Source organism: Mirounga leonina, unplaced genomic scaffold, assembly GCF_011800145.1.
Source record: "Mirounga leonina isolate KUSES-001 unplaced genomic scaffold, KU_Mleo_1.0 Mir_125, whole genome shotgun sequence".
Lineage (NCBI taxonomy): Eukaryota > Metazoa > Chordata > Mammalia > Carnivora > Phocidae > Mirounga > Mirounga leonina.
Genome location: NW_023270305.1, coordinates 52,059,128 through 52,593,409, shown reverse-complemented (window position 1 = coordinate 52,593,409; position 534,282 = coordinate 52,059,128). Strand labels below are relative to the sequence as shown.

Genomic DNA, 534,282 nt, shown 5'->3' with positions numbered 1-534,282 from the left:
ACTCTCGAGGGTGGGAGGAAGAGCGGAGAGAGAGAGGGAGAGAGAGAATATTAATGGTGATAATAATGCCCAGTGCAGAGCCCGACCCAGGGTTCATCTCACGACCCTGAAATCATGACCTGAGCCGAAATCAAGAGTCAGACATTTAACTGACTGAGCCACCCAGGTGCTCCCTCTGTTTTCTTATGATATTCTGGGAAAAGTGACCAGAGACTTGTCAAATCTAGTGTCTTTTTATCAGTCCTTACTCTGCCTGACCTATCCATAACCTTCTTTCCTATTGGCTACTCCCTTCTTGGATACTCCTCCAAGCTTTCTGTGGTAGATAAGATTCCTCTCTGAGGTTGACTTTTTTCTAGAATCTCAACCCCAGCCCTCATTTGGTGCTATTTTTTTTCCCTGGGTAACCTCATCAGTGCCCAGTTTCAGCTTTCTCTCACGCTACCCAAATGCCTTTATAAACTGCCTCCCCCTTTTGCATTCTCTACTTTCATTAATGGCATTACCATTTACCCTGCCACACCAGATATTAATTGGAACGTTGAATCATGTTTTATTCCTTTTCTCCTTTACTGTCCTTAGTTATCAAGTCTTTTAAATTCTGCCTCATAAAAATGTCTTGCATTAGTCCCTCCTTCATTCCTAGTGCTTCCTTAGTATAGGCCTTCATTCCTTTTCCCCCACAAGAATCTTCAATATGCTCTGGTTAGAAATAATACCACATTATCCTTAAACCCTGCAACAAGCTGGCATTGCTTAAAATCTCTCTCAGGCTGCCAGGCCTTCATGCCTTTGCCATGTTGTCCACTCTGCCTCTGTTCTTTATGCCCTTGCCAATCTACTTACTCCTCAAAACTACTATTCTGATTTCTGTCATCAGAACCTGCTATCATAATGGTCTTTTAAATTGGTAACTGGGTTTCTCTAACAGCTGGGCTGTCAGTTTTTAACCTAATGTTTCAGGAAAAAAAAAAATGAGACTGTCCATGTTAAGAGAGGCTTGGAATTGGTGATCCAGGCTGCCCAGTACCACCAAATAATTTGTTATATCATACATTGATATACTAGGGGATTAAAGAAATTGCCATGTGATGTTAAATAGCATGGAGAAATGGAAAGAATAGAGGTTTTTTTTTTGTTTTTTTTTTAAGATTTTTATTTACTTATTTGGCAGAGAGAGAGAGCACAAGCTGGGGGAGCGGCAGGAAGGGAGAGGGATAAGGAGGTTTCCCGCTGAGCAGGGAGCCCAATGCGGGGCTCGATCTCAGAACCCTGAGATCATGACCTGAGCCAAAGGCAGACGCTTAACCGACTGAGCCACCCAGGCGCCCAAGAATAGGGATTTTTTTTTGTCAGGACATCTGGGTTGAATCTTCAGCTCTGCCACATACTCGTTATGTAATATGTAACAAACCATGCCTTTTGTGGGCCTCTCTTCAGATACAAAATGCAGATAATACCCTGCTTACCTACCTCACAAGATGTGTTGTATTAAATAAAATGATGCATAAGAAACTGTAAATAGTATAGTGCTAATCAAATATTAATAAATATGTGTGTAATCCTGTGGCCCTGATTAATCTCTAAGCCCAGAAACTCCTTCTGATACATGGCAGAGTGAGAAAAATCGCTATGGATTAGATTCTTTAGTAAGAACCCTGAGATGGGTTTCTCTTTAGAGTGGCTGTCTGTTTTGCCCAGATCTGAAGGCCCTTCTTTTGGCCTTACTCTTTTCAGAACCAGTTTCTATTATATAGCAAAGATAAGGTCATTTAATGACTCAGTTCTGAAGTCCTAGGACCCTTAATTTCTTTGCCAAAGTTGATTATGAATTGGTAGTAAGACTGTCTTCCTAAAAGGGAACCTCATCATAGCTAATGAAGTTGCCACTGAAGGATTTCTGATCTGTTTAGTTTTCAGGGGTTAAGTATGAAAGGGGCAAAATTAGGATGCTTTTGGTATCACATAGAATAAAAAATATCATGCTATTTAACATTGTAAGGCCAGGAGTGGGCAACTAATCAGAGATAAATGTATGGTTTGTCTATATCCAATTGTCTAAGACTCAGTCAAATTAATAGTTTAATACATCTTAGAATTTAAAGCACAAACTTAAAATCGGTGAATAAGACTGAATCTCAAAAGTAATTATAACTTTTCTCATGCATACAAAAGTAGAGATCAAAAAGCCCCCATTGTGTCCCCACTGCCATCACTAATAAACAAAACACAGATGAAGTGTTTAAACAATTATTTCTTCTAAAGATTTTCTAAGTATTTTTCTATTTTAAATGTCTATGGCTTTAGGAAAAAATACCACCTGCTAGTAATGACCTATTTAAAGAGGGTGGAATTTATCATTTGTCACTTATCACTTGTTTCCAAAACTTCAGTGTACTACTGGACTTTTCAAAAATGTAAAGAATTTTAAAATTTTCATTAAACACCTATGTGTGAGTAGTAATACACAATAATTAGTAAATGTTGGTGCTTCAGTAAATCGAGTTTTCAGGGATATCAGCAGAGTAAATAAAAAAAAAGTTTTTGATAAAAATAAACATCTTACCTATTTTTCTTCTTTATTATCTAATCAAAACAGTATAGCTTTGCTTAAAATGTAGTAAGAAATAGGTAAGATGGAGTATTTGGGGATCTGTGTCTAGAAGTCTCTCAGGAGGCTTCACTGGGGTCATGGTTCAGACCAGATGAATCCTTCAGAGATGACTTTATGTTTTAAAAGAATGTACTGAAAAATACTGCTAACTGATGAATTCAGAACCCTACAGAATGGCACTATCCTGTTTTTTTACTGTGCTACATATTTTTTTTTTTTTGGCAAAATTTCTGGTATTTATTTATTTTTTTATTTTTATTTTTTTTGATATTCATTGACTTTTTTTTATTCTTATGTTAATCCCCATACATTACATAATTAGTTTTAGATGAAGTGTTCCATGATTCATTGTTTGTGCACAACACCCAGTGCTCCATGCAGAATGTGCCCTCCTCAATACCCACCACCAGGCTAACCCATCCTCCCACCCCCCACCCCTCTAGAACCCTGTTTGTTTTTCAGAGTCCATCATCTCTCATGGTGTGCTACATATTTTTATATGCTTCTTAGTAACTGTAATAAATTTAGAGGTACTGAAAGGAGTTTTTTTAAAGTTCTCAAATTATTTAATGTTAAATGTGTTAAAAGGATGCAATCATTTGTAAAGTGTCAAAATCCTTTTTGTTGTACATAATATTTTATTACCTTTGTAATATCTTTGTATACAGTGATTTTTTTGTGTGGTAATATAATAAATGGAAAAACTAAAATTCTTAAAATTTTGTTGTGATTTGACTTTAAAAATACTGGTGAGATTTTGTTATTTATAGCATCCTCCTTGGGAAAGGTAGTTTGGTTGCTTAGAAACATGCATTTTTTGTAAAGCTATAGCTGAATATACCTGAATATGTAACTGTCCTTTGAAATTATAATTTTTGTAGAGTACTAAAATGCATTTTTAAAAGATTTTCATTTTCTGCCTTCCTGATTTATTTCCTGCCTGTCTCCCTTCCTGATAATTCAGGACAAATGTCATTCGCTTATTCTGAGCTTATTCTGAGGTAGGTACTGCCACAGGGGCGAAGGTGGGGCCCAGTGTGGGATACAGGGTGAAGCCTGAGGAGAACATTTGGGGGTAGTAGTATGGAGGGGACTCTCAGGGATCTGGAATAAGGATGCAGCAAGAGGTTTTTATGAGGGGGACTGATCTACAAGTAAATATATTAAGGCTAATGGGAGCCAGATTTTGTCAGAGAAAGGTATTACAAATAAAAAAGGGAGAAAACTAGAATAAGGTTGGAATTGGAAGTACTGGTATACAACTCCCTATTTTCAATATATGTAAAGAAACATACTGTGTGTGTGTGTGCGTGTGTGTGCATGCGTTTGCATTTGTTAGTAACAAATTATAACCTATCGAACAAAATAGGAACCCACAAATCCACAAGAAGGGAAAGTTCTACCTTTCAGTGGAATGCTAACCGACAAATGTAAAAGAAATGGTGGAATTAGATCAGTTTTTGACAAATCTTCAGTAAATGCTAAAACTAGTGGATGAATGTTTGATGGTCTCCTTACAAGATACGTATTAATTAAAGGGAAAAAGAATAAAAGTAGAGGACCTTGGCAGACACAACCTTCATTAACTGATTAAAATCCAGTCGTCAGTAACTGCACAAATCAAAATTGTATGACACCTGATAAGATGCAAGAAGTTAGTATCTCTCACGTGGTATTCTTGCTAGAAAGGTACAGCCTGAATCTAATAATAAGGAAATACCAGGCAAACCCAAATTGAAGAGCAATCTACAAAATAACTGACCTGAAACCTTCAAAAATGTTAAAATAATGAAAGCCAAGGAAAGATGAACTATTTCAGATTGGTGGAGACTGCAGAGACATAACAGTTATGTGCAAAGGGTGATCCCCTGCCTATGGAAGTACCTGTTGGGACAGCTGGTGAGACTTGAGTGGGCTCTGTGGATTACATGGTTGTAATATCCATGTTAACTTCCTGAATTGATAGTTCTATTGTGGCGAAGTGGAAGAATGTCCTTGTTTGTAGAAATTATACGCTGAAGTATTCAGGGTGATGGAACATCACCGGCTCAATGGTTTGGGGGAGTGGAGGTCCTTTGTACTTCTTGCAACTTTCCTGTAAGTTTGAAATTATTTCTTTTTCTTTTTTTTTTTTAAAGATTTTATTTATTTATTTGAGAGAGAGAATGAGATAGAGAGAGCATGAGAGGGGGGAGGGTCAGAGAGAGAGGCAGACTCCCTGATGAGCAGGGAGCCTGACGTGGGACTCGATCCCGGGACTCCAGGATCATGACCTGAGCCGAAGGCAGTCGCTTAACCAACTGAGCCACCCAGGCGCCCAGTTTGAAATTATTTCAAGATGAAAAAAATTAAATGAATATCATAAAAACAGTATTTTCCATAATAAAAAAAGTACCATTAAAAAAAAAAAATGGGGCTTGAACTCTACCCTGAGATCAAGACCTGAGCTGAGATCAAAAGTCAGACATTTACCTAAGCCACCCAGGCACCAAAAGGGCACCAGTTTTAAAAATCAGAAAACTTTGCATCAAAGTTCATTCTTTTATATGGGCTTAAAAATCAATAATAAAGCTTCAAAAGAAAAGATCAGCCTAAGTAAGATGTTTTTCTCTTTAGAAATGGAAATTTAACTTCTAAGTTTATTTCATATAACTTGTTAATGTAACCAGTTATCTTACTTGCTTATTTGGTAAATTCTTCCCTTCCTTCCTCTCCATCCTTTCCTTATTTCTAACTTTTCCAGGTATTCAGAGTTGAGTTGATGTTTTTCCTAAACTAAATAACAGACTATATTTGGGACAAAGAAATACTAAGAAGTAAAAAAGGGCCCTTTCTCTAAGTGTTATTAAAGATTTAACTAGAATTTAAATAAAATTTTGAAAAAAAAAGCTATGAATGGATATTAAGGAGGGCAATTGTTATGATGAGCACTGGGTGTTTTTTGTTAAGTGATGAATCACTAAATTCTACTCCTGAAACCAATATTACACTATATTACATTACTTAATGTTCCCAGTTCTTGCATGAAACAGACCTCCACTGATTTTTAACAACCTGTGTCTCATAATATATGAACATATGGAATAAGTAAAGTATATACAGCTAATGTTTACTTTTTGCTTGAAATTTTGCATAATGTCAGGAATAGAAATTTAAGAAATAGAAATCTTCTATTAAGGAGGTTCTTAATTTTTCCATTTTGCAGATTCCACTAAATTCAAAGCTGTGCTAAAAAGAAACATGCAAAAGACTATCTCCCAAATTATTTAAATCTTTTTTTGTAGCAAAACTTCCCCAGAAACAGAGAAACATTCACACAAAAGTTCTTACCTGTTTATCAGAAGTTTATTTCTATTATCCCTTTCTTATTTTCTGGCATTGAAAATAGTGAAACAATTATTTGCTAGTATTCACATATGAAACTTCTTCATGTCAATTAAATAATTTTCCTGATTTCTAAAATGAATAATATATCTTGGTATCTATGAAGTATGCTTAATGAAGAGATGGGAAACAATCATCCAATACTATCCAAGTCACATGTGTTCTAAAATAAGCTCTCAGATAGTTGAATCAGGGTGATAGAAATTACTACTTAAATCTGAAATTTTAATGAGATTGCTGAAACGTTTCTCTTAATGACCCATCTATTTTCTTTAGGTTTAGCTTATTTCATTTTTCCTTCTTCATAATACCAACTGATGATTAATTTATTAACAAGTGGTAATCATGTAAGATCATATGAAATATACTTGGGCTATTTTTTGGCAAGCTCCTTGATTTGGTTTCTAAATTCCAAAAGTCATTTCTGATGGTTAGTGCATTTGTTTATTTTAATTATTATTATTTTTGGGTTAGTGCATTCAAATGACATTCTCAGGTGCCTCCTTCACACAGTGGGTGCTCAATAACAAGAGTTATTAAAAAAGGACCCTAGAGACCAGGAAACTTCAGTTTTAGCCCCAGATATGGAAGTAAAATTTTAGATAAATCATTTAACTTTCATTCTTTGGTTTCATATTTATAAAATGGAAATGATAATACCCTATCCACTTGATGAAGATGTTTGAAATTGGATAATATATTGAAGCACTCTGGTATAATAGCAGATTGTTTAGCAATCTTAATTTTTCAAAATCTTATCCCTGGGTTTGAAGTTACTGAAGGCACTTGTGTCTCCTTATTTAAAAGATTTATGGAAGTCTCTTAACAGGGTATGCCTCAATTCCTAAGGTTTCACTTTCCCTCCCCAGGAAACAGACTGATATTTTTAAGTCGTCAAAATAGTAACTTGAAGTCATTAAGATTTGTGACAGATTATACAAAAAGTACTTCTGTGGGTAATAGCTTGATTAAAGCTTACTGGGAAAAATATTAATGATGTTAGATTTGCATTTGATATCTTAGAATATTATAGGATACTGTGCTGTATAAATCTAGATATAACTTTTATCAAGATCATTTTTAAAATTTAGAACATGATTTTGAAGGTGGTATGTCTTGTGGAGGGAAATTTTGCTAAAAGAAATTATAGCTTCTCAGATTATCAGAGAACGTATCCTGTTTGTGTACTTCTCTAAATGAAAGAATTAAGAGAATGTTTTCATTATTCATAGTCTGGCATGTAGGGGTTGGAGAGGGAACAAGAAAAATCGTAAGACATCCTTAGAACATTTAACACAAAATATACACATACATAGATCCTGAGATGTTACAACAAATTTTAAAATACATAGATCAACATGATCCAAATGGTTTCCAAGACACTGTAATGGTGAGTTAACAGCCATTATACAGTGTATGCTGAATGGAGGTCCACATCATGCCACGAAAACCCTACTCTGTGTGTCCAAATTTGAAAGCTAGTCATCCAGAGCAGGGGGCCAGTCAACATCTACAGACTAGAAGGAAGAAAACAAGACATGAAAACATATTACTGTTCCAGTAAGCATTTGCTGGTAATGCTGCATAAACTTAATAGTTTTAATATAAGGCAGAAAAAGCTTCATTTGAAGAAAAGTCATTGAATACCACAATTCAACACTCTAAAATCCATAACTAGGTCTTGAGATTCTTGGGCCCAAGGTCTGTTTCTGAATTCACAGAGTATTTGGTTACTCAGCTGGTTAAATTAATTGTACCTTTGGCCAATAAGAGACTAGAGTACATCTAAATTTTGTAAATGTTATTTATGGGTAAAGAAAGAAATTCAGGGAGCAACACCAACTTTCCCTCAGAAGTCTCAGCAACTTTTATTCTTCAGATCATTTTCATTTTCCCATCTTGCATTTAACAAGCACTCAAGTAGTCTATTCACTTATGGTGTTATTTGTAGCTTAGCAACCAAATGAGAAATAAATGAGTATGAAAGAACTAGAAAAGGATAAATGATCATTGTGTATCATTTCAGAATTTTTGTTTCTTTTAAAATCAGTTTATCTCTACTCACTTGGTTTGGCTCTTCTAGAACAAAACCTTGATTTAAGTCATAATGAAATTACAGTAGCAGACTATTTTTTTTCTCCATATAAAACAATCATGTCCTAGGCTTTAGAAGTAGTTTAACTACCCTCGAGGGCCTAATTTGAGAAGTTTAAAAAAGTCCACTGTGCCCATGTCTTGTTACGGGTTTTTTTGAGACTTAAATTTTAAAACCCAAAATGCTTTACCACAAGTGATTTTTTAAATTAATCTATGAGTCACTGCCAGAATCAGAAAAATTTTATTAGAAAAGCCCAAATAACTATTGTGTGTGTACATGTGTATCTTTTAGAAATCCCAAGAAGATATTTTGGTTCTATTTCAGAACATGGCCACATACTGAACACCCATATATAAGCTAATGGGTTGTTTCTCATGCCTGAAAACTAAACACTGCAGGTCACATAGTCTTGTATGTGTTGAAAGCAGGGGAGGTTTAAAAAGCCCTACAGGTGATTCCCGATGGACAAACAGGGATGAGGAACATTGGCCCATGACTCTTGACATTCCTAAGTTGTTCTGAGAATTAAGATCAAAGAAGATGAATGCAGGTGAGATTTTCTTTAACACAAGGTTGTCTTCCTCAAAATAACAGTCCCTCTGAGAAGGCTCCCTGCAACCTTGGAAGTGCTGTCGGTGGCCGTACTGCAGGAGCTCTATAAAATCTTGCTGGAAGCACTCAAGAGAATCGCCGGTAAGCTGATAATGCTCCAGTGATATGTGATTACCATAGCTGTCTGCACACGAGGCAACTATACGCACTTCTTTTGATAACTGATATTAATCCCAAGTGCAAAATGCTAGTCTCCTAATATTGTTTTTGGCTGGTAGGGAGGTACGGGAGAGGGACCCCATCCTTCATCAGGTATTTGTCAAGGAGCACAGTTGTGACTCAGTACCTTTTTGATGCTCAAATGAGAAAATATATTTATGGAGAACTGCCGAAGGACCTATTCAATCCACTCTTATAAATACTTAAGAATTTAACCTTGTTTCAATTCACACTCTAAGAGCAGAAAATTTGTACCACATCATAGGGGTCCCTTATACAACTGCTTTTATTAATAACCACTGGCTCATCCCATTTTCTATACCTGTCCTGAATGTATGTTTCTGAGTAGTCTGCCTTAAATTTTTTATAAAACAAAATAGGTATGGGAATGAACTCTGTAGAGTCCAAAGGACATATGAAGGGCTCTTAAGTTTCATTTCCTTGCTCCATTTAAGGGTTTAAGACCTCACGCCCCATGTAAATTAGCTATATATTTGCAAGGATCATAAATGAGATCTTGTATTTTTTAAGAAGATAAAAATTCCAAGGACAGTCCCTCCCTGCAATACAATGCTACTGTGAGATTTTGACCATTTTCAAATACCTGTTAAGGTGAGTAGAGATAGATACCTATTTGACTTAATGCCCACCCCCCCAACCCCCCACCCCCCGCCAAAAGCATAACCTTGGCTGAATTCAATGTACAAATGGGTACTTCCACAATAAAATGGTTTACCTCAACATCCAGCTCAAGAATGTCTGCAGTCACATTCATTAGAGAGCCAATGTTTGGCTTGGTTCTCCCAAAGTCTCCATGCACAAACTCTTTAATGTAGCTGGGGTTTGTTTAAGGAAACAATGGAGATAGCTATGCAGCACTGTTTGGTGAGATTTGATAGGTGAAAGGGAAACGACAGACAAAAGCAGAAATGTTACAAGGGAGAGGTTATTTCTGAGCTGTGACCCATGATGTGTATCTTAGAAAATAAGCTTTGGCAAACTGGTTCCTACCAGCCTGGCACCTAACAGCAGGATTTGGCACCTGTGTTTACATCAAACTTCCCAAAAGTCATGACTTTTTTTTTTCTGTAGCTCATCTCCAAGTGCCAAGGTTTGGATATGGATTTTTTTTTTTAATTTTTTTTTTAAGATTTTTAACTAACTAGAATTTAAATAAAAAATTGAAATAAAAAAGATCTTTTTTAAAATTTTTAAGTAATCTCTACATCCAACGTGGGGCTCAAACCCACAACCCGAGATCAAAAGTCCCACGCTCTACTGCCTGAACCAACCAGGCGACCCTGGGTATGGATTTTTAAAATGAACTGTACTTCAGTGCTAACCAAAACAAAACAAAACAACCTTCGCTATTTTTTCTTTGCCACAAATTCCATTTTGTCATCTTTTTCGTCCCATTTTTCAATGATGGCAGCTAACATCTGCCAGAAGATAGGTTTCCACAGGGTCACACAATGATGGCTTTCCTGGTAATGTGACCCAGTGACACAATAGCAGTAGGATGGGAGGGACAATGAAAATATTAATTTAGGGGCACCTGGGTGGCTCAGTCGTTAAGCATCTGCCTTCAGCTCAGGTCATGAACCCAGGGTCCTGGGGTCGAGCCCCACGTCGGGCTCCCTGTTTGGCGGGGAGTCTGCTTCTCCCTCCCCCACTCCCCCTGTTTGTGTTCCCTCTCTCGCTGCCTCTCTCTCTCTCTGTCAAATAAATACATAAAATCTTTAAAAAATATATTAATTTAGTCGCTGATAAAAGCTCTTCAGAAGGATTATCAAAGGACCCAAGTTTTAGCTGTTTGCAACTTTTACATGGTTAGCAAGAGAATTAAGTCTTTTGAAAGGGGCGATTTCATGTTTCCTTCATAAGGTCTTCAAATTTTGATGTCAATGGCCAATCCTAGAATTACTTACTAAGATTACATTAACTTTCCTTACACAGGACTCTACTACAGCCTTGAAAACAGTTATCTGAGAGACATAATTTTGCTAGCATTCAGTAAAAACTCATTCAGCATTATGCTGTGTTCTATAAACTGGCACTTAGTATAAAAATTTAATATAATTTGAATAGGAAAAATAAGTTTATTCTCAGATGATAAAAAACTTACACCATGAATATGCTGATATTATGTCCTCTTCACTTTCTGAAAGTGTATTCACTCTACTTTCACCAAATGTTTTGACTCAAGCTTAAGACATGTATCTAGTAACTGCCTTCTTTGCTGAACTCATACTTACTCAACAATTGTCTTTTTCTTTCGAGAATGCTACTTCTGAGTAGCAACGATGAGGGGAGATGACCAAAAAGCCCCAGAACAACCAGTTAAAAGGCCCAGAATTCTTATTCATATCCAGAAGGATGAGGTGTACGTCAAATGAACTAGTTCAACATACTGAGCAATATATGTGAAAAATTCGCATACTTCTGTGTATAACCACATGGTATCTAAAGTTTTAGCAGACAGTTTTTCTTGGCTAAGCCGTAAGTAACATATACATGCCTGGTCCTAAGAATGTTTTAATAAGATTGAAAAGATTAGTTTCTTCAAAGACCACTGCATTTCACCTTAGCACTCTAAAATAAAAGCTGGAATTAGATAAAAAGATTTTTTAAAAATCTGTGATTTCTTTGAAATTCCATCCACATTCCATCTATAGTAGGCACATATATTCCAAACAACAAAGCTATAAAGGTCTGCCCACTGTGGTCTAAACATGTCATCCCTTGATCCGAACTAAAAATATAAGAGATTTTAAGAGTAAATAACATCTACCTATTTCAGCTTAGCAAATGCTGGTCACTTCTGGGATAGGATGGGGTGGAGTGGTGTGGGGTTGGGGAGGAAGAGAGAGGAGGTTGATGGAAAAGGAGAAACAGACTACAGCAACATGGTGAGAATGCTACTTGAGGATTAAAATGACATTTTTTGCCTTATACCCATAAATATATCATTAGTTTTATATTAGGTATCTTACCACTTCATGCTATTGGATCACTAAATAATATAAAACCAAGAAACAAACAAATATTAGGAGCACTTTTGAAAAATAAACTAGAGCTAGGACTCTGGCAACTCCCTGATGTATTTTAACTAACAACTCAGAAAGGATACAAAACCACACAAAACAGGGTACCATATGAACAAGTGATCATTTTTGGACTATTCTCTTGTTTTGGGCCAGTGGCCAAATAAAGTGAAGACCAGTATGAAAGTAGGGCCACTCCCATCTACTATCAGTGTTTAGTGATTTGGGGCAAATGCTCAAAATGCTGAAAGAACCCAAGTGTGGTTATGAAAATGTGCCTTGCAGAATGTATAAAGACACAAATCAATAGATCAATCAATCAGAACTGTTTCCTGAGTACTTACTAGGTAGGCAGAATTGTGTGACACACTATTTGAAAGTTCATGCTCTACCGGCTGCCGCCTCGCAGTTTAAAATGTCATTTTGACAGATACAAATTAGATGGGAACCCTCCCCCCCCCCCCCCCCCCCGCCAAAAAAAGGACTCTTCCCCAACCTAATTCTTACCCTAATTGTTCCTGGATCAAGTTGCACCTATTTTCTAGGGCAGCGTGAACTCTTCCGACAGGGTTAGAGGATTGCTATGCGGAAGGCGAAAGGATACGTTCCAGCTTGAGTCTTCAGATAGAGGTGGAAATGATGTTCATCCACATAGCATGTCTCCATGGAATGAATAATGCGAGTTCTCACAGCCAGGGGCCTCCGGTGAAGGACCCGCAGAGGTGTTTTCTGGTCGATCTTTAAGTCCTAGAGGAGGATGCGTTACACAACCATGGAGTCAGCTTTGCTATGCAGGAAGCCTGTCTCAACACCTCCTCTGTCATCCATGGCCCACCACAGATGTTTTCTTTGGAGGACTCATCTATCACTGTCAGGGTAGATACTAATACTATAATAAATTGTATTCCCTAAGGTTCAGGCTCTGTGGAACTTTTCATAACCTCGTCCACAGTTACTCACTTACTGGGCCCCAGTATGCCATTTTTAAAAAAGGCTTTGAAGTAAATGATCCCCAAGGTCTCTTTTGCTCTAATATTTAATCAATTAATTGAATTGAGCAGGACCCTGGAGTTCTAGTCTGTTCTTTACTTTAACAGAGCTCTTCTAGAAGACCTATTCTTACCCACCCACCCCCACCCCCCGGCAACCCAACAGATGACCTAACAGAGCTGAGGTGAGAAATGGCTATTTGTAGAGGGTGAGACCTCAGCATCACTGGTGTGTACGGGCAGTGTGCATGTTTTAAGGACAACCAAACACCTACATACAAGGTTATTTTGTTGTTGTATGAAAAGATATATCTGGAAAATTAACAGTTGCATCACTGTTCAGGGTAGTGTTTCAATATAATAATTACAAAGAAGTGTGTGCAATAAACCAGGACCTCTCAGTATTTGTAAGCCCAGTTCAAATTACTTGAGAATAATAATACTGCATGCCTTTTTTACAATTCAGATTTTTTTTAGGGGCACGGGCTTGTTTTTCTTATAATTAGAGATTTCCTTTTGTCACAAGATATAAATCAAGAAATAGAGATTAATATTGTAGAAGGTCAACTAATTCCAAGTTTTAAAAATAGATATTGGGCATAACGAGAAATGTAGGTTCATAAGAACTTTGAATCTTCTGCCATTTCTTGTTGGAACAACTCCTTCCTAATTTACATGATTTGGGAGTGCCTGAAGCCATGCTAAGAAGAGAAGGATTTCTGTCTGGTCTCCCCTCTATCAAGTTCTCCACCAAGAAAGAAAGAGCAAGTTCTGACAAAGACTATACTGGAAATGGTGTGACTGTTTTGATCATAGCAGTGAGTCAATGGCCCCTCCTAATTCATGGGTTTTATGATTCTCTAATGCTTTGATTTTAGAAGCACTTTGTTCTGCTGAGATAGGCTGTCTCCATAAGGTTTGACATTTCTCCGGCCAAAAAGACAAAAAAAGGACAAGGCTGAACTGTTAAGGAATCTGTACAGATACGGCCTCCACTGTAGAATACAGAAATAGTTGGGTTCAAATGAATGACCAAGGAGTGCTCTTCTCCCTGTTTCCTTTCTTGCTACTCACTCCCAGGACTGCAAACCATGAACTAGTCAATGGAAGTACTAACTGAGCTGGTAGACCCACCACTGGACTTCCAACATAACGCTTGATCACCACACACTCCTGTGTGTGTTTTGTGTCTGCCTGCTTTCAGTAGACAAAAGGAAACCATTTACTCTAACAATGCACTCTGCTGGCCCCATTCTGCTGAATTTTCAGAAACACATATACATATACACAAAAGGGTTTTTTTTCCTTAGAAGTAGGTTGCCCTTAAAAAAGAAGAGACACGTAGTAAATTTGAAGTGACTGTTTCTCAAAGTGGGACAGTAACTCAGTTTTTGTATTTTTGATGACAATAGGAATATTTGAAAATAGTCTTAACCTAACACAAAAAATGATTAGAAGTCAGCTAGTCCCATCAGTCTATTTGGGCTGTGAACCATTAAAAGAGACCCTTTCACTGCTTACTCTGTACCTCCAAAAATCATCTTTCAGCATTATTCAGCATTATTTCTGAATTAGCTCTGAATATAGCTACCTCCAGATGATAAATCTATTTTTTTTTAAGTAGGCTCCACACCCAATGTGGGGCTTGACCTCATGACCCCAAGATCAAGAGTCACATGCTCTACCAACTGAGCCATCCAGGTGCCCCTGAATCTATTTTTAAAATGAGTTAATTTTCCCCCCAGCATTCTGAATGACTTGTACACCTGATGGAAAAGAGGTTTAGAAATTTGTTTTGCGGGGCGCCTGGGTGGCTCAGTCGTCAAGCGTCTGCCTTCAGCTCAGGTCATGATCTCAGGGTCCTGAGACTGAGCCCCGCATCAGGCCCCCTGCTTGGCGGGAAGCCTGCTTCTCCCTCTCCCACTCCCCCTGCTTGTGTTCCCTCTCTTGCTGTGTCTCTCTCTGTCAAATAAATAAAGTCTTTTAAAAAATTTTTTTGTTTTGTAACCTTAAAGATATCTGTCTAGAGTTAAACTATCATCCTAAAAGCCCCAGATAATGGGCCAAAAGCCAATAGCTTTTGATACAAAATCACAGAACCTGAAACCTGGAGGCCCTCTGGGGGTGATCTAGTCCACCCCCAGGGTTAGAGATGAACTTGTCTAAGCCGGTGAATTACTCCTATGCTTTCACCAAGACACTTATACTATAAACATGATTCTGCACTTCACTTTCTTTCTCATAACGTCATGGGTATTTCTGTAAGTCATAGCTGTAGGCCTACCTCTATCCTTTTTTCCAACAATTTTAGGTATATATACATACAATAACATAAATTAAATGGGATCACATGCTGTTTTAGTTTTTTTTTTTAAAATAGCTTTATAAGATACCAGCTTGTTCTTCCCTTTCCTTTTTGAAGGAAATTCACTTTGTTCCTAGTTGTGCTGTTGATTTTGCCGCTTTGAATAAAGTAAACATCTTTGTGCACATATACTTATGCAATGGAGTTTTATTTCTTCCGGATAGATTACCAGTAGTAAAAGTGTTGGGTAGAAGACCAGTATATTTTTAATTTTTACAGTCATCATTACATTGTTTTCCAAAAAGGCTAAATACTTTATATTTCTACTGACAAAGCATGCAACTAGCTTTCTCCTCCATGCCACCCAGTAGGTGTTACTAGTCTCAGAGGACTAAAGTGAGGTCTTATTGTTACTTCAATCCAGAAGTGGAACATCTATTCAGATGATTCTTGGCCATTTGGAGTTGCTCGTTTTCAGCTTATTCATATCCTTTGTCTATTTTTCATAAGTATAAATCCTATTTATGGTATCTTTTGCCATACAATTTGTTTTCTACATAGTCATATATATGTGTATACACAAACACACACTTGTGTGTGTGTGTTTAAATCACAATGTATCCCCCTCTATATACTCTTTATAGCTTGTTTCATCCCCCTTAGCATCTATCAGGAACATTTTCCTTTGTTAATAAATAGTCACCTACTACATAATTTCTAACAACTGGCTAGCAATAGCTCATTATACAGATAAATGGTAAGATTAAGCCATTCTCCTCTTGTAGGTCATCTAAATTATTACAAAATATTGCCCATTTAAATGATGTTGTGATGACTGTACACATCTCTGTGCCCATTGATGCTCATTCCTTATATTTGAGAGTAAATTATCGTTACAGGAAGAGTCAGGGACAGGTGGGAAGAAATATGCAAATGAATAGGCAGACCCTCTACAGTGATATGCTCATGTGAAGGAAAATCCAGCACGTGCCAAAATATTTGTGCTGTACATATACTATCCTTCTTAAAAATTTATAATATGTTTTATTTATGCACTTAATCTTAGCATCAGTCCTATTAGGTCAATTCTATTTTGTATTTCCTTTCTACATATGGCCAAATGTAATAATAGCATTGCTGAGGTTTTCTATGTGCCAGATACTGTTCTAAGTGCTTGATATGACTAAACTCATTTCATTATTCTAACTAATTTTATAGATGAAAAAACTGAAGCATAAAGAGGATAAGCAACTTGTCCAAAGTCACACAACTATGAAAGGCAGATCCAGGATTTGCATCCAAGAAACCTGTGCCCAGAGGCAGGCTCTTCATCACTAGCAATGCTGTCTCTCAAACAGGCTCGATGAAATGCCCAGTCATTCAACCAGCAAATGGCAAAGCCAGGATTTGAAAGCAGGTCTCACATTCCCCAAAGCCCATGCTCTATGAATTGCTAGTAATAAACTAAAAGTGAAAGGACTCTTTTATAGGCAATCGAAAAATAAAATAAAAAGAGTTAGAGCACTTAGCTACCTTTATGCCATTTAGGAATTCAATGTCTTTCTTCTGTATGGCTTTATTTGTCCATATTAAGGCACTATAGGACTTGGTCTTTTCTTCTTCGCCTTCTTTCATATGTCCTATTGCCTCTCTAAACAAAAACAATAAAAGCAAGTTTATCTAAATACACAGAATACACACAAGCCTTGCCCCAAACTTCCCTTTCTTTAAAAATAGCTTTATTCAGATAAAATTTATATACAATTCCCATTTTAATTGTACGATTCAGTGATTTCTAGCATGTTTACAGAGTTGTGTGGCTATGACCACAATCTAATTTTAGAATACTTCATCATCCCAAGAAAGAAACTCCATACCTATTTGCAGTCACTTCCCATGCCCTGTTCCCCCAGCCTTTGGCACCATTAATTGACTTTCTATCTCTACAGATTTCCCTACTCTGAATATTTCATATAAAATAGAATCATACAATATGTGGTGTGTGGTCTCTGGCTTCTTTCACTTCATGTTTTCAAGGTTCATCCATGTTGGAGCATATATCAGTCAGTACTTTTTTCCTTTTTATTACTGAATAATATTCCATTGTATGGAGATACCATATATTATCCGTGGACATTTGGGTTGTTTCTACTTTTTTTGGTAGTATGAATAATGCTACTTTGAACATTCATGTAGAAGTCTTTGTGTGGATGTACACTTTCATTTCTCTTGGGTATATATCTAGAAGTGGTATTGCTGGGTCATAATGGTAACTCTATGCTTAACCTTCTGAGAAACTGCCGAACTGTCTTTCAAAGTGGCCACGCTTACAATCCCACAGCAATATATGAGGGTTCCGGTTTCTCCACATCTTTGCCAACATTTGTTTTTTTCTGTCTTTTTGATTATAGCCATCCTAGTGAGGGTACAGTGAGCTATCACTGAGGTTTTGATTTGTCCTTCCCCAATGGCAAATGATACTGAGCATTTTTTTCATGTATTCATTCATTAATTGTATGTCCTCTTCGGAGAAATGTCCACTTAATCATCTCCTTCATTTTTAATTGGGTTGTTTTCTTATTATTGAGCTGTAAGAGTTCTTTATATATTCTGGATACAATTCCCTTAACAGATAAATGATCTAGGGCACCTGGGTGGCTCAGTCATTAAGCATCTGCCTTCGGCTCAGGTCATGATCCCAGGGTCCTGGGATCGAGTCCCACATCGGGCTCCCTGCTTGGCAAGAAGCCTGCTTCTCCCTCTCCCATTCCCCCTGCTTGTGTTCCTGCTCTCACTGTCTCTCTCTCTGTCAAATAAATAAATAAAATCTTAAAAAAAAACAAACAAAAAAACAAAACAAAACAAAAAAAACAGATAAATGATCTACAACCAAAACTTCCCTTTTGAGATCAGCTCCAGGGAGTCCACCCTTACCTTGTGACAAGCTGCAAGTCACGGACTTGGATTTTGTTAGATGAATTATTAATTTTCTGTAGTAGCAGAAAAGGAAAAACAATTAGCAATTCTAGTTCGGTTATAGAGCTGCAGAAACATGACAATTTCCATGTCATGAAGTGGTTTACCTGCTGAAGTTCCTTAATTTCTTGTGAAGTGAAATGTACTCTATGAGGATTCACCAGCTCAATTGCAAAGGGCCTTCCTGGCAGCACACACCCGTCATGAAACAGAAACGTGTTGATGGAGTTAACATTTGGGCTAATGCAAGAGGGTTAGGAGGTGTGAAAAAATGAGTTGAGCTCTAGAGGACTGAAAGTTTAGTGACATGACTACATCTGGGAGAGGGAAGGATGTGTGAAAGAATCAAGGGGCTTTTGGGGGGCTGCTAAACCCCAGTACAGGCAATATGTGAAAATGACTGTTTTCCCAAAGGTCCATGAACAAGACTGTGTTAATTACAAAATAAAATCCAAACAACCGCTAATTGACCTGGTTACACTAAGGTAACGTTATCACACATGGCAATGCCCAGGTATACCAGGCTGAAATCCATTCTCCTAAGCCAAATCCACTAGTGAAACAGAAAAGCTAGGATTCCATAAAGGGAAGGGACTATAAAGCTCAAGCTCAGGATTAACTCTCATCATCTTTTTTGTAATGCAACAATGTAAAATGAGAGAAATGGAGGCTAAGAGAGCAGAATTGCTTTTTAAATGAAGATGTGCATTTTGAAAACTATACTGGTACTGCCGAAATGTTATCAAATGGAACAATTAATAAGCAAACTTTTGGAAAAACTCAGGCATTGTCTTGTTAATGCACATAAAAGTCCCTTAGAACCTATAGGTATGCAATAAGGATGGCCTCTTAAGAAATGAATCCTGTTAAGACATAATCATATAATTTATAAAGGTAGCTCCATAATCCACAAAGCTTCCTCACTGGGAGAAGCTCTGGGCTCTGCCCACTTTGGTTTTAACTAAGCGACTACAGTGAACCTGTTGTCTGAGAAGGGTGATAGTCTGAAAGTTAGCTCTAGTCAAGTGATGCTATTGCAATCTTACCATTTCCTAATGTTCTCACATCTACATCTTCTCTTCCAGAGGAGGAAAAATTAAAACCTTTGCAAAGCAGATAAAGAAAAATAATCAGTAACATAATAACCCTAAGATTTTCATTCCCACCCTTTGGTAAAAACTTCATTTGTCTTAAACAACCTACAGGAGAATTCCAAGGGATAGTCATCCCACCTCTAATCCCAATCTCTAATAAAAATAGCAATGATAATAAAAAACACCATTTATTGAGCACCTGTCATATGCTGGGCATTGAGCTAAAATTCTGCATACATTATTTCATTTAATCTTTATTATAACCTTATGATGTAGATATTAAACAAAGGAACACCAAGCTTCTAAAAGGATAACTATTTTTTCCCAAGACCACATGATTAAATGGCAGAGCTGTTCCTGATGTCAAAGCTAGACCTTAACAGGAAAGCCAAAGGGAGAGAGCACTGTTTGGAGGAAGGCTCCACTAACAAGCCTGGCCAGAAGCTTATGGTGAAAAATCTATCATCTTTCCTTTTTTCCTTAAAATAAAACAAAGCAAAAACATTTATTTGAATATTAAACTCTATGAAAAGAAGAAGAGGGGGAAAAAAGGGTTTTAAAGCAAATTCTTTATGTTAAACAAACCTAAGCTGGGATCACAACAAAACCAGTGTTCGTTCTAAGATAGATGGATCATCCTACACTAAAAAGCTGCAAATATTAGAATGGAAAATGGTGTAAAAAAAAGGGGCAGGGGTTATATGACAACTTCCTTAGATACAGAACTGAAGATTGCACCATCATCACCATAGGAAACATTACCATAGGCAGGCATATTATAAATGTTTCATATATGTTAACACTGTGAGGTAGGTACTATCATTATCCTCATTTTACTTACAAGGAAAATGAGACAGACAGGATAGGTAACTTGCCTAAGATCACATCACTGGTAGGTGATAAGGCCAGGATTTGAACCAGACAATCTGACTCCAGAGTCTCTTAACCACCACAAAAACAGGCTGAAGATCCAGACTCATGCACACAAGGAAAGCAAGACCAGTCTTCTCAGAGCAGGGATTAGAAAAGGCTGCTATGTTTGGAGTACTCTGGTCAGTCATTAGTTTGGCAAAGTGTAAGATCTCTGAACACATATATTGGAGGCTAGAACTCAGACTCACACCCTGATTTATTCATTCAGGAACAAATATCTACAGTGGGCATGTGCAAGTTGCTGTGCTAGATCCTGGGGAGACAAACAAGATGGACACAGGGCTTACTGCTTGTGGAGTGATAAGGACTGTAATATAGTGGCTAGGGCTAGGACAGGAAGCATACAGGAACATTCCTGTACTAAGAGCACAGTTACAGCATGAGCTATGAGGTTTGTATTTATTCCTCAATGGTCCAGCCACTTTGGAGAGCACAAGATGAGGAAGAATGGGATAGCTGGGAAGAACAAATGGGAAAGGTGGAAGGAGGGTGAACACCATTTTGACAGCCACTTTTTTCCAAGAAAAGAGTCTGTATGTAAAGGTCCCATGTAGATTTTAGAAAAAGGAAGGTTAACAGGCTTGAAAAGTCCTATGAAAATGACACTGAAGATTAGCCCTCTTTCCTAGGATGTTTAGCTGTGAAGAAAGTAGGATTTCATTCTTCTTTCACCTCTAAGAAATCCCTTTGGCAAGCCAAGGTCAACACTTTGGGGAAATAGGCTCTGAGCTGTTGTCTGTCATGTACTGCCAGGGTCAAGTAGGCTCCTCTCTGCCCCCAGGGATCAAAGCTATGGGTCTCACCAAAAGTGGCAACGTAGGGCTGGCTAGGTAAGGGCTAGATATCCAAGGTAGGCCTAGAATTTAAGCTGTTGCATTAACACCTGAGAACTGGTCAGGTAAGCAGCCACGAAAGCTACAAGGTCAGGCTCTTCTCGAGGCAGAGAATCTAAGCCAGGCAAGGAGTAGGATTCTGTGAACCATTAAGTCCCAAAGAATCCTCCATTCCATGTTTAAAGTCCATTTTTAAGCTGTTAATAAAAACCAGAGTAACATCAGTAGCTTCTAGGCAGTCAACAGACTCAAGAGTAGCACTAAGTAGGGGTGGATAGCTAAATGGAGAGTTCAGAGTGGCATTTGGGAAGCTGAAATATACTGACTCCCTGGGGCTACGATCTGTCTTACACCTGCCCACCTCCATCTCCAAACCAGCCATAATATTAGGGCACCAGGGGATCCACAGTGACTGAGCCATAACCCGTCCCTGGTAGGGGTGAAGGGAATGAACAGGACACAAAGAGATAAGTCCACCAGTGACAGCTAAATCAGACGAGAAATCTCTAGTTCATAAACTAGCCCATAAAACTTCTACAAATTCTAGCCCATTAATAAGAAAGAGTTGCAGAAAGCAAGGCTCTTGAGAAGTCCAGAGAAACATTAAATCTAGACAAAGGAAGAAGGGACATTTATTATATCTTTTAGAAAAGTATTTCAAATTTGGACACTTCATTAAGGATATTTTTGGGGGTAACCTTTAACCCTTTATTCCTGTGCAATTATGGATATTAGCTGACAACAAAAGGAAAAGGAGTTACCATCTTAAGTATTAGGAAATACCTGCTTAAAATTTGGTTGAGTTTTCTTTTTTTTTTTTCTAAGGATTTTATTTTTAAGTAATCTCTACACCCAACGTGGGGCTCGAACTCACAACCCTGAGACTAAGAGTCACATACTCCACCGACTGAGCCAGCCAGGTGTCCTGGTTGAGTTTTCTAAATTCACCTTATGCCTTGTCTTATCTCCCTAATTCTGCAAGTTCTTTGAGCTTTTTGCTCAAAGAAACAGATATTTCAAAAACAAAAACAAGCCAAGTGCAAGAATGATCAGCAGTTCAGCAGTTTCGCAGTGGCCCTCATACCCAGGGCAGACAGAGATGCAACTGACAAATGGGCAGAGGCCAGATAATAAAGGCCTCAGAAGATCAAGTTCAGTAGTTTGGACTTTTATCCTGTATGTAGTCACTGACAAGTTTTCAGCAGGGAAATAACATGACAGATATTTATTCAATAAGTGAAATAATAAATGGGTTAGGGGAAAATTTCTTAGACACATTGACTTTGAGAGTGTGTCAAAGTTTACTACTCATTAACTAGGGGACTAGCAAGGGGATAATATGATGTGCCTGTTTAAAGTAACTGAGCAACAAGTTTGTATCTCCCATTTAGGAGAAGGAATCTTTATTTTTTATTTTTATTTATTTATTTATTTAATTTTTAAAAGATTTTATTTATTTATCTGAGAGAGAGAGAGTGTAGGTGAGAGGGAGAGGGAGAGAGAATCTGAAGCAGACCCGGGCACTGAGCACAGAGCCCAACGAAACTAAGAATCAGACGCTCAACCTACTGAGTCACCCAGGTACCCCATGGGGAAGGAATCTTTATATAAGTAGCTAGATTACTTCATATAATACTGCTTATTTTCAGAGAGTTGTAAACCATAGAGGTACAACAGTCAGAACCATCTTCCCAGAGCTGTCAGACGTGAACCACAGAAAGAACAATATATGAGATGCACAGGGTTAGCAAATTGATGCTACCAATCAGGCATTTCAAACAACAGGTTTTATCCCCAACAAGGAGCCAGTTAGCACAGAAGCCCAGAGGTCTGCTTTTTCTCAAGCAGCTCTCAATAAATTTCCTCAGGATACAATTACAGATGCTAAACACACAGTTTGCTTCATTTTCAGTTTGGGTATAATTTTTTCCCCCTCAAATGGAAAATGAAACCAAGCTAATGTCATGAAAGATTGCAAGGGGGAAACATACAGCTGTTTCAGAGCCTCCCAACAGCCCTATTGGTAATGGGAGCTTCCTTGGGACCCAAATAATCAAAATGGAAAGTTTCTTGAATCATCTTATAGAAAGAGAGTAAGGTGGCCCCAAAAAGAGTTTGGAAGAGACTTTTTGTGCTAAAGCTTGATTTTCACTTCTTCATAACTTGGATAATTCTTATGAGATAACCAGTATGTAAATATTAAGTAGATAAAAACTCATGCCAATATCCCAGAGTCTTGACTGCTAAGATTTTGGAAAATGTTAGGTTGCTAGGGTAATTTCTTCTTTATTCAGTAAACAATTCTTTTTTTTTTTTTTTTTTTTAAGATTTTATTTATTTATTTGACAGAGAGAAAGAAAAAGCACAAGCAGGGGGAGCTACAGGCAGAGGCAAAGGGAGAAGCAGGCTCCCCGCCAAGCAAGGAGCCCGATGCGGGGCTCGATCCCACCACCCTGGGATCATGACCTGAGCTGAAGGCAGACGCTTAACTGACTGAGCCACCCAGGGGCCCCTCAGTAAACAATTCTTAAAGACCCTTAAAGAGGGTCCACCAACCCAATATGCAACAAATTATAAGAAGGATATAGTTTAAAGTGCTTTTTCCTCTTGACAAGCCAGAGAGCTGGAAGGGACAGCCATATCTCTTCTCAATCATCTGCCTGCCTGTCATTCCTAAAGCAGGCCTGTCTTAAGGCTTTTCAGAGAGAAGGTGGATATCTAGTTGGTTCCTCAAAAAAAGTGTTCTAATTATGCTAGGAGACCCACTTCAAAGTAAATCATTATTTACTGCCTACAGTTTTTCCTGATGTACAACATTATTTTCTGCAATTGAAATCTTAGCCCCTTTCCTCTAGTCTAGTCCTAGGTGAAATCACAAGGCTCTATGCTGCCCGTGACCTGACAAACCTATTGAGACAAAGAAAACATAAACCTGACAGGATCGGACTCATCCCACAAACCTGGGCTCATTAATACCTGGAAAATTAAAACACAACATACTATCATTAGGTCATTGTAAAATGGTAGCTGTTGATCTATTTTCTCTAGTCTTGAACTTTATCCCAGGATATTTTAGCAGTTAAGATGGGAGCTAGGCATTTGCCAGTGATTATTCTTGAACAAGCACTGGATGTGGAAGTTGTGTTTTAATTTCCTCATATTCCCCAAAAAGAGGCCAAGTCTGAGGTGTCCCAAGGTCAGAGCTTAAGTACATTCACTTAAAATAGTTTCAGTGGTTTTGCATTTGCCGAGTCATCTTAAGAAAGGAAAGAAATACTTTAAAGAAATCCAGGCCAAGTCAGAGGTGCTCAGGACATGGTGACCCCTGTTCATGGGAAGCTGCCAGGCAAGGAGCCCAGATTTGGTGGTGATTTACAAAATTTAGAAATCCTTCCTGCCACCTCCAAGAAACCTATTCATGAATGACAATGTATTTAAAATATGAATATTATAACACTTACTCTCTGCCTTGAATACTGCCAAAAGGTGATCTGAAATTAATTCTTCCACTGAAGATTCCAGCTTCCTTTCTCCATCAATTATCCAAGGAGTCTGTGGTAAATTCCTGGAATATTTATTATATCTCCCTGCCAAAGAAACATAAGGTAGCCTGGATGGAATGGTATCATTAACACATTAGGATAAAACAACTATTTATTGAGTGCCAATATCCTAGGTGCCATGACACAAAACAATGTTTAGCCTTCAACTAACAACCTAATTTGGGGAGCCCGCACAGATATATAAATAATTAAAAGATTTAAGGTAACAGTAGAAGAGATGGATAAAGACATCATATGAATCATCAAATGAACTCTAAAGGAATGCTCAGTATATTTATTAATCTGATTGGCTGACTGAACAAGTAATATTAAGGAACACACCAAGGACCATTAGAAAAAAAAGAAAACCAGCAACTACTGCTTTTACACTTGATTAATAATACTTTTAATGAAATACACATTGGTGATAATATATTCCAAAGAGTTCAAATACAGGAAATTTTGAAGTTTTTGTAATTTTAAAAAACCCCACAACCCTAACAGAACATGACTCACTGCTTTAAGAATAAAGCTGCACTAATGGCAGGTAGCTTTCATTACCATGGGGCAGGGTATTATAGTTGAGACTAGAGAGCAATTTCATTTCAGGTATTACTGTGAAATAGATGTAGCTTTCAAAACAAAAACTATCTGCTAGATTACCTCTTGGGAAGGTTAATGCAACAATTTTTTTTTTCAGAAGCTCAGTCTTCAGTCATTTTGCAGATGATAAAATTATTTTTTCAAGTTCACTTTCATGCTCTCTGTGGCTAAGTTTCTCCTGATCGGTTTCGGGTCTCTGCATCTACCCATATTTCTATGGGTACTGGCCATCTCTGATGGAAACTATTAAAACCTGAGAAGTGTCATTCCCTTTGGCATGGCATTTTAAATAACAAAACTAAGTGGACCTTAAAAATGCCTATAGAACCTATTTAAAATAAGCTTGGCTATCAGTCCTAATTCTCAAAAGAGGTAACTAATCAGAACCTAATAATAAAAATAAGAAGGAAACAGAGGAGCCATTTGAGTTTTTCAGAAAGGAGAGTAAGTTGACAGTGTAAGTATATTCTAGACTAAATATTTTACCAGCCACAAAAACAGCACCATGAGCACACTCAATTTCAAGAACAGTGCATACAGCCTTTGGTGAGTTTGGAGGACAAGGAAACTGCCTGCAAAACAAAATAAATTTTACAGCTACTATTTTCCAGACATGATATCGAACCACATAACTAGGATGAATCAGCATTGTCTGAGACACACAGAGCCCGAGTCTCATGGACTAAGCCACTCCCTAACTTTAAGTTTCGGAATCATAAGGGTCTTTCAGGCCTCAAGTACGTTTTAATACATAAGAGTGGCACTAAGTAAATCAGGGCTCTGCTACTACCTTTCACTTAGGAGGCCTCATGTTCCCAGATGATAATTTCTAACAACCTTGAGATTTGAGAGAAAAACCCATATTTATGAAGTGGAAGCCTCTCCAGGTTCTTTAGCCATTTTGCTATCCATGAACACTTGGTGCCAGCTTACAAAACCCTTAATCATTCGGGTAAAGTTGGTGTGCAGTGACAGACTAGTCACAGGAGTAAGTCCCACCTGTAGGGAGGGTCTCTGCCATTTTTCTCTCTTTCTCTTTCTCATTCCAACTATGACCTCAGGGCCAGAAAAAGTGGAATGTGACAGACTCTGCCCTTTTAGCTAAGAAACTTCAATCTAACTGAAGACAGGAAAGAGCAATATATGGCTTTACTTTCTGTCTACCATCTGGGAACTTCCAAAGCCATGGACTGGAGTCTACCTGTAAATGACTAGATATGGACTTATTCCAAATGCTTGGCTTGAAAATGTCACAGTTTCCTAAGATGTCTTAACAAAAAAATTACTTAGAAACTCAGGAACTATTGCTTGTAGAGAGTAGCTAACTTTACTTCCTAAAGTTTAATAGAAATATTTCCATTTTCTGAGGCTTGCTTTTAGTCAGTAAAATAAATAAAACCTTCTTCATAGCTTCATTGTTTGAAATTTATTCAACGATATTCTGGAAGGATAACTATGATAATATTTTATTAAATAAAATGAACACAATGAGAATTAAAATATAAGCTTTATTGTATTTCAGCATATTTTAAGAAGTGAAGAACTCATGAGCCTTTTTCTCCCTCTTCTGGAGATGGACAATACTCGAAATGCAGAATGAGGGATGTAATGGGACCAGCTTTGGGCTGGAGAGTCAGGAACCCTGGCTCTAAGTCCACTCTATTACCCAGTTGAAATCTTAGGCAAGTCAACTCCCTCAATGTGCTCTTCTAAAGATAAAGAAGTTGGGTTTGATTCATAAATTCAAATATCAGTTTGACAAACATTTATTGAACACTACTACATGCCAGGTACTGTGCCAGGGAGTGGGGATATAACAATGACTAAGACACAATCATCATCCCTGAAATACATCCAGTTTTGTTTTAGAGATAATCCAGATTATCTCTAACGTTCCTTTTATTAGAAAATTCCATGATGCTCCCATGTGTCTATACTTCTACTTACTTGCGGAAATCCTCTTCTTTTATCTTATTCAATGCTTTCATAACTGCCATTCTAGTGAACACTGACTATATAAGGTAAAAATGAAAAGAAAAGACGTTTTATCACCCAGGCAAGAAAACAAGAAAACATTGGAGGTGAAACACAGAACATGGTTGGAGAAATGACATCATTTTAAATCATACTTACAGGACAGAAATACTTAAAAGCTTAAGAAAATAAAACATTAAGCATTCATACTGTCAGTTCTCCCCTCAACCCTCTTTTTCAATTTAGTCTATGTCCATAATAACAGGTAGATCTAGCAGAACAATTTAGCAGCAGGTTGCCAGGCTAAGAGGTAAACAGAGCCAACCAGCATGACCTGGCATCTAGCAACTCAACATCACTCACCAGCCACAGAGAAATTAAACAAATTCACCATGCTGAATAGAAGGGCATCTACAACAAATGTCCCACACTGGGTTTTTTAAGACCAGAAAAGCCAAACCACATCATAGATACACTAGAATGAATTAGTGCATATAAAATGGCTTTACTATGATCAATCACAGTTGTCTCTTCTGTTTGGAGAAATTACGCTTGACTCTAAAGAGGCACATGGAGGCATCTCAACGGTTTATCATCAATGGTTTTCTAAATCATATTTTGGAGAACCCCTAGGTATAGGGTTAAAACTGAAAAATAAGTGCCTATCTGTTAAGATATGAAATCTTAAGCCTGAAAGAATCTCAAAAGGTCATGTAATTTGCTCCCAGCAAAAAGGCAGGAAAGCTACATACAACTGTACTACTGGCCAAATGATGTGGTGTCGATGATGCTTTGACAAAAATGTCCTTATTCCATTATTTGGTGCTGGTACTTGTATATTTCCTCAAAGATAACAAAAACTGAAACAAGATCTTCAATATAAATATGGCTACAGGTTATTTGGACAGAGCTTTCCAACTGGTATGGCAAAGCAATAAGCTATAATTGTACCTAAGATGTTGAGCCCTCTAATTCACAAGGGCAGAGGGGCAGGACCTGGACAGAGAGAACTCCCCGGCCCATTGCCTCCAACTTAGAGCAACTTCATTTGTTGACCTCAGGGTGCTGGACAAACATTGTAATGTTCTAGGTGTATCACGATGTGAGAAAGGTGGGAAGCAGTGCTTTAGGCTTTGCCTGCATTTGTAAATTATTTCTGCACAGAGCATTCGACAAATGTTACAAACTCTCCCCCAACACCCACCCCGCACCCAGTTCCAAAAGGCTCGGCAATTAATCAAAGCCAAGAGTAAAGACCAATAGATGTATCTTTGGTAATATGCTTACATTCTTCTTAACAACCATAACAGCAAAATAGATGTTAGTAAAACTAAGAATGCCTGAGTCTCTGCATAAAACCAGCTAGGTATCTGTGGCATGAAATCTTGCCAATATCATTACTTTGCCATTCCCTCCTGGCATAGTAGAAACTAAAAATATATGCTAACTAATTTGCTCATTAATATGAAGACCAGCTCACATCAAATAAAGGGAAGTTTAAATAAAATGTCCTTTTGCAAATGTAGCCTGAAACAGGCCATATTAATTCCGATTGTCCTAAGTAAAATAATTTATTTTGGATTATATTTCTTTTTTTTATTTTTATTTTTATTTTTTTAAGATTTTATTTATTTGCGAGAGAGAGAATGAGAGACAGAGAGCATGAGAGGGAGGAGGGTCAGAGGGAGAAGCAGACTCCCTGCTGAGCAGGGAGCCAGATGTGGGACTCGATCCCGGGACTCCAGGATCATGACCTGAGCCGAAGGCAGTCGCTTAACCAACTGAGCCACCCAGGCGCCCTTGGATTATATTTCTTAAATACCAATTCCTAGAAAATGGATATTAGACAAAAGTTTGGAATGCTAATAATTAACGTGGATTTTCCTCAATGAGTTAATTTGGGGATTAAAACCTAAAAGTTGAATTTCCCCCAAATGGGTAACAGTAACATCACTGAAACACTGGTTCTAAATTTAACAACACCAGGGAAACAACCCAGACAGTGACACAAATATGAGAATGTTTGTGTTATGACTTCCTAGCTAGAGGCAAAGGTATTCAGAGTTGAAAAAAAATTAAAATAAATGTAGCAAATGGAAATATTTAAAGAATGATTCTTAGTATAATACACTGCCAGTATTTCTAACGCGTATCATTTTGCTGTTAATCTGAATATTCAGTGCAGACAAAACTCAATAAAGAATAAAAAGGAGAAATCCTTACCTGTTTGTTTTTGGCTGGCTTGAAGCAATCTGGGCATATTGCACGTCTAAGTAAAATTTAAGTTAATAAAAAAAGTTAATGAGTTTATTTTGGAGTGAATATAATTCAAATATATTTCATATATTTTAATATATATGGCTGCTAAACTCAATATATCAAGAGCAGACAAAATGAATCCCTATACCAGCTCTACTGGTATGCCTACACCCTTATATTAGACAGCACATTTTAAACCTACTAACAGACATGACAAGTTCTGATATGCTCATTACAAAGAGGAGGAACACTGTTTCATGAAAACCAAAAAAGCATTAACAATGTTACACAACTGACATTGTTGTTTATGTAGCAACTTACAGGAAGTGGCAATCCTCAACTGTTTCTGGGTGAGCAAAGACCACACTCACTTCAAACAAGCTCTAAAAATTATAAAGACAGTTTAAAAATGAGCAAAAGGAAACCAACATCTAACCACTTATGAATGGAAATAGAAATTAATTCTCAAAGATTGGCTCACAAACAGTGGCAAGGAAAACTGAAAATACTACTGTTCTCAAATCAGCTTGTGCATGGGGCAGCTGGAAAGGAAATAGTTTTGTTTTTTGGCTTTTTTTTAATTTCTAAAGCTCAATCACTAGTTATTCTACCAAAAAAATTTTTTAACAAATTTTAAAATAAATTTGTATGATTTTTATACATGTATATAAATTCAATGTGAAGATGAAAGAGAATTCAGGGAATTGGAAAGAGATAATTGTTCCTATGATTACAATTATTAGCAAGGCAAAAGCGTTTTATTCACATGCTTAAAATCTCTGTGGGAGCCTTTATTTTTTATTATTTATTTTGTGGCACTTTACTCAAACTTCTTAGTGGATTTGAGTTTTAAAAGCCTGGTGATGGGTATTGAGGAGGGCACATGCTGCATGGAGCACTGAGTGTTATGCACAAACAATGAATCATGGAACACTACATCTAAAACTAATGATGTAATGTATGGGGATAATATAAGAATAAAAAAATTTAAAAAAGAGAGATCTTAATTTTTATTATAAAAATGATACATACAAATTATAAAATAATCAAAAAGAATGGATTTTTAATCCCACACCACTGAGGTAGAACATAGTAATAGGTGTGTTTCCTTCTAGCCATTTTTATGAATATAAACATAAATGTATATACTTCTTAGGATATTAAACATACTTTTAGAAAATTGCTTTATTTAATTAATATTATGTGTGGACATCTTTTCATCTCTTCAGCTCCAGGGAGTGTTGGATGTTTAAGTTGTAAACTTTTCCATTATTAAAAAATGCTATAATGAACATCCTTGCATACAAAAAAAAAGCACAATTTCATACTCTATGTACATTAATCTTCACAGAGAACAAAATTCCACATTGAGAAAAATGATAAATGCCATACCATGTAACAATTTTATCTTTTTTATTGAGTATTTCTGTATTTACTGACTGCATTGGATTGTCAACAGCATATTAGCTTCTCTAGAATCACAACACTGAATAGCCAAATTTTTTTTGCTCTCTAATTTACACAGTAAAATTAAAATTACAAGACATTGCTTTTACTCAAGAAAACTTCACTCATTCTGAATCTATTAGAACATTGTTGCATCTTTTGTTTTCTATTTTCTGTTCTCATTAATTCAACATGTAAAATTACTTATGCTTCAAAACTGAAGTTTGAGGTAAAAATATTTTGCATCAATGACTTCTCTAATTTCCAAAGTACTTTCATTACCTCATTTCCCCTCGGTATATGTGTGAAGTGGTTTTATTCTCTATTCTGTCAGTATTCAGTTTAAAGGAGAGAGTTTATTCTTACTAACAGAAGGAAACAGAGCTATATAATTCTGAATGGTAAAAAATTTTTTTAACTATTTAGCTTTGAAAGATGGTTTTGTGATTTTACTTGAATAGGGGTGTGTCTGATATTCAGGGAATTTCCTTCAAGCAAAATCATGAAGCAATGAAGTCATACTATAAAAATCTAATTTAAGATGAGCTGGGAATATATCTTGTTGAGCTCTTTCCTAAAATTTAGTCCATTCTGGAGACTGAGGCAAGGTCCATTATGGAACAGGGGAGATGGCTAGGTGTTCTGGTTTCAAAGGCAGTCTTTGCCTAAAATTAAATAGAGGGACTTGAGATATAACAAAGTGGGATAGGTTGAACCCATGCTCACTATAGTTGATTGATTGTACCTGAAAACAAGATTAGCCCCAGATAACTGAATTTAAATAGTCTAGAGTTGGCTCTATACTTATTCACAGTTACTTCTATATTGCTTGGTATCAGTACATGTGTCTCTCCAATTAAACTATAGACATATTAAAGGCTTAGATTCATTTCTAATCTTTTCAAGTCAATTATGGTATACTACATTTGTTACACTCATAAATGTCTTAGATCATAAAGAAGTCTTAAAAAAATAAAATCTTTCTCAATTTAAGACTGTTAGAAATTAGTATTTTAAAAGCTTAAAAATTCTCCATTGGGTTATTTAAAGAGAAGATTATTTTGGCTAATCAAAACTCTACCATATAATGAAGTAAAACTGGTAAAACCAGAGAATGAAATTAACAATGCCGACGATGACCCAATACCTTTCCATCAATGGGAACACCCAGTTCCTCTGAAAACAGGGGGTGAGTTATCCATTTGTAGGCTTCTTTTAGCTGAACTATATCATTTCTTCCCAGCGACAGACTCTGTTTTCTGAATAACATAAAAATTAATTCACTGAAATGGAAAACTTTACTTTTTCTGCTAAAGGAAAGAATTTATGCAATTATTTAAAAATATTTATTGAGTGCCTACTATGTCCCAGGCACTTTTTACACACTGGATAGAAAGCAGAGAATAAGCAGACAAAAATTCCTCAGCTCATGGACCTTAAAGTCTAGTAGAATCAAAAAAACAGCTTTTTAAAATGGTATATAAGACAGTTTTTAAGCTTCAAAGACAAAAGTATACTAATAAGTTTTTCTGAACTACCATTGCCAGATTCCAGGGTTATAGGTCAGAAGACAGAAAGATGGAATAGAAGGGATTGTTTATTGCTCAGGAACAATAAAACTGTGTATTACAATAATCTCATCCAGACTAAAAATTTTTACATCTACTCTCTTCCTAATAATGGGGTTTACTTTTGGGAAATCAACGTAAAAGCTATACTTTAGTGCTAAAGATGAAACATTAAATCCTAAAGTATCAATGTGCTGAAATGCTTGTCACTTTAATATCAGAAAAATGTCTGAATAAAAATCTGACATTCCCCCCAAATCTACTCATGAGCCAATAAATAGGTTTCAGGAAGTCCCAGTTATGATCTCTAGCTTTTAGTTTGTAACCTAAAATTGTTATAGAAAGGAACTGAAGGGGGTGCCTAGTTGGCTCAGTTGGTAGAACATGCAACTCTTGATCTCAGGGTCATGAGTTCAAGCCCCATGTTGGGCATGGAGCCTACTAAGAAATTTTTAAAAAAGAAAGGAACTTAAATAAAAAGAAAGAAAAGCATGTATGGTATGATATTATTAAAACTGCTTTGCTATGCTGAGAATACTATGATATCACTAATGAATTAACAAGTCCACACCATTCAAATCAGTCTTATGAACTACAAATCAGTTTTATGGCTATATACAGGGCTGCTTTTAACAAGAGATGTTAGGACCAACTTGTGAATCATTTCTTCTATGTCCAATTTTCACTGATAGAAATGACTACTTATATCAAACGTTCGTTGTAATTTAATTCTTAAAGACAAAAAGACACTACTAACTGCAGGTAGAAAATAAAAAATAATTTAGCTAATGGCTAAATTTAATTGATCTAAAAAACATATAAAGACGACTTTCCTCTAAGAATACAAATTATGAAATGGTTGATGTACACATTCTATATCCAGCTGAGAGTGTAACTGGTTACACAGAATGCTTTCATATGCTTTGGGATTGTGGTTTAACAATAAAAAACTCAGATAAACCCTACATCTGACAAAGAATCAAATTACTCTCTACATTCAAGAACTTATTGAAACACTGTTTGAACTTCTTAAACTGTTCCTAATTCTCTGAGTATCAGAAACATTTTAAGTATTTTAAAAGACTATCTTGATATTGTACCAACAGTTTAATGATATTTGCATAAAATAGCATCACAGTTGAAAAGTAATTAATGTTTGAGAACTCATTTTAAAGGATAAAAAGTTGAAATGGAAAACACAAGAATAGAAAACTATTTAAACATTGTTTAGATTCTAGAGAGTACCAAGAGTTGCAGCAAAAAGCAATCCAAAATATGGGTTAAGACATTACTGGTATTTTAAACCCTTCATAGTCTTTGAAATAGATTTAGACATCTTAGTCCAATTAAAAAAAAAAAAAAACCTACAGGTATTTTTTCTTTCCAGATTAAAGAACAGTAGAAAGGGGTTAATAGACATCTTGGAAATCTTAACCTTCTACACAAGGCAAAAATTTAACACTTAAAATGCCAGATTTTTAATCCTGCAAATTCAATGTGCCTTAATAACTTTTCTAATATAATTTAGGGTAAATGTTTTCACAGAGGTTCTTAGCATATGCCTGATGGTCCTTTAGAGGCATTAGTTGTCACTGAGGTAAATTCAGTCCCAACTGAGTACTTAGTAACTGCATTTCCCTCTCTCCTGTGTCAGATAACTACTGATGAGGATGTCAACTGCAACCACTTTTTCTATAGATACAATATGACAACCATTCCAGAGGAAAGATGAGCCAAAATATCCAAGCACGATTAATTTTTCTAAATTCCTTGAATCAATTCTTTAATGATTTTTCCACAATATTTTGAATGTAGAATGAACTACGGATACTGAGGGAAAAGATTAGTATTCTGTATTTCTTCTGTGCCAATATCTCTATATTGAACAGGATCTTTTGGAAGAGCTAAGCTTAGTTTAAAATTCTTCAATAAAGAATAACAACAGCAACTCACAACCAATGTGGATGGAAACTGGAAACATTTAGAAAATAGCATGCCTTGACTGTGCTAAAAATTTATCAAACATAGGATCAAATTTTATTATGCCAGAATACAAGCATTTGAGACTAATTTAACATAACCTAACTAAACCCCAAAACCTTTGCTAGATATACAGCTATTACCCTTTCAGAAAAGCAGATGTGAAAAAAAAAAAAGGCCAAATCAATTACTTTTTTTATAAATCACTTAACCAAATATAAGATTCAAATACAGAAATCTATACTTCTCTTTGTGCTTTTCTCTCCAAAGTGCACAGGAAACTTAAGTAGTCATGTGGCCCTTTTTATATTGGTATAGAATTTTTAGTTTCAAAATCCAAAAAAGGTCTGGAAAATTAAAGACTTTTTTTTTTCTTAAACCAGTTGGCAAACAAACACTGACTTGAACATGTGAGGCTGTTTAGAGACTTTGTGTATCAAACTTAATGTGAATATTTATGTTTCACTGCAGAATTTCACTGCAGAAATCAAACACATTAATGTGTTTGATTATAGAGTACCACCTCAGACCATGGAGGGGAGGGGTATGTTATATATGGTATTTATCACCATATTACATTTCTAAAATCTAAAAAAATTCTAAATTCCAAAACACATTTGGTCCCCAAGGGTTTCAGATAAAGGACTGTGGACCTATGTTTTACACGTTTTATCTATGTATAAACTCACTGTTGTTCTGCTTTAAATAGGATTTTACTTTGTATCTTTTATAGTATAGTTTATAATTTAGTTTCTAAGACTAGTATAAAATTTATTCTTTTATAATAGCTTGCCAAGCTACATTATATAAGTGCCTAATGTAAAAATATAAAATACGTATTTACATTCAATGTTAAATCTACAAAAAAATGAATCCATTTTAATAGACTACTAATAATATGCCATGCCAATAAACTAATTTAACAAGGTTGACACCCAAATTCATATAATAAAATTTTTCTCTTTCTTTCAATTTCTCTAGGAGCTAGTGAAGTCACTCTAAAAAAAGAGATAGTAGTAGTAAAAGCACTTTAAGAATCAGGTAGCTTATATTTAAATGGTAGAACAAATTCCCCACCTAAATTACTTACCCCATTTCCTGTTTTACCAGCAACCATGCAGCATGCTGTAGGCAATTTAGTCACACCCAGAAGAAGAGAAAAGGGGAAAAATGTTCATTGAAATGAAGTTCCAATATCATTACTAAAGTGCTTAACTAATTTGCTAATCAAACTCTCCTTTTTAGGGGAGGACTTAGTGTTCAGAAATGTGGCAATGACCTCATTCTCATTTAAAATCAGAAATGAGGTAAGATGCCACTTTGCAGTGCTGGGTTGCTTGTGGCCTAGGAACAGATTTCTATCTCATTAATGAGGTATAAGTGTTTAACATGAGTAGCTCACTTTTTTTCTTAAAGTCTCTTAGTATTTCACAGAGGAAGGCCAAAAGTGAACGAAGACCTACTATGTCCCCCAGAACTGAAGGCCTCAGTTTTTTTGTTTTCATTTTTTTAATAGGGCTACCACATTTTTAACTCTAATTAATGATGTCCACATGTAAGTGTTTAGAAGTAAAATGTACCAACATCTGTAACTCACTTCAGAATACAACAAAAACTAAGATGGGTGGATGGATAAACTGATGACAAAATACATAATAAAGGAAATACAGAAAAATAGTAACAATTATAGAATCTAGGTGGGTATACGGGTGTTCATTGTACAATTCTTTCAACCCTACTGTATGTTTAAAAATTCTCATAGTAAAATGTTAGAGAAAATGTTCTGGGAAGAATTAATAAAAAACTTAAAAAGTTGCTAAAATGGAGATAACATTCACAATTATGGTTGTTATAAGGATTAAATTAAATTCATATAAAATGCTTTACATAGTAAGTGTGTGATACTAAGATTTCTCAGTTTGCCAGTAGGCTCCCAAAGCTGTCACTTTACAGAAAGCTAATGACATGTCCTATCTCATTATATAGCATTTTGTGAATATGACAGAAGCATACATGTGTAAGTCAATAAAATACCATATGTAGTCTCTGCATCCGCCTGTCACAAAAGTGGCCATTCATTATCGCTCACATCTACCTCAAGACCTGCCCCCCGCACACATGTTACAGTTCATATGTAGAATCCTGTCCTTTTAAACTTCAAATGACCAGTGAGGCACTAGATACCTTTAAAGACTTATTTGGAAATCTTAGGTGTATTACACTGTTCAGACATGAGTCAAGCAGAATAAATTAATTACTGGCCAAGTAAGAACTAGAATTGTTCCCAATGCCTAAACATCTCATCAGTACCTTCTGATTCAGTAGTTTGTTTACTTTGCTAGTTCAACCTAATGCCACTGACAGCACGACAAGACCCCATCCTTCTTTCCTCCCATTTATGCAAGCCCTCTTGGAAAAGTATAGGGGCATGGTAAAATACACCAATTACTAGGAGTCAGGAGACCTAGTTTTAGGCTTTACCAAATTTCTGGCACTCAGTTTCCTAATGGGTAAAATGAAAGAGTTACACTAAGATGAATGTAACTTAAACTATTCTGGGTGGCTAGAGGTTATCATTAATGGGCATTAGTATACTATTTTGGAATAGAGGCTATTAAGACTTGTAGGACTTTAAGATCATAGAAAAAAGTGAAAAATGATCTCCCAAAGCTGAAACCTTATAGTCCATATTGCCCCACCTTCCTCCAGCCTCCATACTTTAAGAGATCAATAAATACTTGTTTTCTCATCCAAAAAGGGATATTAATACTCCCCTTGAAGGGAGACTGTGGGGATTCAATGAAGTTGTATATGTAAAGAACCAAGTAAGATTCCTGGCATGTACTTAACAAATAGTAACTACTATTGTCATTTTTGAATTAAAACCTTAACTGCAATTCACAAATGATAAAATTATTATCCCTTTTTTTCCCTTAAAGATTATTTATTTGAGAGAGAGAGCAAAGCGAGCGAGAGAGAACATGAGTTGGGGGGGAGGCAGGGGCAGAGGGAGAGAGAGAAGACTCCTTGCTGAGCAGAGAGCCCAACGTGGGGCTCAATCCCAGGACCCTGGGATCATGACCTGAGCTGAATGCAGACGCTTAACCGAATGAGCCACCCAGGTGCCCCAAATTATTATCCCTTAAAAGATTTACAAGACTTGGGCGCCTGGGTGGCTTAGTCGTTAAGCGTCTGCCTTCGGCTCAGGTCATGATCCCAGGGTTCTGGGATCGAGTCCCACATCGGGCTCCTTGCTTGGCAGGAAGCCTGCTTCTCCCTCTCCCACTCCCCCTGCTTGTGTTCCTGCTCTCGCTATCTCTCTCTCTGTCAAATAAATAAATAAAAAATTTAAAAAAAAAAAGATTTACAAGACTTGATTCCTTTCCCTCACTTCCCAAACTGCTCTCCTATAGATAGTCCTGAACTTTTCTCATCAATGAAATCCTCATGGGTATCTAAGCTATAGAGAATTATTTGTCCATTCTTTAAGGGGACTCAGGTTCTTCTATTCTTTTTTAGTGACCTTTTTCTCTCCTCTTTTGAAGCAAATTCTGTTTTCTATAGTCACTTTCAGGTGATGCCATCAAATCTGCAATGTCCTGCCATCCTCTGATTATAAAGTAGGGCAGAACTGGAGGTTGCCAAGGGAAACCAGATTACCATGTGTAACATATAAAATTAAATCAAATGTCTTCACTACCTGAGATTTGCTAAAGGGTTTTTCCTTCCTAATCCTCTGCAGGCTTCCTGCTCAAGCATGCCAGCAGGTTGGACAGAACTAATCACATAGCAGGGGCTGGAAGGCTGAATCCCAAAGAAGTCAGTGTTGCTCAATTATTCAATTTTTACTACATGCTAATAATGTCCTGGACCTGCTTCTGCTGAGGAAGAAAAGTACATTTCTCTCTTTCAGGTCACCAAGATAATTTTAATAAATGTTCTATTCCTCAGTGGGAAAAAAATCATTCTCTAGAGTAAGCAATTTAATTCTTCCTCCCCAACAGAACCAAGTGGCATTAAAGTTATCAAGTTTAATCAAATTTGGCACCAAAGGCAATATGTCACCTCCTGAAAATTCAGGAACCACACAACTTAATCCTGGACTCTGCTTTCACGTTATTGGAGAATTCTAGGCAAGCGCTAAATAGAGCAGTTGAATAACCTGCTTGCTAAAGTGCTTGTGTACTCTGGTAACACACACTCACACACACACACACACCATGGAAAGTCTATGCCTGGGAATGGCTTTAGAGCTTAGAGTTCTGAGCACCAAACAATGAGTGTGTGTAACAGTAGGGTCAGAAATTGAGGCTGACTTAAGCAGAGGTGGCAGGAAGGAAGGATGAGAATGAGAGGCATTAAAAATGGCATGTTGGGGAGCTACAATTCAGTAAAGCTAGTGCTTAGGGTATATATAATGTGTGCATAAATGTGAGTAGGGGTTCAACAACTAGAGATGAAACTGGAAAGGTCAGTAGGTTTTAAGTGCCGAGCTATGGCATGACTCCAAAGAATGAAACTATAACAGAACAAGTGCCACATTTATGTATATGTAAAGTCCCATGGCAGCACAAAGAATGGATACCATTTGATGTTTTGACATTTGATCTTGTATAATTCATCAAGTCACAATATAACCATCATCTGCACACTATTTTTCTTACATGGTAGCTTAAGAAGAAAATAAAATAGTTCTTATACCAAATTACTTCATTATCATACATGGGAAAATATACTGTGGGGATAGAGAGGAGTACAGAGCTTTAAGAGATAACAGAGACAGACTGCCAGGACTTGGTGACCAGCAGTGATACTATGGTTTCTAAATTACCACTACTGCCCCTTTTTTTTTAAGTTTTTATTTATTTGACAGAGACAGCACAAGCAGAGGGAGCAGCAGGCAGAGGGAGAAGCAGGCCCCCCGCTGAGCAAGGACCCAGGACCCCGGGATCATGACTTGAGCGGAAGGCAGATGCTTAACCAACTGAGCCACCCAGGCGTCCCACCACTAATGCCCTTTTTAAAACTCTAAAATCTTTTGAATCCTACACATCTCCTGTACTCATTTATAACAACAAAGATAATACAAATACAGACTTGTAACAACAGGAAAATGACAACAGTTGTGTGGGCAGCTAGTGGTAGAGACCCTTGCTCTCTCTTCTCCCAACACACACAGACACACACACACACACACATTTATGTCTTCTACTTGCACACAAATCGGCACCTGAGAAGTAGGCTCAACAATGAGGTCAGTAACGACAGTCACTCTTCTTTCCTCTTCCCACCCAGCATGCCTGCCCAACCTTTCCTTCTCCCCCTCCCCCTCGCCCAGCCTGCTACAACCATGAGTATCTGCCTCACCAGGGCCCGCTCCTCACTTTGTATCAGGTTTGGTGTCAGGCGTGGTGGGAGAAAGAGGAAGGTAAGAGAGGCAGGAGGAGAATGCATGCCTATAACCATTGCTGGACTCCACCACGTAGCTGAGGTAAAGACTCCTCGCCCACGTCTCCTCAGCTCCACCACCTCCCTGCCTCAATCTCACTCTTCTTTTCCCGAGTCTCTAATGTCACACCCATGATGTAATGACTAACAGATGGAGTCTGGGTATCTCTTTTGATGAATAAAACATCATCTATGCTTGAAAACCCACCCATATCCTCTACATTATCTTTCCCTACAGGGTTGAGGGGGACATAAACCCTTCTCACTCCAACTTTTCCTACTACTGTTGGTAATACAAACTTTTGGATAGCATTAAAAAGATTGAACTTTTTATTTTTCACATGGCAAGAGGGGGAAAGCAGGACAAATCAGCACAGACAGAATGAATCTGTGGGCCAGATTAGTTGTACAGCTCTACTGACTAGTTCACAGGGGAATTCTATGTCTGAGTTGTAACTTTGTGAGTTGTGAGTTGTGAATTTTAGGAAGAGAACTTCTATTGTATTTTCTAATATTCTAGGTGCTGATGTTCACCTAGCTCTGAAGGATTTAATCGGAAATAATCACAAGAGGAAATTCTATGGGGATGGGAAGGTGGGGTAGGAATGGAGGTGGGAAGCGGGATCAGAAAAGGCAGAACAGCTGCAATGAATGAAAGGCTCTGGGATAGACATGAAGAGAGAGATCACTCATGTGTGGAATCTAAAGTCTAAAAAAAACCCAAATGAATGAACAATCAAAAAGCAGAATGAGACCTACAAATACAGAGAACAAACTGATGGTTGCCGGACGGGAGGCGGGTGAGGGATGGAAAAATAGGGGAAGGGGAGTGGGAGATACAGCCTTCCAGCTGCGGAATGAATAAGTGACAGGAATAAAGAGTACAGCATAAGGAATAGAGTCTTATATCACAGTCATATATAATATCATTATACTGTAAGAGTGATGTATCAGAACAGAAGGTAGCTACACTAGTGATGAACATAGCATCATGTATAAACTCATCAAATCACTACACTGTACACCTAAAACTAATGTAACATGTGTCAACTATTCTCAAATTTAAAAATTGAATAATAAAAAAAAAGATATGGTTCAGTCTTGTTCTTTAGTGTCAGAGAGGATAACTTGGCAACTGAATTTCAGGTAACTCTGGAGTTAATATCAGTGAAACAAAGACATCTCAATGAATATCTGTTAGCAACGGGGTGTGGCAGAGGGGATAAAAATATATTTCCTCCTAGAATCTGATTTTAGAGAACTAGCATCCTCACTGAAATACCAGTTAATGTAAAGTGAACTTGCAGATTCAAGAGACTTCGATGTATCAAAAGCTCAATTTCAAGTCATAAATACAATTTTACTTCAAAATTACTATCAAGAAAAACAGCTTTTAACAGTAAATGTTAAATTTTAGAATACCAAAGAGACAAATTAATTGCTGAGAATCTATTAATTGTTGAAAAGGGTCTCTTCAGTAAATAACTCAAGAATACTATGAAAATAACTATTTAAAAATTATTCCAAGTTATCACAAGAAAATTACAAGACTGAAATCATTCTGTGTGTTGAACTTGATTTGCACTAGATATATTCTTAGGATAACGACTGAATTTTGTAAGAAAAAATTTAGGTATTACTTTTTAAATATGCAAAAGTAATCTGTAATTATAAAATAAAGACTTGTGACTTCAAGGTGGTGGAATAAAGCACTTTCTGTCCGCATCTCCTTTGGGAAATCATCTCAAAATAAGATGGAGAATGACAAACAGAAAAAGAAACTCCATCTATAATGAAAAACAAAAAAATTACTCATCACCCCAACTCTCCATACATGAAGACAAAAAGGGAATGCAGGAGCGGAAAGTGGCAGAGCCCAAGAAGCTGATCCTTCAGTGTTGGCAGAGGGAAGTACTTGCCCCCTGCCAACCCAGCCAAACTGAGGACTGGAGGTGCAAGACAGCATGGGGTGAAACAGGCTAACAGAGGGGGAACCGAGAGACCCCAGGTCCTCTCTCTGACACCAAGCAAGAGGCAATTTTGACTCTGGAGACCAAACTAGAGGGATCTACACTCAGAAGCTCCTGGCAAGCCCTGCAGGGGTTCAGTCGGAGTTTACAGTCTGCCCAGAGACCTGCAAGGTCCTACCCTGTGCTGGGTACTGAGGCAGCCAAAGTTCTACTTCTGTGGACAGAAGATTCGACGATTCATCTTTGGATAAACTGTATGGTTTCTGAGAGAAAACTTTCAGAAAATGACATAGGGTCTCTCCATGTAAAAAGTCAGGTTACTACCTATTCTCCTCCAATAAAACCCAGTCAACAAGCACTACTATCCTGATCTATATAGACGTAACTTTCAATCACTTTTTAAATGCCCTATGCTTAACAATGAGTGGACAAAGATCACTAGTCATTTAGAGAAAATCTTTAAGCTGAAAGGAAGGGAACAAAAAAATAAACACGAAAGTAGAAAAAATAATACATGAATTCCCATTCACCTTTGAGCAGCTTCAAGTTACCAACATTTTGCCAATCTTGTTTTATTTATCTCTATTATCTTTTTTTTTTTTTGTAGAGAGAGATGGGCTCCAGTTTTTTTTGTTTTGTTTTGTTTTGTTTTTTAAAGAAAATCCAATCCTGTGAATACCTTCCAATGGAAACATTTTTAAAAGTGATATTCTTTTTTTTCATTTAATAGCACCTTTTATTTCCAAAAATGAAAGGACAGATTTAATACTGTAGTTAAACCATTACTGTAATCTGGAGGACATGTAGCAGTCAGTTTTCCCAGAGCAAGTCTTTATTTGACACAGACGGATCTAATTGTAAATTTTATTTGTTGATGTTCTTCATTTCTGGCTTTTTAGTGGGTGGCAGGGGACACCCTTGATAAAATTAAGCCTAATACAAGTCTGTCCAAAATGTAGGTAATAACCCTAAATCTTTTCATCATATGCAAGTAAACCAAAATTAAAAATGAGTAAAAATGAATTCAGTTGAACTTAATTTCATAATGTCTTATTACTTTTTTATTTATTCATTTATTTTTATTATGTTAATCACCATACATCATTAGTTTTTTTTTTTTCTATGCAGAACATGCCCTCTTTAATACCCATCACCAGGCTAACCCATCCTCCCACCCCCCTCCCCTCTAGAACTCTCAGTTTGTTTTTCAGAGTCCATAGTCTCTCATGGTTCGTCTCCCCCTCCAATTCCCCCCGCTTCATTCTTCCCCTCCTGCTATCTTTTTTTTTTTAATATAAGACTGTTGAATCACATCATTAGTTTTTGATGTAGTGTTCCATGATTCATTGTTTGCGTATAACACCCAGTGCTCCATTCAGTACGTGCCCTCTTTAATACCCATTACCAGGCTAACCCATCCCCAAAGTGATATTCTTTACTACCAATTCAACTTAAAATTGAAATGTTTTAGATGTCAATTTAAAAATATGTGAGGGAGTACATAGTTTTTTAAAATTCTTTTAGGGCAGGAGAAGGGTATATAAGCAAAAAAATTTAAAAAGTTACTTATGGCATCTTAGTATAAGCAAACACCATTAGAAATGAAAAAGGGACTAGAACCACATATTTGGAGAAGATTTGGGGTTTTCCCCCTCATTTTCTTTTATTCTTTTTAAATAACATGTTAGAGGGGTGCCTGGGTGGCTCAGTCATTAAGTGTCTGCCTTCGGCTCAGGTCCTACCTTCTCCCCTCCCTCTCCCACTCCCCCTGCTTGTGTTCCCTCTCTCACTGTCTCTCTCTCTGTCAAATAAATAAAATCTTTAAAAAATAAAATAAAATAAAATAAATAACATGTTAGAAAGTACAAAACATACTGTCATTTATTTTGGAACATAATTTTCTCTGTCTCTTTCCCCACTGTATATTATCTCAACCTCAAAGGTTTTCTGATTCTTCAGCAAAGAAAAGAAGTGGGAGGGCCCCTGGGGGGTAGGGGAGAAGGTAGGACCTCCTTCCTACTACTCACCATTTCTTCCTTTTACTCTAACCACTGGATAGATATAAAATACCACTGTCACTGCTGGGGACTTGGGCAAGACACACTGAATATGGTTCTGAGTGACCACAGCCAATGACAAGTAATTGTGCATGCCCATGTGTGTTAGGCATATATGAGTAAACAAAACAGACATAAGTCCTTGCCCTTGTAAAACTGATAGCCAAGAATCAGAAAACAAGCAAAACAAATAAATAAGTCACATAACTATTTTATGAAATAAATGCAATGTGAAGTGATAAATGCAGTGGAGGAAATTAAAAGAGGAATGGGGAATGGAAGAAATGATTTGCAATTTCAAATAGGGTAGTTGGGGAAAGCCTCACTGAGAAGGCAACGTTTGAAAAAAGATATGAAGACGATGAGGGAATAAGCCATGACTATATCTGAGGAAGAAACATTTTAGACAGAAGGAACAGCAAGCAAAGGCCCTGAGGCAGATGTTTGCCTGGTGTGTTCGATGAATAAACAGCAAGGAGGCCAATGTGGCTGAACCTTGGAAGAAGAGAGAAACAAGGGATGAGTCAAAGAACTGAGGTGCAGTGCTAGGATAGGACCAGTATGAGCTCTTGGAGGCAATTAAAGGACTTTGATTTTACTCCAAGGGAGATGGGGAGCATAGGAGGGTAAGCAAAGGAAGGACTTAAACTGACTTACTTTTTAAAATACTAGGGGACAAGCATGGAAACAGAGACAGCTGCTACGAGACTATTGTAAAAATCCGGGTATTTGCTCAACCTGTCTATGCACCCTCCACTTCCGGATAAAGGAAATGATTTTGAAAGGTACAGCAAGGAGGATTGGGGTCTTTTCTAGTCTAGGATCTCACTGCCTTCAAACTAACTTTTGCACAACAGTCCTTGGCCCATTTCCTGAAAAAATAACCAGAGGCTTTACCAGGCTATACCTCTGTTCTTGGTCCTGGTCTTGGCCAGTAACTCTATGCCTCACACTGTGCTGGATACCCTTCCAAGAAGGAGCTTCTGGTGCACAGGTGGCAGGAAGGAGGTACTGGGCCTGGGGAATTGGGCCCTGCAGCAGTCTCCATGGGTACGGGCCTTTAGAGCCAGAGGCTCTTGAACAGTCATTACAGACAAGAAGATCAAATAGTCCAGCTCAGTGGAATTGGAGAAGGGAGTGCACTGAGGACAGATGGCTGGTCTTATGCATAGACTGCAGGCCCCCAAAACATACTGGGCATGGGAGGTATAATGGCCAAAACTCTGTACCATCAAGCTTCAATCTAGGGACACTTCTGAATTCTTACTTTGGGCACAATATGGGTTTCAAGAAATCCAGCATAACCATCAGAGGATGAGATTGGTCTATGAGAGAAACTTCCCTGGGGTAGCCTCCCACCCTTCCTGCTGGGGCTAGGAAACTCTATGCCTTATCCAGGCCTCCTATCTGAAGTCTGCCAGCTCACAAGTCTAAATCACTTCTGTAAACTTGGCCTGTGGACAAAATCAGCCATAAAGAAGACCCAAAACACCAACAAAGCCAGTTCTTATCATCTAAGTTGGGGCTCTGCTCATCAGCACACAAGGAGACACAACAAATATGTAAAAACAAAAGTGCATGCACATATGTATGTGTACATACAGATGCATATATATATATACCTGTACAGTAGAATATTCTATTCAAAGATTTCAAGAATCATAGAAGAGCACATGCATCTTCAAAAAAATGAAATTGTTAAATCTAGATCAGTGGTTCTCAAACAATTTAGTTTCAGGACTCTTTACCTTCTTAAAATTTTTTGAGTACCAAAATAGCTTTGTTTATGCTGGTTATATCTATAATAATTATAATATTAGCAATTAAAACAATGAGCTTAAAAATATTTATTAACTCATTTAAAATTAATAACAAAAGTAATAAATCCATTACCTGTTAACATAAGCATTAAAAACTACTATATTTTTCAGACAAAACAATTTAGTGAGAACAGCTGCATTATGGTACATTTTTGCAATTCTCTTTAGTATATGTCTTAATAAAAGATAGTTGTATTTTCCTATCTGCTTCTATATTCAATTTGCTGCAACAGTACATAGCATATAGCCTCTGGAGAACTCTACTGCATACTACTGAGAGAATGAGAATGAAAAGGTAGGTATATATTATTATGAAAATACCTTTGACCTCATGGATCCCTTGCAAGGACCCCTCAGGGTCCCTGGACCACACTTGGAGAACTACTTATTTGAATGTAATGGACAATTAAGGGAAATACAAATAATTAAAATTTGACTCAAGAAGGAGGAATAAAACCAAATAACTTTCAATAGAAGAAACTGAAAAAGTAATAAAGATCTACCCTTAGTACCATCTCAAATGGTTTTATAAGTGAAGTCTACCAAAACTTCAAGAAACAAAAACAGATTATTCCTCTGTTATTAAAATTTTCCAAACACAAAAGACAGACTGACAATTTGGGGCACCTGGGTGCCTCAGTCAGTTGGGCGGCAACTCTTGCTTTCAGCTCAGGTAATGATCTCAGGGTCGTGAGATCGAGCCCCATGTCAGGCTCTGCACTCACCAGGAAGTCTGCTTGAAAATTCTTTCCTTCTCCCCTGACCCCCCATCCCTGCTCTCTCTCTCTCAAATAAATAAATCTTAAAAGAAAAAGACTGACAATTCCACAATGCTTACATAACCTAATACACAAACATAATCTAATATATAATCTAATTGCATAATTAATACCCAAACCAAAGATAGCATAAAAATAGTCAATAATATTCAAACAATGAATGACACTGTACTTCACATGTAAAAGTTCCATTTTTAGAAACATTTAATATATGTATCTGTACAAAGTGAAATAAATGTATAGTGTGATGAACACAACTTCCACTGAAATAACATTAAAAAGATGCAGGGTGCCTGCGTGGCCCAGTCAGTTAAGCATCTGCCTTCAGTTAAGGTCATGATCTCAGGACCCTGGGATCAACCCCACATCAGGCTCCTTGTTCAGCAGGGAGTTTGTTCGTCCCTCTCCCTCTGCCCCTCCCCCCTGCTTGTACGCTCTCTCTCTCTCTCAAATAAATAAATAAATCTTTTTTAAAAGATGCAATAAATTTTTATTTAAAAAGTAGACAACAGACTAGTCTTACTTACATATACACATATGTATGTATATATGTAAAATCTTAATAAAATATTAAGTTAAATTTTTATTAAAATAAAACTAAAAAATGTTTATTTCAGGAAAACAAAAGTTCAACACAAGAGAATATATTCAATTACTTGACTACAATAACAGTTAAAAAGGGAAAAATATAATGATCACAAATATCCACTTCTGATTAAAAAAACTTACCAAAGTTGGAATAGAAGCAAACTTCCTTAAATAAAGGGTATCTATTAGGAAAGAGTTAATAATATACTTAATATTAAAATTCTAGAAACATGGGCACCTGGGTGGCTCAGTTGGTTAAGCATCTGCATAAAGAGGAACAACAGTACAATTACGACAGGCTTCTCATCATAAAAAACAAAGAACAAAAGATACTGGAACAACATATTTGAAGTGCTGATAGGAAAAAAATTTGTCAACTAAATATTCTATATCCAGTAAAACTAACAAAATTAAAGAAGAAAAAAAGACATTTCAGATAAGCAAAAATTGAGAGAATTCAACACCAGTAGATCTATATTAAAAACAAAAACAAAAACCTTAAGCCCTTCAGGTTGAAGGGAAATGACACCAGACGGTCTATTGTCTACTTTTTTAATAAAAATTATTGCATCTTTTTTAAGTAACGAAGAGCACTAGGAATGCTAAATTTGTGGTAAACATAATAGATATGAATATTGTTTTCTTTCCTTTATTAAAAGATATATGACTGTTTAAGACAAATGTTAACACTGCATTGCTGGGTTAAAACGAGTATAGATGTAACAGATATACAACAATTGCACTAAGGATGGTAAATAGAAATATAATGTTGTAACGTTACTATATTTTACCTGATCGAACTAAGATAAAGATGCTTATTATAGTCCCCGGAGCAGGGGTTGGCCAAATTTTTCTGTAAAGGGCCAGACAGTACATATCTTAGAGGCTTTGCTGGCCATAATGTCCTAGCATACCTACTCAACTCTGTTCTTGCAGTACAAAAGAAGAAAAGCCTAAAATAAACTATGCTCCCACTTTAGGAAGATAGAAAAAGAAGAGCAAATTAAAGCCAAAATAAGTAGAAGGAAGGAAATAATAAAGAACAGAAGTCAATGAAATACAAGATAAATATATAGAGAGAATAAATCAATGAAACCAAATGCTGGTTCTTTGAAAAGGTCAATAATACTGGTAAATCTCTAGCAGGACTGATCACAGGGAAAAAAAAAGACACAAATTACCATTGTCAGGGAATAAGATATTAATCCATAATAAAGGAATATTATGAAAAACTTTATGTCAATAAATCTGACAACTTAGATGAAACAATTTCCTTAAAAGATATGAATTACCAAAAATGACACAAGAAACAATAGGAAACCTGAATAGAGCAGTATCAACTGAAAAAACTGAGTTTGTAATTAAAAAAAAAAATGTTCACATTGTAAAATATCCCAAGAAATCTACACTAAAACTATTACAACTATTTTAAAAAAAAGTTAGGCAAAATTGCAGGTTACAAGGTTATAAAAACCAACTGTAGGGGCACCTGGGTGGCTCAGTCAGTTAAGCGTCTGCCTTTGGCTCAGGTCATGATCCCAGGGTCCTGGGATCGGGCCCTGCATTGGGCTCCCTGCTCAGCAAGGAGCCCGCTTCTCCCTCTCTCCCTCTGCCATTCACCCCAGAGAGCTCTGGCTCTTTCTATCTCTCTGTCAAATAAATAAATAAAATCTTTTAAAAAATGTATTTTTATAGACCAGCAATGAAAAAATTGAAAAATGCAATAAAAATGCAATTCCACTTGTAATAGTACCCAAAACAATGAAATTCTTAGGGACAAATTTTCAAAACGTGTGAAATCTGTACACCGAAGACTATAAACCATTGCTAAAAGAAACTAAAGATCAAAATAAATGAAGAAATATACCACATTCATGCAAAAGATGTCAAGACATCAATTCTTACCAGGTTTATCTATAAATTCAATGCAATCCCAGTCAAAATTTAAGCAAATTAAAAAAAAGAAATTGACAAGCAGATTCTAAAATCTGTATGGAAATGCAAAGGACCTAGAATCACCAAAGTAAATTTTAAAGAGAATATAGCTCAAAGATTTATGCTATTTTCATAAAGACAGTACAGTATTGATATATGGATGTACCAATATATCATTGGAATTGAACAGGGAGTAAAGAAATACATATATAAATATATACATATGGTCAGTTTATTTTCTACAAAGGTAGCAAAGAAATCATGGGGAAAAAAAGGTTTTTTCATCAGATGGTACAGACAAGAAAAGAAATACAAACATCAACTTTTACCTTACAGTATATAAAAAAATTTAACTCAGGGGGTGCCTGAGTGGCTTAGTTGCTTGGGTGTCTGCCTTTGGCTCAGGTCATGATTCCAGGGTCCTAGCATCAAGCCCCGCATCATCGGGCTCCCTGTACAGTGGGGAGTCTGCTTCTCCCTCTTCCTCTGCCTTCCCACCCACCCCACTCATGTTCTCTCTTTCTCAAATAAATAAATAAATAAATAAATAAAATCTTTTAAAAAAATTAACTCAGAATGGGTGATACAGATATAAACATAAAAGCTATAAGGAAGAAAACTTTTAGAATAAAACATTGGAGAAAATCTTTGCAAACCTGCAACATACAAAGATTTGTTAGCTAGGACACAAATAACATGAACCATAAGAATAAAAAGCTGGTGAAGTAGACTTTATCAAAAGTATAAACTTCTCTTTGACAGATATCATTAAGAAAATTAAAGAACAAGCCACAACATGGGAGATAATATTTGCAAAACATATATACATCTTAAGGATTTGGATCTAGAATATATTAAGAACTGTTACAACTCAATGAAAAGACAACCCAATTTTTTTAAATGGGCAAAAGATTTGACAAAGTCAAATGTGAAGAGACTTCACAAAGATACATGAATGGCAATTAACCACATGAAAAGACACTCAACATTATTAGTCATTAGGAAAATAAATACACAATCTCTACACACCCACTAGAATGGCTCAAATGTAAGAAAGTGAGAATACTAAGGGTTGCCAAGGATGTGAAGTAACTACAATAGTGACATAACTAACTACTGGTGGAATATAAACTGGTAAATCCACTTAGGAAAACTGTATGGCAGTTTCTCATAAGATTAAACATATACCTACCGTATGACTTAGATATTACATTCTAAGGTATTTATTCAAGAAAGATGAAAACATATATCCACACAAATAATTACACATAAAAATTGTACAGACTGGCTTTATTCATAATAGCCAAACACTGTAATGCATGGATGTGTAGGGATGCTAGATATGGTTGATTAATGCTGTTAATATAGTTAATATCATTATGTCTAATTGGTTTGAGGTGGAAAAAGCAACAATCTTTTTAATATCATTTTGAGTTAGAGCACAGATTGCTATAAATAATGTGATGATAGCTCCTAGGCAGAGTGTTAATGTTTGAATGGCTTTGTTGTTTTCTATTAATGGGTAGAAACAGATTAGTTTCCACCTGCTGCAAATATTGTACTTGAATAAAGTAGGGCTGACACGGGTGTAGGGCCGTCAATGGCTGAGGGAAGTCATGGGTGAAGGCCAATTTGGGCAAATTTGCCAGTTGTACTAAAAAAAAAAGTCCAATTGTGATTAACGATGTGATTAACATGGTTAAAGTTGAGTTTAAATATTTGTTGAAAATCTCATGACTTTAGGTTGAATCATGCTATTGATATAATAAACGCAACATCTCTGATGCAGTTATATAGAATAGTTTGGAGGGTGGCAGTGTTTTAATCTGTTCAGCCGTGTTATTATCTGATTAGTAGAAATGACATAATTCCTACTCCTTCTCATCTGATGAAATGTTGGAAGAGCTTGTTGGCAGTGACTAAGATTAGAATGGTAATAAGGATATAAGTATTTGAAAAATTGGTTAATATTGGGATCTGAATGTATATATCATATAGAGAATTCTATAATTGACTATTATAACAAAATGTGCTACTAGTAGAAATATTATTGAGAAATAATCTAGTTTATTATTTTTTTAAGATTTTATTTATTTGAGAGAGAGAAAGAGAGAGAGAGCACATGCAAGAGTTCACGAGGGCAGGGTGGGGGCGGGAGAAGGAAAAACAGACTCCCCGCTAAGCAGGGAGCCCAATGTGGGGCTCAGTGTGGGGCTTGATGTGAGGCTCCATCCCAGGACCCCGGGACTCTGGGACCCCGACCCCAGCCAAAGGCAGACACTTAACCGACTGAGCCACCAAGGCGCCCCGAGAAATAATCTAGTTTAAAGCTAAGCAATCAATAGTTTTAGGGTTTGAATGTTTATTCAGTGTCAGTTTGAAATAATTTTTTCTTGGCCTGAGTAAATGAATATTGTGGGATGAAAGCATAGGAGATGATAGTTTTTACACAGTATGGATTTGGATTGCTTTTGTAGATCTTTGAAGTGATTTTTATGATTGGTAAAGTTAATATAAATAGTGAAATTAATACAAGAGGTGAACAAATTTATTACCTTTATTTGGAATTGCACCAATTTTTTGGTTCCTGAGACCAATGGATTATTACTTTTAACAATTAAAAGTTTGAAAACAGGGTGCCTGGGTGGTTCAGTCGGCTAAGTATCTGACTTCAGCTCAGGTCAGGATCTCAGGGACCTGGGATGGAGTCTTCTATCGGGCTCCCTGCTCAGCGGGGAGTCTGCTTCTCCCTTTCCCTCTGCCCCCCCCCACTTGTGCGCTTTCCCTCAAATAAGTAAATCTTTTAAGAAATAAATAAAAGTTTGAAAAACCGTATTATTATACATGGAGGCATGAATTAGTTCTTGTATACTTTCTCAGTAAATAAGTTTTGAGTTTCTATTATTAGATTCACAATCTAATGTTTTTATTAAACTATATTTACAATAGAAGGATGTCAAAATAATTTGTGGGTTAAGTGATAAAAGTAGGAAGGGTAGTAAATGTAGGGCTATAAGACCATTTTCTCATATGAATGATAGTTAGAATTTTTGATGTGGTACATATATTTGCCTCATTGTGTTATAGTTAATATAGGCTAGTAATAACTATGTTAATTCCTTAGGATAATGGTAATGTTGGATCATGAAAATGATGATGTAACTACAAATAGTTCTCCAATTAGGCTAACTGTCGGGGGGTAAGGCCAAATTGGTAAGGCTCACTAGAAGTCATCATGCTGCTATTAGTAAAAGGAGAGTCTGTAATCCCTGAGCTAGAATTATAGTTCAGCTGGGAATCTGTTCATAGTTTGAATTTGCTAGGCAAAACAGTGTTGATGATGTAAGGCTGAGGGCAATTATTAGAGCTGTAGCTCCTATATAACTTCATGGTGCTTCGATAAGAATGGCTACAATTACTAGTGCTATGTGGCCGACAGAGGAATATGCAATGAGTGATTTTAATTCTGTTTTCCATAGACAGATGGAGCTGGTTATAATTATTCCTCATAAGAATAATGTAAGAAAAGGATATGCATGTAATTTGTTAGGGGGTTTAGTACTGTGACTCATAATATTCCATTAGCTGCTTAGTTTGAGTAGTATGGCTACAAGCACTTTGGACCCAGCAGCAGGGCGTTTCAAACATGCTTTTGGTAATCAGAGATGTAGGCCATAGAGAAGTATTTCTACTACAAATGCTATTATGTATACTAGTCATAAGAAAATATTACATCAAGAACTAGATACTGTTTCAGTTCAGTATTGAATTATTAGGAAGTTCAATGAACCTGTAAGATTTTGGATAAAGATTAGGACAATGTGAAATGGGAGTGATCCTACTAGCATATAAAATAAAGTCCTGCATTTAATCGTTCTGTTTGGTTTCTTTAGTGGGTGATGATGATTAGGGTTGGAACTAATGTTGCTGCAAATAAAATATAAAATAAAAGATTAATTCTGTAGCAGTAAAAATTATAATTAAGAAATTTGTAGCATAACTAGTATTGTAATATATAGTTTTTAAGGGGGCGCCTGGGTGGCTCAGTTGGTTAAGCGACTGCCTTCGGCTCAGGTCATGATCCTGGAATCCCGGGATCGAGTCCCACATCGGGCTCCCTGCTCAGCAGGGAGTCTGCTTCTCCCTCTGGCCCTCCTCCCTCTCATGCTCTCTCTCATTCTCTCTCTCGCAAAAAAAAAAAAAAAAAATAATAATAATATATATATATATATATAGTTTTTAAGGAAGGTAAGTGATTCTTTCATCTAGTAATAGATGAAACTGATTGGTTATGGGTATTAGTGGAAGAAGTCATGTCTTTAATGTTAATAAGGGCACTGACAGGGAGAGAGTATGAGTGAAAAGTTAAGACTGTTGTCATTAAGTTGATTTAGGAGGAATGAGCTAATAAGCTGATTAATAGGCTATAAATTAGAGTATTAATTCAGATTATATTTAAATGTATTCCTTATGACTCAGCAATTCTATTCACAGGCATATACCCTAGATAAACGCCTGCACATGTAGACTACAGCAACAAGAATGCTTATGGTTTTACTGTTGGAAGTAGCCAAAAACTAGAAATGAATTTAATATACATTTATAACAGTATGAATAAACTGCAGTATATTCATGCAACTGAATACTGTATAGCAATGAAAATGAACAAATTATAGCTCCACATAGCAATACAAATGAATCTCTCAAAAATAATATCAAATAAAAGAAGCCAGACACAAAAGATTTATCATGTTATGATTCCATTTTATATAAAGTTCAAAATCAGGCCCATTTAAACTCTAGTTTTAGGGGCAAAGACAATAGTTACCTGTGAAGAGAAGATTGGAGTTAACCACTGATGAATATAAAAACAAAAACTTAATAAAAAGAAAATGAAAATAATTCTATTCTGGGATAGATTTCAACCTCAAGGACTCATCATGTAATCCATGTTTTCTATAAGGCCATTACTTAAACTATGAGAAATGAAAGACTAAACAAACTGGAATAAGACTTTACCTAAGATATCCACCACGTTAACCAATAGACAATAGACCACAAGCTCAGGAAAAAAAAAAGTCTGTGTTGTTTATCCGAACAAACACACACTCTGATTCATTACACTATACCTGTAGTGAGTGTGACTAAAAGCTCTTCAGAAGACACATGTGGTACATCTCAATCTTATTTGCAAAATAACTCAGGTTAGGTACATCATTACAAATGCTATCCAACAGAAGTGTTCTGAATACATGTCTGCATTTAAAAATCTTTTGGAATACCAATTTACTATTCCTGCCTAGTTACTGATTTACTTAATAAGGCTTGAGTCCACATGCCCACTTCCTTGATAGGGTGAGGATTTCTGAGATGCTTTCAGAAATATGATCCAAGTCTCATTAAAATCACTTTCTCATGGTTTCTAACATGAATTTAAAGTGATAATACCAAATGAGTATCATATAATCATTACACATCATAACATCTTAGTTTCAGAGAAAACTTAAATCCTAGATGTGAACTGAATTCTGAAAAGAAACCACATTATGATTCTTAATAGAAGCATAAAAGGGCTACCTGTGTTGACACCTTTGCATCTCTTTCATTATTTCATTTCCTTTCGCATGCTTCATGACTACATTTAAATAAAATCCATTTCATTTTTTCCCCAACCAAGTTAGTTCCCCTTAAATTATCTCTGCCCAGATACTCACAGTAATATGTTAGCAATCACTTCAGAGACAGACAGATCCCACCAGAAAAAAACATCAAGAGTTTCAATCAACAGCCACTTACATGGATAGCTTTTAAATTACGATGTAATGAAAACAATATTCGACCCTTTAATTTGGCATATATTTGTTATTTGTTTTTAAATAAAAAACTTGACCTCTTCCTTCTGCTAGTGCCTGCTCTGAGCACTCTTGCCATGATTGTAGAGACTGCCATACATCCAGCTGATCTCTGACCCACCAAACGATACAAGCAGTAAAAAGGAAGTAGCACTGAGAAATGACAGCCCAATGTTCAACTAAAGTCTTTTACATGAGAGTTTTATAAATGATTAGAGTATCCAAATTGGTTGAAAATTATTTATAGCATTAAAAAAATTGGGTAACTATGCATAGTAAACATAATGACAAAGATTTCATTCATATGCGAAATTTAAGAAACAAAACAAAAAAGCAAAGGATAAAAAGAGAGACAAACCAAGAAACAGACTCTTAACTTTAGAGAACAAACTGATGGTTACCAGAGGGGAGGTGGGTAGGGGGATGGGTGAAACAGGTGATGGGGATTAAAGAGGGACTCCTCATGATGAGCACTGGGTGATGTATGGAACTGTTGAATCACTCTATTGTACACCTGAAACTAATATAACACTATATGTTAAACGTACTGGAATTAAAAAAAAATTTTAAAGATTTTATTTATTTATTTGAGAGACAGAGAGCATGAGCTGGGTGGAGGGGGGCAGAGGGAGAAGCCAACTCCCCATTGAGCAGGGAGCCTGACCACTCGGCGCTCAATCCCAGGACGCTGGGATCATGACCTGAGCTGAAGGCAGACGCTTAATGACTGAGGCACCCAGGTGCCCCTGGAATTAAAATTAAAAAAAATAATAATAATGGCAAGGAGAAAGACAGTTTTTCTCAGAAAAAAATTTTTCAGATAAATATTTCCACGTAGGCCTTGAATGGTATCTACTCTAAAAAATGGATTCCATTAGTATTGATCCTGTATTAATATCAGTGAAGAAAAACAGAGCAGGTTTTATTTAAAAGGGAAGATTTGTAACGGTAACTTCCAATATTTTAAGCAGTACAGCCTATTTTTTAAAAAAGAAGCAGGAACAGCTGCAGCACTACCATTAATCAACACCTTTTAACTGACCTAGTCTAAAACTATTTCGTTGATCTTTCCTTTTCTTTTTTTTCTTAGAGAGAGAGAGAGAGAGCACAATCAGGAGCAGAGGGAGAGGGAGAAGCAGGTTCCTGGCTGAGGAGAGAGCCCGACACGGGACGCGACCCCAGGACCCTGGGACCATGACCTGAGCCGAAGGCAGACGCCCAACTGACTGAGCCACCCAGGCGCTCCGATCTTCCCTTTTTCTAAAAGGGAAGAGAGTACTGGTACTATTTTTTTAAGAAAGAGGTTTCAGACAAGTCAATAATGAAGTTGGATGAGTCCGACTTCAGAGTGGCACCTGCCACCAGTCCCTCTTCTTGGACATTTGAACACATCTGTGACTTGGCTGAAAACATCACTGTTACTCCCACCTCCAATTATTAAGGGACTATAACATCATAATTCATCATCTCACACACATATGGACCTATCGTCCCAAGATCAAAGGAAAATCCTCACAAAGATGACTGGAAATTCCTCTATTTTAAGATATCTGGTATAATAAAATATTTGATGCAAAACCTCTTCTGCACCTACTCTAGTCATCTGATAACAAAATTAGAACACAAGTGTGGGGGGGTGCCTGGTGGCTCAGTCGTTGGGCGTCTGCCTTCGGCTCAGGTCATGATCCCAAGTCCTGGGATTGAGCCCTGCATCAGGCTCCCTGCTCGGCGGGAAGCCTGCTTCTCCCTCTCCCACTCCCCCTGCTTGTGTTCCCTCTCTCGCTGTGTCTCTCTCTGTCAAATAAATAAATCAATAATCTTAAAAAAAAAAAAAGAATACAAGTGTGGTGGGAAAGTCTTTTAAAATGTGATTTTTATGGGCACCTGGGTGGCTCAGTCGGTTAAGCGTCTGCCTTCGGCTCAGGTCATGATCCCAGGGCCCTGGGATCGAGTCCCGCATCGGGCTCCCTGCTCCTTGGGAGCCTGCTTCTCCCTCTGCCCCTCTCTCACTCTCTGTCTCTCATGAATAAATAAATAAAATCTTAAAAAAAAAAAAAAATGCTTCCTGATCTCAGGGCATGTTTTAAAAAAAAAAAATGTGATTTTTATTTTATTTTAAAGATTTTATTTATTTGAGAGAGAGCATGAGCAGGGGGAGGGCAGAGGGAGAGGGATAAACAGACTCCCTGTTGAGTGGGGGGGCAGGGGGGACCTCGATCCCAGGACCCTGAGATCATGACCTGAGCTGAAGGCAGATGCTTAACTGACTGAGCCATGCAGGCACCCCTGTAATTTTACTTTTAAAGCCATATTTTTGGAGAATCACCAAATCAACTAGTGATTTATTCTCACTCTTATGTTAAGTTCTGGTTCCATATTTTTTTTCCCAAGGATCCTTTCTCTAAATTTGAAGATACTGCACACTCTGAAGAAACAAAATACCAGTGAAGGTCAAAACCTAGGCTAAGTCTCTCCTATAAACACAGCAACCCACTTTTGAAATCTTATCAATTCACAATGTAGGCAGTAGGGTATAGTAATAATCAATAGCATAAACCTTAGAGTTGGGCAGATGAGTATTCAAATCCTAGGTCTGTTATTAGCAATGTGACCTTGAGTTGCAATTTCATCATCTGCATAATAGGATAATAATACCACCTACTTCAAGGGGTTATGATGATTAAATTATATATTACATATATCAAAAATATATATCAAATTATATAAAAAATAATCATAACTTAGTAGGTTAGAATTACTAAGTCTAAAACATGGTGGTGATATCAGAAAAAAAGAACAGTTGACGTGACTTCTCTATGTAACAAGAGAAACCCAAATCTGAAATAGGCAGAGCCTAAAATTAGAAGTTCCCTTTTTCTGAAACTTAGTTTACTAGGCCACAAAGCCCTAAAATTAATGAGAAAAAGTTTGATAAGGAACTCAGTAGTTGATAAGTAGCAATGGGATAATATATTGCATCTGATGGGGAAACTGAGTTTTAAAGAAAAACGAATTGCTTTGTCTTCTATTCTTTATTGTATTTCTTATTCCTTGTATTCTTATTGTAAATTTTAAAGATGCAAAAGTGTGACAATTCACAAGAATGAGACCATACAAATTAAAACAATAAACTTAAAATTTTAAGGCTGCGTCATGTTCTTACTGTACCTTGCTACCTCTCAACTACCCACATGGGTTGATCAGCCCCAGCAACCTCTTCTTTCTTGCTACCTCCTCCATGTATACTTAGCTAGTTCAGGCCAAGGAAAAAACAAAGGTAGGAAGTAAACATATGCATATTCAAGTATTTAAACATATGTCTGAATACCCGCCAACTGCGTTCCTGAATTCAATCCTACATTATATTTCTGTGGTGGGCTTTATAATTAGCCTTGTTTGTAGTCCCGCTTCACCATGGCACCTCATTCCCAGGAACAGGATTCACTCCTCTTTGCTGCATGCTGCAATGACCTCAGGATTAGGTTTCTGTTTTTTATGTTGGGCTCTCCTGTGCCTGCACCCCTAATAATGGGTTATTAGGCCTCTTCAATACCTGCTGTGACTCCTTGACAGCTGGACATCTGATTCACCCATTCTAATCAGGACTGGGGTTCTGTATAGACTTTGACTATGTCATGTTTCCTTTGTCACTCTTCCTTTCTCCCTTGAACACATGTCCCAGCTACATATTGAGTAACAGAATCCAGAACGTACTACCACGTCTAGTCCCATGTTTCTCCTGATGCAGCATCTTGAGTATACAAGATGAAAAGACGTTATGGTCTAGGGGCGCCTGGGTGGCTCAGTCAGGTAAGCTTCTGCCTTCGACTTGGGTTATGATCCTGGGGTCCTGGGATTGAGTCCCGAGTCAGGCTCCCTGCTCAGTGGGGAGTCTGCTTCTCCCTCGCCCTCTGCCCATCCTCCCTGCTTGTGTTCTTTCTCTCTCAAATAAATAAATAAAATCTTAAAAAAAAAAAAAAAAGAAAGAAAAGAAAGATGGTATGGTCTAAAAACAAAAAAAGAGCATAAATCAGGGAGGCACACCCAAATTCCGACATGCCACATTACACAAGCTTTGGTTTTCTCCTCTTCAAATGAGGATGAGTGAGATGATTAATGAAGTAGTTCCAATCTGAGGCTGAAAAAAATCATCCAGGCATATCTTCTTTCTAAATCACAGATATAAGGGATTCATTGAACTGTCAGAGATTAAAAGAGGATCACCTTACACACAAAGTGGAGAACTCCTGGATTCTCCATCAGAGATTCTGAATGGATTTACACTGAGGGTGGGGCATACTCAGAGCTCTGACAAATCACAGCCATATACGTTATCATCATTCTTCAGTGAGTACCATTAAAAAGCTGAGGGCCCTGTTCTAAATCACCAAGGTCTCCTACAGAATCTAGGATTCTCCTACAGATCTAATGATGCAGACCTTTATACACTGGTGGTGTGCTCACGGGACATGCTTTGGGAGTTACTTTTTATAAGGAAGATAGGTTTAAGTTGCTTCATGTCCTATGAAGGGTTTTTAAAGTTGTAGCCTGTATATCCAAAACATAGCAAGGTTACTATCCCCCCAACCCATCCATGAAGAGTCCATTGAAAGATACTTGAGGGGCAGAGACAGTGATCTCTATAATTTTGCATGTTTTTCAGTGCCTCATTCAGCAACCTAATAAAAACATGTTCTGAATGATTTAGTGGACCACACAGAGATTGAAGCAAGGTCTAACCAACTAACCTAATGAAAAACAGGACTACAAATTCTGAAAACTCCTTAGTAAGCTCAGAAAAAGTTTGTTGGTCAAAGTGAACCTTGAGTTGCTTTGAGAGAGAACAAAAAGTGATTTAGGCAAGGTGTTTGTCATACAAAATAAGAATTTGAGAAGTCACAGAAAATGAACAAAAAGCTAAAAATACACATGCTAAAGTCAGTCGGGTTAATGAATGAGCCTCCACATATAATATGAACTTGAAAGTGTAGTCTCTATACTTGAAGTCAAAGTGATTTCAACAAATTCTGTTCTATGATTTCAACATAATTAGAAAAAACATTGCCCTTTAGAAAAAGTACGTGCATCAATCAATTATGGGTGAGGGATTATAGAAGGGGGTGGTGTTCATAATCCAATTAAGAAAGATCTTAGATTAATGGCTGGGAGTTTAAGAGGCTCTATAAGTACAAGCAAAATTATGAACATATGCATTTTTAGAAAAGGGATTCAGTTGCTTTCTTTAGATTCTTAACGAGATGATGATCCCAAATTGGTTAAGAACCCACAGATTTAAGGAAAAATCCAGTCTTCTGAATACCCATTTGTCAGAATTTAAGAAAAAATTTTATAAATATAAACTGCTACCACAGAAATGGTACTGCTTTTATTTTTGGTTAGATTTCTAGGGCTGTGTATAATTTATAGTACTTAGGGCAAAGCATGGAGATGCTACAAGTATAAAAATGAAAGGGAAAAGTTTTGATTTGACAAACAAAACTCCAACTGAATCAAGTTGCATATTAAGAAGTAGGTGCTTCACACAACCAAGGTAACATTTAAGAGACACTATATCCATTTAAAGTCAATAAAGTGAGCAAACTGTTTCCACACACTACCAAAAAGTGAAACTGATAGTACAATATTGCCCTCTACTGGACCATACTAGTAAGGATAAACCTAAAAAAACAGCAGGACTTTAAAGGGTTTACTTTTAATAGAACTTAACTGAATGCTTTTTTTCCTATAAATGTAAGTTTAGCCTAATATTAGCATAAGTCTGGGTCATTCGTTCTATAATAATTTTAGTGTGGCACTAATTTAATGTGGTATAGAAGGTTAGAAGACTCAATTATGAATATAAGATAACAAAAAATAACAAATGTAATAAATATTTTTCTTAAAACTATATAGGATCTTAGAGTTGAAAAGGCTGAACAAAGTCTAGTCTAACCAACCAAATGGTCCACACCTTCCTTCTATATATCTCTGTCAGGTAGTTACCCAGCTTTGGCTTAAATATTCTGGTGATAGAAAACACCATCCCTGAAAACAGTCTATTCTGTTCTGCATTAATTCCTTATAGCTGAAAATTATTTCCCTCCTGATTCCATCTCTGCAGCAGAAAAACCCTCAAATATTTAAGAAGAGCAAATTCATGGGGCACCTGGGTGGCTCAGCCGGTTAAGCATCTGCCTTCAGCTCAGGTCATGAACCCCAGGGTCCTGGGATCTAGCTCTGCATCTGGCTCCCTGCTTAACAGGGAGTCTGCTTCTCCCTCTGCTCCTGCCCCACTCATTCTCTCTCTCTCAAATAAACAAATAAAACCTTAAAACACACACACACAAATTTATTGTCTTACAGTACTTTAGATCAGAAGTCCAACATGGGTCTCATTGGGCTAATATCACGGTGTCAACAGGGGTGCATTCCTTTCTGGAGCATCTAGGCTAGGAGACTCCATTTCCTTGCCTTTTCTAGCTTCTAGAGGCCACCCATATTCCTAGTTCCCTTCTGCTGTCTTCAAAGTGAGCAACATTGCATCTGACCATTCTTTCACAGTCACATCTTCCTCTGACCTTGACCTCAGAAGAAAGATGCTTTTAAGGACTCATATAATTGGACTGAGCTGACTCAGATAATTCAGGATACTTTCTCCATCTCAGGATCCTTAATCTTTTTTTTTTTTTTTAAGATTTTATTTATTTATTTGACACAGAGAGAGAGCACAAGTAGGCAGAGTGGCAGGCAGAGGGAGAGGGAGAAGCAGGCTCTCTGCTGAGCAGGGAGCTGGACATGGGGCTCGATCCCAGGATCCCAGGATCATGACCTGAGCCAAAGGCAGCCGCTTAACCAACTGAGCCACCCAGGCGCCCCAGGATCCTTAATCTTAATTACATCCACAAAATCCCCTTTTTTCACGTAAGGTACACATTCCCAGGTTTCAAGGATTAGGATGTGGACTACCACAAAACACCTTTCCATTTGTCCTTGTTCCTCCTAAAGTAGTATGCTCCAGCTGAATATGGCACTCCATGAATGGCCAACACTGGGCAAAAGAGGATGACCGTCACCTTCATCTTTCTAGATACTGTACTTCTACTATCTGGACTAAAGTCCAAAGTGGTTACCCACATCACTCCCCTAATTCTTACTGGGCTATTAACTAAAACACCCAAACCTTGTCTATAAACACAGCTTTTAAGCCATTCTTCATTCATCCTTTACTTGGCAGTTGTTTTTCTAAACCTAGGTATAAGAACTTATGTTTACTCCTGTTAAATTTCATCTTGTTAGATTTTCCTTATTCGTGAGATCTTTTGGATCTCAATTCTAATACTCAATCTATCTGCTATATTCTCAACTCTGTGTCATGACACCTGTTGTGAGTGTTCCCATTATATCATCACTGATAGAAATCATGAACAGACAAGGTATGAAGAGTCTTGCAGGACATCAGAAATCTCTCTGAAGTTCCATCATTCTTGAATTTCAATGTGTACTTTAACTCTGTGCCCCATATCTAGAGATTCTGATTTAGGAGGTTTAAGACAAGGCTCAGCAATCTGCTTTCAACACTTTTCTCCAAGTGAGTTTCAGATCTGCAGAGTACACTTGGAGAAACACTGTCCAGTTTGAAATCAGTTATTAATCAGTTCCACTTGGGTATGGCCAGCCAGGTACAACCCACACAAATGTCTTCACATTCTGCTCATGTTTCTTGCCACTTTCAGAAAGTTATCATACGAAAGAAACCTGCTCAAATGACTAGCTGAATTCCAGTCACACTGGTGCTTTACCCTACTTCCCTGCTCTACCAGTCCTGCTAGCCTATAAAAGGAAAAAATGATGCAGAAATAATTTGTTCTTAATGAATCTGTTCAGTGTGTTGACCAAGTGTTCCTCAGTGCCTACAATGTACTCTTTAGCTCCTGATCTAGAACCTTGCCAGGGTTTTAGGGTCAAGCTCACCAGTTGGTAGTTAACAAAACCACCTTTAGAAAATTGAAACTGCCTTCTCGGTCTCCAGTCATTTGGAAAATCTGCTATCCTTTAAAAGCTCTCAAAGATCATCAACAACTGCAAGTTCTTTCTGAATCCATCCTGGAATGTCATTCATTCAGTCCCGAATACCTGAACCCATTTAGAGAAGCTTCACCATGCAGAGCTTTCACTCTCTCTCACCAATCAATGATCAGTCTACCCATTTAGGTTGAGGATCATTTTCCTTGACAGAAAGGACAGAAGCAAAATAAGATTTTCTAAGTTCCACTCTCTGTATCATCCATCAACAATATCAGTTCCAAATACATCCCTTTTTTCATCTCTTGCTATAAGCATAACTTGAAGTATGCCTGTCTTCCTTAGCAATTCTTACAAGCCTCTACTCATTTGAGATTTTATTTTCCAGTTGCTATTACAGAGCTAAGCCTCCTTCTTACATTTGCATTACTCTGACTTTTGTGTATCTTTTTTTGGAAACTGATTTCAGTTTGGCAAAAAAATTACAATTAGAGCTGGATGATACATACACAGGGGCTCATTTGGCTAGTCTTACTACTTTTTAAATTTTTCAAAATAAAAAGTCAAATAAACATATATAAATATATAAATACAAATGTTTATGTAAACACAGAGAGAAAGAGATGCCCCGATTTCTTCTTCATTGGGATGTATTTTGATCCTTAAACTTTCTTTTATCAGTTGGGGTAATTTGGTTTTAAATAAAGTCTGAATTGCACTTTCTCTGAACCTCCCAACCCTTTTAATTTATCTTCCAGCCTAGATTCCTCTGCCATTTTTCTCTGACTGCTTTTTCTTTGCACTGTTTGACATCAACCTATCAAAAATGAAGGATAAAGGCTCCACAACTGGGGTGCTTGCAGCTCTTGGTGCCTGGCCCAGCTTCAAACTGTTTACTGTTCACGAAATTCTCTGCAGGCTCACCTTGGAGGGTGATCACTCCACGCCAAGTGCTTACAGTTTGGTCAAAGCGTACATGATTTTTGATGTTGAGTATGATGCTCTGAACATTGAAATGGCCATCACTGAAATGACCAAAGGGGTGGATGAGGTCACCATTGTCAACATTTTGACCAACCACAGCAATGAACAGAGACAGGATATTGCCTTTGCCTACCAGAGGATCTAAAAAGAACTTGTATCAGCACTGACGTCAGCCTTGTCCAGCCACCTAAAGAATGTGATTTGGGGCCCAGTCACAGGGGACCTGCTCTGTATGATGCTTCTGAGCTGAAAGCCTCCATGAAGGGGCTGAGGACTGATGAAGACTCCCTCACTGAGATCATCTGCTCAAGGAGCAACCAAGAGCATCAGGAAATTAACAGAGTCTACAAGGAAATGTACAAGACTGATCTGGAGAAGGACATCATTTCTGACACATCTGGTGACTTCCGCAAGCTGATGGTTGCCCTTGCAAATGGCAGAAGAGCAGAGGATGACTCTGTCATTGACTATGAACTGACTGACTAAGATGCCTGGGATGTCTATGATGCTGGAGTGAAGAGGAAAGGAACTGATGTGCCCAAGTGGATCAGCATTATGACCAAGCAGAGTGTGTGTCACCTCCAGAAAGTATTTGAAAGGTACAAGAGCTATAGCCCTTATGACATACTGGAGAGCACCAAGGAGGTCAAAGGAGACCTAGGAAATGCTTTCCTGAACCGGGTCCAGAGCATTCAGAAAAAGCCCCTGTATTTTGCTGACCAACTGTACAACTCCATGAAAGGCAAGGGGACTCGCAATAAAGTCCTGTTTAGAATCATGATCCATCGGGACGCCTGGGTGGCTCAGTCGTTAAGCATCTGCCTTCAGCTCAGGTCATGATCCCAGAGTCCTGGGATCGAGCCCCACACGTCGGGCTCCCTGCTCCGCGGGAAGCCTGCTTCTCCCTCTCCCACTCCCCCTGCTTGTGTTCCCTCTCTCGCTGTGCCTCTCTCTGTCAAATAAATAAATAAAATCTTAAAAAAAAAAAAAGAATCATGATCTATCATGATCTCTTGCAGTGAAGAGGACATGTTGAAAATTAGGTCTGAATTCAAGAGAAAGTACAGCAAGTCCCTGTACTACTGCATCCAGCAAGACATGAGGGTGACTGCCAGAAAGCACTGCTGTACCTGTGTGGCGGGGATGACTGAGGCCCACGACAGCATGAGCATCCAGGAGTGGTGCTCCTTTGTTTCCAGCTAACAGTTCTAGAAAATAGCCCTGCAAGGATGAGATTAGCATCGCCCCTCCCCATCCTTATTTCAGTTGCCTAAGCATTGCCTGCCTCTCATGTCTAATCTCCTTTTAGCCAAAGAAACATACCAAAGAGTTGGAAGTGAAATCTATGATATGAAACACTTCGCCTCTTGTGTACTGTGTCATAAACAGATGAATAAACTGAATTTTTATTCTAAAAAAAAAGTATAGGATACATTTAATTATGCCTGTTTCTCTCTTCCTATCAGGAGTATAAATTTTTAAAAAGTTAGCAGTTTATTATCAGACTAGATTACTTCTGCCATTATCCTTTAGGACAGTGGTTCTCAAAGTGTGCTCCTTTGTAGCAGTACCAACCTCACCATGAGCTTGTTAGAAACACAAATTCTCTCTCTCTCCATCAAATAAATAAAAAATCTTAAAACAAAACAAAGTAATAAAACATAATAATGGAAAAAAATTGCAAAGTGAACCATAAACACAATTTGCTAAAGAAATCTGGGTTCTGAAAATTGTATATGGTGTGTAACACTGTGTACTTTTTGAATAATTATTATACTTAAGAAATGAATGAGTAAAAATATATTACTCAATACAAAGGAAAACAATGAGTCACTTAACACACTATACTGTGGCAATGTATTACTTCCCCAATAACTGGAATAGTCACATATTTCTGTTAAATAGTTTAGGGGTTAAAATCAGTTACAAGAAGTAGAGTTTATAATTCTATTTTTTTTAAAATAGCATTTTCTATTTCTAACATGGAATATAAACACTTCATAAGTATTCAATAAATATTAAATGGATATGTTAAAATCATCATTTAAGTGATAAAAATGGAAAATACAAATTTTAATGTCAAAATATAAACTCAGAGGAAGAGTTTGGTGGTAAGATATATAACCACACTTAGAAAATATGCTTCTTATTTCTTCTAAACACTGCAACTTTTTGAGCCACTTAGCTTTCAGAAGTCTGTTTCTTGCTACCAAAATCGGACCCTGAAAATGACCTATCAATGAGAAATGCTTTGATGATTGACTAGAAAATGACTTTATGTGTTTATAAACCGTACATCATCATGATCCCTTTTCTTCTGTTTCATCATCTTACCATGGACAGAGATATTACTTAAAACCATTCTACTCTTTTTCACTTCCCAGCTCTTTTCTATCATTCATCCAGCTTCAAAAGGTCTTTAAATCAATCTTCAGCCTTTTGGGGGCTAATAAACATTATTATTTGCTCCAACATATTTTGCTCACCCAAAGAAGGTGATGGTATGAGATATAATGTTCTAGTGATGCTTTCAGATCCTTAGGGAAAAGACACCTTACACACATAAATGGATATGTTTAGAACTCATTGTTGTAATTTGAAATTACAAAGGTCATTTTCCCTATAGGACAGTTTTATGTATTCATGTCCGTTTTGACACACAAGAATGTTACAGTAATGACTACTATTATTTTTTTCACTTAACAAAGGAAAAAAGTTCAAATAAACATGAGGCTATTTCTTTCCCTTTTCCTGTTGACTAAAAGGGGTGCCAACTTTTTGTATTTTACTCCAGAAAATAAGAATGTTCATCATAACTGAAATGACCCTATACCCGGACCATTATAACATGCATACATCTACCCCAAAACATCTCTGAAGTTCTGGTCAAATCTCTTTCTCTGACCAACATGCCTCATACAGATCTAAAGCTTAATGAATATATGCTATAGAATGAGGACCTTTAAAAAAAAAAAAGACAGTCTTTTCAATGGCATAAGGAGCACTGTTTTCTTCACTAAGTCTTCAAAAAGTGACTTAAACTAGTCAGTTTACATGTTGAAAATAAGAGAAATTCTCTGAAATCTCTACCTTTAGAGGACTCCTGACCTTTGGGATTTTCATGCCCAAAGGCACTACGCTTTTATTACATAACTTCCCATAGAAGAATGAACCATGTGATATTCTCAATCCTGCTGACACAATAAGTATTAAAAACTAAAACAAACAAACAAACAAAAAACCCAGTCCTATGATAAACTAAATAATTCCTTTTCTCACCCATTCATTCAACATTATTAAGCAGCTATAATAGTGCCATGCTTTCAGTCATCTATCATTCAATAAGTACACAAAAAAATGGAAAATACAATATGGTACAGAAAATTTTAAGTCTCCTTTTTTGAGATATTTCTAGCATGCATTTCACATATAGTTTTATGCATTTAAATGACCTTACCTCTCTTACAGATAGCTGTGGTGGAAAGGAGACTGAAAATACCAAGTTGGTAAATTCAAACCCAGAGGCCTCAACTTTTTGGCACACCTAAAAAAGTATTACATAAAAGCATTTTTTATTACATAAAACAGCATTTATATATATAAATTCTCATGCATTGCTGAAAATTTTACTTATTTATTTATTTTTAAATTTATTTATTTTATTTATTTATTTGACAGAGAGAGACACAGCAAGAAACGGAAAACAATCAGGGGGAGTAAGAGAAGGAGAAGCAGGCTTTCTGCTGAGCAGGGAGCCCAATGCGGCTCGATCCCAGGACCCTGGGATCATGACCTGAGCTGAAGGCAGACACTTAACCATCTGAGCCACCCAGGCGCCCCTGAAAATTTTACACTAATCTTCATAACATGGGTTTTTGGTCCAGGAGATGGCACTACACTTCTAAACTTTCACCTCTGGGAATTCTCATAAGCATCCCAAAAGCAAGCATTTGCTAACTAAGACCCTGAAGACTGATATCACGAGATGCCAACCCAGCCAGGACTCACTTGCAGAACAATCTGTTGAATGTCAAAATAATTTTCTCTTAGATCACCTCATAGCTTAAGATTTTTAAACAAAATAAAGCCAAATTTGGCACTCTTGACAGCTGGAAACAAAAGGCAATCCCACATTCAATCATGTATCTTCCATAAAACTGTAACACTTGTCTTTTCAAGACACTAAAAGGTATGACTAAGAGCTTTTCTCTAACTCCTTAGTTAGCTATGTTAAACAGCAGAGGGAAAAACCACTATATTTTTCTTCATTTGAGTAGCATTCATGACTGAAATACATGGACACCTACTTCATTAATTTTCAGTTATCTTGTTAATAAAAAAGTAATTTGAGAATAGTAGGCTTGTTTATTTTTTAATTAAGAAATGTTTTAATGATCCACTGGTGTAAAACAAGTTGAAATGAATGGTACTGTTACTTTAGATACAAGAATTCTAGGCTTTAAGACCAAAAATTTCTACATAATTGCACATATAATAAAAAATAGATTATTTACCTTTTTAATGAACTCTTTTTCACAGAATTCTTGAAGAATTCCTAGACATACATTGCACACATTTAAATTTGAGTTCTTGGAAGCAATGCTACCATCTTCAATAACGGAGATCCTTCCCTCTCCATTTTGACTCAAATTATCAATCCCATCAATCCCATCTTCTAGTTCTTGTAGTCGTATTTTCTTAGGAGGTGGGTTTGGAACTTCCGAAATTAATTCATCTTTTTCAGTTTCCAGAAATTTCTGTAGTTCATCGAGCAACTCCTAGAAAATTAATTTGAAAAAAGTAATAACCCTTTTATAATGCCCTTAAGGTTAAGATGAAAACAGGAGTGAAATTATGATATATTGCAGACTTATACAATGTTGATTTATATCAATTTTGGAGCAATTGATTAATTTTATTAGCCAGCATTGGCTTTCTGGGGAATTTGAAAGAGAATTACCTAACTCCCACAATATATGTGTGAATATTTTTCCAAAAGAGTTTCATATATTAGTGAAGCTAAAGTCCTAAATTTGAGGCAGAAGATTCCATTAACAAATTTATTACAGGCATAACTCGTTTTACTGTGCTTCAGTTTATTGTGCTTTGCAGATACTGCATCTTTATAAATTGAAGGTTTGCGGCAACCTTATATCGAGCAAGTCTATCAGCACCATTTTTCCAATAGCATTTGTTCACTTTGTGTCTGTGTGTCACATTTTAGTAATTCTCACAATATTTGAAACTTTTTCATTATTATACTTGTGATAGTGATCTGTGATTAGGGATCATGACTCACTGAAAGCTCAGATGATGGTTAGCACTTTCTAGCAATAAATTATTTTTTAATTAAGTATGCACATTTTTTAGACACAATGCTATTATAAAATAGACTACAGTATATAAGTTTCATCTGCACTGGGAAACCAAAAAATTACTTTGACTCACTTCATCATGATATTCGCTTTATTATGATGGTCTGGAACCAAACCCACAATATCAATGAGGTATGCCTGTAATTTGGTTTGTAGTTATGTTGTGAGGGTCATTCACTTGCTAATTTTAGTAAGAACAAACTTCAATTCTAATTATCAATAAATAGAAATACAAACTGAATTTCCATCCTTGCTAGGTTATTTAATAATCTCACAATCTAAAACATCTGTATAATATTAATATGAAATCTGAAAAATTAGAGATTATACATCTATTAAGTAAAAATAATTTCAAGTTACTAAACAAAGGTAAACAGTTGCTGGCAATCCTGAAAATTGGCACAGTAATTACAAAAACCATTTATATGCATTAATTAAAAAGAAGCCTTCTATTACATTCTGGTTTGCCTCATTTCTGTCACCCTTTGTACTAAAATGTTAAAAGTTGCATTCTTTTGAAACCATTCTCATATTTCAGACATTTCACCCATCTAAATACTCAGAGGACTTTTTCTGTTTTGTCTAAATTAGATAGACTTTATTATTCAGTTGCTGAATAGATATCCTTTTAAAATTTACTACTCAGATTACAATTTACTGACTCTAAAGAAAAAAATCTTTCACTCGAACAAATTTAATTCATTTTATTAGGACAGCAGCTCTATTTCAACTTTAACAGAAATACTAATACACACATACACATATAGGTATATCATGACCCACACAAATATGTTTATTACCTAAGTTCTATAAATTCAGTATAACATAGTACATGTATATGTATGTGTACATACATAGTTAGATGACTACAAAGATAAAAATTTAGGTACATTTACCAAAAAAATTGTCTTCAAATATTTTCATGTGTTTTTACATAAAATGATACAAATAAAACTTGGCAACACTAAGTCTCTTTATATAATATATATTTTAAATCTTAAAACATATTTTAAATAGAAAACAAATGCACAGAATAATAGAATCATATAATGTGTCTGAAAATGTGTAAGGAGAATTACACAAAACCAGTATGATTACCTCATAGTCATAGTGTGTATAAATGAATATACACATATATATATTAATCATCATAGCATATGTACCATTTTCAAAGTGTTTTCACATACTTTATTAGAAATTGTCCCTTAAAATCCTGTGAGGTGGATGTTATCATCATTCCCATTTAGAGAGGAGAAAACTGAAGCTGGAACTGGGATTCAAATCCATGTCTTCTAGCTCCAAATTCTAGGCTTTGGATTCAGACAGACAGTTCATATCCTAGCTTGCTCACTTAATAGCTGTGTAACTTTGGGCAGGTTGTTTAACCTCTCTGTGCCTCAGTTTCTTCATCTGAAAATAGAGACAATCATAGTATGTACTTACCTAATAGGTTATTATTAGGATTAGATGAGAGCTTGACATATAAAAATGTTATATGAATATTAGATATAATTATTTCCAAAATAATAGAAACAAATAATACATAGGAAAAATGATTGATACTGCTAACTCCTGAGCATTTTTAAAAATTGTAAGAAACTGTGCATGTGTGTATACATAGTGTTTATATAGGTATATATTTACATATGTATAATTACTATCTGTCTCTAAAAAGAATGTCACTATTGGAATCAAGTATACTTCACAAAATATGTTACACATTTTTTGTGAAAGTATTCTGTTAGTCAAAGCTCTCTGTATATTACCATAAATGTCAAAGATCCCTGTATATTATTTTTGCTATTATTAATAGCAGTAAATAATGATGATGATAAGCATTTACTTCTGGAGGGTTGCAAATACCTATTTGTAAGTACAAATGGTAATAAAGAAAACAGAAAAACAAAAAAGGCAGCCAAATCCACAATGCCTCCCCTTAATAGAAGATCTCAGGACTGTCATCCTCCTCCTGTCACATCTTACTAATATCTGGTTAGAAGTACTATTTTGTGATATCTGTGTTCTCTTTAGGAGAGGTATATACAAACATTAAATACACCAGGGATTTGCTCCACAAAGATCCCACTACATTAAATGTTAGATATAATCACTTAAGAAGGAACTTACAGTTTTATGGTACCAAAACGAAATTCCAAATTTACCATTATCAGTAATTATTTTATTATAGTTTTTTTAATTTAATGAAGAGTTATGGACAGATACTTGCCCTCAAATGTACAGGTATTCATTTTAGAATAGAGAACTTTCTTTAGAAACAAAATGAAAGTACCTTGTAGGGAAGTTTGTAAGGTGCATGAAAATCCACACCACAGAATCTGTAAATACATCTTGGACAGGTACCAGTACTGAGCAACAACTGGGCCACATGCTTGTTTTCCTCAGTCAGTGGAAACATATTGAATAATTATAACTAGAAAGAAAGAAAAAGTAATGAACATCTTTTGTGTTTTACTTTCACAGGGAAATATGTCATCACCTTTAGGGATAAAAACTAACTTTTATTTGAAAACATTATTTTGTACTCTCCAATAATATCCTTTTCATTATATGCATATTGAAACATAAACTTGAAAGACATTTATTAGATGGGCCAGGTAAAAGTTTCTAATTATCAAGGAATTTAGTGTAGCATTCTGGCTTATGATAAAAGTATATCAATAAAAATAAATAAAAATAAAAATAATCAAGAATGGTTGTCTCTGAGGAGGGTAATAAAAACAAAGAATACAGAGTGATGTTTTGTTATTTTGTACCATTCAGTGTTGTTTGAGAACATAAAGTAGTAAATTCAATAAACTTTTCCTATTAGAAATTAAAAATGAGTTTGCCAGGAAAAAATAATTAGATCAGTCTATATATTTTACTAGCCTCAATGATAGTTAAGCAGTCAAGTATTTAAAACAAATTGATCAGTAGATCTAAGGACATTGATTATACTTTGACAAAATAACTAAATGAAACCAACTATTAGCAAAATGAGAAGAATCTGCTCCTTTCATGCACAAGTAAAACCTCCCCCCACCAGAAAAACCCCCACAAATTAAATGCAAAATAATTTAGAGTAATTATCATCTAAAACAAGCTGTTACTTTTCACAATTTGAATAAATGCCCTTAGAAACAAATTAGAGAATGGAGTAAAATCCAATATAACTCTCCTGTTGCCAGGAAGGAGGTGTACGAAAATTAAATTACCTAATTATTCTGTTTTGCAAAAACAGTTCTTCTGATTAATAAATCAGCTCACATTACTTTAAAATGAGGAACTAACAATATTTTATAAAATAATGATTGCATGGCAATGTTGTGGTATGGTGGTCATACAGATAAAAAACTGGTGCTTTTTAATTCATGCAGTTTCACAATTCAAATGAACTTGCTTAAAATTTGTGGGAGGGTGGAGCTCTTACCAACTCCTTACTGTGAAGATGTGATTCTTAGAATTAGTTTGTGCTTTCCAACCCTTTAAAACCCACTCCTTACTTGCAAATTTCTAAATGTTTGTGGCCACTTATTGAGAGAATATCCTTGACACAAAATAATGAGGAAGGCAGGTATATACTTCCACAAACCCCTTCACCATAAAAATCAGTTTAGCAGCTAGGACTACAAAAGACAGATTGCCTCCTGCTGAGTTTCAATTCAGGTAAATACAGTATGGGAGCTGGCAAACAGGAAGAGAAAGAAGAAAATAAGACTTTGCCTGGATACACCAGTGAGAACTCTGAGACACAGGATTAAAGCTCTGATTTAGGGTAGCCTAAGTAAATTTGGGCTCAAGGGCATTTTCACAAAAGGACACAGAATTATGTGGAGAACACCTTGTATATAGAGAAGCTCTGTGTGGTCATCATTATATACAAATGATCTGAATTCCTTCTGCCAGGCCATTTAATCTGCTAGTTTGATTCTGAGAAAGGGTTGGGATTCAGTGAGGGGTTGATTCTCAGCATTTAAGGTATATCCCTGACTGCAATCCCCTCCCAGAGAAACTATTTCTGTCTCACTCTATCTTTTCTCCACCTTTCCATTACTTAAGACCAAAGATTTCATTTAATTCAGAATTAACCTTTAATTCAGAAAGAGAAACAAACCCTCTGGGTAAATAAGGACACGAGTAAGTTCTTGAAAGAACACGTTGTATCAAAGCTTTCCCTGGGGATGAAGTTAAATACTATTATTAAAATGGATGCTTTCTAAGGATAAGATCCCTCCATTTGCAACAACATGGATGGACTGAACAGGTTATTATTCTAAATGAAATAAGTCAGACTGAGAAAGACGAATACCATATGATTTCACCCCTAAGTGGAATTTTAAAAACGAAGAAACTGATGGTTGCCAGAGGGAAGAGGAGTGAGAAATACAGTTCCAATTATGGAATAAGTTACCAGAATAAAGGGCAATGATTTGTAATAGGTTATAGGGTGGTAACAGATGGTAGCTACATTTGTGGTGGGCACAGAATATCATATACAGAAGTTGAATCACCATGTTTTACACCTGAAACTAATGTAACATTGTGTAAGTACACTTAAATAAAAAAAAATTTTTTTTTTAATTGAAGAAAATGGATGCTTTCTTTCCTTTGGTTCAAAGACTGAATGTTTACTTCTCCAATAGGTACACTAAGAATAAAGGTATTATGCAAAGTCAATAAATGACATATCACAATCTCTTGGCTCTGAGAAGTTCCCAAACCTGTTGAGAATTAGGAAACCTCCTGTCCTGAGTAATTTGAAGAGGTCTTAAAAAAACAAAAACCCTCTTCAGTGTGTATGTGTCAGTAACGGCATGGTCTTCCAAACCCTCAAGATTATTTTCCTTTAGCAACAATCAAGAGACTTCTCAAACAAGTTAACATTAAAAGGAGGAAACGCGTTCTGTCTCAAATTTGGTTGTTTCATCTTGACGTACAGCACTGAAAGGATTTCAGAAGTCATCAGAAATCAGTTGTTCCATATGAGGTTTATTATCCTTGAAAGCAAGCCCTGAGAAATGCATCCCATACTGTAAGGTTTTCATTGTCGGTTGCCTTCGTTAAGATTTTCGTTTAAGTGCTTCTTTTACATAAAGAATTGGAACTAGTCATCGCAACAGAATCTCTTCCCACGTGTCGGATCTTTACGGGGTTTGAGTCCCTTCCCCACGAACCAATGATAACTGGAGGAGACGATGGACTTTCTTTTCACCTCTTGGACTTAGAGAAACCATTCGTTGCAAATAGAGAAGGAGCGGGGCATGTGAAAAAACACCAAAATGGCCAGACTAAGTCTCACATCCCGTGATCTTTCAACACTCATTTCCATACAGCCGTGTGTCATTGTCTCACGGGGGTGGGGGAGTGTGCGGATTTTTCAAAGGCGACCCTCACAACTTTATTGTGCTACCGTTATACTCAGTTGTAGAATCTAGACTCTTGGAAATTCATCCAAGGCCTAACCTCCAGTCTTTGGCCAAGAAAGCCCTTCCCCTCCCTCAGTCAGGTCCAAGAAACTTCCCGCTCACCCCTCCTTGCTAACAAGGCCGCTCCAGCAGGAAGGAAACTATCCCCTCCATCCACACCTCTCCTGTGCCCAAGTCGTACCCCCACCCCTTAGACCTTCCTGCCTCACCTTCTACCGCGACGCCGGAGCCTGAGGTTTAACCCCTCCTAGCCCCCCAGAGGGAACAGGGAAGACTAAAGATAACGCACCTACTGCGTGTAGCAATTCTGTTCCCCGAGGAAACGAAAGCTTTAGAACGAAAGTACCAGGCCCTCTCGCAAGGGCTGAGTGAACTCTCTCCTCTTCTTGTTTGTGGAGAAACCAAAAAAACTGCCTGTCGCGCCGCCACAACCCTTCATCCCACCGCCACCCACGCTGGGGTACAAGTGCGTGGGACTGAACTCCCGGCCAGAGCCCGACTAGTCCCAGAGAGGCCTCCGTGGGACTCCGACGTCTAGGGCGTCCTAGCCGCTGCCAGAAATATCGATGAGCCCTCACCCTCAGGTTTAGAATGGAAATTCTTGCTAAGGCAAATAAAAAGAGAGTATTCCCCACCCCGGTGGATTAGCGGCGTCCTCCTTTCCTCAGGTCCCAGCTGGCAAAGTACCACAAGCGACATCCTAACTGCAGGGGTGGGCGGGGTGGAGGGCTCGGTGTTCTGCCCATTCTGCCTGGCGCGTGAGGTGCTAGTGTACCCGGGCCTGAGGCGTCCCAGCGCCAACCAAGAGCCGAGCTGAGGCGGAGGCGATGGCTTCCCAGCCGCCTCCTCCCCCGAAACCGTGGGAGACCCGCCGAATTCCTGGGGCCGGGCCAGGACCAGGACCTGGCCCTACTTTCCAGTGAGTGTGGGATTCTTCTGGCCGCGGGTTTGGTGGGCCGGAGTGGGGACTTGGCGGGAGACGGTTGAGGCCGTTGTTGCGCTGAGGTGTCCCCTCCCCCTCTCAACCAGCCCTCAACGTTGAGGGGTTCAAGGTAGGGAAAGGACGCCAGTGTGGGGAATTTCGATGTCAGACAGCTGTTTCTGACTGGACGGCTCTCGGTACGGGTACACTCCAGGGAGCCCCTGGGCGCCTCACTGGGTCCCGGTGCTTGGAAGAAAGGGGGCGGCTTCCTGCTCCTTTCTGTTAGCGGAACACCGTGACAGAACTGCTTGACCCTCTTAAAAGCCTTAGACTTTCGGTCTTTCGCAGATGAGAGTAGCTGGCACTTGCCCAGCCCCGGCTGGACAGGGAGCAAAGTCTCCCCAAAGCTTTTAACAACCTCTCGAGAAATTGGTGAAAGCACAAAAGGTCGCTTTTACACAACTGGAACCCAAGCCTATACACTTCGCGTTGTTTTTCAGCATAACTCAGCAATGTTTTGGATAAGGATTTGGAGAAGCAACTTCCAAGCGGGAGTTCTAAGTCCAAGGCCAGTGGATGGCCTTTGTGTGCAAAATAGCGTGTCACTTTTCTAAGGCCTGTGTGGTTTTTTATTTGTTTTTAATGAGTGTTTAATGGGGAAAAGGCTAAAATACAATGAAAGAAGAGTTTCACAGCCTTGTGTGTTTCATGTTGGGTGGATCTGGACGTCTGAATTTAGATGATGAGATTCGAATGGCAGATCACCTACCGTAGTAGGTTTACCTAATACATAAAAGTCTCCAATATACTGGAATGTATTTCTGCTATGTTATAAAATCTTGTAATCCTTATTTAAATGTCAAGATGCTTGAACACATTAGCAACTTAATTTAATAGTGATAGATACATAACAAGTAATAAGCTTTAATTATACTGTTAAGGTGGGCGACACTTCCTGCTACCTTTTTTACGAGTGGTTTGACTTTTTAAAAAAATTTTTGACAGCTATTTGGAAGACAGGTTTTATACTCTGGCATCTTTTTTTTTTTTTTTTTTTAAGATTTTATTTATTTATTTGAGAGAGAGAGAATGAGAGAGAGAGAGCATGAGAGGGAGGAGGGTCAGAGGGAGAAGCAGACTCCCTGCCGAGCAGAGAGCCCGATGCGGGACTCGATCCCAGGACTCCAGGATCATGACCTGAGCCAAAGGCAGTCGCCCAACCAACCGAGCCACCCAGGCGCCCCTACTCTGGCATCTTTTTAAAGTTATGTTTATGTCAAAGTAACCATTTTCCCACTTTTTTTCATTGTGAATTTTAAACACGTAGAGACTGGTTGAGTGTAAGACAATGAATACTTGTGTGTTCACACTTAACTTTAAGAAAATTTTTCCAGGGGCCCTTGAGCGGCTCAGTCAGTTAAGCGTCTGCCCTCCGCTCGAGTAATGATCCCGGAGTTCAGAGATCCAGCCGCATTGGGCTCCCTGCTCAACGGGGAGTCTGCTTCTCCCTCTGCCCCTCACCCCACTGGTGCTCTCTCTCTCTCTCTCTGCTCTCTTTCAGAGAGAGAGAAATAAAATCTTAAAAAAAAATTTTTTTTTTCCAGATTTGCCTCATTTTTTTTCAGATTTTTTTAAAAATAAAAATTACAGGGGCACCTGGGTGGCTCAGATGGTTAAGCGTCTGCCTTCGGCTCAGGTAATGATCCCAGGGTCCTGGGATCGAGCCCCACATTGGGCTCCTGGCTCAGCGGGGAGTCTGCTTCTCCCTCTTCCTCTGTTTCTCCCACTGCTCATGCTCTCTCTCTATATATATCTCTGTGTCTCAAATGAATAAATAAAAAAAAATCTTTAAAAATAAAAATTACAGAAACAGCTAAGCCTCCCATTCTTCTTTCCTGCTATAACTACTGTCCCTTTTTGGTGTTCAGTGTACCCAATTATGTTTTTATACTTTATTTTATACCTTAGTACTTAGGTTTGTGTGTTATATGTATGTCTGTATATATAGTGTTTAGTGTGTTTTTAGATTTTATATAAATATGTTCAAACTATGTATCATTTTGCAAAATGTTTTTCCATTACATATTATTGATTTTGAGGTTTATCTTGTTCATACATATAGCTGTAGTTCATTTTATTTGCTGTAGGATATTCTATTGTATAAAAAACTGTTCTGTTGGAGCGCCTGGGTGGCTCAGATGGTTAAGCGTCTGCCTTCGGCTCAGGTCATGATCCCAGGGTCCTGGGACTGAGCCCAGGTCGAGCTCCCTGCTCAGTGGGGAGTCTGCTTCTCCCCCTGCTCATTCTCTCTCTCGCTCTATCTCTGTGTCTCGAATGAATTAAAAAAAAAAACTCTTCTGTTATAGGTATTAAAGTATTAATTATGTATTAAACTGCTGCAGTGACCATTCTCTTTTTTTTTAAGATTATTTGAGAGAGAGAGAGAGCAGCAGCAGCAGGGGAGAGGAAGGGAAGGAGAGGGTGAAACAGACTCCCGGCAGAGCAGGGAGCCCAATTCTGGGCCTGATCCCAGGACCCCAGGATCATGACCTGAGCCACCCAGGCACCCCTGCAGTGACCGTTCTTGTGCCTTTCTCCTTGTCCACATTTCCAGGGGGTTTTCTTTTCTTTCTTTCTTTTTTTTTTTTTTTAAGATTTTATTTATTTATTTATTTGACAGAGAGAGACACAGTGAGAGAGGGAACACAAGTAGGGGGAGTGGGAGAGGGAGAAGCAGGCTCTCTGCTGAGTGTGGAGCCCAATGTGGGGCTCTATCCCAGGACCCTGACCATGACCTGAGCTGAAGGCAGACGGTTAACGACTGAGCCACCCAGGTGCCCCTCCAGGGGGTTTTCTAATAATGTGTTGTTGGAAGTGGAATTGCTTGGTGGTGGGTATGCTTAGCTTCAAGTACTATTACCAAGTTGCTCCCCAAAGTGGTTTTTTATACCAGTTTTTACATTTTCACTGGCACGGTGTTCTGTTTCTCTACATTCTTTCTAACACTTGATGATATTATTTTTTAGTTCTGAATTTGCCAATCTAATGGATGTGAAATGATATTTAATTTTTAATTTGCACTTCTCTGGTTAGTAATAAGATTGAGCATCTTTTTGAATGTTAAATTAGCCATTTGAATGTTTTCTGTTGATATCTTTTGCCCACTTTTTTATTGGCTTTAGGTTTGCTTATTAACTTGTTAAGAGTCCTTTATTCATACTAATTCTATTTTTGTATGTTTTCAATTTCTTTCAGTCTGTGGCTTGTCTTCTTTATTTATATTCATGTTCATTTTTGTTGTACAGATACTTTTAATTTAAATATAACCAAAATTTTCATATTTTATTGTTTGTTTTTTTATGTCTTGGTTAAGAAACCCTTTCTGCCTCAGATCAAGAAAATTTTTCTCTCTCTTATTTTTTTAAATGTTCGGCATTTCACATTCATACCTTTAACCCACCTGGAACTGACTCTCTTGTACAAAATCAATGCAAAATAGAGAATATATATTTTCCCCCCATGGGGATAAGTATCCCAGTACCATTAATTTATCTATTCTGTACTAGTTTATAATGCTATCTACATCCTGTTAAGTTTTCTTAAATATGTGGTTCTGTTTGGAGGACTTTCCCATATGTTCTACTGGTCTTTCTGTTCTTATGCTAGCACCACTCTTGTCTTTTTTTTTTTAAGATTGTATTTATTTATTTTAGAGAGAACAAGTAGGAGGAGAGGCAGAAGGGGAAGGAGAGAATCTCAAGCAGAATCCCTGCTGAGGGACCCCTGCTTACAACCCTGAGATCATGATCTGAGCTGAAATCAAGAGTTGGACTCGACCGACTGAGCCACCTAGGCACCCCCACACTGTCTTTTTAATAAGTTTTGATACCTGGTATGTCAACAGCCTCCACACATTGCTGTTCTTCGAAATTGCCTTTGTTATATTTACCCTTTATAAAAAAGACTGGGATTTTTATTGGAACTTTATGAGAATTTGGACCTTTTTTTGCCTTAAATGTTTTATAACTATCTCCATGAAGTACTTTTCCATCTTTTATATCTAGCATAAGTTAGACTTAATTTGTTCTGGTAGTTTAGTTGAAATTTCTCTTGTGTTCCATGCTGACAGTCCTATCACTTACAAATAAGCCAGCATAGATAACCAACATCCTTGTATTGCTCCTGACTTTCATCGGAATGCTTCTCAAATCTCACTATTAAGTATGATGTTTGCTTTTCTGTTTTTAATAGCTTTCCTTTTGAACTTCTATCTCCTTACCTTGCTCAGATTTTTATTATGAAGGAGTATAAATTTTATGAATGACTTTTATGCATTTGTTGAGATAATTAATTTGAAAATGTGGTTTATTTCATCAGTTAACTTTCTAATGTTGAATCATGAGTAAATTTCTGGGTGAACTGCTTAATTGTGATTATTTTGTAAAATATAATGTTGAATTCTGTTCTAATATTTTAAGACCTTTGCATATATATTTTAGGTGAAATTAGCCTGTAATTTTCTTTCTTTGTACTATACTTTTTTGGCTTTATATCCAGGTTGTATAACTACAGAAATTTTTCTGTTGAGTCTAATTTTCATTCCTCTATAGGTAGACTATTTTTTCCTTAGTAGCCTTTAAGATTTTACCTGATACCTTGGTCCCCTGCAACTTTATTATGCTCTATTCAGGTATGAATATACAGATATGTATATTTTTTCCTCCTGCTCAGTAGCTACAGTGTTCACACTCAGTACCTATAATGTTCACTCTAAGGAGTCAATCTTTCTTTAATTTAGGAAAATTTTCACTAAGTATATCTTTATTGTTTAAACACTATTCTTTCCCATCGCTTCTTCCGGGAGTCCTATTAAACATTGTATCAGGAATAGTTTCTGCTACAAGTAACAATGTATGACTTACTCCACTTTGGACTATAAAGACATTTCTTGTTAACAGGAAGTCTAGAGAGTCTAAGGATCTGCTAACTCAACGTTGTCTTTAAGGGACCTACATTTTTCCTGGCTTCCTTTTTATTTTCTTTAAGCTTTCCGAGAGTTTGGGCCATTTCTGTTGTATTCTTGCTTCTTTGAAAGAAATCTCTTTTTTTCCTCTGGTGGCTTTAAAGATTTTTCTCTTTGTTTTTGGTTTTCAGCGATTATACTTTGTTGGGCTTCAGTGTGAATGGCTTTGTTTGTGTTATTTGCAGTGGCATTCATAGAGATACTTGCATCTGACTTAATGTCATTCATTAATTAACACACACTACATCAGAAAAGTCTCAGCCATTATCTCTTCAAATACTGCTTATGCCCATCATCTTTTCACCCCTTTGACTCCAACTGCATATATGCTCTTTATTTCACTGTACAGCCCATACCCTAAACTCCTTTCTGCATGTATTCTTTTGTTATTCATGCTTCATTCTGGGTATTTTCTTCTGAATTCTCTTCTGGTTCACTGATGTTTTTCTTTCAGAGTGTCTAATCTGGTATTGAACCAGTCATTAAATTAATAGTTTTGGTAATTCTAATTTTTTAGTTTTAGAATATCCATTTGGTCCTGCTTTACAGTTTCTATTCTCTGCTGAAAAAATCTCAGTCTTGTCTTTTTTCCTTGAATATTTTAGTCATAGTTGTTTAAAGTCTCTTCCTAATAACTCCATTATCTGGACCCCTATGGATCTCTTTGTATTATCTGATGTTGTTCCTTTTTTTTTTTTTTGACATATAGTTTAGTGTTCATATAGGCCAAATTATTTTTTAATGAGAGCTGGACATTGTATATAGATAATTTAAGGCAGTTTGAGGCCTAGGATGCTATCTTCCTCTTGAGAGTTTTACCTTTGACAGGCACCTTATGCCACTAGCAGTGTAGGATCATTTTAATCCAGTCAAGAATTGAGCCAGTTTGAAGCTGTGGTTTTAGTTCCTGCCAGAGCTAGCTAGCCTATTTCTTGTATACCATTTCACCCTTATTCCTAGTATATGGCCCTTTAAGGTCCCAGTCTGAAGTGTGGGGTTTTACGTTGGCCCTCCTCTTTAGGGGTTCTGAACTCTAGTTTTTGTCTCCTTAGTACAGTGAGTCTATTGAAAGCTCTGCACAGCTTCTTGTCCTTCAACCATCTCTTCCAGATTGACCCTTGTCCCTTGAGAAACTTCTCAAAATGGACTCTGAGTTTTCTCTTTCTCCTGGATATTAACTTCTTAATTCCTCAATGCCTTGTTCTCTCATGTTTTAAACAGGTAGTGTTATATTTTTTTTAGCCTTTCTAGTTTTTTGGGGTTTTTTTAAGATTTTGTTTATTTACTTGAGAGAGAGAGACAGAGACAGAGAGCATGAGCAGGGGGTAGGCGCAGAGGGAGAGGGAGAAGCAGACTCCTCGCCGAGCAAGGAGCCTTACGCGGGACTCAATCCCAGGACCCTGGGATCAGGACCTGAGCCTAAGGCAGACACTTAACGACTGAGCCACCCAGGTGCCTAGGTTTTTTTTTTAGTGGGAGGATTAGTCTGATGACCTAGAATGCCATTACTTGAAGTGGAATTCCCCGAGTTCTGTATTTTCCACTGTGTTCCTTAGTGTACAACAACTAATTTTCTTCCCTTATAGTTGCAAGACAATCCCTGTGGCTGGGAGAATCATGTCTAAGATTTGTAATGGATTTTTTCATATTTACATGTTTTTATTTCATTTCAGTTTTTATTTCATAGATGATATTGCTTCATGGAGCTCTTTGACTATTTTAATGCTTAGCTGTTATATAAAATTTGTTTTTCCTTGAATGAATTTTCATTCTTTTTTTAAATTGATATTCAGTTAATTAACATATAGTTAATATGGGTAGGGTTCAGTGATTCATCAGTCTTATATAACACGCAGTGCCCATTACATCCCGTGCACTCCTTAATCCCATCACCCAGTTACCCCATGCCCCACCCCCTCCCCTCCAGCAATCCTCAGTTTATTTCGTGTGGTTAAGAGTCTCTTAGGCTTGTCTCCCTCTCTGATTTCATCTTATTTTTCCCTCCTTTCCTCTATGCTCCTCTGCTTCGTTTTTTAAATTCCATATATAAGTGAAATCATATGATAATTGGCTTTCTCTGATTGACTTATTTCACTTAGAGTAATACCCTCTAGTTCCATCCATGTCATTGCAAATGGCAAGATTTCATTTTTTGATGGCTGCGTAATATTCCATTTGTGTGTGTGTGTGTGTACACACACACACTACATCTTTGTTATCCATTCATCTGTCAGTGGACATCTAGGATCTTTCCATAGTTTGGCTATTGTGGACATTGCTGCTATTAACATTGGGGTGCAGGTGCCCCTTTGGATTACTACATTTGTATCTTTGGGGTGAATACCTAGTAGTGCAATTGCTGGGTCATAGGGTAGCTCTATTTTCAACTTTTTTTTTCTTTTTTTTTTATGTTAGTCACCATACATTAGATCATTAGTTTTTGATGTAGTGTTCCATGATTCATTGTTTGCATATAACACCCAATGCTCCATGCAATACATGCCCTCCTTAATACCCATCAACAGGCTAACCCATCCCCCCACCCCCCCACCCAAAACCCTCAGTTTGTTTCTCAGAGTCCATAGTCTCTCATGGTTCGTCTCCCCCTTCATTTTTCCCTTCCTACTATCTTCTTTTTTTTTTTTTTTTAACATATGATGTATTATTTGTTTCAGAGGTACAGGTCTGTGATTCATCAGTCTTACACAATTCACAGCGCTCACCGTAGTATTTTCAACTTTTTGAGGAACCGCCATACTGTTTTCCAGAGTGACTGTACCAGCTTGCATTCCCACCAGCACTGTGAGAGGGTTCCCTTTTCTCCGCATCCTCACCAACATCTGTGTTTCCTGACTTGTTAATTTTAGCCGTCCTGACTGGTGTGGGGTGGTATCTCATTGTGGTTTTGATTTGTATTTCCCTGATGCTGAGTGACGTTGAGCATTTTTTTCATGTGTCTGTTAGCCATTTGTATGTCTTCTTTGAAGAAATATCTGTTCATGTCTAATGCCCATTTCTTGACTGGATTATTTGTTTTTTGGGTGTTGAGTTTGATAAGTTCTTTATACATTTTGGATACTAATCCTTTATCTGATAAAACATTTGCAAATATCTTCCCCCATTCTGTAGGATGTCTTTGGTTTTGTCAACTGATTCCTTTGCTGTGCAAAAGCTTTTTATCTTGATGAAGTCCCAATAGTTCATTTTTGCCTTTGTTTCCCTTGCCTTTGGAGACATGTCTAGCAAGAAGTTGCTGCGACCAAGGTCACAGAGCTTTCTGCCTGTGTTCTCCTCTAGTATTTTGATGGATTCCTATCTCACATTTAGGTCTTTCATCCATTTTGAATTTATTTTTGTGTATGGTGTAAGAAAATGGTCCAGTTTCATTCTTCTGCATATGGCTGTCCCAATTTTCCCAGCACCATTTGTGGAAGACTGTCTTTTTTCCATTGGATAGTCTTTCCCACTTTGTTGAAGATTAGTTGACCACAGAGTTGAGGGTCCATATCTGGGTTCTCTATTCTATTCCATTGACCTATGTGTCTGTTTTTGTGCCAGTACCATACTGTCTTGATGATTACAGCTTTGTAATAGAGTTTGAAGTCTGAAATTTTGATACCTCCAGCTTTGGTTTTCTTTTACAACATTCCTTTGGTTATTCGGGGTCTTTTCTGATTCCATACAAATTTTAGGATTATGTGTTCCAGCTCTGTGAAAAAAGTTGATGGAATTTTGATGGGGATTGCATTGAATATGTAGATTGCTCTGGGAAGCATAGACATTTTCACAATATTTGTTCTTCCAGTCCGTGAGCATGGAACGTTTTTCCATTTCTTTGTGTCTTCCTCAATTCCTTTCATGAGTGTTCTATAGTTTTCAGAGTACAGATCCTTTACCTCTTTGGTTAGGTTTATTCTTCTGTATTTTCTGGGTTTTGGTGCAGTTATAAATGGGATCGATTTCTTAATTTCTTTCTTCTGTCTCGTTAGTATATAGAAATGCAGCTGATTTCTGTACATTGATTTATATCCTGCCACTTTGCTGAATTCCTGTATGAGTTCTAGCAATTTTGGGGTGGAGTCTTTTGGGTTTTCCACATACAGTATCATGTCATCTGCGAAGAGTGAGAGTTTGACTTCTTTGCTTATTTGGACACCTTTTATTTCTTTTTGTTGTCTGATTGCTGAGGTTAGGACTTCTAGTACTATGTTGAACAACAGTGGCGAGAGTAGACCTCCCTGTCATGTTCCTGACCTTAGGAAAAAAGCTCTCAGTTTTTCCTCATTGTAAACGATATTCGCTGTGGGCTTTTCATATATGGCTTTTATGATATTGGGGTATGTTCCCTCTATCCCTACACTGTGGAGAGTTTTAATCAAGAAACGATGCTGTATTTTGTCAAATGCTTTTTCTGCATCTATTGAGAGGATCATATGGTTCTTGTCCTTTCTTTTATTAACGTAGTGTATCACCTTGATTGATTTGCAGATGTTGAACCACCCCTGCAGCCCAGGAATAAATCCCACTTGGTTGTGGTGAATAATCCTTTTAATGTACTGTTGGGTCCTATTGGCTAGTATCTTGTTGAGAATTTTTGCATCCATGTTCATCAGGGATATTGGTCTGTAATTCTCCTTTTTGGTGGGGTCTTTGTCAGGTTTTGGGATCAAGGTAATGCTGGCCTCATAGAACCAGTTTGGCAGTTTTCCTTCCATTTCTATTTTTTGAAACAGCTTCAGAAATATAGGTATCAATTCTTCTTTAAATGTTTGGTAGAAATCCCCTGGGAAGTCATCTAGCCATGGACTCTTGTTTGTGGGTGGTTTTTGATTACTGCTTCAGTTTCCTTGCTGGATATGGGTCTGTTCAGGTTTTCTATTTCTTCCTGTTTCAGTTTTGATAGTTTATACGTTTTTAGGAATGCATCCATTTCTTCCAGATTGCCTTATTTGTTGGCATATAGTTGCTCATAATATGTTCTTATAATTGTATTTCTTTGATGTTGGTTTTGCTCTCTCCTCTTTCATTCATGATTTTATTTATTTGGGTCCTTTCTGTTTTCTTTTTGATAAGTCTGGCCAGGGTTTATCAGTCTTATTAATTCAAAGAACTGGTTCCTAGTTTCCTTGATCTGTTCCCCTGTTTTTGTTTTTAATCTCTATATCATTGATTTCTGCTCTGATCTTTATTATTTTTCCTCTCCTGTTGGATTTAGGCTTCATTTGCTGTTCTTTCTCTAGCTCCTTTAGGTATAAGATTAGGTTATGTATGTGAGACTTTTCTTGTTTCTTTTTTTTTTTTTAAAGATTTTATTTATTTATTTGACAGAGAGAGACACCGTGAGAGAGGGAATACAAGCAGAGGGAGCGGGGGAGAGAGAAGCAGCCTTCCCACTGAGCAGGGAGCCCGATGCGGGGCTCAATCCCAGGACCCTGGGATCTTGACCTGAGCCGAAGGCAGACGCTTAATGGCTGAGCCACCCAGGCGCCCTGAGACTTTTCTTGTTTCTTAAGAAAGGCTTGTATTGCTATATACTTCCCTCTTAGGACTGCCTTTGCTGCATCCCAAAGGTTTTGAACAGTTGTGTTTTCATTTTCATTTGTTTCCATGAATTTTTTAAATTCTTAATTTCCTGGTTGACCCATTCAGTTTTTAGTGGGATGCTCTTTAACCTCCATGCATTTGTTTTCCTTCCAAATTTTCTCTTGTGACTCAGTTCAAGTTTTAAAACATTGTGGTATGAAAATATGCAGGGAATAATTCTAGTCTTTTGGTACCAGTTGAGACCTGATTTGTGACCTAGTATGAGATCTATTCTGGAGAATGTTCCATATGCACTCGAGAAGAATGTGTATTCTGTTGCTTTAGGATGAAATATCTGTGAAGTCCATCTGGTCCAGTGTGTCATTCAAAGCCCTTGTTTCCTTGTTGATCTTCTGCTTAGATGATATGTCCATTGCAATGAGTGGGGTGTTAAAGCCCCCTACTATTAGTGTATTGTTATCAATGTCTTTCTTTAATTTTGTTATTAATTGGTTTGTATAATTGGCTACTCCCGTGTTAGGGGCATAAATATTTATAATTTTTAGATCTTCTTGTTGGATAGACCCTTTAATTATGATATAGTGTCCCTCTTCATCTCTTGTTACAGTCTTTGGTTTAAAATCTATTTTGTTTGATATAAGGATGGCTACCCCAGCTTCCTTTTGGTGTCCATTGGCATGATAAATGGTTCTCCACCCCCTCACTTTCTTTTTTTTTTTTTTTTTAAGATTTTATTTATTTGAGAGAGTATGTGAGCAAGAGAGCACAAGTGGGGGAGCAGCAGAGGGAGAGTGACCAGCAGACTCTCCACTGTGCAGGGACCCTGACGTGGGGCTTGATCCCAGAACCCTGAGATCATGACCTGAGCCAAAGGCAGCGACTTAACCAACTGACCTACCCAGGCGCCCCCCCCTTTCATTCTGGAGGTGCCTTTGGGTCTAAATTGAGTCTCTTGTAGACAGCCATATCAAGGGTTCTTGCTTTTTTTATCCAGTCTGATACCCTGTATCTTTTGATTGGGGCATTTAGCCCATTTACATTCAGAGTAACTATTGTAAGATATGAACTTAGTGCCATTGTATTACCTGTAAAGTCACTGTTTCTGTATATTGTCTCTGTTCCTTTCTGGTCTTTGTTGCTTTTAGGCTCTCTCTTCACTTAAAGGATCCCCTTTAATAATTTTTGCAGGCTGGTTTAGTGATCACAAATTCTTTTAGTTTCTGTTTGTCCTGTAAGCTCTTTATCTCTCCTCCTATTCTGAATGACAGCTTTGCTGGATAATGTATTCTTGGCTGCATATTTTTCTCATTTAGCACCCTGAATATATCATGCCAGTCCTTTCTGGCCTGCCAGGTCTCTGTGGATAGGTCTGCTGCCAGCCTTATGTTTCTACCACTGTAGGTTGAGGACTTCTTGTCCCAATGTGCTTTCAGGATTTTCTCTTTGTCTCTGAAATTTGCAAGCTTCCCTATTATATGTTGAGGTGTTGACCTATTTTTACTGATTTTGAGGGGGGTTCTCTGTGCCTCCTGGACTCAAATACCTGTTTCCTTCCCCAGATTGGGGAAGTTTTCAGCTATAATCTGCTCAAATATACCTTCTGCCTCTCTCTCTCTCTCTCTGTCTCTCTCTCCCTCTCCTTTCCTCTGGAACCCCAATTATTCTAATATTCTATATTAGAATAGACATATATTATGTATATAGTATATATAATATACTATATATAGTAAATGTAAAAATGAAAATTAAAAAAGACTTAAAAAAAAGAGTTGATAAAATAAGAAACTACTTGAAAAGGGAAGAAAGGGGGTGCCTGGGTGGCTCAGATGGTTAAGTGTCTGCCTTCGGCTCAGGTCAGGATCCCAGGGTCCTGGGATTGAGTCCCTCATCAGGCTCCCTGCTAGGCGGGGAGCCTGCTTCTCCCTCTGCCTCTGCCTCTCTCTCTCTCTCTCTCTCTCTCTCTGACTCTCATGAATAAATAAATAAAACATTAAAAAAGAAAAAAGGGAAGAAAGAAAAAAGAAAAAAATTTAAACTGCCAGACTAAAGAATCATGAGAAAAAAATCCTCAATTCTATATGCTGTTTTCCCCTAGCACTGGAGTTTTGCAGTTCCGTGTGATCAGTAGACTTGGTATTAGTGAATGTTCCTGCTGGTCTTCTGGGGAAGGAGCCTGTTGCACTGACTCTCAGGTGTCTTTACCCCAGCAGAATCACACACCCCCTTGCCAGGCGGCCAGGGCTCAGTGTAAGCAGCTTTGGATTGTTCTGTGTGGCTTTTTTTCCCTGAAGGCTTTCCATAACACTTTAGAGGATGAAAATGGCTGCGCCCAGATCTCCAGCCCCGGATCTGAAAATTCATGCTCCCCAATCTTCAGTGATTCCTCACAGAAAAGCAGTCAGTCACTCTTGTCTCCCTGGCTTGTTTCTGCACTGTGTTCACCCAGCCTGTGACCGAGTGTTTTTATCTCAGGCACGCGACCCTGTTTGGAGTCTCTAAACTTTACAGACTCCTGCGGTGAGCACCCACACCGCTCCTCCCAGGACATGGATGGGGGTCACGCTGGGGTTCTGCCTTTTTCTGGGCCCCTGCTTGGACAGTGCCATGGTTCGAAGTTTATGGCAACACCAAGCTGAAAGCCCTCTCCTGGGCTCGCTGTTTGCAGCTGGCTTCCCTGCTCCGACGCTTGGGAACTCTGCTGCACTCAGGCACCCCTGTTCTTTCTGTGACCCCGGGGATCCTGAGACCACACTGTCCCACCTAGGATTCCACCCACCTTAACCACCTGAGCACCTTCTAAGGCAGGGACATCCCCCCGCCAGAGCAGATTTCTAAAAGTTCCAATTTTATGTTTTGCTGCTGTATCACTTTCCCTTAGCTGACTTATGGAGGCTCCCTTCCCCTGTAGTTTATCTTCCAATATATCACCCTAATTCACTTCTCTGCATCTCCTACCTTGCAAAAAGTGGTCACTTTTCTATTTGTAGAATTACAGCAATTCTTTTCTTAGATCTCTGGTTGAGTTTGCAGGTATTCAGAATGATCTGATAGCTATCTAGCTGAATTCCATGGACCAGATGAAACTAGGATCCCCTGCTCCTCCACCATCTTCCCAAGAAGCTGAATTTTCATTCTAATTGTTGATTTTTGTTAGTTTGGTTTCTTAGTGTTTTTATTTCTTCTTGTGTATCTTCTTTTTTTAAAGATTTTACTTATTTATTTGACAGAGAGAGACACAGCAAGAGAGGGAACACAAGCAGGGGGAGTGCGAGAGGGAGAAGCAGGCTTCCCACAGAACAGGGAGCCCAACACGGGGCTCGATCCCAGGACCCTGGGATCATGACCTGAGCCGAAGGCAGACGCTTAACGACTGAGCTACCCAGGCGCCCCTCTTCTTGTGTATCTTCTTGATATGTTTATTTTGAATAGGTTCTGTTTCCTTTTTGAGTTTTTGAGTTGTTTCCTTTCCCTTCTACATTTACCTCTCTCTGTCTAGTAGGTTTCTCTTGCCTCTCCCTGCTCCTTCAGCATCCACCCTACCATGTACGAACCTGTATAAAAATGGTGGCTTAGATTAAGGATATCAAAGATTAAGTCACCAAGTCAGTGAGTCAGTTGTTAACTTGTTTCATTTCCTGCACTTGAGATGTTAGTCAGTGTCCTACCCTTCTTAGTTTTGTAACTTTCTAAAAATCTTAAACTATTGTCAGTAAATTTTATAATCTCTTTTTAGAAGTCAGTGTATTGCATTCCAACCCACAGCCTCAACAATGAACTAGTTCCATTTGTTTTGTTTTGTTTTTAAGAGAACCAGTGAGTTGTTGTTTTTTTTTTAAGATTTTTATTTACTTATTAGAGAGAGAGCACAGGCAGGGGGAACGGCAGGCAGAGGGAGAGGAGAAACAGGCTCCCTGCTGAGCAAGGAGCCTGATGTGGGGCTCGATCCCAGGACTCTGGGATCATGACCTGAGCCGAAGGCAGACACTTAACGGACTGAGCCACCCAGGCGCCCGAAACTAGTTCCATTTGAGTGGAGCACTATTAGTTCTTATTATTTCCTAGAAGCATAAGTCCTGGCTGTCACAGCCTGATTTCAGATCCAGAATTGAGTAGGCCCATAGCTTCACCCTTATAATAATTTTTTTCTTTCTGTTTAGTTTCTGTTCCATAAATCTAGATATGCCTGTTTGTTCTCTTTGTTTTATCTATTATTGCTCCTACTTTAGAGCAGAGCTACTTTATGAAAACCAGAAAATGCTACACTATTTGTTAGTCAACTGACCCTTTTTAAAGTTTGGTTCCACTTTTTGTGATGTGATAGGATATGAAGTAAATATAACCCATGAATTATTCTTCCCAAAAATGTTAACCTGATTCTAATTAAACCTTTAAATGCAATGTTTAATTCAACTGGAAATATATATAGAGAGATATTTAAACAACATTTTGGGGTCTCCTGGGTGGCTCAGTTAGGCATCCAACTCTTGATTTCGGCTCAGGTCATAACCTCAGGGTTGTGAGATTGAGCTCCATGATGGACTCCATGCTCAGCTGGGAGTCTGCTTGAGATTCTTTACCTTTTCCTCTCTCCATGCCATGTGCTTTCTCTCTAAAAAAAACAAACAACATTTTGGAGAAACACAGATCCAGAATGTAAGACATTTTAAAACAAACTGGCTCAGGCGCCTGGGTCACTCAGTCGGTGAAGCATCTGCCTTCGGCTCAGGTCATGATCCCAGGGTCCTGAGATTGAGCCGTGCATCGGGCTCCCTGCTCAGCGGGAAGCCTGCTTCTCCCTCTCCCTCTGCCTGCCGCTCCCCCACTTGTGTGTTCTCTCTCTCCCCATCAAATAAATAAATAAATAATCTTTAAAAATAAATAAGTAAATAAATAAGCAAATAAAACAAAACTGGCTCTACAAAAAGTCAAGGACATTTAAAAGAAACAGATAATTCTAATTTAGAAGAGATGAGGAAACAACCAATGCAGTGTGTGAACCTTAATTGAATTTTTGTTAAAAAAAACCACAACAGCCTAAGACTTTTTTTAAAAATTTTTTTTTATTGTTATGTTAATCCCCGTACATTACATCATTAGTTTTAGATGTAGTGTTCCATGATTCATTGTTTGTGCATAACACCCAGTGCTCCATGCAGAACGTGCCCTCTTTAATACCCATCACCAGGCTAACCCATCCTCCCCCCCTCCCCTCTAGAACCCTCAGTTTGTTTTTCAGAGTCCATTGTAAAAGACTTTTTTTTTAAAGATTTTATTTATTTATTTGATAGAGAATGGGAGAGAGAGTGAGAGAAAGCACAAGCAGGGGGAGCAGCAGAGGGAGAGGGAGAAGCAGGCTCCCCACCAAGCAGGGAGCCCGATGTGGGACTCAATCCCAGGACTCCGGGATCATGACCCGAGCCGAAGGCAGATGCTTAACGACTGAGCCACCCAGGCACCCCCTAAAAGACATTTGACTCTTACAACTCAATGATAAAAAAGCAAATAACCTAATTTTTCAAATAGGCATTTCTCCAGAGAAGATCTAAAACTGGCCAATAAGCGCATGAAAAGATAATCAACATCATCAACTATCAGGGAAATGCAAAACAATACCACAGTGAGATACTACTTCATACCCACTAGGATGGCTAAAATGAAAAAAAAAAATAATAACAAGTGCTGGCAAAGATGTGGAGAAATTGGAACATTCATGCACTGCTGCTGGGAATATAAAATGGCACAGTTGCTTTGGAAAACAATCTGGCAGTTCCACAGAAGGTTAAGCATAGTTACTGTATGATCCAGCAACTCCATGCCTAGGTATATATACCCAAGAGATATGAAATATATCCACACAGAAACTTGTATATAAATGTTGATAGTAACATTAGTCATAATAGACAAAAAGTGGACACAATGCAAATGTCCATCAACTGACGGGTGGATAAACATAATTCAGCAATAAAAAGGAATGAAATACTGATAAATGCTACAATATGGATGAACCTTCAAAACATACAAGGTGAAAGTAGCCAATCACAAAATACTGCATATTGTATGATTCATTTACAATAGATTCTCATTATTTGCAGATGCTGAATTTGCAAATTTTCCTACTCACTAAAATTTATTGTAACCCCAAAATCAATACTCATGGCACTTTCATGGTCATTCACAGACATGCATAGAGTGGCAAAAGATCTGAGTCTTCTCTCAGCTGAGGTTGAACAAAGCAACACTCTGGCGTTTTTTTTTTTAAGATTTTATTTATTTGTCAGAGAGAGGGGGAGAGAGAGAAAGTGAAAGTGCACAAGCAGGGGGAGCGGCAGGCAGAGGGAGAAGCAGGCTCCCCACTGAGCAAGGAGCCCGATGCGGGACTCGATCCCAGGACCCTGGGATCATGACCTGAGCCAAAGGTAGATGCTTAACCGACTGAGCCACCCCAGCGTCCCAACACTCTGGCTTTTTGTTTCAGCTTTATGTTATAAACAGGTGTCCTTTTCACAGTTTAATGGATGCCACATTTTTCATATTTTAGTTGGTGATTTTGCTGTTTTAAAATGGCCCCTAAGCTTAGTGCTGAAGTGCCTTGTTCCCTCAGGAGCAGTGATTCCATATTTGCTAATTCAATGTTCACAGCAACTTTATAGGATGACTATTGGAAATAACAAGAGTTGACTATACATGAGGTATCTAGAATAGACAAACCCATAGAGATAGAAATTAGATTAGTCGTTGCCTAGGATTGGGAATAGAGCAGGAAATAGGTAGTGATTGCTAATGAATATGGGATTTCTTTCTGGGATGATGAAAATGTTCTGGAATTACATAGGTTGATAGTTGTACACCTATATGAATATACAAAAAACCCATTGATTTTTATACTTTAAATAGCTCTTTATTCTTTAAATAGCTGAGTTCATGGTATATGAATTTTATCTTACTAAAGCTATTTAAAGACATTTGATGGTAATTTTTATCTGTTGAATATCAATTGGATAATGATGGAATTGTTAATTTTTAGAGATGGGGAAAAAGGTATGGTTTTGTATGAAATATCTTTGCTCTTAGGATACTGAGGTATTTAGTAGTAATATATCGAGTCTAGGGACGCCTGGGTGGCATAGTCAGTTAAGCATCTGCCTTCGGCTCAGGTCATGATCCCAGGGTCCTGGGATCAAGTCCCATGTGGGCCTCCCTGCTCAGCGGGGAGCCTGCTACTCCCTCTGCCTGCTGCTCCCCGTGCTTGTGCTATCTCTGTTTCTCTGACAAATAAATAAATAAAATCTTTTTAAAAAATGTATCAAGTCTACAAGTTACTTTCAATGGTTCAAGAATTTTTTTTTTAAGATTTTATTTATTTGAGAGAGACAGCATATGTGTGTGTAAGCATGATTGTGGGGAGGGGCAGGGGGAGAGGGAGAAGCATGCTCCCCACTGAGCAGGGAGCCCTACGATATGGGGTCCTATCCCAGGACCCTGGGTTCATGACCTAAGCTGAAGGCAGACACTTAACCGACTGAGCCACCCAGGAGCCCTGGGTTCAAGAATTTTTAAAAGACTAGAGAGTAAGAGAAGGAAAGCAAATACAAACAGCTAAGAAGGTAAAGATTTATGGAGCCCAGATCTAGAGAAAGGTGGAAATCCGCAATGGTGAGAGTGGGTTCCCATAGAAGCTGCTGCTGATTCCAAAAGAAGCAGTTTGGATGATGAGAAGCCAGTTGAAGAGCACTTTTGACAGACCCTTGGAGGATGGTTAGAGTCTAGTGGTCTGGAGGTGCTGATAAATTACCTACAACTTGTGTTATGACCCTGAAAAGATACACCTAGATATGAGGGTATAAAAGAAGCAAACAGGCCCTTAACAGGAATATAAGCCCAGCTTCAAATCATCTCAGTTCCTGAAATTAGATTAAGGATATCATGGATTGATAATAGCCTTAGCAGCCTGCCTGAAGTAAACTAGAGGATAGTTAAGAAACCAGTATCCAGAATGAAATACATCTGGAGGAAGAGAGCATCATCCAGGGTCTCAAATTATTGCTACAGTTCTTCATGTATGTCTGATGCAGATGCATAAGCAAAACCAAATAGCAGGACCCAGAAGGACATTAGGTAACATAAATGGAAACTAAGTAAAACAACAGATGAGAAAACAGATTCGTAGGGACTCCAGAAAATGGAGTTAACAAAGAGACTTTTAAGTTAATATTGTTTAATACGTTGATGGCAATAGAAGAAAACAAAGGAATTTTGGCAGGTATTTGGAAAGTATTAAAAGGAAAAGGAATATCTAGAACAAAAACTACAATAACCAAAATTAAGAACTCATTGGGTTTAACCACAGATTAGACATTGCTACAGAGAGAACTAGTGATTTAGAGCAGTGTTCTAAGTGTGTCCTGTAACTACCGAGAGTACAGACTGGCTGTGTTTCAAACTGTGTAATAACAGTCCACAAGATAAGGAAACTTCATGCGGGATGTAAAGCAGCGTTGACACTGAGCACACTATTTAGTTTAATTAGCATTAAGAATTCATTGATTTACATTATGGCACAAGATACTTATTTTGTGATGGATTGGCCCTTGAATAGCAGTGACTTGAAGGATAGGAAGAAAATATCCAACATATTTTTGCACAAAGAGACAAAAGTACAGAAAATACAGAAAGGAATGAAGAAATTTAGGGGATGAAGCAAGGTGTAATTTACAAATAGAGAAGATGGGGCGCTTGGGTGGCTGAGCCGGTTAAGCATCTGCCTTTAGCTCAGGTCATGATCCTGGAGTCCCTGGATCAAGTCCCGTATCGGGCTCCCTAGTCAGCGGGGAGGCTGTTTCTCCCTCAGTCCTTCACACCCCCTCTCGTGCTCTCTCTCACACTCTCTCTCTGAAATAAATAAAATCTTTAAAAAAAAAAATAGTCCTATAGCAGTCCTTCTCAAAATATTTGTGCTGATAGCCAATACTCTTATAACATACAGTAAAAATATAGCAATGTCATGTTACTTAACAGTCTCATTTGTTGTACTTTAGTATATGTGCTGCCGAAGCGAGCACATCATTTGTTGTACTTTAGATCAGTACATACGACTTGTGATTAGCACTGGTCCACAGACCTTGTTTTAAGTGGCATGATACTAAAGAAATTGAATTCATAATTAAAATCTTAATCTTGATGCTGAGAATAAAATTCAGTGTTCATTCATGCTAAAAACTCTTAGCAAATAGAAATGGAAAAGGAACTACTAAATTTACAGCAACCCTGCAGCAAACATAATAATCAATGGTGACATGTTGAGAACTTTCCCTTTGAGATCAGGAATGAGACAAGGATGCCTGTTACTTCTGTTCAAGATTGTACAGCACGTCTGAGGTATAATAGCTTAATAATCAGAGCTGTAAGAATTGAAAAAAGAAGAAATAAACCTACCATTATTCACATACAGTATGACTGCAAATCCTTAAGATTTTTGAAAATCCAATAGAATCAAAAACAAGATTGCTGGATACAAGCACTATATTTTTTTTAAAAATCTATCATTTCTACGTAACAGTATCAAAGTGAAATTCTAGAAGACACCATTTACAATAGCATCAAAAAATATCAAGTATATATGAATAAACTTAGAGAAAACCTGCCACATGGAAACTAAAACATTATAGATTCTCAATAAAGTTATTTTTAAAAACCATTATTGAGGGGTGCCTGGGTGGCTCAGTCGTTAAGCATCTGCCTTCAGCTCAGGTCATGATCCCAGGGTCCTGGGATCGAGCCCTGCATCAGGCTCCCTGCTCTGTGGGAAGCCTGCTTCTCCCTCTCCTACTCCTCCTGCTTGTGTTCCCTCTCTCACTCTCTGTCTGGCAAATAAATAAAATCTTTTTTTTTTTTTTAATTTATTTGTTTGACAGAGAAAGAGCACAAGTAGGCAGAGCGGCAGGCAGAGGGAAAGGGAGAAGCAGGCTCTCTGCTGAGCAGGGAGCCCGATGCGGGGCTCGATCCCAGGACGCTGGGATCATGACCTGAGCCGAAGGCAGCCGTCCAACCGACTGAGCCACCCAGGCGCCCCTAAATAAATAAAATCTTTAAAAAAATAAATAAAAATAACCATTATTGAGAAAAATCTTTAAGAAACCTAATAAATGTGAGTTGAAACTCTCACTTTTATAAAGCTGTAGTTTATCTCAACCTACAGATTCAGTGTAATCCCAAACAATCTCAATAGGATTTTTTGGGGGTGAGGGTGTGGAACTTCAAGCTCTGATACTAAAATGTATGTGGAAATTCAAAGTGTCAGATAGCCAAAACACTCCTGAAGTTGAAGAACATTGTAGGAGGACTTGTTTTATTGGATACTAAGACCTATTATAAAACTATAGTAATTAAGGTAGTGCCATTTAGGTGCAAGGATAGACAGATACATCGTTTGTACCTATGAGAAAATAGATTAAAGATACTTCTAATAATGCCAGCGTAAGTAAACAAGAAAATAGCAGAGTTTAGTCAGCTATTTTACTTGTTCATTTTGTTTTACGACAGATTCTAAGCATGTGGATATTAGAGACTATTCCTTATTCTTACCACATCGTCAGTAGATCTGTTGTTAACACTAGATATGTAAGAGGTGTTTAATAGTTATTTGAATTGAATTTATGTGCTTAAGTTACTATTTTGAATCTTTATTTGGTTTTAGGTCTGCTGATTTGGGTCCTACTTTATTGACAAGACCTGGACAACCAACACTTACCAGAGTGCCCCCACCCATTCTTCCAAGGCCATCACAGCAGACAGGAAGCAGCAGTGTGAATACTTTCAGACCTGCTTACAGTTCATTTTCGTCAGGATATGGTGCCTATGGAAATTCGTTTTATGGAAGCTATAGCCCTTATAGTTATGGATATAATGGGTTGGGCTATAACCGCCTCCGTGTAGATGATCTGCCACCTAGTAGATTTGTTCAGCAAGCTGAAGAAAGCAGCAGAGGTGCATTTCAGTCCATTGAAAGTATTGTGCATGCATTTGCCTCCGTCAGTATGATGATGGATGCTACCTTTTCAGCTGTCTATAACAGTTTCAGGGCTGTATTGGATGTAGCAAATCACTTTTCCCGGTTAAAAATACATTTCACAAAGGTTTTTTCAGCTTTTGCATTAGTTAGGACTATAAGGTATCTTTACAGACGATTGCAGTGGATGATAGGTTTAAGAAGAGGCTCTGAGAATGAGGACCTATGGGCAGAAAGTGAAGGAACTGTTTCTTGCCTTGGTGCTGAGGACAGAGCAGCTAACTCAGCAAAATCTTGGCCAATATTCTTGTTCTTTGCTGTTATCCTTGGTGGTCCTTACCTCATCTGGAAACTGCTATCTACCCATAATGATGAAGTAACAGGTAAGAGTAAGAGAATGGGTTAAAAAACCATATAACAATCTCAAATTTCAAGCATAGATTTGTTAAATTAGCATTCTTCATAATTCATTTGTATTTAATATTTTGATCCAGTTATATTTTCAATTAAGAACTTAAAAACTGGAAAATGAATATGTAGCAAAAATAGGCTTATTGATTTATTTATTGTTTGTTTAATATAACAGTACACACTGCCTGACTACTGTTTACAAGATACTAAACTTGATGCTGTAGAGGATACAAAGATACATAGGACATAATTCCCTTATCTTTCTAAAACTTATTGTCAGGGAAGTGGGTAAAACAATACACAGGTAATTGTAATTTTGAGCTTGAAGAAAAAGAGAAAGTTCATAATAGATATCCTAGTGAACATATTGTTAGATTTTATATCGTGTTAATTATAGAATTTACTTTGGGGGGGTACTTTTCTCTTGGCAAATAAATTTATGCAGTTTATAAACCATAGCCAGTGAACTGTAAACCCTAATCCTTAATCTTAATTCTTAATTTGGTTTATAGACAATACAAACTGGGCAAGTGGTGACGATGACCATGTAGTTGCTAGAGCAGAATATGATTTTGCTGCTGTATCTGAAGAAGAAATTTCTTTCCGTGCTGGTGATATGCTAAACTTAGCTCTCAAAGGTAATAAAACATGAATAAATTGGAATTTTCCATGAATTTTTTGAATTTGTAAATGGAGTATTAAAAACTGCAACAAAGGATCTTGGTCATTGTTAGTTAACTCAGAAGTAGTTGCTAGGGTTTCTCTGTCATGTCAGTTTAGAACTTCTAAATCTGGGCCTGTGGGAGAGAAATGCCCAACAGGGTTGTTCTAATAATATTTCACTGAGATGAGGAAAGATTTTGTTTATATCTCTTCTCAGTCTCTTCTAAACTCAAAGCTTGAATTCCAAACTCTGTTAATCCCCACACAAAAACATGAAGTAAGCACTATATGTAATAAATCTGACAACCCAAAGAAATTATCCAGTGTCATGTAAGTATCTCTCTCAGTCTTTGATTGCTTTCTTTTTTATTTGAATAGTGTTTACTTCAGAAACTCCAACATGAATATTTTAGGAATTACTGTCATGAAGTATTAAAGAACCTCATCAAAAAAATTTATACACATCTCAGGTTTATTTTATAATAGTTTTTAATGGCCCCAGGCAAAATGGCCTTTTCCCTTTAGCTTTCCCCAGTAATGATCAGAATTTTTAATGGATTTGGGGGGAAAAAAGATTTTTGTGTGTTTGTGGGGATTCAGGTTTGCTAGGAAAAGTAACATTTCGTTGGTAAAGATACTAGTGACAATAACAGCTGTCCTTTATAGTACAGGGCACTACAGTTTACATCTTGCATTTTAACCCTTATAATAATGGTATGATGTGGGTACTTTTATTATACTGTCCCTATTTTACTTATGAGAAAACTGAGACTCAGAATGACTAAATTGTCCAGGATCACAAAGCTAAGATATGATGGAGCTAGACTATAAACCTAGGTTTGTCCCACTTCAAAACCTGTACTTGTAACCACTTTGGCTGTTTTCCATGTGATCGATTAATGGAAACTTGAGCCTTTAGTTTTAGTCATTCTTTATATAGGGAAAAAATACCTTCAATGTTCACAATATTTGTTTATTGTATAAGTAACTGAAAAATTTGGATCAAATTTGCCAAATCTCTGCCTCATCCCTCATACACAAAACCTAGGCTTCTAAGTATTCATATTTTTCTTCTAGTGCAAATAGCACTTTCAGATAATTAGTTTTAATTTATCTAAATAAAGTATAAAAAAGATCAAGTGTGGTTTCTTTCAATTACATTATAATATTTCAGGAAAATTTTATATCTCAAATTATTCTTCCACTATTGATGCCTCTTAAACACTTTAGCTTTGCTTGTTTGCTTTTCTCCATTGCTCACATAAAGTATGTTTGAGCATTTAAAACAAAAATCAGTCACAGACATAGTTGATTTTAAGTGTTTTATTTTTTTTCTCTATTGTTCTCAGAGTTCAAGCCCCACATTGGGCTCCATGTCAACATGGAGCCTACTTAAAAAAAAACAAAAAAAAGGATTGTTCGTCACAATCACATAGAATGAATTTTATATTTTGGCAAAAGTATATAAAGAAATTTGGCTTGTATAAAGGTATATATTTTCTATGCTTGCTTCTAACTTCTATTGAGAATGAGAAATTCATTTCTTAAATTTCAATTTAAAATATGAAAAACACTGATGTTAGTTTAGCTTTTGGGAGAACCGAATCTCCTTACTCTATATAGAGCAACTGATATAAACTTCATGTTCTTTAAGGTTGAAAATATATTTAGTAAGTATAAAATAAAAAGTATATAAGAAAGGACCCTAGAACTGTTAAGCCTACTCATCATTTGATTTTGAATATATATACTATTTGTTTATGTATTTTAGTATGTAAGTGTAACAGATTTTACTTAATATTTTATTATCAATATTTTGTTGGACTCCAAAGTGTATTATAATTACAAGGCTGTCTTTTCTTCCATCAGAACAGCAACCCAAAGTGCGTGGTTGGCTTCTGGCTAGTCTTGATGGTCAAACAACAGGACTTATACCTGCTAATTATGTCAAAATTCTTGGTAAAAGAAGAGGTAGAAAAGCAGTGGAATCCAGCAAAATTTCCAAGCAGCAACAATCTTTTACCAACACAACACTAACTAAAGGAGCCACAGCTGCTGATTCTTTGGATGAACAGGAAGCTGCCTTTGAATCTGTTTTTGTTGAAACTAATAAGGTTCCAGTTGCACCTGATTCCACTGGGAAAGGTGGAGATAAACAAGATCTTTGATATCTTTTATGTTTGCCTGCAATTGAACTATACTTTTTAAAAATTACTTCTTACAAAGAAATTAATCTACAGTCCAATGAACACATTTGTTAATGGCTATTCCAGGTGTTTTGCTGCTAGAAATTATTAAATGTACACTAGTGTGTTGATCTAGTGACCTGGTTACATTTTACAAGTTATTGGACCATGAGGATATTTGTTTCACCTAGATTTTAAGATTATGGAGACTGCTATCATTTTCATCTTATTTAAAATCCTATGTTTTATTGAAAGTAAGATTGATGAACTGTAGAATACACTGTTTGCTACAGTAAGGGTCTTTAATGCTTTTTAAAGTTAGAGCTTAATTGATTTGGAATCCTCCCAGAAATTGAGTGATAAGATATAAATATGAGAACAGGCAAAAGACCACTTTTTTTTTTTTTACAACTTTAAACTGAATAATAAAAATTTTCTGATCTGTGTTATATCCAGTCTTGGGTTTGCTTTAGACAGTAATATGTTTTTAACCTACCAACAACTGATACTGTTACCTTTTATTGTATTTTTTAAAATTTATCTTGGAAGGGTCACTAGAAGTATTCTGAAGGAGATTATTCTAGAGTGATATTTAGCCCTTATAGTTTTTTCCTGCTAGTAAAAAGGCTGAAATTTATCTTTCTTACAGATTATTTCCATTTCTTCTGAGGATCATAGAACTTTTTATCCCTTTACAATATAACTAGTTTTCAACCTGGATAAATCAGAATATATGAAAGATTTACTTTTTTTTTCTCCAGCCAAGACTCAAATCCTTTGAGTTTGCACATAACAATATAATCAGTTCTAGCAGTAATGATTTAAATCTTTTCATGGATTCTCTGCTTTTCCCTAGTATAATTTCTTTTTAAATTCCATATTCAGGCTGTTCTTTAAACATTGAAAATGTGTCACATTGGATACACATTTCTTTTAGGTTGAGTTTTTACTACTGAGACTATAAATAAAATGCTGAATTGCCATTTAAGATATGATAATACTATATGACTTGTTTTGTGTTTAAAAAATGACTTTAAATGCAGTTAAATTTTAGTACACTGAATATTTCCCCACAAAATTGGAAAATCCATCTACTTGCTGTGATCATACTACAAAATAATATTAGGACTACAGGTATACAAGAATACATTTACAGATACTGTTCAAAACCTGGAATTATTTGATAAAAGATTTTGATTATTTTCTTCTTCTTATAGACTTTATGTTCATCAAATAAGTAATTCTAGAACAGTTCACACAAAAACATATAAGAACCAAATATATATTCAGCATAGAATTTGGGGCTTTTTGGGAACCTCTCTTTTGAAATGACAGCATAAGTAACATATAATTTAGAATACAAATATTGACCCCATGCAGAAAAAAAAATTATATGAGAGTAAAATTTATTTATCTTAGGCCTATTTTTTTAACACCCAGATATTATTTAGTCTTCAAGTTGAGATAAAGTTTCTTGTATATTATTTTACTTTTGTGTTCTACAATTAGAAGTTCTGCTTTTTTGTGTGTTAGAGTAATTTGTGGAAATTTTGTCCTTGAAACAATTCTCGATAAACAGATTATTAAATTTGATGTTGAGGCATCCAAATTGATTGATAGAAGTGAAGTGGGGGTGAAATGTTGAGTCAGCACTATTTAGGTTAAAAAAGGTGAGTCTCCAGGATAGAATTTGTGACTACTATTAAAGGTGCATAAGAAGAGTATAGCACAGAATGAATGACAAAAACAATTTCACTTTTCTTAGGATGTTTGTTTTTCGGCTAAGTATACTAAATTGCAATATACATTATCTGACTGGTAACTATTTGTGTCTGAAAATTCCTTTTCTATTAGAATTCTGGAAAAGGAATTTAGAATAAGAGAAATTTTGTAGCCTTTTTTATCATGGCAGTTTTAGTATAATTTTTTAGATGAGATTAAATATTGTTATTTTTAGGAACTCATTTAAGTACTACTTTACAGAAATTACTAACTGAAACCAAAACATTTTCAGTTAAATAGAACAATAAATCACAAGTTACAATAAGAAAACAGGTGTCACGTAAATTTTTTTTCTGATTGTATTTTATCAGTTTAGAAAGGAAAAGGTAAGAGGACTATAAATTTTCATGTTTTAACATTTATTTGGGTACTTGATTTAGTCTGTCATTATGTCATAATTACACATTTACTTGAATACAGCTGTCCTTTATCTTACGCTTTAATGGAAAAAAATTATTCTTCAGTTAAAATTTCATTTTTAATAGGTTGTGAAGTTACTTTTACTGGACAAATAAAAATATATTAAACTTGGCTGACTTTTTTTGAAGATAAACTGTTAACTCTTTTTGCAGGATTGGAATTATAAAAAGTGTCTTTCTCATCGTGTATATTAACTACTGCAAACCAGTTTGTTCCATTTCCTTGTGATTTAAAGAAAAATATCAGATTTACATTTACATAAAAATTACCTAGAGGGTTATAAATAAAAACAAGACCACAAATCTAGGTTTTGGGAAATCTAGATATTAGTCTGAATACACTATGAACTTACTATAAGATTTAACTCACATTAATTTTTCGTTTCCTCATTGACAGCATTGGGGATAGCTGCTACATCTGCCTCATGAGAGAGTGCTCTTAAAAAATGTAAAGCAAAATCAGAGGGGCACCTGAGTGGCTCAGTCAGTTAAGCAGCTGCCTTTGGCTCAGGTCATGATCCCAGGGTCCTGGGATCCAGCCTTGCGTTGGGCTCCTTCCTCAGTGGGGAGCCTGCTTCTCCCTCTCCCTCTGCCTGCCACTCCACCTGCTTGTGCTCTCCCTTTCTTTATTAAAAAATCTTTATTAAAAAAAAATGTAAAGCAAAATCAAAAGTATGATGTTACAGCAGGTATATATGTTTTGTAAATTTTTCTGTGTATATTGAAACTCCTTACATCCTGTAGAAATGTCACAAAGGATTTATATCCACCTAGAATTTCAGAATTACATATACTTAATTAAAAATCAAAATTCGCTTGTACTTATAACTTTGCCCAAAATGTAATTTAAAATTATTTTGCTGAATACGAGAGAATGGCCTAACATAGAAAAACACATTGGAATATTTATTCAACACAAGAAATTTTTTTTCAGCATTACCTTGAAATGTTCTTTCATATCAGTTTTTTATTTAGCTTATCTTATTTGGGAGAATGAACTGTTTCTTTTAAATTCAGCAAATGCATAAATTCTGTGGAATACTTACCATATGCCCCATGAATAGTTTTTCACATTTAAAGAAATAATGTTTAATCTAAACATTATTAACAGTGTTTCTGCTCATCTAAAATAAGTGTTTTGGTTTGTAAGGATCTCAGGTGTTCAGAATTGAGTCAGTCATTGGTCATACTCTTTACTTATGACACCCATATCATTGGTCTAGAAAGGCTACACTTTTGTTCTGTTTTATTTCACCTTACTAGTTTTTATACCTCTCCTGCCTGCAAATCCATACTCCTTATTCCTGTATTTAATGTTTATCCTTCCAGGCCATTTTCCAAATTTTGGATATATTTCCTTGAAAAACTATATATTTTACATGTTTTCTATATAAATGATACTGTGGTATAAATCTTATTTTGCTCCTAACTTTCATAAAATATTAAGTTTTAAGACCTATTCATGTTACCATATATAACATGCTCCTGACTGGTACATATTATTCTATTCCATTCACATACCATGGCTGATCTTTTCCTCTAGTCATAGATACTCAAGTTGTTCCCAGCTGTTCCACCTTCTACAAACTTGTACGTGTCTTCCTAGGAACCTGCCCTGTAGTTTCTATGGGATATATGTCCTAGAGTAGAATGGCTTGAGTTTGGGGTATATGCATATTTAATTTCTGTAAGTAATGCTGATTTTTTCTCAGGAATGGTTGTACCACTTTACACTTGGACCAGCAAGACATGAAGGTTTCATTTTATCTACATCTTCAGCAGCACCTACATTTTCTGATTTTTGTTAATCTGATATGGGTGAAACTGTTTTGTCTTAATCTGCATTGTCTGATTACTAATGAGGCTAGGCATATGCTTTTAGTCATTCTGGTTTTCCATTCTGTGAAAAATACTTAAAATTTGCCCTTTTTTTCTATTAGGTTTTTATCTTTCCTGCTGATTATGTAGTAAAAAAATTTTTATACATTTTAAACAATACTCTTGTCAGGTTCAGATGTTGTAAATAATTTAGTCTTGTTATTTGTTAATTCTTGTCTTTGGTGTCCTTCATGGAATAGAAATCTTTAATTTTCCCAGTTGTGCTTTTTAGGTCTTATCACCATTTACATTTAGGTCTTTAATTTAATTGGAATTTACTTTTTGATACAGTATGTGGTATGGATCCAACTTTTTCCAGCTAGTCATTAAAGGAAAAGGGTTAACAAAACCCCTTCTTTCTATGTATGGGAAAATGATCTTGGTTTTACCTTCTCCTTAGCACAATTTCCTTGGAAATCTATTGAGTTAGTAAATATGAAATGTCCCCTGCTTACTCGGCAACATTTTTATATTGTACAAAGAAAAGGTATAGACTTTAAGACTTCACTGAGTAAGGTAGTACTGGTAACTGAGCTTGTTCCTCATTGCAGAGACCTGGAACCTACTGTCAGGGATTTTTACAAGATAGTGGTTCCTGTGGCACATGAGGCTTACCTAAGGAGAATGCCTTCCTCTATATGGTATGTTTAACTGTGGTATATACTTCTGCCAAGCTAAGCGACCTTGGTACCAAGTTATATCCTTTTGGGTCCTGTAAGTGTGAATGTCTGCTGGGCATGCAGAGTAGGAATGTAGTCCATTTTTCTAACCATCTCCCTAATAATTCATATTTTCCCCATTTCATTACATACCAAGTTCCCATAAACGAGATTTTGAGGCTCTCTGTTCTATTGATACATGTATCATTTCCTTTCCCAGTACAACAGTCCTAATTAACATTACTTTGTAATATGTCCTAATATCTGGTAGGTGAATCTATTTTGTCCTACTTTGTGAAAATTACCTTAGCTATTTGTGGATTTTTACTTACTCTGTTTAAGTGATAGTATCAGTTTATCAAATTCCCTTTTTTAAAAAAGCTACTGAGCTTTTTATTAGAATTACATTGAATTTATAGGTTAATTTAGAGAGAATTGACATAAGGTCAGATCATCCCATTTGTGAACAAAATTTCATTCTCCATTTATTCAGGACATTATGTGTATGCGTGTTTGTTGATAATTTGTCTCTTGTGTTGGCTAGTTCTTAGGGACTTTGTAAATTTTGTTGCCATTGAAAATCATGTCCTCTTATTTCTAGTACAAAGAAATATATTGAACTTGGTGTGTTGATCTTGTATTTGTACTTTTGATGAAGGTTTATTATTTCTAATATCAATTCTCTTGGGTTTTCTATGTAAATGCAAATAATGACAGTCTTATCTCTTCCTTTTCAATCCTTGTACTTCTCATGCTCTTTGTTTTGACCAGGTTGCCAGTCTGTCTTTGACACTGGTTGTGGTAGCAGGCATTTCTATTTTTTCCACCTCAGAGTCTAAAGTTGCTCTATTAAATGTGTTTCCTGTGAGTTTTATGCTAGTCTTTTATCAAAAGAAGCTCCCTTTGGGACGCCTGGGTGGCTCAGTCGGTTAAGTGTCTGCCTTTGGCTCAGGTCATGATCTGAGGGTCCTGGGATGGAGCCCCATGTCAGGCTCTCTGCTCAGTAGGGAACCTGCTTCTCCCTCTCCCTCTGCTCTCTCTTTCTCAAATAAATAAAATCTTTTTTTTGTTGTTGTTCCCTTTTAATGCCAATTTAAATCTACATTTGTTTAGATTGTCTTGATTTTTCACCTTTAGTAATAGTATGATGAAGAACATTGATTTTCTGATACCAAACCATTCTTGCATTCCTGCTTGATATGGGGGGGGGCTTGTATGAAATAATTTATCAAAAATATACATATAAAGGAATGTGAAAGATAATATAAAAGTGAGGTAGTAGCATGCAGAAACCTAGCTCTATATAGAAGGCACTATTGCCACTGTTTGATAAGGTGTCCCAGGAGAAAATAAGCTGAAAAGAGGCCCTGCATCATAGGCTCCAGTTTCTCTGAGAATTACAAGAACCTTTTCTGTAGGAGTCACTGGGCAAGGTCCTGAGCAAATCTTGGGAAACTTAGGGTTATCCACAGTTAGTGTATTTTGAAAAGCACTAGCTATTAGAACTGAATCATCTGCCTGTAACACAGTCTGGGGGAGTGGGCTGCTTAGGCTTCTCTGCTTTTAAGTTCCCTGCTTTTTTTTTTTTTTTTTTTTTCCTGCTTTTACTTAAGCTCTCAGGGGTAGATCAAAGCAGAACTCTTGTGTGTTCTCAAATGATCAGGGAACAGGGCTTGAAGTAAAAGAGCAAGGAGTTCGTCAGCACATGGTTTAGCCAACCAAGTACAGCTAATAATCTAGGCCAGGTTCACCCAGGCTTAATCAGATTTAAAATATGCTGTAAAGAAGGTATCACTTTACATTTCTCTTGAGTCATTCTGCACGAGTCTGAACTGGTGGTTCTCTTTGTTTCGAGGTTTCCGTTTTCCTACATAGTCTTCCCCCCCACCCCCACCCCCCGTATTGTGTATCTTTGTCTTTCATGATGAATATTTTCCTCAGGTTTCTGCTGAACTTTGGTTGCCTGCTTATGTTTAAGAATAAGAGACTGGGGGTGCGTGGATGTCTTAGTAGTAGAGTATGTGACTCTTGATAATTGGGGTCATGAGTTCAAGCCCCATGCTGGGCATAGAGCTTACTAAAAATAAGAGACTAAACAGCTGATTGAAGACCTTGAGTAGGCAGGTGAGACTTGTTGTTTACGAACTTTATCTTAAAGCTAGTTTGGAGGCCCTGGCACAGGATTTGTTAATATTTCCCTGAATTCAACTGTCCATCCAGTCTCAGAGTAACCTACCTAACTTACAGAATGTTCAGGAAAACATCAGAAAGCACCTTCACCGTAAGTAAGTGATCTAGTGAGAGTGGAGAGGGGGTAGAAAACTACATGTGTACAAATCTTCCAAACTCACTAATCAGCTAACACTCCTCCCCTGAGAAGCAGTTAGAGAGGGAGGGAAAGTAGGAAAAAATAAGCACCAGAGTGTCGTTCTGGAGAAATACTTCCATGTGGAAACATGGAAGAGGGATTATGTTAGATTGAACAGTGTGTTAGATTGAACTTACTATTTTTTAAGTAATCTCTACACCCAACCTGGGGCTAGAACCTAAAACCCAGAGATCAAGAGTAGCATGCTTTACCAACTAAGCCAGCCAGGTGCCCCTGCACTTGTATTTTAAATTCATCTTTATAGTTGCTTTTTTTTCTTGGTCTCTTTGCTGTTTCTAAGTGGAACATATTTAAAATCTCCATTTGATAGCTTCTCATGGTTTTATGTTTTTATTTCATATATTTCTGCCACCTTATTACAAGTTTAGTATTTACCATGCTTTTGGTTTGGTTTTGTTTTTTAATAATCAAATTTTCTTCTTCAGTTTTTTATTTTTATTTTTGCTGCAAAAAAAGCTTTATTGTTTCCATTTGGTCCAGGCTTGGGAGAGGGCTCCAGGGTGGCTAAAAAGCTGCCTCGTGGCTTCAGGGAGAGGCTGGTACCAGCCCTGGCACCTGGGTGGGAGGGACGCCAGAGGGGCCTCTCAAAGGCTGCTGGGCCCCTCATTGTGTTCGAGGGTGAGCCTCTCCAAGAGATCCTCGCCCAGCCCAGCCTTGGGGCCAGCCGGCCTGTGGAGGTGAGTTAGGTGGCGGCACATCTTCTTGATTACTTTCTCATTGTGGTTCTCCAGCAAGTCACAGAGATGGGGGCCTGTGTGTGCAGAACCCAGGGCATGCAGATCCAGACCTGCCTGGTTCGGGTTCCTCTCCAGAACCAGGGTGGCGTCTGTGGTGTCCAGGGTTTTCCAACACTCCTCTTGGGACCGCTTCTGCACATCCTGGGAGAAAGCACAGCCTCCTCGCTGATTTTGCATCTTCAAGAGATGCTCATCCCCCTTGTGCTTCTCCTCAGCCAACATGCAGAAGAAGTGGCCCGCGCCCTCCAGAGCCACATCGTTGAGGTCAACATAGAAACCTGGAGAGAAGCAGGTGTAGGAGACCTGCAGATGCATGCTGACCACGCGGGTGACGGTGGCCTCCACCTCAGTGGAATAATTCTGAGGAATCTAGGAGCTCGCTGTTGATCGGTAATGAGGAGCTAAACTCAAAATAGCGTGTTGGCTCATCCCAGAGGCAGAAGATGGCTCCGAAGGTTGTCATTGGAAAAGAGATTGGAAGGGGGTCGGAGGCTGGTAGAAGGGGAGTCCCTGGGTCTGTTCTGTCCAAACACTGTTGACACAAAAGACAGATCTGGGACGGGAAGGCACACTGCCTTTTCTTGAGGTTTGAAAGCTACACATTCTGTTTTTATTCTTGTTGTGGTTACTTCTAACCCCTAATGATGTTTATTTTTCTCTACCAGTGTTCAAAGTTATCAATATTGGAGTCTTACAACAACACAGGATGGTTGGCACGCTGTCATCCTCCCTGCTTTCTCCTCCAAACACTTCTCCCTATTGGTCCCCTGCCCCTCTTCCTTCACCAATGTTGGTATCACTTGAAATTTTTATTCTAGATTGTTATGGTTAATTTTTTATATTTGATAACTTGGCTAGTTGAATAAATAACTTGTTCGAAGTTACTATTTTTCCTTACTTACTATATATGTCCTATCCATTCATTTATATTTTTAACTATAAAAATAGTAAAATTTCTTGGTTTTAAAATATCAAATTGTAATTTAAAAAAAGGAGGGGGAATAAAGTAGTCCCTCCCAACTCCTGATCCCAGAAGCAATCACATTTAACTTATTTGCTACTCTGTTTTTACCTTCTTTTTTTGTTTTATTTATTTGAGAAAGAAAGAGTGAGCACAAGTGGGGGGAGGGGCAGAGGGAGAGGGAGAAGCAGACTCCCCGCTGAGCAGGGAGCTGGACATGGGGCTCGATCCTAGGACCCCGAGATCATGACCTGAGCTGAAGGCAGACATTTAACCGGCTGAGCCACCCAGGCACCCCTGTTTTACCTTATTTCTAAATAATGTGCTCATCCTGCTATTTCTTACCAATTTTAGAGGTGGTCCTTTTTTAAAATTTTTTTTTTTTAAGATTTTTATTTATTTGACAGACACAGCGAGAGAGGGAACACAAGCAGGGGGAATGGAAGAGGGAGAAGCAGGCTTCCCGCAGAGGAGGGAGCCCGATGAGGGGCTCGATCCCAGGACCCCGGGATCATGACCTGAGCCGAAGGCAGATGCTTAACAACTGAGCCACCCAGGCGCCCCAACCAATTTTAGAGGTTGTCTTAACCTGTCTCCTTCCTACCCCCCATGGAGAATTTGACTGCCTTACCCTACTGTCCCACATTTCCTCTGCAGCCATTTCAGACTCAGAAATGGAAGTTGTGTGTCAAGAATGGCAAAGCAGCCATGCCGGCTCTGGAACACCCACCTTTACTGTAATTTGAGAGAGAAATAAACTTTAATTGTGTGGGGCTTTTTTAAAGATTTTATTTATTTATTTGACAGAGAGAGACATATCGAGGAGGGAACACAAGCAGGGGGAGTGAGAAGCAGGCTTCCCACTAAGCAGGGAGCCCAATGCAGGGCTCAATCCTAGGACCCTGGGATCATGACCTGAGCCCAAGGCAGATGCTTAAGGACTGAGCCACCCAGGCACCCCCTTTAACTGTGTTTAAACCAATATATTTAGGGTCTCTATTAAAGCAACCTAGTCTGTACTAAAACTAATAGAGGGATAGATAAGCTTATGAACATAAAAGGGTTAGACTTGGTGAACAGGGGGAAGTAGATAGAAGTCTTAGATAAAATTATCCATTCTGCATAAAAAGGCGTCAGGAAGGAACATCTATACAATGCCAAAGATTCTTCCTTGGGCAAAGGTCACTGAACCTAATGAATTGGCTCTTTGACCTGGACAAGTCACTTAAACTTTCTCTGACTTTGGAATAAAAAGATTGAAGAAGTCCATCTTTCTTTTTAAGATTTTATTTATTTATTTGAGAGAGAGAGCACATGAGAGGGGGGAGGGTCAGAGGGAGAAGCAGACTCCCGGCCGAGCAAGGAGCCCGATGCAGGACTCGATCCCAGGACTCCGGGATCATGACCTGAGCTGAAGGCAGTCGCTTAACCAACTGAGCCACCCAGGCGCCCTGCAGAAGTCCATCTTTCAAGGATTCTCTTTTGCTCTGTCATTCTGTAAAGGGATATTGTTCTAGAAAAGACAGAAGTGATAAAGAAAAGCTTCAAACATTAAGTACCTGAATTGATCCCTCAGAGATGGCATAATAGTATGTGGATCAACAGCAAGAGCAAATGAATGGGGTCCAGTAGTAGAGCTCTTTTCTCTAGCTCTGCTTGCAAACTGGTTGATTATTAACTGACTTCTTTTTATTGAACCTTGCTAAAAGCAAGGACTGTCAGCCAACACAAACTTACATTCTGACCTTTTCTAAACTCCTTTCCTCAGAGCTACAAGCTTGATAATCTGCCTTCCAAGTTAACATAAGTGACACTTCCCAATACATGTGGAAAGAGTCACCAGCCTTCTAGCCTGCAATATGCTTATACCTGCCGATGGCATGCATAGCTTAGATCTTTGTTATTGTAGCACACCACTTTCAGGAATCAAGTTTTCCCTTTTAGGGACTACACTAAGCTGTAACAGACCAAAAAAAAAAAAAAAAAAAAAAAACAGTAGCTAAAGAAAAATAAACACTTTTTTTTCTCATATAACAGTCCAGAGGTAGACAAGCAATCTAGGGCCTGTTAGGCTGCTTCACTTCACAGGGTAATTCAGGGCCAAGGTTCTTTTTATGTTCTTGATCTGCAGTCACATGAGTCCTTCTAATCCTCATGGTTTAAACTGGCTCACCACCATCACAACTGAGTTCAACCCTAGAAGAAAGAAAAGAAGTAGAGGGGAAGTAGCTTCTCTTTAAGAATTTACCTAAATACAGAGCTTGCCCAACTTCAATGTCTCTGTGGAACAAAAATAGTAAAAGATTTGTAGAAAGTCAGAGGTGATATAATTAGAAAAAACTCCTGACATATAGTTAGCCACTTAATCATCAGATCTCCTTATAGTAATTATTCATTTGATAGGGCTTTACTTTCTCTCTTTTCAAAAAAAGATTATTTATTTATTTATTTATTTGAGAGAGAGGAAGCAAGGGAGGGGGAGGTTGGGGGAGCAAAGGGAGAGGGAGAGAATCTCAAGCAGCCTCCCCACCTAGCAGGGAGCCAGCCCCAGGACTCAACCTCACAACTCTAAGATCACTACCCCAGCCAAAATCAAGAGTTAGATGCTCAATCGAGTGCCTCAAGCACCCCTGTCCTTTTCTCTTTTTTAAAAGATTTATTCTAGAGAGAGAGCGGGGGAAGGAGCAGAGAGGGAAAAAATCTCCAGCAGACTCCCTGCTGAGCAAGGAGCCCCAGAGGGGCTTGATCTCAGGACGCTGAGATTACAATCTGAGCAGAAACCAGGAGTCGGACGCCTAACTGAGCCACCCAGGTGCCCTTTTACTGGCCTTTCTAACATTGAGTTTTGGTTCTCAGAACAGATACATTGCAAGTGGAAATAAAAGTAATTGGCACGTAGTATTTACCATACAAGACTGAACCTTATATATCTTACTAGGTTCCCAGTGATAGTAATCACCACAATAACACACGTGCGGAACCTATTAATGTCAATGAAAACTGATTTTGTAACCCAGAGCTATTTTCATTTTTCAGGAGATGCTTCCTGATAAGGACAACGCCTCAACCAAGGTATTTTTGGTGTCCCTCAGATGATACAACGTTCCCATTCTACCTAACCTAAACAGGTATACTAAAGTGATCTACAGCGCCAACTATTTCATTCATTCTTTATCCGAGTTCTTTTCTCTCCCATGTGTCCATTTTTTCTGGATTCAGAGTTGGTCACTCAAGATCCGGCCGGGAGGATCTGGTTGCTAAGAGACAAGACGCTGGGAGGGTGGGGACGCTGCACTGCGACAAGCCTGGGAGTGAAAGCGAGAGGGGGAAGGGGAAGGCAAAGGCAAGGCGCAGCGGCCGCTAGCCTCAGCCGCTTGTCTGGCCACCCGTCCCAGTCCTGCAGGAGCTCGTTGCTCATTGGCTCCGCCGCTGCGGCGCTGGCCTGTGATTGGTGAGGCGGCGTGGGGAGCGGCGCTACCCTGCGAGCGGGTGGGGCGGTGTGTGTGGGGGCGCAGCGGCGGGGCTTGCGGGACGGGTCGCCGGAGCTTCATGGCGCGAGCGCTGGCTGTGCCGGCCGCTGCAGGTGACGGGGGCGCAGCGAGGGCCACGGCGGCCCTGGGCAGGTGAGCGAGACGCCGAGGGCCCTCGGGTGCCGGTGGGGGCGGGAAGTGCGGCAAGGGACGGTACGGCTGGCAGGCAGCGGCTTCCCGCCGCGGCCTCCTTCCCGGCCGGTGCGGGCCCGGGGTCCCGCCAGCCCAAACGCCCCCGAACGTCCCTGCGCGCAGCCTGCACTTCTCAGGCCCTGCCAGCCCCGGGTCCCCGCCGCCCGTCCCGCCCACGCACCAGCTGAGGGAACCCCGGCGTCTGCCCGCCAGGCCGCGCCCGGTGTCTCTGCCCGCATCCCCCCTCCGCCTCGCCCCGCTGCCCGGCGCCTTTGTCCGCTCCCCACCCGCTCCGCGCCTGGAGAGTTTCTGCCCCATGGGGGAGGCGGGGACACCACAGGCTGGGGAACCCTGAGGACCCCCCTCGAAGTGAGCCTCTGCGCCGAAGATTTTGCAGGGCTTTGATCTATTCGTCCTGGGCTTCAGGTGTGATTTTATTTTCTCCTTCACGGTGAAAGCCAACCGCCTCGATTCTCATTGTGGTCAGGAAGCCTGGGCCAAGGCTTCCCTCCTAGGATGACTATTTAATAATCTCCCACCCTCTGTTATGCCGAAGGCCTTTGACCTGTCATACCGGCCCCTTCGTTTCGCACCTTTTCCTCTACCGAAGGAAAAAACTCTGTCTACAAAAGCCTTTTTCTATTTGAAAAAAGAAAAAAAGTCATATGCCAGTCGTGGACTTCCCTTTGGTCTTAATTAATTAATTAGATTGGTTTTATTAATACATGTAAGTAAACCAAGGTTGTGGGAATGGGGTGGAGGTAGCACATGAGGGTTCTTAAAAAGCATGGTGCATTAAATAGAATTTTTATTTCTGGTAAATAACACGTTTCACCTTAAACATTAACATTAAAAAAATATTTTATCAGGAATGGGATTAGATTTAGTAGTAGTGTAATTTGAGCTTCAAATTTTTTCTTACTGCCACAGTTTTTGATGAGTCTACTTTTTTTCCGGAATGGAGTGCACTCTGACAGCTATTCCAAGGGAATTTATAGGAATATCATGTATATTATAAATGAGTATCACATTTGAAATATACATACACATTTTTAAGTATTTGATATGAACAATATTTTTGATTAGCTAGCAGGTGCCAGCATGTTGCAGGCCACAATAAATATTTTATTTATTTATTTATTATTTTTTAATATATATATATATTTTTTAAGATTTTATTTATTCATCAGAGAGAGAGAGACAGAGGCAGGCAGAGGGAGAAGCAGGCTTCTTGCTCAGTAAGGAGCCCGATGTGGGACTCGATCCCAGGACCCTGGGATCATGACCTGAGCCGAAGGCAGACGCTTAACGACTGAGCCACCCAGGTGTCCCTATTTTTTAATATTTTTAAAGGTTTTATTTATTTATTTGAGAGAGTGAGCGAGATAGCATGGGGGGGTGCAGAGGGAGAGGGAGAAGCAGACTCCCCATTGATTGGGGGAGCCCAGGGGGCATGATCCCGGATCCCGGGATCAAGACCTGAGCTGGAGGCAGACGCCTAACCGACTGAGCCAGCCAGGTGCCCCCACAATAAATATTTTAGAAATATTTTAGAAATTTTAAATGAATCTTTTTGGAATTGAAGGAAAAAAACAGCACCCTTGCCTGTTTTTTAGACTGTTTTCTACTGAGGTCCAAACAAATTGTAATAAAATACCCTAGTCCTAACATACATCTCAAATTGTGTGGTATGAAAAGTGATGATGTGCTGGGCATATAAGTGGAGAACAATAAACTTCTGTAAAATCTATTTTCTTTCTTTTCTTTTTTTTTTTTTTTCCGGCTCAAGTGGGACCAAGCCCTGAGCCACCTCCAATCGGAGGGCACCAGAACCGAGTAAAGCTGTGGGACACAGTCTTGGGTGCCCCAAGATGGGTTTTTAAATATTTTTCAGTTAGTTTTTGTTTGTATGTATGTATGTATGTATTTTTAAGATTTTATTTATTTATTTGACAGAGACACAGTGAGAGAGGGAACACAAGCAGGGGGAGTGGGAGAGGGAGAAGCAGGCTTCCCGCGGAGCAGGGAGCCCTTCGTGGGGCTCGATCCCAGGACCCTGGGATCACGACCTGAGCCGAAGGCAGACACTCAACGACTGAGCCACCCAGGTGCCCCTGTAAAATCTATTTTCAGCTGGGCTCAAGGAAGTGTTTTACAATTATTAAACTGCATTTTATTAAACTAAAATTAAATTGACCCTTGAAAATGTGAGGGTTAAGGGTACTGATCCCCCACAGTCAAAAATACTTGTATAACTTTCGACTCCCCAAAAACTTAAGTACTAATAGTCTACTCTTGACCACAAACCTTACTGATAATGTAAACAGTCTATTTTTTTTTTTAAGATTGTATTTATTTATTTGACAGAGACAGACACAGTGAGAGAGAGAACACAAGCAGGGGGAGTGGGAGAGGGAGAAACAGGCTTCCCATGGAGCAGGGAGCCCGATGTGGGGCTCCATTCCAGGACCCTGGGATCATGACCTGAGCCAAAGGCAGATGCTTAACGACTGAGCCACCCAGGCGCCCCACGTAAACAGTCTATTAACACATATTTTGTATATGTATTATATACTGTATTCTTATAATAAAGTAAGCTAGAGAGAAGAAAACATTACTAAGAAAACCATAAGGAAGATCAAATACATTTACAGTACTGTACCAAAAAAAGTCTGGGTATAAGTGGACTTGCACAGTTCAAACCTGTGCTGTTCAATGGCCAACTGTACACAGTAACAGCTATTGTGTCTTCTTCCTCTGACCCTCCATGGCTCCCCTCTGCTTTGGCTCTCAGTAAGTGATATTAAAGTTATCTGTTTGACTGCTAGTATCCCTCACCAGACCATAAATTCCTTGAGGATGGGGACCATGCCATATTTATTGACTCATCACATATCAGAACTACATCTATTTGGGATGCCATCTAGAGTCTTTTTTTTTTTTTTTAAGATTTTATTTATTTATTTAAGAGAGAGTGTGTGTATAAGTGGGCAGGGGGTAGAGGGAGAGGGAGAAGCAGACTCCCCGCTGAGCAGGAAGCTCCGTGCAGGGCTCAGTCCCAGGACCCCAAGATCATGACCTGAGCCAAGGGCAGATGCTTAACCGACTGAGCCACCCCGGCGCCCCTTATTTATGTATTTTAGAGAGAGTATGCATGGTGGTGGGGGGGAATAGGCCCAGAGGGAGAAGGAGAGAAGCAGACTCCTCACTGAGATCATGAACGGAGATGAAATCAAGAGTTGGACCCAACCAACTGAGCCACTCAGGCACCCCTAGAGCCTTTTTTTCTTGGTGATTCTATTGCCTGAACATCTTGGACACCCTTGGTAGCTGGATATGTTATTCAAGGGCTCCTGGATTGAACTAGAGGAGGATGTAGTGGCTGGGGAGCCAGGTAACAAAGCAAGAAGAGCCTCCACTGTGCAGGAGTGAGTGTGTGTGTGTGTGTGTGTGTGTGTGTAGGTGCTTTGGCTTTTTATATTTGAGTGGCAGGGTGTGTTTGGATGTGTAAGGGTTAAATCTTATTGGTCAATTGTCATGTTTTTTCTGAAGACAAGGAAAAAGAAAAGAACAATCCAAAAAAATTGCTTCAAACAAATAGAAATAATACTAATTATAATTGTTGATAGAATGTCCCACCATTTATAACTAATAATCACATGACTCAATGACAATGATTATGTTATCCTATAATGTCAGATTAACTTGTTTTTAAGTTTCATTTGTTTACATTAGTAAAAATTAAATATACTCAGCCTTCATTGTTTGTAGCATGGACATTCACTCACAGAAGAATAAAGCAAATATTGCATAGGACTAGAATGAAATTACAGTTCTTTTTAACCAGGTTTTTTTTTTGTTTTTGTTTTGTTTTGTTTTGTTTTAGTTAAACTCTACTGTCCATGAATTGCTAATCAAGGTTTAAATCAAGCACACTTAGGGATTTTTTTTTAAAAGGTATATTTTATTCAACCTTTCCCCCCAGTGTTTTATTATGAAAAATTTTAAACATATAGCAAAGTTAAAAAAAAATGTAGTGAACCCCTGTATACCCACCACTTACATTCTACCATTAATATTTCATTATACTTTTTTATCAGATAATTTATCCATCTGTCAATCCTATGTGTCTATCCATCCACCAATCCATATATTCAAATGCTATAGTATTTGAAGAGATTTGAGCTGCATATTCTATTTATTTTAGGTCAGTTTTATTTTTCCTTTATAGGTAGCATATAATTCTTAGGAATAAATTATAACTGATTTATAGTGTTCTAAAAACACTTGGATTTCAGATGTAAATATATCTATTTGTCTTTATTTCTAGTTCTAAAAGATGAGTCGTGGATATTCAGAGAACAACAATTTCTTGAACAATAACAACCAAATGGTATTGGACATGATCCTTTATCCATTAATTGGAATCCATCAGACCATCAACTGGGAAACTGTGGCAAGGCTTGTGCCTGGATTAACACCCAAAGAGGTAAATAACTGTCCCCCAGATTGCTCCTGGAAAAATCAGAAAATGATCAATTTAAAGAAACAGCTACTAAGAAAGGAAAAAAAATTCAGTTTTACATATTCATACGCATGAATTCTGAATGTGCATATGATATGATTTAACTAGATACAAACTACATAAATTATATATTAACCCATCTGGTATGTTTAAATTCAACTGTTTATATAACAACCGAAAATTCACTAATATCTAATTTTATTATTATTTTTTTTTTTTTAAGATTTTATTTACTTATTTGACAGAGACACAGTGAGAGAGGGAACACAAGCAGGGGGAGTGGGAGAGGGAGAAGCAGGCTTCCTGCCAAGCAGGGAGCCCAATGCGGGGCTCGATCCCAGGACCCTGGGATCATGACCTGAGCTGAAGGCAGACGCTTAATGACTGAGCCACCCAGGCGCCCCTAATAATATCTAATTTTAAGTAACAGAACTGATACTGTAAAATTATGGGTAGATAAAATTTTTGTAAATCAAATTATATGTTTGTTTTTAAGATTTTATTTATTTATTTGACAGAGACACAGCCAGAGAGGGAACACAAGCAGGGGGAGTGGGAGAAGGAGAAGCAGGCTCCCTGCTGAGCAGGGAGTCCGATGCAGGGCTCGATCCCAGGACTCTGGGATCATGACCTGAACTGAAGGCAGATGCTTAACAACTGAGCCACCCAGGCGCCCCTAATTAGAAAACTTTTTGAAAGTTGTAAAATCGCAACTTTGACAGCTCGCCAATACAAAACAGCATCAGGCTGCATGTGCAGCACTCACATCCACTGTGATGCAAATACATAGGCACAAACATTTGAAAACCTCATTACGTCTTTTATTTACTTATTTATTTATTTTTAAAATATTTTATTTATTTGTCAGAGAGAGAGAGGACAAGCAGGGAGAGTGGCAGGCAGAGGGAGAAGCAGGCTCCCTGCTGAGTAAGGAGCCCGAAGCAGGACTCGATCCCAGGACCCTGGGATCATGACCTGAGCCGAAGGCAGATGCTTAACCTACTGAGCCACCCCAGCATCCCTCTCATTAAGTCTTTTAATGTAGTCAAACTGACTGAGCCTCCCAGGCGCCCCCACCATCTTCTCTTGCAGCCAAGCAAACCAATACCCACAAGAAATTACTTGCCCTCATTTATGTTATAGGTCTTTGTGAAATGATGAGGGATCCTTTTTTTTTCACTACCTAATTTATACTTTTTCAAACCTTTTGGTTAAGTTTTGAAACTTAAGTTTTTTTAATTAATTAATTTATTTTTATTATGTTATGTTAGTCACCATACAGTATATCATTAGTTTTTGATGTAGTGTTCCATGATTCATTGTTTGTGTATAACACTCAGTGCTCCATGCAATACATGCCCTCCTTAATACTTGTCACTGGGTTAACCCATTCTCCCACCCCCCTCCCCTCTAAGACCCTCAGTTTGTTTCCCAGAGTCCATAGTCTCTCATGGTTTGTCTCCCCCTCTGATTCCCCCCTTCATTTTTCCCTTCCTTCTCCTAATGTCCTCTATGCTATTCCTTATGTTCCACAAATAAGTGAAACCATATGATAATCGACTTTCTCTGCTTGACTTATTTCACTTAGCATAATCTCCTCCAGTCCCATCCATGTTGCTGCAAAAGTTGGGTATTCATCCTTTCTGATTGCTGAGTAATATTCCATTGTATATGTGGACCACATCTTTATCCATTCATCTGTTGAAGGGCATGAAACTTGTTAGGTTTTAAAATGGGGCAAACCTGTTAATTCAACTACTGTTCTGACTTTTTATTGTGAATATCTTCAAACATCTAGAAAAGTTGAAAGAATAGTACTACCACCCCTATATCCTTTTATAGATGCCCTATTTGCTTCATTTCTTTATGAAATTTTTTTTTGTGATACTTAAAAGTGTCAGACACCATGACACTTTACCCCATAGACTGCATCATACATCTCCTTAAAATAAGGACATTATTTCATAACCACAGTACCATGGTTTAACCCAAGAAATTAACAGTAACTCTGTCATATCATCTGATATTCACTGTGTATCCAAATTAACCCAATTGTTGAATTATTTTTTTAACTAAAATATAACTAAATGTGAATCAGATTATTATTATTATTTTTTTAAAGATTTTATTTATTTATTTGAGAGAGAGAGAATACATGAGAGGGGATAGGGTCAGAGGACGAAGCAGACTCCCTGCCGAGCAGGGAGCCCGATGCGGGACTCGATCCAGGGACTCCAGGATCACGACCTGAGCCGAAGGCAGTCGCTTAACCAACTGAGCCACCCAGGCGCCCCTGAATCAGATTATTTTTAAGTAGTGTTAATTTTTAAATAATTCTTTAAAGTTTATTTATTTGAGAGAGAGAGAGAGAGCACATGTATGAGCACACAAGAAGGGACAGAGGGAAAGTCTCAAGCAGACTCCCTGCTGAGTGTGGAGCCACTGCAATGCAGGCCTCAAGCTCACGACCCTGAGATCTTGACCTGAGCTGAAAACAAGAGTCAGATGCTTAACCGACTGAGCCACCCAGGCACCCCTAAATAATTTTTTATTACTAAACAAAACATGTCCTTAAAGAACACACACACAAAGGAAATAAGTGAAAAATCAGAATAAGCCTGACCTGATCTAAAGTAAGTTGTTAACACCTTGTATATATCCTTCCAGATACTTTTCTTTTCTTTTTTTTTTAAGATTTTATTTATTTATTTGTCAGAGAGAGAGAGCACAAGCAGATGGAGCTGCAGGCAGAGGGAGAAGCAGGCTCCCTGGTGAGTAAGAAGCCCCATGTGGGACTCGATCCCAGGACCCTGGGATCATGACCTAAGCTGAAGGCAGACGCTTAACCGACTGAGCCACTTTGGCTTAACCAACTGAGCCATCCAGGCGTCCCCAGATACTTTTCTATACATACAAGAATTGTTAAGATGGACATACAGCAAATGTACATATTATAGACATCTTTATGTGTCAGTTAATAGACCTGCAACATTTGAGCTATGAGCTATATCATAATTTATTAAACCAGTCCCTTTTGTTGGATATGTAAGCTATTATTTCCAACTTCTGGCTACTACAAATACCACTGTTAAAATATCTTATTCTTCTAAAAAGAAACCAAACTTATTCTTCTTTCCTTAGGGGATAATGCATCTTTAAGGCTTTTGTTACATATTGCCAACCAGAAGGGCCATCAATGTTATATTCCAGTCAACATGGCTGAGTCTTGATCCCTGTACTTTTTATATCACATATTATTTGTGTGTGTGTCAAGTCTCATTTATATATATTTTTAATACGTGTTATCTCATTGCAGTTTTAATTTACTTTAAATCCTAAAGAGGTTGAACATTTTATATTTTATTGTACCATGTCCTTTTTCTATTTGTGAATTTGTTTTGGTACTAGTTTTTTTTAAAAGATTTTATTGATTTATTTGAGATAGAGCAGAGCGAGAGAGAGAGAGAGAGAGAGCGCGCATGAGCAGGGGGGAGGGGCAGAGGGAGAAGCTGACTCTTGGCTGAGCAGGGAGCCCAACACGGGGCTCGATCCCTGAAGTCAGGGATCATGACCTGAGCCAAAAGGTAGACAGTTAACTGAATGAGCCACCCAGGTACCCCAATGTTTTGTTACTAGTTTTAAATAGTGGTTTTCCATATATTAAATATATTAACCCTTGATCTAGCTTTTATCAGTTTTTTCAGCCTATTAAGTTATTAATGATAGTCTCTTATATATAAATGTTTAAAAGTTTAAAATGTTTAATGTAAAATCTATGAATCTTTTATTTTGAAATCTGCCTTTTTTATCCTGTTTAGAAAATCCTTCTTACCTGAAGGCTATGTATAATATGTAGTCACCTACATTTTCCTGACTACTTTTATTTTCTACATTTAAATCTTAACTCCACCTGGAGTTTATTTTAGTTTTAACTTTTTTCCCAATGACTAGTTAATTGTCTCAACATTTATTGAATATTTCATTCTTTTTTTTCTTTTCAAATTTTTTATTCAAATTCTAGTTAGTTAACATAGTGCAATATTGGTTTCAGGAGTAGAATTCAGTGATTCATCACTTACATACAATACCCAGTGCTCATCATAACAAGTGCCATCCTTAATACCCATCACCCATTTAACCCATCCCCCATCCCTTCCCTACATCAAACCTCATTTTTTTCTATATCTTTAAGAGTCTCTTATGGTTTGTTTTCCTCTCTTCTTTTTTGATCCCTCCCATATGTTCATCTGTTTTGTTTCCTTTTTTTTTTTTAAGATTTATTATTATTATTTATTTTTTTTTTTTAAAGATTTTATTTATTTATTCATGAGAGACAGAGAGAGAGAGAGAGAGAGGCAGAGGGAGAAGCAGGCTCCCAAGGAGCAGGGAGCCCGATGTGGGACTCGATCCCAGGACCCTGGGATCATGACCTGAGCCGAAGGCAGACGCTCAACCATCTGAGCCACCCAGGCGCCCTAAGATTTATTATTTATTTTAGAGAGGGAGCGCTTGCAAGGAGCAGAGAGTGGGGAGGAACAGAGGGAGAGGAAGAGGGAGAAAAGCAGACACCCCACTGAGCAGGGGCTGCTCGATCCCACAACTGTGAGATCATGACCTGAGCCAAAATCAAGAGTTGAATGCTTAACTGACTGAGCCACCCAGGCGCCCCCATCTGGTTTGTTTCTTAAATTCCACATATGAGTGAAATCATAAGCTATTTATCTTTAACTGATTTATTTCGCTTAGCACAATACTCTCTAGCTTCATTCACATTGTTGCAGATAGCAAGATTTCATTCTTTTTATGGCTGAGTAATATTCCATTGTGTGTGTGTGTGTGTGTGTGTGTGTGTATATACACCACATCTTTATCCATTCATCAGTTGATAGACATTTGGGCTCTTTCCATAGTTTGGAAAATAATTTCATTCTTTATTACTGGTTTGAAATTCAAATCTTTTTCTACATTTACTGTTCTGATCTGTTGATCTCTTTATTTAATCCTGTTGATAGTTTTATGTTCAGTTATTTTCAATATTGCTTTAATGTCTGGTAGACAAAAATCTTGTGTGTGTTTTTTTAAGCTTTTTGAATGTTCTCTCAATCTCCTGGATTATCATTTTTTTCCATTTTGACAATGATGTGTTGGTATTTTGAAAGTGGAAAAAGGACAGATTAAGAGTTTTCATGTATTTAACTTAGCTGAAATAATGTATCTAATTTTTCCAAAGAGACTATTTTTACATTCCCACCAGAAATATCAGACGGTTCCAGTTTCTTCACATCCTTGTCAACACTTTTATTATCTGTCTTTTTGATTATAGCCTCCCTGATGGGTATGAAGTAGTAATTCATTATGATTTTGATTTACGTTTTCCTGATGGCTAATGATGTTCATTATCTTGGCATGTGCTTATTGGCCATTTATAGATCTTCTCTGGAGGAATGTCTATTTAGATCCTTTACCCATTTTTAAATTGGGTTGGCTTTTTTTTCCCAAAACTTTTTTAACATTTTATTTTTAGATAGTCTCTACACCCAACCATGGGGCTTGAACTCACAATCCTGAGATCAAGAGTCACATGCTCCACCAACTGAGCCAGCCAGGCACCCCTTGTCTTTTTATTATTGAGTAATAAGAGTTCTTAATATATTCTAGATGCAAATCCTTTGTCAGATATATGACTTGCAAATATTTTCTCCTATTGTGTGTGTTGTCTTTTCATTTTCTTGATGGTGTCCTTTGAAGCACAGAGTTGTAAATTTTGAGGAGGTGTGGTTTATCTAATTTTTCTTTGTTGCTTGTGCTTTTAATGTCATAGCTAAGAAACTATCACCTAATCCAAGGTTATTTTCTCCTAAGAGTTTTATAGTGTTAGCTCTTATATTTAGTCTTCAATCTATTTTGAGCTAATTTTTCTATGTGTTTTAGGTAAAGGGTCCAGCTTCATTCTTTTACATATAGATATCATGTAATTTTTGTTTAAACACAAAGGACATTTTTTTAAAAGATTTTATTTATTTATTTGACAGAGAGAGAGACAGCTAGAGAGGGAACACAAGCAGGGGGAGTGGGAGAGGGAGAAGCAGACTTCCCTCTGAGCAGGGAGCCCGATGTGGGGCTCGATCCCAGGACCCTGGGATCATGACCTGAGCTGAAGGCAGACGCTTAATGACTGAGCCACCCAGGTGCCCCCACAAAGAACATTTTTTTAAAAGATTTTATTTATTTGTCAGAGAGAGAGAGCACAAGCAGGGGGAGTGCAGGCAGAGGGAGAAGCAGGCTCCCTGCTAAGTGAGAAGGCTGATGTGGGACTCGATCCCAGGACCCTGGGATCATGACCTGAGCTGAAGGCAGAAGCTTAACTTACTGAGCCACCCATGCGTCCCAAGCACAAAGAACATTTAACAATATGATTTAAATTATTTATAGTTCACTTCTTTGTTTAAGCAATCACATATTTCAAAATTCATAATCTTCATTTTTTAAATATTAGAAATTGCTGTAAAGCTTGTTAGATAAATCTACACTCATTTTCCAATATAGCTATACACTTTACTTAAAATATATCAAAGGAACCTGTGTTTTAAAAGCCTACCTAGGGCGCCTGGGTGGCTCAGTTGGTTAAGCGACTGCCTTTGGCTCAGGTCATGATTCTGGAGTCCCTGGATCGAGTCCCGCATCGGGCTCCCTGCCAAGCAGGGAGTCTGCTTCTCCCTCTGACCCTCCCCCCTCTCATGTGCTCTCTCTCATTCTCTCTCTCTCAAATAAATAAATAAAATCTTAAAAAAAAAAAAAAGCCTACCTATCACTTTACTGTTACAAAAAATAAATTCATTTTGAAGGAAAAACGGATTCAATAAAACCATTTATGTTTTTTATCTTTGTCAACTGATAATAAATACAAACCACAGGGAAATATGGTAGACAAAGGCATTTTTCATTTTCCTATAACAGCATAAACATATTATGCCATTGGGTTAAAGCATATTTTAAAAAGTTCTATGGGCGGGCGCCTGGGTGGCTCAGTTGGTTAAGCGACTGCCTTCAGCTCGGGTCATGATCCTGGAGTCCCTGGATCGGGTCCCGCATTGGGCTCCCTGCTCTGCGGGGAGTCTGCTTCTCCCTCTGACCCTCCCCCCTCTCGTGCTCTCTCTCATTCTCTCTCTCTCAAATAAATAAATAAAATCTTTAAAAAAAAAAAAAGAATTAGATGCTTAACCAACTGTGCCACCCTGGAGCCCATAGAACTTTTTATTTATTTATTTTTTTTAAAGATTTTTTTTAAAGAATGAGAGAGAGCACATGAGAGGGGGGAGGGTCAGAGGGAGAAGCAGACTCCCCACAGAGCAGGGAGCCCGATGTGGGACCCGATCCAGGGACTCCAGGATCATGACCTGAGCTAAAGGCAGTCGCTTAACCAACTGAGCCACCCAGGCGCCCTAAGCATCTAATTCTTGGTTTTGGTTTAGATAATGATCTCAGGATCATGAGATCTGGCTTTGCAGGGCTGCTTAAGATCTCTCTCTCCTCCCTCTGCTCCTCATCTCCGCCCCCCACCACTACCCCCACCCCCTGCTTGCACACATGCACATATACTCTCTTTCTCTCAAAAGAAAAAGTTCTACCCTGAATTTTAAAAAAGACAAAATGTCAGAAGCTTTTGTATATTGAAATGTGTGCTAATTTTCTAGGTACTACCCAGCAGATTAGAATTCACTTGTAAAAAATGATTATAGAAAAATATCACCAAATAGAAGGCAAGAAAATAATCTTATTTTTTAATTAAGAAAGACCTGCATTTCCTTCTTTTTATGTCATTACAGTGTGCAAAAAGGTTTGATGAACTGAAGAGCAGTGGAAGTTCCCCTGTTGACAACCAGTATAGTCCTCTAATGGCTGCTGGAGAGAGTCCTGTGGAAACTTTAGCCACGTATATCAAATCCTCCCTTCTTGACATGCAAGGAGAATTTCAGGAGACTCTGGTTGGTCAAGATGCAATTTCCAAAGCAAGTAAGGCTTGAAAACAAAATGCAGTACTTGTCCTTATGACAATTTGCAAAATATGCTGTTCAATCAACTTTTCTTTATGTATTTAAAGGCTAATATAAACATTGCTAGGAAATCTATTAGGATTTGTATCTTCCTGATTTTTAGAAATGTGTCTTTGCTATATTTGAAAAATGTTTTAATGTTAATATACAGGTCAAACACTATCACCAAAAAAAGCTTTTTATTATATTAAAATTTACTGCTCCAGTCTGTTAGCCTGATTGTTATAAATTTAAAAAGATTTGACCTACAATTTCTACTTATTTTTTTTTACTGAGAAAATGTTGCTTATTCCTCATATTATCTACCTTTTATGTAGTCAACATTAGCTTCAAATGACGCAGTGGCAGGATAGAAAAGATGTTTTCTGCAGTTGGAAATAATAACTGATTGTAGAAATCCTGAGTGTAGTGAATGATTTAAATCTCAGCAGCAGCAGTCAGAATACTGATATAAAAATTTACTTCAGAAAGAGAGGACTATATTGTTGGCTTTTGAACACTTGACCCCTGTCTATTCACACCACATCATTTTTTAAATCTTCAGTGTAATGTTAGCAATGTGTGATCCTTTTTTTTCTACTGTTTCTTCCATATACGTTTAGAAATATTAAGGGAAATGGCACCTAACAGAGTACCATCTTTAACTAGCCTTGGAAACCATGCATTTACAGTATAACCATTCAGTAAGTAAAAACCCGTTCTCAGCTAGAAACGCTAACCTCCCCCTTTGTTTTTGTATGTGTTTGTTTCTGTATTTAAGGAAGACATAGTATAGCTTCCACAAGGAATTGTTCTTCAGAAAGTGAAAATTGTACTACTCGTAATGGTGGAGAAAAGACTGAAGAATCTGAAGGGTAGGAGGCTGGTTCTTTGCTAGATAAGATTTAATATGAATATCAACTTTAAGTGATAAAATATATGATTGGTGATTGTATATATCAGTTACCATAATTTAGGAATTTCACATTACACAATTGTTCAAATTGTTCGGATAAAGGGTAGTTCATTGAACTATAACAATTGCTTGATGGCTAAACATACGGCTTATTCATTTTATAATTAAATTGGGTTACAGTTTTCCATTTAAAAATTCAGTTTCATATTTGTAAATATTAGGAATAACCTCTAATATAAAACTTTGAAAAGCATATTTTAAAACCCAAAGAAAAATCCCTTCCATTAGTTCTCCAATTTTATGAAACTAGATGTGTATTTTGGAAACAGTCTCATTATAGAAACATTTAAGAATTAGAATACACCTTTCAGTATATTGCAAGTTTTGATTGTTTTGTATATTTTACATACAGTAGATTAGACATATTTTAAGTATTCACCTTGATGAGTTTTAACAAATGGGTACACCATGTAAGCATCACTCAAATGAAGATATAGAATATTTTCATATCTGAAAGTTCCTTTCTGTATTTTCAGTTCTCATAGTTTCTTTTCTAACAGTTTTATTCATATATAATTCATATACCATAAAATTTACCCTTTTGAAAAAAGTTCTGGAGATGGATGGTGGTGATGATTGTACAACGTGTACTTAATGCCATTGAACTGTACACTTACAAGGGCTAATATGACAGATTTTATGTTATGTGTATTTTACCACAGTAAGAAAAATTCACCCTTTTGAAGTGTATAGTTCAGTGATTTTTAATTTATTCACATAGATTTTTAACCGATAGTTTTGTTTGTGTAGCACAAAAATTTATCAGATAATTTTTTACTGGAATTATCTAGTATTTCAAAAGCCACAGAAACATTATGCTTCATTATACCAGCCATTACCTGTTTATATTTTGACCGTAATTTCTTTGGAAGAACAATTTGCGAAGTTATTTAAATTCCTTTGACTTTGACAAGAATGTTGGTTAATAATCCTTTTTCTGGTAGCCCAGTTTTGTTTCAATTGTAATTTTATTAGAAAGTTATGGAGTTCCTTTGAACACATTAAATTCATATTCTATTTATTCTCTTTTGTAATGATGTGAGGGTAGTTGTGGATCCCACTGATACTGCTTTTTGAGGTGATATAATTTTCAAGGGAAAGTAAATTCAAGGAGTATATAATTTTGAAGCAGTCGTTCTGATTGATTATCTAAACTTATTCTTAAATTATTTTTTAAATATGCTAATAAGCACGTTGTAGTCTTAAGAATCCTTTAACTACATTTACTAATTTATATTTGATGAATGCCTAGAAACAAACTTTCTTGCTGTTAAAAATAACTAAGTAGCCATGCTAGTTTTTTGATTCTTCAATGAATGATTTTAACTGTTTTTCCTATTTATTAAAAGTAAGAAAATTTTAGTATTTAATCTTTACTCATCATACCCATAACCATATAAAAGTGCCATTTTATGTTCTTTGTCAGAATTAGAATGTATTATTTAATTTTTCTTTGTGAATTGGTATTTTTTAAAATTTTGTTAACTTATAAGTGGAAAAATAAACTTTAAACCGTGTAAATTAGAGTCCTATAATAAAAATATTTTTGTTTTTCTAAGCTCTAAAGTTATTAGGCTTAATAATCTTAAGGTCAATAGCTTAACTAAAATTAGTCAAAATCTAAGATATAGATCAGATTAGCAAGACACTTAAATGAAAAATTCTGAATGTCAAACCCTATAAAATTGATTTATGGTCAAAACTTCTAAAAATGTCTTATTCTCGTACTTCCAATAAATGTCAGTATTCTTAGCTCCTCTTCTAGAACTCTAATAATTTCATTTCTGTGTAACATTTTTTATGAAGGCCAAACATGGTGATCCATGTATGTGATGAAGCAAAAAACTTGAAAGAAGATTTTATTTGCCCACGAGATCTTTTGATATCAGAAATGAAGTACTTTGCTGAATATTTATCTATGGATGCCCAGCGCTGGGAAGAGGTGGACATTTCAGTTCATTGTGACGTTCACATTTTCAACTGGTTGATAAAATATGTTAAAAGGAACACTAAGGAGAATAAAGATCGTGAGATGCCCACTTTAGGTAAAAAATCTATTGCTTATTTTGTAGTAAAATTTATGTGTCACCTGGTAGTTGCTTCTGGCCAAACATGCAATGTGGAAAATCATTTGGACATTAGTATTTGTGCTCAGATTAGTAACCACCTTTTAGGAAACTGATACCTCATCCTTTTTTAGTAGATTACAGTGAATGTATGGCAAGTGGACAGGTCTCTAGATCAGCAGTTCTCACTGTATGGTACATGGACCTCTGGAATCCTAGAGATCTTTTAGAGAATTCACAGGGTCAAGACAATTTGTATTATAGTACTAAACTGTTTCTGTCTTTTTCTCTGTGTTGACATTTATTCAGATGGTACAGAAGTAATAGAGGAGAGGGGCGCCTGTGTGGCTCAGATGGTTAAGCGTCTGCCTTCGGCTCAGGTCATGATCTCAGGGTCCTGGGATCGAGTCCCATGGCAGGCTCCTTGCTCAGCGGGAAGCCTGCTTCTTCCTCTCCCTCTACTGCTCCCCCTGCTTGTACTCTGTCACTCTCTCTGTTGAATAAGTAAATAAAATCTTTAAAAAAAAAAAAAAAGTAATAGAGGAGAAAACTCTGGGAGCTTTAGCACACATCAGAGCAGGGGCACTAAACTGTACTAGTAGTCACCATATTCCTCAATACCACGTACTCACAGTTAAAAAGGAAAAAAAATTCACTCTCACTTTAAGAATGTCCTTGATGAAACACTGAAAATTATTAATTTTATTAACTCTTGACCCTTGAGTATGCATCTTTTTCATGTTCTGTGTGATGACAGCGGGAGGTGCACTCCTGCTGCACACCGAAGTGTGATGGTCATCTGGAGGAAAAGCACTTGTGCAGTTGTTTGAGTTGCAAACTAAACTACCTGCTTTTTAAAAAAGAAAACCATTTTTCCTTGAAAGAATGATAGGTAAATTATGGTTATTCAGATTTAGGCATTTGGCCAATATTTTCTTGAAAATGAATTAAGGGAGTTGATCAACTAAAGGGAAACAACTGACAGTATCCATTGTCAATAATAAAATTCAGGGTTTCAAATGAGAATTGGAGTGTGGAAAACTTTATCTGCTTCCATGTGCTTGACAGCTTCTCCATATTTAAAGACTTTTTTTTTTTTTAAGATTTTATTTATTTATTTGACAGAGAGATACACAGTGAGAGAGGGAACACAAGCAGGGGGAGTGGGAGAGGGAGAAGCAGGCTTCCCACGGAGCAGGGACCCTGATGCGGGGCTCAATCCCAGGACCCTGGGATCATGACCTGAGCCGAAGGCAGACGCTTAACTGACTGAACCACCCAGGCGCCCCTATTTAAAGACTTTTTTTTTTTTTTTAAGATTTTATTTATTTATTTGACGGAGGGAGGCACAGCGAGAGAGGGAACACAAGCAGGGGGAGTGGGAGAGGGAGAAGCAGGCTTCCCGCAGAGCACGGAGCCCGATGTGGGGCTTGATCCCAGGACGCTGGGATCATGACCTGAGCCGAAGGCAGGCGCTTTATGACTGAGCCACCCAGGCGCTCCTTAAAGACTTTTCTGATGAGGCTGGTGGTAATACTAACAAGTGTGATTTTTATATATTAATATATATATATATTATACAATGAAATGTTGCAACATTTGGAAGGTCCACATAACTCAGTGAACCAATAGTTTCCAAATGACCAATGCGTGTTGTTAAAATCATGCATGGGTTAAAGATCCACTCAAAGTGTAAGATAAATCATTTGACTTTGAGATAACAGAACAGGAGAAGTTCATTGATATGACTTCAGATTCCATTGCAACTAACCTTTAAAAGAAACTACCAGTTGTTGAGTTTTGATGTAACATCAGAGAAGACTACCCACAAATTGAATGTAGAAACAGATAGAATCCAGCTGCCTTCTATTAAGTCAGACATGGAAGAAATTTGCAGAAAATGTCAGTGTTACTCTTCTTGCTAATTTGTATTTTGGAAAATATAGTTATTTTTCATAAAATATGTTACTATGTAATGAGTTTATTATTCTTTTAAAAGGAATTAAGAAATATTTTAAATTTTTCCGTGTTTTAATTTATGATATGGTCAGTACTGATAGATATAAACCATCTAAACAAAAAAGAGGTCTTAAGATCAAAAGTTTGGAACCAGTGTTCTAGATGAAAGGAAGAATAATTACTAAGTAATCTTTAGTTGGGTATGGACTTGTATAGGAAATCACACTTGTGGTTTAATAAAGTCTTTCTGTGTACTAGAGTTTGCTATTTATAGCAGTACCAAAATATTTTTTTAATCTTGTTAGTAAATAAATCTATAGTGACAATATAAAAATTTTCTGAAGAAATTTATAATTTATTACATTTTAGTGACCAAATTAATGGAAAAAAGGTTCTAGTGGCTCTTAAATAAAAATTACAAGATTGCCAAATAAAGATTTTCAGCCAGAGTCGAGATTCCAGATCACCCAGATATGATATGTATATGTAAAATAAAAAATCAAATTATGCAGACAGAAAAAAATATTGTTTGATCCAGCATATTTATACGTATAGTAAAGATAAAAGAAGTGGAGCAAAACCAGTCACTCCGCAATCAGTAGCTACAAACATAGACTTTTATAATAGCAATCTTTAGGGGCACCTGGGTGGCTCAGTTGGTTAAACATCTGACTCTTGATTTCAGCTCAGGTCATGACCTCGGGGTTGTGAGATTGAGTCCCACGTTGGGCTCCGCACTCAGGGAGGAGTCTGAGATTTTCTCTCACCCTCTGCCCCTCCCCCTACTTGCGTGTGCATACGTGTGCTTGGTAAATAAATAAATACATAAATAAGTAAAAATATTTTTAAAAATAAATAAACAATAGCAATCTTTATTCTAACCGGGAAAACCACCAAAATGCTTAATCAGATCTCTAATAATTCAGACAATGGGTCTTAGCTGGAATGGGCTATATTACACTTCCCCGAGAGAATTTTCACTAGCTCCCTCCTCCCTTCAAAATTGCTATTTGAGAGCCTTTAACCTGGAAGTAATTTTTTTTTTTAAAGATTTTATTTATTTATTTATTTGACAGAGAGAGCGAGAGAGCACAAGCAGGGAGAACAGTAGAGGGAGAGGGAGAAGCAGGCTCCCCGCCAAGCAGGGAGCCCGATGTGGGGCTCGATCCCAGGACCCTGAGATTATGACCTGAGCTGAAGGCAGAGGCTTAACCATCTGAGCCACCCAGGCGCCCCTACCTGGAAGTAATAAAGATTAGGGTTACTTATTTTAATCGCTGTCTGCATAGTCCTTTATTTAGAAGGATTGTCTTAGTACTATAATGCTAAAAATCATAGTTTTTTTTTTTCCTTTCTTAAATATACCTCATAGGAGATGACTTAGGTTTACCAAAATAATAGTGTTAGCTGGCATTCTCCTTTCCTTGGTTATGTCTCTCAAGGCCCACCTCAGCCTGCCTTTAGGAAGTAACTTAGCACTTCTGCAATAGTAAATTTCATATTATCTCTCAGAATCTTTTAATTAAATATTTGTTTGTAACAAGTATTGTACTGCTTTTGAAATAACTTCACTAATAACAAGTGCTTTCATTAATTGTTTAGAAGATTTTCTCACGATTATTTTTTTATGTGATGAATTATAGTCTCAATTTTAATTATTTCTGATTTAGTTAAGGAGAAAAGTTTGCATGTGTCATATCTTTAGCTGGAATCTTTTTACTTGCTATGAATCTAATTCCAGGGCAGATTTACTATGTGCTTTTTCTATACCCTATATTTTAACACTGCATTTTCTTTCTTTCATGTATCTAAGCTATATGATGTAGTAAGGTTATACTAAATTGCTCTTAAAATGTAACATCCTCTGTTAAGGTGAGAAGGAGCCTGTTCTGAGGAGGTTGAGGTACAAATCAAAAGGAGAATTTAATTTTTTTTTTCTTTTTTTTAGAGCCAGGAAATGTCATTTCAATTCTTATTTCTTCAGAGTTTTTGAAAATGGATTCATTGGTAAGTATTATTAAAAGATCCAAGCTCTTTTCAGGGTGCCTGGGTGGCCCAGTTGGTTAAGCGTTGGCTCTTGATTTTGGCTCAGGTCATGATCTCAGGGTTGTGAGGTTGAGCCCTGCATTGGGCTTCACTCTGGGCGTGGAGCCTGCTTAGGATTTTCTCTCTCTGTCTCCCTCTGCCAAAAAAAGATCCAAGCTTTTTTTTTTTTTTTTTTAAGATTTTATTTATTTGACAGAGAGAGACACAGCGAGAGAGGGAACACAAGCAGGGGGAGTGGGAGAGGGAGAAGCAGGCTCCCCGCAGAGCAGGGAGCCCGATGTGGGACTCGATCCCAGGACTCTGGGATCATGACCTGAGCTGAAGGCAGTCGCCTAACCAACTGAGCCACCCAGGCGCCCCAGATCCAAGCTTTTTTATTCACCTATGCTTAATTTAACATGCAACTTGATTTTTCCTTAAAGTGTCTAGAAATTTTTAAGACATCCTACTAAAATAGTTGTTAATTCAAGAGTGTGATTCTGTAACTGAACTAAGAGGAGTTTGCTTCTTGGTGAGTTACTTGGTGAGAGACTACATCAGGTGGAGTTGTCAGACAAAGGAAACTATTTGCAGCAAATAAGGAGATCAGCCATTACTCCCCAAGCAGGGGTGAGAAGTTCCTTTATTTAGGGTTTAGGATGAATATTCATAAAGGGGAGCACTGTCATTGCAGGTAAAGGGGGGGGCATAAGGTACAGGCATCCTATGCTATGTTAATGAAGCTTGGGCTCTTCCCAGGGTGGATACTTTAATATTATAATGAAGCAGAGGTAACTGGAAGAGGGGAAGGGGCTATGGGCATAAACTGGGTGGTGTCATGGGTTTGTTATCTCCATTAGGAATGCAAGGCCTTGCTTACTTTGGAACCAGCATTGGGAGTTTTTACCACCAATTTGTTGTCTCTGATATGGTCAGGCTATTTCCAAGCCTGATGGAGACTGTTAGTTTTTACATTCCCTTGATTCCCTTAAAATTCTTAACTACTGAGGTCTTTGTATTTCTTTATAACTCTGACACCTCCTAGGAGGTTCTGCAAGAAGTGTGCTTGGGCAAGTAGGGCACAGATCACAGAAAATAGCTTGGGGCCTAACATGACTTCTCTTGTGTCAGGAAAGCTTTGTCTGTCTTTCCTAGTCCAGGGATCCCTAACTCTTTCTGTTTACAATTCCATTAGAATAAACTGCTCTTGTTCTGTGGGGAAGGGGTTAGACGACTATGTATCATTAGTATATTATGCCTATAAAGCAAACAATTTATCTTCAAGGAATAGCTTATTGTTGTATTAGATGAAACTAAACAGAATTAGCTTTAGTCCAAGATGGATTTTGCTCTAAAACCAGATTAAGTGAAAATTAATTGGAATATATTTGTTTCACTAAGTAATTTCTTTAAGCATGTTTTACTTATTTGTGTCTTTCATTTATAACTCAGTGAATTAAAAACAAATACCCAACTATTAATATAACTGTGTATGTGTAAACCAGATGCTAATGTCTATTTTTTAAGAGTAGTTGATAAAATGTAAAAGCGCAATGTATACATGCACATATCAGGCTCTGACATTAAATATATTTGTTTTTTTATTTAATAAATTTCTTAATCATTCACATGTTTATGTATGTTTGTGTTAAGGCAGAGTACTCCTTTGCTATATTAACAGATGTGAAATTTGTTTGATTATTTGGGGTTTTACTAGTTCTCTGTATTCTTCCTACTCCTTAGTTGTTCCCCATTTAGTTGTATTAATTGCTTCAGGGTAGGGTTACAGAAAAAAAGCAGAGATGAAAAGAGTCCTTAATCTTTGGCTTTTGAAGTCTAAGCCCTAAAGCATAATTTTTATGCCAGAAACAAAATATTTGGAAAATACATGATTAGCCAGTGCTACTCCGCAAAACGCAAATCCACCTCAAAAAGTAAATAAATATACCTCAGGTTGGAGAAAGGCAAGGAGAGTCAGGAAGCAGGCACAACACAACTGAGAAAACCCTGAAGTGACTAAAATTATATTTTAGCCTCTCAGAGAAGTAGAGGCTTAATATTGCCACTAAATCTAGTTATAGGAAGTCACATATCTTATGTATTGGAGTTTATGGACTAAGATTTATACCTGCCACAATTACGAAAGATGCTCATTGCATTATTGTTTAAAGTATGCCAAGAAAATTGAAAGTTGTTTTCCTATTTCTGTATGTGTACAAACATGGCCTGATGGCTTACTTTGGAACAATATAAATTAACTCAGATAGACAAAATCCAGTTAGTACCTAGCAATCCGTGAATCAAGCTTTTAATGAATTTTATCTTTGAAAGGTATTGACATGACATCATCCTTTATGCCACTCTTCAACATTCATTTTCTATTGTGTGTTTTTTTAGGTTGAACAATGTATTCAGTATTGCCACAAAAATATGAATGCCATAGTAGCTACCCCATGCAACATGAACTGTATTAACGCAAATCTTCTTACACGTATAGCTGATCTGTTCACACACAATGAAGTTGATGATTTAAAGGACAAGAAGGATAAATTTAGAAGGTAATTTTTAAATTTAATTTTTAACCAAATATTCCTGTTAGAAGAAATACATTTCGATTTCATTTTAGTGAAATATTCTATTTTTAGAATATTTTTAGAAATATTTCTATTTGGGGCGTCCGAGTGGCTCAGTCATTAAGCGTCTGCCTTCGGCTCAGGTCATGATCCCAGGGTCCTGGGATCGAGCCCCGCATCAGGCCCCCTGCTCTGCGGGGAGCCTGCTTCTCCCTCCCCCACTTCCCCTGCTTGTGTTCCCTCTCTTACTGTCTCTCTCTCTCTGTCAAATAAATAAATAAAATCTTAAAAAAAAAAATTCTATTTTATTTCAAATGAAGTAAAATTTATCCGGAGCCAATGGCTCTAGATAAAAATTAGTACTTAAATTATTTTGTATAATGTACATATGAGCATATTGTGTTAGTGAATTATGTTAAAAATTATTAAGATAGGCCTTATTATAAAGAGGAAGAATAATATGAGATGAAATCAGCAATGGTCATATCAGTTAGGTGCTGATTAAGTCTTGGCAAAGAGGGTATACTTTATTTTAATGTGAATGGGAGCAGAGGAGTGGCATGATCTGATTTGTTTTTAAGAGATCATCCTGGTTGCTCTGTGGACAATAGACTGCAAGGATGTAAGAAGCAAGGAGACCAATGAGGAGCCTAGTGCAGTCGTCTGGTGAGAGATGAAAGGGTTTGGACTAGAGTAAGAGCTGGAAAGATAAATGTATCCAGAGATGTGTTATTAGATGTATCCAGATGTATCCAGTAGATGTATCCAGAGTGTGTTATTAGAGAGATCTGACTGATTTCAGATAGAATAATGTGGGGAGAGAGAGTATCCTAGGATAATTACTAGGTTGAGGTTTAAGGAGCAATTCAGTGGATTATAGTGCCATTAACAGAGGAGAGATTGCGGTGACGGGAATCAGGATATGGGTTTGGGTCTTGTTAAGATTATTTGATATATTTAATATACTTTTGGGACATCCAGGTAGGATAGCAGAGATAGGTGGATTTAAAAGTCTGAAATTTAGGTCAGAGGTCAGAGCTTAAAATAGAAATACAAGAGTAGATAGATTTGAAACTATGGAACTGGGTGAGATTTCCTTGCAAGACCATTCTTTCTCCACTGAATTGCAGTGGCACCTTCACTATAAATCAGGTGACTATATGGAAGATGTCTTTCAGAACTCTCCATTTTGTTCTGTTGATTTCTTATTCTTTTTTTAAAATTGAAATATAGTTGACACACAATGTTACATTAGTTTCAAGTGTACAACATAGTGATTTGACAACTCTGTGCATTAAGCTATGCTCACCACAAATGTAGCTACCATCTGTCACCCTATAATGCCCTTTACAGTACCTTTGACTATATGCCCTGTGCTGTGCCTTTAATCCCATGGCTTACACATTCCATAACTGGAAGACTGTATTTCATACTCTCCTTCACCCATTTTGTCCATTCCCCTACCTCCCTCCCCTCTGGCAGCCATCAGTTTGTTCTCTGTATTTATAGCTCTGATTCTGCTTTTTGTTTGTTTGTTTATTCATTTGTTTTTTAGATTCCACATATAAGTGAAATCATATGGTATTGGTTTTTCTCTATTTCACTTAGCATAATGCCCTCTGGGTCCATCTATGTTGTCACAAATGGCAAGATCTCATCCTTTTTATGGCTAAGTAATATTCCATTATGTATATACATATACCATATCTTTTTTATCCATTCATCTATCAGTGCACACCTAGGTTGTTTCCATATCTTGGCTATTGTAAATAATGTTATAATAAACATAGGGGTGCATATCTGTTTTCAAATTAATGTTTTTCTTTCTTTCTTTCTTTCTTTCTTTCTTTCTTTCTTTCTTTCTTTCTTTCTTTCTTTCTTTTCCTTTCTTCCTTTCTTCCTTTCTTCCTTTCTTCCTTTCTTCCTTTCCTTTCTTTTCTTTCTTTTCTTTCTTTTTTAGTAAATACCCAGTAGTGGAATTACTGGATCATATGGTGGTTCTATTTTCAATCTTTTGAGGAACCTCCATCTGTTTTCCACAGTGGCTGCACCAATTTACATTCCCACCAACAGTGCACAAGGGTTCCTTTTTCTCCACATCCTTGCTGTCACTTGTCACTTCTTGTCTTTTTTAGTCTAACCATTCGCACACTTGTAAGGTGATATCTCATTTTGGTTTTGATTTGCATTTCCCTGATGATTAGTGATGTTGAGCATCTTTTCATATGTCTGTTGGCCATTTGGATGTCTTCTTTGGAAAAGTGTCTATTCAGGTCCTCTGCTCATTTTTTAATTGGTCTGGGGTTTTTTGGTATTGAATTTAATAAGTTCTTTACATATTTTGGATATTAACCCCATACTGGATATGTCATTTGCTAATATCTTCTCCCATTCCATAGGTTACCTTTTTGTTTTGTTAATGGTTTCCTTGCTGTGCAAAAGCTTTATATTTCTATGTAGTCCCAATAGTTTATTTGTGCTTTTGTTTCCCTTGCCTAAGGAGATGTATCTATAAGAAAGTTGCAAAGGTCGATATCAAAGAAATTATGCTGCCTATGTTTTCTTCTATGAGTTTTATGGTATCAGCTCTCACATTTAGATTTTTAATCTATTTTGAGGTTTTTTGTGTGTGTATGGTATGAGAAAGTGATCCAGTTTCATTCTTCTGCATGTAGCTGTCCACTTCTGTTGATTTCTTTCTCTATACTTGTATCAGTCGTACACTGTCTTAATTCCAGTGGCTTTATAATATTTTTTTGGTATATACTTGAAAATGGGGTTAATATCCTAAATCCAGATCTGGCCTCAGGATATACAGTTGATTTAATGACATAAGACTTAAAGTTTAGTCACATTGTGCATTATAATAAAGTTTTTATTAATATATGTCAAATGCTTAATGCTGTATCTGGCACTCTTTATAACCCTATTCATTTAATCCTCATAAAACCTTGTGAGTTTGGAATTATTAACCCCATTTTATAGATGAGAAAACAAGGTTAAGAGAGGTTAAGTAGTTGCCAAAGATCATATACCAAGTTATTGGTAGACCCAGGATTGTTATGTTTTCAAGTTCCTCAATATTGAATATTCCAAAAAAATATTCTTGTGAAAATACATTCTTGATTAAGCATTTATCATTAGTAGGTTTATTTACTTAGAACACTATAAATATATCATAAATTCCCAAAGAGAGTCTCTCCAAGGATTTATTAATTTTATTTTCTACATACGCAGATAGGTCAGCGTTTATTTTCATCACTATCAAGGAACTTTAGTAATGTAAATAATAGAAAATTAATTTGTTGGTCATTTGTTGTTAATAGTAAACTTTTTTGTAAGAAGATTGAGAGACTTTTTGATCCTGAGTACTTGAACCCAGATTCCCGGAATAATGCGGCGACGTTATACAGGTACAGTGATGTGGTTTTTTTTTTTGGTATTCTATACAATGCAGCTAAATTGTTTAATTTTACTACATCTTAAATTTTCTTCTTGGATGTTTTTGTGTCTTTGTGCTATAGGTGCTGTTTGTGTAAGAAACTTTTAACAAAAGAAACAGAAAGAAGAATTCCTTGCATTCCTGGAAAAATCAATGTGGATCAACATGGAAATATTATCTACATTCACATAAGGTGCAGTGAAAATAAAACACAGTTTTTAAATGTGAATTAATAGTGTTTTTCTAAAAACATAACTAGTTTTACAAGGTATAGGATAACACTTTTTTCTGAATGTGATCCAGCTTTGACTTAGAAAGATGCTTTCAAAACAAAGTTTTGTAAAAGCTGTATTTTGTTTACTGAGTAAATTTCATGATATTTTTAAACTTTAAAATAGTAAAAATTATTGTGCATTAGTCTTGAAAGATATTCTGGTCAGTGCCATTAAAATGATTTCTTTTCACTAACTGATTTTATTTATAAAAATGTTATATTGAATTTGACAGAGAATCAAATTTATTTTCAGGTAAATTTTGGTGAATGAGGAAATTGTCTTTAAAACTGGATATTCCATAATCTATTTATTCTTCATACTTTGTCAGTATTCCATCAATATATAGTCCTCTTTTATTCCCCTTTAAGTTCAAAACCAGTTCTCATTCTCAGTTGGGGGAAGAATATTGTAAATTGGTGTAATATCTCAGAAAAGCAAAAATTCTGAAATGTATATATTCTCTAAAAATATAAAAATAAAAATAAATAAATAAATTCCTGCTAGGAATTTATCCAAAGAGGTAATGTTAGATTTGTGAAAGCATTCAACAAGAACACTTATTGCTATATTGTTTAGATAGGAAAAAAAGGGGAAACATCCAAATGATTAAATGAACTAAAATATATCCATGTAGTAGTATATCCATATAAAACATGCCTAATCAATTCTTAATGTGCAGCCTTTGAGAATAATGTTGTAGAAGTATATATACTTATGTAGCAAGTTGTTAGTGGTGAATTAAGTGAAAAAAAAGTCATAAAACTAGAAACATTCACTAAAATGTAAACTGTGGTGTTACCTTTAAGTGATAGTATTATGGATGCTTTTAAATTTGTTTGTCCTTTTTTTCTTTGTTAAAAATGTACAGCACTTTTGTGGTTTTTAAAGGAAAAAACAGTATAAATGTTAAGTTTCATATTTTAAACATTAAAACATAAGAAACACATTTGACTCTATTATTAATAGCACAGTCATGCTTATTTTTAAAATATTTTTTTACGTTTATTTTTTTAGTAATTTCTACACCCAACATGGGGCTTAAACTCATGACCCTAAGATCAAGAGTCACATGCTCCTCTGACTGAGCCAGCCAGGTGCCCCTCACCGTCATGTTTAAAATGTTTCATTTTTCTCTTCATACAATAATCAAGGGAATCTTCATTAGTTCTTATAAGCACCTGGGGTTTTATACGTTTTTGTCTTGAGACTTGATTTCACCTTTTGGAAAGCACTTCCATTCTGACAGCAATAACTATTAACTAAGTGAAAAAATTTGATAATTGCCTTCAACATCCATTTTTGTTGTTTTATTTAAAGTATTTTCCTGTAGGTCAGATGTTGATGACATTTTTTCAGTTGTCTTTAATTAAAACAGATGTGCCTATGCAGTTTGTAATAATGTCATGACATTTTGTTATTTGTTGAATAAGGACAAGGTAGCAAAAGTTCAAATGATTAAGGGACTTGGAAAAAAATAGGAACTTGAGTTGCATATGAACATAGCAAATAGGGTTTTAAGCCTTTGCTATTTTTTAAGTTTATATTAACTTCAAAATATGTGTTACCAAGACCTGATTATATATTACTGTATTACTCAATTACTTGAGAATGCCTTTTGAAAATAATATAAAGAAATGTTTAGAATCACCAATGATTAGTAACCTAGAATAAAGGTTCTGTTTAGCATCATCATCCCAACTGTTAGCCTGCTCAAACCATATTTAAAATAGCTTAGCAAAATAATTTAGTTTAGCAAAATAATTTGACATTCAATCTTTCATATCTTTTTCTGTTGTCCACAGAAAAAGAGAATAAACAAACTCCCAAATGAAATTTTTTCTACTGTTCCATGTAGTCCATCCCATAGCTATCATTTGGGGAATGTTTTTGGAAATAAGCCACAAATTTAAAAACATTTGCCTAAAACAAATTGTTTATATTACTTGCTTGTAAAATAATATAATATTTGAGGCTCTTTTCCCCAGGGATAAGACTTGGGATGTTCATGAATATTTGAATAGTCTTTTTGAAGAATTAAAATCTTGGAGAGATGTATATTGGCGCTTGTGGGGAACAGTCAACTGGCTAACTTGTTCAAGATGTTATCAGGTGAGTTTTTTTTTTCTTTTTCTTTTTAATATCTTGCTCTGCAAACATTCATAGCAGACCCTTTTTTTCTTAAGATTTTATTTTTAAGTAATCTCTACATCCAATGTGGGGCTCGAACTCAACCCCGAGATCAAGCGTTACATGCTGTACCAACTGAGCCAGCCAGATGCCCAGCATAGCAGGCTCTTTTAATATATGCTGTTTAATTAGTATGTTTGGATGTGTTTGGACAATATCTTACATCTTTTTAAAGGAACTAGTGGCAAAAACAATGGGACTATGAAACATTGCTTGCATCTGGTTTTGTTTCTCTTACTATCTTCATCCTCCTTTTTATTTTCATTGCTGAAACAATCATGCCTTGCCTAATTCTTAGAAAATCAACAGGTTTTAAGTGACCAAATCTATTTTTTCAGTGGAAAAAAAAAATCCTCTCCCTCCACTCCTTCCCCTCATGCTCTCTCTCGCTCTCTCAAATAAATAAATAAAATCTTTTTTAAAATTTTTAAAAAATAAATGGAACATACATTCTGTAGTCCTGAGTGATGTTTTTTGGGATGTATAATTTCATTGTGGGAATAATAATTGATTTTATATATTTCTTTTATTCAGGCTTTTCTCTGTATAGAATTTTCACACTGTCAATATCATTCAGAAACAGTGGTTTATCCTACTGCAGCAAGTTCACTGAGTACTGTTGGCACTGGTATTTATCCCTGCTGTAACCAAAAGGTTCTTCGGTTTGATCCCACTCAGCTTACAAAGGTAAATTTTGTTTGTTGTTGTTGTTTGTTTGTTTTAAAGATTTTATTTAAAAAAAAAAAGATTTTATTTTTTTAAGTAATCTCTACACCCAACCTGGGGCTTGAACTTACAACCTCAAGATCAAGAGTCTCATGATCCACCAACTGAGTCAGCCAGGTGCCCCTGCAAAGGTAAATTTTGGATGCTGCCCTTTTGTAGTTACAGTGCTCACTAACACTTATTTAATCTTTTCCCCTTTTATTGTTTTTAAAGCATAAAGGTTATACATTCATATAGGAAAGACTTCAAACAATACAAAAATAAGTATAGTTAAAAGTAGAAGTCCATCTTTACACCACTCCCTTGTTCTGCATCTTTTCTCAGAGGCAGTTAACGGTTTCCTTTTAGACTTTGTTTTACACATTTCATTTTTTAAAAAAATATTTTCTTCCCTTCTCTTTTTTTCCTTAAGATTTTATTTATTTATTTGAGAGAGAGAGAGAGAGCACAAGCAGGGGGAACAGGCAGAGTGAGAGGGAGAAGCAGGCTCCTCACTGAGCAGGGAGCCTATGTGGGGCTCGATCCCATGACCCTGAGATCATGACCTAAGCCCAAGGCAGATGTTTAACTGACTGAGCCACCTAGGCGCCCCTGTTTTATACATTTCAGGCACAAATTTATGCAATTTTTTATATTGGAAAAAGGATCATACTGTTCATATTTTTCTGTAACTTGCCCTTTTCAATCAACAATATACCTAGGTTATCTTTCTGTCATTTCTTTATTGCTGTGTAATATCTTAAGCTGTGCATATATCACAATTTATTTAACCATCCTCCTATCAGTGAACATTTAGGTTGTTTCCAGATTGATGGTATTATGGTCTTGTAATGAATGTCCTTGCACATATATCTTGGTACAATATGTGAGTATTGCTGTAGGTTAGGGTCCTTGATCACTAACACTTTTGAAAATGTTATGTAATTAAATTTCATCAGTGGAGAGAAAGAACCTAAAGCTCTCCCTCCTCCTCATCCATACAGCAATTATCTATAAAGCACCACAGCTGTGTCGCACACTGTGCAAGGCAGAGAATAATCTAATTTCGGTAAAATTAGATAGTTCCTCCCTTCGTGGAGCTTATAGTTCATGCAGTAGTATCAAAAGGGGCGGGGGGGAAGCATGCAAAGAAATGTTTGAAGAAGTATGCAGGGCCATAAATGTCTATAATAGATTAGCTGCTCTGACCTGGGCATTGAAGTCAAGGAGTTGGCATTCGGTTGAAATCTGAAGGGTGGGTATGAGTATGTGAGGCAAAGAGGAGGGAAAGAGCACTTCTCTCCGAATACCAAGGCCAAAAGGAATACAGTGAATGAGGGAGGCTGAAGAAAACTGCCTGTTAGAGAAAACACACGTAGTTTAAGGAAAGGCTGGTGAGGTAGATAGGTGTTGCGCCATGCGGGGGTAGGACCTTGTAGGCCATGTTTTTTCTTTATTTTGGGTTTTGAAGATCAGTTGCAGTGTGGAGAATGGCTTGGGAGTATGAAGTATAGTCAGGTATGAGAGGAGTTACTGCATAGTCTTAGGATGATAGCTTGGCCTAAGGTTGTAGAAATGAATTTAGTATTTAGGAGGTAAACCTGAAACGGCTTGATGGATTCTATCACAGAGGAAGAAGTCCAGGATAACTCCGTTTCTTGCTTATGGTACTGGATAGTGGTAGTGCTGTCTACGAAGGAAACAAGAAGGGAATTGGGTTTGGAGAGAAGCTCATGAGTTCTGTTTTGGACATTTTGAGATTGAGGTGTTTTAGAAGACAACCAGGCAAAGAGTGTTTTGGGGCTCAGAGAATTGGCTACCTAGAGGTGATAATTTTAAGTCTTCTTGCAAATAAGTAAGAATTGAAACCAGCAGGTATAGGTGAGCATAAGAAAATCAGAGAGCCTACAGGGGAGCCTAGAGAAACTCCCAGAATTTAATGGCTGGATAGCAAAGCATGAGCCTGCAAAAGACAATGATCAGGAGCAGCAGGAATAATAGGAGGAAAACCAAGGATGTTGTCATGAAAATCAAAGGAGTAGTATTTGAAGAAAGAGAAAGTGGTCCATGATGCCAAATACTGCCAAGAGGTCAGATAAAAATAAGGAAAGAAATGTGTCCTTTAACTTTGGTAATCTGGAATTCATGTGTAAAGATCTGTTTTGGTGAAGTGCTAGATCCCAAAGCCGGATTGGTATGGGTTGTGGAGGGAGTGAGTGGAAGAGAAACAAATGTGGACAGTGTGAATAGCAGCTCTTTTGGGGAATTTGAGAAAGGGAGAGGGTAAGTCAGTAATTACATTGTAGGTATTTGGTTATTGTTTCTGCTTTGTTTTGTTTAAATATTAGAGATCTTTTTTTAACGTCTGTGGGAAGGATCTAGTTGAGGAGAGGTTGATGGTATAAGGTTATGAGGCAGTATTAGTTTAGACAAGAGGAAGGGCAGTGCCTCTGTTGTAACAGTAGAGAAAGAGTAGGATGGTTGCAGTTATTAGTAAAATTGTGTTTTTATCATTTAGATACATTTTTCCTAATGCCTTTCTTCTCTATAAAGTAGGAGGAAAAGCCATCTGCTAAGAATGAGGGGGAAGAGGGAAGGTTCTAAGATTTGAAGGAAGTATCGAAGGTTTGAAATAGTCTTTTTGGAAAACATGAGAGTGAATTTTCCAGAGAAAGCTTGTCGGTTACTAAGCAATTTGAGAGCCCATTGGAGATTGGTAATCATAAATTTACAATGAAATCCAACATGCCTTTTATGTCACTCTCTCCAGTAGCGCTAAGCTGCTTGAGTGCAAACATGGAGACAATGGGTCATTGAGCTCATCCAGTTTGGGGTTTTACCAGATGGGTATGATGAGATTTAGGACCAAGGAATTTGGGGTATTAGCATGAATGTTACTGAAATGGTGTATCATGGGATTTTAGCTGGAAGGTAGTTTGTTATATTTGCAATTAATCACCAACTTTGATTAGTCAGAAATTTTATTGGTGAGGTAATATGTTACCCACATAATGTTTGTATTTAATGTTAGGTAGATGCTTTGCATACAAAGCAATTTAAATAGGGTATGACACTTTAAGCAAAATGGAATAGCTTAGCTTTGATAGGCCCAAGATGTTTATTAATTCACGGTTATGTTATATTTTGCAGTAATAGGATTTTTAGTCATTGCATTTCTTTGTGGTTATGATGTTTCTGTTTTAACTATCACATTCACATTGTTGTAAATAATACTTCTAAAAGTTGTAACTCTTTGTCTTGTTATTGTCTATTTACTAGTTGTATTAACCCCTTATATTCCATTCATCATGAGACAGTTGAGGAATAAATGGTAATTAAACTGTATGATAAATCTTGTATGTGACATCATGGATATTGTTGAGGTGATTTCTTAGGCTAAGTGAAATCTAAATAGTTCGTATGGTGATTTATATTTCTATTAATGGCAGACCAAGTAATTCAGACCATTTCTCCCATCAAAAGGCAACTAATAAAGGTGAATGAAATATAAAGATTATATTAAAAGCATCAAAGAGCTAATAAGATAATGAGGAAGTAGTGTTAAGGTACAGGAAATGATAGAAATCTAAGGGAGCCAGCACTCAGGGCCATTTTTGTCCAGGGAGCAAATTCCAGTCTGGAAAAAGTGGCTAAGAGGCTGGGCTGATCTTTAGGTGCCCTATCAGAATTTTGGGTAATAGTCAGGGTCCAAGGTCTGGAGGATGGAGATAGAAATGAATAACATTCCCACCCTTACACTTTTCGTTGGGATCCAAAGAAAATAAGATTAAATCAGAAGTAAACTATTACTTGCCTGGATAGCAACCAGCCAGCAACTGGCTTCGATTCAGTTGCATGGCCTAGGAAATTTCAAGTCCTGAACTTGGTTTAAGGTCATCTTGGATTGCTATTGTTCCCAGGCACCTGGCAAAAGCAGTAAAAATTCTCTTTGGAGGAAAGTAACATTATTCTATACCTCAAATTATTTCTACAAACAATTTTTTAAATAAAATATTCAGCATACAAAGATAACTTGACATAGATGAAAGTAGGTTACCATGAAGGGGAATAGCAGAATTTATGCCACAAAAACAAACCACAGAAACTATAAATACTGACACAGGCTCTAAAAGAAATAAGATTACTAGTTTAAGTTGATAGAAGCCAAGCTTGGAAATTTTTGGTAGGGAATTATAAACTAAAAAATGACAAGGGGCACCTGCGTGGCTCAGTTGGTTAAGCATCTGGCTCTTGGTTTTGGCTCAGGTCTTGGTCTCAGGGTCATGAGATCGGGCTCTGTGCTCAGTGTGGAGTCTGCTTGAGATTCTCTCTCTCCCTCTGCCCCTCCTCCTGCTCGCATGCATACATGCACACGCTCTCTTTCTCCCTCTAAAATAAATGAATAAAATCTTTAAAAAAAAAAAGTTATGCAGATTTTTGACTGCAGGGGATCAGCACCCCTAAGCCCCGTGTTGTTCAAGAATCAACTGTATTATTTTTTTCTTGAGAAAAAGTTGTAAAATGGTTGATATGATGATATGGCTGGGCAAAGAAGAACAAAAACATAAAATCATCTTTACAGGAATATTTCTATAACAAACCAACCTCTCTAATTTGGTGTCTCTTACAACACAGGGCTGTAAAGTGAAGGACCACGTTGTTGCTCTTCATGATCAAGGTGAAGGTGGAGATTTGCCATCCTGTCCAACTGATAAAATACTGGACGATCTGCACAAACACAAAGATGTCATTGTTGTGCCTTTTTCTAAAGATACAGTTAGGTGAGGCAGGGGGGATAACACTGTGCTGCAGCTTTATTCATGCTTCCCATCTCAGAATCCTCCATTCCCTGGTGTTTCCCCAGATCAGTAATGTCAGTCCCCATATAGTTTACATTATTTCAGAAAGCTTCCTGAAATTATATGTTAGCTCCCATTAAGAGCAAGCAGGTATTTATTTGTTAGGAAAAATACTTCAAAATATTGGAGGTCCAAGGGGAAGAAAAACTAATAAAAGGAGTCTTTGAAAGGTTCGGACCTGCAATTCATTTTTTGAGGGTTTTTTCTTTTCCCAGGTTACTTAAGCCCTTCTTGAATGCTTGATTGATACAACTAGGAAAAAAAAGTCAGTGGTTGAGGTCATCTTTGCATAAATTTGAACTCCTTGAGTTTAGTAATTTCTGAAGTCACTTCTGTTATTTTGCAGTTGCAGCAGGCTGTCAGGCTGGGGTTGGGGGTTGGGGGAGCCTTTCATGAAGGCCGTTCTCACAGAAGTACCAGTCATAGCAACCCATTTCACCACCTGGCAAGTGTGATGCTTGGAGTGCCATGGTGCTGCCCTATATGGAGTGTCTTCTGCTAGGGGAATCACTAGATGAATTAAGAAATGTAAATGTTGAGATGGCATACCTTATACTCAAGAACTGTGTTTCTAAAGAGCAATTTATAAAATATTTCCAATAGAAAAAGATATCATTTGCATTTAATTTCTTATGAAATTGAACATTTCTCCATAACATGTCTTTTTCCTTCAAGTGATTCTGAGGTTGGTCCCTGTGATGAAAAGGGTCTAGATTGTGATGTTTTACTGGAGCCAAATACACCATGGGGCCCCAAAAGTGGGGAGCTCAATGCTGTGAGTAGCTTGTTTCACTTATTCTTTATTGATATAAACAATTGATGACATTTAAACTTTGACAGAAATATAATTGGTTTGAACCAAAACTGAAATTTTCAGTTAATAAGCATTTACTGACTATCTGATCATAACAACAAGGTATTATGCTGAGTTAGTAGGACTGCAAAGGTAATAAGACATATTCCTTGCCCTCAACTAATAACTAATCAACTTAAATTTGGGGAAAAAATATAACATGGTCTTCAGAGGTTTTATTATGGACAAGTACTGATTTGAGGATTAAAGATAGTATGAATGGGATATTTTGTCCTCTCCTAATTCTATAAAATTTTTTTGGTACGAAATTCTTTTTTTTTTTTAATTGTAATCAGGAATGTGTTTAGTTTTTGCAAGGTTTCAAAACAATTATTTCTCAGATGTCCAGATAGCTTTGATTCCTTTGATTCCTGTTACTGACAACCAGAGAATCGCCACTTGCCTATGAACTTCCTGACTTTGTATTGGCTGAAGTAGCATTTACTTGACAAAGTGAAATATTCCATGTAAAATGCATTGTAAACTCCAAATGGCTACAAATAATTCAATCATTAACATTCATTTATGAATTATATACAAAATAGCAAATTAGATTTCTTGAATATCTGGTTCCTTAATTTATAGTAAAATATAAACATTAAAAAGTAATTGAAGGGTCACTAGGGTGGCCTAGTCAGTTAAGTATCCAACTCTTGGTTTAGCTCAGGTCATGATCTAGGAGTCATGAGATGGAGCCCCGTGTCATGCTCTGCATGGAGTCTGCTTAAGATTCTCTCTCCCTCTGCTTGTGCTCTTTCTCTCAAACAAATAAATAAATCTTTAAAAAAAGTGATTGAAATAGTTCAAAAAATAAGTTATATTATCTCTACATGTGATTTGCTTATCCTTTGGAAATAACACTGGGATGTGTTGATTTTCTTTCTTCTTTTTTTTTTTTGTAAACATACGCATCTTTCTCTAGGCAGCAAATATTTGTAATACATCATTTTCAACCTGAATTTTAAGTTACGTTGCAACCTGGAAAGGAGCTATACTTGCAGGGTTTTTCAACTCTTCCGCAGTCTCCACATGAACATAAGGAGCTGCAGTCTGGGTAGATGGAGATTTATTAATCTCTGATTCCTTTGTCTTTCTTATAGTTTTTGTCACTGAAAAACTGGACTCTGCAACTGGTAAGTAAGCAACTATATTCCACTTTCATGGATCTCTTTCTTCCACAACTAAAGTTTAGTTTAATAGAATCTTATCAATATCTTATTTTACAGATTTTAATTCAGTGCAGTTATCCTTTTCAGAGGGCGCCTGGGTGACTCAGTTGTTAAGTGTCTGCCTTGGGCTCAGGTCATGATCCCAGTATCCTGGGATCAAGTCCCGCATCCGGCTCCCTGCTCAGCGAGAGGCCTGCTTCTCCCTCTCCACTCCCCCTGTTTGTGTTATCCTTTTCAGCTTCTATAATTTTGCACTTACTGAAAATACCATTGTTTAAAACAGACATATAATCCATTATCTTGTTGTGTACTCCTTAAGTGTCCCTAACAACTTCTAAAAGTCATTTTTAAGTCACATTAGGACATAGAACAAAGCAACAAATCTATTCATTCCAGGCATTTGGTTGTTTGACTGGATGGTTGATTTCTTTTTTTTTCTTTTACCTATTTGCCATTACTCTGCCATCTGCCACCAATATTCGCAAGAATGGCACTGGAATTTGGATCAGTGATGGCAAAAAGCAGGGTGGGTAGGTAGATGCAGGAAGCTGATGCAGCTGTGGTTGAGTAATCTAGGATCACATTTATCCGGGGAATGTGTACCTGTCCTTGCTTATGAGACTACTTTAATAATGGCAATTATTATATTTTAATTTAATCTTAATATCGAGGAACATACATTCAGTTGAGTGATAGAAGGTGCAGTTTGACAAATGCTGAGGACTTATTATGTGCCCATCACTCTGCTAGAATATGTGAAGGAAATAATTTAAAAATGTTTAATGTAATGCGATCCTGTCCTAAACATAGAAATTCTTTTTTTTTTTTTTTTAAGATTTTATTTATTTATTTAACAGAGAGGGACACAGTGAGAGAGGGAACACAAGCAGGGGGAGTGGGAGAGGGAGAAGCAGGCTTCCCACCGAGCAGGGAGCCGATGCAGGGCTCGATCCCAGGACCCTGGAATCACAACCCAAGCCGAAGGCAGACGCTTAATGACTGAGCCACCCAGGTGTCCCTAACAGAAATTCTTATGTCCATTTCCTCAGTGTTGTACTAGACATTGGTCATTTTATCAGATCTTGTTTGACTCATTCATCCAAAATAAATTTAGATAAATGTGTTTGAAAGAATCCATGAGAGAGATGTTAATACTATGTTTTTTTTAAAAGGGTATTTTTTTTTTTTAATTCAGAAACAACAATCGTTATTTTCAGAAGAAGAAGAATATACCACTGGATCTGAGGTCACTGAAGATGAAGTTGGAGATGAAGAAGAAATATCCAAGAAACAAAGTACTGATTTCTAAGATAAAATCAAGTCTCACTTTTATGAAGGGGTAGCATTCTGCAGGCTTTAATGCAAGGGGTGAGGAGTTAGCTTTGTAAGTCTATATGGTAGGCTACAACATGGGAAAAAAAATAAAGGAGGCTCCATCAAGACTCCCTAATCCTGGCACTAACAGAGAATAATCACAGTTATTTTAAAAAGTGCAGTGTACTGAGAAATAATACTCCACATTTTCATTTCAGGTGTAACCTAATAGGTTTCTCAAAATGGATAACTTAACATCAGTGTGTGCCTGAGATGATTTGAAGTGACACTCAAATGAAGCATTATACAATAGTAGTCAGAGTATGATTCTTAAAAAATTAAAAACATGATTTTATACAGCTACAGAAGAAACTTATGACAAAATTTTTGAACTCTTTAGTGAGAGAAATAGGAAAAATTTGTTCAAAGAGCATTTGAAGACTTGGATATTTATAGGCATTTGAAAAAGAATGTTAAATAGGATTGCAAGTTAGATTCAAAACTAATTGATGTCCTATAAGGCAGTAAACCAATCACCTTTGAGGTTATCTTTTCTTCTAAACAGAAATCATTTGCATTTCTATTAGACACAAAAATCTCCAAGTTAACATAAAACTTCACAGCATCTGGGCCTTCAATCAACAGTGGATAGGGAAGTCAGATACAAGGATATTTTCTTTGAAAATTAAATAATTTCTTACATGGGCCTTTTAAGCAGTCCTCCAATATGACACTAAAAGGACATACAACCCTCCCTTTGTCTTTTTTCCAAGTTTTACATAATTTTTCTTCATGTGTCGAATCCTCTTATTAAAAAACTAGTTATCAGTTATTTTTAAATTATAATTAGTCAAGGAGAAAATGCTACTATGTTTTGTGTGAGGTTTTTTCCCACAGTTGATTGAAGTAGAATTCATATGTAATAAAATTCACCCATTTTTAAGTGTACATATTGATGAGTTTTGGCATGCAGTTGGGTAACCACCACCAAAATCAAGACCTAGAACCTCCAAAAAATTATCTCCTGCCCCTTTACACTCAGTTCCCTTTCCCCAATCCCACCCCCAGGTAACCACCAATCTGCTTTTGTCACAGTGGTTTACCTTTTCCAAGGTCTCATGTAAATGGAATCATGGGTGGTCTTTTGTGTGTGGCTTCTTTCACTTAGTGTGATGTTTTTGAGATTCATTTATATTGTTGTGTATGTCAGTGGTTCCTTTTTATTGCACAGTAGTATTCCATTGTATGAATATACCATAATTTGTTTTTCCATTCACCATTTCATGGACATTTGGGTTGTTCCAGTTCTTGGTTATGATGAATAATGTTGCCGTGAACATTTGCATACAAGTCTGTGTGGACATATGTTTTCATTTTTCTTGGGTAGATACCTAGGAGTGGAATTGCTGGGTCTTTTGGTAAGTGTATGTTTAACTTTATAAGAAACTGCCATACTGTTTTGCAAAGTGTACCATTTTGCATCTCACCAGCAATGTATGAGAGTTCCAGTTGCTACACGTTTCTACCAATACTTGGTATTAATTACTTTTTTTAACTTTAGCCATTCTAGTGGATATATAGTTCTAGGCATCTTCTCATGTGCTAATTGGCCATTTATATATCTTTTTCATGAAGTGTTTGTTTAAATTATCTTCTATTTTTTAGTTGGATTGTTTGCCTTATTATTGAATTATAAGCATTCTTTATATATATTTTGGATACAAGTCAATATGTTTTGCAAATAGCTGTCCCCAGTTTATGACTTGCCTTTTAATTTTATTAGTGATGTCTTTTGAACAAGAGCCAAAGTTTTTAACTTCACAAACTCTAATGTTTTAATTTTCTTTTATGTTTCATGCTTTAATAACAGAAATCTTTGCTTACCCCAAGATCACAAAGATTTTCTGTTGTTTTCTTCTAGAACTTGTATGATTTTAACTTTTGTACTTAAGTCTGTGATCCTTCCAGGTTAATTTTTGTATATGGTATGAGTTAAGGGTTGAGCTTCCCTTTGTTTTCCTTTAGGCATAGCTAGTTTTCCCAGAATGATTTGTTGAAAAGAATGCTCTTTCCCCTTTGGATTACCTTGACACCTTTATTTAAAAATCAACTGATCATTTACATGTGGATCTATTTTTAAACTCTTTGTTCTCTTTCATTGATTCTTATGTCTGTTTTACATCAGTATATCAATACCACAGTCTTAACTTTTGTAGTTTTTAGTGATTCTTGAAATCTGGTGATGTATGTCCTTCAAAATTGTTCTTTTGTTTTAGATTACTTTGGTATTTCTAGGTGCTTGGCATTTCTTATACATTTAAAGTAAAGGTCACTATTTCTACAAAAATACTGTTGGAATTTTTATTGGGATTGTGTTGAACCCATATATCAATTTGGAGAGAATAACTTTTTTTTTTTTTTTACAATGGCAAGTCTTCCAATCCATGAATATGGAATGTTTCTCCATTTATTTAATTCTTTAATGTCTCTCAATAATATTTTATAGTTTCAGTATGCAGATATTAAACATCTTTTATTAAATTTATTCCTAAGTGCTTTTTTTATTCTGTTACAAATGAAAGTAGGTTTTTAAAAATTGTCCAGTTTTTCAGTTGGAAAATTTTTCAGTTGCTCCAAATGACCTTTTTTCTGTGTCCTTGCTAATTTCACTTAATTTTTCTTATTAGATTCCTTTCCAATACGTATGCCTTGTATTTCTTTGTCTTGCCTTTTTGCACTGGTTAGGACCTCATGTTCAATAGAAGTGGTGAGAACAGACATCCTTACCTTGTTCCTGTCTTAGGGGGAAAGCATTCAGTCTTTATCCATTAAGCATGTAATGTTAGTGGTTGGTTTCTCAGTTTCTCATAAATGCTCTTTCTCAGGTTGAAAAAGTTTTTTTCTGTTTCTAATTTGCTGAATTATAGTGAATGGGTATTGAATTTTGTCAAATACTTTTTCTCCATCTATTGAGATGATGATCTAGGTTTTCTCCATATATCAGTATGATGAATTACATTGGTTTTTCAAGTGTTATACCAGTCTTCTAAGGTAAACTCCAGTTGGTTATGAGGTGTTTGTTTTTTTATATATTAATGTAATTCGACTTGCTGGTATTTTGTTAAGGATTGTTTGTGTTGGGCGCCTGGGTGGCTCAGTTGGTTAAGAGACTGCCTTCGGCTCAGGTCATGATCCTGGAGTCCCTGGATCGAGTCCCGCATCGGGCTCCCTGCTCGGCAGGGAGTCTGCTTCTCCCTCTCCCACTCCGCATTTGTGTTCCCTCTCTCGCTGTGTCTTTCTCTGTCAAATAAATAAATAAAATCTTTAAAAAAAAAAGGATTGTTTGTGTTTATGAGCGATATTAGTTGTTTTTAGTTTTCTGTGATGTCTTCAAGTTTGGTTACCAGAATAATACTGATCTTGTAAAATGAGTTGGACAGTGTTCCCCTCACTTCTCTTTTCTGAAAGAACTTGTGTGCTATTTGTATTATTTCTCCCTTAAATATATGATAAAATTCAGCAGTGAAGTCATCTGGGCCTAGAGTTTTCATTATGAGAAGGTTTTTAATTATGATTTTAGTAGCTGTAATATTGTACTATTCAAGTCTTTTATTTCTTCTTGAATCTGTTTGATAACTTATGTCTTTCAAGGAATTTCTCCATCTTATCCAAGTTGTCAAATTTATTGGCATAAAGTTGCTTATGGTGTTTTCTTATCCTTTTCTGTCTGAAGGATCTGTAGTGATGTCCCTCTTTCATTGATGATATTGGTAATTTGTGTTTCATCACTTTTTTCTTGATCAGTTTAGCTAGAGGTTTATTTTATTGATCTTTTCAAGGAATGAGCTTTTGATTTTATTGACTTCTTCTGCAGTTTGTTTTATATTTCATTGATTTTCACTTTTATATTTAGTATTTCCTTCCTTGTAATTACTTTGACTTAATTTCCTTTTTTTTCTTTTTTAGCTTCTTAAGGAACTTAAATCATTGGTTTTTTATTTTTCTTCTTTTCTAATATAAACATTTAAAGTTATAAGATTTGCTCTCAGCACCACTTTAACTATTTCCGAAGACTTTGCATGTCTTGTTTTCATTTATATTCAACACAGAATATTTTCTAATTCCCCTTATGGTTTTTTTATTTGACCCATGTGTTATTTAGTAGTATGTTGTGTAATTTCCAAAAATTTTCAGATTGTCCAGATACTTTTCAGTTACAGGTTTCTAATTTAATCCCATAATGGTCAGAGAACATACTCAATGTGGTTTCATCCCTTACATTTTATTGACACGTGTTCCAGATGTGAATGAAAAGAATATGAATTCTCTTATTGGTGGAGTGGTCTATAAATGTCAAGACAGGTTGGTTTGGTTGTCTGTTACAAATCTTCTGTAATCGTGCTCATTTTCTGACTGCTCATTTCTGACTTCTTTTTTTTTTTTTTTAAGATTTTATTTATTTATTTGACAGAGAGAGACACAGCGAGAGAGGGAACACAAGCAGAGGGAGTGGGAGAGGGAGAAGCAGGCTTCCCACAGAGTGGGGAGCCCAATATGGGGCTCGATCCCAGGACTCTGGGATCATGACCTGAGCCGAAGGCAGACACTTAACGACTGAGCCACCCAGGCGCCCCTCATTTCTGACTTCTTGTTCCATTGATTAGTAAAAGAGAGTGTTGAAATCTCCAGCTATAATTAATTTACATACTTTTCCTTTTAAGTCTACTAGTTTTTACTTTGTGTACATTAGAGCTTTGTGATTAGGCATGCATTTATAGTGTATTGACTCTTTTAACATTATGATGTATTCCTCTTTGTCTACAGTAAAATTGCTTGTCTTGAAGTCTATTTTGTTTGGTGTTAATATAATCACTGTAGATTTGTTTACTATTTGAATGGCATATCTTTTTGCTATCCTTTTATTTTTAACCTCTTTGTGTTTTCTGATTTAAAGTCTGTATCTTGTAGGTGGCATGTTGTTGGAAACTGCTTTTTTTTTCCAGTTTGACAATCTTCACCTTTTGATTGGAGCATTTATTTTATTTATATTTAATGTGTTTAATGATATGGTTGTATTAGTTCTGCCATTTTTTTTTTTTTTAATTTTAAGTAGGCTCCATGTCCAGATTGGAGCCTAACACAGGACTTGAACTCATAACCCCAAGACCAAGACCTGAGCTGAGATCAAGAGTGGGATGCTCAACTGACTGAGCCACCCAAGTGCCCCTAGTTCTGCCATTTTGCTGTTCACTTTCTAATTGTCTCAGATGTTTTTGCTTCTCTTATTTCTCCTTTCCTGCTTTTTTTTGTGCTAAGAAAATAATTTTAGTATATCTTTTAAATTATTTTACTGGCTTTTTAGTTATATTTCTTTGCATTTGATTGTTCTAAGGATTACAACATGATCTTTAACCTATCACAATCTACTTAAAGCTAATAAGAATTACTTGAGGTAAAATATAACCTTAAAATAATATAGTTTCCTTAGCTTCCCCTTCTTTGTGCTATTGTTATATGTCTATATATATTATATATAATTATGTTAGGGTTATGATTTTTGTTTTAAACAGTGGTATGTCATCTAAAGAATGTAGGAGAAAAAAGAAAAATATATACATTTAGTCTTTTATATATATCTACATATTTACTATTTTTTTATATCTGAGTTACCATGTGATGTTATTTTCTTTTATTCTGAAGAACTTTTATTTTCTATAGTGCAGGTAGTCTAGCAATAAATTCTTTCATTTTTATTTATCTGAAAATGTCTTTATTTCACCCTTTTTTTAAAGATTTTATTCTTAAGTAATCTCTGCACCCAACATGGGGCCTGAACCCACAACCCCAAGATCAAGAGTCATCTGCTCTGAGCCAGCCAGGCACCCCTCACTTTTGTTTTTTAAGTACAGTTTTCTTCAGTATGGATTCCTGTTTAACAATTACTTTTTTTCTTTTAGCAGTTTGTGTTTCATTTCAATATCTTCTGGCCTCTATTTTTTCTGATGAGAAGTCAATCATTGATATAATTGTTCCCCTGTATGTAATGTGCCCTTTATATCTTGATTCTTTCAAGATTTTATTTTTTACTTTCAGAAGCCTATGATATGTCTAAGTGTGGTTTCCTTAATGGCTATCTTACTTGGTCTTTGTTGAGCTTCTTGGATCTGTAAATTAATGTTTTAAACAAAATTTGGGGAGCTTACAGTCATTATTCCTTTAAGTACTTTTTCTGTCCCTTTCTCTCACTTACCTTCTGGAACTTCAACACGTGTATGTTAGACCTTTTGATGTTGTCCCATAGGTTTCTGAAGTTTTGTTTCTTTTTCTTCATTCTTCTCTATGTTTTTTGGATTGGAGAATTTCTAATGCTTAACTTCACATTTCACTGATATATTCTCCTACCATTTCAGACTTTCTTTTAAGCCCCTCTACTAAATATTTCGATTATTGTGCTTTTCAGTTCTAGAATTTCCACTTGGTTCTTCTTTTATAGTTTCTATATCTTTGTTGAGATTTTGTATGTGTTTATTTAATAACACCCTTTTCCCTTTCAACATACTTATAATGGTTGTTTTGAGATCATTATGAGCTAAATCCAGTATATAAGCTCTCTCAGAATCAGTTTCTATTGACTGTTTCTTTTCTGAGTGGTTCATACTTTTCAGTTTCTTCATCTTGTAACTTTTGGTAGATTATCTGTGCAATTCTGAAATCTATTTTGTTCTTCTGAGTATTGTTGGGTTTTTTGTTCTAGTAGGCAGTTAACTTGCCTGACCCAAACTGCAAAATCTGTCTACTTCATGTCTCTGCCCAGGTTTTTCTTGGCTGCTAACTGCTCCTGTTTTAGCCTGATCCCCAGGGTCATCCAGCCTGTGTAGTTATAGTAGTCAGGCAAGGTTTTGGACAGACTTTATATTCGGATTTGGGAGCTTACCTGCTTAGTGGTTTTCTTGCTTTGTGGGTTCCCCCTAGATTTCTAGTTGTTTTTCCAGTCCCAAGTTGGGCTCCTGCTGTCAGAGCTTGAGCTCTATACATTTTGGGAAAGCATTTAGTCAAAGGCACAAGAAACTCTGATCTCTCACCAAAAACAATTCTGTCTTGCAAGCGTCAACACCCCAACCTAATTTCTGCTTGCCTGTTTAGCTGGATTTCCTCGGGTCTCCCATACACTTTCATAATTTAATACTCATTTGAGCAGAGTTTACAGTCATATTTTAGATCTCAAGTCTTTTGTGACTTTCTCCCAAAATTTTCCATTTAAACTTCCAGCTTCTCTTACTTTGAATTCTAACATCTTTTTCCTGGAACTCATAAGGCTGTAATTTTCCTCCTTTGGCTCAAGGTATTGGGAAGGGCCCTCAGGCAGAAAGCCATAAACTCACAGATCTCACCTTATGCATCTATTTTTTTTAAGTTTTTAATTTTAATTCTGGTACAGTTAACATACAGTGTTACAATAGTTTCAGGTGTACAATAGAGTGATTCAACAATTTTTTTTTAAAGATTTTATTTATTTGAGAGAGAGAGAGCATGAGCAGTGGGGGAGAGGCAGAGGGAGAAGGAGAGGGAGAAGCAGACTCCCCGCTGAGCAGGGAGCCCGATATGGGACTTGATCCCAGAACCTTGGAATCATGACCTGAGCTGAAGGCAGCCACTTAACTGACTGAGCCACCCAGGCGCCCATGATTCAACACTTCTATACATTACTCAGTGCTCATCACTATAAGTGTACTCTTTAATCCTTGTCTCCTGTTTCACCCCTTCCCCTACCCCTCACCCACTTCCCTACCTTATGCATCTTTTAAATATAAACACTCAACTTTCTACCTCCCTTTAATTATTTGCCAGTACCTACAGATAATGGTTTATAATATTTTTGTTCTGTTTTTATCATTGTTTTCTTTGGAAAGAACTTGTCTTCACATTCCATTATCAAATCTCACCCTATCATGTCTATTAGCAATTTTATAACACTTGTTTATCTCCCATTTTAACTATAAACACATGTCAGGGACTCAGGGCTTATCAGGAGGCAAATCAGTCTATCTAGATTGTTAATACTGTTTTTATGTTATTTTACTTTATTTTATTTTGAGAGAGAGAGAGAGAGCAAGCATGAGTGGGGGAGAGGGGACAGAAGAGAGAGAATCTTAAGCAGGCTCCATGCCCAGCATGGAGCCTGACTTGGGGCTGGATCTCAAGACCCTGAGATCGTGACATGAGCTGAAATCAAGAGTTGCACACTTAGGGCGCCTGGGTGGCTCAGTTGGTTAAGCGACTGCCTTCGGCTCAGGTCATGATCCTGGAGTCCCTGGATCGAGTCCTGCATCGGGCTCCCTGCTCAGCAGGGAGTCTGCTTCTCCCTCTGACCCTCCCCCCTCTCACGCTCTCTCTCCCATTCTCTCTCTCAAATGAATAAATAAAATCTTAAAAAAAAAAAAAAAAGAGTTGCACACTTAACTGACAGAGCCACCCAGGCATCCATTTTTGGGTTTTTGTTTGTTTGTTTGTTTTTTAATTTTAGTATCTTCAAGGTTATCTTCCTTGTAGCACATTTTACAGGTTTTCCATTTGTGGTAGTAATATAAAGTTTCCCTTTAAATGATAGAGCAAAAATTGCACAGGTGGTATACAAATAATTGATGTTTGGGAAAGTGATCTAATGTACTATCCTTACATTCATACATTGATTTAAGAGAAATGACTCTTTCCCCTCCCTTTTTTCTCTTCCTCTCCTTTCTCCTCTACACTGTCAGCCTGAATAAATTCAGAATATTGATTGTAGAAATGCACCAGTCCAGAATACAGTTTGCCCCAAATCTGCTTCCTCCCGAGATCATTTCTGTCCTATCTCCATTTTTATCTTCATGGCCCCTCCTCCTCCCCAAGCAAAAGACATTTTAAAGATTTTTTTTGTGAGTTCACTTATTCCACTCTCAAACTGTGTTTTTCTGAGTTATAGTTATTTTTATATATATAAAAATTTGGAATTAGGTGATGATTCCACTATTTAGATTTAGAGAAATTATGTATAGTTTTTCCCAACATTTTCAACATCTAGTTTCATTGGGACTTTGAATTCATTTCCCTGACTGTTTTTCATCAAGTAGAAAGAAGAAAAGTAATTAAAACGAACCCCTGTAAAAACAAATTCAGTTTGACTTCTCCATATATTTACTTTTTATTTAGAGGTAATTTGTTAATTTTAAGAAACAATGTTTTTTAATGATTTTATTTTATTGTTTGTAAGTAAGTAACAAGTGCATTGGAGAAGCATGTGAGACATAACATTGACTCTCTATTGTCAGGGAAAAAGGAAAAGCCAAAGAAGTTCACAAAACAACCAAAAAAGCAGATGTCTTCACCCTGTGGTCAGAAGAAAGAAAAGGCGTTAGAGAAGGTAGCTCTAAATTATCCATTACTGTTCTGAAGTTCATATTGAGAAATAAGCAGGCAAATATAGCCAAGAAAAATCTGAAGAAGAGTAACAATATACCACAGTGAAATGCTAGCAGTATAAAAATGAACAAAGAAATTCCATATAAACTGAGATTAAAGATCTCTAAGATATATTGATAGGTGAGAAAAAGAAAGTGCTGAATAGTATGTAAATTGGCATATTCTAACATTTCTGTAGCATGGATAGAGGAATATATATGTCTTTATATATCCATAAAATATCTCTGAAAAACTGCAAAGGAAGTTGAAAAAAGACTGATTGCCTCTAAAGAAGGGAATTGAATGGGGAACACAGATTTTTTACTATATGTGCTATTTGTAACTTTTGAATTTTGAGCCAATATTACTTATTCAAAAATAAGATAGACTTTGAAATAAGAAAAGTAAGTAGACTTTATAATTTTTAAATAAATTATATTTTATTACCTTTTAAAATAATTTTTATTTCCCATACCTTTGAAGGAAGGGGTAAAAAGCCAGGTAAGAATAAGAGGACAGTAGTAACCACATTTGACTAAAAGAGAAACCATGGATTCCGAAAATGTATGAAAGGCTGGGTTGCAACAAGTTCCACACAATTACATTGGGCAGATTGTACACTTATCTGCATGCTAAGTACCACAAGCACACAAATGGGTGAATTCTAAAAGATTGCATAAGCTGGGGCTTCCAGGTCAGACAAATAAAGCTGGGTTCAAATTCTAGATCTGTATCTCTTTGGACAAGTTTCTTAACTTCTCTGAACCTGTTTTATTATAGAGATAATTATGGCAGCTGTCTCATGTGGTTATTGCAAGGCTTAAATGAAATAATACTTGTAATGCTTTTGGTACAGTGTCTTGAACTCAATAAATGTAAGCTTCTTTTTATTATTAACTATAACACAAATCAGTAAATGTGTTCTAATTGGACCTTAATGTTGTCTACTCTTTTTTAGTCAACTTCTAGAGATGTGTCTCCTTTCATGTGAGTATTGGTCCTTAATCCAATCAGATAACCGCTCTTAAAGCATCAATGCTGATTTTTGTTTAATTTTTCTAATAGTGTGAGTATGCAGAAGAATAAATGGGATGCCACAAGATCCTTGAGATTCAACCAGGATGCACAAAGGGAAGATGGTAGGTTTTAATATGTACGTAATGTACAAATTAGGTATAAATATCAATGATAGGAATCTTTCATTTTATGAAGTATGCTGAATAGCTTAAAAAATTCCAACTAGAATAAGGCTCAGAATTCGCACATTCCCTTAGGAATCAACCAGAATTTTTATTTGTTTGTTAAAAGACAGGGTCAAGGGGTGATGCAGAATCCCAAGCAGGCTCCCCTCTGAGCACAGAGCCAGATGTGGGGCTTGATCTCATGACCCTGAGATCATGACCTGAGCTGAAATCAAGAGTGTGACACTCAACCAACTGAGCCACCCAGGCAGCCCTCAACCAGAGTTTTATTAGTATACAATCCCAGCAGATAATGTACTGTTTTATACATCTGTGGTTTGGAGGTATCAGGCTGACTGTTGCCCATTACTTGCACTCTAAAGATGACTGACTATCATATTTTAGGTTGGTTTAAGTAGCCTTAAAACCAGCACAATTATCTATGTATGAGCCATTTGCCACTTGCTGTCTAAAGTTCTTCCAAGATAAATAAGTGTGTATGTCTGTAAAATAGTATCCAATGATATTTTCATAAATTCTTGATAACTGAAGTGTTCTTTAAGAAATAAAAGTTATAAATCATCCTCATAAAAAGTTAGGTTTATTATTTTTTACCTCCAGATCAGCGGCGGATGTCTGAAATTACAGGGCACCTAATAAAGATGAGATTGGGTGATCTTGACCGAGTCAAGTCAAAGGAAGCAAAAGAAGTAAGAATTATGTGCTAGTGTACTGTGCTTGCTTAGATATACCTTCCTACTTTATTTTCATCATGAGGTATATAAAGATGTTTTAGGCAGAATCTGAAAAGACCGATTTAAATACTTTAATATATTTTTATATTCTGTCCCATTTAGCCAGTTGACTCACATAAATGTTCTCCATGTTATTATCCATGGCCCATGGGTCCTCTATAGCACACATAGTAAAGTAGGTTATTGCTGGAAGTGTAATATCACACCAAGAGTAGATTAACTGTGAAATTGCTGACCAAATGCTGACTACCCAGAGGGTGACTTTTTGGAAGTTGCTGATTTCAGTCAACTCTGTAGGCAGTGCTTAGATATTATTTCTAAAATAAGATGTCATCTTGCTGAAAATGATGACTAGAAATACCTATGTTCTTACTAAAATTATGTATTAGTCATAACACTATATATTAACATCAGTATTGGTATTATGTATTTATAATTACTCTTGCCCTAATTCTTTTATTTAAAAATTTACTTCCCTATAAAACTTCTAAAGCCTTTCTTTTCTTAATTTTAATTCCAATATAGTTAACATACAGTGTTAAAACTTCTAAAATCTTTGTGACCTTGGTTAGGCAAATATTTCTTAGTTGTGACACCAAAAGCATGATCTATAAAAGAAAAAATTGACAAATTGGACTTCATCAAAATTTGAATGACACTATTTTTGAGAGTCACTTTTTTTGAAAGACACTATTAAGAAAATGAAAAGATAAGCTATAATCTATGAGAAAATATGTGTAAAACACTTACCTGGTAAAGACTTTGTGTCCAGAATTTATAAAGAACTCTCAAAACTTAATAATAAAATAAATAATCCAATAAAACTAAATGCGCAAAAGATTAAGCAGACACCTCATGAAAGAAGGGATATAGATGGCAAATAAGCACACAAAAAGATGCAACATCATTAGTCATTGGGAAATGTAAATTAAAACCTCAGTGAGATACCCCTGGATACCAACTAGAATGTCTAAAACGGAGAAAGAAAAAAATGCTGGCCAGGATGGAGAGCAACTGCAACTCTCATATATAGCCAGTAGGGATTCGAAAAGGAATGGCCGCTTTGGGAAACGGTTTGTCAGTTTCTTATAAAGTTAACCATTTAGTCACCGCAGAGATCAGTGCACACATGCTTATAGTGGTTTTAGAAATTCAGAAATGCCAAAAACTAGAAACAACCCAAATGTCCTTTACCTGCTAAATGAATAAACCAGCTGTGGTACATATAAAAAAGAAAGAACTACTGATACATCAGCAACATAAATGAATCTCCTATACATTATGCTAAAGTGAAAAAGGCCAGACTGAAAAGGCTCCAGACTCTATGATTCTACTTATATAATGTTTAGGAAAATGTAAAACTATAGGGACAATAAAACAGAATAAGCAGTTTCCAGGAACTGATCATGGCAAATGGGTTGACGTATGAGAGGCACAAGGGTATTTTCTTGGGGTGATGGAAGTGTTGTATGTCTCCCTTGTCATGATGGTTAAACCACTGTATGCATTTGTCAGAATTCAGAACTGTGCACTAAAAAGGGTGACTTTTACTGTCTGTAAAATTATTCACAGAAATTATAATTCAAAGGGCCTGAATTTTGAAAATCAGAATTACTTCTAAGCTAAAAAGTAATGCCATTTTCATAAAGCAGAGCTTCTATTGATTCCATAAAAATAACAACTCCATTTTGCCCCTTTACTCTGCAGTTTGCAGGAGGTATTTATTCCAGACTCGAAGCGCAAATCAAGGCCTCAGTGCCAGTAACTGCACGGCAAAGCAGCTCAGAAAAAAATACAAGGTAAATCAGCATAAACAAATTCAGAATACCACTGGCTTTGAGATGATTTTCTTTTTTTTTTTTTTTAAAGATTGATTTATTTATTTTTAGAGAGAGTGCAAACGGGGGGAGAGGCAGAGGGGAGGGAGCGGGAGAGAATCTCCTGCAGACTCCCGCTGAGCATGGAGCCCCACACAGGGCTCGATCCCAGAACCCTGAGATCATGTCCTGAGCCGAAATCAAGAGTGGGCCGCTTAACTGACTGAGCCACCCAGGTGCCCCGTGATTTTCTTTTTTTAGGGAAAATCATATGAACACTAGCAGCAGATAATTGGAGTTTGGTTTGTTTTGTTTCAAGGGTTAGATCATCAAGACATTAATCAGAACCAGATTTTAACTTAAACATAAGGCTTAAAAAGGTCATAAGCACAAAATTTAATGAAAGTATAGTTTTTTTAAGTTTTCCTGTTGATTGAATCAGCTCTGTTCTGAGCCAGCTACAGATAGGAATGTAAGTTCTGCTACTGTGAATTAGTAGAATTTTATACTGTTTATAGGTAATATATTATTTATTTAAATCATTGAAGTCTTTCCTGTTCCTTATTTTATTTCTCTTAATAAAATCTAACTTGTTGGATCCTCTATCATTTTACATCACAAATTTTCTTTTAAAGATTAAAAGTTATTGAGATTGGATCATTAATACTACAGATCTAAATGCCTTATCAGCAGTTCTGAAATCCAGAAATCTCAGAAAACCAGTAAGACTTTTTTATACATTTGTGGCAACTCAAACCCAAACTGAGCTACTATGATGCTATTTATAGTTTGTATTTATCTCACTGAATATAAATGTTCATTTGTTTCACTGAAGAAGCGTTAATGTGTTTGCTTATAAGGCACTGCTCCAATCCATGATATATAATTTATCTATGATATTATCTGCCCCACCCCCCAGGGCGCCTGGGTGGCTCAGTTGGTTAAACGACTGCCTTTGGCTCAGGTCATGATCCCCGGGTCCTGGGATCGAGTCCCACACCAGGCTCCCCCTGCTCTGCAGGGAGCCTGCTTCTCCCTCTGCCTCTGCCTGCCACTCCCCCTGCTTGTGCTGTCTCTCTCTCTCTCTCTCTCTCTCTCTCTGTCAAATAAATAAATAAAATCTTTAAAAAAAAAAATCTGAATTCCAAAGTATGTCTCACTCCAGGGGTTTTTAAAAATGGATTATGGGGCTACATGAAGTTTCATTAAACTTTGATACTGTCAAGCAAACGTAACCTAAAGCAACAGCAACTTCCTGCTATTTTAGACGCATCTCTGACCTTCTTTTCTATTTAAAAAATCTAGGTCTAAAAGCCGTTTTGGTCCAGGGCGTCCTGCATAAATCACCTTAACTATAACTAAAAAGACAGAAGACACACCTCTGGACATCTGAAATTGCTCAATTCTTGAAGATCTTCAGAACAATGACTTCTAAATGTTTTAAGTTATTTATTAATTATTCTTGCAAACCACATAAATCATAGTGCTGAGGGAAATGTATAGTTAGGTCTTCTGAAATCCAAAATTGTAAATATGAAACTTCTTAAATCTGATTTTCCTTTAATGTGATACTAGGCTATGTAGAAAATTAGTATTTACAAATTTGCATAGTTAAGGCTCCTGATATTTGTTATCCTTTATTTATTTGAAAGAGAAGAGGCCTAAACTCTCAAGTAGCTAGGACTTCTTAAGACCTTAAAAAATTAAGGGAACACAGCTGGTGGTGGTACTGTGCATGTCTTTTGGGCTGTAAATCTTGGGATAGCATTGGGGACTGCAGCTTGTGTGATGAAACTCCCAGTGATGCTAATTTTAAGTTTGCATGAGTATTAAGGAGTGACAGGTCTCAAGACTGCATTAAAGAATACCTCAAGGTGTGAGGTATTTCCTGTGTTGGGCAGGAGAGTTAATTTTTTTCAGCATTATTCCATGGAAAGCACAATGTTAATCCAACTTGTTTTTCTTTCGGTTTTTAATGCTTATCTATTGGTTATCTGAGCTGAAATTACCGATTAGTACCTCTTTTTCTGTGACACCAGTGCCATTCTGAATTTGTTAAAACAACTATTGGTAGTTTTAGGGTAGTAAATCATTTTGGTTGTATGGAACACCCACTGTGCAGTTCTCAGGGCTCTAAAACTTAACCATATTTCTTAAGCCATTTGAATAGCCCCTTCAAACAGTTATAGTTACTTAGTACTTTAGCAATGTCTAGAAGGAAACATTCCCAAATACATTTGATGGGTGAAAAATGGCATACATTCAGTAGAAATCAAACTAAATTCTATTTTATAGATCATGTTTTAATTTTTCTAACCAAGCAGAAAGAGTGCTCAGGGAAAATTTGTTCCAAACCATAAGCATATAAAAAATTATGTGTTTGAAAATTACTTGTATGTAGGCCTCTGAAAAACTTTAAGATGCACTGTTTCTATTTTCAGTCTTCATTTATAATTGGAATTTCTTCAAATTTAGAGAACAGGCTTTGATAATGTGCGACAGAATGGCAGTTTCTATTGAAATGTTGAAGTGTTAAATTCAGTTAACACATACAGAAATCATCTTAAGTGAGTGTTTTAGTTGATAAATGAAGCTAGATGTTATTTGATGTTATATGTATGGCTTTTCCAAGTTTTTTTTAACTTCTGTTTGCCAATTTTGTTCCAGTTTAGATATTTTTTCAATTGTTTGATATTTTTGAAATAGATTATAAATTTTTTATTTTCAAAAGAAAATGTTTTATAGTACATGATCTGTAAACTCTGTTAAATACCAGAGTCTTGTTTCTTTTACTGTATTCTCTGACTAAAAGTATTTAGGCTTGTACATGTTATATAGTGTGATGGTCACAACTGGAAGAGGAAGTATGCTCTTTAGATTTTTAACTAATGGTGAAAAGGCAAATTGCTTCTCCCCTGGGAGGACTGTACCAGTGAATTGATTTTTACAAACCAGAATTTATCGGAATTTGATTCTCTTCAGAATATGCTTTTTATTTTGTTAATGTCTGTAATACATAGCACAGGTACCAAAAACATTTTAATCAAACTCGTAGTACTATTTCTTTTGCCAAATACTTTGGAAGGGTTTTACCTTACATTAACTCTGAATTCACATGTCTTTAATTGAAATAAATGTTAATGACAAAAGTTGTTTGAAAAGTCCCTTGCTCTGAACCATTTCATCTTCTCAGGAAAATGTGGGTGGGCTCTAGAGCACAGGTTTTCATGAAAAGCTTGTTTGAAATGAGGTTATCCTGGTAAAGATTCAGCCAAATATTTAAGAGAGAAAATATTGCAGAAAAGATGATCTGGTAGCAGAGTTTATTCCACACTATTACATCATGTTGTTTGTAATTTTCCCTCTTCAGAATGTTCCGCCAGATATTGGGAGATGTGCTAATTGCTTTGGAAGCTGAGGCTAAAGCCCTATTATGCTAAACTGCTAAGGGCAGATTTTAATATAAAAAACAACAACAAAATATACCTTTCATATCTAATACCTGGGATTAATTCTTCAGCTATCCTTCAGCTATTCACTGAGCAACTATTATGAATCTCACCTTTTTGTACCTCCTAGGTAAAAGGTACTGAGATACCTAGCCAGTTCAATTCAAATAGGCTAGCTCTCCCACGCCCATTTAAAGCTGATCTAGGGGCGCCTGGGTGGCTCAGTCGTTAAGCGTCTGCCTTCGGCTCAGGTCATGATCCCAGGGTCGTGGGATCAAGCCCTGCATCGGGCTCCCTGCTCCTCAGGGAGCCTGCTTCTCCCTCTCCCACTCCCCCTGCTTGTGTTCCCTCTCTCACTGTGTCTCTGTCAGATAAATAAATAAAATCTTAAAAAAATAAAAATAAAGCTGATCTATTGGGAAAGATGATGTGGTGGTCATACTATTCCCCACCCTTACTGGATTGTTGGAGGATTAAATGACTTAATAGATCTAAAATAATTAGGACAGTACTTTCTGGCCCTCTATCAATGTTAAACTATTATTGTTGCATTGTTATTTTAGTATTTGGAAAGTAGCCTTAAATTCTTTAAGATGAGAGTTTTATATCCCTCTTTCCATAATTTGAATTGCTAAGAATGGTGGGTGTGGATGTGTATTTAATGCAAGAAAGAAAGAGGCACCTAATACTTTGGTGGTTGTTATGGCATCATGTGTTACTTAAATATATTAAAGGTCTTGGCATTATTTAGACAAAGTTAACAGCATTTGGGGAGGAGCTAGGTAGGAAAACTATTTCCTGATATTGGTGGTGACCTATACTGTTTCCAGAGGTTTACTGAAGGAGAGAGAGTGAGAGCTGCACTAGTCTTAGAGCAGCCCTCCTTCCAAGATGTATCTTTTCTTTTCTTTTCTTTTTTATTTATTTGACACAGATTAAGAGAGAGAGGGAGAGAGCAAGCACAAGCAGGGGGAGCAGCAGGCAGGGGAGAAGCAGCCTCCCCGCTGAGCAAGGAGCCAGATATGGGACTTAATCCCAGGACCCTGGGATCACGACCTGAGCTGAAGGCAGACACTTAACTGACTGAGCCACCCAGGCGCCCCCATCCCCTCACTTTCAATCTGCATGTGTATTTAGGTCTGAAATAAGTCTTGTAGGCAGCATATAGATGGGTCTTGTTTTTTTATCCATTCTGTCCCCTTGTGTCTTTTGATTGGAGCATTTAGTCCATTTACATTCAAAGTATTTATTAACAGGTATGTATTTCCATTTTGTTACTTGTTCTATGGTTGTTTTTGTAGTTGTTCTCTGATCCTTTCTTCTCTTGCTCTCTTCTCTCACAGTTCACTGACTCTTTAGTGATACACTTGGATTCTTTTCTTTATTTTTTGTATATCTATGACTGGATTTTGATGTGTGGCTACCATTAGGTTTGTTTATAACATCTTTAACATCTTCTGCATATAGCAGTCTATGTTAAGTTGATGGTCACTTAAGCTTGAACCCATTCTTTACTCCTCTCCACCCCACATTTTAGGTACATGGTGTCATACTTTATATCCTTTTATTTTGTGAGTTCCTTGACTGATTTTTACAGATATACTTACTTTTACTGCTTCTGTGCTTCCTACTTCTCTTACTCTTACTTATGGTCTTTCCTTTCCACTCCAAGAGTCCCCTTTAATACTTCTTGCGAGGCTGGTTTTGTGGTCATGAACTCCTTTAGCTTTTGTTTGCCTGGGAAACTCTATCTCTCCTTCTATTCTGAATGATAGCCTTGCTGGATAGAGTATTCCTGACTGCAGATTTTTTTTTTTCTTTCCTTTCAGCACTTTGAATATATCATGGCACTTCCTTGTGGCCTGCAAAGTTTCTGTTAAAAAATGCACTGATAGCCTTATGGGTTTCCCATATATGGAACTGTCTTATTTTCTCTTGCTGCTTTGAAAATTCTCTCTTTATCACTACTTTTGCCATTTTAATAACTATGTGGCTTGGTGTGGACCTCCTTGGGTTGATTTTGTTGAGGGATCTCTGTGCTTCCTGGATCTGGATATCTGTTTTCTTCCCCAGATTAGCAAAGTTTTCAGCTATTATTTCTTCAAAAAAAATTTTGTGCCCCCTTTTCTCTCTCTTCTTCTTCTGGGATCCTTATAATGTGAATGTTATTACACTTGATGGAGTCACTAAGTTCCTTAAGTCTGTTCTCATTTTGCATAATTTTTTTTCCCCTCACCTGTTCAGCTTGATTACTTTCCATTATTCTGTCCTCCAGGTCACTTAATTTTTCTTCTGCTTCCTCTAGCCTATTTATTCCATACAGTGTACTTTTTATTTCATTTATTGTGTTCTTCATCTCTGATTGATTCTTTTTTATCTCTGTGTTAAGGGTCTCACTGATGCCCTCCACTGTTTTCTCAAGTCCAGTGAGTATCTTTACGATCATAACTTTAAATTCTCTATCAGGCTTATTACTTATATCCGTTTCCCTTAAGTCTCTTGCTGTAGTTTTGTCCTGTTATTTCATTTAGGACATATTCCTCTGTCTCCTCGTTTTGTCTAACTCTCTGTGTCTGTTTCTCTGTTAGGAAAGTCAGCTACATCTTTTGCTCTTGAGAGTAACGGCGTTATGAGGAGGAGGTCCTATAGTGCAGTGCAGTCTAGGGTCACCTTGGGCTTGAGTTTAGTCAGACCAGGCATTTGCCAGAGATGCAGTAGCACCAAACTGCTGGGTGCTTTCCCTGTGTTGTCTCCCGAGAAGTTTTTGTTTGTGAGTGGAGCCTGCAATGGGACAGACTGTCTGCCCCTAGCCCACTGTTGGGGGCCACTGTCTAATTGGTGTATGTGGTTATCTTCCCCTCACCGCAGGGCAGGAGTAACTTTGGAGTAGTGCTGGCTCCTGTCAGGGCTGCTTGCTCACTGCCAGCCTTGTGGCCCTGGTTTGAATGGGCTTTGGCAAAGAGCATATTGGAGGGGACTTGCTGCTGCCACTGGAACTGGGCCAGCTGGGGTGGGGGACACAGTTTTAACAAGGTATGCACTGATCCACTTGTGAAATGAGACCTACCACCTTGCAAGGACCAGGTCCAGCCTGGATGGATCTGCAAAGCATGCATGGACATGGTACACAATTTTTTTTTTTTTTAAGATTTTATTTATTTATTTGACAGAGACAGAGACAGCTAGAGAGGGAACACAAGCAGGGGGAGTGGGAGAGGGAGAAGCAGGCTTCCCGCCGAGCAGGGAGCCCGATGCGGGGCTCGATCCCAGGACCCTGGAATCATGACCTGAGCCGAAGGCAGGCGCTTAACGACTGAGCCACCCAGGCGCCCCATGGTACACAATTTTAACAAGGTGCATGTAGGACTTTTGCAGGGCCCATAAAACGCAAAGTGCTCAGGTCAGGAGACACAGTATTGGCAAGGTTTGCACCAGTCTTCTGGGGGAGGGGACCCACAGCATAGGGACTGAGCGGTGACTGGAAAGGGCAGATCTGCCAAAGCTGGGCAGGGTGGGGAGGCACCCAGCAGTTTGTAAGAGACCTAAGTAAAAGGAATATAAGTAATATGCCTGATAGAGATGTTAAAGTAATGCTTGTAGGCGGCACCTGGCTGGCTCAGTCAGAAGAGCATGTGAATCTTGGTCTCCGAGTCTTGAGTTCGAGCCTCACATTGGGTGTAGAGATTACTTATAGAAGTAAAAATAAATAGATAATGATCGTTAAGATACTCACTGGACTTAAGAGTGAGGGGGCAGGGGCTTGGTGAAAGCAAGTTAGATAGTGAATGTCAGTGTGTGCTGGTTCCTGCAGGTGGCTGTGTTTATGCTGGGGGGTGGGGGAAGGAAATGGCACCTGTCAGCTCCTTTGTTCCTGGAGAAGTCCCTCAGTGAACCCTATCCCTCCGGGACACACTCAGATTAGTAAATAGCTCTCCTCCCACACATGCACCAGGCATTTTTCAAACTGCTGCTTCTATGCTATATCTCTACGGGCTCTTTGTTGTGCTGTCTCTTTGAGGGTGGGGACTCGGCTCCCTCTGGGCTCTGTCAGAGCTGAGCCCATTGATTTTTTAAATTCCAGGTTTAAGTCCTGCTGATTGTAAGAACTCAAGAAATTCGGCCCCTCTAGCTTTCAAAGTCAAATGTTGTGGGGATTTGTCTTCCTCATGTGAGGGTCTGTTTCTCTCCCTTCTTCATGCCCATGGCTCCCTCCCTTCCTCTTGTGGTTCATTTAGGTCCTCACCACATCTCCACCCTTCCTACCCTCTTGATGTGGCCTCTTCTCTACCTTTAGTTATACAGTTTTTTCTGCCAGTCTTTGGGTTGCTTTCTGGGTTATTTACATTGATGTATTATCCAGTTGTATCCATTGATGAATGAGTATTATCCGGTTGTGTCCATTGAATACTCCATTGAGTATTATCCAATTGTATCCATTGATTAGGGTCCTCCTACTCTGCCATCTTCCCAAACATACCTCTCCACATTTGTTAACTTTGAATGGTGGATACAGCTGTTGGTTGTTTTAGATTCTATGCTTGTCTGTTGTTAATATATTTTCCAAATTAAAAAAAAAATAAGCCAACCAGAAGGTATTGATCATTAAAATTATGAGAATTTCAAAATTAAATGAGGGACACCTGGGTGGCACAGTTGGATATCCACTCTTCGTTTCAGCATGGCTCAGGTCCTGGTCTCAAGATCGTGAGATTGAGCCCTGCATCAGGCTCCTTGCTCAGCATGGAGTCTGCTTGAGATTCTCTCTCCCTCTCCCTCTGCCCCTCCCACTTGTGTGCTCTCACTCTCTCTCTCAAATAAATAAGTAAACCTTTTAAAAATAAATAAATAAAATAAATAAAAATTAAGAGAAAGCTTGAACAAGAAATATAGGCAACTGTCAAAATTATTTTACATCAGGAACAAATACATGAGGGGATCTCTAAAGTGTATTCATTTATTTATATATTCTAAAGTGTATTCATTCTTCTAACCATAAGTAGTCATCTACTCAGGGAAGAAAGGGGACTTTTTTCCCAGTAAGTAGTAAGTAGTGGAACTGAATATTTGTTAAATGACATCTAGCTTTGTCTGATTAATCAGTGTTAAGGACTTTCTGACGGTAGTTCTGGAGTGGGCTTAGAGTCACCAGGTGACTCTTTTATGAAGATGGGTTGAAAACCACACTGCTATGTGCTACAATATCTATCTATCTTTTCTTTCTCTCTCTCTCTCTTTCTTTCTGGCTGTAAACCTCAGCCAGAAATATGTTCAGGAGCTTTAAAAAAAAAAATCAGGAAAGTATCGATTCTGACACCAGAGCACTGCCATAAGGTGGCAGGCACTAAAAGTACCAGGAAACCATAACTTAAATGAAATCACACGATACGCTTTACACTGAGCCTCCTTACCAAGTGTACCTGGGTATATAGCTTGTAGAAGGAAACAGAATATTGGAAAAATAACTACTAAGGGCAATTGTAGTCAAAATACATAAGGAATCCTAGGAGGCAAGTGAGAAAAAGGAAGAAAAACAGAAAAAAGAACAAGGACTATTCCTTTTCAGATAAAGTTTAAAGTTGGTGCCCTTCTTCAGTGCCAGAACTGCCTATTCTCACAGCCATGCTCTTGCATAGTTATTCTACAGATTCTATAAGCATTCAAAAGCCTCCAATGGTTCTGAAAAATGGAGGGGGGGGGACATTTAAATAATCTGAACAAGCCAAAATAAGCAATAGAAAGTGAGTTAGTACAACTTAAGTACATAATAATGAAATGTTTCTTCTTTTAGTAAATATTTTACTTACCAGACAACATCCTTTAAATGAGTAAGTTAAGGTCCAGATTACCTAGCCAACCAAACTCTGGTCACTGTCCTCACTGCAGTTGTCCAGAAACCTGCCGCCCTCTTGCTCCTCTCCAGCAGGGCAGAGACACCAGACAGATTATAGAAAAACAGCTGACAGATTTACACCAATATGTTAATGGAGGTTATGTCAGGGATACAGCAGAGGAGGTAGAATTATGGATGCTCTTTCTTATCATTTTTGCCTGCCTGTATTCTCTTTTTACTTATCATTAAATATTTCAAGTAGACAGAGAAAGTCCAGAGGGTAATACAACAAACATTTAGGTACCCTCCACTCAGCATTTTGACATAATAACATGATATATATATTTTTATAAGAAATGAAACATTCCAAATACCTTCACCCTTTTACAGATAATCCTTCTTCCAACTTTTACTTTCCTGGAAGTAAACACTTGCCTGAATTTGGTGTTTATTATGCCCATGCATGTTGTTATACCTTAACTACATATATCATGTATCCACAGCACAATATACTACATAAACTTTATACATGATGAAATCCTACCTTACATCTCCTTTTATGATTTTTTAGAATCTAAATTATGTTTTTGAGACTTACACATTTTGAGATGAATACGTTTATTTATTTTAGCTATTCTACAGTAATCTATTCTATGAATCTACCAAAATGTCCTTATCCATTTCCTGTCAATGGACATGGAGGTTATTTTCAGTTTTTCTCTTAAAATAATGCTGCAATTAAAACTTTTTTTTGCAGTTAAAACTTTTTTAAAGATTTTTTTTATTTATTAGAGAAGAGAGCGCGAGCGAGCACAAGCAGGGGGAGTGGCAAGCAGAGGGAGAAGCAGGCTCCCCACTGAGCAAGGAGCCGGATGCAGGGCTCCATCCCAGGACCCTGGGATCATGATCTGAGCTGAAGGCAGATGCTTAACCGACTGAGCCAGCCAAGCATCCCTGAAGTTAAAACTTTTGATCATCATCCTTGTGCACACATGAGTTGAAGGGTATGCACATCATCAACTTGACCAAACATTTCTAAACTCTTCCCCACAGTTGTTGTACCAGCTTAGACTGCTACCAGTAGTAGGTGAGAGTCCTTTCAGTTTCCTCACCAAGAATTAAGATTATATCAGTCGGGATGACTAAATCATGCCACAATAACCAACAACCACAAAATCTCAGTGGCTTAATTCGAAGTCTTATTTCTTGTTCATGCTACAAGTACAGTGTGCGTCAGCAGTGAAGCTATGTTCATCAGAATCACTCAGGGATCTGGGTGACAGAGGCTCCAACATGACACAAGCTTCCATGAGGCAGGGGAAAACTAAAGGGCTTGCACTCTGGCTGTTAAAGTGACACACATCACTTATGCTCATAGTTGATTGGCCCAAACAAGCCATGTGACCACCTCTAACTTCAAAGAGCTCCCATTTCTACTGTAGGGTCTGAATGTTTGTGAATAGTTGTCACAGTACTGATAGACTAGTTTTTACTAGCCCAGTGAGAATAGGAAATGTTCTGTTATTTTTATTTATATGCCTCTGATTATTACTGAGGTTGAGCATATATTGACATTTTTATTGGCCATTTGTGTTTCCTCTTTTGAAAATTGCCTGTTTATATACGTCACCCATTTTTCTTTTTTTTTCTTTTCTTTTTACAGAAAGAGAGAAAATGCAAATGTGGGAGTGGGGGCAGAGGGAGAGAGAGAGAATCTTTTTTTTTTTTTTAAAGATTTTATTTATTTATTTGAGAGAGAGAGAATGAGAGAGAGAGCACGAGAGGGGGGAGCGGGAGAGGGAGAAGCAGACTCCCCGCCGAGCAGGGAGCCCGATGCGGGACTCGATCCTGGGACTCCAGGATCATGACCCGAGCCGAAGGCAGTCGCTTAACCAACTGAGCCACCCAGGCGCCCCGAGAGAGAGAATCTTAAGCAGGCTCCACCCTCAGCACAGAGTCTGACATGGGGCTTGATCTTATGACCCTGAGATTATGACCTGAGCTGAAATCAAGAGCCCAATGCTTAACCTACTGAGCCACCCAGGCGTTCCATCCTTTGCCCATTTTTCTATTGAGTTTTTAAAGATTGATTTTTGTAGGATTTCTTTTTTTTTTTTTAAAGATTTTATTTATTTATTTGTCAAAAGGAGAGAGAGAGCGCAAGCGAGCACAAGCAGGGGGAGCTGCAGGCAGAGGGAGAAGCAGGCTCCCCACTGAGCAAGGAGCCCGATGCAGGACTCGATTCCAGGACCTGAGATCATGACCTGAGCTGAAGGCAGATGCTTAACCAACTGAGCCACCCAGGTGTCCCCAAGATTTCTTTGTATTCTGAAGGATAAAATCCTTTATGCTTATATGCATTATAAGTATCTTTTTCCAGACTGTGGCATTTCTTTCTACTTTGTTCAAGGTGCCTTTGTTCATGGAAGTTAATGTTGACGTAGTCATATTTACCAATTTTTTCCTTTATGGTTGGTAGTCTCTGTGACTTATTTAAGAAATCCTTTCATATCCTGATATTTACACCGATATTTGCTTTCAGAACTTTTAAGGTTTGGTTTTCCACATTTATTTTTTTATTTTTATTTTTTTTTAAGATTTTACTTATTTATTTGACAGAGAGAGACACAGCGAGAGAGGGAACACAAGCAGGGGGAGTGGGAGAAGGAGAAGCAGACTTTCCGCGGAGCAGGGAGCCCGATGTGGGGCTTGATCCCAGCACCTGGGATCATGACCTGAGCCGAAGGCAGACGTTTAATGACTGAGCCACCCAGGCATCCCGGTTTTCCACATTTAATTAACCTATGATTGACTTTGTTGATGGGATGAAGTGGGGATCTGATTCTAATTTTTTTCTATTTAAATATAAAATAATTCCAGCCCCCCCCCCCATTTATCCTTTCTCCACTGAATGGTAATGCTACCTGTCATATATCATGTTTCTATGTATATGTAAGCTCTTCTGGGATCCTTATTTTTTACCATTGGTCTTTGTCTAGTCCTGTGCTAGAACTACACTGTCTTAATTCCTATGCTTTATAAAGACCTTTACATCTGCTTGGCTAAGTCCAACCACTTTGCTCTAATTTTTTCATATGTTTTTTAAACACATGTTTTAAAAATTAAGGACTATAAAAAGATTGTATGTCAGGGAAATAGAAACCATACTAGATATTTCAATAGAGGGGCACTAATATGAAGAATGAATTAAACAGGCATTGGAGAATTTAAAAAGTAAAAAAGGGGACATTGAGGTAATACAGTTGTCTTTTTTTTTTAAGATTTTATTTATTTATTTGAGAGAGAGCGAAAGCGAGAGAGATCACAGAGGTAGAAAGAGAAGCAGACTCACTGCTGAGTGGAGAGCCCAATGTGGGGCTCGATCCCAGAACCCTGAGATCATGACCTGAGCTGAAGGCAGATGTTTAAACAACTGAGCCACCCAGAAGCCCGAGGTAATACAGTTATTGCAGGTAGTAGCCACCACCCTTAGGGCTGAAGGAACAAAGTGAAGAAGTTGGAGGAGGGGCCTTGCAGAGTGGAACCCACATTGGTGAGCAAGGGCACTGCCAGGTTGGGTATCACTGCCTCTGGAGCTTAGAGGAAAAAACCTGTGGAGCCAGGACCCAGACCTCTCAGAAAGGGGCTCTACCGAGCTGATGCCGGCCGCTCTGAGGAAGTGCGGCAAGGCCATGCTTGCTGAATGGGAATGCTGAGAAAAGCTAGAGACCACAGACTTCTGCTGCCAGAATGGAGATCCATTGCTGGGGTGACATTGACAGAAATTGGGAGCAAACAGAGGCATGTCCCTTCTTCTTTCCTGCTACCTTCTGGTCTCCTACTTACACCTCCCCCAGGGCGCTAACTGGCAAAGGAGAAATGTAGTGTCCCAGCCCCAGCATCACAAAGCAGAATACAGGAGGATGAATAGGAGCTGAGAAGCAATTGCTTCATAACTGGCAAGGACAGAGTAAAAAGTCTCCTTTTCATCTTTATTTCCCATCTGCTCTGTTCCCAGTCCCCGCCCCACCCCACCCCACTGTTATTTTCTCAGATACCTGTCTGACATTTCTTTATGCATATACAATCAAATGAAAACATAGATTTTTTTCACTTTTTAGCACAAAAGTAAGCATACTATATATGCTGTTTTACACCTAAACACTGTTGTGTTTTAGTATATTGCATCTTAGAAAGCATTCCATAGCTCATAGAGATCTTTTTAACAATTGTATAACATCTCATTGAGTAGATGTACCACAATTTATTTAACCAGCCCCCTGTTGATACACATTTGGGTAGTTTCCAACCTTGTGTTACAAATAATATGCAGTGAATTACTATAATGCACGCATCACTTTGCTCACATGCAAGTACAGCTGCAGGATAAATTTCTCAAAGTAGAGTCCCTGGGCCAAAGGTTTATTATTTTGATAGTGTCAAATTATCCTTCAAATGTATGTCTAACAGTTTCATCAGTAATGTGTTAAAGCACCTGTTTTCTATTAGCCTCACAGAGTACTGTCAAACTTTTGAATTTTTGACAATCTGATAGGTGAAAAATGGTATCACTGTATAATATTAGTTTGCATTTCTTTTCTTTTAGATGAGTTGAACATCTTTCATAGGAGTTATTTATTTTGCAGTGACTGCCCACATTTTTTGCCTATTTTTTATTGAATTGCTAATGTCTTATTAATTTCAGAGCTCTTTATATAGTAAGGATACCAGTTTTTTGCCTGATATGAATTGCAAATAATTTACCTATTTATCATTTGTATTTTCACATGGTATATGGTGTCTTTGGCCATTCAGAGAGTTTTTATGTTTAGCCATTCAAATTTACCAATCTAATCTTTCATGGTTTTGTATTTTGAGTCATATTTAGAAAGATCTTTTACATTTAAAGGCTATAAAAAATTCTCTTGTATTTTCTTCTAGAACTTGCATGATTTTATTTTTCCCATCTAAGTATTGAATTAATTTAAAAGTTTTGAGACACCTGGGTGGCTCAGTTGGTTAAGTGTCTGCCTTCAGCTCAGGTCATGAGCCCAGGGTCCTGAGATCAAGTCCTGCATCGGGCTCCCTGCTCAGCGGGAAGCCTGCTTCTCCCTCTCCCACTCCTCCTGCTTCCCTGCTTGTGCCTCTCTCTCTGACAAATAAGTAAATAAAATCTTAAAAAAAATAAAAGTTTTCATAGTATAATGTGTGAAGTATGGATTCAACTTCATTTTTCTTTTCATATGAATACTCAGTTATCCATGGATGGTATCAATAAGTGCAGGTATTGAGGGGTGCCTAGGTGGCTCAGTCAGTTAAGCTTCTGACTCTTGATCTCAGCTCAGGTCCTGATCTCAGGGTCATGAGTTCAAGTCCCACATTGGGCTCCATGTGGGGCGTGGAGCCTACTTAAAAAAATAAATAAATAAGCACATGTATTGAATAGAATTCTTTCCTCTCTAATTTGAGATGCTATATTTATTATATTCTAATTTCTGGTTTAAGATAATGCTAACTGCAAACCCAAAAATTGTTCAAACACAGAAGTTTACCTTTCATTTGAATAAAATCCAAATAGGTGTTTCTTGTTGGCAGGTATCTTCCTTATGTGGTAATTTGAGGACCCAGGTTCTTATCATCTGTTTCCACCCTCTTCCATGTAGCCATGCCTACCTATCTCAAGTCCAGAGAGGGGAAAAGCAGAGGTTTACATTCGAGATATTCGTAGGGGACAGGCCTGGTAGTAGTGCACATGACTTTCGCCCACATTGAATTGCTTTGACCTCAATCTCATGACCATACCTATTCCCCCACTTATGGAGCCTTTTCATTTCTAATTCATATTCCCTATTGCCTTCTCTCTTTCTTAATCAATCTTGTCAGAGGTTAATATGTTTTATTAGGTTTTTCAAAAAACCAGCTTTAAAAAAAACTCATTGATGAAGAGATTAAAAATTATAATTGATTCCCTCCCACCCTCACAACCCAAAGAATTCCAGGCTAGTAAAAAATTTGGTGAAGACCTACGTGAAAACACTTGGGAGCACATATTTGCCATCAACCTGCTCTGCTGCCATCAGAATTGGATTTGGACACATGATAACATCCTAAGCAAGGAGCTGTGGCTTATAATGGAAAAATGGAAAACATTCAGAAAAGGACATGTGAACATTGCATATACTCCTGATAGTATTATAGACTCAACACTGAAGTTCATTCGTCTTTTAGGCCAACTGGATTTAAAGGAAGCGTTTCCATCTGCTGTAAAAATTGTCATTTCAATTATGGATGTGTTTACACTGCACACTCTGGATGAAGATATACCATGGGGTACACAGTTAGCAGCCACGTATTCTCTGTGACTCGAGTCCCAGCAATCCAAAAGAAGCATCCAAGATACCAGAAGCCTGGAGGAAAGAGACCTCTAATAATAGTGTTTTATCTGCAGTTGTCAACTACCTGGAAGTCAATTCATTGTGCAGAAGAACTCAGCTAAGTCACTGATGTGTCACTGTGTCTAGAAACGTGCCTTTACAGATTTTGAATACAAATAGATTAGTAAACTTTCAGAGTACAACATAAGGCTTAAAAAAGAAAGGCATAGATAAAATGGCAAGAGATCTCTTCATTGTTTGGGAAAGAGATGGTGAAACAAGGAATTGCATAGTTGTTTTTCCCTAAACTGCTTATCTTTCACTTCAGGCTGTAATGATCATGACATTCAAATTGTATTATTGTGTCTTGGTCAAACAACAAAAACTTGAACTTAGCCATTTTTTGTTTTGTTTTGTTTTTTCTGCAGAAAAGTGTCCTTTTAGTGATGTTCTAAAATTGAGCAGCATTTTATAATGAACTTGACAATATAAAAATGTGATTTGATTCCTGAGCTATGTTTGTGTTTTTCTCTCAAATGATTGAAAAAATAAATTTACTAAAAAAGAACTAGAAGAGTCTTCCACTATCTTAGCTAGAAATGAGCGACACTTTTTTTTCAAGGCATAGTGCACAATTGTTCTGAGTAAAGCACAGAGAGCCCTTAGCAGAAACTCTCTTTCATGCACTTTGTTCGTATCTTTAATATTTCTTAAACATATTTATATATCAGGAAAAGGACAACTGGAGAATAGAAGTTTAATTGCAGGGTTTTTTGTATCAATGACATGAATTTACAGATTTAGCAGTGACTGCAGGCAGATCTCTTCATGTACTGTGTATATATCGACAGTCCTATCATGTGTTTCACATTTAATGATATTCTGTTTTTGGAATTTTAGCATATGTATAAAGAAAAGGAATTTAATACCTCACCATGGTTCTGATTTGTCTTATATTAATCATTTCATTTTGTGGCGCCTGGGTGGCTCAGTCGGTTAAGCATCCAACTCTTGATTTCAGCTCAGGTCATGATCTCAGGGTCATGAGATCCAGCCCCACATCATTCTCTGCACTGAGCGTGGCTCCTGCTTAAGATTCTCTCTCTCCTTCTCCCTCTTCCCTCCCCCCACTTTCTCTCTCTCTCAAAAAAAAAAAAAAAAAAGCTCGTGTTTTTTATAATAAAAAAGAAAATGGATACCAAAGAAATAAAAACAAAATATATCATTGTGAAATTCACATTGCCTGGTATAAAGAGAAGATTCTAAAAACTTCCACAAAAGAAAAAAATCAGGTTATATTCAAAGTATAGGGAATTGAAATGACATTGTATTCTCAAGAGCAACAGTAGAAGGTTGTGGACAATGGAACAATGTGAAGAAGACAATAGAAAATGCTTTGAACCTGGCATTCTGTAACTAGTTAAACTTCAAGTGCGACAGCAGAGTGGAGACTGAGTCAGTCCGTGACTCAGACAGTTTACCTCCCATACATACTTTCTCAAGAAGTTGTGGATGCAATAGATTCATAAAGGAAAAGGAAGGTGTGGTTACCCAAAACACAAGAGACTCAACAGAGGACAGACATGAAGGGGATCTTCTTTTAATTATGCACTGGAACCAGATAAGAAAGTACAATCACAGAAAAGTATTTGGCTCTTCAGTGAATAATATTTATATAATCATAATAATGTAAACATTATTGGTTTTCAATGTTTAGAGTCAATGTATGTGGGAAGGGGCAGGGGTTGTCCCTATAATCCCTTTGTTCATCTTGTCACTTTTCTTTGCCATTCCCTTCAAACTACACCTTAGTCTCTACTGGCCCACACAGTTGGTGATCAGATGGAGGTGTGCATACATCTCAGTGAATGCTGAGGTTGGGAAGACAGCCAATGACCAGACAAATGAATTATGTGTCAGGGAAGCCAACAATGGGATTTATGTGAATCAAGGGGTGAGTGGACTGAGTGGACGTTTGAACTTGTTGTAATTGGGTCTAGAAAAATCAAATACCTGAATGCTGTGAAGTAAATTCATAAAACCATTATATATAATGTATATTCTTTTAACTTCTCTGTATACTTGAAAATTGAGATATTTAAAGAACTCTTTAAAGGTTATTCAATTAAATTAAGAAGCATTATGGCAGATAATTTTGGTTGCTTACTCAGCAGCCATTCCCTAACTTCTTTGCTAACTTCGTTCAGGTATTAAGTAGTCAAATATTTTTAAGGAAAGCTGCCTGGCTGACTCAGTTAGTAGAGCATGCGACTCTTGATCTCAGGGTTATGAGTTCAAGCCCCACAAACAGCTTACTTAAACAAACAAACAAATAAAATAAAAACAGGCATGAGTAAGAGATGTACTCTTCTGTCCCTTGAAGCTGTTGGATATTTTAATGTCAGAACATTATGCTTGGAGCTGCTGAAACCGTACTGCAATTGTGAGGAGAACCAAGAGTGGAGGACAAAGCTGCTACAACTGAGAAATGAAAGAGGGGAACAACCTAATGAAAATCTTGGGCTGAAGGGGCGCCTGGGTGGCTCAGTTGATTAAGCATCTGCCTTCAGCTCAGGTCATGATCCTGGCATCCTGGGATCAAGCCCACATGGAGCCCCGCATGGAGCCCCTGCTCAGCAGGGAGTCTGCTTATCCCTCTCCTTCTGCCACCACCCCTGACCCCCGCTTGTGCTCACGTGCGCTCTCTCTCAGTTGCTCTCTTTCAAATAAATAAATAAAATCTTAAAAAAAAAAAAGTCTTGGGCTGGTGAATTAACCCTTTGGCTAAACTATCAGAACATTTGTGAGAAAATGCATTTTTGTTATTGTTTCAGACAGCTGAGTTGATTTTCTATTAGTTGCAAGAAAATACATCTTAACATATCCAAGAGTTCTAATGAATTCTGGACAAGCTAGTAAATACATTTTTATAAAAACTGATTTCTGAAACCTATTGATTTTATCTTTTGAAAAAACAAACTTGATTTTGAAACAATTCCCAATTTACAGAAAAGTTGCAAGCATAGTATGGAGAATTGCCTATATACCCAGAGACCCCCATTCAAGTTTTGTGAATTGTCCCAATTATGTCTTTTATATTACCTGTAAAGGATCTAATCGAGGATCATGCCTTGCACCTAGTTGTCATGTCTCTCCAGTTTGTTTCAATCTGGGATGGTTTCTGAGTCTTTGAGTTTCATGATCTTGACTTTTTTTTGTGTGTGAAAGATGGGTGAGATTCTCGGTGGGCAGCCAGAGCCCCACACTCCAGGCCCCCCATGTCCCTACATGAAGCTGTCACTGAACCAAACCCTGCCACTCCTCAACTTCCTGCAGAGTGTCTGTTCTCCTCAGAGAAGGAATCACTTTGACACTTTTGAAGATTATAAGACAGTCATTTGGTAGAATGCCCTTCATATTTGGATTCATTCAAGAAATCTTCATATCCTATTGAGTGGCACACAGGGTCACCTTGTACATTGTTGGTGGTGATCACTTGATTAAAATGATGTCTTCTAATTTTCTCTATTGTGAAGTTACTTTTCATCTTTGTAATTAGTAAGTATTTTATGTGGAGATACTTAGAAACTATACAAATATCTAGTTCCTCATCTGAATTTTATCTACTGGTATTGGAATCCATTGATGATTCTTTCTTGAATTATTACCATGATAGTTGCCACATGGGTTTTTTTTTCTAATGCTGTTCTGCTGTAAGAAAAAGCTGTCTCTTCTCCCCATATTTTATTCATTTGTTTATATCACAAATTCTATTTAATTCAATGAGTTATAATGTGTAAATATTATTGTAATATTATAATTATCTCAGATTTGGCCAGTGGGAACCCCTTCAAGCCAGATGCTATGTCTTCTTGATATGGCCTCATTGTTTTTTGTTTTTGTTTTGTTTTGAAGACTTCCATATTTCCTGAACAAGATGTTCTAAGCTCAACTTGTATTTTCCCCATCCCCCTCTGGAATCAGCTATTTATTCAAGGAACATTGGTTCCTTTTAATGGAGAGTGGTATTTAGAAACCAATATCATAGTCTAGATGTGCTCATTTGTACCTTGATGTTTCTGCATCCAGGCTCACTCTGTGGACAGAGCTAGGAAGTATAAGTATATACCTTTACTTCTATAATTATCTGTATCACTATCCACCTATATTGTAAACTATTAATTCATATTGGTAATTCCAAATCAAGTTCAATACTGCAGGATTCATTCTAACTTTCTCCCTTTTTGTTTTTATATCTTCTTTCCCAGTCAGTGAAAAATCTGGCTACCATTCTCTGAAATATATTTACTTATTTCTGAATTCCCTGTATGAGCCAATCCCCTGACCCCACCAGCTTGCCTCTGCCACCCTCACCAATGTTGTCCTGGGTTGCCATTACCTGCCACCCTATTCTGATATCATCTTTATATGGGTCACCATTACATTCCTCCTTATGAAATCAATTGATTCTGAAAATAATAATAAGGGACACTTTTTTTTTGGCCAATAAACAGACACCATATAAAATCAAGAAATTACTCATTTATTTAACTTTTTGTTTGTTGTTTGTTTTTTAGAGAGACAGAGTGTGAGCGGGAGTGGGAGGGAAGGGGCAGAGGGAGAGGGAAGGAGAATCTTTTAAAGAGGCTCCACGCTCAGCAGGAAGCCTGACACAGGGCTCAATCTCACAACCCTGAGATCATGATCTGAACCAAAATCAAGAGTTGGACACTTAACTGACGGAGCCACCCAGGCGCTCCTATTTAACTTTTTAATATATGAATAGTGATGTTAAAAAAAATTATCCAGTCTAGAAACATAATTTTCTTTAAAAATAGATTTAAAATATCTTGAACATGCAATAATAGGAGTGAATAACAAAAACATTATGCCAGGCAAAAACAAAAAAAACACCAGATACACAAGAGGTCTTTACATATGGTGCTCACTTTGGCATGCCTGTGTTAAAATTGGAGCTGTATAGAGAAGATTAGTATGACCCCTGTGTGAGAATGACATCATTTATGATGCAGTCCATATTTTTTGTTATGTACTTTTTGCCACAATTTTATTTTACTTATTTTTTTTACAAGATTTTATTTATTTGAGAGAGAGAGCATGAAGGGGGTGGGCGCGGGTAGAGGGAGAGGGAGAAGCAGGTTCCCCACTGAGCACGGAGCCCGAGGTGGGACTCGATGCCATAATCCCGAGATCATGACCTGAGCTGAAGGCAGATGCTTAACTGACTGAGCCACCCAGGCAGCCCTATTTAACAATTTTTTAAAATAGTAAAAGCCAGTTTCTTCTTTCTTGACAAACCAGGGTGCCCCACCAGAAAAGTACTCTGTTAAAGATCAAATTTGTATTTTTCCTTTCTTTCACAGCACAGGCTAGGATAGAGATTGACAGAGGAAAGCCTTATTTATTTATTTATTTATTTATTTATTTATTTATTTTTAAATTTTATTTATTATGTTATGTTAGTCACCATACAGTACCTCATCAGTTTGTGAGGTAGTGCTCCATGATTCACTGTTTGTGTATAGCACCCCATGCTCCATGAGTACGTGCACTCCTTAATACCCATCACCCAGCTCACCCACACCACCCCCCTCCCCTCTAAAACCCTCAGGAAGCCTTATTTAGAAGGACATGGATTCTGCTTATACTCAAAGAAAGACTTTTTCTGTCTTGATATAAACAAAATAGAACAAAAACTGCCTCATTTTTTGGGAATTGGTCCTCATTGGAGAAAAATGAAGAAATGGGGTTCTGGAATATACCATTAGTATCCTGACCCAGCCCCCCAGGGCTGTGTGTGATTGGCTGTGGCTGAGTCCTGGGCTACAAGGCCAATTGTGGAACATCTTTGGCAAGCTTAGCTCGTCATCCCTCAAAGGGCTTTTCTTCCCAGCAGGGATATAGGCAATCAAAGGCATCATCCATAAGCAGTGGACAAGCGTTGTCTTTTGGATTGAGTGGGACCAGTCTCGGAAATGGACGATGTGAGGTAATGAGAAACTATGGCATTAGCCAATGATGACGCTCCAATTCAGAAGAGAACAGAACACTTTATAGACTGAATAAGTTATTTCTTGGTGTTAATGGGCAATGTATGGGGGAGTTTTCTACAGTGGGAAATAATGGGCTTTCTGCTAAATAATGGGCTTCTGCTAAAAGGGCTATGAGTAATTAAGCAATTGTTTAGAAAAATAAAAGTATTATGAATATATTTGTATTTGAGTATTGTGAATATATTTGTATTTGAGTTTGTGGAGTAGGTGATGCTAATTTTATTGAAAATGTTAATTTATTCATCAGTATTTATTAAGCGTATACTATGTGCCCTTAGATACTGCACTAAGAGCTGATGATAGTAACTATGCTCCTACTGAGTTTAGGGGGGTATAGATAAGATGCATCACAGAATAAGCTGCTATGCTAGGGGGAGCATGGGGTCCAATAGAAATTCAGAGAAGAAACCCCTAATCTACACTTTGGGTAGCAGAAAGAGAGGTCAGGAGAAGACTCTCCCAAGAAAATAACATTTTAGGCTGAAAGCTGAACTAGGAGCTCTTCACACAGCTGGGATGACAATGTTCCAGGAAGGAGCGACAACATAACCAAAGCACTGGAGATAAGAGGATGCAGCTCTTTCTGGAAAAGACAAGTGCAAGTTTAATGTGCTTGGAATAGAGTGGGAGTAGCAGGAAAAGATGTGGGTTGAGGCTCTGGAGACCTAGGTCTTGATCCTAAGGGCAATAATGAGCTACTGAAGGATGTTAAATGGGCAGAGCCATGATGAAAATTTCTAGAATATTTTCTCTGGTTACAGTGTAAAGAATGGACTAGTCACTAGAAGAGTGACATGATTTGCAGGGAGACCATTAGGACACCATTGGAATAAGTGAGAATGATGGAGAAATAGATTTGAGTTAGGAGATACAACCTTGCAGGACTTGATTGACTGGATTTAGGGGATGAGGGAGGAGAGAGAAAAGTAGAGCATGATGCATATTGTTCTGATAGATATGAGTGATTATAACATCACTGTGTATACATGTGGAGAAGTATTCAAGGCATCTCTTGGTATCCAAACTCAGAAACCAGAAACTCAAGTAAATTTTCAAATCATTTCTTTGCTATCAAATTCCTGCTATTGGATAGTTGAAACTTAAGAACAAATAGATTTAGATAACAAGGTTTTCTGGGGGGTTTTCCTACCTAAGTCCAGGATCTGAAACTCAGGATTCAGGTAGTAGGAGTATTTGTAGTGTTGTTTTTCGTTTTTGTTTTTAAAGAAACGCTTTTATTTTATGCTGTTCCTTGCCATAGGTTTAATATTTTAGATAAAAAGAATTTAAAAAAAAAAAAAGAATTTCTACATCATGAGATATGAAGTTTATATTTCAATCAGTTAGTATTTAGGGGAGAGCTCCTGAGATATAAGGTCTTAAATGTATTCCTATGACAAATTAAAGTTTTAAATATAAGTAGCTCTATTTTTTTACATTGTAGATGTGTTAATAACTAAGGAAATATAATTGCTATCAAGTGACCAGTCTGACAAAAATCTATTGTTTTTACAAAAACAAATACGATTTTTAAAATACTCAAAACTACTCTAAGATTTCAGTGAAGAAAGCAAAGAAAATTTGGTTTTAGGAGCAAAGTACTTTTAGGAGAACTTTTAAATAAATTTTTCATCCATATTTACTTCTGGTATAATAAGGTTTTTATCATTCTTGACATATATGACTGCCATACTTTTTCTCAAATTGGTATAAAATATGTGAAAATAGCCCCAAAATGGCAGTGATGATTCTCTAGTATTCCAGGATAGTCTTTCAGAGTCTGAAGTGACAATACATATATCAATCATTAATGACTTTTTGAGATTTGTGAGGATATTTCAAAATGTTGAAGACAAATGAAGAATGTGATAATATTTATACAGGGTTGGATAATAGGAAAAAAATTCATTTTAATGTTTTCTCTCTAGGTAAGAACACCTTGAATCACCAATGTTCCCTTCTGTAAAGCAAAAACATACATATTTTTCCACAGGCCATTTGGTGGTCTATCTAGTTTATAAATGTAGATTTCAGATAAGTTCATGCTTGCATACGTTTGTCTTCTGCTTCTTAACATTTTCTAAACACTTAGTTCTCACAACCCACACCCCTCTCAGCTGATGCCCCACCTCATTCCATTTTCTATTGAAAAAAGTAGACTATTTCATCTCCTTCCACCATGTCTATGATTTACCTACACCTGCAGCCACCTTCTTTTCTCTTGTACCAAAGTTGACTAGTCACTCCCTTCTGCCCCGGATGTCTCTGTCTCTCACCTTCCTAAGAACTTCACTCCCTTCTCCTGCATCAGCTCTACTTACCAGATCACTCCTGAGGGAGTTCAGAACATGCCACCCCAAAATTTGCCACCTTGGCATATTACTGTGAACTGAAGGCACTTGAGAAAGGCAGATACAGGAGACCTACCTTTATCTACTTAAAAACAGGACATAAAATTTCCATGAGAAAGATGCCCTCCCTGTAACAGGGAAGAAAACAGCCTTAACACCAGAGATTGGGAATCGATGTTGACACGCATCTGTGCCAACTTACTAAAGTAACTCTGCTTCCACTAGTTTTGCTGCCCCTCGCCCCATATATCTCTTAGTCACTTTCCTACAATTTACTGCCCCTAGCCCAAACTCTTTTGTCTTGTCATTTCTTCACAAATGTATTCTTTGTCTAAAACGTATACTGGTCTGGTCACTTCTTCCAGTCTTCATTCCCTTGGGAAGGCCCTCATGATCATGTAAAAATAAAACTTGTATGCCTTTCTCTTGCTAATCTGTTTTATGTCAGTTTAATTCTTACACCCAGCTGGAGATGCTAAGAGGGTAGAGGAGAATTTTTCCTCCCTCACACTCACATCAGCATATAAACATGCATAATCTCATACTTTAAAACATCCCTCTCTTGACCCTACATTTACCCGTCAGCTACTATCCTATTTCTGTATCCTCCCTCACAGCAAAGCTTGAAAGAATAGATAGTTCCTTAGCAGTGGTCCTCAAAGTCTTTTGCTTACTACACTCTAGAAGAATTTTGTAAAGTTCTGTACTTTCTTGGCACATTTTTAAGCTAACATTTAAAATTTTTATGTTGTTTAAATAGTTGCAAAAGCTGTAATTTCCAGAATATTGTAATTTTTTGTATTTTAGCAGTCACATCAATCTTTAAAATGTATCCAATAAATCTAAATTTTGTCTTTCTTTTGTAAAGAGGGAGAAAAGTGATGTGAAAGCTGAGGTGGGAAAGGAGAAGCTGTGCCCACAATACAGCATGCGCTCAGGAAGAGCATTTTTAGGGAAGTCTTTTACCCTAGTTTGAAGGCCACTGGGATATACCTGCTTCTTTTACTCTCTGATTCTTATTCACTCATAAAATCCACCCTAATTGCACCTCTGTCTCTGCAGCTCCAGTGAAAATACTTTTACAAAGGCCATTAGCAGCGAACGCCTTCAGGTGGTGGTGGAAAGTCTCCGGGAGCGCAGGTTTCGGCGCACGCACAACCGATTTCCAGTTAGGAAGCAGGTGCGGCACGGGCTGTTTGGAGCATGCGCACACAAATCTTCCGTTAGCAATCAAGCGCACTTGAGCGCACAGGTGTTTGGATTCAGGTGAGACTCTTGGCAATACGCGCTGTGGGGTCCCGGGTCCTGCTGAAGTGGTCGCAGAATGTTTGTGGGTCCCTCCGGCCGGATTCCAAATTCGTGGATGAGAGGTTGGTGTATTCGTTCTTATGACCGGAATTTTAACATCTTTTTTTTTTTCTTGAATCATTTTTCCGGATGTAAACATATTAAATATTCATCGTAAAATATCTCACAAATTGCAACCCAACAGAAAAATAAGCTCGCAACCTAAAATTATCAGGAGGCAATAATTAAGCAAAAGTGTTTATTTGAGATCAAAGAATTGCAAATTCGGGGTACACAGATTTCGGCAGCGACCAAAATATTGTCCTACTAGGGAGCAAAATAAATGGGTTTTTATTTACTTATTTTTAAAAAGATTTTTATTTATTTATTTATTTAACAGAGAGAGAGAAAGAGAGAGCACAGGTAAGCAGAGCTGCAGGCATGGGGGAGAGGGAGAAGCAGGCTCCCCTCAGAGCAGGGAGCCCTGCGCGGGGCTCAATCCCAGGGCCCTGGGATCATGACCTGAGCGAAGGCAGCCACTTAACCGACTGAGCCACCCAGGCGCCCAGGGTTTTTATTTTTTAATTATTTTTTATTGATGTATAGTTGATACACAATGTTATATTAGTTTTCAGGTATACAGCGTAGTGATCTGACAAGTCTATACCTTATGCTATGCTCACCACAAGTAGAGCTACCATCTGTCACCAAAAGTCAGGGGTTTTTAAAGACAAAAAGGGAATGCTTGTATAGGTTGTTTACAAAGAATTTTGATTGGTGTTGGCGGCAGAAAACTAATCTTGGCTAAACTTAAGGCTATCACTAAGCAAAAGTCTATCACTGCAGCAAGTTGCAGGTGTTGTACTTGAAGTACTTGCGATTTGGCCCAGTTTAAAAAATGCATGTTCCACCCCCTCAGGATGTGCATACAGTCCATTCCTCAATGGCCTCCAGGCCCCATTTATAAACCCCTTGACATAAGTGACTCTGTTTTATTTCACCTTTCACAAGGCAAAGAACTGGGAAACAGAGTCCATAGAAAAATAGACCTTAAACATACAAAAAGATGTCTAGGGTCAGTTGTAATGAGAGAAAGCAAATTGGAACTACACTGAGATATTTTTTACTCATCAGATTGGCAAGCAATGAAACATTTGGCAGTATGCTCTGTATCAGAAGATGTGGGGAAATGGGTTTTATAGTGCTGATGGGAGAGCAGAATGTCACAACCCTCCTGTGTGATCAAAACCACCACCACATTTTACACTTTGATCCAACAATCCCACTCTGGAGAATTTTTCCTATAGATACACTTGGTTACATATGAAATGATGTATGTTGTTGATTGTAATAGCAAAAAAAATGGAAACTACCCAAGTGTCCATCAGAGGACTGATATAAAAAAAATAATAATGATACTGTCAACCAAGGAAGAATTCACTGAAAATTAAAGCAAACACTTTTATTTTGGCGATTAGAATTGCAATTCAGGAAACACAGGTTCAGGTGGAAGCCTGAATAGTATTCTGAGAAAGACAAAGAGGGGACAGAGTTACAAGGTGAAAGGTCATGAGTGCAGTTCTCATTTAGGTCCTCTCTGCAAAACAGGGATTGAAACTAGGTTAACTGGGATTGGTTGAGTTGAAAATAAGAGATTGAAACTTATTAAACTGGACTGTCTCCTTTCTAAGTGAAGAATTTGGAAAACTGAGTTGCCGTGGTCCAGGCTGAAGGCCACAGCTGAGGACTTGAAAAGTTCAAAAAGTTCATAGTTTCCTTCAATGAGTGCATAAATTCCTCCTCCTTTATGTCCCCCCGACTGTTTTTTGAAAGAGACTCTCTTAGGCTTGCTTGCTCCTTTTTGAAATCTCCTTTCACAGTACATGTGCACAATGGAGCATTATGCAGCAGTGAAAAAGAATGAGGGTTCCCTGTGTAGTGCAATGGAAAGCTCTCCAAGATCTCTTGCTAAGTGAAAGCAGCCCAGGTATAAGGTGTGCCTTCTGTGGAGGAAAGGGGAATAAGACTGAATGATCTTTTCTTGTTTCCCATAAATTCTGTAAAGATACAAAAGAAACTCATAATCATGGTGTCCTGTAAGTTGGAGGGAAGGACAGGGATAGGGTGAGAGACTTCTCAATGTATGCATTATAACGTATTGCTTTTAAAACCATGTGAATGTTATCCATTAAAAACAAAAATAACGATGGACTCTGAAAAACAAACTGAGGGTTCTAGAGGGGAGGGGGTGGGAGGATGGGTTAGCCTGGTGATGGGTATTGAGGAGGGCACATTCTGCATGGAGCACTGGGTGTTATGCACAAACAATGAATCATGGAACACTACATCTAAAACTAATGATGTAATGTATGGGGATTAACATAACAATAAAAAAGTAAAAAAAAAAAACAAAAATAAAGCCACAATAATTTTTTTTAATTTCAGAAATATGCAATATAAAAAAATGAAAAATCACCCATAATTTCACCTCCTAAAGGTGAACTACTGTTATCACATGTATGTTCTTTCAGCATCTTACTTGCTTTTAAAATTTAATTTTTATTTATGTTATTCACATGCTTCAAAATATGGAGGAAAGCTTTTTTTTTTAAACCAAAAGCTCTTAGTCTGCTATAATTATATTTTTAAATTTATTCACTATGTGCATTTGGATACCGTCTTGTGTGAAGTGTCCATTCAGGTCTTTTGCCTCTTTATGTTGGGTTTTCTTCTTACTGATTTACAGGAGTTCTTTATAAATTTTGAATGTATGTCCTTTGTATATGAACACTCTTTGGCTTGCCTTTTCACTTTAATGATGTGTTTTGAAGAACATAAGGTCTTAATTTTAATGTGGTTCAATTATCAATTTTTTTAATGGATGGTGATTTTTCTCTGATCATGTTCAAACAATCTGCTGTTAATCCTATTTATTGAGGTCTTAATTTCTCTTACTGTATTTTTCAGTTCCAGAATTTCCATTTATTTCTTTATTATAATTTCCAGTACTCTGCCAAAGTTATCTTGTTTTTTTTTCTTAAACATATTAAGAATGGTTATTTTAAAATCTATATCTGATAATTCTGTTAGCTGGTTCCTTTTTGAGTCGGCTGTTTTTCTTCTCTACTTTTGAATACATCAGCTTGTTTCCCTGTATGCCTGTTTATTTTTGTTTTTTTAATGTGGTCATTGTGAAAAATTATAGAGATAATTGAATCCTAAAATAATGTTCTTTTGCTCCAGAGAGAATGCGTATTTGCTTCTGACAGATGGCTAGCACCACTATCAATCTCAGAGCAATCTAATCCATTCAGAAATTGAGATAATTCAGAATTGGGCTTTAGTGCCTGTCAATTTAACCCTATTCCTAGAGTATGACCTTTCAGATCCCAAGGCAAAGCCTGAGGATTGGCCCTGAATTCATGGTTCCTTAGCTTCATGAGTCTGTTCAAAGCTCTCAGGGCGCCTGGGTGGCTCAGTCAGTTAAGCGTCTGCCTTCGGCTCAGGTCATGATCCCAGGGTCCTGGGATTGAGCCCCGCATCGGGCTCACTGCTCTGTGGGAAGCCTGCTTCTCCCTCTCCTACTGCTTCCCCTGCTTGTGCTCTCTCACTCTCTCTGTCAAATAAATAAAATCTTTAAAAAAAAAACAACAAAGCTCTGTTCATCTACTCTGCTTTATCTTCTGAAATTAGAAGATTGGCAGAGCCCCAAATAGTGGTCTCAGCAACCTGTATTCCCACCTTCTGTTTTCTCCTGGATCTGGGCACAATAATTCTTCATGGCCTTATTTTTTCTCCTATGCTTTAAAACAGATACTTTAAAATATTTTAGCTTTTCTAGTTGTGCTGTAGAAAAATTGGTCCAAATTGACTATTCTGCAGAACTTCTTTTAGAACTTAAAAAAAAAAAAAACAACAAAGAATGTTTTGAGACTTCTTTAAAGAAAAAAGGCCTTTAGTTTTATGTTTCTTTTTGTTTGTGTTTTGAAAGGAATACTATGTCTTGGAGCTGTATCAATATGGTGAGTTTCAAAATAATTTAAAATATTTTACAGCTGATTTTCAGGCAGACTTTTTTATTGTTCTTTAAATGAGAAGCTTTTAGGTTTTATGGGTTGTGTTGAGGTCAGGAGTGTTGGAATTAGGGCTGGAAGTGGTAGGGAATTAGACTATGTCAGGTTGAAAATCAGAGCCTGTTTTGGCAGCAGAATGTCTTTTCCCCACGGACATTTCTCTGCCTTCATCTCTAGCTCTCAGTAGCCTTTCGTGCAGTTGACTGTTCCATTCTTTTTTTTTTTTTAATAAATTTTATTTATTTATTTGACAGAGAGAGACAGCAAGAGAGGGAACACAAGCAGGGGGAGTGGGAGGGGGGGAAGCAGGCTTCCCACTGAGCAGGGAGCCTGATGCGGGACTCGATCCCAGGACCCTGGGATCATGACCTGAGCTGAAGGCAGACGCTTAACGACTGAGCCACCCAGGCACCCCTGACTGTTCCATTCTTAAAACATTTTCTCTGAGACCTTATTCTCCTGCTCCTCCTCCTCTCCCATTCTTGACCTCAGTCTATTCTGCTGACCAATTTCCCTTTTCCCAACCTCTGCTTCCCTAGAGCTTAATCCTAGGGTCTCTCCTCTATCTAGATTATTTTCCCAATTGATCTCATGCAGACCCATGGCGTCAAAATATTTTCTGTGCAGAAAAATCTCAAATTTATATCTCCAGGTGAGAACTCTTCCCAGAGAGCCAGACTCATCTGTCTCATTATCTCCTTTTTTCTTTTAATTTAAAAATTTAGGTAAACTTTACATACAGTAGGGTACAAATCTTAAGCATACAACTCAATGAATTTTACATTTGTATACACCCACCCCAAAGATCTAGGTATAAGGCATTTCTATCACCCTAGAAAGTTCCATGTAGCCTTTCCATTCGTACCCCTCTTAGAGTTCTTTACTGTTCTCACTGCTATTTTACCTGTTCTTGAACTTCCCATGAGTAGAATCATACAGTATATCTTTTTCTCTGGCTCCTTTCAACAAAATTTTTGAAAATTTGTGTTGCTCTGTATATCAGTAATACATCCCCCCCCCCTTTTTTTAAAGTGGTCTCCACGTCCAGCGTGGAGCCCAACACAGGGCCCCAACTCACGACCCTGAGATCAAGATCTGAAGTGAGATCGAGTTGGATACTTAACCAACTGAGCCACCCAGGTGCCCCAGTAATCCTCCTTTTCTATTGCAGCATAGTATTCTACTGTGTGAATATTTCAGTTTATTTTCCAGTTGTTAGATATACCCCCCAGTTTTTTATTATCATGGATAGAGTTGCAATGCTATGAACAATTTTGTACATTTTTTTGTGTATATAATGTACTTATTTCTCTTTATCCTGCCACGTGCTTAGAAGATTTGACCGGATGGCTTATATAATATTGCATTCTAAGGAGAGAAACAGTGACTTTGACTCTGTTTTCCTCCAAGTTCTTCAATCCAGTAATAGTTTTTAAAAACTAATAACTAAAAGAAGGAGTACAAATTTGTGGAGATAACTGAAATCATCAGTAATAAATTTTCCAACCCTAAGCAAATTTTCAAGAGAACTTGTTTGCCCAATTTTATTGGCTCCCTATTCCAACGATTTTCTTTATTCAGGGTGCTTACAAGCCATGAGCAACTTCTGGAACGGGCAAAGAGACGTGTGCACACAAACATTTGTTGTGTTTATGCCAGGCGGAGAGGCAGCAGCATGTGCAGGAGGCCGAGATGCTCTCAAACCACAGACTCAGTGCTTTTTTTTTTTTTTTTTTTTGAACTATTTCAGCCCTTCTGCAAATGATCTCACTCCTCTCCCTAACCTCCTTGCCACTCAGAGTGCGGTCCTCAGACCACAGAGCGTTGGTGTCGTCTGGGAGCGGTATTCATCCCGTATTGTTATGTAATGAATTATCCCACTATTTCGCAGCTTAAAATGGCATGCATGGTATGATGTCACTGTTTCTGAGGGGCAGGATTCTAGGCACGGCTTAACTGGGTCCTTTTTTTCATAGTGTCTCACAAGGCCTCAGTCAAGGTGTCAGCCTAAGGTCTGTGATGTCTGAAGGCGTCACGCCATCAACTATGCCATCAACTATGAACAGCCAGGCCCAGCTGGAGGAGTGTTTAATTATTGACCTGCGTGATCGCCACAGGGGCTGCCACCCTAATCCAGGCCTTCATCTCTCAACAGCTTCCAGCCTCCTCTTTTTCCTGATTATGGTCTACTTTCCCATAGCGATCAGAATAATCCTTTCCAAAACCTAAACATCTGAACACATCACATCCCCATAAAACTGCCCCAGGACTTCCCACTGTTTAGAATAAAATAAGTTGCTATAGGACTTACAAAGTCTATATGATCTAGCTTCTACTTGTACTCCAGCTCAGACTGTTCATCCCCTTGATTATTACACGCCAGGTGTACAGGCCTTCTCTGGGGCCTTGGAATGTGCCCACCTCAGATTCTCCTCGGGGGCTGTGCACTTGCTCTTTTCTCTGCTCCCATATCTTCTAGTAGTGGATCCTCCCCATTCAGATTCTGGAAGGAAAAGTAGGCTCCATTCTTAATCTCTATCCTTTTATTTTCTTTATAGTATTACCCAAGATCTGAAATTCATGTTTATTGGTTATAGGATGTTAGAAGGGGTTCTGACTTGGAATTTCAGCAGAGACTCCAAAGTTGAAGCATGATGTAGGAGGTAACAAGTACTCCCAGGACCCCCCACACAAGCAAGGGATGGAGAAGCTGGCTCTTGCTGCATCAGCAGTCGCCCACCTATAACCTACAAGAGTTTGGAATGGGGATTCTGGAGGGAGGACTTCCCAGGAGACAGTTGTCAGTATGTTCTGCATTTGTGCCTCTCTTGTGGTGGGGGAGGGAGGTGCTAACCCCTCTTTGAAGGAGACGTCTTTATTTTTTTAAAGATTTTTATTTTAGAGAGAAATAGCACAGGGAGGGGGAGGGGCAGAGGGAAAGGGAGAGAACCTCAAGCAGACTTTGCGCTGAGCACAGAGGCCAACTGCAGGGCTTGATCTCACAGCCCTGAGATCATGCTCTGAGCCGAAACCAAGAACCAGATACTCAACCAACTGAGCCACCTGACTGAGCCATGAGAAGTGGGTGGGTATCAGGGAAGGCTACTTGGAGAGTATGAGATGAGTGATGAGATAGGATTGGGAGTTCAGGCTGGAGCGATGAGAGTACAGAAATGTGTGCAGCGAGAGGGCAGTGCAGCAGTGTAGAGAATGCCAAGCAGCGCAATGGGAAACAAAGCTAGGGAAAGGAGACTCAAGGCGGAGATTAGAACTTCTTTAGTAGGAGGCTTATTTAGTAGGTGATGGGAGTCACTGAAGGGTTTAGACCAAGACTGGCATTACCAGAATTGTATTTGACGAAGGTAACTTTGATGGTTGGTAAATGGTGAGTTGAAGAGAAACAAATTCAGAAGCAAGACCAGTCAGGCAGCTCCTGTGATAGTCTAGGCAGGGTTAATGATATCCTGGTAGACCTGAGTGGTAGAGATAGAAAGGAGGAATGGTTTGGAGAAAGATTAGGATGTCAGTTAGCTGGATTTGGTCATTGATTAGATGGGGAGAGAGTAAGGAGTCTGTGCTGACTTTCAGATTTCTGGCTCGGGGGACTGAGGACTGAGTGGATAATGAAGCTCTGAGCTCAGGGGCAAGACATGCTTATTAGATAAGACAGAGTTCAGTTGTGGACTAGTTGGGAACATTTTAGCATTTTTTAAAAGATTTTTTATTCATTTGAGAGAGAAAGAGCATGAGCAGGGGGAAGGGTCAGAGGGAGAGGGAGAAGCAGACTCCCTTCTGAGCAGGGAGCCTGATTTGGGGCTTGATCCCAGGACCCTGGGATCATGACCTGAGCCAAAGGCAGATGCTTAACTATCTGAGCCACCCAGGTGCCCCCATTTTAGCATTTACTGTCCTTTTCCTTCATTTCTCACCATTGCACCCACCTCCTTTTAGGCAAATTGTTATGTAGTATTTTAATCCTCTAGTGAAACATCTGCACAGTTTCTACAAATCAAGGCATGGCAGTGCCCTTAGTCCTTCTTTGTTGCTACCTCCAATGTGGTTTTTCCATTCCCTTTCTTCATCTATTCCTTTTTTTTTTTTTTTAAAGATTTTGTTTGTTTGTTTATTTATTTATTTATTTATTTATTTATTTATTTATTTATTTGAGAGAGAGTGCAAGTGGGGAGAGAGGCAGAGGGACAGGAGAGAGAGAATCCCTAGCAGACCCAGCACCAAGCCTGGAGCCTGACATGGGACTTGATCCCATGACCCTGAGATCACGACCCAAGCCTAAATCAAGAATCAGATGCTCAACTGACTAAGCCACCTAGGTGCCCCTTTCTTCATCTTTTGAAAATAAAGGTGAAAATTAGTATTTTATTTTTTTAAGACAACATGGAGCCCAGCATGAGACTTGAACTCATGACCCTGATATCAAGACCTGAGCTGAGATCAAGAGTTAGTTGCTTAACTGACTGAGCCCCTCAGGTGCCCCACCCCCTTTGTTCTTGATAAATAGAATCAACTGGAATTGAGCAATGTTACTTACAAAATCTTTTTATTCTCTGTAAGAAAGCAAGTAAGTGTCAATCTTCTATTTTTTAAAAAAGACTTTTATTTATTTATTTGTCAAAGAGAGAGAGAGCACAAGCAGCAGGGAGGGGTAGAGGGAGAAGCAGGCTCCCCACTGAGCAAGGAGCCCAATGTGGGGCTTGATCCCAGGATCTTGGGAACATGACCTGAGCCAAAGGCAGACGCTTAACTGACTGAGCCACCCAGGTGTCCAAGGTGTCAATCTTCTAAACAGTCCTCTCCCTTTACTGAAATCCAATGAACTTGAAGGGGTCCATAGCAAAAGGGATACTGAGGAAGGAATCAGAGTGAGAAGAAAAAATACAGCATAATTTCACAGTTGATCCACCCACTAGAAACAGCCACTGTGAATGTAATAAATTATAAAGATAAGGAAATCAGTCCATCCATAAGCAAAAAAAAAGTCCCACCAAAAAACAAAGAAACTCTTGTTACATATTTAGTTAAAAATTTAAAAAGTGTTCTTAGTGTATTACTCCCTTGAACAAACATGATCCCTGTACAAATCTTCAGTGTCATACTTCCTTTTGTTTATCTGGATAAATACCATGAGTTCCCTTCTTTTCAAATATATATTTGACCTCCTTTCAAATATATTTCATCAGAATCCTCTTTTCAAGTAGCTTTCTATAAATCTTGCTTACTTTTAATAAGGTCCACCTTCCCCACCCCTGCTAAGCATCAGGATATGTTATATTCCCTCTCTGAGTGCCAAGAGACTCCCTCCACCCTTGCTCCCAAGGCAGATCTTAAAGGGGATTTTGCATATATTCAGATGTAGAAGAAAGCCTGTAATTCTGATATGTTAAGAAGTGGGGTTTGGTAGTTATTACCTTTTATGATTCTATGAGTTGTGTTAAATCAGCTAAGTGGTGGTTCTGTTCCACTTGGCAGAGCCTGGCACTGTAGTCTGAATGTTTGTGTCCCTCCAAAATTCATGTGTTAAAGTCCTAACCCCTGGAGTCTGCTACTAGGAGGTGGGGCCTGTGGGTGATTAGGTGAGGCAGTCAGAGCTTTCATGAATAGGGCTGCCCTTATAAAAGAAGCCCGAGAGGCTCTCTCTCCCTCCTTCTGTCATGTGAGGACATAGCAAAAAGATAACTGTCTACGAACCAGGACGAGGGCCCTCACCAGACATTCATTCTGCAGGTGCCATGATCTTGGACTTCCAGAACTATGAGAAGTAAGTGTCTGTTGTTTATAAGCTATGATATTTCTGGTAAAGCCTCCCAAACAGATGAAGACAGCTGGGATCACTCATTTGGGCTGGAATTTTATTCATATGTTTAGTGCCTCATGGGAGCTGGACCTCTCTAGCTACAAGGTAAGGCTTCTTCCCTGGTGCCGCAGGGCTCGAGAGCGGAAATGCAGAGGCCAGCAGGCCTCTAAAGGGCGAGGCCACAAGTGGTACAGCATTTCTTCTCTTACATCCTATTGGTCTGAGTAAGTCATGAGCCAGCTCCGGTTCCAGGGCAGGAGCGGCACGCATGTACACAATCTACCACAGTAAGAAAAGTGGGGGAGGCAAATTTTTGCTTTCAAAATTTAGCTGAGGTTATTTGCCTTATAAGATGAACAAAATGCCACTTAAGAAACAACTAACCTTGGGGGCGCCTGGGTGGCTCAGTTGGTTAAGCGACTGCCTTCCGCTCAGGTCATGATCCTGGAGTCCCGGGATCGAGTCCCGGGATCGAGTCCCGCATCGGGCTCCCTGCTCGGCAGGGAGCCTGCTTCTCCCTCTCCCGCTCCCCCTCTTGTGCTCTTTCTCTCTCTCACTCTCTCTCTCAAATAAATAAATAAAATCTTAAAAAAAAAAAAAAAGAAACAACTAACCTTGGGAACAATAAGGGTAAAGAGATCAGAAATCATTTTTTGAGGAATTTTATACTTGAGAGGAAAGAAATTGGTGACCGGCCACCTTAAGGTGGATGAGAGAAAAGAGAGGGAGGGATACTGTTTCTGAAAGAAGGGTTTCGCCGTGCATGTCTCTTGAAACACAGAGAAGGGAGAGTGTTCCTCATCTGAGTACTTACTAAGGGAATGGAATTCAAACTCTGGCCAATGTTGTCCTTGCTGTGTTGGCTCCCCTGCCTCACCCTCCAGCACTGGCGGAAGCAACAGGGAATGGCGGGAGGCTAGGAGTCCAAGAAGCTTCGAGCATACCCTTTCCTGTCCAGACCAAGTCCTTGAACAGCTCTGTGTAAAGGGATCACTGAAGGCTTGGAGGTAACTAGAGAGAATGACACTATGGTGGGGGACCCTCGAACTGGATACTAACTATGACGGTTCCCAAAGCCCAAGGAAAAGAAAAAGAAACAACCCTTCTACAGGGGTCCTAGTCTTTCTTGTCTTGAAATCCACCTTTTACTCCCTCCTCTCCAAGAAAGCACTCCTTCTTTAATCCTCCCCAGTGCGCATCTTCACACACACCCAGATGCCTCCATGTGGGTAAGAAATGGAGGCTTCAGAGACATTGAGCTTGCTGCTCTCAAGCTACTCAGAGAACCGGCAGGTGTTGTGAAATTACCATCTTCTTTTACCCAATTAAACGAGATTCTTTTTCTTTTTAAGATTTTTTAAAATTTTTAAGTAATCTCTACACCCAACATGGGGCTCAAACTCACAACCCGGAGATCAAGAGTCACATGCTCCACTGACTGAGCCAGCCAGGTGCCCCCAGATTAAATTTTTTTTTAAAGATTTTATTGATTTATTTGACAGAGTGAGACAGCGAGAGAGGGAACACAAGCAGGGGGAGAGGGAGAAGCAGGCTTCCCGCCGAGCAGGGAGCCCGATGCGGGGCTGGTTCCCAGGACCCTGGGATCATGACCTGAGCCGAAGGCAGACGCTTAACGACTGAGCCACCCAGACACCCAGATTAAATTCTTAATAACAATAGCAATAACAAAATTATTGAGCACTTGCCATGTGTCAGACGCCACTCCAAGCATATAAATATTAGTGCATTTAAATCTCACAATAGTTCTATGGGAACAGTTATTCTTCCCAGCCTTAATGTGAGGGCAGTGAAGCACAGAGAGGTTAAGTAACTTACCCAAGGTCACACAGTACCACACACACAAAAGGTACTGTGTGACCTTTTCCCTGTAGAAAAGCAGGGATTCACATCCCGATAATTCCCAGAGCTCACACTCCTGAACCTGAACAGTGCAGCCTCTCTTTTGTACAGCTTCCTCTCCTACCACCTTCTCTGTAAGGAAGCCAGCAGTTGACAAACTCATTCTTCTGGTAAGGGTCAGCCCCTGGACATGTAAGGACTGTTTTCTTCTAGTTGGGTGTCTGTAAAAAGTTAGGAAGGATAATTTTGTTAACAGTGGTTATTTCTGGGTGCTAGAATAAAAGGCAAATTTTTTACCTTTTTAAAATATGTATTTTTTTGTGATTGATACGTATTTCCTCAGTAATTTTTTTAGAAGCCCCCCCCCCCATAGTCTTTCTTGCTCTTTTCAGCCCCCTAACCTCCTGGGGCTGACATGAGCGTAGATGGGCTTCAGGAACAAGGTATCACTTGAAAACATCGCTTTAGATACAAAGTCTAGCCACGACACTCAGTTTTATTGGACACCCCTTGTGTAGAACAAAAATGTCTCTCCTCCAACTTTAAATATGGCACCTGGAATGTGTTAATCAAGGACAAGTTTCTTCAGGGGGAGTGAGTATGGTTTTCTCTGAGATAGGAAGTAATTTAACCAATACATAGGAGGGTGGATGTCTCAGGGCCGGGAGTGCATCATGTCGTGGATTCCACAGTCCTAAGTGCTATTAACAGTGCTTCCCACAGCCCACTGCATGTGACAGAGCCCAGTTCCACTGCCTGGGGTGTCTATGAAAGTATCTATGAAAGGTTCCTTGAGAACTCAAAAAAAGAAAAAAGAAAGGACAATGAAACAAACCTTTAGTCCCATCTATCTTAGCACCTGTGAGGCTCCCCTGGTCCAAAGTAGAGCATGTGCAACTGATTCCTGGAAATAAGGACCCGTGGACTTGATGGGCCAAGTGGTTGGGCTTTCCAATGGGGCAGCCTAAAGGAAGGGTCTCAAGAGTAATTTTCATGAAGGCAGGTTTTAAGTACTGGATGAGGTGGCTTAGAGCCTAGGCCCTTTTGGGCCAGATTTGGAGGTGATGTGCTTTCCTAACACTAGGTAGGAGATAACGGTCAGGTTGCACAATACTGGGTCCTATCAGGGATCCCAGGAAGAATGCTATAGCAAGTCATGGACATTCTCCTTAGGGGCAGGCGTTAAGGGTTGATTAAGTTGCGTTTGGGGATAGCTCTTAATTCTGCCAAGAGGGAAAAAACTAAAACTTAGCCATATTCCTTTGACCTAAGTTTTGGGCCCCAGGAGACCCAGGACTCTTGGGGTGGAGGTGCATCCAGCTCCTTTTTTTCTTTTAGACTCTAGAGAGGTCTTGGTTATCCTAACATATTTTTAAAATTTTTTATTTAAATTCAATTTAATTAACATATACTGTATTATTAGTTTCAGAGGTAGAATTCAGTGATTCATCACTTACATATAACACTCAGTGCTCATTATCACGTGGCTTCCTTAATGCCCATCACCCAGTTACCGCATCCTTCTGCCCACCACCCCTCCAGCAACCCTCCATTTGTTCTCTATAGTTAAGCGTCTCTTACGGTTTGCCTCCCTCTCTGCTTTCATCTTATTTTTCCTTCCCTTCCCCTATGTTCATCTGTTTTGTGTCTTAAATTCCACAAATGAATGAAATCATACGGTATTTGTCTTTCTCTGACTGACTTATTTCACTTAGCATAATCCCCTCTAGCTCCATTGGTTATCGGAACATATTAAGAGCACCTCCAAGAAGAGCATAACTGACTTTAATCCATAAACTCCATTCATAAGAACCCTAGTTCTTAAAAAAAAAAAAAAGAACCCTAGTTCTTGAAGGCACCTTATTGACTTTTACAATAAATGAGAGCCATGGTGAGTCACATACTGAAAGGATCACCTTGTGATGTTGACAGGGAAAATGGACCCACCCGGACAGAACCACTTTGAGACAGGTTGAGACTTGCTATAGAGTTTTGTTGGTCCTCCCTCTACACATTCCCTCACCCAAGCTGTGTTCTGGGTTCTATTATGTGAAGTCAGTCAGGTGTGGCCACAGAGGGAAACACAGAGAGGCTCGGGAAAACAAAGTTTATTATACTCACAAGTCCTAGAGACTCAGGAGGCAGAGCACAGCATGCAGAGGGCCACATGGGAGAGCACCAGGGTGGGGCAAGAGGAAAAGGGGGCAAGAGTGAGGAGAGAGCTGGGACCACAGCCTTTATTGAAGTTTCTGCAAGAAAAACAAGGCAGGGCAGAGTAAACAGTTTAGGATTGGCTAATTTGAATAATTTCTATGGGCTCTAAGCTATAGGGGTAGTCTATCATTGCCTAGTGCCTGGCCCTGGGATGATTAAGGCAGAGGAATATTGCCTTTTGGGGTGCACAGGCCAAATAGAGGAGGTATGGCTCTGGATTGGTTAGTCTGCAAATCAAAGTCATGTTCCTGGCTGAGCATGCTATCTCTAAGAATTGGCTAGCCCCAGGATGGGTAGTCTCCCCAGCCAGAAAGGTTTTTAAGATATCAAAACATTATAGTATACAGAAAATCAAAAATGTAAACAACACAGCCTATGGCTACATAACAAATGATCCCAAATTTAGCCGCTTAATGTAAGCATTATCTCGTAGTTTCTGTGAGTCAGGATTTCAGGAATGGTTTAGCTTGGTGATTCTGGGTCAGGGTCTCTTTTGAGGTTGCAGTCAAGATGTTGGTCTACAATAATCTGAAGACTCAATTGGAGGAAGATCAGTTTCTAAGCCTACTCACAGGATTATCTGGCAAGAAGCTTTATTTCCTTGCTAATGATCGTAAGGAAGATTCAGTTCCTTATCACATGCCCCCATCCATAGGCTGCTTCAGTATCCTCACCACATGGCAGCAGGCTTCCCCCAAAGCAGGTGAGCCAAGAGAAAAGGCAAAGAGGAAGTCATAATGCATTTTACCACCTATTTTCAGAACTCACAGGTCCTCACTTCTGCTGCATTTTATTTGCCAGAATGATTTACTAAGCTGCGTCCACACTCAGAGAGAAGGAAGGAGTATCAAAGAAGTAAAAACATCACAACGTCCAACACCAACTTGATCTCCACAAAATCAGCCCAAGGGCATTTTAATAAGGGCCATACTGTCCTAGTTTGCCCCAGATCCAATGATTTGGTCTTTCGAAGACCATGAATTTTAAACCATGAACTTCTTCCATTTGTGGATTAGAGATCTAGGATTTGGGGGTGAATCGAGGTGAATCTGGTTTGGGGTCTGCACAAAGTAGAGGCTCTCAAGTCCCCCAGGGTAAGGTTTCAGAAAGCTGTGCTTTAAAGCCTAGGGATACAACAAAAGGGTATCGAGATGGGCTGGGACATGTAGGACGAAGGTGCTATCAACCCCTCGTTCGTAGAGTGGGCTTTCTCCTTAGAGCTACCCCTATAGACTGGCTATGCTGTTTATCAAACATTACCAAACATCACTGTACATAAAGGAAAAATATAAATGAGGACAAAGAGGAGGAAGGCGATTTAAAATGTTTGAGTAAATCAACAAAGGAAAGGTAGAAGATGTGGAATTAAAAATATGTATGTGCCTTTACTTTAAAGAAAATTCCAAAATAAAAAATGTGTCTGCTCAAATTCCAGTAGTGGGTCAACCTACAATGTACCTGATCAGTGCTCCCCAAAACTGTTAAGGTGATCAAAAACAACAAGAGTCTGAGAAACCATCACAGCCACGAGGAGTCTAAGGAAACACGACAACTAATTGTAATGTAGTATTCTGGATGGAATCCTGGACTAGAAAAAGACATGAGATAAAAACTAGGAAAAACTAAGATAGATAAAAGCTAAGGAAATCTGAGTAAACTATGCACTTTAGTTCATAATAATGCATCAATATTGGTTCATTAATAGAAAGAAATGTACCATACTCATGTAACATGTTAATAATAAACTGGGGGTATGAGGTATATGAGAACTCTCTGTACTATCTTCTCAATTTTTCTGTAAATCTAAAAATGTTCTCAGAAAATCTAATAAAACCAGTATGTGTTTTTGCCCAATACTAACTAAAATCTTATACAGAGATGAAAACATCTGAGCATTAGCTTATCAGTGATGTGCTGTGAACATTTTTACTTTAAGCTTAAAAAGGTAACAGAAAAATTAAAAGTGATTTATCAAGTTTAAGTGAGTTCCTAATAAAATTAAATTGCTCAAATGGCAGAGTTGTGATTCTGGGGTTTCTTTTAATTCAAATAGAGTATTATGTGAAGACTCTTGTGATCAAGAAAGACTTGACATCTACAAGAGAAACTTTAACTTCTAAGCTTAAGAAAATTGCTTAGAATCAGAAAAAATTGCTTTTATGAGAAATTGTGCTTGTTTATAAAACATGTTTCTTAAAATTTAAGTCACATCACCAATGCATGTTTTTTTCCAACTTTTTTTCCCTTCCCAAAAGCAAGGGAGCAAACAAACAAAACTATTGGGATCTACAGATGATTAGGATTCCCCTTTTACAAGTTAATAATACAAATTATTAAAAAATCAAAGTGTTTTTAACAGTTTTCTAAGCCTAAAGCAGAACATTGCTTTTGCCTTAACTAAGGCTAATAGAAGACTGAACCTAAGAAATTAGAAATAAGATATAAAAAAAGGGAATAAATAGAAGTTAAAAGTAATAAATCAAAATGTAAGATATTTGGAGCCCAAAAACAGTGAAACAAAGTGGATGAGATTTAAAATAAAAGATAGAGCCAGAAGCCAATAAACTTTTGAAAATAAAAGTGAAGATTAATATTTTAATATGAGAGTTTAATTCATATATTTATTTATAAATACGACCATCAATGCTATTTATAAAAATAGTAAGTTGTCCAACAATAAGAAAACAATTGTAATGCTTCTATAAACTGGAAAAATGTGTAGGTATTTAAAAAAAATCATCTTTCTGGGGCGCCTCGGTGGCCCAGTTGGTTAAGCGTCTGCCTTCAGCTCAGGTCATGATCCCAGGGCTCAGGTCATGGTCCCAGCGTCCTGGGATCAAGTCCCGCAGCAGGCTTCCTGCTCAGCGGGGAGCCTGCTTCTCCCTCTGCCCCTCCCCCCGCTTGTGCTCTCTCACTCTCTCGCTCACTGTCTCTCTCAAATAAATGAATAAAATCTTAGAAAAAAAAATCCACCACATCTAGTGTTTAAAAAAAATCATCTGAAGATTATTGAAAGACATTGGGGAAATATTTATAATAAAAATGGTAAGTTTAACAAAGTATATATATATAGAAATTCTAATTTTTTTTAAAAAAAGATTATTTTGAGAGAGAGTGGGGGGGATGGGCAATGGAAGAGGGAGGGAGAGAATCTCAAGCAGACTCCCCACTGAGCATGGAGCCCCCCCACCCCTGACTGAGCCACTCAGTCTCCCCATGATTCTAATTTTATTCTAAATTTATAAAAATATATACATGTTTCCTCACATGAATGAAATACTGAAACCTGCTACAACATGGATGAACCTTGACATTGTGCAGGGTCCTGGGATCAAGCCCTGCATCGGGCTCCCTGCTCGGCAGGAAGCCTGCCTCTCCCTCTCCCACTCTTCCTGCTTGTGTTCCCTCTCTGCTATGTCTCTCTCTGTCAAATAAATAAATAAAATCTTTAAAAAAATGAAATAAAACAAATAGAGTTGTTCAATCAATGTTAATCCAAGTGTGATCTGTGAATAGGTATAAATAAAGGACATAAAGCTTGTAATGTGCAAAAGGCTTGGTCTATACAAACCCTACTTGCTCCCCTGAGGTAGGCTGCAATGTCGTCTCACCTCTTCCCTGGGTTGGAATCACAAGGTCAAAAGTCTCCCAGGAATAGATAGATCAGGTCAGCTTTAACACATTTCCTGGACATCTCAGACAGGTGTGGAATCAGAGACTAATCTGCTTTTCATAGTCCTTGGATTTTTGTTTAAGGCTTTATTTATTTGACACAGAGAGAGAGCGAGCACAAGCAGGGGGAGCGACAGGCAGAGGGAGAGGGAGAAGCAGGCTCCCCTCTGAGCAGAGAGCCCGACATGGGGCTCCATCCCAGACACTCAACTGACTGAGCCACCCAGGTGCCCCCATAGTCCTTGGAATTTGAGCCTACTAACCACATAGCATGGGATAAGGCAGAAGATGCTCAAATACATGGCCAGAAAGTTCTCTGCCTGCAGCCCAGGTATGCCCTTCACAAACCAGAAGATTGAATGGGACCACTGGAATGATGACTCAGGGGTGGTTGACTCCTCAACTTGGAGTCTTTCAGCCTCATGAAGCCAGTAGCAGACTGCAAGACAGAGGGACTTTAAAATGTCCCTGGGCTGGGTGTGCACACGGGTGTTACAGCTCTGGTAGTTGAAGCCAGGAACGTATTTACCTGATTTGAGGTGGTTGTAATGTAATATTAATAGTACAATGCTTCAGACACTTTCTCAAAGATGTTTCAATCCTAGGGCGCCTGGGTGGCTCAGTTGGTTAAGCGACTGCCTTCGGCTCAGGTCATGATCCTGGAGTCCCTGGATCGAGTCCCGCATCGGGCTCCCTGCTTGGCAGGGAGTCTGCTTCTCCCTCTGACCCTCCCCCCTCTCATGTGCTCTCTGTCGCTCTCATTCTCTCTGTCTCAAATAAATAAATAAAATCTTAAAAAAAAAAAAAAGATGTTTCAATTCTAGGTGAATAAATATTAGCTATAATGTTTTGCTAAATCTTTTGTAGTGAATTTGAGATTCCTCTGCTGAACTGTGGTGTTTGGGGATTGGTGCCCATTTCCTTAGTGAGAGAAGTGCTCTCCTGGTACCATCACCCCTGCCAAGGGCCGCGTTTCCTGTTGTGTAGCTCAGTGTTACTTGTTACATGAGAAACAATTGGGTGATGAATGGATAGCCCAAAAGCCTTATCAAGCTGTACTGACTTTGTGAGGTTTTATTTTTTTAAAAAAGATTTATTTATTTGAGAGACAGAACAGAGGGAGGGGCTGAGGGAGAGGGAGAGAGAGTCCCAAGTAGACTCTCTGGTGAGTGCAAAGCCCGACATGGGGCTCGATCTCACAACCTTGAGATCATGACCTGAGCCAAAACCAGGAGTTGGAAACCTAACCGACTGAGCCACCCAGGTGCCCTAACTTTGTGAGGTTTTAAATGGCTTCTGCATGAAAAGGTTAACTGTGGATCATAAAAAATGAAGGCTTTTCAGCAGAACAGCCTTCACTTATGTGGAGATTATATGTACTAAAATATTAGCTATTTATCTTAGTGTTTAATATCATTTTTTTCCTTCCTTCCTCTAGTAAAAATTGACAGATTTTAGCCATTGTTATAGAAGAGAAACTGTTTCAGTCCAGGAGCTCTGTGCAATACCACAGCTTCACATTTGTAAGTGCCAGTATTTTCCACGTGGCCTTTTAATATCTAAAATAAGACCTCCACGCTGCTCCACCAGCTATAGTAGAGGAAACAGCTACACTCATTTGAAGAAAGAAAAAAAGGCATTCATTTCATTGCACTTGTCATTGGAGGCTAGAGTGGACCTATTTAATGCCCTACAAGCTCAGGACTTGGTGGACAGGTGCAATGGCTCTTATGTGAAGAAGTGAGGATTCTTGTGTTAGAAATCAAGGACTCAGAAAGGGAAGCGGTATGATTCTGGTTACAGAGCGAGTTGGTCAGCAGTCTTGGATTGCAGGAGACACAAACCCCACTCGGACCAACTTAAGCCAGAAAGGAAAGGCGTCAGGTCACACAACTTACAGCTTCCAGTCCACAGCGAAAAAAACCAAGATTTCAAGCATGGTTAGATCAAGCAGAGTCCTTTGTAATTTGTCTCTCTCTTTCTCTCTCTCTCAGCGCTATTCTCCTGTTTGCCAGTAGTTTCTGCCAGTATCCTGACATTGAGACTGACTGAGCTGATTGGATCCCATACTGACTCCTGAACTGTGGACTGTTCTGACTGGCCAGACCTGGGTCCTGTGTGCTCCCCTGGTTTTCACATTCAGGCAGCTGTGACGTGTAAGGCCTCTCAATGTCCTTGTCTTGATCCTGTAATTCAGGGATCATGCTTTTGTTAGAGGACATCACCAAATTGCATGGATCAAGGCCTTAGGGAGGTGGCTGGGGATTCACATGCACCCTGTGCCCATCTGGAGCACAGCCTGCCACAGACCCTGCTACCGGGACTGCCCACCCTTTGGCTACTACCCCAAAGGAGCCTGAAGGCAGGAGTGGGGGACAGGGCAGAACTGCTCGCCCTAGGAGGAGTTGATATCTGACCCCAGTGTGGCAGATGTGAGGAGCACTAGAAAAGTCTTCCTTGCCCCAAAGGGAACTCCCCGTCTGCTGGCTGATGCCTGAAATTCTACCCTGTCTTGCTTTTGCTTTTAGCTCTTGTTTAAGATACAAATATCCTTGAGAGTGGAATAACTTTAAGTTTCTATCGGACATTCTTGGTTTGAAGGATTAGAAAGCAGGTTTTGATAACAGGAGGGATAATGTTTAGGATTCTGGGAGCCTGAGGTCAAGGAATAAATGGGGTGGGAGGTGGGAAATGACAAAGAATGTGAAAGCCCCTGCCACTCGCCCGCTGGCGTGCGGCTGGAGCTGGACAGGGCACGGGTTTGGGATGCAGGTAGGTGACATGGTGTGTCACTGAGCTGAAATGACAGCTTAGAGAAAGCAAGAAGGAAGGAAGCCTAGTGGATGGTGATGGCCTCATGTGAGGGCCGTGCAGGAGTGGGGAGGTAAAGGGCTGAGGCAGGGCTGGGGCGTTCACAGTGGGGAGACAAACTGAGCAAGAGGATGGAGATAGAAACAAGATTTCTGTGTGCTGGTGGTTTTTTTCTCCCAGTGCCTGCCACATACGAGGCCACTACAGATGGGTTTCCTTTCCTCTGTTCCACAAGTAATTGTCTTAAATTATGATACAAATACAAAATTTACCATTTTCACCATTTTTAAGTGTGCAGTTCAGTGGCTTAAGTACATTTACGTTGTTATGCAACCATCACCAGCATCCATCTTCAGAACTTCTCCATCTTCCCAAACTGAAACTGTATCCATTAAACAATAGCTCACCATTTCCCCCCTCACCCTAGCACCTGGTAATCATGATTCTACTTCCTGTGTCTCTGAATTCGACTATTGCAGGTACTTGCTTCACTTAGCATCATGCCTTCCAGGTTCATCTCTGTGTAACCTGTATCAGAATTTCATTCCCTTTTAAAGCTGAATAATATATCCCAACTTGGGTTGTTTCTACCTTTTCGCTATTTTGAATAGTGCTACTGTGAACATGGGTGTACAAATATCCATTCCAGTCCCTGCTTCACTTCTCTTGTGTGTATACCCAGAACTGAGATTGCTGGATCATATGGAACTCTATATTTAATTTTTAAAAATATTTTTAAATTTAAATTCAATTAATGGACATATAATATTTGTTTCAGGAGTACAGGTCTGTGATTGATCAGTCTTATATAATACCCAGTGCTCATTACAACACACAGCCTCCCCAGTGTCCGTCACCCAGTTACCTCATCCCCCAACCCCTCTCCAGCAATCCTCAGTTTGTTTCCTAAGATTAAGAGTCTCTTATGGTTTGTCTCCCTCTCTGGTTTCATCTTGTTTCATTTTTTCCTCTCTTCCCCTATGATCCTCTGTCTTGTTTCTTAAATTCCACATATCAGTGAAATCATACGATAATTGTCTTTCTCTGATTGACTTATTTCGCTTAGCATAACACCCTCTAGTTCCATCCATGTCCTTGCAAATGGCAAGATTTCATCTTTTTGTTGGCTGCGTAATATACCATTATATATATATATATATATATATATATATATATATAATATATCTAACACATCTTCTTTATTCACCTGTCAATGGGCATCTGGGCTCTTTCCATCATTTGGCTATTGTGGACATTGCTGCTATAAACATTGGGGTGCACGTGCCCCTTCAGATCACTACATTTGTATCTTTGGGGTAAATACCCAGTAGTGCAATTGCTGGGTCATAGGGTAGCTCTATTTTCAACTTTTTGAGGAACCTCCATATTGTTTTCCAGAGTGGCCACACCATTTTACATTCTCACCAACAATACACAAGGGTTCCAGTTTCTCCACATTCTAACACTTGTTGTTTTCTTTTCTTTTTTTTTTTTTTAAATAATGACTGTATTCATGGGTATGAAGTGGATATCCCATTGTAGTTTTGATTTGCTCCTTAATGATTAGTGATGCTGAGCATCTTTTCATGTACTTATTGTCCATTTGCATATCTTCTTTGGAAAAATGTCTATGCATTGTCCATTTTTGAATTGGGTTTTTTTTGTTGTTGTTGAATTATAGGAGTTTTTTATTTATTCTGGATATTAATCCATTATCAGATATGTCATTTGCAAATACTTTCTCACCACTGAGTGTGATGTTAGCTGTGGGTTTTCTATATATAACCTTTATTATTGTGGGATAGTTTCCTTCTATTTCTAGTTTATTTGGTGTTTTTCATCATGAAAAGGATACTAAATTATGTCAAATACCTTTCCTGAATTAATTGAGATGATCATGTATTTTTCTCCTCTTCATTCTGTTAATGTGGCAGATTACATTGATTTTTGTACGTTGAATCATCCTTGCATTCGTGGAATAAATTCCACTTTGTCATGGTATATAATCCTTTTAATATGCTGCTAAATTCAGTTTGCTAGTATTCTGTTGAGGATTTTTGCCTCAGTACTTATAAGGGATATCAGTCTTTTAGATTTCTTTTTTTGTAGTGTCTTCAGGGTAATGCTGGCCTCATACAATGAGTTATGAAATGTTCCCTTTTCTTCAATTGTTTGGAAGAGTTTGAAAAAGATTGGTTAGTTCTTCTTTAAATGTTCGATAGAATTCCTCAGTGAAACCATCTGGTCCAGGTCTTTTTTTTTGTTTGGAGGTTTTGATTATTGATTCAGTCTCCTTCTCATAGTTCTAGTCAGATTTCCTAGATCTTCATGATTCTGTCTTGATAGGTTTTGTGTTTCTAGGAATTTTTCCATTTCATCTGGGTTATTCAATTTGTCAGCATACAATTGTTCATAGTACTCTCTTAGGATATTTTTAATTTCTGTAGAATTGGTTGTAATTTCCCACCATGTATAATTTTTGAGCACATGCCTGCATACAAAGTATATTTTGTTAGGCTCTGGAACCCATCTTTGACTATCGTGGCATCACCGACTTACAGTCCAGTGCACTTAAAATGTGATTTAGGGACCAAAGTTGGAGAATCTTTCACTTTTCAGAATTATGTTAAATATATGATATTGATTCCTAAGTCACATTCAGTGAAGGAAAGCCCTTGCAATAGTCTTGTCAGCCCTTACTTATTGCTAAAGGTCTCTGGTCTCAGACTACATCTGTTGAGCAGTCTTGGAGACAGGACCAAATAGCGGCAGTGCACTCCAGTCCAGCACGACTCACGGCAAATACTTAAATTCAGGGTGGGGATGGGGCCCCTTTTCCCTTTCTATTCAGTATAATATCCACACAGTAGATGACACAAGGCACACTAATCTTAAGGATCTAGTTTGATGGGTTTTTACATATGTCTAGACCTGTGTAACCAACAGTAGATCTAAAATATTCCCATCTCCCAGAAAAACCCTTTATGTGTACGTGAGACATGGGAAGATTTGGGCTCTTAAAGTCTCAGTCTGGCAGCAGTGTAGCGTAAGGAGAGTGAGATGGGCTCTGAGTCTTCATCTGGGAGCCTTGCTGGAGGAAGCATCCATGAATTCTGCTCACTCTGCTCGGAGTGGCTCAGATGTTCACATGTTCTAAAAAATTAGGCATGGCCTGAGCCCTCCAACAAGCTCCATTTGGGCTACCACATACACACACACACACACACACACCACACCTGCTACACACCCCCATCCATTCAACATTTATGCGATTTGAAGGTCCTGAGTTGGTGGAGTATCCAGAGATGAAAAAGCCACAGTCCTTGCCCTTCTGAAGGAGATCCAGTGCTGCTACAGCCCAGAGACTCCTAGAACTCGTTTTCCAATTTTTTAGATGTGGTTGGCAGCAGCTGCCATATTCCTGTACCTTTCTCTGCTTCTCAGAAGACCCTAACTCTTCCCTCCCCCTTCTTGTTATGGGCATCACTCACTCACCTGAAATTAGGTTGGGGGTGGGGTCATCTTGCTCTACTCCTGCTTCCTCAGCCACGGCTTCTAGAGCTGCTAGTTTGCTTATTTGTCCAGGAAATGGGTCCAGTGATGTGGTATTAGAAGGATGGGCTATTTAGCTTGGAGAGCATCCATTTGGGGGTAAGCTGATTACTCTAGGGAGGGATTTTATAAGAAGGAAGTGGGACTGATTGTTCACTGTCTGTGAAAGAAGCAGTAAAGAAATAGGCTCAGGTTGAGAAAGGAAAGCTGGTGTTTGGAGAGCAGGAAGAAAATCCTTGTCCAAAGAGTGCCAGGATGGTGCCCCATGGCCTCCACCCCAGCCCTCTGAGAGGAGAGGACAGTGAAACGGCAGCCCAGAGAAGAGCTTCTTAGTGTTCCTAACTCCAGGTGATGGGCAGGGTTGGGCTGGCACTCTGGTCCTTCTAACTGAACCGTTCCATGATTCTATGACGTCACTGAAGAGAGAAGAATGGGGAGCTGGGCTTGGCTCCAGCTGCTCCAATTCCTATCCTCTGGATTCTGATAGTTTTTGGGGTGAGGGGAGGTGAGCTGTGTGATCACACGTGTCCCAGCTCAGTCTCCCCTCTAACCACCTCAGCCCCCACCACATTTATGGGGAGAAATTAGCCAGTGTGAGTCAACTTCATCGAAACAAGCACAGCATCTTTTATGAAGCTGATCAAAAGAACAACAGTGAAAATAGCTTTTTATTCTTCTGTTTCTAGAAAACTTAAAGAACAAGAGAACTACATTCAAATTAAGCTGGAAAAGAATATTTGTACAATCTGTGATTGTGAGAGTGGACGATTCTTCTAGCTAACCCTATGAGCTTTGAAACCACAGCAATCACTTTCTTCATCCTCCTTCTAATTTGCTTCATTTGCATCCTCCTTTTATTGGTGGTTTTTTTATATAAATGGTATAAATCCACGCTGATAAATTGGGATCAGATTTCAAGTCACACTAGCAAATGTATCTAGAAATAATATAAATCAATTTAAAATAGAGCAAATAATGCTATAGCTATTTATTTTTTCCATTTCAGAATTTTAGAAATTCTAATTTCCTATTTAAAAGTGAAGTTCCATGCCAAGTAAATCAAGACCATTCTTTTTTTTTTTTCTGAATTTTTTGCTTATTCATTTTCAGTTTCCAAAGCAAGAAAGATGAAGAGACAGAAAAAAGTCCTTGTACAGATGCTAATGGAGGTGAAGATTGTTTAGCTGCTAATGCGGAGACAAACAATTCAGGAGACCAACAAAAGTAAGTCTGTATTGTAGAATGTGATAGAAAGCCATTCTGGGGTATGATAATGGTGGCTAACATGCATGAATTTTAAAAATTCTGCTGATTACCTAGGACTATCCTAACACCAATCACGGACTTAAACGCACCCATGAGGCCTGGCATTCTTGTCCAGAGACGGAGTAAAGAAGACACACCCTTAGAAAACAAAGAGAACATAGAAGAGAAGGAGGACAAAACAAAAGAGAAGCAAGAGCCTAAGAATGCTGGAGGAAATGGTGAAGAGGAGATCGCCTTATCTCCTCCCAAGGACCAGGTCAGAATGTGTTTGATTGAAAAGTGGTAAATTTTTTGGCTAGGTACAATGAGATGGTCTTGCCTGAAACTTAAGTTTTTACCTGGAAGGAGCACAAAGTCTGCAGTCTTCTAAACCATTCTTCTTAGTTCATCAGTTCATGTTATTAAACCAGTCATGTATGCCAAATCTAGACACTTGCTCATTCTTCACTCTTACATTTGTATTGTTCTTAATAATCCCCCTCCATTTTGCTTTTCTCAGAATCCTAGGATCTTAGAGCTGGTGGAGTCCTTGGAGATCATCTAGGGATCCAGCCCTCTCATGTTACAAATGATAAAATGACATGAATTGTTCAAGGTCATTCCTCCACTGCGGCCAAGCTCAGGACCAGAGCCCATGTCCCTGTTCTGGTTCCAGGCTGTACAACAGCATACAAACATTGCCCGGGCCTTCTTGAGCTCCCTGTCAGGACTCTCTGATAGGAACAGTTCACATCTTCCCTCAACACAAGGCCCATGCCCAGAGGCAGAACGATGGTTCGGGGGCCCCTTTCTACCCATAGAGATATGAAAATGAGATCATGATGGATTATCACTGCTTTCCTGTATCATTTAGAAACACTTCTTCTGTTTCTTACTAACAGTGTTTCTATATTGAATTTAAAATATAAACTAAATTAAAAATATAACATTTTTTAAAGCAGGACTTGTTGCCTTCATAAATTGATCTTTTATACTGTTTGTTCCATTCTCTTACAGGATGAAGATTTGCAAAAACCACCTACACCTCTCACTAGAACTCCTTCAGGTGTTGAAAACCACAAAAGACCTTTAAAAGGAGTGACATTTTCTAGGGAGGTAATTGTTGTGGACCTTGGGAAGGAATACCCGATACCTCGAAGCTATACTCGAGAACATAAAGAGAGAAAATGAGCTCAGAAAAGGCTGAGAGTGAAAGAAATGTAAGCTTAGACTAACAATGAAATGACTGGGGGTACAAGATCATGTTGAAACAGCAAAATATGGGGAATTAAGCAAATACAAATAGTATTTTACCTTTGTGCAGAAAGAAGTGAGCTACATGCAAAATTCTGTAAGTAAAATACCCAGAGCTTGAATATAGTTTTTTTTAAAATTCAAATCTGAGTTCAAGAAATTGATTGTATTAAGTGTCCTTAAAACACTTGTCTACTCAAACACTGTTCTAACATGTGAATAAAATTATTTGTGTTTGTGCAGATGTCTGTTAGGTAAATCATATTTAAGGGGAACTTTAGAGATAGCAAATGTTTCTTTTCATTCATGTTTTTTTAATTTAAATTCAACTAATTAACATATATTATTAGTTTCAGAGGTAGAGGTGATTCATCAGTATTATGTAATACCCAGTGTTCATTACATCATGTGCCCTCCTTACTGTCCATCACCTAGTTACCCCATCCTCCCACCCACCCTCCCCTCCAGCAACTCTCAGTTTGTTTCCTATAAAAAAGGGTTTCTTATGGTTTTTCTCCCTCTCTGATTTTGTCTTGTTTTATTTTTCCTCTCTTCCCCTATAATCCTCTGTTTTGTTTCTTAAATTCCACATATGAGTGAGATCATATGATAATTGTCTTTCTCTGATTGACTTATTTCGCTTAGCATAATACCCTCCAGTTCCATCCACGTTGTTGCAAATGGCAAGATTTCATTCTTTTTGATGGCTGCATAATATTCCATTGTATATATACACCACATCTTCTTTATCCATTCATCTGTCGATGGACATCTGGGCTCTTTCCATAGTTTGGCTATTGTGGACATTGCTGCTATAAATATTGGGGTGCAGGTGCCCCTTTGGATCACTACATTTGTATCTTTGGGTAAATACGCAGTAGTGCAATTGCTGGGTGGTAGGGTAGTTCTATTTTCAACTTTTTGAGGAACCTCCATACTGTTTCCCAGAGTGGCTGTACCACTTGCATTCCCACCAACAGTGTAGGAGGGTTCCCCTTTCTCCGCATCCCCGCCAACATCTGTCATTTCCTGACTGGTAAATTTTAGCCATTCTGACTGGTGTGAAATGGTATCTCATTGTAGTTTTGATTTGTATTTCCCTGATGCTGAGTGATGTTGAGCATTTTTTTCATATGTCTGTTAGCCATTTGTATGTCTTCTTTGGAGAAATGTCTGTTCATGTTTTATGCCCATTTCTTGATTGTATTATTTGTTCTTTGGGTGTTGAGTTTGATAAGTTCTTTATACGTTTGGATACTAGCCCTTTATCTGATAAGACATTTGCAAATATCTTTTCCCATTCTGTTGGTTGTCTTTTGGTTTTGTTGACTGCTTCCTTTGCTGTGCAAAAGCTTTTTATCTTGATGAAGTCCCACAAGTTCATTTTTGTCCTTGCTTCCCTTGCCTTTGGAGATGTGTCTAGCCAGAAGTTGCTTATGCTGAGGTCAAAGAGGTTACTACCTGTGTTCTCCTCGACGATTTTTATGGATTCCTGTCTCACATTTAAGTCTTTCATCCATTTTGAGTCTATTTTTGTGTATAGGGTAAGGAAATAGTCCAGTTTCATTCTTCTGCATGTGGCTGTCCAATTTTCCCAACACCATTTGTTGAAGAGAATATCCATTGGATATTCTTTCCTGCTTTGTCAAAGATTAGTTGACCACAGAGTTTGAGGGTCCATTTCTGGGTTCTCTATTCTGTTCCATTGATCTATGTGTCTGTTTTTGTGCCAGTACCATACTGTCTTGATGATTACAGCTTTGTAATATAACTTAAAGTCTGGAATTGTGATGCCCCCAGCTTTGGCTTTCTTTTTCAACATTCCTTTGGCTATTTGGGATCTTTTTTGGTTCCATACGGTTTTAGGATTATTTGTTCCGAGTCTGTGAGAAAAGTTGATGGTATTTTGATAGCGATTGCATTGAATGTGTAGATTGCTCTAGGCAGTATAGACATTTTAACAATATTTGTTCTTCCAATCCATGAGCATGGAATGTTTTGCCATTTCTTTATGTCTTCCTCAATTTCTTTCATGAGTGTTCTATAGTTTTCAGGGTATAGATCCTTTACCTCTTTGGTTAGATTTATTCCTCGGTATCTTACGGTTTTGGTGCAATTGAAAATGGGATCGACTCCTTAATTTCTCTTTCTTCTGTCTCATTGTTAGTATATAGAAATGCAACTGATTTCTGTGCACTGATTTTATATCCTGCCACGTTGCTGATTTCCGTATGAGTTCTAGCATTTTTGGTGTGGAGTCTTTTGGGCTTTCCACATAGAGTATCATGTCATCTGTGAAGAGTGAGAGCTTGACTTCTTCTTTGCCTATTCAGATGACTTTTTTTTGTTGTTGTTGTCTGATTGCTGAGGCTAGGACTTCTACTACTATGTTGAACCACAGTGGTGAAAGTGGGCATCCCTGTCGTGTTCCTGACCTTAGGGGAAAAGCTCTCAGTTTTTCCTCATTGAGAATGGTATTTGCTGTGGGTTTTTTGTATATGGCTTTTATGATACTGAGATATGTTCCCTCTATCCCTACATTGTGGAGGGTTTAATCAAGAAAGGATGCTGTGTTTTGTCAAATGCTTTTTCTGCATCTATTGAGAGGATCATATGGTTCTTATCCTTTCTTTTATTAATGTGGTGTGTCACGTTGATTGATATGTGGATGTTGAACCACTCCTGCAGCCCAAGAATAAATCCCACTTGGTCGTGGTGAATAATCCTTTTAATGTACTGTTGGATCCTACCAGCTAGTATCTTGTTGAGAATTTTTGCATGCATGTTCATCAGGGATATTGGTCTGTAATTCGCCTTTTTAGTGGGGTCTATGGGATCAAGGTAATGCTGGCTTCATAGAATGAGTTTGGAAGTTTTCCTTCCATTTTTATTTTTGGAACAGTTTCAGAATAGGTATTTATCCTTTAGATGTTTGGTAGAATCCCCCTAGGAAGCTGTCTGGCATTGGACTCTTGTTTGTTGGGAGGTTTTGATTCTGATTCAATTTCTTTGCTGGTTATTGGTATGTTCAGCTTTTCTATTTCTTCTTGTTTCAGTTTTGGTAGTTTATATGTTTCTAGGAATTTATCCATTTCTTCCAGATTACCTAATTTGTTGGCATATAATTGCCCATAATATTCTCTTATAATTGTATTTCTTTGATGTTGATTGTGGTCTCTCCTCTTTCATTCATGATTTTATTAATTTGGGTCTTTTTTTCTTTTTGATAAGTCTGGCTAGGGGTTAATCAATCTTCTTAATTCTTTCAAAGAACCAGCTCCTAGTTTTATTGATCTGTTCCCCTGGGGTTTTTTAAAAATTTCTATATTATTGATCTCTGCTCTGATCTTTATTATTTCTCTTATCCTGCTATATGTAGGCTTTATTTGCTGTTCTTTTTCCAGCTCCTTTAGGTGTAGGATTAGGTTGTGTATTTGAGACTTTTCTTGCTTCTTGAGGAAGGCCTGTATTACTCTCTATTTCCTGCTTAGGACTGCCTTTGCTGCATCCCAAAGATTTTGAACTGTCATGTTTTCATTTTCATTTGCTTTCATGTTTTTAAAAATTCTTTAATTTCCTGATTGACCCATTTATTCTTTAGTAGGATGTTTTTTAACCTCCATGTATTTGTGGTCCTTCCAAATTTTTTCTTATGGTGACTTCAAGTTTTATAGCATTGTGGTCTGAAAGTATGCATGGTATGATCACAATCTTTTTGTACCACTTGAGTCCTGATTTGTAATGCAGTATGTAATCTATTCTGGAGAATGTTCTATGTGCATTTGAAAAGAATGTGTATTCTGCTGCCTAAGGATGAAATGCTCTGAATATATCTGTTAAGTCCATCTGGTCCAGTGTGTCATTCAAAGCCCTTGTTTTCTTGTTGATCTTCTGCTTAGATGATCTGTTCATTACTGTGAGTGGGGTGTTAAAGTCCCCTACTATTATTGTATTATTAATGAGTTTTGTTAAGTTTGTTATTAATTGATTTATATATTTGGCTACTCCCAAGTTAGGGACATAAATATTTACAATTGTTAGATCTTCTTGTTGGATAGACCCCATTATTGTGATATACTGTCCTTCTTCATCTCTTGTTACGTTCTTTGGTTTAAAACCTAGTTTGTTTGATATAAGGATGGCTATTCCAGCTTTCTTTTGTCCATTAGCATAATAAAAATGGTTTTCCACCCCCTCATTTTCAATCTGGAGGGGATTTGGGTCTAAAATGAGTCTCTTGTAAGCAACATATCGATGGGGTCTTATTTTTTTTTTATCCATCCTGATACCCTATGTCTTTTGATTGGAACATTTAGTCCATTAACATTGAGAGTAATTATTGAAAGATATGAATTTAGTGCCATTGTATTACCTGTAAAGTTGCTGTTCCTGTAGATTGTCTCTGTGCCTTTCTGGTTTTTGTTACTTTTGGTCTGTCTTTATGCTCAAAGGGTCCTCTTTAATATTTCTTGCAGGGCTGGTTTAGCATTCATGAGTTCCTTTAGTTTTTGTTTGTCTTGGAAACAATCTCTTCTTCTATTCAGAATGAAGGCCTTGCTGGATAAAGTATTCCTGGCTGCATATTTTTCCCATTTAGCATGTTGAATATATCCTGCCAGTCCTTTCTGGCCTGCCAGGTCTCTGTGGACGGGTCTGCTGCCAGCCTTTTGTGTCTACCCTTACAGGTTAAGGACATCTTGTCCCAAGTTGCTTTCAGGATTTTCTCTTTCTCTTTGTAATTTGCAAGTTTCACTATAATATGTCATGGCAGTGACGTATTTTTGTTGATTTTGAGGGGAGTTCTCTGTGCCTCTTGGCCTTGCAAGCCTGTTTCCTTCCCCATATTAGAGAAGTTCTCAGCTATAATTTGTTCAAATAAACCTCCTGCCCCTTTTTCCTGCTCTTCTTCTGGGACTCCTATTATATGGATATTATTTTGTTTTATGGAATCGCTGAGTTCCCAAGTCTACCTTCGTGATCTAATATTTTTCTTTCCCTCTTCTTTTAAGCTTCATTATTTTCCATAATTTTATTTTCTATACCACTAACTGATTCACTCTTCTGCTTCATTCATTCTCATTTTTATGGCCTCCACTTGGGATTGCATCTCAGTTATAGCATTTTTAATTTTACCTGATTAGATTTTAGTTCTTTTATCTCTACAGTAAGGGATTCTCTAGTGTCTTCTATGCTTTTTTCAAGCCCAGCTAGTATCTTTATAATTGTTATTTTAAATTCTAGTTCAGACATCTTACTTATATCCATATTGATTAAATCCCTAGCTGTGAGTACTACCTCCTGTTCTTCCTTTTGGGGTGAATTTCTCTGTCTTGTCATTTTGTTCAGAAAAGAAAAAACAAAGAAAAAAAATAACAAAACAAAACAAAACTACATCTTTGGTGTGTTTTGGTCTGCTTGTTAAAAGAAACTAGATCCCAAAATAAGAAAGAAAGAAAAAAAATATATATGTATAAAAATACAATACAAGGAAACAATTTTTTAAATTTTAAATTAAAAAAATATAAAATATATATAAAAATAAACGTTAAAAAAGAATTTAAAAAAGAAATAACTAAAAAAATAAATAAATAAAAGACTAAAGAATAAAAGTACACAGGAGGCTAGATACTATTTTCCCCCAGAGCTGAAGCTTTGCAGCCCTCTAGGATCAGTAAATTTGGTGAGAGCAAGTTGTTTGTGCTGGTCTTCTGGGGGAGGGGTCTGCTGCGCTGATTCTCAGGTGGATTTGCTCTAGTGGAAATGCGCCTCCAGGGCACAGGAGGCAGGGCTTTGTGTAAGCAGCTCCAGACTCCACCAGGGGTGGCACTGTTTTGCTCCCTGAAGGCTTCTAGCACTGATGCACATTGTGAATATGGTGGCACCCTGCTTCTAGGCAGGAGCTGAAAATTCGCACAGCCCACTCTTCAGTGAGCCCTCACAGAAGAGCAATCAATCACTCTTGTCTCCCCATTTTCCGTTAGAACACTGTTCACCCTGCCCGTGTCCAAGCGTTTTTATCTCAGGCACGAGACCGAGTTTCAAAACTCCAAATGTTAGGGACTCGCACAGTGCAGACACACCCTGTTCCTCCCTGGGAGGGTCTCCCCACACTTCTGCCTTTTTCCGGCCCCCTCCCAGGAAAGCAGTCACACGACCGCGCAGCAGTTCCCAGTTTATGGCAACACAGAGCAGGAAACCAACACCTAGACTCATTGTTTTCAGCTGACTTCCCCGTTCCTATGCCTGGGAACCATGCCACACTTAGGTGCCACCCATTCTTCTTGGGACCCTGGGGATCCTCAGACCACACTGTCACTCCTGGGTTTCTGCCCTGCTTCACCCCCTGAACACCTTTAAGCCAGGCATGTCCCCCACTGTAGCAGACTTCTAAAAATTCTGATTTTGTACTCCACTGCTTATAATACTTTGTAGTAGCCTCCTTAAGCAGTCTCTCTCCCTGCTGCCTTATCCTCAGCTATATCACCCCAGATTCAAGTCTCCACACCTCCTACCTTCCAAACAGTCACTTTTCTACTTGTAGACTTGCAGCATTTGTTTTCTCAGACCTCCAATTGACCTCTCGGGTGTTCAGAATAATTTGATTACTATCTGGTTGTATTTGAGGGATGAGACAAACTTGGGGTTCCCCTACTCTTCCACCATCTTAACTCCTTCCTCTGCCCATTTTAAATAGGATTACTTGTTTGCTTTTTGTTTGTTTGTTTGTTTTGGTGTTGAGTTGTATAAGTTCTTTATATATTTAGGTATTAACCCCTTATCAGGTATATCATTTGCAAATATCTTCTCTCATTCAGTAGATTTCCTTTTTGTTTTGTTGATGGTTTCATTCACTGTGCAAAAGCTTTTTATTTTGATGTAGTCCCAATAGTTTATTTTTGCTTTTGCTTCCCTTGCCCAAGAAGACATATTTAGAAAAATATTTCTACAGAAATGTCCAAGAAATTATTACCTACGTTTTCTTCTGTGGGTTTTATGGTTTCAAGTTACACATTTAGGTCTTTAATCCATTTTGAGTTTGTGTGTATGTGTGTGTGTGGTATAAGACTGGTCCAGTTTCATTCTGTTGCATGTAACTGTCTGGTTTTCCCAGCACCATTTGTTGAAGAGGCTGTCTTTTCCCTACTATATAAAGAATTCCCTTATTTTTTTTTTAAAGATTTTATTTATTTATTTGAGAGAGAGAGAATGAGAGACAGCGAGCATGAGAAGGAGGAAGGTCAGAGGGAGAAGCAGACTCCCTGCCTAGCAGGGAGCCCGATGCGGGACTCGATCCCGGGACTCCAGGATCATGACCTGAGCCGAAGGCAGTCGCTTAACCAACTGAGCCACCCAGGCGCCCTAATTCCCTTATTTTTTAAGCCTGAATAATATTCCATTTGTATGTATATACCACATTTTATTTATCCATTCATCCATTGATGGACACTTGGGTTGCTTCTTCTTGTGATTAAAGTAGGTATGAATATTTAAAATTTTAATCTAAGAAAATTGAGACTTATGTAGATAATGATTTATTGTTATGTATTCTCATGTGGTGTCATGGGAATAGTCCCCTATCTGCATTTGTATTTAGGGAACCAAATTACTTTGTTGCAAGCTGATGAGAAAAGATTAGAGGAGGAATTAATATGTAAATGATGTATCTATGTCAAGTGAAGACCAATTTCCTGGTGACTCACTATACTAACCATGATTTTGTAAATGTCCCAATAGAAGAAAATGGCGGGAAAATGGACCTTAGTGCCCATGATAGTGCAGGCACACGGAACTTCCAGGAGGCCATTGGTGCCACAACTATGGGGTGAGCAGCAGAGCAGTCAAAGAACAGCATCTGGCACTACATGTTAATTTGCATTTTATTGGTTTTGTGCTTTTGTATTTGATTTGTAAATTTGGTTTTACAGTTGAATAAGAACTCAAAGGATAAAAGTTGATAGCCAGTTTTATGTTTCTACATTATAACGGGGGGATGGAGGCATGTGATGTTTCTTCCAGAATTAGGTTATTGAAGAGTAGCAACCAGAAGATAAATGGAGGTGGCTATAGTGACAATCTGGATTTGAAGGATGAGGATCTGGAACTGGGAAACGGCAGCGCATAAGGAGACTATGAAAAGAGTAAAGAAAAGAATGTCAGTTTCTGGTGAGATGTGGGAGGAAAGAGAGTAGGACACAGGATAACTTCTGAGTTTGGAAACCTGAGGGACTGTCAGAAATAGGAGAGTCCAGAGAAGGGACTAATTTGAGAGAAGAGATTAGCTGGGTTTTAGATCTGTTGAATTTGAGGTATTTGCCAGAAATTCAGCTGAAGATGCTCAGTGATCGGTAAAGCTTTCAGAGTCTGTTTCCATCTCCTAAGCTATGGATTCAGTGAAAAGTTGAGCAATTCTTTCTCAATGCCTACTGGTGCTTCTCTTGCAGAAGTAAGATCAAACTTTTCACCTTTCCTCTTGAATTAGCTGTTGACCCAGAGACTTTCTTCAAATGACTACCTCAAGTAGGGCACATCATCCAAAAGCCAAAAGGGACAAGTGTGATAAATTGGACTGTTAAAAACAAAAACAAAAACAAAAAACTTCTGTTCAGCAAAAAGTAATGTCAAAACACCAACAACAAACTGGCAAGGCCTATTAAATATATATTTAAGAGAGAGTGTGTGAGCTGGGGCAGGAGGAGTAGAGGGAGAGGGAGAAAGAGAGAAGCAAAATCCACTCTGAGCTCGGAGTCCCACATGGGGCTCAATCTCACAACCCTGAGATCATGACCTGAGATGAAACCAAGAGTTGGAAGCTTAACCAACTGAGCCACATAGGTGCTCCAGAAAGCCTATTTTTAGAAAAAACATTTTATAATGAAATAATTTCAAATTTACAGAAAAGTTGCAACAGGACTACAAAACTATGTGCCTTAACTCAGATTCCTAGGTTAACAATTTACATATTTGTTTTATCATTCATATCTTGTAAGCATTTGGGAGTAAGACACAAACATGCTATATCACTTACCCTTCGTACTTTAGCCCATATTTCCTAAATATTGGGATTCTTCCACATAACCACAGATCAACCATCAGTTAACAGTGTTAAACTATTGTGTGTCAATCATCTAATCCACATTCGAGATTTGCCAATTGTCCCAATATATTTTTCTAAGTTCAGCATCCTAATCAGAATAATGCTTTTGATTTAGTTGTGACACCTCTTTGATCGCCTTCAATTTGGACCAATTCCTCAGACTTCACTTGATTTTTCTGACCTTGACCCTTTTGAATATTACAGGTCAGTTACTTTGTAGAATGTCTCTCACTGTTTGGGTTTGCCTGATATTTCTTTATGATTAGGTTCAGGTCATATATCTTTGGCAGAACTATTCTAGAAGTGATCCTGTGATCTCAGTACATCATGTCAAGAGACATGTGCTCTCTAGGGGCACCTGGGTGAGCCAGTCAGTTGAGCATCCAGCTCTTGGTTTTAGTTCAGCTCATGATCTCAGGGTCATGAGATGGAGCCCCCGTCTGGGACTCCACACTCAGTGGAAAGCCTGCTTGAGATTCTCTCTCTCTCCCTCTGTTCCTCTCTCCATTTGCACTCTCTCTCTCTCTAAAACCAATCAATCAATCTTTTGTAAAAAAAGAGGAGGCATGGACTCTCAATTTGTCCCCTAGAAACTGATATAATTTAAAATTTTTATTTATTTATTTATTTTTATAATTTAAAAATTTTTTTAAATATTTTATTTATTTGAGAGAGAGAGCACGGGCAGTGGGGAGGGGTAAACGGAGGGGTAGAGGGAGAGGGAGAAGCAGACTCCCCGCTGAGCAGGGAGCCCAGTGTGGTACTCCATCCCAGAACCCTGGGATCCTGACCTGAGCAGAAGGCAGATGCTTAACTGACTGAGCCACCCAGATGCCCTGATGTAATTTTAATTTTTATCATGAGTTAAGATGGTGTCTGTTGGATTTCTCCACTGTAAAAATAATAAGTAGTTTTCACTTATTAATAATATTAGTTCACATTCTCCTAAAAAGTAGGCTTTCCCTTCTCTCTTATTTATTTATGTATTCATTCATTCATTCATTCATTCATTCAATATATCACAGCTCAATGTGAAGTGCAGATTGGAACATGGATAGTGCCTAGCTGTGCAGCATGACGCTCTGGAGACAAGGGTGGGGCAGAGTCACAGATGAGCCCTTGAACTACTATAGATGGTGATACCCACAGGCCTAGAGAGGGAAGCCAGGAGGGAAACAGGAAGAGGAGCAGGTTCAAGGAAGTGGCAGTGAGCCAGACCTTGTAGGTTATTCTCCAAATATACATTCTACCCTTCTATTTATAATAACAACCCCCTCCCCCATATTTTATCTGGGAGCATGTAAGTTCTGGCCATTGAGGTGAGCATAGATATGATATCTGCAACTTCTGAGTCATGCTCTTAAAAGAAGAGAAGCACACCCTCCTTTTATTTCCTTATTCCTGCAAGTAAGGATACAGAAGTGATTGTAAGCCATCTTTGACAAAGCAGATCATTGGCTACAGGAGTTGCCTTGAGCTTGGCTGGGAAACCTAGGCTATAACTGTCAGTTTAGGAGTATTTGGAGTTTGGGGGTAGTTAGTGTATATCCTGGACTAGAGAAGATCAGCCAGGGAGGGTGAGGAAAACAACCAAAACATTTATCAAGTGCTTCCTATGTGCCTAGAATTGTTCTAATAGCTTTCCTTTAACTTCACACTACCTATGAGGTTGGGTGGCAGAACAGTGCTAGTTGACCCCCCTTCTTTGTTGGGAACAGAATTCCCAAATGTGAGCTGGGCATGTGGCTGACTAGAATAAGGACCATACTTCCCAGGTTTCCTTGCCACTCGGAATTTCCACGTGACATGTTCTAACCAATAGTGTCTGAGCAGAAGTGTTGGGGTGTGTCTTAAAGGTTGAGAATATACTTCCGTTCTTTCTTCTTCCTGCTAGTTGGAATGTAGATTGAGTGGCCATCCTGAACCCTGATGTGGAAGCCGTGTGTGGAGTATTGTTGATGTAAACTCAGGGCTCCACTGATTGCATATTTTCCATACTTGCCATGGACCACCTGTTTTTACACGAGAGGAAAATAAAAGGCTATCTTCTTTAGTATTATTTTGTTATTGCTACTTTGTTACTAGCAGTTGAATCTAATTGTATGGGTAGCTGTTAACACTATCCCCATTTTAGATGGTGAAGTACAAAGAGGTTAGGAATTTAAGTGGCAGATCCAAGACCTGGATCCAAGCCTTGGGCTTCTGAGCCTGCCAGCATGGTCTGACACGGCTGCAGGGGAAGAACCCAGCACACATTTACTTCACTCTTGGTGTCAAAAGCCTTCTTCACACTGGCTTTCAAACTGTCCTCAAAGTGTCCTCCTTATATAGTCCCACCCCCCTCCCCCATCGTGTTTCATTGACACCAATGTTCAGGCCTTGACCGCGCGTACACCCGCGGTGGGTAGCGCAGCTCCTTCCGCCACTTGCTGCTCGGCCTTCCAGTCCTCTTGGCGCTTGTTCGCGAGGCTCATGGCACGTGTCTTCTTGGCCCGCAGGTGCAGGGGCTCCTACCTCTCACCCTTGTAGAATTTGCTGAGCTTGTCTTTCTGATCTGGTTAATGACGGTGTGAACACCGGAGATGAATGTGCTCTCGAATCTTGGAGAGCTTGGAAGCCGCGCTGCCTGTCACTTAGCCGACGCGCCGCCCGATAGCACCCCCTTCAGGTCTTCTAGCTGTTTAAGCAGCAACCCCTTGTGAGGGTCTCAGCCTTAACCTTGGGCTGGGCTGCACAAGCCGCCTCTGCCGCCACCTGCTGGGAGGGAAAGAGGACGGCAGCTCATGATACTCTGATTGCCCACCATGTTGGTGCCCATTCATTCTGCTTCCCCCAATGACTTTCCTGACTTTCACATCTTTGTTAGTGCTTTTCTTCTTTGGTTTGGACCGAGGTCTCCCATATTTACCTGTTAAAATTCCATCCACCCTTCAAAGGCCCAGTTCTCTCCTTTCATATCCCTTCAACCAATGTCTTCTTTTACTTTTATGTATTTATTCATTTACCCAATATTTATTGAGAACTGTTATGTGCTAGACGCTGGTGATTCTCCAATGTGCAAAACAGATCAACAGGTAGTTTGTAAGCTGTTGCATTTGTCTTTGGGTTTGCTACAGCTGTGGCTTTCCAACTAAAAAAAACCCTTAGTGTAACTCTCACATAACACACATAACACACACACACAGACACACACACGTAATGATTTAAGAAATATCTGCTTTTATCATATGTAATCACTCTGATAATTTAAACTCATTTCATTTCAGTCAGCAGATGCCTACTGAATTGATTTTATAGCCTATTAATAGGTTGGAACATTTAGGTTTGAGAAGCATTTTTTCCTTTTTTTCATTCAGTCATCCGTACAACTCCTGGCCTTGCACTGTGTGCTGGCACAGCTCTGGCCTTGGGCTCAAGAGAAGGAAGAGCTCCTTCTTCAAGGCGAGCAGGCCGGTGAAAATAATACAGCTTGAGAGCAAATGGCTGTACACAGTGCACTACGGGCTATCATGTGCTTTGGGCAGATGTGCACTTTGGTAGCTCCATAAATGTTAATGGGATTAAGTCAAACTGCAGCATAGGCATTTGAATTATAAAAATAAATGAGAACAATGACTTTCTCAACAGCAGGATCTTAGCAGCTTGTAGATCTACTGTGATGTGAAGCTTGAATCGAAGTCCTGACTCTCTAAAGCATTGCTAGTAAGAGTCAATCATGGATATGTACTCTTCAGCTCCTTTCTCTAGACACAAAGAAAGTGTGGTGGAGTTAATTGTGTTTAGAAAAGGTGGCAATGATTTGGGCTTACCCCAGTGCTGATGGGAAGAAAGACATACTTAGTCTTTTTTTTTTTTTTTTAAGATTTTATTTATTTATTTGACAGAGAGATACAGCGAGAGAGGGAACAGAAGCAGGGGGAGTGGGAGAGGGAGAAGCAGGCTTCCCGCCGAGCAGGGTACCCGATGTGGGGCTCTATCCCAGAACCCTGGGATCACGACCTGAGCCGAAGGCAGACGCTTAACGACTGAGCCACCCAGGTGCCCCAAGAAAGACATACTTAGAACATTTCTCATTTCTTCCCCCAAAGCCTGTCAGGGTTATCACCCTCACTTTGCTGCAGGCAAAATGCCACCTAAAGTTGTTCTCTCCCCATCCGGAAATCAAACCGATCAAAACCAAGCTTGGTATAGAAACATTCATCCTAATCCTTTCTCCTGGGTCTTCCAATCCCAGGTTGACCTCACCTACCTTTGGACTCCTCTCTTCCCCTTGCTTCTGGGCTTTGCCCCACGACCTGGACAGAGACCTTTTTCTCACCAGCTAGTCCCCATCAGCATATGAAAACATTTAAAGGGAAAAGGCAAAACCTCCCTTCATCCCACATCCCCATCTAACTACTCTCCATTTCTCTTACTTACCGTTGTCAGACATTTTGAGAGCACGCCCTCTGTCTTCTCACCCCCCATTCACCCCTCTGTCAAGAGTGACCTGGCTTCTGCCCCCATCATTCACTGAAACTGCTCTCTGCAAAGGGCCCATGGACCCTCTTGTCAAATCCAGAAAACAACTTCTTACCCTACCTGCACTTTTCAATATCTAACACTGCCAGCCACTGCCTCTATTATGGGCCTTGGCTTCCATGATGAAATGCCTTCTGCCTGTCCCTTGAATGCTGATCTCCGGAGTCATAACATAAACCCCTCTCCTAGCCCCTTTTCATTCTAGTTTTTCAGGGTGATGTTGACTAACCAAGCTGAAAGTCCCAGCCACTGAAAAACACTTCCCCTGCTACACTCCAATATCCCTCCTGCTTAACGATTCCACTTCCAAATACCTATCTGTGGCCTCCTTTCCACCTTGAAAAATCTCCCTCCCCCCAGTTTTTATCCACGCCTGTCAATTGTTCAAAGTTTCTTAAGAATGACTTTTCTAATGGGCACCTGAGTGGCTCAGTCTGTTAAGTGTCTGCCCTCAGCTCAGGTCATGACCCTGGGTTCTGGGATTGAGCCCCTCATCAGGCTCCCTGCTCAAATATTTTAATAATAATTACATTAATTCTGAAGATTTTCTTTGTGAAATTACTTTTTGGAGCAATTTCTTTTAGGCCAATTTAATTCTTGATCAATTACATAGAATGCCTTTTCCATTTGCACTGTAATAAGATTATTTCCATTAGGATAAATTTTTGTGTAAATATTACAAAATATTTTTGTTCACATAAAATTTTAGTGATTATAGCTTCTGCCTTTGTATATTTTCTGATGTCTTATTTTCCCCCAGGTTACACTTATATATATCTAAATCTTACCATGTAATGTTCTATTAGTAATACTCTGTATGCAATCTCTACCCCCAATGTGGGGCTCAAGCACAGGACCCTGAGATCAAGAATGACATGCTCTACTGACTGAGCCAGCCAGGCACCCCTCTATGAATTGGATAAAAGATGGAACAGTGGGGGCGCCTGGGTGGCTCAGTTGGTTAAGCGACTGCCTTCGGCTCAGGTCATGATCCTGGAGTCCCTGGATCGAGTCCCGCATCGGGCTCCCTGCTCGGCAGGGAGTCTGCTTCTCCCTCTGACCCTCCCCCCTCTCATGTGCTCTCTCTCATTCTCTCTCTCTCAAATTAATAAATAAAATCTTAAAAAAAAAAAAAAAGATGGAACAGTGAATCCACAAGAAAATGGTGCCCATTTACTACTGCCATTGCTGTTCTTTTCTATTTGATACCTTGTGTTTGTGTCCATGCCTTTGGTGAAGTAAGGCTATGAAAGGTGAAATCAAAAAAAAAATTTTGGGGGGGGGATCAAAACACTCTGAACACTTTGTTGGGGATCAAACACTACATACTACATAAAAGCGGCTTTTTGGAAGATGATGTTGGAATGTAGTAGCTCCAATAAGCAGATGGAGGAAATGTTTCCCACCAGTGAATGTGATGAGCACAGTCCACAGGCAAAGGACAGGCCACCACAGGGGAAGGGAAGAGTCAGGTACTTCCACAATTCATTGTCATTATCCGTTTTCCCTGCTAAATATTCATAGACACCTCCATCATTTCCCCTATAGTTGGTGCAGTTTTTGCAGGACGGTGAAAATTCGTGAATGACTGAAAAATTGCGTTAAGCTGCAATAATATGCACTTGCGATCACATTCTTTGGTCATCCATGAAGGATTATTACGTGAACAAAACGGAAACCTCCCTGAAGTAACTTAGAACTTGGTAGCTCGTGCTACTTGCACAGGTGCTGGAAAGGCGTGGGAACCAGCGTGAACCAGCTCTGCAGGAACGGAACAGGAGTACGGGGTGAAGAGAGCGCGCACAGCGCAGACCGCAGCGCACCATGGGCACGCTCGGACCCGGAGCCGGGCGCACAGCAAACCGCGCGACCCAGTGCTTGCGGCGCATGCTCCAGCGCCAGGTTCGCCGAGCGCCAGGTTCGCCGAGCACAGTTAGCGCGGCCGCCGACAGCCCGCCAGCTGCATCCCCAATACCGCCCTCAGGCGTCGCTTATTCACCGTCCCGCTGGCCAGCACTGAAAATGGCCACTGCAGTGAGAATAGTGAATCCTTAAACGGCATCCGCGTCTTTCGCAGGCGGCCGAGGCTCCCCCTTCGTGACCCCTGCAGTTGCGAGTCCCGCCGCAGGCCCGGACTCCCGGATTGCGCCCCTCCCCAGCCGCGCGTCTCGGACGCCTTTCCCCCCGTCAGGCCCGCCTGCCGGATCCCGCAGCCCCGCGCCGACCTTTGCGGCCTCCCGGCCTCTCCGGCCCCCTCCCCCCGCGCCCCTGCCTCTCGGAGCCCTGGCCCGGCTCCCGCTCCCTCCGCGCCCCGCAGCGGGGCGGGGCGGGGCGGCGCGGGGGGCGGGGTTTTCTGGCACTTTCTGGGCGCCTGCGATCCCAGGCTCGGAGGCCGGAAACGTCGCTACGGAGCCGCAGGGCAGCCCGCGTCGCGGCCCTTCCTTGCCGTCAGCCGAGGCCGCGCCGCCAGCGCAGACATGGCCAAGTGGGGCCAGGGGGACCCGCGCCGGATCGTGGAAGAGCGGGAGGACGGGACCAACGTGAACAACTGGCACGGGTGCGGCCGGGCGGGGGCCGGGGCTTTCGGGCCCCCTCCCTCCCGAGCGTTGGGCGGAACGGTGGGGCCCCTCTGCGAGCAGCCGGCTCCCCGTGCGCTGCGGGGTGCGGTGGCCCGGCCTCTCCGGCGCTCCCTCTGTGGGGCGGGGCCTGCACAGGTGCAGAGGATTCCCTCCTCCACCAGCGGCTCAAAGAGCGGCTGTGATTAGCCTCAGCGGAGTCTGGAGACCGGGGTGGGGGTGCGGGTGGGGGTGGGGGGCTTATCTGCTTTGGCTGTGGGACTTCAGTTTCCTCCTATTGAAAGTTGGTCTGGGCGCCATGAATGGTGTCTGCCTGGCCTCTTCAACTTCGACAGTCTGTGACCTTAAGAGCTCCCCTCCCCCCCTTGATGTTTCTGGAAGTTAAAAGGAGCTAGTAGTGTGTGTGTGTCGGTCTGTATGTAGTGAATTTGGATCTCAACACGATGGGCCTCGGGTGAGCCCTGCCTTCCTTCTAGGAGTTTGAACCGTTGCACATCGTTTTTGTATGGCATGTGGAACGTGGGCGATTTCTGCCTCCCTCGCTCCCGCACAGTTTCAGGAAGTGATGCAGCATCACTGCGGGTACACTGTGGTGCCTCAAGGCCGTCAAGCCGAAGTTGGGGCGGGTCCGGGGCAGAGTAAAGCCGTCAGCCGGGGGGCGGCTTGTTGAGGGAGCCCTGGCCTCTCCTTTCCCCGGCATTGTCGCCGCGGACACATCAGGGGCTTCTCTCACCTCATTTCCACTCGCTAAAATGGGAACATTTATTTGGGAAGATTGCATGAGATAATATATGCACTTGATAATGTGTCTTGTTTTGATTAAAATTAAAACTTTTTGTACGGCCCAGGCTTTGCCCATCCATTTTCCAGTGGGTGGGATTGCTAGGCCCCCTTTCCCCCAGAATAAGCCAGTGTTTTTAAGACAAAACACTACATAGTGGATAATAATATCTTAAGGAACTGAGCAGGAATGTTAAAAGATATCTGGTAGAAATCTGGTTGAACTTTGAGGGTGGCAGGGCTCTTAGGGCTGCCTGAGAGGCAGTGGGCTGATCTGGGCTGGTCCGGGCATTACCCCCACGCCCCAGACTGGCATGCGGCTACCAGCTGGGGCCTCCACTCACGGCTCTGCCCTTCTGGTCCCTGGCAGGACAGAGCGGGATGCCACCCGCTGGTCCAAGGGGAAGCTCCGTGACCTCCTGGTGGGCATCGTCGTGGAGAACGAGGCTGGCCGCGTTGAGATCAGTGAGCTGAAGCAGGTGGAAGGTGAGGCTTCTTGCAGCAGCCACAAAGGAAAGCTGATTTTCTTCTATGAGTGGAACATCAGGCTGAGCTGGAAAGGTAACGGGGCGCTCAGGGCACAGCTAGGAGCTGGAGGCAGCCTTGGGGCAGAGTCAGCTGGTGTAGTATTCATTCCTTCAGTAGATATTTTTAGAGCTCCTGATGGGGCCTAGCACTCACTAGCCCCTGGATTTGGTGTGTGTAGTTCCAGACATCCTTCTGTCATGTAGAGTGCCTTGTCTAGCAAGCCGGGGGGCTTCCCTTTCTCCCAGCACTCATTGCTTAGAGCCCTTCGATTTTAGCAGCACTCGTGTCTGCCAGGCACTTGTGAGCCCTAGAGTTTTCTGGAGCTGCCGGAGCACTCTTTCCCTAGACAGCTGCCTGCTGACTCTTCTGGGTCCTTTTGGTCTTTGTCCTGAGTGAAGCCACCCGTCTCTATCCTCTAAAAATTGCAGGTCCCTTCTTTGAACTCTCTCTTCCTGCTTTATTTTCCCCCAAAGCACTGATATTTGGTATCTTTATATGGTTACTTAAATATATTACTATTCTGGTTCCCTTCCCAATCAGGGCAGGGATGATTTTTTTTTTTTTTAAATATCAGCTTTATTGAGATCTAATTCACATACCATACAGCTCACCCGTTTGAAGTATACAGGTCAGTGGTTTTCAGTGCGCTCACAGAGTTGTGCAGCTCCCACTACAGTCCATTTCAGAACATTTTCACCACTCACAAAACCCTGTCCCCAGTAGCAGTCACTCCACAGTCTTTGGCAACCACTAATCTGTTTTCTGTTTCTGTGGATGCATTTGCCTATTTCCTATCATCTATATAGATGGATTTGCCTATTCTGGGCGTTTCATATAAATGGAATCATAGAGTATGTGGTCTTTTGTGACTGGCTCCTTTTTTAAAAATTTTAATTCCAGTCTAGTTAACGTAAGTGTTAAATTAGTTTCAGGTGTACAATACCGTGATTCAACAATTCCATACGTCACCCGGTGCTCATCATGATAAGAGTACTCTTTAATCCCCTTCACCTGTTTCATCCATCCCTCCCACCCACCTCCCTTATGGTAACCATTAGTTCTCTGGAGTTAAAAGAATTTTTTTTTTTTAAGATTTTATTTATGTATTTTACAGAGAGAGAGAGACAGTGAGAGACAGTGAGAGCGGGAACACAGCAGGGGGAGTGGGAGAGGGAGAAGCAGGCTTCCCGCGGAGCAGGAAGGGCCCTGGGATCATGACCTGAGCTGAAGGCAGACGCTTAACGACTGAGCCACCCAGGTGCCCCAAGAGCTGCCTTTTTTTTTTTGGCTTGTCTCCTTTTTTCCCCTTTGTTCATTTGTTTTGTTTCTTAAATTCCACATATAAGTGAGATCATATGGTAGTTGTCTTTCTCTGATTCATTTAGCTTAGCATTATATTCTCTAGCTTTGTCCGTGTCAGTGAAAATGGCAAAATTTCATTCTTTTTTTATGGCTGAGTAATACTCCATTCTATATGTGCAACATCTTTTTTATCCATTCATCTGTCAGTGGGCACTTGGGCTGCTTCCGTAGTTTGGCTATTGTAAATAATGTTGCAATAACCATAGGGGTGCATATATCCTTCTGAATTAGCGTTTTCTTTTTGGGGGGGGTAAATAGCCAGTAGTGTGATTACTGGATCCTAAGGTGGTTCTATTTTTAATTTGTTGAGGAACCTCCGTACTGTCTTCCACAGTAGCTGCACCAGCTTGCATTCCCACCAACAGTGCAAGAGGGTTCCCATTTCTCCACATCCTCACCAACAGCTGTTGTTTCTTGTGTTTTTTATTTTAGCCATTTTGATAGGTGTGAGGTGATATCTCATTGTAGTTTTGATTTGTTTCCCTGATGGTAAGTGATGTTGAGCATCTTTTCATTTGTGTTGGCCATCTCTGTGTCGTCTTTGGAGAAATGTCTGTCCATGTCTTCTGCCCATTTTTTAAAATAATTAAATTTTTAAAAAGATTTTATTTATTTATTAGAGAGCACGCACAAGCAGGGGGAGGGGCCGAGGGAGAGGGACAAGCAGACTCCCCACTGAGCAGAGCCCGACATGGGGTTCAATCCCAGGACCCTGAGATCAGGACCTGAGCTGAAGTCAGATGCTTAACCAATTGAGCCACCCAGGCACCCCTGTCTTCTACCCTTTTTTTTTTTTTTAAAGATTTTATTATTTATTTATTTATTTGAGACAGAATGAGAGACAGAGAGCATGAGAGGGAGGAGGGTCAGAGGGAGAAGCAGACTCCCCGCTGAGCAGGGAGCCCGATGCGGGACTCGATCCCGGGACTCCAGGATCATGACCTGAGCCGAAGGCAGTCGCTCAACCAACTGAGCCACCCAGGCGCCCTTTCTACCCATTTTTAATTGGATTATTTATTTTTTTGGTGTTGAGTTGTATCAGTTCTTTTTTTTTTTTTTTTTACTTACTTTTTTAAGTAAGCTGTAAACCCAACATGGGACTCAAACTCACAATCCCAAGATCAGAAGTCACAGGCTCTACCGACTGAGCCAGCCAGGCGCCCCAGTATAAGTTCTTTATATATATATATATATATATTTTTTTTTTAAGATTTTATTTATTTATTTGATAGAGAAAGACACAGCGAGAGAGGGAACACAAACGGGGAGTGGGAGAGGGAGAAGCAGACTCCCTGCCGAGCAGGGAGCCCGATGTGGGACTCGATCCCGGGACTCCAGGATCATGACCTGAGCCGAAGGCAGTCGCTTAACCAACTGAGCCACCCAGGCGCCCTCTTTATATATTTTGTATACTAACCCTTTATCAGAGATGGCATTTGCAAATATCTTCTCCCAGTTAGTAGGTTGCCTTTTAGTTTTGTTGATTATTTCCTTTTCTGTGCAGAAGCTTTTTTTTTTTTTTTAAGATTTTATTTATTTATTTGATAGAGCATAAGCAGGGGGAGTGGCAGGCAGAGGGAGAAGCAGGCTTCCCACAGAGCAGGAGGAGCCCGATGTGGACTTGATTCCAGGACCCCGGGATCATGACCTGAGCCGAAGGCAGTCGCTTAACCAACTGAGCCACCCAGGCGCCCTGGAGGCTTTTTATTTTGATGTAGTCCTTTTTTTTTTTTGAGCACATGGAGTTGGGGAGGGGCAGAAGGAATCCAAGAGAGACATTCCTGAGTGGGCTCCACACCCAGCGCAGAGCCCGAGGCCGGGCTGGATCCCGTGACCTGAGATCATGACCTGAGCCGAAATCAAGAGTCAGACCCTTAACTGACTGAGCCACCCAGTTACCCCTATTTTGATGTAGTTCTAATAGTTTATTTTTGCTTTTATTTCCCTTGCCTCAAGAGACAGATCTAGAAAAATGTTACTACGATGTGTGGCTGATGTCAGAAATTACTGCCTATGCTCTTCTAGGATTTTTATGTTTGAGGTCGCACATTTAGAGGACTGGCTCCTCTCACTTAGCGTAATGTTTTCAAGGTTCATCCATGTGGTAGCATATTCCTATCCTTTTATGGTTGAATGATATTCTGTTGTACAGATAGAGCACGTTTTGTTTATCTGTTCATCAGTTGATGGACATTTGTGTTGTTTTCATTCTGTAGGTCATTTGGTCAGGTCCAGATTAGTGTCTGGAATGTTGTGTGCTTGTTGAAAGAGTAAGTTTCTCCTGTGATGCCTAGTTACCGGGTGGTCAACATTCTGTGCTCAGTGAATACTTGTTGAAATAATCATGGATGTGAAGAGGTGAAAAGGAAGAAGAGGAGAGAGGGAGAGAGCTAATTCTAGAAGATTGTACTGAGTTAAAGTTTGGGCCTCTGCTCAGGAGTCTACTCCTTTCTTAAGAGTTGGGTCAGAGAGTCCCACAGTAAGCTGGCTGTGGGCCTCCACCCTGTTGGCCGCTTTGCTCGAGCCAGGCTTGGGCTCAGGGAGGTGCTCAGGAAGCATCAAAAAAGTCCACTTCTGCCTTGGAAACTTCTGGCTAGGGGTTTGCTCTCATTTGCTCCCTCATTGTCTGCAGCTGGCTGGATCATAGCAGGGTCTGGAACCTTCTACCCCACGCCACCCCCAGGACTGGGCTCTGAGGGTCCCAGGGAAGTTCATGGTCTCCCTCACCTCAAAGCAGCTGCAACCTCCTTTGGAAGGTAAGACCGAGCTATCCAAGACAGCAGCTAGAGGGCAGGCTGAATGGGGCCTGCCCTGACCACTTGGGCTTTCTCCTCTGGCAGTGAGTCCCAGAAGAGGCAAGTGGGCCCTCTGGAGAAGAGTCAACATTCTGGTTTTGTTTTTTTCCTTCTTTTTTTAATTAAATTTTATTTTAATTTTCCCCCACCTTTATTGAGACACAATTGACTTAGAACATTGTATAAGGTTAAGGATGATTTTATATATATATGTATATATATAAAATGGAAATGATTACCACAGTAAGGTTATTTAACACATCCCTCACTTCATATAGTACAGTTTTCTGTGTATGTGGAGAACTTTTCAGATTTACTTTCTTAGCAACTTTCAAATATACAGGACAGTGTTGTTAACTGTAGTCATCAGGCCGTACATGACATCCTCCGAACTTACTCTTGTAACTGGAAGTTTGTACCTTTGTGTCCTCTGACCACCTTCCACATCACTGGCTCCCTGCAACCACCAATCTGCTCTCTGTCTCTAGGAGTTTGGTTTTTCTAGATTCCACATACAAATGAGATCATATAATTTTTGGCTTTGTCTGACTTATTTCACTTAGCATAATGCCCTCAAGGGTCCATCCATCTTGTCCCAAATGGTGGGATTTCCTTCTTTTGTATGGCCGAATACTATACTTGTGTGTGTGTGTGTGTGTGTGTATCTACTACATTGTTTATCCATCAGTGGACACGTAGGTTGTTTCCATGTCTTGACAACTGTAAACAATGCTGCAGTGAACATGAGGGTGCAGATGTCTCTTTGAGATGGTGATTTTATTAACTTTGGATAAATACCCAGAAGTGGGATTGCTGAATCATATGGTAGTTTTTCTTTTAATTTTTGAGGAACTCCACAAAGTTTTCCACAGTGGCCGCACCGGTTCGCATTCCTGCCAAACAGTGCATGAGGGTTCCCTGTTCTCCACATCCTCGCCAACACCTGTTGTCTCTTTTTGATCTAGCCATTCCAGCAGGTGTGGGGTGATACGTCACTGTGACTTTGATTTCCCTGACACTTAGTGATGTTGAGCATCTTTTCATGTACCTGTCATCCATCTGAATATCTCCTTTGCATCAATGTCTATTTAGGTCCTTTGCCCATTTTTAATGGGATTATTTGGGGTTTTTTTGCTGTCAAGTTTTATGAGTTCCTTATATATTTTGGATATTAACTTCTTAGCAGATAAGGTTTGCAAATATTTTCTCCCATTCTGTAGGTCGCCCTTTCCTTTTGTTGAGTGATTGTTTTGCCTGCAGGAGCTTTTTAGTTTGATGTTTTGCTCTTGTTGCTTGTGCTTTTGGTGTCCCATCCAAAAATTATTGCCAAGACCAGTGTCAGGGAGCTTTTCTCCTCCTCCTAGTTTTATGGTTTCAGATCTTTAATCCACATTAAGTTAATTTTTATAAGTGATAGAAGATAGGGGTCCAGTTTCATTGTTTTGCACGTGAATATTAAGTTTTCCCAGTACCATTTAATGAAGAGACTACCTTTTACCCACTGAGTATTTTTGCCTCCCTTGTCAAATATTAGTTGATCATATATATGTGGGTTTATTTCTGGGCTCTTGATTCCATTCCATTGGTCTCTGTGTCTGTTTTTATGTCCATACCATACTGTTTTGATCACTGTAACTTTGTAGTAAAGTTTGAGATCAGGAATTGTGATGCCTCCAGCTTTGTTGTTCTTTCTCGGGATTGCTTTGGCTGTTGGGGGTGTTTTGTGGTTTCATGCAAATTTTAGATTGTTCTGTTTCTGTGAAAAATTCTATTGGCATTTTGAGAAGGACTGTATTGAATCTATAGATGCTAACTTTGGGCTTAGTTTTTTTTTTTTCTAACTCTTTGAGACATAAAGTTAGGTTCTTTATTTGAAATCCTTTTTTTTTTCCTCGATGTATGTGCTCATTACTACAAACTTCCTGCTTAGAACTGCTTTTGCTGCATCCTGTAGGTTTTGGTGTGTTGTGTTTCTATTTTCATTTGTCTCAAGGTATTTTTAAAATTCCCCTTTTGATTTCTCTGAGCTATTTGTTGTTCAGGAATATTTGTTTATTTCCATGTATTTGTGAGTTTTCCAGCTTTCCTCCTGTTACTGATTTCCAGTTTCATACCATTATGATTTGAAAAGATATTATAATTTCTGTATTTTTGAATTTGTTGAGACATGTTTTGTGTCCTAACATGATTTATCTTAGAAGATATTCCATGGATCCTTGAGAAGAATGTGTATTCTGTTGCTGTTTAATGGACTATTTTATATATGCCTGTGAAGTCCATTTGCTCTATAATGTTTAAATCTGCTGTTCCTTACTGATTTTTTTGTCTGGATAATCCATTGTTGATCGGGGGTATTAGAGTTCCCAACTATTGTATTGCTGCTTATTTCTCCTTTTTGTTCTGTTAGTATTTCCTTTACATATTTAGGTGCTTCAATGTTGGGTACATAAATATTTACAATTGCTATATCTTCCTGATGAGTCAGTCCCTTCAGCATTATATAATAACCTTTTTTTTTTTTTTAAAGATTTTATTTATTTGAGAGAGAGAATGAGATAGAGCATGAGAGGGGGGAGGGTCAGAGGGAGAAGCAGACTCCCTGCTGAGCAGGGAGCCCGATGCGGGACTCGATCCCGGGACTCCAGGATCATGACCTGAGCCGAAGGCAGTCGCTTAACCAACTGAGCCACCCAGGCGCCCATAATAACCTTCTTTAGTTTTTTTTTTTTTTGACCATTTTTTCTTAGTATTTTGTCTAATACAAGTGTAGCTACTCCTGCTTTTTTTTTTTGGTTACCATTTGCTTGAAATATCTTTTTCATCCCTTCACTCTCAGTTTATGTGTATCCTTTAAAGCTAAAGTGAGTCTCTGTATTATAGGCAGCATATTGTTGGATCTTGTTTTTTGTTTTTTTCCTGTTTTAATCCATTCAGCCATTCTGTGTCTTTTGGAGAATGTAATCCATTTATGTTTAAAGTAATTATTGATGGGTAAGAACTTACATTTGCCATTTTGTTAATTGTTTTCTCACTGTTTTGTAGATCCTGCGTTCCTTGCTTCCTCTCTTATCTTCCTTGATGGTCTGATGCCTTTTCGTGGTGGTATGCTTTGACTCCTTTATCATAATCTTTTGCGTACCTACTACAGTTTTCCTCAGGTGGTTACCCTGAGACTTACATGGAATATATTTATAACATGCTATTTAAACTATTAACAACTTTGGTAGCATACAGAAATTTATACTTCTTCCCTCCTCAGATTTTAGGTTATTGATATTACAATTTGCATATTTTCATATTGTGTATCTAGTAACAAATTATTGTATTTATGGTTATTTTTAGTATGTTTTAATTTTTAAATAGAGTTGTAAGTGAATTATGCAACACCATTGCAATATTAGATGATCTGACTTTGTGTATTTACCATTACCAGTGGGTTTTACACATTCATATATTTTTATGATGCTAACTTCAAATAACATCTAGTTCAGTAATTCTTTCTTCTGCTTGGTCAGTTTAGCTGTTGAAGCTTTCTGTGTAATTCTTCAGTTCAGTCATTGTATTCAGCTCCAGGTTTTCTGTTGTGTTTCTTTGTGGTTTCTGTTTCTTTGTTGAATTTCTCATTTTGTTCGTGCAGTTTCTCCTAATTTTGTTTGTCTATGTGTTCTTATAATTCACTAAACTTCTTTAAGAGATTTATTCTTAATTACTGGTCACATAGTTCGTGGATCTCTATTTCTTTAGGATCTGTTATTGGAGCTTTATTAGTTTCCTTTGGTGGTGTCATGTTTACCTGATTCTTCATGAGCCTTAATTCCTTGTTTTGGTATCTGCATATGTAAGTGATTTCCTTTTCCAGAATTTATAGGTTTGCTTCAGTAGGAAAAGACCTTCACCATTCAGCTTAATTTGGGTCACTTGGTGGGTCATCTAGTAGCATTTGTGGTGGGCAGGGCATGCTGTTGGGATCTCTAGTTGAGTGGGGCCACTGCTCATACTGTGATCAGGGTTGGAGGTCGGGGCTCTCCTGGCTGGGCTCCTGTGTTCAAGCGGAGTCTGCTCCTGTTCAAGCAGGGTTGCTGGGCATACTCCCTGATGGGGTGTAGCTGCTCGCTGTGCTCCATGGTCACATGGGTCCTCTATATGGGCCTTGCAGTTACCTCTGGTCAGGGGGCAGTCCCTGGATGTGTTCCCTGGAAGGGCAGTGCTACTGTTTGGACTCTATGATTGGGCAAGGCAATGGGTGGGTCTCCACCATTGCTCCTGGTTGGATGCGGTCTCAGGCTGTGCTCCCGGACCAGATGGTTCTGCTGGCTAGACTCTGTTCGGGTGGGGCCACAGGCAGGGCTTCATGATTGGACCTGGCCTCAGGCTGTGCTCTGTGATCAGACTGTGCCTTGAAGTTGGATAGGTCTGCAGGCTTCACTTCGAGATCAAGGAGCCACTGGCTATGCTCTGCTGTTGAGCAACATTGCTGGCCAGGCTCTCTGGTGGGATGGGCCTCCAGCTGTATCCCACAGTTTGTTGGGGCTAGGGACTACGCTCTGTATTTGGGTGGGGTCACTGTCTGGACAAAGCCAGAAGCTGTGTCTAGCATTTGGGCAGGTCTGTAGGCTGGGCTTCAAGGCTGCTTAGGGTTACTGTTTGGGCTCCCTCGTTCTGTGGGACCAGAGACTGTGCTCAACAATTGGGCAGGGCTGTTTGGCTTCCTGCCCAAGTAGGGCTGGAGGATGGGCTCAGTGGCTGCCCAGATTCTCTGGTCAGGCTTCCTGTATGGTCCGGATGATGGGAGGCTCCACCAGCAGTTGAGTGGGGCTGCAGATTTGCTTCCTTGCCTGGGTGGGGGCAGTAGAATGGGCTCCACAGCTGGTTTCAGTCCATTGACCAGGGACCCTAATCAGGCATAATCACCAGCTGAGCTCCCTAGCCACATAGGGCTGCCAGCTCAGCTCTGCAGAAGGGCGGAGTCACTGGCCAGGATCTTTGCTCATGCTCTGCTGTAGTAGGAACACGTTCCAACAAGATTTGAGTGTTGGTTATTTCAAGTCCTGCCCTGCTTCTGTCTGATTCCCAGTGGTTCCTGGGAGCTGAGACCCAGATGGGCCTTCTAGGAAGCATCCCCCAATGCTAGGGGACCTGGATGTTTTTCCACCTGAAGAAACCACAGCTCTGTGCTGGCAAGAGGGAGGGGTGATTTGGTCAGTTTTATCACTTCTCCTACGCTTCTCATTTGGCCCTTTGTCTCTGGTCCATAAGGGTGCACTCTGGTATTTTCACAGTGGTGTCTCCTCTATGGATACCTGCTAGTTGGTCTTGTGAGGGAACCTGAAGTCAGGAATAACCTATGTTGCCATCTTGATGTCCCTGAAATCAGCACTTTGGTATTGAAAGAAATCCAGCTACGTGGAGTCCATGCACAACTTCCCCAAGCCATCACCTGTCTCCCCTCATGCTTTCCTTGATTAGACCTCACTGCCCCTTTCTGGCCTCCATCCTTTATGTGACTCCTCGTCAAGACGGCCCTTTATCCTGATTTGACCTGGTAAAGAATATTGGGGGAGGAAAACAAAAGCATTGGTTAAAGGCCCACTTCCTCCGACCTCATCCTTCCACCCGGCCCCTAGTTTTGTGTGCACTCTCATTGGCCAGGTTTTACCTCCACCTTCTTTATTCGCTTACCTCTGTTGGGGGCTAGGAGAACTACCTGTGTGGTGGCAAAGCCTTGAACCTGCCTTGTCATCCTCTGTGGTGGCACCCTGTGAGAGGGGTGGGCAGTTTTGCATAAACCAGTTGTTACTTTGTGATTGAAGAACGTATTTTGTTCATTTTAGTTGTAATTAAAGAATCTGGCGAAAAGCACAAGGGATTGATTGAAATACTCAACCTTTCTGAAGAAAATGAAGTAGATGACACTGAGGTGAGGTATCTGCTAGTTTCTTTTGTATCCTCCCAAGCTTATGCTGTATAATATTGGGCATTTGAAAAACCGTTAATAGACTCTATGATTCCTTTGTGGTGGTTTTGGTGAATTGTGTAGGGTTTGTTTGCCAAGAAGGTGTGCTGTACTGTGGGAGGCAGTGTGGGGTGTGGAACGGAGCGGTGGAGGAAGAAGAGCAAGGCCCAGGAGCCCTAGGCTGCCCCTCATCCCAGGTGTGGCGCCTGCGCAGGTTCATCTATGACTCTGGGCTGGTGGCAGGTAGATGTGACCGTGTACAGACTGGAGCGTGCTCAGGCAGATGCCCAGGTGGGTGAATGGGGTTTTGTTTCTGCCTTTTTTTTTTTTTTTTAAAGATTTTATTTATTTGACAGAGACCGTGAGAGAGGGAACACAAGCAGGGGGAGTGGGAGACGGAGAAGCAGGCTTCCCGCTGAGCAGGACCCTGAGATCATGACCTGAGCTGAAGGCAGACACTTAACCACTGAGCCACCCAGGCGTCCTGTTGCTGCATCTTTGCTGTTTCCCTTTAGTGGTGAAAATTCTCCGCTTTTAGCTGTCCTCTCTTTCAGTTATATTGCATGGTTTTGGGTAAACTAGTTAGTTGCCCCTTGGTTTGACTGGCTCTCCTAGCTCTCCTGAGAGGTGGAGCTTTGTGGAGCTCCCAGACTTTGTTTTCAGGGATTGCCCTCTTGAAGCTGAAAAACTTGGTTGGGGGTAGGGGGTGGGGTGGGGGCCATTTGTACCATTTGTCGATTTTCCAAACTAAGATAGTATGATAGAGGGTCTTTTTGATTTGTGAACCTACTTAAATGTGAATTCTTAACAAAGAGAGAAAAACTAAACCATACTGAGCTACTTGCCTATGACTGGCCTTTAGTAAAGGTTATCAAATGCCATAAAAGTGGGGCTGTGTCAGACCCATCTTTAGACGTGTGGTTGCCGTTATTTAAGGGCTGTGATTTCACTTCACTATATTCAGATCCAGCTGAAAAGTTTTTCATCAGCATATTAAACTGGCCTTTTAGATTCAACCCTTGGTGGCATTACAGGACATACTGGGACCCATGACCTGGGACCAGGCCCAGCTCAAGTGAATCACAGGAACACTAAATATTTCAAACCAACACCTCTTTTCATTCTGAGACTACCACAGACACATTCTCAAGAGCCAGAGCGGCATTCGGATGCTTCCCTCTTCCTGTCTGCCCCCTTCTCCCCACTCTCTTCTTGTCCCTTTCCCCCCTCCCTCTTTCTTTCTTCCTTTCCCAATTTTCCTCCGCATCAACAAAGTGTAGCCCAAGGCCACGTTATTATGGAACTTGATTTTCCTAATTACACTGGCTTTGGGGTTCTAGACCAGCGCTGTTCAATAGAAATACAATACAAGCCACATATGGAATTTAAATTTTTCTAGTAGCCGTATTAAAAAAGTTAAAGAAACAGGTGAAATTAATTTTAATACTTTTATTTAACCAAATATATAAAAATACCATTTTAACATGTAATTAGTATCAAAATTAGAGATTATTTTACATTCTCTCTTTGTATTAATTCTTCAGAGTCTGTTGTGTATTATTTTACACTTCTAGCACATCTCAGATCAGACCAGCCACATTTCAAGTGCTCAGTAGCCAAATGTGGCTAGTGGCTACCGTACTGGACAGCGCATTTCTAGACCCTGATAAAAGCCATGGGGTGACTATATCATCAATATAATACATACACATATACACATAACATTTTATAGGCAAATTAAGGGGTTCACATTTCTAAGAAGTCCACTCCAGATTTGGCCACCAACCCAGTCAATGGACCTTTGATTAAAAAACCCTTACAGCTTCTCAAAGTCTGTGAAGAAACCTGGTGCATCTCTCTTATATCCACTTCTTCCCCCTCCCCCAGCATCATAGCGCTTCTCCCAGCCATTTGTTCTGATGTTGTGAGAGTACATCAAACCAGATTTTCTTAGGGTTTGTATTTTCCTGATTTGTAGGTGAATGTGAGTAAAAAGGTGTGGATATACTGAAGGATCTTACGAAAACTGCAGGCACTGCCAAGGTCAGGGAGGCCCTTGGAGATTACCTGAAGGCACTTAAGACGGGTAAAGAAGGCAACCCTTGTGAACCAGAGGGTCCCTTTTCTATTTACGCAAGTTATGCTCTGTACTATGGTCTGGATTCCCAGGTTAGGGTGATGTCTGTTAAGGCTTCAGAAACAGCTTTTTATGCTGCAGGATAAATTGTAATCTGAAGGTTGAGAGCTAGTCATGAGTAAGATCACAATTAGTGACTATTGGTATCGTACACATCGCAAACTATTTTGCCTATGGAATTACTAAGAGTTTTCTGGAACGATAATTTATTCAGTTGTTTGTGTAATTTACTTGTTCAAGGTTTATCTTCGCTCCTCGGTGTAAGCTCTAAGGGGGCATGGAAGGTGTGTGTCTTGTTCACTGCTGTAGCTCCAGCTTCTGGCACAATGCCTGGCACATAGTAGGTGCTTATGAATAAATCTTTGTTGAATGAATGAATGAAGGAATGAAAGATATTGCAGATAGAGTTGAGATTTACCTAGATCGTATCTACCCTGCGTAGAAGTGAGGTTATTGTCTTCTTCCCTAAATTAGTCACCTGCCAGGCAAAATGACCAGTGGGGCCTGAATGTCTGCACCTCATCCTTGGACTCTGTTACTGGAGTATCTAGGTGTTACAGGCTTGAATACTGGAAGGCCAAGCTTTGTGAGGTGGTGGTGAAGCAATTAAGTGTCTGGATTTGACAGGTGAAGGTCATAAAGCTAGTAGTTGTTTTATAAAATTGAGCTTTTTGGAAAACAATTTGAAAATACCACTCTTTTATCAAGAACTAAATAAAAGTGAAGCATTTGAAAAAAGAAAAGGCATTTGTTGCTATAGAACTCATGTTCATGAATTAATTTTGTATGTAAAAACATGCTATGGCCTTGAAATTCTCAATGATAAAGGAATTCTTTATAAATATCCATTCTCTTATTTTCTTATAAGCTGTTTGGATTTTCTGCCTTACTGGTGGTGCTCAAAGAATTTTTTTTTTTAAATCACTTCCTGTATGTTTCTTTTTAGAATTTACAGTGGGAATGATTTTACCAACAAAAGCCATGGCAACCCAGGAACCGACAGTTGAAAGGAAACTGAGTGAGAACACCTTGCAGGTTGTCCTCTGGGGCCAGTATGTAGGGAGGGAAAAGGAAGTGCTTAATGAGGATGCTTCAAAGCCCTAAATGATGAACTGTAAAGGTTAGTGAGGCCAGCCGGTTCATCCATCTTTGCATCCCTTGCCATTTTGAGGGGAAATGATGAAATAAGACTTCTATCCTTGATGGAAGGGAATATATAAACAGGGCTTCTTGTGGGATAAATATTGAATTTAGTTCAAGACCATGTTCCAAAGGCGGGTTCTTTGGTAGGAAACAGATTATAAAACCAGGCAACTTTGAGGTTCACCTACAACAATGGAAAAACCTCTCCAGACTTTCAGATTGGGTGGTTTTAGGTCCCATCCTTGGCATCTGGTGTTGGGGAATTGACACCCTTTGGCCTTAAGTGCTATTGTCCTTCATCTTTATGCGCTCTGGGCCATTATGTACACGTCCAAGAAGGATTTGGGGCGTTAAGCGATGACCTGGGAGTGGAACAAAGTCGAAGAGCTCATAGGAACAATGAGCTCTGTTTCACAGTAACCAGGGTTGGTGGTGTTAAAAGGCTTTTCATGCTATTTCCATGTGTCTGGAAAAGGGTAGTGTGAAATTTGGGGACATTTTGGTATTTTATTAAGAGGGGAAGACTGAATTTTAAAATCTAAGTAGCTTGATCCCTGGCTTGCTAGTTAGCCTTTGGAACCTCTTCTCTTCTTGAGATCCAGGCTGCATCTCCAATGGGGTTGTGGGTAAGGATCCCCACCATGGCACTGCACGTGACGGAACTCTTCGACGCCACTACAGAGCAACTGTACAGCATCTTCACTGTGAAAGATGTAAGTAACTTCCCAAGCTAGGATCTTCAGTGCTGACACTGGGAGACAGTGTGCCACTAAGAACGGAAGCTGGTTTTTCATTTCCCATATGGCCATGTTCTTACAACTGAAGCGATCTAGAATGGTGGTGATAGAAATCTTTAGGATAACTTCTAAAAAATTCAAGGGGGTAGAAGATGGGCAGTTTGGGGAAACAGATCCACGTTTAGGAGATACATTACTGAGTTTTCTCCCTCTGAGGGAGAGGGAGAGAAAGCTCTACGTAAAAGCTACAGATTCAGAATTAGGAAAGGGGAAAAAAAAACCCAACTACCTTAATTGTTAATACTTTGCATTTAGGTTAAAAAGGTGATAGGGCACACTGGACTAACATGTCTGCTCTGTGTTTTGCTTGGTTAGTTGGTGCAAAAATTTTCTAAATCTCCTGCTGTATTAGAAGCTGAAAAGGGAGGGAAATTCCTAATGTTTGATGGGAACATCACCGGTGAATATACAGAATTGGTAAGTGATCTTTAGGGTTAAAAAGTAAGCTGGGACTGACTCTTCTGTTAATACTGCTTTTGTTTTTTTTTAATTTTAGTAATTTCTACAGCCAGCATAGGGCTTGAACTCATGACCTCAAGATCAGGAGTCGCATGCTCGTCCCACTGAGCCAGCCAGGCGCCCCAGTATTGCTTTTTAAAATCCATGCTTTTTAAAAAAAATTTGCTTTGGTTTTTTATCTGGGCTCACAGAAACTGGAGAACATTATAAAGTTGGTTTTGAGAACATTATTAAGTATACTTGGTTGTAGAACAAATAAATGTTACACATACTAAGTAATGATAAAGATGAAGACTGAGTTTGCACAGTAATTGTGCTAATGCTTATGGTTTTAGAAGAAGGAAGTAGAATTCTTAACTCCTGCTGTACAAGTTTCACATTTTGGCCACCTAAAGCATAAATCATTAGGGTCTCTGCATTGCCTCAGCCCCGACATCAGTTCTGTAGGGGTTACCAATGTCACTGCACTTCTGTCCTCGAGGCTGGTGCTGTTAAGGACGTTTTGGCACGCAGGAACAGTGGATTTTCAGTGGCGCCGCTGTATGACCTTGAAGATGGGACTGTACCATTGTTCAGTACTTTTAGTGCTCAGGGATTTCCTGTATTGCTGGAAGTTGTAAAAGCTGTCTTAAGGGAATTTCCCCTTTGTTTTTAGTTGACAAAAAGATCATGAAATGGAGATACAGGAACTGGCCAGAAGGTATGTTACTAGTATTCTTTGTTATAAGAGTCTAGAAACACTCAGGCTTGCCCCCATGCTCCAGCCCCCGACACGCTGTAAAAAAAAAAAAAAAAGTAGTACTGTATGGACAGTTTTCCTTTTTGTAATGCAGTAATAAGCTTCTTCTTTTCTTTCCAGAACACTATGCGACAGTTGCACTGAGTTTTGTGCCTACTCCAGGGCAAACTGAATTGCAGTTAGACTATACAGGAGTTCCTGTCTGTAAAGAAGAGAGCATGAAATTCTGTTGGCAGAAGCAGCATTTTGAAGAAATAAAAGGTTTACTATAGCTGACCCAACCCTAAATGGTTGAATTAGAAGATTTTTATGGGGTATTACTTTTTGTAAGCAGGAAGAGTGTCAAGTTTACCTCTTCCCCATTACTCCTTTTAAAAAAGAAAACACTCTTACTTTATACTGGGTGAAATCCATGAGCTTATACAGAATTCAAAGCACTGTTTGAATCTTTACTACTAGACTCTCATTGGGTTAAAAGTAGCAAGCAACCTGAAAAGTCAGGATTAACCTTACCTCCCATAGCTGCTCCTCTGGGAAGAGACTGAGCCTCGGAGGACAGATGGTTGCTGTTTCCCACTAACGCTTGTCCTAGCAAGCTACTTTAGCTGTATTTTTAGTTCAGGCAGACAAAAAAATAAATGGCACATTGATACTATTCCTTTGTCTTACTTCAGGGTTTCTAAGGTCTGTAGCTCTTAGGTAGCAAAGCAGCAGCATGTCGCGTTCAGAAGCATGTTGATGTGAGGTGCGTTGGGCCACGTCACGCGGCTGCTCCCCGCAGCAGATGTGCTCTCCGGGCGGAGGCCTGAAAGGCTCTGGGGTAAGTGACTTTTCGGGCCGCCACTACCATGATGGAAGAGAATATAATGGAGAAGTGCTTCCCTCCCATTCACAGTTTTCTCATTACTTTCATCTGAGAAGACTAAAGCAATGTTAAATGTAAACAAATGAAAAGTCATCACAATCCGTTTAATTAAGTGCACAGAATAGCAATCAATCAGTCAGTCATGTCAATAAAAATAAAACAATTATTTTTACATCAAGTGTGCTTTATTTCCTCCACAGGTATTCTGTTAAATAAAGCACCATTTATATACTGCCAGGCCACAGCTAAAGAGGATTCTTTACAGAATCAAATTTCTTGTGGTTGTTCCGTATACAAGTAAACTTAATTTTGATAATAAGAACCACAGCGATCGGAGGCGATCTGCCTCTATTATAAGGTACAAAACTGGCACAGAGGACACCATATTATACACAGTAAAAATGCTGTAAGTTTAAATTACATTGTACAGGGCCAGGGAACCCTGTTCCTCCCAGACAGCCATATGAAATGAAAGCCACTACAGTGAACTCTTAATTAATTACATAAAACATATCCATTATCTGATTGCCCTTTAGAAAGTATACTGAAGATGCAAATTTTTTCATCTGGCGTTCTGCCTGACCAAGAATTAAGCCTATAAATCTATCTTGCCATTCAAGCAGAGAGCACTGGACAAACTGAAGCACAAAAACAGAAATAAGCAAAACTTATACAAACAGCATTGGGGGGAGAGGGGACCTTAAAAGTAGACATGCTACATCTAATGTCAAGAAGCAGCTTGGTTTCCTTTGCCAGATATCCTTGTGACCACATGGATCGTAGATTCAATGGTCCTACACAGAGTATCTAAAATGTCGTGTTGCTGCATGTGACTAAAGAGTCCTCTGGAATGGCCACAACTGAGTGATAAAGCAGCCTCAGGGTCCTGGGAGGGCAAAGCTTGGCCATCACAGCTTCTCAAGTCAGCTAAGTCAGAGAGAACTGCAGAGATAGAAGTAGAAGGGAACTCGGATTCTTCCTCAGCTAGGTTAGAATCCTTGGAACAGTGGAGGTCCTTAAATTCTTTACAGTCTTCAAATCTACCATCACTGGCCTGTTCTTCTGCATGCTGTGACCTGATATTTGACATGTCTTCTGAAAACGAAGATGGAACTTCCATTCGATATTCTTTAACAGAACTATTTTCAGGGGAAGGAAGATCTTGTTCAGTTCCTGGATCAATGATTGAGGAGTCTCTTGTCTCATTGTCTGAAGTGCTAGTTGGGGTTAGGACCTCCCTGGTTTCCGTTTTCAAGTCGCTGATACAGCTGTCTACAGCGTGCTCCTCATCACTGCTAACACGCCTTCTTTTAACAGGAGTTGCCCCTTCATCATCTGTGAAAATGAACATCATTCTCTGAAAGGAGTCATTAAGATCACACTGGGGGTGTTTGCAGGAGATTTTCTTTTTAGCATCATATGTAGGAGACCCAACTGAACAGACAGCTATTGTAAAGTCAGTTATACCGAGTGTATTCTTCCCCTCTCCCACCCTAAAAGTAATTGATATTAGTCCAGAAAGCTAACCTTTAGTTTTTCTTTCTTTGGCTTCTTGCTCTTGGAGTGAGTTTCTCTGCTGCAGACAAGTCCTGCATTTGCTTAAAAGCTCTTGCAGAGTTGGAATTAGAGCTGGGTTTAATTGTTTGGGAGTGTGTACTGACAGGAGCAAAGCAAGTGCCCGCAGATCCTGTAAAACCCAGAGAGGAACATTTACAATTCTAAAGCTAACATTTTGACACAGTTGTTTACTTTCCCAGGAATCCATTCTGGTTTCTCTGGCATTTTTAGAGAATGCTAAAACTAGAGAGCCAGGATTAGGATATTACTCTATTATCATGCCACTAATTAGGTCAGACTGAAGACTCACATAGTTTTCTGAAAATGGAAGAGGCAAAAAAAGGGATTTAAAAAATAAGCCCTGAATTATCCATGAGAAATTAAGGCCTCAATCTAGATATCATAGTTCCTCAAATATGCCGATTTCTGGTGCAAGTCTCATAGTAAGGCCATTCTTGCTCAGCTCTGTAATCTATTCTGGCATCTAAGCAACACGTGGTTACTGGGGAAGCAGTAAAATGCTGCTGGACAGGTGCTAGCATTCCATTATTGTATGACCCAGCCATCATGGACATCTATTTAAGGCAACGGATTCCCTTGTTTTAACTGGCTTTATAATCAGTAGATCATTAATCTGATTGTTTCAGTTATTTATGAACCATAAGCTGTGATAGAAACATCACATGTTTTCAAAAAATGTAAACAAGTAGAGATAAAGGCAATGTCTCCCTCTCGGTGATCTTACTGCCCTTAGCATTTAATGACATTTGCTCATGTCTTCCAAGGTAATACAAAAGTGTGTACTACATACTTCAAAGGCATAGAGAACACATATTTTTAAAGAATTTGGTTTTTCATCATATGTGATTTTCAGAGTTTGAGTAAGTTAAAGTTATGATAGTAAAAATCATACTAAAGCCAAATTTAGAGATGATTTAAGGAAAATACTGAAGTACAGGATTATTCTCTCCCACAGTTCTTATCCTGCTTATTTTTTAAAGATTTCGTTTGTAAACAATTCTACACCCAACATGGGGCTGAAACTCACAACCCCAAGATCAAGAGTCGCACTCTCCTCCGACTGAGCCAGCCAGCCACCCCAATTCTTACCCCATTTAAAGAAGCACTTGCTTTGGAAATTTCAACTCGGTTGGTGAAATCAGATTGCAGGTTCTGATACTGATTTATCAAGTTTGTAATTAGGGTGCTGATCAAATTGGCACAGTTTGCTTCAGAAAACACTTGACCTTGAACCTGAAAAAAAAAAAAAGATTAAAAAAAATCTCCAAAAGACCAACATAATGAAAACACAACCATTAACACATTGGAAGTAACACATTGAGTTTCCAAAGTAGGACATACCTTTAGAAGAAAATGTGTCATGAATGTGTACACAATGTTGTTGTTCAGAAAAGTTCTTTCATCCATTAGGATACATTTTATATATTCTGCAAAAACGGGATCTTCACACAAAAGCTTGATGCAATTTTTTGACATAGCAGACTACAGTGGGGGAGAAGAAGTACTGATGGTTGAGCACAGAAATAACTGAAGGCTTACACACTGCTTATGATGAACATCCAAAGTCATTTTAAGTCCTGTTAGAGAAGCCACTTTTAACTCTGTCTACTGAACTTTCAGTTAAGTAACTGTCCTCCCAACAAACTAAATCTTCCGCACTTAGACTCTACAGGTGAGTGTAAGAGGAAGAGACTTGTAACAAGTCTGAAGGACAAAATGAAAAAAATAGGTTTCAAAAGAAATTCAACTTTATTATCTAGCATAAAGAGAAAGAACAAGGATTGGACAAATAAGACTAACAAATAGGATAAGAATGTTTTCAGGGGACCAAATTGATGGATAATAAGTAACCCAACTATATGTGGAGAAAAAGACAAATTTTAAGAAATTTATTCCCTAAAAGGAGTTAAAACCTTAAGCAATAGTAATTTGTTTGGTAAGTATCTCCCCCCCCCATGAATATTGCAAAGATAAACAGCAAATTTAATTATCTCACAAAGATAATTAGTGGGTCCCCAATATATGGAAATTCCACTAAAATTTGGTTTTCCTGTTTTTCAATGGTCATGGCTCTTAAACACAAGTAGTATGTCTTTAAGTAAATATACTCTCTAGATTATATGTATTTTAATAATAGATCATTTATATGGAAGACAAAATGGACTATTTAAAAAAAATAGGACAAAGTTTAGATAATATATACAGGTTATATACTTAAATATTTTATTAGGGTAAGTACATTCACGTTCACCCAAGAAATCAGGGAGTCTAACAGGACCAGGGCCCAGCTCCTCAGACACTTGCTGTCAGGAAAACTGGGTCATTCTACCAGCTGAGTCTCTGCCTGCTGCCTGGGTTTCTTGATGGCTGCTTCTACTGAGCTGGCAGGGCTTTAGAAGGCTTACAAGAGTTTTGCGTTGTCTTGAAGGAAGTTTTTGGAGATGGTGAATTCTTTGGAAAATAAGCCAATAAAGGGAGTGGTAAAATGCTGCAGTAGCTAAAACAATAGGGAAGCAATAGACAGTGGCAGAGTAGAGAAACCAAGAAAACCCAACTACCCGAATCAAGAATGAAAGGAAGAGTAGCAGCGGCAGAGGGAAAAAGCAGAGATCTGCTCCAATTTGCTGAATCGACCACTCAGCTGAAAAATCAATCAGCAAGTCATTTTCTCAAAGCCACAATGTTCTAAAGCTCTGTGACTAACATAAACTAGTTCAAAGATTCCTACTATAGAAAACAAAATGACATTTCTTTAGGGGCCAGAGAGGACTTCATTTCTACACTTGAGAAGCTCACAGTTTGTGACCAGGAGACAGAGAAACAACTATCCTAGCACCACCACTTGACACACATCCCCGAAGAGAAGAAAGAGCATTACAGCCCAGGCAGGAGGCTATACCAGAGGCATGAAGTGTTTCAATGTTTTAGATAATATAATTTGGGTAAAGTTAAAGCCAAAGTAAAGTTAACAAACATCTCTGGGGATGAGCAGCTGCAACCAGGAGGAAACCAATAGTTTTTTGGGGGGGTCTAAAGAAAGTGGGGATCCTTTAGACCTGATCCAAGGAATGAGCCAAATCTTTGGACCAATCTAGTTTCTCCCCTATCTCTGTGCCGTTCTCCTCCCCCCCCAACAATTAAACAAGCATTATTGAGGTGCCCACTTTATTTTAAAGAGTTGGCTCTTAGATACTTAAGGTAGGTAGGATATGGTGTTTCTTGTTCTCAATGAGACTGTTAGTAAGAACAAGTGCATCGGACTCTTGAAAACCTCTTCAAAGTAACAGGGAAGAGGTGAAGGACAGACTGCTGAAACTGTTTCTGCTAAAGCTCTGAGAAGGGTGGAGGGGAGCAAGACAGATGGGGCAGATGAGGGAGAGCAAGAAGTGGCATACGCCTTCTTCCCCTAAATACCTCCCTGTTTTGGTCTTTTAGCATAACTGTTTATATTGATCTATAAATTACAAATTCAATAGCTACTTTGAAACATCCTCTGTGATACAAATCTACTGAAGTTAAAAACCTCAAAGGGCAACTTGATGACCAATACTCAATAGCTATTACTTCCATTAAGCATATTTTTACCTACCAAGATTCTAAAACATCTCCAATTTCCAGCTTGTGTTCAACCCATTGTTCCTAAAATTACTGACCAAATGGTCAGATGAGATGAAAGACCAAATCATCTAAAACTCATTTTCTTTACCTGAGTCTGGCATAGCTCAGTCCAAAGTTTGGGGAACAGTGCAAGATGAAGTGGCAAACCTTCATAGGCAACTAGGACACCTAATATTTGAAAAGAAATCAGAATAGGTTATAATTATACTACTGAGGTATTCAACTCTGCAGGTACAATTCTAGGTATTTCTAGTCATAACTATGCATCTTTTCTACATGTTTTAGAAATATATAAAGGGGAATAATTCATTCCAGTGCTTTAACCAGTGAAATAATTTAGAGTGCAGTATACTTTGAATTTATTCAGATTCCACACCTCATTCCCAGCAGGATCTGAGGTAACTTAAACCAATTCTGCTTTTTAAGTATTAGAACTTTATCTGGGACAATATAAGAAGGGTTATTGCAAGTGGTCCCAAAGCTTTCTTGGATTAAGGTACCACTCTGCATATTAGGTAATTTTCATGGACTAGCTAAGCTTGGAGGGGAAGGAGGGACAAGGTTAAAAAGAGGCTGCGGAGAATTAGAAAACATACTGTTCTTCCTCTTTTACCTTGTTTCTCCAAACACAGGGAGTATAATCTTTATGGTGGATGTATGTAAACACTGCTCTTGAGTCCAACAGCTTCTAGCCTTGTCCCCAAGCTCTTCTGGGTAGACCATACTTAGCTGTATGTCAGGGTCCTATTTGGAACCTCTACTGTTTTAACCTTCCCCCCTCCCTATTCCAAATGTCAAGTGTATCTCTAAGAAATGTATTCCTCTACCCTCTGCCCTCCTACCTCTCAAAGCACATAAGTTGCTATACCACAGCTGTAAGTAAATTTCCCATTCTCCATGCTCCCACTTCCAGCAAAAGTATGATGATGGAGGAGAAATATAACTCTCCTCCAGGTAAGAAAAAATTATGAGTCAGACATGAAGTTAGCAAACTTTTTCTATAAAGGGCCAAACAGTAAATATTTTAGTCTTTGCAGCCAAATGATCTCTGTTGCAGCTACTCACTCTGCAGAGGTAGTATGAAAGCAGCCAAAGACAACACTAGATGAATGGGTGTGGCTATCTTTCAATAAAATTTAAGAATACTGAAATTTGAATCACATGTAATTTTCATGTGTCACAGAGTATTTAGAATAAACTAGTATTTTTTTTTAAAAAACCATTAAAAAATATAAAAACCCTCCTTAGCGTGCAGGTAAGCTCACTGGTTATACAAAACCAGGCAGCATGCAGGCTATTATTGTTTGCCAACCTCTGGGTTGGACCAAGGATTCAAGAAAATCTTAAGACAGGAAAGTCAGATCAGTCATCCAATTTAGTCATCCAAGAATGCCAAGTTTCCCTTTTGTGGGTAAGTCTATTTATTATATTCCTGTCAAGATTAATCCCTTTGTAGAGAGACACCCCCCCCCCCCCAAGGAAACTATTCACCATTTTCCTTTATCGTAACCTAATCTGGCTGGGGATGGAGGCATTTACCCACTGTAAGAGCACAACACACATATGCAAATGAAGGCATGTCATCAAAATTGTTGGGTACAGGAAAGAGTTTCTATGCTCCCATGTCCCTGCCTTGTAATTACCCATAAAAGTAGACCAACAGTTGGCAAACTCTGGCTTGCAGGCCAAGTCTGGTCCACAGCCTGTCTCTGGATGGCCATGTGAGCTAAGAAGGGCTTTTGTATTTTTAAAGGATTGTAAAAAGAACAGTGAAACGAAGAATATGTGACACAGACCATACATATGGCCAGCAAAATACACCTTTGCAGAAAGAGTCTGCCAACCGCTGAACTAGAGGCTGCCCTGACCTCTCAGGTGGAAGTAGACTGTACATTACAATCTAAGTTTCTCTAGTCTCTACTCTTTTTCCTCAATTATTCCTCAAAGTATAAAATATAATCTTTATTCCTATTTTCCACAACCACCAAAAAGCCAGCACTACCACAGCAAATAAACCCCACAGAGGATTTCTGTAAGATCACTTCCAAGTAATAATCCGATACTAATATCTTTATTTTACAAGAAAAGAAATAAATACATGCTGGCATCTATTGTGCTAGGTGTGTCAGATAATTACATCTGATTTTCTCATCAACTTTGGGAGGTATTGTTTTATTCTCATTTCCCCTTTTCTCAATGAAGCTATCAGGCTTGGAGAGATTATGTAATCTGCTCAGGTTCATCCCAAAAGCCAGTGAGCAAAACATCTATCCCAGGTATACCTGGTTCTGAAGCCTATAATCTTTTCAATGATCAGTGTTTTCCCAAACTTCAGTCATTCATACCACTTTCATTATTGTTTTCATATCTGTCCATCACCTGTACTGTTTGTTTACTTAGTACTGTTCTTTGGATTCACTTAGGGAAGATAATCCTACATTAGCCTTAGGCAGCATAACATATAGGAAGTCACAAATTTGGTATACTAGTTATATATTTCTGTGACACAGTAACATCTATACATATTTATGAATATAAAATTATTTTCCATGGACCATCTTATACACTACACTCTGGAAAACACTGCCACCCATGATGAGTCAAAGATCCCTCTCTTACAGTCCTACCTATTTCCTCTCTGAGTTGCACCTCCTTTGGAAGGAGGGCCATCCCTTCAGAACAACACAGTTTAAGTTTCTTTCTAGCATTTTCACAAAGCACTGAGGATGAGGCGCATCTTGGCTCTATGACTCAAGGTAGAGGCCAGTGCCATCCTACTCCACACGTTCTTCCAATACCTTCTGGGATGTCTTACTATACTGGGTACAAAGCACAGAGAGATGCAATCAAGACACACATCCAAGCCTTGTCTCAATAAACAGGACAGGCAGGCCTAAGACATACTGGCTTCTGCCCACTTAGCTTTCTTCATCCTGTGACTTCAGACATCCTCAGTGGGTTCTTACCCCAACCCATCCACAAAGAAACTAATATACAATAATCAAAAACTATTCCAAATATCTTTTCCTCATTAGTAATACTTTATACTGTAGATGCTACTAGATGTGTTACTGAAAATCTTATAAAAACTGTTTTTGTAGGTAAAATGGTAATTCAAATGATTGCTGTGAGGATGTGTGTATTTACTAGTTTAAGGTGTCTCCTATCTGAATTGCGTCAGGATTGTCTGGTTTTCTATAGGAGTGTTTAACCCATCCAAGCATTGTCCATGGAAAGTGGTAGCTTTTGCCAAGCCCACAACTAATACTCCACTATGGGACTGAATCATCAAGACATTCTAGCCTAAGAATATCACATATTTGATTCTTCTAATGCCCCTTGTTCTCACTTATACCCACTAAGCAACCAAGTGCTGTTTATATGGCTTCCCATGTAGGTTAGTGGAAAGAAATCTGCTGGCCCTACCATGGAATATTCAGATCCTTGTGTCAGTTATTCCTTTGTAAATAACAGACTGGTAATCAAATTATAAATATATCTGTTAAGTATAATTACTAAGTATTAGCCTAGGATAAATGGATTTGCCCTTGGTAGACGGGTAGAAGCTGCCTTCTGATACGCACTGTATGACTGGTATCTTCATTCACCTTAAGAAGTCTTTTGGAGAACAGCTAACCAGTTGTCTTTCCAATCAATACCATCTTGACATCAAAAAAGGTAAAGGATGAACCAGAGCTGTGCTTTTTTATAATCTGAATTTCTAATTTGTTTACTTTTACCAACAACCTTAACTTTTTTAATTCTAGAGATTTTGAAGATTTCAGATTTTTAGGTATACCATGTTGCTTGCAAAAATTTCCTTTTACTATTTTTTACTTTCATTTACTAATGCATTCTGAAAACTGTCAAAAGCAATGTTAAATAGTAAAGGTGATAGATTCTTGTTTTATCTCTGAAAATGAAAATTAATTAAATGATGAAATCTAGAAATTTGTCATTTAATTTTACTTGGGCATCTTAGTGTTAATTTTACGTGTGTATGGTACCTTAAAAAATGATACAAGAGTTTGCAGTACCTGCTTCCTAGACTACTTTCTAAAAATTTTGTTTCCCCTCCCCAATACAAATGACCATTGCAAATAATTTAAAACTTACAGTCATTTAACCTAGACCTTGAAAGCAACCCATAAGTTTATCCATACACAGCTGAGAGTATAACCCCCTAGGTTTTGTGTGGGTTTTGTTTTTTTTTTTTTACATGTACTAAGTGATTTGTCCTATTGTTCGAAGACTGTGGTCACATTCTGCACATTATTTTCCAATTTGCTTTTTCTCATGTAATCCAAAGTCATTTCCTATCTTTTTATTTTAAAGATCTATATATAAGACAGACAAACTATTTAAAGACTATACAATAAACTATAGGTTTACTTAACTAAGCTCCTATTGATGGACATTTGAGTTGTTTCCAGTTTTTATCCAATACAAACTGAGTGAAAATAAATGTCCTATATATGTTTTTGGACACTTTTGTAAGTAGAGTAGGGTAGATTCTTAGATCTGGTACTGCGGGATTAAGGGCTATGAACAATCTAAATTGATAATGCTAGTACGCATCCCTGATCTGACTCCATTATAACATCTTTTTTTTTTTTTCAAACCGTTTAAGTATGTATGACATCGAAACTTCATCTCATAGTTGGAAAAAAGAGAGAAAAGAGAAATCATTAGTAAGGTGGGGCAGCCCCTCATGGTTACCAAACATTTACTTGTTCTGTATGTGTAAAGGAGTTGCTTGCTGATGTCCTTTACTTATTAATGTTCTTTCCCATCTCACTGAATCCTAAAAACTCTTTGTATATTGCCAATACTAGCAATTTATCTGTTAAGAATGCAAATATTTTCCCCATTAGCTGTACTTTAGTCTATGGCATTTTTCAACATGTAGTATTTTCAGTTTTTATGTTGCCCAAAATTTTAATTTCTTTTATGGGTTTTACGTCCTGCTTAACATGGGCTTTCAAATTGGAAGGTGCTATCCATATGATTCTGTATTTTTTAGTATTGTTATGATTTTATTTTTCACAATTAAGTATTTAATTCTCCTGTAATCTATTGCAGTCTAAGTACTGAAGTAGATATTAAAGTTTGCCCCTTCTCTCCTTAGATAGTTGATTCTCTCAATACCATACAATCTCCACAGGTCTGATAGATCATCTCTATTGTCTTCCAAATCCTCACGTATCCTTATGTTTGTCTGGGGGCTGTTTTTGCCTATGTATGTTTTTCTGCCTATATATTTGCATATCTACATTACATAGTTTTTTTTTTTTTTTTTTTCATTACATAGTTTTAAGACTATACTTTCAGGGGTCATTTCTATAGTTCGTTACATTACTTAGTTTTAAACAGTACAGTTTACTTTTATGTAAGACAGGAGAGAAAATAAACCTGTATTTGTTGTTCTCATGCAAAAAAAAAGATTAAAAAATTAATGAAAGTGGGGGGGCAGGCCTGTGAGTGATATGGTCATGTGTACCTTTTGCTATTTTGAATTATAAATTGTGTGTATGTAGTAAATCCTAAAAAATGAAATTAAAAATTACTGATCTTTATTAAATAGTTTAGAAATTAATAGTGCCAAACCCTCTTATTATTCTTTTTAAGAATTTTCTGGGCTAAACTCTGCTATTTTTAAATTATCAAAATACTGTAGTTTCAAACACACTGTTATTTCAATGGCAGTCAGTAGCTTTATTCGCTCTCCCAAAATTCTTCCCCCACTTGTCTGTCTTCCCTAACCCCATGCCTGACTACCCTCACTTCAAAAGCACTCCAGGCCCTTACTTTACTAGTTAGTACCTGCAACTCTAATATGCAATAAAATTCCTTTTTATCTCCTAACAAATCTTAAAATCTGCTCAGTTACCCATATAACAATTACCACAAAGATTTTTCCTGAAAATTCGAAGTGACTTGCAATCCAAGTCTTGAGACAATCCCACCTATGGTCACAACATTCTGGCCCTTGGACCATCTAACCTCAAGGCTTAAATGATTAAGGACATAACCAATTTAAATTTACCTTTCCCTCTCCTTGTTGCCAAATTTAATTTCCTGAAGAAATTACACAAATTAGAACTCCTTAGCAACTCTCTGCTCCTCATTACAGTCATTAATGTGGGCTTTATTTTAAGCTCTTTCCTAGGTGCCTCTCCCTGGAAATAATCATTTCAGCTGAAAGTGGGAGTTAACTTTAAGCACTGGAACATACTCTCTTCATTCAGATGAGGCATGAGGAAAGCACTGCTTTTAGGTCTTTGTTAAAATAATGTCTAATTAATTTTCTGCATTAATTAAGACAATTAACCATGAGTTCCAGGGAAGTTGGCAGAGTAGGAGGATCTAGTAAAAACACATAAACGAATGAATGAATTTAAAAGAAAAAGATACAGCCCAGAAAATTTTCTGTTCCTGCTCAATTTGTGAAGGCTTTGGTTTCTATTCAATATAGCCACCACTCACATCTGGCTTAAACAAAAATTCAGCTCCTTAAATCACATTTCAAGTTCTCAACACTCACATATGGCTTCTGGCTATCATACTGTGGACGATGATGCAGTTGGAGAATATTTCCATCCTCATAGAAAAGTTCTACAGAATAGTGCTTATGTAGAAAACTAAACACTAGGAGGCAGCATCAACAGTGCTTCATGGTTACAAGAGGAATGTATTAAACACTGTAAAAGTTGATTCAGCTAATGTTGAAGACTAAGTGTATGTCCTTACCCTCCCTCCCTTCTTCTCTCCTCCATATTTAATTTCCCTGAAACTGTTTTTGTATTGATGAGGAAGACAGCCCCAAAGAAGGTAGAAATTCACTATTTGATCAGAGCTGTTCAAGCAGCTAAAACAACTCCTCACATAACTTCTGGTATAAATCACGTAACACGATTACCAAGAACTTTTCTTAAGGTCAACATTTAGTAAGTCCTCCTCCTTATCTGGGAGTAAGGCTGTTACTAGAATTCCTGGACATTTTCTCACATTTGATCACTGCCACTGCTAGGTTTTATTTTTTTACCAAGTGCCATGACTGAACTGTATAATCATGAAATGGCCCATCTGAATATGTGCTTCCCTCCCCAACCACCCCCACTTGCCATTTCAGCCGCATGTGTATAAAACCAGCTAATGATAACAGGTGGAAGGAACAACCTTTCAAATGTGAAGACACTCTAATCACTTACCAATAAGATGGTTTTTCTGAAGAGGAATTATCCCTGACAGCTGTTACCACTTCCTTCTTCTCCGATAATGAAACCTAAGGTATGTTCACATCTTTTGCCCTACTTAAAATGGATCAAAACCTTTTCCATAGAAGGAAGGGGTTGTGATTGAGGAAGAGCACAAAGGGGAGTTCTAGAGTATGGCAATATTCTATTTCTTGACCTGGGTGGTGGTTCCATGAGCACTTCACTTCCTATGCTCTGAAATAAAACTACAGAACACTGGGAAAGAATCCTGGGCCATCCCTAAAGAAGTGAGACTCATAGGACACACAGAGCCCGGGCACTCTGGAGGTCCTGAGACAAGGGATATGTCTTCTAAAGACTTATCAGCTAGAAAAAGTCACCCAAAGGGAGCAATTCTCTTACAGCTCTCAAGCACATCCTTGAGTAATTTGAGTTTTTTCTCCTTTTAAAATTCACTGATGGTTTTTTCTATTTCTCGTATCTTCCTTTTCAAATTTCTTCTCATTCACTTCTCTATTTCGTGAGACTTACCTCCTAATTTACTCATATATGCACCTCTGCTTCACCCTGGCAAGCCCACTCAGTTTGCTCTTGGCATTGCCAGCTCCAAAGCACAGCTGGCACTACAGATCTCATTTTATCCTCAAGACCAGGGCTGGGAAAGTCCACCTCTCTAAGCCTGCCTCCCTAAGCAGAGTAGGTTTTGGTTTTTGTTTTTAAATTCTGCTGGGCAGATGGAGGAGGACTTGGGCTTCTATGTACAAAAGTGATCAGCCCTACTCCACTCCTTTATAGGCCAGCTGAAACTCTGGGCAGAACTATTCAATGGAAACCAGTAAGTTGGTGTTTTCTTAATAAAAATAAAAGTGTTCCCAAGAATAATTAATATTTTTAAACAGTCACTTTAAAAAAGAAAAAAAGGATCGTCTCTTTTTGTCTCCCCTTCCTGAGTGGCTAGGGGCTTAAAATAATTCAGTGGAATTTACTGCTCATCTTTTATACTTACTCAGCTTAACTAATGTTTCAGTAAATTTTTCACAGTTGATTGCAACTCGGCATAATAGATGGATGAATTGATGATAAGAAAAGAAGTAGTCTAGCAGCATACGATCATAAACGTCATCTTTGCCCTGAAGGTTAAAGATGATAAAATGGTTGCACTTAAATTGTATAATAAATTAAAGAGCATATTTTGTGCAAATGTAATAAGTTTAACTAAAAAGCTGATTAAATATTTAAATTCTATAAGAACCTAGTTTTAAATTCCAAGTTTCTAGTAATGTTAAGAGATCTTAATTGTCACAAGTTTATTTTCAGTGTGCAAATGCTATCAATTAAAATTACCCATTATTTCTATATACTTTAATCAAGTAAAATTACTATAGGATTTTAAAATGTGACACTTTAGTTCTACAGACATCATCAAGAGTTGAATTAAATTTGATTTTTGAAAGAGATTTCAAATGATTTCTGTAATGGCTACTACAGTGTTAATTATTTTTAATATTTTATCTTCTAAGAAGTATATTTAAGATCCAAAGATGGTGGGCAAGGGAGTGTGAATGAAGCGGGGTGAAGAAAAAGGGGGAAAAATTGTTTAAAAAAATGTTGAAACTGAGATAAATTATCTGTGTCAATGTACCTTCTCTCTATAATTTAGAATTAGCATTATTTTAGGATACGCATTAAAAGAGAAGAATCGGACTACAAATGATGATAGATCTATCAATCAGTGATATTAAGCCTAGGTCAAAGGATTATAATTAAAGGGAAGTAAAAGAAGTCATTGATTATATGGCCAAATTTAAACAATAGTAACTACCTAACTTGACTTTTCAGGTTTAGATATATGACCCAGTTATAATTTAGCCTAGTGACAACTAGTAAGACTTTCTGTTAGGGTATTTTTTTTTTTTAGGGAGGAAAAAACTTACTACTTGTGCTTATTGTTGATTTTGCAAATACTCAACCAACATTTCAGAGCACTAAAAGGAAAAAGTCCAAATGAGTCTAATCTTCTTAGGATCCACAAAATGGTCATTTAAGTCTAATATAACTGCCAGAGGGAAAATTTCAAATTACTGTGTACTACAGAAACATGGTTTTCCTGGCATCCCAACATACCTTACTGGTTTCCACCATTGTGGGCAAGAGGCACATATTGAGTTCAGGGCGCGGAGGCCGAATATTGCTTTTCCCTCCTATTAGCTTGATATTTTCTCGACAAGGGAAATAAGGTCCAAGAGACACTAAGACATTAAAAGTGTACAATAAGAATAAATGGAAAAAATAAATCTCCATGCTTCAGTGTGCAGAAAGATTAAATGCCAACCACATTCAAGTACTGTGCTAGATGAATACGTACTTGGTATATTACTGTGATGATAAGTACAATGGTTGTGTTGTAGAAATGGAACCAGAGTATGAAGAAAGTCATGGGGACTCAAAAGCACAAGTTCCTTAAGGACATCTGAAAATAAAAACACAATATGAATATTAAAAAGCTGGAGGATATCTAACTTGCTTCTTTCGAACTCACAAATCCTGCTAGGGTGACTAGTTGCAGTATGGCGGGTGGAAAGGTTTAAAGAGTCTAAAACTGTTTTAGCTGCTGACACTGGGAGAAATTCTGTCTGATGCTCAATCAAATCTGGATCAGTTACTAACCAAAGTACAGCCATCATTTAGAAACCAAAGTTTAAAACTATTTATTTGTATTTTATTTATCCAAGAGAAGAAGCATCATGGAGAAGTACACTAAGGGAAAATATTTAATGCACACTGATGACATGTCTTCATAAAATCAACCAAAGCAACTTAAGACAGAAATCTAAGGCTCAAAGTTCTTTGGATCTAAGACATAATCCTTAGTCTACTTTTAATGTTTCATGATGCTAGCTTGACTGATGTTCATCCCCTAATCATAGAGAAGTAAAGCTCGTGATGACAGGCTACTGAATCAGAGGTTACTGAAGTACAGGCCAGTAATTCCACAGAGCATCAGGCCAAAGCTTGCCAAAACTGCTTAAACGTGGCAGCCAGTTATTCATGTCATTTTGAGAAACTGGAAATTAACAATTACAGTCTCTAAAGAGGACTTTTAAAAATGGCTTCTAAACTAGTAAAAAATACATTATAAATTTTAAATGGGGGGGTCCTTTAACAGGCACAAATTATCACTTCATTATAAATATATAATCAATAAAAAGGTAAAATACCTGGGAGTCTAAGAACAAGTACTACAAGTATCTTTAGGTAAAAGAACAGGCAGTAAAAATAATCTCCCCAGCCCTTTATAGCATCAGCTCTCCTTTGCAAAACATTTGCATGATCCTACCTTATTTACATAGAACCAGAAGATCTCAGAGGTGGACCAGATCTAGAGATAACCTAAGGTCAAAGAGCCCAGATATATTACATGACCTGCTTGTAATCATATAAAGTAATTACTGGCATGTTGAGAAATATAACTAGATTTTCTAGAACCTGCTGGCCAGTGTGAGTTACAAATAAAAAGTACAAATGTCTTCCAAACCCTGTAGAACTAATATCACATCCTACAAAGAATATTCCAAAAAAATCTTCATCCATTAGGTTTTTACACATACATATTTTCCAAGTAACTTACCTATACAGGCATTTCTAAGTTCTGGAGGACTATAGGAATTAAGAAGAGTTAACAGTTTATGGGCAAATTCAATTCGCTCCTGCCACTGAATTAATGCTTGTTTCACATCTGCAAATATAAAAGCATACATAAATATGCCATTTGAGTTCAAACTTCCTCACAATTATGTTCTATTTTTATCTACAGAATGCTAACACTAAGAAAATCAAATTAATGACATACACATCTTTGGTGAAACCTAAGTGAGCATTTTCATGAGATGGCTACTACTGTGAAACCTGCTAGATTTCTTAAGCGCATACTTTAGGGATGAACCTTTCCATTTTCCAGAAATTTATAGGAAGTTCAAAGTTCACGTTCAATTTTACAGGGACACAAGAGATAAGTTTTATAGTTATTTCTCTTAAAACTAAAAATGATCTAACCTAAGCCATGGAGGTTTCCAGTTGGAGAACCTTTACAAAATACCCATTTTGTTACTGTGCTTAGAAGTGTTTTCCAATCTCTTAAATCTTAACACTTATATAGGATGCTTGCCTATTTTTCAGGCAGGCATAAGAGATTAGACAAGAGCACTCCAGCCTTATACCAGGTCATGATGAACATTTCCTGATGGTTAGCCAGCATCAGCTCCACCTTCAGTACATAAACCAGACATAAAGACAAATTCTCTGAAGGATGTGGTTTGACATCCTTATTTCACTCTTTAATAGTTGAAAGTAACAAAAAGAAGAAGTAGGAATGATCAAACCTTTTCTCTGAAGATACGGGCGTGTAGACTTCAAAACCGAAAGGAATATTGACAGAAGTTCTACTAAGTCTCCAGTCACATGGCAAGCTGTGGCTTCATGGTACATCATGTGCAGTGTGTTGAAAGACTACAAGTGATTTTAAAAAATGGAAAACTTCATTTCATTTTTACTTTACTGACCACAAAATGGTAGTACTCATCCTTTATGATAGATGTTTTCAGACCCTATGTGTGTGCACATGTGCACAAATCAAATGTATCTGCTTTCTACCTAAGTCAAATTCTCCCAAGTCAGCTCTTTAAAATATAAAACAGTGCTCACCTTCGGAGCTAATATTTTATGCATACATTTTGGTCTGAAGGAATAATTTGTTTCATCAGTTTGTTTGTTTTTGGTTACTGTTTGCTCTAAGACCACAAACACCTTAGAAATTACGAAGAAGCAGGCAACAAGAAGATTTGGTAGAACAGGTGACTGCTTTAACTAACTTTCCAGGGCTTTGGGAAGGAAGACAATGGTGAAATGGTTGTCAACAGTAAGTCTGAATGAGGAAAAAGAGCTCCAAAAGGAAGAATTCCTTTAATCATATTGGCTTGTTAAAATCTTTTAATTCAAAATCCTTAGTTTTTTTTCCTGCTTCATTCCACACAAAGGCTTTTTTCTAATCCTCTTGAATCAGTTCCCTAAAATCTATATACTAGCCGTAATTCAAAGTTCAAAATCCACAGTCTAGAATCGGTGGCAGTACATAATCTGAACAATGTACTTGTAACCTGTAAGCTGTGAGGCTAGGAACCATGTCTGTCTTATTCACTGCTGTATCCCCAGTGCTAGCTAGCTAGTAGACACTCAAACATCTGTTGAGCGAAACAATGAATTTCTCACTACTTTTCACATACTTTTTGTTCTAGCCAAACAGAAATACTTGGCATTTTTCAAATACGACAATACTCTCTTGCCTCTGCTGACCAAGTCATTTATCTAAATGCTCTCTTGCTTATCTTTACAAGTTCAAATTCTTCAAAGTACGGTTTCAAACATGTTGTATTCCTCTACTATAATATCATTAACTGAAGAAAACTATCCTACCTCTTACTTCTTCTGATGGTTCTTTTGGCATATACTCTTTTGTCTTCTCTCCTTTATTAGACTAAGAGGTAAAATGCACCTCTATGGCTTTAAAATCATCTCACAGTTTGTGGATGTTCACCTGTAACAGACTCAATGGCTTCCTCTCATGATGCTAATCTCACTTTCTTAACTATCAAATAAGTCCGCTCTTGAGAAATTATGTGTCAGTGATTACATCATATGAATTTCATCTGTTTCTACCCTTACACATGGAATGAATAAAACCAGTCTATTTCCAGTGGTTGTTCTAAATACAAAAGAAGAAGAGAAGTATGGAATTACTATGGACAAAGAAAACAGCAACCTAAAAACTGTGACCTAATCATTCTTGGAATATAGATTAGCATTTACTGATCTATATAATGAAAATCCAGACACCTGTAAAACAGTGTAGCATAAACTCTAAATATCTACACACACACAAAAAGCCTTGGTGAGAACATTAATATGAGCTATATCTATAGTAAAATGAAATAAATATTTACCTCAGTCATCAGGATCAAACCTCGATTAAATACAACAAGAAGTCTATCTTCATCAGATTCTAACAGTATTCTGAAGGCACTAGAAGAATACAAAAAATCCAGGTTGAGAACTCTGAATGAGAATGGAAAACTTAGGTGAAAAAAATAGAAGAAAACTGTAATTGAGGCTCTTTTCCACCTATAGGAGAGGGACTGCTATTATCTGTTTCCTAGTAATGTAATAAAAGGAGTTAGTATTAAGAAATCCTCTAAGTAACATGGAGAAAAGTTATGTCTGCTAGTGTCTAGTCAACAATTCAATAGTGGAAGAGAGGTATCATAGGAATATTTTTAAAGTTTCTGTATAAACAATGCTTATTTTCATAATGGGTTTATCTTCTAGATTATGTTAAGCTTTGGATCATAATAAAATACACTTATACTATCCAAGCACTTGTCAGCTGGTTCTTGGGAAGAAAGAGAAACACGAGGGGAAACACATTAAATACATTTTGGTCTTGAAAATAATTTATGTGATAATTATCAAAAGTAGTTGTATTGCTCTTGTTATTAGACTTAATTTCATTATTAGGTACTGGAAACCACTGCTATATTAGTACAACTGGAATCTTTCTACTTCAGTTAGACGTTGTCTTTCCTTTTTTTAAAAAAGAATTAAGAAAGCTCAAAGTCTTTTTTTTTTAGAATAAGCTTTAAGTAGTAAACCTTGGAAACAATGTATTCAAAATTAATGCCAAAATTTTAAAAGAATTCCTTTGGAGTCCTGGCAAAAGCATAGTTAATTCATTTTGTGTACTAATAAAGATTCAAATTTGAAAGTTTTCTGAAGAAGATAACCTGAAATAATCTTATCTTGGGTTAAGCATAAAATACTATTATTTTCAAGGAAGTACTGCCAAAAAATGTGTGCCTAATAAAGGACATTACCTGCAAGTCTTAGATGTAATATATAGAAGCACTTTAAGAAATTAACCTGGCCTTTATTTCCACAGTTAAAGGGAACTATGTGTGATTTGTTGTAGAGTTCCTTTATAGCCATTCAATAACTTCTGTAGCTCTGAACAATTATAAAGATGATGTTTTGTTATTCTGGCTAATTCCTACAGTTAAAAAAGACAGGTAAATCTGGGCTAAATAGAATGAAAAACATATTAATAGTAACTCTCATCCAAAGATGGAGAAAGCTGTTCCTGGAGGCCTCTAGAACTGAACTGTCCAAGCGTAAGACAGGATGAATCACGAGAGAGAGGAGGATTCAAGCCTTAGATGTAAGACTGTACATTAAGATTCCTTCCAACCCTGATTCTATGATACTGATAAAACACATATAAACAATCCAAAACCAAACCCTGAAAACAAAAGCTGTTCAAAAGTAGCTTGTTAATTTTTAAAAGATAAATCCTTCCAAGGTGACTCAATGCAAAAATGCTTCCCTAATCACCTTAAAGAACTGGTAAACTTTCAGTTATAAATAATTTAACTATAACTCTTTTAAGTGTCAAAAGGATGGTCCCCATTCCCTCACCTGGAAAAACAAAACAAATTAAAAAAACACCAGAAAACATCTTTTTACCTTATTAAAGTAGTCCAGCAGGAGCGGCCATCTAAGCAACGTAAGTAACAACTTATGGTTGTTTTCTTAAACTGTTTAATATCTTCTAATTCTTCTTCTCTCATATCTGGTCTTTGAGCTATAAACAGCTGCATCAGGTTAAATAGTTCTTCTACTGCCTAAAAAGGGCAAATAAGCATCATGGTGATCTTTTAACCCTCCAACATTTTAGAATGTTTGCTTCTCATTTTTGAATGTTATGCCCACTAGCCGGCTCTTAAAATTATACAAATGATATTCGATTATACTACCATTCAAGAATAGTTACAAAATTAGCAATAGATTCTATTTTAAAAATTTAATATATTATTCACTAAAAGTAAATAATCAAATTTTCAGGAAGACTCATTTTTAGGGTTCATTTTTAGTCTTAATACTATTTATTAAAGCACTAGCCTTGTAACTTCAAATGGGTGTCCAGATATGCTACACCAATCCTTTGCCCTGTTTAATGAGAAATCACTTCCTCCTCACAAAATTTTACAGCCCTCATTTACATTTGAATTAATACCGTTTCTGAGAAAACCCTTTGTGCCAACATTTGGAATGCTCTTTCTGGACTGATGAATGGTTAGTTCAAGTTATCTGATGGATGAAACATGGGAACTAATATTTAAGTAAAATCGCTAACTGTGGGTTTATAAACTCATTTAGCATGGGCATGTGGGCATACTTATCAATGAACTGAAAACCCCCAACTCTGTGATTTTCATGGCAAAAATTGATTTAAGCACCATTTTCATGAAAATCTCCAATAGTTAAGCTCAACAATAAAAGATGTTATATTTTATTGATATCAGGAAACATTATCAGATAAATATTCTAACTCCCCCAACATTCACCAAAAGTATACCATGGACATCATGTTTAGTAACTAAGTCAAATATTATTTATGTGAATGTGATAAAGAAAATCCACTGAATCTTGAAAAATCTTGATAAATCCTGACTCCTTCGAGGTCAGGCAGACTCTCACATTTGTTTCCTTCTGTCTTATAGCCTTGGCTTTGAACATCTTTTGGTACTTAATATACTCATTTTCTTTCCTCTATTCTAGGCATTCTAAATTTCCTGGCTGGAAATTAGGTTATTCTTTCTGGGAGAGAACAATTTACTACATTGTATCTGAAGGAAAGGTCCTTTCTTTTCTTAAGATTTATTTATTTGACAGAAAGAGAGCACACAGGCAGGGGGAGCAGGAGAAGCAGGCTCCCTGCTGAGCAGGGAGCTTGATGCGGGACTCGAGCCCAGGACCCTGAGATCATGACCTGAGCTGAAGGCAGACGCTTAACCGAGACTGAGCTACCCAGGTGCCCTGGAAAGGTCCTTTCTTCAACAGGAAAAAAGTACTGTACACAATTCAAGGATACCAATAATTAAAATATTCTTCATCATGTTCATCTGATTAACTCTTAATGTTGGATGTCTTGAAAAAGCTCCACTCCCACCATCTCCCATTTAGCCAAAAACTTCTCACACAAGCAGTTTGTAGCCTCTAGGTTAAAATAGTTCTGCACTCTCTTCCCAACCCCTTTCCTAGATTTATATTCTCTTGGTGTAATCTTCAGTTTACAACAGAGAGTTAAGAAGCAACAGTGAAAAGAAATATCCAGGAATGACAGCCATAAACGAAGGGAGAAAGTTTTAATATGAAACCTACAAATAGTCTGCAGAAAAAAAGGAATCAGATTTAGACCGCATATATTTGTATCCTGATAGACCCCTTATCCATTTCATTCACCTGAATGTAGTGTGAGGAAAAAAACACTAGGGAATACTATAGCTAAGATAAAAATATTTTCTAGCTCACAGCTTAGAATAGCATGTAGATCTTAACGATAAATATCTAAAGAGTAAATACTTCCCTAAAACTGTACCACAAAGCTGACTTTTTTCATTAGTTACATATAAAAGACATTTACAAAAACACAAATGAAAATAGCTAAGTTCAATTAGAGATAAAATTTCAACATCAACCTAAGAAAAATTACCCATATTACTTATCAATTTTATAGTAATATAGCATTTTATACATGTATTCAAGAAAACAAATACACATTAAGTCCTTAAGAAAGAACAGTTCAAGTTAGACTATACTTCCATATTTTGTTACCACTTCCCACAAGGGGGGAAAATATGTTATTTCCAATCAATCTGAAGATACAGATAGAATTATCAATTTTACTCACTCCAGGGTATTGGCTGGCATGCGGTGTAAGATTCTTAAAGGCCCATTGGATGTTCTGGTGAGAAGCAAGTTGTCGTGTGAATGCAGGAGACTGTTCACAGCAGAGCCTCAGAATGCCGTAGTAGGCTGGCAGCATCCCACGGTTAAAAAGCACCACATCCTGATCATCATGGTCAGCAAGGATGTAATTGAAGGCAATGTTCTTGGTTACCACTGGGTTCTGAACAATAAGGCGGATATTCTCTGGACAGTCAGCACACACATTGTACCAAAATGAAAGCAAAGCCTGTTTATTGTGATTTGTAGCTATTGCTGGCTCAGAAAGTTTAGGCTGGAATAGGTTCCACAAATCCATGAAATATGTGGAAAACATCAGCTTCTCAGTTTTAGAAATTAAACAGTAAGTCATAAAGCTAAAATAGGGCACTAGCTTTGTAGTGCCATGAACAGCAGCATCAACATAAAGTTTGGCTCTTGAGAGCAAACCAAGGAGCACGTTGTAGACCTGATGTAGGACTACTGTTGTGTCTGGACTGAGTGGAAGGTCACGGGTTGGGATGTGCAAAGACCTTGTTGACCGGAACATCTGGCGGAATGAATTGCTTGGTATAAGGGACACCAGAAGATAAGCTGCAGCTATAAAATGTAAAACAAAACTGTCAGATCCTTACAAGATATACAACAGACTGAAGAGCAGTCATTAAACACAAAGCCACTCTTCTCTTTAAAAATTAAAATGAATAAAAATTAAGGGACATGAACATTTCTTAATATCTTTCTGCCCTACCACTGGCCCCACAGAAAAATCTCAAGGAATAATGAAAACATTAGCCTTCCATTCTATCATTGTTATTTTTTAAGTGGCAACAATAATTGCATTAATAGAAACAGTTTTAAACTTCTCTGTTAGCTTTCCCCAGATGTAGAATTTTCCATTTATTTGATCATTTCATTTCTCCTTCGGAATTAATATGGTTTAACAGGAAGAACACAGCATTTGGAGCCAGAAGACCTAGCTAAGCCTGTTTGACGTGATCTAATCATTCAATGTGTTAGAATCTTTTCTTCTTCTTTACAAAATAAAGGTAAGTTATTTTGTAATAATTTAGAGATTAACAGTAAAATATAAAGTTATAAAGACAGAATGAGATCTTCTATTTTAAAGTTCATTGTAATGTATAAGATTTTATATATATATGCACCAATTACAGAACATTAACTGTGGAAAAATCTTTACAACTCTTCTAGGCTAAATTTGCATTTAAAAAATTTTTTCACTTGAGTATAGTTGACACACAATGTTATATTAGTCTCAGGTGTACAACATAGTGATTCAACTTCTCTACAGGTTATGCTGTGCTCACCACAGCGTAGCTACCATCTGTCACCACACAATACTATTACAGTATCATTGCCTGTATTCCCTATGCTGTATCTTTTATCCCCATGATTTATTCATTCCTTAACTGGAAGCTTCTAGGTTGACTCTGAACACAAATAAAGCATCCCTTCTTCAACATACCTGAAAAATGTTATTAAGCATACAAAAATATTATTTCATTTAATTCTCAAAATCATTCTGGAAATAGGTGATGTTACATTGGAAAATCTGAATCTTGGAGAAGCAAAGACCAAAGTCACACAAATAAAGAGGTGGAGCTCAGATTTAGCCCTGGGAAATGATGATGATGATGATGGTGGTGGTGGTGGTGACGACAATGGCAATAATGATAATGATCCAACAAGAATTGCTAACATTTATCAAATGTTTATACTATTTAACACCCTAACTTTGTTTAGGAGGCTCTACTTTTATTATCCCCACTTTCACTTGGACCAAAAACAGAAAGACTACACCCGTGTTACACATCTCGAAACCCAGATAGATTCAGGAGCTAATGCTCCTAAAAACAACCACCACAGAGCCTCCTCAAGGCCTCTAATGCCTTAGTTTAACTCTTTTCAATACACCTACTAATCTGTCTCCCACTATGCTACCTATAATTTGATAATTTCCAATGTTCTGTTAAAGCAAATAAAGTTAGGGTTTCTAAAATTAATTATAACCTAGTTTACAGATTTCAAATTAAACTTCATGCAGCACTCCATTTCTACATTATTTTTTTCACCTGTATGTTAGGCTCAATTTAGTATATGTTTCCAATACTAAAACTTGGCATGTAGGGGTCATCCTGACCAATCTTTGTATAAGCTGCTATTAAGAAAAGTAATATGTGATTAGAAAAAACTTATTCAAGTTATATACTTTTATCCCAGTATTTTATTAGGAAAAATTTTCTAACACAATGAAAGGTTTAAAACGCTCTACCAAAGACCCAATTAAATTCTACAATTACCGTTTAGTTTTGCTTTATTGTACACCAAACCTTCTATTTATTTAAGAGCTATCTGCTTCTAAATAAAAAGTAAGTTCTGCTTGGGAGAAATACACAACTTCTAGGAAGGTCAATATGGAAGAACAGACCATCTCACTAAAAACTGCCTTGCTGACTAAAGAATCCCTTTCATTTAGTTCTATACTATAGAGAACTTAGAACAAATCTACCTCTATTTCTATATGGCAACTGTTCAACTATTTAAGACACTTATGTCTCTATTTTTCTTTTTTTCTCTAAACATTCTAAGGCATTCCTTAAAATTTTGTAGGATTTAATAGTATTTCTCAGTAGTTTTTCTTCTATAGATGTTACTATAATTCTTACTGTTGTATTGATTCTATTCAAATATTTGGGTTGTTTTTTCAAGTTACATTATGTCAAAAGCACATTTTCATATTACTAGAGTCTAATTTTTAAATGATTCACTGTAATTATTTCCCAATGGAACATCCAGTTTTTAATTTTTCATAATCATAAATAATGCTATTTAAGAATCCATATATTAGATGACTTGCTTATACTGGATTCCTTGAGATAATATTACTGAATTTAAAAAAAGGCAAAGTATTTTGAAGGATCTCAGTACATATTACTAAACTGCCTTTCATAGGGTAATATTTACTTACAACTTCACTGCAATGTATGAGAATGCCATATCCTCAATACTGTCATCAATATTAGATGTAACAGCTGAAAAACTTTTTTTTTTTTTTGGCTCAGCATAGATTTTTTATTGTTTTATGGTCAGAAGTCAGGACATGAATGCCAATCAGCATACGTGTCAGCACTTACAAATAACCCATTATTATGGGGTTACATAAACTGGCAGGAAAAACAAGCCTGTAAGTACCAATGCCAATCCATCAGTACAAGGTGTTTTTCCCAAATAAGAACAGGCAGAACAGACACAGTTCCCATACACTCTTCTCCCCTTTTCTCCTATTATTAACAACTATTATTACTACATTTGTTTTAACTAAGGAAACAACAGACACATACTTTTAACTAAACTCCATACTTTTGATTTTATTAGTTTTGCCTTAATGTTTGTTTTTTATAAAGATATTATTTATTTGAGAGACAAAGAGACAGAGAGAGAGCATGAGTGGGGAGAGGGGCAGAGGGAGAGAGAGAAGCTGGCTCCCCACTGAGCAGGGAGCCTGACACGGGGGCTCAATCCCAGGACCCTGAGGTCATGACCCGAGCCAAAGGCAGACGCTTAACCGACTGAGCCACCCAGGCGCCCCATTAATGTTCTTTTATTTTGGCTCTAGGATCCCATCTAGGATATATTACATTTAATCATCATGTCTCCTTAAGCTCCTCTTGGCTGTGACAGTTTCTCAGACTCTCCTTGTGTTTGGAAAAGCCTGACAGTATAAAGGAGTACTTGGGTCAGGTATTTTTGAAGAATGTCCCTCAAATTGAGTCTGTCTGATGTTTATCACTTTTAGACTCAAATGATGGGTTTTGTAAGGAAGACCATACAGGTAAAGTGCTCTTTACATCATATTATATCCAGGGTATCAAGGGTACATGCTATCAACACACATCGGTGATGATATTAACCATAATCACCTAGCTGAGTTAATGTTTGTCAACTGCTTCACCTAAAATTACTTTACCCACAAACTGTAACAAACTTTTAAAACACAGAGAAAAAACTTGAGAGGTGCTGGAGGGAGGTGTGTGGGGGGGGCTTGGCTATGGGGGACGGGTATTAAGGAGGGCACTTGATATGATGAGCAATGGGTGTTTTACGTGATGCATCACTGAATCCTCCTGAAACCAACACTGCACTGTATATTAACTAGAATTTGAATAAAAACTTGAAAAAAAGAAAAGAAAAAGTTACATTCCCCATTCCCTACTCCCTGAAAGGAGGTTCAGTTCCACCTCCTTGGACAGTGGATGTACATAAATTATTTAGAATTCTTCTGTATAGGATATTTGTCTCTTCTCCATTTATTTATTTAATCATTTATTTATCAGTATGGACTCATAGGTATTTATTTTATACTTCGGGGTATAATCCAGCACTATATTGTTTATTTTTTTACTCTTATTGTTCCAGCGTTAGCCACTGGGAATTCCTTCAGGTTGGTTGTGTGTCCCTTTGACACAGCCCCATCATTTTGGTTTTTTGAGTACTTCTTTACTTTCTGGTCCTACAAGATGCTCCAGGCTCATCTTGTATTATTACCTGCCCAAGACCTAGAATCAGCCATTTCTTCAAAGAGCTACTATTTGTTTTATTGGAGAATGGTCTTTAGAAACATAGATCTGGGGGTATTTGATGTGCATGTTGCTACTGTAGTATCACTGATTCTATGCCCTTTCAGCAGACAGCTAGGAAAAATGATTTTAATGATGAAAGAAATTTAAAAAAATAACAACTTTGATTTTTGTTTCTTTGAATAAAAGAAATCAAAGGAGAACATACTCTATTTATTTACAAGCAATTTTCTAATCTGTAAAATACCTATTTTTCGTATTTGTCCATCTGTCTTCCAAGATCTTTATTTCCTTCCAGCCTGTGTAAAGGTGTTTATCATTTTAACTCCCATGATTTCATTGAATATTTTCTCTCAATTTGTTCTATGCCTTTTTATTACTTTCCTCTTAGCCTTAAAGTTACTTTTAAGATGGGATTTTCTGATCCTTTCCTCTCTTCACTTAATGCTGATCATGCTTTGTAATCTATCAAGCAAGGAAACAAGAACGGCGGTGGTGGTGATGTCACCCAAGACAGGACAGTTTCCTATCCTTAAAACACCCAAACCACGGTACATATTTGCAAAACACTGCCATTTCCAAATACTAATGTAACTTCGGCCTTTAAGAACAGTATCTCCAAAAGCCTTTGCACTGTACAACAATGGGCATTATTGTAATTGCGTTAAAAAACAAAACAAAAAAGTGAAACCTGTAACAACAAATGGTTTAAGTTCTGAATATTTGACTTACAAGTCCTGACTCTAGGATAATTATGAGCCAAAAGAAACCTCTCGACCCAGTTTTCCATGTTCTGTAGGACCCAGCTGTGTGCCAGTTTATTTCGGGGTGTCTGTACTGCCAACCAATCCAAACACTGAGAAGGATTGTATTCAATTACCTAAAAATGAAATGACAAGAACAGAATATAAAACCGATTGAGGAGTTACTTTTTTACTTACTTTTGGTAAATGCCATTGAACACTTAGCCAAGAGAGTTTTTTGAAAACTAGAACCTAAGAGAAGTTTCGCCCATGTTTTTCTACATTTTTATTTTTAAATAATTAATTTTTTAAGGTGGGGAAAGGCAAAAGGACTGGGAGAGAGAGAATCTTAAGCAGACTCCACGCTGAGTGCAGAGCCTGATGCGGGGCTCGATCCCACAGCCCTGAGATCATGACCTGAGCCGAAATCAAGAGTTGGATGCTTAACCAACTGAGCCACCCAGGTGCTCCTCTCCATTTTTAAAACTACATTTATCAACAGGATATATTCAGAAATATCTGTCATTAGTTAACAAAATAAAATTAAAATAACCAAGGACTTTAACATAGAACCAATAGTGCTTCTAGGGGCGCCTGGGTGGCTCAGTCGTTAAGCATCTGCCTTCGGCTCAGGTCATGATCCCAGAGTCCTGGGATAGAGCCCTGCATCGGGTTCCCTGCTCCACTCTTCTCCCTCTCTCATTCCCCCTGCTTGTGTTCCCTCTCTCGCTGTCTCTGTCAAATAAATAAATAAAATCTTAAAAAAAAAAAAAAGTGCTTCTAATTCTCTGAAGTTTCTCATCTTTATTTTTCTTACTGTGTGCGCAATCTATTATTGCACAAGAATAAAATGTACTAACTGCACGCTGGGGAGATTTTTTTCATGGGATAAAGAAATCTTAGGAATCTAGATTTGGCTTTCAGGCCAGTTCCATTCCCACTCATTTATGTATTGTCTAGATGGTTTTAGGCTAAAACAGCAGTTAAGTGGTTGCAAAGGTATCACAGGGCCCACAAAACCTAAAATGTTTGCTAACTGACCAGCTGGAGAAAAAGTTTGCTGACCCCTGGTCTAGCAGGTTTTCCTACCACTCACTAAAGAGAAACTCTATGACCCCAGCAGTTACTCTGAAGGAAAGGACGTGGTTGGTACTTCCTGTACCATTTCTGTCAACTGCTGAAAACACTTAGCTTGTATTTCTAAGATTCTATCACTCTTTTCTGAGGGGAAGGGAATGAAAACCCTCGACTGGCCAAAGATTTTTTTATGACTCTACAACAGTGTTTAAACTTGTCCTGAAAGACAAGAATTCTTTCTCCTCCCCAAGCCTCCCAACTAAAGCAAGTCTTCTTCCCTGACTTGTGTCCTACTAAAACTTTCATTTTGGATTACCCAAGTCAGAAGAAACTGGTACTTAAACTGGTAATGACTTTATTAGAAAAATAAAATTCTCAGAAGAAGAAATACTGAAACACCTACTGCAAGACTTACCTCCCATATCCTCTGTAGAATGTAAGATGCAAAGGGAGGCATTCCTGGAGGTCCACCAGCAAACTCCATTAGCATAGTCAACAATTTAAAGAAAGGATTGGCTGCCTGTAAGACACATACATAACTGCGTATTTAAATGTACTTGAACCCACCTGTTTTAGAAGAAAAGAAACATGTAAAACTCTTCTACACATCACATTTAAATCTGTGTTAGGTTAGCAGATCTCAGGACTCCTGCATATAAACTTGAACTATAACTTGGGATAAAAAGTCAATAGCACAGGCACCACATGTAACAGAAAACATGTATTTTTCTGGGTATCAGTTTGAAAAAACCAATCAAAACTTTTATTAATGAGACAACCTTATTCATAGAATAATTTAGGTTAAAAGTTTCTTGAGCATCCCTTGATCTCTAAGGTGTAGTTTACATTAATATTTGACAAAGTATCATGTAGCTAAGCTATAACATTACCATTTTACAAAAATACATTTGTATAATATTGTATTATATTTCCACATTTTTTTCATCTGGTTAGTCTACTTTTTTCTTGAACACAGTTATGATATATGCTTCAAATCAACTTTAAAGTTTAGTATCTATGTGGCACTCCAATATGTTGAACTTATATGTAAATTTGTATTTAATTGGGAAAATTACATTTATGATAGTAAGATATAAAGGAGTAATTCAGCTTATTTAAGTTACATACTAAAAATTAAGCTGTGTCATGGGAGAAACCTTGATATATTTTTTTCAAGAACAATTAGAAAGGTTTATTTGAAAGCGCTAGTAGTCTTAAAAACATGAATTAACTAATGTGTACATACCTCAGGAGTCAACTTTGCTATTGATGTGAAAAGCATAGACACAATCTAAAACAAAACAAAACAAAACAAAACAAAAAAGAGGATTTCAGGACATTGTTTTAAAAATTACCAAAAAGCTTTAAGACTGTTTCTCAGCACTTACATGTTCTGCTAGTCGATTATTGTATCGACAGAGGCTGAAAATCAGATTACAAGTTTGTCTTATATTGATGCCATCACGAATATGTTGAAATAAGAAGGGGAATCCCTGTTAAAAGTAAAAGTTGTTCATTTAAGAACCATTATTATTTGTGAGATGATCAAATCCTCTAATATACAAAGTATTACCTTTCCTCCTGTTAATGCTGCCATGTCAGTCTGTGATAATGTCAAATGCCTGAAAGGAAACATCAGTGGAAATAAGTTTTTCTTCCCTCTGTGCTACTTTATAGCTATTTGCATCATGACATGCATCAAAATTGTCAATCCAATTACAACTGTACCAAGCCACCAACACAGAAAAATGATTTTTGAACTTTCTGCGGGCTAACCTTACTTGCTAGATACGTATCTTTTAGACAATTTTTCAAGATTCCAGAATTGATATATGGAAGCCCAAACCTGCTTTAGTTCCCATTTAATTAACTCAATATTTTTGTGTATTATAAACAATAGGATGGGTCTGAGTTTTATTGTTTTTTTGTGACATGAGACCCTTCAAAACAAAATGAACTTCCAATACTAAAGAGCTTCAGTTACCAGTTTACAATTTCTACATATTTCTTTACTATAGAAAATTTCAGATACATACAAAAATAACAAGATAATGGAAGTATCCCATTATTCAGCTTCAAATTACTAATTCATGATCAGTCTTGTTTCATTCGTACTTCCCACTCACTCAATGTGGACAGTTCTGAAGCAGTTCCAGGTATTTTATCATTTAATCCAAAAATCTCAGTATTTATTTCTAACAGATAAATTAAAAAAACATAACCACACTACCATTATTCACACTTCAAATAAAACCACAACTCCTTACTATCAAATAATATCCAGTGTATGATTACCTCAAGTGTCTAAAAAAATTTTTAATAATTTGTTGGCTCATGATCCAAATAAAGTCCTCTGTTGCAAGTGGTTGAAATGTCTTTTAAATATCTTACAGACTACTGGTTTCCCCTCCAATTTTGTTTTTATCTTGCAATTTATGAGTTGAAGAAAGTAGGTGGTTTATCCTGAAGCATTTCCCACATTTCCGTTTTGCTGATTGTATCCTTGTGGTGTTGCTTTAACCTGTTCCTTTGTCCTTGTATTTCCTATAAACTGGTAGTTTAGATCTAGAGACTTGATCATATCTAGGTTTGATCTTCTTAATCAAGCATGCTTTACTGGTGGTGGTATTGACTTTCTTCAGGAGGCACACAATGAAAGGTTGTCTTTTTGTAATATTTCCAGTCAATGATGATCATCTCCTAGAACCATTACTTCATTTGGGGTACAAAATACAGATACTCTAATTTCAGCATTACTGCTTGTTCATTAGCTCATACACCTCCAAGATGGAGAGCTTCCTCTCATGTACCATTTGGTTGCCATGAGGTATAATTCTTGCTGTTAAGATGAATGCTTGTTATCATTCCTTTATTAATAAGTTTCCAGAATTATGATCTGGTTTCCTAATATACTCCAAAGGATACCAGTAAGTAGTTTGTTTGTTTGTTTTTAGGTACCATTACAAACTCATGGATTTAAATATCTGTGATGTATTTTAGTCCTCTTACTATTACTGATGCTCAGGTTGTCCAATCTATGACCAGTAGGAATATTCATAAATTGGTTCTTGCCCTTTTAACATAATCTCAGTAGTCTTTGATAGCCTCTGCTTTCCAAAATGATGAAGTGCTCTAGGCTTCCCATTCATTTCTTGCCCAAGACCTGGAATTGGCCATTTTTTTCAAGGAACCCCCATTTTCTTCCATAAGAAATGATATCTAGGGACTACAATCTAGATGCCAGTGGCATTCACTCATTCTGAGTTGGGCAGGATTTCTAAGCCTTTTCAGAAAATGGAAGTAGAGAAAACATTTTTTGTTTGCTTAAGACAAAATACACCATAGACTCTACTGCTATTTCCAAATTCAAATTTAGTTTTAAAGAACTTACATAAAAAACCTACAATTTTATATTTGTACTTTTTTCTATCTTTTTCTGAAAATCTTGGTTTCTAATGACATTAACAGTTAACTAATATTTGCTTTATTCTATGATATATGCTAGTTTCAGGATATTAATCACAATTACACTATGAACAATATACTTAGTAGAACAGTTTAGGATAATTTTACAATTCTTTTTGTCCTTCATGTACAACTAGGAATTTATAGTTAAATTATGTATTCTAAAGTCATTTTAGTGAATTCCTTTCCAGGCTATGCCACCAGGTCAGTATATAATTCATTTATTTCAGTCTGCTTTTGATTTTTAGGGATTGCATTTTATTAACTTATCATTATATAAAACATATACATGATTACAAGTTAAATCTAAAAAACAAAAACAATGTATATTCAAAGTCAAGTTTTCATTCTTCTCCTTTCCAGCAGTCTGTTTTTCCCTCCCCCAACCACAAGAAAACTTTTTTTTTTAAGTTTTTGATTTAGTCTTCAATTTAAAAAAATACAGTAAATTCTTGCTATTTGTAGTACTTATGTTCTATAAAATGCTGTAAACACCGAATTAATGATTACTGAATCATTGCTCATAAGAGAAATACAGCGTTAGGTTCTTGTGAGCCTCTGGTCACATTCTCTTCAACCAATCAATAGATTACCTTGTTTTGTGTGTGTTTCTGTTTAAAGATACCTTATTTAATATATATTGTTCATTCATTAGCACTGAAGTCACAGCAAATACTATTAACTCATACCTGAATGAAGCTTATCTAATGTGCTTTTTCTTGTTAAGGCACATTATGGCCTTCTTGAGCTCAGATCTCTATAGATAGCACTCAGCACTATACTTGGGGGCAATTTTAAACACCAAGTCACCAACAAAAAGCACGAACGTGAAAAACATGGCATAAACGATGAAAAGGACATTTGTTTACAATATGAGAAGTGAAACAAGAAGTCAGAGTCACCCTGTTTGACCTTGGCTGGGAAGGAAGGTATGTGTCAGGTAACTCAAATTTTTTGCCACTCTGCATATGGACACCTGCAGTCCACAAATGACGGTAAAAGAGCCATAGTACTGATTTGGGGATTGCAATAAATCCCAGCAAGTAAGCAAATTTGCAAACAGTAGATCCATAATGAGGAATAATGAAAACTAAGTATATATGCTCTCAATCTCTACACCCCCCCACCGCCCTAACCTCCCCTTGCTCAAAAGGTACCATACTATACACACTTTTATCCAACCTGCTTTTTTTACTTGGTAATATTTATCCTAAAGCTCTCTCCATGGAAGTACAGATACATTCCATACTTCTTTTTTTGAGCAATAGAGTATTCTATTGAGTGGATGCCTGCTTTTTTCAATTAATCCCCTCTTTTTAAATATTTCCAGTCTTTTACTATTATAAACTAAATGCTTCAATAAATATCCTTACATATACATCTTTCTGTGTTTGGGGAACAGATTTCTAGAAATAGCGTTGCCAGGTTAAAGGATGAATGCACATATAATTTTGCTAAATATTTTACTGTATATTTCTTCAACGTATATTTCTAACATGACTCAGAGGTACAAAGTCATCTGATACAAAGGACTGAAGTATTTATGCCACAAGAGTTGTAAATAGTGGTATTATTTAAAAGGAATATGTAACAAAAGTCAGTGTAAAACAATTTGGTAAAAGGAGTAAAATCAAACATGCTTTAACCATTTTGAATGTTGAAACATTTCACCTTTCTGAGCGAGACTGTTCAACCAACAGAGCAACTAAAGCTATCATTTTTTCCAGGGCAGCCGGCCTGTATTTTTCTTCTGCCAGAGAAAGAATATCTTCTTCCTCCTCCTCTTCTTCCCCCTCTTCCTCTGACAACACTTCAACTTGAGGCTAGAACAAAATGTTAAAACTAATACAGTAAAACTGAATTATCTTGAGACAAAGTAACTTGACTGTTTTATAGAACTACCCAGGGTAGATGGTGGCAGGAGCATATATCATAAAGAAGCACTCAAAGGCCTAACCCTGACTTTTAAAGTTAAACAACATTCAGGGTAATTTTAGACATAGCAGGCAGAACTGTAAAGAACAATGAGTCTCAATACTGTAACTATTTACACCTCACTTACAGGGATAAATCTTTTAATAATTTCTTTCTTCTTATAGGCAAGCCCTTTGGAAGATAAATCAGGATTAAATTTTATCTGAGTATGATAAAACAGTATTTTCTATTTAATAAAAATGCCAGTTACAAAAATTAAAGAATCCTTAATTTCCAGTGTTCAGATAATCCAAACAGCAAGTCTTCCAAAGACTTCCATTGCTTTGAAATTCAAGAGACTGAAATGATTTTATGATGTAACAAAGCAAAAGAAAAGCAGTCTAAAGAGGTAGCCATATAGGCAGGAATGAGACATTAAAAGTGCATATTCGGAGAAGCATTACAGTGTAACGGTTAACAGCTTAGCTCAGGAATCTGACCAAAGATCAAAACCCAACTCACTGTGATCTAAAACAAGTTAACTTCTTTATGCCTCAAGTTCCTGATCTGTAAAATGGAGGTAACAATAGTACTTACATCTTAAGGTTGCAATAGGGTTAAATAAGATAGTATAAATGGAGCATAAGCCAATGTGGTCATTATAGACAACACAAAGTTCATGTTATGCTTTAATATTATGAATAGACCAAGCTACTTAAATTTTTGGAAGACTCTGAGAAACTCAAAAGCAAGGGTTTAAAAATATGGCCAACAAAAATGTTCACTGAAACAACATGCTACTGATATGACCCCTAAGTAGATGGTGGCCATTTTGCCTAAATTCGTTTGCTTTGTTCCAGGGCCTTGCCAGTGATATTTATATCATTTGATTATTTCTTCTCTTGCTATACCCATTAAAAATACCAACCAAACTCAGACCCTTAAAATTATCCAATCTCAGGGCTAGAAGGGACTTCAAAGCATTCTAATATCTAATGACCTTCCATGATACAAACTTGAAAACATGGCCCCCTAAATCCCCAATATGAGAAAGAACTGTACTTACATTTTCAGGCCCTTTGGTTCCCATGTAAAAATGTACCATTGTAGATATGGCTTGCAATGAAAGCAAAAACTGGCTCTAAAAATAAAAACATTGATTTAAAAATACAAAATAAAAACAAGTTTTAAATACTGAAAATAGGTACATAATCCCAGAAATAAACAAGATACAGCCTTACCTCTTCTTCACCCATTTTGGCAAATTCATAAAGGAAGGCAAAATACTCTGTAAGATGTTTACTGTGAGGTTTTACACCATGTTCCATAATTAATAACAGAGTTCTCACAAATCGAGTGACACATGAACGACCACCAATATCTTCTACTGAGGCATCCATATCATCCGACCTGAAGACACAATTTAATGTATCTTAGAGATAGTATAAAGTCTGGGGATAGATATTCTGGGAGGAGAAATATTTTTAAAAACCTAAATTTAGCTCTTTCATCTTTGTAATAGTGAATACCAACTGCAATAAGTAGGTGGATTCCAATTATGGTGTCTGGCTAAATCAATCCAAACAAAAAGACTAAGTCATGAAGTTATTTGTAGAGGATTTTGAAGATGTACTTAATTAAAAATAAAACAATACTATTTTCTCTTCTTGACTTGTATTATTACAGATTTTTAAATAAAAGAACCTAAATATATATATATTTTTAAGTTTATTTATTTGAGAGCGAGCACGAGTGGGGCAGGAGGGCAGAGGGTGAGGGAGAAGCAGACTCCCCGCTGAGCAAGGAGCCTGACGCAGGGCTTGATCCCAGGACCTTGGGATCATGACCTGAGTGGAAGGCAGCTGCTTAACCAAGCCACCCAGGTGCCCTGAACCTAAATATTTCAATGTGGGTATCTGAAATACTCTAGGCAGCTCATTAAAAAGCTTAAAATGCTCAAAAGTTATTTCTTACCCATCTTCCATTCCTGGCTGTAGATAAAGATGAGCATGCACAGGTCTGAGTCTCTGAATCACATGGATACATAAACGCTGAAACATCTGTAAATGAAAAGTTATAACAACCTAAGAGCCTGAACAAAGGTAACAAAGATACTGAAAAATTAACATATTTCAAAATTCTCTGCCACCCATTTCACAGATTATGTTTTGCCAGAAATCAATGACTTGGAGAAGGAAATAGGATTTAAGTTTATCTGAAAGAAACATGGATTAAAAAGGGTTGGGGATTCTCTAAGTAAGATACACAAATGGCCAGTAAGCAAATGAAAGATGTTCACCATCATTAGTTATTAGGGAAATGCAAACCAAAACCACAATGACATACTACTTCACATTCATTAGCATAGCTAAAATCAAAAACACAGTAACAAATGCTAACGAAGATGTAGTGAAAATAGGAACCCTCATAGATTGCTGGTGAGGATGTAAACTGGTGGAGATGCCATGAAAAAGTTTGGTGTTCCTAAAATGTTAAACCTGGAGTGACTATATGACTCAGGACTTCTACTCCTAGGTAAAATAACAAAAAGAACAGAAAACATATGCCCACACAAGTATTTGTGCACAAATGTTCATAGCAGCATTATTCAAAATAGCCAAAAAGTGAAAACATCCCAAATGTTTATCGACTGCTTAATGGATAAACAACATTTGCTATATCCATTCAATGGAATTTATTTTAGCAATAAAAAGAAAGAACAGATACATACTACAACATGGAAAACCATGAAAATACTGCTCAAAGAAGCCGATCACAAAAGATCACACACCGTGTGACTCCATTTATCATTTTTCAAAAAGCTTTAATTTTTTTGAGAGAGAGCAAGTGAGAGAGAGCCCAAGCTCTCAGGACAAGCAGACTCCCCGCTAAGCAGGGAACTTGATTCCAGGACCCTGGGATCATGACCTGAGCCGAAGGCAGATGCTTAACGAACTGAGTCATCTAGGTGCCCTTCCATAGAGACAAAGAGTAGATTAGTGGCTGCCATTAGTGGCTGGAAAGAAGGGACAGGATAAAATTGGGAGTGACTGTTAATAGGTATGGCATTTCTCTTAACAGTGTTATAAAATTAGTCTGGGGATATACTAAAAACCACTAAATTTTACACTCTGTACGGTTTTGATGAGTTATTATGGTGCATGGGTTATATCTCAGTAATAACTGAAAAGTGGTCTTTTCAGATTAAATTTTTGGTTCTGTGTCCTAAGTGAATATAAAATAATATTCATATTTTTCTTGTCTAATTTTTTTAGTGATTTAAGGAAAACAAATTGATTCATGTGACAATTCAGAATCTTTCACAGAAATGTTATATACTGTTCATTCACCTTTCAACGCCATCAGAGTACCCTACCATGGTTAGAATATCTAAGATTCTGAAAAAGAATCAGTACAACTCATAAAGCAGAGATAATAGGATCTGAAAGAATAGGCACTTGTAGCTATCTTCCTATAACCAGGAAATGTTAACAATTTTAATTACTTGCTTGGAAAGATAGTTGATTTGCTAGAAGAAGCTGATGAAATGATGGCAAAGTGATTCTTACGGTAACAGGTCGATCTTTTCAAAACTACCTTCAATGCTGGGTTAAAATACATTCACAGGCAAATTTAGAATTATTAACTTGAAAGCCACTTTCTTTTTCAAATAAGTATTTTCTTACCTGTCTCACAATCTGATTAGGGCACTTAATTAGTATCTGCATTGGCCACCAGTCATCATCAGCCATACGGTCCAAAAACCACTGTAAAAAAATAGTGTGATATTAACCTTCAACCAATACTTGTTGGATTAAAAAAAAATAATCACACAAGGATTTTACTTCTAGTCTATGTTTGAATTATTTTAAGTTTTTACCAAAACAGATTCTTCCATTGTTAGAAAGTCTAAAACTCTAGGGGTGCCTGGGTGGCTCAGTTGGTTAAGCATTCAACTCTTGCTTTTGGCTCAGGTCATGATCTCAGGGTCATGGGATAGAGCCCCATGTTGGGCTCCACGCTCAGTGGGGAGTCTGCTTTAGATTCTCTCTTTCCCTCTGTCCCTCCCCCTGCTCATGCACATGCTCTCTCTCTAAAATTAAAAAAAAAAAAAAAAAAAAAAAAAAAAAAAGGTATGAAACTCTAAAATGCCTGAAGTCATAATCAGGGTCATCTCATTACAGAATTCCATGAACGCCATTTACATCACAGTGTAAACTTGCATGATGGCAACCTGCACTGCATTAACATTATAAAATGGAATACTATTTTCCTCTTAGTCCTCATAGATACTACACTGCAGAACCTTTTGTTTCTATTAATATATGATCTGAGTATGACTTATTTTCTGTTTGTAAAGAAATTATGCTCTCTTGGTAACACAAAACATACCTCCCCCCATTTTTTTTTTAGAGAGAGAGAACAATGGGGGAGAGGCAGGAGGGAGAGCAAGAATCTTAAGCAGGCTCCACACCCAGTGCAGAGCCTGATGCCAGGGCTCTATCTCACAACCATGACATCAAGACCTGAGCTGAAATCAAGAGTCAGATGCTTAACCCACTAAGCCACCCAGGTGCCCCCCAAAATATCCTTCTTTATGCTAAAACAATTTCCTATTGATTTCAAGATATCTCTTAATCACATATTTAACTCCTATATTGAATTTTACTGTCTATGTGCATATACATAATTATTGACAACTGTAGAGAATTTTAACTCCTTGAGAGAGTTCTGGAGGCCATTCCTTAGTAAAAACAAACAAAAACTGAAGTGGCAACTTTATAAACAAAAGCAAACAAAAAACAAATGTTAACCTAATCAATATTCTGGATCTATCAAACAGCTTTAAAAAAAAATCACAAAGGGGGAGGGGAATAGAGGAACTTGTTAACTAACACCAGGAGGATATAATCAGTCAAAGCAATCATGTGGAGAATTCTGCAGACCAAATGACAAAGTCGCAAAGAGAGGAAAAAAAGTAACTGTTAAAGATGAAAGTTGATTTACAAGACAAAAGCAAAATGTGGTCCTTGTTTGAATACTAATTCAAAGAAGCCAACTGAAAAAAATATTTTTTAGGCACTTAGAGGAAAGTGAACACAAAATGAGTAGTGGACATTAAGGAACCACTTCTAATTTTACAATGACATAAATTATAACCTTTTAAAATCATGGTTTCATATATATATATTTTAAAAGTTCTCATTTATTAGAGACATATTCAGTATTTATGGATGTATGATATGCTATTTGGGTTTGCTGAAAACAGGCATGGGGGACAGCAACAGATTAAGACAAAACAATGTTACTGTTTGTTGAAATTGGGTGATAGGTACCTGAGAGTTCCTTATCTTCCTACTTTAATGCTTGTTTTGAAATGTTCATTACAAAGTTTTAAAAAATTATAGCCTTGTGTTTGAAATCTACAATAATCAGATTCTCTAATTCCATTGCTCCAAGGCATAATCAGATAACATTCTGTGTAAGAAAAAAAAATCTTCAACTAACTTCATCTACTGCACACTATGTTATCTCCCACCTCTGGAAACTTTTAAGATTTGCATTTTTAGAAAGGCTTATACCACACTTTGGAAGCTAATCAAGAAATGATAAAATGATGTTAGGGTGGCAACAGGGGTTAAGTGACCATTACCTGTGAGCAGATTATCCTTAGGGATAAATTATTATAGGGATGTATTAGAACATAATATAGAAGATAAAACTGGACATAAACTGATATACTGGGATATATGCATTTTTATCTTGGAGGAGGAAGATATCCATTTTCAAGTATTTTCTGATAACATTCAAAATTAGTTAAGAAATATCTGATACAGTCTTTTGAACTTTCTATATTTTTCCTTCTAACAGATTGGGGGGAGGCACCCAAGGACTTAAGTAACTTAAAAATCAATTATTTCATCAGTGTAATGGATAGGACATAAATTATAACCTTTTTGGCTGTTAAGTATTTTGGGTAACAATTTACACTGGGATCCCTATAATTTATAATACAGTAATTTTGCTGTAACATCTAAGAATAAAAGAAAATAAAACAAAAAACTGCATCTTAAGCTATGCATTATTTGTTGAATTATTTCACCTCACCTCACAAGCTGCTTGACTATTATTAAATTGTTTGGTCAACAGTTCAATCCACTGAAGCATTGTGGGCTAAAAAAAAAAAGAAAGAAGTCATTTAAGGCATGGACTTCTGAGCTAAAGATAAAGAAAACCAAAAGCTATCTGAAAAATGACATAAAAATCTACAAAACACATACCTTTTCTTTTGAATGTATAAACGTCTCTAGGACAAAGGAGGTGCTTAACTGTAAGAAAACATTAAGCAAAAAATTTTTAATTATTTTAAAGTAGTCAATTTTGAAAAAAACTATCTAAGGCTTATATATTACCTTTGCTGTCATTAGGGACACAGCTTTAGGATCTGGTAATGTACTGGGAATACAACTACATAACTGCCACATAAACCTAGAATTTAAAAATAATAAGTTACATTTCTTACAGAATAAGGTTTGTTTTAAATGTGTAACAAAAAATCTAAGTTTACCAAACTTACCCAAAATATGTATGTTCAAAAATGTTTTTGTCTTGAAGAAACTGCATGTTATCATGCCAAATCCACTGAAGAAAAAGAAAATGGTAACATGAGATATCAAAAGCATTTGCTTAATTACATTTTACCAGTATTTTTTTTAAGACAAAAAAAGATCTCTAAAAGAAACAAAAAAACAAAAAATACAGGCACTTAAAATTCATGTTGATTTTTTTTCAGGTATGTGGAATATGAAAATAGTTACTAAGCCTGCTCCAATTTATCATTTTGTATCTGGCTACCTCAAACAATCACAGTTCTTTAAAAATACAATTATAAAGATTTTGAAAGAACTCTGAAATCCCATCTGTCTAAAGAGCAAATATATAAATGAATAAAATTATGTTGTGTTCCATGTTGATAAAAACAGGTTATGAGAAAGGTTTATGTTAAAAAACTGGCAAAATAAAAACAATTCAGATTGGCAGACCTAAGGTGATTTCCTTATTTATTTTTTTAAAGATTTTATTTATTTGAGAGAAGGTGAGAGAGAGCATGAGGGAGGGAGGGTCAGAGGAAGAAGCAGACTCCCCGATGAGTGGGGAGCCTGATGTGGGGCTTGATCCTGGGACTCCAGGATCATGACCTGAGCCGAAGGCAGATGCTAAACCGACTGAGGCACCCCTCCTTGTTTATTCTGTAACAATTATGAACAAAATCATTATTTTTTTTTTTAAGATTTTATTTATTTGACAGAGACAAGACACAGCAAGAGAAGGACATAAACAGGGGGAGTGGGAGAGGGAGAAGCAGGCTTCCCGCTGAGCAGGGAGCCCAACGCAGGGCTCGATCCCAGAATCCTGGGATCATGACCTGAGCCGAAGGCAGACGCTTAATGACTGAGCCACCCAGGAACCCCAACAATGATTATTTCTAACATGAGCCTTATATAACTGCTCTGCTGACTTTAGTTTTTGTGTTCTTTTAGCTCTCTGTACCCTAAACATGCTCTTAGTATTCATTCCATAAAATTATTTTTATCTGGAATGAATTTATGTTGATTATTGATATTGCTGCCTGTGTTTATTCCTCCTAAAGATTTTCAACTAACTCTCCTTGCCTCCCAGCCCACTACTCCAGCCCAGTACCAGGTCTTATAATCATGTTTTAGGGTTCCTGCTCCACATTGGTACAGACCTAGTCACTCAACAGACTGCTTCAGAGTTCTTGGTCCTCTAGCATTTCTATGCACACTGCCTTCTACAAAGCTGTAGCCTCAAGAAGGGTTTGAGAGCCTTCACCCATCAGAGCTTTTTCATAGCAATGAAGCTCCATTCCAAGCTTCTTACTTCTAGCCATGAGCTCAGCTCCAGATGTGTGTCATAATTTTTATCCCCTTTACCTCTCAAGAACTCTCCACCACAATTGTCTGATTTGGGCCTAAAGCCTGGTATGGTAGTCCTGTGGTTCCCACCAGACTCATTGTTTTTATTTCTTATATTCATCTTGTTTTTTGACAATCCTTTTTACATTTTATCAATACAAATATGTGGAGCCATGTGGGTGTGTCTAAGTGTGAAATTACTGCACTACAGGTATTCTCTATATACCTCTTCAACTTCATTTTGGGCTACGTATCTTTGCACTTACTAATCACAGCCTCAGAGGTCATCTTTCAGCTTCTAAAACATGCCAATACGCTATGTCTTTACTAAAGGAAGTTGTACATAATACTCTCTTTGCCTGGAGTATTCTTCACATGATTAAGTCTTCACTAACTTTCATGTTTTAGTTTGAGCTTAATCTGAAGTATTTCCTAATCACTTTCCCCAGAAATTCCAATCAACTACCCTTTCTGCGCATTTTGTTTTATCCACAACAGTCATTACAATTTATAATGTTTGTTTACTTAATAAATCTTATGGTTCTGGGATGCATGGGTGGCTCAGTGGGTTAAGCATGCAACTCTTGATTTCAGCTCGGGTTATAATCTTGTGGTCGGGAGATCAAGCCCTGAGTGGGGCATGCTCAGCGGGCAGTCTACTTGCGATTCTCTCTCCGTCTCCATCTGCCCCCACCTCTCTAAAATCAATCAATAAACAAAATCTTTAAAAATAATTTTATGGTTCTAAATTTCCTATTTACTCTTTGGGAAAGTCTGCTACTAGCTATATTTTAACTGTACAAATCTAAAGGACCAAATTCCAGTTTATACCTAAAATCCATGTTAATATTAAATAACAGTATTATCATACTTTAGTATTTTTAGTAAAATGTATATGCAAATTAATTTTTCAATTAACAAGCTAAAACAATGATAGGAAAAAAAATAGTTGGTTTAGGTCTGCAATCAAGAATATTCTAGGGACGCTTGGGTGGCCCAGTTGGTTAAGCATCTGCCTTCAGCTCAGGTCATGATCCCAGGGTCCTGGGATCGAGCCCCACATCAGGCTCCTTGCTCAGCAGGGAGCCTGCTTCTCCCTCTCCCTGCCGCTCCCCCTGCTTCTGCACTCTCTCTGACAAATAAATAAATACCTTCTTTAAAACAAACAAAAAAGAATATTCTAATGTAGTACAATGTGTTTTTCTTGTTGTAGTAGAGCAAATATCCAGGATTCCCTTTTGTCACATATAAATCAGTGGTTCTGAAAGAATGGTTCAGAGACCTGTGGGGGATACCTATGACCATTTTAGGGTATATATACTATCAAAACCATTTCCTTAATAATAGGATGAGGCTATTTGCCTGTTTTTACTCTCATCTCTCCTGAGCAACAATGGAGGCTAAATAATGAATGAAATCACAACAGAGCAAATGCAAAAATTATGAGACTCCAGCTGTCATCTATTAAATCAGATATTAAAAAGATTTGCAAGCATATAAAACGGCCACTTTTCTCCTGAGTGGTTTTGTTCTGAAAATTTTTTTTATAAAATGATATAAAAAATATTATATTAGCATGTCATGGGCTTAATTTTGTTATTTTTAAATAAATTAAAACAAATTTTTAAAAATTTTATATTTTATCAGTAACAGTCTAGGGAGTCAAGATACCAGTTAAGAGTATTTTTTGGGGGACCAAAATCCACTCAGTTTTAAGACTCGACGACGACAGTGCAAATATCAATTAGATAGTAAAAGCTGAACTGTCTAGATGAAAGAGTAAATTTTTATCAGGTATACCTTTCTGAAGATTTACATTTTGGCTCAGTTTATAACACTGATACAACACACACTGAGTTGTGAATACATTTTATAGTTCTTAACACATTAAAGTAACATTATCACTTACTACATCATGAAACAAAGAAAGCCTAATTACTATAAACAAGACACATTTTGAAATATTTAATACATATTTTAAATGCATTTCAAATACATGGTACATTTCTATGTAACATGAAGCAAAGAAGGAACATCCATCACCCAATCCAAGAACATTACCATATATACAAGTTACTTAATGAGCTTGCTCCAATTCCATCAACCATGTTACTTATTTTTCTTCAATCTTACTAATAATTATTTTCTCACTTTACATGCACCTGCCCTATGTCAGTACTACCAAGACCATTTATAAGTATAAGGTCTACCCAGGATTATAAATCCTAATGTTGCTATAGCCTGCTCCAGTAGTCCTATTACTTGCATTAATACTTAACATGTTTTTAAATTGCTGAAGTTAAATTAACTTATACCTCTAGTAACTCTGACGAAACATCAAATTTGAATTCTTTGCCATTTTCTTCCTCTGGTTCCATGCGTTTGTAAAACAGCATATATGCACTGTGTGTCTTTAAGAGGCAAAGAAAAAAAGGTATATTTTCATTTTGACAAAGTATAACTATAAAATTAGGTAACATGGAAGAAAGAAAACAATGTAAATTATATATGAAAAAAATGATTACCTTTTCGAAGGAGAAATCCATAAATTTATCTGTAACAGAATCATAGGTCTTGGTCTGTTTAAAAAAATAAAAGTTTTCCTTCTTTAAAAAATATATTTATATTTATCTCAGTTGTATTTATACATAAAATATTTCATAAACAGCTAGTTTATTCTTTATAAAAAAAATCATTGACAGAAGTTCTTGGCTAAGAGTATAGTTGACCCTTGAATAACACAGGTTTGAACTACACAGATTCACTTAAAGGCAGATTATTTTCCCCAATAAATACAACAGCATACTGTAAATGTATTTTCCTTATGATTTTAAAAGATTTATTTATTTTAGAGAGAGAGAGCATGAGTGGGGTTGGAGAGGGAAAGGGACAGAATCTCAAGCACACTCCCCTACGAGCACAGAGCCCAATGACATGGGGCCTGATCTCACAACCCTGAGATCACGACCTGAGCCAAAATCAAGAGTCAGATGCCCAACCGACTGTGCCACCCAGGCGCCTCTCCTATGATCTTCTCAGTAACATTTTCTTTTTTCTAGTTTACTTTTTTTGTAAGAATACAGTATATAGGAAGTGTAACATACAAAATATGTATTGATTGAGTATTCATGTTATCAGGCTTCTGATCAAGAGACAAAAGTCATACTTGGATTTTTGACTGTGTGGGGGCCTGGCATATTTAACTCCCACATTGTTCAAGAGTCAACTGTAACTGAAAACAAAGATTCAAAATATTTTTAAAGATACTTTACCATAAAATATATAAAGCAAAATAAAACGTACTTGCAATTGAAGAACTACCTTTTAAGAGAAGACCTTTGAAAACTTTACTTTTTGTTTGAGGAAATATCCCAGGAATAACATCTAGAGATGTAGTAGGTTTATTATGGCATCAGTAACTTATTACTTCCTTCTTCTACCCATTTCTGAAGTGTTAGCAATTTGCCTACTTGTCCTTTTCTATTCAAAGTGGTACATAAGAGCACCAAAGAGCAATAAGGAAGTCCTTCATTAAAATCCACAATGTGAACAGTGATTTCACTATAGACATGGCTATTAAAGTGAAAAGTAACTTCATTTGGGCTTATCTGTGACATGGAAATGACTAATGCTTTACTTATGAGAATCAAAACAGTATTTTAAAACTGTTTTCAGAACATCAGTACTTGGATAAAATGCCTATGAAATACAATTATTATAATTATGTTATTATAGGGGTGCCTAGGTGGCTCAGTCATTAAACGTCTGCCTTTGGCTCAGGTCATGGTCCCGGGGTCCTAGGATCGAGCCCTGCATCAGGCTCCCTGCTCAGCGGGAAGCCTGCTCCTCCCTCCCCCATTCCTCCTGCTTGTGTTCCCTCTCTTGCTGTGTCTCTGTCAAATAAATAAAATTTAAAAAAAAAAATTAGGTTATTATAATAATACTACTCCAACCTAATTGTCTTTTTTCATGTCTTAGGGCTAATTACATAACAGGTTAAGATATTCTTTGTGTATCCTGTCAATAGTAATAACCAGGTTGCTCCTGTTGTTATAAAAAAGGCACCGAAAGAATAATTCTTTGAAGTTTAGCTCAAGCTAATTTCCTTGAGAAAGATTTTCTGTATGAAGTCAATAAAGAGTAATTTCTTTTTGCTCGAATCTCAAAGCATTCAAGTGGACAACTTCTTCCATCATGTTTCATGGCAATGCAATTCAATTCCTATACTACTATTTAATTTTTCAATTTTAAGTCTTAACCTTCTTTATCAGTTGAAGGCAGAAATTGTAATTTAAAAAGTATTTCCCAGGGGCGCCTGTGTGGCTCAGTCAGTTAAGCATCTGCCTTCAGCTCAGGTCATGATCCCAGGGTCCCCGGATCGAGCCCGGCATCAGGCTCCCTGCTCGGCAGGGAGTCTGCTTCTCCCTCTGCTGCTCTCATGCTCTCCCTCACTCTCTTTCCCTCTCAAATAAATAAATAAAATCTTAAAAAAAAGTATTTCCCAGTCTGGTATACATGCTGAATAGACTAGACTTCTAATAAATAACAACGGAATAAATTTTAGATTTAATCATAGCAATTAAAAGGGAGTTAAGTGGTTTTGCTACTGGATTTTATGATACTGCATAGCACCTGGAAAGTCATGGACCATTTATAACTTCTGAATAAAACTTACTGTCATCTCTCCACCAAAACATTCAGAGGCCAACTGAGCAGAATCAAAAGGTTTTACCTCAGCATCATTAAAAAGATACCTAAAACAGAGCATATAGTGTTTATATACATACTGGGTATTCCGCTTATTATAAAATTACATACCGAAAAAATTATAAAACTTAAACTATTTTTAATATGAGGTAAATAAATTCTAAGTTCTTATTTTGGTAACACTAACCTACTAGAAACTGGGAATATAATTTTACAAATTGTAACTGCCCTAAAATCTGATAAATCCATTTATAAACTAGGAGTAACAGAAGAATTCATAAAAACAAAGAAAAAGTTTGCATAAATATTACTTGTGCAGCTATTGGACAGAAAAGATTAAGAGATGGGAGAACTTCCAAAGATAAAGATGTCATTTCAAAAAATTTATGATAAAAAAAGATTCAAAATTTATTTATGGAATTAATTTCAAATGGACAAACAAGGTTAAGATACCACTGACATGTTGGCTTGAAGAGTTCAACAAAACTATTCTGCTAACTGCAGATCAATGTACATTTTGTTCAAAGAAATATCCCTAACACTTAGAACAATGCCTACCATAGATACATAGCCTCTATACATGAGACTCCACCTAACAACATCTGAAGACCAAAAAAGAGCTAGTAAGTATTGATTTAATGACTTCTATCCATTACCTTGATAAAAGATGATAAAAAGAATGCGCGGGTTGGAAGGTTTGGAAAAGTAAGGTGGAGAGAGTGGAGCATGCAGGTAACTTCAAATTGCCTTATATAAGGACTTCGTAACCACCCTATAGGAGACACTCAGTAAACAGCTCTTGAATGAGTAAACAAAGATAGAAAAGATTTGGAAGGTGCAATATTGTCTATAAATCTAAAGTTGTGTGCAAAAGCTTGTGTGTTTTTTCTTAGGAGAACATTCATCAAATTCTCAGAAGAAGGTTAAGAACAATCAATTCCTACTGTCTTATGAAAGTTGCTTTCATTTAAAAACTGCCCCTTTTCCTGATTTTATAGTTTTTTAAAAAAAATAAAATCAGAAAACATATCTGAAGCAAAAACAATGTTTATACTTTAAAAAAAGAAAAAAAATTTTTTTAATCCCAAGAATGAAATACTTAAAACTCACCATTTGTTGTTTTTATAAGCATGTGGATTGACTATATCTCTGATGAAGCTATAATAGTGCCCACCATCTGCTGTTCCTGTGTGAACAGTCACTCCTATTAAGTCATACTCATAGCTTTCTGTGTCTTTTGAATGATCACTGACTTCCTTAAAACCTGAAATGATTTACATAAAATAATGGTAATAATGTTGAAAACTGCACATTAACATCTTTGAATCACTTTACATAATATATTTAATATACAGAAATAGGCACAGATACATTATATATTATAATAGGTACAAAACAACTCCATTTGCTAGTCATTCCCCATCCATAGTCTACCATTTTAAGGAACATTTATATAAATCATTTGGAAAAACAACCGTAAGTACGGACAACATCAATATAATATATAAATATAAAATATGTTCTTTCTGTTTAATCTTATTCCTTTTGAAATAGATAGTACAGCATTTTTCATTCAAGCTAGGAGCAGGCAAACCCAAGATATGGAAAGGCATTAAGATACTCATGCCCTTTAATCTCAGGTTAAGAAAAAGGAGCACTGTAGTGGTAGCATGCTGGCAATTGTTTATTAGTTAATAGAAAACATTCTGTATTAGGAGACAGAAACAAACAGACATCCTTCCTGTCCCCAAAGATGTGAAAGGCATAAAAGATACTAAGGAAAAATTACAGAATGATCTAGTAAGTTTGAAGATTTATGACTTATGATCTGTATACCCAGCATCATATATAAAGGAAAAAGTATAATCAGAAACAAGTGAAAACAGATTAGGTTAACTTGAGTGCACGGTCTTAACTGGAAAGTGACAACTGAGGAGAGAAGGAAATGGCTAACAGTGTCTTAATAGTGACTGAGAAGTTTGGATGTGCTAGGATCTGACTCTGAATGCATCAGTTACGGCCTAAAAAAAATCTTTCATCTTGGCACAAATTTCTGCTACTTCTACACAAGGAAGCATCATGAAAAATACCAGAAAGCACAATAACTGGGCAGTCTTACTATAATTTTATAAATGGTTTGTAAAGAGTTCTAAAAAGAAAGGTGTATATATACACTGCCTACTTCTTAACTTTGCCTATATTTTCAAAGTTATCTTCCACTGGCTCATTTGCTGCAACCTCTAAACATACTCAAATTCTAAGGGTAGGTATGCCTGGGTGGCTCAGTTGGGTAAGCGTGTGCCTTCGGTTCAAGTCATCAAGATCCCAGGGTCCTGGGATCGAGTCCCGCATCAGCAGCCTGCTTCTCTCTCTGCCTGCTCTGCCTGCTCGTGCGCTGACAAATAAATAAATAAAATCTTAAAAAAAAAAAAATTCTAAGGGTAGGGGCGCCTGGGTGGCTCAGTCGGTTAAGCATCTGCCTTCGACTCAGGTCCTGGGATCGAGCCCCGCATCAGGCTCCCTGCTCAGCAGGGAGTCTGCTTTTCCCTCTCCCTCTGCTGCTCCCCCCTGGTTGTGTCCTCTCACCCTGTCAAATAAATAAATAAAATCTTAAAAAAAAAAAAATCCTGAGGGTAAAAAATACTCCCCTTAACTCTATTCCTCTATAGGAACAGTCACCATCTTCTCTCCTCTTTTCAAAGAAAGAGTACGTTCTTCTCTTAAAAGAATAGCCCACACTCACTGTTTACACTTCTCAACTCCCATTTAGTGAAACATTTACTGGATGCTCATTAAGTGCCAGGCAATGGAATGTAAAGATTAAAATGCAGTTCTCTTTCCCAAATCTTAAAATATAGCGGCTTATTCAAACCTTAAAGATTTTAATGAGGGGGCGCCTGGGTGGCTCAGTTGGTTAAGCGACTACCTTCGGCTCAGGTCATGATCCTGGAGTCCCTGGATCGAGTCCCGCATCGGGCTCCCTGCTTGGCAGGGAGTCTGCTTCTCCCTCTGACCCTCCCCTCTCTCATGTGCTCTCTCTCATTCTCTCTCTCTCAAATAAATAAATAAAGTCTTTAAAAAAAAATTTTTAATGAGAACTTATTATATAAAGAAAACATTGCCAGAACCAAACTTCTCTAACTAAAGAACAGAAAGGCAAGAGCTAGACCTGTTGTGCTTTTTTTGCTCACCTGTTTCCATTCCTCACCTCTGTGGTCTTTGAGGCACATATACATAAGTTTGAAAAGCACTGGTCTTATGAAGTAATAAGAATTTGGAGGTAATTGGATATGAACCAAGTATCATCTTTAAATCACTACAATCTGCCTTTCTACTGCAATACCCAAATGAAACTGCTCTGATAAAGATAACCAAAGACATTCTACATGCTGTTTTCAGTCATGTTATTTCTGAAACAATTCCTTTTCTTTAGCATTCAATACTTCTGACCAAATTCCCTTTTTGAGATCTTCTTGAAATACTGACCCACTATTCAGCTATGATCAAGCCACAAACCTGAGTCATTCCTGACTTTTCTTCCTCCCTCTAGTAGTAGACTAAAAAGTCAACTTCAAAGGGACAAAGACCTTGTTCTTTGTTGCCACTCTATCCCCACTACTATGAGAATAGCAAATTATAGATAGACATTCAATAACTTCATTGGATTCATTTATACATACAATCATCAAATCCTATTAACCCTCCACACACCTCTCTCCAAATCTACTGGTATGCTTGCTCATTAAACTACCATCTTCTCTGTGGTTTATCAGAATGCCCCCCCCCACATCCCTTTCATCATCCTCTAATCCATTTCTATTGCTATAGTCAGAATAACCTTTCCCAGATCCCACCTGGTTATTTCAGTTCCCTGCTTAAAATCTTCCAAAGGTTTCACATCAAACAAAGATTACAATTATTAACATGGCTTACAAACAAAATGATGTGGCCATTGCCTTTTGCCCATCTCATCAACTCCACCGCCACCTCCTACCCACCTAAAGACATTAGCCATTCCTCTCAATCTATTCCTTATTCAAACTCTGCTTCAATGTTACCTTCATGAAAGCCCTCCCTGATACCCCTAGATTTGAGATACACTCACCATCCTATCTGATGACACATCCTGTTTATAATTTCTTGCTCAATAAGATTTGCCTACTAGACTTAAGTTCTATGAGATAAGGAACCATGTGTATCTTGTTCACTGCCATGTCACTAATGCCTAGCAGAGTGCCTAGAACATAGTTCTAATAAATGCCAAATATCTATTGACGAACTGACTGAACGTACCATACTGTATTTAAATACAATCCCCTTTCCAAAATTCAATTTCATTTTATTAAATGTGAAGTTGGTTACAACTTTATAGTTATGGCTGTCTTGTTATGGAGACTTACAGTAAACATAGGCAAGAGAAAGAGATCAAAAATTACCTTCTTTCCTATCACTCTTTCCCATTAGAAAATCTTCTGTATAGGGCGTCATATCCAAGCGTAATGGGAAGGAAAAGTGTGTGTTCACTTTCTCTTTCATCATTGTCACCATATTAAATGTATACCTCATAGTATTAAAACTCAGAATGCGAGGCAATTTCTTAAAACATGCCCTGAAAGACAGAAAAGAAAAAAAAAAAAAAGGAAAAAGAAAACTTAAAAATCTCTTCCAAAAGTACTTTAGCTGGTAACATATTTACACTGTATGTATTTCAGTATTCAACTCAATAAATAATAAACAGTATTTTAAATCATGCTCTTATTAAATATATCTATACCTATATTCCCCTCTTACATGCTTTTTTCCATTCTAAAAGGGTTTTACTGTGCCTAAGTAAGAAAAATAAAAAATTAAGCACACTGTGGTAAATTCCATGAAAAAGATATGCAAAAGTGCTATGGAAGCATAAAAAGGTGTCGCACCAAACTTCAAAGGAGTTGTCTTCGGTTCAGAATTTTCTTTTCCATTTTAAATAACAGGAATTGAACTATTTATTTTTATAAATTAGAACTGCCAAGTTTAGCTGTATCACTTACTAGATGTATGACCCTCAACAAGTTACGTAACCTCTCTGAGCTTAATTCCTAATTTGGAAATTTCTAAAATGGAGATTAAAGTGCCTACTCCCTCCTACTTTTAGAATGCTGCCTGGCAAATAGCATTCAATAAATGTTGCTTGATATTACAATAGCAGCCGCTGCAGCAAATTACCTAAGTATTATGGTTTAACAAATATTGCTAGTTCAAATTAAAACAAACCAAAATTTCAGTTTAAACAAAAAATATATAAAAGCTTGGATTCATGAAAAATAGTGTTTTGGGGAATAATTCTTCATTGAACGTAAGATTCTAAAGAGATTCTGTTTAAATCAAGAGCTCAGTTTAAGAAAAAATTAGGGATTTAAGGAGACAAGGAAGGTAGGGGAAAGATTTCATAAACAGGAAATAAGTCTAAAAATCCATCATTACTGATTATTTGGGAGATTGGCAAAAGATGAGGTTATGGAAATATAAAGGAGTCAAATGATGAAGGGCTTTTGTGCAATGTCACAGTATGAACTGCATCCTGGGAGCTAAGAGTCACTAAAGGACCTGTGGTGGACCTTGGAACCATGCAAGATTCAGAGGATAAATGACATAATGGAGTTAAAGAGATGAGAGTTATGTTATAGACTTACTGAATCTATGAGACACACAAGTCACAGCTGGGAGAACACAGCACAACATTCTGAATTAGGTAAGATGAATTAAGAATCATAAGCATGTCAACAGAGATTGAGATTATGGTGGTAGACAAAATTATTCAGGAAAGAATGAATAAACTGAGAAAAACAGAGGTTTGAAGATAGAGCAAAAGATGATCCTTAGCCCATTTCTGCTGACTACTATGTTATCATAGACATTCAAAAGTATGGCAAGAGTATAAAAGGACTGAGTGACACTGCCTAAAAGAGCAGACAGTATTTCAGAAAAACAGCAGAATCGTATTAGCCAAAAGAAGGGAATGTTTCAAGAAGCAGGAAGTTATCAAGAATGACAGATATTTTCAGTAAGCTTATTTATTCCAACTAAAAAGATTCTCAAAAGAAAATGTCTCAGTCTATCAACTTTTATTGATTCCTCATTATACCCCTCCATATTAACAAACTTTTGACTGACTCCATTCTGTGTAAGTCTTAACTCATACCCTAACCAATTCTCATTAGATGGGCCTGTCTTCTCCCTGTAACTGCCTGCACAGCTATGATTTCATTTAAGTATGTCTACCTTACTTTTCTCTCTTGCAACCAACTTGACATCTGGAGACTGAGAAAAAGAGTACCAATCCTATCAGTGTAGATTTCCCTGGAAAAATCTTCTATTAAGCAATTTTAAGAGATGGCTTTTCATTCTCTGCCTTCCAACATGGTCAGATCTATCTAGAAAAGTCCTGTTTGATCCCCAAGCCCTTTCTAGATTCCATTTTCCTTGTTGTTTTTTTATTGCCAAACTTTTAAAATTAATGATCTATACTTGATGCCATGTACCCTGACAGCCCTGCTTCTATCGCTACAACCCAAAAAAACATACCACTAAACTATCTTTCTACAAGACCCAATGCTTTTTACTCAGCTGTAATTTCCCCCCTTTCCTGTGGACTCTGTCAATTGAATACCTTCTTTGGGAGATTCTCTTCCCCAGTTTCTAGGTTACCATCCTATGATGAATTTCTTTCTTTCCTAGCTTCAATTCTGACTTTTTTCCACTGCACTTTTAGGTTGGCTTAGTCAGTCCTTTACAACAGTTATGTTCTTTCTCAGATGTCCAAATGGTGCCAACCAATTATGGCAAATAATCCCAAAATCTAGGTATTAATCATTTCATGTCACTGTATACCTACCAATCATATTTTCTATTACTGGTCAATGCAAATCCTCTACTTGAGGCAGACTAGCCTAGTCCCAGGCTTCTTGCACATACAAGGTCATTTCTATTTCTCTGCCTTTGTTCCAAATAACTAACAGCATATGATGCTGTCTCAATCCAATTTCTACTTGTCATTCAATGTTCACTTGGAGAATTGAAACCTCTTTACCCAGTTACTCTGTCCCAAATGGGCCAACTTATGGTTGGCTCTTAAGAAAAAAAAAAATCTCTCACTTCAGAGAATCAGAGGAGGATCTCTTCAGTTCATGAGGAGACTCTTCATCATGATTCACTGATATACAGCAAAGGGCTAAAGCAATCAGACCTTGGTAAATATTTAATTGAAAGGACACAAAAAATTTGGAAAAATTTAAGGGTGCTTCAAAGTATAATAATCGAATGACTGAATATTCAACTGAATAACTGAATGAAAAGTTGCTTATAAGAATAAGCTGAGGGGCACCTGGGTGGTTCAGTTAGTAAAGCATCTGACTCTTGATTTTGGCTCAGGTCACGATCTCACGGCTGTGGGCTGGAGCCCCACATCAGGCTCTGCCCTCGGTGTGGAGTCTGCTTGAGATTCTCTCTCTCTCCCTCTGCCTTTGTCCCTCCCCCTGCTTGCACTCTCTCTCTCTCTCTCAAAATTAAAATCTTTAAAAAAAAAAAAAAAAAAAAAGATACACTCCAAGCAGCCTACCTTAACCTTAATCACATAATTTTCATAAAAGTTTAACATGAATTTACCATTTGTGTTTTACTTCCACTTGATGATGTATCAAAATGATAAACATTACATTTCAGAAAGCATACCTTTTTTCAGCTCGTACTTTCTTCCCGCAATGAGAACAAGTATACATGTTGTCACCTTCTAAAGTGTCTTTAATAGTAACTTCATCAAGAGATTCCTGCGTATTAAATCAGATTTTAAAGTCCCATATTATTATTTACAGTATGCAAAATTCAAAACGTAGTACTTATCATTTGGGCAGACTGCACAGAGGAAAACAAACTTTTTATTAAAAAAATTCTAAATTTTAGCAAAAAAAATTTTTCCCTCAAATTGACAAGATGCTCCATGAATCTTATTAATTTTTCAAAAGTAGAAGTATTTCAACTTTGGGGGAAAAAAATCAGCTTTGTGGTCTACCTTTAATTCTTATTTGATCTGCACAGCAAGAAGAAAATAAATAAAACATGAAAGTTAATTTTTCACCAAGATGACAAACACAAACCTGTTGTATGCAAGTTTGTTTGATTAAAATAAAAGCAGAAAAGGTCTAACAATATATTAAATTTTACTCACATAAATGTTCTTCATATCAGCCACTTGGCACCTCACAGTATAAAACTCTTCAGCAGTCTGACTAACATGTTCACAATCCTGGGAAATCAACAGTCAAATATTAGTAATTTATTTTAATAAGTTAAAACAGACATTAAGATTTCAAAAAAGTAAAGAACAGGTGCAATACTTACCAAGGACACAACATTGTTTGTAATTACACCTCCAAACAAGCTTTTGACGGTATTTTTCTTTAAAAACAAACAAAAGTGAGTAATTAAAATTGGGCAAATCTGTACAGATTTCAAAGAAACAGCAGTATTCTGGTACTAACCAGTTCTGGAGACATTTCTTCAATTTTAGTAATGAGATCAGTAAAAAATTCTGTCATATCTTTCTGCTCCCCAGTATTCAGAGGCTGCTTATCCATGGTGTATGTTTTACAAAAGGGTCTAGGATTATATGCTTTGCATTCACTCTCCTGCAAAGGAAAAGGGAGAAGGATGGATCATGAAACAATCAAATCCTACATTTCAAAAAAAGAACATTATCACAAGGTTCTTGAATAAATAACAAAACAACAAAACAGAGTAAATCTACAACAGAACTGCTTTCTTGTTTCATTCAATTAAATTCAATTAATTAACATATAAGGTATTATTTGTTTCAGGGGTACAGGTCTGTGATTCATCAGTCTTACATAATACTCAGTGCTCATTACAACATACACCCTACCCCCCTCCACCACCTCCAGCAACCCTCAGTTTGTTTCCTGAGATTAAGAGTCTCTTACGATTTATCTCCCTCTCTGGTTTCATCTTGTTTCTTTTTTTTCCTCTTCCCCTATGATCCTCTGCCTTGTTTCTTAAATTCCACATATCAGTGAGATCATATGGTAATTCTCTTTCTCTGATTGACTTATTTCGCTTAGCAAAATACCCTCTAGTTCCAACCACGCTTTTCAATTTAATAGTCCTGGTGCCTGAAGATGCTTAAATTACTGTTATGAAATTTGTATTTTTTTTTTTTTAAGATTTATTTATTTGACAGAGAGAGAGACAATGAGAGAGGAACACAAGCAGGGGGAGTGGGAGAGGGAGAAGCAGGCTTCCCACGGAGCAGGGAGCTCGACACAGGGCTCCATCCCAGGACCCTGGGATCATGACCTGAGCCGAAGGCAGACACTTAACGACTGAGCCACCCAGGTGCCCCTGAAATTTGTATTTTTTTAAGTCTAATAATTTCTAGGAAGGAATTTGGGACTCAAAGGTTGCAGATGTGTACTATGAAACAGAAAACAGAAAAATTTTGCAAGCTAAGTAAGATTTCCTACAGACTGAACTTAAGAGTTTTTTGTTTTTAAAATTTTTTATTTATTCATTTGAGAGAATGCACAAGTGAGAGAGCACGAAGCAGGCAGGGAGGATCAGAGGGAGAGGGTGAAGCAGACTCCCCACTGAGCAGGGTGCCTGACATGGGATTTGATACCAGGACCCAAGGATCATGACCTGAGCCGAAGGTAGATGCTTAGCCAACTGAGCGACCCAGGCACCTGAGAACTTTAGTAGTTCTTAAAAGAGTAGTTTAAGGGCACCTGGGTGGCTCAGTCAGTTAAGCATCTGCCTTCGGCTCAGGTCATGATCCCAGGGTCCTGGGACCGAATCCCGCATCAGGCTACCTGCCCAGTGAGGAGTCTGCTTCTCCTTCTGCCCCTCCCTCCCCACCCCCAACTCGTGCTCGCATGCACTCTCTCTCTCTCAAAAATAAATAAAATCTTTAAGAAAAAAAAAAGTAGTTTAAAATACTTTTCTGTTTTGTCAGTTCAGATGGCATGCTCCAACTCTGTTAAAGGTATATTAAAAGTGGGATCAGGGTGCCTGGGTGGCTCATTCAGTTGAGCATCCAACTCTTGATTTCAGTTCAGGTCATGATCTCAGGGTTTTGAGATCGAGCCCCGATCAGCCTCCACAGAGCCTGCTTAAGATTCTTTCTTTCCCCCTCCCCCTCCAAAAAAAAATTGCAATCCAAGAATGACTACTAAATCTTTTAATTTTGTTAAAAATTTCATTTATTTTTTTTATTTTTTTTTATTTTTTAAAGATTTTATTTATTTATTTGAGAGAGAGAATGAGAGACAGAGAGCACGAGAGGGAAGAGGGCAGAGGGAGAAGCAGACCCCCTGCTGAGCAGGGAGCCCGATGTGGGACTCGATCCCAGGACTCCAGGATCATGACCTGAGCCGAAGGCAGTCGCTTAACCAACTGAGCCACCCAGGCGCCCAAAAATTTCATTTATTGACTCCTTAACTGTCAGAAGCTGAAAAATACAGGAATAAACATGATATAATCTCTGTCCTCAGGATTCTAACAGGTGAGATGAGTAACTTTCACTACAAGTGGTAGGTATGAGACAGAGTTGTGGAATCTACGGTTTTCTCAGAGGAGTTGAAAATAAATTGCTTCAGGAAAGATGACAATAAGAAGAAAAGGGAAAAAAAAAGTGCTACAGAAAGAGTGTTACAGGCAGAAGCAGCAGCATGAACAGCTGCACAAGTGATGAAGCAACAGGGTGATGGGCTTCCAAGGGCGGACACTTGCTACGGGATTCAGCTGCATAGAGGGAAGGGTAGGAGAGGATGCTGAAGGGGTGCCTGGCTGGCTCAGTCAGTACAGCATATAACTCTTGATCTCAGGGCTGTGGGTTCCAGCCCCACATTAGGTGTTGGGAATACTTAAAAAAAAGGTAAAATCTTAAAAAAAAAAAAAAAAAAAGAGAGAGAGAGAAAGGAGGTTAAAAGAAAGGGGCAAAATCAGAAGACATGTGCTGATGAACCTGGATACTATTCTGTTCATAATAAAAAACCACTGAAGAGTTTTAAGCAGAGGAATAATATTGTAAGATTTGCTAATTTTTTAAGATTAATTACTTTTATAGTTCTGGGGGGGGCATTAAAAGGGACAAAGAGAAATCAATCAAAAAATTCTGGGGGGGGGGGGGAGAGTGGGGTGACCCTGTGGTGGGAAAAGGACCAGATGGATCCAAAGGATTCATTAAAGGACAAATTAACAGTCGTCTTGCAGATGAGTGACATGCAACTGTTTAAAAGTCACTTTGACAAAGAACACCAATAACTGACAAATTCAATTCGAAAAATAAGAGTATATAGTCAAGACAAATCCAATACAAATGAACTTCATTTAATGTTTTCAACTTATATAGGTTATATCTAAACTAGTTTTCCATATATGGTTCTCAAACATACCATTAAATATGTAAACATTTTTTGAAGCTCCAAAAGCGTGGTCTTGTGCTTCATATCTTCTGAATACTGGAAATCAAGAGAAAAATGTTCCATTAAAACATACTGATGGTAGCAAATTAGTCTAGCAAAGAAAGTATTACAATGTGCTATTACTGTATCTGTTTTCATTCTTTTAGCTCTATGTAAGAAAAAGGTTATTCTTTATTTAGCAATTTAACATTTAAAAAATTATTTTATTCATTATATAAATGTAGCCATCGCTATTATGTAAGAAAACGGAATAAAGAGATCTTTAAAAAAAAAAAAATTGCTTTCCAGATCAACACTCATTTGGTACAATGCTGTTTTCACAAGCTGGTAACTGTGCAGGAACAGAAAACATCATAGGTGTGCAACAAAGCTGTTTTCTACAAATAAATCCATACATTTTTAAAAAATGTATTATAGGGCGCCTGGGTGGCTCAGTTGGTTAAGCGACTGCCTTCGGCTCAGGTCATGATCCTGGAGTCCCGGGATCGAGTCCCGCCCGCATCGGGCTCCCTGCTCGGCAGGGAATCTGCTTCTCCCTCTGACCCTCCTCCCTCTCATGCTCTCTGTCTCTCATTCTCTCTCTCTCAAATAAATAAATAAAATCTTTAAAAAAATAAAATAAATAAAAAAATGTATTATAATAATAAATGACATCTCTCCATCATCTAGTCATATCTTTTTTTTTCTAGAACAGTATATCCTTAATATTGCAGAAAAATTACTGGCCAACAAGCTTGAAAGCATTCTATATATTCAAATATCATTAACTGAAATTCAGGTATCTGGCTAGACTCACTCACTAGAGACTTAGTCCTGAACACCAGCCTTATAGACACTTATTAGATATACTCTAGCTCATCCAAATATTTAAGAAAACAAAACAAAACTATGAAATATTATCCTCACTACAAACTACTTGTCAAAATCTTGAAGAAGCTCTGATAGTCTTGTGGAATAATAAGCCTTCTATATGCCAGAAGTATACACTAGTTATTTGTGTCAATTTTGTGGGGAGTGTTCAGTAATGTGGTTCTGCTATTTAGGAGCTTATAATCAAACTGAGGACATAAAGACACTGAAAAGGAATCTATTCAACATATAGTTACTGCAAAATTGTATAATATTAAGTACAATAGGAACTGAATAAAAGGAATCAACAAAATTGACAAAACAATTACAGTAATATAACTGACATATGGGAGGCATAATACTCCATGAGATTAGAGTAGAAGTCACAAAAAACAACACTTTCCCATATGTAACAGAACGGTGATGATACATGATACATGCAAACTATATATAATACAATGGTCAGGAATAAAGACTTGGATTTAAAATTTTCATTGCTGGAGAATTAAGTATTAGTTGGCTGAAGAACGGAAGTGACTGGAGTCTTCTAAATTAAGAAAAAAGCAAGAATGTTTTACTTAATGTAGAAGTTCTAAATATAAACCTTACATATGTATTTAATACTTAAATACATATTTGCACCCATTAGGATGGCTATTGTCAAAAAACAGAAAACAAGGGCCAGCAGGGGTGTGAATAAATTGGCATGTTTGTGCACTGCTGACAGGAAGGTAAAATGGCACAGCCACCACAGAACACCTGCACAGTGATACCTCAAAAAGTTAAACACAGAATTCCCATAGGATCTAGCAATTCCGCTTCTGGGTATATACGTAAAAGAAGTGAAAACAGGGATTCAAATGGATATTTGAACACTCATGTTCATGGAAACATTATTTATAATAGCCAAAAGATATAAGCAACCCAGAAATGTCCAATGACAGATGAATGGATAAACAAAATGTGGTACAGACACACAATGGACTATTATTCAGCCTTAAAAAAGAAGGAAACTCTCAACATGTACAACATGGATGAACCTTGGAGACACTATGCTAAGAATGTAGGATTCCACTTAAGTGAGGTATCTAGAACAGTCAAATTCATAGAGATAAGTAGTAGAATAGTAGCTGCATGAGGTTTGGGGGAATGGAGAATGGGAAGTATTTAATGGGTACAGAGTTTTAGTTGGGGGAAGTGAAAAAATTTTTGAGATTGATGGTGGTAATGCGATATCAATATACTAACTACCACAGAACTGTACACTTGTATTTAGTTGGGTATATTTTACTACAATTAAAATACATGTAGATTTCTTTACTCTTACTGTGAACATCAGAAAAGGAAATAAAAATAACTAATGCACTCACGTAAATAATCAAGTGCACTTTTGACTAGAGTACTTTCCAAAGTCATGTCAAATTCTCTTCTGTTAAGAATTTTTTATGTAGAAACATGTCTAAATTTAGTTTTTAACCAGAAACACCATTTATGAGACCTACTCCCAATTAACACATCTGATTGTTCTTTCTGGTGCTACATTTTAATTCCTGAAAGTGCTAATGGCTAAACAGTGATCATTAATATTTAGAAGAGAAATCACGAAGTATGGCCATGTTAACAGTCAGGAAAAAAAAAAAAAAAAAAAATCACTGAAATTATGCCTCTTCGCTCATCACTGGTTCCTACTAAGCAGATAGGGCCACAAATTTAGTCACAAAAATTTCCGTACACAAAATCAATCAGTTATTCAACTATTTCTAAGGATCATCAGTCTCAGAAGATAAACTTAAAAGCATTAATATAACTAACATTAAAAAAAAAACCCCACTTGGGCGCCTGGGTGGCTCCGTTGGTTAAGCGACTGCCTTCGGCTCAGGTCATGATCCTGGAGTCCCTGGATGAGTCCCGCATCGGGCTCCCTGCTCGGCAGGGAGCCTGCTTCCGCCTCTGACCCTCCCCCCTCTCATGTGCTCTCTCTTTCTCATTCTCTCTGTCTCAAATAAATAAATAAAATCTTTAAAAAAAATAAAAAAAAACCCCACTTGACTATACTATAACTCGGGAGACTTTGAAGCCTAAAAACATCTTAAGGATTCACTGAAAGTACATAAAGAATTGCAGTACTTTTTTAGGGGGGTAAAGTCAGGACATCAAGATGACATGATGGAGGAAAACAGAAACCCAAGTACAAGCATGAAGTAAGTTTGCCAAGAAATTATAAAAGCAGTGCAAAAGGCAAACTAAACAACAGTCCATGGTTAAAAAGAGTGAAAACTGAAATAACAAGAATAACATAAAGCAGACCTTACCCAAATAAATTAGGCCCACAGTCAAATTTACTTTGGGATAAAATTAAAACAAGTGATTCTGGTACATTCCTCTACTTTGTTTTAGGCTTTGCTTATTTTTATGTAAAGAAAATTTGTATTTATTTTTACTGAAAATACCATGTTCATTGTATACACTGAATGTATATATTCCACAACTGTGTTTTCCTTTGAGAAATAAGGAAATTATACTAGTATGTTAGGAGTAACCTACGAAATGTAAAATATTTAAGTTTACATGAGCTATGTAATCAAATACAGTCATTTTTTAATTCATAAATTACTTTCTCAATGTTTACTAAATTGAAATAATCAAGATTAACAAAATTTTAAAATTTTCTTTTACAGTTTTAATACTGAAGTGAGGAAAACTGTACCTTAGCAGTGAAGACAGCCTGTCTTGCCTCAGGTATCATATAAAGTTGCTGAATAGTAGAAGCCAAGTAACAAGTAGCTCCAAGGTTAGTTAGGCCAACAAATCTACACTCAGCACGAACATCCTCATGGGGCCAGTAGTCCCATTTATAAGGCGCATGGGCTGCTGAAAAAAGAGGGAGGAAAAGATGCCCCCCAAACAAACTATTAAACATAATGTATTTTGCTTTTACTAACAGCCACTACTCTCCATTACTTTAGTTAATATACATAAAATATTATATATGATAACTAATACTAATGTAACACTGCATGTCAATAATACTCAAAAAAGAAATAAAATTAGTAAGAACACACAGAAAAGCTAATTCATTCTCTAAAAATTCAAAAGACTGCCAATATTTGATTTTACTTGGCACTAAATTATTTAACCAAAAAATTCCAAAATATTTCAGATACCTATAAAGTCCTTTACACCCGTTTTTTTTTAACAAATCAATGTTTACTTTTTTAACGTCTTAGCAACAAAAGTTTATAATGTTAAAAGTGTATGAATAGTGAACTCTTTCTATAGCCATGCCTTCCAAAATCTCTTTTCTGCTCGTAAAATTTAGAAAGATTAAAAGGAAAAGAATGCTTACACTGCATGTGTTGTGCCATAACCCAGTTGTGTATTAGCCTGTAGTTCTCAACGGATCCCTTTACCATCTCTACTAACAAATCATACGCAGCAGCTCTTGAAGAATGTGATTTGCACTTTGGCTGTTGTCTGTCTTTTAGACTAGGCAACAAAAACAGGAGATTGAAGATATCTCTTAAAAATTCCTGGGAAAAAAAGAAAGGCCAAGTATATTATCTAAAATTACATGTTAGTTATATTCTAAATATAATGAATACCTTACATAGAGTGAACTAGACTATAGGACAATCTACAATTTACTAAAAGGCTATTTAAAAACTTAGAGCAGCATCATATACCATCATCTCAAAGTCTTCCCAATGTTCATTTCTCTTAAAAAAAAAAAAAAAAACAGAATGGGTAGGGATCAACTTTACTCTTCCTTACCTCTTGATAGCTAACAGGCTCATTCTTAGATTCCCATCTATAATGCTATTATTTTCCACTCCATTAAGTGACCAAAAGTTTTTGTTAAGGACTCCTATCTTGATTGCCTTTGCCATTTACCTCTGTTTCTCCTTATTTCACTCTCATAACATTAACAGCAGCAGTAGCAAAAGCACCAACTTACTCAAAATGAACAGTTATGGTGATACTACTCAAAGGCCCCCATACAAAAGACAAAGAAGGCTAAGAACCTTGCCTGGAGTCACAGAGTTGGAAGAAGCCAGAGCCAGGATTTCAGACACCAAGCTCTCGATCCCAGTGAAGTTCAAACTGAAGTATGAAGTTTTACCATCCTAGATGTATTTTTTCCTCTAAATTTGATCCGCCTGAGAAAGGGTCACCTTTCCTACCTGTTTCTTATTAATTGGTCCTTTGTTACTTTACCAAAGATAGTTATTTCTCACATACCTCAAATACTACCATGATACATTGTTCTGGGGTATAAAACCAGAATTCTGGTGTACTGTGCAGAAAAGAGGTAATGTAGTTAAAGACTAACATTCTCTTACACTTAGAATGGCTGGATTGTAAGGTTGATCCCTGGCTGTCATGTGAAAATTGGAACAGTTCGTTCCTCTGATATAAAACTTTTCCTAAGTGATAAAAGTGGCTCACTATGCCTTTTATATTTGGTTTATGCTGAATACCTGCTTTCCATCTGGGAGTCTGGAATTTCAGACACTGTGGTCAGTTACACAGGTACTATAAATGACAACCCCCATTTCACCCAACCTAAAACCCTGACCTGAGTGAGGCTCAAGAGAGTTCTCCCAATAGATGACACCTCACAAATGTTGTCACACTCATCGCTGAGGAAATTAAGCACATCCTGTGCAATTCCAATAGGAGAGGACTCTTAAAAGCATGAACCTAGTCTCCACCAGATTTGGCTGGATGCTATCTTTTTTGTCACTGACTTCATTTTGTATTATTTTGCTGTAACAAATCTTAGCCACTAGTACAACTACATGCTGAGTCCTTTGAGCCCTTCCAGTCAATCACTGAACCTGGGGATGGTCTTTGGAACCTATGACACAAGTACCAAATAAAGGACAATTTGAAATATTTTCCCATTAATGACATCTCACTATTGTCAAAGTACAAAGTCCTGATTTTGCAATGAAAAGTAAGTTTGGCTAAGAAATATGGAAAGTGAATAGGGTCTACTTCATATAGCTGACAGACTGATAAGTCTGTCTTGCCTATCTTAGAATTCAGAGATTAGATGATGTGTCTTGGAGATACAAGATAACACATTTACTTCACCTAGAAATTAAAGTCAAACTAAAAAAAAAAAAAAAAATGGAACCGGCTAATAACTAGTTTAAAATGAAATATCATGGGGGTACCTGGTTAACTTGGGGCCTGCTTAAGATTCTCTCCCTCTCCTTCTGCCCCTCCCCCACTCTAGAAAAATAAAAAATAAATAAAATGAACTATCTTTTGCCCATCAGTTTAGAACCAGAAATTGAATGAGCCAAGTTTCCATAGCTCCAAAGCTTTGATAAAATATATTTAAAACCTATGATAAGATAAAAACACTTTATCAGAAATATCAGGTTGGTAAAAGCATAATGAAATGAACAATATTTAATTTTCCTTACTGAGTTTACCAGAAAAACAGGTATTAAAAGGATAATCTATATATTAATATGTCCACTTTTTAAAAGATTTGAGAAAGAATCTCAAGCAGACTCCCCACTGAGCATGGAGTCTGACACAGGGCCCAATCCCATGACTCTAAGATCATGACCTGAGCCGAAACCAAGAGTCAGACGCTCAACCGACTGAACCACCCAGGTACCCCACAATATGTCCATTTGATAAATAATGGTAAATCCATTCTGGTATACTTCACAGAAAAAAGAACCTCAAACTGCTGAGAGAATACTAAAAATAGTTTCTGATAATAGATCAGTGTGATTTTTAACATATAATTCAGAAGAAATTCAAAGATTAAATAACACTGTTAAAATAAAACTTCCATTTCCACTGTAAACATGTGAACAAAGTTTACATTTCCATTATGTAAATAAGGTTTCCCAGAATCTACATTATAAAAATATAAAGTAAAGGGCGCCTGGGTGGCTCAGTCGTTAAGTATCTGCCTTCGGCTCAGGTCATGATCCCAGGGTCCTGGGATTGAGTCCCACATCAGACTCCCTGCTCAGCGGGAAGCCTGCTTCTCCCTCTCCCACTCCCCCTGCTTGTGTTCCCTCTCTCGCTGTGTCTCTGTCAAATAAATAAAATCTTTTTTAAAAACATTAAATAAAAATATAAAGTAGGAAGAGAATTAATGAACACACATTTGACCTCATTAACAAGTAATATCCACCTGTAACTATATGAATTAATTTTAAAAGGCCCATCCTTCTTGTTAATACATTCATTTTCAACTAAATTTCATTTTAATGTTTCATACTTCCCTGGCAAAACCTAAGGTATATTTGGACTTGCCTATGGTTCTGCAGAAGAGTGCATGCCCTGGGTTGCGAGTCTCTGCTATTCACAAATAAACCCATTTTTGCTGGTAAAATAACTGGCAGTTTTGTTTTTTAAGGTTAACATTACTTGGTGATCAGACGGGAATACAAAGAAGACCCTCAACAACTCTGAGGCTGGTGAACAAAACATGCCAGTATCCACAGAGTCAACTGCGCTCACTGCTTTCTCGCTGACCTTCGAGTCTTTTAAGAAAAAGTCCCCTTTGGGAATTCTTCACCTCCTGCGAGGATGACTTACGAGACTTACATGACTTACTTGTCACCCACACATGAGAAGGAAATCTCTACAATCATGTAAAGCGACAACCATGCTGAAACAACTTTGACCCAGATATAAAAGAAATGACTATAAGAAAAAGTTTCAGAGAAAAATGAGACATCCTACACCCATTCTGTTCTTACTAATCAAATTGCAAAACAACAGACTCTATAAAAATATATCAAGAATATAGTTCCTTCTATTTTTGAGACTGAAAAAATGTAAACAGAAAGATTGACAAAATTATTGCTATAGACTGCCAACTATTTTTAATGCTAGAAGATGGACTTTTGACATTTGATGAAGATACAAATTTCCTTCTATAAAATGTTACTAAAAAGAGCTTTTACTTAAAGTTTGCTGTGTATATGAAAAAAAATATATTTATGTTGCTTTGATTGCCCATATCCAAATAAATGTAATGTAATGATAATTAAATACAGAAGAAATTTTGGACAACACCGTGAGGTCACAGTATTTTTTACATTAATTATGTTTTTTAAATATTTTTTTCAGTTTTAACAAATTCCTGGAAATTATATTCTTTAAAAATACAGAGTTGATGGGGATTAAGGAGTGTACTTGTGATGAGTAATAAATGAAACATGGAATTGCTGAATCACTATACTGTACACTTGAAAGTAATATAACACTGTATATTAACTAGAACTAAAATAAAAACTTAAAACAAAATTTAAAAAATAGAGTTGAAAAATCTAGAAATGTTTTAAAGTCTAAGAATCTGTGTGAGGACACCTACGTTTCCCAAAATTCTTTAAAGACTATGTGAGCAGTATTTTAGTATATGTGCTGCCGAAGCAAGCACAAGACCATGTGAGCAATAAAAGTTTGAAGACTACTGTACTCTGCTGGCTCTTAATCTGTCACCAGGTATTTTGCTAATGCACATTCCTGATGTTATTTGACTGGATCAAACACTTTAAGGACTCCCTTTTTTTTTTTTTTAAGATTTTATTTATTTATTTGAGAGAGAGAGTAAGAGAGAGAGAGAGCACAAGAGGGAGGAGCGGGAGAGGGAGAAGCAGACTCCCTGCTGAGCAGGGAGCCCGATGCGGGACTCGATCCCGGGACTCCAGGATCATGACCTGAGCCAAAGGCAGTCGCTTAACCAACTGAGCCACCCAGGCGCCCAGGACTCCCTTTTTTAAATTACAAAAGTAATGCTTTTGTTTTACTGCATGTACATATAAAAATAATTTCCTGTGAACTCAAGAGATGACCATATCTAGCTTCCCAAAGTTACTTCCTATACTTTTTCAAACTCAAGTCAAGCTGAACTAATCCCTGAACTTCCTACACATATCCAGTGGTTCCTATCACTTTATTTTTACTCATATTCTTTTCTAGGACTTAAAGGTTTCCTTTACTTTTCTACTTTAAAAAAAAAAAAAATGTATCCTGGGGACGCCTGGGTGGCTCAGTCGGTTAAGCATCTGCCTTAGGCTCAGGTCATGATCCCAGGGTCCTGGGATCAAGTCCCGCATCAGGCTCCTTGCTCAGCAGGGAGTCTGCTTCTCCCTCTCTGACAAATAAGTAAAATCTTAAAAAAAAAAAAAAAGAAAAGAAAAAAAGAAAAACCAAAACCCCTTTATCCTGTATTATAAAAGCTGTATCCTCTTCAAAGCCTTTCCTAATCATGTCAGCGCTATGTGATCCTCACATCCCTGATGGTATCCCTTTAATGGTCTTTTTTTTTTTTTTAACACTAATGGTAAATATCCTGAGCAGCCATTATTTGTGAAGGTACATACAAATTTTGAATAAGACAGGTTTCTCAATAATTACCTGCCGAAAAAAATGAACCATTAAATTGTTCTTAAAAAATACATAGTCATTTCTTAAGAATCAGGATTGAGTCTTAATCATCAGTCTGTTCAGTATGTATTTGTTGTTAGATACCATGCAACGTAGTAGAGATAAGAATGAGGTTTATATTTTTAAAAGGGAATTAGAAAAATGGAGGAAGAGGGCATGAAGAGGAAGGAAAGCAGTAGTACTAGTGGTGATGGTGGTGAAAGAGACCTTATTTAGCCCGCACACCCTAAAATATTTACTGTAAGGCTCTTTACAGAAAATGTTAACTGATGCCCGAACTAAATTCTCAATGAAATTTTAAGAATTCTTAAATAATAAAGTTAAGTCATTAAAGTAGAAAAGTTATTTTAAATATAAATAAAACTTTTCTTAGTATTACACCAAACCAACTGCCTTAAACACCTCCACTTGCATATCTAATTGACATTTCCTATTTAACATGTCCAAAATAAGCTTGATTCTGACAACCTCACTTCTCCCCAAAAATGATCTATCTCGAGATTTCCCCTTCTTAGTAGATGGAATTATCATTCATTTAGTTTCTCAGGCTCAAAACTGAGGAGTCTTTCTCTCCCACCTCACAATTCTATCCAAATTTAAGTCTGTGAGCTCTACCTTCTTCAATAAATATCCCAAATCCAAACACTTTTCACCATCACCCCTCTCCAGAACCACTGATTCCTAGGCTAGATTCCCAACACATTCGCCCTCCCACTTCTCTACCTAGAGTCTAGATCAGAGAAAAGATAACACAAAATAATGGTTTTCCAACACATGCAAAGAAGCTCAACCTTACTCATAATTACAAAAAGTAAAATAAAACTAGGACAATGTTTTTCACTATTGGACTGGCAGAAATGAAATATATGGTATTATACTGGGTTGGTGAGAATATGACGAAATGGCACTCATCGACATACAGTGTAGGAGCAATAAATTGGCTCAGCATCCAGAGAAAGCAACATGGTTATAACGACCAAAGTCAAAAAGGTACAACCCTGTGAACCAGCAATTTTACTTCCAGAGTTTTTTCCTACAGATTTCCTAAGTGACAGATGTATAAACATCTTCACTACAATATCACTGTAAGAGTATAAGACAATTTTCATCATTAAGAGCTGGATATATACACGTCTGCCTTTGGCTCAGGTCATGATCCCAGGGTCCTGGGATCGAGCCCCATGTTAGGCTTCCTGTTCAGTGGGGAGGCTGCTTCTCCCTTACCCTATGCTCCGTCCCCTGCTCATGCTCTCTCGCTTGCTCACTCTCTCAAATAAATAAATCTTTAAAAAAAAAAAAAAGGAAACAAAACAACTAGCATGTTCCCCAAATATTCCTCTTGTTAAAAAAGGGGGGGGCGCCTGGGTGGCTCAGTTGGTTAAGTGTCTGCCTTCAGCTCAGGTCACGATCCCAGGGTCTTGGGATCAAGCCCTGCATTGGCCTCCTTGCTCAGTGGGGAGCCTGCTTCTCTTCTCCCACTGCCTGCCTCTCCCCCTGCTTATGCTCTCTATCAAATGAATGAATAAATTCTTAAAAAATAAATAAAACATTAAAATACACACACACACACACACACACAGACTACTATGCAGTTGTTAAAAAGAATGAATTAACCTGATATAGCATATACGGATATGGAGACTCTCTAAGGTGGTGAAAAAAGGAAACTAAAGAGCCATATGTTTAGGATTTTAACATCTGTAGCCAGTATTGCATAGTGGTTAGAAGGTCAGCTAAGTGAAGAGTATGAGTAACCTCAGTGAGGCAAGTTGCTTAACCTGTCTATGGCTTAATTTCATCATTTGTCAAAACAGGGTCTAATAATAACATCTACCTTTATAAGGGCTCAAAACTTTGCCTAAGATTATTATTTGTATAATAAACAAAACACAGAAGAAAAAAACAAGTACTCTTTAAGAAACAAGGATAAGCAGGGGCGCCTGGGTGGCTCAGTCGTTAAGCTTCTGCCCTTGCATCAGGTCATGACCCCAGGGTCCTGGGATCCAGCCCCACATTGGGCTTCCTGCTCAGTGGGAAGCCTGCTTCTCCCTCTCCTACTCCCCCTGCTTGTGGTTCCCTCTCTCGCTCTCCCTGCAAATAAATAAAAAAAATCTTTAAAAAAATAAAAAATAAAAAACATGGATAAGCAAAAAAAGAATTCTGGAAAAGAGGACAGAAAAAAAATATTAAATTCTTTTTAATTATTTTCAAAATTCAGACTTTTACAAACGAGAAGAAAAATGACAAAAGATACACAGATTATAAACAGAAAATTCACAAGTTAACACAAATAGACAATACGTACATAAAAAGACACTCATCTTCAACAAAAACCAAAGACATAAAACTAAAGCAAAAGTGAGACTGGCAAAGACTTCACATGTATGGAATGTCTCAGATATCCCTATCACATGTGGGGATATCTGAGAAACTGAATATTAGAAACATTCTAATACAGTGCAGCTGGGAGAATAAAAGGACAGAGCCTTTTGTAAGCTAATATGATTAAAATCAATCAAATTTACTTTTAAGAATAGGAGTATATAATGGGACAGGGGTGCAAAGATGATGTTCCCTGCAGTTGCTTTTTTTTTTTTCTTACAACCAGTAACAACATAAATGTCAATAAAAATAGTTTCCCTCCTTATGTATTTATGTTTTGAAATATATTTTGTGTATTCATTTTTTTAAATAAAAAAAGCAGATCACAAAATGGTATTTATGTAATATAAATGATATACTTGAGTATTTAATGACGTACTTGAGTATACTTGAGTTTCTATGGAAACTCCTGGAAGGTCATCCATCACCTAAGCATCATGGGAAATCAAACTATATGGGGATCTTCTCTTTGCGCTATCTAAAAATTTCTTTTTTTACAATGATTTTCACATTACAATATGTTATCAAAGAAATCAATATATTATATTTTAGAATAAAAGTTACATACTGGCTTATGTAACATAGTACTTCAACCAGCAAAACTAAATCAAATTATTCCCAGTGAGTATAGGAAAAATTTAAAAAGGACCTAGAAAAATAGCACAAAAAGGGGCTTTGTCAAATAGGGGAAGTAGTACAGATTTAAGACAGTTAAGACTGTCACCTTAAGTTTATCTCCAGAATCCCCAACTCTATGCCCTTGAGGATTATCTTCCATCCTTCTGGTTATTCCTGTGTTTCCTACCACAATTAGTGACCTCAAGAAAACAACCCTCCAAACCAAAACTAACTCCCTCAATGCAGGCAATGACAAAAGTGCTAATGGCAGAGTAAATAACTTAATCTGAAGAGTAATTAGGCATTTATGGGTATAGAGTGCTTAGGTGTTATCAAATATTCACAGATTTCATGTCAAATGGGCTTCTAAAACATGAAAACAGGCAGGTACTCTATGACTACTTATTAATTCTGTGTAAATTATTAATTCAAAATTGTCAACCCTACAGAAATTGTAGTAGAGGTTGCCTTTCTATGTACAAGTCATAGGAATTAAAATTTTTTCTGCATATAAGCTTAGCATTAATATTTCCAGGGTTCATTTTATTCAGTGTTCTCTTTTCCTACCAACAATAAAGTTCTAGCAAGCTTTATGTTTGCATGTTTAAGAGAATTTAATGTACCCACATACAATGCAACAACAAAAAAAATTTCAATCATATTTCATACAGACATTTAGATGTCTTAATACCTACCTGTCCTTCTCTGGAAAATTTAAAGGGTGGTTTGTGTTTAATAACACTTGTTGCAAGCCTTAGAAGTCCTGTAAGCCCATCATCTTCTATATTACCATCTTGATGATCAAGGATTTCCCTGCTACAAAAAAGAACACAAGCAAAACAAGATAGTTCACATACTTATGTCCTTTATGTTTCCTGAACGATAAAATTGTCAATTCCACATCAAATTTTACCTTCGAATACAGTCAGCCAAATGTCGTGCCAAAGCATCTAAGTCAAGGAGTGTGGTCTTAATACAAAGAGAAAATACAAAATTCAAAGTGTTTAGTAGGCAGAGGTTACTAAAACAAAAAATATCCTTCCCCTGTAAGTAATAAGAATTTGGTTCTCCCAAATTCATTAACATACTAATTAAATTATAAATAATACAGCTACTCTTTGATAGTTATAAACCAATCATTGATAGTCCTTTAAAAAAGAATCCATGGGGTATGCCTGGGTGGCTCAGTCAGTTAAGCATCTGCCTTTGGCTAAGGTCATGATCCTGGTGTCCTGGGATTGAGCTCCGCATTGGGCTCCCTGCTCAGCGGGGAGTCTGCCTCTCCCTCTGCCTCACCCCCTGGCTTTGCGCGCACTCCCTCTCTCGCTCTCTCTCAAATTAAGTAAAGAAAATCTTAAAAAAAAAAAAAAAATCCATGGAATGTCAGTAATAAGTTATGATAGTCATAGTAATGTATGGAGGAGATACAAAGGTTTGTTGTTTTATTTTCTCTAACAATTTTATTGAGATATAGTTCGCATTACCAGTCAATTTGCCCACTAAGGTGTTTTTTTTTTTAAAGCTTTTATTTATTTTTTGACAGAGAGAGACACAGCGAGAGAGGGAACACAAGCAGGGAGAGTGGGAGAGGGAGAAGCAGGCTCCCGGCCGAGCAGGGAGCCCGATGTGGGGCTCGATCCCAGGACCCTGGGATCATGACCTGAGCCGAAGGCAGACGCTTAATGACTGAGCCACCCAGGTGCCCCACTAAGGTTTGTTTTTAACACCACCTTTAAACTAGGCTTTAAAAAATAAATTTAAGGGGGAGGGACTGTCTGGTGGCTCAGTGGTTAAGTGTACAACCCTTGGTTTCAGCTCAGGTCATGATCTCAGAGTTATGAGATTCAGCCCCGCATCTGCTCCGTGCTGCGCATGAAGCCTGCTTAAGATTCTCTACCTCTCCCTCTGCCCCTCTCCCCACCTGCGTCCACCTCACTGGTCCATGTGCTCTTGCTCTCAAAAAGAAAATTAGTCTAAGAAAATTAGTAGATCAGTAAGTTAATAGTTTCTTAACCTTAAAATAAATTCTATTTGAATTGCAATTTTATTTTACATATCCAAAACTCCAAACCCATATGCTATTACAAAACACTGTGTATTTACATTTAAAGTCTAAATTTCACATTCCAAGTAACATTTTAGATCTACAAATCTTACTCAGAAGAAATAGGAAATTACTTATAGGTACCAGATGAAGACATTTCAACAAAGGTCAAAGTAAAAAGAAGAAAGGAATTTAGAGCAAAACAAAAAGGTCCAACTACAGTAAAATAATTATGGCATTTTCAACCCTTAGAGAATGATAAAAAATGCCCTCAAAAATAAGGGCTTATATAAAGTCATAAACATACATGAGCATGATCCATCCAACATCATACAAGTTAATGTATAATTTTCTGAACATACCTGACTAGCATCCTTTATATGTATGTTGTCCACTAATTTGCACAACAACCAAAAATACTCTTTACATCCAGGTTTTAACATTGGTTCTTCTTCATAATCATCTATCTATTAAAAAAAAATTTTTTTTAACTTTGTGAAAACATTTTAAAAAGGGAATAACCTAAAATTACAATACATTTAAGAAACTACAGACCTTATGAAAAAATTAAATCCCTATACAAACAGTATTCAAAATTTAACAAAAAATGGGAAGAACACTTCTAGCTTCTATAAAATTAGAATAACTAGGCCCATAAGTGAATAGTATAAAGTATTACCCTCAAATTTCTTATAACCTACTCGGAAAAGTCATTACACGAGTAACATATAATTTTAAATAACGTGACAGAAACAAAGAATTCAATGAAAATGTGTGTCAACAAAAGAAACCTACAGAACATAAGTATATATAAATCTACCCAAATGCAATGGTCTATTATAGTTTTGAAATCTAAAACATAAAAAACACATTACATATCTTACATACTTGATGACAAACACAGAGGAGGAAAAAGTAAATCCTACAATGCATCATATTTCTGGGATTAGTAGAATTTACTTAATGAGCTCTGAATTTATTATGTGGTAGAAGGCTTTTTTACAGGGTAGTATATACACTGGAGCAGGAAAGGAATTCAAAATTCAGAGTATCATAAAGATTAAAAAAAAATCTGTGTGACTGAATGAGAAGAAAGCTACACTTATGATGGTTTTATCATTCAATTTTAGTAGAACAAATGCTATTTCCAAAACTCCATTCCTAGGTGTAACATGGACACAATATGTCCACAATGCTGTCACTTTACGAACTGTATTAACTATTCTCTTGGTAAAAACTTCATACAGTAAACACGTACTCAAAATTACTGCAAGTATGTAATACAGTGATAAAAACTTGGGGCAGAGAAAATTGCAGAAATAGAAACCACTCCTAAACACAGTAAAATCTTACCCTGACAGGTTTGAGTGCTTGAGCATCAGGAAGAAATTTCAACAATGTTGAAGCAGCCAACAGCAGAAAAGAACGATTGATTGAGTCTCCTCCATCCAGCCCTGACAGAGATAACTTATAAAGACCATTGCAAGACTCATGACGGACCGCAGTCTAAATGAAAAAGTTCCAAAGATAGTGTGAGTTAAGTATTAAAAAGTTAATCTTTAAAATCAATGTCAGCAGAAATAACATGTTACACAGTTTCTTTAGTAATATTTTTTTAAATGCAATGTTCTGATCATATACCCATGCACATAAATCTGATCAAATAAAGTACCTCCAAAGTATACAGTACTATGTAGAAACATGTTAGAAATTCCCAAATACGGACATGAGGAAAACCAGATAAACATAACAATAACAACAAACACAAAAGGAACAAAGGAGAGGATATTCATAATAATTTATTTACAAAACTAAATAAGAGGATAAAATATTTTCAGAACAAGAAGCAATTTAGAAAGTACTTACACCAAAACATTTTAGTTTCTACAGGACTTGCCCAAATGTCACAATCATTACCTGTGACACAGCCAGAACAAGAATACATATGCATTCAACTCAGAGCTTAAATGTACTAAGATAATGCTGCCTAAAAAAGATGTAACTATTTTAACTATTGTGGCTAAGTGTTTTAGCAAGAGTATGACTGACTTTAGTGTTGACAATGGAATAAAAATATATTTGACTTATCTCTTGTGTCTAAGGATACACTCTAATAGAAAAAGGAAAAGAAGCTTCCTCTAAAATATAAATTACCAAAATAAACACTCTAGTCCTTCCCAGAAAAAAATTTTCAAAACTCCAAAGCAAAATAAGTATGGTTTTATTTCAGAAAAAGAAAAATATGAATGCTCTAGACTATTTAATATTCACAATTTTTTGCATTTTTATTTAAATTCAATTAACATACAGTATTAGTTTCAGAGGTAGAGTTCAGTAATTCATCAGTTGCATGTAACACCCAGTGCTCATTACATCACATGCCCTCCTTAATGCCCATCACTCAGTTATCCATCCCTCCACTCCCCTCCCCTCCAGCAATCCTCAGTTTGTTTCCTATGGTTAAGAGCCTCTTAACATTCACATTTAAGTGTACGAAGTTCAAAACACTGTAGATCTGAAAATGTTTAATAAGTACATTCCAGATAATGGGACATATTTATGGAATCATGTCCATTTGTTTCCATTAGCTCTTTTTTTATTATCAATGCAAATAATGTAAAAAAATATGAAGAATAATAGTACTGATTTTCAATCTTTATCTTACCTCAGGAATAAGGAGAGTCAATTTCTTTAACCAATCTTGTAAATGGTCACTATCAGCAAGGCTAGATTTCACTAAAGAACAGCAATGTGCCCAACTCACCAAGAGCCACATTGAATAATGTGAAACTAAAGAGAAATTAGAAAAAAGTATGACTATAAGACTTGTGCTGTAAAGAAAACACAATGTTCATTATTAAATACTATCTAATTATGCAAATCTCTATTAAAAATTAACTTTGTGGAACCCTTACTTACCTTCATGCCTAGACCTGTGATCGGACTGAGCTTTCAAAACTCTGTAAAGTAAAAAAAAAAAAATCCACCGCCACTAATTAATTTTAGCAATAAAATATTAATGACTCAATTTATTACCACTTATCCTTTAAAGTTTACACAATGTACCCTCCACAAACAGAGAATAAATTTTAAGAAAAATATGTTTCCTATGGTCTTTATCTTTTAAAGAAACACTGGTAAAATATTACAAACCAATCCATTTGACTGCTCAGATTTAACAATATCTGAGTGAATACAGTATTGATTGAAATAAGCGAACCAAGAAGTGCTCATGATGGATGAGCTGATGGCTCAGTCAGTTAAGCATCCGACTTGGTTTCAGCTCAGGTCCTGATCTTAGGGTCATGTGACTGAGCCCCCCACATCGGGCTCTGTGCTCAGTGTGGAGTCTGCTTGTTCCTCTGCCTCTCCTCCCTCTGTTTGCTCATGCTCACACTCTCTCTCTCCCACTTTCTCTCACATCAATAAATAAAATCTTATTAAAAAAAGATTTAATTACTAGAGATGTGTATTACAAACAGAAAGGTTGTAATGGTTTAGATTCTAAACTTCAGACTTCTAATTTTAAAAATAAAATCATACACTGACACACAATGCCCTTCCTTTAGTACTGTTAATGCCAATTTCTATCAGAAATGGTTAAAAGCAAATTACTAAAAAGTAGAGAAAACTAATTTAATTCTGTATTATTTTACATCCGTTTTTCTCCACACATTTAGTTACTTCAGTGGAAAATGTATTACTTCAATTTAAAGAAAAGTATTAAAAACTTTCATTTTAACAAAACCAATAAATGGGGATTATCTGTCTTACAAATAAATTGTTTTAAAAAAGAAAAGCACTGATCTCTAGCATCCTCACTTTGTTACAATTAACAAAACACCTTTCAAAATCTCAAAAAGCAAGATTCATCCACATTATTGATTTAAAGTAAAAAGTACTGGGGCACCTGGGTGGTGCAATCAGTTAAGCATCCCACTCTTGGTTTCAGCTCAGGTCGTGATCTCAGGGTAGTGAGATTGAGCCTTGCATCCGGGCTCTGTCCTCAGCACGTAGTCTGCTTAAGATTCTCTTTCCCTCTCCTTCCCCACTCCCTACGCTCATTTGCGCGCTTTCTCTCTCTCTAATAAATCTTTAAAAAAATAAAAGTAAAAATTTAGTACTAAGAAATTAAAACTTGTAAAATCACATACGTGTCCGTATTTCATGTTCAGTTATTATCATATTGGTATAACCAACTTTACCAACAACCTACCCATCTACCTTTTAAATATGTAGCATTAGAAGATTTTTGATGGGGCACCTGGGGGCTCAGTTGGTTAAGCATCTGCCTTTGACTCGGGTCATGATCCTAGAGTCCCAGGATCAAGCCCTGCCTCAGGCTCCCTGATCAGCTGGGAGTCTGCTTCTCCCTCTGCCCCTCCCCTCAGCTCTTGCTCGTGCACACACGCTCTCTCAAATAATCTTTATAAAAAAAAAAAAAGATTTTTTGATAACATAGGCAAAAAGTATGCTCTAGCTGCCTTAATTGATATAAACCTGGCACCATATGAATCAAGGTGGGGCCTAAGGAAAAGATAACGGTGCATGAACAGGCACAGACATAAAAACAGGAATGGGGGGCAGGAGGACGGGGCTCACATTACAAAGATGGTAAAAAGTTTTTGAAGAATGGAACTGGTAGAATGAAAAACAAGAATTGCCACAGAGTGAACCAACTTGAACAGCAGTAGCTGGTATCAAACCTGCACATTCTTTTTCCTTGTGTGAGGTTAACACAGTCAAGTGAACATATCTTGATTCACAAGAAATAAAAGCAAACTAAAACAGTTACTGAATGGCCTTGTTAACTCAAATATATCATGGCATGTGGGATAGTAGAGTGTGGGTTAGTGAGGACATAGAGGAAAAGTTAAGAATTATTTAACTGGAGAGTTAATTGGTGGTTGGGGTATAAAATGTATTTTATCATACAAATCAAAGGCATGTTTACAATACTTTCTTCGTTTCCACACACTGTCCATTCATAAGTTTTACAAACAATGAGATAAGGTGCCTGGCACTAAAAATACCATGGTGAGAAAAATGAGATATTGTTCATATAGAACTTAAGAGTCTAGTGGGGTAAAGCAGATATTGATCAAATAATTAATGTGAATTCAACTGAGACAGAGACAAAAGAAAGGTAAATTATAAAATAATCTTAAAATAATCACGCTAGGGCGCCTGGGTGGCTCAGTTGGTTAAGCGACTGCCTTCAGCTCAGGTCATGATCCTGGAGTCCCGGGATCGAGTCCCGCATCGGGCTCCCTGCTCGGGAGGGAGTCTGCTTCTCCCTCTGACCCTCCTCCCTCTCATGCTCTCTGTCTCTCATTCTCTCTGTCTCAAATAAATAAATAAAATCTTAAAAATAAAATAAAATAAAATAATCAGGCTATTTATATGCAACCACCGCCTATGAAAGTGACTTTTAAAAGCATCTAAAAACAGCTATTAGCTATTAGCCACAAATAAGGTCAAGCACTTTCAAACGTGTTTACACTAGCTTTATAAATCACTTAAGTATAATGGCAAATTTCAGCCCAACAGAACACCTACACACACACAATTAATTTTACACACTTTAACATAACTTATGTGATTATTTAAGGCATACAATCAGGTTCCTATGTATCAGTCAGCAATTATCACACTTGAATTTCAGTATCAAAATTTCATACATTATTTTTTTAATCTCTACTGTAGCCCAAATAAATGGGATTATTACATGCTCAAACTATATTCACATACACGTATTTCCAGCTCTGTCCACCAAGGGCCTAGAAGCAAGGAAACCTCAGTAGCAATGAGCCCACCAAGAGCCCATATTTTTGGAAGTTTCCCACCACATGAACTAAGGCTTCTTAAAGAAATGGCTGATTCCAGGACTAAGGCAGGGAAACTACATGCCTTGAAGATCTTAGTGTGACAGGAAAAATAAAAAAGGACTCCTCTCTTCCCTTCCACCACAAATAATAAGGATTTGTCAAAAGGACACATGAACAAGCTTGAGGAGGCCAACTCAGGTATAATTTGAGTAAAGTGAATAGTAATTAATAGTCATGAACTACAACAAATTGAGTGGGAAAAAAAAAATCCACATGAATTCAAACTGATACTAACTAAAAGGGAGGAAGAGAAAGCTCTTCCTCATAATAGAATGTCAACCAATAAACATAAAAGGAATGGTTAAGAGCCAGAAAATCACTACTTTACAAATACAACCTAATGTTTAATGCAGACAAGAATCATCACTGAATGCTAAAAATCAATGAACGAAAGTTTTATGAGGAGCAGCTTCCGACGGGTCACTTTTAATTAGGAAAAATCAGCAACATTATTGGAGAGAAACCTGCAGGAAACCCCATAAACTAATAAAAATTAGTATCACTAATAATGGGACCAATTGACATCAGCAGGATGTACTGGGAAAGACACATTACTCATGGAGTACTCCTGCTAAAAATACATCATCTGTATTTAATCATGAAGAACAATTAAAATTGCTAGAATCAGAAAACCTAAACTGAAAGATGCTTTATAGAAGAACTGGCCTGAAGTACTCAGAAATGTCAATATCATGAGCGAAAGGCTAACGAAGTATCCCTGATAAAAGGAAGTGGAAGAAATAACAACTACATGCAGTACACGATCCTGGATCAGGAAAAAAAAGTATTATAAAGAATATTAATGGGAGAATTTGAGTGTGGACTATACATTAAATAACACTATCAGAGCGATGTTAAACTTTCTATATTTTACTCAAATTATTAAGAAAATGTCCTGGTATCGAAGTATTATTGGTAAATGGTCATGATATCTGAAACTTAGTCTCACAAAATTCAGGAAGATGTAAATAAGTATGTGCATACAAACACACAGAAAATGCACTCATGATTATGCAGTAAAACTGGCAAAATGTTGATTATTATACACAAATGAAGATGAACAGTATGAGAGTTAAAGATACCCTAACAATTTTTCTCCTAACCTTTAAATTTTTTCAAAATGACGTTTTCAAGTACTATATTCTTGGTACAAATACATACAAAAATTGCGTAAAAACTTCATACCTAGGAGCCAGATTATCATACGTATAAGCAACAGACATAAGTCGCTGAATCAAACTGGTTCCTTGGACAAGAACAAGAAATACCTTTAAAACAAAAACATTAAAAAAAAATATTTAAATATACTCAAACACAAAAAAGCACTTTTAACCCAAGATTCCAAATTACTTTTTTATCTATAACAAGATAAGGAATATCATATACTGTAAAAATATCAATATTAGAAAACCAGAATTTTATAACCAAACTTAAGAATAGCAACTTAAAAAAATAAAAGAAAATTTACAAATATAGAAGCAAAACTATTCTTCATATCTGATCCATAAATTCTTTATGGGTGAAAAAATATATTACACATGTAAATGGTTCACTGGGGTGATCAAGAATTAAACATTTTTTGCTTCTGACATAAGGAGAAAAAAGCCAACCAGTGGCAGATATCTCAACCATCCTGAAATAGAGAAAAAAATGAATACAGGGCACAGATTCTAGATTAAAAATCCTGAGGTTTGCAACATTTCAAGGTGCATGATACTAATACGTATTTAATTTTTAGGTTCTAGTTCTTCTATATAGTGGAAGTTCTTTATGTTCTATATAGTTCTATGTAATAGAAATAATTTGCTAATTTAAATAAATAAAGAATTAGAGACTCCCTTCTGTAGATCGGAACCCTTTTGTTGTAAGTGTTATAAGCACTATTCCCATCCTGGAGATGTGAGTCCAGTATAGCAGATAACATAGTAAGAACTGTAACACAAGTAATAGAATGTGCCACATGAGCAGAAGAAGAGAGCAGCAACTATCTATCCCTGGTGAAATCAGGACAGCTTCAAGGAAAGCTGTTTAGGATGGAAATTTTAAAGTCTGATTTGGAATTTGAACCTTTTAAAAGGGCTTTAAGGGGAACAAATGAAATAATGCATGACAGTAAATTATGAAAAAAAAAAAAATTAGTGTTCTTCCTCACTATCTACAGAATATCAAAACCGGGTAACTGTGTCTCTAGAATTCATATAACAAAAATTTTTGTTCCCAGAAAGCTTAACATACTAAATTCTGATTATGATCAACTAATGGGAAAATATATATAGTAAACACCTTTTCTAAACTATAAAAACATAACACCAGCATATACAATGAAAAAAATCTAATACGATAATACACAAAACTATCAATGGTAATCACCTATGACTGGGAGGGAAGGTTCACCTGTATATTCTGAATTATTGTCAATAATATATACTTGCATACATTTAAAAAAATTTTTTAAAACTTATGTGTGCATGTATTTTATGTCTGTGTTATATTTGTATTATTAAAATCTCAAGAGGAAATAACTAAGGTCAAAATCTTTGAAGTTATTTAATGAGTTAACAGAAAGGAACACAATCAATTTGAGTTTTTAAATTATAATCTGGGAAGACCATTCTGGAAAATAAATAACAGAAACATTACAGCAATGCAAGGTTAAAGTAAGGAGTTGACAATATGCAACACTGTAGAACACATGTAGATTACACTGTAGTCCCCACAGTTCTATTTTAATTGTATTAGCTATAAATGATTTAGAATCCTAGGAGAGGTCACTTGTCCCACTTAATCTCCCAAAATTCTGAAAGGGAAATAGCCTTCAGGTTTCAATTTCCACCAGTAGTTTCCAACATATGTTTCACTACAATACTTCTCTATCAGAAACAACTCATTACTCTGTTGTTTCTTGAGCAGCTATGAGGTAAGGTGCTATTCTCAAAAGGTTACAAATGAGTAAGAGATCTCACTAAAAACTGGTCTTTATCTCTCCCCACTTCCCAGTTCAGTGATGGAGCCATTCGAAGGGCAAATATTTGATCACATGAACCACTGACAGAATTCTAATTACACTGCTAGATGTGCTTGTTATTGTACCATTTTTGTTTAGTTCTAAATCTACCATTCTATAGATTTGCTTTGTGATTCTAGGGCTGGTACATCACAAACTAAATTCCTCCCTTGCCAGCTGGTTTCCTATGAGGTCTGTCAAATGGAACAGAGATTACTTCCTTGCTTTTTCTTTCAGCATTGTACTTTAAGTATTTAACCCAGGGGAAGGCATTATTATTTCAGAAATAGTAGCAGAGCCCCTTCCTCAGAGGCCTAAACCCCAGGTTAACAAGATCCTTCCTTATAACCTCCTCATTTCTGATATCCCCAACCTTTTTCCACTTGTTCCACAAACACTAGGGGTGGTGAATGGTTACCTGTCTGGATTACCTCAACATTTTCTTTTTGTATGTTTAGCTCCCAATCCAGACATGTGAAACCAATTCTTTATTTTAATCTCCTTGTTGAAATACCTGGTGTGGTTTGCTTCCCTAAATGGACCCTCACAAATTTAGTATATAAATTACTGGGTGTAAATGATTAACTAAATCCTACAGCTGGAGAACATTAGAATGGCATACAATTCACTCCTGCAATTTGGATAATGAACTGAAAAATATTACTATTTCATAATTACTATTACTGGATTAAAAATGAAGATATCACTTCAGTTGTTAGGTCATACTGTAATCTAGGATCGCATTTCTAATGCATTAATGTATTTTTAACTTTGTAAAACACAAACAGAATTCATTACTATAATTTAATGGTAACTTCTGTACTTTACCTCTGTTAATCTTGGTATATGAAGACCCTTGGCATGATCACCAGCAGCCTTTCTTGATTTACCAGGCCAAGTTCTTTTCCTATGGCTTTCTGCTATACCAGACCAGGCAAAGACATCATGATAAGCTAAATCCAAATCGGATGGATCTACTGCAAACTGGCATATTAACTTCAGCAAGCAAGCAAGACAGTCTAGCTGCCACTGTGGATAAGAAGAAAACGTCATTTCCCTATTTTGGTTAATTTAACATGGCCACTATACAACTTGAAATCGAAAGCTAGAAAGTAAAAATAATTATAGCTAGTACTTTATCCACATGCTAAAGAAATTTTACTACTCATATACTATGTGGAGTAACAATCCACTCTTGTAAAAATGACAAAAAAAAAATCTAGGTACTAAGAGGTAAAGAAATAACATCATATAAATGTCAGATACAGGATTTTAAAAAAATATACTGCTCAGAATGTACCATATTTTTAAAAAATTACTAAAATGTGGGGCGCCTGGGAAGCTCAGATGGTTAAGCGTCTGCCTTCAGCTCAGGTCATGATCCCAGATCCCTGGGATCAAGCCCCGCATCGGGCTCCCTGCTTGGCGGGGAGCCTGCTTCTCCCTCTCCCTCTACTGTTCCTGCTTGTGCTCTCTCGCTCCCTCTGTCAAATAAATAAATAAAATCTTTTAAATAAATTAATAAATAAAATGTAAACAAAGATATAATTTACCTACCCCCAAAATGAATTAAGAGAAAAAGTATTTTAAGTTGTTTCTCAATACAAGTGGCATATAATCCAATATTTTGGAGCCAAAGAATTCTAAAAAAATAACTGAAAATTTTGCATTTTACCTAAGTACATTTAAAATAAAAGAAATACTTATTTGGTAAAATATTATTTAGTATGAAAATTTCATTTCTAACTGATTTAAAGCTCTACTTTATTTAAAATTTTAAAAACACTTCCTTTGGGGCGCCTGGGTGGCTCAGTCGTTAAGTGCCTGCTTTCGGCTCAGGTCATGATCCCAGGGTCCTGGGATCAAGCCCCACATCAGGCTCCCTGCTCAGCAGGAAGCCTGCTTCTCCCTTTCCCACCCCCCCTGCTTGTGTTCCCTCTCTCGTTGTGTCTCTCTCTGTCAAATAAATAAATAAAATATTTAAAAATAAATAAATAAATAAATAATAAAAACACTTCCTTTAAGTAAATTAATATCATTTATGTGCAAGGTAAGAATTTCATACTATTCTCTTCAACAGTTATTTTCCTACCTTTCTAATCCCACTGCCAAGTTGTATAGCTATACCAATATGCCAGGGAAGGGAATTCAGCAATACTACATCCTAGGAACATTCCTTTCAACAAATGGTGTTAGAAAAGTGAATAGCCATATTAAAAAAATAAATGAAACAACCCTCAACCTCACTCTACATATACAAAAATTAACTCAAAATGCATCATAGAACTAAATGTAAATTATAACTATCAAACTTATAGAAGAAAAAACAGGAGAAAATCCTTGTGGACTTCAAACAAAGTTAGGATACAAATTCTGTTAAAATTAAAAACTTCTGGGGTGCCTGGGTGGCTCAGTCGTTAAGCATCTGCCTTCGGCTCAGGTCATGATCCCAGGGTCCTGGGATCGAGCCCCACATCGGGCTCCATGCTCCGCGGAAGACTGCTTCGCCCTCTCCCACTCCCCCTACTTGTATTCTCTCTCTTGCTGTTCTGTCAAATAAATAAAATCTTAAAAAATAAAAATTAAAAACTTCTCTGCTTAAAAGACACTGTCAAAATAATGAAAAAGTGAGCCACAGATTAAGTGCAAATATTCCCACACACACCTAGCAGAAAAATTTTTCCAAACGAAGAAAAAAAAAAAAAAAAGACCTCTTTACTAAGATCAGAAAGGAAAGGAAAAGGGGGGTATGGGGGGGGGCAAGATATGAACAGACATTTCATGAAAGGAAAAGAAAAAAAACTGTGATCAATGTGAAACTTATGAGATGCAGTGAAAAGAAGAACGGGGGAAATTCATAGCTATAAACACATTAAAAATAAAAAGATCTCAAATCACCAATCTAACTTTCCAACTTAGGAAGTAGAAAAAGAATAAACTAAACCCAAAGCTAGCTAAAAGAAGGAAATAGTAAAGAACAGAGTTAAAGAAAACAGAAAATAGAAAAACAACAAAGAAAATCAGTGTAAATCAAAGTTTATTTTTTGAAAAGAACAAAACTGACAACGCTTTAGCTAAAAAAACTAAAAAGTGAAGAGTAAAATTACTAAAATCAGAAATAAAGGTAGGAATTTTTCTCCCAATTCTACAGAAATAAAAAGGATTAACTCAAAATGAATCAAGGCCCTAAATATAAGACCTAAAATAAATTCTTAGGAGAAAACAGGATAGAAGCTTCATGACAATGGATTTGGACATATGATTTCTTAGATAGGACACCAAAGGTACAGGTAATAAAAGAGAGACACATTAGACTTCATGGAAATTAAAAAATTTCATGCATAAGACTATCCACAGAGTAAAATGGCAACCTACAGAAGGGAGAAGATATTGGCAAACTATATATCTGAGAAAGGATTAATATTCACAATATATAGAGTACTTCTAAAACTCAAAAAACCCTCAACCTGATTCAAAAATGAGCAAAGGAGTTGAAAAGACATTTCTCTAAAGATGATATATAAATGGCCAATGAGCACAAGAAAAGGTCCTCAACTTCACTGTTATATTAAGAAAATGCAAATTAAAACCACAATGAGATACCACATCACACCCATTAGGATGGCTAATACCAAAAAAACAGAAAAGTGTTCGCAAATATATAGAAAATTGGAACCCCTGTGCACTACTGGTAGGAATGTAAGATGATATAGCTGCTATGGAAAACTGTATGTGGTTCCTCAAAAAACTGAAAACATAACTACCATATGAGCCAGCAATCCCACTCCTGGGTATATACCCAAAAGAACTGAAAGAAGGGTTTCAAAGATATTTATACATCTATATTCATAGCAGCATTACTCAGAATAGAGAGACTATGGAAGCAACCCATGTCCACTGATGAATGCATAGATAAGCAAAATGTGGTATACACTGCATACAGTATTATTCAACCTTAAAAAGGAAGGAAATTCTCCAAATGCTACAATAAGGATGATGCTAGAGGACATTCTGCTAGTGAAATAAGCTGGTCACAGAAAGACAAATACCCTATGATTCCACTTAGAGGAGGTACTCAGAGTAGTCAAAATCATGGAGACAAAGTATAATGGTGGTTTGTCTCAGGTTGGGGGGAGAGGAGAATGGGGAGTCACTGTTTAATAGGTATAGTTTTAATTTACAAGATGAAAATAGGGGCGCCTGGGTGGCTCAGTCTGTTAAGCATCTGCCTTTGGCTCAGGTCGTGGTCTCAGGGTCCTGGGATTGAGCCCCACGCACTGGGCTCTCTGCTTAGAGAAGAGTCTGCTTTTCCCTCTCCCTCTCACGCTCCCTCTGTGCGCGCTCTCTCTCAAATAAATAAATCTTAAAAAAAAAAAAAAAGAAAAGAAAATAGTAATGGGGATGGATGGTAGTGACAATTCCACTACAACGGGAAGGTATATAATACCAGTGAAGTGCACACTTAAAAATGGTTAAGATAGTAAATGTTAAGTGTATTTTACCATGAGTAAAAAAAAAAACAACAAACCAGCATAGTCATGTAAAGCAGATGTAAAGATACTCAACTTCACTAGTCACCAGAGATTATGCAAAGCAAAAGCACCATGAGATAATACTACATACCCAATAGAAAGACTCAAAAAGACTGACCACACCAACTGTTGCTGAGGATATGAAACAATTGGAACTCTCATGCGTTGCATGGTACAGCTGCTTGGGAAAACACTTCAGCAGTTTCTTACAAAGTCAATTTTACATATACCGTATTACTCAGCAAATTCTTTTCTTGGTATTTACCCAAGAGAAAAAAAACATGTACACAAAAAGATTTGGAATATGAATGTTTGTTAACTTTATCCATAATAGCCCAAAACCAGAAACACAAATGTCCATCAATAAGTGAATGGATAAGCAAGGAGTAGTATACCTATAAAGGGACATACTAGTCAGCAATAAAAACTACCAACCAACCAATACATGCAGCATTTATTAGCCTCAAAATACATGTTGAGTAAAAGACACCAGACACAAAGGACACATACCGTTTTATTCCATTTATATGGAATCTTATTAATGCAAATGTAATCTATAACAACAAAAAGCAGATCAGTGGTTGCTTAGGGCTGGTTGCTTGGGAGAATGGGGGAAATTGATAGTTAAAAAAACAAACAAACAAAAAAACCCAGGGTGGAGGGGCGCCTTGGTGGCTCAGTCGGTTAAGCGTCTGACTCTTGATTTTCGCTCAAGTCATGATTTCAGAGTTGTGAGATCAAGCCCCGTGTCTGGTGCTCAGGATTCTTGGGCACCCTGCTCAGGATTCTCTCTCCCTCCCTCCTTCTGCCCCTCCCCTTCTCTCTCCCTCTCTTTATTAAAAAAAAAAAAAAAAAAAAAAAAAGGCAGCAGGGTGGAACTTCTGAGGTAATAGAAATGTTCTATATCTTGTTTGTGTTGGCAGATTACACAAGTATACACATTTTTCAAAACTTAAACTATACTTTTTAAAATGAGTTCATTATCTACTGCATGGAAAGCATATCTCAATTCACTATCACACAAAAAAAATTAAATGGATCAAAGACCTAAGTGTTTAAGAACGAAAATTGTAAAATTCTTAAAAGAAAACATAGTCATTAATATTTGTGACCTTAGATGACACACTACTTTCAAGAATGAACCTTAACCCCGCATAGGGCTCCCTGCTCGGCGGGAGCCTGCTTCTCCCTCTGACCCTCCCCTCTCTCATGCGCTCTCTCTCTCTCATTCTCTCTGTCTCAAATAAATAAATAAAATCTTTAAAAAAAAAAGAATGAACCTTAACATTACGCTAAGTGAAAGAAGCCAGTCACAAAGGACCATATACATATTATATGGCTCCATTTATATGAAATGTCCATAATAGGCCAAGTCCATAGAGATAGAAAGTAGATTAGATTAGTGGCAGCCCAGGGCTGAAATGTTTCAGGGAAAATGAGGAGTGACTGCGAATAAGTGTGGCGTTTCTTTTTTGAGGGGATAAAACTGTTCTGGCATTAGTGGTAATAGTTATACAACTCGTAAATATACTAAAAATCACTGCTTTTTAAAAGGTTGAATTTTACTGTACATGAATTCTATCTCAAAAAATTTTAATTTGAAAGTATACCTCAACTAAATTCATTTTAAAGAGAAAAAAATTAAATTGTCTAACAAGAATGACTCTGAATTTGTAAGTATTCTATAATATGTTAGGAGATGCATTATAAATAGGGGATATCAGTTGACTTCAAAGCAATCTCAGGCACTGCCAGGCTACAATGTGTCATATATGGTAGTTAAAATTTTCTCATTGGTAATAATCCATAAAGTATCCACAATTTCAAAGGAAACAAGAGAAAAAGTCTCTAGCTTATGCTCGATTCCCTGTAAACATTATTCAAAACTAAGCTTAGAGCAGTTTATAAACAAAATTCCCATACATGACACATAACTACTCATTAAAAATTTTAGTTAAATTCTCCCACTTTGCTAAAGAACTAAGGCACATTAGAATTCTAAGAGATTAATGGGACAATAAAGACATGACTAACAATAAAACACAACAAACAGACACTGTAAGTCACAGAACTACAATAATTAGTAATTGAATAGAGGTATCTAGTCTAAAAAGGAAAATATCATAATAAAATATGTAAAACAAAAATGGAAAAATAAGCATTAAAACCAGTGGTACGAATAACAACATCTTAGTACATAGTAATAGGTTTTCTAAATATATTTTCTTTTATTAACTTGATATTAAATCAAGAATACCCAACTCCTATGTTCCAAGATAATTCTAAAATACAAGTACTAAAAAAATTAGTATTTGAATGTTTGATAATGCTATTCTTTTTTGTTGGAGGTCACGAAATGGAGCATCCATTCCATTTAGCTCAAAACCAGATTGTGCAGTTTGGTATAGCAGTATCAATTTTTTAGTATTCTACAATTTTATTTTCCTGATATTATAGAATAGTGCTTCTTCAAGTTAATAGTGGTAAAGTAAAAGCGCCTTTTTAAGAAAAAAAGTTCCATTTTGTTGAGGACCAATAATTTTGTGAAATGCTGTAAAAATTCTGCAGCAATGTTCAATAGCTATAAAAATTTCTGAAGGCTTACTTTCAATTTCTGCACCTATTTCATTTCAGACCAGTCACAAATGCTCTGGAAACACGTATTTGAGTAGCACTACTATAAAGGAAGAAACAGCCAAAACAAAACGAAACAATGAAAAAGGATTTTTTCAAAATTAAACACATATAAACCAGGTTGTATAATTATTTATTCGTATGTAATTTATCAAACCTAAAGGAAAAATGTTTATGAATTAGCCACAGTTCAGAGTCACGAATTTTGCCACTTAAAGTTTAACAGAATTGACATGAAGAACTCTTCATGAATAATTAGTTTATCAGACTCCCTACTTTTTAAACATTAAATTTGCTACACTCCATGATTTTCCTTATGACAATGTAGCATGTAGCAAAAGTTACACTTGCTAATGAAAACCGGAAGTGCTTAAAATAGAATAACTATTAACTGGTTACAAAAGTGAACTTTCACTTACCACAGTCCAGGATTCCTGCTCTTTAGGCTCCAGAATTCCAGAATTAAAAATTTCTAGTAACTGTTGAAGCCCTCCAGCAGCAACAAACTGTAAGCAATTGTGAGAGTACTGGTAAGAGAGATGCAGCTACAAAATGTCATCAAGACCTGCTTTTTGATTCAATAACTGGATATGTGTGTGTGTTTATGTATATGCGTATGTAAAATATTATGTATCTTTAATCTAGGAAATTACTCTGATTTAAATAACCAAAATAACTTCTATACAAAGTAATAACATACATCTTATTTTCAAGAAATTTTTAAAAAGGATTCTTGCAAGTATCTATAAAGATATCTTTATATTCCATTGACCATTTAATCGCAAACACTAGGATGTCCTAACAAAGTATTCCAATAAAGAAAAAAAATAAGTGCTAAAAACAAGAGCACCAAGGCATTAAATAATCTCACCTTTCAACTGTGATTTGGAGTAATACATAATTTTTAAACTATGCTTTATTTTAATAGTAAATTAGTTTAAAACCAATTAATAATTATGATACCTACTTTTGGAAAATTAGAGATAATTTTTATCAATACACTGCATAACACGTATGATCAAACCTTGCAACTCCAGGAATTTTTACTATTTTCCACTTGATCCTCACTTGAATCATCTGAATCTGGATAAAGATCACTGTAACTTCCCTGTAGGAATGGCAAAAATAAAAAAGAAAAAGAAAAGGTGCAGGAGAAAAAAATTATTTTAGAATTGAAAAATAACACATTCTGGAATTCAGCTCCAGACAAAATACAAATATTTCATGGTAAGAATGGAAATTCAATTACCGTTGACTCTCTCCTTATCCTCCTGTTAGGTTTTCCTAGTGCTTCAATAATTTCCAGGGCATATAATAGCTTGTGAGCACTTTTAATTTTGAGAAGTTCTTTCCAATTAAGTCCATCATTACTCTTAAATTAAAAAAGAAAAACACAGGTTTTCTCAAACCAACTTACTAAGTGACCCCTCCCAAAATAAACTTTAAAGAAAGTGACGCTATGTAAGAACTCAAATATAACATATACGTTGAAATAGTTTCAAACATATGAAGACCAACTGTGTAACTGGTACTCATGGTATGCTTAACACACCAGTTATTCATTAAATTTTGTTAAAATTCATATACAAACAGCAGCATAGGAAAAAAAATTCTATCTTATTAACCCTCACAACAGATGAGGCAATTCAGTATCTTCCCAATGAAAAACACTGGGGTAGCCTAGTTGAATGCATTAACTTTTAAAGATACAGAAGTAGTAAAGTCTATATTTAACACTTACAAAGTCACACCTACACATTTAAAAGTCATATACAAATACATAAATCATAAAATATTGTTCTTATCTAATCTCAATTTATGAAATGATATTCACACAATGTACATTTTTGACAACAGTATTATTAGAGCTACTCTGAGTCATCAACCACCATTTGCCAGGCCTACCTTCCTCACATCTAAATTATTTGAGATACAGGACTTTCTGAAATCATACGGCCAAGACCCAAATCATAAAAAACCATTAGTGCACAACATTAGGACACTGTTTTTCCATTCATCCTATAAGTGTTCTATTGGTATCTCCACAAAGTAACCCTTTATTATATACCTTTTAAAAATTAATCTAATTTTAACACATCTTTACAAAGACATCCAACACACCTGAGGTCATGGTCCTACAGGAATGCATTCAGAACATATATTAATATGAAAAAATACTAATATAAAGACAAATTATGTTTTCTAAAGATAATTTTAGAAAACAACCTTGGCCTTGTATTAGGCCTATATTATTCAACCTCACTAACAAATAAATGAATGTTAAAATGAACTGGTGGTTTTTACCCATTAAATGGGCAAAATTTTACTGAGGATATAGGTCAACAAGCAATCTCATATACTGGAGGAATGTAAAATAGTGCCATCCTCTAGGAGAGTAAAAAGACTTTGTGGGTTTACCTGTTCATCTGAGATATTCTGGAATGCCATCAACATGTTAGGACATGTAGGAAGAAGCATCAGTAGCTCCCATACACGCCTGGAGAGATTTTCTGCATGAAGATGAAGTTCTTCACATCTTAAACTCTACACAAATAAGAACAACTGCTTATCAAGACAGATCACTAAAAAAAAAAAAAAAAACTAAACCCAAGTTCAACTTTTTTGCATAAAACCCTTGATTATCAAATTTAATATTTTTCAGTCTTACATTAAAAGTGAGAAATAAACCATTTGTCTCATGGTAAATAATTTATACCTTGGTCCTTTTATTATTTTATTTATTATTATTTATAAACAAATACATCTATTCAATAAATTGATCATCATGTCAAAGTAGTAGTTTTTCAACTTGTTGTTACTGAACGCTTTTTGGAAAAAGAGTGACCTGTAAATCTTGGCACTTTATTCGGGAAACTTTTCAAATAGAAGTGAAAACATCTGTTTTACAAAGCCATTCAAGTAAATTTCAAGAACATTACCAATTGTTTCCTCTTTGCAGGTCACTATTCTAACTAGGACAAAGTCCTGGTGATGGTGAATTAAGTCCTTGATCTTACATTTGGGAAAAGAGTAGAGCTGTTTCTTTTTTATATTGCTAATCCATACCTTATTTTCCAGTCTCAGATAAGCAGATTAAGAGCAAAGCAAACAATTTTAAAGAACCTACTTTTTCCCATTATCTATTAAATTTGAATTTTTTTTTTTTAAAGATTTTATTTATTTGACAGAGAGAGAGAGCACAGCAGGGGGAGCAGCAGACAGAGGGAGAGGGAGAAGCAGGCTCGCCAAGCAGGGAGCCCAATGCGGGGCTTGATCCCAGGATTATGGAATCATGACCTGAGCGGAAGGAAGACAGATGCTTAATGACTGAGCCACCCAGGTGCCCCTAAATTTGAATTCTGTAAGATGCTGAGATAATAGTAACCTGAAGAATGTTTCATAAAGTACATAAGAAGTAGGCAAGTTTCCTTTATTTAAAAAATTAAAGCATAACCTCAAAAGGTAAATAAACAGCTAAAGCTAAAATTTAGTTTTAGAATTTTCCAGAGTATGAATTTGTATAATTCTATTACTGCTGCTGCCAGTGATTTTTTTTTTTCCAGTATAATACAGTCCACCGGATGTCAAAAGATTCTTCTATGTATCTATAAAAAGTTTAGTTTTTTTTGTATAATGATATAAAGCTAGTATACATTGAAAGCAAGCAAATCTTAGAGTTTCAAAGTATCCTTTGCTTTTCTCAAACCTGATGAAGAAAAGCAACCCAAGGTAACATTTTCGGTTTAGCTGGGGAAATGGCACTGAAAGTTGTTCAGTAAAATAGAATTCATTCCTTTGTAAACACCAAGTTAAAAAAAGAAAAAAAAGGATGTATTCTGTGCAAAAAAAACAATATAAAGGAAAAAAAAAATCCCATGTGTAAATGACTATGTGCTATGTTAGGATTAAAAAAACCCTACCCTTTATTTTTATTGTTGTAACCTTCTGCAAGACCAAACCAGTCTTGGACAACAAAGAGACCCCCCACATTGATAATGCCATACTTGCCACAAAGTTCAGTCAAGTATCTACTAAAAAATGAATTCTTCCCTCCAGTTCAGGCCTCAGGTGGACTATTACAATGGACTATTAATTGGGCCTCCTACCTCCAGTCTTTCTCTAATACATCCACCACATTAACACCTAAACTTTGTTTCTAATAGCCCATAACAGCTTTCTTTTTGTTCCTTTAAAACCTTCCATGATGATGGCAATCCATTTTACAAAGACGAAAAATCTCATATGGCCCTTTGTGGTATAGGTTCCAATCTCCTTCTTGATCTTTTTTTGAATTACACTATAGTCACGCTCCCAGTTTTTCAAACATGCATTCACTTTTCTGTGAATCTGTAATGCTTCTCTTTGCTCTCCTCAGCAGCTGGACCCAATTTAAAAGACTCCCCTTTTGCAAAACCTTCCCCAAATTTTTGTTCCCACCCTATGTTCCCATAACACACTGCACAGACACCTCCCAGAAAACTGAAGAATTCTTCTAATTATCTTTCTCTCTTTTAAACTGCCAATACGGTACTGACATGAAGTAAAAGGTCATTAAGTATTTGTGTCATAAAATACAAAAGGTAAAAAAAAGTCAGGTTCAAGGGCATCTGTTACTGATTATTCTGCTTGAACAAAAGAAGGCTTTTTTAAGAGTTTTGTTTGTTTTATTTATCTGACAGAGAGAGAGAGAGAAAGAGACAGAGCAAAGCACAAGCAGGGGGAGTGGCAGAAGGAGAAGCAGACGCTCTGCTGAGTGGGGACCCCGATGTGGGGCTCGATCCCAGGACTCCAGGATCATGACCTGAGCCGAAGACAGACGCTTAACTGACTGAGCCACCCAGGTGCCCCGGATTTTTTAAGAATTTAAAAATGGGGGCACCTGGGTGGCTCAGTCGTTAAGCGTCTGCCTTCGGCTCAGGTCATGATCCCAGGGTCCTGGGATTGAGCCCTGCATCGGGCTCCCTGCTCAGCGGGAAGCCTGCTTCCCCCTCTCCCACTCCCCCTGCTTGTGTTCCTTCTCTCGCTTTGTCTCTGTCAAATAAATGAATAAAATCTTTAAAAAAAAAAGAATTTAAAAATGTGCCACCACAAGAGAAAAGGCTATGGGGAACAGAGGACTCAACAGCAGCTACTACTGCATCCATGACCAAACGCATTTTGAAAATATGGAAAAAAGTCATTTAACATTCTTGGGAAAGAAAGTAATAGTCCCACTATTTTGTTTGCCACTCAATCTCAAAATAATTCACTGCATGAAACACACCAATGAACATCATCTTAGGATAAGTCCATTTAAAGGCATTAAAAAAAAAAAGTCAGCAGACTACTACTGAATCCTTTAGGTGATCTCATACACTCCCTTCAGTTTAAATACTATCTTTATAGTGACTACCCATATCTTATTTCTCCAGACCAAGTCCCTGCTCTGAGCTCCAAAAACTCATTTATCCAACTGCTTCCTTGACATCTCCACTTAATGTCCCATGAGCATCCCTTCTTCATCTCAAATGGAATCTACCCAGTTGCTCAAGCCAGAAACCTGGACACCATCTCCTGTTTTCCTTGTTCCTGAACATTAGTCTATCCCCACTCTTAATCCAAACCAATTAAGTTTTAGACTTAATTTGTCCACTCCCATCATTCTATTCCAGGGCACCGTCAAGTCTTCCTTGGATTAGTGCATTAGGTTCCTCACTGCTTTTTCTATTCTTGCCGAACAAATCTATTACCTTGAAAACCAGAATCAGAATGTATGCTCCTCCTCTGCTTAAAACACTTTACTGCTGTTCACCTTACTATGAGTAAAACGGAAACAAATTGCTATGGCCAGTCTGGTTCTACTCACCTTTCCAATCTTATTCCTCTCCCACTACCCTCCACATTCTACTCATTATTAGCTCTCTAACAACTCCTAGACCTGCCTGATTCCTTATATGAAGGGCTTCAGGAATTAGAATACTGTGTGGAGACGATCACTCAATTCTCCTTATTTAGTTGGCTCCTTTTCATCCTTCTAGCTCAGATTACATATGGTTTCCCTCAGAGAAACTTCCCTGACCAAGTAATACATATAAATGAGTTTCTATCACTATTCCCTAATAATGTTAGTCTTAGCAGCTACTCTCTATAATTTAGCTGTTAAGTTTACCTGCAGCTATCTGCAAATCATATCAATTATTTGACTTCCCCACTGGACTGAAGGCGGAATCTGTGCCTATTTTGATCTTTGTAAAACGATACTTAGAAGAGTGTATCTAGATCATATTAGGCACTTAAATACCTAATGAATGACTAAATGGGCTCCTGCTTTCTACTGTTCTTAAGAGATTACTGAGAATGAGGAGCCTGGGTGGCTCAAACGTCCAACTCTTGATTCTGCTCGGGTCAAGATCTCAGGGTTGTGAGATTGAGATTGAGCCCTGTGATGGGTTCCATGCTCAGTGTGGAGTCTGCTTGAGATTCCCTCCCTCTCCCTCTGCCCCTCCCCCTGCTCATGCACACACACTCTCTCAAATAAAATCTTAAAAAAGAGATTACTGAGAAAATTATTTTTTGCTCAACAGAAAAACAAACAATACACTATAAAAATGAAATGATATAGTCACCTCACTATCTTCCACTGCCACTTTTCCTGAGGGTGGTTTAAATGACGCAAGCATCTCTAATAAATCAAAAAGAGTAGTTAAATGAGGTTCTTGTAAAAGCAAAAGCATCGGAATGTTGTCCTTCTGAGGAGGTGGTAGGCAAGATGCTGGCAGCTGAACACCTTCCCCTTTCCGTTCTCTCCTTGGTGCACCCAAAGATACAAATACCATCTATAAAAACAATAGCAAAAGGGGAAAACAACAACACATAATTAGACATATCAAGTTTTGGTTTACTAAATCTCTTAAGTATAAAATAACTTCACACACACACAAATTCACATACACTTAAAAGCAGTAACAACTGTTTTTGAAGGATACCTTAAACTATTCAACTGTTGACTCTTTAACAGTCAACAGACCATTAAAACTCAAACCACATTTGTGTGTACCTGCATATCCTTAAAACCAAGCTCATGAAGTGCTTTTTCATCATAATCTGTTGTTAACTCATGTCCAGATGAAATCATCCTGACAGGTCCCATAAGGCCTCCTTAAAAACAGCAAAAAAGTTAAGTGAACATTTTTATAAAAACTAACTTATGTGCTGACACAAATACATGGTTACATTATGTGAGCCCTCCTCTTAACCACTCACTCTAAAGAGCCTCATTTCACTAAATTATTCTGCTTTATCTTTCTTTTAAAGCACTTACTAGCAATCTGAAATTATATTATTGGTCTTGCCTCAAAAAAAACCAAAACAAAACAAAACAAAAACCCAGTTCCATAAAGGCAGACATTTTACTACATTCAGAGATGTGGTTCTAGCACTAGAACATAGCAGGCATTCAAATTTATTTTTTAATCCGTGAATTTTTAAAAAAAGAAAATGCTTGGTAAGAGTAGGAAATTAAGCAAAGTGATGAAATATCTAATGAATGATTTAAACTTAAATATTGTTAAATTTTATTAACTTCATGTAGAAAAATTCCATTGGACAGACACTACATAGCTCCTTAGGAATGAGTGATACAGGACTCCTGCTTTTCCATAATGATACAATTCTTCATCAAAACTATGTTATTGTAATTTTTAAATATTTTATTTATTTATTTGAGAGAGAGAGAGCACAAGCAGGGGGGAGAGGAAGAAGCAAACTCCCCCACTGAGCTGGGAGCCTGACGTGGGGCTCCATCCCAGGACCCTGGGATCACGACCTGAGCTAAAGGCAGATGCTTAACCCACTGAGCCACCCAGGTGCCCTGTAATTTTTAAATATTTTAAAGCTAGTATTGAAATTCATTTGTCTATTACTCTTTTGGGTTTTCCTCTCAGCACTTCTGGAAGGCAGCTATGCTCACCACTATACCACCAACGCCGGCTTGCTCTCAGCACTTCTGATATTGCTTAGTTTAATCACACAGTTTATGATTCAGAGTAATTTCATCAAATTTAAAATTAAAGTTCCATTAAGATTTTAGGTAGAATATATTAAGAATATATATTTGTACAGAGACAATCTATGACTGCTGATCTTTTTTAAAGTATCAAGATAAAACATCCTTAGTTGTGATGAAGTGCTAAGATAATTTACAGGTGACTTGGTTCCAAGTGCATCAGATACTCTCACCATGCATAACTTTGTTCCAAAAGAGAACTAAGATGGCTAGTACTTTATTTAGGCTTTTGGATTCTACTTAATGTTAGAAAGGCCTATATGCTGTATTACACATTAACTTTTGATTATAATGGTTGAGTTGGCTTTCACAATTAACTGAACAGCTTTCTATCTTTTACCACTTTTGAAAGCATCTTCTTTATCATAAAAATTGCTTTTTCTGGGCAACCCTCTCGGGTCCCCTCCCCTCTGGGAGATTTGTACTATCACTTTGCTATCGCTCAATAAACCTTGCTTTCTTGCTCACCAAAAGGAAAAAACAAAAAACAAAACCAAATTGCTTATTCCTTAAGAGTTCTGGAAAGAGTTACTCTTTTTAAATATTTCAAATCTTAATGTACTAAATGTTTCAAAACAGGAAAAAGTAACAAGAAATCTGGAAAAACTCTTAAGGTTACAATGGTATATTAAACAACACATCTACTTTTTACCCTCTGAAACTCCCAATAGTAAATTTTCAAAATTTTACTAATTTTGGACAGGGGAAAAAAGCAGAGATAATACCAACCAAGTATGCAAGCTGAAAAGCAAGTGAACTTGTGGCAACCAGCAAGACCCCAAAAAAGCTAAATCTCAATCCCAGAGACAGCTTACAATCTATATTTATACTGGTTGAACACAGGAGGAAAATCAACACCTGACAAAGAGTGGGGAGAGGTGGAAGGGGAGAAAGAGAGAGGGAGAAGGAGGGAGACAAAGGGAAAAAGAGAAGAAAGGAGAAAAGGAAAATAAGAGCAGCTCAGTGCTGTGAGATTAAAAAAAGAGCGTAGGATACATTTATCAAGAGGCCTAGAAATTAGGTCAAGGGGAAAGGAAAAAGAAAAAATATTTGAAAAAAATATAATTGCTAAACCTTTTTCATATGCGATAAATATAAACACAAAGACCCAAGAAGCTGAACTTACCCAAAGTGCATAAACACAAAAACCCAACAAGGCACATTAAAATCAAACTGCTGAAAACCAATGTCAAAAAAAAAAAAATCTTGGGGCACCTGGCTGGTCCAGTTGGTAGAGCATGCAACTCTTAATCTCAGAGTCATGAGTTCAAGCCCCACACTGGGGGTAGAGCTTACTTTAAAAAAATTTAAAACCGAAAACAACAAAAAATTTCTTTAAAAAAAGACACACTGTGGGCACGCCTGGGTGGCTCAGTCGGTTAAGTGTCCAACTCTTGATTTCAGCTCAAGTCATTATCTCAGTGTTGTGAGACTGAGCCTGCCATCTGGCTCCACGTTGGGCATGGAGCCTACTTAAGAATCTCTCCCCCACAACCACCTAAAAAAGGGGGCGGGGTCGCCTGGGTGGCTCAATCGGTTGAGTGTCAGGCTCTTGATTTTGGATCAGGTTGTGATCTCAGGGTCCTGGGGCGAAGCCCTGATATGGCTCCAAGCTCGGCGCTGAGTCTGCTTGGGATTCTTTCCCTCTCCTTCTCCCTCCTCCCCTCACGTGTGCACCCTCTCTCCCTTGCTAAAATAAATAAATAAAATCTTAAAAGAAAAAAAGACACACTGTATATACAAAGGATGAGAGAAAAAAACAACAACACACTTTCAATCAGAAACTTTGCAAACCAAATGACAAGGGATTTAACTATTTACTAAGTCCTGAAAAGAAAACAATCCTTGACATACAATTCTATGTCCCATGAAAATATTCTTCAAAATAGAAGGTAAAATGAACTTTTTTCTCAAACAAAAGCTTGAGAAAATATATCACCAAAAGACGTGAAGTACAAACATTTTTAGAGGAAGTTCATTAGGAAAAAAAAAAGAGAGAGAAACCAAATGGAAATTTTGATCTACACATGGCAATGAAGAATGCCAAAATGGAAAATATATGGTAAAAGAAAAGATGAGATTAAACTAATAAAAAATAATCAGATAATTTGCTAAACATTCTACTTAAAATGCAGGAACCATGAGTCTGAATTTTAAAAGCTTCAACAATTTAAAAAAATACTGATGGCCTCAAGAAGATATTTCAACCAAATAGAGCTACCCTACAACCCAGCAATTGCACTACTGGGTATTTACCCCGAAGATACAAATACAGTGATCCAAAGGGCCACGTGCACCCCAATGTTTATAGCAGCAATGTCCACAATAACCAAACGATGGAAAGAGCCTAGATGTCCACCAACAGATGAATGGATAAAGAAGATGTACGTACACACACACACACACACACACACACACACACCCCACAATGGAATATTATGCAGCCGTCAAAAAATGAAATCTTGCTGTTTGCAATGACGTGGATGGAACTAGAGGGTATTATGCTAAGCAAAATGAGTCAATCAGAGAAAGACAATGATCTTATGATCTCCCTGATATGAGGAATTTGAGAAACAAGACAGAGGATCATAGGGGAAGGGAGGGAAAAATTAAACAAGACGAAACCAGAAGGGGAGATAAACCATAAGAGACTCTTAATCTCAGGAAACAAACTGAGGGTTGCTGGAGTGGAGGGGGGTGGGAGGGATGGGGTGGCTGGGTGATGGACATTGGGGAGGGAGTTATGTGCTATGATCAGCGCTGTGAATTGTGTAAGACTGATGAATCACAGACCTGTACCCCTGAAACAAATAATACATTATATGTTAATTAAAAAAATAAAAAAGAATAAAAAAAGATATTTCAACTATGAAAACAGGAGTACTCAGGGAGTAACAAAGAGATGTTAGATACTAAAAGCATGACAGCAAAAACTCAAAAGAAGGAATGCAAAATAAAGTTGAAAACATCTCTTGGGAAGTTTAAAGCCGAAGAAATCAAACATGAGAAAGATAAGTAAATTTGGAATAGTCCAAGAGATAAAACATGTAGATAATCAAGAATTTCTAGACAGAAATTATTAAATAGCAGACAGGAAATCAATAAACTAATTCAAGAAAATGCCCTCAAACTTATAAAGATACAAGTTGCCAAACTAAGAGCTGCCAACCTATATAGCAAACTACCCATCACAATTGTTGAAAACAGACTCAGAGCAGGTATTACAAAATTTCAGCATATTATGAACAAGAAGACCCATTAAGTTCTACAAAAGAAAAAAGCAGAATATGTAAAAAAATGTCAGAAAGCAAATGGCTTCAGAATACTGAACAGCAAAAACAGAAGCAAGAAATGCAGTGCAGCAATACCTCTAAAATTCTGAAACGGGGCACCTAGGTGGCTCAGTCAGATGAGCGTCCAACTCTTGGTTTCGGCTCAGGTCATGGGTCTCATGGGTTGTGAGATCAAGCCCTGTGCTGGGCTCCACGCTCAGCAGGGAGTCTGCTTGAAAGATTCTCTCCCTCTGCCCCTCCCCACCTCAAATAAATAAATCTTTTAAAAAAAATAAAATTCTGAAACAAAATTATTTCCAACCTAGACTTCTATACCCTGCCAAATTACCATTTAAGTACAGAAACATGAGAAACAAATTTTTGATTATTCAAAGAATCAAAACTTTACCCCATCAATCTCTCAAGAAGCTACTGAACAAATGCACTATATTTCAGCAAACAACAACAAAAAGTGAAACAAGAAGGCATGGGATACCAGAAACAGGATATCCAACACAGGAAAAAGAAAAAGAGAATTACCAGGAGGATGGTAAAGGATATCCTACTGCTGTGTGCCAGACTTGGAGAACAATGAATTGAGGGGCCACTATGACCAAAATGCCTGCTACCTTCATAGTATCTTCTCTGAGGAAGGAATGGCAAGTGGACCTTACCTGGATTCACAGCTGTACCTCAACTACCTTCACCATATGCTAGTGAAGTTTCTACCCCCATCTCTATGTCCTACTACCTGAATCAAGAGAAAACATTCATATCTCACAGAAGAAATTCTTCCTTATTCTACCCCTGAGAGCTAAAGTACGTCATGAAAAGATTAGAAACTCTAGGACTATATTTCTGTTTGATATTCCAGCATCTTGCCAAAATTATAGCCCAGAGAGATATGTTTTGACTGTGCCAAGACTTAAACTTGAGAACTTTCCTACTGATACCTTCAGATGAGGTTTTATAAAAACCTTTAGAGAAGATCAAAATACACCGTCTTTAGCTTGTTTCCTTCTCTGATCCTTTAACCTGATTAACAACTGTACTCCCGCTTTCCTTAATCTATCAAATTTATGCTTATCTGTTTCACAAAAATAAATACGTATTTTAGGAATATATATACCCAAGGTAAAGGTATAAAGAACACACACACACAAAAAAATGATAAACTATAAAATCAAGATAGTGTTAAAGGGAAGTGGAAAAGAGGATATTAAAGAGGGATACACAAGTAGCTTCTAATAATGTTCCAGTTCTTAATCTGGATGGTATGTACATGGACAGTTTTCATTTTATTATTACTCATTTCATATTTTATTTATGTACAATATATTTCAACATAACAAAAGAGGATACCTTTTGACTTGAAAATTCCATAACTAGGTATTTAGCCAACATGCATTAAATGATATATGTGTAGGGATATTCTTTGTGCATTGCTGGTAAATAGCAAACAAATGGAAACAACCTAAATGCCCCTTAAGAGAAGATAAGTAAAACACATCACGGCACCACCATATTAAAAAATATGTATATTTTAAAAGAATGAAGTAACTTTCTAGACGCACTATAAATGGAATGCTACCATTTATGTTTTACGTATATGAATAATTCTTACATTACATCTTGGTATCTCTTGACGGATATATAAGAAGCCAACAATAACATGTGCCTCAGGAGAAGGGAAATGGATGGTTTAGAGATGGGGGTAGGAGGGAGACTTTTCAACATCTATTCTGTTGTGCCAAGAATATTTATTAATTATTTAAGAACAAAATTTAAGATCTGATACTTTAGAAGATACATATGGTTTCATCTTAAGCATGATCATCTAAAAGATGCCAAAGAATTACCATTGCACATAGGCAAATTAAAAATCCTAAAAACTTCCAAACTTCAAGATTTTTTTTCTAAATATACATATAGCCTGTTACATTTTACTTAAAATTTAAAGCTCTAAAATTATAACACCTTTCATGGTTGTTCCTCTGATTAGCTCATATTTTATGTACTATGGAAAGACACTAAAAATGCTCTAGTGGTTACAGTAAAGGTGGAATCAAGTATGCTTTTTGGAGCTATATGAAAAATGTCTTAATAGGCTACTCTTTTGGAGGGAAGGGGAGAAACACAGGTGGGATTTAAGGGTGTGTTATTTTCATATGCTCTGGGAAAAAAAAGAAATGAAATATATCAAAATGACCAAAAAATTTTATTGGGTAAAATTAGGTACTTAAGTAGTGCATGGAAAGTAGAACTGGTAATTCCCACACTGCTTATCAAATAACCTCAGAAGTAAAATTTTTTTGAGGAAAAACACTTGCAAATAACTTCTGTAGCAACTCTTAACTCCTCTCTGTGAATCAATGGCACCCTACCAAAAGGAGGGGAGCCATGAACATGCCTGGCACTCTTAGAAGCAGCAAAGGTTCTAAGTTGATATATAACAGAACCTAAAAAATATGAAAATGTAAACTGTTGGACTTACCAGGAAACTCTCCCTTTCGACTGCTTTGACCAAACTCCTGAAGCTGAGCTTGTTGATTTATTTGTTCTTTCTGTAAATTTTCATACCAATGAGTTACTTCAGCCCTAAGATCTGCTACCTGGTCACTAGGATACATTTCAATAGTCATCTGAAATATGAGATGCAACCAATTTAAAAATACAACAAGAACAGATATTTGAACTGGGAAATGTTATCAATTTGGAAACTAAAATTATTTAACTACCTTGTCAGGAAGTCCAGCTGGTTGGCATACAACCCTTAGCGGCAGGGACTGTTTGTCACTCAGTGCTTTCAAATGACTACTAATACCAGTGCCTTCAATTTGCCACTGTCTGAGATGGTATGCAAACCTAAAACACACAAAAACCATACATAGGAAGAATATCATTTTAAACCATGTTAATGTTATGGAAGTTTTTAATATTTTACAAAATGAAAAAGCCCACAAAAGGTTCTAGCACATTCCATCTTACTCTACAGCATTAAGTTTAGATTCATCATATTGCATCAACTTAAATGTATAAATACAGCTACGAGTTCCTTAAAAGATAGTTTACAAGAAAAATTACTGAGGAAAAAATTTCCCACTAAGAACATCTTTTTTTTTTTTTTTTTTTTTAAGGGCGGGGGGGAGGTAGTAGAGGGGAGGAATTCAAAGAAACAAACTAATCCAGGAAATGTTAAGTTCTCATTCCTACAATCACAAGAGGAAAAAAGGTATTGGGAAACATTTTTCAGAAACAGAAATGCATCCTAGTAAATATATGCCTAACAGAATTTGAGAGCTAACTCCATGACTGAAATTATAAAATAAACCACAAAGACTAATCTTAAGGGAGAAAGGCATCTAGCAGGTCACTCACTAAATACTGTCAGTTTTCTAACTGATTTTCAGTTGTTTGAAGACAGGATCCAGGATACCTGAATTTCGTTAAGAAAAGAATTATCAATGTCAAAAACTAATCAGCAATTCTAGAATAGAAGGACAAAAAGTAAGGAAATAAATGGACTTGATTTCCTAGAAGGGATTCAATGTCCAGCTTTTACGGCTGAGCAAACGAGTAATCTTAATCTTTTGAGGCCGGATAATTCTTAGTCGTGGCGGGGGGACGCAGGGGAAACAGTCTTTGTGCACAGTAGGATGTTTAGCAGCACTATCACTATCTACTATATGCCAATAGTACCCCCTTCTCCCTTAAGTTGTGGTAATCAAAAGTGTCTCTACAAATTACCTAATGCCCCCTGGCAAACAAAATCACTCTGGTTGAGAACCACTCTTTAAATTATAACCTTTCCTCTTAAAAAAAAAAAAAAGTTTTAAAAGACAGTTTTACTCTCTTAATATAAGGAATACACAAACACAATAATTACTTTATATTTTCATTCTATAAATGTTAGGCAATTTTAAATTAGAATTAAGCACATTAAGCACTTGAAATTGTACAGTGATACTACACAAAGGTGTGCATGAAAATTCCTGAGATTTTTAAACTAGCTCTTAGTATTTTGAATATTCAATTCTGTTTTCTAGTTTCTCTACCTGCCACCCAAAAAATACATTATTTAACACCAACATTAACTTTTAGAGCAAAACATGATCAAACATAAAAGATTTCTAGCAAAGAATACTACAATCATTTTCCATGAGTTAGAAAAAAATTGTACATCTGAGAAGGGATTTTTGAAGTGAAATTCATTCAACTTATAAATAGGAGCATTGAATCCTAGGAAACTTAATTTATTTTTAAAGACTTTTAAAATAAATGCTTATTTTAAAAACACAAGTAACACTGTGTGAGGACTAAGGGTTTAAACCAATAGGCCCTTTTTGGTTTGTTGCTTGTAGACTCTGAAGCAAAAAAGAAAATTTTGGAAAAATACATATCATCTCATTAACAGTACCTATCTCTAACAGGAAGAGATAGATTATGATGACTTTCATTTTTTGCAGTATTACCCTTAATTTTATAAATAGTATTTATTTTTATTAATTTGAATAAGACACATCACATTTGCTTATTTTTATTTTTTAGAGTGGTAAAAGTTATGAGGCAGTGTGATGTTTCTGTTCCAAAAAAACTCTATAGAGTTCCCTTACACATTCTTTAAAAACACAAGGAATTATTAAAGTATAATTCTCACAAATTGCAATCATAATCAAAATAAAGAATTTGCAATGCCCAAATATATTAAATCATGAAGCCATGTTATTTATAAGGAATGTGTAGAATATCTTTTTATTATTTCCTGATAATTTAAATAAAATCTCAAAAAATATAAACTGTATCACTCATTATCAAACTAAGCTCTGAAGTTGAAAGATAAATTTTAACAATTTTTGCCAACACAGTTCGTTGTACTTTTACATTTAAGTCATGATTTTTAACAAACAGAATTTCTTAATTAAAACTATCTACTCACCTTTCATTTCAGTCGATATATTCATAAATGTTAATTTGCTTTATTTCTGTATTACACAGGGTATGTCTAAATTAATTATACAGATATTCATTAACACAGAATTTTTTGATCATGTTTCCATGGTAAATGGAAATTCAAAATTAAAATACTGTCTCCTAGTCCAGGAAGAAAAAAAAACAGCAAATGAAACAAATGACTCAAATTGATTCAACTATGAGAGATTATTTGATGTTCTTGGTGAGGGTTTTAGAGAAACTTTTTTTGGTGGTGGTGTTCTGCCTTTCAATCACTGTAATACTTTCTTAGAGGTGGAATTCTGTCTAGAGAGTCTTATTCATGCATATCTTCTCAGCGCTCAAGAATTTTTAAAGTTCCACAATATTTATTGGGAACCTATGCTGCCTTCACGGCAAAATGATACATATTATGAATAAAAGTACTTCTATTACTAACCCTTCACTTGTGGTAAGTTAAGCTTTCTACCTGCCCCAACAAAACCTTTACTTTAAGAATACTTTTGTACATGTCAGCAATAAAAAAAAAAAAAAAGGCCTGATATTCACTGTAATAATGTGGTATAAAACAATTACCTTCTCCTAAATGCTTCCAGATGCGTCTTCAGCATAAGGAGTCCTCTTTCTATTACAGTGAGACTTGAGTGTGATTCCTGTTCAAGACTGCTAGAAGCTATCATGAGACTCTCCATACACTTACTAATAAATTCTTGCTCCTTCTCCAAACCCGTTTTACCTGAAAATCAGATGTTTAGACAGTATATCAAGCTTTATTGTTTAGCTATGTTAAAAAAAATGAATTGTAGCTAAACAAAAATCCTTACATTAGAAATTATCAGACAATATTCTAAATCACTCACCATTAATATAATAGGAGTTAATATACTGGATAGCTGCTCGACTGACATCACCAGATTGTGCTCTTAAAGCAATGCCCCAAAATTGGTCCATACCACAAAGCTAAGAAAGAAAATATGATGACATCTATAAATTTGATTGTCAAAATATAAACGATTAGAAGACTGAAGTGGTTTCAAGTTACAAAGTCATACAATATTCAAAGACTTTTGATATCCTATAAAGTATTTAAAAGGCAATTTCTCTTAAAATTAAATAATTAAATGATAAAAGCCTTGAAAATTTCCTCAACTACTGAAATACACATGTACTGGCTCTAAAAAAATATATAAAGCAGCTAACTCTGTGTGTTTAACCAAATGTTTAACGTTTAACCAAAAGTTGTAACTACATAGTGCGAAAAACTCAAATCCCCAAAACATGCTAGAAGTATATAAAAACAACACACACATAGTTATTAGCAGAAAAAAGCTTCAATGCTTTCATCCAACTTACTCTGATAAAGCCACTGCTTTTAGATATTCACAAAAAAATTTTAAAATATGCCAACCCAAGTTGTTACTTTATGATGTTAACTATGCTATGACAAAGAGAATGTGTTCACTGAAAACTATAGAAAAAGTGGAGTGCAAGTTCTCAAAAGTTGGGCAGGCTGAAGCAAGGTATCCTGATAGGTAACTGAACAGCCTCTGAGTTCGTATCATCCACTCAAAAAGCAGTATTGCCTCAAAATTAGAGTAGGAATACTTCTTAGGTAAAATAGATCTGACTGGTTCTCTGAAATTACCAGGCTGAAATTTATCAAAGTTAAGAATTAAGACCAAGAGGGCGCCTGGGTGGCTCAGTTGGTTAAGCGACTGCCTTCGGCTCAGGTCATGATCCCGGAGTCCTGGGATCAAGTCCCGCATTGGGCTCCCTGCTCAGCAGGGAGTCTGCTTCTCCCTCTGCCCCTCCCCCATCTCATGCTCTCTCTATCTCATTCTCTCTCTCAAATAAATAAAAATCTTTATAAAAAAAAAAGAATTAAGACCAAGATATTAGGGCGCCTGGGTGGCTCAGTTGGTTAAGCGACTGCCTTCGGCTCAGGTCATGATCCTGGAGTCCCTGGATCGAGTCCCGCATCGGGCTCCCTGCTTGGCGGGGAGTCTGCTTCTCCCTCTCCCGCTCCCCCCTCTTGTGCTCTCTCTCTCTCTCACTCTCTCTCTCAAATAAATAAAAAAAATCTTAAAAAAAAAAAAAAAACCAAGATATTAAAAAAAGCAGAACACTACTCAAACAAGGAAAAAAGGTAGGAAGATACCATGAAAGTATTCTAAATCCAATTAAAATTATTCTTTACCACACAGGTTAATATCAGTTTTCCCTATCTTTCTCTTTATAAACACAACTCCAACTTCTAAAGAAAACTAATGAAAAACATGAGTAGATACTACCTAAATCAAAGCTAGTATTAATAAACTGGAACGTCCAATGAGGAAGACTTTCAAATAACAGTCTGTGTCGGGTGAGTCTAATAAATAATGCCTTCAAGAAAACCCAGCAGCCACCCAATGAGGCAAATGGAATAGCAAGCCAGAAATAAAACTAGCAATTTGTGAGTCTTCAGTTAATGAAAGGTCAGTGATACCTCAAGGTCAGAGATGATTTAAGGTAGATTCTATTCTAGGAACTCTGGTGCTGTCCAAGAGCAAGTAAAAGCTTGGTCACACAAATGGCATAATAATCAGATTTTAGACAAACCAACCTCCTAGTGGACAAAACTACTTTATTATATTAGCTAGGAGCTTTTAAGGGACTAAAAAGAACATTCAGATGGCCTCTTCTGCATTAAGGAATGTGTAGTAAGTTTTCATTACATACAACCAAGGTTACATTTGGTAATAAAAGAAACAAACAAAAAACCAAACAAACAAAAATCACCAAATTTGCTTTGTAAAACTTTTTTTTTTTAAGATTTTATTTATTTATTTGAGAGAGAGAGAGAGAGAGCACACGAGAGGGGGGAGGGTCAGAGGGAGAAGCAGACTCCCTGCTGAGCAGGGAGCCCGATGCGGGGACTTGATCTCGGGACTCCAGGATCATGACCTGAGCCAAAGGCAGTCACTTAACCAACTGAGCCACCCAGGCGCCCTGCTTTGTAAAACTTTTTAAAACCAAAAGATAAAAGCTTTTTTTTTTAATAAGTTTTTTTTTTTTTTAAGATTTTATCTATTTATTTGTGAGAGAGAGAGAGAGAGCACAAGCAGGGGAAGTAGCAGGCAGAGGGAGAAGCAGGCTCCCCGCCGAGTAAAGAGCCTGATGAAGGACTTGATCCCAGGACCCTGGGATCATGACCTGAGCCAAAGGCAGACGCTTAACCGACTGAGCCACCCAGGCGTCCCAAGATAAAGCTTTTTAAAACCTAAGAATAACAGTCTTCATAGTTAGTAAATTCAGTGCTTGGTAGACTACATAATTCAGTAATCTAATTTGAAGAATAAAAGAAAAATTCCATAAGCTGACCTAATAAAATGCCAAGTCTAAATCCGTACCTCAGAGTTTGAACCGCCATCATAAGCACTGGTCGCCAATCGAGCCAAGTTACAGAGATGCTGAAACAGGTTTAAGCCAGTCATGCTAATCGTTTCAGGTTTTAGCTGGGGCATCTTAAAAAAAAAAAATTTTTTTTAAATTAGTTTAGTATGATAATTAATACATTTATTTTATCAAATTTAGATTAACAAATTTAACAAACTTAATTTTACTGAAACCACTGCAGAAGAAAATTTATCAGCTCAAATTTTTAGTGATGATTTAAAAAATTAAAATAGATAACTGAATGAAAATTTTATTCAGTTCATAACTGAAACCTAATACCTATTTCAATTTTCAATATATACGTAGATCCAAATAAGAGGATGTGAATAAAAAGTTTTATCCTTTATTGTATACCGATACACACTTATAAGATGTGTAGCTATATGTACAGTTTATATATACGTTAGGGCTTGAAATTAAGATCCTTGAGGGTCTATCCATAGCTCTGTAGATCTATTAAGCAATTTAGTTTATATGTACCAAAACTCATTAATATATATTCAATTCTACCACAGAGATACTAGTTTGCAGAGACTCTATATAATCTCAAAAATAAGCATAAAATAAAGTCTATTGCTTTAATATCATCAATGTTTCAAAATTCAAATGGAAAATTATTACCTGAACCAAATGTGGCATCTGATAAAGAACAAAAACTGAATAGAAAAATATCTTTAATAACAAGACATAACAGTGCTTCCTAAAAAGGACTTTTTGGAATCCACAGAAAATCTGGAGATTGGTTTATTTCTGCTATAGGACTGGCTAAAACCACAGCCATCTAACTAAGAGTCACAGAATACAGCTCTTACTCATATTAATATCAATATAAACACTATAGAGAATAAAACTAAAGTAAAACCTACATGACAAAATTATATAAAGGCTGCTGAAAAATAGTACATTTGTCTATTTTAAAAATCTATGCCAAAAGAGGAAAAAACTAACATTACAGAGTTTATATTTCAAGAGATAAAAAGGAAATACGGAAAAACAACATGAATGGTAAAACTGTCGAGAAATAAAATTACCTTCTCCAGGAAAAGATGTTTGTAGGTTTCCATTCCCATAGCATGCTGATCTTTACTTCGAACTTGATTTAAAAACCAATGGAGTGCATCATCATAACACTCAGCATCTTCTACTAAACAATGCCATAAAATGTCGACTTGCTCTAAACTTAACCCTAGATAAAAATTACAGATTTTGAATCATGGTACATACAATGTTTTGGTCCTAATTCAATGTACTAGAAGCACCAATATATGCAGAAATATAGAGGAGACATTTTATAGCATTTTATAAAAATTGTGTTATAAGAGATTTCACATCATTTATGCTTTTTCAAAATGTAAAAGGTACTTATATATAATCCATATATAAATCATCTAAAAACACAACTTATACAGTATCTTTCAAGAGCCATTTGGTCTGGAAAATCACTCTCATTAAAATAAGGACATACACTGGATTGCAATAAACATGATTAATAAGGTGAGGTAATCCCAAAACTTGAGGAGTCAGTTCTAAGGTTTAATTAAGGGTTAACGGAATGCATGCGTATCATGTTCAAAGATCATTCTATGCACATAGAAGAAAAAAAATAAATGCCAAAAAGCATTATTTTTGGAAAACTATGCGGGGGGTTGGGGGGGGAGAAAGGATCTGTATGATGAATAAAGCGAAAGGTAACTGACTGCCTAAAAGAGAAAACATCAAAACATCAGGATATTCAATTAGCTGGGAAAGCAATAAAATGAGATGAAATCTGTATGGTACTTTGACCCAAGTATTAAATGATTCCAAAGTCTGGCAGAAAGAAGGCAAAAGAGCTGTTCAGAACCAAAAGGAAGGCAATACAGGCAATCACAAATCTGAATATGGATTTGGATAAATGAGATAAAGGAGAAGATCCGAAAGGGTAGAATAAAAGCATCACAGGGATTTTTAAGGTGTATCATTAAAGGGTTCCAAAGCCTAGGTTGTTCCCCAGAATCAGAAGGGATAGGAAAATATGATACAATCATAAGAAACCTCTTTCCTGGGAAAGATAGGTGAGATCCAGAATAGAAAAAAATACCTCAGAAAAATTTACCTACTAGCAGTATCAGTCTACAGAATTTGATCACAAAATAGGTATCCTATCAGTTTCTCACAAAACCATACAAGTTGAAGAACTTATACCCCTGGGGGCCAATATGTAAAAAAAGAAAAAGGAACGAGTGAAGGAACCATAAACAATCTTTACAGCATATTCTAATTTAAACACATTCAATAATTAAGAAAAGAGAGAAGAAAGAACCGAAAAAAACAAAACACAACAACAAAAAAACAGTATCCAGGTTAATTATAGTAAACTATATGATAAAATTAAGTGTATTCATAAATGAGTCCCCAATCCACATTCAATATAATTTAAGAGTAACTATATTATACCTGAGAGTAACGATATTATACCTGACAGGAATTGTGCCAGTAAGAAAAGAACAAAAAAAAAGGTCATAAAGCCTATACACTAAGAATCTATACTGTGCTCCCTGGAATGGGAACAGCAAAATAAGTAATTCATTATTCAAATACTGGGAAGAGTGGCTAACAGTTGCCAGTGAGAATCTTAATTAAACAAACATGAAACTTCATAGTCGTGTGAAATTATTTATGCTGACAATATCTGTCTTGGGTTGACTTCTCCATGTATAAGATTGATTTTATATATTTTATATTATTTATTTCTCATATATTATCAGTCATAATGGGTACAATAAAAGACCTAATAACATGAAACAGAAGTTTCCTTTCAAAAACCAGTGTCTCATTTTAAAGTCTTCTGGTATCACTTTAGTGGCATTTGTTACAAAGAGCTTAACTTGAAGAAATTACAGAGTTAAACAGTAAAATGAACAAATGGTGTATCTCAAGCACAGACATAGACTTAAGAGAGCCGTGATGACACCTCTCAGGCTAGCAAGACACTTACCAGTCTGACTATATTAACCATAGCTAAAGAAAGAGAATGTCCTAAAACAGAGTTTGTTGACATGGACACACAGAAAAAGTGTGGAGAGTGAAAAATAACACACTGTGTCCCGCAAGAGAAAAGGAGCTCTGGCCAAAAGGAAATCAAGCTTCCTCCTCTCTTGTGAGAACACCTAGCATGTGGATTTAGATATGGTCCACACCCTGAATATATCAGACCAATTTTTTTAGGGTTAATTATTAATGAAATTGAGTTTTAGATTAATCTAAATAAAACCAGGGTCTCTAAATGTCTCTATCGCCTGTGAAGCCAAGCAATTTGGGGTAAGACTAGCCCTGATAATAATATGTAGACAGTGGCTGTTTCCAAATGGAGTTATAAGAGAATTCTATAACTAAAAGAAATAAAAAATACAGTCACCCTTAAACATGGTATCTTCTACCCCAAATATCTTGTTCTTGAAATGAGCGGGTTATCCACTGAGAAACTGGATTTTCAGAGACTGAAGCAGAAATGTGTCAGGGTCACGCTCATACTGCCATACATACTGAGGACATTTGGTATTAAAAATATGAATTAAATATCAGTCACTACAGAAATCTAAAGGCATGAGCACATTTAACTGGACTCTTCCAAGAGTCAATACAGACCTAAAAACTGATTAAAATACTGATTGAAAGACTGATTAAAAAGCTTACTGAAATGATCAGGTGATCCCAGAGTTGAAAACACACAAGTCAAGAACTGAAGTCGAACTTGAACTTCGGCACTATGGCTGTACCTATATTTAAAAAGTCATTAAAATAATTAACTGAAAGATCCTACTTAATTATTTTTAAAGATTTAATGGCCCTATGTTAAATTATACCAAAGAAGTAAAATTCCACTTTAGTATCATAATTATTAAATATTTTAATTACAATTGATCCTCGAACAACACGGGATTTAGGATGCCAAACCCCATGCGGGTGAAAATCTGTGCAGAACTTTTGACTCCCCAAAAACTTAGGTACTAATAGCTTACTGTTGACCAGAAGCCTTACTGATAATATACACAGTTGATCAAGATATACTTTGTGTACATATTATAGACTATAGTCTTCCAATTAAAGTATGCTAGAAAAAAAATGTTACTATGAAAATCGTAAGAGAAAATACACTTATAGTACTGTACTGTATTAAAAAAAAAAAAATCTACATGTAAGTGGACCCACGCAGTTAAAACCCATGTTGTTCAAGGGTAAACTGTATATATGTAAACTTCAGTTATACCAAAAAAAAAGTCATAAAGCCAAATGGTATGTTTGAGATTATGTTACTTAATATATTATAAAAATCTGCAAACAATGAGAAAACATACTTTTAAATTAGATGAGAAAATACATAAGAACTTAACAGTGGAACAAAAGAAATATGTCATTTTGAACTTATGCAATACGCACATAGGTTAGAATAAATAAACTGCATCTCTATCCAAAAAAAGCATATTTCATTATCACTGTCCCATCAGTGATTATATTCCTTACACAAGAAATGCTAATGAAATATCACTTCCATTAATCTAGTTCATAAAAAATACAGCTAATACAAAATTGGCATTTTTGAATGTTACTTCAAATCTAAATAATTATAATTCATGTGCACAAAATCAATGGTAAGAGTTGGAGGCTTGTTAAGTAGGTGATTTCACAAGGTTCTCTGGGAATTCAATTTGTAAGCATGTGCAAAGGAGCAGCATTTTAAGAATCAAGTATTGGGTCTGTCAGGGAGGAAGGGTAGGAGATGCATCTGAAAGAGGTATATAGGGTCCAGACTGTGGCCAGCCTGAAATGTCAAAAAGAAGAATCCGGCATTATTCTGGATGAAAAAGGAGATCATTAAAGGGTGTTGAGGGGAGAGGGGACTCATGATCAAGTTTGCATTTTAGGATTCCTTTAGCAACCCTGTGAACTGCATATTGAACTGTGTTTGTGATAGTACAACATTCTAATTTCCACAAGCACCTGAGCACCCAATCAATGAAACTAAATCAATCATGAGTTCTTAGCTCTATGTTACAAATCAAAGGCTGGTTGTAGATGAACTGCCCAAATTATGTTGCCAACAAAAGGCAGCAGCCAGTCTTGAGCCCTGATCTGTATCCCAGGTTGTAGAGAGTCAAAGAGCCTCAATTCAATTTCCTATAATCTTTAAGTTCAAAATTTTAAAAGCTTCCCAAAATGATCTGATTTCAAAAATTATAACAGATTCACTGTTCAAGTTTAAAGTTAAGGTTTTCTAAAGATTAAGTTTGCTGGATATACCTTTGCTGCTCCTTACTGTCTCATATAAATATTGGCAAAGAAAAGATGAACTTTCACTTCATTATTGTTGCGGTGCCCTTTGTGAAGATCAAAGTACGTGTGGCAAGACAGCTGGGGGCACAGAGGAAGGAGTACAGTAAGCAACTCACAGACTAAAATGCCATCCAGATAAAGTTCAAGAACAGCTCTTAACAGCTTCTCATCCTTTTACTAAAAAGGACAGATACTGTAGCAGAAGCCTTGGAGTACAGGTTCAAATTCAAGTTCTATCATCCATCAGTTCTGTGATTTTAAGTAAGTTACTATACTCTGAGCCTTGGGGACTTGGTCACAGACATAAAGGGAGAATGAAATTTTGTCCTGTACAAAGTGCTTTTATGTCCTGCATACTTCCTTCCCCCATACTTGCAACTCAGACTAACAGACCCATAACCCCAGAAGGCATGGGCCCAGTCCCTTTGTCCTCTCTTCTTCAGCTTCCATAGTAGAGCCACTGCCTCCACACTTCAAAGGACTCCTTGTCAGGGTCTCACTGGCTGCTGAAATCACTAGTCAGGAAATTTCTTGAGATGCAAAACAAAGATAACATCAATACTGGCAAATTCTCATGGACTTGTCCATGGCTTCCAACATTACAGGAAATATAAGACAAAAATAATCTCCCTACAGGCATGAAATTTTAGTGGCAAATATCTTTTTTTTTTTAATTCTGTTTGTAGCCTCTATGTTGACACAGCAGGATTTTCTCTAGAGGCCACTGGATTCAAGAAATATGTAACATTTCTATCTGGGAAATGAAGTGTTCTCTCTCATACCACAAGAATCTTTGTAGGTGAAAATCTGAGAACTTGTCTACTAAAATCCCCACAGAACAAATGGAAAATAATGGGCCACAAACTCAAGAGGTCAGCATGCTTTAACAAAGGGTAGCAAATGCACAACTATGTTTTATAGCCTGAAGGAACAAGGCAGTTATATCAAGAGGCCAGACGACATCTCTCTAAGGTTTTATTCTTTTTAAGATGCCAGGCAACAAGTCAAGACTGGAGGACTGAAAGGATACTATGCACCCTAACAAAGTTTAAAACTCATTTCCAAAGAGCACCACTTCACTATTTATCTTTTTCACCACAGAAACAACCATTGTATGAGACTCCACCTCTAATTCCACTAACAATGTCAGCAAATTCCCTATAGCCAATGCTGTGAACAATCAAGACTCAGACCTGTGTTTATTTTTTGGCACTTAATGTTGGACTTTCTCGGATGATTCTTTTTTTTTTTTTTTTGAGGATAATTCATCTAAGTCTTGTCTTCCATGCCCCTTTCTTACGCCTCCCACCCCCGCTCATCAAGCCCACAGGCTTGTAGCTGTGGTGAGAGCTTTTTTGTAACTTAGTGTTTCTCTACTGAAAGGTAACTTGAATTCCATCTCCTAAAAATGCTCAAGATGGGGGTGCCTGGGTGGCTCAGATGGTTAAGCATCTGCCTTCAGCTCAGGTCATGATCCCAGCGTCCTGGGATCGAGCCCTGCATCAGGCTCCCTGCTCAGCGGGCTCCCTGCTCAGCGGGGAGTCTGCTTTTCCCTCTCCCTCTGCCTCTCTCCCTGCTCATGCTCTCTCTCTCTGTATCTCTGTGTCTCAAATGAATAAATAAAAAATCTTAAAAAAAAAAAATGCTCAAGATGTAGGTCGTGTGGTTTTATTTCTGCTTCTTGTCAATCTTGTGGTTTTTACAGATATATGGAGATGCTCAGATTCAGGAAACCATGATTATCTTCAACCTCTGCTTTAAGAATAATTAAAAGAAAGATACAGACTATGAAGAACACTTAGAATTTTAATAGCATTTAAAGAAATGCATCTTATATGCAAACAAAGCTACAGAATAAATTTAAGGAAATAACTCAGAAATAATTTGATAGGCTTGTAAGATAGAAGGTCCTAAAAAAAAAAAAATCATTGAGTAATAAAACAGGAAAGGCTGCTTGAGTTTTGATTTTAGAGGGCCCAAAATACTAGGCTGAGGAAACTGGAATTTACTTTTTACACAGTGAAGAATCTAAATGGAGGTAAAGGGCAATGTTGTTGTCTGTTTTGTACCATAGTTTATTAGCCTGGTAACTATAGTTTATAGATAATCTATGTGCCAGGAGCTACTTACTAAATTATTTCATTTAATTCTTACAAAAACTCATGATGTAAATAATTAGAGTTTATTAGGGAGGTAACTAATCAAAATAAGGTCAAAACAATACATTCATAATCTAAACCCAGGCCTGTATGATTCACAAGCCCAGGTGCCTTCCTCCAATACTATATTACAACTCCTAATATAATAAGGATAAGAAATTAATGAGCATGGCGGAGAATGAGGCAAGAAGACTGATCCAGAGGTTGGGTAACAGGACTGGAACAGTGTCTGTGGGAATGTCAACTTGTGAAAAGACACAGGATATATTTTAGCATTAAGATAATCAGAGACTGATGACAGTATAATGTAGAGCTCAAGAATATTAGAAAAAACAGACTGTTACACTATTTATAAAATGTGTGACCTTAGGCAAGTTATTTATCGTCTCATAGTTTAAACGTTCTCATTTTTAAAATGAAACTGCCTAACTCAAATGAGTTGCTGTGTATCTTCAAGTTAACACTTAAGTTAAATGGCATCTGGCATACAGTAAGCATCAATAAACACTGGTATTTTTATCATCATTTTCATGTTTGGAAATGACAAACCAAAAAAAGGCCCCAAAGTCTCCAAGTTTTAGGTGACTGAGAGGATGATGGGATTCTGAAGGACTTAGTAAAATCTGGAGACAGAACTGATTTATGGAGAAAAATAATTCATTTTTGGATTAAAGGCCTATCACTTTTCTGAACACTTGCACAGCGTGCTCAGTTTTCATCTATATAGAAGTTGTCTATAGGATTATTTTCTCAATAAATACTAAGGCTAGCTGATACACAGTAAGCTGGTTTTCTTGACTTGGCCATCAGTCTCACCAGCTGACTAATAAACAGAAACCTTCTGAATTTCACATGTTTTCTTCTAGACAGCAATTTTCCCTATAAGAAGCTTTGAACACAGCTATACCACTGATCATTTCTACCAATTCTTATCCAAAGTCACTAAATGATGAAATATTTCAAAATTTCAGGATCAATGCCTTAAGAGTAAAACAGGATATTGATGATTTTTGAAAAAAACTTTTGATTCCTGAAAACAGTGACTCTGAACAGAACTCAATAGTGAAAGTTAAACCCCAAGAGTTATATAACCTACATTTCCCTAAGGTTAAAAATTATAAAAATAACTTTACAAAATTCTCCAACTTAAAAGAACATTTCTTTCTCTTAAAATTTTTACAACTAAAGTTTTCATTGCATTTATTTACTATATGAAAGAAAAGCAGAAATACTGGGACATTATCTTTCAGAGGAAAGACAATCAACACTTAAATATAACTAACCTAATAGTTAAGGTACTTACAGTGCATGTTTCTGTCTTCCTTCTCTTACAGCTTGAATATAATATACCAAATTATCAAAGAAAAGTTTCATCATGTTCAGTTCTTTTTCTGCCCACCTGGCCCAAATGAAAGAAAAAATACTTTTAAAGGCATAGGGTAAGAGAATAAACCTGCTTTAGGACAAGAAAAAAATGTATATTTAAAAATTCTTCAAATGCAAAATCTTCTAACTGCCAAAAATTTACAACTTCTATTTCTATTTGAATTGTGAAAGATATAAAGCAATATGTCTTAATTTTTTTAATTTAAAGTATCACTGTTGTTTTTAATCTCAAAACAATCTCTGTGAAGAGGATAAAATGTCTGGCAAGTGCTAATTATAAATGGCTAACATGAATTAATATTAAAAATAGTATGATACAGGCCATATAAGGATGGATTGTGTGCCTTGGTCATTATTTAGTAAAATTTAGCAGAGTGCCTGGCATATAATACACATACAATACAAACTTACTAAATCAATTACTTTTTCTTTTTTTTATTGTGGAATATTTGTTAAAAAAAAAAAAATCAGGTATCAAGTTCCAAAATTACCTACAAACACTAGAATAAAAAAAGTGACAAATACAATCAGAGATCTCAGGGATTATAACACCCATAACTAACATCTATTCCACATAATACTTACTACCAATACATCTGTTAAAATATAGAGAAGTATTAAAACTTCTGATGTAATTTAATTTACATCATGCTATAGCGCTCTTTTCAAAGTAAGTTATTCTCACCTTGACAATCCCTTAATGAAGATGCCATTAACACAGAAAACATCCAGTAAGACTTACGTTTGAAACCAGTTCCAATATACATGCAGCATGGCTTTGGGCAAGTAACCTGACCTTTTAAAGTCTGTTTGCTGGTTACTTGAAGATTTACTAAGAGATAAGGAATAACAATTTCTAATTTTAAAATATGAGGCATAAGAATTTGAGAGATAACATGTACCAAATGTTGAATGCTGCTGCACATAATAGATTCACAAAGTTTTTTGTCATTATTGCTGCCAACTAACCACAGGAGCTCAGCGTTCTTTTCATTGATCCACTTGAGATTTTGGATACCAGTCTCAGGTAGGAAACTGTGAATTGCCATTAACTGAGCTTATTCACTTTAAGGATCAAGCTAAAAGGGTCTCAACTCAATATACTTAGGTTCAGGTACTTGATAAGTAACTGACCATACATAGTAGGCCACTTCTATAAGATGTTACTCTTTGTTATTCCTTAATATAAACCTCCTCAAATGGCTACAGTATGTCGCCAACTTGCCCAAGTTAGCTACAAGTAAATCCCTTTAATACTTTAGAATTCTGTCATTCAACCATTTAAAAACTATTTGAAAAGTCAACGAAACTGGACTCACAATCTTCTTATACTTAAAGGATGCTAAATACTTTTCCCTATCCCTCTGTTCAGTATCTCAACGACTTTCCCCTATACTTACAAATAAAATTGTCGCTAGACTCATAATAACAAAAGAGACTAAGATGATTTAAAAAAAAAAAAAAAATAGAGGTTCAGGTTAAAAAAGTCCCATTTAAAGGAACAGAGCAGTCAAGGGTTATAACTGACAACTAACTTTACCTATTTAGAATCATTGTGAAGTCTTCTAAGAATTTTTCTAAATGATACTCACTTTGAAAGTAAACAAAGTACTCTTAACAGCTAATCTTAGATGTGAGAAGGAATTAGGTAAAAAGCCATCTTATTTGACCTCAAAAATGAATCCTTCAATAGGTCTAATTTTTCCTAAAATCTAAATGTCTCTGAAATCCCTCCAAAATAAAGCAAATAACACATTCTTATAGATTAATCTTAAATTCTCTATAAATGTAAAGTAGTAATAGGGTGGTATCAAGATTATCCCTAACATGATGTAATGTCTACAACCAATTTTTAGTAATGGGAAAAATTAAAGACACCCTACATTGTTTATTATAGTGTGTATCTTTTTCAGGAATCTTTTACTATGGTGAATCTAGGGTGAATCTTAAGGTGAATCCTCACCCTAAAATTAGAGCATCACTTGCTACAGTATTTTTCTTAAACTACAAAGAATACAAAAGCCAGATTTTTCTACTGATGCTGATAAAATCTCCATGGGCTAAATGGCAAAGAGCACTCTGAAAAATCTAAGAAAACATCTGAACCACAAAAAACTCAAATATGCCTGATATAAAATAAAAGCTAATAGTTACTCAAAACTTTGGTAACTATGATTATTGAAATATCTTTAAAATGAATACTTCTGTTTATTTACTTACATTGTAATCCAATGTGTATCATAACTGCTCCCAAACTGCTGAAAAGTACCAAACAGTTTTGGAAGAAGGCGAAGTGAAATTACTACTGATCTGAAACAGCAAAAACAAATATTTATAGAATAAAATAATTTTAGTTACTATTACTAATTCTAGCATTTTACAGAAATTCAGCTATTTAAAAATCTTAAATGCAAAAGGATTTTAATGAACTTTACGTTATAAATATATTTCTTACCTAATCACTGAAAAAATTTTCCGTAAAGTTTAAATTTATTTTATATAGTGGGTCAAGAAACCCAAGTATTAAAATCCCAATCCAAGATTTTTAAAGTAAAATACATTATAAATACTTAAGTATAAAAACAAATGAAGAATATTTAAAGGTAAAGAACTTTCATGGAAAAAAAATTAAGTTGTGGATGCTTCTGAGGATTTAATCAAGGAAAATTGGGAAAAGCAGCTTATTAAGTAAGTTATCTAGAATAGAACTTCTCAAAGTTTAATGTTCACTTTATTCACTTGGGGAAATTTTGTTGAAATGCAAATTCTGATCGCCATGTCTGAGGTAAGAAATTTTTCCAACAATCTCACAAATGATACTCAAACTGCTGGTTTGTGAGTCACATTCTGAGCAGCAATAATATAAAGAGCACTTTTCAAACTATACAGATCATCCCTTTCTCCCTGATTCTCACTTAATATGAGCTGGATCCGAGCTGAAAATCACTTCATTATAAGCCACGTTAATAATACCACCAAATGACAAAAGAAACAGCATGTTAGTAGAATGCTAAAAGATCAAAACCACACTGGTACAGATTAAGGAGTAACAGTTAAGTCATGGAAACAGTCCATGAATACTTCTGTCCATTCTTTAAATATTTAAAAACATTTAAATTTGGAGGCGCTTGGGTGGCTCAGTCGGTTAAGCGTCTGACTCTTGATTTCAGCTCAGGTCATGATCTCAAGGTCTGAGATCTAGCCCCAGGTAGGGCTCCACGCTCAACAGGAAGTCTGCTTGAGATTCTCTCCTTCTGCTCCTCTCCCCCCACCAAAATAAATAAATCTTTTAAAAAATTTAAATTTTTAAGTATATTTTTTATATTAAAATTTTTAGTATTTTTCACGAAGTTGTATAATGCTGTAACTTGGGAAAATGGACCATGAGAATCAAGGGGAAGCAACTGTAGATTCTTTATCTAAAATTTACAAAAAAAATAAAAAATAAAAAAAAAAAATAAAATAAAATAAAATTTACTCTTGTCAAGGGGCACCTGGGTGGCTCAGTTGATTAAGCAACCAACTCTTGATTTCAGCTAATATCAGGGTTGTGAGACTGAGCCCTGTGTATAGCTCCACATTGGGCATGGAGCCTGCTTAAGATTCTCTCTCGCTGGATGCAGAGAAAGGGGAACCCTCCTACACTGTTGGTGGGAATGCAAGCTGCTGCAGCCAATCTAGAAAAAAGTATGGAGGTTCCTCAAAAAGTTGAAAACAGAGCCACCCTATGACCCAGCAATTACACTACCAGGTATTTACCCCAAAGATACAAATGTAGTGATCTGAAGGGGTATGTGCCCCCCAATGTTTATAGCAGCAATGTCCACAATAGCCAAACAATGGAAAGAGCCTAGATGTCCATCAACAGGTGAATGGATAAAGAAGATGTGATATATATACACAATGGAATATTATGTAACCATCAAAAAGATGAAATCTTGACATTTGCAATGAGGTAGATGGAACCAATGGGGTATTATGCTAGGCAAAATAGGTCAATCAGACAAAGACATATGATTTCACTGATATATGGAATTTGAGCAACAAGACAGGATTATAGAGAAAGGGAGGGAGAAATGAAACAAGACGAAACCAGAGAGGGAGACAAACCATAAGAGACTCTTAATCTCAGGAAACAAACTGAGGGTTGCTGGAGTGGAGGGGGGGTGGGAGGGATGGAGTGGCTGGGTGATGGACATTGGGGAGGGAGGTATGTGCTATGGTGAGCACTGTGAACTGTGTAAGACTGATGAATCACAGCCCTGAAACAAATAATACATTATATGTTAATAAAAAAATATACAATATAAATAGAGTAAAAAAAAAAAAAAAAAGATTCCCTCTCACCCTCTCCATCTGCACCCCCTCATAAAAAAATCAAATCTCTTGAAAAACTTCCAGAAACATTAGGGGAGTTTTTCCTAAGAATTAAGACATAAAAAAATAGAACGTATAGATAAACATTAATTTGATCTAACGCTTTACAAGCATAAAATCAATACAGGATATCACAAAGGAAAAAATATAGAAAAATTACATCTAAAATCACAAAGGCAAATTTCAAAATTGTGATTTTAACAGTGGTTTTAAAATACAAAGAAACAGGTACGCCTGGTGGCTCGGTAGGTTAAGTGTCTGCCTTCAGCTCAGGTCATGATCCTGATGTCCTGGAATTGAGCCTGCGTCTGCCTCCCTGCTCAGCAGGAAATCTGCTTATTCCTCTCCCTCTGCCTTCCCCTGCCCTCCTTGTGCTCTCTCTCTCTCAAATAAATAGTAAAAAAGTAAAAAATAAAAAAATAAAATACAAAGAAGCAAAGAGCTAGAAAGAGATATATCTTACATTAAGAAGACACTATGACAAGTGTTATAGTGTGCAATAGTTATTTTCTGAAAATCTTATTAAATTATCTCTTGCAGTCAATGGTGTTGAACGTCTAGATTGTTTAAACTTACTTTCCAAATTCGCCACAATAAACATGTTTTCATTTTATAAAATGTAATGTTGCTTGACAATAAAGAATAGGAAACCAGGTGTTAAGTGGATATTGGTTGAAATGAGTGGATAGTGGTGTGGTTCATGTAATAGAATAACCGAAAATACAAATGTAGAAATGAGACTCATCTTCCCTCTACTCCTATTGTAAAAGGAATGCTTTTTGCCACAATTTATAATATAAACACTGAGTTATCAGGGAATGATTACATTTTATAAAGCCAAAACATTTCTTTAAAAGTTTATCAGATTATAAGAAAAATTCCATTTTTCTCCTTAAAAAAAATTCAAACATATAAAAAATTTATAAGAAATGACCAAATCCATAAAGTGATCCCAAAACACTAAAACTTTTTACTTAAGCTGATAAATTTAGATGGAAAAATTATATAAAGTACAGATTACAGACTGAAAATTAGTACAAAATGGGGAAGATAATTTGGTGATAATAATAATTTATACTTCAATGTTAAAGGAAAGTCACAAGATCTACCAACTTGTTATTAAAATTATGTTGTAGAATTTCTCCTGTAACGACTACAAGATGTTACACTAACGTACCAACTTTTTTGCCTAAATTGTTTTGATTGTTGATATGCTTACAAAACTCAGTATTTAAAAAAAGGGGTCATTATATTCAAACCTACATTTCACAATTTCTTCTAAGGGTGAAAATTTCAAATACCAAAATGCAATCATAGGCAACAATATGTTTAGGATAAAAAGGTTCAATGATCCAGAGTAACAAAATACTAACTTTAGACTTAATAAAAGTGTTATTACCCTAAACTGCCCTCTTTGCTTCAATCTAGGCAACAGTGTGGTATTCCTGTATTACCAATGAAATGTTATGTTGCCTTAGCATAATGATTTTTTCCTAATCCTGGACTACATATCTGAAGACTAATGTGTTCTACAAAATGCTACTCAGTCATCACAAATTTTAGTATGCTGAAAGTTGACATGAAATGTTATACATAACATAGTCTTAAGGAGGAAAAAAAAAGTAGCATATAGTACCATCCATTTCTTAATTATTTAAACCTCTACTTATATAAACAGGCCTTGACACATGATCATTTTACTCAAATCTTTTGTACACAAAGGCAAAAACTTGGGGCGCCTGGGTGGCTCAGTTGGTTAGGCGACTGCCTTCGGCTCAGGTCATGATCCCAGAGTCCTGGGATCAAGTCCCACATTGGGCTCCCTGCTCATCAGGGAGCCTGCTTCTTCCCCTGACCCTCTCCACTGTCATGCTGTTTCTCTCTCAAATAAATAAAATCTTTAAAAAAAAAAAAAAAAAAGGCAAAAACTTTGAGCATATGTGTTAAAGTACCTACAGAGGATCAAAAATGGAAAAAAATAGCACAGAGGATAGATTTCCAGTCTCAATTCAATTCTTGGAAGGGGACAATTTCAGGCAGTACCAAGGCACAGGATATGGACCTGCCTTCTAGTAAACATAAAATACCAAAGGGGCTGATTACAACCCTACCCAATGGACAGCAATCTTTCCTCAAACATCCTTGGAGACCAATATCAAGCTAAAAAGTAGTGGACTCTTCATTGTGGGAGCTACTGTCTGCCTCATGCTCTCTTTATGAAAATATTCTGCAAACCAGTCTACTAGGTATTTCTGTAACTTCTAACTTCCTGCACTCAAAACGTCCTTATGTGCCTTATAAAACAATCTGCCTGAGGCTAAATGTACACAAAACACAAGTTGCATATCACAGAGGCACACAAGGCATTTTTTAAAAAGTGTTTACAATGGTTCCATATAAATGGGAGAATTATGCAATTATGGGCAATTTATAGAAGACTTGATCTCCATGCTTCCTGAGAATAAGCCCCTATTACTGTTCCATAAAAGCTAAGTTCATTTTATCAAATAAATTGGAATGTGACCATAGAAAAGGAAAAAACAAAAAATGCTGACAGATCTATAAACCATGGCAAATAAAGGTACTGCAAAGAAAATTTAAAAATTAGCATAGAGAAAATAAAAAGCTAAAACCTCCCTACTAAGTACATAAAAAACTGACATCATCAGGAAGTAGACTTCTGTGTTCTTTTGTCAAATGTCAGGAAAATGCTAAATGAGTTAAGGTTGCAGTGGCCCATTTATTTCAACATAAGCGCTTTTCTATTAATATTAGCACCTCTGTGCAACATTCCTTTCTGATGGTAAACTTGGGGGACTAGGTTTGAGAAAGGATTCTTGTGTTTTGAATGGGATTTCTAAAACTCTGAGGTCACTACAGACATTTGGGCCATTGTGGAGGGGCTATCCTCTGCATTGATGGGTCTTTAGTAGCATTCCTGGCCTGTAATCATACCTCCAATCTCATTCATGTGTGACAACCAAAAATATGTTGGTTGACATTGCCTACGGGGGGGAAAAATCACTCCCATTAAAAACCACTGGTTTATCAGGAAACCCAGACTAATGATGTACAAAACTTTTTTGGGGTGGCTCAGTCGTTAAGCGTCTGTCTTTGGCTCAGGTCATGACCTAGGGTCCTGGGATCGAGCCCACACTGGGCTCCCCAGGGAGCCTGCTTCTCCCTCTCCCACTCCCCCTGCTTGTGTTCCCTCTCTCACTCTCTCTCTCTATCAAATAAATAAAGTCTTTAAAGACAAAACAAAACTTTTTTTCAACATGCATAACAACTTTGGTAAGTTCAGCTGGGATACACGAGATGTGCTGCATATTTCCAATACTGAAAAATGCCACTGTGTTCTACATATTATCACATATGACTATCATTCACTACAAAACTAGCATGATATAGCAACCATATGAAGAGTCAAGTGTGAGGGCAAAATTAGGTTCAACACAATAATGTTTACTACATACTCCAAAAAACATTATATTAGGATACAGGAATTGACTGAAAATGTTTCATCTTCAAATAATTTGGGAGTGAACAAATTAAAGTTTAATAAAAAATCCAGATTGACAATTTTCCATTTTACACACAAGACTTTTCCTTTTGTCCCTTCTAAGTTTCCCCACTTTTAAGAGAAAGGTATGTTCATTATAGAAAAACTAGAAAGTAGAAAAGCATAAAGAAGAAAAAAAAATTCAATCCTTTCGGAAATAACCATTTTACTACCGTCTCATATATTGCATGCAATCTTTTTAAAAGACAAACCCGCCAAGTATATGCCCATATCATTATATAATCTTTTTAAAAATGGGCTCTTTAAAGGCTGCATGATATTTTATCTTTCACATAGTTTCACTGCAGTATACATAGAAAAACATGTATAAATCTAACAATTGAAAATATTAGGAGGTGAACATACTGTACAACCAGCACCCACTGAAGAAATAAATCATTACCAACATACTTCTGGCCTTCATTGTGCCCCATTTTCGAGTCACTAATAACCCAACAGTAACCATTATCCTGACTACTAACTACAATTATTTTCCTCTTTTTAAACTTCACATAAGTGGAATAACAGTGATATATTCTATCTGGCTTCTTTCACTCAACATTATGCTTGTGAGATTCATCCACACTATTCCATAGTTCATTCAATGTTACTGCTATGGCTTCATTCAACAAACAACCCATAATTTTCCTTTCTACTCGTTTTTGGCACTTGGATAGCTATACAAGAACTCTTTAGTTATTTTGAATAGTGCTGCTATGAACATTCTTCAGTGTGCCTTTTGGCAATTATCTGGATGTATTTCTGTAAAGCACATACTTAGCAGTGGAATTACTGGATAGGTATGCAGATGCACATATGGGAAATATAAATTGATACAACCACTTTAAAAAACTTCAGTGGTTTCACAAAGACTTCCAAAAGACAACATTTTAAAGTTAACTGCTATAATACCTATGTAAATGATGAAATATCATCCAGACACTAAAGCATTCCTTTTAAAGCATATATGCCAAATGATGCAACTGATCCACTAACAGAGATCTATTTGTGGTTTCTTATACTTGCATGAAGAAGCAATTTTTCGATTGTGATTGTTCAAATTATATGGCCCTTAAAAAACCAAAAGTAGAAAATATCACACATATTTTTTCTAATTCAACTGAGTAAAAAATAGGTTAAAGCACTTAAATATTCAATAAAATTAAACATTTATATCAGTTTTAGGCAGAGGTAGGCTGAAAACATTATATGAATACAACAGAATACAATATATTCAATTAGTAACTGAATTCACTATATCAGAGAATGGCATTTCCAAAGGACTGTTGTTAAGACAAAGGAAATCTGAAATTATACCAATGGAAAAGGCCTGAAAATCCACAAACTTGTGGTAATCATCTCAGACACAATAAAAAGTATATAAATATATGGTGGAATTCAAACTAGAAAAAAACACTAACCTAACTCTCTATGCACTACAGAAGTCAAGACACAAAAGATCAACCCACTTGGAAGAACAATGCCATTATCAAAATATTTATATTTCAGCTTAAGTTTAACTTCGTTTATCTTATTTAGTTTCTTTTATATATGACACAGTTTAAGAACATTTAACTGTAATTTGAAAACACAGCAGTCACCACTATATTCCCAGAAAAAGAGAGTATTATTACTTTTTTTCTGTTAGATAGCTAATCAAGAGTGTCAAAAGTGCTGAAAAAGCAAGACTGGCTGATTTAAAAGAAGGAAGAAAAAAAAAGAACCCTGTGAGGTAAAAATCTTCAAACCTAATATGAAAGCCACTCTTACTTTAAAAAAAAAAAAAAAAAAAAAGGCTGGTAATGGTACATTGATATGAATCCACTACACCTAGTCAGTAAAGAATATACAAAATGAACTTTGACTACTACATAAAAAAAATTTTAAATTCCTGTTTACCTGTTGTTTCCTAAATTTTCAAGGCAACCTTCAATGAATCTCATTCGAATCTGTCTATCCGTAAACCAACATACTAAGGAACAGAGAAGTTTCTCTGCTTCATTTATTAATCCTTCAGAAAGATTAACCTACAAAAAAATGTATACACATAAAGTTACTCTTTATCCTAATTGCATTTTGCTGTAATTTTGTCGTCTTTTTGCTCTATTAGGTAACTTACTGCATCATCATCTTGAACTATATCCCATAACAAGGTGTTTCCTTTCTTGCAAACGTTATCCAAATTAATGTCTGTCACAGCATTACTGTTGAACTGATGTTTATGAACTGCAGGTCCTGAAAGGGTAAAATATAACACATTCTAGAGGAATACAACAGGCAGAAATTGTCAATTATAGCATTCATAATGTCAACAAATCAGAAGTATAAAAACAAAAACAATACAAGATTAACACAACAGTTGCTTTGTGAATGGCACAGTTGTTTGAGTTTGATTAAACTAAAGTTAAGGAAAGAGACCTCTCATGGTCTCTTTGCTATTTCTAATAAGTATTAATTGCTTTTTGCATGTCAAGAGAACAGTATATAAATGCTTGAAACACAAATTAAGCACAAAGATAATTTTCTTGAAATAACTGTATAGCCAAGGAACATTCTTCTAAATTACCTTCTTTATTAAAGTATTTTATATCCGTACATTAAAAAAATTTATTGGAGATGATTTACCCGTAACAATCAAAGATTCTAACAATTCAGACTCTGAGCGCCAGGCTAAATAAATTCTCACTAGCTCTCCTAAGCAAAAATGCTTGTCTCTTTAAACAGCTTTACCATGAAATTTCCCTACTGAATGGTACGTATACACTGATTACATTAAAATAAGAATTGTGCAACCATCACCATAAGGTCTAAAACACTTTCACCACCTTAAAACATTCCCTTGTACCTAATTACAATTAATTACAATTAATTCCTATCCCACTCCCCAGCCCTAATCCATTTTTCCATCCCCATAAATTAGCATTTTCTAGAAATTTTATGTAAATGGAATCATACAATATGTATAGTCTTATGTCTGACCTTGTTCACTTAGCAAAATTTTTGAGGTACATCCATGTCAAAGCACATTTCACTAGTGTGTTTTAATTATAAAATAATATTCTATTATGTGGAAATATTTCATTTTGATTATATTGAACAGTTAACAGACTTGGGAGTTTTCAGTCTTGGGCTATATGAATAATGCTGCCATAAATGTCTGTATAACAAGTCTCTGTATGGACACATGCTTTCCTTTCTCTTTGGTAAAATGAAATTAGTGATTCACAAGGTAAATGTGTGTTTGACATTTGAAGAAACTGCCAAACTGTTTTCCAAAATGGTTGGCCATTTTACATCCCACCAATAGTCTATTAGCATACCAGTTACTGTTCCTCTACAACTCCACATCACAGTGGCATGGTCGACTTCTTTGTTTTAGCCATTCTAGTAGGCGTGCAGTAGAATCTCATTAAGGTTTTTAAATTTGCAATTCCCTAGTGACTAAGCATCTTTTCAGGTGCTATCAGTCATTTGTGTACATTATTTGCTAAATTACTACTGAGTTGTAAAAGTTCTTATATGTTCTGAATTCAAGCCCTTTATTAGATGTATGATTTGTAAATATTTCTCCCAGACTTTGGCTTGCCTTTTGGGGGTTTTGTTTTGGTGTTTATTTTTAAATTAATTTTATTAAAATATAAACACATAAGCAATATACAGAACATTTCTATCACCCCAAAAAGGTTCCTTGTGACCTTTTACAATCATTCCCTACCACCAAATCTTCAGTAATCATTAAGTAGATTTCAACCATTATAAATTACTTCTGAACATTCCAAAACCACATAAGTGATATATAGTATGTACTATTCCTTTTAACTTCATTTGCTTAGAATGATGTTTTTTGATATTCACCCACTGAGTTGCATGTATGAGTTCTTTCCCTTTTATTGATGAGCAGTATTACACTATGTATACTATAATTTGTTAATCTACCAGTTAATTTCAGTTGAGGTTCTTATGAGTGAAACAGGTATGAACATTCAATGTACAAATCTTTTTGTGGCTGTTATGTTTTCATTTCTCAGGTAAATACCTAGAATAGGAATTGCTGGGTCATACGGAGGGATACAAGTTCTACCTTATAAGAAACTGGTGGGGCGCCTGGGTGGCTCAGTTGGTTAAGCGACTGCCTTCGGCTCAGGTCATGATCCTGGAGTCCCTGGATCGAGTTCCGCACCGGGCTCCCTGCTCGGCAGGGAGTCTGCTTCTCCCTCTGACCCTCCCCCCTCTCATGTGCTCTCTTTCTCTCATTCTCTCGGTCTCAAATAAATAAATAAAATCTTTAAAAAAAAAAAAAAAGAAAGAAACTGGCAGAACAGTTCTCCAAACTGGCTTATTATTTCATACTCCTGGACAGCAAGGGAGAGTTCTAGTTGCTCTACATCCTTAGTATCATTTAATATGATTATAGTTTTTAATTTTACCCATTTCAGTAGGTGTGTACTAGTACTGTACTGTGGTATTAATTTGCATTTCCCAGGTAACTAAAGATATTGAGCATCATTTTTATGTATTTACCAACCATTTTTTGGTATCTTCTTTTAACTATACAAACTTTTAACTACTTGTCAATTTTTATTTAAAGATTTTATTTATTTGAGGGAATAACAGTTTATATAGTTTATATTATTTATATATACTTATAATATATAATGTATATTTATTATATTCATTATATATTTATTATATATAAATGTAATATTTATGTTATATATAATAGTTTATATTATTATAAATAATAATTATTTGAGGGACAGCGAGCATGTGCAGGAGTGTGGGGAGGGACAGAGGGGGAGAGATAAGGAAAGAATCTTAAAGCAGATTCCGCACAGAGCCCTGGGGCTCTGATGGGGCTTGATCTCACAACCCTGAGATCATGACCTGAGTGAAACCAAGTCTGACACTCAACTGACCAGACACCCAGGTGTCCCTGCCCATTTTTAAAGTGAATTGTTTTACTCTAGAAGTGAATCATTTTACTCTATTAAAAGAGTTCTTTATAGTATTAAATACATGGCAATACAAGGTAGACTTGGAGAGCATTAATATACATAATAATTCTGCTCAATTTCTAACTTCAGATACTAAAAAATAGATGTAATACTAAATAAAAGGAAAATAGGATAAAAATAGAATGGTGAAAATTTACTAAATATGGTATCAAATTCAAATGACCTCAATCTTAACCTTTTCATTTCTCAAAAAACCACAATAACAATTTAAAAAGTCAAGGTATCCTTATCTATATTATGCACAAGTAACATCTGAAATCAGTAAGTTGTTGCCAAAGTCCACAAGTTGTATCTCCAAATTTGATCATGGCTTTTTTTTTTTTTTTAAAGATTTTATTTATTTATTTGACAGAGAGAGAGACAGCTAGAGAGGGAACACAAGCAGGGGGAGTGGGAGAGGGAGAAGCAGGCTTCCCGCCAAGCAGGGAGCCCGATGAAGGACTCGATCCCAGGACCCTGGGATCATGACCTGAGCCGAAGGCAGACGCTTAATGACTGAACCACCCAGGCACCCCTGATCATGGCTTTTTAACATAAACCTAATTCATCAGGTTTACTTAGTCTGTAATGTATTGGCACCCCAAAACCCATTTCCTAGGCTAGCAAGTGCTGATAGTACCCTTAAAAAGCATGAAGTTGGACCTTTATTTTAATTATTTTAATGTATATACTACTTTTTTTCCCTAAGTATACTTGACATACAATGTTCCATTAGCTTCAGGAGGTTGGACCTTTAAATTGCTAATTCTAAAACTGTATTTCCCTCTTAATCTGTCTCCCTTTCCTCCTTTTTCTTCTATTACTCTTTAACTCCTCTAATCTCCAGTCTTCCAAGTATGGTCACTGAACATTTCCATCACTCCAGATGGAACACCTTGCCCTTTAGCAGTTACCTCTCCTCTTATCCGCCCCCACAACCTTCCCTAGCCACAGGCAACCACTAATCTACTTTCTGTTCTCTACAAACTTGACTATGCTAGACATTTTACATAAATGGACTCATACAATGTATGACCCTGTGTAATCTCAATTTAGCTCTTAAGATTTCTAAATATACAATTTAATACAGCCATTTATTTTCTAAAACACAAAGTTGTAATTTTATATATATTATGTATTTCCTTTCCTAGCTAAATATCTCTAGATGGAAATGCAACCTTTATATTCACGATGAAGTATTCATAATAATTTCATTCCCTAGGAATGAAAACTAACCACGTGAAAGCTCTTTGGCAAAAATATTTATGTATCATAACATTAAATGTTGAATCCTTTTAAGAATACAAATTGTTCCTCTGTTTTAAAGAAAGTAATACATTTTACTTACTACAGAACCTTACCTTGACTAAGATGTTCATGGTAAATAGATGCTAAATTGGGAAGATGTTGTTGGAGATGAGATGTTAGCTCTGCATGTGAATTAATCTGAACTAGTTCCTCTTCACACCCAGATTCTTCACCATCAAAATCAGCCATATTTTTTTCTGATTTTGCACTGACCTGGGAGCTACTGCAACTGACATCATCTGCACTTAGCATATCATCAACCATGTGCCTATAACACAGAGAAGAGCACAAAGTTAAACATACTTTGTGAATCACAAAAATTAACTCTCAAAATATTCAGCACAAGTTATATCACAGTCAAGAACAAATCTACATTTGTTTTGTAACAACATGGAATATTGTGAGCTTTACAAAAACTAAAAGCCCACATTGTCAGAACTATATATTAATTACAATATACCCACATATTGTCTAACCCGTCAACACACTTCACTAAAACAAACTCAAAGAGTAATTTTAGAGAAGATCAGTGAACTCACTATTACATAATTATTTTTTCAACTCACATCACAATGTGAAATCTTAAAATTTATTTAAATTTATTCATACAACTGTAGAATCGAATGAGATTACTAACAGGCAAATACTACAATTTAAGGCCACAACCTAGATGTGGTTATTAACCAGGAGAATTTTATACAATACAAACACCTATTAAAACAATAAGCACCGGGAGCCTGGGTGGCTCAGTTGGTTAAGCGACTGCCTTCGGCTCAGGTCATGATCCTGGAGTCCCGGGATCGAGTCCCGCATCGGGCTCCCTGCTCGGCAGGGAGTCTGCTTCTCCCTCTGACCCTCCCCCCTCTCATGTGCTTGCTCTCTCTCATTCTCTCTCTCAAATAAATAAATAAAATCTTAAAAAAAAAAAAACCAAAAAACAATAAGCACCTACTGGGGGCACCCGAATGGCTCAGAGGTTAAGCATCTGCCTTTGGCTCAGAACATGATCCCACGGTCCTGGGATCAAGCCCCGCATTGGGCTCCCTGCTCAGCAGAGAGCCTGCTTCTCCCTCTCTCTCTACTGCTCCCCCTGCTTGTGCGCTCTGTCAAATAAATAAATTCTTTAAAAAACAAAACAAAACAAAAAACAATAAGCACCTATTAAGCACTAAGCATTTTTTTTTTTTTTAAGATTTCTTTATTTGAGAGAGCATGCATGTGCGCAAGCAGAGGGAGGGACAGAGGGAAAAAGAGAATCTACAGCAGACTCCCCACTGAGCCCAGAGCCCAATGCCAGGCTTAATCTCATGACTCTGTGATCGTAACTCAACCTCAAATCAAGAGTTGGATGCCCAACTAACTGAGCCACCCAGGTACCCCAGCACTCACTTCTGAAACATACCATACTGGGCACTTTAAAGATGGCAAACAAAAAAGATGAAATAACATTGAAGGAGAAAAGGTCGGGATTAATTTAGAGATTCACAAGCGGTACCTTGAACAGAGAATATGGATAGGCCTAAAATGAAAAAATTAAATCATTCTAGGTCTTGTGAAGTAGGGAACTGCTGTGAGTATGAAAACTTAAAGAACTACAATGTGCCAAAATGAGTACATTTCACCTCAGTTTTACAAACTAATTGCTTTTTCTTCCTTATGAGTTGTCCTGGGACGAACTTTGAATGTGTGTATGTATAATGCCAGACTATAAACCAATGTTCTCAATCACAGGTGACTGTGGTCCCCAGGTGGGATACTGGGCAACGTTTAGCGTTATTTTTGGTTATCATAACTTGGGAGATGCTGCTGGCATCTAGAAAGAGAGACTAGGGATGATGCTAAACATGCTACAATTCATTCACACTGCTGTAAATTCAAAACACAGAATTATCTGACCCAAAATGTCAATACTGCCAAGACTGAGAGACATCATCTTTAAACTCATATGGGTTAGCAATAAAAAATAATGGCAAAGGAAATAAAGTAGTTTATATGTGTGTGTGTGTGTGTGTGTGTTTATATATATATGGACATGTAGTTCTTCCAAACAAGCATACTGAATTCTAAAAAGCCTGGCAAATTGTCAGGTCTAAAAAAAACTCATCCTGATAAACCACATATTTATATTTTATCACCATCAATTCAAATATTACTACTTATAATGACAGTAATAAATAGTAGCTAATATTTATTGAGCTCTCGTTATGTGCCAATCACATCAGCCCATAAAATGTTCACACTGAAACCCAAGAGGCAGGTACTATTGTTCCTATTTTATAGATGAGAAAATGACAGAAAAATTAAGTACTTTGCCCAATATCTGTAACACCTAGTGACAACACTTACTTTTAATTATCACAAATATATTTCACATATAATCAAAAAACTTTATGCTAAGGCTTTGTCCTTATTAATACCCTAAAATTAAGATGTGTGTAAAATTCCCGTTTTCATAATCACACTTTAATGGAAGTTTCTGCAAGCAATCTTGTATCTGCTTTTAGGAATTTTACAAGTAGCTGAAGATCTACATCTGTGTTGTCCAATATGATAGCCATTAGCCATATATGGTCATTGCACATATTGAAAAGTGGTCTAAACAGAGATGTGCTGTAAACATACACAGAATACTGAAGCCTTATTACAAAAGAAAGAAAAATACCTTTGTTTTTACACTGATTACATGTGGAGATATTTTAGAAATTACTGCTTTAAATAAAATTTATAATTAAAATTAGTGTCACCTATTCCATTTTGCTTTTTAAAATGTTAATTGCGAAATCGGAGGGGTAGACGAACCATGAGAGACGATGGATTCTGAAAAACAAACTGAGGGTTCTAGAGGGGAGGGGGGTTGGAGGATGGGTTAGCCTGGTGGTGGGTATTGAGGAGGGCACATTCTGCATGGAGCATTCGGTGTTATGCACAAACAATGAATCAGGGAACACTACATCTAAAACTAATGATGTAATGTATGGGGATTAACATAAGAATAAAAAATAAAAAAAATAAAATGTTAATTGCAAATGCAATTATTGCAAAAATGCAGTAATTTTGCAATTACTGCAAAATTGCAAAAATGCAAATTAACAATTACATACTTGCAGCATGCATTTGAATTTACATTGTACTCCTATTAGCACTAATCTAGAATATATTGCAATCGAATGAATATAAGCTGTAATTGCTTCCCTAAAGGAAATATAAGCTTTTTTTTAAGATTTTATTTTTTAGGTAATCTCTACATCCAACATGGGGCTTGAACTCACAATCCGGAGATCAAGAGTCATGTGCTCCACCAACTGAGCCAGCCAGGCACTCCAATATATAATCTATTTTTAAGGAAACTTACCCATCATGGTGGTGATGATGGTGGTGGTGGTGGTGGTGATGCTGTGGACCAATAAACTGCCGACAATTAAATAATTCATTCCCAATAGTCTCCCCAAGAAAGTCCCCAGTGCGTGTAATACAAGATTCCTGAGATGCTTGTGCTATATGAGCAGCATTCATTTCCCCTGACATATCATGTTCTGGGTCTTCAGAGTGTGAACAGGCATCTAGCATTCGTATACGATTATCTACTGAAGGCATTGATTCAGTGTTAAAAACCAGGTCCTTTCCTGTTCCATTGCTTGTCCCACTTCTTTCTGATGGGCCTTGGGAATCCCCTAAGCAAATGCCTGCTTGACCTTCTAACTTTCTGTTCCGAAGATCTGTACCACAACTGTTTTTAGGAGGATTATGACCATGATCATCATCTTCATCTTCTTCTTTAAGGGCTTCAATATCCGCAATGTCTTCTGACTGTACCTCACTGCCAGGGCTCCCAGCTGACTGGCTTGCATGGCTAGAATTCACCTCATTGCTAGATCCATCACTATGCCCACTACTGCTACCAGGACCACTGCTTCCATCTTCACCACTGTTGGCAGTTTCATCAGAACTTCCCTGCATAGATTCCTGTATTCAGAAAAAAACAGATTTAAATAAATATCTAAACTAGTAAGAAAAAAGTAACTGACATTAACACATTGTACTTTTTAAAAGGCTGCCACAATCTTGACATATTCCTTTAAACAATACAAAAAGAATTAAAAACACACACAAAAATTTAAATAATCTCAATAATAACTATTTACAGGAAAGGCCTGAACATGGATCATGTTTATATTCCCAGTTCAAAGGATATACATGGCAGAAACCCCAAAATCCAAAAGTCTTGTTAAAGTGGGGGAAAAACTGTTTTCATACCTCTGTGTCTGAAAGTCGTTGTTGCACATGTTTCGTTCTATTAATAAGTTGCTCATCCATTTCAATGTCACTGCCTCCACTCTGATGGGTATCACTGTTATCACTGCTTTGAGGACTAGCAGCAGGTGACCCTATATTAAATAACAGATTTTTTGTTTTTACTCCTAATTTGTATTAACACGGATTTATCAGAATGACATAATCCTCTGATGCCTTCATTTACAAAAGCTTTACTCTAAATAGCCAAAAATATAAACTGGAAATAGTTAACATTTGCCAATTATTTCTAAAGAGGATATACATGACCTCAATTGAAAGTAAGATGGAAAACCAGGTAAGGGTTTATATCTGCTCAAGAAAAACTTCATGGCTTTGAAACAAATATAAAAAAATTAATATAAAAAAATTAACTCTAGATGATCATGAAATCTAAACTACACATCATCTTGCCATGCATTTCTAAGGCTCAACTTACAAGGTGACGGAGCTGCTCTTCTGAGCTCTTCTTCCTCTGAAGGAAAATGAAAAAACAGGAGGGAAATATTCTAAGTGACTGAGCTTCTTTGGAACGGATTATCAATTGCTCTTATTATTAATACATAATCAACAAGATACAGGCAGAGAAACCTGAAATAATTTAAGTCCCTAACATGTGCAGTAATAGTTGTGGGTGCCTGACTAGAAAATTCTAAGAAAAGCCTACTATATGATGTCAGGAGACAAAAAAATGGGGCAAAGTTGGTAAGGTTTTAGAAAGCCCTGTAAAGTTACACATATAAAAGCACACATAAAACACCTAAAGTGATAGACAACTTTTGAATGAGAAAACACAGAGATTATACCATCATATTCTGCTCTCAAAATTATTTCAAAACAAAGCATGTTGTTTGTTTTCTAACCAAAAGCTCCAAAGTTGTTATGAAATAGTTGCCCCGCCCCAGTCCAAGGGAAGAACACTAATGAGAGAAAAATTTAATAACTACTGCAACTTGATTACTGTTCTTTACTTGAAGGGTAAACCAAAAACATTAGCTAATGCCAATTTATTAATCCCTTCACAAACACTATAGCTCCCATCTAAAACTTATTTTGAAGTTAATACTGAAAAGAAACTATTTTGAATTTGAATGATAAACTTTAAAAAACTGACTTTAAAAAATACATTACACTTTACTAACCTTTCTTATTTCCAATGGGAAGATTAGTATTTAATAAAGATGCAAAAGAACTCTGTTTAGACAGCTGAGCCTTAGCTGCTAGTGCATTATTCCATAATGCTTTAATTAACATCGATGCCAAGTACAATGTCTTTAAAAGAGAGAGAGAGGTTGAAATTAGCGTTTCATAACAAATTTAATATCCTTCTGCCTAAATGAAATGCTAGTAATAATCTACAAATTAAGTTACCCGAATCACAAATAAATTTTCACTTAAAAAACAAAAAAACACAACAACCCTGCCATTATGGTTTAAACATATTACCTGCTCAGTATGAACACTTGGCTCAAGAGCTGAGACCAGATTAAGGAGATGTCTAAGTGGTACTGGATCCAAATTCTTGATGAGTGAAGGAAATAAATCATGTATATACCGACTACAATGTTTCAACTAGAAAATAAAGGTAGAGATGACAATCAAAAATAATTACACTACATAAATAAATAACCTGATACCAAAAAGTTCTATACTTTAAAAGAAAGTAGCTGAAACAGTAATATTTTTTAATATGTTGGGAAAATGCTAATTACCAAGTATCATAAATGGCAGTACATAAAATGTGAGAGTAAAATTCCACTTAAGCAGAACTTTATCTTTTTCAAACCAACCACAGATTAATTTTCCAACCACAAGAGGGAAGCCCACAATAAAAACAGTTTCTGGAATCCAAGTATAAAGATTCCAATTAAATTTATATACATATCATTAAATTAAAAACAAGTTAAAAAGTGTATTAAAACATAAGCAGTTACAAATAAAATAATAAATTCCAATTACAAGAGAAAACCAAACTATTATTTTAAGTGTACTGTATTTCTCATACTAAATGGTTATGAAGTATTCATATAACATGCTCACTTTACACTAAGGTACACAATAGAAACTCCCTTAAAATAAAGGTCTACGTGGTAATAAACCAAGAGACAGATAGTCTCCTTTCTCATACTAAAGAGAATAATAAATACGAGGGAAAGTATAACATTTACAAAGCTGTTACTACTAAATATTAATTACAACATGATGTAAATGTCTTGTAGCCATGAAGCTACAAACCACGAAATCAAGATACACAATGAAGAGGTTAGTAATTACCAAAATGAGGATTCCAAAAGTAAAAATCTGAGGTATCCAACTTATCTTCTACACATAGAAAACTCTTATCAGAAAATGTACATTTTTCTATTCTAAAACACTGACTTTTATATTTTTCAGGCATAAATCATATGAACTCTCACTCTTCTGCTATATCCCCTACTAGGGTAAATATGCACAACCTAATTTTGAAACAGAAGATGAAATAAAAGTAGTAAAATAACTTTGGAGGAATTCCTTCATGTTGGGTGACTTTTTATAAACTATTTACATCATTTGAGATGAAGGATAAATAAATTATCAATTACGAATTTATTATTTTATAGGTCTTATCTAAGAACGTTAGTTTTAATATAGTATTAACATCACAGATTATACTAACAGTTTATAGTTGTTTTTTGCAAGCAAGTAACTATTAAAGTAAACTTTTCCTAATTACAATGTAACAAATACACAATATGGAATAAATTTCTGACTTGCTACCACTTCGATCATTAATAGAAAGGATTTCCATAATATATTCCATTTTCATAATCAAATACCTTACTGTTTTTAAGTGACAAAACTGTTGAGAGATAATTATATAATCCTGTAATTCTATAAAAATGTAAGGCTCTTTCTAGATGTCCACCAACAGATAAATGGATAAAGAAGATGTGGTATATATATACAATGGAATATTATGCAGCCATCAAAAAAATGAAATCTTGCCACTTACATCAACGTGGATGGAACTAGAGGGTATTATGCTAAGCAAAATGAGTCAATCAGAGAAAGACAAGTATCGTATGATCTCACTGATATGAGGAATTTGAGAAACAAGACAGAGGATCATAGGGGAAGGGAGGGAAAAATGAAACAAGACAAAACCACATAGGGAGACAAACCATAAGAGACTCTCAATCTCAGGAAACAAACTGAGGGTTGCTGGAGTGAAGGGGGATGGGAGGGATGGGGTGGCTGGGTGATGGACACTGGGGAGGTATGTGCTATGGTGAGTGCTGTGAATTGTGTAAGACTGATGAATCACAGACCTGTACCCCTGAAATAAATAATACATTATGTTAATTTATATATATATATGTATATATATAGCTCTTTTAGAGGTGTACATCATGAAAGCAAATTCAGAAAATAAAGATAAAAAATATTAAAATTACAATGCTTTAAATAAAGGCAGAGTGAAGCCAGTTCACACTCTTTAGTTATCACAAAGAAAAAAAGAGGAAAAAAGTATCAGGGAGGGAAAAGGATAGAGCAGAAAGTGCCAGGAATCCCTCTCTGCACCTAAACAGCAATCATACTGATAGAAACTACTGATCCAACTATTCTGAAACTCTGGAGTCAATTTGAACTTTCACACTCACAGATGTCCAAGGAAAAGGCTAGCCAGTAAATTGTGGTTAATAATGGTCAATTTCAGCCTTCAGTGTGACAGTAGCTACCCATTCCCCACTCCCACATCCCTATGGCAAGCAGCTGTGGGGACAATAGTATGTTATTCTGCTACAGCTTGCTGGAGCCAGGGTCGGCAAAAAAAATCTTGTCCATAATTTTCTTACACCACAGACAAAAATAAATTCAAAATGGATGAAAGATCTAAATATGAGATAAGAAACCATTTAAATCCTAGAGGAGAACACAAGCAGTAACATCTTTAACATCGGCCATAGCAACTTCTTTCTAGATAGGTCTCCTGAGGCAAGGGAAACAAAAGCAAAATAAACCATCGGGACTTCATCAAAATAAAAAGCTGCTGAACAGTAAAGGAAACAATCAACAAGACTAAAAGACAACCTACTGAATGGGAGAAGATATTTGCAAATGACTTATCTAATAAAAGGTTAGTATCCAAAATCTATAAAGAATTTATTTAAAAACACCCCCCCCAAAATAAATAATCCAATTAAAAATGGGTAGAAAAAAATGAGTATTTTTCCAGAGAAGACACACAAATGGCCAAAAGACACATGAAAAGATGCTCAACGTCACTCAGCATCAGGGAAATGCAAATCAAAACCAGAATGAGACATCACCTCACCCCTTTCAGAATGGCTAAAATCAACACAAGAAACAACAGCTGTTAGGATGTAGGGAAAGGGAAACCCTCCTGCACTATTGGTGGGAATGCAAACTGGTGCACCACTCTGGAAAACAGTATGGAGGTTTAGAATCTGAAACCATATTGAAAATAGAACTACCCTATAATCCAGCAATTGCATTACTAAGTATTTACCCAAAGAATATAAAAATACTAATTTGAGGAGCACCTGGGTGGCTCAGTCAGTTAAGCATCTGACTTTAGTTCAGGTCATGATCTCAGGGTTCTGAGACCAAGCCCCATGTTGGGCTCCACGTTCAGTGGGGGTCTGCTTCACCCTCTCCCTTTGCCTCTCCCCCTACTTGTGCTCACTCACTCTCTCAAATAAATAAAATCTTTTAAGAAAAATACTAATTTGAAGGGACACATGCTCCCTTATGTTTATAGCAGCATTATCTGCAATAGCCAGATTATGGAAACAGTCCAAGTGTCCAATGACTGATGAATGGATAAAGAAGATGTGGTATAAATAAAGAGTGGGAATATTACTCAGCCATAAAAAAAAAAAAAGAAATCTTGCCATTTGTGACAACATGAATGGAGCTAGAGTGTATTATGCCAAGCAAAATCAGTCAGAAAAAAACAAATACCATATGATTTCACTCATATTTAAAAGAACAAACAAACACAAGGGGAAAAAAGAGAGGGAGAAGCAAATCAAGAACTATAGAGAACAAATAATGGTTATCAGAGGGGAGGCAGTAGGGGGGATGGGTTAAATAGGTGATGGGGATTAAGGAGGGTGCTTGTGATGAGCGCCAGGTATTGAATGGAAGTTTTAAATCACTAAATTACATATACACAGAAACTCCCTACAAAAATATGCCCCCCCCCCCCCAAGAAAAAACAAACTCTGAAGAAGAAAGAGAATCTCATTTATTTCCAGAGTTACCACATTATAAAATTCCAATGTCTGGTTTTCAATTAAAACACACACACAAACAAGGTGTAAGAAGAAATAGGAAACTGTGGCCCACTGAAATGAATAAAATAAATCAATGGAAATATACCTAAGGAGGCGCATGTGTCAGGCTCTCTCAACAAAGATCTTAAAATGGCTACCTTAAAGATGTTCTAAGACCTAAAGGAAGAAAAGGACAAAAACAGGAAAACAGTGCCTAACCAAAATGAGAATATCATTAAAGAAACAAATTCTAAAAAGGAGCTATAAGAAATTAGAAGCTGAGAAATAAAAGAACTGAAATGAAAATACACTAGATGAGGTTCAGCAGCACATCTGAGTAAGCAGAAGAAAACAGCAAACTTGAAATTATGGAAACTGAAATTATTGAGTTTAAGGGACAAGAAGGAAATAAAGAAAAGTAAACAGATTCTAAGGGACTTGTGGAAACCATCAAACCTAACAACACACTCATGGAATTAATACATTCCCAGATAAACAAAAGCTAAAGGAGTTCACTACAACTAGACCTGTCCTGCTAGAAATGCTAAAGGAAGTCCTTCAGAATGAAACGAGAAGAAGCAAGTGACTAAATAAAGACCTGTGATAAATACACAGGCAATTAAAAGCTAATATTATTTTTTTAAAAAGATTTTATTTATTTATTTGACAGAGAGATAGAGAGACAGCACAAGTAGGCAGAGTGGCAGGCAGAGGGAGAGGGAGAAGCAGGCTTCCCGCTGAGCGGGGAGCCCGATGCGGAGCTCGATCCCAGGATCCTGGGATCATGACCTGAGCCGAAGGCAGCCGCTTAGCCGACTGAGCCACCCAGGCGCCCCTAAAAGCTAATATTATTTTCATTTGTAACTCCACCTTTTGCTATATGTCACAAAGGCAAAAAGAATTATTATTAATCTACATAACTGGGCACACAATGTATTAAGTTGAAATCTGTTGTATGAATAACAAAAATGAGGGAGAAGGAGCTATACAAGAGCATAATTTTTGTGTACTATTTGACAAATTCAAATTAGACAATAAGAATCTCAAGATGTTAAATGTAATTTCCATGTTAAACACAAATTATCTATAGAATATACAAAAAAAGAAATAAGATAGGAAATCCAAACTACAAAAAATCAACTACAAACAACTACAAAAGGCCATAACAGAAATGACAGGCAAAAACACCGTAAGACATATAGAAAGGAACAGAAAAATGGCAGAAGTAAATCACTCTTTGAGGAATTAATTTAAATATGAATGGCTTAGGGGTACCTGGGTCCCTCAGTCGGTTAGGCATCCAACTCGATGTCGGCTCAGGTCATGATCCCAGGGTTGTGAGATCAAGCCTCACGTCAGGTGATGTATTTAGCACAGATTCTCCTTGTCCCTCTCCCTCTGCTCCCCGCCCCACTCATGCACCCACTCTCTCTCTCTCTGAAAACAAAATCTAAACAAAAAATATGTATATAAATATACATACACATACATATATATACATATAAATGGCTTAAACTCTGCTATCGAAGACAGAGATTGGTAGAAAGGATTTTAAAAACATGATACAACTGTATGTAGTCTACAAGAGACACAATATATATCCAAAGACACAACAAACAGGATAAAAGTTAAAGGATTAGAAAGATATTCTGTGCAAATAATAAGCAAGAGAGAGCTGGGCTGACTATACTAAAATCAAGTAAAACAGACTTTAAATTTTTAAAAGGTTACTAGAAAAAAAGAGACTTACCCTATTACCCAACAATTCCACTTCTTGGTATATAACCAAAAGAATTAAAAGCAGGATTTCAGGGGTGCCTGGCTGGCTCAGTCAGAAAAGGATGCAACTCTCGATCTTGGGGTCATGAGTTCGAGCCCCACAGGAGGTGTAGAGACTATACATACATATACACATAAATAAGTAAATAAAAGAATTTCAAAGAGATACTTGCACACCTATATTCGTTGGACCATTATTCACAACCATCAAAAGATGAAAGCAAAGTAAATGTCCACTGACAAATGACTGTGGCACATACATATAATGGAATATAATTCAACCTTACAAGAATGGAAATCCTGTCACATGCTACAATATGGGTGAACCACGAGGACATTATGCTGAATGAGATAAGCCAGTCACAGTAGGACAAATACTATAGGATTCCACTAACGTGAAATATATAGAGTAGTCAAAACAATACGAACAATAGAATGGTGGCCAGCAGCCGCTGTGAGTCAGAAGAATAGGGGAGTTGTTGTTGTTGTTCAATGACTTACTGGTTTTTTGTTTTCTTTTGTTTAATTTTTAAGTAAACTCTATGCCTAAAGTGGGGCTCAAACTCATAACCCCAAGATCAAGAGTTGCATGTTTTGCCAGCCAGATGTCCCTTTGTTATTCAATGAGTACAGTTTTGGAAGATTAAAAGGTTTTAGAGATCTGTTATACAATATGGATAGTCACTATTAGAACTTAAAAATGGTTCAGAGAGTAAAACTTATATGGTTTCCTTTTACAGTTATGTCTTTTTTTAAAAAGACTAACAAACAGTGATATAATTTATTAATAAAAGGTTCCATACAACAAGGAGATGTAACAATTATAAACATACTTTATAACTCAAAGCTAAAAGAACAGAAATAAAGATCAGAGCACAGACACAAAATACAGATTAGAAAAACAATTCAGAAAATTAAGAAAACCAATAGTTGGTTCTTCTAAAAGATTATCATTTAGCTAGCTTGAAAAAAAGGAGGAAGAAGACAAATAGCTAAAAAATCAGAAATGCAAGTGCAACATTACCACCAAACTTACAAATTAAAAAAAATTTAACAGAATGCGATGAACAACAGTACACCAAAAATTAGATAACCTAGAAGACTGGGATGAATTCCTTGCAAACTACCTACATTGACTAAAGAAGGAATAGAAAAGGTCAACAGACCTATAAGAAATTGAATCGGTAATCAAAAACCTCTCAAAAAGTACTAAAATACATGGCTTAACTGGGGAATTCCAACAAACATTTAATAAAAAATTAACACAAATCCTTCTCAAATCCTCCCCAAAAACTGAACAGAAGGAAATACTTCTTAACTCATTCTATGAGGCCAAAGTCTTCATAAGAATAGAAAATTACTAAGCAGTATTTCATAAATGACAAAAAGTCCTCCAGAAACTATTAGCAAATCAAATCCAAGACCATACCGAAAGGATTATTCACTATGACCAAGTAAGATTTATCCCAGGAATTCAAGTGTGGTTCAAAAAGAGAATTAGTCTAACACATCATTATTAATCAATGGAAAAAAGCCACATGGTCATCTTAATTGACGCAGAAAAGCCATCTGACAAAATCCAACACCCTTTCATAATAAAAATTCTTGGAACACTATGAATAGAGGGTAAACTCCTTAACATGATAAAGGATATTTATGAAAACCCCACAGTTAACAGCATACTCAATGATAAATGACTGATTCTCCCCATAGGATCAGGAACAAGACAAGGATGCTCACATTTATCACTGCTATTCAACATTATACTGAAATCCTAGCCAGAGTTATTGGACTTCACCCCCCACAAAAAATTTAGTGCATCCAAATTAGAAAAGATGTAAAACTGTTCAAAAATGACACAATCTTATATACAGAAAAACCTATATGTAAAAAGCTAGAACTAAAAATCAAATAGACAATGTAAGAGTACAGATCAACAAGCAAAATTCAGCTATGTTTTCATACGTAAGCAATTACTTATCTGACAAGGAATTTAAGATAGCAATTCCATTTACAATAGCACACAAAGAATAAAATAAAACTGATCCTTGAACAACATAGAGGTTCGGGGCACTGATTCCTTGTGTGGTCAAAAAGCTGGGTATAACCCTGACTCCCAAAAACATAACTATCAAAAGCCTATTGCTGACCATAAGTCTAACCGAGAACATAAGCCAAAAACCTAAACCAGAATACCAGTAACATAAACAGTTAACACATATTTTTTATGTTATATATAATATATACTGTACTCTTACAATAAAGAAAATGTTAAGAAAATTGTAAGAGAAAATATACTCACAGTACTATACTGTACTTCCTAAAAAAAAAAACAACCTACATGTTTGTGGACCTAGACAGTTCAAACCTGTGTTATTCAAGGATCAAGTGTACTCAAAAATGAATCTAACCAAAGAGGTGAGGGATGCCTGAGTGGCTCAGTCGGTTAAGCATCTGACTACGGCTCAGGTCAGGATCTCAGGGCCCTGGGATCGAGCCCTATGTGGGGCTCCATGCTCAGCAGGGTGTCTGCTTCTCTCCCTCTCCCTCTGTCCCGTCCCTACCCCCGTTCGTTCTCTCCCAAATAAATAAATAAAATCTTAAAAAAAAAAAAAAAAAGAAGAGGTGAAATACTTGTATACTGAAAACTACAAAACACTGCTCAAGGAAATTAAGGTTTAAATAAATGGAAAAACATCCCGTGTTCATAGATAGAAAGACTTAACATGGTTAATATGTTAATACTACCCCAAAGCGATCTACAGATTCAACACAATCCCTTCAAAATTCTAAGCGTCTTTTTGGTCAGAAATGGAAAAGCCAATCCTCAAATTCATAAGAAATTGCAAGGAGTTCTAAAAGCCAAAACAATCTTAAAAACAAAACAAAACAAAAAAAAACCTGTGAAACCTACAAGAAAACAAGAGTAATTAGAACAGTATAGTATTAGCAGAAGGACAAATATACAGACCAATGGAGTAGAACACCCAGAAATAAACTTTCACATAAATGGTCAACTGATTTTCAACAACAGTGCCAAGACCATTCGATGGAGAAAGGACAGTCTCTTGAACAAAAGGTGCTGAGAAAACTGGATATTCACAAATTATTTACCTTACACCATACACAAAAATCCAGTCTAAATGGGTAAGAGACGTAAACTCATGAGATAAATACATAAAACTCTGCTAAGAAAACACTGGGGAGAATCTTCACATTTGATTTGACAATGGTTTCATCACTAGGACACCAAAAACACAGGCAATAAAAACAACAGATAGTTGAAATTCATCAAAATTAAAAGACTTTTTTGTGCACCGAAGGATACTTGATCATTATTTTAAGTAAGCTCTACACCCAAGGTGAGGCTTGATCTCACCACCCCCAAGATAAAGAGTCCCATGCTCTACACCAACTGAGCCAGCCAGGTACCTCAGAATCTAAGGATACTTTAAAGAAAGAAAAAGAAAACTCACAGGAGTTGGAGAAAATATATGTAAATTTTATCTGGTAGGGAATTAACATCCAGAAGGTAAAAAGTAGTATTAAACTTAACAAAAAACTCCCAAACAACCCAATTCAAAAAAAGGGCAAAGGACCTGAATAGACATTTCTCAAAAAAAGATATACAAATGGCCAGTTAGCACATGAAAGGGTGCCCAAGTCATTAGTCATTAGGAAATGCAAATAAATGCAAATTTAAGCCACAGAGAAGTATCACCACACTCCTACTAGAATGACTACATTTTTATTTATTTAAAATATGGACCATTTCATGAATGTGAGTGTCATCCTTGTACAGGGCCATGCCAATCATTTTAGTGTATGTGCTACTGAAGCATGCACCTAAATTTTTTTTTAAAAGGCAACTAACAAGTGTTGGCAAGGATGGTAAAATACTGCAGTCACTGTTGAAAGTTTGGTAGTAAGTGAAAAGATTAAAGAGACAATTACCATAAGAACCAACAGTTCTTTTCTTTTCTTTTCGAGAGAGAGAGAGAGAGAGAGAGCGCGCTCATGAGCATGTGCAGCAGGGCGGGGGCGATCCCAAGCAGGATTCATGCCCAGTGCAGAGCCCAATGCGGAACTCAATTTCACAGTCCTGAGATCATGACCCAAGCCAAAATCAAGAGTCAGACGCTGAACCAACTGAGCCACCCAGGCACCCTTATGACCCAGGAGTTCTAACCCAAGTATATATACAGAAGAACTGAAAGCAGGGACTCAAACATATGCTGTACAGCCACGTTCATAGAAGCATTATTCACAATAAATAGCCAAGAGAAAGAAGCAACTCAGATGTCCATGCATGTAGAAATGAAAACATTAGGGGTGCCTGGTGGCTTGGTCAGTTGAGCATCTGACTCTTGGTGTCAGCTCTGGTCATGATCGCATGGGTTGTAGGATAGAGCTGCTTCGAGATTCTCTCCCTCTGCCCCTCCCCACACACTCTCTCTTTCTCTCTCTCTCAAATACTCTTAAAAAAAAAAAAAGAAATTAATACATTAAATGTGGTATATACAAACCATGGAATATTTGGCCATAAAAAAAATTTTTATATAGGTGATAACAGGGATAACCCTCAAAAACACTGTGTGTAGGAAGTCAGACAAATATTTTATGATTCTACTTAAATGAGGTACCTAAAATAGGCATATTCATATAGACAGAATGTAGAATATAGGAAACCAAGAGCTTAGGGGAGGGAAAAATTGACAATTATTGTTTAATGGGTACAGAGTTTTTGTTGGAGATGGTGGTGTCAAAGTCTTGGATACAGACTGTGGTGATGGTTACACTACACTAAATGTATTTATGGCATTGAACTGTACAGTTACTATTGGTTAAAATGGTAAATTTTATGTTAATATTTATATATTTGTATCACAATAAAAAAAATTAATGAAGAAAATAAGAGAAAAAGTAAATATATGTGTTAAAAGGCATCATCCCAAAACTCAAACTACTAATCATGTCTACTACAAAGTTTTGAGGGGAAGTAAGAGTGGCTTTGGTATCTTACATCCAGTCAAACACTTCAAGTACAAAGAAAACAGACATCTCAAGTATGTTGTAACCCAGAATAGAACATCCACAAACTTCTCTTTAGGGAAAACAAAGGCTACTCAGTGAAATCCACAAGAATAAATACTCATTAATTCTGGAATGAAAGAAACAGAAATGAGGAAAAAGGATTGGTGGTGGGTCATATACTTAAATACAAAATTAGCATTAAACAACTGTAGAAATTATGGTTCTAGTGTAGAATTTAAAACATAATTTGATAAAGTACAATACAGTAAAAACAGGGAAGTAGAAAATGAGAAAAGATAAATAATGAGAATTCTCTCATCTTCTGTAGAAGAGAATCAATCACTGTAATTTAGAATGAAAAGAAACAAACCCACAAAGAAAATGAGAGTTAATAATAGATACTAGATTTCAACAAACTTCTGAAAGACTAAAATGAAGGGAATGCATTTTAAAACGTACAGGTAGAGAAGGGTATAGCTCAAAGTAATTTGTGAGTGAGCAGCAGAGGAGGTAAGTTAACCTTCCCACTGTAACTGGGAAAGCTACTGGACTCAGAGACCTAGATCTGATGGACAGCAGGAGATATGGAAATAAAAACAGGATTTCACTGAATACTCTTAACTGTATTTGTTAGCCATGAGTCAGAAAAATACAAACAGCCAACTTATTTAATTCTACCCATCTACCAGGGCTCTCCCCTGGGTAAAAAATTATATAAAACCATGCTTTTAAAAGCACAGATACTGGTATCCCTTTTCACTCTCTCTTTTAGAAGTTCCACAGGCAGAAAGCCTAGTGACTCTAATGAGAAAAATATGAGTTGTTTTATCATTACTACGCCTGAAAATGTTTCCAAACAGGAGTCCCACTTGAGAAAGCTCTAATAAAAAAATATTTCACAACAGCCAAGAATACCTAGACCACTTACCTAGTCATCTTTCCTAAATATGAACGGGTAACAAAAGCATACATGAAGACACCCAACAACATAAAAAAAGAACACATCTCATGTTAAGAACTAAAAAGGCAGGAAGGAAAGAATTCAAATCTCTAAGATGTAACACAGAAGGATATTACAATGCCCAGATTCTAACTCAAGTAGAGTCATAACTTCACATGCTAGCAGCATGTCTCATAAAGCAGTAATCTAAATGTGTATACAAGTACACATGCTGAAGCTAATAAGCACTCATATGGGAATAAGCTTCTAAAATTAGTCATCACTAATCCTTTTGAGAATCTAATGATAATTATGTGCATAAAGCACATCTGAATCAGATGACATTTATGTCCTACTAAATCCTAGAGAATCTGACTTTTGTCACTGACACAAAGATCTCTCCCCAAAAACTTAGCTCTATATTAAGATAAAATTATTATTCAGTAATTTACATGCATTTATACAAGCATTCAAATCTGGAAAGCATTTAACAATAAATTCTAATAGAATGCAAGGATTCTGAAGGTATTTTTTGATGTCCTATGACTAAAACATTTTACAGTGAAAGGGTCTGTAAGAGGGAAATATAAAGGTAACCAAATCAAACCAGAATAGGTAACTTTAAATGGTAGAGAGTCATTTAAATGTCGAAATATTTACTTTATATACTAGTCTCTGTATTTACTGAGAAACTAATATACACACGTAAAAGTTTCAAAGTTTACATAAGCATAGACAATAAAAAGGAAGTCTTCCATCTATCCCAGATCACTTACCCACAAATAAACCTATTAAAATTTCTTCTATATTTTTCCAAATAGTTCCAGGCATTCATAAGCACACACTGCATGTATATACATGTAATACATATACATATATATATATAGATGCATCCTCTTTTTATAACTGTTTAAATACACATTGGGAGAATACACCGTATATATGGGATTTTTTCTCAATAAAAGATTACCTATGCAGTGTTTAGTAAAACTGTTTTGTACATATTGTTCCACGTGAACACAATACAGCACCTTCAGTCCTTCTCATGACTACAAAGGATACTATTATATGAATTTCCCAAAACTTATTAAAATAGTCCTACAGTGACATTCCTTTTCTGCTATATGGTCAATGCTGTAGCGAACATCCTCGTGTACATGTATATACAGAATTACAGAAATAGAACGGCTATATTGCTTCCTAAAAGCTATACCACACTGTGGTCAATATAATGCATTACTAAACATAATGAGAATTACCCAATAAATGAAAATGCCATTACATTATTTGAACTTACATTTAATCACAAAGATAAGCATTTTTCAAAAATTTATAAATACTTTTTCTATCAATTTCAAATCCATTTGTCACTTTTGCTATTTTCTCCTTGGATTCCAATATAAGAATTACGATACAAACAATGAAAAAAGCAGCAGCCAATCCAATTATTATGAGTGAAGTGTGTGTGTGTATCTCAGGGAGCAAAGTGACCTCAAAAACTTACTCCACGTGGGAGGAAAAAAGACTAAGGTAAAACTGTATGAAACTAACCAACCCCAGACTTTGAAATTAATTATAGTTAGCGCTCAAATTCTTAAAAAACTCAAAATGTAAAAATTCCTGATAATTCTAAATTTGTGGTAGCTTCAGAAGTAAAGTAGTAACAAACCGCAGAAAGTCCCAATTAAATTAAACCTGAAAATATACTTATTTTATATAATCTTTTATAGATATTTTAAGTTTTTGCAAACTGTATCATAGATTATGCCACAATTTTTAATTATTCCCTTACTAGGTCACTTCAAATTCTTGCTAGGGCAAAATGCTAAAACCTTTAACAGGCCATACTACCAGTTATCAATTTGATGAACTTCAGTTTCAATAAAGAATGCTCCACTATTCCTAGCTATTTATTCTGTAATGATACACTTATCATTATTCTATTCTCCTAGTCTTGCTCTGAACAAAATAAAAATTTTAAATCTACTAAAATGCATAAAATTTTCAGAAAATTTCCCTTTGTTCTGAAAGTGCTTCTTTACTGAAATGACAGTAATGTATAAATATACAGTATTAAATATGGGAAGTAAGAAAAGGTATTGAAAAATTACCACAACCAATCTAAGATGTAAGGTCTCGAGGCGCATAATTATTATCAAAAATTTGAAACTGTTCATATAAAAAGTGTATGAATATATGAAGTAATCGGGGGTGCCTGGGTGGCTCAGTTGGTTAAGCCACTGCCTTCGGCTCAGGTCATGATCCTGAAGTCCTGGGATCAAGTCCTGCATCAGGCTCCCTGCTCAGTGGGGAGCCTGCTTCGCCCTCTGACCCTCCCCCCTCTCATGCTCTCTATCTCATTTTCTCTCTCAAATAAATAAATAAAATCTTAAAATATATATATATATGAAGTAATCGACTATAATGGAAAAAAGAGAAATATAATGGACAAAGTAAGTATAATGGGAAAAATGGCTATTATTATAGCAATAATATAACTGAAATTCCTAAGAATAAGCTTAATATAAAATAAAACTTATATACAAGGAACTTTAAAATTTTGAATGATACAGAAGAAAATAAACAGTGTTAAGCTCTGGACAGGAAGACAACTTTGATTCTCTTCAAATTCACCACTATTACAATTAAAATTACAATATTTTTAAAGAATAAGTCAATGCTAATATTTACATGAAAAAACAGAAAAATTCTTTATTTTTTTAAGAATTTATTTATTTGTCAGAGAGAGAGAGAGCACAAGCAGAACTGCAGGCAGAGCAGGCAGAGGGAGAAGCAGGCTCCCCGCTGAGCAAGGAGCCCAACACAGAACTCGATCCCAGGACTCTGGGATCATGACCTGAGCTGAAGGCAGATGCTTAACCAACTGAGCCACTCAGGCATTCCCAGAAAAATTCTTTAAAAATATATAAAAAAGAACCACCCTGCCAGATATGAACAAATACTCAAAAAAAAAAAAAAAAAAAAGTAAAGACATTAGTATAAACCCATGATCAGCAAATGTTTTCTTAAAGGGCCAGACATTAAATGTTTCAGGATTTAAAGTGGTAAGTATTACATATACTATATAAATATACAAGTACTATACTCTGCCACTGCAGTATGGAGGTAGCCACAGGCAGTATGTCAAAGAAAGTACAAGGCCATGTTGCAAAAAATATTTACAAAATGAAGTGGCCAGCCCCAAAAGCCTTGTTTACCAAGCCAAAAGTTTACCAATCCCTGGTATACAGATCATGACTGGATATACTGATAGGTCAGTCTACAGACTCCAGAAACTGACCTAGTCAAAATGAAACTGGTATCTCAATTCAATAAGGAAAAGAAGAATTACTGAACAAGTGGAATGGGGACAACTACATAACAAAAAAAAATGGGTAAAAAGTTAGATAAATGACATCTTGAACCAAGAAAAACTCCAAATGGATCAAAGACTAAAATATAGGGTCGCCTGGGTGGCTCACTGAGTTAAACGTCTGATTTCGGCTCAGGTTATGCATGATCCCAGAGTCCTGGGATCAAACCCCATGTCGGGCTCTCTGCTCAGAGGGGAGGCTGCTTCTCCCTCACCCTCTGCCCTTCTGCACCACCCCCACCCGTGCTCATGCTCTCGCTCTCTCTAGTTCTCTCTCAAATAAAAATCTTAAAAAAAAAAAAAGACTAAAATATAAAATTGAAACAGGAAGGAACTAAAGGAGAACTTTCTTATAACTTTAGAGTGGAAAAGGCATTTCACACCATAAGAAAAATCCACAGGACATAAAACAAATTCAACCACAAGTTTGAAACCACAAACTTGAAACTGAACACCAAAAACCACCTTAACCAAAAGACATCAAAGTAGAAAATAACTCTTAACACAGACACAAGTCCAATTTCACGGATATATAAAGGTCTCCTACAAAAAAGAAGTAAAGTAAAATCACTGATAAATGACAAAGAATATCAACAGACACTCCCAGTAAAGGAAAAAAAAATGGCTCTTAAACACAAAATTTGCAATTTGATTCACATAAACAAAATGCAAATTTAAAATACACATTTCACCCATCAGTTTAGCAAATATCAAGAAGTTTAAGGACACAACATACTGAGGAAGATGAGGGAAAACACCATTATGTACCACAAGTAAATCGAACAGATGCTTTAACCAAACAATTCTCCTTAAAAGATAAATCGTTTGCACACAGATGAAATGAACATGTTAAAACTTATTTTAGCATTGTTTATAACAGAAAAGATTGGGAAAAAAATAATGCCCATGAATGGGAATTGGTTAAATAAATTACCATACATGCATGTACTAAAACACTATGCCCGCTTTAAAACATTGGTGTTTTATATACTGATATGCAATAATCTTGACGATGAATAAATGAAAAAAAGCCAAGTCCACTTAGTATGCAACATTTGTAATAAAGAGGACCAAAAAAGAAAAAAAGAAAAAAAAAGGGAAGACAAGAAAAAAAGCTTTCAAGTCAGCTATTTATGTAGAAAATCTATGATGCACCTTAGAAGAATGGTATTCCTGGGAAACAGGGACCCAGGGGGGAGAATACATAACATATATTTTATATTTATTTTTTGGATTTTGAACCATGTAGATATATGCTTATTCAAAAAGCTAGAGAAAACAGTATAAGAGGAAAGAAAAATACCAATACAACATTCAGGATAGAAAGGTTTACTATATCAACAAAAAAATAATAGGTAAATGTCTCTTAATAAACCAAGATGGTTTCATGTAGAATGTCCAGTTGACTGACTCTCATTTCCTTCAATTCTACCCGTAATATAGTAAGACATAGACTCTCAAGCCAGACTCCACAGATCCATGCCCAACTTTTTCTGTCTCGGTTTATTTAGCTATAAATTTAGGATAAGAGAACTTACCTCATAAGGGAATAAAACACTTAGAACAAATAATAAGGAAGCACTTAATAAATGTGTGCTTTTAATATTACCTGTGCTGCAGCCCAAATGCAATCAATATGCTGAGTACTCAGTCTCCCTTCCGCTGCCAAGAAGTTCAAAATCACTTGGCACTGTTTGATAATCTGGAAAAGAAAAACTTATTATAGCTAATTTTCTAAAGTACTGTTCTCTTAATAGAGCAGAGAAGTCATGTAATTGTCCACAAACCTCAATATGTAAATTTGGTCCAAATATATGCTCTACCACATTGTTGCTTATAAGCCAGTCTGCAAGTTCTTTTGCAATGGACCTAAAGTCAAATAATAAAAACAGTTAACACGTTAAACAAATTATTAATAATATCATTTTTTCCCAAGCCAAAAAGGCAGATTCAGTTGAAAACCTAAATGTTTTTTAAAGGTGAGTTTATTTATTTATTAAGTACGCTCCATGCCCAATGTGGAGCTTGAACTCATGACCCTGAGATCAAGAGTCACAGGCTACATGCTCCACCATCTGAGCCAGCCAGGTGCCCCACAAAACTTAAATTTGACCACAAACAAATTATAAAGAAGTGATTATAAACAATTAACTGGTTAGAGTACCACGAAGAACAATTAAAAGAGTGGTGCCTGAGTAGCCTACGCAGTGGGTTGGGTGTCTTGACTTTTGGCTTTGGCTGGGGTCATGATCTCAGGGTCATGGGACTGAGCCCTGGGTTGGGCTCCACACTCCACATGGAGTCTGCTTGAGATTCTGTCTCCCTCTCCCTCTGCCCCTCCTGCTCGTGCTCTCTCTCTCTCTCTCTCTAAAATAAATAAATATTAATTAAGAAAAAAAACTAAAAGAAATGGTAATATTGCCTGAATTTATAAAGCAAAGACAAATATGGAAAGATAAGGAGTACACGGGTGAAAATACCAAGTGTAACAATAAGCAACATATTTTCTCATTCTAAGACTTTGCCTTCCCACTTTTTAATTTCCACAGTAGACATTTCAGCATTCAGGGAAGGTTTCCCAATATGCCCTCTACAATAAGATAACATCAGAAAAATAGGTTACCAAAAGGGTTAAAAAAAAAAAAATTCTCTAAAAGCCAAACTGAAAGTCCCCTGCCTGATATTAATAAGGTGATTAAGGTAATTAAGTTATCCCTAAATATATCAATTGATTGTGCAGAACAACTTAGTTACATTTATCAACATCTCATTCTCCATTTCAAAAAGTAAACATCTTACAACACTTGTAGATTACCCTTCATTTTTTAAGAAGAGCTACCAATTCTCTTTTAGAATTAGTAACTCACTGGCATAGAAGTTAACCTATTTTATTAGTTTTACCAATAAGTGTGAGTTTATCAGTTGTCATTTACACCTTTGAGATATACATGACATGTAATATACTGAACACACTTAAAGTACAGTTTGATGAATCTAAGCTTTAGTATACATCTATGAATTCATCACTACCATCAAGATAACAAACATACACATTAACCCAAAAAGTATCTTTAAGCCTGTCATCCATCCCTTTTCCAGTCCCCACAACCACACTCCTCAGTGATCTGCTTTGTTATTACAGTTTCATTCTCTAGAATTTCATGTGTAAAAAAAGATATACTACGTAATTTTTAATCTGGCTTCTTTCACTCAGCATAATTTCTCTATTTTGCTTCATTTAGAAATATCCCATTGGTTTTAAGTTCCGACAATTATGAATAAAGCGGCTATAAACATCTGTGTGCAGGTTTTTGTATAGATGTAAGTTTTCAACTTCTCTGGGTAAATATCTGGGAGCACAACTGCAAGGCCTATGGTAAGAGTATGTTGAGTTTTGTAAGAAACTGCCAAACTGCCTTCCAAAGTGGAATGCACTCCCATCAGCAACAGATGAGAGTTCTTGTTGCTCCACATCCTTGTCAGCATTTGGTGTTATCAGTATTCTGAATGTTGACTGTTTAACAGACATGCAGTGGAATCTCAATGATGTTTTAATTTGCATTTCCCTGACTAAAGAGGATATTAGGGCATCTTTTCATGCACTTGTCATCTGTGTATCTTCTATTGGCAAGACGGCTGAGAAAATCTTTGGCATACTTTTTAATCAGATTGTTCATGTACTTACTGTTAAATTTCATGATTCTCTGTAAATTCTGGATTAACAGTCCTTCATTAGACATATCTTTTGCAAATATTTTTCCCCCTGCCTATGGCTATCTTCTCATTCTCCTGACATTATCTTTCACAGAGCACAAGTTTTTAATTTTTATGAACTCCAGCTTATCAATTCTTTCTTTCATGGATCATGGTGTTGCATCCCAAAGGTCAGTGCCATACACAAGGTCATCTAGGTTTTTTCCTATCTGCTAAGAGTGATATAGTTTTGCATTTATGTTTGTGTGTATATTTTGAATTAGTTTTTATGAAGTGTATGAGGTCTGTGTCTAGATTCTTTCTTTTGCATGTGGTTGTCCAATTGCTTCAATGCTGAAAAGACTATCTTTGCTTCATGGTATTGCCTTTGCTTTTCTGACAAGGGTCAACTAACTATATTTAGATGGTCTATTTCTGAGCTCTCTATTCTGTTCCATTGATCTATGTCACCAATACCACATTGTCTTGATTACTGCAATGTTACAGTACATCTTGAAGATGGGCAGCATCAGTCCTCCAACTTTATTCTTTTCCTTTCAATATTGTCTTGGCTATTATGTGTCTTCTGTCTGTCCAAATAAACGTTAAGAGTTATTTTGTTGATATCCAGAAAATAACTTGCCAGGATTTTGACTGAGATTTCAATGAATTTATAGATCGAAGTTGGGAAGAACTGTTATCTTTACATTTTCACATGTTCTATCCATAAACATGGAATCTCTCTCCATTTATTTAGTTTTTTGGTATCTTTCATCAGAGTTTTACAACTTTCCTCATAGAAATTTAACAAAATATGAAGACCTATACCCAAGTATTTCACTTTTATACTGCTGACATAAATGGCATTGTATTTTAAATTTCAAATTTCAGGGGTGCCTGGGTGGCTCAGTCAGTTAAGCATCTGACTTCAGTTCACGTCATGATCTCAGGGTCCTGGGATCAAGCCCTGCACTGGGCTCCCCACTCAGCAGGGAGTCTGCTTGTCCTTCTGCCCCACCCTGCTCGTGCTATTATTTTTTAAAAATAATAAATTTCAAATTTCATGTGTTCAATACTGATATATAGAAAAGAAAATGAGTTTTCATTAACATTGTATCCTGTAACCTTGCTGTCTTCGCTAGGTTCAATGAGTCTGTCAATTCTTTCAGATTTTCTATATAGATGATCATGTCATCTCCAATCAAAGACCAATTTCTTCCTTCCCAATCGGTGTAACTTTTATCTCCTTTCCTTGCCTTACTGCGTTAGGTAGGATTCCAGTACAATGTTAAAAGACATGATGAGAACACACTTTCCTTGTTCCTGATCAGAAAACCTCTGAGGTTCTATTAATATGATGTTACCTGTAGGTTCTTTATCAAGTTGAGGAAGTTCCCCTCTATTCCTAATTACTGAGAGTTTTTATCTTAAGTGTTCGAGTTTGCCAAATGCTTTTTCTTTATCTATTCATATGATTATGTGATTTTTCTTCCTTAACCTGTTGATGTGATGGATTACATGAATTGAACCAGACTTGTATACCTGAAATAAAACTCACTTGGTGTGGCATATAGTTCTTTTTATACATTGTTGGATTTGATTTGCTTCTATTTTATGAAGATTTTTGCATCTATGTTCATGAGACATACTGGTCTATAGTTTTCTTACATGTCTTTGTCTGGTTTTGGTATTAGGGTAACTTCTTCCTTAAATTCCTTCTTTAAATATTAGGTAGAATTCACCAGTGAACACATATGTGCCTGATGCTTTTTGTTTTGCAAAGTCAGTAATTCTTTTTGGGGGGGTGGGCAGGAGAGAGAGGATCTTAAGCAGGCACGGAGCCCAATAATACAGTCAGACGCTTAGCCAACTGAGCCACCCAGGAACCCCAGCGAAGACAATATCTTGATTCAATTTCTTTAATAGATACAGGCTTCTTCAGATTGCCTATTTCTTTAAAAACATTTTTAAGTGGCTAATGAAAAAAGTAGTGATAAGTATATTCTGAGTGAAAGAAAATAGGCTTCAAAATAAGACTTGACATGAGAGCTCCCATATCTTCCCATCTACATGAATTATACATAGAAAAACTGGAAAGATGAAATAACTTATCTTGTTTATACATATAAGAATTTAAAAAGCCATTTAAGAGATGCCTGGGTAGCTTAGTTAAGTTAAGCATCTGCCTTCAGCTCAGGTCATGCTCCCTGGGACCAAGTCCTGCATCGGGCTCCTTGCTCAACGGGAAGCTTGTTTCTCCCTCTGCCTGCTGCTCCCCCTGCTTGGGCGCTCTCTCTCTCTCTCCCCTCCTTCCCCCCGACAAATAAATAAATAAATATCTTTAAAAAAAAGGCCATTTAAGTCTAAAGAGAATAAAAAGCTATGAATTAGATATATAGTCCTCAAAAGGTAAAAGATCAAAATAAAACTGCTGTCCCCCCACATGCACGTTATCTCTAAAATAAATAAATAAAGGAACGCCTGGGTGGCTCAGTTGGTTAAGCATCTGCCTTTGACTCAGGTCATGATCCCAGGGTCCTGGGATCAAGTCCCGCATTGGGCTCCTTGCTCAGTGGGGAGCCTGCTTCTCCCACTGCCTGCCACTCCCCTTGCTTGTGCTCGCGCACTCACTCTCTCTCTGATGAATAAATAAAACCTTAAAAAAAATTGTTTAAAAAAATAAGTAAAATAAAATCTATAAAAAAAAAAAATGGGGCACCTAGGTGGCTCAGACAGGTAAGCATCCGACTCTTGATTTTGGCTCAGGTCATGATCTCAGGGTCATGGGATCAAGCCCTGTGTCAAGCTCTGTGCCCAGCACAGAGTCTGCTTGTCCCTCTCCCTTTACTCCTCCCCTCACTTGCTCACTCTATCTCTAAAATAAATAAAATCTTCAAAAAATAAAATAAAACTACAAATGATATATTTTACCTATTCCTGGATAGCCCTACAAAAGCTATGAACCATGAGATAATTCTCTGGCCTGTGTAACTTACAGAAAGACAATTCAACAACTAATTATAAAAAATAAACCTCATTCCTTCAGTACCTTCAAGGATATTATAAGGAAACCCACGGACTCTTCTAATAATACAGAGTTGTAACTATAACTTAGCCAAGGATAGAACTGAACAACTTTATCAATCACAACTATTCAGGGCTCTGGAAACATACATATAAGTGGACTCCCAGAAGGAGTGGGCAGAGAAAAACAAAGAGACAAAACACCCCCAGAAATTATGGCCAAAATGTCCCACTCTGATTAAAAAAAAAAAAAATTCAACTACACATCCGAAAATCACAACAAACTCCAACTAAGATATATATACAAGGAGATACACAGCTAGACTCATCATTAAATTGTTAAAAGCCAAAGATGAAGAGCAAAATCTTGAGATCAGAAAGAGAAAATGAAATGTGTATACAAGGGAACCACAGTAAGTTTAATAGCTGGCTTCTTATCAGAAACAAAGGAGTAGAGCTATACTGGAACAATATTTCCACATTTTACTAAAATTCCATTATTAATCTGAAGTAAAGACTAAGCAACTAAGATGCATTCTGTAACCTATAATGTAGTCACTGAGAAAATAATTTTTCAGATATTAAAAAAAAATCAATGGGATTAAAATGGTATACTAGGATAAAAACAGTAGAGAAACAGAAAAACAAAAAAGGTGGCATATAGAAAACCAAAAGCAAAATGGAAGACGTAAATCCAAATACAGAATGACATTAAGAGTAAATGGATTAAATACTCCAAAACACAGAGATGGAAGCGCCTGGGTGGCTCAGTTGGTTAAGCTACCGCCTTCGGCTCAGGTCATGATCCCAGGATCCTGGGATTGAGCCCTGCATCGGGCTCCCTGCTCAGCGGGAAGCCTGCTTCTCCCTCTCCCACCCCCTCTGCTTGTGTTCCCTCTCTTGCTGTGTCTCTGTCAAATAAATAAATAAAATCTTTAAAAAAAAAAAAAGACTTAAAAAAATATAAATAAATAAATGAAAGACTTTAGATCTAAAAACACAAACAGGTTGAAAATACGAGAATGGGAAAAACAATAAGAATAGAAAAAGATATACCATGAAAACAATGAAGTTGCAATGGCTATACTAACATCAGAAAAAATGACCTTTAAGCCAAAAAATGTTTCAAAGAGACAAAATGGGACATTTTATACTGATAAAAAGATGAAATTATCATTAACATAACAACTATAAATATATATGGACCTAAAAAAAAAAAAAAAGTTCCAAAATACATGAAACAAAAAGCAATAGAACCTGAAGGGAGAAAAAGACAAACAATACAGCCAATTCTTGCTACTCTCCCTGTCAGTTATACTATATAAAGCCACTGCACTAAATCAGCTAATACTGAACCCTTGAATCCTTTTTCAAATTATTCTCACCTGCTGCTTTAATGTGTAAAAAGAACGTATCATTACCATCAACTGCATCCTAAAGTGGGTTCTCTTTAGAAGCATGACTCAGTACAAGAATGTGACTTGCCATTTGCCTTTGATTGGAAGACTGCAGGTTTGATTAAACACAAATCTTGTATGATCTAGGTACACGATTTGTTCTACAGCCCATATGCGAAACTAATTTAAAGACATATATTTCACAGAACTAAAATGTATCTTGAAGCTCCCATTTCAGTAAGGGTGTTGCAAAGGGAGGTTTTTACCCCTTACATAAAAATGCCATCAGAGACGTGACATATAACATTAGCTTCAGGTGTACAACAATGATCGATATCTGTATATATTATGAAATGATCACCACACTAACTCTAGTTAACATCCATTACCGTGCAGTTACAAAAATTTTTTTTCCTTGTGATAATAAGAACCTTTAAGATCTAATCTCTTAGAAACTTCCAAATATGCAGTACAGTATTACTAACTATAGTTGACATGCTATACATTACAACCCCGACTTATTTTTTAACTAGAAGTTTACACCTTTTGAGCCCTTTCACCCATTTCACTCACTCCCCACCCCCACCTCTGACAATCACTAGAAGCTTGGATTTGTTGTTGTTTTTCAAGCCCACCTATGAGTTCCTACAATATTTGTCTTTCTCTGGGTGACTTATCTCACTTACTGTAATGTCCTCAAAGTCAATCCATGTTGTCATGAATGCAAGATTTCATTCTTTTTTATGTTTGAATAGTATTCCATTATACACACACACACACACACATACATACACACAATTGAAGGGAAATAAAGACAATACAGTCAGTTTTGTTGCTCATGACAGTTCTATAAAGTTGCTGCACTAAATTAGCTAATACTAAACACTTTCTTCTTAAGTCCTAAAAAACAACTTTATCTTCCTTTTTCTCTGTCTTACAAAATGAGATTCACAAGTATTTAGGTGACGTGGCTGAGGCTGTCCCACTAACCTAGAGTTGGGATTCACTTTCTACTCAAATGACCTCAGAACAGAAGCTTCTTGCACTACAATGCACTGCCTGCTCCCATTTCCAACCTCTGGTCACCTCTGTACCAGCACTAAAACAAGAAGGCAGAGCATCACCTTGTTTGACTTTAATTGGGAATGTGCATGTTGAGAGATTTTTTACTGCTCTGTGCATGTCCACAAATGATCAATGAAACAGCATTAAGTATTAATTTGGGGGTTAGAAATAAACTGCAGCAAACAGGCAAATTCACAAATATGGAATACACAAAATGAGGAGGATTAAATGGAATTGGAGACTTCAATAACCTACCCTTAATAACAGAACTAGGCAGAAAATCAACAAGAATACAGAAGGCAAACAATCCTACAAACTCATTAGACCTAATAGACATCTATATACAATACTCCATACAACAGCAAAAAAAAAAAAAAAAAGTGCAAGAGTCCACTGAGGCATGTTATTTGCACATACGTATTACACATCCTTAGAAAAAGAACCCCAGGGTTTTCCCTCCTGAGTGTTTTCATTTTGCTTCTTCATGATCCACGATGCCAGCTGAGGTTGTCAGCACAATGAAACCAAACCGGCAGGACAGGAACAGATTATTCTGCTATTTTTCTAGATCTCTGACTTGTATATCAAATCTGGAGCTGATCACTCCACACTTGGTTTAACCTGCCTGTGAGGTTCAAAACAATTTTACCAACTCTGTGCTTATCAATGATTTCAAAATTTACCAATGTAAACCTGCTTCATCATCACAGTTAGAACCAGAAGATGACTTTGGAGCATGGCCTAATTAGAACCTGGCATCTGCCTCTCTTTTCGGCATTGTTAATATTCCTGAGAGCAACTGCCAGAACATTCATGTGCATCATTATGGCAACACAGAAAGGTGGGAGGAAAGCTAAAATAGTCTTCTTAAGCACCCATGAACATTCTGTAGTAGAGATCTTATGCTAGTCCATAAAAAAGACAATTCAATTAAAAACTGGGCAAAAAAATCGGGCGCCTGGGTGGCTCATTTGGTTAAGCGACTGCCTTCGGCTCAGATCATGATCCTGGAGTCCCGGGATCGAGTCCCGCATCGGGCTCCCTGCTCGGCGGGGAGTCTGCTTCTCCCTCTGACCCTCCTCCCTCTCATGCTGTCTCTCATTCTCTCTGTCTCAAATAAATAAAAATAAAATCTTAAAAAAAAAAAAAAAAACACTGGGCAAAATAATGCATAAACAATTCACCAAAAAAAAAAAAAAAAAACCCCACAAAATAGAACGGCACATAACCATATAAAAAGATGTTCAACATCATTAATTAGGGAAATGCAAATTAAAGTCATAATGAAATACTACTTTATACCCACTAGCATAGCTATAATCAAAAACACAGATAATAACAAGTGCTGCTGAGAATGGGGAGAAACTGGATCCCTCATATATTACTAGTAGGAATGTAAAATGATGCAGCTATGCTGGAAAACATTTTGACGATATTTTTTAAAAAGTGAGACATAAAATGAGTATACAAACCAGCCATCATACTCCTATTTACCAAGAGAAATGAAAACATATTCCCATAAAAAGGTACACAAATGTTTAAAGGACCATTATTCAGTGGACAGACACCTGGGTGCTCGTCAGTTAAGTGTCCAACTCTTGATTTAGGCTCAGGTCATGATCTCAGGGTCAAAAGATCAGGCCTCACCTCAGGCTCTATCCTCCGTGAGGCATCTGCCTGAGATTCTTTCCCTCTGCCCCTCCCCTGTCACATGGGAGCATGAGCTCTCTAAAAATAAATAAATCCCTAAAATAATAAAGGAGCATTATTCATACTAACCAAAGACTGGAAATAATCACAATAGCCAACAACTGGTAAATGGAAAAACAAAATGTTGTATCTACATAATGTAATACAATTCTGCAATAAGAAGGAATGAAGTACTAATTCACTCCACAATGAGCCTCAAGAAAAACAGTATAGTGGGGCACCTGGGTGGCTTGGTTGTTAAGCATCTGCCTTTGGCTCAGGTCATGATCCCAGGGTTCTGGGATCAAGCCTCGCATCGGGCTCCCTGTTCCACAGAAAGCCTGCTTCTCCCTCTCCCACTCCCCCTCTTGTGTTCCCTCTCTCGCTGTGTCTCTCTCTGTCAAATAAATAAATAAAATCTTTAAAAAAGAAAAACAGTATAGTGAAATAACTGGAAGAAACTAAATGAAAAAGATGACTATCATAATTCCATCCATATGAAATGTCCAAAATGGGTAAATCTATTGAGAGAAAGTATATTAGTGGGACTAACACTAGGAACTGACTACAAATTGGCAAAGGGGATCTTTCTGAAGTGATGGAAATGTTCTAAAACTGGACTGTGATGATTTTCGCATAACCCTGTCAATTTCCTAAAACTCACTATAAAAACAGATGAATTTTATGATAGGTACAGTACCTATACCTTAATAAAACTGCTAAAAAGGAGAGACACAATTCGTATGTTGCAACAATACTTACAACATTTTTTGTTTGCTCCAAGTTTCTCACATTGTAAAAACGCTCTTCTTTCCCAATTTGAACTACTTCTACCGACTATTCCTCAAAATTTTGACTCTCCTCCCTCTTTTCTTTATTATGTCTTTAGAATGTATATTCCTTATACTTTGTTTTTAGAGATTTTATTTATTTTTGAGAAGGAGAGAGAGTGCGCAGAAGTGGGAGGAGGGGCGGAGATTACTGCATTGGCAAATTTAACATTCTCTTAGGCAGTCTTATGGAGGAGGCAGCACTAAAAGGATTAAAAGGAAAATCCAGAGATGTAGTTTTACATACTGGATATAGTCTATGTAATGTCCCGACAGTGGGAAATAGCACTCCTAGTATGACCCAGAATTTATAAAGCTATGACCAATTCTAGGCAACATATTTTAAGGGGATCACGAACAAAGAATGTTGCCAGAGATGAAAGAATGGTCTGGTAATAAATCTAAACACCATAACATACATTGGAAGAATAAGAAGTCATTAGCCTGGAGACGAAAAAGAGTAAAGAGACACCATCTTTGGCTTTCAAATTCATGAAGGGTTGGGTTCAACTGAGATTAACTCCACAGGGCAGAACTAAAATCAATGCACAAAAGTTAGAGTAAAGAAAAAATATGACTCATTCATATAATTATGAATTTTCTAACACCTTAAAACTATAGAACTCTGTTCAAGCAGAAGATATTACTACCCAAATTAGATTTAAAAATGGATTTCTATATGGACAAATACCTAAATGGAATACTGGAATAAATAAATATTTCTAAGATACTGAAAAGCCCTAAGCTATAACAACTACTTCTTTCTAAACATGAATATCACTAACTTGTTTTTTCCCTATAAAATATGTTAAATGAGGTCTTCACATTATCGGCATCAAGAGTGCTTTCTGAAAACGATCAATACCATGCTCTTCACTATTAAATTTTCCCTTATAAATAGTACCCCCCTTCTGCATGTTGTGACACTAATACTATGTGCTGGTATACCTTCTAAAAAACAAATGTTTCAACATACTGTTCTGAAAGCTTATTCAAGACTATACAAATGAAGCCACAAGGCAAAGAATTTCTAGTAAACACTTCAAACCTAATAGTCACAATTATTATCTACCATATAAGCTGCTGCACAATAAAATGGTACACTTATGTATAAATTAATGTTCCTACTTACGTTTCTGTGTCTGATACCAAGGATTCATTATTGCATACATCATTGAAGGTGTGAAGTTGATTCTATAATTAGAGAAAAGAAATTAAAGTGGTTTTTTTTTACAAATTTTTTCTGGTATGTTACCAACTGTCAAGAAACATGGTTTGATATATATAAAATCAATAAGCAGATCAAAATTGTAAAATATAAGACAATAAGAATTTCACACACACTTACCAATTAGTCTGGTTATTTCACCATATTAAAATAAATAATTTCATACTATCAGTAATACTCATGCTTTATTCCACTAAATACATGAGAAAAAAACAAGAAAACAAAGCTAAATAAGGGAAAAATACAAAAATCTAATGCAAGCAAGTGTATGTCACCACAGACATAAAATTTAAGGAAAGGATTCTTCAATAAATTCATTTAAGATTTACTTTAGAAAAATGTCAACAAGTATTCTCTATATTTACAAAGTCCAATACCTGTGGAAAATCTAGTTACTCCAAGAATAACACTACAAAGGAGTAAAGTTCATAGAGACCTTGGTAAACCAGAAAAAGCATATCCATTCTAAAGGATTCAGCTAACTACTTAGCTCTAGCAAATTACGATTATGCAAGAATACAGACTCATGGATACCAGGTCTTCCTCCCCATCTCATTCCAAGACAGCAATACATATTTCTATTTAAAAAATTATTTGCAGGGTTTCTGGGTGGCTCAGTCGGTTAAGCGTTGCCTTTGGCTCAGTTCATAATCCCAGCGTCCTGGGATCAAGCCCCCATCGGCTCCCTGCTCAGTGAGGAGCCTGCTTCTCCCTCTGCTCAGCCCCCTCGACTTGTGCTCCTTCTCTCTCTCTCTCAAAATAAATGAATTTTTAAAAATCTTAAAAAAATAAGGAAAATACTGAAATTATTTATCAGGACCATACAAAGTAACACATGTAAAACACTTAGCACAATGCCTCACATAAGTGCTCCATAAATAGCAGGTATGATGATGATGATGATGATGACAGTGTAGAAGGAAAATAAAAAATGACTCAAAATAAATAAATATAGCTTACCGTTATCTGACTTAGTCCAGCCAACCTCATAGTCAAAGTCGGTGACATGAAGTACTTAAATGCAAGATCTAGGCTTTCTTTATCAAAGCATAATGTTGTATCCAATGGTTCTTTCACTGTGCTCCACATTAAGTCAGCCATGTTTCGAGCTGCACTCTGTCTTAACTCCTGATCAGAGAGCTTGCATAAATACCTTAAATGATTCAGAAATAAAACATACATAAAAACTTGCAAAATATTCCTAAAGACCCTTCAATAATTCAATAATACTCGTTTGCTCCATACCTCCAAAATGTTTAGTAAAGTAGAACCTGACATCCTAGGATTAACATTCCCAATTTAAATTATTTCTAAGTGATGCTTCAAAGATTGTGACCTGAGGCACTGTGTCCTTCGCTTAGTCGAACTTGAATCAGAAACTGCCAAGAGTCAAGTCATTTAACATTGAATTTCTGCACCTCCAGTGAGGTTTTTTATTCTCCTACCTGTCATGTACACAGCTCCTGCTGCTTTCATATATAAAGTACATTCTACTCCCCACACAGCCAAAACTCTTTAAAATGTGTACATCTTAAAAATTATTCTTATTTGGCTTCCAGACATCACAAACCCCTGGTTTTCCTCAGGTCCTGCCTATTCTTTTTTTTTTTTTTTAAAGATTTTATTTATTATTTGACAGAGAGAGAATGAGAGAGAGAGAGCACATGAGAGGGGGGAGGGGCAGAGGGAGAAGCAGACTCCCCGCCCAGCAAGGAGCCCGATGCGGGACTCGATCCCAGGACTCGGGGATCATGACCTGAGCCGAAGGCAGTCGCTCAACCGACTGAGCCACCCAGGTGCCCAGGTCCTGCCTATTCTATTTGATTAGTTCCTCCTCCTTTATCCAACCTTTCAACATCAGTAAACCTCAAGGTTTGTAAAGGATTCATGTAAAAGTTCATGGAGACCTTGGTAAACCAGAAAAAGCATATCCATTCTAAAGGATTCAGCTAACTACTTAGCTCTAGCAAATTACTATTATGCAAGAATACAGACTCATGGATACCAGGTCTTCCTCCCCATCTCATTCCCAAGACAGTAATACATATTTCTATTTAAAAAATTATTTGCAGGGTTTCTGGGTGGCTCAGTCGGTTAAGCGTTGCCTTCAGCTCAGGTCAGGCTGTTTAAATCCCAGAATCACCAGTCTTGTCCCTTTTATTTTCACTTATCAATTCAATTTTCAAAATCATCATAAACAATCCTTTTACCAGTAACCATCATACCATCATTCCTTTCCAAACTACTCCTATCACTTTACACAGAGGTCTTTGCAATACAACTTTGCCACTCTTCCCATCAAGAGGTATCATCTATTTCTCTACTCCCCTGAATCTGAGCTTTGCCATGAAAGTTGCTTTGACCAATGGAACAATAAAAGATGTGACATAAACAGATGCTTAAGAAGCCTTTGAGCTTGCCCTTTCCTGACGGGAACTCTTCCATCACCAAGAAAAGGAACCCAGGTTAGGCTGCTGGATGAAGGAGACATGGCTGATGCCCCAACTAACATCTAGCCAACTGCAAGATGAATAGGAACTCCACTCCACTTCCAGTAACAATCAGTCTGTCAACCAGAGGATATATGAGTGAGGTGCTATCCTCAGAGCATGCAGGCCCAGCCAAGTCAGCCCAGAACAAAAGAACTAGTCAGCCCAAGAACTGTGAGAAATAATAAATGGCTGTTATTTTAAGTCACTAAGATTTAGGGGTGGTTTTCTTACACAGAAAAAGCAAACTAATACAAAGGTTCCATCCTCAACACACTTCTTTTTGCTTTCTAGATTCTCTCCCCAGATAACCTCTCATTCACTTCAATGAGGTGTTCAATAATTGCTCTTCTTATTCTGATAACTCAATTAATGATACTGTTCTTGGGGCGCCTGGGTGGCTCAGTCGTTAAGCATCTGCCTTCGGCTCAGGTCATGATCCCAGGGTCCTGGGATCGAGCCCCGCATCAGGCTCCCTGCTCTGCGGGAAGCCTGCTGCTTCTCCCTCTCCACTCCCCCTGCTTGTGTTCTCTCTCTCGCTCTCTCTCTCTGACCAATAAATAAATAAAATCTAAAAAAAAAAAAAAGAAAAAAAAATGATACTGTTCTTAATTATATGCTTATACTCCCAATTCAACAGTGCAACTTAAATGTCCCACAGGCATCTCAAAATTAAGTTTTGAAGTTCTCCCAGTCTTTCACATCTCAGATAACGATACAGCACAAAAGAGAAACTGAGGTGGGGAGCTTAAGTGATGATGCTTACCCCTTTAAATCCCCGAATCACCAGTCTTGTCCCTTTTATTTTCATTTACATCAATTCAATTTTCAAAATCACCATCAACAATCCTTTTACCAGTAACCATCATACCATCGTTCCTTTCCAGAACTACTGCACTAACCTGTCAGTTGGGTCTCCCAACTTCTACTCCAACAATCCTACAGTTTATGATCCACTTAAAAGCCAAAGTGATCCTCTAAAAATCATCATGACTCACCTGCTGAAAATCATTCAATAGATTCCCTTTGGTAAAATTAAATCCAAGCTCTTTATAATGGTTTTAAGGTCCTGAATAACCTGCCCTTGCTTATCCAACCTCATTATCATAATTATTTCCCCTTACACATTATATTCCACAACAGTCTGCTTCTACTTTCTTTAATGTCATATTCTTTCCAACTTCAAAGCTTACATCCTATGTTCCTTCTACCTAGAATATGTTCTTCCAATTATCATCTGATTAGCTGATTCACGATCTTGAGATGCCACCTTTCAGAAAGACCTCATATTCCCCCTCTATCACATTACTTACTTGCATAGGATTCATCACTCTGTTTCTTTTTGTGACACCTTCTCCAAAAACTCAAATATAATGGGACAATAGGCACTCAAATATTTGCAAATGAGTGAGAAAAAGTATAAAGAACTCATAAAAATTGCCAAAAAGTACAATCTTAGAACTCCCAACAGTTCACACTCCAACTCTAATCAATACAATTCTTTCTCCATACTCTTAGGTTTCCTTCTTAGACTGAGACTTAAATGTCACCTCCTCCTCAATTGGGCCTTCTATAACCCCATATTTAAAATTGTGACCCATCCTCTAAAACTCTCAATTCACCTTTGCTGCAACTTTTCTCTGTAATACTTACGACTTCCTGATGAACTGTATCATCTACTTATTTGATACAGAGACTGCACAAAAAGAGAATTTTTTCTTCTCTGCTATATCCCCAATGCCTAGAACATAATATCTTTGTATATCTTTGTTGACTGTGTATGGTGGGAGATACCATGTAACCACTGTTAACCTCTATATATTCATGTAAAAGAAAAAAAAAAAAAAAGGTCCAGGAGAATCTGGCTGGCTCAGTTAGTTGGTGGAGCATACAACTCTTTTTTTTTTTTAAAGATTTTATTTGACAGAGAGAGAGAGACAGCGAGAGAGGGAACACAAGCAGGGGGAGTGGGAGAGTGAGAAGTAGGCTTCCTGCAGAGTAGGGAGCCTGATGTGGGGCTCGATCCCAGGACCCTGGGATCATGACCTGAGCCGAAGGCAGACGCTTAACGACTGAGCCACCCAGGTGCCCCCAACTCTTGATCTAGGTAGTGGTTTTGAGTTTGAGCCCAATGCTGGGTGTAGGTATTACTTAAAAATAAAAAAATATTTTTAAAAAAGGCCCAACATGGGGTGCCTGGGTGGCTCAGTTGGTTAAGCGACTGCCTTCGGCTCAGGTCATGATCCTGGAGTCCTGGGATCGAGTCCCACATCGGGCTCCCTGCTCAGCAGGGAGTCTGCTTCTCCCTCTGACCCTCTTACCTCTCGTGCTATCTCTCATTCTCTCTCACTCAAATAAATTAATTAATTAAAAAAAAAAAGCCCAACATAAATTGCTTAAAAGTAAACATTAAATATGAGCCTACATGAGCATAAAAAATATTATACACCAAACTGTCAATTAAAATTTTCTGTACAGGATACGAGTACAAGGGACTTTCAAACAACATAATTCTACACTATGTTATAAACTATTTAAATGTATTACATTGTTAATCAAGAGGAAAAGATTTTATAAACTTACCTAATAACATAGGTCCTAAAAGGGATAATGTGCTGCATGACAGCAGGGATATGTAGCCATATTCTAATCTATAAAGAAACAAATATGACATTAATGTATAATGATTATGTGAAATACACATCACCATAACTACAAACAAGAACGTTTAATATTTTGTTGGTTTTAAAACTACATATATTTTACATATTTTAAAAAGGATAAACTAAAAAAAGGATTACACACATATCAGGTAAGTAACCTATATATATTTTTGAAACATACATAAAATCAATCTAAAGAATGTTACCTTCTTGCTGAAAAGAGAGTACTACCTACCTCTCCAGGTAATATCATCTTACAGCATGATACTCTATACCTCTTTGTATGATAGCAACACAAATACCATAGTACTATATTACCTTTTCAATAAGCCATCTTAGTTTTTAATAAAAAAATCCCATCCTTGCTTCTAAAAAATACCAAATTAGGGCACCTGGGTGGCTCAGTTGGTTAAGCGACTGCCTTCAGCTCGGGTCATGATCCTGGAGTCCCGGGATCAAGTCCGGCATCGGGCTCCCTGCTCGGCAGGGAGTCTGCTTCTCCCTCTGACCCTCCCCCCTTTCATGTGCTCTCATTCTCTCTCTCTCAAATAAATAAATAAAATCTTTAAAAATAAATAAATAAATAAATAAATAAATAAATAAATAAATAAATAAATAAAAATACCAAATTACCTGTGATTTCTAGTCATTTCAATATCCATCTAAAGGCAATATATTTTCTAGATTGCAGTATCAATAATTTACTGAATTAAATTCTTACTGTAAAAGTACCCCAATCGAAGATATAATTTTTTCTCCATGATATTCCAACCCATTTCAAAATATGCTTACTTTATATAGTTTTCTCATAAATAATGGTGTATCAGATAAGAATAAAAATCCTAAACAAATTATCAAACAACAAGCTGTAATACTAAGCCTTACCAAAGGCAAGGGACACAAAAACAAATTTGGAAATAAAGAATATATGGCTTCACTCTAATCAAAAATACCTATGGTAAGTTTTATAGCAAACACTATACTAATGGTTTAATGTTAAAACTTTTCCTTCTAAGACTAGAAATAAAACAAGAACGCCTTTAATTCAAATTGATTTAAGAAGGTCCTAGATAGTACAAAGGAAACTAAATAAAAGTCGTAACACTAAAAATGAAGCATTAAAACCAGTATTACTTAACAAAGTAGCAGAAAAAAATTTTTTTTAAAAATTCCATTTGTAATTGCACCAGAAATAAAAAATACTTAGGAATAAACTTAACCAAGGAAGTGAAAGACCTGTACTCTGAAAACTATGAAACACTGATGAAAGAAATTGAAGATGACACAAATAAAAAAGATTCCATGTTCATGGACTGGAAGAATGAATTAATACCGTAGAAATGGCCATAAGCAATTGACAGAGCCAATACAATCCCTATCTAAATAACAACAGCATTTTTCACAGAACTAGAACAAATAATTCTAAAATTTGTATGGAGCCACAAAAGACCCCAAATAGCCATAAATATCTTTAAAAAGAAAAGGAAAGCTGGCAGCATCACAATTCCAGACTTCAAGTTATATTACAAAACTCTAGTAATCAAAACAATATAGTACTGGCACAAAAACAGACACATAGATCAATGAAAGAGAATAGAGAATCCAGAATTTTTAACCCATGAATATATGGTCAATTAATCCACAATAAAAGCAGGAAGAATATACAGTGAGGAAAAAACAAGTCTCTTCAATAGATGGTTTTGTGACAACTGGACAGCCACATGCAGAAGAATGACACTGGGCCACTTTCTCACACCATACACACAAATAAATTCAAAATGGATTAAAGATCTAAATGTGAGATCTAAAACCATAAAACTCCTCAAAAAAAAACATAGGCAATAACCTCTTGAACATCATCCTCAGCAACATTTTTCTAGATATGTTTCCTCAGACCAAAAAAAGAAAAAAAAAAAAAAACTATTCTGATTACACCAAAATATCTGAGAGGCTTTTGCAAAGCAAAGGAAACCAAAACTAAAAGGCAACCTACTGAATGGAAGAAGATATTTGCAAATGACACACGTGACAAAGGGTTAATACCCAAAATATATAAAGAATTTATACAACACAAAAAATAATCTGATTAAAAATGGGCAGAGGGCCCGAATAGACATTTTCCAAAGACATACAGATGGCCAACAGACACATGAAAAGATGCTCAACATCACTAATCCCAGGGAAATGCAAATCAAAACCACAATGAGTTATCACCTTATACTTGTCAGAATGGCAAGAATCAAAAAGATCAATTAAGTGTTGGTGAGGGTGGGGAAAAAAATGAAACCTCATGCATGATGGTGGGAATGTAAACTGGTGCAGCCACTGTGGAAAGTAGTATGGAGGTTCCTCAAAAAATTAATTATACATACATATACATGCATACACAGTAAACTATTACTCAGCCATTAAGAAGAATGGTATCTTCCCATAAGCAACAACATGAATGGACCTACAGAGTATTACGCTAAGTGACATAAGACAGAAGAAGAAAAATACCTCATGATTTCACTAACACGTTGGAATCTAAGTATCAAAACAAACCAACTAACAAAAAACAGAAACAGACCCATAAGTACAGAGAACTGGTGGTTGCCAAAGGGGAGGGGAATGGGGTGATGGACAAAATCGGGTAAGAGGAGTAGGAAATACAGGCTTTCACTTATCGAATGAGTAAGTCACAAGGATAAAAGGTACAGCATAGGGAATATCGTCAATCATGTTATAACGGGGTTGTATCACAATGACAGATGGCAGCTACACTTGTGGTGGGAATAGCATAACATATGGACTTGTCAAAGGACTATATTATACACCTCAAACTAATGTAACATTGTATGTCAATTATATTGCAATTAAAAATATTATTACTCTGAGATAACGTGATTATGTGAACAGAAAATCCATACTACCTTTCATATAAATGTTTCGAGAATTAACAGGTTTGGCAAGACTGGTGCTTATAAAGTTAATATGAATAATTAATACACACACATATGCAAAAACATACACAAACTATATTATATATGTACATATTTTATTACTAGGAATAAATAATAAATTTTCAAAAATACTCTCCTTAAGGAGTGCCTGGGTGGTTCAGTCGATTAAGCATCTGACTTCAGCTCAGGTCCTAATCCTGGAGTCCTGGGATCCAAGCCCCACATCAGGCTCCCTGCTGAGCAGGGGGCGGAGCTGCCTATCCCTCTCCCTCTGAACCTCCTCCCCGTTCTTTCATTCTCTCTTTCTCTCTGTCACAAATAAATGAATAAAATCCCTTTTTTTTTTTTAAGATTTTATTTATTTGACAGAGAGAGACATAGCGAGAGAGGGACTACAAGCATGGGGAGTGGGAGTGGGAGAGGGAGAAGCAGGCCTCCCGCCGAGCAGGGAGCCCGACACGGGGCTCGATCCCAGGACCCTGAGATCATGACCTGAGCTGAAGGCAAACGCTTAACGACTGAGCCACCCAGGCGCCCCAATGAATAAAATCTTTTAAAAAACTGTTCTCGGGGCGCCTGGGTGGCTCAGTCGGTTAAGCGTTTGCCTTTCGCTCAAGTCATGATCCCAGAGTTCTGGGATTGAGCTTCGTGTCAGGCTCCCGGCTCAGCAGGGAGTATGCCTCTCCCTCTGCCTCTCCCCTCCTCTCGCCCTCTCTCAAATAAATAAATAAAATCTTTAAAGAAAATGTTCTCCTTAGCACAGTTCCAAAAAATATATGTCTATGAGAAATCTAATAAAGACATGTAACACCTTGGAGGAGGCTGGGAAGACAGAAACTCACCTAGTCCCACTGACACAACTAGGTAACACATCAGCGAAAATAACCCAGAAAACAACCCACACACTTCCAGAACAAACTCACAAATAAAGGTAGGAAAGATACACATCAAAGTAGGAAAGAAGGGGCGCCTGGGTGGCTCAGTCATTAAGCGTCTGCCTTCAGCTCAGGTCATGATCCCAGGGTCCTGGGATTGAGCCCCACATCGGGCTCCCTGCTCTGCGGGAAGCCTGCTTCTCCCTCTCCCACTCCCCCTGCTTGTGTTCCCTCTCTTGCTGTGTCTCTCTCTGTCAAATAAATAAATAAAATCTTAAAAAAAAAAAAAAGTAGGAAGGAAAAAGATGTGGTCTGGGAGCCAATGGCAATGGGGAGGGAGCCAGTGAGTGGCACAAAGAAAGGCAAAAAACTAACTTTCAACATTTGCCTTTGAAAGTGAGAGGTCATAAAACCAGGAGAACTTAAAGTCTGGAATTTTATTTTATTTTATTTTTTAAAGATTTTATTTATTTATTTGAGAGAGAGAGACTGAGAGCGAGAGCACATGAGAAGGGGGAGGGTTGGGAGGGTCAGAGGGAGAAGCAGACTCCCCGCCAAGCAGGGAGCCCGATGCGGGACTCGATCCAGGGACTCCAGGATCATGACCTGAGCCGAAGGCAGCCGCCCAACCAACTGAGCCACCCAGGCGCCCTGGAATTTTATTTTTTTTTAGAGCGCGAGCAGTGGGGAGGGGCAGAGGGAGAAGAAGAGAGAGAATCCTAAGCAGGCTCCACGCCCAGCACCATTTCACACCCTGAGATCATGACCTGAGCCAAAATCAAGTCGTATGCTTAACCTACTGACCATCCAGGCAGTGGACTAGGCTAAAGGAGAGCTGGAAGAGCCATCAGTTAGCAGAGTCCCCACCCTTAAAGAGACAGCATAAAAAAACCACCCTGCAGATACAGCACAGAACTATTAGTTTGAAAAACACTGAGAGCAGACAGGAGTGAGTGATTTCTTCATCTCAGATGATAGCCAGAGAAACAAGAACTACAGGGAGACCCCTCAAGGAACAAAGGAGCTGGCAAGCACCATTTCTATCCCACCCTCCCCCGCCCTGCTCCCAGCATAAACAACAGCCACCTGCAGAAACCTGCAATGGGGCCAACAATCATTACGTAACTTGCTTGCACCAAGCTCCCCCCACTACCCCACACCCCTGCTTTGTTGGTCCTACCCTTCTCCATCACATTCCCCTTAGTCCCAGCACTTTGGGCCCCTACCCCAAAATACCAGTGCAAACCCTACCAACACCACATCTCCTGATCTAACCCCTTCTGCAGGACCTCAGTTCCAATGGTAGCTGTGGGGTCAAATCTCATTTCCCAAACAAAACATTCCACACCTTGTTAAATCATGCCCAGCCCAATGAGGACCAAATATCACCACAACAGGCAAAGAGAATTTCTGCAGGTAACTGTACTGAAGGAAAAAGAGACTAAGACACGACAGCAAAGCACATGTAACACATATAGGACACAATTCCTGAAGTGCCAGGCCCTGGGAAACAGACTACACAGCACTGCTGGGCACTACAAGACCTCTTCTTCATAAGGCTGTTATCAATAAAAGCAAGATAATTAGCTGACTTTGAAAACACACAGAAACAGACACACACGGTCAGAAAAAATGAGGGGAAAGAGAAATAGCTCCCAAATGAAAGAATAGGACCAAACCACAGAAAAACCAAAGCGAAACAGATATGAGTAATACGCCCGATAAAGAATTTAAAATAATTGTCATAAAGCTACCAACTGGACTTGAGATAACAGTGGAGGACATCACTGAAACCCTTAACAAAGAGATTAAAAAGAACCAATTAGAGATCAAGAACGCAATAAATAAAATTTCAAATACACTTGATGCAAAAAATAGCAGGCTAGCGGAAGCACTGGAATGAATTAATGACCCAGAAGACAGAGTAATGGAAAGTAACCCAGCTAAGTAAAGCAGAAGAAAGAACTGTGCAAGCTGAGAATGGATGTAGGGAACTCAGTGACTCCATCAAGCATAATAACATTTGAATTATAGAGATGGATCTCAGAAGAATAGAGATGGCGGCAGAAAATTTATTTGAAGAAATAACAGCTGCAAATTTCCCTAATTTGGGAAAGGGAACAGATATCCAGGTCCAGGAGGCACAGAGATCCCCCCAAATTCAATCCAAGGAGCTCCACACCAAGACACATAGTAATTAAAATGCCGAAAACAAGCAATAAAGGGACGCCTGGGTGACTCAGTCGGTTGAGTGTCTGCCTTCAGCTCAGGTCATGATCCTGGAGTCTTGGGATCAAGCCCCTTGTCGGGCTCCCTGCTCAGTGAGGAGTCTGCTTCTCCCTCTCCCTCTGCCTCTCCTCCTTGCTCTTGTTCTCTCTCTCAAATAAATAAAATTTTAAAAAAACTAAAAAAAAAAAAAAAAAAACTACAGGGGGTGGGGGAATGGGTTAGCCTGGTGACGGGTATTAAAGAGGGCACGTATTGCATGGAGCACTGGGTGTTATACGTGAACAATGAATCAAAGAACACTACATCAAAAACTAATGATGTAATGTATGGTGATTAACATAACATTAAAAAAAAAAAACCTAGCAATAAAGAAAAAAAATTTTAAAGCTGCAAGAGGAGACCATTACAGACAAGGGAACCCCATAAGGCTATGAGCAGATTTTTCACTAGAAACTCTGCAGACCAGAAGGGCATGTCAGGATATATTCAAAGTGCTCAAGGGAAAAATCTGCAGCCAATAATACTCTATCTAGGCAAGACCATCATTCAGAATACGAGAGATAAAGAGTTTCTCAAAAACTAAAGAAGTTCATGACCATTAAACCAGACCTACAAGAAATATTAAAGGGGACTCATGGAGTAAAAAGTAGACCATAAGTGACAGTATGAAAAGTAAAAGCAGGGGAGGGGCGCCTGGGTGGCTCAGTCGGTTAAGCGTCTGCCTTCGGCTCAGGTCATGATCCCAGGGTCCTGGGATTGAGCTCCACATCAGGCTCCCTGCTCAGGGAGCCTGCTTCTCCCTCTCCCACTCTCGTGCTCTAATAAATAAATAAAACCTTTAAAAAAAAAAAAAAAAAAGTAAAAGCAGGGGAGCATAGGTGACTCAGTCAGATGGGTATCTGCCTTTGATTCAGGTCATGATCCAGGGGTCCTGGGACTGAGCTCCACATTGGACTCCCTGCCCAGTGGGCTGTCTGCTTCTCACTCTGCCCCTTCCCCCGCTCATGCTTTCTCTATCAAATAAAATCGTTACCAAAAAAAAAAAAAGAGGATGTAAAATATGGCACCATATACCTAAAACATTGAGAAAGGTAAAGAAGGGATTTAAACTTAAGCAGAAACTAATAATATAACATTATATGTTAACTATAATGGAATCTAAAATTTAAAAAAATAAAACCATTAAAATAAACTTAAAGGGCACCTGGGTGGCTCACTCGGTTGGATGTCCAACTCTTGGTTTCAACTCAGGTTGTTTTTTTTTTTAACTTGTGGTTTTTGTTTTTTTTAAGATTTTATTTATTTATTTGAGAGAGAGCAAAAGAGATAGTGAGAGAGAGCATGAGCAGGGAGCTGATTGAAAGTGAGAGGACGGAAGGGCGCCTGGGTGGCTGAGCTGGTTGTGGACCTGACTCTTGATTTCAGTTCAGATAACAATCTCGAGGTCATGGGATAGAGCCCCAGATCCAGCTAAGCATGGGGTCTGCTTGTCCCTCTCCCTCTGCTCCTCCCCCACTGGCATGCACTAAATAAAATTAAATAAAACAAATAAATCTTAAAAGTGAGGGGGATGGAGAAATATTTATAATACAAATGGTTATCCAAAGAAAGCCTAGGTAGCAATATTTGTATCAGACAAAATTAAAACTTTAAAACAAAGATTCTAATAAGAGACAAAGACACCAGAGAATAATGAGACAATCCAACAAGAAGATATAATAATTGTAAATATTTATGCACCCAACATGAGAGCACCCAAATACATAAAACAGTTAATAATAAACTAAAAGGAAACAATCAATAGTAATATAATAGTAGTAGGGGACTTTTAACACTCCACTTACATCGATGGACATATCATCCAAACAGAAAATCAACAAGTGAACAGTGGCTTTGAATGACACACTGGACATAGATTTAACAGACACATTCAAAACATTCCACCCTAAAAGAGAATGCACATTTTTTTCAAGTGAACATGGAACATTCTCCAAAATACATACTAAGCCAAAAACCAAATCTCAACAAGTTCAAAACAATCGAAGTCATACTATGCATCTTTTCTAACCACAAAGCTGTGAAACTAGAAATCAACCACAAGAAAAACTCTGGAAAGCACACAAATACATGGAGGTTAAATAACATGCTACTAAATAATGAATGGCGGTCCCTGGGTGGCTCAGTCGATTAAGCGTTTGCCTTTCGCTCATGTCATGATCCCAGAGTCCTGGGATCAAGCCCCGCATTGAGCTCCCTGCTCAGTTGAGAGCCTGCTTCTCCCTCTCCCACTGCTGCTCCCCCTGCTTGTGCACGCTCGCTTGCTCTCTCTGTCAATAAATAAATAAAATCTTTAAAATAAATGAATCAATGAAAAAAAAAATCACAGAAAAAATAAAAAATTACAGAGAAACAAATGAAAATGAAAACACAACAGTCCAAAATCTTTAGGATACAGCAAAAGTGGTTCTAAGACAGAAGTGTATAGGGGCACCTAGCTGGCTCAGTCTGTGAAGCATGCAACTGTTAATTTTGGGGTTGTGGGTTCAAACCCGATTTTGAGTGTAGCGATTACTTAAAAATAAAAGCTCTTTCTCTCTCTCTCCCTGTCAAATAAATAAAATCTTAAAAAACAAAAAAACTTAGGGGTGCCTGGATGGCTCAGTCGGTTAAGCGTCCGCCTTCAGCTCAGTGTATGATCCCAGGGCCCCGGGATCAAGCCCCACATTGGGCTCTCTGCTCAGCGGGGAGTTTGCTTCTTTCTCTACCTCTGCTACTCCCCCAGCTCACGCTCTCTGTCTTGCTCTCTCTCTCTGAAATAAATAAAATCTTTTTAAAAAAGCAGTTTTTTAAAAATAAATTTTCTAGGGCGCCTGGGTGGCTCAGTTGGTTGAACGACTGCCTTCGGCTCCGGTCATGATCCTGGAGTCCGGGATCGAGTCCCACGTCGGGTTCCCTGCTCTGCGGGGAGTCTGCTTCTCCCTCTGACCCTCCCCCCTCTCATGTGCTCTCTCTCATTCTCTCTCTCAAATAAATAAATAAAATCTTAAAAAATAAATAAATAAATTTTCTAAAAATCTTTAAAAAGAGGAAAGTGTACAGCAACATAGACCTACCTCAAGAAGTATGAACAATCTCAAATAAACAACCTAACTTTACACTTAAAGGAGCTAGGAAAAGAAAATAACACCCAAACCCAGGAAAACAAAGGAAATTATAAAGATCAGAGCAGAAACAGATGATATGCAAACTAAAAAGAAACAAGAGAACAGAGTAAACCAGGACCTGGTTCTTTGAGAAGGTGAACGAAAGTGATAAACCTCTAGCATGACTTCTAAAAAAAGAGAAAGAGAGAGAGGACCTAAAGAAACAAAATCACTAATGACAGTGAAGAAATAACAACCAACACCACAGAAATACAAACAATTTTAACAGAATATTATGAAAACCTGTATGCCAACAAATTGAACAACTTAGAACAAATGGATAAATTAATAGAAACATATAACCTACCAAAACTAAAGCAGGAGTAAGTAGAAAATTTGAATAGACCAACTACCAAAAATGAAGCTGAATCCATAATCAAAAACTCCCAAAAAACATAAGTCCATGACCAGATGGCTTCACAGATACTTCTACCAACCATTTAAAGAAGAATTAATAACTATTCTTCTCAAACTATTCCATAAAACAGAAAAGGAAGGAAAACTTCCAAATTTATTCCAGAACAGTATCACCTTGATATAAAAACCTGAAAAAGACACTACAAAAAAAAGAGAACTAGAATCCAGTATCTCTTATAAATATGGATGCAAAAATCCCCAATAATATTATTAGCATACCAAGTCCAACAAAACATTAAAGAAAAAAACCATACACCACCTATCAAGTGGCATTTATTCCCAGGATGCAAGATGGCTCAATATTCGCCAATCAGCATGACACATCACATCAACAAGAGAAAGGATAAAAACCATATGATCATTTCAATAAGTGCAGAAAAAGCATGTGACAAAGTACAACATCCATCCATGATAAAAATCCTCAACAAAGAAGGTCTAGATGGAACAAGACCTAATAAAGGCCTTATATGAAAAACCCACAGCCAACATCAGACTCAGTGGTTAAAAACTTGAGACCTTTTCCCCTAACGTCAAGAACAAGACAAGAAGTTCACTCTTACCATTTTTGTTCAAGATGGTAGTAGAAGTCCTAGACACAGCAGTCAGACAAGAAAAAGGAAGAGAAGGTATCGAAATTGGTAAGGAGGAGGGGCGCCTAGGTGGCTCAGTTGGTTAAGCGACTGCCTTCAGCTCGGGTCATGATCCTGGAGTCCCGGGATCGAGTCCCGCATCGGGCTCCCTGCTCAGCAGGGAGTCTGCTTCTCCCTCTGACCCTCCCCCCTCTCATGCTCTCTCTCTATATCTCATTCTCTCTCTCAAATAAATAAATTTAAAAAAAAATTGGTAAGGAGGAAATAAAATTTTCACTATTTGCAGATGACATGATACTATATATACAGTGCCCTAAAAACTCCACCAAAAGACTAGAAATGATAAATGAATCCAGTAAAATCAAAAATTACAAAATCAATGTACAGAAATCCACTGCATTTCTAAACACTAATAATGAAGCAGCAGAAACAGAAATCAAGAAAACCAACCCCATTTACAACTGCACCAAAAGTAATAAAATACCTAGGAATACACTTAACCAAGGAGATGAAAGACCTACTATACTCTGAAAACTATAAAACACTAATGAAAGAAATTCAAGACAATGCAAAGAAACAGAAAACACACTCATGGGTTTGAAGAACAAATATTGTTAAAATGTCCGTACTACCCAAAGCAATCTACAGATTTAATGCAATCCCGATGCAAATACCAACTGCATTCATCATAGAACTAGAACAATCCTAAAATTTGTATGGAACCACAGAAGACCTCGAATAGCCAAAGCAATATTGAAAAAGAAAAACAAATCTGGAAGTAAAACAATTCCAGGTAATACAACTTCAAGTTATATTACAAACCAGTAGTAATCAAAACAGTAAGGTACTAGGGGCACCTGGGTGGCTCCGTCGGTTGAACATTCGCTTGGTTTCCACTCAGGTCATGATCTCGAGGTCGTGGGACTGGGCCCACGTCAGGCTCCACGCTCAGCACAGAGCCTGCTTGGGATTCTCTATCTCCCTCTCCCTCTGCCCCTCCTCCCTCGCTCATGTGCTCTAAAATAAATAAATAAAATCTTAAAAAAAAAAAAAAAAAGTATGGTACAGACACAGAAACAGACACATAAATCAATGGAATAGAACAGAAAGCCCAGAAATAAACCCACAATTATACTGTCAATTAATCTTCCACAAAGAAGGAATGAAGATACAGTGGGGAAAAAGACAGTCTCTTCAACAAATGGTGTTGGGAAAACTGGACAGCTACATGCTGGACTACTTTCTTATACCATACACAAAAAATAAACTCAAAGTGGATTAAAGACCTAAATGTAAGACCTAAAACCATAAAAATCCGGGGCACCTGGGTGGATCAGATGGTTAAGCATCTGCCTTCAGCTCAGGTCATGATCTCAGGGTCCCAGGATCGAGCCCCGCATCAGGCTCCCTGCTTGGTGGGGAGCCTGCTTCTCCCTCTCCCTCTACTGTTCCCCCTGCTTGTACTCTCTTGCTCTCTTTGTCAAATAAATAAATAAAATCTTTAAAAATTAAATAAATAAAATAAATAAATAAATATAAATAAATAAAAATCCTAGAAGAGAGCACAGGCAGTAATTTCTCTGACATCAGCCAGAGCAACATTTTTCTAGATATATCTCCTGAGGCAAAGGAAACCAAAGCAAAAATAAACTATTGGGACTACATCAAAATAAAAAGTGTTTGCACAGCAAAGGAAACAATCAATAAAACTAAAAGGCAACCTACTGAATGGGAGAAGATACTTGCAAATGACATATCTGATAAAGGGTTAGTATCCAAAATATATAAAGAACTTATACAACACACATACACACAAAAAATAATACAACTAAAAATAAGAAGGTATGAACAGACGTTTCTCCAAAGAAGACATACAGATGGCGAAGAGACACATGAAAAGATGCTCAACATCACTCATCATCAGGAAAACAAATCAAAACTATAATGAGGTATCACCTCACACCTATCAAAATGGCTAAAATAAAAAACACAAGAAACAACAACTGGTGGTAAGGATGCAACTGTTGGTAGGAATGCAAACTGGTGCAGCTACTACGGAAGACAATATGGAAGTTCCTCAACAAATTTAAAATAGAACCACCCTAGGATCCAGTAATCACACTACTGGCTATTTACCCAAAAAATGAAAACACTAATTCAGAAGGATATATGCACCCCTATGTTTATTGCAGCATTATTTACAATAGTCAAACTATGGAAGCATCCCAAGTGCCCACTGACAAATGAATGGATAAAGAAGATGTAGAATGGAATATTATTCAGCCATAAAAAAGAATGAAAGTTTGCCATTTCAATGACATGGATAGAGCTAGAGAGTATAATGCTAAGCTAAATAAATCAGAGAAGACAAATACCACACAATCTCACTCATATGTGGAATTTAAGAAACAGATGAGCAAAGGGAGGAAAAAAGAGACAAAACCAAAGACTCTTAATTATAGAGAACTGATGTTTATCAGAAGGAAGGGGCATGGGAGGGATGAGGGTTATACAGGATGGGGACTGAAAAGTACATTTATCATGATGAAATAAAATAAAATGATAAAAAAATTATTATTGGGGGTGCCTGGCTGGCTCAGTCTGTACAGCATGAGACTCGTGATCTCAGGGTCATCAGTCTGAGCCCCACACTGGGCATAGAGCCTACTTCAGAAAAAAATAAATAAAAATAAAAATTGTTAAGAAAAAAAGACATATAATACATCTATACAGAAACACAGAAAATTATGAGAGAAATTTAAGAACATGTAAATAAAAACACATTTACCATACATACAGATGGAGACTCAATACTGCAGAGACGACCATTCTCCCCAAATTGATCTATAGATTCATGGCAACCCAAAATGTTTGTATGTACAAATTAGGCATTGATTCCAAATAGAAAGATCCACGAGGACACAAAACACTCTTTAAAAATGACAGGGTATGGGGATGTAATGTACAGCATCGTGACTATAATTAACAATACTGTATTGCATATTTGAAAGTTGCTAAGGATACTCCTTAGAAGTTCTCATGACAAGAAAAAGAATTTTGTTAACTATCAATGGTGATGGATGTTAATGAGACTCACTGTGACAAACATTTTGCAATATATACTAATACTGATGTTACATTCTACACCTCGAACTAATATAACACTATATGTCAATTATACCTTAAAAAAAAAAAGAAGAAGAATGACAGGAAGGTAGAACTTGCTTTACCAGACAGCAAGTCTTGCTATAAAGCTCCAGAGATTAAGATGGTGTGCAAATAGCTAATCATTAAGTGAAGAGACAACGTTATATGCTAGAGATCCCAGACCCATGCATATAAGAAGACATCTAATTTATAACAAAAATGGTACTGGGAAATGAAGAAAGGACTGTCTTTGCTAAAGTGTTAGGACCAATGCTTGTCTTTAAGAAAAAGAAAATTAGGGGCTCCGAGGTGGCACAGTTGGTTAAGGGTCCAACTCTTGGTTTTGACTCAGGTTGTGATCTCAGGGTCATGAGATCAAGCCCCACGTCAGGTTCCGTGTTCAGCACAGAATATGCTTGAGATGCTCTGCCCCTCTCCCTCTGCCCCCGTGCTCATGCTCTCTCTAAAACAAATAAATAAATCTTAAAAAAGGGGGGTGGTTAATCTTGATTCATCACTTACACCATACACAAAAATCTGTTCCGACTGAGCTGTAATCAAAATATGAAACAATAAAACTTTCAGAATATAGGTAAATAACTTCATGACCATAGGATAAGAAAGACTTCTTCATCCACAAATGAAAACATAACCCTAACAAAAAACTTCTTTGATAAATTAAACCATTAAGATTAAAGAATAATAATATCTCTTAACAGATACACGAGAAGGAAAAGCAGATCATAGTGTGGAAGAAGATACTAGCAATATGTGTATGCCAGACAAAAGATTTGCATATAAAACATGTAAGGAATCTGTACACATCTGAAAGGAAAAAGCAGACCATGCAATTTTTTGTAACAGGTAAAACACTTGAACAGGTACTTCTCATAAAAATAACCAAATGGTGAATATGCCTATGAAACAGTGCTCAACTTCATTACAGTCAAATTAATTTTTTGGTTTCCCAATGCACATAAAAGTTGTGTTTATATTATACTATAATCTATTAAGTGTGAAGCAGCATGTCTAAAAATAATGTACAAACCTGAATTAAAATTCTTTATTAATGCTAACCATCACATGAGTTTTCAATGAGTTGTAATCACTGATCACCATAATAGATATAAGAATAATGAAAAAGTTTGAAATGTTCCAAGAGTTACCAAAATGACACAGATCAAAGTGAGCAAATGCTGTTGGAAAAATGGCATCAATTGATGCTCGACACAGGTTGCCACAAACCATCATTTTGTAAAAATCTCAGTATCTGGGAAGCACAAAAAACCAAAGTATCTCTCTGCTTCCACATCTACTGTGCTTCACAGTAACTGACTTTCACAACATATAAAATCATTATCTTCTTTACAAATGGAGAAATATGTTATGAGGTCTTGTAATATAGAGAAAAGTCAGGCACACTGTAGTAAGTACCCTAAGCTAAACATCTTTTTAAGTAACTAAAAATCTAAAAAGCCAAAATTTCCCAGTACAAAATCTCAGGCAAGGAAAATTAAAATCAAGGTAAGACTTTTGTAAACAGCTACCTATCTTATATTTTAAAGAGAAGTATAGTAAATGGCTAAATTTACTTATTTAACTTAAATTCATTAAATTAGACAAATTAAAAAAAAATTATAAAATTCCGTTTTTATTATAAGACCTTTTTAAAAAGGCTTCTGTACTCAATTTTTTCAAAATATAACCCAGGAAAAAAATTATTGTACATGCACCAAATTACTCAAAACCTGTCTTTTCTGGACGTAAAATTCATGTTATTAAAATCTTAAACGTTATTCCCAAGATTAAAACCAATTCCAAACAATACTTACATTAGATACAACTGTAATAAATGCATGTGCTATAAGAAATGGCAATGTTTCAGGAGTTCCATATTCAAAGCAATCCTTCATGAGAGAAAGGCCATTTTTCCCACAAAACAAACATACATAACGAAGCAAATGCAATGGTACTTCTACATCCTGAGGGGAAAAAAAATATTTTAAAACTCATCAGGAATAATTTTCATTTTATTACCAATATGGAAAAGATACTGATGAAACATAAAAATAAACTCAAAGACCTATATGAACAAAAGACCAAATTTTCCATAAACCTGAGAATAACTAAAACATAAATACTTACATTCATATCACAGAATGCCCCTAATATGTTGCTTTCTTGGGTTGAGATATCCTGATTTAAAAAAAAAAAAAAGGAAACAATTAGGCTACCCTAAGAAATAATAATCTCTAAAAAAATACAATTTTCTGTGTCAACTATACTCAAGAAAATACAATACCTCTAAAGACTGAGTTTATAAAACCTGAAATAAGTTTTGTAACTGCTTCTCATCATGAATAACAGTACTAACTGAAGCTAGTAATGGTTCTGTTCTAAAATGTATTTTAAGCCCTCTCTAAAGAAATCTTTCTATGTATTATATATTATTTTGCCTTTTTAAACAATAGTGTTTCCATAAAGAACTGGGATAATTGTTACAAAAATAGATTATAACTTAGTTAAGTGGTTTTAAAACTGTGCTCTGGAATTCCCCAGATGTATACTCACAAGTTCCACAATGTGCTTTGTATACATATGATTTAAACTACTTGAAAGCATACTCATCCATTGCCAGTGAGAAAAGAAACTGGTATGACCTTGTTGGAGGACAATTTGGCAGTATCTATCAACATTTAAAATGCACATTCCCTTTGACCCAGCAATTCATCTTTTGGTTATTTATCCCAACAACTAATAAAGGTAATGCTGGAAAATGTTTAATGATGCTCACTGAAATTATTTATAATATCTCAAAGTTAGAAACAAATACCCATCCATTGAATGGCTAATTAAACTGTAGCATAACCATCCAGTGTCTTATGGAGCTTTCAAAAATAAGGTGAAATGCCATGAGGGATCTTTTTGGGATGACTGAACAGTTCTAAAAATGGAATGTGGTAATGGTTATATAACTCTGTACATTCACTAAAAATAATTAAATTTATCTTATTTATTTATACTTTAAGCAATTGATTTTTATGGTTATCCCATATGTACAGGCATAGAAAGAGAGTATCTTATATTACATTTTAAAAATCAGGATTTATGAACACGATCTGATTTTCATTACTTTTTATATGTCCAGAAATAATGTGAACTAATTTCCTAACAATGGTTTTTTTGAGATGGAGAAAGAAGAGAGGTTCAAGGCTTAAGTCTGTATTTGTATATTCTGTATTTTTAGTCACATTGAAAATGTTACTTTTATAATCAGAAAGCTGGATGGATACTTTCACCTGAAAAATGTTAACTGCCAAAGAAACCTGTCATTCATTGCTGTTACATGCTTTATGTAAGTCCTATTGCTGAAATAAAGTTTGAAAACAAATGATGGAGAGCATCACATAAAACTCTCACATTTCCAAATAATCAAAAACTGTCCTAAGACAGGTCAAAACATTTGTTAAATCAAATGTACTAAACTTAAATCTACTCCTGAGTTTCTACTAGCAGGACCACAGTGAAAGCTTTAAATTATTCTCACCAAACCTTTTGACTTCAACAAGTCCAGAATGTAAGAACACCTGTGGTATTAAATACAGATTCATGAGCCAGGTGAACCATGCTGTTATATTAGAATGGAGTCAAAATTTCTAGTGCCCACAGCTAGAAAATGTCCTAACAAAATTCTATTCTGATGTGCAAAATGTTGCTCATGGACTTGGTTACATCTATTCTGACTACAGAGAAGAACTGTTTTACAATTTCTTGTTTCTACTCTGGATACATGAAGGAAGACATTATCCTAAGGTGTCATTAAAATCTCATTTTAAGTAGTATATAAAGAGTTAACATAGATCTATAGGTAACAACAGTAGGAATAACACTAGGAAACCTTCCTAAAATCTTAATCAGCATCATTTTTGTTTCAAAAAGTTCTAATTTTAAATGATCCCTAGAAAGGCCTTAAGAAACCTATGTTTAGTTTTTACCTTTTCAGAAAACCTCACCTTATTTACTAAATAAGATAATGCCATTCTATTTCCAGAAGTAAAAAAGAAATCTGCCTATTACTTTAAAAGAGAAAATAAATAAATGAGTAACCAGAAAGTAATTCTGCATCTATTTAAACAAATGCTGTTCCATGATCAAACTATGAAAAACTGAAAGGCAGTGGATTAGGAATACAATTTTTACTTAAAAAGAAGTCATCTGTACGGGAATTAGACAGTAGTGATGGTGGCACAACTGTGGGAATATACTACAACTTACTAAATTTGTATACATTAAAAGGGTGAATTTAAAATATTTTTTAATTTAATAAACGGTAAATAAAAACAGTGGAAAGTGGCAAGAGAAAACCAAACTAGATGCAGAATTTGGAATATAATGTATTTAGTCTACCTAATCATATTACACACACATTTAACAAGCGCAATGGTTTCTCTTCTTTCTATAATTATTATACTCATTTCCCTTAGAATAAAAACTTAAAATACTAGGGCAATATATCATAGAATTACACATTATGATTCAAGATTAAGAAAAGAATGCAACAGCTCCTTGCCCCCAAAGTAAGGTTTAACCTGAATTAATACTTATTTCTAATTATATCTTTTAAAATATTATCAATTTTGATAGAAAGAAAGAAGGATACAGACAGGAAGGGATGGGGAGAAGGAGAGGCTCTGAGTTCCTATCTTACTCCTGGCAATGGATACAATAGCTACAGAGATTAGTTTGAAGTGACTGAGAAGCAGTATAGCAGAATGAACTGAATTCTAAACAACTCCCTCAGCAATATGCTGTGCAAACCTGACCAGAACTTCTAACCTGTGTAAGCCAGTTCCCTCTTGGGGCACCTGGCTGGCTTAGTCAGAGGAGCACGTGACTCTTGATCTTGGGGTCATTAGTTCAAGCCCCACATTGGGTATAGATTACTTAAATAAGTAAATAAACTTTAAAAAAGAAAAAAAAAAAGCCAGTTCCCTTCTTATATAAAATAAGATGGTTGACTAGGTTCTAAAGTCACAGCTATCTACATACTATCACATGAGTACTGAATCATCTTTTAAAGAGTCTTAGGGACGCCTGGGTGGCTCAGTCAGTTAAGTGTCTGCCTTCAGCTTGGGTCATGTTCCCAGAGTCCTGGGATCAAGTCCCACATGGGGCTCCTTGCTTAACGGGAGCCTGCTTCTCCCTCTGCCTGCCGCTCCCCCCTGCTTGTGCTGTCTGACAAATAAAAATCTTTTTAAAAAATAAATAAATAGTCTTAGCCAATTTGTGCCCCTTTAGAAGGAGTCAAAATCAAATTAAAATCAAAGTTAAATAGGACTGTTACCATTTAACCACATGGCCACTAGGATAGAAATTATAAATTTTTCAAGTATTTGTAACAGATCATTCTTGACTTATTAGAAACCTGGGAAACAGCTATATTATGAACAGAGTATTACAGAAACACAAATTCTGTATAAGGAGAGAATTCTGTGTAACTCCAGATTACATTATATCTAAGGTTATTTTTTATTAGAATTTTACCTCAAATATATTACATTATATCTAAGGTTGTTTTTTATTAGAATTTTACCTCAAAGACCTCATGAAACTACTGCTTTCAACCAAGTAGTCAAATGGAATGATCCTCAAGAACAGTAAAAATGAGGAACTTTATTTCAAAAGAGAAAGTAAGGCAGTGTGACTATGCTTACATTTGGAGATTATTTTTTTCTAATGATTTAAAAAAAATGCCAAAGTGGTAAAAATTGATTTTAGGAAGAAAACAGATTTGGTATTGCAATGGTTCTATTGTTAAGAGATTTTTAACTGGAAAAATTTAATTTTATTAAGAAACTTTGCATGACTATAACATAACATAAGAAAAGAAAAGAAAACTTTGCATGAATTTCACGTATCTGGATCCCTAACCAAACTATTTTCAGCATATTTCAATTATCAATTTAAGGCATTAAAAACACTATTCACATGGTGTTCTTAAGATTAAATTTTGCTGGCTTGTACAAACAGATCCTGTTTGTTGAAAAAGGATTCTGAGCTGATATTTTTTTAGGATGTTTACTAAATAGCTTATGTCATGTAAGATTCATTAAAAGATTCTCCAAGGAAAAATAATAGACCAAGAACTGTAGAAGGTAGAGCACAATCTGATTTAAAATATTCTTATGTAGAATTCCAATAGGGGAAATATCTACCTCCTGGGCTGTTTTTAAGTGGTCTCAATTCAATGTGAAAGCATTTTAGTAAAAGACTATTTTTTTTTCAAGATAAAGAAAGAAGTCAGTATGAAGGTTATAGAACAAATAAGCCAGAGAAAACAGGCAGACTTTTTTTAAAAGCATGTGGTAGATATGTTAAAGTTTGAAATGAAATGTTACCTCTCCTACCATACAGAGATTGTACTTCATACCCCTTTGAATCTAGGCTGCCCTTGTTAATGGTTTCAACCAAGAGAATGTGGCAGGATTTATACTGTGTCGTTTCAGAGGCTGGACCTTAAGAGGTCTTACAGCTTACACATTCATCTTCCTGGATCAATGCTAAGACTACCACGTAAAGAAGCCAATCAACTCTAGTGGAGAATAAGAGGCCATATGGAGAAAATCCAACCAAGCCTTAGACAACACCCAGCACCAACTGTCAGACATGTGACACCATGTTGGACCTTCAAAGTCTTCCAACTTTCAAAGTAAATACAATTGCCATAAAACCAACAGAAGAATTGCCCGGACAACTCAGAGAATCATAAGAAATAATAAATCTCTGTTATTTCATATATATGCCACTTATATAATACCTTATCTTGTAACTGTCTCAACTGCCACAATGTGGACAAAGCAATGCCATTATCTAGATAAACCTAAAGTGGGTTTCTAAACTCTTGGAAAAGTTGTAAAATCATCACTAATGGAATGAATCAAGCATCTTGATTTATAAAAGACAGTACTATCATTTAAAACTATTAATTAAGGAATATTTGTTTTCTTAATGAAAGGAATTCCAAATTCTGTTACAGTGTTTCTGAGAATGAAATTCGAAATTCCACATGCTTCTTTTTCCTCAATTACTACTCTTTGAAAGTGTCAAAGTAGAGCATAGATGTATATATCGGCAAAATGTTTAGATCACGGACAGTTTAATTTTTACGAGTTCAATGTATAGATCTTTCCCTAATAGGACTGTGTTAAGCAAGTGTTCAACCCAAGTTGCTGCAGAAATGGTCTAGAGAAAACTGGAATACTTTTCCTAACCATTGTGATTTTTATAAATTTTCCATCAACAATAACTCATATTTATTCTTAAGTGAGAAACTGTCAACATAACTATAACTTGGTGTTACTTAACATTCACAATATTATGTTTACATACCTCTATAGTAGGATGAGTATTATGCTTGTAAGCAGTATATAAAGGAAACTGAATTTGAAAAATTTTTGCCACACACAGTAAAAGTTTTTCCTTCTCATCTGTACTCCATAAACTAAAAGGATCACAACTCTTTGAAGATTCCTCTTCAGTCAGATTACAAATTCTTGTAGGGTTTGATTTTTTTTCTATTGATTTTTGTCTTTCTGTACTTCCTTCTTTACACTCTCTTTCTATACTCAGTGGTTCTTCCACTTGATTAGTCTCATCTTGCCACGTGGAATCTATGTTAATAGTAGTACAATGTTTACAAAGCTGGTCCCGGAGTACTTGAACTTGGGCAATCACTAAGTTAATAAGCGCACACACTACTTGGTTAAAAATCTCCAAATGCTTATATTCCTTGAAGCAACATAGACATTGCCTATAAGAGAAAGAAAATTTTTCAGTAATTAATGCTTTCTAGAGAGACAACCATTATGTATTTTAAGTAATATAAAAAGTAAAAATAAGCAAATACCAAAGTACTTCCCCCCCACCCCCACCCAATTTTTACCTCCTCCCTTCCTGACAGGGTAGCACAACAGTAATTTATAAAGATGGCATCCCACCAAAAACTGGGACTTTGGGTAGTAAAAAGTCACCATATTAGGTTGACAATTATAGTCTTCAATTTTATGTGTGTATTTATCTGCCCTTCTACACAAATAATTATTTAAAAACAGGAATTGTGGCAAATATCTTTGCTTCTCTAAGTACTGAGTACTAAATATATGTTTAGCAAACATCAGGAAACTGGCTAAAATAAAAACCTTATTAGTAAAGCTAATTGTTTATTTTACACAAAGGGATTTGTAGTTGACTAATAAAAAAGCTGTATTTTAACATTAATAATTTGCTTGAAGGGAGGGCGTCTGGGTGGCTCCACTGGTTGGGCGGCTGGCTCTTGATTTCGGCTCAGGTCATGGTCTCAGGGTCCTGGGATCAAGCCCTGCATCTGGCTCCATGCTCAGCAGGGAGTCTACTTCAGGATTCTCTCTCTCCTTCTGCCCCCTCCCTGCTTGTTTGCACTCTCTCTCTAAAGTAAATAAATCTGGGGCACCCGGGCGGCTCAGTCATTAAGCGTCTGCCTTCAGTTCGGGTCATGATCCCAGGGTCCTGGGATCAAGCCCCGCATCAGGCTCCCTGCTCGGCGGGAAGCCTGCATCTCCCTCTCCCACTCCCCCTGCTTGTGTTCCCTCTCTCACTGTCTCTCTCTCTCTCTCTCTGTCAAATAAATAAATAAATCTAAAAAAAAAAAAGTAAATAAATCCTAAAAAAAATAGTAATAATTTGCTTGAAGGCTAACTTGGGAAGGACATCCCTATACTATTTGGCTGATCAAGAGCATTTAGGAATAACACATACACTCAATACCCTTCAATGTGTGCATACGTGTGTATGTGTGTATGTGTGTATATATATAAATATATATATAAATAAATACAGTAAGAGTCAGTAATTATTACACACAAATTTAGTTCTCTAAGACATGTTCAGTTAGCATAATGCCTGGCAATACTGTGAATAATTAAAGAGTCCAGTAAATCAAATAAATGATACTCAAGTCCCAGATTATAAGAATAACTACATACAGGGGTGCCTGCGTGGCTCAGTTGGTTCAATGTCTGCCTTCAGCTCAGGTCATGATCTTGGGGTCCTGGGATCAAGCCCCACAGTTGGCTCCCTGCTCAGTGGGGAGCCTGGTTCTCCCTCCCCATCTACTCCTCCACCCCTCTCCCCGACTTGTGCTCTTGCACGCATGCTCACTCTCTCAAATAAATAAAATCTTAAAAAAAAAAAAAAAAGAGTAACTGTAGCCAATGATGGATGAGAGTAAAACTATTACTTACAATTTGTACTGAGTTATATTATCAAATCATCTATATTGTAATCCAGCAGAGCACCAACTCCCTAAATAACCATGTAGACGTAATTTCATTTCTCCAAGTGTGGCAGATTTAAAGTATAGCCACAAATTCTTTAATATTCTTCCCTTTAGAAAGGGAAGCCCAATTTTCCTCCCCTTGAATGTGGAACAGACTTAATGACTAACATCTAATGAATGGAATGTGGCTGAAATGACTGTGTGACATCTGAAACTAGGTCATAAGAGACACTGCCACTCAGCCTTGCTCTCTTCTGGATCACTCGCTCTGAGGGAAGCCAGTTATCATGTTGTAAAATAATCAAGGAGCTCATGTTGTGTAGTCCACAGGAGAAAAAACTGAGTGCTGGTCCCACTAACAACAAGCACCAACCTGCCAGCCAAGTTAAGTGAACCAACTTGGAAGTAGACCCTCCAAGCCCCACATAAGGCTTGGGATGACTGTAACCTGGCTAACAACTTGAATGCAACCTCCTGAAAAATCCAGGCCAGAACCAACCAGCAAAAACCACTCCCAAATTCCTATACCTAAAAACTCTGAGGATAATGTTCATTGTTGTTTTAAGATACTACTTTTTGAGTTAATATGTTATACAGAAATAGATAAATAATACATCAGGCCCATCTTCTCAGTGGCAAAATGAAAGGGATTTTACCTCTAAGATCTCCACTTTTAAAATTCTGTATTACCACAATTTCTACAAGAAGAAAAATTAACATACTACTCCTGAAATTTTTCTTAGTTTTTTTTTTTTTTTAAAGATTTTATTTATTTATTTGACAGAGAGAGGCACAGCGAGAGAGGAAACACAAGCAGGGGGAGTGGGAGAGGGAGAAGCAGGCTTCCAGCCGAGCAGAGAGCCTGATGCGGGGCTCAATCCCAGAACCCTGGGATCATGACCTGAGCCGAAGGCAGACACTTAACGACTGAGCCACCCAGGCACTCCCAAACAGTTTTTCTTAAGGTACAAGAAAATCCAAGTTCAAAGTGAAGGACTATACATTTGAATATCTTTTTTTTTAAAAGGTTTTATTTATTTATTTGAGAGAGAAAGAGAAAAGGAGAGTATGGGACAGCACAAGCGGTGGAGAGGGAAAAGCCCATCGAGCAGGGAGCCTGATGCGGGGCTTGATCCCAGGAATGTGGCTGGGATCATGACCTGAGCCAAAGGTAGCCACTTAACTGACTGAACCACCCAGGAGCCCCTTGAATATCTTTCTTTAGTGAAAAAGGAATCTTCAATTCCTTCCCAAAAATACCTTGAAGTCAGATTTGGATTAGGAAAGTCAAAGAGCCAAATTTACTTTAAAAATTCACTGGCAGAAAAAAAAAAAAATTCACTGGCAGGCACTGGGGGCATTTAATGGACTAGGAAACACTAATCTTAAAAAGACAAAAATCATAGGGGTGGCTCAGTCAGTAAAGCATCTGCCTTCTGCTCAGGTCATGATCCCAGAGTCCTGGGATCAAGCCCCGCATCGGGCTTCTTGCTCCGTGGGGAGCCTGCTTCTCCCTCCCTCTCTCTCTGCCTGCCACTCCCCGTGCCTGTGCTTTCTCTGTGTCAAGTAAATAAAATCTTAAAAAAAAAAAAGACAAAAGTTATACATTCAGAAATTAACACAGAACTGAATCTAGGTCCTTACAAATATACAAATTCAAGAAGAGCTGATAGTCTAAGTGAAGATACACAAATACACATATACCCATATCTTTAAATACTTACGTAAGTTATACACTTTATTATATGACAATCCATTCTGAAAAGTTTAGGTATTTGAATTCTCAATACAGCACTTCTCTCTATATCCCTACCCATACTGCAGGAGGAGAAAGTGTTTTTAAATAAATAAACATCACTTTCAGTTAAGTCCAGCTTGATTTTACACTTAACGTTTATTTCTGGTCTATTTAAAAACCCACTACAAATACCCTAAAAGAAAAAAAGATCTTTAACTCCATTAGGAAAGAGAAAATCGAAGAACAGATAACAAACAGCAACAAATTTTGGATGATAGAAAAGGGAGGAAGAGGGGAGCCTGGGTGGCCCAGTCGTTGAGCTTCTGCCTTCGGCTCGGGTCATGATCCCAGGGTTCTGGGATCGAGCCCCACATCGGGCTCCCTGCTCCGCAGGAAGCCTGCTTCTCCCTCTCCCTCTCCCCCTGCTTGTGTTCCCTCTCTCGCTGTGTCTCTGTCAAATAAATAAATAAAATCTTTAAAAAAAAAAAAAAAAGAAAGAAAGAAAGAAAAGGGAGGAATAATAAGTGACTCAGAGCAAACGAAATAAACTTGGAAGGGGCTACGGAAGGATTTATCAACAAAATTGTCCACCCTACAGAACACTGAAAAGGCTCGGGAATAAAGAGCATCAGATACATCTAAATGCAGAGAGGAAGCATAGGCAGAAAATAGGACTAAATGAAAGGTACAGTTAAAACCTGCAGATTCCAAACCCAGACAGCCATGATACTATTCCTACTTGACCCAGGGAAACAAGAAGTTTTTCTGTACATAAAATGAACAAGATAAACCCAGGAACACCAGATGCTAAAGAAGTCAGGGATAATACAAGAAACAGAAAAGAAAATTAAGAAATGACTGAATGATGAACCTCCCCAACTAACCTTCCTTGCCCATCAACCAGACTAAGATAACTCAAGGCCAATGACTTCAAGATATTTCTCTTAGAGAATATTAATACCTAAGAGAAAAGCCCATTTACCCCTGGTAATGAAGCTTGCTCACCACTTTACCATCCTACAGTGTAGACCAACATCTGAGATACCCCACCCACACAAAACTTCCAATCCATCTTTCAGTGCCCATCTCTTTTTTTTTTTTTTTTTGAAGATTTTATTTATTTGACAGAGAGAGACACAGCGAGAGAGGGAACACAAGCAGGGGGAGTGGGAGAGGGAGAAGCAGGCCTCCCGCGGAGCAGGGAGCCCGATGCGGGGCTCGATCCCAGGATCCTGGGATCATGACCTGAGCCGAAGGCAGACGCTTAACGACTGAGCCACCCAGGCTCCCCCAGTGCCCATCTCTTAACCATGAAAATCCTTAACCAGTAAGACTTGAAAGAAAAGCTGCATCGTCAAAGGCAGATCAAAACGAATGGTAAAAAGAAATTCAGAGAAAATAGATAAAATGCAGGAAGAAAAGGTTTTAATCAATTTATATTCTCAGAGACAAAAAAGATACTGGACTACTGAAACAAGAACAGAATACCATTAAAAAAATGCATTCAAACTACAAAATACAGCCCTTCAATGTGTACAAATATACATTACATAGCTTTTGCATATATTATCAGTCACAAGTTAATAGCAGTTTGATAGTCGGAAGAACATACAACTCTTGATCTCAGAGTGGGGAGGTTCGAGCTCCACATGGAGTGTAGAGATTACTTGAATAAATAAAAATAAATAGGGGCGCCTGGGTGGCTCAGTTGGTTAAGCGACTGCCTTCGGCTCAGGTCATGATCCTGGAGTCCCGGGATCGAGTCCCGCATCGGGCTCCCTGCTCGGCAGGGAGTCTGCTTCTCCCTCTGACCCTCCTCCCTCTCATGCTCTCTGTCTCTCATTCTCTCTGTCTCAAATAAATAAATAAAATCTTTTAAAAAATAAAATAAAATAAAAATAAATAAATAAATAAATAATAATAAAAAATAAAAGTATACCAATTTGTAAAATTCAACAGAAGATCTACAAAGGTAAAGGTGAAAAATGTCCTAGAAAGTAGAACAGATAAAAAAAGACAATGGGGAGAAAAAGAAAAGTATACCATCAATCAAGGAGATATAGTATTTGACAAATAATACTTCTAAGAAGACAGAGCAGAAAATATCGAAGTGAGGAAATGATGAAATAAAAAATTTCAGAACTGAAAAGCCCACCAAAACATCTATCATGAAATTACTGAAGTTGGGGGATGGAATAAACATTCTAAAAGCTTTCACAGAGAGTGCAAAGACTGCCAAGGAAAAGCTCAGGAATAAAAATAGTTAATACTTCTCCAATGCAATATTGGGGAGCGGCTGGCTGGCTCACTCAGTCTGCACAGCATGCAACTCCTGATCTCAGGGTTATAAGTTCAAGCCCCACGGTGGGCATAGAGCTTACTTAAAAAATAATAATAATGATAAAAATAAGGGGCGCCTGGGTGGTACAGCAGGTTAAGCATCCAACTCTTGATTTTAGCTCAGGACATGATCTCAGAGTTGAAAGATCAAGCCCTCAGGACATGATCTCAGAGTCGAAAGATCGAGCCCAACAGCCCTATGCTCAGCAGGGAGTCTGCTTCAGATTCTCTCTCCCTCTCCCTGAGGGAGCTCATGCACTCTCTCTCTAAAATAAAAAATAAGGGGCGCCTGGGTGGCTCAGTTGGTTGGGCGACTGCCTTCGGCTCAGGTCATGATCCTGGAGTCCCGGGATCGAGTCCCACGTCGGGCTCCCCGCTCGGCGGGGAGTTTGCTTCTCCCTCTGACCCTCCCCTCTCTCATGCTGTCTATCTCATTGTCTCTCAAATGAATAAATAAAATCTTAAAAAAAAAAATAAAAATAAATAAAATAAAATAAAAAATAGGGACGCCTGGGTGGCTCAGTCGGTTAAGCGTCTGCCTTCGGCTCAGGTCGTGATCCCAGGGTCCTGGGATCGAGTCCCACATCGGGCTCCCTGCTCCACGGGGAACCTGCTTCTCCCTCTGCCTCTGTCTCTCTCTCTCATGAATAAATAAATAAAATCTTTAAAAAAATAAAATAAATAAAATAAATAAATCTTAAAATAATAAATAGATAAATATTTTAAAATTTCAAAGCAATACTGGAAGGTAGAACACAATGGAGCAATACTTTTTAAATTTCTGAAAGAAAATCATTCTCTACCTAGAATTCTGTATCCAAAAGTGTTCAATAAGATTAAGGGTAGAATAGAAACTTTTAGGCCTGAAAGGTCTTAAAAAAACATTTGTCTCCCATGCACCCTTTCTAAGATGTCATTCTGACAAAACAAAAATAGTAAACAAATAAAGATGTCAACACGGAATCCAGGAACCTAGAGATCCAAAACAACAGAAAAGCAAAAGAAATTTCAAGGGTGATCTGAAGAGAAGATAGCTATTTAGTAAACCTAATGAGAAACCAACAAGTGGAATAGGAAGATAAAGGCCAAAGGAGATTCAGGAGAGGGGAAAGGGAAGAAAATAACAGATCACATAATGATGCATAAAAATGTAAAAACTAGTACTAAGAAGGGTTGAAGAGTTTGGAAAGAATTGGTGATTCACAACCTGAAAATTATTTAATAACAAGCCAGTAAACTCTAGGAAACAAAAAGATAGCAAAAGATAAACAAGAATTTATTTCTTGTAAAATATAAAATGAGCCATAGAAACTCTTCTGGCTCACTGCTGACCAGAATTGTTATTTTTAGAATTACCCTGAAAGAATAGGGAAGTTTCACAAATGTAATCTTTATATATCAGAAAAGAAAGTTCATAGAGTTTACTTAAAATTGATGCATGAAGTAACAGCAGTATAATAACACTATTTCAGAATACAGAGGTTACTCTCAAAGCCAACATATGAAAGAGTTGAAAGCAAAAAGGGAGTTGAGATAGGGGACAATGAACTTTATTACAGGCCTTTTTCTGTTTACTTTTTAAACTCTGTACATATTATATCTATTTATACACTAATCTCAGACATACCCTTATCCTATTTTTTCCTTAGTCCTACCCCTATTATTACCAGCCTGATAAGACTTTCTTACCCAAGTAGAGTTACATGCTGCTTGAGTGGAGAATGCTTACATTTAAGAATATGCTAGTAGGTTTAGAGAGAACATACCTCATCATAATAAAGGCCTTAATATGAAAACCCACAGCTAACATCATACTCAATGGTGAAAAACTGAGAACTTTTCCCCTAAAGTCAGGATCAAGATAAGGACGTCCACTCTCACCACTTTCATTCAACACAGTAGAAGTCCTAGCCACAACAGACAAGAAAAGGGGAGGGGGGGAGAGTATTGAAATTGGTAAGGAGGAAATAAAATTTTCACTATTTGCAGATGACATACTATATATACAGTACCCTAAAGACTCCATGAAAAACACTAGAACTGAAGAATGAATTCAGTAAAATCATAAGACACAAAATCAATGTACAGAAATACACTGCATTTCTTTACAATAATGAAGTAGCAGAAAGAGAAATTAAGAACAATCTCATTTACAATTGCACCAAAAAATAATAAAATACCTAGGAATACACTTAACCCAGAAAGTGAAAGACTTAATGGTCTGAAAACTATAAAACACTGATGAAAGAAATTCAAGACAACACAAAGAAATGTAAAGACATTCCATGCTCATGGGTTCAAAGAACAAATGTTGTTAAAATGTCCATACTACCCCCAAAGCAATCTACAGATTTAATGCAATCCCTATCCAAATGCCAACACCATTTTTCACAGAACTAGAACAATCCTAAAATTTGTATGGAACCCCAGAAGATCCTGACTAGACAAAGCAATCTTTTTTTTTTTTTAATTTAAAGATTTTTATTTATTTATTTGACAGAGAGAGAGACAGCGAGAGAGGGAACACAAGCAGGGGGAGTGGGAGAGGGAGAAGCAGGCCTCCGGCTGAGCAGGGAGCCTGATGCGGGCTCGATCCCAGGACCCTGGGATCATGACCTGAGCCGAAGGCAGACGCTTAACGACTGAGCCACCCAGGCGCCCCTAGACAAAGCAATCTTGAAAAAGAAAAACATATCTAGAGGTATCACAATTCTAGACTTCAAGTTGTTTTACAAAGCAGTAGTAATCAAAACAGTAAAGTACTAGCACAAAAACAAACACATAAGTCAATGGAATAGAACAGAAAGCCCAGAAATAAACCCATGATTACATGGCCAATTAATCTTCCACAAAGAAGGAATGAAGAAGGAAAAAGCCTTTTCAACAAATGGTGTTGGAAAACTGGAAAGCAGCATGCAAAAGAATGATACTGGACCACTTTCTTACGCCATACACAAAATAAACTCAAAACAGATTAAAGACCTAAATGTGAGACCTGAAACTATAAAAATCCTAGGAATACAATTAACCAAGGAGATGAAAGACCTATACTCTGAAAACTACAAAATGCTGATGAAAGAAATTCAAGACAATGCAAAGAAACAGAAAAGACATTCCACGCTCATGGGTTTAAAGAACAAATATTGTTAAAATGTCCATACTACCCAGAGCAATTTACAGATTTAATGCAATCCCGATGCAACTTTTGTTTTTAAAGATTTATTTATTTATTTATTAGAGAGAGAGAGAGAGAGCATGAGAGGGGGGAAGGGCAGAGGGAGAAGCAGACTCCCCGCCAAGCAAGGAGCACGATGTGGGACTCGATCCCAGGACTCCAGGATCATGACCTGAGCCAAAGGCAGTCGCTTAACCAACTGAGCCACCCAGGCGCCCCGATGCAAATACCAACAGCATTTTTCACAGAACTAGAACAAACAATCCATCCTAAAATTTGTATGGAACCACAGAAGACCTCAAATAGCCAAAGCAATCTTGAAAACTGGACAGCTGCATGCATAACAATGAAACTGGACTACTTTCCTACACCATACACAAAAATAAACTCAAAGTGGATTAAAGACCTAAATATAAGACCTGAAACCATAAAAATCCTAGAAGAGAGCACAGGCAGTAATTTCTCTGACATCAGCCATAGCAACATTTTTCTAGATGTATCTTCTGAGGCAAAGGAAACCAAAGCATAAATAAACTATTGGGACTACATCAAAATAAAAAGTCTCTGCACAGCAAGGGAAACCACCAACAAAACTAAAAAAGGCAACCTACCGAATGGGAGAAGATGCTTGCAAATGACATATCTAATAAAGGGTTAGGATCCAAAATATATAAAGAACTTATACAATTCAACACACATACACAAAAAAATAATCCAATTAGGGGCTCCTGGGTGGCTCGGTCGGTTAAGGGTCATGATCCCAGTGTCCCAGGATCAAGCCCCACATCGGGCTCCCTGCTCGGCGGGGAATCTGCTTCTCCCTCTCCCTCTGCCTCTCCCCCGGCTCATGCCCTCTCTCTCTCTCTCTATCTCTGTGTCTCAAATGAATACATAAAAAATCTTTTAAAAAAAAATCCAATTAAAAATGTTTAGAAGATATGAACAGACGTTTCTCCATAGAAGACATACAGATGCCCAACACATGAAAAGATGCTCAACATCACTCATCATCAAGGAAATGCAAATCAAAACCACAATGAGCTATCACTTCACACCTATCAGAATGGCCAAAATCAAAAACACAAGAAACAACAATTGTTGGTGAGAATGTGGAAAAAAAAGAAACCCTCTTGCACTGTTGGTGGGAACAGAAATTGGTGAAGCCACTGTGGAAAACCATTACGGAGGTTCCTGAACAAATTAAAAATAGAACTACCCTATGATACAGTAATCGCATTACTGGGTATTTATCCTAAGAATACAAAAATACGAATTCGAAAGGATATACGCACCCCTATGTTTATTGAAGCATTATTTACAACAGCCAAGCTATGGAATCAGCCCAAGTGTACACTGATACATGAATGGATAAAGAAGATGTACCATATTTTTATATATACAGACACAAAAGGATATTACTCAGCCATAAGAAAAAGGATCAAGATGGAGCTAGAGGGTACTACGCTAAGGGAAATATGTCAGTCAGAAAAAGACAAATATGGGACGCCTGGGTGGCTCAGTCAGTTAAGTGTCTGCTTTCGGCTCAGGTCATGATCCCAGGGTCCTGGGATCGAGTCCCGCATCGGGCTCCTTGCTCGGTGGGGAGCCTGCTTCTCCCTCTACCTGCTCTGCCTGCCACTCCCCCTGCTTGTGCTCTGACAAATAAATAAATAAAATCTTTAAAAAAAAAATTTAAAGAAAAAGACAAGTACAGTATGATTTCACTCATATGTAGAATTTAAGAAACAGATGAACATAGCGGAAGAGAAGGAAAAATAAAGTAAGATGAAAGTAGAGAGGGAGGCAAACCATAAGAGATGCTCAACTCTAGGAAACACAGTGAGGATTGCTGAGGGGAGGAAGATCAGGGTAAGGGGTAATTGGGTGATGGGCATCAAGGAAGACACTGGATATAATGACCACTGGGTGTCACATGCAACCAATGAATCACTAAATTCCACCCTGGTAACTAACAATGCAATACGTGTTAATTAAATTGAATTTAAATAAAGAATAAAAAAAATGAAACTTCCCATTTGTAAGCACATGGATGGATCCAGAGAGTATAATGCTAAGTGAAATAAGTCAGTAAGAGAAAGACTAATACCATATGATCTCACTCATATGTGGAATTTAAGAAGCAAAAGGAACAAAAATGGAGGGAAAAAAAAAGAAAACCAAAAAACAGATTCTTAACTATAAAGAACTGATGGTTATCATAGGGGACGTGGGTGGAGGGATGGATGAAATAGGTGAAGGGATTAAGAGTGTACTCATCTTAATGAACACTAATATACAGAAATGTTGAATTACTATATTGTACACCTGAAATTAATTTAATACTGTATATTAACCATACCGAAATTAAATAAAAATTGAAAACAATTTAAAAAAAGAACATATGATAAAATTTCTAAATGCCTAGCATAAAATACATATAGCTTCAATTAATAAAAAAAGAATTTTAACTCAACATTCATGAGGAATCTACATGCCAAAATTAAATTATTTTTTAACGTTGATTCCATCTAACAACACATATTCCAATGGATCTAACATTTTCCCTGGCCTGGTACTGTGGAACACTTGAAAGAACTGTTAATCCACAGTATCTAACCTTAGCAAAGTTTTTATTTATGAACTAATTCATGAAAAGCACTACTTTAAAGAGTGGTCAATAGCAATACCCCACTGAATTTATCAACAGCCCCAAATTTCTTTTTTTTTTTTTTTAAAGATTTTATTTATTTATTTGAGAGAGAGACTGAGATAGAGAGAGCATGAGCAGGGGAGGGTCAGAGGGAGAAGCAGACTCCCTGCTGAGCAGGGAGCCCGATGTGGGACTCGATCCCAGGACTCCAGGATCATGACCTGAGCCGAAGGCAGTCGCTTAACCAACTGAGCCACCCAGGCGCCCCGACATCCCCAAATTTCTTAATGCCAAAATAAAAGGCAGAGCCTTAGAGTGTATAGAACATAATCTATTTGAAAGCAACAGCTACTAAAACTGGTCAGAAAGTTTACTGAGGCACCTGGCTGTCTCAGTCAATGAAGTATGTTATTCTTTTGATATTGGGATCATGAGTTCAAGTCCCACACTGAATGTAGAGTTTACTTAAAAAAAAATGTTTCCCAAAACAATGAAAAAACAAAAGCAATAGCCTTGAACATTTATCAACCAGAAATGACAGGTATGAAAGATATAATTTTTAGCCTCAAAATACAAAAAGCTGACAGAAACTCACCCTTGCTGTCACCCAGAATTCTTTTAGAAGACTAATCATGAAATAAAATTTAAAAGTATGAATAAAATTTTAATTTTATTCATACTTGGTATGGAAGGTAGAATTTACAACACAGAAATTTAAGCCTGTTTTGTCATAAGTTTTAACGAGTCCAAAAAAAAAGCAACATTATTCAATGCTTTTATCATCCATGTTACTTTCAGACCTTCATATGCTCTTTTATTAACTTGCATTCTTCAATTTATTCTCTTAATCTTCTCTCTCCACTTTGAATTAGTTTTCCTCCCATTCCAGTCCCAATTGCAATATTAATAAAATAAATGATAATCTTTTAAACAAACATATATAACATTCCTGATCTTACAGAAAAAGGAATGGAAGCTGTATGACTGTTATACAGCAATTAAAAATGACATCTGATGACATGAAGAGATTAATTATACTTGACTGTGTATGAAAAATCAGATTATAAAATATAAATGTAGTGAAAGATCACATTTTTCCAAAATTTTAAACTGTATGATTCACAAGCTCATACCAAGGCTATACAAAAAAAATTACCAGTTGTTACTCTGGATGGTAGCATTTTTTTTGTTTTTTTTTTTTTAAACTTTGATTCTCTTTATTTTCTTGAAGATTTTTATGAGTGCATACTTAAATAGGAAGCAAATAATATATTAATATAGTCTAATGCTTAAAAAATTAAATTCTTATCAATATACTATTTTTTAGTGAATATGCTCCTTTACTTATCTTCTAGTCAATATAGCAGAATAATGATTCTTGACCACTGATAACCTAATGAAAATTATTAACACTTTTCTCCCAGAAAACCTTTAAGAACATTTTGTATGAAATGTCATGGGTTCATCAGTGTGCTAAGATACATTTATGGACTTCCATGGTCATGGGACCCCAAGTTAACAATCCCTTTTAAAGATTAACCATGCCTTATTAGTTGCTATTTATCACCTACAAGAACTACCATCTTAATCTAGGCAGCAGTATTTTCTGATGCCCAAGAAAGAAACAGGGGAGGTCAGAGACATGAGGGGGAAGGGAGAACAGACCAAAAAAAAAAAAAAAAATTTTTTTTTTTTTAAGATTTTTGTTTATTTATTTGACAGAGAGAGAGAGAAGGAGAGCACAATCGGAGAGAGACAGGCAGAGGGAGAGGGAGAAGCAGACTCCCCGAGGAGCAGGGAGCCTGATGCGGGACTTGATCCCAGGACCCTGTGATTACGACCTGAGCCAAAGGCAGACACTTAACCAACTGAGCCACCCAGGCACCCATAGACAAAAATTTTTTTATCACAAAACACTGATCCACCTGGATATTTTATTGTCACTTGTCTTGTCTTCAGCATGAACAATGAAGAGTGTAACATTCTACTTTTGGGCACTTTTTTACTACCAGCTAAAAACTGCTCATACTTACTGACATGTGAATAAAATGATAAAGGTTACAAATTGTTTTTTATTTATTTATTTATTTTTAGTTCAGTTTTTCACACTTTAGTTTACATAACCTTTAACATGTATATCATTTTCTAAAATAAATTTTAACAATTTTAATTAAAACAGGTGTTATATTAAGATCTTCTGTCAGGTACTGGTCTCTTCACAACCTAAAATAGTAGTAACATTATTATTCTCATTTCACAAATGAAGTAAGAACTTACAAGCTAACTAGTTTGTCCTAATCATCTAATAAACAGGTAATGAAGCAGGACTCAAAGCCACATTAATCTGGCTCGACAGCCACACTCTTAACCACTATACTCTACAGCAACAGTAGATAAAAGAGGATCTCTGTAGTTTGGGGGCAAACATTCTGACATTCTAATGAAACCTACAAATTATGCCTAAAACTGTACACATCAATATTTACTTTGTAATTTCATTCCCATCCAGGTTAAAAATTCCTGATACAAGGATTAAGAGTATGTATCAATGATAAAAGAGGACTAGGAATGGGAACATGTAACCCCCACCCAGCACCACCAATAACTAGGGGGTGAAATGTTAAAAAAAATTGCATCATTTCTCTGGATTTCATTTTATTTAGTGGCATAACATGTTGCTATCTAGCTGCAGTTACAATAAATAAATCCAAAATTATTACTCAAATGCAACATTTCTCAACAAATCCTTTGGATACTGATGTTAATTTTAAATCATTAACGATAGTATTATGAAATATACAATCACCTACTCTACCCATAATGAAAAGAACAGAGGAACAGCAACCGTTCCTAAACTTAGCTAAAAGTAATTCAGCTGGTTGAGACTCAGAAAAGAGATGCCAATAATAATGGCATGTAAAAAAATCTACAATCTTTTGTAGAACAAATATGTGTACCAACTTTATTGACAAAGAAGGAAAAAAATAGGAAAAAGGGATATTACTGTAGAACAAATGAGATTTGAAGATAAACTCTATGATCAGCTAGACTGTGGGCCTCAGGACATTTATTTATGTTAGCTGCACTTAACATGTTCACTAATCATTGCACACAAAGCTTCAAACATTCTTCACCCACAAAAATTTTAGAAGACTAATAAACGAGATAGGTACACAAGCAAAAAAGAATCTTTAGCTATGACCAGCTAAAATCATTTTAAGGGAACAGGAACGTGCAAATTCTTGTTACAAATTCTCATTATATTAATTATTGTGTTCCCTGAAGTTGTATTCTTTATATTCTCAATATATGTATTTTTTAAAAATTGGTCTAATACACCTATATATTATGCAAATGTAGTAACAAGTGGCTTCCAGAAGGGTCAAAGTGTCCATTACCAAAATACTGATTTTTTTAATGGATTAAGTTTGTTAAAGGTCTCTAGCTATGCCATTAAAAATTCTTTAATCTCTCAAAATAATTATTTTTAGAATTTCATTCACTTGGGGCGCCTGGGTGGCTCAGTCGGTTAAGAGTGTGCCTTCGGTTCAGGTCATGATCCCAGTACACTGGGATCGAACCCTGCGTCGGGCTCCCTGCTCCACAAGAAGCCTGCTTCTCCCTCTCCCACTCCCCCTGTTTGTGTTCCCTCTCTGTGTCTGTCAAATAAATAAATCTTTAAAAAGAAAAAAAAAAAAAAAAAAGAATTTCATTCACTCTCTTCCTAAATAATGAAAGAGTTAAAGAAACTTTTATTCTGTTTTGAAAAACGAAACCATGAGTGGCCTCATGATTAAGGGAAGAAGATTTAAGAAATATTGATAAACTGTCATTCATTGACTATAGGTATACAACCCAACACTCCAAAAGGGAAATTTCATGACAAACAATGCCAATTTAAAGTACAACTCACAAAGTTAGTCTTTAAAGTACTTAAAAATGCATACCTCTGTGTCCAGGAATTGATATAAGCAAATATTTTGAGAGTATGTTCCTTTCTGAGCTGCAGTCCATCACCACCTTCTATATCTGATACTGAAATAAAGTAGAAACAAACACTTTTTAATATTAGGAATAAGTAATGCTAAACCAGTATTAAAGCCAATACTTTAAAAAAAAAGGTCTAGACTAAACGCAAGTATTTCAGATATTTTTTTTTTAACAGATGTATTGGGGGAGCAAGAGATAAGACACTTTGCCAGTTATTCTAGTGTTGTCTCTCTACTTCAAATCCCCCCTTCTGTTCTATGCTTTGTGAGGCTGGGACTGGAACTCTGTGAACTTCATTTTTCATTTCCAGCTGGCTTCCTGTTAAGATCCTCCTCCACTGCCTACATGGTACTAAAGGACTAGAAGGCAGGAAGAGACCAAGGAAGTGTTCACTTTCTGTGTATGAAAGCATCACTCAGCAGCAGCCCAGATTCCAAGTGGCAGCATCCAAAAACCAATCTCATGGTACTCCTCTCGGAGTTACCAGCAGTAGCCAGACAGCATCCCTTCCATTAAGTCCTAGCTTCCCTTACAGGGCCCACCTCCAAGTGATTCTAAGTGATTCTTAGATTCTGACAACCCTCTTTGCTTTGTTTCCCCAGCCTTCAGGGAGATTGGCTGCTTCCTCAGTTATTATAAATGTCATCATCATCATCTCTCAGTGTCGTCCAGGTTCCATTTGTTCTTTACCTCCAACATCTGTGTAAGTACTTCCCTTTAATAAATTCCCTTTCAACTCCCTGACTGGAGCTTGACTGACATACTGGCATTTCACATACAGTATGTACAACTAGGAAAGGAATCTAAAGTTAAATCCAGAAAGGAAAAAAGTTTTCAGAAACTACAGGTTGTCCAAATAAGTCTTTATGTAAAATGTTTTGTATAAGATCTGGTCAGCAAGTTTTTCGTTAACGGGCCAGAAAGTAAATACTTTAGGCTTAGAAGGCCAAAGAGTCTCTTTCCACACCTAGACAGCTGTGCCACACACAATGTGTAAACAAACGACCACATCCATGTTAAAAACAAACAGGTGAAAGATCTGGTACACTGGGCCACCCTTTGCCAACCCCATTCTATTTTTTTAAGGCTTTTTTAAAAAAGATTTTATTTAGTTTAGAGAGCACACGCACACATGCATGTGAGCAGGGGGAGGAGCAGAGGAAGAGGGACGGACAAGCAGACTCTACACCGAGCACAGAGCCTGATGCAGGGCTCCATCTCACCACCCTGAGATCATGACCCAAGCCTAAATCAAGAGTCCAACACTCAACCGGCTCAGTAGGTGGAGCATGTGACTCTTGATCTTGCGTTGTGAGTTGGAGCCCTACATCGGGTGTATAGATTAAAAATAAAAATCTTGAAAAACTTAAAAATAGAGCTACTCTACGATCCAGCAACTGCACTACTAAGTATTTATCCAAAGGTACAAACATAGTGATCCAAAGGGGCACCCGCACCCCCATGTTTATAGCAGCAATGTCCACAAAAGCCAAACTCTGGAAAGAGCCCAGCTGTCCACTGACAGATGAATGGGTAAAGAAGATATAGTGTACACACACAAAATGGAATATTCCTCAGCCATCAAAAAAGAAATCTTACCATTTGCAATGACATGGAAAGAACTAGAGGGTATTAAGCTAAGCAAAATAAATCAGAGAAAGACAATTATCATATGATTCCACTTAGATGAGGAATTTAAGAAAAAAAAAAAGGACCATAGGGGAAGGGAGGGAAAAATAAAATAAGACAAAACCAGAGAGGGGGACAAACCCTAAAAGACTCTTAACTACAAACGCAGGGCTGCTGGAGGGGAGGGTAGAGGGGGAGATGGGGTAACTGGGTGATGGGCATTAAGGAGGGCACTTGATGTACTGAGCAATGGGTGTTATATACAACTGATGAATCATTAAAGTCTACCTCTGAAACCAATACACTGTATGTTAATTAACTGAATTTAAATAAAAATAAATAATAAATAAATAAAATAAAAAATCTTGGGGTGCCTGGATGGCTCAGTCAGTTAAGCAACTGACTCTTGATTTCTGCTCGGGTCATGATATCAGGGTCAATGGATCAAGGCCCAAGTTAGGCTCCACGCTCAGCAGGGAATCTGCTTGAGATTCTCTCTTCCTCTGCCTCTGCCCCTCCTTCCACACAAGCACCCTCTCTGGCACACACACTCAATCTCTCCCTAAAATAAAAATTTAAAAATAAAAAAATATTTTGGGGCACCTGGGTGGCTCAGTTGGTTAAGCGACTGCCTTCAGCTCAGGTCATGATCCTGGAGTCCTGGGATCGAGTCCCACATCAGGCTCCCCACTCGGTGGGAAGTCTGCTTCTCCCTCTGACCCTCCTCCCTCTCATGCTCTCTGTCTCATTCTCTCTCTCTCAAATAAATAAATAAAATCTTTAAAAAAACTAAAAATAAAAAAATATTTAAAAAAATAAAAAATTACAACAAAAAGAGAAATAAGGTCCATTATCCAGAATTTTTTTTTTTCTTATTTTTATTTGATGTTTTAAGTCACCTCTACACTCAATGTGGAGCTCAAACTCACAACCTCGGGATCCAGGGTCACATACTGTACTGAATGAGCCAGCCAGGCACCCCCAGAACTTATTTCTTATAAGCATTCATACTATACCTATTTCAGGACTGGCAATTAAAGTTTAAATATCAATCATATGTATCCCTTATTCCCGGTCAGTTTGCAAAAATATAAGTCAAAATTTTAACTGGAAGAAGGGGACTTTTTTTTTAAAAAGACTAGTTTTAGTGTTGTAGTAGTAGTAGTAGTAGAACCCAAACTGAAATGAATGAAAAGTACTGCCTATTAAAAAGTAAAGGGGCAGACAGGCAAGATGGCAGGGGAGTAGGAGACCTGGATTTCATCTGGTCCCAGGAATTCAGCTGGATAGGGATCAAACCATTCTGAACACCTACGAACTCAACAGGCGATCAAAGAAAAGAATAGCAACAACTCTGAAAAGAAAATCAACCACTTTCTGGAAGGTAGGACGTGCGGAGAAGTGAATCCGAAGCAATATTTGGGAAGATAGATGGCGGGGGAGGGGGCCTCCATAGCCCGCTTCTGGCAAGTGATAGAGCAGTGGAGCACAAAATCGGAACTTTGAGAAGTTTACTCCGCTGAGGGACGTCGCTCCAGTGGCTAAGCGGCGGGGGGGGGGGGGGGGAAGCCCTCGCTGAGTAAGTGTGGTCTCAGGATCCTCTGGGTCACAGGAAGACCTGGGGTACCTGAGTGCGGCAGAGCTCCCAGGTACCAGAGCAGGGAAGCCGCCTGCAGAGACAGAGCCAAGGAATGGGCTCTCAGCTCCAGGTTACCATAAACCGTGATCCATGGCACAGTCGGGCCACTGCTCTTCCAGCAGGAACCCAACAAGCAGCAGATCCGGGGAGACTCCCCTTCCTCCCCCGGAGTAGCTCCCGCACCTCACAGGGATCAGCTGGGTTTGGAGACTCCAAACGGAGTCGTGTGCCAGAGAAAGAAATGCTCGGTCACAGGCCGGGTGAGCACGGAGTGCGGCCGGAGACGGGGGAGACGGGAGTGATTGACTGCTTTTCTCTGGGGGCTCACTGAGTGGGGGCCCGAGTTCTCGGCTCCTCCAGGGTGGAGATTGGGAGGCCGCCATTTTCACTCTCGTCTTCCAAAGCTGTACAGAAAGCTTGCAGGGAACAAAAGCTCCCGAGAGCAAACCCAAGCAGATTACGTAGCCTAAACCTGGCAAGGGTGGGGCAATTCCATCTAAGGCAAAGACATTTGGGAACCACAGCAACAGGCCCCTCCCCCAGAAGATCAGCAAGAACAGCCAACCAAGACCAAGTTTACCAATCAAGGAAACAGCAGAACTCCAGAGCTAGGGGACTACTGCACATAGAATCCATGGCTTTTACCATCATTCTTTAGTCTTCCAAAGTTAATTTTCTTTTAACTGCCTTTTTTTTTTTGAAACTTTCTTTTCCCCTTTTTCAACCAATATCAATCCTTTTTTTTTTTTTAAGATTTTATTTATTTTTTGAGAGAGAGAGAATGAGAGACAGAGAGCACGAGAGGGAAGAGGGTCAGAAGGAGAAGCAGACCCCCCCGCCAAGCAGGGAGCCCAATGTGGGACTCGATCCCGGGACTCCAGGATCATGACCTGAGCCGAAGGCAGTCGCTCAACCAACCGAGCCACCCAGGCGCCCCCAATATCAATCCTTTTTAAAAACTATTTTTTATTTTTCATTTTTAGTGTCATATTCTATCCCTTCATAGTAATTACCCTTATTTTTGGTATATATATATATAAGTTGTTCACTCTTTAGAATTTTGAGATACAGTTTCTTCTAACAGATCAAAATATACCCTAAATCTCTACTGTATGGCTTTGTTCTAGTCTCCTGCCTGATCACATTCTCTCCTTTTTTTAAATCCTCTTCTTTTTTCAAACAACTTCTTATCAATTCCTTTCATAAAAATCTTCTATAATTTTCATCTTTACATTCATATTCCATCCCTTCATTGTATTAACCCTTATTTTTAAACATATATAACTGTTTCTTTCTTTAAAATTTTGGGAGGCACTTTCTTCTAACAGACCAAAACACACCCAAAATCTAGTGTGTGGCACTGATCTATGCACCAGCCTGATCATATTTGATCACATTCGTTTTCTTTGTTTTGTTTTGTTTTTGTTTGTTTTTATCTTTTTCTTTCTTTCTTTCCCTTTCTTTTCCCCTGGTTTCAGGTCTTTTCTCATTTGTTTAGTGGATATTTTCTGGGGATGTTGTTACCCTGTTAGCATTTTGTTCTCTCATACATCTATTCTCCTCTGGACAAAATGACAAGACAGAAAAAGTCAACAAAAAGAACAAGAGGCAGTACCGACTGCCAGGGACCTAATCAATACAGACATTAGTAAGATGTCAGAACTAGAGTTCAGAATGATGATTTTAAAGATACTAGCTGGGCTTGAAAAAAGCATGGAAGTTATTAGAGGAACCCTTTCTGGAGAAATAAAAGAACTAAAACCTAACCAAGTCGAAATAAAAAAGGCTATTAATGAGGTGCAATAAAAAATGGAGGCTCTAACTGCTAGGCTAAATGAGGCAGAAGAGAGAATCAGTGATATAGAAGACCAAATGATGGAAAATAAAGAAGCTGAAAAAAGAGAGATAAACTACTGGATCATGAGGGGAGAATTCAAGAGATAAGTGGTAGCATAAGACAAAACAACATTAGAATAATTGGGATCCCAGAAGAAGAAGAAAGAGAGAGAGGGGCAAAAGGTATACTGCAGCAAATTATAGCAGAGAAATTCCCTAATTTGGGGAAGGAAACAGGCATCAAAATCCAGGAGGCACAGAGAACCCCTCTCAAAACCATTAAAAATAGGTCAACACCCCGACATCTAATAGTAAAACTTACGAGTCTCAGAGACAAAGAGAAAATCCTGAAAGCAGCTCGGGAGAAGAGAGCTGTAACCTACAATGGTAGAAACATTAGATTGGCAACAGACCTATCCAAAGAGACCTGGCAGGCCAGAAAGGACTGGCATGATATATTCAGAGCACTAAATGAGAAAAATATGCAGCCAAGAATACTATATCCAGCTAGGCTGTCATTGAAAATAGAAGGAGAGATAAAAAGCTTCCAGGATCCAAACAAAAACTAAAGGAATTTGCAAACACGAAACCAGCCCTACAAGAAATATTGAAAGGGGTCCTCTAAGCAAAGAAAGAGCCTAAAAGTAACACAGACCAGAAAGGAACAGAGACAATATACAGTAACAGTCACCTTATATTATTATATTATACAATGGCACTAAATTCATATTTTTCAATAGTTACTCTGAATGTAAATGGGCTCAATGCCCCAACCAAAAGACACAGGCTATCAGACTGGATAAAAAAAAACAAGACCCATCGATATGCTGTCTGCAAGAGACTCACTTTAGACCCAAAGACACCCCCAGATTGAAAGTGAGGGGGTGGAAAACCATTTACCATGCTAATGGACACCAAAAGAAAGCTGGGGTGGCAATCCTTTTATCAGACAAATTAGATTTTAAACCAAAGACTGTAATAAGAGATGAGGAAGGACACTATATCCTACTTAAAGGGTCTATCCAACAAGAAGCTCTAACAATTGTAAATATCTATGCCCCTAACATGGGAGCAGCCAATTATATAAGGCAATTAATAACAAAAGCAAAGAAACACATTGACAACAATACAATAATAGTGGGGGACTTTAACACACCCCTCACTGAAATGGACAGATCGTCTAAGCAAAAGATCAACAAGGAAATAAAGACTTTAAATGACACACTGGACCAAATGGACTTCACAGACATATTCAGAACATTCCATCTCAAAGCAACAGAATACACATTCTTCTCTAGTGCCCATGGAACATTCTCCAGAATAGATCACATCCTAGGTCACAAATCAGGTCTCAACCGGTACCAAAAGACTGGGATCATTCCCTGCATATTTTCAGACCACAATGCTTTGAAACTAGAACTCCATCACAAGAAGAAAGTCAGAAAGAACTCAAATACATGGAGGCTAAAGAGCATCCTACTAAAGAATGAATGGGTCAACCAGGAAATTAAAGAAGAATTTTAAAAATTCATGGAAACAAATGAAAATGAAAAGACAACTGTTCAGAATCTTTGGGATGCAGCAAAGACAGTCCTAAGAGGAAAGTATATAGCAATACAAGCATTTCTCAAGAAACAAGAAAGGTCTCAAATACACAATCTAACCCAACACCTAAAGGAGCTGGAGAAAGAATAGCAAATAAAGCCTAAATCCAGCACAAGAAGAGAAATAATAAAGATCAGAGCAGAAATAGAAACAAAAAGAACAGTAGAACAGATCAACAAAACTAGGAGCTGATTTTTCGAAAGAATTAACAAGACTGATAAACCCCTGGCCACACTTATCAAAAAGAAAAGAGAAATGAGGGCGCCTGGGTGGCTCAGTTGGTTAAGCGACTGCCTTCGGCTCAGGTTATGATCCTGGAGTCCCAGGATCAAGTCCCACATCAGGCTCCCTGCTCAGCAGGGAGTCTGCTTCTCCCTCTACCCTCCTCCCTCTCATGCTCTCTGTCTCTCATTGTCTCTCTCGCAAATAAGTAAAATCTTAAAAAAATGTAAAAATAAATAAATAAAAAGAAAAGAGAAATGACCGAAATAAATAAAATCATGAATGAAAGAGGAGAGATCACAACCAACACCAAAGAAATACAGACAATTATAAGAACATATTATGAGCAACTATATGCCAGCAAATCAGATAATCTGGAAGAAATGGATGCATTCCTAGAGATCTATCAACTCCCAAAACTGAACTAGGAAGAAATAGAAAACCTGAACAGACCTATAAACCACGAAGGAAACTGAAGCAGTAATCAAAAACCTCCCAACAAAAGCCCAGGGCCAGATGGCTTCCCAGGGGAATTCTACCAAACATTTCAAGAAGAATTAATACCTATTCTTCTGAAACTCTTCCAAAAAATGGAAATGGAAGGAAAACTTCCAAACTCGTTTTATGAGGCCACCATTACCTTCATCCCCAAACCAAAGACCCCATCAAAAAGGAGAATTACAGACCAATATCCTAGATGAATATAGATGCAAAAATTCTCACCAAAATACTAGCCAATAGGATCCAACAGTACATTAAAAGGATTATTCACCATGACCAAGTGGGATTTATCCCTGGGCTGCAAGGTTGGTTCAACATCCGCAAATCAATCAATGTGATACAATACATTAATAAAAGAAAGAACAAGAACCATATGATCCTCTCAATAGATGCAGAAAAAGCATATGACAAAGTACAGCATCCTTTCTGGATCAAAACTCTTCAGAGTATAGGGATAGAGGGTACATACCTCAATATCATAAAAGCCATCTATGAAAAACCCACAGCAAATATCATTCTCAATGGGGAGAAACTGAGAGCTTTCCCCCTAAGGTCAGGAATGCGGCAGGGATGTCCACTATCACCACTGCTATTCAACATAGTATTAGAAGTCCTAGCCACAGCAATCAGACAACAAAAAGAAATAAAAGGCATCCAAATCGGCAAAGAAGAAGTCAAATTCTCACTCTTTGCAGATGATATGCTACTTTATGTGGAAAACCCAAAAGACTCCACCCCAAAACTGCTAGAACTCATACAGGAATTCAGTAAAGTGGCAGGATATAAAATCAATGCACAGAAATCAGTGGCATTCCTATACACCAACAACAAGACAGAAGAAAGAGAAATTAAGGAATCGATCCCATTTACAATGGCACCCAAAACCATAAGATACCTAGGAATAAATCTAACCAAAGAGGCAAAGGATCTGTACTCAGAAAACTATAAAATACTCATGAAAGAAACTGAGGAAGACACAAAGAAATGGAAAAACGTTCCATGCTCATGGATTGGAAGAACAGATACTGTGAAGATGTCAATGCTACCTAGAGCAATCTACACATTCAATGCAATCCCTATCAAAATACCATCCACTTTTTTCAAAGATATGGAACAAATAATCCTAAAATTTGTATGGAGCCAGAAAAGACCTCGAATAGCCAGAGGAATGTTGAAAAAGAAAAGCAAAGCTGGCAGCATCACAATTCCGGACTTCAAGCTCTATTACAAAGCTGTCATCATCAAGACAGCATGGTACTGGCACAAAAACAGACACATAGATCAATGGAACAGAATAGAGAGCCCAGAAATGGACTCTCAACTCTATGGTCAACTCATCTTCGACAACGCAGGAAAGAATGTCCAATGGAAAAAAGACAGTCTCTTCAACAAATGGTGTTGGGAAAATTGGACAGCCACATGCAGAATGAAACTGGACCATTTCCTTACACCACACACAAAAATAGACTCCAAATGGTTGAAAGACCTCAATGTGAGACAGGAGTCCATCAAAATCCTAAAGGAGAACACAGGCAGCAACCTCTTCGACCTCAGCCGCAGCAACTTCTTCCTAGAAACATCGCCAAAGGCAAAGGAAGCAAGGGCAACAATGAACTACTGGGACTTCATCAAGATAAAAAGCTTTTGCCCAGCAAAAGACAATCAACAAAATCAAAAGACAACCGATAGAATGGGAGAAGATATTTGCAAATGACATAGCAGATAAAGGGCTAGTATCCAAAATCTATAAAGAACTTATCAGACTCAACACCCAAAGAACAAATGATCCAATCAAGAAATGGGCAGACAACATAAACAGACATTTTTCCAAAGAAGACATCCAAATGGCCAACAGACACATGAAAAAGTGCTCAACATCGCTCGGCATCAGGGAAATCCAAATCAAAACTTCAATGAGTATCACCTCACACCAGTCAGAATGGCTAAAATTAACAAGTAAGGAAACGATAGATGCTGGCAGGGATGCGGAGAAAGGGGAACCCTCCAACACTGCTGGTGGGAATGCAAGCTGGTGCAGCCACTCTGGAAGACAGTATGGAGGTTCCTCAAAAAGTTGAAAATAGAGCTACTGTATAATCCAGCAATTGCACTACTGGGTATTTACCCCAAAGATTCAAATGTAGGGATCGAAGGGGTACGTGCACCCCAACGTTTATAGCAGCAATGTCCACAATAGCCACTGTGAAAGAGCCAAGATGTCCATCGACAGATGAATGGATAAAAAAGATGTTGTATATATATACAATGGAATATTATGCAGCCATCAAAATGAATGAAATCTTGCCATTTGCAACGACGTGGATGGAACTGGAGGGTATTATGCTGAGCAAAATAAGTCAATCAGAGAAAGACATGTTATCATATGATCTCACTGATATGAGGAATTCTTAATCTCAGGAAACAAACTGAGGGTTGCTGGAGTAGTGGGGGGGGGAGGGATGGGGTGGCTGGGTGATAGATACTGGGGAGGGTATGTGCTATGGTGAGCGCTGTGAATTGTATAAAAATGTTCAATCACAGACCTGTACCTCTGAAACAAATAATACATTATATGTTAAAAAAAAAAAAAAAAGAAGAAGAAGAAGATAGCAGGAGGGGAAGAATGAAGGGGGGGAAATCGGAGGGGGAGACGAACCATGAGAGACTATGGACTATGGACTCTGGAAAACAAACTGAGGGTTCTAGAGGGGAGGAGCGTGGGGGAATGGGTTAGCCTGGTGATGGGTATTAAAGAGGACACGTTCTGCATGGAGAACTGGGTGTTATACGCCAACAATGAATCATGGAACACTACATCAAAAACTAATGATGTAATGTATGGTGATTAACATAATAAAAAAAATTAAAGGGGTAATTAGTTTAATAAACTGAAACTCGGGGTGTCTGGCTCAGTTGGGAGAGCTCATGACTCTTGATGTTGGGGTTTGAGTTCAAGCCCTATGTTGTGTGTAGAGGTTACTTAAAAATAAAATCTTTTCAAAAATAAATAAACTCAGTAGGGAGTCTACTTGAAGATTCTCTCTTTCTCCCTCTGCCCCTCCCCCTGTTCATGCTCTCTCAAATCTTTAAAAAATAAATAAAAATATACTGAATCTGTGTATCAAAATTTCTAATATTCAAATTCCAAATAAACAGTGAAAGAGTTGCAAAAGGATACAGGCAGTTTGATACCATTTGTTAACTTTTTTTTTTTAAGATTTTATTTATTTGTCAGAGAGAGAACACAAGCAGGGGAGTGGCAGGCAGAGGGAGAGGGAGAAGCAGGATCCCCTCTGAGCAGGGAGCCCGATGTGGGACTCAATCCCAGGACCCTGGGATCATGACGTGAGCCGAAGGCAGCCGCTGAGCAACTCAGGTGTCCCACCATTTGTTAACTTTTAACACACACAAAAAAAAACGGTCTTATGTCTTATGTCTCATGTACCAACATAGTATAAATACATATACTGTAATGATACACATCCTCACCAAGAGAATGGTTACATCTGGGGGAAAAAGATACAAAGGCAAGAGGAAGTACTTTTATAAAAGAAATAAAACTGATACAGCTAAAAGCCTAAAAGTGATACAACTAAAAGCCAATATAAAATATTAACATCTATTAAATCTGGCAAGTACATGTATATCTATTAGGGTTCTTTTCAATGGTCTAACTTAGTTTCATAATTAATTTTTTCTAGTTAAATATGCCAGATTCAAGATACCCTTTTTCCACTTCCTCCCCAAACTCCATTAAAACAACAAGAGAAAAGTAACACACAAGGGCAAAAACAACTAAATTGTGTAAGAAAAGGGCACCAGACTTAGAAAAACCACAGTAGGGCTCCTGGGTGGCTCAGTCATTAAGCGTCTGCCTTCAGCTCAGGTCATGATCCCAGGGTCCTGGGATCGAGGCCCACATCGAGCTCCCTGCTCCTCTCCCACTCCCCCTGCTTGTGTTCCCTCTCTCACTGTGTCTCTCTCTGTCAAATAAAAACATAAAATCTTTAAATAAATAAATAAATAAATAAATAAATAAAATAAGCGGGGGAAATCGGAGGGGTAGATGAACCATGAGAGACGATAGACTCTGAAAAACAAACTGAGGGTTCTAGAGGGGAGGGGGGTGGGAGGATGGGTTAGCCTGGTGGTGGATATTGAGGAGGGCACATTTTGCATGGAGCACTGGGTGTTGTGCACAAACAATGAATCATGGAACACTTCATCTAAAACTAATGATGTAATGTATGGGGATTAACATAAGAATAAAATTAAAAAAAATTAAAATCTTAAAAAAAAAAAAAAAAAGGCAAAGAAAAACCACATAAGCTAAACAAACAGCCTGATACTGGGGAATAGAACTAGGCTAATTTTTCCCCATGAAATCTCAGAAAGGCTCAGGAACTACAAACACTGAGTACTTCTGAAAGCAGGAATACAGGTAGGGCTAAAAGATATTAAGTCTTATTAAGAAGTTGGTAGACACCCCCTTTTTTCCCCCTTCTCACACACACACACACACACATTCACATTCTCTCTCTCTCTCCAAAAGATGATGTTTCCTCTCGGAGATGCTGAACCATAAAAATCTGGTTTTTAGAAAACCATGCAGCTAAAAGCCAGGAGTTTCATACTGAAAACATGTATATGTCTCTGTACAGATATTTCCTACTATGTCACATGCATTCCTGAGAAGATTCATGTGACACAAAATCTTGCACTGAAGAATAAGGTGGGGACGCCTTGCTGGCTCAGTTAGTAGAACATGCAACCCTTGATCTTGGGGTCATGAGCTTGAGCCCCATGTTGGGTGTAGAGATCACCTAAAAACAAAATCTTAGGGGCACCTGGGTGGCTCAGTCGGTTAAACATCTGACTTCAGCTCAGGTCCTGATCTCAGGGTCCTGGGATCAAGCCCTGGGTTGGGCTGCCCACTCAGCGGGGAGTCTGCTTGTCCCTCTGCCCCTCCTCCCACTCGTGCCTGTGCATGCATGCTCACTTTCTCTCTTCCAAAGGAATAAAATCTTTTTAAAAAATAACTTAAAGAATAATACGGCTAACCACAGTAAAACAAGGTTAGAAGAAAACTACTCAAAACCTATGAAACTTTATAACCAGAGCACTGACAAAATCGTAACTAGTCTGACTTAAAACAAAAAACACTAGCAGTTAAGTCTCCAATGGCATTTCACTGAAGTGTCAATCAACCCGCTGCAGCTTTACCCATGAGGTCCATGTGTCATCTTTTGATATGGAGACATGAAGGCATTCAATTCTAACAAAGATCATTTCCCCAAAACACTAAGGATCAAAAGAACCACTCGCATTAATCCATCATCTTAATGACTTTACACCTACTTCACTTTCTCGACACATAGCTTTATAAACTAGAAAACAAAGGGGTCCTTAAAGGCAATAAACCAATCACTATATGCACAATAAAAAGTCATTTCTTAAGACTGTCAGCTTTGGAAGAAAAAAAAAAAAAAGACTATCAGCTTTGTTACAGTTTCTTCATATATTGGTAGTAGGGTCTTTTTTTTTTTTTTTATCCCCACCCCACCTCCACCAGGGTCATCTCTTTAATCACACAAAAGCTTGCATGGATCACTGTAAAACATTAATATTATGGGGGGGAAATCCCTAAGAACCAATAAAAGTCTTACATTTTATTAATATTATTCTTCTATCAATTGTGTATGGGCCTAATTTTTGTCTAAAAAGGAATACCTTGTTCTAGATCAAACTATATACTCAATGTTGAGCCTTCTGGCACTCTTCCACACTCAGCTCCACAAATGCTGGTAGTCCAAACAGGAGGTTGGACTACTTCTCCCTGGTAATACTGACTAGACCAAAAAGGGTAAAAACAAGTCTCTTGACCAGGAAGAGAAGGAAAAGGCATAAAAGGCAGAAGTACATGGCAAACAAAAGGTTAACAAGGTAAGAGCACCTGAGACCATGCAAGCCAAACACACTACTGTCCATCAGGTAGAAAATCCTGACAACAAATCCATGACAGGGCTAATATATACTGGGGGAAGAGATAAGGCAACCACAGAAAACAACTCTTGGTTTGTAGATTTCCGCAGCCCTCCAACCCCATGAACAGCAGCAATAATACAGCTGGAAAACAAGGGAAGGGGTGGAGGGCTCTCAGAAGGGATTCTCACCCTCCTGCTAGTAACCTGCTGTTTAACTTCTTTTGTAAAAGGATTCTAAGAGAAAACAAAGAAAATGCATCTCAGCCATTAAAAAAGAAGAAAGAAACCTGTAAGGAACAATATTGTAACCCTAAAGGGACAACAACCTGGATAGGGAAGAAGAAACCATACTACACAATGCCAGTTTTCCTTCCCCAGCCTGAAAACACAGGGATCTGAGTGGCTGCAGCAATCCTATCTTTCCCAAACAAAAAACACAAAAGGAACACATTCTGGAAAAAGTGTATGTGTAGTCAGACACCTATCCCCACCTAAGGCCTACCTAGCAGCCTAACAGCTCACCAACACAAGCTTTCCAATTTATTGCATTGTATCTACCTCATAACCAGTAAAGGAATGGAAGGACATTTTATTACAGTCAAATTAGAGCTCTCCAGAGAGCTAACATCATTCTCAATGGATAAAGACTGCAATCTTCTCTAAAATGAGGAGCAAGACAAAGTAGCCAACTTTTACAACTTCTGTTCAACTACAGTATTAGAAGTTGTAGCCAGAGCAATTAGGCAAAAAGGAATTGGAAAGGAAGAAGTAAAATTACCACTGTTCACAGATTACATAATCTTACATGTAGGAAACTCTATAAAGAGTCCACCAAAAAAAAACCTGCTAGAATTAATTCAGTAAAGTAGCGTGACACAAAAATCACACAAAAATCTTAACATTGCTATACAGCAACAATGAACAATCTGTAGAGAAAATTAAGAACACAACTGCATTTATCACAGTACCAAAAAGAATAAAAGACTTAGGAATAGAATAAACTTAACCAAGGAGGTAAAAGACACGTACACTGAAAACTACAAAACACTGCTGAAAGAAATTAGACACAAATAAACAGAAATCTCATATTCATGGATCACAAGACTTAATATTGTTAAGTGTCAACACTGCCCAAAGTGATCTGCAGAGTCAATACAATTCTTACCAAAGTCCCAAATTGGGGGCAGGGGGGGGTAGAAAAATTAAAAATTCCACCCTGAAATTCATATGAAATTTCAAGAGACCCCAAATAACCAAAACAATCTTGACAAAGAACAAAACTGGAAGGCTGAAATCACTTTGTGATTTCAAAACAAAGTACACACACACACACACACACACAAACAACCTCAATAACAAGCATTGGCAAAGATGTAGAAAAACCAGAACCTTTGTGCACAGTTGCTGGGAATGTAAAATGGTGCAACTGTTATGAAAAACAGCACAGCAGTTACTCAAAAAATTAAACATGGGGGCACCTGGCTGGCTCAGTCAATGAAGCATGACTCTTGACTCCAGGGTCGAGTTTGAGCCCCATGTTGGGTATAGAGATTACTTAAAAATAAATAAATATACATATAATTACTATATGATCCAGCAATCCCACTTTTAAATACATTTCTATATTTTTCTTAAGATTTATTTATTTTAGAGAGGGGGGAGCGAGGATGCATGGCCAAGTTGGGGGAGGGGCAGAGGGAGAGAATCTTTAAGCAGACTCCCCGATGAGCATGGGACACTTGGATGGCTCAGTCAGTTAAGCTTATCTACCTTTGACTCAGGTCATGATCCCAGGGTCCTGGGACTGAGCACCATTTTGGGCTCCCTATAGAGCAGGGAGTCTGCTTCTCCCTCTCCCTCTGACCCTACTCCCTGCCCATACTCTCGCTCGCTTGCTCTAATGAATAAATTATTAAAAATCATTAAAAAAAAAAGAACTGAAAGCTCAATCTCAAAGAGATATTTGCAAACCTATGTTCAAAGCAGCATTACTCACAATAGGCAAAAGGTAGAAGCAACCCAAATGTCCAACAAATGAATAAGCAAAATGTAATGTATACACACACACACACACACACACACACGAGAATATTATTCAACCTTAAAAAGGAAGGAAGGGGCACCTGGGTGACTCAGTGTTAAACTTATCTGCCTTCAGCTTAGGTCATGATCCCAGGGGTCTGGAATGAAGCCCCACATCAGGCTCCCTACTCAGCGGGAATCTCCTTCTCCCTGTCCTCTACCACTCCCCTGCTTGTACTCTCTCTCTCTCTCAAAGGGAGGGAAGGAAGGGAGGGAGGGAAGGAGGAAGGAAGGAAGGAAGGAAGGAATCCTACCACATACTACACCATGGATGAGCTCTGAAGATATTATATTAAGTGAGGCAGTCAAAAGAAGAAAAATACTTGCAAAATGACATATCAGATAAAGGGCAAGTATCCAAAATCTATAAAGAACTTATCAAACTCAACACCCAAAGAACAAATGATCCAGTCAAGAAATGGGCAGAAGACATGAACAGACATTTTTCCAAAGAAGACATCCAAATGGCCAACAGACACATGAAAAAGTGCTCAACATCGCTCGGCATCAGGGAAATCCAAATCAAAACCTCAGTGAGGGGGCACCTGGGTGGCTCGGTGGTTGAGCGTCTGCCTTCAGCTCAGGTCATGATCCCAGGGTCCTGGGATCAAGCCCGGCATCAGGCTCCCCACTAGGTGGGAGACCTGCTTCTCCCTCTCCCACTCTCCCTGCTTGTGTGTTTCCTCTCTCGCGGTCTGTCAAATAAATAAAATCTTAAAAAAAAAAAAAAAATCTCAATGAGATACCATCTCACACCAGTCAGAACGGCTAAAAATTAACAAGTCAGGAAACGACAAATGTTGGCAAGGATGCGGAGAAAGGGGAACCCGCCTACACTGTTGGTGTACACTGAAACTGCAAAACACTGGGAATGCAAGCTGGTACGGCCACTCAGGAAAACAGTATGGAGGTTCTTCAAAAAGTTGAAAATAGAACTACCACACGATCCAACAATTGCACTACTGGGTATTTACCCAAAAGATACAAACGTAGTGATCCAAAGGGGTATATGCACCCCAATGTTTATAGCATCAATGTCCACAATAGCCAAATGATGGAAAGAGCCAAGATGTCCATCAACAGATGAATGGATAAAGAAGATATGGTGTATATATACAATGGAATATTATGCAGCCAACAACAACAAAAAAAAGAAATCTTGCCATTTGCAATGACGTGGATAGAACTAGAGGGTAGGGGCACCTGGGTGGCTCAGTCATTAAGCATCTGCCTTCAGCTCAGGTCATGATACCAGGGTCCTGGGATCGAGCCCCATACTGGGATCCCTGTTCAGCGGGAGTCTACTTCTCCCTCTCCCACTCCCCCTACTTGTGTTCCTACTCTCGCGCTCTGCCAAATAAATAAATTTTTAAAAATCTTAAAAAAAAAGAAAAGAACTAGAGAGTATTATGCTAAGCGAAATAAGTCAATCAGAGAAAGACAAGTATCACATGATCTCACTGATATGAGGAATCTGAGAAATAAGACAGCGGATCACAGGGGAAGAGAGGGAAAAATTAAATAAGACAAAACCGGAGAGGAAGACAAACCATAGGAGACTCTTAATCTCAGGAAAGAAACTAAGGGCTGCTGGGGTGGGGGGGGGAGGAATGGGGAGGTTGAGCAATGGACAGTGGGGAGGGTAAGTACTATGGTGAGGGCTGTGAATTGTGTAAGACTGATGAATCACAGATCTGTACCCCTGAAACAAATAATACATTATATGTTAATAAAACAAATTTTTAAAAAGAGAAAACAAATACTGTATGATTCTGCTTAAATGAGATAACGTGAGTAGGCAAAGTCAAACAAAATAGAATGGTGACTATCAGGGAAATGAGGAGTTGTTTAATGGGTACAGTTTCAGTTTTCAAGATGAAAAAGTTCTAGAGATCTGTTGCACAAAAATGAGAATATTCTTAACACTACTGAACTGTACACTTAAATATGATTGGGATGGTAAATTATTTACTTGTTTTTTACAACTAAAAAGATTTTTATTAAACAAAAAAATAGGGAAACTCAAACTGCAGTTTTTTTTTTTTTAATTATTTATTTATTTGACAGAGAGATAGAGAGCACAAGTAGGCAGAGCAGCAGGCAGAGGGAGAGGGAGAAGCAGGCTCTCAGCTGAGCAGGGAGCCCAACTCGGGGCTCAATCCCAGGACCCAGGGATCATGACCTGAGCTGAAGGCAGCCACTTAATCGACTGAGCCACCCAGGCACCCCCAGACTGCAGTTTAAAAGAAGCCACTAGGGCGCCTGGGTGGCTCAGGTGGTTAAGCGACTGCCTTCGGCTCAGGTCATGATCCTGGAGTCCCTGGATCGAGTCCCACATCGGGCTCCCTGCTCGGGAGGGAGTCTGCTTTGCCCTCTGACCCTATCCCCTCTCATGTGTTCTCTCTCATTCTCTCTCTCTCAAATAAATAAATAAAATCTTTTTAAAAATATAAATAAATAAATAAATAAATAAATAAATAAATGCCACTAATCTTTACAAATAATCAGATCCATTAAAGTCCACAGTACAATAAAAGCAGAAAGGCAGGCAACATCATCCCGAAATCCTCCCACCATTCCCTAAAGAAGAGGAACTGTATTCCAACCCTAAAGGGTCAACCACCGGGACAGGAAAGAGGGCAAGCAAGGTGGGGGAATTATCTACACAGACCTACAGAACACCAAATATAGCCCAATAGGAGAGACCAAAGTAGAAATGGAAACATCAACGCTGGTCAATATCCAAGGGTGCCAAAAAGTAACTGAAAGTACCCCTGACACAATGTAAGGGGCAGTGGACTAGGTAGGGATGAAAAAAAAAAAAAAATGGTTCTCATCACTTAGGTTAAAAAAAGAAATGCTCGGGACACCTGGGTGCCTCAGTCGGTTAAGCATCTGCCTTCGGCTCCAAGTCATGATCCCAGGGTCCTGGGATCGAGTCCCGCATCTGGCTCCTTGCCCAGTGGGAGCCTGCTTCTCCCTCTGCCTGCTGCTCCCCCTGTGCACTCTCTCTCTGACAAATAAAATCTTAAAAAGAAAAAAAAAAAGAAATGCTCATAAAAACTTCAAGATCATAAATTGATAGTATGGGGGTACCTGGGTGTCTCAGTTGGTTAAGCACCTGTTGATCTCAGCTCAGGTCTTTTTTTTTTTTTCCCTAAAGATTTTATTTATTTATTTGACAGAGAGAGACACAGCGAGAGAGGGAGCACAAGTGGGAGGAGTGGGAGAGGGAGAAGCAGGCTTCCCGCCAAGCAGGGAGCCTGATGTGGGGCTCGATCCCAGAACCTTGGGATCATGATCTGAGCCGAAGGCAGACACTCAACAACTGAGCCACCCAGGCGCCCCTCAGCTCAGGTCCTGATCTCAGGGCGGTGAGTTCAAGCCCCACATTGGGCTCTACCCTGGGTGTGGAACCTACTTAAAAAAAAAGAAAAGAAAAGAAAACAGGAGGAGGAAGAAGGAAGAAAAAGAAGAAATGGATAGTATGACAAGCACAATTCCAAGAGGAAGCATTGGAGGATAGGAGGTATAATAGAGAAGTCTAGTGAGAAACCACTAGTAGCTATGACTAAGATCTTACACAGGAAAAGGAATAGATCTTCTCAAATACAATCTCACAGCTCACCTAAGGAAAAAAATTCATGACCACTGACCAGGCCAAAGGTGCTGAACAAAACCTCATGTATCTCAGGTCCAGAGAATTCTAGTTCCCGGGCTCTTAGAAGCCCATAAGAAAGGTGTAAAAAGAACAGGACTAGAAGAAGCTGGGCCCTATCCAGAATCCTCGCCAGCACCTAGGTTAACCACTGAGGCCAACCCAGGTAGGTGAAATGGCTAAAATAAGTACAACAACAATAGGAGAACTGGTACTAGCCAGCACTCCAAACCTAAGTTGTTCCTTGGGTGTAGAGAAATCATTCGACTAATGCTTAATTTTAAAACATATTAATGCACATTCAGCAATCTTTTCATATAGGGCCTTTTTCTTAGAGTTTCAGTCCACTGAATGGAGTTCTCTATTTTATGTTGCATTTAAAAAGAAACAAAAGCAGTGCCCTATCATTTCCGTTCCAGATTTCTATTACAGTAGTTTGAACACTTACTTAATTTGCAGAGCAATCTAAACACAGAACACTGTCTAGATTTTTTTTAATTTCCCAATCTTCCCCCCAAAATAAAATGAAATAAAATAGAATTTCCCACTCTTTGTCTTAATTACACCTAAAGAAATCTGCTTTTATACAACTAGTCATCAACTCTTTCCAACTTCTTTTTAATCTAAAAAAGAGAACATGAAAAAGTCTTGCAAAGAGTTAAGGAAAGTTTCCTTTAAAAAGTACAACTAAGCTGAAAGACAGAAGATAGAAAAAAAGTGAAACAAAAGGATAGTAGGAAGGAGGGATAATGACGAAGAAGCCTGTAGGGGATGGACTCCTGGTCAGAAGGATCATCATGTACAAAGTTTCAGAGAGATGAAAGAGAGAACAACAATGTCCTGATAACTGCTAAATAAGGGAATGGGAAGGCAAGATACAGCTGTTAAAGATGCTAATAGGGGTGCCTGCGTGGCTCAGTCAGTTAAGCATCCAACTCTTGGTTTTTGCTCAGGTCATGATCTCAGGGTCGTAAGATCAAGCCCTGCTTTGGGTTCCACACTCAGTATGGAGTCTCTTTGGGATTCTCTCCCTCTCCCTTCCCCTTTGTCCCTTCCCTCACTCATGATCTAAAATAAATGAATGAATAAATAAATAAAACTTAAAAAAAAAAAGATGCTAATAAATTGGGGCTCCTGCCTGGCTCAGCAGAACATGTAACTCAATCTCAGTGTCATGAATCTGACTGAGTCCTACATCGGGTACAGAGATGATTTTTTTTTTTTTTAAGATTTTATTTATTTATTTGACAGAGACACAGCGAGAAAGGGAACACAAGCAGGGGGAGTGGGAGAGGGAGAAGCAGGCTTCCTATGGAGCAGGAAGGCGCCCCAGGTACAGAGATGATTTAAAAGAAAAAAGATGCAGGGCGCCTGGGTGGCTCAGTCGTTAAGCATCTGCCTTCAGCTCAGGTCATGATCCCAGGGTCCTTGGATCAAGCCCCACATCGGGCTCCCTGCTCCGTGGGAGGCCTGCTTCTCCCTCTACCAGTCCCTCTGTTTGTGTTCCCTCTCTCGCTATGTCTCTGTCAAATAAAATAAAAATCTTAAAAAAAAAAAAAAAAAGATGCTAATAAATTTAAGGCCTGACTCACTAAATAATGCAACAAGATGCAGTCAGAAATTCTATTAAAGGGGCGCCTGGGTGGCTCAGTCATAAAGCGCCTGCCTTCGGCTCAGGTCATGATCCCGGGGTCCTGGGATCAAGCCCCACATCGGGTTCCCTGCTCACCGAGAGGCCTACTTCTCCCTCTCCCACTCTCCCTGCCTGTGTTCCCTCTCTCACTGTGTCTCTGTCAAATAAATAAACACATGGTTCAGACATATCACTAAAATGCTATTTTTCTCTTACAAGGTTTGCAAAGTTTAAGTAATACCTAGAGTTGAAACTCAGGAGAAAATGGGCACTTTCATACATTGGTGAAAAAAATCTGGCAAATATTTATCAAAATTTAAAAAACACTGAACCTCTGTATATTAGTCAATCTTTTTTTTACATTTTTATTTACTTGAGAGCGAGCAGAGAGAGACAGACAGCACAAGCAGGGGCAGCAGCAGGCAGAGGGAGAAGCTGACTCCCCGCTGAGCAGGGAGCCCGACGTGGGGCTCGATTCCAGGACCCTGGGATCGTGACCTGAGCCAAAGGCAGATGCTTAACCAACTGAGCCACCCAAGTGCCTCAAGGATGCTCTTTATAAACTGGTATGAAATAATCTCCCAAAAGTTAAGTGAATAAAGACAAAAACATTATGTTTAATTATATAATTTTATGATTCTTAAAAAAAAAGACTAATTTATCACAAATCAAATGTTAACATTTTAAAGATTTCATTGCTACACAAATAGCAATGGCTGCTGGCATTAGAAAACACACAACATGACCTTACGTGCTCTCTGATGGAATAACACAACACATCCTATTAAACAGTCTTGCCAAGAAACCTAATCTGAATCTGATCAAGCCTCTAAATCTAATAATCAAATTACAGAAATAAAAGAGACAGAAAACATTAAATAATTACACAAGGATACAATAAGCAACATTCAGACTGAAAAACCTCTATGTCTGAATGATCCATGCAATCAGCAATTTCTTCAACAAATAGCAAGGGGAAAAAAAGGAAGATGAATCAATAAAGATTGATCAGTCCTAAAAAAACAAACCAGCAAGACCACTAAGATATCCTGACTGAGGAATGACTTCTAAAAATATATCCTTAAAAATAAAAACAGAAAAGGATTACATACTAAAAAAAATTAAAGAGACATCATTAACTACAAACTGCAGAGCAGCTAGAATCTATAGAATTAGTACAGGCAGGTCACCAAACACAAAAGATACAATGAACAAAACAACAAATTATTCAAAGAGCCTTAAACTAGAAAAAAATTAAGTGTCCAAAGAGATCAATTTATATATACACACACGAGAGTGAGTGCATTGTGCTTGCACACTATCTCCACAAGGAATTCTATTCAGCATTAAAAAGCAACAGACTACTGATACATTAATAAAGAACAATAGCTTATAACCATATGCTAAGTGGAAAAAAAATGCCAGATACAATTAGTACATAAAGTTTATTTCCATTTTGATATAACCATACAAAAGACAAATCTAAGTCTGGGTGGCATAAAGCATGTCAGCCAAGAGTGAGGTCAACAAAAGAGCAAAATGGGTATTTTCCACCATCTTCCTCCCAAAGAACACTAATTTTGACTATCACCTGTAGACAACAGCACCTTTGCAGAAGTCTGGGAGTCCAGTGGAGAAGTTCCAACACACCAATGGAACAGAACCAACCAAACAAAAAAATCCAAGATTGAACACATTGAAAGGGTAAAACAAAGTTCCACTTTACCTGCCACACCCTTCCCCATAGTCCCCACAGCATAGTACCAGGAGAGATCTTAATCTGTGATTTCTCCCTTGGGGGAAAGTGAGAGCATATAAGTGAGCACCCAGCTTCCCCAGTTGTGCGGGACCACTGCCAAAGAGACCCATTTCATTCTTACACCACCCAGAATACTGAGGTGTACTACATGACTGTGAGAGAATGGCTGGAAGAACAGCAGAGCTCTCAGAAGATATAAAATGGGATATGGAACCTACTAACTGCAACGCGGACTTCACTGGGAAGCCCACCCACAAGCTGCCTTGTCTGAGGATGCTGCCAACTGGTAAACGGTAAGCCCCAACTCTCCACACACCTAACCCACACATGCTCTCACTCTGTGGCTAGCTGCCTGTGTTCACCCCCAAACATCTGTAGATAGCTAGTGAACAAGCGCAAAAAGCTATCCTGACTCTTCATAACTAGGAGAAAGCACACAAACTTGACAATTCAGCACTGCCCTACAGAAAGCAAGAGAGACTGTCACACTCATCTTAGCTTTGTAGGATCAAGAAAAGGCATACAAACTTAAGAATAGCCTCCAAGAGAAAGGGGAACCCTCCTACACTGTTGGTGGGAATGCAAGCTGGTGCAGCCACTCTGGAAAACAGTATGGAGGTTCCTCAAAGAGCTGAAAATAGGGGCGCCTGGGTGGCTCGGTTGGTTAAGCAACTGCCTTCGGCTCAGGTCATGATCCTGGAGTCCCTGGATCGAGTCCCACATCAGGCTCCCTGCTCAGCGGGGAATCTGCTTCTCCCTCTGACCCTCCCCCCTTCTCATGTGCTCTCTTCTCATTCTCTCTCAAATAAATAAATAAAACCTTTAAAAAAAAAAAAAAAAGTTGAAAATAGAGCTACCCCACGACCCAGCAATTGCACTACTGGGTATTTACCCAAAAGATACAAATGTAGTGATCCAAAGGGGCACATGCACCCCAATATTTATAGCAGCAATGTCCACTATAACCAAATGATGGAAAGAGCCTAGCTGTCCATCAACAGATGAACGGATAAAGATGTGGTGTATACATACAATGGAATATTATAAAGCCATCAAAAAAAAAAATGAAATTTTGGGGCGCCTGGGTGGCTCAGTCGTTAAGCGTCTGCCTTTAGCTCGGGTCATGATCCCAGGGTCCTGGGATCAAGCCCCGCATCGGGCTCCCTGCTCCACAGGAAGCCTGCTTCTCCCTCTTCTGCTCCCCCTGCTTGTGTTCCTTCTCTCGCTCTCTCTGTCAAATAAATAAATAAATAAATAATCTAAAAAAAAAAAAATGAAATTTTGCCATTTACATCAACGTGGACAGAACTAGAGGGTATTATGCTAAGTGAAATAAGTCAATCAGAGAAAGACAATTATCATATGATCTCACTGATATGAGGAATTTGAGAAACAAGACAGAGCATCACAGGGGAAGGGAGGGGAAAATGAAACAAGACGAAACCACACAGGGAGACAAACCGTAAGAGACTCTTAATCTCAGGAAACAAACTGAGGGTTGCTGGAGTGGAGGGAGGCTGGAGGCATGGGGTGGCTGGGTGATGGACATTGGGGATGGTATGTGCTATGGTGAGCACTGTGAACTGTGTAAGATTGATGAATCACAGACCTGTACCCCTGAAACAAATAATATATTGTATGTTAATTAAAAAAAAAAAAAAGAATACCCTCCAAGAGAAAGTAAGAAATGAGGAACAGGCATACCATAGCAAAGATCTGAAAAAACTTCAGAATCCCTAACAGGCTAAGTGAAGGTATGGCTCTCCTGAAGCTAGTCAGTAAAAACTGGAGGTGATGTCTTATCAAATGCAAAACAGCAACTCACAACTTCAAGGAACATGAAACCAGGAAATATTAAACCACCAAATAAACAGTAATTTCCTAGTAACCAACCCCAAAGAATTAGAGATCTGCAATATGTCAGATAAAGAATTCAAAATAGTTGTTTTAAGGAAGCTCAGTGACCCACAAGAAAACACAGAAAGACAGTTCAACAAATCAGAAAAGCAATACACAGACAAAAAGTGAGAAGTTTTAAAAAAGAGAAAGAAATTATAAAAAAGAACCAAATAGAAGTTGTGGAGCTGAAGAACACAATGAATGAAATAAAAATGCAATAAAATGCAACAACAGCAGTCATGATCAAGCAGAAGGAACAATCTGTAGAGAGCAAGTAATTTTAAAATTACACATTCTAAAGTAAAAAGACTGAAGAAAGCCTATGGGAACTATAGGATACAATTAAGAGAAATAATCCATGTATTTTTGGAGGAGTCCCAGAAGAAAGGGAAAGGGGGGCAGCATTTTATTTAGAAAAGAAGTAGCAGCAGAGAACTTCCCAAATGTGATTAGAGATTTGGACATTCAAGTTCATGAAGTTCATAGTTTCAAAAAATTTCAACTCAAAAAAAGATGTCCAATACAGGGACGCCTGGGTGGCTCAGTCGGTTGGGCGGCTGCCTTCGGCTCAGGTCATGATCCCAGGGTCCTGGGATCAAGCCCCACTTCGGGCTCCCTGCTCAGCAGGGAGTCTGCTTCTCCCTCTGCCTGCCTCTCACTCTTTCTCTCACTCTCTCCTCGACAAATAAATAAAATTTAAAAAAGATCTCCAATACATATTATAATAAAACTCTCTCTAAAAGAGAAAAACCTGGAGTGCCTGGTGGCTCAGTTGGTTGAGCATTTGCCTTTGGCTCAGGTCATGATTCCAGCGTCCTAGGATCGAGCCTGCATCTAGCAGGGACCCTGCTCAGTGGGGAGCCTACTTCTCCCTCTCCCTCTGCCTGCCACTCCCCTTACTTGTGCTCTCTAATAAATAAATACAATCTTAAAAAAAGACAAAAAGAGAAAAAATTCCTCATATAAGCCCAGAGAGAATGGGATGATCCATTAAATAAGTGCTGAAAGAAAAAAACTGCCAGAGAAAGAGAGAGAGAGAGAAACAAACAAACTGCCAACCAAGAATACTTTACCCAGCAAAGATGTTCCTCAGAAATAGAGAAATAAAGACTTTCCCAGGAAAATAAAACCTGAGATAGTTCATCACCAGTATACCTGCCTTAATAGAAAGCTAAAAGAAATTCTTTGAAATGAAATGAAACGAAACTAATGAGTACATGAAAATATAAAACACACTTGGGGCACCTGGCTGGCTCAGTCATTCAAAGCAGTTATGGCGAGGGTCATGATCTCAGGGTCATGGGATCAAACCCCACTTAGTGCAGAGTCTGCTTGTCTCTCTCCCTCTGCCCCTGCCCCCCACACACATTCTCACAAATAAATAAAATCTTTTAAAATATATATATAAAACACACTTGTAAAAGTAAATGTATGGTCAAATTCAAAATAATCTATTACTATAATATGGTGGTATGTCAATCACATAACTAAGAAAAGCCTTAAAGGGCAAAACCATTAAAAATAACAATAGCTACAATTGGTTAATGGATACAGGATATAAAAAGATATAAATGGGGGACGCCTGGGTGGCTCAGTCGGTTAAGCATCTGCCTTTGGCTCATGATCTCAGGATCCAGGGATCAAGCCCCACACTAGGTTCCCTGCTCAGCAGGAGTCTGCTTCTCCCTTTCCCTCTGCCCCTCACCCCGCTCATACTCTCTCTCTCTCACATTAATAAAATCTTTAAAAAAAAAAAAAAAAAGTAAATGGTAGCATCAAAAAGCTGGGGGATGGCAGTAAAAGGGCAGAGGTTTTATATGCAATTGAAATAAAGTTATTGGGGCGCCTGGGTGGCTCAGTCGTTGGGCATCTGCCTTCGGCTCAGGTCATGATCCCAGGGTCCTGGGATCGAGCCCCACACTGGGCTCCCTGCTCGGCGGGAAGCCTGCTTCTCCCTCTCCCACTCCCCCTGCTTGTGTTCCCTCTCTTGCTGTGTCTCTGTCAAATAAATAAATAAAATCTTTAAAAAAAAAAAAGTTAGCAGCTTAACATGGACTGTTATTTGTAAGATATTTTATGTAAGCCTCAAGTACCTAAATACACATTAAGCAAATACTAGATCTAAAGAAAGAAATAAAAACATTACAGTAAGAATAGGGGACTTGTAGGGGCGCCTGGGTGGCTCAGCTGGTTAAGCGACTGCCTTCGGCTCAGGTCATGATCCTGGAGTCCCAGGATCGAGTCCCACATCGGGCTCCCTGCTCGGCAGGGAGTCTGCTTCTCCCTCTGACCCTCCTCCCTCTCATGCTCTCTGTCTCTCATTCTCTCTGTCTCAAATAAATAAATAAAATCTTTAAAAAAAAAAAAAAGAATAGGGGACTTGTATATTCCATTTTCAGCAATGGATAGATCAAACAGAAAAATCAATAAAGAAACACTGGACTTGAACTACACTTTAGAATAAATGGACTGACCAGCCATACACCGAACATTCCATCTAACAGCAGCAGAACAGACATTCTCTTCAAGTGCACAGAGAACATTTTCCAGGATAAATCACACGTTAGGTCACAAAACAAGTCTTAGCAAATTTAAGAAGACTGAAATCATATTAAGTATCTTTTCCCACTACAATAGTGTAAAATAGAAATCAGTAACAGGATGAAAGCTGGAAAATTCACAAACACGTAGATATAAGACAACACACTTCTGAACAACCAATGAGTCAAAGGAGTCATCAAAGGGGAAATCAAAAAGCATCTTGAGACAGGAGCACCTGGTGGTGGCTCAGTCAGTTAAGCATCCGACTCTTGATCTGGGGTTGGGAGTTCAAGCCTCGTGTTGGGCTCCATGCTAAGCATGGAGCCTACTTAAAAAAAATCTTGAGACACGCTCCTCTTCCCCTAAGCGGTGTGAGGTGACCTCTGAAAATGGTTTGCTATTCGCTTGACCCAGAAAACCCTATGAAATCACGCAGATCAAGAGATTCAAATCTTCATGTTCACTTTAAGAACACATGTGAAACTGCCCAGGCCATCAAGGGTATGCATATCTGAAAAGCCATCAAGTATCTGAAAGACATCACTTTGCTAAAGCAATGTGTACCATTCCGTCGCTACAATGGGATTTGGTAGGTGTGCCCAGGCCAAACAGTGGGGCTGAACACAGGGTCAGTGGCCCAAAAAGAGTGCTGAATTTTTACTGCACATACTTAAAAATGCAGAGAGTAATGCTGAACTTAAGGAATTAGATATCAATTCTCTGGTCATTGAGCACAGCCAGGTGAACAAAACAACGTAGAACTTACAGGGCTCATGGTTGGATTAACCCACACATCAGCTCTCCCTGCCACATTGAGATGATCCTTACTGAAAAAGATCAAATTATTCCTAAACCAGAAGAGCAGGTTGCATCCCAGAAGAAACTGAAGAAACAAAAACTTATGGCCCGGGAGTAAATTCTGCCAGAATAAATGCAAATAGAGAGGGAAAAAATAGAGAGGGAAAAAAATCTTGAGACAAAAATGGAACTACAACACACCAAAACTGATGGAGTGAAGCAAAAGAAGTCCTAAGAGGAAAACCGACAGTGATAGATTCTACATTAAGGAAAAAAGGGGCACCTGGGAGGTACAGTGGGTTAAGCATCTGACTCTTGGTTTCAGCTCAGGTCCTGATCTCAGGGTCGGGAGATCGAGCTCCGTGAAGGGCTCCCCACTTCACAGGGTGAATATTTGAAGTTTCTCTCCCTCTATCCCCACTACCCTCCCTCTCTCTCTCTCAAATCTTAAAAAAAAAAAAGGGGGGCACTCCTGGGTGGCTCAGTTGGTTTAGCGTCTGACTCTTGATTTCAACTCAGGTCCTGATCTTGGGTGGTGGGATCGGCCATGTTGGGCTCCATGCTTGGTAGGGAGTCTGCTTGGGATTCTCTCCTTTCCTCTCCCTCTGCCCCTTCCTCTGCTCACATGAACATGTTCTCTCTCTCTCCAAAATAAGTAATCTTAAAAAATAAGAAGAAAAATATCTCAAACCTAACTTTACACCCAAGGAGATTAAAAAAAGAACAAACTAAGCCCAAAGTTAGCAGAAGGAAGGAAACAGCAAAGATCAGAGCAAAAATAAAGGAAATAAAGACTAGAAAAACAACAGAAAAGATAAATGACACTAAGAACTGGTTTTTTGTGGGGCGCCTGGGTGGCTCAGTCATTAAGCGTCTGCCTTCAGCTCAGGTCATGATCCCAGGGTCCTGGGATTGAGCCCCACCATCAGGCTCCCCGCTCCGCAGGAAGCCTGCTTCTCCCTCTCCTGCTCCCCCTGCTTGTGTTCCCTCTCTCGCTGTCTCTCTGTCAAATAAATAAATAAAATCTTAAAAAAAAACAAAACTGTTTTGAGATTTAAAAAATAAACAATCTTTAGCTATGAAAAAAAAAAAAGATCAAATAAAGCCAAAAATGGAAGAAACAATGAAGATACTTTAATCCATGCCAAACACAAAGGGTAAGAGACTTCTATTAACAATTACAACTCAACAAAATGGACAATCTAGAAAAATGGATAGGGGCACCTGGGTGGCTCAGGCAGTTAAGCGGCTGCCTTTGGTTCAGGTCATGATCCCAGGGTCCTGGGACTGAGCCCCATATTGGAGTCCCTGCTCAGCGGGAAGCCTGCTTTTCTCAAGCCATCTACCTCTGCCTGCCACTCCCCCTGCTTGTGGGCCCCCCCCAAATAAATAAAATCTTTTTTACAAAAATGAAGAAATAGAACAATCCCACTTATATAGCATTAAAATAATAAAATTAGTAGGAATAAATTTAACAAAGTGAAAAATCTATACACTGAAAACAGTAAGACAGTGATAAAGAAAACTGAAGACAGAAATAAATGAAAAAATACCTTTTGTTCATGAATCAGAAGAATACTGTTAAAATGTCCATACTATCCAAAGCCATCTGTAGATTCAATGCAATCCCTCAAAATTCCAATGGAATTTTTTACAGAAATAAAAAATTGTTAAATTCAAATAAAACCACAATCCTCAGAACAAAGCTGGAAGCATCCTGATTTCAAACTATATTACAGGAACGCCTGGGTGGCTGAGTCAGTTAAGCGTCTGCCTTCAGCTCAGGTCATAATCCCAGGGTCCTAGAATCAAGTCCTGTATCCAGCTCCTTGCTCAGCAGGGGCCTCTCCCTCTCCCTCTGCCTGCTGCTTTCCCTGCTAGTGCCCTCTCTCTCGCTCTCTCTCTGACAAATAAATCTTTAAAAAAATAAATTAAATAAGTTTTTAAAAAAAACCAACTATATTACAAAGCTGTAATAATCAAAACAGTATGGTGCTGACATAAAAACAGACACACAGTCCAAAGGAACAGAATGGAGAGGCCAGAAACAAGCCCATGCATATATGGTCAATTAATATTTGACAAGAGAGCCAAGAATACTCATACATGATGTTGGGAAAACTAGATATCCACAGGCAAAAGAAAAAAACTGGACCTTTATTTTACACACACAAAAATTAACTCCAAATAGATTAAATACTTGACTGTAAGATCTAAAACGAACACAGGAAAAAGTCTCCTTGACACTGGTCTTGGCAATGATTTTTTTTGGATATGACACCAAAAGCACAAGCAATGGAAGTAAAAATTGACATGTAGGACTACATCAAACTAAGCACATATGCACAGCAAAAATAACAACCTATGGAATGGGAGAAAATATTTGCAAATCATTTATCTTTATAAAGGATTAATATCCAAAATATATAAGGAACTCATACAACTCAATAGCAAAATAATCAAATAACCCACTTTAAAAAATGGGTAAAGGGGGGCACCTGGGTGGCTCAGTTGGTTAAGCGACTGCCTTCGGCTCAGGTCATGATCCTGGAGTCCCAGGATCAAGTCCCGCATCGGGCTCCCTCCTCAGCGGGGAGTCTGCTTCTCCCTCTGACCCTCCCCCCTTCTCATGCTCTCTCTCTCTCTCAAATAAATAAAATCTTTAAAAAAAAAAAAATGGGTAAAGAATCTCAATAGACATTCTTCCAAAGACCTACATATTGGGGCGCCTGGGTGGCTCAGTCGTTAAGCGTCTGCCTTAGGCTCAGGTCATGATCCCAGGGTCCTGGGATCAAGCTCCACATCGGGCTCCCTGCTCCGCGGGAAGTCTGCTTCTCCCTCTCCCTCTCCCCCTGCTTGTGTTCCCTCTCTGGCTGTGTCTCTCTCTGTCAAATAAATAAAATCTTAAAAAAAAACCAAACAAACAAAGACCTTCATATTGCCAACAAGGTAAGTGAAAGATGCTCAACATCACTAATCAGGGAAATGCAAATCAAAACTAAAATAAGCTATCACCTCATATTTGTTAGAACAGTCATTACCAAAAGAACAAGTAATAACAAGTGTTGGGGTGACGATGTGGAGAAAAGAGAATCCTTGTTCTGCAGGTGGAAATGTAAACTGGTACAGCCATGAGGTAAAACAGTAAGGAAGATCCTTAAAAAATGCAAAAACAGGGGCGCCTGGGTGGCTCAGTTGGTTAAGCGACTGCCTTCGGCTCAGGTCATGATCCTGGAGTCCCAGGATCCAGTCCCGCATCGGGCTCCCTGCTCAGCAGGGAGTCTGCTTCTCCCTCTGGCCCTCCCCCTCTCATGTGCTCTCTCTCTCTCTCTCTCAAATAAATAAAAAAATCTTTAAAAAAAAAAAATGCAAAAACAGGACTACCATATATGATCTGGCAATCCCAAAGGAAATTTAATCATTTTCTCAAAGAGATATCTGCACCCCTATGTTCACTGCAACATTATTCACAATAGCCAAGAAATGGAAGCAACCTAAGCATCCACTGATGAATGAACAAGGAAGATGTGGTATACATATAATGGATTATTCAGTCATACAAAAGAAGAAAATCCTGCCACTTGGGAGACCAAGGATGGACCCTGAAGGCATTATGCTAAGTGAAATAAGTAAGACAGAAAAAGACAAATATGGTCTGATCTCACTTACTATATGGAATGTAAACAAGCTGAACTCAGAAAAAGAGAGTAGACTGGTTGCCAAGGGCTGGAGAGTGGGAGAAATGGCAAGATGTCGGTCAAAGGGTCCAAACTCCTAATTATAAGATGAATAAGTTGCTGCAATCTACTGTACAGCATGAGGATCATGATCAACAATACTGTACTATACGGGGCACCTGGCTGGCTCAGAAGAGCATGCAACTCTTGATCTCGGGATCATGAGTTCGAGCCCCACATTCGGTGCAGAGGTAACTAAAAAAAATAAACAATACTGTATTACATACTTTATATATTTATTTATTTATATATATATATATATATGCAAGTTACTAAGAGTAAACCTCAAATGTTCTCGCCACTAGAGCAAAAAAAAAAGATAATTACATGAGGTGATGGATGTTTTAACTAACCTTGTGGTAATCATTTTGCAATATATGCATATTATCAAACCATCACATCATACACTTTAAACTTACACAATATCATAGGTCAATTATACCTCAATAAAGCTGGGGAGAGAAAAGCACATCAGCAGTTAGAAGGATTGTGGTTGGTAGAAATATACAGTTGTGGTGATGCTTACATTTATCAAAATGAATAAAACCATACATTTAAAACTGATAGTTTGTTCTATGAAAATTATACATCAATAAAGTATATTCAAAAGTTCTTTTTAAAAAACATCAACTACAAAAGACCTCACCTGAATTCTAATTCAAATTTTATTTTTAATAGTTTTATAGATTTATTTTAGAGAGAGAGCACCAGTGGGAGGGGCAGAGGGAGAGAAGCCATCCAGGAACCCCCTATGTTTAAATTTCTATAATAAAGTTAAAAAAAAAAATTGCCAAGTATTCCAAAAAACAAGAACAAAAACCACATAATCAAAATCAGAGGGAGGGCGCCTAGGTGGCTCAGTTGGTTAAGCATCTGCCTTTGGCTCAGGACACGATCCCAGGGTCCTGGGATCAAATCCCACATCGGGCTCCCTGCTCAGCAGGGAGTCTGCTTCTCCCTCTTCCTCTCTCCCCTACTCTCCCTCTCTCTGTCTCTCTCTCTCAAAATTAAATAAAATCTTGGGGAGCCTGGGTGGCTCAGTCGTTAAGCGTCTGCCTTCAGCTCAGGTCATGATCCCAGGGTCCTGGGATCGAGCCCCACATCGGGCTCCCTGCTCTGCAGGAAGCCTGCTTCTCTCTCTCCCACTCCCCCCTGCTTGTGTTCCCTCTCTCACTGTGTCTCTCTCTGTCAAATAAATAAAATCTTTAAAATAAATAAATAAAACCTTTAAATTAAAAAAAAAACAGAGGGAAAGAATTAGAAAATCAGATATTAGAGTCATGAGACCTGAACTTTATAACAGAAATAATTCAAGGTATCAAGTGATAAGATAAAGAATTTCAGCAAATTCTGAAAACTATTAAAAAAGAAATCCAAGGGCATCTGGGTGGCTCAGTCATTAAGCATCTGCCTTCAGCTCAGGTCATGATCCCAGGGTCCTGGGATCGAGCCCTGCATTGGGCTCCCTGCTTGGCGAGGAGCCTGCTTCTCCCTCTCCCACCCCCTCTGCTTGTGTTCCCTCTCTATGTCTCTCTCTGTCAAATAAATAAATAAAATCTTAAAAAAAAAAAGAAATCAAAAGCTTTAGAACTAAAATATACAGTAACTAGAATTAAGATCTTAACAGATGGCTTTAACATTAGATTGTATGTAGTTTAAAAGAGGATTAGGGAGGGAGTGCCTGGCTGGCTCAGTCGGTAGAGCACATGACTCTTGATCTCAGGGCTGTGAGTTCGAGCCCCACAAAGAGTGTGAGATTAAAAATAAAAGTTTTCTTAAAAGGATTAGGGAAAGGATTAGGTCAAAAATAGAGCTTAATACAGAAACACAAATGACAAAAGGATGGAAAACACAGAAGAGATCAAGAGAAACAAGGAAGATGAAAAAGCATAGCATTTATGTAAATGGAATCCCAAAGGGTAATGAAAGCATGAGGCAGGAGCTGTATCTGAAGAGATAATGGCTTCCAAAACTAATTTTTTAAAAACTCTAACCAGAATAATGAATCCCAAGCAAATACAAAAACAGAGACACATCAGAGTAAAATTGCTGAAATCCTAAGACCTAAGACAAAAAGAAAAACCTTAAGATCAGACGAATGAAGAAAAAACTTACCTTCAAAGAAGCAAAACTGAGGGCTGACTTCACAGAAGAAACAATTTAAACCAGGAAAAAAAAAAAAAAAAAAAAGAATGACTTAATGAAAGAAGCAATGGTAACTGCCAATCTGTAATTCAATACCCCATTTCAGGGTGTGCTTGTATGAAAATGCAAGCATTTCTCTTCATTTTAGAAGACAAGCAAATACTGGCAAAAAATCATCAACAGCAGAACCACACCAAAAGAAACGCTAAAAGAAAAATGATCCCAGAGGGGCGCCTGGGTGGCTCAGTCATTAAGCGTCTGCCTTCGGCTCAGGTCGTGATCCCAGGGTCCTGGGATCGAGCCCCACATCGGGCTCCCTGCTCTGCGGGAGGCCTGCTTCTCCCTCTCCCACTCACCCTGCTTGTGTTCCCTCTCTTGCTGTGTCTGTCAAATAAATAAATAAAATCTTAAAAAAAAAAAAAGAAAAATGATCCCAGATAAAAACCCAAAGATGACATAAAGAATGAAGAGCAACAAAAAGGATAAATCTGAGTATTAACTTTATAAATTAATAAGGTCTTAATTTTTAAAATCTAAGTAATTAAAACACACTACAACAGCAGTATAAAAAACAGGAGTGGGATAAATGAAATTAAAAGTATTCTATGGCCTGCTACTCAAAGTGTGTTCCAAGGACCGACAGCATCAGCAGCATCTCGAAGTTTGTTAGAATGAAGAATTTCAGGCAAATTCCAGACCCCTAGAGTTGGAATCTGCATTTTAAAGAAAATCTCCAGGTGACTCATATGTACATTAAATTTCCAGAGGCACTATTCTAAAGTCTGGAAAGTAGTAAAAGTACTACCACAGATTGCAGTGTGAGAAATTCACATAATTAAGAAAGGTTCTGATAAAGAGGCAAACATGATAAATAAGAACAAGATGAAGGATTCAGTTTCACTTTTGTTGGAATTTCAGATAGGAAGATACTTAAATAGAAATGTCTAGCACGAAATTAAGGATATTAGAATAATGCCTCAAAAACTGGTCAGGTTAGAAATATACTCAAAGTTATCTAAAAGATGATACAATCATGGTAGTAGATTGAATCCTTACTTCAATTTCTTAATAAAATACATAGCAAAAGACTAAACCTTGGGTAATCACACTTAAAGAATTAGAATAATATAAGCCAGAGTAAAGAAGAAGAAAATTTTAGGGGCACCTGGGTGGCTCAGTCGTTAAGCGCCTGCCTTCAGCTCAGGTCATGATCCCAGGGTCCTGGGATCGAGCCCCGCATTGGGCTCCCTGCTTGGCAGGAAGCCTGCTTCTCCCTCTCCCACTCCCCCTGCTTGTGTTCCCTCTCTCACTGTGTCTCTCTCTGTTAAATAAATAAAATCTTTAAAAAAAAAAAAAAAAAGAAGAAAATTTTAATATGCAGGCCAGCAGTTCTCCAACTTTTTGTTTTTAGGATTCCTTTACATGTTCAGAAACTGAAGACTTCAAAGAGCTTGTTTACACAGTTTCTTTCTTTCAGTATTTATTGTGTTATTTTATAAACAATAAATTCATTGCCTGTTTTCTGTTATTCAAAAATCAGTGGCATGAGTGACAAGTTTCTAAATTTTTTTTTTAACGGTTTTTTTTTTTTAAAGATTTTATTTATTCATTTGAGAGAGAGAATGGGAGAGAGAGCACGAGAGGGGGGAGGGTCAGAGGGAGAAGCAGACTCCCTGCTGAGCAGGGAGCCCGATGCGGGACTCGATCCCGGGACCCCAGGATCATGACCTGAGCCGAAGGCAGTCGCTTAACCAACTGAGCCACCCAGGTGCCCAGTTTCTAAATTTTTAAACATCTCTTTAGGGTTTGGCTTAATAGAAAACAGTTGGGGGGTGCCTGGGTGGCTCAGTCAGTTAAGCGTCTGCCTTCAGCTCAGGTCCTGATCCCAGGGTCCTGGGATCAAGCCCCACGTCGGGCTCCCTGCCCAGTGGGGAGCCTGCTTCTCTCTCTCTCTCTCTCCCTCTGTCCTCTGGCTTGCGCTCCCTCTATCCCAAATAAATAAAATCTTTTAAAAAAGAAAAAAAAAAAAAACAGTTGGATTCTCATTAACTGCTTCTGCCTTCTCTCTGTTGCCATATATTGTTTTTAGTGAAGTGTATGAAGTCCATCCTTAAAATATATGAATATGGAAATAGAAGTATTTTAATAGCTTTATCAGATAATTTTTGATATTCTTCTTTGATGTTACACCAAAACTCAGTGACTGTTAATTTCTTAAAGATTAAGTTGCAAAATGAAATCTAAAACCGTATCAGTACTCTTGTTACATTAAAATCCATTGATTGATCTCGCTCCCTGAATAGAATTTTAGCCCATAAATGTTTCTGTAACATCATGCAATGGTGTTTTCAAAAATACTGGATCACTAAATTATAGAGATCTTTCCAATGTTGACATATTTCATTACAGAGTATCAAAAAATTACATCATTAATATTCCCCTCAATCTCATCAAAACTCTATTGGGCAGCTGTCAAACTCACAGTGACAGGTACAATTTTTCCAAAATTTTAATTTTTTCTTGAAAGCTCAATTTTATCTCTGGCAACTAACACTGTCTTTTTTGAAGTGACATGCTTGCTTCATTCATTCCAGAAAATGTCTGCCAAATACCCAAATCTAGATAACCTTTGAGTCAATCATTCTTTCAAATAAAAATCGTTTTGTTTCATGAAAAGAGCAGCTTGTTCGGCTTAAAACTCAATCATATGATTGCACTTCCTTAAGACAACCATCTCACACTGCAGTATGTAGAAGAAACGCTTTACATGTACTTCTCATTTCATCACAGCATATAGGAAGAAACATACACAAGCACTGGGATTTAATAAAATTAATTATTATTGCTTCATCAAGGACATCACTTGCCAAACAGCAAGTGCTTGGCAGTGAAGATTAACTAACTACTTAGTCCCACTAATGTGGGAAGCAAAGGCAAAAGAAAAATTAAATTTCCTTACTACTTACAACCCACTGACAAGTCCTTGAAACAGGCAGAGTGACATTCCTTTCCTCTAGGAACACAGCTGCCTCCATGTTGACACTTTGCTAGGGGCAAAAGGCAATCGTAGCTTAACATTATCCCAACACCTCCCCCCTCTACGCACCCCCCCCCATCCTGTAAGTCTTCTTTAACATATAAAAACTCCTTTGGAAACTTCCTTTCTCTCTACCCCCACAAGATATATGTTGACAATCATCCCCCAAGCATATGACCCACCGATATATATCTATCTGAAGGGTCTCATGACTAAGATTTTATTAGACAATAATAAACGACCTTTTCCTAACAATAGCTAGCCCCCTCAAGGTCCTGGAAACCTTGCTTCCAAAATTCCTTAGAGACTTAATGCTGTCCCTAACTCCATCCGAACTTGAAAGCATATAATCAGTCACTCCTCCTGACCCCAGTACAGCTCTTTCTGCCCATGGGTCCTGTCTTCATGCTTTAATAAAACCACCTTTTTGCACCAAAGACATCTCAAGAATTCTTTCTTGGCCTTAGCTCCGAACGCCAACCATTTTCTACATCACCACAGCCTTAATTCCCGCAATGTGGCCAGCAGTTCTATCTACCTTGCCTCTGAGCTATCAGTAAAAATATCAACCAAAAGGCAAATAATGTCTTACCTCTCAGACCCCCTTTAAAGCCTCCTTGAGACCCTCAAGGATCCAGAGATCATACTCAGAACCACTGATGGAGCCAAATGAAGGTAAAGATTTAATAAAGGGGTATATGAAATAAAAGACATCCTGATTGAAAAGAGGGAAGTAAAACAGAATTGAGAGTTTATTACTTGGAGAAATAAATCCATGTATCTGTAGTTAACTGATTTTCAACAAAGGTACCAAGACCAGTCACTAGAGAATGTCTTTTCTACAACGGGTTACAACAACTGGACAACCTCATGCAAAAGAATGAGGCTGAACCTTTATCTCACACTATGTACAAAAAATATGACTCAAAATGGATCAAAGGACTAAATGTAAGAACCAAAACTATAAAATTCTTAGAAGAAAATAGGGTAAGTCTTTGTGACTTTGGATTTGACAATGGATTCTGGCAATGAATAGGACACCGAAGTACAAGCAACAAAAGAGATAAACTGAACATCATTATTAAAAATTTTTGTGCAGGGACATCTGAGTGGTTCAGTCAGTTAAATGTCTGCCTTAGGCTCAGGTCATGATCTCAGGGTCCTGGGATCAAGTCCGGCATCAGGCTCCCTGCTCAACGGGGAGCCTGCTTCTCCCTCTCCCGCTCCCCCTTCTCGTGCTCTCTTCTCTCTATCAAATAAATGAATAAAATCCATGGCGGGGGGAAACCCGTTTGTGCTTCATGGGCGCCTGACTGGCACAGTTGGTTGAGCAACTGACTCTTGATTTCAGCTCAGGTCCTGATCTCAGGGTTGCCCAATATCAGGCTCCACGCTTAGCGGGGAGTCTGCTCAAGATTCTCTCTCTCCCTCTTCCTCTGCCCCACCCCCTGCTTGCCCGCTCTCTCTCTAATAAATAAATCTTAACAAAAAAATTTGTGCTTCAAAAGACACTACTGAGAAACTGAAAAGATAATTCACAATATGGGAGAAAATATTTGCAAATCCTATCTAATAAGGGACTTATGTCTAGGATATATAAAGAACTCGTACAAATAAGTAATAAAAAGACAAGTAACAATTAAAAAGTGAGCAAAGGATCTGAATGGTTATTTCCCCAAAAATAAACAAAACTACAATGAGATACCACTTTATACCCACTAGGATGGCTAGGATAGTCAAATACCAAGTGTTTGCCTCCGTATTCCCATCCATAAAAAAAATCGCACCAAAAGAACAAATATTGGTCAAACAAACCAGTGCTGGTGAGGATGTGGAGAAACTGGAGCCCTTACACACTGCTGAAGGGAATAAAAAATGGTGCAGCACTATGGAAAACAATCTGGCAGTTTTTGAAAAAGTTAAATGCAGTTATTAGCTGACCTAATGATTCCACTCCTCGATACAGACCTGAGAAAAATGAAAACGTTAAGTCTACAGAAAAACTTTTTACACAAAGGTTCACAGAAGTATTACTCATAATATCAAAAAGAACCCAAATATCTATCAACTGATGAATGGATAAACAAAATGTGTTACAACCATACAATGGAATACTATTCAGCCATAAAAAGGAATGATCCAGCATGGATGAACCTTGAAAATGTGCAAAGTAAAAGAAGTCAATCACAAAAGACAATACACTATAATTCTATTTATATGAAATGTTCAAAATAGGCAAATACATAGAGAAAATAGATTGTTGCTTAAGGGTGGGAGGATGGAGGAATCAGGGTGACAGTTAAAGGGTATGGAGATTCTTTTTGAGGTGATGAAAGTATTCTAAAATTGACTGTGATGATGGCTGCATAATTGTGTGAATACAGTGAATTAAGATGTACAGCTGGGATGCCTGGATGGCTCAGTCAGTTAAGTGTCCAACTCTTGATTTCAGCTTGGGTCATGATCTCAGGGTCATGAGATCTAGCCCCACATCAAGCTCCATGCTCAGTGGGGGAGTCTGCTAGAGATTCTCCCTCTCTCCCTCTGCCCCCTCTACCCCACCCTCCCACCCCACTCGCACGCACACTCTTGCTCTCATGCTGTCTCTCTAAAATAAATAAACCTTTAAAAATAAATAAAAGGTGCCATTTCAAATCACTGGGAAAAAGAAAGATGCTAAGACCACTGAGTAACAGTTTGGAAAAGCTAATGTTAGATCCCACTTTGTAACTTAGACCAAAATAAATTCTAGACAGATTAAAGATTTAATAAATCCATTAAAGCTAGAAAAAAATTAATCAAATATCTTATCTCAGAGTCAGAAAAGCCTTTCTAAATAGACCACTCAATATTGTAACTCAGGAAACAAATATGTCCATACAAATAATGCAATAATCCTCAATATCCAAACTCTTGCAGAAACCAAAGAGTTTGAGATAGCAACTATATCCTTTTTCCCCTATTATATGGATTTTTTTAAAGATTTTATTTATTTTACAGAGAGATAGAGAGCACAAGTAGGCAGAGTGGCAGGCAGAGGGAGAATACCAAGCAGGGAGCCCATTGTGGGACTTGATTCCCAGACCCTGGGATCATGACCTGAGCTGAAGGCAGACGCTTAACCGACTGAGCCACCCACCCAGGTGCCCCTGGATTTTTTTTAAATAGAACATCTAATGCAAATAAACAAGCACTCTCAAATACCACTGATGGGGTATATATTAGTATAAACTTTCTAGGTTTTTAGCCATCAGAAGCCTTAAAATGTTTTTCCTTTAGACCTAGAACATGATCCAGATTTCTATACTCAAGGACATTTTCACTGCTTTTTGGTTTTGGGGGGAGGGGGTTAACTGGAAAACACTAGTTAAATATGTGTTATATTCAAAGACTAGAAGTAGGTTGCCATTAAATTTCATTCTTAGACATAAGGATATGAGAAAATGCCCATTTAAAAAAAGCAAACAGGGGGCGCCTGGGTGGCTCAGTTGGTTAAGCGACTGCCTTCGGCTCAGGTCATGATCCTGGAGTCCCGGGATCGAGTCCCGCATCGGGCTCCCTGCTCAGCAGGGAGTCTGCTTCTCCCTCTGACCCTCCCCCCTCTCATGCTCTCTGTCTTTCATTCTCTCTCTCTCAAATAAATAAATAAAATCTTTTAAAAAAAAATAAGTAAAAATTAAAAAAAAATAAAAAAGCAAACAGTACATATGAACTCATTTTTACATATTCATAGAAAATTAGCTGGAATGATACTATATACTAAAATATATACTAAAATTTTAACAAAGTGTTTATGAATGTTTTACTGATGTACGTCAGTATTTTTTTTTTTAAACTTCCCACGATGATCACATATATCACAACCATAAGCACCAAACAATTAAGTGAAACAGGGAAAGCACGGGTCATTGTGAAAATTATAGAAAAAAAAAAAAAAAAGAAAGAAATTAGAGAAAACCAGGAGGCCACTGGTGATCTGTGACAATATAGTTTTTCGGCAAAAGCAGAAGCCAGATTTCAGAAGCTTCAGGAGAACTTAAGACACTGGAGGAAAAAAGAGACAGCTTAAAAGAGTAAGGTCCTTGAGGAATATAAGAAAGTAAACCAGAGACAATTCTTTGTGAAGTTTCAAGAAAGTCATACTATGCTTACTATTCCTACAAAACTTTACTGAAATAACCATTTCTCCAAGTCTAATCAGTTAGAAAAAAGTTGCTCAAAGATCAACTAAAATTCTATCAAATTCCTATGAAGCCTTCTCCAATCTTACCAAAACCTGAACTCTTCCCACTGCACCTCAGGATTTTATGTTCTTATGGAATTTACCATTTTCCTTCTCTCTCTCTCTCTCTCTCTCTCTCTCACATACGAACAGTTTTTCTTACACTGGCACTTTGTTAAGTGTTTATATGTATTATCTTACTACCTTAATTACACTTGATAAGAGATTTTGTGAGGATTAAGTATCATCCTCATTTGAAGGCATTAAGAGGTTAAGGAACTTAACCAAAGCCAGAGATCTAATAAATGACAGGAATAGCATTTTAACTCAGGTCTAACAGATTCCAGACATCAATCTCTCAACTACCATCCTACTGCCTCATCTTTATTGGACTCCAACCTTCCTTAAGAGGAAATATACTTCTAAATTTATTTCTGTATCTACCACAGCGTCCAGCACAATGCTTCACACACGTTAAACGTTAATGTATTTTTTTATATATTGAGTAAACAGAGAGTGAAGGTAATAAAAAAAGAAAAAGTGAAGGTAAGACACACAAAATAATGTATTCAGTAAATAGAACATTAAGAAATCGTTTTCAAAAATAAAAAAGAAAGAAAGAAATGGTTTTCAGCTTGCCAATTTGGGCCCAGCAAAAAGGCTCCCACAAGAAGGGTACAGAGGAGGGCCATTCTGCCATCAACAAGAAAGTGACTACAGAACACACCATCAACATTCATAAGTGCATCCACGGCGTGGGCTTCAACAAGTGTGACTCCCGGGCACTCAAAGAGATCCAGAAGTTTGCAATGGAGATGAGAACTCCAGATGTGCACAGACACTAGGATCAACAAAGCTTTCGAGGCCAAAGTAATAAGGAACGTCCCATACCATATCCGTGTACAGATGTCCAGAAAACATGAAAATTCACCAAACAAACTCTATACAGTGGTTACCTATGTACAAGTCATCACTTTCAGGAATCTACAGACAGGTCAATGTGGATGAGACCTAATCCTTGATTTCAAGTTACAAAACCACAAAAAAAACGTATTAAGCTCTCAGTATAGCATAATGTACTAGATATCCATGTGTTTGCTGCCCAGAAACAATCTCACCTTCTTCATGGTCACAACATGCCAAATTTCCTTTTGGGAAATATTTTTTTTAGCTATGAGGTTTGGGTGGGATCAGCTTCGGGAATGGGTTAGGATTAGTTTAAGCCAACCAAAGTCCATCCACTCTGAGCTCTACTTCAGGAGTAAGTCCAATGACATGTAAGCCAATGATACATGAAATGCCATTTGCCATCGAGGTTTCAGAAAAGATTCTTTCTTTTCCTCTATGTAATATAAACATGATTTCCAAACAGTGTGGTATAAAGATGGTTAAGGAGCTATTTCTACTAACAAGAGAAGGGCGAAACTGAGGTCGAACCAAGGAAGCAGAGAAAGCAAGCCAAAAAGGAATGAAGTCTTGATAACATTCTGAACCCACAGATTAAGAGTAGACCACACCCAAACACAGCACACACCTGAACTGTGTAGTTACAACTTAGGGGGGGGAAAAAAATTCCTTATGTCCACCAAAGGAGCTGTTCTTTTCTTTCTGGTCCTTGCAACAGAGTCCTACCTGGTTCAAAAAGTAATTCCCAATCTTCCATTTTTAACCCATGGGTGTAAATATCAAGGGATACTCAGAAATTAAAAACACACACACCATGACAAAATTAGGGTTTTTTTCGTTTTTTATCAGTGGAGCACCTTTTTATGAGTGGAGGTGGTAAGAAGGATGTCACAAAAGGATTAGGATTGACAGTATATAAAATATCCAAGTGGATTCGGAAAGCAGGGAAAACCACCACATCCAGCCTACCCTTGACTTCCATTCCATTACCCAACTACAGTGATCTTAAGATTTTTCACACATTTTAACAAATAAGTATTGGGGCGCCTGGGCGGCTCAGTTGTTAAGTGTCTGCCTTCAGCTTAGCTCATATCCCAGGGTCCTGGGATAGAGCTCCACATCAGGCTCCCTGCTCCGCGGGAAGCCTGCTTCTCCCTCTCCCACGCCCCCTGCTTGTGTTCCCTCTCTCGCTGTGTCTCTGTCAGGTGAATAAACAAAATCTTAAAAAAAAAAAAGTACTGATCCTAGTATGTATAAGCACTATGAAACTTAGTTAATATGACAGATAGTTGCAACCAGAGAATTTACAGTCTTATAAAATGAAAAGACATAAAACAAGTAAACAAAAAGTAAATACCTAACTCTAAACTGTGGTAAGTGCTACGAAGGTAAAGAATCAGAACTATTTCAGGGGCACGTGGCTGGCTCAGTCAGAGGAGCATGAGACTCCTGATTTTGGTGTCATGAGTTCGAGCCCCACGTTGGGTGTGCAGATACTTAAATTAAAAAAAAAAAAAAGAACCAGAATACTTTAGATTGGATGTTCAAGAAAGGCCTCTGTGAAAAAGTAACATTTAGGTTGAGACTTGAAGGCATAGTAAGGTGGTGAATTCCAGGCATATATAAAGGCTCATCATGGCAGCAAATAACATCTGCGAGAGAAGCAAAGCAAGGGGATGAGGTTAGCAGTGGCTACATCACAAATTGTGGTAAACCATTTCACTGCCCTCATTACCAACAACTATTCCAAGCAGTTAAAGGCCCAATTCAATCTTCCACCTTCCTTGAAACCTTGCCTAATCCACTTAAACCAGAATTAATCTCTCCATAGTTCCTTTGTCAGTTTTTCATGAATTTTCCAACTTCTACAGTCAAGCTTCTCAAAAAAAAAAAAAAAAAAAAAAAAACCAACACCAAGTTTATTGATGAAAAGTATAAGGAGCAGAAGGAACTAAACTCTAATCCTACCTTTGCTACTTAATAACTATGTAGCCTTGGCCAAATCATTCCATCTCATGAGTTTTCTGAGGTTCAATGAACGTATGTGAAATTACACAATGTTCACAATAGCTTCAGAAGTATATTATCATCAGTGTGTCGTATACAATTCAACACAGTATTCTAACTGCACAAGTACTGCAATATCACCTCCTGTAATCTGCACACAGTATACTTGTAATACTTGAAGAGTTTCAGGTTGTGTTGGCTTTTGGAGCACCCATTAACTATTGTTAATGGTTGTCAAGCCTTTTTTTTTTTTTTTTTAAGATTTTTTATTTATTCACTTGAGAAAGAACGAGGAGGCGGAGAGGCTGAGGGAGAGAATAAGACTCCCCGCTGAGCAGGGAGCCCAACACAGGGCTTGATTCCAGGATCAGGAGATCATGACCTGAGCCCAAGGCAGAACCTGAACCATGTGAACCACCCAGGCGCAAACAGCTACACCCTGTTCTCCCCAAAAGAAACCTTACATAGAACCCCAATCTATAAAACAGATCAAAATGAGCTTTTCATTTTAAAAAAAGGGAAGAGGTTCTGAAGTCCCCTTCACTCCCTTGAAATAGGGACAATTCCATTCCAAGGAATAGTTTTTAAACCAGAGATCATTACTGAAAATCCTGAAGAGGAAAGAATTAAGGACAAGATCCTGTGGCTTGCCACGAGTCAACCCTCTAGAACAACAACAAAATACATTTCTTCTTTTCCGCCAGGATGGCATCAGATTCTATCACATTGATGTAATCAAAAAAGGTCATACCTATAGTAGTATTTCCATGTTTTACCATACTGGTTTCTAAAGCAAAGAAAAAAAAATGACATTTGTTTAAGTTACTTAGTGCCATGCCAGTTTTTTAATCATCATTTCACTCTCGGTATACTAAGTGATTATTCAGTAGTGGAAAGTTTTTCTTGTATTTCCCAAAATAAGGGGTTTAAAAAACCTTGCCAATTTCTGCTCTCCAGGAAACTTAGCTAAAGCTTCACAATTACACACACCATGGCTCTATCACCTTCACTGGATGCAATCTGCCCAGACTCGAGATTTTAACTCTTAACACCACTAACAAAACTCTCATTATTCCTCACCAATCTAGAGATTAGATCCCCCTTTTTTTTTTTTTTAAAGATTTTTATTTATTTATTTGACAAAGAGAGACACAGTGAGAGAGGGAACACAAGCAGGGGGAGTGGGAGAGAGAGAAGCAGGCTTCCCGCAGAGCAGGGAGCCCGATGCGGGGCTCCATCCCAGGACCCTGGGATCATGACCTGAGCCGAAGGCAGACGCTTAACGACTGAGCCACCCAGGCGCCCCTAGATTCCCTCTTAATATATGATTTATCCTACAGGTTTGGAGACTCCTCTTAGAAGGGAAAATAGAAACAAGGTACCATTAGAATAAAACAACCTTCTGCTGACCACCATTATGCCACTCTACCAAAGTGTGCCCACTATCCCCTTAATGATACTCTTTTCTTTGAACACAACTTCAAAATCCCTATTTGTCTTAGTGTTTTCTTAAATCCAAATTTATTCTGAGCAGCATTCTTATACTTCTACATTCATCATTGGTTACTGAGGCTTTCTCAGTAATCAGAAGAATATGGTTCATTAGTCTGGAAGCAAAATTCCCCAGAATAAATATTACCTATTTTCCTATTTTGTCTTATGGTGGTTTAGAACGAGCACATTGCTAAATTGCTAATGCACATTGCTAGAAGAGCCCCACAGACCTAGGAGTCAAACACTTTAAGACTATAAAGCCTATTTACTGATGCTCTATTGTTAAGTTTTAGCGTAACTGTCAAATTCCCTTCCAGACATGCTGTATGAGCTACTCAGTAATCTGACTTCACAGACCATATTCAAGGTAATATTCAGACAATAATACAAAGACTTACAAAAACCCAAATGCCCATCAAAAGAGGACTGGTTAAGTTACAGTAGGACCAAACAATGGAATACTACACTGAAGCCATTAAAAATTATAATGTCAGCACATATTAACATAAAAAGATACCTACATCTTAATAAAAATGATACAGAAATATAGAATAACATGTAATTAGCTTTTGGGGCGGCTGGGTGGCTCAGTCGGTTAAGCGACTGCCTTCAGCTCAGGTCATGATCCCAAGGATCAAGCCCCATGTCAGGCTCCCTGCTCAGCAGGAGTGTCTGTTTCTCCTTCTCCCTCTGCCTCCCCTCCCCCCACTGTTCATGCATGCGCACTCTCTCACTCTCTCTCAAAAAAATAAAATCTTAAAAAACAAACAAACATGTAATTAGCTTTTTACATAAAATAATGTGTATAAGGAAAGTTATATATAAGGAAAGCAAGAACGACTTACTTTATTAAAACATGGACAATTTCTTTGGTAAGCAGAGTTTCAGATTTTCCTAATTATCTTTATTATTTTCTATTCTATTTTTTTCGGGGGGGGGGGAGGCAGGTTTCTTTTCCAGAAACAACAAAGCTACTTGCATTCTTTTGAAAAACACTAAACATCCTGGTAGAGAAGTAATTAATGAAAGGCGTTAGGTTTTCTCCTGCCACCAAACACTACAGATGACACTTGCCCAACATGTTCCAAGAACTTATGCCAGATTATAATGAAGCACTCAGTTTCTGGCTGAAGTATGCTGTAGCTGATGACTGTACCATATACATTGCTTTTTATTACCTTATTCATGAATCACAAGGAATATGCTCCAATACAGGAAAGCTCATTAAGGCACATTACTTGAAACAAAACTCTTTTGCTTGAACATTAATTCAAATGTATGTATAGGGGAGACAGTGCCAAAGGAGCTCTAGCTTCGGTACTGGAAAGCCACCACAGTATTATCTTCTATCTGTTTATGGAGCTTCCATGTCAAAAGTTTCCACAAATTTGCCCCAATTCTCTTCTGCAAACAGCCGCCTCCACTTCCTCAATGTTTTTGCTCCCTCCCATCAGCTTCCCAAAGCACCCACTCTAGTTCAGCAGCTCACAGCTACCGGGCTCTTTGGTTCAAACATTCTGACAGGAGAAATCTGATTGACCAACAGCAGCCCCACCAATCCATCAGGTCAGGAGTCTATCTGGAATCCAATCAGCAATGGCTAGAGAAGTAGGTTCTTCCAAGGGATATAAGCAACCTAAGTTTTCTACAAGAGGTTAAGACCAAGGCAGGAAGAGAAATCAATCTTCAACCACAGTAAGGAAAGTGCAAGAGGAGGCCAGGTTTATACCACGTCAACTGTCAATGAACACACACACGTGGAGAATGTTTTTAACTTCTATGGGATTTGAGGGAAAAAAAATCTCATTAACAGGTGTTAATCACATTAAAAGGCAAAACGCCCAATTGCTTTCCTGGTATATACCAAGTCCTAAATAAAAGTAATTTAGTCAAAGTTCATGTTATGGACACAAAGCTCACCACCTATGTAGAAACAACTAATTTTTGCCTTTCTGCAATGCATATTAATTTAGAAAATACTTGCTTACGGCAGGTATTTTTTTATAAGCATATGCCTATTAATTCAGGAATAAGGTAATAAAAAGCAGTATATATGATACCTATAGCATACTTCTGCCAGAAACTCTCGTATCTACAACACTACTCATTAGGGGCACCTGACTGGCTCAGTCAGTGGAGCATGGACTCCTGATCTTGGGGTTGTGAGTTCAAGCCCCACATGGGGTGTTGAGCTTACTTTAAAAAATATAGGACAGGGCGCCTGGGTGGCTTAGTCGTTAAGCGTCTGCCTTCGGCTCAGGTCATGATCCCAGGATCCTGGGATCGAGTCCCACATCGGGCTCCCTGCTCGGCAGGAAGCCTGCTTCTCCCTCTCCCACTCCCCCTGCTTGTGTTCCTGCTCTCGCTATCTCTCTCTCTCTCTGTCAAATAAATAAATAAATAAAATCTATTAAAAAAATAATAAAAAAAGTAAAAAATATAGGTCATTACTGACTATAGGCCCAAGAATACTGATTTAACTAGGCAATCACATCCTTCCTCTACAAAAACCTTTCATTAACTAAAATGTTTACCTATTCTTTTTTTTTTTTAGATTTTATTTATTATTTAACAGAGAGACACAGCGGAAGAGGGAACACCATCAGAGGGAGTGGGAGAAGGAGAAGCAGGCTTCCCGTGAGCAAGGAGCCCGATGCGGCCTCGATCCCAACCTGAGGTGAAGGCAGACACTTAACAACTGAGCCACCCAGGTGCCCCCAAAATGTTTACCTGTTCTCTGTAAGGCACTATATTAGGGACTGGGAAAAGAAAACATGGCCCCTGACTCTAAGGAGTTCATCATCCAGCAAGGAAGGCTGATGTTAAATTTAAAAAAAAGAAAGAATAAGAAGGGCTAAAATGTAAGTACATATTCTAAACTAAAGGATACTAGTTATTTTAAGAGAGGCTGGGAAAAATTTAAGAAGGCCTCACCAAAAAAGTGAGATCTGAAACTAGGAAGAGGAGTTTGGGCCAAACTGTGCTATGATGTATGTCAGGCTAAGAAGTTAGTATTTTATTCTTCAAGCAATGAAGATCTATGACAGTTTAAGCAGATAATATGATAATCATATACTGTGTTTTAGACGGGCAACTCTGCAGAAGAAGCTGCACAATATAAAACATTTGTTCAAGACCTATAATTAAAAATACCCAAATGAAAAAGAAAACAAAAAAAACAGGGAAGGGGCGCCTAGCTGGCTCAGTCAGCAGAGCATCCAACTCTCGATCTCAGGGTCGTGAATTTGAGCCCCACACTGGGTATAGAGACCACATTAAAAAAAAGGGGGGGAGGAGGGCAGGAAAAAAATGTATGTGGTGAATATGACCAAGGGTTAGTAAGTGAACAACTCTTGTAAGGTAATTACACAAAACATTAAAACTTGAAAAGTAGAAAAAGAACACAGGCACTGTATTAAAAAATGCAAACAGCCAATAAAAGTACGAGTGTTCAAACTTACTAGTAACTGGCTATTACAATTTTCACCAAAATAACACTTTGTCAAGGATAACATTCAGTACAAGTGCCCACATTGTGCAGACAATAAAGAATGGAAATCAATATATCCTTTCTGAAGAGCAGGTAGACAATACAAACAAAAGTATGTTTATATTTTTGACACAGTGATAACTTCTAGAAATCTACCTAAAAAACAGTAATGTAATTAAAAGATTTATATACAGGATGCTCATTTGCAGCATTATTTATAACATAAGAACTGGAAACAAACATACAATAGGAAAATATTAAATCCTGCACAAAATGAAATACTATACAGACACAAAAAGTTATGTTTTCAAAAAAGGTTAATAAGGAACATGAGCAAACAAAACATTAGGTGAAACTAGAAACATTAAACATTAGGTGAAGCTAGATATTAAACTACATATATCTCATTCTTAAAAATGTAAATGTGTACCAAAAATATCTCAAAGCATCAACAGGAATCATCACTGGATGATTAGATTTACAGTTTTCAGTATCGCTACAATGAGAATATACAACCTTTATAATTAAGAAAAAATTAAAGTAAAAAAGAGAAAAGCGGCTCAACCCCTTTAGCTAGGGTCTGTCACACCTTGGTCAAGCCATTATTGGAAAGTTTCTTTCTCTTTCTGAAAATGTAAAAATTATTATTAATACACACTATCTACACATTAGAAATACTTTTAAATCAGATAAATACTATCATTAAACATACAAGAATGTTAACATGTTTCATGAATACAGTGCTAAAGCTCATTAACAGTTATCACTACAATGCAGATAACTTACATAATATACTGCATGTTGGTAGTGCTTTATGGTTACTAAGTTATACTATAAAAATATACGAACTGTAATCATGAATACTACTTCACATATTAATTGGTTAAGTGATACTTAACTAGATCACCAAGTAAAAATTCATAATTTGGGACTTTGTATTGTAAAATCAGATTTCCAACTTTAGGAATCACTTAGAATTTTAGAATTATAGGTCAACCAAAAAATACTGTTACTAATGAATTAATTAATTAGTGCCTATATACTTGTAATATCAAAAAAACCCTCTAGAAATGCATGGTTTATTAAAGGACTCATTGCTAACAATATTTAGATTCCATTCAGCTACTTAAGGACAACCGCTCTTAAATTCCTACTACAATTACAATGGCATTATGCCCGAAGTTGTGAAAATACATAAAAATATACTAATTTTTTATTCTGTCAAACAGTATACTCACAATAATGTCTTCCATTCAAACAGATCATCATAAAGTTTACACAGCATAGCGTAACTAGTAAGAGCATGGCCTTTTTAGCCTGACCTGAGATTAAGTCCTGTTTAAATCCTGGCTCCACCAAATATAGTCATGTGACTCTAAGCAAGTTATATAAACCCTAAATCTTGGTTCTCTTATCTGAAAAGGGTGACAGAGTACCTACCTCAAAGAGTTGATAAAGTACTCAACACAAACTGCTCATTAAAGTATTCTGCTTTAAAAATAATGCAAACAATTATTCTGCAAATACTGTTATCACAGTATCCTGAGTTCAAGCTTAGATAGGACTACTAACTAAGCAAGTGACAGGTGATCTTTACCTGGCAAACCACTTAGCCTTTCTGAGATTCAATTTCTTTACCTCTAAAACTTAGATACCAATACTTGCTCCTGCCCATCTTCAAGGATAATGAGGAGGGACAAATAAATAGTCTACTTTGTTTAAATGCTACATCTGGTAAACTGTAATTCACTAAACACACCCATAGAATAACATTTACATTTAAAGCCATTTCAGTCTTCTCTCAGAGAAATTTACTTTACTGAGGCAAATATGACTTCAATTTTTTTTTTTTTAAAGATTTTATTTATTCATTTGAGACACAGAGATACAGAGAGAGAGAGAGCATGAGCAGTGGGAGAGGCAGAGAGAGAGGGAGAAGCAGACTCCCCACTGAGCCAGGAGCCCGATGCGGGACTCGATCCCAGAACCCTGGGATCATGACCTGAGCTGAAGGCAGACACTTAACCATCTGAGCCACCCAGGCGCCCCAATAATGACTTCAATTTACTACTGAGATAGCTATGGTTATGGCCCAAAGCATAACTTCAGGCCTCCAACTTCTCAACACCCAGAAATGCTCTGGACTTAGTAAACTGGTTACAAAAATAGCTAGAAAAGCTGCAAATATACAAATTCAACAGAATAAACAAAGGAATATACACTTAAAATTATTTCCTAAACTGAATGCAAACCCACAAACTGATACTAGCCAAATTAACTCAATACATTCCTCAACTGAATGCAAACCCACAAACTGATAGTAAACAAATCAACTCAATACATTCCAAGCCTTTAAAATGTCCTTATTAAAAATAAAGCACTGAAAGGAAAAGAGAAACTTAAATGTTAGTATTGTTGAGATTGGTTATTCTAACACTAAAGCCAAACATTATTTTGAAATGTAATTTTAAGTTTTTGGCTATCTGTCAAGACTATTTAAAAAGGGGATGTGGGGGTTCTTATTATGGGGTTCTTAGCCTGGTTCCTTGGACAGGCTTCAACAGGTCCTTAGAACTGCAGGCAAGGGCGCCTGGGTGGCTCAGTTGGTTAAGCGACTGCCTTCGGCTCAGGTCATGATCCTGGAGTCCCGGGATCGAGTCCCGCATCGGGCTCCCTGCTCGGCAGGGAGTCTGCTTCTCCCTCTGACCCTCCTCCCTCTCATGCTCTCTGTCTCTCATTCTCTCTGTCTCAAATAAATAAATAAAATCTTTAAAAAAAAAAGAACTGCAGGCAAAACCGTGCCTGTATACCTGTATGTTTCCATGGTGAGAGTTCACAGCTTCAGATTCTCAGCAGGACTAGAAGTATAAATGGTAATATTAATTCTCTCATCAAAAACTGATGACAACAGCAGACTATTTACAATCTTTTGTGACCAACTTTTATTTTATTATTTTTTTTTATTTTTTATTTTAAAGATTTTTATTTATTTATTTGAGAGAGAGAATGAGAGACAGAGAGCACGAAAGGGAAGAGGGTCAGAGGGAGAAGCAGACCCCCCGCTGAGCAGGGAGCCTGATGTGGGACTCGATCCCGGGACTCCAGGATCATGACCTGAGCCGAAGGCAGTCGCTTAACCAACTGAGCCACCCAGGCGCCCCCAACTTTTATTTTAACGAAATTACGGTCTGCCAGATTTTTAAATAAATATTTGAAGTCCCTACCGTTACCAAACCCTCTTTGCATATCAGATAGAAAGTACTATCCGGGGCACCTGGGTGGCTCAGTCGTTAAGCATCTGCCTACGGCTCAGGTGATGATCCCAGGATCCTGGGATCGAGCCCCACACTGGGCTCCCTGCTCGGCAAGAAGCCTGCTTCTCCCTCTCCCATTCCCCCTGCTTGTGTTCCCTCTCTCGCTATCTCTCTCTGTCAAATAAATAAATAAATAAAATCTTAAAAAAAAAAAAATCTTTAAAAAAAAAAAAGTAGTACTATCCACATTATGTCTACCCTTTCACTGAAAGCACAAAATTTTTACATAACAATGGTGTGTCCAGGCCAGGCTTCTTTTAAGTTTCATCACTGTTGGTAAATTTGACAAGAAATAGGTTTTTGGTATTTTTTTTTTCTCTTGGTTAAACTCTCATGGGAGCTATGTTGAGAGATGAATTCTGAGCACATTATTTGGGGACTTAAAGTCTGAATTTCTGGATTCAGAGTCCAGAGTGCTAACCATTACGACATGGAACCCCGCATTAAACTCTGAATTTCTAATCAAGGATGAGCTGATGCTCATCTTCGCACAACCTCTGGGGGAATAAAAGTTTATACTTAATAGTTATTGTGAGCAAGATTTCAAGAAAGACCTATATAACCTACTTCAATTCAACAGGTTTTATCAAGTTCCAACCATCATGATTCTACCCAGTCGTGGATAAATGTTACTATAATGAGATAAAGTAAGACCCTCTGTTCTCAAGAAACTTAAGCCTCTTATGTTTAGAATACAAGAACTACAGAAAAGAAAAATGAAAACAATTTTCAGTCTACAGGGGAAAAAAATCAACTTGTAATAGTTTGGTATAACCTACCAATAAAATTGCTAAGTAATTAAAAAAAAAAAAAGGATGCATCATTGTGAGATTAATGTTTAGGAGGCAAATTTTTAAACTGAGCTTTAAAGGAAATATTAAGAAATTGTCCTAAGTATTTTGAGAGACCACCGGCTTATACAAATAGAAAATCCTTCTTATTTGTTCATTAAGACAGGTTTCTTAGAGGGTCTGCATGGCCAAATTTTGTGAACCTGGTTCCACTAACTGTATATAATTAAAGGTAATAAAAGTTAAATTCTACTTCAAGATTCTCTACATTTTTGTTTCCATAAATCCACTGCATTTTTGAGTGCTTCTAAACAAAGTTCTAGGGGTTTCCCAAAGAATTTTCAATAAGAACTTTCATCATCTTTTCAAAAGATTAAATAGAGATTAACAAACTTTAGTTTCTTTAGATACTCTGTTTAAAGGTAGTTCTTCTAGTTGAGTTTAAAATAACTTAAATCGCCAAAAAGTTATTAAAAGCAGTTTGTTCTTCTATTAGAGAGCAAAGATAGGCTTTTCCCAATTTAATAAAACCATAATCACACAACTTATATCTGATATAAAATAGTTTACTGAAGTAAGTACCAAGGGCTTTACCTACATAATCACCATATCATAAAACACCTGCACCAAAAGTTTCTCAAGATAAATACAAATAACCTTAAAATTCTAGGAAAATTTAGAATAACACAAACATTGGAAAGTCCAGTTTGAATAAGTGCAAAACCTGCTTCCACCTGTCAGAAAGTAAACACACAGTTCAAAGTAAACTAGAACCATTCCACTTTTATTATTGCCTTGGGTTATTTAAGTGAAATTCAAGCACGTAATCAAGTAAAATTCAAACACAAACAAGATGATACATTTTATAAACCCCCTGTCTTAAAGAATCGTATTAGAAAAGAGGTAGTCTGGAAGTTTTGGGAAATATCAGAACATAAATCCAAAACCCACATAAGCAGTTCGTAAATGAGCATTTTCTCAACAATCAAGTTTTTGTAATCTTTGATCTAATGCACCTCAACCAACTAGGCCTTTGGGCCCAGAAATAGAGAACTTGCAATACAGCTTGTTTCTTTAGGCTCAAATACTATCTTACAAGGGTCGGAAATAAAATAAAAGAATCTGGCCCCCAAAAAAAAAAAAAATCAGTGTACGCTCTTTAATAAAAGTATAGGAATAAGGCCTTTCATTCCAGGAGACAGGCCATGACTATCCCGGGATGATTATCTGTAGTACAGTGCTCTCCTTAGTAAAATTTACTGCTACAACGACGAATGGTACACTAAGAAGAAACACAATTAAAAAAAAAAAAATAGGTATTAAGGTTCCAATCATGACTATCACAGTTCATTTTCAGCTATTTCAGGGCTGGCAGAAAGGTCTAAAACACCCACACACCCCCAAGGGAGGGGAAAACCACCAACCTCCTCCCAGGGAGTTTAATGAAAATTAGCAGGTAAAAGAGGCCTCCTCAGCGGCACGATGAAAATCAAAGAGGGCGGCCGAAGGGTTCGGACTGCGGAGGAAAGCTTCGTCCTCGGACCCCACCTCCCTTCACCTTCCCGGCAGGACGAAGGAGGCGAAGGCTCATTAGCGCCTTCGCTAATTGACACCTGTAATGAGGAAACTTTCCGAGAGGTGAGACCGCCCAGGCGCGGCCTGGCCGGAGCTCCGGAGCGGCCCCCTCTCGGGCGCCCAGGTAACCGGGCCGGGCTGGGCCCGAGGCGCCGCGGCGGCCGCGCCACCGCGCACCTTCCCGGGGCGCTAGGCCCGCACGCCGCCCGGCTCGGCCGTCGCCTCCCGCAGGCCGCGGCAGCCCGGGGAGCCGCGCGGGGCCCCCAAACTGTGCACCCCCACAGGCCGCCGCCGCGGCTACTTACTTTCATTTAACACCTCCACCAGGTCTGCGCAGTTCTCGCACATCGTTCGGCCGCCGCCCCCCCCCCTCCCCCGCTTCGGATCGCACTGACTGATCCCGACCGGCGGGGGGGAGGGGAGAGAGGCGGAGGAGGGGGCCGGCCGGCCGGCGGGGCGGGGAGGCAACGAGGGCGGGCGGCGGCGGGGACGGGGCGGAGAGCAGGAGTATGGGGGAGGGGGCCGGCGGTCCCCGGAGCGGGCGGGGGAGAGGAGGGGGGCGAGGGGAGGTGCGCAGGCCGGAGGGGCGCGGAGGCGCGGGCTGCGGGGAAGGGGGGGAAGGACGGGGGGAGGGGAGAGGGAGGGAGGGAGGGGGCGGGTGGGGAGAGAAGCAGCAGAGTCACTTCACCGACCAGACGCCGCGGCCACCGCTGACGCCGCCGCCATTTTACTAGAGCGTTCGGGCTGCGCTCGGCTCTTTCCGCCCGAGCGAGGGAGCCGACGAGAAACGCCTCGCGCTCTCATTCCTCCGCCTCCCTCCCTCTCTTCGCCTCCCGCCCTCCCACCTTCCCCTCCGCACACACGCCGCACGCTGCACACCCCGCCGCGGCCGGCTCGCCGCCCTCCCTTTCCTCTTCCGTCCGGCCTCCCCGCCCTCGGTCCACCCCCTCGGCGCGCTCGCCCACCCCTCCCAGCCCGGATCTCTGTCAGCGGCCGGAAGGGAAACACGAAGCCAGCGCGGCCGCGGGGGGAGTCCGGGTGAGTAGGAGAAGATGGCGGAGACAGCGAGCGGCGCGCAGTTGCGCGGCGTCGCCCACCGCGTTCCACTCCGCGGGCTGCGAAGTTCAGCGAGCGCCGGGTCGCGAGCGCCGCCCTGTTCCCCGCCCTTGCGCTTCGCCATTTTTCCTCCGGGCCCACGAAGAGGGATTGGTGGCGAGTTCTCCCTCCCGGCTTTCGGGTTTTTGGGGTGGGGGAGGCAGGAGTTCACAGGGGAGCCGGGCCGGAGCGACTCTGCAGCCCAAGCTGGGGCACACGGCCCTCTCCCCGCGGGCCTTTGTGAGAATGGAACAGCCCAGGGGCGGTGTAACCTGCATCCGTGTTGATCGCCACCCTCCATTCTGTAAGGCTCCTCCGTCCTCGAGCAGTAAGACACCTTGATGTGACAAGAAATGGCGGAGTGAAGAGCGTTCACATGGCATCTCCTCCCTTTTATGCGAGAGGGCCCTGCACCAATTACCTGTCCTCAGCTCTTCACCTGAAATAGCATATTATGCTTCTCAGCGAAGAGCAAATCGCCAGGGTATTAAGATAGGGACAAAATGAAGAACAGGTGAAGGAAAGGGGACACTTCAGCCCAAGCTGGTTAACAACTAGTTAACATTAGGAAAATTTTTCTCCTACCCTCACTGATTTCTATATCCAGTATGTTTTTATAAAGATGTGACTGAACAGTCCAAAAGGGAGTGTACGTAATCTTAGAACTATAACTGGAGCAGCTATTGACCCTGTAGTAATTCTTTTAAATGTTTTATGGAGATTCTGTCCCACCATCTTTCCATGCCAGGACCACCTTGCCGGTATTGTTTGCCTTTCTGCTGCTTGAACTTGATGGTATAGTTTCTGCCCACCTGTTTTACAGTGCTCCCTATGAGCAGGTGATCCTTCGGAGCTGTAGAGAGATTCTATTATCTTCCTTTCCCATCTTTACTATAAAACTTGGGTTTCTGCAGACTTGACTTTTCTCCTTGACCATCCAGCATCCATTCCCACCCACCCCTCTTACCTACCAACAGGGAAACTTGCCAAATCCAAATTTTGTTTTGTTTTTCAGGTGGCAGCTAGAAATTTTGAATTCCGGAAGAAAAGCCCCAAGGAATATTTGCTACTGGTTTAAAACAGTCATGGTAGGGGCTGAACCTGTGTTTGAGTCCTTGCCAGTGAAATGTGACCAGAAATCTGCAGAGTGGATCTTTTGGAAAGAATTGCCCATTACTAAAAAAAAGGGGACAAATTCAATAGTCATTACCCTTAACCCTTCTTTCTGTCTGAAACATGGTTTTGATTTACAAAGTAATACAGCATCTGTTGTCTAGCTTTTGTTTTTTTTTTTTTACAATGAAACCACAAACAGGATAAAAGCTAACTATAAAGTTGATAATGCAGAAAAATAAGGTGTGGTGGGTCTCTGATACCTCCTAGAACAGCAGTACCCCCCAGATTGCTAGTCTGTCACATTTTTCTTAAGCCATGTTAGGTTTCCATTACTTGTGGCCAAACACATTCTTGATACAGAAAGTGAGGACAACAACTATTACCATACATGTGGAGTACTTCTAGGATATATTGAAGACACAGTCTGATCTTTTTTTTTTTTTTTTAAAGATTCTATTTATTTATTTGACAGAGAGCAAGAGCAGGAACACAAGCAGGGGGAGTGTAGGAGGGAGAAACAGGCTTCCCGCTGAGCAGGGAGCCGGATGCGGGGCTCGATCCCAGGACCCTGGGATCACAACCTGAGCCGAAGGCAGATGCTTAACCAAACTGATCCACCCAAGGGCGCCCTGACACAGTCTGATCTTTAAAGAAATATTTTTTTAATAATTGCTTCCTAGTTTTTTTTTTCCTTTACAAAGTTATGTGAAATGATACTTGATTTAAAAGTCTTTAAGGGGCACCTGGGTGGCACAGTCATTAGGCATCTGACTCTTGGTTTCAGCTCAGCTCATGATCTCAGGGTCATGAGATGGAGCCCTACATCAGGCTCTGTGCTTAGTGTGGAATCTGTGAGATTCTCTTTGCCTCTCCCACTTGTGCTCTCTCTCTCAAATAAATCTTTTAAAAGAATAAAATAAAATGCTTTGAGGATCTAGAGTATTATTGTCATAAATGATCATTGCTCTTCAGTCAGCACTTCAGAACTCAACAAACTTCCTGTAGAGGGCCAGAAAGTAAATGTTTTAGGCTCTCTAGGCACCCCAACTTTATCACAACTACTGAACTCTGTTAGAACAAAAACAACTATAGACAGTACATAATGGAATAAGTGTGGCTGTGTTTTGATAAAACTTTACTTGTAGACACTGAAATTTGAAATTAATATTTTCACATGTCACAAAATACTATTTTTCTTTTGATATTTTCAACTATTTAAAAATATAAAACCGGGGGGCGCCTGGGTGGCTTAGTTGTTAAGTGTCTGCCTTCAGCTCAGGTCATGGTCCCAGGGTCCTGGGATCGAGCCCCACATCGGGCTTCCTGCTCAGCGGGAAGCCTGCTTCTCCCTCTCCCACTCCCCCTGCTTGTGTTCCTTCTCTGGCTGTGTCTCTGTCAAATAAATAAAATCCTCAACAACAACAAAAAATATATATAAAACCGGGGCGCCTGGGTGGCTCAGTCATTAAGCATCTGCCTTCGGCTCAGGTCATGATCTCGGGGTCCTGGTATCAAGCCCCACATGGGCTCCCTGCTCAGTGGGGAGTCTGATTCTGCCTCTGCCCCTTAAACACACACACACACCCGTTCTTGTTCTCTCTCTCCCTCCTAAATAAATAATTTTAAAAAAAAGAAAAAGTTTAAAAATACATATTTATGTATATATATAAAACCATTCTTAGCCCACAAACCATACAAAAACATTTAATTGGCCAGATATGGCCTGTGCAATGTAGTTTACCAACCCTTTATCTACTTCAACTGCTTGTTAACACAAAGACATAGAAGACAATGAAAAATAAGGCTACCTGCCTCCTAACTAGACTCTTAACTCTTCTGTGCTGATTTAGTATATGTATCAACAAGACCTTTTCATACATTTAAAAGATGTACATTCTAAAAGTATGATGATGGGGCACCTGGGTGACTCAGCCGGTTGGGTATCCAACTCTTGATCTCAGCTCAGGTCTTGGATCTCCTGGTCGTGAGTTCAGGCCCCACACTGGGCTCCACAATGTGTGAAGCCTACTTTAAAAAGGGGGGTGGGGAGCAGGACACCTTGATGGCTCAGTAGGTTAAGCTTTGCCTTCGGCCCAGCTCATGATTCCAGGGTCCTGGGATTGAGCCCCACATCAGGCTCAAGCAAGGAGCCTTCTCCCTCTTCTGGCTCCTCTTCTCATGCTCTCTCAAATAAAATCTTTTTAAAAAAAGGGTGGGGGGAGAGGCTCCTGGGTGGCTCAGTCGGTTAAGCATCTGCCTTCAGCTCAGGTCATGATCTCAGGGTTCTAGGATCGAGCCCCACTTTGGGCTCTCTGCTCAGTGGGGAGTGTGATTCTCTAACTCACTCTCCCTCTGTGCCCTCCCCCCCCCCAAATAAATAAATAAAATCTTTTAAAAAGTTGGGGAGGGCAGCACCTGGGTGGCTCAGTCAGTTGAGTGTGGACTCTTGATTTCCAATCAGATCATGGTCTCAGGGTTGTGGGATAGAGCCCAAGGTCAGGCTCCATGTTCAGCAGGGAGTCCACTTGAGATTCTCTTTGCCCCTCCCCATCATGCATGTGTGCTCTCTCCCTCTCTTTTTTTTTATGTTTTCCCTCTCTTTAATAAATAGTGTGATGAGGCAGAATTTCTATTAAAATATCCCTAGATTCTTATAAAACTGAATTTTCCAACCAGTAATCAACAATCACTATACACCTTCAATAGCTAAAAGATTGTTTTCAGTATTTTGTATACATGTCACCATCTAGTGGTAGAATCATGCTTTGAGTAAAATTATATAATCTATGAAATTTCTAATTCTTGAGTTTGTAAATACATATGTCGTATATTCCTAGCTGCTTATCTGAAAACCAGCCTCACATAAACAGCTTTGGAAAACTAATATTGCCGGTGAAATTATTTGCCCTTCTTAACATTCTGGTTGTTATTATTGAACATAGGGTTTTTTCTCGAGTTTGGAATTAAAGCCTGCTTGTTACTATAAGAGGCCAGAGTTATTGCAGAATTTTACTCTTATCCCTCACACCCATGCTTGTCACTGTTTTGTGGAACTTAGGACCATTATTAAAAGGCAAGTATGCTATTTTATTTTTTCCACAGCACCCAGCCCGATTCTTTGTGCATAAGCTCAGCAAACTGCTGTTTGGTTCTTAACTTGCTAGAGTGATTATTTTTATAAATAAATTGGATTATATCACTTCCCTGACAAAAACCCTTCAATATTTCCCATTGCATTTACATATGTGTTTAAGTAATCTGTATACCTGATGTGGGGCTCAAACTCACGACCCTGAGATCAAGAGTCCCATGCTTTTACAACTGAGCCAGCCAGACACCCTCTTCCTGTTGTATTTAGAATAAACTCTACTTGGGCCTTGCCCAACCTCTCTCGTTTTTAACCTCACTCTTGTTACATTCCAGCCACACTGGTCTGCTTTCAAACATAAAATCTTTTCCTGCTCTGGGTCTTGGTGAATGTTGTTTCTTCCTAGCACATGCTGTCTTAATTTTGAAATAGCTAACCTCTTATCCTCACAGTTTCAACTTAAACATCATCTCAAAAAATAACTCCCCTCCCCTAGAATATTCTATTATAGGGGCACCCAGGTGGCTCAGTTGGTTAAGCGTCTGCCTTCAGTTCAGGTCATCATCCTGGGTCCTGGGATCAAGCCCCACATCGGGCTCCCTGTTCAGCGGGGAGTCTGCTCCCACTCCCTCTGCCTGCTGATCCCCCTGTTTGTGTGCTCACGTGTTCTCTTTCTCTGTCAATGTAATAAAATCTTTTAAAAAATAGAATATTCTGGTCCCATATCGGGCTCCCGCTCAGCAGGGCGTCTGCTTCTCCCTCTGCCCTCTTCCCTCTCGTGCTCTCTGTCTCTCATTCTCTCTCTCTCAAATAAAAAAAAAAAAAAAATAGAATATTCTGTTATAGTACTCTATTCATTTCTTTCATAGCTCTTACTAATCTCTGTAATTACTTTATTTCTGTTTATTAGTATTGGGGACACATTAGACTGCAAGTAAACAATTTTTTAATTTAAAATGGCCTAAACAAATAGGACTTATTTTTCTCTTGTAACAAACAGGCAGTAGACAGTCCAATCCAGGGCTGGTACAGTGGCTCAAGGATATAGACCCAAGCTTTTTTTTTTTTTTTTTTTAAGATTTTATTTATTTGACAGAGAGATACAGCGAGAGAGGGAACACAAGCAGCGGGAGTGGGAGAGGGAGAAGCAGGCTTCCCGCTGAGCAGGGTGCCCGATGCGGGGCTCGATCCCAGGACCCTGGGACCATGACCTGAGCTGAAGGCAGACGCTTAACGACTGAGCCACCCAGGCGCCCCTGGACCCAAGCTTTTGTTCCTTTCCATTTCACTGTCTAAATATTGGCTTGTCACCTCCTAGTTGTAAGCTAGCCATTATAGCACCAACTGTCTGCTTTAAAGACAGAAGGAGGAAAGGAGATGATGTCCTGTCCCGGTTTCAATTCCCTACAAAGCAGATCCTGAGATGAGGACACAAGTGGAAATAGTTTTATTTTGATGTCACCCCAAGAAACATTGGTAGGATAGTGGAGAAGTGAGATAGGAAATGGGAGAGTAAGTATCCAATAAAAGATCCATTATCAAGCCCTTTAATCCCTTAGGATTAAGTAACTCTTAAATTACTCTTAAGGAGCTAGAGCCTAATCCCCCTGGTAAATTCTACAAACCAATAGAAAACATGTGCCTGAAAATCATCCTACCCAAAAACCAAGCAAACAAACAAACTCATCCTACCCAAGGGACAAGGAAGTTTGGATATTTACATCTATTCTCCTTAATCATTGTTTGTTGCTAGAGGAGAGGTTGTGGGCAGCAAAGTAGACTTCTCCTTGCTCAGGCAGCTAAAGAAAACCCTTGGCATAGAAATGTAGGTACTCGCAGTTGGAGGTCTGGCCACTGTACATTGAAGTGATAAGAACTAGGGGATTTGGGCAGAGCACAGTGACAGCGTCTGGTACACCCCTTTTCCCTCTTCTGTCTGCCTCGAAGATAATTATGATAATCTGAAAAAGCAGCAGCCATCCTGAAACAATAAACCTGTAGGCAAAAAAGCAAAAGCCAAGGCATGGAAGATGGCAGAGTGGAAAAAGAAAAGGCCTGAATCCCTGGTGGCATTGTTGAACAGCTGAATCAGTGCTAGCAACTGCCTACTTGTTGCTACATAAGATGTTTGGTTGTCTAACAAATACAAAATTCTAAAGCCACTATTAGAGTATCTGTAGCCCAATGTAGTCATAAAAAATGGTGTGTTAGTTAGAATAATGCCCCTAACCCTCAAAGATGCCTATATCCTAATCCCCAGAATTTGTGAATATGGTACCTTACATGGCAAAAGGGACTTTCCAGATAAAGACCTTGAGACAGGGAGATTATTTTCTATTCGTGTGGGCTCAATTTATTACATGGGGCTTTAAAATGAGAGAACCATTCCCAGCTTTGTGCAAAGGGAGCTGTAACTATGCAAGAATGTTTGGAGAGATGCAACATTCCTGGCTTTGAAGATGAAGGAAGTGGGCCATGAGCTAAGAAATGTGGGTGGCCTCCAGAAGCTGGAAAAGACAAAGAAACAGATCCTCCCCTTCAGCCTCCAGAAAGAATCCCAGCCAGCCCTGTCAACACCTTGATTTAGTCCAATGAGACCCGTGTTGGACCACTCACTTACAGAACTGTAAAATGTTTGTTAAAACAAATTTAGTTTTAAGCCACTAAATTTGTGGTAATTGGTTTCAGCAACAATAGAAAACTAATAGAAGTGGCATGCAGATAAAGAGAACAGCATAGGCAAAACCCTTGAGACAAAATCCCTTGCCTGTTTCTAGGAACAGGAATAAAGCCAGTATGACTAGAACATAGTTGGGAGAGAAGGCCCATGCCAGACTTAGCAGAGCACTGCAAACTTTGTTAAGACTTTCACCTATATTCTAAAAGCGATAGAAAGCTTTTAAGTACCTAGGCAACACAATCAGGTTTTTATTTTAAAATATTCAGACTAAAAAATATATTCAGCTAACATGTAGAGAATAGATTAGAGATAGGAACAACTAGGGGTTATTAATATTAATCTAGAAAGATGATGATAGCTTGGACTAGGGTAATAGGAAAGAAATGGAGGAAAGGAAGTCCTTTCTAAAAACATTTTGGGGGTGAAAAGAACAAGACATGATTGATGGGTATGGGGAGAGGGGAAAATAGTATCAGGGCTGTCTCCAGATAAGAGATTTGCCCAACTGGGTAAATGATGGTGCCATTCACCAAGTTAGGGATCATTTAAAGGAGAACCAGAGGGAGATGGGATTAATAATGACAAGTACTATTTGGGAAATGCTCAGTTTGAGGTGCCTATGAGGTAACCAGAAGGAGTTGTCAAACAACCAGGCAGGTGTTTGAATCCAAAGCTCAAAATAAAGTTCAGGACTGCAAACGTAAATACAAAAACAATCCTTAGTATGGTAGCTCTTTACTTAATGGGAAAGATAACTGCTATACCTTTAGCATGAAAAGTTCCAGGTATGATGAATAACAAAAGAACCAGTTCCCTCAACTGTCCCCTCTTAAAAAAAAAAAAAAAAAAAGATTTTATTTATTTGACAGAGAGTGAGCGTACAAGCAGGGGGAGTGGCAGGCAGAAGGAGAAGCAGGCTCCCCAAGAAACAGGGAGCCTGATACGGAACTCAATCCCAGCACCCTGGGATCATGACCTGAGCCAAAAGCAGACAATTAACCAACTGAGCCACTCAGGTGTCCCTTAACACATATTTTTGAAAAAAATTTTTGAGTAAACTCTAACCCCAACATGAAGCTAGAACTCATGACCCCAAGATCAAGAGCCACATGCTCTCTGGACTGAGTCAGCCAGGTGCCCCTGATCATTCATTTTAACTCATGTATGGTGTCCCCATATATGAATATATCACAATTTGTCCATTCCTTTGTTGGACATTTAGTTTATTTTCAGTTCTTGCTGTTAGAACCAATGGTGAAATGGGCATTCTTGTTCATTGAGGGAGATGGGCAAGCAGACTCTGTGCTGAGCTTGATCCCATGACCCCAGATCATGACCTGAGCAGAAACCAAGAATCAGTTGCTCAACCAACTGAGCCACCCAAGCGCCCTAGCACTTTCAACTTTTAATAATGTCTTTAATAATACATTTAACCATCATTTATATCTGCATTTATGTAATAATAAGCAATAATAAGCCACTCATATATATTGTTGGAATAATAATAAAGCTGTTTTTCCACTCCAGAAATATAATTAATTGCTTATTACTGTACCAATTGTTCTACAGAATCAAAGACATTCTAGAACATTCTTATTTTATACAGTATGCCAAGTTCAGGCTATAGTTTATCATTAGTATTATTTCCCTTTTGTTCTCCAGTAGATTCAGCAGATTCAGCTTTATATTTTAAAGGAATGTTAAGAAACATTTCCATCTTTTTGTCCTAGGTGTTTGTTTTTTATATTGTTATAAATTATCCAATTTATAAATATCAAAAACTGTAAACTTATTACCTATACAAGAATATCAAAGCAATAAAGATAAAGCCAAAGTAAAAAGTTAACTAGTAGTAAGTAGTAGCAACTACATAATTAAAGGGTAAGGATGAACAGGGGCCCTTCAAAAGGGCAGTCTTCTATTGTGATATGAATGGAAATGGCAGAAATGCCGCAAATGTTTCTCAGACGTCACTATGGCAGGAGACCAATTTATCAATGATCATCATGATATTTTAGGACAATTAGCTTGAAGTAACAAGTTTATAGTAGAATTTATACCCTGAATTTTATCACATTGCAGCAACTAAGGCCATATTTCAACCCATATCTACATCCATTAAAAGTGACAAATGCAGAGCACCTGGTGGCTCAGTCAGTTGGGTGTCTGCCTTCGGCTCAGGACATGATCCCAGGGTCTTGGGATCAAGTCTCGCTTCGGGCTCCCTGCTCAACAGCGGAGTCTGCTTCTCCCTCTGCCTGCCGTTCCCCCTGCTTGTGCTCGCTCGCTCTCTCTCTGACAAATAAAATCTAAAAAAAAAAAAAAAAGAAATTTATTGTTTGTATATACTCACACATGTAGAAGTTTCTTCAGAGTAATGGCAAAAAGAAATTAGCATTCACCTCTGGACCAGATACTATGCTAAAAGCTTTACATATATTAACTTATTTGATCCTCATAACCTTAGGAGGTAGGTATTATTCCCATTTTACAGATGGGTAGGTGTAACCTTATGGGGAAGTATTATGGGTAGGTACGTTTTGGGTAGGTATGATTCCCATTTTATAGATGTTTGGAGAAGTTAACCTTCATAGAGGTTTGGAGAAGTTAAATGATCTGTGTAAGATCATACAATAAGTTCTTTTTTTTTTTTTAATAAGTAAGTTCTTTAGAGATCTTATAGTTCTTAGATCACCACAATAAAATGAAGTGAATGGGAATTCTTGCAATCTGGCAGGCTTCTGTTCTGTCAGCAACTATACAACATACTAGTGAGATGGAACTAAATATGCTGCTCAGAATACTAACAACATGTCTATAGAGTATTGCTCAGTCATAAGTAAAAATTAATAACCTGGGGCACCTGGGTGGCTCAGTCGTTAAGCATCTGCCTTCGGCTCAGGTCATGATCCCAGGGTCCTGGGATCGAGCCCCGCATTGGGCTCCCTGCTTGGCAGGGAGTCTACTTCTCCCTCTCCCTCTGCCTGCTTGTGTTCCCTCTCTCGCTGTGTCTCTGTCAAGTAAATAAATAAAACCTTTAAAAAAATTAATAACCTGATGCATAGGTATTATTCCCATTTTACGGATGAGGAAAATGAGGTTTGAAGGAGGAAAATGAGGTTTGAAGAAGGTAAATGACTTGCCTGAGGTCACAAAACTAGTAAGGGCTGCAGCTGGAGTTCAAACCCAGCTCTAGACTCCTTTAATCACGACATGATACTATCTATATGCTCATCAGAGTATTATATGGTTAATTTAATTATGGTATATACATCTGATGGAATATAATGCAGCCATAAAAAATTAGGAAGCTTTTATTCTTTTTTACAATTTTATTTGAGAAAGAAAGAGAGCACGCACACTTGCACAGAAGCATAGGAAAGGGCCGAGGGAGAGGGACAAGCAGACTCTCCACTGAGCGCAGAGCCGGATCCCAGGACCCTGAGATCATGACCTCCCCCATGATCTGAGCCAAAGTCAGACACTTAACCAACTGAGCCACCCAGGCATCACATGAGGAAGCTTTTATATACGAATATAAGACACCAGACAAGCTATATCACTAAGTGAAAAAGCCCATTGTATAATAAGCTATTGTTTGTGTGAAACTATATCATGAACACGGAGACCTGAGATTATATACAAAATTTGGGCTATATGTGTATTTGCCTGAGGGGAAGTTTGCCAACTTCTTTTTCTTTTTTTTTTTTTAAAGACTATTTATTTGAGAGAGAGAGAGAGAGAGAGCAAGAGCAGGGGGAGGGGCAGAGGCAGAAGCAGAATCCCTGCTAAGCAGGGAGCCCCTTGCGGGGCTTGATACCAGGACCCCAAGATCATGACCTGAGCCAAAAGCAGACACTTAACCAACTGAGCCATCCAAGTGCCCCCAAAGCTTGTTAACTTTTATTACATTTCCCCCCAAAATGACTAAGAATCTCTAGGGTATGGGGTGCCCGACTGGTTCAATCAGTACAGCATGCAACTCTTGATCTTGGGGTTGTGAGTTTGAGCCACATTGACTGAAGACATTACTTAAAAATAAAATCTTAAAAAAAATTTAAAAAATAAAGTCATAAAAAATTATCTCTTGGTTATGAACGAACACTTAGTCTTACACAAATTGTATATACACTGTGATTTATATATACGTATAAAAATATGAACAGGAGGGGCACTGGGTGGTGCAATCAGTTAACTGACAACTCTTGGTTTGGGCTCAGGTCAAGATCTCCTGGTTGTGAGATCAGATTGCACTAGGCTCCCTGCTCAGCCTGGGAGTCTGCTTGAGATTTTCTCTCCCTCTGCCCCTCCTGCTCATGCTCACTCTCTCTCTCTCTCTCAAATAAATAAATCTTGAAAAAAAAAAAACGAACAGGAAAAGAATAAAATAAATAAAGTAAAATAATAGCATCTTATACCAAAATTCCAGATGGATCAAAGATTTAGCTGATTACAAAGGAAAGAAGAAATTACTAAAAGAAGCTATAGGTAAATATTTTTATAACTGATTAAGTATAAGTCCTAACCCAGATCCATAAGATAAAAGATATGTAAGTTCAATTACATACAAACAAGGAAAAACAATTTTTTTTTTTAAATAATTGGGCGGGAGGGGCAGAGGGAGAGGGAGAGAGAAAGACTCTGAAACAGGCTTCACATCTAATGCTGAACCCAATGTGGGGCTTGATCTCACAACCCTGAGATCATGATCTGAGCCGAAATCAAGAATTGGATGCTTAACCGACTGAACCACCCAGGTGCCCCAAGGAAAAATTTCTTTAAAGCAAAACCAACTAACCAGCTAGTCAACCAGCTGAAAATTTAAAAAATAGTGTATGTAAAGTCAGAAGAGAAAGGGAAAATGTTTGTGAATTAGATCTCAGATGAAAGACTATTTTTTGTAAAGATCTCCTCCAAATCAGTAAGAAAGACCAACAACTCAGTAAGAAAAAATAAGTGAAGAATATAAATGTTTTATAGAAAAGTAAACATAAATGGCTTTGAAATATATGAAAATAGTCTCAGTTTCACCCATATTAAGAAACCACACTAAGATACCATTTTTCACCTATCATATTGGCCAAACTATAGAAGTTTGAGAAGACATCTTGTCAGAGTGTGGGGAAACAAGTACTCTCATACACTGCTGGTAGAAGTGTAAACTGTCTCAACATTTGTGGAAAGCAATATATCAACAATAATATCACAAATATATATATTCTTTGACTCAGCAATTCCACTCTTAGGGATTTATCCAATAAAATTACTCCAACATGTGTGAAGTGATATGTACACATTCATTGTGGCATAGTTTATAATAATAAAAGAAAAAAAACCTGCATGCTCAAAAATAGGAAACTAGGGAGCCTGGGTGGCTCAGATGGTTAAGCATCTGCCTTCAGCTCAGGTCATGATCCCAGGGTCCTGGGATCAAGTCCTGCATCGGGCTCCCTGCTCAGCAGGAAGCCTGCTTCTCCCTCGGCCTCTCTCTCTCTGTCTCTTATGAATAAATAAATAAAATCTTTAAAAAAAAAACAGGAAACTAAATCATGACACATTTATACAACAGAAAACTCTGCAGCTAATACTCCCAAATAAACAGAAAAATGGTTATATACTAACATGAAAGCAACTCCAAGATGTATTGTTCAGTGAATAAAACAAGTTACAAAACAGTATGTAATATATACTATTGTTTTATCAAATAAAAGGTAGGAGAACATATGTATATATTTGCTGATATGTGCACAGAGTATCTGTAGAACTATTTATTCTTTGTGCCTTCTGAATTTTCCATCATGAATGTATTATCTTTTTTTTTTTTTAAGATTTATTCATTTATTTCAGAGAGAGAGAGCTCACACATGCAGGAGCAGGGGGAGGGGAGGGAAAGAATCCCAAGCACACACACTTCCCGCTGAGCGTGGAACCCAAGCTGGGGCTCAATCTAAGACCCTGAGATCATGACCCGAGCTGAAATCAAGAGTCTGACACTTAACCCACTGAGCCACCCAGGTGCCCCAAATGTATTATCTATTGAGAATAATACATTGAATTTTTTTAAGTGTCAGGAATCTATGAACTAGTATTCTCTGCATCTCCTTTATCTCCTGTTTTCTACTCCACTTCCTTACCTTTCCCCACCATAAATCCACTCTAGGCTTTTAGGCTTTACTTATTGTCATTGAAGGTGTTTTTGTTTTTGTATTAGTTTTAGAGAGAATTTAGTGATTCATCAGTTGCATATAATACCCAGTGCTCATTACATTGAGTGTCCTCCTTAATGCCCATCACCCAATTATCCCATCCCCCATGCACCTCCCCTCCAGCGACCCTGTTTGTTTCCTTGAGTTCAGTGTCCCTTATGGTTTGCCTCCGTCTCAATTTTCATCTTATTTAATTTTTCCTTCCCTTCCCTTATGTTCATCTGTTTTCCTTTTTAAATTCCACATGAGTGAAATCATATAGTATTTGTCTTTCTCTGACTCACTTATTTTGCTCAGCATAATACCCTGTAGTTCCATCCATGTCCTTGAAAATGGCAAGATTTCATTCTTTTTTATGGCTGAGTACTATTCCATTGCATATATATACCACATCTTCTTTATCCATTCATCTGTAGAGGGACATCTGGGCTCTTTCCATGTTTTGGCTGTTGTGGACATTGCTGCTATAAACATTGGGATGCAGGTTCCCCTTCGAATCACTACATTTGTATCTTTGGGGTAGATATCTAGTAGTTCAGTTGCTGGGTAATAGGGTAGCTCTATTTTCAACTTTTTGAGGAACCTGCATACTGTTTTCCAGAGTGGCTGCACCAGCTTGCATCCCCACCAACAGTGTAAGAGGATTCTCCTTTTTCCACATCCTCACCAACATTTATTGTTTCCTGAGTTAATTTTAGCCATTCTGGCTGGTGTGAGGTGATACCTCATTGTGGTTTTGATTTGTATTTCCCTGATGACAAGTGATGTTGAGCATTTTTTCATGTGTCTGTTGGCTGTTTATATGTCTTCTTTGGAGAAATATATGTTCATGTCTTCTGCTCATTTCTTGACTGGATTTTTTTTTTATTTTTTGGGTGTTGAGTTTGATAAGTTCTTTATAGATTTTGGATACTAGCCCTTTATCTGATAAGACATTTGCAAATATCTTCTTGCATTTTGTAGGTTGCCTTTTAGTTTTGTTGACTGTTTCCTTTGCTGTGCAAAAGCTTTTTATCTTGATGAAGTCCCAATAGTTCATTTTTGGTTTTGTTTCTCCTGCCTGTCATTGAGGGTTTTTACCAGTCATCAGGACATCCGACTTATACACTTTATTGTAGCCTAGAAACTAACTGGAGACCCCTGAGGTCCTCCTGGTGCAGGGATTCTTAATTGTTTCTATGCCACTAACTCCTTGGGCAATTTGGTGAAGGCTTCGGACTCCTGAGAAAATAAAATATATAAGATTATAAAGAAAATCAATCATATTGAAACAAAGGTATAAAAAGATTTTTAATTTTTATTTATTTTTTAAAAAGATTTTATTTATTTGAGAGAGAGAGAGGGAGAGAGCATGAGCAGGGAAAGGGCAGAGGGAGCCACCCAGGCATCCCCATAAAAAGATTTTTTTAAAGATTTATTTATTTGAAGGTCACCTGAATGCTCAGTCTGTTAAATGTCTGCCTTTGGCGGGACACCTGGGTGGCTCAGTCGGTTAAGCATCTGCCTTCGGCTCAGGTCATGATCCCGGGGTCCTGGGATCGAGTCCCGCATCAGGCTCCCCGTTTGGCGGGGAGCCTGCTTCTCCCTCTGCCTCTCTCTCTCTATCTCTCATGAATAAATAAATAATAAAATCTTTAAAAAAAATAAATGTCTGCCTTAGGCTCAGATCATGATCTCAGGGTCCTAGGATCAAGCCCCTCATCAGGCTCCCTGTTCAGCGGGGTGTCTGCTTTTCCCTCTCCCTCTGCCCCTCCCCCTGCTTGTGCTCTCTCTAATGAATAAATAAAATCGTTTATTTTTTAAATATTTGAGACAGAGAGCGAGAGGGGGGAGGGGCAAAGAATCTTTAAGCCAACTACCCCCTGACTGCAGAGCCCAAAGTAGGGCTTGATCCCACAGACCCTGAGATCATGACCTGAGCCGAAATCAAGAGCCGGACGCTAAACCAGTTGAGCCACCCAGGTACTCCTTTCTTTCTTTTTTTTTTTTTAAAGATTTTATTTATTTATTTATTAGAGAGCGAGCGAGAGAGAAACAGCATGAGAGAGGAGAGGGTCAGAGGGAGAAGCAGGCTCCCTGCTGAGCCGGGAGCCCCATGTGGGACTCGATTCCAGGACCCTGGGATCACGACCTGAGCCGAAGGCAGTCGCTTAACCAACTGAGCCACCCAGGCACCCCAAGCCACCCAGGTACTCCTATAAAAAGATTTTTAAGACATTATTTGTGATATAGTAATACATGTTTTTATTAATGCATTAATAAGCTATAGTTGGGGGAGTCAATAACTATGTTAAATTTGGGGGCACCCGTCCAGCTCAGTCAGTACAGCATGTGACTCTTGATCTTGGGGTGGTGAAGTTTGAGCCCCACGCTAGGTGTAGAGATTACTTAAAAATAAAATCCTAAAAAAAATAATAACTATGGGCACCTGGGTGGCTCAGTTGTTAAGCATCTGCCTTTGGCTCAGGTCATGATCCCAGGGTCCTGGAATCGAGCCCCACATCAGGCTCCCTGCTCAGCGGGAGGCCTGCTTCTCCCTCTCCCCCTGCTTGTGTTCCCTCTCTCACTATCTCGCTCTGTCAAATAAATAAATAAAATCTTAAAAAAAAATAACTATGGCAATTTTGAAAAAGTGAGGAACATATTTCAAAATATCAGCAATAACTGTAATATGATATGACTTACTGCATCAAGCATTCTGTCACTTTCATCTTCTTAAAGAAAGTCCCTCCTAGATCTAGACAGATTGCCCTCTATACCTTGGTGCTTGGCTGGTTATTTGGGGATTTCTCTTCACCATCATCCTGGGACAGCTTTGCCACTCTCTGATGTCAATGTCCTGTTTTCTGTATCTTATGTCTTGTTTATTTCCTTGTTTTGGTGGAGTGTATCCTCCCAATTGTTTCTGAGAAAGACTGTACGGGAGGAAAATTATTTAGATCTTGACTAACAATTCAATAATCTATGATTCATACTTGATCTGCTGAGTAAAGAAGTTAAGGTTGGGAATCATTTTCTTTCCAAAATTTGAAGACTTTCCAGTGTTAACTATCAAGAAGTCCATTCTGATTTTGGATCCTTTCATGTGACTTGCTTTTCTCTCTGGAAACATGTAAATATTATTGTTTCTTTGTTTTACCGTTCTGAAATTTCACAACAACATACAATGTTGGGGTCCATTTTCATCTTATGGGACAAATATTTGGTGGGTACCTTCAATCCACAAATTGATGTCTTTCCAATCTGGGAAATTTTCTTGAATCCTTTCTTTGATTTTCTTCCTTCCCTCCATTTTCTCTGTTCATGTGATTTAGAAATCATAAAACTTTTGAACTGGTCCTCTTATTCTTTAATTTGGAAAGGTTCCTTTTTTGTTCTCTAAATTTACCTTTAATATAGTACTCTCTCCTTATTTGTTGGTTGCAATAACTTCTCTGAACTCTGAATGGAATAGTTTTGTTTACTTTTCTTGCTTGTGCAGTGCCTATTTTTCTATTTCCAATTAACAGCTCACTCATGAACTAGTTGCAAACACCATCAGAAGTAGAAAATTCTCTTCCTATAGGCTAATAACTGGCTAATTATTTCTTCTCAGAGATCTTTTTTTGTTTCTTAAGACTATATTTATTTATTTGAGAGGGTGAGCGAGCAAGAGAGAGATAACAAGGGCAGGGGGGTGGGTGGCAGAGGGAGAGGGAGAAGCTGACTGCCTGTTGAGCAGAGAGCAGATGCAGGGACTGGATCCCGGGACTCCAGGATCATGACCTAGAGCAGATGCTTAACTGACTGAGCCACTCAGGTGAACCTCTGAGAGTTTTGTTTTTTTTTTAAACATTTATTTATTTGAGAGAAAGCACATGCAGGGGGGAGGGGCAGAGGCAGAGGGAGAAGCAGGCTCCCCACTGAGCAGGGAGCCTGACTCAGGGCTTGATCCCAGGACTCTGGGATCATGTCCTGAGCCGAAGGCAGATGCTTAACCAACTGAGCCACCCAGGAGCCCAGTCTGAGAGTCTTTTTAAACAAAACAACAGTGGGGGCGCCTGGGTGGCTCAGTCATTAAGCGTCTGCCTTTGGCTCAGGTCATGATCCCAGGGTCCTGGGATCGAGCCCCGCATCGGGTTCCCTGCTCTGCGGGAAGCCTGTTTCTCCCACTCCCTCTCCCCCTGCTTGTGTTCCCTCTCTCGCTGTCTCTCTCTTTGTCAAATAAATAAAAATTTAAAATAAAATAAAATTAAAATTAAAATAAAAAAACAACAGGGGACACTTGGGTAGCCTAGTTGGTTGAACATCCAACTTTTTCTTTTTTTAAGATCTTTTCTTTATTTGATACACAGAGACACAGCGAGAGAGGGAACACAAGCTGGGGGAGTGGGAGAGGGAGAAGCAGGTTTCCCACTGAGCAGGGAGCCCGATGTGGGGCTCCATCCCAGGACCCTGGGATCATGACCTGAGCCGAAGGCAGACGCTTAACGACTGAGCCACCCAGGTGCCCTCTCAAATAATTTTTTTTAAAGTAAAAATAAAAAACAAACACTATCTGTAATGCCAAAGGGCAGGCAGGCCAACTTCACAGCTCAGGACGTTGGTTCCACCTCTCAAGTGTCCTTGATGATGACAAAGACCCAGGTGGGTCTGGGGAGTGACTCTAGGATGGACTCAGGGATAAAAGGATTTCTTGTGGACCCTCACTAATAGTCTGGAAAACAAGGGGAGGAGTATAGCACTTATTTCTGTGTCTAAGAGCTGCATGAATCATAAAAAGGAGAAACATATTTAAGAATAGTTTGCTCTTAACTGGTGGGGCATATGAATAAGGCAGACCTCATTTTGAATATCTGATCTCATTAGTATAGGAGACCCAAGACCCAGGGGAAAGGACATTCTGAGTCAGAGCCTTCAGTTAGGGTAGCAAGTACAGAGAATTAATGTTCAGGCTGGATCTCTTACATACTCCTCCTGGCATACAACATATAGTATATCCCAGCTTGCATTAAAACTCTGGTCTTGTTCAATAGGCTAACAGAAGAAGAGAGACTTAATAAATTAAGTGCATGTTGACCCACAGTAGGCTCCAAAGAAATCCCCCTAGAGAGAACAAAGGAAGATTTTTTTTAAAGTAATCTCTACACCCAGTGTGGGGCTTAAACTCACAACTCTGAGATCCAGAGTCACATGCTCTGCCAACTAAGCCAGCCATGCGCCCTAAAGAAAGATTTCTGAAAGTGGAGCAAATGCTTCCATGTCAGAAAAGAAAGGCCTAGTTAGTTGGCAAACTCTGGGGAAAAAGATACAATTTTCTCAGGTATCCTAACAGAAGTGAGAGCAGTGGTACTGTTTGGGTATTAGGTCAATCAGGAGATCACGGAAAGCACTTTGGAATTTTAGATATCCATTTTTCCAAAAGACTTTTTTTTTTTTGCAATGGAAATGAAAGATTTCCCATCTAAACTTTTCCAACTCTTAGACACGACTCCTTCCCCTCAACTTCTGTCATTTTTCCTTTCTTTTAGGACGCTTTAAAGTTTTCATTTGTAAAGTCAGGATATTAGTTTTAGTAGTCTTCTTTTACTCATCTTGAAAAATTGATTGTACACAACTGTCCTGAGCCGAAGGCAGATGCTTAACCAACTGAGCCACCCAGGCGCCCAGTCTGAGAGTCTTTTTTAAAAAAACAACAGGGGACACTTGAGTAGCCTAGTTGGTTGAACATCCAACTTTTTCTTTTTTTAAGATCTTTTATTTATTTGATACACAGAGACGCAGCGAGAGAGGGAACACAAGCTGGGGGAGTGGGAGAGGGAGAAGCAGGTTTCCCACTGATGGGATATAGATGGGATTTTTTTTCAAATTGTGGTCCGCGAATGACAAAGGCAGCTGTCACTGCCACAGGAACAATTTCATTGGCATTATTAGTACTTGAATGCTAGGGAAGATTTTGCTTTTCCCATTAAGTCAACTGCCTTTTGTCCTTTATTTTCACTTAACACTTTTTGAACTTGTAGAGGCTGTTAGTTTCAATTTACTCTCCCCCTTAGATAGAATGCCTATTTTATTCCCAACAGCAATGCATCCAGCTTCAAGATTGTATTTCTGAGCTTCTCTTGTTGGGTGGGGTATGGAGCTGTACTTGAAAGTGTTCTATGAGTTTCTGAGACTTTAAGTCTTATAAGGGGAAGCTTTCTTCCTCTCTGTTGTCTAGAATGCAGATATAGTACTTGAAATTCCTGCACCTATATTTGAAGTGGGGGTTAATCCAGGTGCAAGGGATACAAAAAATTCCTAAATTGCCAGAACCCTGGTGATATAAAGCTGAACTTCACAAGTTCCATTATGGTTAACTCTGGATTTCACTGACACACGGGCAAAATAAACATTGTCATTGTTATTACTTTTTCTGGTACATGGAGCAAAACAAAAAACACATTAAAATATTTGTAACAGGGGCGCCTGGGTGGCTCAGTCAGTTAAGCGTCTGCCTTCGGCTCAGGTCCTGATCTCAGGGTCCCGGGATCGAGCCTGAGTTATGGCGCCCTGATCAGGGGGGAGGCTGCTTCTCTCTCTGTTCTTCCCCCTACTCTTGCGGTCTAATAAATAAAATCTTAAAAGAAGATATTCTTGTAAATACACACTAGTACCATCTTATCTGTGGGGGAATATGTCCCAAGACTCCGCAGTGGATGCCTGAAACCGCAGACAGTACTGAATCTAAATACAGTTTTCTCCTATACCTACATACCTATGATAGAGTTCAATTTCTAAGTCTGGCACAGTAAGTCATTAACAATAATAAAATAGGACAATTATAAACTTAGACTATAATAAAATAAATGTGGTCTCTATTGTACTGTACTCACCCTTCCTGTGATAATGTGATGTCAAAATGCTTATGTGATGAGACGAAGAGAAGTAAATGACACAGGCATTGTGACGTAGCACTAGGCTACTGACCGTCTAACGACAGGTCAGAAGGATCGCCTGCTTCCAGACTGCAGTTGACCTCCGTTAACTGAAACCACAGAAAGTGAAACCCAGAGAAAGGAAGACTACCGTAAAACCAGTTTGCAAGCTAGTGTTTTTCCCGAGGGCCAACAGAATTAAATTTTAAAGGTTATCAGTGGGGAGGTAGGGCAGCTTTCATCATTCTGAGTAATGGATGTTACAAAATACAAACTATGCTGTAATACATGGGAAAAATGAGAAGACAGTATTTTAAAAAACAGATTGAAGAAATAACCAAATATAAATTTTAAGAAATTACCAGTGAAATTAAAAACTCAGTAACTATACAATTCAAAAAGCATAAACCTAAATTGGACTCCCATTTGGAAAAACACAAGCCATGAAAGACATTTTCAGGAACTGTTGGGGAAACCTGAACATGGACTAGGTATTATGGAATTACTATTAATTTTCTGAATTTACTCAGAATGCCTCACAGAGATGGAAAGCACAAAAGATGGTAAGGGAAACTTTACAACAGTACTTATCAAAAGTACTACTTATAGGGGCGCCCGGCTGACTCAGTTGGTGGAGCATGTGACTCTTCATGTCAGGGTTTTAAGTTCAAGCCCCATATTGGGTATATAGAGTACTTAAAAAATCTTAGTTATTTATAATTAGTAATCTATTAGTAATTAGATACACTTCATTTTTTACCTTTTCAAAAAAAGATTTTATTTTAGAGAGATCACAAGTTAGGGGGGCAAAGGAGCAGAGGGGTAGGGAGAAGGGGAAAGAATCTCAAGCAGACTCCACACTCAAGAGTGGAGCCCAACTGGGGTTCCATTTCATAACCCTGAGCCGAAAGCAAGAGTCACAATGCTTAACCATTGAGCCACCCAGGCATCCCCTTTTTTTTTTTTAAAGCCAGCCTTATGCCCAAATGTGGGGCTTAAACTCAGGACCCTGAGATCAAGGGTCGTGTGCTCTACCAACTGAGCCAACCAAGAGTACCATGACTGTTTTATGAACCTCTTTTCCATAAAGCCTTACATTCACATTGTACAGAATGAATTATGCTGCTTTTTCACAGGAATCCCAACACATACACTATGAAATCACACCAATTATTTCCTATATGTATTCTAGTGTTTTTTTTTTTCTCTCAAATTCCATCCTTGCCTGTCTGTTGGGGTCAAACATGAGAGGTCTGTATTGTGTAGGTAAGCCTAACAAATTAACTAGACTCCAAGTGGGGTAAGGAAAAGCCTGTGAAGATTTAACTCATACTTGGCTTACTTACTGCTTTATTTCAAATCTAAGAGGACATCAATTGCCAAGATGTACCAAGAACAACTAAACACTGCCAACTCTGACAATGTACTTGACAATCCTGCAAAATGCATGAATTGGTTAAAGCAGCCTCTTTTTGAAATTTCATCAATCTGTTCACACTTCTCATTTGAATAAAATCGCTTTGCTTGCATTTGGTAGACAATTCCTTGGATTACAGCTTCTGGGCAGCTCCCCTGCATAGGTCCCAAGACATAACTTGGTTGCCACTTTGCGAGAAAATATAAATTGTGGTTATCCTTTTAAAAATTAAGATTTCCTTAGAAGTTTGTTCTGCTGCCTCTGTGTGCCCTTTTTTGTACATAGAAGTAACATTTTGATGTTGAACTATCCTTTTGAAGACACTAAGCAATTAAACTAATGCACACCAGCAGCTATGATTAGGTTTCACATGTGGACAGGCAAAGACACGTCAGTGGCATTGCAGGTCCACCAGAAAGTGTAAGATGCCATGGATTGTTCAGATCTACTCCAATTTCAGAGAAGCTAAAATGTGAAGAAAAAAATGCACCCTGGAGTTAGGTATGGTGTCAGGCATATTCTCATGTTTGTATGTAAATTCTCACAACCATCAAGGGGACTTAGCTTTGTGATCCCATTTTTCAAGTTCAAATGCCTTACCCAAGATTCCCCATTGAATGAGTGCCTGGACCAGGATTCAGACCCACTTAACTATGCAAAGTAATTCCAGTTCTCCTCCCAACTTGTAAGAATTTAGAGACTGACTTGTTCCCAAGAGTTAAAAAGCACTATGCTAAACACGTGAAATGACCAGTTACCAGCGTACTGTGTTAAATACCTCGAGGGTGACCCAAATATGATCAATGTACAATCAAGCAAGAAATGCCCACCGAAGATTTAATTTGCTATCACTATTGTTTTCTTGGTTTTGGTCAAATCTCCTCTTTGCTGGAGTCCCACAAGCTTCATACAAGGGATTGAACTATGGGATAGAACATACCTCTGATGAGAACTTTGTGTAAAGAGACCGGAATTCCAAGTTTCCAATTCGATTAATTTCTGTATTTTCCTTGAATGTGTTTAGCTTATGTAAACATTGAAGAAATGATTCTTTTAAGCTATAGCTATAATTTTATTCAAGATAATTTAATGTCTTGTGAAGTTCAAAATTTATAAAATTGTATATATTGTAAAATAATAAATTGTATAATTAAAGTACATGACAGTAACAGAAGTCAGCAGGGGAAACGGGAGGAAAGGTGTTCTAATCCATTATCTTTCATTTCACGATCTAAAATCTCGAGCTCTTACCATCACATCCATGTCCCTTCCTTTAAAGGTATTTTTCAGAAGTTTATTATCACTTCTGCTTTCATTCTAGTCAAGACTTCAACCTGGTTGCAAGGGTGGTTGGGAAAGGTCAGCTAGGAGGCTTAAGTACCCAGTTAAAACATAGGGATTCAATTATTAAAACAAATGAATGATACATATTGAGGGACAATTATCAGTTTTTGTGACATTGTCCTGAGGCCTGTACACAAAGTAAAAAGGAAAAAAAAGGTAAATTTACTCTCAGCAGTGGCTGAATCCCAGTTGCCAATCATTTCTAAATTCAAAGTGGACTATCCTGGTTTCCAAGCCAAGACTTGTTTTCTTGCAACATCTAGAACATACCAAGAAAGCAGGGGGTAGAGTGGATGTGCTAGAAGGTAAGAAAATTGTGTATGATCATTGCCAGAAATGGTGACAGCGACTCAAAACTAACAATATGCATTTCGCAGCTAATTCAAAATAGACCAATCTGAACCTGAACTTTTGGCTGGCTGACCCAAGAAAACCTTAAAAGGGTTTTTTAGGCCAAAACAAGTAATTAATAAGAACAAATCAAAGATTTTAACAAAGCTAAAATTTGAAACAGAGTTTTCCAATGTTCTTCTTTGAATACA

At 37.6% G+C, this 534,282-nt stretch overlaps 6 protein-coding genes and 4 pseudogenes across 21 annotated transcripts; 7 read left to right on the top strand and 3 right to left on the bottom strand.

The window, feature by feature from the left end:
• Nucleotides 1–7,132: 7,132 nt before the first annotated feature.
• PUS10 (pseudouridine synthase 10) lies at nucleotides 7,133–75,195 on the bottom strand. Of its 2 annotated transcripts, XM_035001487.1 has the most exons (18): nucleotides 74,959–75,188; nucleotides 71,534–71,674; nucleotides 68,383–68,646; nucleotides 67,326–67,412; nucleotides 35,504–35,538; nucleotides 32,013–32,124; nucleotides 29,741–29,802; nucleotides 29,384–29,429; nucleotides 27,134–27,198; nucleotides 25,673–25,758; nucleotides 24,503–24,628; nucleotides 19,228–19,284; nucleotides 18,289–18,365; nucleotides 18,140–18,195; nucleotides 16,739–16,856; nucleotides 12,516–12,658; nucleotides 9,604–9,703; nucleotides 7,133–7,515 (listed from the first exon to the last, which is right to left on the bottom strand). In XM_035001487.1, the coding sequence occupies exons 2-18, from the start codon at nucleotides 71,657–71,659 to the stop codon at nucleotides 7,477–7,479; spliced, it is 1,599 nt and encodes a 532-aa protein (XP_034857378.1). In that variant the 5' UTR covers nucleotides 71,660–71,674; nucleotides 74,959–75,188; the 3' UTR covers nucleotides 7,133–7,476. The 2 variants fall into 2 exon arrangements, 1 of the variants encoding a protein (XP_034857378.1); XR_004678571.1 differs by lacking the exon at nucleotides 7,133–7,515 and having other exon boundaries at nucleotides 9,659–9,745; nucleotides 12,419–12,658; nucleotides 74,959–75,195.
• On the top strand, nucleotides 63,659–65,019 carry LOC118008090 (annotated as a pseudogene).
• A 246-nt stretch (nucleotides 75,196–75,441) lies between the features above and the next one.
• On the top strand, nucleotides 75,442–102,733 carry PEX13 (peroxisomal biogenesis factor 13). The gene is made up of 4 exons (XM_035001488.1): nucleotides 75,442–75,588; nucleotides 96,852–97,546; nucleotides 98,087–98,212; nucleotides 100,107–102,733. The coding sequence occupies exons 1-4, from the start codon at nucleotides 75,497–75,499 to the stop codon at nucleotides 100,403–100,405; spliced, it is 1,212 nt and encodes a 403-aa protein (XP_034857379.1). The 5' UTR covers nucleotides 75,442–75,496; the 3' UTR covers nucleotides 100,406–102,733.
• A 5,295-nt stretch (nucleotides 102,734–108,028) lies between these two features.
• Nucleotides 108,029–108,716, bottom strand: LOC118007559 (annotated as a pseudogene).
• Nucleotides 108,717–112,772: 4,056 nt separating this feature from the next.
• KIAA1841 (KIAA1841 ortholog) lies at nucleotides 112,773–166,211 on the top strand. Of its 6 annotated transcripts, none has more exons than XM_035001483.1 (21): nucleotides 112,773–112,871; nucleotides 117,241–117,399; nucleotides 125,262–125,448; nucleotides 126,250–126,343; nucleotides 128,251–128,489; nucleotides 132,418–132,476; nucleotides 134,892–135,052; nucleotides 138,394–138,480; nucleotides 138,592–138,702; nucleotides 140,770–140,893; nucleotides 141,506–141,658; nucleotides 146,312–146,457; nucleotides 147,211–147,310; nucleotides 148,489–148,521; nucleotides 149,753–149,852; nucleotides 159,180–159,271; nucleotides 160,268–160,296; nucleotides 160,375–160,448; nucleotides 161,112–161,200; nucleotides 162,953–163,044; nucleotides 164,368–166,211. In XM_035001483.1, exons 2-21 carry the CDS (start codon nucleotides 117,250–117,252, stop codon nucleotides 164,402–164,404), a joined length of 2,157 nt encoding a protein of 718 aa, XP_034857374.1. In that variant the 5' UTR covers nucleotides 112,773–112,871; nucleotides 117,241–117,249; the 3' UTR covers nucleotides 164,405–166,211. The 6 variants fall into 6 exon arrangements, 5 of the variants coding, with proteins under 5 accessions (XP_034857374.1, XP_034857373.1, XP_034857375.1 ...); XM_035001482.1 differs by lacking the exon at nucleotides 112,773–112,871 and adding an exon at nucleotides 112,960–113,336; XR_004678570.1 differs by lacking the exons at nucleotides 112,773–112,871; nucleotides 160,268–160,296; nucleotides 162,953–163,044; nucleotides 164,368–166,211 and adding an exon at nucleotides 112,961–113,336 and having other exon boundaries at nucleotides 161,112–161,199.
• Nucleotides 166,212–183,658: 17,447 nt separating this feature from the next.
• On the top strand, nucleotides 183,659–183,759 carry LOC118008319 (annotated as a pseudogene).
• A 24,971-nt stretch (nucleotides 183,760–208,730) lies between these two features.
• Nucleotides 208,731–214,857, top strand: CUNH2orf74 (chromosome unknown C2orf74 homolog). The gene is made up of 5 exons (XM_035000557.1): nucleotides 208,731–208,830; nucleotides 213,181–213,301; nucleotides 213,532–213,645; nucleotides 213,742–213,919; nucleotides 214,684–214,857. The coding sequence occupies exons 1-5, from the start codon at nucleotides 208,731–208,733 to the stop codon at nucleotides 214,855–214,857; spliced, it is 687 nt and encodes a 228-aa protein (XP_034856448.1).
• Nucleotides 214,858–231,350: 16,493 nt separating this feature from the next.
• Nucleotides 231,351–261,931, top strand: LOC118008084 (activator of 90 kDa heat shock protein ATPase homolog 2-like). Of its 8 annotated transcripts, XM_035001476.1 has the most exons (8): nucleotides 231,351–232,377; nucleotides 236,414–236,537; nucleotides 242,408–242,493; nucleotides 242,744–242,820; nucleotides 245,613–245,701; nucleotides 246,406–246,522; nucleotides 246,922–247,023; nucleotides 247,925–248,042. In XM_035001476.1, the coding sequence occupies exons 3-8, from the start codon at nucleotides 242,483–242,485 to the stop codon at nucleotides 247,946–247,948; spliced, it is 420 nt and encodes a 139-aa protein (XP_034857367.1). In that variant the 5' UTR covers nucleotides 231,351–232,377; nucleotides 236,414–236,537; nucleotides 242,408–242,482; the 3' UTR covers nucleotides 247,949–248,042. The 8 variants fall into 8 exon arrangements, 6 of the variants coding, with proteins under 6 accessions (XP_034857367.1, XP_034857371.1, XP_034857368.1 ...); XM_035001477.1 differs by lacking the exons at nucleotides 231,351–232,377; nucleotides 236,414–236,537 and adding an exon at nucleotides 239,333–239,678; XM_035001478.1 differs by lacking the exons at nucleotides 231,351–232,377; nucleotides 236,414–236,537 and adding an exon at nucleotides 247,721–247,765 and having other exon boundaries at nucleotides 239,333–242,493.
• USP34 (ubiquitin specific peptidase 34) lies at nucleotides 248,141–510,369 on the bottom strand. 3 transcript variants are annotated; one of them, XM_035001473.1, is made up of 80 exons: nucleotides 510,204–510,367; nucleotides 455,352–455,439; nucleotides 439,578–439,998; nucleotides 434,334–434,384; nucleotides 434,021–434,170; nucleotides 418,706–418,773; nucleotides 414,594–414,786; nucleotides 413,538–413,599; nucleotides 402,495–402,576; nucleotides 402,317–402,409; nucleotides 385,749–385,874; nucleotides 385,445–385,574; nucleotides 384,742–384,777; nucleotides 384,267–384,397; nucleotides 383,365–383,975; nucleotides 380,066–380,280; nucleotides 375,830–375,945; nucleotides 375,610–375,737; nucleotides 367,992–368,081; nucleotides 365,689–365,784; nucleotides 360,589–360,671; nucleotides 357,945–358,099; nucleotides 356,868–356,981; nucleotides 354,339–354,438; nucleotides 354,055–354,214; nucleotides 351,267–351,393; nucleotides 351,023–351,170; nucleotides 344,249–344,349; nucleotides 343,818–344,027; nucleotides 339,631–339,756; nucleotides 338,462–338,584; nucleotides 338,237–338,320; nucleotides 337,632–337,718; nucleotides 330,875–331,075; nucleotides 328,228–328,310; nucleotides 324,074–324,114; nucleotides 323,820–323,944; nucleotides 322,508–322,660; nucleotides 321,517–321,621; nucleotides 320,024–320,079; nucleotides 319,806–319,926; nucleotides 311,027–311,210; nucleotides 310,388–310,548; nucleotides 306,802–306,867; nucleotides 303,874–304,020; nucleotides 303,734–303,790; nucleotides 303,561–303,638; nucleotides 303,068–303,162; nucleotides 299,791–299,963; nucleotides 296,465–296,618; nucleotides 295,323–295,401; nucleotides 293,173–293,226; nucleotides 292,963–293,058; nucleotides 289,288–289,352; nucleotides 289,124–289,199; nucleotides 288,992–289,039; nucleotides 288,819–288,884; nucleotides 286,397–286,477; nucleotides 284,685–284,770; nucleotides 283,952–284,120; nucleotides 283,777–283,851; nucleotides 282,468–282,619; nucleotides 278,905–278,953; nucleotides 278,720–278,824; nucleotides 278,578–278,622; nucleotides 277,747–277,851; nucleotides 276,244–276,391; nucleotides 270,879–271,513; nucleotides 268,652–268,809; nucleotides 267,079–267,157; nucleotides 265,462–265,588; nucleotides 264,711–264,818; nucleotides 263,448–263,552; nucleotides 263,207–263,331; nucleotides 262,089–262,212; nucleotides 253,954–254,033; nucleotides 251,589–251,729; nucleotides 251,337–251,480; nucleotides 250,197–250,356; nucleotides 248,141–250,004 (listed from the first exon to the last, which is right to left on the bottom strand). In XM_035001473.1, exons 1-80 carry the CDS (start codon nucleotides 510,244–510,246, stop codon nucleotides 249,397–249,399), a joined length of 10,641 nt encoding a protein of 3,546 aa, XP_034857364.1. In that variant the 5' UTR covers nucleotides 510,247–510,367; the 3' UTR covers nucleotides 248,141–249,396. The 3 variants fall into 3 exon arrangements, with proteins under 3 accessions (XP_034857364.1, XP_034857365.1, XP_034857366.1); XM_035001474.1 differs by lacking the exon at nucleotides 384,742–384,777 and having other exon boundaries at nucleotides 248,755–250,004; XM_035001475.1 differs by lacking the exon at nucleotides 264,711–264,818 and having other exon boundaries at nucleotides 249,379–250,004; nucleotides 510,204–510,369.
• On the top strand, nucleotides 259,181–259,282 carry LOC118008363 (annotated as a pseudogene).
• Nucleotides 510,370–534,282: the final 23,913 nt, after the last annotated feature.

Coding starts and splice junctions, on each gene's coding strand:
- PEX13 (XM_035001488.1), top strand. CDS start 75,497: ATGGCTTCCCAGCCGCCTCCTCCCCCGAAACCGTGGGAGACCCGCCGA. Junction 75,589..96,851: donor GGACCTGGCCCTACTTTCCA/GTGAGTGTGGGA, acceptor ATTTGGTTTTAG/GTCTGCTGATTTGGGTCCTA. Junction 97,547..98,086: donor CCATAATGATGAAGTAACAG/GTAAGAGTAAGA, acceptor TTTGGTTTATAG/ACAATACAAACTGGGCAAGT.
- PUS10 (XM_035001487.1), bottom strand. CDS start 71,659: ATGTTTCCACTGACTGAGGAAAACAAGCATGTGGCCCAGTTGTTGCTC. Junction 68,647..71,533: donor CTTACAAACTTCCCTACAAG/GTACTTTCATTT, acceptor TTAATTTTCTAG/GAGTTGCTCGATGAACTACA. Junction 25,759..27,133: donor AAAGAAGAGGATTTCCGCAA/GTAAGTAGAAGT, acceptor TTTGTTTTGCAG/GCAGTTTCCTTGTCCTCCAA.
- KIAA1841 (XM_035001483.1), top strand. CDS start 117,250: ATGAGTCGTGGATATTCAGAGAACAACAATTTCTTGAACAATAACAAC. Junction 135,053..138,393: donor AAGAAGGATAAATTTAGAAG/GTAATTTTTAAA, acceptor TGTTGTTAATAG/TAAACTTTTTTGTAAGAAGA. Junction 140,894..141,505: donor CTTGTTCAAGATGTTATCAG/GTGAGTTTTTTT, acceptor TCTTTTATTCAG/GCTTTTCTCTGTATAGAATT.
- USP34 (XM_035001473.1), bottom strand. CDS start 510,246: ATGTGCGAGAACTGCGCAGACCTGGTGGAGGTGTTAAATGAAA. Junction 299,964..303,067: donor AAAGTACGAGCTGAAAAAAG/GTATGCTTTCTG, acceptor TCTGTCTTTCAG/GGCATGTTTTAAGAAATTGC. Junction 289,353..292,962: donor TTTCGTCAGAGTTACTAGAG/GTATAAGTTAAT, acceptor CTTTTTCTTCAG/TGGATTTGGCATGATAACAT.
- LOC118008084 (XM_035001476.1), top strand. Junction 245,702..246,405: donor TGAGTGAGAACACCTTGCAG/GTTGTCCTCTGG, acceptor TCTCTTCTTGAG/ATCCAGGCTGCATCTCCAAT. Junction 247,024..247,924: donor CCGGTGAATATACAGAATTG/GTAAGTGATCTT, acceptor TTTTCTTTCCAG/AACACTATGCGACAGTTGCA.
- CUNH2orf74 (XM_035000557.1), top strand. CDS start 208,731: ATGGGGTGGGAGGTGGGAAATGACAAAGAATGTGAAAGCCCCTGCCAC. Junction 213,302..213,531: donor GTGGTTTTTTTATATAAATG/GTATAAATCCAC, acceptor ATTCATTTTCAG/TTTCCAAAGCAAGAAAGATG. Junction 213,920..214,683: donor GAAATGGTGAAGAGGAGATC/GCCTTATCTCCT, acceptor ATTCTCTTACAG/GATGAAGATTTGCAAAAACC.